The sequence below is a fragment of the Vidua chalybeata genome, chromosome 1 (assembly GCF_026979565.1).
Source record: "Vidua chalybeata isolate OUT-0048 chromosome 1, bVidCha1 merged haplotype, whole genome shotgun sequence".
NCBI lineage: Eukaryota > Metazoa > Chordata > Aves > Passeriformes > Viduidae > Vidua > Vidua chalybeata.
In genome coordinates, this window is record NC_071530.1 from 43,531,243 (window position 1) to 44,047,354 (window position 516,112).

Below are 516,112 nucleotides of genomic sequence, written 5' to 3' on the forward strand. Positions count from 1 at the left end.
GATCATCTGAGACACTGTGGGCAAGGTTAATAATTCCTGTTTGTTGTTTTGTCCACAATTAGTTCCACTGGGCATTACAATCTCACTTATTTCTACTTCTGGGATTTGACCCCAGGCTAGGGAATCAGAGAATTAGTACTTACTTTTCCCCTATTGCTCTACAGGCTGCAGTGATGAATCAAGAATATATGAGTGACCCCTTCATAACTCTTGCTGATGAAAACTGTATTGTGTATGCAACAAGAACCTTTTGCTTGGTTTTCAAAGGCCTTTTTGGTTTGGATGGCCAAATTTAAATACCTGCACTGCATGAATCTCCTTGTGATTCTGAGTTCAACCAAAAATTTCCAATGACTGAATTTTTCTACTGTTCCACTAATTCACTGTGCTCCTGAAATACTTCAGTGTTCAAAACAACCTTTTTTAACTTTTTAAAAAATGTTTATTTTTCGTTACTCTAATTTCTGAATGTAAATTTCAGCCACTCTGTCAATAACCAGTTTCTCAAATTAATAGCATTCCTACTCCTGGACTAGCATTTAAATTTAACTTTCCACAAAAATCAACTTTCAATAGAAAATAGACAATTAATTTGACAATGCAATGTCTTAAGTATATTAATTTTATAAGATAGGAGCATGTACTAAAATACGCAAGATATAGAAAAGTTGACATGTCACACTGTCACACAGATCAATACATTGAATAAGCCTGCAAGGCACACTGTCATCTGTTTTTGTTCTCATGTCCTTAGAAAGAGACAGGGAGAGATCAAACAGTAATTTTAGTTTTTATAGGAGAAATGTGCTTTTGATAAAAAACACTTGATCTTTCAAGGTTGTGTTACATAGGAATACACAGAAAAAGAAACATTAATGTACTTTCAACTAGTCAAATATTAGAAGCAGAAGGATGTTGAGAAAATAATTAATTCATGTTTCTGGAGCACTCAGTGTACTGAACAATGTCACAGAAATGCCAATATGGAAATTAGTAAGCTTGAATATTCTGAAGCTTGAATAATAGAGCTGGTATCGTGCACACTAAATAAATCTTAGGCCAGTAAACTGAGCAATGTGAATAGAACACAGCATAGCATCCATGTGGATTCAATGAGTCCTTTCATCCGGTGGAGTGAATATGGAGTGAATAAGGCAAAGTTCCCATGGATAAAAATTATACACAAGCATGCAGTTATTTGCAAAGGCAATCCTAATTGTCTGGAATTTTTAACTCTATAAAAGACTTTTGGGTTTACAATGTCAATACTGCATAATTATTTATGTATGTAAATGCATAATTCTCTATGTTTATTTTTAAAATCCACATAGTTATGATGTGGGATTATATCATATACCACATCTAGATCTGCAACACAGATCTCTGATTGGTATTAAGAATAACAAGAGAACTAAGTTGAGATCCACTAGAGAGGATGTCAGATACCAATAGGCATTAGGTTTCCCAGCCTGTTATCCTGGAAAAACTGTGGTTCCCAGTTTAGCAGACTGTTGTGGGTACTGCCTCTTGTCCTGTCTTTTGCAACTTATCGCTCTCTAAGCCCTTTCTCCCTCTCCTTGCTTCTACATTTGAATCTTCCTATCATCCTATTCTATTCCTCAGATCAATCCCTATCTCCTTCCTAGACATTCCCAGTCTTTCTTCTCAGCTATTTGTACCATTAACAGTATATTGCTAGGCCAGATCTAGATATATCTTCTCCCTTTGCCTTCCCTCTTCTGTGAGTTGTCTGTATCAATTTTCTTGAGAAAAAGTCCTCTTCTCCCTACATAAGCACTCCTTCTGTTCACAGTATAATTTTCAAAAATCATAGCCTCACAGCTCTTCCTATCTTCCCAGTTCTCAGGTGTAGCCTGCAGAAGCTGACTGATTACTCTCCTTTCTCAGTTGCTCAAGATATTTTTCCATCCTATGAGTCCCATGTGCAAAACCCACTCCTACGATGCTGGCCAGTTCTGCTCCTCCAGAACTCCAGTTTCTTCTTTGCATAGGCCCTCATCTTTGTCACAGTCTGCAATGCCTCTTTGTGTTTCAGGGCACTTCCCTGCATGGGCTGTATGTCAACAGTGGGAAGAAACATCACCTGGGACATCCACAGTACCTTTTATCCCAAAATGGTCCCCATGAGTCACACATTGCAAAGAACATTTTACCTTAAGCAGGCTTGCAATGCTAAGGTGAAGCATTCCCAAGATGAACTAAGTATATGGGAATTTTCTTTGTCATTTTATCAAGATTTCCACTGAACATATGTGTACAGATTTTTTTTTTCCAACAACCTGACTAAATGCCGTCAAAAGAAAAGGTAATTAAAGACTTACTCTATGAATTGGTTGCTATTTTGTTTTACATGCAATAAACAATACATTTCTCCTTTATATTTTCCTTTGCAAAAATACATCCACACATTTTTTTTAACAGGGTAATTTCATTATGAACTATTACATCATTGTGCATTGCTATTTCGTTCCATGAAAAGATTCTTTCTACTATGAATGACACCTGAGATTTTAAGCAATTCTGATATATTCACTTTTCTTACACCAGATGTACCCACATAAACAACTAAGACTGGATTGTAACTAATATTGGAACTTATCTATTGGAAGGTAAAAGAGTTAAAAGATAATTTGTAGGTTATCTTCAAAAGACACACCAGAAAGGCCAGGTTATACAAGGATAGAGATGGCTTTAGAGCTCAAACGTAGATATGTATTTACGGCACATAGGCCAATGACAAAATGAAAGGATTATCCAAACAGAAGAGGAGTTATTGGAGGAATGCTATGAACATGAATACAGATTGGCATGCATCGCTGTATTGAAGATACATATTAATAATTTACCAAAATTTATCACAAAGTTAATTAGCTTAGGCTACAGTTATTATTAAGCCATTAACTAAGATAACAAATAAGTCATAATTTAATGAGTCTATCAGGAAATATAGAATTATTAATGGAGAGCATCCAAAAGTTACCTGTTAATTAATGTCACAGAGAAGACAAATTATCATTATACTGTGCATTTATTTTTAGACAAAATATGTCAAGATACATAAAAATTTGATGTGAGCTTTGAACAGCTGGCAGATTTTCAGCATAGTCCTAATGCATCTTTGGGATAACAAAGAATAGAACAAAGACTGATGCAGGAATGTGGGTCTGATTTCCAGAAGGCCCTCTGTGTAATCTGCATTTTGCCATTTTCAACAATTTTGCAGTAAAAGAAACAAGATCCAGGACAGAGGTTTCCAAAGGCAAGTTACTTAACTAGATTTATGTGGGACTTTTACATTTACTTCCCCCCTTTTAAAATCTTTCTGTTACCCCTTCTCAGTCAAGTACTATAATTAGTCATCAAGAGATTACTGTTATTGTTATTTAGCCACCTAAAAATTACAATTATTAAGCATATTTTCTGTTAGTTATCCTAAATTCATACTAAGCTGTGGAGTACCTCTTAGATCCAGTCTTTAAGAAGACTGGATAGATCCCCATTACTTCATGGCAGAAAAACAGTAGTTGACCTTAGAGCAGATGGTCCTGTACCCTCCAACACTGAAAGTTAAGCAAGAGAGAAAAGTAACTATTCCCAGTTCTAGCAGGAACTTACTTTCTTCTGTGACATGGAAGGGTGGAAAAATCTCTCATTTGTCCAAACAGATGACCCAAAATTCTGCCCTACCATTATAGACAGTACTAGGAAGGGAAGTTAATTTGTCCATTGTTTGCTGCTTGCAGGCTAGGTAGAAACTTGTTCTTTTTTATTGCAATAAACCACAATATATCTGTCTTAAAAGTAATAGGATCTCTACTATTATAGGTTGTATTTAAAATCATAATATTTGCTGTTGCTGTAGAGAATCTTAGCATTGGCTCTACAGTACCTGTACTGTAGCTTGCTTGAAGAATTCAGCCGTCCTAAACCACAGTCTTTCAGAATAGGTGCCGATCACAGAAATAGCCAGTGGACTATTAATTATTTAGTGGTGGATTAGAACTCTTCATTCCTTCCAGATTTCAATAATTGGATGCTAAGGAGAGACCTTGCTCTCTAGACTGGAGATGACCTGAACTCTTTTGCAAATGGAGGTATTTAAATGGACAAGGTCATATTGACATTTGCAGTACTTCAGGTGAAAGATCTGGAAGAACTGAACTTGGGTTTGCTTCTCCAAAGTGGATTGAAGCAATTTAACATTTTATCTTTCGAGAAGGCATCAAATCTGTGTTTTGCTATTCTTATTTTGATAATGAGAATCGCTCTCATATGATTTCTGACTCTGTAAGTCACTGGGAAAACTAAGGGCAAAACACTACCTGTGTCACACACAGGTAATAACAAAACTGCCATTGACATTAATGGAGCGAGGATTTTGTTCACTTTCTTTTTAAATTAAAACAACAAGCTTTTAAATTTGAGGTGATAAAAATACAATTTTTGTATTCCAGCATTTTCACAAACCTTTGTTTAAACAGAAAAATGAGATCCTATATCTAAAAATATCCAACAGTATTATTCCACATGAAAAAATGACCAAGCAGTCCAGAAGGTTTTTTCTGCACACAAGGTAACTTCACATATACTTTACAGTTAGACGGTAATGAAATCCTGGTCTACTTTAATTTCAGAAAGACATTATACCATGTTGTACATTATAATTTCCATAATTTCCTGTCAGAACTGCTAAACACATCTTCCTTGTTCACTTTTTCTCTGAATAATTTCAAAATTATTATTTCACTATCTCTCAAATTTTATCTTTCTTAATCTGCATCCTCCTTTACTTTTATCAGTTGTTTGCATTAGATCCAAAGTTAATACCACTACTTATGCAAAAGCACGTCCAAAAATAGAGGAAAACAGTTACTGAAATACTAGCTTGAGCTAAATAAACATACTGAAATATAATCTGTGCTTTCTGATTAAAATCCAATTGATTACTAGTTTGTTACATCAATTTCATTATGTAAGTGGTATCTTTGTTCCCGAGTAATAAACAGCTAACAAGCTGTTGCTTTACTTGATGTATAATGCAAAATAAGTACTGAGACAAAATCAACACCCCTGAACCAAAAACCCTCTGAGCCAACTAATCAACAAAACCAGAAACCACTCCAAACCTGTCCAAAAACTCTTCCATGCATTCAAAGAAACTCTTCCGAATCATATGACCTCCCACTGAAATTAGATTCATACAATTCCTAGTATGTTAATAAATCATTAAATCTTTTTTTTCCTCCCTTGAAGTTCTGTAACCAAAAGCAATTTATCAGCTTCCCTGAAGTAATGTTATTTTCTCATCAGTGCTATTTTATCACAGTGCCCCAGATTCCGAGGACTAGATTTATCAGAAGAATGTCTGACTAGTATTTGAATATCTAAAGCAAAATATAAGACAGATAGTTTATCACATAATCACAGAATATCCTCAGATGGAAGGAAACCACAAGGATCATCGACTCCAACTCCCAGCCCTGCACAGGACACCCCAAGAATCACTGAGTCAATGCTGAGAGCATTGTCCAAATGCTGCTTGAACTCTGTCAGGCTTGGCGCTGTGACCACTGCCCTGGGGAGCCTGTTCCAGCCCCCAGCCACCTGTGGGTAAGAATCTTTCCCCTGATATCCATCCTGAACCTCCTCTGACTCAGCTTCATGCTGTTTCTTAGAGTCTATATGATGATGAAAAGGATATTAAAGGATATTAAAAGAATTTAATACCTGTGGTTTTGGTATTTTTTTGCCAAGATATTTCGTTTCACTTACAGTTTTTTCCTCATTTTTCTCTCTTCATCTGCATACTTTAATGACACTGTTTTAAGGGAAAGGCCATAGTATTCTAATGCAAGTAATATTTAAAAATATTCAAAGTATTTATGTCAATCAGTAGGCATTTTAAGGAGCTTGTGTTATAACGCTGCCGTAGTTTGCAACAGTTTTGGGAAACCTTATATCTGGTGCAGAATATGGGGAAGTTGATGGGGAGCTCAAGAGTCCCGTAACAAATCTGGAGGGTGGTTAGCCAACCACATAAATCAGTGATTCAGTTTCCGCAGCCTTAATGTGGCATTTTAACATCGCTTTGAAAGTCACGTAAGTAATGAGCATAATTAAACAGCGAGCTCCGGCTTTTTAACTGTTCAACGCGCCTTTCACGGCCTGGAGACGCTCGGGCAGGAGCGCACCGGTCACTGACACTCCTGAGGCGACGCGCATGGGGAGCGCGGCGGCGACTTTGCACCCCGGCGGCGCGGCGCCTGCGCAGGGAGCCATGCCGGTTCCCGGCAGAACAAGGCAGGGCAGGGCAAGGGGCGAGGGTAGGAAGGAAGGAGGGAGGGAGGGAGGGAGGGAGTGCGGCGGGAAGGGGGAGGCAGCGCGGAGCACATCAGGTGACCGTGTCCCATGACGGCCCCGGGCCGCACGGCGGCTGCGCCGAGGGGGCGGTCTCGCTGCCCGAGCTAAGATGGCGGCCTCCAGCGCCAGGCTCTGAGGCAGCGGGAGCGGTGTAGCGGCTGCCGCCCGCCCGGCCGGCCGGAGGGTGAGGGGTGAGAGCTCCGCTCAGTGCCCCTTTGCCCTTATCGCCGGGAAAGCTCATTGCTGGTGGGGCAGGTCCGGGCAGCGCGGGCTCCCCGGCCAGGTAAATCCCAGCGGCGGGGGAGGTGAGGGGGCGGTGGCAGCCCCCGCCTCCTTCCACGGTCCCGGGCGCTGCTCCGGGCCGGCGGCAACCCCCGCCTCCTTCCACAGTTTCGGGCGCTGCTCGGGGCCGGGTTGGCGGGCGGGGGGCGCGCCCGGCCCGCGGGGCTGTGCGGGGAGCGGGGTCGGCGCTGGGGCAGCGCTCGCTCTGCCGCCCGGGGGCTGATGCTGCCGCCGGCACAGCCCCGCTCCTGCCCCAGCCCTGAGGGGCCTGGGGCTGTGAGCCGGCGTCCCTCGTCCCCAGCGTGGTACCTGTCACCAGCCGCTCGCAGCCCTTCGCTTCCTCTATCTGAGCAGAGGAGAGGGCTGGGGTTGTTCTCCAGCCTTAGCCCGCCCGGTGCTTCGCTCGGCATGCCCCGCACCTGATGCGGCTTCTGTAGCCTGCGGGCAGAATTTGTCCTCTTTCTTAGAAGAGTATTGACGTGTCCATTAAGAAAAGACACGTTATTTTCCTCCTCCTGCTCTCAGATCAAAATATACGCGTCAGGAGATGCTTTGGGAAATAATTTATGAAGGGTGGGAGAGATGTGGCAGAGATATGCTCTCACAGAGATGAAATTTTATTTCTTTTTTGAGTGCTAACTGTATGCCTGAAGAGCATGAGCAGAACTAGATGTACTTTTCAGAAAATCTACCCTTAATGCTCTTATTTTGCCATGAGCATTTGGGTTTTTTCCATGCTTGCTTTTTGTTTTCTGAAAGTCAAAACAAGTAGTCATATTGGATGGTTTTCTGTCTGCTGTGAGCTGCCAGAAGTCTTTGGGATAGATTTTCCTGTCGAGTGATGTGAAGCTTGTGCTTTCATAGCTGTGCCTCTACTGAGGGCTGAGTTCTGAGCCATGAAAATGTTGTCTTAGCACTTCAGTTTGGGAGGGAGAGGTCTTTTTTCTCTTTTCGGCTTGGTGCTCAAGCTCAGGGTGTGTTTGAGCATTCTGCTTGGGGGAGAACACAGGCCTAGAAGTTTATTCAGAGACTTCCTGTGAATGCACTTAATCTCTGCTGTGTAGCTGCTTTTGAAGTTAATGTAGTCTGAAATGTATTTTTCCTTTTTCTCCTGTGCTCTTTCACAAATATGATTTGTGATGATTGGAGTAGATACAATTGAGTAGATAACTGCTTTGTTTCATGTTACGTAGCGCCCGTTAGATAACACTGCATTTCAGAAAATATTCCTTGTTTTAGAATTTAAGTTCTCTGAAGCTGAAGACTTTTTTTGTTGATTACTAGATTTGTCTGCATAGGCTACTTGCATGTAGTGACATCTGTTGAAAAGGAGGAGGCTGTTGAAGGGACTACTAGTGACTTGAGTTTCATTTTAGGATTGAGTTAGGAAGATACTTTACTAGCAGTCTGATTAATTAAATCGAAATAACAGGACCAGTATTACAGATGTGAAAATTATGCTTGGCTCTAGCCTGCTTCAATTCATAGATGTGCAGCTTGGTCTAATTCTAGCCTACTATAGGCAGCCAAGTGCCAGAACACTTCATTAGAAGTTACTGGTGCCTTTCTATTATTACTGACAGTTTTTTCCAGTTGCAGCAAATACCTGAGTGTTTGGAGACAGAGTTGCATTTCTGCCCCTGTGTGGTATAGACTTTCCAGAAACTTTAACCTGGTATTTTAGCCTTGTTGGAACACATTTTTTAAAAGATTTATTTTGTATGTATTGCTTGCTCCTCTGGGTGTCATGTGGCATTTTTCATAGTTTCCAAACACATACTTGTCCTGAGGGACTGAATCACTTTGTATTTCCAGATTTTAAGTGATAGGCTGAGGCTTGGTCTTTAAAGCCAGATCTGTTTTTTATAGTGTGGAGGTGACTTTGCTTTTGACTTGTTTGAAGCTCAGTAAGTGAAACTTACTGACTTAATAATTCTTCTGCTGGCATTCAACCGTATCTTGAAGTGTTAACCTTCAACTGCTTAGCTTCCTTATTTGCTTCCAAAATCTATTCTTGTGTCAAAAAAATTAACAACTCTCCTGCCTCACTAATAAAACAGAACATTATTCTGAAGAAATATGACAGGATTGCTAAACTATGACTGAAAGGAACGCTATTTTTTTTTTCTTCCTTCCCTTAGTGAGTATATACTTTTGTTCTGATACTCACCTGTCTAGCTGGTGAATCAGATTGGTTCACTGGTGAAGCAGAATGCTAATATTAATTTAAAAGAAAACCAGAATCTTCCACCCTTTTTCTTATCCTCAACACTGATCCTTAGTGATGGAGTGGGTCACCTGGAGGATGGACTCTAATGTTGTCACCATCATTTTTGGTAGTAGTAAGGCTGAAATTCTCAGCTTATTTCTGTCCTGAGCCACTGAAGGTGGGATTGCTGCTATCACTGAGGCAGGTTACATATAGCTTCTTTTAAGGATCTGGTGGATCTTATATCTTTCCCTTCTTACAAAAAGGATTGGGAGTTCCTACACTACAGATGAAACCTGTTTCTACAGCTAATTAGGTTGTAGTACTTTAGGAGAAGAGTACTGTTCAAGGAAGAGGAAAAATTAATGCCTGTTAGAAAAATTCTGTCTGAGGGCAAAACACTTCCACTTAGTGACCACAGCAATGAAAGAGGAGGCTGAAATGTAGACACCTAAAGCATTTCAGTGCAGGAAAACTCACTTATTTAAATAATGGTTTTAAAGCTACAGAGGTATAGATGACTGGAAGTCAGGCTCCAGACTTTTAAGGTAGCAGGCAGGTATGTAGAACCACAGAATAACAGAACCTTAGGAGTTTTTTTAGTGCTTTGCTCTCATTGCTTTCCAGTTGATTCCTTTTTTTATGCTCATAGTATGTCTTCTCTCTCTCAGAGAAGTCACACTTGAGCTTGCTATGAGTATCTGTCCCTGTGTAGTAAAGACTTTCCAGGAACTCTAAATAATATTCAGCTATGCTGGAATAAATTTTTAAAACAAAATCATAGTTTCTTATCTGCATTTCTCTTCCTCTTTTGCCCAAGAAACTTCAGTTTCTTATCAGCATTTATTTTACTCCTCCCTGCAGTGGAACAGAATAATAATTCTATGTGGGGCTCTGAATCCTACCTTTTTAAACCTTTGTTTAAGAAAGATATTGAGGCTTTGTAATAATAGAGAGATAATATAATCAGAAAAAAAACTCAACTTTGAACCCAAGTCCAAACTTCTAACTTTATTTAATAAATTGAAGGAAACTTACGTGTAATTACAGCTGTGCCTATTGCTTTGATGTCTGCAAGGTCACAGCTTTTCTTCTGACTCCACAAGTGCTGGTTTGAGCCTGACTTGTCTCAGTTTCCTGAAATAGATTGTTTTCCCAGATGGTAGTTTTGTCTCAAGAATGTGAAATCCTGGTAAAGTGGAAAGTGCATGCAAGTTGAATATAGATTGTGTAAAAGATCCCTTTCAACTCAAACTATTCTATGATACTGCGTAGCTTAACCTCTGAGGCAGGGGGAGTCCTGGAAGCAGTTCAGGCCCTTAGTTTAAAGGGTTGCTATTTCTGGTACATGAGGCACTCAAAAATGTGGTTTCAGCTCTTCCCCTAAAGCTGTTTCACTGCTATTTACAGTACTACAGGAACCAAATAGGAAAGTATTGTTGAACTTCAGTCCTGTGAAAAAGCTGATTAAAATATCCAGGGGATATTTTGGAGAGTGCTTTAGTTAGGCTCCCAAAAGAAGTTGCAAGTTGTAGATAATACTTTGCCTGCAGAATCCTTGGATTATTTCACTACAGTCTGTATTCAGCATGCCCACTCTCGACCCAGAAAATCATGTTTACAAACTGCTACTCTCAAAGTAGTTTTTGCCTCTGCTCCAGTGGAAATAGAGCAACTGGATGTTTCTCTAGTATCAAACCTTTGAAAACCATCAGTATGGGATATGCAATAGCTGTGCTAAGACATATTCAAAATAACCTTTGAAGTTGTGACTTCTCTACTCCTAGGTATCCCAGAACATTAAGGTGATTGCTCAAGTTAGTGCCTTTTTGTCCTGGATGCTCTTGTGAGTGAGATAACAAATTTCACTCAATTTTTGTGTTACGTCAGGCAACTTTTTAAAGGTCTATTGAATGCAGGAAGAAGAGGTAAAGGTAACAAGAATGTTGTCTTATTTTAGGAAATTAATATGTAACTAAGGCCACTATAGCTTACACTAGCAATATGGCTAAACTTGATAAATGGTAAAGCCTGATGTGTTCTGCAAAGTCAATGGTTATACTGTCTTAGGTGCTAAAATTACATTGCATCACAATGTGGATAGTACAAGAGGGATGCCACAAGGGTTCTGCTGGAATGAGTGAAGGAAGAGGAAATTCTTGTTTTTTTCTAAAGTATCTTTGTCTTTGGTATGACCTTTTTTTTTTTTCCCATGTTCTTACTGTGGAGTCAAAGATTACCAGTAAATAATTGCTGGGCTTTACCACAGCAGCTCAGAACACTAGGATATTGTTAGCTTTTTCTGTCTGTTAAACTGCTGGAAAATGTGTACAAGAATTAAATGTTACTAGACTTGGGCATATATTGCCCCTGTGGTAGTCCCCTCAGTGGGAGGGGTGATTGCAATCACTGTCTAGAAGCACAGTGAGTAAAGCATCAAAGCTAAATGATTTTAGTGGTGTTCATCTAAACAAAAAAGCACTCTGGTGAATTTGTCACTTGCATTTCAGGTACAAAACTTCAGTATCCTGATTCTAGTTAGATGTTGGTGTTAAAATTTCTGGAAGCTGCTGGTAGCTCATAAATGAATGTTTCTTAGTTCTGTATTATTAGGAGCAGATATTTGCAACCTTGAGAACGTCTTGCTTTAAATACACTAGAGCAAGTGGTGTTCACGTCTGGGAGTTCTAATAGAGCTGGTCAGAGGAGTCTGGTATTGGTGAAACTGGAATTACAGATAAGTAGACCTTTTAATCCTGTACTTAGTAGAGCTAGTCTTGTTATAAGCCTCTTATTTTATTTTTACTAATACTTTAGTCAATGTCAAGAAAATGGCTTTGAAAGAGAGGCATGAAGATTGAGTATATGGCATGTTGTTCTGAAAGATAACTTTAAAACAAAATCATTAGATCTAAAGTGTGCTACTGTACAGTAAGATCTGTGTAGTTTGGATAGAGCGTACTCTTTTGATTCTTATCCATGGTAATAATAATAATAGTTCTTAAACCAAGCAAAATGGAGAACTTCAGGAGTAATCATAGAATGCTTTGGGTTGGAAAGGACCTTGAAGATCATCTAGTTCCAACCTTGCTGCCATGGGCAGGAACACTTTTCACTTGACCAAGTTGCTCAAAGCCCCATCCAACCTGGCCTGGAGCACTTCCAGGGCTGGTATAATGGAGTGTCCAAAACTTCTCTGGGCAACCTGTTCCAGTGCCTCACCATCCTCACAATAAAGAATTTAATCCTAACATCTAACCGAACCCTCCCCTCTTTCACTTTAAAGCTGTCACTCTGTCCTGTCACTACATGCCCAGAGCCCCTCTCTGGCTTTCTTGTAGGTCCCATTAGGTACTGAAAGGCTGTGCTAAGCAGGCTGCCCTGGAGCTGCTTTTTCTCCAGGCTGCACAACCCCAGGTCTCAATATGTCTCCATAGAAGAGGTGCTCCAGCTCCCTCCCTGGCCACCTTTGTGGCTCTCCTCTAGATTGAGTCCAAAAGGTGTGGACCAGGCCCTTATGTTGGGAGCCCCAGGGCTGGACACAGTACTGCAGGTGGGGTCTCACAAGTGCAGAGCAGAAGAATTGCCTCCCTTAGCCTGCTGGCCAGTTTTCATTTGATGCAGCCCAGAGTGTGGTTCTGGGCTGTGAACACATGTTGCTGGGTTGTATCAAATTTCTCATTAACCAACACCCCCCAAATCCTCCTCAGGACTGCTTTCAAGCCATTTTCTACCAGGCTTGTGCTTGGGATGGCCCAGCCCAGCTGCAGGGTCTTGCATGTGGCCTTGTTGAACTTTGTGAAGTTGGCACAGACCCACCTCTCCCACCTGTCAGAGTCCCTTTAGATGTCATCCCTTCCCTCCTGCCTGTTGATTGCACCACACTGCATGTGTCATCAACAAACTTGCAGAGAGCCCACTGTCCATGTCCTTGACAAAGGTGTTAACACAGTGGCAGTCTCAGTCTTTACCCCTGAGGAATGCCACTTGTCACTATCTCCACTTTAACATTGAACCATTGACTGCAACTGCTTGAGTGCAACCCTCCAGATAATTCCCTATCCACTGAGTGGTCCATCTGTCAAATCTATGTTATTTCAGTTTAGGGGCAGGGATGTCAGGATGTCATTTGACAGTGTCAAATACACGGGTCCAGGTAGATGGTGTCAGCAATCAGTAGCAATAATGCTGTTGAATATCCTGTCCCTCATAAAACTTTGTTTCCAAAAACTGGCTTTAGAGAATTTAACTTGCCACAAGTCATTGGAATATTAACTCTGAAGATTTGACTCAAAGACTGAGTCATTGAAACACGTAAATACTGCTCTTCTCTCTTCCCAGAGGCAGTACTTCAAGTTTCCTTCAGTAGGTAGTGATGATTGTGCTGGCTCTTCACCCGAGGGAAGGAATTCTAGAGTTCATTTTTGAGCAGGTTATCCATTCTTCATACTTATGACTCCATAACTGCTACAGCCTTTGCTCAGAAAGAAAATAACCTGAAGTCATAGAGGGTTGAAATTAGCAATGAGCTAATGTTGCAGGTCATCCATCTTAAAATAAGAAATCTTCCTTTACCAAGTCAAGTAGAGTTAGCTGAATGTAAAAAGATAATGGGTTGTTATTTAACTTTCAGTGGGGTACTGATTGGGATTGTGTTGCTTGAGAGTTGCTTCAGGCAAGCTGTGTTCTTGCAGACCAGCATTAGTGTGTGATATTTTGGGGATGCCACTGTGCTAATGGTGTGAACCTGAAAGTAGTACCAGTTTTCAATCAGTTACGGGGAAGCCTGATTTACCACATTTGAAAATAAAGCTAATGCTTTATTGCTATAATGGAGAGTAACAACTTCACTTTTGTACTTAATCAGGGAATAGCTTAAGTTCCTTGTATATGCTTAAGTTCCTTGTATATGCTAAAACAGCATAGTGAAGTAAAAGGGAGATTAATTTCCTAACTACTCAACATGCATTTGTTTCAGGCATTGAAAATAGTAGTGTTTAGAAGCATTCCTTAGAACTTACCAGCTCCTAAAGCAATGATCTGCTCAAGCAATTGTGGGCAAGTTTCACTAAATTCCTCTGTGTGTGTGTTTAGGGAATAGATATTCACTCTGTGAAATAAGAATGTCAGGATGTTAGTGGTGAGATTGCTTAAACTTTTACAGCACAGGAATGATACTTAGTCAGCTCTTCAATCATAATGCTTAGCTAGTAAGTAAGTTTCTCAACCTCAAGTTCTGATTCAGACTGGAAAACAAACTGTTCTATGAATCCAGGTATCTCCTTACTGTTTATTTCAGAACTGCAGTAGGACTTCAGTTTAGTTGGAGTTACAGGTAGAGGCTACTCTAATTTTATATAATGTGATTTTTGAGAGTAAAGTATTTTGGAGATGACATAAAATATACTTGAATTTGAATGTACAAAGATGCAGTGAAAGATGGTAATATGGCAAATGTGGCATAACTTACTGGAACCTGGTACTGTTAAGGAATAGCTAGTGTAACAAATGCAGTGAAGAAACTAATAATTCTTGTGCAACTTGGTTCATGTATCATTTGATAAACATAAGTTTAAAAACAAAGTCTTTTTGTCTTGAAGCATATCGATGATTTGTGAACTTTGGTTTTAAATAAGAATCCTGAGTGCTAACAGGATGCCTCCTTTGTTTTCAGGTCTTGGCACAGAATGAATATAATTAGAGAAAACAGAGATCTTGCTTGTTTCTACACAACAAAACATTCATGGAGGGGAAAGTAAGTAGTTTGAAGTTTGTTCATTTTGGCTTTGTGTTTTTAAAGTTTTGTGTGACATTTTTTTCTCTCTGTTATTGGATTTAACTGCATAGTTTTAACTTAATCCAACTGATGAATGAAAATTGAACTAAAGGCTCCTGCTGCTCAGTGTCTGAACTGAATGTATCTTCACTAGAATAAGTTTGGATTTTAAACATTGTGGTTTAGCTTTCCTCTGCTTATGTTCCCACACTGCAGTGTAGCTCTCAAATGGACCACCTGACCTCATCAGCTTCTGAGTCTTTTCAACTTACTATACAAAACACTAAATTTAAGATGGAAATGTTTCTTCTCAGAACAGGTTCATGGAGGAGTAGTGTTTTATGTACTTTAATTGATGAGGATCACTAATCCACATATACACTTAAGAAGTTGTGTAACAGATTATCTGTTAAACTACTAACTGAGATAATTTGAAGAATTCTGCTAATAGAAATGAACCTGATCTTAATGGGGGTCTTGGATCTAAAAATGAATTTTTGGTGAATGCTTCTGTCTGCAAAAATTTGGGGATGTCTAATAAAATTATCCACTAAGTTATCATAACTGGTATCTGTTACACTGTCTGAAGTCAGCTGTTACCGGACTTTATTTGGCATTCTTACCCACTGTTCCTTTTCACATACATAGTATCTCTGTACAATAGGGTTTTTCCTTTCGATGCAGACATCAACATAACAAAGAGTGGGTTATCTGCACCTTGGGAACATGAGAACTGCTTGATTCTAATGGTTTTATGAAGAGATATTGTCCAAGTCTGTTATTTGACCAGTAAATTGAAACTGGTTGATTTTTTTGTCTGACACATTCATCCTATCAAAGACTGGGAATACTGAGAAGGAAAGGAGAATGGGCTTGCAAGGAGCAACAGTCCCAGATCTTTCACAGTTGTGCTTTGAAGAACCATGAGGTTGCTTCAGTGTCTAATCAAAGAGCTCCCTGTTTTTTTTGTCAGCAAAGATTAAAACTCTGGGTACTTCTGAGTCCAGACTAGACTGAGCAGCTCTCTGAGTGCAAAATCTTTCCTCTACCAAGTCAGAGTTTCGATTGACTTGACAGAAATTGTGTAATATTTAGTTTTTCTCAGTAGAATAGTATCTGGTACTTGTGTAAATTGAGTTTTTTGTGAATTATGATCCATGCATTTGGAATTGTGTGGGCATGGGTGAATAAACTACTTCCCTTAGTAACAATAAGATACTATATTGCAGAAGAATATTAGAGCAGTTTGTCCCTCCTAATCTTTCTGCTCCCCAACCAAAAATGTCTGGTCTCTTCCTCAGAATTTTCTGCAGCATATGTGCAAGTTTAGTGTGCATGTAATTTGAGCCAGTTGGTGAAATTTAAATACATAAACCTCAGATTTCTTCTTTTGCCCAACTCCTCTCATTAAAGAGCCTGAGGCAAGCTCTTGAAGTTATGATTTTGAACCTTGATGGTAATGTTCTGGTACACTTATAGAATTCTTATAGACCTTCAGGTTAAGTCTGAAGTCCAGAACAGATTTAGTTTAAAAATTCAGTTGGGTGCTTAATTCTTTTATAGTGAGGGAGAAAGAAGTATTTAGTAAGTAGTGCCTCTTGTTTGTTGCAGCAGCAACTTATTTGCAGCAGCTTATTTGGTTTTTAGTAATTTTCTATTTGAATTCTTTACTCCATTCAGTTCATAGTTATACATTCTCAGTATAATCTCTTTGTAACATTAAAAAACCCCAGTAACTTAATGTGTGGTGCTAAATGAGCCTGAATCATTTTGACTACTTGTAGAGTTAGTCACTTTGAATGTGACTAATGCTCTGTGTGTCCATAAAGTATTTTCCAGTAGTGCAAATGATGATGCTCCGGTGTTCTGTAGATCTGTAAAGTTAATGACGATTGGTTTTTTAGTTGGGTGTGGTGGTATGAAATTTATCTGCCAGGTTCATTGTGATTAAAAAGATCTCTCCAGTGCTTTGAAATAACTATGGAGTAGGCCATAGCCTTTTTATGGGGAAGAGGACATTTGCTTCAACTCTTCTCAAAACAGCCTGGGATTAGACAGTACTGCAGAGTAGTTCGAGAGATAATTAATAGTAAACTCTTCAAGTCCTGGAGGTATGAATACCTTTCTTAAATATTTATGGGTGAAGTTATGAACAAGAGTAGGCCACATGTAAGAGTTGACTTCTGAATCTCCTCTGTTCATGAAACAAGACTTGGTTCTTCTGAATTTACCTGGGGAGAGGAAACAAGGGAAATAGCAACTCAGCAAAACTGCTGTTCTGTCTTGTGTTCCTTGTCCTATCACATATTAAGAATGCTGGATAATAAATGCTTCTTGGATCTTGAAATGTAGGCTTGAGCATAAGGGGAGAAAAGGAAGAGGCTGTGATGTTTGCAAGCTGGTCTTTTGTTATGTATAATGCTTGCAAATCCTTACTCTGCCACAAAGCTCTGTGCAGCTCATAGTAGGCTAAGTAAGGAAACAAAACCTTGAGCAAGTAATAAAGAGCTTTATTACTTGTGACATGCTGTTCTAAAGAACTTAAACCTTATTTATAAATTGTATAAAAGGCAGAAAACCTACCTAAATTGTGCAACAAGAGGAGAGGGAACAGTTGGTTTCTTCTTATGAACTAAGAACTGGAGCATTCTTTAACAGGCTGAATATAGTGGAATTATTAGCAGCTAGAGTAGCTTCAAACATTCTGCTTCATTGCTTCATGACTTCCTTGACCTGCATCTTAAATAAGGAAATTTCAACTATGTGGGAAAACAAATAGGTTTTGCAAATATGTTAAACATCCTTAAGGCGGCAGATCAGTTCCATACAGATGTTCCTAAGCTTTGAAGAAAATAAGCACTTGTTTTATTTCCTAAGTAAACTCTGGGCTGGTAAAGGCTTCAACTCACACTGGTTTATTTTAATAATAATGGAAATTGGAAGGGTATTAAGTTTGATTGCCTGACTGTCAGATAGATGCTCTTGACCTTTCTGTTATAAGGGATATGTTAGAGCTGCTCTGAATATATTTGAAGCCCATGCAAAGTTTGACTTTCTACAGAAATGATGGCTTGTGCTGCAGAACTGTTAAGTGAGAGAGGAGAAAGGACTGCAGCGCAAGAATGCAGAGAAGGATGGAAGAAGTGACCTGCTGGTTCTTGATGCAGTCTAGCATGGCACAGATTCAGATTAATTAAGCATCTGGTTGCTAATATCTTTTCCAAGCAAACCCACAGTTTATCCAGAACTGAACCTTAAATTCCTACACTGAATCAGTTTTAATATGGACAACCAGCCAAAGTATTTTTATTTGGTTCAAGTTCAAGAAAGGCATCCATGTTCAGATGATGTTGCTTTAGTCAGAGAATATTTGCTGGTACTGGCTCTGGCTCAGGTTTGGCTTTAGTTTTTGGGCCGGATGGCTTCCAGATGGAAGCACCCTAGAACATGGTTTGGGCAAGTAATAAGGTATTATTAATTATCTACTGTTTCAATCTCTGCTTAGTTATGTTTTGCAACTTTCAGATTCAGAAGTATGTAAAGAGTCTTTTATTTGTTCAGGGTACATTTTGAAGATTATCTAGGAAATGATTATTCTAGGAAATGAAACCATGTTAAAGCTTTGATTTTGCATTTGATGCATCTGAATTCTGTAGCTTTAGCTCACTGCTGCTTGTGTCTGATCTATCTGAAACACAAGCAACTACCTGGCTATTCTTTAAGCCCTGTAACATTTAACGTATCTGTGATATCAATGTGCAATGACTGTAGCTTTGGTGATCTGAGTCTTTCTAGAGTTTGGTAGCTTTGGTTTCCCTCAAGATGAAGAAAATTAGGCTTGGCCATAGTAGTACTTTGACTTGGTACAGTATTGTGACCAGTTGTGTAAGTTGGATTTTGTGTTAAAACAGTTGGCTGAGACAGCTTCAGACAGATGCTTTAGGAATTGCAGGAATGGTTGGGTATTTTTTCCCCTACCTGTGTAGCCTTCTTAAAATTTATTCTGGTCTGATAGTACCTTTCAGTGCAAGTTCTATGAGTCTTTGATCCTGACTTAGCCACTAACTTAGGAAAAGGTATGCATAAATAAATCTATTTAATAATATTTAACTTGTAGGTCCCCTTTATGGATACATAGAACAGAGGAGCTTAACATATTATAACGGTAAACTGCAAGTAACAACAAAGAAAATTCCGTATCCATTTCCTAACAAAAACCTCTGTATATCATCTTGACATCATTTTTTGCAGTTCAGCACGAGTTTTCCTGTGACTTCTGCAGAAACTTAATGCTCTTTTGCATTCTAGATACAAACGAGTCTTTTCAGTTGGAACCCATGCCATCACCACATACAACCCCAACACGCTGGAAGTTACAAATCAGGTAACTGTCATTTTTGAAGTTGATTTTTGACTTATGTTCATTATCCAGAGTGAATAGTGGCATTCAGGCTTAAGAAACCATCTAGTCTGACAAGATCTTAGAAAAGCCAGAAGGTGTGGCAGCTGTGTACAAAAGCATGCATAAGAGAAGGTCTGTGTTGCCTTCGCTAACTCTACAAATACTCAGTAGGATTTTGTACTTTTTAGGCAATTTCTCTTTATTGGCCAACAAGTAGTAGTTTGGCTTTGCTGTGCTGTTCTGAAGGAACCAGGGTAAATTTGATCACTGCGAAGCTATGTCCCTGAAGGGAGTCAGGACACTTAGTTACTTTGCACAGTATCAAATAGGAAGCTCAAGCTCATGCTGTCACTTTGTTACAGGGTTATTATAGGTTCTAAGGGGTTTTGAAGGGGGGAGATGTAGCTTTAAAATTACTAACAGTAGAACCTAATTACTTTCAATTGTCTAGTGGCCTTATGGAGATATCTGTAGTATTTCTCCTGTTGGAAAAGGACAAGGAACAGAATTTAATCTCACTTTTCGCAAAGGGAGTGGGAAAAAATCTGAGACACTTAAGTTTTCCACAGAGCACAGAACAGAACTCCTTACAGAGGCACTGGTAAGATTTTTGTTTTCTTCAATCAAGCAGTAAGTACTTGGTTACCATTTGTGGTAGTGTATTATGCTTTCTTTCCCTGCATAAAAAGTAGGAAGACAAGTTTTTTGAGGTGTTATGTTAATGATCTTGATCTAGTGTCAGTTGGAGCAAGTACTGCATGATTTGTAAAGAGTGAATAAAGCTACAAATATTTAATATATTAAACTGCAGTAGAATGGTGAGGAGGCTTAATATGTGTCCCATAAAACAGAGTCTGCTTAAATGTAGACTTTCTGGATATATAAGTTGTCATATTTGCATTCATTGACTGTTAACTTTTTTAAAAACAGAGATTCAGGACAGACTTCTCAGAAGGAAAAATCACAGGACGGGTGAGTGTCTGGCTTACCTGCATCATGTGCGGTTTAAGGAAATGATCTAAAGACTCAGACTTACTTCTACTTTGGTCATGTGTTTTATGCTTGTGCTATATGTGCTACCTAAAATAGCTTTTGTGAATTTGGATCTGACGTCTTTGAGAAGAGAAAATGGAGTTTGTTCAAAAGCAATGGGTACCTCTTTACCAACAGAATATTTGAGCTCTCTTCGATTGGCCTGATCCTTGTACTTGTACATGGCCTATGAATGTTGAAATATAGGCTGTGCTATGTGGAGTTCTTATCTGGAGAGGAGAAAAACACTGATTCATTAGTCAATGTTTGCTTTACTTCCTAATTAAATATTTTCTGCATAACATCCTGAACATTTGATGCTTCATAGAAGGATTTCTATAGGTCAGATTACAGACAAGTTTGACATTTACTGAATTGTGGTAATACAGTAATAAGCAAAACAGTCTACAGAGCTAGACTATATATTTATCTTTTGGCCACAGAAAATAGCACTTCAGGTGCTTAAAGTTACTTCAAGTAATTTAAAGTATTGCATAGAATAAATCTTCAGTCATGAGCATAGTAACACTGCTGGAATGTGGGGATCCCCTTTGTCTTACCATAGTTTAGAGCAGGCCTCTGACTTTTGCAGGTTAAAGTAAGTTTGTATTTGTAATGGAATGTGACTGCAGGAAATGAAAAATTTTCACTATAGTGACAAACTTACCTTGACTTGATTTAAGTAGCTGTATAATAGCATTTGGCGTAAATGCTATTTCCTCATCTAACCACAGTGTTCAGAAGTCTGAGTAGACCACCTTCTGCAACAAGAGAACTTACTTTCTTTGGGAGTGGCTCTTTTGGGATTCTGTTCTTGCTTCAACATGCATTGTTTAAGCTGTGGCTTCCTTGTCAATTGACTGCTACAGCTGCTTTCCTTTGCTTCATAGTGTTCTTAATATAGATAAGAGCATTAAGGGAAATTAAATAATTTTTTAAACTTACTAGATAAGTAGAGAACTACTGTTGTGTAGTAAAGGAGTGTGCATAGATGTCTAAAAGTAGGTCTCCCTGCAGAGGTATAATTGCTATAAGCATCACTGGAGTGATACGAGGAAACCTGTGATTCTGGAAGTGACTCCTGGAGGTATTGACCAAATTGATCCTGCAACAAATAAGGTCCTGTGCTCCTATGACTACAGAAATATTGAAGGCTTTGTTGATATTACTGGCTATCAGGGAGGCTTCTGTATACTCTATGGAGGATTTAGTAGATTGGTGAGTATTAAATCAAAATATCTTGCTATAGTTCTTAGGATATTTATAGCTGCATATTTAATAATGAAGCTTCAAGAGAGTTGGAGCATACAAAGTATGTGCATCTTTGGGTCTCGGTTGTAGAGCCTCAAGGCTTGTGGACAGATCCTAAAAGGAAAGGAAATTAGTTAAAACATTTGAGAGGGTATTGATATGGGTTTGGTTACGGTTTTTGGTATGGGGGGGTTTGTGTGTGTGTATTGCATGTTTGAGAACTGGAAAGGATGAGATATCTAGGTAGTAAATATGAATGTAATGTAGATGTGGAATTTCCTGCCATTTCTCAAACTTACAGTAGTGTGTTGTTGTGGTGCATTTGGGGGGACCCTCCGGGGTGTCCCCGGGGGGCCCCCTAAGCTGTGAGCTCACTGGTAGCAGCAGGCGGGCAAGGAGATGCCACACGGCTTCTGAGGATGCTCATTAGATGAGGGTTTATTGGGGGGTCCTGCCCCCAGGAGGCAGCATGGTTTCTGAGGAGGAGGGAGCGGAAAGGGGAGAGAGGGGCTGAGAGAGCACCGAGTACTCTTCAGGAGAGCCAGCTAAGAGAGAGAGCCCCGTTCCCCCTGCCCCCGGCACACTTAACAGGCAGATTCAAAATGGGAATAAACCATACATTTTTGAGGGGTGAGACAGAGCATACCATTTAATTAAAATATAACACCACAGTGTGTTACTAATCTACCTAACTGATGTAGGGATTCAGTTTAGAAATAGATTGATCAGTGATGCCATTGCCTCTTTAGACCTGTGATCTGATTACTTGGCAGCTTTGCTTGGGAAATACTGCAGTGTAATGTTGGTTCTAAAATCATGACAGGGTTTCTGTTTACTGTACTTCAAACAGCTGAAAAAGATCTTTACATTATTAACCATAAATTAACTCCTAGGTATAGCTACCTCAGTCTCTACTAACAAAATAGGATTAGATGAGGGTTTCCATGTCTTTTGTATTGCAGCATGCTTTTCTCTGGCATAAAATTACCAATATATAATTGATCCTCTACAGCTGCCCTAACCTTGAAGATCACCAGTGGTAGCCCCAATTGCTTTCTCCGAGTCCTCACTCCTGCCAGGCTGTCAGGGTCTGTTGCCAAGGGTGGACAGGCAGGTCATGCAGACCATAACTTTAGTGGCACAGTACTGTGTAGCAGGGTATCCTTTAGGAAGAGCTGCTATAGATTTTCTTTTTAAAGGCAAATGTAAAGTTAATAGTGGGTCTCTTGTGTAATAAATACCTGTCTATACCATGCACTTAGCAAAGGCCAGTCCAGATGCTGTGAACATTCCCTACTGTTAGGTATATAGTGGAGGATTATTTATAGAACTGTGATTTTCTTCGGCTGTGCCATATTTTTCATCTGTTAATTTTTTTTCTTGACAAAATTTGCAGCACCTGTTTGCCTCTGAGCAGAGGGAGGAAATTATCAAGAGTGCAATAGAGCATGCTGGCAACTTCATAGGCATCTCTCTGCGGATAAGGAAAGAATCCCTAGAATTTGAGCAATACTTGAACCTTCGCTTTGGAAAGTACAGCAATGATGAATCTATAACATCTTTAGCAGAGTTTGTTGTTCAAAAAGTAACACCTAGGCACTTGGTAAGGCTGTCAGACTGAACATACTTGGTTCCTGTTAAGTACTAAGTATTCTCTTTCCTAGCTTGCCTCTCTCTTGTTTTACAAGGAACCTGTGAAAAGAGTACTAGCTCTTACAGAAGCTTGCTTAGTTGAGAGGGATCCAGCTACCTACAACATTGCAACTTTGAAACCTTTATGCGAGGTAAGGGGCATTCTTTCTCACTACCACTTCTTCAAATAAAGGCTCTAAAAGAGAGGAATTGATAGTATATATAAGCCTTAATTTGTAGAGTAGCTAAGTAACACTACTTCATGAATGTGACCCTTGTCCCTTATTTTCAGGTATTTGCAATAGTGTGTGACTGTGAAAACCCCCAGCTTTTCACCATTGAATTCATCAAAGGACAAATTCGAAAATACTCTTCAACAGAAAGGTAACTGGAGCTTCTGTGCATTACAGATTCAAATGGAAGTTGCTACTGTAGCGCTTGTAGTTCCTCAGCTTCTATAAACTCTGACCCTTGGAGGGGTAAACTTAAAGCCTTGCCGTTGTAGCAGTCTGCCACTTACAAATCAAGATTTGTTACAGGAACTAAATCTCTCCCATCTACCTTCATCCCAACTTTGAGCAAATCTCCCCAGAAGTTTTCTGATGAACATGAAAGGGTGTTGGACAGTTAGATACAGCCTGTTTCTCCTAAGCAATATAGTTCTGTGTATGCTGTACTTGGTTAGGTAGCATATCTGAAACAAGGGAAGAAAGCACAGTCTAAGCAGTATGGAAATGTGAAGGCTGTGAACCCTTTGAGCTCTCTGCTTGAGACAGTCTTAGTTGATTCTATTTAAAACAACCAACAGAACAGTCCCTGAGTGCACTTGCAGTTGTAATACAGTCTAATCCTGCTAAGTGAGGTTTTGCAGAAAGCACAGAGATGAATTGGCTAACAACATGTGTCACTCATTAACAGATAATCTAGAACTGATCCCATTAGTGAAAGGCTGCAGCTGGCTATACTGGGTGTAAGTCAGCTCTCTCCTTACAGTGCATAAAGGAACACTGAAATTTAGTGGTTTCTTCCAGAGGTGTAGCTGTTGGCAGTAGTGTTAGTAAGAGATTCCAGGTATTGCTGCCTTTCATGATGTGATTTTTTTTTTCCCCCATTTCTCTTATAATTTGTTTCTTTGGCACCATTTCTGTGATATAAATTGTATTTGTGTGTCATTGTCCCAACCCAGAGATTCTCTCCTGGCTAGCTTGTTGGATGGAGTGAGAGCCTCTGGTAATAGAGATGTCTGTGTGAAAATGACCTCTACACACAAAGGCCAGCGTTGGGGATTACTCAGTATGCCTGTGGATGAAGAAGTAGAGAGCCTTCATCTGAAGTTTTTGGCTGCTCCTCCAAGTAAGCTAATGCTTCTTACATGGGTTTATAGTGCACTTTAAAGCATCCAGATATTGAGTCAGATGCTGTACACTTAACTTTTGATATGTCTTTTTCCAGATGGTAACTTTGCAGATGCTGTGTTCAGGTTCAATGCTAACATTTCCTACAGTGGAGTCCTACATGCAGTTACACAAGATGTAAGAATAGAGCTTTTACCCATCCTTTTAAGATGTTGCTAATGCAGAAAGAAATTAATGATTGTTATTTTTTAACCAGGGTCTCTTCTCAGAAAACAAGGAGAAGCTCATTAATAATGCCATAACAGCATTACTTTCCCAGGAGGGAGATATTGCAGCATCTAATGCAGAGCTTGAAAGCCAATTCCAAGCAGTAAGACGACTAGTGGCTTCAAAAGCAGGCTTCCTTGCCTTTACTCAGCTTCCAAAGTAAGTGCGAAGTCTCTTCAAGCTTGGAAGTAGTAGATGAAAATAGGCTTCGAACTTCTGTTAGTAACTTATGTTTAAAAGTGAGAAATGGAATTCCCTTCTGAAAAGAACTGTAAGACTCTGTACATGGTTGTTTTCAGTAGTATTGTTTTCAGACACATTTTGTAGTATTGTTTTCAGGCTTTCAGGCAAAGACCCTGTACATGATTGTTTTCAGTAGATCGTTTTCAGGCTTTCAGGCAAACTGAGAATCCCATGTAATCATTTGCAAGTAAAGCTGATTCTTCCTGTGCTAAGTACTCTGTCTTGAGGCAAATACCGTTTAATGATTTTCCTAGTGGAAAAATTTTTAACATGTACCTTCATCTGTCCTTGAAGTAAGCAGTTCTTCATTCTCAAAGTATGCTGATGTCATTGCTGTCTTCAGTTCAACGCAAGATAAAATGGTGTTAGGAGGTTCTACTTCTGTAGTATGTACAGAGTGCTTGGAGTTTGTTTTAAATAACATAAGGAAGCAGAAAAACTCTCTATTGTTCCGAAAACAAAAAATTCTTTGAAATATTTCTGACTAGGAAATATAGAGCAACTATAATATAGAGAATGATGAGAAGAGTAACAAAAGCACTTGGTCTGAGACCTTTATAAACTTTGGTTTCTCTGTAAATAGTATGCTGTAACTACACGGATACATCTTTATTTTGATGAATGTGCTTGGCATGTTAACAGTGAAGTCAATATTTTCCTACCAGGAATCTCAAATTTATGAAAATGTCAAGGTACTGGCTTGCTAAATGCTGAGAGCATTGGAGCAGACCCCTCTTGGCCACTGCCTAGATTTCATCTTAATTTTAAGATTTTAGTTTCTTTTCTGATCTTAGTGGTTTTGCTTCCCTTTCAAAAGATTTCGAGAACGATTAGGAGTGAAGGTTGTGAAAGCCCTCAAAAGGAACAATGATGGAGTAACCCATGCCTCTATTGACATGCTGTGTGCTCTTATGTGTGTAAGTATTAAATTTCAGTTTTTTTCACTTCGGAATATGTGAACTTCAGGGTACTAAAAGATGTAGAAATAGGGACTGCCATCAGACACGGAATAACTTGTTATACAGTGATTTCTTGTTGAACTTGAAGGAGGATGTGCTTTTTGTGTGTAGAGAGTGGCTTTTGGATTACAGCTGTTAGGAACTAAGGGTTGACATGTGGCTGCATAGTGAATACTTCTTTTTTTATAGCCCATGCATGATGACTATGACTTGAGGCAGGAGCAGTTGAACAAAGCTTCCCTTCTTTCTTCAAAGAAGTTTCTAGAAAATCTACTAGAGAAATTCAATTCCCATGTGGTAAGTCAAATTTTGGAAACAGATTTAAGCTTAAGTGCCTTTCCTAATTGCAATGAAAATGCTGTTGTCATACTTAGATGTATCTTTGAATGTATTTGCACCTACAATTGAAAATACAGCTCTATCTGGCACTGAAGTTTGTTCTAATTAAGCTTGGATCTTCACAGGTTAGGACATAGCTGTCAATACCGCAGAATCTGAATGTCCTGCATGTTTAATATGGAAATTGCATGTTTCTTTTAAGTAAAAGAATAGCGTAAACTCGGATTTGTGGTATTAAACTAGATAAAAGTAGTTTGAGTCTCCAATATGCTGTAGAAACCAATTATTTACCAGGGTAGTGCCATCCTCAGAGTAATGGAGTATTCTAAACTCGTAGGTTTTGTTTACAGGCTATTTTAATGCTATGACAGGGAAGAGCACCTTCAGCATCATGAATACTCTTGGACCACTGTATCTGAGTTACATACCTCTCTTCCTAATTTCAGGATCATGGGACAGGTGCCCTAGTAATTAGTTCACTTCTGGACTTCCTGACATTTGCCCTATGTGCTCCATATAGTGAGACTACTGAGGGGCAGCAGTTTGACATGTTGTTGGAAATGGTGGCATCTAATGGAAGAACACTATTTAAGCTGTTTCAGGTAAGACTTACTTTTAACTATTATTAGAGGTTTCATGTACTCAGTGAACATGAAACTTTTCTTTTACTGAAAGACAGATTTGTCTTCATCTGGTTAATGTGCCTCAGTCTTTTCTATCTTGAATGTTTTAGTGGCCTATTATTTTGCCTTCAGATATCAGATTGAGGTGATTGTTCTATGGTGAATGATATGCCAAATCATTGTAGAATAGACTGTGTAAGACCTGTTTCCAGAAACACAGTAAAATACTACTTGGACTTTAGGATAGATTCAACAGATGCACAGGTCTTCCCCGAATTGGAAAGTGTTCTGCCTTTTTGTTTCTTTCTCAGTAAATGAGAGTTAAAAGAGTTAGAAAACAAGAGTAACATCCTCTTCAGTAGTAAAACTGTAGGGATTGTAGCATTTTTAGCTAAAATGTCAATGCCTTCTTACTGTAAAAATAGTATTTTCTTCTGCTTTTGATTAGTTCAGCTTGTGTCAGCCAGTTTGCTGAGCATTATTCCAGTTTCTCTGATATATACTGCTGTTCAGTGCCAGGAATTCTGTCTGGGAGTTGCATGAGAGATGCTTGTTCAAAGATACAGGGTGGGAAATCTTCTTAAAGCTAGGTTTCACAAAACTGAATTGGAGTTAGAACAGCCATGTACATTAGTTAAAGAAACTGAAACACAGGTGATCTAATCTTCAGTTTTTGCACTTGGATAATTTTTTGGTTAACATTCTGTTCTAGCACCCTTCCATGGCAATTGTGAAAGGAGCAGGTTTGGTGATGAAGGCAATAATAGAGGTGAGATTTTATCAGTGTTAGCTGGGATAGCATGCAAAATATGTATTGTCTATTTTGGAAGTGCAATTGCTTACCAAGAGAAGTTTGTTATATTAGCTTCTCAAAGTGGGGAGTGGGGAGGGGGAAGTTGGAAGGTGAGGAACAGAGCACCTGCTTAACTGTGAGTGGTTTAATATAGCAACTTGCTTTATCTTACACTTGGGGGTTTGGAAAGCATGTGAGTTGGGACATTAGGTAGTGCCTTGCATGTCTTCATACTGCAGTCAAGATTTGGCTGTAAATGTTGTATGTAGCTCAGCCACATACCTCAGAGCCACCAGACTTCTCCTGCATGTTAGAGAGTATCTCAAGGAGGAAAGGCCATATTTCCTGGGATGCATTGCCAGATGGAATGGGACTGGGATTAGCAAGCAGTAGTGTCCCAGAGCAGACTAGTGATGTCAGCCTCCTTGCTTTGGCTTTAAGTTTCCATACCGTGTAATGTATGGGCCAAGTCCATACTTTTCAAGAGCTGCTTATGATTGCTGCAGGGTGACCTTGCTAACTGACTCTTGACACTTCCTGGGTTGAAATTCAGGGTTTAAGTTAGTGCCTCATTGTATCACAATGTCTTATGCATCTGAAATCCATCTAGTACTTTCTTGGAATGGAAGTGAATGAACACTTGAAATAGAGGTATTCCAAATCTTCACGTTTCCATTGATGTAGCTGATAACGTTAGCTAAAAGTTGTTGTTTATTAAAAGTCCTATCATTTAGACAAGTAAAAGTGCTGCAAAAGCTTTTTCTTATTCATTGCAACTAATGCATTTTGAGTGAGTGGCAGTCTTTAGACACCCACCTAGCTATCTAAACTGAACAGCAGCCATTAATCTTAAGTGGTTGCTGTCAGCAAAAGTCAAGCAACAAGCAATCATGTGTGGCTGCCATTCTTTGTTTAATCCTAATGTATAATTGCAGTGTGAAAATGGTACTGCTACTACAACCTCCTGGTGTATGATGGGAGACAGGCATCCTGCCCTCTTCATTTAACTGTCCTCATAGATGTAACTACCAGTTATCTGGTCCATGGCTTTACTTATAGCATTGAGCAGTTGCTGTTGAGAACTTTCACTTAAAACCTATCATACTCTAGCTTCTGGTTTTTGAATATTGGTATAATTGATAGTCAAGAAGGCCTTGGAAGTTTAGACTGAGATAAAAGCAGCTTAACTAAGATTATTTCCTTAGTAATCATCTTGCCCTGTTTCCAAAGGAAGGAGACAAAGAGATTGCTACCAAAATGCAAGATCTTGCCCTCAGTGAAGGTGCCTTACCTCGTCACTTGCATACTGCTATGTTTACAATAAGCACAGATCAGAGGATGCTTACAAATAGGTATGTCCATCTCACTTGATATATAATGTTTAAAAAAAATCTAAGTAATGGCCTAGCAAACACTGGGAGGTCAAGGAAGAAAAGTTGCAGTTCTTCAGGAGAATATTTTCTTTAGCAGTTGGTATGTTTTAGTAGGACAAGCTTCAGCTGAGACTGCAGCCACTTAATAAACCCTTGATTATTTTTTGTTAAGGTGGGCTTGGGTTGGTTCCTCATTAATGGCTCAAGTTTTGATTTTTATTTCTTTTAATTCAGGGAAAGAAAAGGCAAGTAGAATGTTTGGAACTTGTGAAAAGTTTCAACTTGTAGTGTACAACTGTATAAAAATAGGTGTGCACATCTCAGACATCTTGCATGCAGTTAGGATCACCCATCCTATCTGAGAGAGAAGTTTGCTCACAGAAGTTATTCCCTGAATCAACAGTCAGTAGAACTTGTGATCTCTGAGAGTATGCTGTGGAGGATGAGCAATGATTCAATTAATTCCACCCGAATACAAGATTATAGAAGCTTTAGCTGTGAATTCCTGAAGTACTTAGAGTTGCTAAGGAATGTAGGGACAAGTGGAGCTTGTTACCACTGTGTGTCATCCAGGAGAGAGCGGATATGAAGCCATCTGTCATGCTAGTTCTGTTTGGTGATACTACTTACAATGTGCTTGTAGCAATGCTTCAGTTCAGTGCAGTAGAATCCTAGTGACAAATGTTGGCAGAAAGCATCAGTTTATAGATAGAAGGCAGGCTCCTAGAAAGGATTTTCTAGTCAACTAGTATTAAGAATTTCAAGTAGAGCATGTAGCAGTTCTTGGTGACTTCTAGCCTCTTAACTTTAGCTGTAACTTAAGGTTAGCTGGATAAACATACACTTGGTAATTAGATGTTTCTGCTCTATTGCTCAAGTGTTCTTTGAGGTCTAGATCAAAAAGCATGTGCTGCTACTGTTCCACTAACTTCACTGGAACTTCTTAAAGGCAACAGTTTAAAGCATGCTAAGCATATCCTTGAACAATGTAATGCTTTGTGCTCTTACTCACTCAAGAGCACGAAGTTCTTGCTCATCTTCATTTCATCAGCATGGTAAAGGTGACAGTTTAGTGGTTTAAAAATCTGTTTAAAGTACTAACTTGCAGTTTGTTAATTTCAATGGCTTTTTCAGGCAGTTAAGTAGACATTTGGTTGGCCTCTGGACAGCTGAGAACAAAACTGCTATGAATTTGTTGAAACGTATTTTGGTAAGTAAAAATGGAATATGGAGTAGCAAAAAAATAAAATACGAAAGCTTGTAGTATCAAAGTGGGGACAGTCTACATAGTAAACATATTCCCTTTTCCCTTCAAGGGGAAGGTCTTGCCTGAGAGATCAGCAGTCTGGCATCTGCTAATTAAAGGATATTGATGAGGTTCAAAGCATCTCATACTCTAAAAATTTTGTTACTTCCCTGACACTTTTCAAGATACTTTATGACACAAAACTTAAAAATAAGGTGTCTTGACTTCTTTTTCTTGATTAAATGGACAAAAATGTGGGAGACATTGTAAGCGTGTCTCTAATGCTTTTTTGTGCCAATAAAAAATTAAGGTATTAAGAGTTCTATCCATGTTTTCATGCCTTGCCTGTCCAACTTTGTTTGCTTGTAACTTGTTTAAATCTATATGTTGTTAGTTCATATGCTGATCGTTCATATGTTCTTTCACCCTTACAGGCTTCTGAATTCTTCTTGCTTAAGTTACTTCAGTGAAGTTAGTTCAATAAGTAGTGTTGTAAGAAATTACTCTATCTGGGAAATTACTAGCTTTTAATTTCAAAATAGCAGTTCCTTCATTTTTGGCAGAGCAAACTGTCCTGATCTTGAACACTGTCTTATGGAAAGCTTGGTCAAAAATGACTGTCTCATCTCTAATGTCACATGTAACATTTAGTCCATATCAGAGGATATGGATGGATTCTAATATTATTAATCTCTCTCAGTATTGTCCTGGGATCAATTCTTTTCTTCCTGCATTCTTTAGGTGCATTAAGTACTGCTTTAAGAAATTGGATATAGCCAAGAGTTCTGCTGCACAGAAGCAAATAATATGTCTCTGTTGAGCAATTCTGTTGAGGATGGTGGCATTTTACTACTCACAGCACAAAAAATGCTGTAGCTTTACATATTTACTTTAGAGTAGAATATAAATTCTGTTTTGAAATCTTTGATTTAAAGAAATTATGTTATTACCTAATGTGATCGTTTCTGTTCATTAATCTCATGTGGGTTTACACTGGTTTTAAATGTTTTTAGCCACCAGGTTTGCTGGCATACCTTGACAGTGCTGATCCTGTTCCTGAAAAAGATGCTGATAGAATGCATGTTAGAGATAACTTAAAAATTGCAACTGTAAGTAATTGTAGTTGTCTTTCCTATTCCATTATATAGATGTACAGTCTTAGAGACCTTTCTAATACGAACACTTGACTGCTGCATTGACCTGCAGCAAAGATAACCCACAATTGGTTTTATTATGCAGGATCAGTATGGCAAGTTTAACAAAGTGCCAGAGTGGCAGAGACTGGCTGGAAAAGCTGCAAAAGAAGTTGAAAAATTTGCCAAAGAGAAGGTGGATCTAGTCTTGATGCACTGGAGAGATCGAATGGGCATAGCTCAAAAAGAGGTAAAAGTATTTGAAAGTCCTTGTTAGAATAACTTGACTAAGTCACAGTTGAGTGTCAGAACACACATTCAAATAGTACAAAAGTGTTGTGATATGGGAGTTCTCCTTCCTTTTAGCAAACTCTTTACTTCTTACTATTCTTGAGTTAGAAATAGGTTCCTCAGAGAATGTAAATCAGGCAAATGAATTCCTTCAGCATATGTATTAAGCTTTAGCCAACCATATCAAGCTGCAGTGCATTTCTTGTAAGATGATTATACAGGAGAAAATTCCTTGAAATGTGGCAAGACCAGTTTTTGAAGTATATTTAAAAGAAATGGAATATTCTTTGCATTCAAAATTATATTCTTTACACCAGTGATATTTCAGTTACAGAACCTGCTTGAGGAATCATAGAATAGCCTTGGTTGGAAGGGACCTTAAGCATCATCTAGTTCTATTCCCCCTGTCATGGACAACACCTTAGAATTCACTTGAATATAGGTATCTCAGTGCTTAAAGGGCAACACAAGACTGTACCTAAGGTCATGATTGAGACTGAAGTCATAAATAACTGTTTTGGTCTGATATTGTAAGAGGAGAGCTTAAGCACTGCTTGAGTTCTTACTGTTGGTCTCCTTTTTCATTTAGTTCTATTGCCGTGTTCAAAATGACAAACCCTTTCAATTATGAGGTGTTTCCCTTAACTTTCTTTAATATATTGACTAAACTTGTTTTTATGCATTGTGGAATTGAAACAATATGTTGTACCTGTAAGGAAGGATGAAAAGCACAATGCAGAGTATTGAAAATACCTGTCTTGTATTGTTCTGATGTAGCAATCAGCTTTAATTTACAAAAATCTAGCTCAGGTTTGATGTAGAGTATGGTGCAGAAGTTTGACAGTGATATTTGTGAAATAATGGTGAATTAGGTTCAAAACAGGGGAAATGAAGAAATGTGAAAAACAGTAGAAGGTCAAATTGCACTTTAAACAACTTGTCTAGTTACTGAATTTTAAGAGTAATTTTTCTATGTGGATTTCTGAGCTATATAATTTCACAGTAAATTTGTGCAAGTGTAGCTTGGAAGATGTAGTAGCAAGTTTGGTGTTACCACTTTAAATTACTTCAAAGACTCTGGAGTGTTAAATGTATTTTTCTTTTTCTTCCAATTTTTCTTCATAATCAGGACAGAAACAATATGGTGAGTCTGTATATCTCTTATCACTTGTGTGGACTCTGTTGCTCAGACTTCTGCTTGCATGTGATAACTCATGTAGATGATAACAGTGATTTCATGCTTCATCAAAATAGGGAATCTTTCAGTGACCAAGTCAGGCTTGGTTTTATTTTTGTGACTTCCTCTAGTTCTTTCCTTTCAATGGCAAAACATTTTTCATGTGAGCTTTCACCTCCATCAGCTTTGGAGCTGATGAATACCTATGGTGGTGGGAATTAAGCTTTTCTCAGGGATAACTTGCTTCTAAACAGATGATGTGTCAAATAGCTGAAAGTTTCTCTGGCATGATTTAACTTGGTGTAAATAACACTTGTGAAAGTCTGTTGCTGCTACTCACTAGTAAAGGAGACATTAATGAGGCTTAACTTAGTATGGTTTTTGAAGGAGTTTAAAAATACAGCTTTTTATTTTAAAAGGAAAAAATGGGAGGTATCTGCCTCTACAGACTTATTAAATTTGGTTCTTTTGCAGAACATTATTCAAAAACCAGTGATATTAAGGAAACGACGCCAAAGGATAAAAATAGAAGCAAACTGGGATCTCTTCTATTACAGGTGAAAATACTAAAGTTAATATGGTGGTCTCAGATACAAGTTTTTATCTGGCTGGATATTTTTGTTAATATCCTCTGAGTTTCTGTGACTTTCAATTTCTGCCTGCCTTGAAACAGTACAAGTGTTTTGTAACAGCTACTTACTAAAAACCCCCTAAGCTATACTTAAGGATTTCACTTGTGTTTAGGCCAAGGAGGAGTTTAGAAAGCTTCTGAAATATCGTCAAACTACATAATTTTTTTCCCTTTAACCAAAAGGAAGAGTAAATAACAAACTGCAGGTGCAAATCTGCATGGTATTGAAGGCCAAGTGAAGTAGCACTGGAAAGTATTGTAGTTTGATGGTACCTGTAAGCTACTCAAGATGTTGTAACTTGAATTGGAACATGAGCTTAAAACAGTGCAAGAGAAGACACATTGGATACTGGATTTCAAATAGTGCTATAGGTCCTAAATGCAACTTGCTTACCTATGAGTTCTTAAAGTTGTCAAAGTTTACACGGGAGGGGCTTCCATCTGAAAAAGATACATCACTTTGGCTAGAGCCATTGTGTTAGACTGATAAAGCTTGGCTTGGCTAACAAACTATGAAAGCAAGCTTGGGGAAATTCCATAACCTTGACTTGATGTTTCTAAAAGTCAAATACAGTTTAATAAAGGGAGATTCGTGTGCTCCTAGACCTTTGGTATTAAAGTCCATTCTCAGTGTCCACTGACTATTTTGTGACATTTAAGACATCAACTTCTATTTTACTCTATAAGCTACTCTCTTATGTTGTTTTTTGTTTAAAACACAGCTGGTATGTGCATGTCTGCTGCTGTGGATTGTTTTACCTGTAGCCCTTACTGCTTACAGTGAATCACTTGCACATCTCCTGATCATCAAATGAGATAAGCAAACTGAGCCCTAAGGGATGACAGAGGCATGCTTTAGTCGCAGCTGGCCTCCATGGCTATCAAAACAGTATACTAAGTGAACAACTGTAGTTACTGTAGCAAACTGGAGACCACTGCTCTCTGCCTTCTAATTAAGGTCCTTTAATGCTAATGATCTCCCCTAGCTTGCCAGCTGAATCTTGTCTGCTTTTCAGATAATGTTTTGAGGGGTTTAAACTATGTAACTTCTTTCTTAGATTTGTTCAGGATCATGCTAGATCAAACTTGATTTGGAACTTCAAAACACGGGAAGAACTGAGAGATACTCTTGAGTCTGAGATGAGAGCATTTAATATTGACAGAGAACTTGGTAGTGCTAATGTTATCTCATGGAACCACCAGGAGTTTGAGGTAAATGACCTACCACAGGACAAACTGCATCTGTAAAATATGTCTACTTGAAATGTCACTTCTCTCTCATTCTACAAGTGAATCTTGTGTTGATGATCTCTGACTGCAAGCTAGAATTTTTTTGGGGTTATGGAATCAACTGCTAAGGCTTGAATCAGTGAACAGGTACTACTGTCCAGTGTCACTGGGCAAAACAGCCTCTTCTACCTAACAAATGATGCAGTAGAGATGAAACATTTATCAGAACCATGGTGTATTCTTGCATTAAGACAAGAGTTGGTCCTTACACTGTTGTTTATTGTCTTTCCTTAATGTTTCAGTAATCCTGTGTCTCTTAAATACTGGCTTGCCAAATCATGAGTAGGTTGTGGGGCTAAAAGATGCTGCATTATAAATTATAGATGAAGGTCACTGTCATCCCATTCTAGGAACAGCAGTACCCAAAGCAAAAAAAAACAAACTTGGATGCTTCTGTAAAGCAATCAGTATCGTCCTGATTGGCTTTCTCAAAACATCTTGCAAGGTGTTTTCAAGTAATGTGCTAATAAACACTTCTTGTACTGTTCTCTTATCTCCAGTATTGTTGTGGTTCCACACGACAATGTGGTTTTAATTAATGTGTAACGCTTAAGCAAAGCAAGGCCGCCCTTGAATTCAACTGCAAGATATTCCTCAGATATTCCCATTGCCATCCTTGTTAGAGTATGGCTTTCTAGTGACATTTGAGCTGAGAACTCCTAGTGAAATGAGAACAAACTTGGTTTGGGGAATTTCTCAGCTGGCTACTCTGCAAATGAGGAAGAACTGCAAGCTAATGTGTTAGGAGAGAGCAATTTTATGTATGCAATTTATCCCGATTGCACAACTACAGGTTGCTTCTTACATTGATGCAGTAAATAGCTAAGACTGGGTTTAGATTGATATTTCTTGCACTGGCATTTGTCTTCCAAAGCTTCCTTCAGGTATAGGTCAGGCACAGGACTTGTGGGTGTCACAGTGTCTGCTATCCCAACTTTTTAGCACTGCAAACTAGGACAGAATCAGAAGTACAGATTTGAAACTTAGTAATACAGACTTCCCCCATGTACTCTACACTCCTGTGTGGCTTTATGCTGCTGGAATGTAGCAGTAGCATTCTTGCAGCTACATCCCAGGACACTTTGGAACTAGATTGAACAGCTGCTGTCTCACAGATTTGCTTTTAAATAGTAATGAATATGTTATTGGACTATGCTGTAAGTATTTGAACTAGATAGTGCTGACAAATGCTCTTCTATCAACTGTGGGACCTGTCACTTTGCCAAGGGGGATGGTGGCTTGAGACTCCTCTGAAAGCATACTAGTTAGTGGGATATCTTTGTATGATATGCTGTGATCAAATCTGTAGATAACTTTGTGGCCTCATGACAATAATCTGCAAACTATAGATAAGAAAAACCACTATAGAGTGGCTTTTGTTGTATGTTAGAGGTACCTCTCATTGAAGTGCTTCCAAATGCTTGCTACCACTGAACATTGAGGCATTTGTTAAATTTAATGTAGTTGCTCTGAAGTTAATGATGGTTTTTATTGTGCAATTTTACTTCAGCTTCTTGTTTTGTGAACTGATGCCTCTAGGCTTTTATTATCCAGCACAATAGCAAGTACAACTAGTAATTAGGTCATGCTTGTGTTTTGTACTTGCAGTAACATTAAGTGAAATACCTTGCAGTGGAATAAGTACTTATTTAACTTGAGTCACTGAATCCATCATGTGTTATCCAAATTTAGTTAATAAAACCAGCTGGTATTAGAAACAAGTTGGTTAGAGGCTGGAAGTGGAAATTTCAGTATGGTGAGAAGCTTCGTTTATTCAGGGGGATAGCAATAGCCAGTGTTTTTATTTTGTAGGTATGTGTTTCTTTAACAGAAAACTTGCAGATTTCAGTTTTCCTACAGCTTAGGAGAGGTTGCTGACCTTGAGTTTTTAGATGCAATCGAGCTCAGTATTGTTATGCAAGCAAAAATGTACAGAGGGAGAAACAATATATATTGTTAAGTAAGGTGTTCTGTGTTACAGGTAAAATATGAGTGCCTTTCTGAGGAAATAAAAATAGGGGATTATTATCTAAGATTGCTGCTGGAAGAAGATGAAACTGAAGAGAGTGGAGCAATCAAAAGATCGTGAGACATTATTAAAAACTTCTCTCATTCCTAAGGTCCGTGTTTGTTTTCTTTTCTAATATCTCATTTCTTTTTTAGGTATGAATTCTTCAATGAACTCTACCATCGCTTCTTGCTTACCCCAAAAGTGAATATGAAATGCTTATGTCTGCAAGCATTGGCCATTGTTTATGGAAGGTGTCATGAAGAAATAGGACCGTTTTCTGATACTAAGTACATTGTTGGAATGTTAGAAAGGGTAAGAATTATTTTAAATTACTGGATATAGTAGTGAACATACTGCTAATCCAACATACGTTTATATCCTTCAAGTTACTGTGAAACTCAGGTTTTGGGTTTACACATTGTGAATACTTTTTTCCATGCTGTCAACAGCTGTTCTTAGTATCTCCCTTTGTTTCAGTTTAATTAAAGTTTAACCAAAAAAACCTGCTGATCATAGAGATATTTCAAACTAGTCTCTTTAAGGCCAACAAAAGGCAGATATAACTTTAGCTTGCCTTTGAAAAATGCAGAAGCTCTATAAGAGGAAAATCTTGTTCTATATCACATTATTTCAATGTACTGACTTTGAGTCGTAGCCCCAGACCTAATGAAATGATAGCTTTAGAGGAGCACATGTGGTGGATTAGATTTGTATTATTAGCTGCTTTGCCTATTAAGTGTCTGTTATGTCTGACAACTGATTCAGCTTGCAAAAATAAATTTCCATGCAGTCTGAAGTAGGAGTTCTTTCCTTGCATCAGCATGGGTTTTGGCTGTTGCAAGTGAAACTGAACCAGGGTAGTCCCTTGTTATTTTGCCTTCAGCCTTGATAATCTCGCCAGGGATGAAATATCAAAGACCCTCTCTGTCTGCTGGCTAAAAGCATTCTCTTTTTCTCTTGTGCTTGTTTTAACTGGTTCACTGATAGAACAGTGGATTTATCATAATAGTGGGTTTGATCCAGGGCAACAACAGTGTTGGAGGGCAGCAAGGCATGTGCTCCTCAGTGGCAGAAAACTACCATTATTAGCTGTGCATGAAACTTAACACTTAGTAGTTTTTCTGGGCATCAAGAAACAGTATGGGGCTTTGCAGCTACAACTATGTTGACTTTTGAAGGGAACTTCTAGTATGTACTATGAAATACTAAGTTGTTCTTTTCTGCTGTGACAGTGCACTGACAGGCTTGAGCGGGACAGATTGATCCTGTTCCTCAACAAGCTGATCCTCAATAAGGTAAGGTGGACATGTACACTTAACAGCAATTTATCATTCTGTTGACTGTATAAAATAGTCTGAAGTAGTCTTTCAGGGTTAACTTGAACAAAAATTCAAGTATTGAGGAAGTATTAGAGCAATGTTTGATACAGCTTTCTGGAATGTGATAGCTGTTATTTACTGGTGAGAAAGCTGAAGGAAACTTGTAGATACTGGGGTGATTGCACCAAATCCAGTCACTTTAGAGAATGATTTGACTTTTTTTGTGATCACTTCTTACTTGAATAAAACTGTGCAATGCTTAATTGCAGCAATGTTTATCTAGAAAATGCTTTTGGTAACTCAGTTCATTTGTTAACAGAGAAATGTGAAGGACCTTATGGATTCAAATGGTATCAGAATCCTTGTAGATCTTCTTACTCTGGCACATCTTCACACGAGCAGAGCTACAGTCCCTTTACAGGTACAGGGCTTTTGTTTCTTACTACTCATTTGTTGCTCTGTGAAAGGGACAATTCTTAAAAAAAAAAAATCAATGTATTTTCACATTTCCTGTAGAAATGTGATATTTGCACTGTGAAGCTAAAGCTGTTCTTGTAAACATCAACTTTCAGAGCAACGTGATTGAGGCAGCACCTGATGCAAAGAGGGAGAGTGAGAAAGAATGGTACTTTGGCAATGCTGACAAAGAAAGGAGTGGTCCTTACAGCTTTCAAGAGGTACCTGTCAGCTTCAAACTCACAACTTGACAAATGATTTCTGTCCTGGTGACTGAGTGTGAGAGGGACCCTAAACAATGCTAAAGAATGTTCTCCAGCTAACTCTTTAAATAAGGATTAAAGCTAGATAAGAGACTTGATGTAGTGCCAAGAACTACAGCCTTTTTGGTAAGACTGCCTACCCCTCCATGCCTCAGTTAGTTTCAATATAATCAACGCCTTATTCTTCGTGATTCTATGACAGAGTTATAAACACATTGAAACTTCATGCAACTATAATAGTCTGCAATATAGCAGTTAAAAGCTTGTCATGAGCATGAGTGTTTAGGAGCAAAGGTGGCTCTGAATGCTGAATAAACTAAATTCATCTCTAATCTTGCAATAGATGCAGGATCTATGGAACAATGGGAAGGTGACTTCAAAAACTCGTTGCTGGGCTCAGGGTATGGATGGCTGGCGACCCTTACAGGTCATCCCTCAGCTGAAGTGGTGCTTACTTGCCAGTGGCCAGCCTGTGTTGAATGAGACTGACCTTGCAACACTTGTCCTCAACATGCTCATCACCATGTGTGGATATTTTCCCAGCAGGTAAACAGTGATTTTCAGCAGAAGGGGTTAACTTTATCTGGCAGATGCATGAATGAATAAATTCCATCTTAAAGCTTTTCTTAGAAAGTAGTACATTAAAGAACTCTATTAAAGAACCTTTTACATGGTAGTAATTAATTCTGTGGGCAAATAGAGAGTTTGTAAATGAGACAATACTAATATTGTGAAAGGGACTGCAAGAATGAATGCACAAGCTATGTGCATTTCTAATGCCATAGACAGGCTCTTGTTTAACTTAAACAAAACTGCTTTAATGCAGGACACTAAACCACACTTACCAAGTCTAACAACAAACTTTGAAGTTTACAAAAAAGACAAAGAATATGGCTTCAATAGTCTAATACTTATGCTTAATAAAATTGTTTGTTCTTGAAAGAGAAAAGGCATGTCTGCTTACTGCTGTACTACTTGATTTTTTTAGGGATCAAGATAATGCTATTATAAGACCTCTGCCTAGAGTGAAAAGGCTGTTGTCAGATAGTACTTGCCTTCCTCATATCACTCAGGTAAGTAACTCTTCAAAAATGTACCTGAATGAGTGAAAGTTTCACTTACTCTACCATCTTCCTTATGTGAATACTTTAGATGGGGTAAATGCATCAAAGAGCAATTGTAACATTGTGCAGATCTCTGACCAAGGAGTTGTTCATTTCACAGGGTATTGTTGACAATTTCATGCTTTTCAGCCAATATCTTCTAAAGAAATATTTCCATCCTTGGAGAAACTGAAAAGCCACCTGGACATGGTCTTTATCAGCCAGGTCTAGATCACACTTTTAACAGGGGGGTTTGACAAGATGATCTCCAGAGGCCCCTTTCAACTTTAAATGTTTTTTGATTTACACTCGTTGTTTTTAAGCTGAAGTATTCTTTAACTGTAATACCTGTAAATTTCTGGGTTGTCCCAATAATTAGTTAAAACTTCAATTTTGACTAGATAACTTGCACTGCTTGCAGCTAATATAAATGCTTGTGTTTGATTTCAGCTATTACTGACTTTTGATCCTATCCTGGTGGAAAAAGTTGCTGTATTGCTCTCTCATGTCATGCAAGACAACCCTCAGTTACCTCGTTTTTATCTGAGTGGAGTATTCTTCTTCATCATGATGTACACAGGTTCCAATGTACTTCCTATTGCAAGGTGAGGAAAAAGAACAGCCAAAAGTACCTCTTGGCCAGTCACGTGCAGGACTGCTGCTCTACATCTCTACATGCTCTGGGGAGTGTGGCTTGGTAGAACCAACATGAAATTCTTCTTGTAGAAGAATTGCCTCCGCATGATCTAGTCAGTCACTAAAAAGTGAATTTCTTATCCTTACAGAGAAGGAATGAGAACGTGTCTGATGATACAGTACAACTGGGCATGCCTTACTGTAGAATAAGCCATTTACAAGCACTAAAAAGCAGTAACACAGGCTACATATATGCTGATGTAGCTTTTGATAGTAGGCAGCTGTTGAAGGGGTTTAAAAAAATCTAATAGCCTCTTTCAATATTGAAGCCTAAAACAGTTAAATCAGTCTGTGCTGCCTGGTAATGCACTGCATATGAAGGTGGCTACTGGCGTTCTTGTCAGTACTTTTCTTCTAAATGCAATAGTTCATAAAAAGCTATCCTACAATTCCAGTTAAGTTTCTGGTACAGTGAAATGCATTGGGCAATGATTGCATGCTTCCATGATGACTCTGGTGTAATAGCTCTGTCAGCACTTAGTCTAAAATCATCCTATTTCATCCCTGCAGTGATGATCTAACAGCACAGAGGTTGTCTGTGTCTCTATCAGCATCTTTTTTTTGTGTGGGTAGAAAACCAGCTTTCAGAAGTAAGACTTTCAAACTGAAATGATGAACATGAGGCAACATTTATAACATGGGAGTATTTAGCTTGGTGGCATTCCCAAGCATTTAATTAACTCAGTACATAAATTTATGCAACTGTTGCAGTTACTCTTCTATCTCAAAGTAAATGTGTAATACCTGCCAGCTGAACTATGTTGGTCTGCTGCTATTCAAGGGTACCTAAGTATCAAACAAAAAGAAAATAACTGCTGTTTCTCTTCTAGGTTTTTGAAATACACACATACAAAACAAGCTTTCAAGTCTGAAGAAGTGAGTAGATTGCAACAGTAACTACCTCTGTTTCCAAATAGTTTTGCAGACTACCTGTAGATGTTTTAACTAGAATTTAGCTACTATAAGGGAAAAGGGGGAGAGTTTTTAGGTCTCAAATTAGTTAGCAAAACAGAATTACCTTTGATATAACCATGTGATCTCTTCTGTAGACAAAAAGTCAAGATATAGTTCAAAGAAGTATACTTGGACATATTCTTCCTGAAGCAATGGTGTGTTATTTAGAAAACTATGAACCAGAAAAATTTTCTGAGATATTCCTTGGAGAATTTGACACTCCAGAAGCAATTTGGAGCAATGAAATGAGGTAACTGTTTTCTGTCAGAGGGACAAATAAATCTGAACTACAGGTTATCTTGAAGAGGTGTTTGACATTCTTAAAGCTGAAAATACCTAGATTCCATGGCTTCCTCTTGTTTGCCTTCTGTAAGGGCAATGTCTTGCATTGCACTCTGCTTCAACCAAAAATAATCAGGGCAGGGGAGAGCAGAATTGGCAGTGGGAAGGGGAATATTTCTCTGAATATCTTGAGTAAGTTACTTTTGTGAATGGAGACTTGACTATGTAAGTGAATAGCTTAATACTTACTCATTTATATGTACTTTATTACCAGCACCTATCTCTGTGATATACCTCTAATATTCCAATACATACTGGGGTCTTCCAGAAAGTAAAGAGATGTTGAGAAAAGGAAAATATTGTTTTTAATTTATTTTAATACACTAATTTTCATGGTGTTTAAATAGCTCTCTAATAGAATAGGACAGAGTCCTATTCTAAATCCCTACTGAAATGTGGGAAACTTTTAAGGAAAACCTTTTCAGAAGAAATCATTGAACACGTTTGACAGTGAGTGAGGATTGAGGCCTGCTGGACAAGTGTTAAACTAAACTTTGTACCTTTTAGGCGTCTAATGATCGAGAAGATTGCTGCTCATCTTGCTGACTTCACTCCTCGTCTTCAAAGCAATACAAGAGCCCTCTACCAATACTGTCCCATCCCTGTTATCAACTATCCCCAACTGGAAAATGAGCTGTTCTGTAACATTTATTACCTCAAGCATCTTTGTGATACACTCAGATTTCCAGACTGGCCAATTAAAGATCCAGTAAGTAAGAAGTACTTTAGGATTCATTTAGTTCTTGATCTTTCAGTCCTAAATGTTAACGAAAAGTGCTAAAATAGTAACAAAGTCAAGTGCTAGGTTTGTTGCAGGTAACTCCTTTATCATAAATTTTGGACCACAAGTAAATACATTAAACCCTACTTTATCTTGAAGCAGCTTAGTGTTCTTTCCACATAGCAACCCCCATAAGTGTATCCTTCTTGCAGTGACTACTTAAATAGCAAAATCAAGCATCCAAGAAACTTCAGAGAGTGTTTCAGTGAATCTTTTTGTGGAGGTGGGGAGAGGGAATGGAAATAATGACTTTGGGCTTCTTATTTGTCCATGCTGCAAAAGAAACCAAGCTAACATGTCAGTACATTAACTGAAGAGATGTTTTTGGTTCAAGTCTATGGACTAGATCTGTCTAAGCAGCTTTATTTATTCATGCAGCTTTTCAGTTTTTATAGTATCATGATTTGAGCTGTGTCTTATTTAAGTGATTCTCCATCTTCTAATTTAACTCTTACATAGTCATTTTAATATCAAGGTGCTTTTATCTTGAATAAAATACAGGATTCATTAGTAAAACAGCATTTTATTAAAAATTATGTATACTAGTGTCAGCATAAATGAAACACTAATAAATTGTAATTCTTGAGGTTAAACTGTTGAAAGATACCCTAGAAGCTTGGAAGAAGGAGGTGGAGAAGAAGCCACCTACCATGTCAATAGATGATGCTTACGAAGTTCTTAACCTACCCAGAGGACAAGGACAGTAAGTTGTCTTCAGGCTTTGAAGTTGTATAAATACTTTTATATAAAACTCCATGCACTGAACAAGCTGAAGTTTCTTATCTTGGTACTTGGAACAAGTTAGTGGCACCAGCTCAGTCACGTGTAGCACCTGCTTCTTTCACAGTGGAGGATTGCTTTGCTAAAAAGAAACAAAGCTTGGAAGTACAATTCCAACGTTTGAAAAAACAATAGTTAAAGTGTTTAGATAAGCTGAAAATGGGGAAAAGAATGCTCTGAGCTTTGCTCTTTTAAAGGACAATCTTGAACCATAGTGAGCAAAGAATATAACAGAACTTGAATATGTTCACAGGAGCTTTTTTCTGTAATCATCCTTCTCCCTCCCCTATATTGCCTTTTTTCTTGGGGATCATACCCTTAGAATTTTTTGCATCCTGTCTTGCCACTGGTTTCTGACTTCAGGTCTCTAGAAGTGAACCGGCAGCAGTTAGTGTTTGTCCTTCAAGAAGAGTGCACTTACTGCAAATGATGAAATACTAACTTTCAACACTTGTAGCTCATTTGGATACTTCATTTAAAATATTGAGGGACTTTGAGCACCTTCTGGTTAGTATATTAGGTACAAGAGGTATTAAAGTACTTTCAGTCTTTAAAATGTCTTCTTATTGTGACCACACAATTACCCCCCATTCAGTGTAAGATGATGAAGCAGGGTTTTAAAAAGGAAATAGGAGAGCTTTGTAGTTTTCACTCAATTGCAGTTACTGTTAGTAGTGTTGTCAGAACCCCAGTCAGGTTTTGCTGTGGTTGTTTTAGGTTTTTTGTTATTAAGTGTAATTGATGGAACTCATTTTATTGCAGAAATGATGAAAGTAAGATCAGGAAAGCTTATTTCAGGCTGGCTCAAAAATATCACCCAGACAAGAATCCAGAAGGCAGGGTATGTACAGCACAAATTTATGGTGTTAATAAAATGGGGACATATTCAGCTATTACGTATATTAAGAATTAATTGAAATTAATTGAAATTAATTGAAATTGTCTTTCTTCCTTTTAAAAGCTATGCCCTAGGTGAATGATAAAATACAGATTAATGTTACAGATTAATATTAATAATTTAACTAATAGCTTCCAAGGGTTGAGGGTTTCTACAGTAAACTGGTGTAATCAGATCACACTCACATCTCAGAAATGATCTTGTTTAGAGAGTTACACAGGACCTAAACAAGCTATTTGTTCCCTTTCAGAGACTGACTGCATCCTTTGCCCATTCTCACAATCCAACTGTACTCACTGCTTTTGTCATAGTGTGATTGACTTTAAGTCTCTTGCCTAGGGAAGCGTTCAGGAGACAAAAGAAAACTAATCTATGAACCAGTGTTTGCAGTATTTCCTGAAGTGCAGTGAGGTAGCAAAGCTAGTGCTGTTGCTAGTTACCTGAAATGCTTTACTTTACTTGCACTTAAACTGATGCTTCAGTAATTTAGAATGTTCTTAACAACACTTATGGCTGTTTCTCCTTATTGGCAGGATATGTTTGAAAAAGTTAATAAAGCATATGAGTTTCTATGCACAAAGTCTGCCAAGGTGATAGATGGGCCAGATCCAGAAAACATAATTTTGATCTTGAAAACTCAAAGCATCCTCTTCAACAGGCATAAGGAAGGTAAGCATGGTGCCTCAGTGTTTTATCTTAGTTTATTAGTGGTCATTTCAATCAGTTTTAATCTCCTCTCTTCTTTAGTCTGTGCTCTGTTGATCTGGTTTCTGACTTGCCACAGCATTATAGGGCTTCTTCCATGAAATAAATTAATCTGCAGTAAAACTTAATTCAAAACAGCATGAATAGCTCTTTGAAGTGCTCTGCTCCAATACTAATCAATTTGAATCTTCCTCTGTACGGAGAATTCCAATTATCTATGCAGAAAAATCCTCGCTAGTACTCAGTCACCCAGGTGCTGGTTATACATGAGATTACATAATCTGGCTATTAACAATGAGCCATCCTTGCAGGAATTCTGGCCAGTGTTAGAGTCCTTGGGTGAGTGTGCTGTGACACAACCTATCTCATTGCTCAATTGGGAAAGAGGAATAGCTAGAGCACCCTAACACCTGGCTCCAGGTACAGTCCCAGGCTGGTAGCTGCTGCCATGTCCAAGTCCTGCAGAGCCAACAGTGTTTTGCTGTTTAAGTTTTACATTATAATGGTAAACTAAGAGCCTCATGTGCAGTCATAGTCCTGTCAGTTATGTGGAGCTAGGGACAGCATTGGTATAGACTTAAATGTGTTGGCTTGCAGTTGGCTCCATATGAAAAATGAGATTATGTTTTAGCACTGCTGAATTCTAAAGGAATGAAAAATGCAATTTAAAACTTAAAATTGTTGTGTCAAATTGAACAAGGTCCTTATAGGTTTATTGTTAATCAGTCCTGGCCTAAGATACAGACCAAACTATACTTGAGTTTCTCTGGAGAGAGACAAGCATCGTTGGGAAGGCTTTAAGCTTGGGGGCTTACTGAGCTAGAGATAAGCCTTTTTGATCTTAAATGAGTTCTTCCTGTGAAGCTCTCTTAGCTTCTAGCATGAGCATTTCTATGTAATGAGGAGTTAGATTGTGTGGACTGCTGAGTTTTGTCCCAGATTCCCCAGGTAATTGGCTTCCTTTCCTAGTCCTTATATATCTGATATATCTTCCACCAATAATTTTGTGGCAGCTTAAATTGCTTAGACTGTGCATATACATAAACTTGGACTTTTTTTCCTCTTTCAGATTTGAAACCTTACAAGTATGCAGGCTATCCTATGCTGATAAAGACCATTACCATTGAAACATCAGATGACCTTTTGTTTTCCAAAGAATCTCCACTGTTGCCTGCTGCTACAGAACTTGCTTTTCATACTGTCAATTGTTCAGCATTAAATGCAGAAGAACTGAGGAGAGAAAGTGGAATTGAGGTAAATGTAAAGAAATGTGTTGAAATGCATGCTTTTAGTCTAACTTTTCCATAGCCAGAAATCTTAGATCCTCAGTGCCTGGGAAATCAGATGTAATTGAGAATCACTTTTAGTCCTGAGACAACTGTTATTCTTAACATCTCAGATATTCTGGATACAGTAGGAGAAACATCTTGCAGAGTATACCCTTTTCTGGACCTAGGCTTGTCTATTGAGCTGTGGATAAACAAGCCACATATGAAGTTTCTCTACTCCTTTACAGAGCTGCTGCATTTTTTATGTGAAAGAATAGATAAATGTGAACAAGGCACTTGAGCAGAAGGCCTTTTCATTGTATATATTACAATATTAGAACCATATAAATTGGAAAAGATGTTGAAGATCATTGAGTCCAACTGTTAATCCCAACACTGACAAGTCCCACTAAATCATGTCCTCATGACTTCTTAAATATCTTCAGGAATGGCAACTCAGCCACTTTCCTTGGCAGCCTGTTCCAGTGCTTGACCACTCTTTCAGAGAAGAAATTTCATCTAATATCCAATCTAAACCTTCCCTGGCACAAGATGAAGCCATTTCCTCTTGTTTCTTGGGAAAAGATACCAATCTTCACCTTGCTACAGCCTCCTTCCAGGTGCTAGTAGAGAGTGATAAGGTTTCTCCTTAGCCTTCTTTTCTCGCGGCTAAACAACCCCTGCTGCCTCAGCTGCTCCTTATCAGATTTGTACTCCAGACCCTTCCCCAGCTCTGTTGCCCTTCTCCAGCCCCTCAATGTCTTTCTTGTAGACTGGGGCCCAAAAATGAAGAGAGAATTCAAGGTGCAGCCTCACTAGTGCTGAGTACAGGGAGACAGTCACTGCTGTGGTCCTGCTGGCCACACTGTTGCTAATCCAGGCCAGGATGCCATTGGCCTTCTTGGCCACCTGGGCACACCCTGGCTCATATTCAGTGGCTATTGAGCAACACCCCCAGGTTCTTTTCTGCCAGGCAGCTTTCCAGCCACTCTGCCCCCAGCCTGTAGTACTACTGCATGGAATTCTTGTGACCCAAGTGCCAGACCCAGCACTTCATCTTGTTGAACCTCACACAGCTGGCCTTAGTCCATTGGTCCAGCCTATCCAGATCCCTTTGTAGAGCCTTCCTGCCCTCCAGGAGATCCACACAACTTAGTGTCATCTGCACGCTGACTAAGGTGTTAGCTCACATGTGAGAAGACTGTTAGCTCTTAAAGAATCAAAGGTTGTTATTAGCACTTGCAAGGAATTTTGCACTACAAACCATTTATGCAAACAGCCGATTTTTGTCAAATGTTTCCCTTCAGCCATAGAAAATTACTTTACCAGCTAATGTTTTGGTTTTACTGGCTTTTACCTCTTTTTGCTGTGACTGAATTTGTACATCATTCAATCCTCACAGGTATTGCAAGAAGCATTTAATCGTTGTGTAGCAGTCTTGACTCGTTCTAGCAAGCCAGATGATATGTCTGTACAGGTGAGTTTAAAGCAGCAGCTTTAACTGAGTATATGGTCTTCTCAGAAGACTACATGGTATATGTATATGATAATACATATGATTGTAATATGTGTAATATGATAATAAACACAAAAGTGTGTGTATAGATAATAAAAATATTGATCTAGTATTGTACATATAAAAAATACAATTGTAAATATGCATTCTTCCTCCTCTTGGAACCAACAAAATATTGTGTTTTGTAGGTATGTGGATATATTAGTAAGTGTTATAGTGTAGCAGCCCAGTTTGAGGAATGCAGAGAGAAGATTACAGAAATGCCTAACATAATTAAGGACCTCTGTAGACTACTGTATTACGGCAAGGTGAGTGCTCCTTTTGTTTGTCCAAATGGGTGTTTAACTGTTAAATGTTTAGGGGAATATTATGGGTTTTGGGCAGATAAATCAGTCATAGAATCATAGAATGGTTTGTGTTGGAAGAGACCTTAAGTTCATCTAATTCCAAGCCCCCTGCCATGGGCAGGGATACCTTTCACTAGACCAGGTTGCCTAGACCTGCATCCAACCTGGCCTTGAACACTGCCAGGGATGGGGCATCCACAGTTTCTCTGGGTAACCTGTTTCAGTGCCTCACCATCCTCAAAGTAAAGAATACTTCCTAATATCTGATCTAAACCTGCTCTCTCTCAAGGTTTTTCCCCTTGTCCTGTCACTCCATACAGTTGTGGATAGTCCTTCTCCCTCTTTTGTGCAGGCTCTCTTCAGGTACTTGAGGGCTCAGTTAGATCACCTTGAACCCTTCTCTTTTCTAGGCTGAACAAACCCAATTCTCTCAGCCTTTCCTCACAGTTGCAGTGCCTGGTCAAACCCTTCTTAAGAACCCAGCAAATCATGAGATACAGAACTCAACCGCCTTGTTTCAACACTTGTATTTGAATCCATTTAAACTGTAGATTTAAACTGCAGCCACTCTAAAGATTCAGCTACTTTTGCCTTTTAACTGACACATCACAACTGACACAAGGCTGCTTGGCTTACTGTACTAAGTCAGCAGATAGAAGTACTACAGCTAGGCCTTGCATAAGCAGATAGACTCTAAAGTCAGCATAAACTCTGAAGTTTTCTTGCCATTTAGCTCTTTTGAGCTTGCCTCATGTTATAAAAATGCTGTATTTTGTCTGAATTAAGAAAGGAAAGCTTGTCTTTAATTTTTCATGTGGTGTGTGTGAAAACATGAGACTAAAACCAGATTCTAGTAATTGACTGTATATGCTTGTGTGTTCTGTAGTCCCTGCAGGACACATGTATTGCCATAAAAAACTTACCTGGCAATATCTGCCGCAGTTTTGAGTTGCTTTTCCAGCAGTTCATCAATGCTTCTTTCTAATAATATGAAATAACTATTCAATACTCTTCCCTTTGAAAGATGCTGACTAATTAGCCATATTGTTGGTTACCAATACTACAGCTGCAGAAATTATCTCTACTTAATTTTTATCTCTGGGTTGTGTAGATAGTACTGCAGAATTAGCAAGTTTTGGGTTTTAAATCTTTGGTATGGAAACCAGTTGGCATTCTTTGGTTACAGGCATTAAGACAAGCTTCTTTTTTCTCCCCCCAGACCATACCACGAGTAGCTGCTTTAGGAGTAGAGTGTGTTAGCTCCTTTGCCTTAGATTACTGGCTACAAACACATTTGTTCCAAGCTGGAGTTCTATGGTACTTACTGGGTTACCTCTTCAACTATGACTATACACTGGAGGAGAGCGGGATTCAGAAAAGCGAAGATTCAAACCACCAGGTAATGTTGCCGAGGTGATGTCAACAATCAGTGGCTGTTGTTTGCTATCTCTTACTAGGAGACCAAATGTATTCAGATATTTGTTAGAATCATTGAATAGCATGAAGAGTAACATTAACAGAGAGTTTTGGAAGGGGATTTTTGTATAGCGGTGAATGCTCTTTGAGTTTGTTGGGGGTTTTTTGGTTTTTTAAAGCATTCAACTGTTAAAGCTGCCGAAGCCCGTGATTTCTAATGAACTTCATGCAAGACACTTTTAATCTATATCAAACAGTATAAAAGTAAATTTTTGCTATCAGAAGAAAGCTCTGTGTTTTCTCAAACTGTCTTTATATTTTTCAGGAGGTAGCAAATAGCCTTGCTAAGCTCAGTCTCCTGGCCCTGAGTCGCCTTGGAGGGTATCTTTCTGATGAACAAGCTACCCCTGAAAACCCAGTGATCAGGAAAAGCTTGGCTGGAATGTTGACACCCTATATTGCAAGAAAACTTGCTGTGGTCAGTCCTACTGAGGTGAGCATCTGTTAGCCAAAACATTCTCTAGTGATTTGTAAAAGAAGTAGCTGGTCACTTTTTTTTTTTTTTTTTTTTTTTTTTTTTTTTTTTTGCAGTTGAGGTAACTGCAGGGAAAAGAGACTGGTTCAGCCTCAAACACTATGGACAGGAACAGCTTTATAGATTAATATTTGCAAAACAAATACAGGAACAAAAAAGTGGAGTTAATTGTTCAAGGCTTAAGGACATAATGATGATAGAGAGCAAAGGTTAAACTTAACTCTTTAGAAGTGGTGCCAGGGAAGTAATCTGTAAAGAGATATTGCAGGTAGTTGTTGCTCACTGACAAAAATGGATGGAGAATCTGAAGTAAGTGTATGTCAGAGCAGAACAAAGAGAAAACTAAAATTTAGATTGTACTTTACCACATGTACTTTACCACATAACTTCCACATACTGTTTTTTCCTGTATGTTTTTCCTATATGGGAAGTTTCCTACTTTAAATTTGCTTGTGTAATTAGTCTAGCTGTTAATGAGATTGGATTTACTGATACCATGAAACATGCTGATTACCATGCATAACAATCCAAAACTGTTGTAAATGTGTACATCGTGTAAATTCGTTTTCTTAGACTCTGAAGATGCTTAACAGTAACACAGAGAACCCCTACTTGATCTGGAACAATGGGACGCGAGCTGAATTACTTGAGTTTTTGGAATCTCAGCAGGAAAGCATGATTAAGAGAGTAAGATAATCTTTATTTTAAATCCCAGTACTATTTTTTTAAAAAACTGTTTTGTGTTTTCCTATATCCTCTTGGGATGCAATTGTATGGTTAATGCAAGTATCCATTGTTGTCTACCTCAAAGTCACTTTCTTCATTCTGTAGTTTTTAAAAGAAAACAAAAATACTAAGATTTTGCTTGTTCATTTCATTGTTTCATTTGTTCATTTCACACTGTAATGTTTCAGTCTGAGCCTGACTTACTGAAGCATTAAGTTTTCTGTCCAAGTATTGCCTATTTCATGATCAGAATATAGCTTTACACTTTCTACAAGATTATTTTTTTATCTGAGCTGTATGCTTATCTCTGCTTAAAGGGTGATTGTGACAAGAGCTATGGATCTGACTTTGTCTTCAGTGACCATGCAAAAGAACTTATTGTGGGAGAGATTTTTGTTAGAGTCTACAATGAGGTCCCTACCTTCCAACTAGAGGTGAGATGTAGCTAAAAATTTTCCAGTTAAAACTAGTGTTTGGAATGCTGCTTCTTCCTGCTTATCTGTCTGTGAGTGCAAACAGAATGGATGAAATACAAAATATTACGGAAAATTCCTTCAAGATTCTCATGTTATGAGAAAGCTCTTTACTGGAGCAGAATAAATTAAAAGACCAAGTCTGTCATAAGATGTGCTCTTCAGATGTCTTAATGATTTCTCTTTACAAGCTTGTGATGCAGGCACTTGGGTTGATTCAGTAATTCCAGGAGGTGGTGGTTCTGCCTATTGGCTTTACAGTCAATCTCTATGTAGGGGCAAACGAACACCTGTTGGAGTAGTGGCAGCTTTTAAGTGTATGTTTAGATAGAAATAGGGTTTAATGTGATCCAGCAGTTATAGTGATCATAGAGAAGACCTGCCTGTCTGGAAGAAAGGAATATGTGAAATGTAGAAGTTATTTGGATACAGTTTCTTCTACTGTGGGTACTGTTGCATCACACAGCTAAAAATGCTGTCATCTCTACTTCAAAGCTTCCTAAAGCATTTGCTGCAAGCCTCTTGGATTACGTAGGCTCACAAGCACAGTACCTTCATACGCTCATGGCAATAACTCAGACTGGGAAAGTGGAGTCCAATCAACATGGAGATCGCTTACGGAGAGTTGAAATGGCCCTGGAGGCTCTGAGAAATGTCATAAAACACAACCCAGGTAGGCTTAAAACTGAACCTGTCCAGTATACTCTTCTGTGGACAGCCTTAAAAACTCTGAACCTCTGTAGTCTGTATCTTCCAGTGAGAAAGAAGCTTTTTTTGCTTGCTGACAGACTTTAACATTGTTGGTAAGCCATATAAGCTTGCTGTTTTTTTTTTTTTTTTTTTTTTTTTTTTTTAACCTGGAGAACACTGTCAGTAAATGTAGCAAAATTTTGGGTTAAATTCGAGCCTTATCTGTTTTCATGTCTGAATCATTAGGTTTTAAATGTAATTCAATCCTGCTGTTGCTAGGAAGATTTAAACCTCTTGAAAGAAACTTTCTGTAATCCTTCAAAGAATCTTCAACTGATTTTTAAACTTCCTTGCATCAAAAAAATCCTCCTTGAACGGAGTGCTTTGGGCTAGCAAACACCTAAATAGCACCTGTGTTAGGGCTGTAGTAAAGCAAGAGGAGAAGATGCCCTTGAGAGTGGGCAGCAAAGTTTAATGAGCAAACATCAATGTACAGACTGGAAAATCCTGAGACAAATTATTAGGATGTTTTCCTACTATATTATATGCTACTTCTAAAAGCAAACCATATTACTATTGTGGCATCTAGTAATAGCTGGTTAGGATGTTCTCTGTGTTTGCAATTATACACCTGAAGGCAGCTGCTCCTGCTGGAGATAGCAACCCTGCTCTGAGCTGAGACATTCTGAAAGGGCAAGTGTATTTGAAAACAATAGGTTTTGATAGCCAATGATAAATAAAATTACGGAATTTGTTTAGTGGTTTTGTAAGAATGCAAGTGACTAGGTATCCAAGAACTACATTGGTTACTTTCCTTGCAGTGGGGAGTTACCCTCTGTTTTTGAAATATTGTTGACCTGAAATTTTGTGGAAGCTAGATTAATAGAGAGGAGTTAATATTTTTCTGACTCTGTAGCAGGTGCTGTCCTGTATGATCTATTAAAACTTCTGTGGCAGACTACATCCAGCTGTGCAGTCTTTGACACCTTTCTATATAGTGAAATATGGGCATGGGAATTGGCCTTCAGTGAATGCTTTGGTTAGCATGGAGAGTAACTTATCTGGTCTCTTGCAGGTTCTGAGTGTGAATGCATAGGGCACTTTAAGTTGATATTCTCCCTTCTGCGTGTTCATGGAGCTGGCCTGGTGCAGCAGTTGGCTCTGGAGGTAAAAAAACCTACCAACCAAAAAACAAACCAACCCCCACAAACTCCCAACCTCCCTATCTGGATGCTTTACATAATCACCATAAACAAATCTGATTGTATAGCTGTTAGAGTAGCATCTAAAAAACACTAAGATAGGGGTTCCAAGGTGTCAGTTCCTCCTCGGAGGAACATGTGTCACGCCTGTGTCTTTGCATCCTTCTTGCCTGAAGAGACAAAATAATTTGGTGGCAGGAATAAATGTTGTAAATACCAGTTCTGGTAGCCAACGAATTGGCTGACTTCATACACTAGGTTTTCTGAAAAGTGTCTGAATAGCTGAAGTATAATCAAGTGCTGTTTCTGATCTTTTGCAGGTAGTGAACATAGTAACAAGTAATCAAGAATGTGTTAACAACATTGCTGAGGCAATGGTCCTTGCTAACTTACTGGCACTCCTGCATTCCTTACCTTCAAGTAGGTACCATAGGATTCTCTATCTTGCAAGGCAAAGGGTTTCCAACTCAGGAATTTATAAGAATGCAGCTGGCTGAAATTAGCTCTGAGTTTTAGGTTACAATGGTCTTGTTAGCTTTATAGGACAGAGAGCTGGATTATGAGGAGAAGCTACTGTAAGAACCTATATATTGGAACAAAGCTTTCCTCAGGCTTCCCAGCTGTTGCTGTGCTCCATTCCAGCTGCTCAGCTATTAATGAGAGCAGTAAAGACAGTATTGCAATACATCCTCAGTGAAGCATGGTGTTCCTATGCCCAGTCATAATAACATTCTTCAGCTATCAGTTATTCCTCTGCTAGATAAGAAAAGCAGAGCTACCAAACAGGAATCACCATTTTTTAAAAGAAGATGACAGGAAGCAGGAATAGAAATAGATGGTCTAAATTTTCCATTTGTTAAAAAAACTATCTCTGTCATCACACAGGCCCTATGATATGCTGCTATGTCACTTCTGTCTACTGATTTAAACATTAGTGACTATCATTTCCAAAGCTAACAAGGATGGTTTACAAAAATGTTGTGTGTGACCAGTTTTTTGTCTTAAATGTGTGACCTGAAACATAGGAAATGCAGGTGCTCTGATTACTTCTGAATTGTGTAGTGTTCCATTGACAAATTATTCCTGGGAATTTAGCTAATTAGCATCTAATTAAGAAGTTATGCTGTATTAGAATGTGTGATTGATTTGACATTCCTTAACAAATGTAGTGTAGGCAGAAATCCCTAAGTTTGTAATTGAAACTTTATTGCAGTTTTGAACAGTTTTCTGTTAAGATCAGTTACATTTATCTTCTCTTATTCATTCTCTGTGACACAAAGTTCTTAATGCTCTTCATTTTGACAGGTCGGCAGCTCGTCCTTGAAACTTTGTATGCTCTGACATCTAGCACAAAAATAATTAAAGAGGCCATGGCAAAAGGTACAGTACTATACTGCAAGCAAATGTTTCTGCAAGAATGGCTTTAAAGTGAATAGAATGGCCATGCTTCCCTTTAAAATAATCAGTGTGGAATTAGAGAATTTCTATTACTTGTGACCAGAAAAATATATTAAATTGAATGCTCCCTATCTCTTTGTTACAGGTGCTTTAATCTACTTACTAGATATGTTTTGCAACTCAACTCATCCACAGGTCCGAGCCCAAACAGCAGAGCTTTTTGCTAAAATGACTGCAGATAAACTGGTGGGTCCAAAGGTAAGAAGCTTAATAGCTCATGTTAGAACTCTTTCTTGATATTACCCGCATTTCTCTAAAGGTGAGCAAAAAAATCCTATTCTGTATCTGAAATACTCATGTAAGGAGCAATCAGGCTTTTTCAAATTAACTTTACTTTTAATCTGTGAGCAGACTTCTAGAAGCTGTTGTATGTACAGTAACTTGTATAAGCAGTTTGGTTTCTGTTTGTAATGGCTTTAACATTAGACACCTAGATTTCAGTGTCACTGGCTATTGCTATTTAAAATGATGGCAATGTTTTATTTTGTGGTGTGGTCTAGCTCTTGACCGTTCTAGCATTAAAGACAGTTGGACATTGTGGAGTTTTCTATTTCTGTCAGTTTGTCCTGTCAGTTAGTTTGTCATATGATATACTAAGTGTCATTTATGTTCATCCCTTCTAGGTTAGAATCATACTAATGAAATTTTTACCTGGAGTCTTCATGGATGCCATGAGAGACAACCCTGAAGCTGCTGTTCATATCTTTGAAGGAACCCATGAAAATCCAGAATTAATTTGGAATGACAGCTCCAGAGAGAGAGTATCAACAACAGTTCGAGAAATGATGCTTGAGTATGTGGAAACCTTCTGACTCAGTTACCTTTAACTGAGACCCTCTCTTAGTGGCAGTAAGCCAGAGTAGATGTAGAAGAACTGTGAGACAGAGCTCTGCCTGTGAAAAGTTGAATTCCTGCAAGCCAGACTTCAGTGAAATAAACTTGTTCACTGTTTGTGTACTGCACCAGTAAGTCAGTAATACAGGTGCAGTTTGTGCACGGTCCAGTTATTTGCTCGCTGCTGTAGGATTTGGAGGGATACAGTTGGGGGTAGAATGGAGCTTAGAAACTGGAGCTGCTTCACAGGTGATGGGGGGAGACTAAGATGTCAAGTAGAGAAGACAACTGCTTCTTTTACTGCTCATTAAAACTTACTTTCTTTTTAAAGGCACTTTAAACTTCAGAGGGACAACCCTGACACTAACTGGAAGGTAAAAGTATACTGTTTCTGCTTTGAGTGTGTCCAGGGAGGCTGTGAACCACATGATAATAGATGCTTGTATTGGGCTCTAACAGGCTTTTCTCTTAAAGTACTAACAGGAATTCACTGCTGTACTGTAAACATAACTGTTCGTAACTGAAAACACAAGTGGTTTAATGTTGAACCGATACTATTGTTACTGCTTGCAGCTTGAAATTAGACACTTCTGGGTAAAACCACTGTCAGCATACTCTGAATATTCTGATAGTTCAGGTCATTCTAAAACTTGTCAAAATCAGCAACAAAGGAGAATACTGGCTTGCTGGAAAAGGGCTTGTCACTACACAGCCATAGTAAACTTGCTCTTGGTAAATGTGAAGTAACTTTAGTAAGTCACTGGGTCTCAAAAAATATTCGGGTTCTTAAGCCATTCCCTCACATCAGGCCCATCAGTGAGGTGTTTCAGTATGTAGTGATTCCCAGTATCTGTGAAAAGCCAGACATGCAGACATGACTTCTTTCTAGCGGTCCCCTAGTTCAACAGTAAACCAGTTTCTAAACACATCTTTATGTCTATTTTGATCCAGATGAAAACTGGAAACTTACCTAGACTGATGGTGAGAAACCTTTCCCTGAAGTGTGCAAGGAAGGAAAGGGCTGTTGTACCATCAGCCTTATTGCTGGTGCTTCTCTTCAACTAGGGTTTGCCACTGTTGCAGCTGTAGGTTCAGTTATTTGTGTTCTTTGAAAGAAAAGTTCACTGTAGTGGTACTGCCTGCACTGCACTATTCTTTCTATTGTCACTTCTTACTTCATGTTCAAGATGAAGGGTTTATTGGTCGGAGAATACAGTTACTGACCCTGACCACTTGGAGAAACAGTTTTAGATTTCTCAAACACCATTGTCAATAACTTCTACTTTACAATTCAACAGCTGCCTGAAGACTTTGCTGTGGTGTATGGTGAGGCAGAAGGTGAACTTTCAGTGGGGGGAGTCTTCCTCAGGATTTTTATTGCCCAGCCGGCCTGGGTTTTACGGAAACCAAGAGAATTTCTCATTGCACTGTTGGAAAAGTTTACTGAACTACTGGAGAAAAATAACCCCCATGTAAGATGATTTTTTTTCTGGTTCTATGTTTTGAATCTGTTTAGCATTCTTAAGTTTTTAGTCTTTTAGTTTCTGATTAACTTAGATTCTCACCCTTTCTTCCCATCATAAATGGGGTTTTCTGTCTGCTTTCTGACTCTCTGTAAAAGTGTGTTGATATGTTTGGGCAACTTCTGAGCAGGAGTCAAGGTTTTTAAAGTCCCTGAAGCCATAGAATTAGCTTCAGTTAAGTCTTAGAGACTTATTTTGTCATAGAGATGAGGCTTAACAAATGAAGTGTCTTTTAATTATTCCATGACTGACCAACCTAAAAAAATGGCACTTGTTCTACACCACCTAAAAATTTTCGGCTCTTGGGACTTCTGTTGTCCTTCTGCAACACTAGCTTCTCACTCTAGTATAAATTACGTGACTTTAACTAAGGTGACAGCCTTCTGTAATGTTACAGTTGAAAAATTAGTTTTTAGACAGTGTTCAGACAGATTCTGTATTAGACTTGCAGGATGGAAACAAATGAGCATGTTGAATAAAATAATCATCTTTGTTACAAAGATGTGATAGCAGTTTGTAGAGGCATGCAGAATACACAAGGTGTGACAAATGCTTCTGCACAGACTGCAGAATCCTTTAGGAATTCAGGTGATCAGCCTGTTATCATGTTATCAATGTTGTTAACATGATCCATGTTATCAATGCTTCCACCAAGCAACTTAGCCAGATTTTGCATTCTCAATATGCTGGAAATAGTGCTTAGGAATTCCCGTGTGATCTGTCTTTGTGGATCTAGTGAATGTTTGCCGATATTGGAGCTGATAATCGCATTATTAACTTGTTGTTTTAACAGTTTGAGAGCAAAATGATGTAAAAGCATTCGGGGAAAAAATCCATAATGGAAAGCAAGTGAGAAATGTTGTTGTTATGATGATACATAAGGCTTTATTGAGTTACACTTTCTATTGATTTTCAATTTTCTGCAGGGGGAAACTTTAGAAACCATTACCACAGCAACTGTGTGCCTGTTCAGTGCCCAGCCTCAGCTAGCTGATCAAGTTCCTCCTCTTGGTCATCTTCACAAGATAATCCAGGCTATGAATCACAAGAACAATGCCATTCCTAAAAGTGCCATTCGTGTCATGCACATATTGTCAGACAATGAGGTACTGAATCATTTAAGTGCTTGAGGGGAGAAAAGCATAGCTGGAGTTACTTGTATTGTTTAGTAGTGTTCCTAAAAGGCCATTATTCTAACTATAAATACTGTGTAGCAAGTGAGCAGGGACCTATAGCTAATTAATGGAGAATTGCTAGATTAAACACTGAGAAATGTATGGTGTTGGCTGACCATATCTGCAATAACCATTAATCTTGGCATAAAATAAAGTCCTCAGGATGTTTATCTCTCTACAGCTTTGTGTTAGAGCAATGGCATCACTGGAGACCATTGGCCCTCTCATGAATGGAATGAAAAAGAGATCAGATGTAGTTGGGATAGCCTGTGAAACACTGAATCGAATGTTTCAGAAGGAACAAACTGACTTAGTAGCCCAAGTAAGTAGTACATTCTCAGACTGTAAAAATTGTTCAACTGTAAACTGTTCAACTTAAATGGCATCTGGGAAGCCTCCTGGACACTTAACTAATGTGCTTTTCTTGTTGGAAAAGTTCTTTATCTAAAATGCAGACCTGTTCAAGAATGTTACCTGAGTATTGAAGCTTAATGCACAGGGTAGTGTTGTGTCCACTGAGAAGGTGTAGTGGAATGCCAACTAATTCAACTGAGTTTACACCTAGATAGAGCAGAATTGCTGGACAGTATCTTTGCTTTCTCTTGTTTGTGTTCATACAGCTTAGGAAAAATGGGCTCATTTTGGCATTTGTAGTAATAGCTGTTGGCACTTTGGTTCACACTAATGTTAGTGATATAAAAGTTCTGTATGGAACTTCCTGTCCATTTTAAGACAGCTCATTTGGGTATGTTTGCAGGCTTTGAAAGCAGATTTGGTCCCTTATCTTCTGAAGCTACTTGAAGGTGTTGGTCTTGAGAACCTGGAGAGCCCATCTGCAACAAAAGCTCAGATTGTTAAGACTCTGAAATCCATGTCTCGTAGCCTGCAGTATGGGGAACAGGTGAGTACTCACAAGTCCTTATCTGGGCTTTGACACTTGGTAGGTGTGTACCAAACTCTGAACGTCCCTTGTTTAATCTTCTGGCTGTCACGTGCATCATTCCACCTAAAGTGTTAACACACCACAACTGCAAAATTATTATGGTTTGGAATTTCTTCACCTCTTGCTTGTGGAGAAGTCATTGGTTCAATGCATGTGAAGACCACTAATAAAAAAGACAAATCCCAAGTGCAGAAATGTTCTATGAGCTGCTTATCTTTAACTGACAGCTCTTCAGAACTTGTGTTATAAATGTAAATTTCTCTTTCGTTTTCTGAATAAATACATAAGTGCATCAGCTTTATGGATGTATATCTAAGTAAATTTGTCCCAGTAACTGCACTAGTTCTTAATGCCTTTCTCTTACCCTTTTGCTGAAAGCTTTCTCAAGGGGAGGAAACTTGGAATTGGTCTTTCTTCCAAGTAGTCCCTATCTTGCTCTAGTACAGGAAAAGCCCTGTTCTCCCTCAGCTGTCAGTGAGTGGCAAGGGCTGCTTCTAGGGTTGCTTTTGGGGAACAAAGGATAAAGTCGAGCTACTGAATACCTTCTTTTGAGCATTGTGTTCAGCTGCACAATTCACATGGAAAAGCAAGTCTCCTTGGAAATGTGCACAAATTCCATATCGCAGCCTGAACTACTGCCATGTTCTTCAATGTAATCCCTTCAGAATGGTTTGGCAATACAAAATGGGTTTGTTCTCCTAGAACATGACAAATGGCACTTGCTCACTGTGTTATCTCTTCAAATACTGTAGGTAAATGAAATTCTATCTCGTTCTTCTGTGTGGAGTGCCTTCAAGGATCAGAAACATGACTTGTTCATTTCTGATACACAAACATCAGGATACCTCACAGGTTAGCAACTCTTTTCTGTTTATGTCCTGAGTTATACTGAACTGTTATTTAATTGTCACACTGGACTCTAGAGTTACTGTTTATCCCCAGGATCTAGTGCCATCACATGGTCTGAACATTCAGTGCTGTAAAAATACAGGAAATTTTTAAAACACTAAACGGTAGACTTCTTGCTGGTTGTGAGTATATTTCTCTGCATAGTCTTTACTGTACATACTTAGCAACAGAATCTGGACACTGGCAAAACTTGGAAGTACTCTGTAGTGATAGAGCAGAGATGTAATTGAAACTGATGAATAACAGTAGCTTTCCATGCTTTCTCAGGATCAGTCTACTTCATTCTAGAACACAAGTTTGTCTACAGTTGGAGGGATGTGTAAACTGTTTTCAGAATCACTCAGACTGTCTGTATTAGTTTGCTGTGTGAATTAACACAACTTTAGTGTTAGGCAGGTAGTTGTACTGTTGGAAAAGACGGAATACTAAATAGATTGGAGTATGAGGCTATGTTCCAGCCAGAATCAGTGGTCTGCCAGGTTGGCCTCATGCCTGTACCTGGAGCTTGCAGCATATGCTTCTCTGCAGCTTCACCCACCCTTGGGTGGGTCCCCTGCTGGTGCCACCAAGATTGAAATGGCACCCCAGATGCACCCCAGTCCCACTGGTAGTGAAGAAGAGCATTTTAGCTGTGTGTGCTGTGCACTGTGTGCACAATAAGTTTAGCTACTGAGGGAACTTCCTTGCATGGTGCAGACATAATCCCAGATCAGTTATATCACTGCAAATCAACTCCTGTTCTTCCTTCACTTGAGCAGCACTTGTCAGACACAGTATCACAGTCCAAAACATTGCTATCACAAAAAATATTTTCAGATGTAGCAAATAATGATATTGCAGCAAACTGTCAAAAGCAACACGATGCAAACTTCTGACTCCTCTGTAGCCATCAGCTGAATAAACACTTGGTCTTATAAGCTTTGGCTCACAGGTGAGGTTTTAAAGTCCTTTTTGACAAGCTAGTGTGGACACAGCCATGTGCCACATGGAACTTTCTGATCTAACCCAATATAGGAATCTTGGTAAAGCTTTTGAGCATAACTGAACTAATGAGGTATAAATTAGATGGCCAAAGTTTTTCTTGCAAGATACTAGTATGTATTTTGAGAAAATGAAGCAAGAGCCTTTCAAGTCAGGAACTACAACTTCTAGAAGTAGTTGCTTGTATTTTGAGAGTAGGTATTGCAACACTTGATGCATTTTTTTCACACAAGATTCTGCGCTTTAGCTCTGAACAGGAGTTTTCTGGTTTTGTATTGTTTAATGCCAGTTTGATAAAGAACACTGGAACTGATCAGTTTGTACTGAATTTCCTTGGTATTTCATAAATACTGTAAATTTAGGAATAGGAAGAAAATGCTGACTGATTATTGGCCAATAACTGAAACTATACCAGATGTGGTCAGGCTTGAGACTGGGGGCAATACAGTTTTCCAATTGTCTTAAGGCCTGTGCTGCTTTTAAATTGCCTAATGTTTAAATGCTTGCCAATGTAGAATGAAGGTGCTGTACAAATGCAAAGTGTAGATGGAAACCAAGCTTTATTTTTAACCTCTCTTATCTTGTATTCTGCCTTATGTCTTGCTTCAAATTGCTTTGCCATTTGCACTTCCCTTGAAACTTCCCTTGCTTGTTTCTCTTCCCTCAGGTGTCTCTTCTCCTTCCCTTCTAACTGGCAGCAGTCCCCTTCACCTGAGAAGTGGGCTTTAGATCTGCTGTGTCAGGCAGCTTGCTAACTTCTGTGTAGCTCTCTAAAGCAGGTAGATACCACCTCGCAGAACGCACGCTGCGCTCGCTGCATTCCGAGTAACAGATGCATGTCCTAGAGCTGTACAAATGCATGGTCCCAAACTGCCCAACACCGACACACTTGCCTTCCTCGAGCACACAGGAGCACTACACTGACAACTGCTCTGGCTGGTACTTGCTGGTACTACACAGGAATTCAGCTTTGGAACTATGTTAGGAATCTTCCATAATGGAAAAGTTTCAGGCACAAGATAACTATGGGGAATTTTTGCACTAGGATGGGTAGCAGTGGGTGTGGCACTTGGCAGGTTCCACTGATGGGCTGGCAAAGAGAGGTCCCCTCCTGCAGTCAGAGAGCTTTTTATTGCCAGAGGCACTGCTTGCTTTCTGCCTCGCAGTAGTAGTGTGGGACCGTTCACAGGGAGACAAACCATGCTCTGATGTTCTGGTTGAAGTGTGAGAAAGGAGGGTAGGGCAGGAAGGAATAGTAAATTTGGAAGAAGTCAGTGAGGATGGCTTAAAGGGGAAGAGTATGGGACCCAGCAGAACTTAGTATGTTGAATATTGGCAGTGTAGGCTGGAGGTCTAAGACCAAGTTGATAGCTGTATTGTGCAGGAATGTTTTGTGAGTGATCAGTATTTTAGTCACTAATATGATAAAAATTACTGTTAAAACACCTCATGCTGCAACCTAAGTTTTTATTGCATTTGTTGAAAGTTTCTATATGACTAAATTTTTAATTCCAGGCTTTATTTCCAGGGAGAGGGGCTTTGCCTGCAGGGCAAAACTGATTGCCCCTATCATAATCAACATGGAAACTTAGTAATGATGTGAGTCCTGCATCTCCAGTATAGAATTTGTGTATCCCAAGAATGCTGCCACTTTATTCCAACTGAAGGCATAAAATGATGGCTAGACAAGCTTTAGGCAGTTCTGCTTTTCATGGGGCAGCCCATTGGGCTTCCTGGAACTATGCAGCTGGGAAAAACCTTTACAACACTGAAAAGATATACAAGGAGCCCAGTAGTGGAACACATGCCTGAACTCACTTTAATTCCATGGCAGGGCCTTTCTTTAGCAAAGGAAGGCCATCTCTGCTTTACTGCTGCTTCTGTGATGGGAGGTGAGATGGGTAATGCAGGTGGTTGGGGTTCTTTTTCACTTATTTGGCATTTCAGAATAAAAAACAAACTGAGCAAGCCCAAAAATGGTCCCCACAAGCTCTTCCACTTGGTAGACTAAGAAGTCTTAATTTCTAGTGTTCCTAGATTTTAAAGAATCTAAAAAAAACCCTCTTATATGTTCTTGTGTAAGGTGACTTAATGATGTATCTGAGTGTTACCAGAGGGAATAAAGCTGTTCAGTCACCCAATAATAGGAAAACTAATCCCCAGTATTTGTTTTCCTCCCAAAAGGCCCTGGAGTTGCTGGTTACCTCACTGCAGGGACGACGTCATCTGTAATGCCCAATGTACCACCCCCGGTAGACAACGAAGTGGGAGATGTCAGCTAAGGATGGGAAATCCTTGTGGAAGAGACAAAGGCAGACTGGCCAGTGATGAGGAACAGCACTTTCCTCCAATACATTGAAGTGAACTTACTGCCTTGCCAGGTGTTTATGACAGTGTTATTCCTTTTTTCTATGACTTTTTTTTCTAGGAAAAGTCAGTAATTCTAACTACCACACTGTAACACAAGAAAGCACTCTGTGGATCAGCTGAAATGGGTACACAAGAATTTTTTCTTGTTGTACATAAGCACATTTTGTTCCTTTATATTTGTTTACAAGACTGTGAATCAAACTTTCCTAGTTTTTATATTTTATGAATTAGCATGACTGGAGTTGAGCTACAGTCTAGAGGAATTGGGCTAAAATAACTTTGACCTCACCGACCCCACTAAAAGGGCATCCCTTCATTTCTCAGTCTGATGTGATCACTTCCATTGAACATGACCTGAAAAGGGTTTGTTCCTGCACCAGTTCACTCATGTCCTTAATCATTAACATTATCTTCTTCCTCGGATCAAACAGCATTAGACATTTGTATGTATAACTGGCTTGACCAAATTGACAAAGCTTCAGCAAAAGAACCTTAAAAGTTGACATGTTATGTAAGAAATTAGTGTAATTGTGAAATGTTCTATACATTATCCAGTATATAAAAACTTTCTATATTGAGTGTACATTATACAGATCATTCATATGTACATAGAATTTTAAAATAAAGGGAATTAAGAGCCTTGTTAATGAGATAAAGGTGGTATTCTTGTCTAGCTGTTCATTGAAAGTGAGAAAAATGAGGGCGGTCAGAGACCCTAGTTGGAACATGGCAAAATATGATCCTGGGCGTTCTTGGTTGAAAAAACACTTTGTGCAGGTTTTGACAGCCTAGACCATAACTCCTGAACCACATGTAGTAGTACACTGCAGGTGGTTTTGTCTTTGAAGTGCATTTCAGCCACTGACCTGCTGACACTCTCAACTTCCTAGAAAACATTCTTGGCAGGAAGGAAGAGGAAACTAAGGTGGATGGAAAGGTAAACAAGAATTACTGCTTTCTCAAAAGAGGTTATAATCTTGGTTTTAAGTATAATGAGGTACAGAACTTCATTGAATGCTTCTAGTTCTAGATACTCTGCCAGTGTACCCCCTGAGTGACCACTGCAGCTGTAGCTGGACACCCTTCAGGTGAGCACTCGGCTCTGGGCTCAAGGACAGAACTGGCACAGCCTCATCCTGAAGACTGAGCCAAGCAGACTGTGTTCTCCCCAGGCTCCAACAGGAAGGAACTCGGAGGAGGGGGGGCTTGTTTGTTCATGCAAACAGTAAACCCTTGTGTCTTTAACTTCACTGCCCTTAAGTTACCAGCCCTGTGTAAGTTGAGAAGTGACTATCCTAAATCCAGGCTCTAACCTTCTGGGCTGCCCTGAACCTCACTTGAGGGGAGCTGAGAGCAGGACTGAGTGTAGTCTCAGTGACAAGGAAGGCAGCTGAGAGCAGGAACTGGGGAACAGAAAGGACTGGACTGCAGCTGAGCTTTGGAAAAGAAAAAGCAAGGTACTACCTCCAGTGTTTTTCAATTTAACAAATTTAAATGTTTAGCCTAGCTTGCAATAAATTAAATTTTGTGTGACCTCTGACTCAGAACTGCTTTGTCTACAATAAAAGGATAAAATGCTTTGATTCAGAGCAAAGAAAGCACTTTAGGCCTGTTAGAAAATAGATTTTTATTTAGCATTATAAAGAAACCCAGATAAGGTATTGCATGGCATTTTGCAAATTCTTAAAAGCAAGCCCATAATTATTAAGTGTAATAAGTGAAAATAGTGAGAGAATTGCTTCTAGTTAGAATCAAGTTTTTGTATTCATTCAGTTTTACCTTAGAGACCATTATTACACTGAAACTTTTCCTTAATCTTCCCTCCATTTGAGAAGGCTTTATGCTAACATTAGATTTTTGCAGTGAATTTCTTGGACTGAGCAAGGAGTTCCCACCTTGCAATTGTTGAGAGATGAACTTCATCGGGCCCATCTGCTAGGCGCAAGGTGCGGATGGACGCAAACCTGAGGGGGAGAGCTGAGTTAGGGCTGCGTTCCTGACCTGCCACAGCAGCCACACAGGCTCACATGGGAGCTCTTAGCACTGCTTTTGCTGCCCTTTTGACACTCCTTGCTTGGAAAGTGCTATCACATGGGAGATACTGCAGCAAAATCTTTCTGGCAGGATTGAGATGGGTGGGCTGGGAATTCAGAAGTTTTGCTTCTCCCCAAGGCCATAAGAGATAACATTAAATTTTAGAAGCACATCCTCTTTACTGCTGACAAGAACTATTTTAGGTTCAGTGCCAGCTTTTACATTTTGTGAGGCTAATTGCACTATAAAAACAATTGTTTTAAATTTTATAGCTTAAAGGGACACACACTATCATTTCATGCTGAGGTGAAACAACATGTACTGGTGTTACAAATTGTAACACCAATTGTAAAAGAAATGCTTAGGATCTACAGGATATCTCCTTTTACTCACATGAATGCCAAAGGAAAATCCTGGGAAACTCCAGCTCCACCACACACTTGAACTGCACAGTCAATCACTTTAAGCACAGCTCGTGGAACAACCACTTTGGTCATGGCTACCTGTAGTTAGAAGAACTCACATTATCAGTAATAGTTTCATAAGCAAGTGAAAATATTTACCCAACACTTCTATTGAATATTGTTATCTCTCAGTACATTCCTTCCTCTTGGGGTTGGATGAGAGTTCTGCTGTTCCCGTTCCCAGGATATGGTAAAACTGTTTCCAGTCACTCAAAATTATATTACTGTGTTGAGACAAGCAAGCAATGCTTGAACAGATTCATCTGTTTCCAACTGCGATCACTCCCCAATCTTCTGACAATTAAAAGCATATCTTAAAGCTGTTTTCAACGTGGAGTTATTCTCTACACTTAGAATAATAATATTTAACAATATGTTTTACCTTGTCTTTTAATGAGCTAAATGCACAGGCATTGCATTCACCAAGTCCTAGCTACCAAAAATAATATTTACCTCTTTCCTTGCTCTTCTGTTGCCCAACATGTCGATCTTGCGGGCTGTTTGTAGTGTGAGCAGGCGAGCCTGTTCTATGCTAAGACGGCATTCGGCAATCCAGTGGGCAACAACTTCCTGCAGAGCCCAAAGCCAACATCAGCACATCAGTTAATGCCTCTGAGCACACACGGAGCTGCCCCTCTTCCTCAGCATGTGCACATTCAGTCAACCTACAGCTGCTCATGTGCAAATTAAAGCATATCTAATATCAGGCATAATAAAGAAAACACTTGACTAACAGAAATATTAAAGATAGAGCAATTCTTCTCCTGCCAGGAAACAAGAAAAAGGGAAAACCTGTGGATTCTGGCACCTGATCAGACCCCACTTTGTGCTGGCTGTTTTCCTGAAGCTCTTCCATAGCTGCTTTTTCCCTCCCTGCTTTCCTTTACCTCTTACCATCCCTCACAACCTTCTCTCCATATAATAAACCCCAGTATACAGAAACTGGGGGGTGAAAGGGGAGAGGAATTCCTTGTTCTGCTTAAACTGGTGTTGTGTGGTGTGTGACACATAGAGGCAAACAGCTGCAGGGTGGTGCCTGTTGCCTCTGACTGATGATAAATTAGTAACTCTCTGGATCCAAAATGAAGTTATGATCTTGGCAGCCCTGCTCTTCTTGGCTAATTCCCCCCTGCAGCCAGCATACCACAGGAGAAACAAATGTGTCATGCTTGTCAGTGCAAAAGCTGCTTGGAGCCTGAGCCAGCCTCAGGGACACAATTCTAGGGCTGGGGGTTTTGTAGGACACACAAGCAAATGTGCAGCACTTGCTTCAGTGCAGTTTGGAGGCTCAGCTTGGCTGGTGTCAGCAAAGGTGATCTGAACCTGGGTGGGGTGTTCAGTTCTCCTCAGTCAGGAGCTCCTGGGGTCATAAATGATGGCCTGGGTGGGGACAGGCACACTGGTACTCAAGGAAGCCATCAGCCTCACCTTGTCCTTTCCCATCCTCACTGTGAAGAACCTGCATGGGCTTGGCAGCTGCCTCCAGGCAGTGGCTTCATCAAACATCACTGTTACTTGAACAAGCTTCTGAGAGCCAGAGTGTGCCTCATGCACCTCTTACTCATTCTAAGTTATGGTGGTGAAGGGAAGTTGGGCAATTACATGACTGGAAATATAGATATGTAAAGTTGCTCCCTCTGGATCTGCACAAACAATTAACTACAGGCTGTGCCAGATGCTAATTCTATTTCCTCTTTCCATTGCTTTTACTAGTTTTTTCCAATAAAGCCATCCTAGCTGTTGGGTAAGATTAAGGAACACTTGAAATGTGACAGGCCAACTACCAAACTCTGATGGTTCTTATATAAAGCAGACTGTCATATTTTTATTATTTTAGCAAGCTCTTGCTCATGAAACAGTCTTTCAGTCCTGAGCAAGATAAGAGCAAGGATCTCCAATCTGCCCTTGATGTGGTCTCTACTTTCATAAGCAACTACAAATATTTGATCAAAGAAGTAAAATTTTCAGTGAAATTTAGACCCCTGAGTGTCTCCAGTGATTGTGAATGGAGACAGCCAGGTGAGAGAATGGATATACAAAAATGGTGAATTCAGATAGTAACTACAGAAACACAAACTGCATGCCTGAAAAAATACCTGTCCAAATTGATCAGGAAAAGCAGAGAACAACACACAGTGACAAAATCCATATTCAAATCTAGCAAAGGATATCCAATTCATTGCACATTGCAAGGGGAAAAAAAAAAGGAAAATAAGATGCTGTAGATTATGGTGATAAATGGGAGCCTTGCAATATGGTTTGTTTTTTTTTTTCCCTTTGCCACCCAAAACTTTATGAATAGGAATTCAAGGTTAGGGCACTTGAATAGCATAGCTGCTGCCATGCCCATTATCAGAGCCACAAGGCTGTGTGTGGGCAAAACAAAGGCCAGTGTGTGAACTGAGCCAAAGAGGGACAGTGCTTACGTGCTGATAGAGTTTCTTGCCGAAGGTCTCACGCTGAGCCGCGCGCTGGCACAGGATCTCCAGAGCGGCCTCGGCCGCACCGAGAGACCGCATGCAGTGATGGATCCGGCCCGGCCCCAGCCGGCCCTGGGCTATCTCAAACCCCCTGCCCTCACCTGGTTGGAAAGAAGAACAGGCTGTGCAGATTCCATGATTCCCTCTTGAAAGGGTCCAAGACCCAAGCAGAAGTGGCCCCATAGCAAAATAAAAGAACCAGAGGGGAAATAGAAGAAATCAGGATCTACACTAAGTGAGAGAAATAGAGTTCTCCCTGCAGGGGATCACAGTGCTGGCCTGCTTGTTATTTCTTTTTCAGTTCTACCAAGTACTGGCCATGGAGTGCATCAGGACATTCTTTCTAAAAGTCTGTAAAGTCTACAAGAGCTGGTTTTGGGGGAAGAGCAGACTTTGCTTTGCTCTACTTCAAGGCAATGATACTTGCATGACAGCCAAAGCTGCCCTGCTTCCTTCTGCTCTAAGTAAGATACATTCAAGCAGCAGGTAGGCTGCTAAAGGAAGAATGGGCTCTCTCAACTGACCAGAGCTGTTTAAATTAACTTAAGGTGATTCATGACACAAACTACTGTCTTATAAAGCTTGGTTCATTGTTGTATATATTAAAAATAAATCAGTGCTGAAACTCACCCAGTATTATATTGGAGACAGGTACTCGCACATCATTGAAGTGTATCTCAAAGTGTCCTCCATGGATCTCATCTACAAAGATAGAAAAAACAGCAGGGTAAAATGAAGGAGGATAAAAATACAGGCCTCCAGTTCCTAACCTTCTTCTACATATATCCATTGAACTGATTTATTTCCTACACAATATTTATTAGTATAACTGCAGCTTCTAAGCCTGCTAAAAAATTAATACACATATAGCCGATAAAAATGATCACCTACCCATGTAGCCAAACACTGAGAGAGGTCTTATCAGCTTCAGCCCTGGGGTGTCCATGGGAACAATAATCATACTGTGCTGTTTGTACCTGATCAAGACAAAAAGCACAGTTAAATCTGAGCCTCCCTTTTGTCTGCCCCTTCTGCTTTTCTTATTTTCCATTCTCAATTTAGGACTCACATAAAGCCAATGCTGAGATTTACCTATACCACCTGCACCTTCCTGCCCACACATTGTGGCTTCAACCCTTCTTGACCCACCAGTCAACAAGTGAAAATGTATTAGTGGCACCTAATGCACCATGACTGAAAAGCTCCTGCTGCTGTCACTTCTGTGCGCACAGTTCTGTATCACCCAGTCAGTTCCTCCCCCTCTACCTTTCTGTTTTGTTCTCAAAACCAGTTTATCAGAATCATCATCTTGGCTTGCCTACAGCTTAGGAAATAGAAATCTATGCCCATGTTTACATTCCTCCAGAACATTTAAGGCCATTTTTTAGTCACACAGAACTGGAGGTAATGCCCCAGGTCTCTGAATTCAGTCTCCAGCTCTAGCTGGAGTGTCACATAATCCCCTCCATTAACTTCTCTTCAGCTTCTAAGAGCTCAACAGATGCCACTGTCTGTAGAACTTACAGGCAAACCTCCCTGGGTACTGTGTGCAAGTTACCGATTGCTTCTTCGTGGAACCTAGCCAAACCTAAAAACTTCAGATTATCCATGGGATTTGGGCTAAAAACCCTCTTAGATATAAATGTCACAATTCTTTTGCATTACAAGCTGTGTGATGTTAATAGCACCAGACATGGAACATTTTATTCGTTACTTGTATAAATTTTTGCAAAAGCTTGCAGTTCTAGTTTGGTAACAAGTTGAACGTGTTTTTGTCAAAGAAGAAGAGGTAAGGATTATATTTACACATACAGGAATAAAATGAGTAGGTCTGATTTAAGATGTGCAATGCTCTCTGCTTACACAGCTTCGCCTTACCAATACCCCATGTTTCAGACCTAACTTTCTGTATCTACAGATAACTTTGTGGAAAACTTAATCAGTAACTTCAGGTCTCTGATGTGCCACTTGTACCCATTCTATTCAGGGAAGCTCTGAAATTTTTGGTTTTATTATTTAAGCATTATTATTTATTATTTAATTCTTCCTGGTGTTAATTGTTTTATATTCTACACTTACAAAATAAATTGTAAGCCAGAGTTGTTGGTTATTGATGCAGACTAAACAACTGATGCAGACTAAAATTTATGTGACCAAGATAAAGCTAGTGAAGCCCCGAAAATTTCCTGATCCAATCCCGATTCATCACACAACTGCACAAATACGGGTGCATTGCTGGTGCAATGGAGAGAGGTGGGAAGCATGCCAATGAAAGATGGTAATATTGGAAAGGTTGGGAGGACTCAGTCAACAGCATCTGACAGCAAAACAGGAACTCAGGCTACAACAGACAGGTACTGACATTTAAAATATCCCTCTAATTTAGGAGCACATCCAACTGGTCAAGGCAATTAATGACATTTCACTTAACAAAATTTTTTGCAAGCAGTGACTCCTGCAGGGTACAAGTTTCAGGGAATTCTGAATCTCCTAGGTATTCTTACCTGGATGCTGATGAGTTTTTGGTTTTGCCCATTACAATTGCCACTTTGCAATTCGGGTTCCCAGCACCTTAAAAAAAGTGGCAAACACAAAAATTGTTTTTAGTATAAAATCTCAATGTCAAATCAAATGAAGTTTCATAACAAGAAACCCTACTCCCTTCCTTTTGTGAGGCAGAAAATGCAATCTACCCGTGTTTATCTTCTGAATATCACACTGAAACAAAATACATATTAGTACTTAACATGTAAAATGAAGCTGACTTGTGGGAAGGGGAACATGAAAAGCCAAACATCCAAACCCTCCAGGTCCATCACCTATTCCTGTGAAAAGGGAACAAGAAGGTACTTGAAATGGAATCTGATTACTTCAGTCTCCATTACAGCTGAGCAAATAAATGTGATACAACAGCACGTCTATCAAGGTGACATGCTGCCATTTCAAAAGTAAAACTTTAAAAAAAACTTCTTCAACTTATAAAGACTGGAGGGTCTATGTGGGAATGAAACACCAATCACATTATAACCAAATTATGCAGATAAGGCTATCAAAGGGTTACCGTGATAACTTTGCTACTACTTCAGCAGAACTTCTCTGGAATGCAGAATTTCTCCCCCTTTACAAAAACTATTTTAGATTCCACTTTGAAGAAAGATCTGAGTGAAAACTTGTTACCTGAAAATAGCCTGCTAGCATTTCAAGCCATTGATAACATTACTTGAGATGTTTCTTATTATGAACATATTTATTAAGCCTTTGTAGCATAAAGACAGCACTTTAATGTACTAGTTCTGAAGAAGATTCTACCATTGATTAAAATAACATTTTTATGATCCTTAATACTCCCTGTCTTTTTCTTTAAAGGTTTCTTAGTACCAAAGCATGCTGTCATTCCTTTCAAAGCCTCCCACAAACAATAAAGCTAGGGAAAATACCTCATGGGTGTAGCAATCAGTAATTTTTTAGTGTAGATGACAAGCTTTGTAGAGATTCAATTCAAGGCTTGATCTGTAGCAGCTTGGCTTTGTTCTGAGGTTAGAAGCAAATACAACTTTATGACTTCTCTGGCAGCTGTTCTCACAAGGCTTGGGAGACTCTGGTCTGGACAATACAACCACCTGGCTTTGAGCTGAGCCATTTCCTCCTACAAACAGCCACTGTGATGGCCAGAAATGAGTGAGAGACATTTATTTAATTGTGATGAACACTGCCTGTTTGGAGGGTCAGACTGCCAGATGTTTGCTTTCCTCTTTTGCAATATGGTATTCAGCCATTGTCTCCAGAGGGGGCTTACAGAGTGGCCCATGACCTGTACAATGCCACCAAGCTAAAAATCCCAGTGAAAAGCTTTGGGCAGGGGCATACATCAACTTAGTGGGAAAAAAAAAAACCCAAAAAAAAAAAAAAAAAAAAAAAAAAAAACAACCAAAAAAAAAAAAACCTGGATCCAAAACACTTGGCTCATTTGGGCAACTGCAACAAGCAGCTGATCAACCCCAAACAACCCCAACATATGTTTTGCAGAGTACTATCCTGCACAGGGAAATGTCAGCCCTGCACAAGGGGTATTTGACTCTTCTTCTTTTCAATGGAAGGTAAAGAATTGTACAACTGCTATTTTCTAAAACAGACCTATGTTCAAGTGAGGTTTACAACAAAAGATGTTTTGACTTTCTGGAAACTCCTGAAAAACTGTTCTGTAAACAATCCTCAATCCCTGCTTCAAAACAAATAGCAAGCTTAACCATGTTGTATGAAAAAAGAAAACCCCAAAACATGCACAAAACCTCTGAAGAAGCCTTCATGTTGAACTCAGCAAGGAGTTCACTGAGAGCTGGACATCTGGTTAGATGTTCTAAATCATTTGTACACATTTCTGGAAGGCAAATGAATCCCTCCATCTCATATGCGCTTGTTCCTATCTAAGCACAGCAAAGGACGGCAGATTCCTGGCCCTTCCACTCCTTAGAGTCTGAAGTCCTGAAAAACTAAAATAAATTTTATGTCACTTCGACCCATAAAAGACAGAAAAAAAGTTCTGGTCTAATGCAAGACTCTGAAAAACTCCAGTGCTTTGGACGGAATGCAAACAGCCTGGATGGAATAAACATCCCTTTTGTAAATTACATTTTCACATCACTTACAGAGTTCAAAGATATTGATGGAGGATGGAGGGAAAGAGTCAGAGAAGCCTGTTATTTTGGTAGGAGTTAGAAGTAGGTTTAGAAAGAAAACTCACGATTGAAAAAACACTAGATATTTCAGAAGGTCAGTTTTAACCATATTTCCATATTGATGAGCTTTCAATACAGTTTTCAATGTACATGACTGCACAAACCAACACTTTTAGACCACAATGTTGCTACACTGGCAAACATCTTTCATTTACCTAACTTATTATACTTTTGAACTCTTCATGGCACTCACTCGCATAGTGAGGCAAAGATAGTATTTTAAAATGTGCTTAGAGTGTTGATCACAATCCCATTAGAAGCCTAATCTTTGCTATCAGAGGTATAACATGCTAAAGTTTACTGATCTTCACACAATCAACTTATACAGGTTCTTTCTGGTGGAGAGACTACTAAGTGTGGCAACCTTTGAGTACCATCTATACTTGAGGAATCTGCCACAAAGTCTGCTTTCAGAAGCCAGCAGCACTTTAATTCTTACAATCTATTTTTCAGTGTTCAGTCTTCAATTTCCTGGCTAAGATGACTAGGGCCAGATAAACTACTGCCTGAATGCTGAATACCTATGATTTTTGCCACATTGGCTGCTGCACCCCTCAGCCCAGCAGGTTACTTCTCTCTGCTAAAGGTCAGGGGTCTGTGGTGGCTTACAGCCCTTCCTAGACAGGCACTGACAAACACATGTTCTGGACTCCTCTACAAGAAGAAACTGGTCTTGTAGGACCAACACCCTTAGTAGGGTAGATGGCAGCATGGTACTGATTGTTGGAATGTGGGAGTCTCCTGATGGAGAAAAGGGACACAAGCACATCCCACCAAGAGCCCACAGTAATTTCTATCCACTGGCATATTGTATTCCACAATTTTATCTCATCTTCTCCAGATAACAGTGCAGGCAGCTGGTTCATGGAGAGCAAAGACTATGCTGTAGCTGCAAGCAAACATGCAATGCTGGGGCCACGCAGCTGCAAGGGCTTTGCAGTCCTGCCACTGAATGTGGCTGCTGGTCATTCCCAGCTGGAGCTCATGGGCTCTGATGGTGGCAGTGAGAGCAGCTGCTCTGCTTAGTAATGTTTTTTTTCCTTGCCTCCATACCACTTTCACACAGCCACAAGTGTTTTTACTTAAGACCCATTTTGTATTCACTCTTACTTACGAAATAATTTTTGTTATTTTTGACCCTACTGAAATACATACATGACAATATTATTTCTTTACTCTGACTGGAAGGATCTGTCCTCCATGCGCCCCTGAGAAGTTACAAGGAGCTAAGGAACTGCAATAAGCAAGGCAGGATTCACATGAACAGCCTTCCTACAGCCTGCCCACAGAACCTCTTGGGCACTTTTGCAGGCAACACACAATTCCCTGGAAGCATTCTCAGCTCTAACCTGATTATTCCATCTTGTTGGAGACCCTATTGATAAAAAGCCTATCCAGAACTGAAAGTTTCATTCGTTTTAAAGAGATATAGCTCAGGCCTTGAAGCCATGACATGACCTGTGAGGAGATGGCTGGGAAGGAGCCCAAGCATCTTATCTGCCACTGTGAAGAGCACCACTGAAGTACTGTGATAACTCAAGATGAAAGCGTTGCAAAAATATGCACAAATATTGTGGCACTTTTCCTCTGGACTGCAATTAATCTCCCAGCCCATTTTACTTTGTTATCCTGAAACAAAATATAGCATGTGGAAAACATCTGCCAGCACGTGGAAAACATTCTCAGCTGCCCACTTTTAAGAACCTTTCCTTTCAAGTATTTCAAAATTATTGAAGCACAGACAGAAGGTTAATCCAGTTGTGGCAGGTGCACCAGAGTGCCAAAAACCCCCAAAATCTGACCTCTGGTCTGCTTAATATCTCTCTCTGTTGCTGGGCTTCAATATTGCATTTACTGAAGCTCATTAGATTGTTATCCGATCCAGGATAATTCAAACAGGTCACTAATTTGATTATGAGATTGACTGGCAACATTCAAGCCTCTGAGAACTCTCCCCCAGGATGCAGGACTATCTGCTTGTACTCTGGTTGACAATTTGCCACTTGCCTTCACATATTTTCCTTACCATCTTCCTGGTTTCACACACTGAAAAAAGCCCTTTCCCCACCTCACAAAAAGCAACTCACATTTCTATTGTATCCCCTAAAAAGTTATGTAAGGATCCCTTAAAACTTTATACAGTCAGCCATCAAAAGGACAGTACTGCCATGAGGAAAGAATGGAGTGACTCCCTGTGGTGTCTGGAGCAGTATTATTTCAGCCCCAGATGCACCTCCTTTCTATCCTTTTCACCTTTTTAATGTGCTGTTTGATAAAAGCCTCTTGATGATGTATAAAACATTTGGACTTCCAGGAATAAAACCACAAACAACAAAGAGAAGCAGTTAAGAGTGTCCTGACCTTCCAAAGAGCAATCATTGTCTGTTGGAACAGGAAGGAATGTAGGAAGTGTACATGTTCAACACAAGAAGAGTCTCCAGGAAAGCACAATTTTAAAAGTTTTTTTTAAACTGTCAAGTCAAAATGAAAGTGCAACAGACTTCCACACGAGGGTGTGGTGTTTGAAGACAAAATGCAATGTGTCAGAGCAATTCAGATTACTTCACTGAGGCACATCTCAATTGCAGTACCTGCTACTCGTCTGCCGACAAAAGGTTAGTTTTGTTTTAATCCTTATTCTCTGTATATTGGATATCTTCTTTGCATCCATTTACTCTTAGTTAAGATGGCTTTACAGTGAGATATCATTTCACAAAGGTACGTCTCCTTTTCAGGATCAAAATTAGATTTGCTCAGTAGCAGGACAGAAAACTGCTTAATTTATCAGAGGAAAAAAACCTGTCTGTTTAAACTAGGGATATTGACTTAATTCATTGTCACTCACACAATCCCACATCAAGTTTAAACACACAGAAATACTTAATTTCTGTCTGGAAGGCTGAAATAATTCTGCAAGAAAACATGCAGTTGCAGATTTAATATATTTATTAGTATACCTCCTAGAAAACACTATTTGAAAAACCAGCAGCTTCTGAGCTGTTTGGGTACTTGTGGGCACTTTGTACATGATAAAAATCCTTTCTGTCATAACATTCTGAGAAGCTCCAGCTAGAGATGCAGTGTACCCACAGCAATCTGCTTCTGTAAGAAATTCCACATGGGCATGGCTGGCTGTGTGGGATGGAGATTAAACTAAGCTTTTCCACCACTCTTCAGTGCCCAACTCCCACAGGACTGCTTGGCTGTTTGCAATGGGCACGTGTGCCTGAGCAACAGCCCTACCAGGAAAAACAAATATGAACAGGTATGGGAGCCAAAACATTTTAGATAATTTTGTTTCTGTTGTAAACTCAGGGCAGGCAAAAGCTTATCAGGCAGCGGAGCATAGAGTCACAGCCAAACTGCTTTGTCATACACAGACTTTTAAAGTTTGCCCTGAAATGTTTACTGGTTTGCTTTCAAGTAAATTGCCAGTGATCCAATTTGATTAAATGTTCTTTATTATGTCTTTTAAGACTACAACCAAATCTTTTCATTTAACTTCTATTTTTTCCTCAAATCTCAGCTAAGTGGATTAAACTCTTCATGCTGCAGTTTCTCTTCTACTAAAAAAAAATTAATAAAAATTATTTTGCTGCTGATAACTAAATCTCTCCTCAAAGTACTTTAAAGCTGCAAAAGATTACTGCTGCTGGAGAATCCTGCTAACACAGCATTTTAGGCATAGAACAGACATCCCTTTGCCAAAGTATGAAGTCGAGTGGCTGTACTTTTCCATTCTGCACATCTCATTAAGGCAACAATAAAGAACAAATTGCAAAACTTAAAAAGGAGTAATCATTTTTTAAAGTTTGATGGGGAGTGTTTTGAAATGTTAACAGAATAATACAACAGAGTCATTAAAGATGGAGCCAAACCAGATAGTTAATTTCAAAGTAATACACTTCTTAAAAAAAAAACTTGACTAGAAAAATCACTGAAAAAATGAACAAAAATTAAAATAATTTATTTCTCTCTATTTAATTAGTCTGCATCCCTTATTAGGAGATCAATCAGCAACTCACTTTTTCCTAGTAGACAGGTATATAAAAAAAACACTAGAGACACTTGGCAACCCTTCATTTAAACAATTGTCTAAGAAACAGAAATGGTATTTGCATTTTTCTTTCACGCTTGAAAAAACCAAATTGTAGCTCTGGGGCAGAATATCAGATAATGATCTGCTTCCAGCGATACTGACCTCAAATTCTGAACACTGCATAGGATGACAAATGTGGATATATTTTTCATTCTCACCTGATTTTTGCTACTGCTTCTAAGAAAACTTAATCCCATTTATTACAAGGAAACAGGGTACTGCAGGACTGTATTTTACAACAGACAGAATTTCAGCACATTAGTCACTGAACACAGTTACAGGAAAAGAAGAAAATAATGCAGGACATGAACTTGCTTAAGACACCATCTGAAGATACAAATACTTAAACTTCAACCTTAAGCTGGCAGTGAGAAGCCAGCCTCAGTGTTTACAGAGTAAATCTATAATGAGATTGTACTTGAAAAACCAGCAAAGTTTTTGAGCTGTTTGGGTACTTGTGGGCAGTTTGTATGTGATAAATTTCCTTTCTGTTTTAACATCCTGAGAAGCTCCAGCTGTAAGACGCAGTGTACCCACAGCAATCTGCTTCTGTAAGAAATTCCACACGGGCATGGCTTGCTGTGTGGGATGGAGACTAAATTAAGCTTGTTCTGCTGCTGTTCAGCAATTGACCCCCTGCTGTGCTTTTTGTAATGGGCATATACAGTGAACCTGAGAAACAAACAAAAACACTCTCCTTGAACTATACTCATATCCAAAATTTGTCAAAATTTATGACAGCAGGCAGCTGCTTGTCTCAGCTGTAATCTGTTCATATTCCTTATACACCTGATTGTAACAGCATTTACAGCCTTCAGCTGGTATTCCTTTGCTTTGCAGAGGCTGGAGAGGGGAAGGTGTAATTCCAACCCCATAAAGGTACACACAGATTTATGTGCAATGGAATATTGTCAAACATAGTGTGGAAATCAGCGAGAGGCACTCCAAGCATTTTACAATCTCAAATGCTAAGGGTAAGGAAAGCATTTCAACTGAATCCATTTTACAAGTATTGCCCACAATGATGTCCTCAGTTACCCTATTTCACGTGAGAACTTGAGATGGTCTGCTCTTCCTCTGTTACTGCCTAGCTTCCCTTTGATTATTCACAAATGTATTCTGAAGATCCAAGTTCCTTAAATTTGAGATGTATAAGCAGCCCTGAAGAAGGGTTTTAGGTTTCAATAGAAATTTTAGACCTTAAACCCAATATTATTTCTTTGGTGTTCCCTTCTCCCCACTTTTTTTGTGTCTTGTAGCTTTGCCACAGTCTGAGATATGAATAACTCAACAGATTACTGGATTGAGGATGAGGAGGATGATCTCAACCCTCTTATAGATTACAATACCTATGAGCTTCTCTGTGAAAAAAGTGATGTGAGAAATTTCAGGAAATTATTCCTCCCAGTGTTCTATGCACTGGCTTTCACAGTTGGAGTGGCTGGAAACTCATTAGTGGTTGCAATTTACGCCTACTGCAAGAAACCCAAGACCAAGACTGATGTGTACATCATGCACCTTGCCATCGCTGATCTACTCCTGCTCTTCACCCTCCCTTTTTGGGCTGCAAATGCAGTGCAGGGATGGGAACTTGGAAACCCGATGTGCAAGCTCACTTCTTCTCTGTACACCATGAATTTCAGCTCCAGCATGCTGTTCCTGGCCTGTATCAGCGTGGATAGGTACAGGGCCACTTCTGACTCCCAGGGCCACAGAAGAGTTGGCAAACACTGCAGTGTTACCTGCATCTGCGTCTGGCTGGCTGCCACTTTCCTCAGTATCCCAGATCTGATATTTAATCAAGTCAAGAAACACAATGAGAGGAACGAATGCCTTCCCATATTTCCGATGAACATGGAAACACTCTTAAAATCAACCATTCAAATCCTGGAAATTATCCTAGAATTTCTGCTTCCTTTCCTAGTAATGCTGATCTGCTATTCTGCTACTGCTCGGGCAATCTTTAGGTCTGCAAATGTTAAGAAGTCCAGGCCTTTCAAGGTTCTGCTGGCAGTAGTGGCTACTTTCATTGTCACCCAGCTACCCTACAACATCGTGAAGCTGTGGCGAGCCATAGACCTCATCTACATGTTGGTCACAGACTGCCACACCAGTAAAACCATGGATGTGGCTCTCCAAGTCACCAAGAGCATCGCTTTGTCCCACGCCTGCCTCAACCCTCTCCTCTACGCCTTCCTGGGAGCCTCTTTCAAAATGCACGTCATGAAAATCGCAAAAAATTATGGGTACTGGAGAAGACAACAGCAGAATGGAAGACCTGAAGAAATTTCTATGAATTATGAAGACCCTACTGAAGAAACAATCAGTTTCACTATATAGGCCCTCTATTGCTTCCATCATCTTACATAACCAAGGGAATTGTTAACTAATGCCAGGGGGTATTGCTTCTACAGCTGTTTCTCTGCAAGTCAGCTTTCAGATGAATTTCTGAACTTGCTAAGACAACACAAAGCGCTTCAATGTGGAATGTGTTTATCAGAATCAAGGAAGAACTGAATACTGAAACCCCTAGAAACAACCTGAGATATTTACTAAAAAACAACATCAAAGAACTCAAACAAAAAAACCCCATCACAACAAAACCCAAATTTCGAAGTGTCACAGTACTAGGCAATTAAGTAACTGTGTAATGAACAACCTGTACACATCTAAGCATGTGATTAAAACAGAGAAAACAAACATCACCAATCAAACAACAGGAACCTTTGTACCAGAAGTTAATAATCTTGTATTTCTCCAACTATTTTGTAAAACTTTAGAACATTTGCCTAACAGTTCAGCTCCATTTCTCAACTCAACTATCATTCCATAGATATCCTTGCAGATTGAAATTAAGTATAAGCTTATAGCTGAGAACTGAGAGGGAGAAAGAGGGGGGAAAAGCCATTAGTTTCTACAAATGTATAGCAACAACAACATCCTCCACAAAAAACACCCCAGCAACTCCTTTTCTATAAGTACAGAAAAAATTACCTTTCATCTCTTCTTTTCTGCTCACCCTAAACTTCAACAAGACCAGTGCTTGAAGGGTGGCTGGCATATTCTAGATTGTTATAAATGTAATAAAAAGTTTGGGTAATCTTCAGATACAAGGCCTGGATTTTTTATTTAGAATTGTTAAAATTAATCAAGCACTGCAATAACTGTATCTGCTAAAATATATGAAGATACAATAAAATCAAAGAATAGAAAAAGTGCACTGGTTTTTGTTTTTTCTTATCTTTGTTTTTATTTTGTTTTAGTAGGTACTGACATCTCTCACCATAGGCATTTACCAACCAGCAAATGGGAGAGGCCTTGCTTGACAAAAGAGAGAGGTTCCCATTCCTTATGGAGCTCATGGATTTACAGTTCTTACACAGAGAGGTACCAATGCCATCCCCTGCCACAGTGTTGGCAGGGATTCCAGGAAAACAGCAGTTTTCCATGAGTCACTGGAAGCATTTCAAACATACTGACATGCCAGATTAGCTTTCAAAATGAAGAAGTGGTGTTACAGCATACTGTCCTTGTCTTCAAACATCCTGTGGGCTCTGACAAAATGTCTCTTCTACAGATTAGGAAAGCCAACAAGAATCTCCCATTTTTAGATACTGTTCCTAATTACACAATTATGGACCGGAACAAAAAGCTCTAAAATGACAGACAAGAAACAACAGTAGCATAAACAAGCCATTTACCTCTTCTCCTTGTTTGGATGACAAAAGCTTACAGAATGTCTGCCCAGAATGTTTTAAGAAATACTAGGGCATGAACAGATAAGTCAGAAGTGCCTGACCTGTTTTCTACGTGTACACTATAAATCTGACCTATTTAAGCCATACTGGACTTACTGTACACATGCAGAGCATAATAAGAAACCCCACTTCTCCCGTGAAGTAACTAGCTCCTTGCATGTGTGATTTAGGACTTCACAAGTACAGAGTGACATTCTGACCAGTCTGCCAGGCTTCTGGAATTCCCACACATCCAAGGTTTTAATGTCCCAAAAGTTTAAAAACTCCAACCAAAACCAAGACAAACAACAAAAAATAAACCTTCCCAGCCAGTCAGAAAGAGAGACTAATAGAGAGCCAAATGAACACATTTCTCAAACTTCTTGGAATTGCAGTGCTTTTTATGCATCTGTCTTTATGCAATTCTGATTGCCCTAATTGTATTTATTAGAAATAAGACAAACTGAATCATGCAGTCTTATGTTTACTCTCCTTTTTATAATTCACATAACTAACTTTATTAATATTATTCTCTGTGTGTGACCCCCTAAAACTTTCTCATTACTTCCTCAGGGACTGCAATGCACAGCTGGGAGACACTGACCCAGAGCAAAGGCTAAAAAGCCAGCAGTTAAGCAACATTCTTGGGTCAGGAGACAAGATTCTGTGCCTCTTTTTGCTGCCACTTTTACAGGAGTAGAACAGAGAGAGAGATCTATCTTCTGGTGACTCCAAGTATTGCACAAGCATGTATCGCAGCTAGCTGTGACAATCCTGTACATAAATGAAACATTCAAGTTTAACAACTCAGTTTATTTATTTGGATTCCAAACTTCCAGGGAATGATGACTTTCAAGTTGCTGTCACATGTTTTGGTAAAAAAGTAACAATACTACAATATCAGGGACAGTTGCCACTTACAGTACAATGCATTGATTTTACTGGGAATTATAACAAGAAAATCTCCTTTAATAGTCAGTCCAACAGCATCACAGGCTACTTTAAAAGCAGCCACGTTTTACTGTAGCTACACGGTACTCTCAAACCTCTCACACAAGCTGCCAAAGACAGCTTCATGAAAACGAAGTCATAATGTGTAAGTTGACTGATAGAAAGAGGTAATGTTTTAAGAACAGAGCAGCATTCACTCCATGAAGAAAATTCAGAGGTTCCAAAAAGGTCCCAAATCCCCAACTTGATTTGAATATTTGAATCTCTGATTCATAGAAAAAAAAACTTAATTCAGCTCCTTCTGTTGTTTTACATTCTATTGCCTTTACTCAAGAGAAGACAAATTTTCATCTCAGAAATGGAGCACAAATACTTTTGTTTAATAGTTCATGGAAAACATTCTAGCCTTAGCCATTCTTATTTACGTTTCCATACTTACCACTGCTCCACCACTTCTTGCCATTGATCACGTAGCTGTTCCCATCTCGCTCAATGGTGCATTGCATATTGGTGGCATCACTTGAAGCCACATCAGGTTCTGTGTTAAAGGAAAAAAACCAAACCACTAGATTAAATACAAAGGTAATACAACCTCCAAAAATATAGGGCTCTAGATACACACTATTAAAAGTACACTGCTTTGCTACCAGTAGAAAAACAGTTTGAAGACCCTTGCTGGCTGTTGTTTTCCAACAATCTGTTATTCACAGCCAGTTTAAATGTACTTGTTCTTGGGCTTGGACCACCCTTTGCAATCATCTTTCTTCCTTTCCTTCTCTTTTAAAATCCTTTATCCTTCTACTGCACTTACAGGTAACAGTTATATTTCTCCTCAGCCTGTTTTCTCCTCCTGAGTTCTTCCCAAGCAAAAATAGAGATTGAAAATAATTTTGTGGAAGGTTAAGCTCTATTGTAAAGCTGTTTGGTACTAAAAATTGTATTTTACTTATTTATTTGTATAGTAAATAAGTAAATTGTATTTACTTATTTATTTGTATAGTACAAAAATTAAACTAAAAATATATAGAAAGCAAATACTAATTACTGTAACCATGAAAATTGGCAACTACCAAGAAAGGCAGCAGGGCTGCTCCAGTTTGCATTCACACCTCATATATGATTTTATATTCAAGCACATTCACTGATACTGAATTAGCATAGAAATGTCCACTGTTATACACAACTTGCCGTTTTCTGTTGTAAAATGCAGGCGAACCCAATGGGAAGAATGATAATGTCTGACTCCAGTTCAGAAGGCTGAATGATTTCTTTATTATAACTATGCTATAATACATTAATATACTATATAAAGGAGGATACTAAAAACTACATGCTACTTTAACTACCATATCTAACTATTCCCAGCTTGTGACCTTGTTCACCAGAGTCCAGACACAGGTGGATCCAATTGGCCACCAGACTCAAACAACTCTCACCAGAATCCAATCAAGCAATTACCCCAGGTAACCAATTCTCCAAGCACATTCCACATGAGAAAAACAAGGAGCAGAAATAGAAATTGTTTTCTCTTTCTTTCTCTCTGTGTACCTCTACAAAAAATCCTGAGAGAGAAAGAAACGTGCTTGCCACAGTTTTTTACTTTTCTCTGCATACACCACGTGAAGTTTCAGCCAATTGGCTCTAATTTTCTTCTGGAGAAAAACTTACCTGTCATGCAGAAGCAAGAACTAATTTTCCCTTCAAGGAGAGGCTCCAGCCACTCTTTCTTTTGCTCTTCAGTGCCATACATGTGGAGGACCTCCATGTTTCCTGTGTCTGTAAGAAATCAGCTGTCATGCTTACTGCTCAAGACACACAGCCTGTAAGGTGTAAGACACCCAACTTTCTAATGCTCCAGTGCCATGGTTTTGGGACTAAACCAGGGTTGCTAACCTGGTGCATGACAGTTGAAAACCTCAGGAGCAATAAGGCATCTCCCTGTCTCCTCAGCTATTAGGGCATAGTCAAGCTGGCTGAGACCACTGACATCTGGGAGGAAAAGATTCCACAGACCTTCTGCTTTGGCCAATTCCTATCACAAGAATCAACAGGAAAAAACATTAGCAATAAGTCATAAAAAAAAAATAATTTCTGGTTTGCAACACATTTTCTTCACTCCTGCCTACCCTACTGTCCAATATATATGATGCTTTTTTCAATAGCTATTCTGAAACTGTAGGTTCAATCTTTGATTTAAAGTTCAGCTATACCTCTTTCAGACCTCATTTTGTTTTTTTTCTCTCTCATTTGTTTTCTCACTTTCTCCATATTTCTCTCTTCCTTTCTTTTCACTGTTCCTCACAATTGTTTTTATCATGTTCCTCACATTGTTTCTTTCATGTAAAGTAACTTCTCCAACAGGATACACCAATCACTCTTATCCTCTGTGTCTGTGCTCTTTTACTGCTAGAATGCTAAAAATATTTGTTATCCCATACCTTCAGTCTCTCCAGCAGTGGTGGTTTCTTCCATTTGTCTTCAGCATTTCTATGTTCAGTATAATATTTTATTATTTCCTTAGAGAAACAAAATAAAAGGTGCTGTTTAAATTAAGAACATGTAACACACAAATAATAATACATCTCTTCCAGATCTGTGACCAAGTAAAAAAATATTCAACACAGGTTTACATTATATAGTTGGCTGCATTCTAAAATTAAATATATGATCAAAAGTTCAACTGCAATCTATTCATTTTGCAAGACTTTAAATATCAGATGACCCCAATCAGTACATTAACTACTATTTGGGATGGTTTAAAGTATGTGATGCTTGCACTAGGAGGTCAGTATTTTCTGGAGATAAAAATACCTATTACCAACAGTACACACAAGAGGCACAAATCCAAAAGTAAAACAACAAATAAAAGCCTGATATACTGACAGTTAAGATTCAGACAGATAACCCAACTAATCTTTTGTTAACTGTGAGAAAACAAAAACCACAAAAATAGCATTTTCTCTTCCTGTCAAAATAATTCCTTAACAGTTAACATAAGCAGTCATTCCAAGCACCAGTCCTTAATTTCAAGTGAACCTCTACATTCAGTAATCTTAGTATTTTCACAAGCATGTTTTAGTGAGACACAGAACTTCAAACTTGGCTATAAAATCTTCAGATCTAGTTATAACATGAATAAAAGTACTGCCCAATTCTGAAAATGACACAATAAAGACAAATGGCCAAGTAGAATTTACAAGTCCTGATTCACAATCCCTGTAACCAGAAACAACATCCAAGCACAACACAACTAATCTGAAAAACTTGCATGGCTATTTGTGGTTCGTTTGTTTTTTAAAGCAAATACTTCAATTATTGCAAGGCTTTCTTAGACAATCCAAAACTACAATCCCAACTTAGTCACAGACATACTTTTTAAGAAACTTTGCATATCAAGAGTTACTACCCTCGACCCTCCTTGTGATAGGTAGATATATTCATTAAACTTTTAGATTAAGATGTTTTCTGCATTTCTGCCTTACTTGTGGAAAAAAAATCAGAAAGCCAAAACAAGAAATTCTGCATCAAAAGCCGTCTGTACTTCCATGAGGCTAAAAGCTGAACCAATGTTCTAAGAGGAAATTCCTAACCTTCCCAGGATATGAAGTAAACTACTTCATCTGATTTTCCCTTCCACTAACTACGGAGTTAGTGTATATTTCATTATCTTTTTTCAAACCTTCATTGGTATTGGATATATTCAGGAATGAAGCTACTATGATACATTATGCAATCCCATTTTTTGTCACAGCCTAAAAAGCAAGAAACAGAAAAATTCAGCTTCATATGGTTAAAATCAGCAGTTTCTATTTTTAAATAGCTGTCTTTCAGTTCAGTATCTAAGAGTTCTAGGTTGTTCTTAGTCTAACAAGTATTTTGGCAACTTTCTTTAAAAAGCAACTCTTTCTAGAAAGAGAAGGTTTTACACTTCAGAAGTTTAAAAAATAACTCTTTCATTAACAATGCATACAACATTTTAATCCTGAAAAAAAAAAATGCAGTCTATAATGATTTCTGCTAATATTTTGTAATGCCACAATCATTACTGCATGAAAATCAGGCTGTTTTGGAAAACAAAAACCCAGGAAGACATGACTTCTATACATATTTTTACATTTTTATAAAGTCTAGTCAGAAAATGTTCCTTTATAAACAGGTTAATGAAAAGCTTTACCTTCTCAGCTGGATAAATGTGCTGCTTCATGAACTGCTTAACCTTCAGCAAAATTTCTTGGCCTTTCCTACTTTGATGGAAGAGCTCTCCAGAAATGCTGTGCTGTGTGCTGCTGAAGGATGACCTAGGGAAGAACATTCAATGCCGTAACAAGACCAGATTTTCCCTCATAATAACATAAGCTTCCTTAGACAGGCAATTAAATAAATGAAGATATTGGAAAAGCTTTGCCTTGCCTTTGACCAGTAATCTAGACCACGCTTACCTTTTTGAGAGCTCTAATCCTCTTTCTGCCAAAGGCTCCACAAGCTTTGCAAATTCATGACTGTTCTCTGCAGAAGCATTTCCAATAAGATACCTGGCATATACACCCTAAAACCAAAAAAAAAAGCCGCATATGGTGTAATTATGCACTTCAAATTGTGCATGATTGTGCACTTAACACTCTGGTGATTTCTTCAAATATAAAAGTAGCACTTAAATGCACATGGTCTTAAAAGGAAAAAACTTACTGGGATATGCTAATATTGGTTTTGGTACATTTGTGATATAATGGAGATGCTTGCTGCACAAGAGTTAAAACCATATCCCAGCTAAACCAAATGAAAGGCAAATCACAAAAAAGTGGTAGTGGAAAAGTAAAAAATAAAAAAGAAAAGACAAATGTCTGCATGTGATATGGAAAACAAGCTCAGTCTGTCTCTCAAGCCAACTGACAACAGCACAGACATATGATTATTACCCGTGACTAAATGAACTACCCACAAACACACAAAGGTATGCGGCATTTCAGCAAATGTGAAGGTATTACCTGGGCTATCCCTGCCATTTTAAAATAGGACAAAGCAAGAAAAAAGTTCAAGTTGGGTAAAGTAGTGGAAATACGCCGGCAGCGGCAGTAAATGGAAACCAGTTCTTCAAAGGAAGGAGTTTCTAAAAAAAAAAGAAAAAGATTTGTTTAGAATATGCAACATTTTCTATGATTTTTCCCACCTTATTCTTCAAACATTTGAGCAGTTTTTAAACTTCATGAGGTATTTCTTTTACATAGTAAGCACCATGATTTATCATTTGTCATGACATAACTGTGATATGGAGAGACCAAAGGAAGTAGAAATTGTCAGAATTTCAGATAACCATAACATTTCCTGCTGCCCTTTGTCTCCACACCAGTCAGGCAAATAATTTGACTTGGGGGGAAAAAAGGCTTTTTCAAAAAAAAATTCTATATTTACATTTACATTTCCTTTTTCTTCCATTATCTCTTAGAAAGGTTCAAAATAAGGTTTTACAGAAGTAGCATGTTGTAGCTAAGACAAAGCTTGATAGAACAAAACTATCTAAAGCCTCACTATCAGAATGTTTGCTACAACAACAAAAAAAATGGAAAAGTTCTTTACAAATGCAAAACTATATGCCTGTGAATTTACCATTTAATTCCTACAACATTTCAAATAGAAATCAAGCCTAGGATTTGTTTCAAGAAAAAGATGAGTTTCCTACCTATGGTGTCTTTGAAACCCAAGATAGAGCCTTGACCTAAGTCCTTAATAGATGGAGGCCAAAAGTAGAATTGAGTGGCATATGCTAAATCTGCTAAAGGATGGCCAGTAGTTGAAAGCTCCCAGTCCAGCACTGCCAAAACACGAGCCTTAAATAAAAATAAAAACCTCAAGTGAGTGCTGGAAGACATGTTCTCTCTATTCACAAGAGCACAACCCACTCAATATCCAATTGTTTTATCTGGTTACTTTATGTTTAAAATTAAAAACACACACTAGCTGTCAACAGCAAAAAGAATTCCTTTTGGCACTATATAAGATCTGCAGAAAATTAACATTCACACAGGGACAGAAAGCCAGGCATTTTTCCAAAGAAAATCTCATTTAAATCTACATTTTTGAGTAGTGTTCTTCCTGTCAGAAACTTCCAAACTCTTCTAGTATAAAAGATGATTGAATTAAAATATCCTGAAGAACAGCAGTACTGAGAGCTTTGTTTCTTTCCCAGTCCTGTTGCACAGTCCTTTAGTACAGAAATTAACAGACAGACCATGCATCAGAAAACCTAATTTATCACAACATTGTCCATAGATTAACACGTAAGTGGGGAGCTGAATTTCTTAAAGAGAAAGTCAATTACTACTCAGAGTGAACCTCTGCTGCAAGCATCCTTGCAATGGTGTCTTCATCAGGGTGGTCTGAGACTCCCTACAGTGTCATTCGGATAAATTCCTATAATCTAATCTAGCTGTCAACCTGAATGACCCCTCCAGCCTACTCATGATCCATGACTACTTGAAATATGTGGAAAAGTCTTTCCTACATGGTCAGTCCTGCATATTCAGGAACAGTTTCCACAGAAAATTAAAATTACCTATGTACAACTTGGCCAATTCCTTCAGTTTCATCAGGAACAGCTGCGAGAGTCCCCAAGACAGTCAAATTCCCTGCTCAGGGAATCAATCAGCACATTTAAGCCTACAAATCATGTCTATCAACTAATCTATGCACAAAACCTCTAGGAATCTCTGGGATCTATTGCTTTGTCATGAAGCAGGCATTGCAGTCATGGTCACAAGTTCCAAGCATGTCTTCTGGTCACAACTCAGCAGGTAGCACAGAAAAAAGTAATGAAAATGCAACTGTGTTGATATAGATAGCACACATTTATTTCCATAAACTAGAAACAAACAAAAAAAAAATCTCTTTTTTTGCTCTAAAGATGAATGGGGAACTTTCAGGGTCCCTGTGATCTACATAACTAAACAGCTTTGGCAGATTTTCCTTGGCTTCCACTAGTGTCATGTATCATACATCCAGCTCCTGCTCCAAAAGCCCTTGTTATTAACTGAAGCCAAATAACAGACATCACTGGGCTTTGGATCAGATGCTTATGTAGTTCAATGAAGTGAGCTGTCAGCTGCACTGAATCCAATAGGATCTATGCATATAAAATGCTTTATTCCTGAACTTTGAAGCAGGGACTAAAACTAATGAATAAATAGAGTATCTCTCAAGGCCAGGTTGGATGGGGTTCTGAGCAACCTGGTCTAGTAAAAGGTGTCCCTGACCATGGCCAAGGAGTTAGAAATAAATGATCTTTAAGGTCTCTTCCACTCCCAACCATTCTATGATTCTGTGATTCCACTGATTTTATCTAGCTCCTGCAATGAAAGCCAGGACTGTATTAGGTACCTGAACACCTTACACAGAGTATAGAGAAGAGTTCAGTTTTCTACTGTTTCTTTCAAAGATGTTTCATGCCCTAAAATAATCCATATATAAGTGTTCCATTACATGATAGGAGTACAAACAAATGGAGGGCCAAAACCTACTGTTTGTACATTTGAAATGTACAAATACATTTCAAATACCTCTGTTGGGTGGAAGATGATGTTATCTATTCTGAAGTCCCCATGAATCAGGCTTTCTTCATTATCATCAGGTGGCAAGTTTTTTGCTAACCACTCAGCCAGCTGGTTCATGGCAGGAATATCTGTATGAGCAGCTGCATCATACTGTTTTTTCCAAGTTGATACCTTAAAAATACAAACACTCCAACAGATTTTTCAGTTGATTCACAAGTTTTTCAAGAGTACAAAATTTTGAAGCACATGCTTCCGGGCTTTGGCTATCAACATGTTGCGTGAAAATTCAGTAAAACCCAGTACCTCTGTATTTGCAAATGTGAACTGAGATATCAACATATGAAATGAAGACTACATCTATTTCAATCCTATTTACATAGCCCAAATCTAATGTTATTCCAAAAGCAAATGCATATCATTCCCTAAGCACAGCATTACAGAATCAATCTGAATGTAGTAGTGGCTTCAGACTGTGCACAATTCATTGAACTAAGTAAAGGCTTAATAGCTAAAATACAATCATTAATAATTAACAATTTAGCTTGTAAATCAAATAAACATTCAAAGAACAGACAAAACAGGAGAATGTTAAGATCTGTACCTGTCTTTTGCAGTATCCTGGTCCTCTACCATATCCTTGGAGACCCAATGACTGTAAATCAAAGGAGTGTAACAGGGCCAGAGTTTCTATCATTGCAAGATACAGAGCAGAACGCTCTGCTGGGCCCACCTCAGGCAGAGAGATGTCTCGGAAAATGCGACCCTAGAAATACCATAAAACAGGTATTTGGTGGGACATACACATCAGATGAAAAGAAGTAAAACTATACATTCCACAACCAAAACCAAATGTAGTGAACCAATACTTCCTATGCAACCAAAAATTCCTTCCTCATTTATTTTATTCCTCACCCAGGGCCAATGAAGGGATTCACAGCAAACCCAGGTTATTAGTATATGGTGTATCTGTAGATGAAATTCTGAATTAGAGCACTCAATCCAGGTATCCTCAAGCTTGAAAGCACCAGGAAAAAAACAATGTTACTGTATTGTCTCTAAAAGCTAAATTGCAGAAAAAATAGCAATAAAGACCCCAGGGGAAAGGAGGAGCAGGAAAGGTAATGAGTAGGTTGTGGGTACAAAGACTCAAACAATCCAAATAAATTCGCTTCTTTTTCTCCTTAAAAGCAGTTGGATACATTTAGAAGATACATTTAGAAGGCTTGTTGTTCCATTTTCACAATTGTTAAAAAGTGCTGACCATCATAGAATGAACAGACAGTACTTTTACATACTTAGAAATGTAACAAGGTTTCTTTTTAAGGAATCACTTTGTTCTAATCAAAACCAGTAAAATTCTCCATCTTTGATGAAAGAAATCTGTTTCAAATTTTTCACAGCCCTTACATTCTATTACTCTTGATTTATGGTTTTTGTAGGAAGGTTAACCTAATCTACAGAAACTGGCCCACAAACTTACATTTCTAATTTCCCAGTGAACCTGATGACAGAACAGGATGCAAGGAAAAGGCCTGAATTCAACTCTTCCTCCCAGAGGATAAAAAAAAAGAAAATTACACAATACAGCAGACTTGTGCTCAAAATCACCAAAATCTAATAAAAAGTGTATCAATTCAGCTACAGCACCCCCAGAGTGGTGGACCACAAATGGAGATATGCTGTGTTCTTTCTGAAACTAGTTTTTGAACTGGAATCCTGCTTTGTTTTCAAGAATAGGGGATTGTATGTCAGCACCTATCTTCAATATTAAAAAGCCTCCAGGATGTCCAAAGATTCATGTTATAGACTGATTTTTTTTTTCCCTCTGATTTGTGTATGTTTTTCACAGAAGCAATATTGCCTCATTTCAAGATATCATTCCAAGAGTTCAAATAAGAACAAGAGGTTAAATACTGAGTAAAAAATTCAACAAAGTGCAAAATAAGCCCTGGAGAAGCTGAAATCTGTGAGAACCACTCATAGCTAGCATGTCTCCAAAACATCAGAAGATTATTTACTCTCATACCACAAGACTGTGCTGAGCAAGGCTCTAACAGAAGGGTTTTAGACAATTTAAAAGCAGTTTGGAGTAGGGAGAAAGAAAGAATCTCTCACACAGGAGGACCAACCTGCACATGCTGCATTACATAAAACTCTGTTCCAATGATAGAAACGTCACTGCAATACAAAAGGGGCTCAGGCACTGGAAAGCCAGCCGAAAATAAGGCTTTCTGCACACGATATTCTCTATCAACCTGCAGAAGACACAGAAATTTAGGTTTAATTATACCTCCCAAAGAGAAATGAGCACAGTGAATCCTCTTGAATGTTTAATTATATGTAGAGCATGAACATGGGAAATAATCCAGCAACTCACTGCATTTCTGAATACATTCATCAGTGTGCTGGACCATCATGTATAGACCTTGGTCACCTGCAAAACAAAGTGTTTAGAGCTCAGTGAAGAATGTTACTTACCTTGTGTGCTCCAGGTAAAAGGGGACCATGAGGCTTCTTCCTGAGCACAAAAGCCTGCCCACCCTTCTGAAGGTAAAAGGTTGGATTTGACTGGCCTGAGCTGCAAAGAGAAAGACTATAATTACTCAAAAATCCAAGTATTTACAAATTTGTAAACTTCTAACAGAAATGATACTTGCAAAATGCATTGTGGCTTGATCTGAACAAAATGGGGGAAAGCATCTTCTCCACTGTTGTTTTGTGTTGAGGGCTTTTTTCAAATCTGGACTGGAACAGGCTGCCCAGAGAAGTTGTGGATGCCCCATCTCTGAAAGTGTTCAAGCCCAGGCTGGATGGGGCTCTGAACGACCTGGTCTAGAGAAAGGTTTCCCTGCCCACGGCAAGGGGTTTGGAACTAGATGACCTTTAAGGTCCCTACCAGCCCAAACCACTCTAGGATTCTATTCTATGATTAAATTACTGATGATTCTAGTACCAAGCCCCACTGTTTGCCAGCCTGATTATCACATCCAAAGATTAACTTTAAGGTATACCCTATAAGAACTGTAAAATTTTAAAGAATGTATGTTGAAGTCACAAAGAAAATTAGCCATTTTAATCACGTGTAAAAGAGAAGGACAACCCAGTTAAACCCCTCATAACAGCTTGTCTATCATATTCCAATCAAACCCACTGGTCCTTATTTTCCTCAAGGCTCTGTGTTAATCTGCATGCTTTTCTCTCCTTGTTCTGCTTCATTTTTAAGATGTATTCTGACCTAGTCCAATAAACAATTAGACAACTATTGGAAAATAAAAATCAAATTAACTTTTGCCATAATTCCTCCCATTACATTTCCTTTCTCCCCAAATCAGTTAGGGCTTCGTTTGTAAAAGTTTAACTAACAAATACTCTGCTTGGAGCAAAACAAATTTAGGCCAGCTGAAGCCTTGAACTGTAATTACAAGACAAAGAAGTAAAAGCATAAATACTAACAAAATTTTAGCAGACTTTACTATTAGCTACTCTCCTAAGGCCCCTCCTACTAAAGTCTTCTCAGCTGAGGTATATAGGAAGATTAGGGCAGACTGAATGAATTAATGTTTTCTATTTACATCAGAAGACAATGAAAAATTGTTCACTGTTTCTTAGCAATAGCTGCAGATAAGTTAATCAAGGTCATGCCTACAAAGGAATTAATCCTTATTTTTAGAATAACGTTACTTCTGTTAGTTCCCGACATGAAGTCGTGCAGCCACACCACTGATTTGCTGAATGCAAACGAACTCAGTGCTCTATAGAACGGAGAGGCTTTGGAGCCCGGGTGTAGCACCTCCCTGGCACACCGCATAATGCTCCAGTAATGGCAATCTCGGCACATCCTTACTGCATTTGCTTACCTGGCGACAGCCTAACGCTTTTACCATTGATTTCTTAAGCTATGTGCGTGCTTATGAACATTACTATTTGCTGTGCAATTAAAGATGGAGCCGGTCAGTGGCGATTTATGTGTAGGCAAAAAAAACAATAGTGGGTGTACTCTGAGGACAGCGGGAAGTCCACCCAACACACAGCCCGCCCACAGCCAGCCACAGGCTGAGTGTGACAAAGGTCGCTTTGACCGCCACCGCCAACTTTGTCTTCTCCAGGGGCTCAGCGGATGAGCTGGGACATGTCTTTAATTGGACTAAGTCAGAATGCATCTTAAAACTCCATCGATTGCTGCTGCCCACCATGTCGGCGGCAAAGGGCTCTATCTCTGACCACTTTCCCTGGCGGGCGGCGGCGGGCGGCTCCTCTGCTCGGCCGTCCCGGGCGCTCCGGGGCAGGGGAGCGGCGGCGGCCCCGCTACCTGTGTCAGTGCCCTGTCACCAGCATCACCTGTGTTACCTGTACTGCCTGACGGCCAGCGCGCCCGCGGGCTGCCGAGGGAAGCCGGGCAAGCGGCTGCTCAGGTACCGCTCCAGGCTGCCCTGGTCGAAGCGGTGCTGCCGCCGCACCTCGCTAGTGCCCGGCTCCGCCGCCATCCTCGGAGGCCGCGCCGGAGCCCGCCCCGGCCGGGTCACCCGGCGGCGCCTCGGTCCACCAAGGAAAGCGCTTCGCAGCCCCCCGGCTGTCGGGCCCGGTGGCTTCTTCCGGAACACGACGTTTCCCGGGAGGCGGACACCGCCCCTCAGCCCTCCCCCGCTGCCGGCCGTGAGGAGGCGGCCCCGGCGCGGCCCGGCCCGGCCCCGCCCCGTCGCTTCCCGGAAGCTCCCGGGGCCGGGCGCAGACGTGTCGCTGCCATGGCGGATCCCGGGCGGCTGGAGCGGCTGGAGCGGCGCGTGCGGGAGCTGGAGGAAGAGCTGGCCCGGGAGAAGCGCGGGCGGGCAGCGGCGCGGGCCCGCATCGACACCATGAGCGCCGAGGTGACCGACTCCAACCCCTACAGGTGCCCTGAGGGGCTGTCAGCGCTGCGGGGGCTCTGTCAGCGTGCGGAGGATGGGGAACGGGGAGGCCGTGGGCTGGAGCGGTGGGTCTGGGTGGAGCGGGAGAGGCACATGGAGGTGGAGGAGGTTCGGGCGGGTGGGAATCTCAGGGATGGGGCTGGGTGTGCTCAGGAGGGGGCAGTGCAGGAGGCAGGTGCTCCGGGAGGGATGCGCTCGGATTTCCCACCTGGCTGGGCTGGCAGGGCTGGATGTCAGGGTTACTTTGTATTATCTTGCTTTACAATGCAGGCGGAGAGGGAGAGGGAAAGGAAACCTTGTGAGTTTTTCAGCTAGACTGCTAGTAAAGGGGACAGGTGTTGGTATTATATGTCTTATTCTCATTCTTCCAAATTGCCTATTTTAAAGGTTGGTTTATAGAATTCTTGAGCTCTAGAGACCCCTTCCCTTCTGGAAATCTGATTATTTTTTGGCTTTTGTTTTGTTGGTTTGGGTTTGGTTTTATTTTTCCTTAATACATGTTGATACTTGTACTTTCATGAAAAAATGCCATAAAGGGATAAAATGTTACTTTAAAATCCTTTCAGTTATCCTCAAAACCTGATAGTCTCTATTTATTTTTTTATGTTACGTTAATCTAATCAAATTGATCAGAAAACAGTGCAAGTCTTCACTACTTTGCTGCCATATGGTTCATTACCAAAAAAAAGTGTCACCTTTCATTCTGTAAATCAGGGATTCATTTACAAAAATATCTGTGTCCTCCTGATTTCATCGATATTACCAGAGTTTCTGCAGGGTTAGGACTCTGGTGCAAATAGGAAAGCATCTACTCTGTCACTCAGACAGTATGTAGCTGGCAATCACAACTGCAGTAGAAACAGCAGGCTTGAGTTTATTGCTTGGTGAGGTTATTTCTAAAGCAAATGTGATTTAAAATACCTGAAAAGCAAAATTGTTGTTAGAAACATAAAGAACATTTTCTGTGTAACGTTGCATTTCTTTTTTTTTTTGTAGTCGCTTGATGGCGTTAAAAAGAATGGGAATTGTCAAAGACTATGAGGTAGGATTCTATTTGTAAGGAAACATTACTTGCATTTTTTCCCTGGGGCGACCATTTTTGAGATACTGACTTATTATAGCTGTATATTATTTCTTTCTACAGAAAATCCGTACCTTCACAGTTGCAGTAGTAGGTGTAGGGGGCGTTGGCAGTGTGACTGCTGAAATGCTGACAAGATGTGGCATTGGTAAGGTAATGAGAGTTTTTTTTATTCTTCTTTATCTTTATAGTAGATGGACCAGTCCTCTTCATAAATAATTTGATTTGATTTTACCCAAATAAAAAATGTTGTGATGAAAGCACTCAAGAACAGCACTTGTCTAAATATTGCACATGAAGAGTCTGTATTTTTATTACACTGATAAAATTGATTTATTTAGGGCTTGATTCTGTATCATGTGGATGGTTCTTGTTTGGATGTTTGTCATCTCCATATTCTTATATGAACCCATCTCTCTAATCTTCATGCTGCAAAAGGATTACTGCCAAAAGAAAACAAAATAAAGAAAAACGAGGGCGTATTTCGCATAAAGAACCAAGTTTATATCATGCAATTGAAATGTAGTAGATGACAAACAGAAATCTTTTTCACAAACATTAGTTTGTCATGTGGCAGCAAGTAGGAAGGTGATAATAGAGGTGATACTGTTCATACAGGTTAATCTGTTGACTATTCTTAGTTTTAATGACTTAACGGATTGGTTCAGTTTTTCACGTCCTTATGATGTTAGTACCTCTTGTATGTGAACTGAATGGGCCTCCGAGAGAGGGAGTTTGGCTGGGGGAGTTTTCTGTGGCTTTGGTCTTAGAATTAGTTTTGTTGTTCAAAATTGCCACAGTGCTCTGTTTGCAGAGTCTCTGGAGATTCACACATGTTAAAACAATCTTTGTTGTAGCTGCTTCTGTTTGATTATGACAAAGTGGAACTGGCAAACATGAACAGACTCTTCTTCCAACCTCATCAAGCTGGATTAAGTAAAGTGCAAGCAGCAGAACATACTTTGAGGTATAACTTGGAGAACTGGGTATCAAAATGTATTTAGCCAGGATGCTGCTCCAGAAAACCAATGTTTCACTCTTAATAATTTGCAAAGGAGCATGATCTAATTTGGGAATTTGAGTATAAAATATTTGTGGGGAATACTGATACTTCAAAGACATTTTTGTACTGGCCAAAACATTAATGTGAGTCTACTTTTTAAGTATAGCCAGTTTTGCTCAGAAGCTTTGTACAAACTATGCCACTTCATATGTGTTGTGGGTTTTTTTTCTTATCTAATCTGAATTTTTGACAAATATGGGTGAATTCTAGAGTTCAGGGTGGAAACTTAAGACTGTAGCAACACTCGTGAAGTTAGGGAAAAAAATGCAAATTATCATTGTATTGTTTACCACTGACTCCTATTATTTCCTCCATAAGGGACATTAATCCTGACGTTCAGTTTGAAGTACATAACTACAACATCACAACACTGGACAACTTTGAGCACTTCATGGATAGAATAAGGTAAAATCCCCCAACTTTAGTATATTGCTAAGTTCTGCTGATCTGTGGTTCTACACAGCCTCACGTTTTTCTTGTTGGGGCTCTTTTTCAATTTAATAACTTCCAATTGAAAACCTCTGGGAAATATATGTACATGAAGACATTCCTGCCTAGATGTGTTACGGAAAACAGATCAGATCATATCTTGAGTGCTCTGTAGTAGTTTTCAGGTATGATTTATAAAATGAAGAAGAAAGTAGTGCATCTCATAGAGATCTGAAATTACTTACACCATTTGCAGTTCTGTTGTACAAAGATAAAATTCTCCAGTACTTGGTATTGTGAGTGTATACTATATAAAACAGTCTAAAATGCCCCTATATTTAAATCCCAGCTTCAGCATGGTGTTGTTTCTACTGCAGATCTAAGATGCTGGTTGTGTCCTGTACTGCATTTGCACAAGCTTTGTTAGAAATTCACTTTTCTTGGGCTTCTGTGCTCTAAAGCAGCATGTTGGTTGCCATGTTGGTGTTTTGTTCTGCCGGCAAGTTCCTGTAAATTTCTGATGCTTGTTTCAGTAACGGTGCATTGGAGGAAGGGAAGCCTGTGGATCTGGTTCTAAGCTGCGTGGACAACTTTGAAGCTCGCATGGCCATTAACACGGTAAGGCCACCAAAGGCACGAGCTTGTGGAAGTCTGCTTTCTCCAATAAATAATGTCAGGAATTGTGGAACTATAGAAAAGACAGGAAGTTAAAAACAATCTCCTAAGCAATGTCCCCCTTGGCTTGAGGAATCTGAGCTTTTACCCAGTTCTTATAAACCCATTTTATGTGTATAAATATAAATATCACTAAAGACTTTAAAGTTACTATCAGCTAATGTTTAGTAAAAGATGGAAGCGTAGTAAACTCTGTCTTTTCTAATTACTCTAATGGTAATTATACAGAGTTTATATAACGGTATTTTCAAAGGCTGGTATGTTAAATCTTACAAACTTTTAAAGATTTTCTATAGCTAATTTTATTTCACATGACTTTTTGTATACTAAAAATGTTGTTTATTTAATCAAACTGATTTTCTTTATAGTAGCAGCCAATGTAGGGTATATGCCAAATGTATGTTTTCCTTTACCCTTCAGCTGACTTGATCCATAAATTGCAGGCAGGGAAGGCACACAGATACACTATACCCAAGCCTCTAAAAATAGTTTGTGGAATTATATTCTGTAGTGTGCTGTAACTGGGTCACTAATGCCTGTATGTGCTAGAACATCACAGGTCCTCAGGAAAGCACAAAGGGCTGGCTTCGTGAGGGCAACTTTAATTTGCTCTTTGATTTGTCCTTTGATAAATAGTTTCTCTTCTATCTCTTCATGTACCTTTTTCTGACCACAGCCTTTTTGCCTGAAAGCAGGGAGATGAATGTGTTTCATGACTCCCAATTGTTTGGGTTCCTATTCTTTTCATTAAACTTCGGCAGTGCTGATGTGTGTGTTTCTGTGTTTATAAGGCCTGCAATGAACTTGGACAAATCTGGATGGAGTCTGGAGTGAGTGAAAATGCAGTGTCAGGACACATCCAGCTGATCATCCCTGGTGAATCTGCTTGTTTTGCGGTACGTGGTACTTCGCTGAATTGCTCACTTGCCTTTTAGAGTGGGACTGGGAATGTGAAGATTAGCTGGCCTTGTGAGTGTGATCCTGGCACAGCTGATGCAGTACCTTAAAATTCTGTGGGATTTCTTGAATGCTTTTTTACAGCTTAATTTCTCTATTGCCCCTCAGTGTGCTCCTCCACTGGTAGTAGCTGCAAATATTGATGAGAAGACATTGAAAAGAGAAGGAGTTTGTGCAGCTAGTCTTCCTACAACCATGGGTGTTGTGGCAGGAATGCTTGTACAAAATGTTCTCAAGTAAGTGACTGAGTTGTTGCTATTTGATGTGTACAGCAATATATTCAAATATTTAAACATGTTCTGATTTGGCATCATTAAATTATACATAAAAAATGCTGCAGTGCTGACTTGTCTTTGGAAATTTGTACATGGACAAAGAATAAATTACTTCTCTTGCCGGTAGCTGAGTTATTCTCACACACCACGAGAAGATGGGATTCTGTATTGATCCAGTTATTCTGTTGCCAGCTGTCTACAGTATAACTGGATTTAAGGCAATTACAGTAACTCACATTACAACTCTATGAGTCTGAAAGTATATTCTAAAAGTTCTTTGAGGAAAAATTATTCCCTGAACAACTGAAGTTTTAGGTTTGCACCTGTATTACAAGCTCCTTCTTTCTTTGTGTTTCTAGATACCTGTTAAATTTTGGTACTGTGAGTTATTATCTTGGTTACAATGCGATGCAGGATTTCTTCCCAACTATGTCTATGAAGCCAAACCCCCAATGTAGTGACCACAATTGCAGAAAACAGCAAGAAAATTATAAGGTAAAAATGGTTTGGGTTTGTGGGTCAATTTTCTCATTTCCCTTTTCTTAGAGAACAAAGCAAGTTGCAAATCTGTAGTAAAAGAAAATGTTTGTTGCTACTCCAGTTTGCAGCAGTTGTCTTCAGATGATTGCACACATTTCTAAATATACAGTACTTAACAGTTACCTTCAAGTAAAGGGTAGGAAGAAAGGTTGAGGAAATATGTAGAAGAAAATATTACTTAACTGAATGCAAACTTTTCTAGCAGTCATATGTTTCTGAGTGTTAATGTGTTTGGTGTTTTCTTTGAACTTGCAGGTATTCCGCCTTTTTGCTCCTAAGCAATCACCATTTAGAACCTTTTTATCTTACATATTGGAAGAAATGTGAATATTAGGCTTGAACTTCTTTGCTGTTTTGGAAATTGGACTGTTAAATTTTGGTTATTGAGGGGTTTATTTTTTTGTGTTTTTCCTCCAGAAAAAAGAAGCTGCAAGACCAAAAGAAGAAGTAATTGAAAAGGAAGAAGAAATAGTACATGAAGACAATGACTGGGGTAAGTCATCACCTGGAGACTAAATTATTTTCCCAACACTGAGATTCCATTTGGGTGAACACCGTTTAGGGTAGATAGAATTCTTCTAGTTCCTATTTTTTATAACTTAAGCTGTGGCTTTTTTATAACTTTACTGGCTTTTCACAGGTTTTGAACGTAATTTTACTACAACTTGATGATATGTTTTGAGTGCAATGTGATGTTTTAGGCTCAAAATTTAACTGCTGCTTGAATAAAAAACTTCCTCAGAAGATGGTCTGAAGATGAGAGAGATATGAGAAGATGTATTAACTGCATATTCTTTTTAAATATACTAAAGAGCAGTTGTCATTTCCATAAGCACTGTGCTGAGGCATACCATGGATTTTTACATTCCACTGAGGGTTTTGAATTAGAAGGAATTATCTTAAGGAATGGTAAATGTGTTTTATATAACCATTTTAAGAATGGAGATATATGTTCTGTTTATTACATGCTATAGAAAATAATCTTATCTTACAACTGGGAGAAGTGTCCTTAGGGTAAAGTTTAAATGGTGAGGACAAGAAGAGATGCCATTCTGGTTCATAAGTAGTCTATAATTTTGTATATTGTAAAGGGAAAATATTTTCTATTGATAATGGAAAGAAGTTGTTGAAATCAAAGGTATTTCTAGTTCAATTTAGTTATGTTTTGGGAAAGTAGCTGCATTTTTCCACTTACTGTGATAACTTGGTGATTAAAGAACTTTTTTTTCTAACTTCTAATGGAGTTTTTGTTTCCTTTTAATGCAAAGGCATTGAATTAGTATCAGAAATTTCAGAAGACGAGCTGAAGGCTGCATCTGGCCCAGTACCTGAGCTTCCTGAGGGAATTAATGTAGCATATACTATCCCAGACAAGGTAATGTACTTATTCTTTATGAATTTTTGAAAAACACATTGTAGATTAAATTTATAATACCAGCCAGTTTGGTTACTTTTTAAACCTAAAACAGCATTCTATCTTGAACAATTCCAGTGTAATGTGACCTCAGTTCATTTGATTATTGTTTTTTAGCGTCCAGTTTTGTGTTCCTGGGAAAGGTACTTCTTTAAGTGGGGATGCTAGTGTGAATGTACTGCTGAGATGATAGGAATGAATGCATCTGGGGGCTGGGGGAAGGACAGCAGCTGTCACTTTCTCAGTTGATATTTTGGTGACTAGTTAATTTTTACCATACATAGCTTGTAAAAGCTGTATGTAGTCAGAGAACAATGAATATACCTGGGGAGCATAGAACCTGAATGTCCTGCAGTAAGAACATTCTAACTCCTAGTCAAAATAGTTTACAACTGAAGCTTATAATCACTTAGGCCTAATCTCACAACTGAGTGCCTGTTTCTAGGAAGATGGTGTGGTGTAACAGCAATAAAGCTGATTTGTGGGGTTTTTTTGTTTACTTTTTTTGTTGACAACTTTTCCTTCCTGTTCCTAACAGGAAGAGAATTTAATAACTGGGGACACAGTAGCAGAGTCTGAAGAAAGCCTAGAAGAACTCATGGCCAAAATGAGAAACATGTAGGAAAACAAATATTAAGTGCAACTTTCATGAGTTTGGATGGACCTTGGATTTTGAGAAGACCAGACTTCTTACTTTTTTTCCTTTTTTTTTTTTTCTCAATTGAAGCTTACCTTTTCTGATGAAACAGAACTGTTACAGGGACAGGAAGGACACAGACTTACATGTTCATATTCTGTTTTCTCATCATGTGTTTATTAACAGATAGAGCTGTCCTACTGTAAATTTTAGTTTCTCAGCACTGCTAGTGTCCAGATATTCAGTGGCAAATAAAGGGACCTAGATAAACTAAAAAAGCAGGCACAGCACATTATATACCCTATCATGTAATGAGAATAGCACATAGAACAGGCCAAGGGAAAGATGAAATCTGCTGGAGTGGACTGAGTGGGTGAAGGGTAGATGATAATGCCTCTCTCATGTTGCTGCTCCTGAGTTTCCAGGCACTTTTACTTGGTTGTCATTCACTGGTCTAAAGTCTTGGCATGGATCATGCTGTGGCTACTTTTTCTGAGTAATGAGAACATATAAGCCTTTTCATCTGCCTTAAATATCCCTGGGATGGAATTTTCTTTATCAATGCAGCTTTGCTGCTGCTTGTCCTTAAACAGCTGCCTATGTTTTGTATGTGATGTTTTGAGTATACTGTAAGAAGGTGAAGTCTTTTGTTATTATTACATTAGCAGCATGCCACTATTTTGTCTGGCAGATGCTTTTCATGACAAAATTATGAGCAACATTGGAAAGAACTGGAGATTTTGTCTCTCTTTTCAGAAGTCTAAATATTATATTTTTGTTGGTTGCTGGAAGTTTATAATTCTGATCACTCCCCTTCACATGGGCTATATTAAGTCTGAGTTTGCTGAGAAAGTCTTCTAAAATTAGATGCTATAAATTGTTAGTTTTGCAAATATTTTCATTGGAGTAGCTCACTTGTTGTATTTGTCTTGTAAATGACATAAGTACAGTCATATAACCTTTTAAATGGCCACGTGTTAAACTGACCTGTAAATATTTGCATCCTAGAGCACCAATACCCTGCAGAACTGGAAGGATCAGTTTCAAATATTTTAACTACTGTGGGCATCTGATCCAGAACTTGGTAATCATTTCAGCCTTGGAAGTGTAATACAAATATTTCCAAATAGGGCTCTTCAAAAAACTTTTCCACAATGTGATGCAGCCAACACAGAGCGAGCTAGTAATGGCAGTAGTAGTAGAATCCCACTAAAATGAAAAGAGACAGCAATACCATGGTGGTGCTTCTGTTTCTTAGGGTAGCTGAATGAATACCTGTTAGTTATACTAATAATTAGTTTTAAAAATGTTTCATTTCTAAGTAATGGTTACAAAATTCAAAATCAGTTTCCTCCTCAGCTGACATCAAATTACATTATACACAGAAAAATAATTTCTAAAACCAGTGAGGGAGATTTTGGGTGGTTTTGAGTGTGAGGCATTATACTGTAAAATTGAAGTGGCTTTTTTGGATTGAGTTCTATTTTGGAGAAACCAGGTTTTAGAAATGAACTGCAAAGAAAGATAGGAAATAGAATAATGAGACCATTAAAATGTAGATACTTGAATCTGTGTCACTAAGTCTACGTTAGCTTGATCCAATGTCAATTTACATGTTATTTACATTTCTGTGTGACTTTCACCTTTCTGTTGGGAACAATAGAAGTCAGGCACACAACTGTGTGGATCTGGAGATCCTGAGGCAAATGGCTGACTCACTTCTACAACAGCTCAGTTGATCCTGACTCTTAACTATTTGGCTGCTATCACAGGATTGATAACTTTAGGAGAGGCAAATTTCATAAATTTTTATGAGGGAATTAATACACTTTTGTATGCCCTGTTAGAGAGTACACAAAATGGTTCCTGTGTTACTTTAGACTTTCAACTTGTATATACAAGAAGAATTTGAAATAATCAGAAAATAAATAAAAGATGTTTATGTGCAATGGGTAAAATTATTTAAAAATAAACAGCATGCAAAAAAGCAGCATTAAGGATTCTTTTTTTTTTTAATTAAAAAGATATTTACAAGTATAATGTACTTTAACTGTAAAACACAATAGAATATTTATTGCTTCTTTGGTTATGAACTAACAAATCAAAGTACATTGCCATGATTAAGTCCAGCTTTGTTTATTGGGCAATCTTTTAAAAGTGTTCAGTTTTTACAGTGTCTCATGAATGTTATTAAGATGTTGATATTCTCACAGTGTAATTAAATCTCCATTGAAACTGGTGACACTCTGCTTTGAGGTGGAGCTCTCCTACACAGAAGTTTTATCTGGCATATCACATATATAGAAATGACTTTTCCTTGCTGTCCATGAGGTACAATTCCATGGAAGCTGTCTCATAACCTTTCTTTGGGTTCACAGGGTAGGTACATGGATTCCTCACCCTCTTTGCTAAAGGACAATGGATGGTTGGGATCTGCTACTTTATAGGGACCAATTTTTTATTTTAATTTTTTTTCTTATTCCACAACCAACCGTGCAACTTATGAGGAATTTGGAGAGAAGTTGTGCAATGGAAGAAGAATAACAGTTCAGCAACACTGAGGATCTAGAAAGTAACTTCTTATTTGAACTAGGAACAGTAAGGGAAACTATGTAGGAGAGGAAGATGTACCACTGTTGATGTTAAAATCAGAATAGACGTGACAAGCTAGACCAGACATCTGATAATTCTTTAGAGGAAAAAATTACAGTAGGTTGAGGTTTTGGAGGGGAGGAGGGTTGGGTATTTTTGTTTGGGTTTTTTTGCATGTGTATTTGTCTGTCTTTCCTTCTGCCTCTCTCTTTGATTAATATTTCTTTATCTGATGGCAAATTATTTTGCATCACTAGTTTTTCCCAGCTAATACAAACATTCTTATATTTTAAAGGATTCAGTAAGATTAAACAGTGAAAGTAATGCTAAAGGTTTAAGAACAGGAAATTGGCCATAATCATCTTCATTCTGATTCCTCACTGGAAGTATTTTTATTGAACAGAGTGGAACCGTACAACAGCTTTAACTGTACAGGATGATGATATATTTAGATACCCTAGTTTCCCAAGGAAACCACTTAATTTTGCTCAACTCCCTTGAATTAAACTTTGCTTAAACTGGAATAACCCTGCAGGTAAAATTTGAGGTTAAACAGTATTTTCAAAGTTTTTTCAAAATTACCATTTCTTCAGAAACAACTTTAAAGGCTTGTAAAAAGGCAGGAAGGATTGATGATAAAAAAATACACAAATCCTCTAAGCCATGCTGTTACAACACAGAAATAAGAAATGCCTCTTAGAGTTTATACAAGTGGTTCAGCTTAATTTGTTATAGTCCTGGCACTTAGGCTAGGAGGCATCAAGTTTTTGCTATTAGCTACAACTTGAGCTAGTAACTAATGTGTGTACCCATGTACAATGAAAGAAGCTCACTGTGTACCATACAGTCTGCAAAGTTAAGGCAGAATTCATGAAGACAGGCATCAGTCCCAAAACAGTACATAATCCTTAGAAAAATGGATTTGTCTTAGTAATTTTCTGTCTACTAATATCAATAGAGACTGCCTTTTTCTTGGAGCAGGTTTGTATCACCTTTGTCCATGTTCCAGCAAAGCGTTTGGTGATAATGCACTTTTTAAGCTGAACGTGTCTCCACTTGATGAGTGTCGGGAAGTTGCTTTTCCACCTATCAACAAAGTCTCTGCTTCTTTTATTTCCATAGCTCTCTTGTAAAGTTCAGCTGCCTTCTCAAAGTCTCCCCTTTCATAGCTTTGGAAAAGAGCAAAACAAAGTCGAAACAAGCAAATAAAACAAGTTTCTCTATTTATTTAAATAGAAATATACACCATACTATCAAAGCAGTGTACTTAAAAGTCTCTACTTTCCTAGAAAGTACCCAAGCCCAGATGTTTTGTTTCATGCAGTAATTTGCATTTATAGGGTTGAAGCATATAATCTTACCTTAGCACAGCCAAGTTTTTCAGTGTTTCCCCCACGCGAGGATGCATTTGACCAAAGCTGTCTTCATAAATCTTTAGTGCACGTTCATAGAGAGGCAAAGCTTCAATCTGCTTTTTCTTTGGGTAGCAAAAAGTTTCTTTGTTACAGATGTGTATTTCTTTGATACATATGTGTATTACATGGGCTTTTTTTTGCCAACATAGTATCAATGCATCCTAGATGCAGTATCATGCCTACCATTCACCGCAATGATCTTTTCCCTGCATACATTTTCCTTGCCAAATATGCTTTCAATGTTTAAAATGGAACCCAAGAATTTGCAAATGCTATAAGGAATTTCCCTTTTCAATGCAATCAAGTTTCTTTTGTTTCATTTAGGTACAGGTCATAAAAAAGCCTAAGACAGGAAAAATAAATGTTAGGCATGAAAAACTTACCATCTGACAGTAAAGGACAGCCAGGTTTACCAGAGCAGTTGCTACACTTGGATGTTTTGGGCCAAATGACTTCTGTCGAATTTCAACTGCTAGCTCATACAGAGGAACAGCCTTGTCAAGTTTGCCCTAGAAATAACAGGGGAAAAAAAGATTCATTTCTCTGGTATCAAGATGGTAACAGCAAAAACTATTTTAAACAAAAGCCTTGGAGAAGATATAATTGTTTCTAGAACAAGGGGATAAACTTTGCTAAATAATATGTATATTTTGCATAGATTATTTATCATGACTATTTATTAGACCCTAATTTTCCAAATACTGGACATATTCAACTCCAGTTAATGTGTTTCTCAGCTAGGTCTATTTCTTCATTTCTTAATTTATTTTTTCCCCATGAGTGTCTCATTAAGAAGGCTGTAAAAAGAATTTTCAGTTGTACTTTTTATCAAAATAACTGTCTCCACCGACTTTTAATTTGCGCTCCTTCAAACTAGCAAAGAGGTTTTTGATGCAAATATTGAGTGGCTTTGCAGCTTCCAGCAGCATGAAAATTAGAAGCTGAAGTGAGCAGAAAATAACATGACCCAAAACCATTTAATGCAGACAATAGCATGTAAGAATTATTTCCAAAAAAACATAAGCAAATTTGATCTAAGAGATTATCTTCAAGGTCTTTTTTCTCTTTGAAGCACAGTAAAATGTGAAAATATAAAATAAATAAAATTCTTATAACTGACTGAACTTGATCTTGGTTCAACTGTTGGAAACAATATATCACTATTAAACTAATAATACCTAATGGTTAGAACAACCATCTACAAACACAAATATTCATAACACTTTGAAGTTATGAAATGCAGAAGTTTATACTCCTGTTAATTTTACTCCTCATAGTGCATTTTGCACAGCAGTAATGCTCATCTTTCACTGAGTCAACAGAAGCTGAAGGTGGCTCAGCCAGACAGTTTATCTGTAAACGGCTATCTCCCTCATAATTCTAAAAGTTACCCTTAAACTGACTGTAAAGTTCAAGGTCGTCGTGTAAAAAGAACTATCCCTACCCACTAAAACATTATTTTTTTCCATTAAGACAAAGACATTACAGTTAATTTAGGTGATCAGAAGAGGTAACAGGTGTGTCCTCACCGTCTTTTTGTACAGCACTGCCAGGTGTTTCACAGTGTAAGCCAAGGAGGGATGATCTGGAGCTAAGGCTCTCCTCCTGATGTCCAAAGCTTTCTCATAGAGCTCCTCAGCCTTGTCATAGTGCTTCTTCTCATTGTACAGGGCTGCCAGGTTGTTCAGGGACTGCGCGCAGTCTGGGTGGTCGGATCCCAGGACTCGCTCCCGCATTTCCAAGGAGCGCTTCAGGAAAAGCTCTGCTGTCCTACACAACATATTTGCCCATCAATATTTTAAAGCTGGTAACATCTGTACAGGCTGAAGTGCCTGTTTGAAACAACAAACTCAGCCTTGGAAACTCATAGTAGAATCTGTTCAGAACTGACAAAGTAGAAAAGACTCTGTGTAATGTCACCACTGAAGCAAAGAGCACGTTTTATCTCGCTACAGTAGGGTATTTCTATTATATTTCTATTATAGGGTAGCTGCTATTTCATTTCAGCTTTACAGCAGCTCCTCTATCAAAACTACAGGTGATCCCCCCATAAGACTGATAGCATCCATTAGTACTAGGCAGCTTCTCATCATGACATCCACACAAACCCTGTCATGCTATTCTCAAAAGGTCGGCTTAGTAAATTGGAAAAATCTATTTTACGTTAGAGGAAAAAAGACCATTTATACACAGAACTGTAGGTTCAATTCTGGAGCTCTTAGGCAAGTGTCAAAAGGTGTTCACTCTATGCAAGGGCTGGACGATCATGTGTGACAAATAATTATTCATTAAGTGACATACCCTTCTGCCACTGATTTCATCTCAACTACATGAAGTCTTGGACTTGCTGGTTCAGAGCAGGGATATCCATTTTTAAAAATTCCTTAAACCTCCACTAGAAAGTTTATACCTTTTCTCACCTATGAAATAGTGGAGATACAGCTACTCTTGAAGTAGGTTGCATTTAACAGGAACTACATATGAATAACATGGAATATTAAACAATCTTGTATGAGATTAGATAAAATATTACTCCTCTATAATCAGTCATTTCATGAGGGTAAACTGATGAAAACTCCCCATGTCCAACAACTGTTAAAAATCAATTCCTTCACTGCAGAGATCGTGATTCTGTATGTAGATCCTAAATAATTATATACTTCTGTAATTATCCAAAAGCTACAGGTGCCTTAAACATCAGGTACAGGAAGAACTGGAAGCAAAAGTACTTCCAGAACTCACTCTTTGCTTTTTTGCTGGGCACTTCTGTTCTTCTCTGAAAAGACTCAGTTCAGTAGAGTGGGATTTAGGTGACTTTACAATTCCCTCATAACACATAGCTTAGATTCCTCTGTCAGCTAAAGAAGTTGATGTGAAGAGTGGTTGAACACAATATCAGAACTATCTTGCACCTTTTATTCCCCTTCTTCAACACTCCTGTTTATTTCTGACTGCTTTTAGAACACCTTTGTGCCATTCTGGCCCTTTCTGGCTTTTAGCAGGACGTCAGGGTAAAAGCTGAAGGATCACAACGAATATTTAGGACATGACTTCTTGTAATACTGTCATAGAAAAACAACAATCCTGCTGTTCAAAGATGAAGACTACAAAGGAGAGTCACAAGATAGTGAAGCTGAGCAGAGAAGGCAAAAGTTTGAGAGAAAACTGGAATTTACAACAAAGGCTAATTAACTGTGGAACTTCAGTTCTGAATGCAGGAAGTGCACTGACTTGGTAAATACCCACACCAACAGCACCAAGTAGAAAATAGGACTGAATTTCACAGTGAACAAAAACCAGTAGAATGAACAAGGGACAAGTATTTGATCATTTGTCTGCATTTAGTGCTAGATCTCCCTGCTCTGCCTCCATTCAGACATCTGAGAACACTCAGTGGATGTGCCACAATCAGTACAACTCACTCAAGATTATTCTGCAGGTAGTAGAGAACTCCAAGCTCATTTAGGGTTCGAGCATTATCTGACGTATCCTTGCCTAACGTGAGCTCTTCCAGTTGCAGAGCTCTTTGACGCAGGAGAGCAAAGCCACACTACAGCAAAAAGAAGGAAATGTAAGCCAGTCACCAGTACTTTTGAAGTTTAACACTAATGACAGAAAACCAAAAGACTTAGTTTGGTGCCAAAGTAGCACAATAATCCTCCTTAAGTTCTATTTTTGAGCTACATAGCAAATGCTTTCTTACAATATATCAGCAAATTGCACCAAAAATGTGACATTTTGGTGAAAATTTCCAGGCAATACAAGTTACTGTGCGGTCACACCTCTCTCCCTGTATCAGACATGCTAATTTGCTTAAAATACACAGTTCAAAAAACCAGTTCAGATTGAATTCTTAGGTTTAGAACCTCCAAACTTAAGATCAATTTAACCTCCAATCCTAAACACCATATACAAATGCATATAAAATATTACTCAAGGCTTCACATCAATCTGTTTAAAATGGGCAAACAAGTTAATGCTTATAAGCAAAATAAATCAAAGTAAAAAGTGTACTCTGCTTATTTTTGATCTTTGCAGTCTTGGTAGAAATATTTTTGCAGAACTCATTACAGAAATAGACCAAATCTTCATGAACCAAATTCATTCTTATTTAATCACTGTGGAAATAGCAACATGTTTATGGGTTTTTACTACTTTCATTAGAGCTACAACATGAGCTCTGGAGTTATTAGCTGGACTCTAACAGTACAGGCATTACATGATAAACTCTTAGCTGAAAAATGACAAGAGAAACCCTGTAGCAAAAAAACAACACAGGAGAAGAAAACAGGGGAAAACTCTGTATGTCACCTAATCTTTTACTGGGATTTTCCACTGCAGTAAGCACTGCATTCACTAGTAGGATAAACGCCTCAACTACTCTGTAGATCACCCTTTTCCATTGTGACTTTGACACACAATTGTATTGGCCGTAATTCTGCACCTCTGGAATGTATATATCCACTTGTTTCTTTTCTACCTCTTTCAACTCCATTCCAGTTGTACTGACACATCTCTACTTCCAGCAGAGTTGAAAGGACAGTTACCAAAGCTGCTGCTAAGATACTTCACTACCTATGCCCACAATTACCAAAAACCCTGGAGCATTGTCAGCTCTGCTGACACAATTTATCATCTGTTTTGCACAATTGCAACATGCCCTGTACCTCGTTTTAAATATCTAAAGCACTGCCTTACCAGACTGCCTTTCTGCCTTGCTGCTTTTTGGCGTATTTTGAAGGACTTTTTCCTCAGTTGCTCAGCTTGTTCATATCTGAAAGTAGTTATTTGGAGTGTGAGAAGAATGTCAAATGTAGTGTCAATAAGCATCCTGGAAAGATTCTAAGTTACTTAAGTGTACAGATTTGAAAATTTAAGATTCTTGAGAATAATTGCACTTTTTTTCAAATATGAAATATACAAAATTATTAGGGACAGACAATGTTTCTCCTTTATCTCTACAAGTTTTTTGTTAAACTAAGCACAAAAGTTGGCCCCTCCTATGTGTCCTGCTACAAGAATAGAGAGGGGATGCTCATGGTTGCATTTGAACTCAAAAAAAAAGAACCAAAGAAAAATTCTGGCTTCAGGACAAAAACTTTTGCTGTTAATTTTTTTTGTACTACCTCCACATAAAACAAAAATAGCAGTGTAATTACGCTTACTTGTTCTGCTTTTGGTACAAGGTTGCAAGTGCATCAAGTTCACGGGCCACCCGAGGGTGTTCAGCTCCATAGGCGTTTTCAGAGATTTCCAATGCCTGTTTGTACAGCTGTTCAGCATTTCCAAACTTCTTCCACTGAACATAGACTCCTGCCAGCTGGTGGAGTGACTGTGCCACCCTGGGGTGGTCTGGATCCAGCGCGGTCTCTCGAATCTCCAGAGAGCGCTGCAGAGGAGCTACAGCCTGTAATAGCCAAGGCCAGAGCATGAGGGCAGCAGGCAGCATCCTCTATGCTGCAATAACTTAACGACTGCCTTAGAAAGCACACACTGAGCTCTGCTTCATTTGCCTTTTTGCTGTTACAACAATCTCTAAATGCACTTACCTGACTGAGAAGACCTAGGTCCTTAAGAAACCGTCCCAGGGTCTCATAAAGATCAGCCAGGCAGATCATACTTTCCTCTCCCTCACTGCTTTTTTCATATTCTTTCAGAGAGTCAAAATACTCAGCTGCCATAGAGCTCTTATCTTTCCCAACCAGCTGCCAGTAACTCAGCAATTCTGCAAAATGTCCCCTGTTTTAACAAGGAAAAGAATCTTATCTCTGATATCCCTCTATTCAGACCAATGCTAGCTTAGAAAAAAAGGCCTACATGAACAAATGTTGTTGTTATGCTACAGCATCTACAGAGACAATCCATGGAGACTAACACTATTCAACAGCAATATTTATTCCTTTACCAACCCCAGGGTGTAACAGAATAGGAAAAATACATTATTTATATGGAAACAGCATTTAGCACTTCAGCCTCTACTATTTATTTGAATCTGTCACTTTCTGATTTATATTGAAAAAAATAAATATGAAATGTTTATAATGGCCAAAGCAGTTTCTACCTTTGTACCTTTTGTAAAGGTTTTGGGACACAAAGAGATTCAAAAGACACTTGTGTAGCTTTTGCTTATCTCCCTGCTGTTGGAAGAGCCAGGGAAGTTCATCTGCACTTCTCCAAGTCACTCGGTCTTGACTATTGAAAGAAAAACAAATGAAAATTAAAACTCCAACAGACCTAACATCTTGTCAATTTGCTATGAAAACCAGGCAAGCATAAAATTTCCACACCTGAATGTCTGAACAGATTACTGTAAGAAGCTATGTACTCCATTTTCTTATATGTTCATTTTAATTTCACTCCACAGGAAGCTGCTTCTCCATCCCATATGGGCTAATCTAAGCCTGCCAGCAGGACTGCCTCGCTGGAGGATCCCACTGTCCCTTTGTGCCTCCTTTGTCTGGCACACGGTGGCCCTCTTGTGTTGTCCCTACATGAGCTGGGACTCATGTAACTCAGGATGTAAATGCAAATCAGTTTTCAAGCTAGATATGAACTTGTAGATGTTCAGCTGTCCTATCAGATCTCCTCTTATCTATGTGCTACTTGCTTGCTGAACACAAGTGGTTTTCTGCTTCAAGTCCAAGCAAACTCAATTTTCCTAGCATTTACTGGGAGTTAAAAATCCTTGGGGGGTTGGAGACAACAAAATAATGTATGGCATGAATTCATGCCCTACATTTCCCCACAATCACTTTATCATATGCCCATTTCCCTTCACAGACCTCATTCTTTTCCAAGACTAAAAAGTTATCAATAAGTAAACTATTAAACTGACAATTTTGCATAGTTATTTTGCCATAATAATTTACTAAACTCTAAGAAAACATATGAAGAAACCAAAATATCTATGAAGCGTGAAATCTGCAATTTAGCACTCCTTGAAGAATTCTGACCTACCTTAACTGCATGGTGAAATATTCAACTAGTCTTTGTCTATAGGCAGAAATAACATTTTCACCTGCTTCCATATACTCTAGTTTTACCATCTCCCAAGCCTGAAAGACAGTATAATTAAAAGAAAGAGAATGCATTTAATTTGTTTAAGTGCTGATGATACACAGGGTGATGAAACACATCTCATGCTGTAGAACTGAAAAGCTTTCAATGACAAAGGCACTACAAACAAATTGTCTTACATTAGACCACAGCTCTGGTTATTCAAGCAATATTCCTTTCTCTTTCAATTCTTGTTTTTTTGGGAAGGCAATGTTTTCTAGGATACATGCAGTTCACAATTAATAGATTAGAAATTTACAAAGGTTTGAAAGGTCAGATTTTCAGCAATACTGCTTTATCACAGCTCTGGTAGTTTTCAAGATGTTTCTAAATCTGACCAGATGTTAAGGAAAATGGATGAGCAAACATACATTTCAAGGCCTAAGTAGCTAACAACAGAACTTATCCAAAAAAACAGGGCCTGGAGTCAGGGGTTGGAGCTTCACTTGCATATGTTTAGAATTACAAATTTTACCTGGAGGTGCTGGAACTTCAGCAAACCACAGCCATATGTCAGCAGACACATTTTGTGCAGGCTATGAAGGAGTGAGGCCAGCACTGCAGAAGTCAGCTCAGGATAAAGCTCCATCAGCTCTGACTCACTCACCCCATTGTGGCTGACACCAATGACACACAGTATCTGCATGAAGCAGAAAACAAGATTTCATACAGTCAGCAATAGTTCCTGTAGAGCTTAGTTACACTGAAATCTCAAGAAAAATACTGTTTATCACTGTGATAATTTTATAGCCAAAAATTTTATAGCCAAAACCCTGTCTATACACGCCCTTATCTCAAAGAAGAGACCTCAGTGTTAATGGTTTAATATTCTAATAAAGAACCAAATGGGCAAAAAAATGGCTCCTCAGACTTTCCTCTAAAACACTGGGAGAGAGTAACTCCATTATCATGAGAAACTTTCATCTAGGTAAAATATGCTAAGGGTCTTTATGCAGCCAGAACCAAAGAAGTAGCAAGTAAGAGTATTGTGTCCTTATTAAAAAAATGTTTTGCACAAGAGGGAAATTCTGCAAAGGTAGGAAGAGGAGTCAGAAATGTAATAAGCAATGCCTTTATTCACAAGCCACCATGTTTTGATTGCATTTACTATGCTCAATGTAATTAATCACTAGATCATGGTAGTGATCAGCAAGGAAGTGCTAATTCTGTATCACATCATAGTGAAAAAATCCTGCTTTATTCTGTGAGACAACAGCTCACTTGATATTTAACACAAAGCAGTCATACATTATATAGTTATGCAACAGATGTAATTACATTAATTAAATTGTCCCTTCTATACTAATAATATACAATAATCTCTGAATCATACATATGAACTAAGATAAATTTGTATTTACTTTTAAGTTAAGCAAAACTCTTTACAGGGAAGAGTATTCATTACCTGAAGAAACAGTGATGCATTCTCTGCTTACCTCTCTCAAAAGGTCTTTCTCTTTATCACTCTGCAATGATTCCTGAATTGATCTCAGAACAAGCCTGTACAGTGACACTGTGTCTTGACACTGGCAACACTGCTGAAGAATCTCATCAATATTTCCTGTATTTCCAACACTGAGCAGAAGGACAAAAAAGGTAAGGTTTAGCATATTAAATTTGGTTGAGTAAGATTGATTTGAAACTACAGAAGAGCTCTATCTCAAATATTCTCTGGATTCCTACTGGGTTCAAAAGGTGCACAGCACCTGGTGAGATTTAAACAAAGAAGAGGTGAGTTCTTGCAAGCCAATTTCTGTCATATTGTCTGATTTATCTAAATAGCTGCAACAGTTTTATTAAAAAATCTAGGTTGCAGTGTTCTTTTCTTCAGCAGGAGTACAAGTAAGAACATGAGGATGGATAAAGATAAAACCACATGCTGCTATTTCATTTAATGCATTTACAAAGCATGTTTTCAGGAGCAATTAAGTCTTCTAGAACATAAAATGAGAACAAAAATAATGAAATCAGTCACCCGGAGTAAATTACCAATTAGTGTATCATCTTCTGGGAGTCTCTTAACTAAAAACACATCTTTCTCAACAAAATGAAGTCTAGGTTAATAAGAAGCCAATGCACTTATGAGGTATTGTCTTTCACAACAGGGAAGATTAATTTTCTCCACAGCAGGAAGCCACAAGGCTAAGGACCATATGCAGGAAGTTAAACTAAACAGTTGTTGAACTTCCTTGCAGCCTTAAAAATCTATGGGGCAAACTCTCTGGTACATCAGTAAATACAACACACCTGAATTTCACTGTTTAACAACACAATGGCAACATTCTCCAAGTACCTTTAAAAACCACGGAAGCAACTGATACACACATAAAGAAGAACAAATTAAAATAAAATAGAAATAGAAGACCTGAAAACAAATAGATACAACTAATTGGATTCACTTAGCATCAACGTGGTGACTGCACACTCTTTGATTTCTGTTCCTGTTGCATTCAGACTCAGTGAAGAGCAAAATTTCTCCATCATTTTTTCTTAACAAGATTCATTCTGTGTTAAATGAAAGCATTTCAAAATGCTTATTTTGCTAATTAACCTACTTGAACTCTTCTAATCTAGTGATGACCATAGTAATTTCCAAAACACCTCAACTTACCAAGCAATGGTTTTGCCCAAGAGAGTGACATACAAAGCATTGCAAGTTGTGGCGGAACGACAATGTCTCTCAAGCTTCTTCTCCTACAACATTTTAAATAATCATCTGTGAAATGAGATGAAACTAACCATACAAATAAAACACTCACTGTTTGAGAAGAAAACAAAAGTTTTAGATATTCTTTTATCTGCAACATCTGAAGATTATAACATAGCAAGTAGTACACAAAACACTGTACACATTTCCAGCTATAGGAGCATATGAGTGAAAAGTCTCATTTGAATTTAAGATGAAGAGTTAGGGTCTAACATTATATCGCAAAGCTAAAATACTGTTTTCACCAATCTGTCAATGATTGTTACAGTATTATGCAAAAAATAATTAATTAAAACATAATTAAACTTTCTGGTATTCTAAAATAAAGTATCACATTTACAGCAGTATGTGCAACTGCACAGTTTTTCTGTTAAAAATTTATGTTGTTCCATCTGTGTTTCAGGGCTATAAGCCATGTGGTAAAAATACTCAAATTTCATGGTATCTTGAGCAATTATATTTAGTTAGTTAAATATAATTCTTTACTCTGGCAGCTGGGTTTATTTAGTCTTTCCATGTTTTCATTAAAAGTTAGACTAGAGTAAGGTATTTTAGAAAAACTGCAACAGACATACCTGTTCTTTAGTCAATTTAACATTTGCAGAGTTACATTCTGCACTAATGAGAGATTTAACATCTTTGGAATTCAGTGGATCAAGATGAAGAGTGGGCCATAACCTTTGGTAAGAGAGGACAAAGTCATATTTGAACCTTATTAAACAGCAAAAAAAAGTAAAAAAAAGACATCAGAGTTCCAGGGCCTTTTAAAGATTTATATCAAAGCAGTAATTGAAGCTGTTCCCTACTACTATGAAATTCTAGTCATCTGAAGTAGAATTTACACTTTTAGCCTTATCCTAAATCAACATCATGGTATTGCAGTTCTTGATGTGCATCTGACTGCATTTAATACCATTTTTCATACAGTCATGTGGATAGATCTATCACAGTAAAAAAAAAATCTGGTTTTCCAACAGCTAAAATCTGTCATTGCAGCTAAAACAGAGAAGCTTTCATTTTCCTCACAGATTGCAAAATCTTATCCTATTAAATCTCCACATCTTGACAAATCTGTCTGCTCTTCAATGAGTAACCACAATTCAAAATAATAATTCTAAGCCAGGATGCTTTGACACATCACAGAAATATAACATACCTCCATGCCTGCGGACATGTTTCTACATTCACTGATACAATCACTCTCACGTTCACTGGCAGTGGATCTATCAACCACTTCATGTGCTTCTCAGCTTGCTTAAAAACAAATTTTAATTTCTTAACATAGAGGTTGTTCAAAACAATGCCAGAAGTTGCTATGTTTCATTAACTGTGCAATCCAATGAAAGAAGTCTTAAATTCTCCAGTGTCCTTTAAAATCTTTCATGATCTGGTCCTCTAGACAGTACTAAATGACCCACTTATATGTATCAGCACAACTGTACACTAAATAAAGCAGATAGAATGCTATTGTTGAAATGTTCACCTCATAAAAACCAGGCTATTTACATGCCCAATAAGTTAGCTCACAGCCTTGAATCTTTGGATAAGTAATGTAACCAGTCTGCTCAAAAATTAAGGTTTAAAGATAAAATTTAGAAGAAAAATACCCAAACAACCCTAAAAAATTATCTACAAAAATAATTCAACTGCACTTTTCCCAAAACTGTTTTCTCTATGTTCTTTTCAGAGCAAAGCAAACACTAATATTTTTGTTACATAGCTATGACTGAACCTATTACAATAGTCAAGATTCCTGTTAGACTGACAAATGGCAAAGATTTTGAAAACATACCTGTATTTGGTCAATAGAGTCAATAATTATAATAATGCTGCCTTGATGGCGTGCAGAAAGTTTTTCCAGCCAACGGGGAAACTCTTCCAGAAGTTTAGCTGGATCGAAAGTCAGAGGTGATACTAACCAAGAGTGTTGCATAAGCTGCAGAATTATAAACATGTACAAGGAATTCTACTTTAAAAATCAGCTAGGATAGTTGAAAGAAGTCCTAGAAGACATAAAAGGGGAAAAAAAAAAGAAGTTCTCCCCCCCTATCTCACCCTCTCCCCCCAAAAAACTCTATGTGATTTGGGGGCAATTTTTCTAGTCAAGTTCACACAGAATTCTTTTCTTCTACTATATGCAGAAAGATGGCACATGCAGAACAAGGAATATTTCTTGAACTCAGTGTTTAAATTCTAGAGAGATAACCTTTACACAACAGACAAGAAATATGAAGACTTAAAGGACTTGAAGTTGCACAGATTTAACTGGCAAACATCTAAGATAGATGAGAAAACTGCATGGAGAGCAGAACTGAATTCATTTTCTACAGGTTTTTGTACTGTAAGGCCCTTAGTGCCACTCTTGTGATGGAAAAAGCAAGTTCAGACCCTCGCACAAAAATGATCCTTTTTATTTCCCATGTATTCAGCACACAATTAAAAATAAATCAATATAGGGGAGAGCCTAGTCTAGGAACGAGATGGTGCCAAGTGGCCAATACAGCCTCAGGTTTCTAAGCACATAGATACAAGACGTACGACCTGCCTCTTTCATTGGCTGGATGGAAGGGAATTTTGGAAGGAGTATAATTATATGGTTTTATAAGTCATCAATATAGGTCACTGAAAACATAACTGCTAATGCTGATCTATTATGAATATCCCAGAGATGCTATTTAGTTGAGCTACATTAAGTGTACAGGATCAGATTCGCCTCATTCTATAATGCCTTACATATTATAGACTCACAGAAGAGTTTGGATTGGAAGGAGCTTTAAAAGTCCACCTAGTCAAACTCCCTGCAATGAGCAGGGGCATCTTCAACCAGACCAGGTTTCCCAGAGCCCTGACTGATCTGAACCTGAATATTTTTCTACGACATTTGTATTACTTTTCATTGATGCTGAAAAATTTGTAGAAAATGTTATCTTTGCACACACAAACACACACAGACACACAAAGAAAGATGCAATTCAGGGCATGTATTCAGCATTACCTTCAGAGTAAGGCGCTTAATTATCAATGCAGATTCTGAACTGGTAGACATGGGCCTCCCAACAAAGTGGTAAAGAATTAGAGTGTTTGGTGAATGCTTCTGCTGTAATTGAATCCTAATGAAAGAAGAGAAGAAAAAAATAAGACTCAACAGACTACAGACTGTAATTTTGCAAATAGATCTCCAACAAAAAGCATCATTTTTGCCAAAGGAGACAGAGTATCTTAGCTACACATGTTCTACGTTTATCTTACAAAACAGGATAGACATTTCCTGAGCTATAATTGAACTTCTAATGTCAGATTCCATTTTTACTCTCACCATTACTGATAGCAAGTAGCAAGCATCCTTCCTGGCACTTAATAGTCATGTGCCACTAAGCTTTTAAAAAGAAGTGACACCATCAATTCATTTTTATGACAGCAAATTTTGTCATAGCATACAAGTGACCATAAAATTCGATGGTCTATGATAAATTATGAGGATTCTTTCTTTATTTCAGACTCTTTTTGTGTATCACAGAAGGGCAATACTATTGAGCTATCAAAACCACATTGTAATGATGTGCAAAGATAGATATGTAAGTGATGCCTTATCATAAGGTGCTGCAGCTGGTGTCAGGGAGCTGTTAAAGGCAGTCCAGATGAAATTAGCAACTCAAATACCTCAAATCTTTCCAGGACGCTTAAATAATGTCAGCACTTTGTAAATGCCCCCATTTTACCTCTTATTACTGACACAATGTTTGAAATGTAATGGAAACTTTTTTTCTTAAATTTCATTCATATAAAGAAAAATAAATTTAAACTACCATTTTGACAGAAGGAGAGATTTCCCAGAGCCTGGTCCTCCTGATACAAGCAGTGGTGGAATTGGTGCTGGTGCTGCTACTAGGTCATTCAGACGTTCAAAATACTATTAAAAAGAAGCAATCATTATAAATAGTCCAGTGTTTAAGGAAGAAATATAGTGCCTGGTATTGTAAACCATTTCGATTCAAAATGCATGTACCAGTTTATTAAGGTAAAGGAACAACTACTGAAATGCAATACAAGTGTAAATAGATGTTGCAAGGAAACACTTAAACAACAGAATTTATTCTCTCTTTTTTAAAAAAGTGTAAAATTAACTAACACTTTCTTCAAAACTCTATTTAAAATGGAACCTTCAGTGTTAATAAACTGAATTAGTGTTATTATAGTAAAGCAACAGTGTTCTGTTTTTGTTCAGGCTTCCTTGCCCTCCCTTTCCCCAGACTACCACTGTACTGGATATGGTTGCCAGGAAAAAGCTGGCATCTGCCACGAATGACTATTTTGAGCATACAAAAGCATAAAAAAGAAAGCTTTCTTACAGCATATGAATGTCCAAAAATATTGCAGCAGATGACAAAATGAACCAAAGCAAAACACCCTTCACCTGCTTGGAAGAAATGTGTCTTCAAAGTAAGAGGTGCATTTAGATATACATTGGTATTTTTTCTTTAATGTTCTGTTATTCTATTGCTCTAGAATGGTGTAAAGATGGTACAATCCTCCAAATGATTACCAATACAGGAGTGGTGAAGTAAAAGAATATATTGTGCTAGTAAAATAGGGGTACTAAGAATTTAAATGCATGCTTATGTTACATTGCCAAAATAAACTACTGCACCACATTCTGTGATGACTTTAACATTTATCTTCCTACATTCATTATATCTTCCCAACATCTAACTATTCCTGATACTCACAACTTGAAAAGTTTAAAAAAAAATTGTTTCCAGTAATAAGTACTGAGGTATTCAGCAGCTTTCCACTATAAAGTTTCCTTTGTTCTTCTTTCATGGCTGTATGATGAGATGAAATCTTTTCATTAACTATCTCCTAAAGACCTAACTCCAGGTGTCAAGAAAGAGATTGGATTTCCTCAGGGAAAAATAAAAGAGAAATTAAAAAAATAGAAGAAGAAAAAATAGAGTGTTTCCTATTGATGACCAATGTCTAAGAGGATGCTCTGCTTCTGGCACGCTGTTATAGTGCTTTTCTCCAGTGCAGGCACAACTACTTCTTCATCAATGTCATTCAACAACAGACCAACTGGCATCTCTCCCAGAAAAGAAATATGCCATCTATATCAGGCATATGGCTTCTTCCAGCATAAGGAGTGATAGCTTTAAGGATGCTCTCAGACACAGCTTCTGTAGAAATGCATCTTGCCCAACAAGGGATGAAAGTGAGTGATTACTTTCTCTTCATCCATATACCTTTACAATGTACTCACTTTCTCAAATCCCAGCTCACATGTTGAATTAGAGGCCTGCTGAAAAGCTTCCATCTGTTCTTGTTCATCGTGTGCATCCCACAATACATCACCAAAAACTTCTTCTTCAGGAGCAGTGGAGTCTTCCTTATTACCCAAATCCTTTCCTTCTAGGTCTGTCATTTCACATCCCAATATATCCTAAGTAAAAAGAAATTACATGGAGAAAACTGCAACTATATGGCAAGCCCATTTGCTGTTAGTCTCAATATGAGCATGGCTCTACTAACACCAGTATGCTCATTTCCTTGCAGGGTAGGAGAAAACATAAATAAATAAGCAATTAAATGAAACTAAGTTAACTCTGAATGCACAAGTCTCAAGACATTGATTTTAAATATCTCACAGTAGAAACAACTCACCACAAGGAGAGGACATATCTATGATATGGATAAAGAGAAATTAAAAGCTAAGTTAGGCCCATAAATAGAACCCTTTCCCGTGGTCCAGTGCTTCTGTCCATAAAAGCACTGCTCAGTTTGGGGTTTTATTTTTCACTTGCACATTTCCTTGCTTGCCAGATAGTAACGATAAAACAGAGAGATACTTTGAATCACACCTGAGTACCACACAGCAATCACACTGACATAATTTAAAATCATAAATCAGCATAGGCATAAAAAGCTAAAATGCATGATGTACTTTACCTGTTTAATTATTTTTTCTACACAATTATAGATTTCATATGCTCCTTCCTCCATTCCTCCAACATGGTGAATCATCTGAAAAAGTAAATAGAAAAGCATGACACAACTCTGAATCCAACTGAGAACAATATTTAGGACTTCCAACAAAAAAACATTCTGGAACACATTTAAATTCCATTCTGTTGCCTTCCTTAGGTAAGATTCACTTTGCCTAAGAACTTTAAAAGTTGGTCATCTAGTTTCAGCTGTTCTCAACTGTTGTCTCTGTAGAGGAAAATAGATCATAACTGATCGATTTTTAGGCAGCAGGAATCTCTCTAGAGGTATACTTCATTCCCTTTCGTGGCTATAGAGGGACTTTGCCATTTGAATGTCTAAATACAGGTAAGAAATTCTAACCTTAGAGCATAGCCTTTTTTTTTTTTCAGTGAAAATGCAGTGGCTTTTTTTCTGCCCTGCTAATGAAAATTTCATAACATTCATAAATGTCAGCTTCATCGATCTGCTCACAGAATGAGCAGCCAGAACAATGAATGCAATGCAATTTTTTCTAAAATCTGGGACTATTAGCATGTAGTGTTGTTTATAGCAATTTTTAAATGCCATACCTTTGCTTTGTTCATGCAAGAAATTTGCTCAATTAACTGTTGCACTGAGACTGAACTGACTTTGCCATCCTCCCTTCTGTGGTAAATTAACCGGGGCTTTTCTTCTGGATTTCTCAAGAAGGCTTCTTCACAGTCCTCCAACAAACAACTAGATTGGAAATCAGCATTCTTGTGCTATATTACACTGCTGTAGTAAACAGTTCAATCAACACAAGCTCCGAAGATGGGTTTCACTGCAAAATCTAATTCAAAAGCCATATCTATTTATAGCAAAAAGCAATCAAATACTTCAACAGAGAAAAATTCTGAAGCAAGAAAAAGCTAAGAGAGAGATTTATTCTACTTGTACCAAAACCTGCAAAACCATGTGTTAATTTTTATGATGATTGATTTGTGAATTTAAAGCTGTTTTGCCTGTCATATCAATGCGCAGAGTGAAAGGTAATTGCCTTGCATGGAAAGAACATAGTTTCACATATGATTAAAAAGCATCATATATATGCTTTGCTATCAGTTATCTGAAGGTTGTGTTCTATTTTTGATCTTTTTAGGAAGAGTCCTTTAATATTTGTCAGATGTCTTGAGTGACATTCTTTCAATTTATAGTATTTAAAAAGGAGAATTTGACACCTCCAAATTCAAAAGCACTTTGCATTTATATATGCAAATGATATCCATGGATATTTATTGCTGTTCCACAGAAGGAACTATACTACTTGGGGATGCTGACAATAGCAGACAGGATTGCTCAAATATTACACAATATCCGTACAAAAGCACTACAATTTTCATCAGAGTTATTGTAAGAGAAATTCTCTAAATTAATACTTCTGGGTTTTTTTTTCCCCTGCATATTTTGCTCTTACACATTTATGTATGTTCCACATACATAAAACTGGATTATTTGGCAACAGCATATAATGTGTAACAGTAAAATTTCTAACACAATTCAAAAGTATCCCTCATTTGGTGTATTTTCTTTAGTGAATCATACTTCTTCTTCTAGAAGGTTAAGAAATTACTCACTGAACAAACAGATCACATTCCATCACTATTTGTCATGAAACATCATGACTTCAGTAAATCAAAACTGTCAAAAGATAGCATAAGGTAACACACAGGAGAGCCATGAAATTAGTCTGAAAGACAGCCAAGACCAGGAACTAATATGTGATAGAATAAACCCCAAATACTATGGACAGGTGTAAGGCTAGATAAGCAAATGAAAAACACTGAGGACATTGACATCAGCCATCTTGAATTCCTAAGACATAGCCACATGCACAACAGAGAGCTGCTCTTAGAAACCAAACATTTCTGTATGTTACTAAGACATTGTTCAAGCTGTATTTTAAGATAATTTGTAGCTACAAGAAAAAGAAAATGGTACAAAGCTGATATATTCTTTTAAGTGTCTGCACTAGCAAACCTAGAGTTTGAAGTAGTATCACTTTGAAGTTACTAGCTTAGGAAACGTACTGAGCAAAGCATCCCATACATTTTAATAAGCTATGCAGTCTGCATAAATTACAAGTTGCCATTTGTTTCACCAGCCTGGAAAATACTCACCTTGGCAAAGTTAAATGCAAGAGCAAAATGACTAATGAACTTTTTTCAATTTCCCATTTTCTTACATCCTGAAGAGGCCTTTCATTCTCTGTTGAAAAATTAACAACTTGAAAGAAGTATCCCATTGTTTCACAGACTCTCTGAAGTTTTGGGGAGTAGTTCTGAAAGCAAATGTGAGCAACAGTGCTTTATTACTAACCATGCATAGCACTAAGGATCTACCAAACAAATCTCAGTTTCTTTTATCTAAGCAGTTTGTTTCCCTGAAGCCCTTGACAATACTTTCACCGATTTCACTGAAATCAGACTATACCTACGAAGGCTTTCAAGAAGTATTAGACAAATTTCTGAACCAGCATCACATCGGAAACAAGACAGCATATAAGCAAGCACAGGTTTGGGGGTACTCACTCGAATGAAGACGGTCACTTCTGGCTGAGTCTCATCAGTACTGATAATATAACATCTTACTGTGTTACTCCACAGAGAGTGGGAAAACAGAGGAGTAACCTGCAATAAACTGGCAACAGCAGCATCCCAATCATCTGCCAATGGAAAAAGCCCCAAAATGAAGTCTTAGATATCTTCACATGTCATCACACCACATAACAGTTAAGTCATCATCTCTTAACATCATGAATACTACTTTTATTTAAAATAGTAGTAGTGTTTTTACTCAACTATTTAAATTTTACAAATTTTCAGAACTCATACATTTGATAATGTCACACAATTTGATAATGTGGCAAAATAAAAGTGTTAAATATATTATCATCACAATGATATTTCCTTTAAAAAGGATTGATGAAATGTTTCCACAAAATCAAGCTGGTAGTTGTAAAATAAGTACCAATATGCAGAGTAATAAATTCACTCATAACCAAACTTTTTTTTTTCCTTCAGATCTACATGTATTTCAATTAGACCATGTGAATAAATGCCAGCAAAAGCTGTGGGAACTTCCTCTTCTGGAGAAAAAACCCATTGCTTTCTGTAGCATTGTATGTTTATTCCCTATAGAAGCAATGAATTTTAAAACTTTCTTAGACTCTTCATTTTGTGGCTGGTCATTCTTTCAAGATAGGAATAGGTTCTTTTCTCAGGACCACATAGGTCGATGAAAGGCTTAGTGTATGAAGCTGGAGCCATCACAGGGAAGACCCACCCCTCCCACTTTGCAGGCACAGACTTCTGAATCACACAGAGCCTGAAGGATTGAACTAAAAAGGGAAAAACTGCCAGCAAAGTCAACTATATGCAGGAGAGGTTCCAGAGCCAGGACAACAGTGAAGGAAACCAGAGTATCAGAAGCCAATTTACAAGAGGCCACTTGGGAAACAAAGTTCAAAAGCAGGAATTATTGACAAGAAAATATCAAGCACTGATTTACATAACAACTGTACATCCTGGTCTTACAATCAGATTTCCATAAGTGGCCTCCTAGGCAGAGTCAAAGTCCATGCAAAATCAATTAACAAAACAGGAGTATAATTTATTCTAATACCAATGTGATGTTCGTACTCAGGAAGTAGAGAATCTGAATACAAATGGAAAAACAGAACACCAGCAGATACTGAAAGAAGGAGCCACTATCTTCCATTGCCAACATAAGGAACATACTCACAACAAAGCACTGGTAACTGCTGTTTGCTAAAATCACTACTGTACATACCATAGTCCTCACATATATTACATATAACTTAGCTACATTTCCTTTTATTTTTACAAAGAATTCCAAATAATCTTTTGGTTAAATTACCCAAAATAGACAAAAAAGGATCTAAGAAGGAACAGAGTTACTTAAGCGTAGTTGAAAAAATTCCACAGACACCTACAATCCCAGCAAGACAAATTACCATTACTTACCTCTGTTTATATTTGCAAATGGTCCCTCAACATCTATGGAGCTATGAGCAAATTCAGGCCCTCTGAAAGACTGCTGAAGTTGCATCATACTACCCATGGATGGCTCACTTCCCAACACTCCTCCATTCCAGTATTCAGATTGTGCCCCTGTAGCTAAGAATTGGAAAACAGACAAAAAACTCTCTTCTTCATTGTCACTACACAAGGTAAATTGTCAGTGCTAAATACTCCAGCCACATGCCATTGACCATAATTTTTTTTCCTTCGGCAGATTTCCTCACACCATTGTGTGCTGAAGCTCTAAATGGTTGCTTGTCCGAAGTTAATGAGAATCCATGACACCAAAGATTGAGGGTATTTCCTAATATTTGCTATTACATAGATTGCTCATATACCCATCTGCACCATTTCCATGTTATTAAATTCCTCATACAGCATATATAAGATTTTGTACCTACTTCCTCTTTATTAAAGATCTAATTCTGCTGTTACGGAACACACAGCAGCTGACACTGGCATATATCATCATCCAAGGTGTCTAAGATTCCTTCTAGTTTCAGGTGTGATTTTTGGATATGCTGGATCATCTCTCAGATATAGAATTAGAAAACTCGGAAAAGATTAAAAAACTCAGAACAGTTCATGGAACAACTATTAAAAATTGTTCAAGTAACTGTGTCTAGACAGTACTCTATCTTCACTTATTCTTTTTTAACACTAGAAATGTGAGGTTCCCACAATCTAAACCAAGTTTGTAAGGTTTGTTGCTTTTACCCTTCAAACTACTCTAAGTTGCTTTTCATCTGAATTAATAAAACTTTTTTTTTTCCAAACAACATAAATATCTGTCTTCTGCTTTACTATTTGGAGACTTCAGTCATGGTCCAACATAAAATGTTGGGGATGAAATTCTCACCTGTAACATCTGTACAATTATCATCAGAATCAGACTCTTCAGGATCAAACACTTGGATTCCCTGGGCCTGCAGTCTCTGGAGTTTTGCTTCTAGCTCTCGTTTGGCCCTCAGTAAGTCCTGAATCTCATTTTCCTTAGTTTCTCTAAAAATCTATCAGCACGAAGGAAAAAAAAAAATCAGTATCTATTCCTGAGTTCATGTTATCTACTTTCAATAGAAAAAGTAATTCATTTACCAGGCAAAGGTGTGAAAATGTGAATCTGAAGCCATCATGAATCAGAAATGAGCAGGAAACCATAGTTTAAAATTGTACCATTATAAACCTTAGCATACCATTCTTAAAGAAGCCTGCATTACCATGTTCATTAAAAATTAAAACAACTCTTTTTACTTTTTAAACTTTATTGTCTTCTAAAATTGCTACATGTAAAAATTCTTTCAAAGGTTCCCTTTTATTCTTCCATGTATTTATTTACAATTATATATGATCTTGAATTTATGTTTTATTGTTGCAGAAATTTAAATTTCTTGTGACAGAAATTGATCAAGCATATCCAGCTGTCCTGTTTGTAACTTATTACCATCATGTGGGAAAGAAAACATGAATCTAGTTTTAAATTCAAAGAAATGAAGTAGTCTTCAAGTCTCTTCAAGTATTTATTTTCTTAAATAAGGTCAGAGTCAATCCTCTTTTTATATATCTGACAAACATGAACTACATGTAGCTACAGACAACTAAAATGAAGGACATAAAGAATCTTGAAAATAGTGAAAAACTAGGACCTACTGCCCTGCTTTGGGTGGCAAAAGTATCATCTGCAGCAAAGGAAAAGCAGAAACATCTGCCTGGCCTTTCAAGTCATCCCTGCAGAGAGTGCAAACTGTCTCTAACTATCATATTTTTGCAGTCAAAAGAGATGCTCCAATACACATTTTTAAAAAAATGTAAGCTAGAGGCATTACACCTTACAATTCAAGATAGAAAATTTATTCAGAAATAATGGAACTCTGTGTTTATACATTCATTAGGCATGTATCAATTTGCAGCTCATGTTTTCTTGTCATTCTCAAATATGAATATACTTCTGTGTTCAAATTCAATACAGAAATTTAGTTTATGATGTATCACTTCATATTCTCCTTTCAATAATTATAAAGTTATTTCATATTTTTTCCTCTTAGTCTTACAAAGAGATTTAGTAGGATTATTTTAATGGAAATGGGTAGCTACAGCTATGACACTCTAAGGTGTCTTTAAGAAGGAGAGGCCTTCATGAAAGCTATTGGAGAAGGGTTCATTTGAGGAATGTGAACAAGTGACATCCATCTTTCTTTGGTCATTTTCCCAGGAATAGAAAAGTCAAACCATACCTTGAATTGCCTTTTGACCTTGTCTCGATCATGTTCAAAAGTAGCAGCTCTCTCCATGGCTTGGTATTTAGCTTCTAATGCACTTTCTTTCTCTCTAAGTATTTTCTGGTATGTTTTCTGAAGTGCCTGAAAACATTTAGTATTTCATTTTTTTCAGTTTTATTGCTGATAAGAGGTTTTAGATTACTTTTCAGGTCTGACTATAGTATTATCTCAGCACCCTACATCTCTCCTTACTGTAGGGCAGCCAGAATCAGAGAATATTCTGAGTTGCAAAGGAACCACAAGGACCATCGAGTCCACCTCCTGGTCCTGCACAGGACACTCCAACAGTTACACCACCTGCCCGACAGCATTGTCGAAACACTTCTTGAACTCTGTCAGGCTTGTGCTGTGACCACTTCCACTGGGGACTGTGTTCCAGTGCCCAACCACCCTCTGGGTGAGGAGCCTTTTTTAATATCCTGCCTAAGCCTCCCCTGGCACAACTTCAGGCCGTTCCCTGTCTCAGGTCGCCACAGCCGCGCAGGGTGCGGTCCCCATCCCCAGACGCGCACTTTGAGGGCATCCCGATGGCTCACCAGGAGAGCACCGGGGCACCACTTCCCCAGCACCTTGCCTTCCCCCGCACCCGTCACCTCCCTGCCATAGCTTTCCTCAGGAAGCGGGACGAGTCCTTGGCAGCGTCAGCTTCGCTGCTCAGTGCCCTCACCCGCGGGGCAGCGGGCGCTACCTGCAGCTCGGCGCGCAGCCGCTTGTTCTCCCTGTCCAGCTTGGCCTCCTTCTTCACCATGGAGGCCACCTCGTTGTTCTTGCTGACGCGGAAGATCTCGTACTCTTTCCTCAGGCGCTCGTACTCGGCCACGCACTCCAGCTCCTGCACCGAGGCCGTCGACTTGAAGCTGGCCCCGATGAGACCGCCGGGCCGGGAGCCGCCGACGCGCCGCAGGGACCCGCGCAGCAGCCGCGCCTTGGGCTTCACCTCCACCGGGATCTCGCAGGCCTCGCCGCCGCCGCCGCCGTACGTGTCCTCGATCACTTCCCCGACCGCGCCCGCCGGGCTCACCAGGGACGACGCCGTGCCCATGGCCCCGCGTCCGCCCGGGCGACGCTCTAACACCGAGCCCAGAGCTCGGTGCCCCCGGGGAGACCTGGCGGCGGGGCCGTGCCCGGCGTGGAGCCTTCCCGTCGGCGGCTGCGGGCCATGGTCCGCTCCTCGCGGCGGCCGGACGAGGAAGGGAGAGCGGGAGGAAGCTGCCCCGCGGGCCGCCTCTCTCCCTCCCTCTCTCGGCCGCTCCCGCCCCGTCCCGTCCCCCGGTGGCTCCCGGCTCGGGAACGTTGCTGGAGCAGCCCGGGAGGGGGAGCGCCAGCCGCCGCTACAGGCGGGGGAAAAGCGGAGAGGGAGAGCCGGAGGAGCTGGCGGCGGGAATCTGCTGCTCTCAGCTAAAAGTGACGGCGTTTTAGGGTTTTGCAGCTAAACACAAGCTAATGTGAGGTTCCAGCAAACTTTCCAATTCCCGCTGCCACCATGTCAGCCTCGTCGGGGATGCTTTATCAAAAAGAAAGAAAAAGTTCCCATTTTCTCTTCACCGCGTCTATTTCTCCTCAAGTGTCTATTTCTAATCTCCCTGTCACCTGCCGCGGAGCCCTCAGGTTGCGCCGCATCCCTGGCTGATCTACACGATTATATCGCACTGTTCTCCTTGGCCAAACAGAGACACTCAGGTTGTGCCACCAACTTTGGTACTGAAGAGAGCTTGGCGGGGGAATTACCCCACATCGGTCAGAAGCTGTGACTTCTGAGACCAGCTGGCACTCTCCAAGAAGAACTGAGAAGAGCTGGTAGTGGCACCAGCTAGAAGTGAGCACTGGGCAATGGTGCCATGTCGTGCTCGAGGTCAGTGCTTGCACCCTGTGTGCCTCATATGAAATTAGTGAACTCCCTGTTCAAAGATCATCCCTGCCAAGAATAAGGAAGCCGTGGATTATCAGCCCCTTAAATTATCCTAATGGCATTTACATCTCTGTCTCTCAAAAAACCCTGTTTGGTTCCTTCACCTGTCATAGGGAATTCAGTGTAACAAATCCCCATGGCTGAGGAGATTTGTTCAGAAATCTCAGAATCTGCCCTACCTTTAGTGTGAACTACAAAAATGTCACTACTTCAAAACAGATTTTGTCTCATGTATGTGCCAGGTTTGTTAGCCATGACCAAGGGAGCCATTTCTTCTTAACTGTGAGGAAAAGAAATAATCTTAGAGATGTCTTTCCAATGAGACATTCCTGAGTTTCAGAATCTACTGGAGGGGGGATTTACTTTTATGTACACTAGTAGAAATAGAACAAAAGATGTTGCTTTATTTCCCTGAGTTAAAACTTAGGGTTTGGAGAACATGTGCTTTTTTCCCCTCCTAATTTTACCCCATTATTTTCATGAGGAAAAACCAACTCATTGTCTGGATATAATTTATTGATAAGTCACATTGGTGATGTATTCCATTTAAACCCTGCTTCACTGAAAAAGACAGATACAAATATGTGACAATAGAGGGAAGAGGAAGGGTGCTGCTGTGTTTTCTCTAATATTGACAGTAACAGAGTTTGCACAGTATTAGGTGATTCAGCAAGTAAGTCTGCAGTTCTGTAACAAGCAAGGCTCTTGGTTTCATTTGTGTGTTGGTATCAGGCAGTTTCTCCACTTCACTGCTGACTGAAGTTCCCTGACTCTCGGAACAATATCATGCTGGTGCTTGAACTGAATTATTTTCATGTTCTGAGTTTTTGAATATCAAAATCGCCAAGCTTTAAGCCTAGAATAAAAAGTGTAGTGTTGTAAGTGCTTTTGTATTCCTTCTAATAATCCACTTGACATTAACAAATACATTGGAAGAACTGTAAATGCTGTTTCTCTAATGCTGCCCCTGGTGCATGATGGAATTTTTATGGATGATAAAGATCATATTAACACAACCCTTTCTAAACAGAAAAAATACACTGCTTCCCTATTGTTTCATGGATTGGTTTTCCTAATGTTTAGAGACTAGAGACACTTACTTCAATATCTAATTTGTAAACTAACAAAGTGTGCTTTAAGTCACTGATTAGGACTATTCAGAAAGCAATCCAACTGCTCATTGCACAAATATTGGAAACAGTGTCTGAATCTGAGCTGTCTTAGCTTTCAGAAATGAATTGCCCCACAAAATCATTTGCTGGAGAAAACACCTTATCAAGTTCTTTAAAAAATTCTCTTCATGTTATGCTACTTTTTAAAGTGTCAATTGGACCAGCCCAATCCTTAGTCCTTTGAGGATACTGATGCTGGGTGTATTGTGTTATAAAGTTCTTCACTGGTCAGTGAAGATATTTGGGGTAGTTGAGCAGCTTCCTATTTACCATTTCCATTATTTACATAATTTAAACAGTTTATTAAAACATTCCAGGAGTGAAATGTTCTGGGTTAACCTTGACCAGCTTTTATTACTACATGATGTATTGTTGATGTTTCTTATTCCTGACTTTATTTCCTTTTAGGAGTTGTTGGTGACTGTTGACAAACAGTTCTATGGATCTAAGGACCTGTCCCATAGAGAAAAGTACAACTGCAGGAATCAGACCTTTGCAAGAAGGTTTGGTTTTATACGTGTATTACTAAGTTCAGCTCTGAGTTAGCAGATGTTAATTTTATAAAATAATGTATCTGATACCTATGCATTCCAGTAAAATTTAGTGTATAAGGTCAAGATATGGCAAGATACGGGGAAGCTTAGGAAGGTTGAAGATGATAAGTTGTCACAGATTGATTGACCAGTAAAAATGAGAGTTGCTTTGTTTAGAATAAATGGTGATCATGACCTGAAAACAGAAGGTGCTCTAAATGAAAGACAAGTGACCAAACTTCTGCACAACATCCTTTCTGTTAACTCATAGGCTGGAGTGACTTTTAAGGTTGTATACTATAGGCATAAGCAAAGTGTGTTAAAAATCCTTCACAAATCAATATTAAATTGTTTTTGCCTATACTGAAGGGAGTTGAAAATGTTTTATTATCTCATTCATTATTCAAAAATGTCTGTGTCTGATGGAACATAATAAGGGAATTCTAGTGAGGACATAGAGTTAAAATATGTAGAATGCAATTCTTAAAAAATTGCTGTTGTCCTGGATTGTACAAGCTTTTTACAAGGGCATGGAGTGATAGCACACGGGGTAATAACTTTAAACTGAAAGAGGGTATATTTAGATTAGATACTACAAAGAAGTTCTTTACTGTGAGGGTGGTGAGGCAGGTTGCCCAGAGAAGTTGTGGATAGCCCATCCCTGGCAGCGTTTGAGGCCAAGATGGATGGGGCTTTGAGCAACCAGATCTCACGGGAGGTGTCCCTGCCCATGGCAGGGGGGTTGGAACTAGATCATTTTTAAGGTCCCTTCCAGCCCAAACTTTTTCATGAGTCTGTGGTTCTATGGTATAAGCTCTAAAAGGAGACTTGCTATTGTGCTGTTCTTTATTAACTTGATATCTTTTCCCAGTACTGTACATTGAGCATGGAGTGCAAGTCTGTATAAGCCAAATGGCTGATCTACTTACTCAGCTTCTTTGTTTTATATAATGAGGCCTGATGATTTTCAATTGAGAGGATCTGTTTTGAATCTGGTACGCTAGTTGCTCCATAAAAGCCTGAAACTGCCAAATCTTGGAATTACTTTGTTACTTTTTTGCCCTGTTTTGACATCTGCATTTTGTTCATCTGCATGAAAGACATCTGGACATCTGCCTCTGTCCTCCTCAGAGACCTTCAATGCTAAGCATCTGCAGTTCCATGATTCACCAGCCACTCTGGATGGGATGTAGGGTTCTGGAGCCATGTGCAGCTGAGGTGATGGCTGCTGGATGGTGGAGAGGTAGATGTCTTCTTCCCTTTTTCATGTGTCGCAGCATGGCTGTGGCTATGTCCGTTGTTATGACTGGCTTAACTTCACAGTCTTTCTGTGACCCGGCATGAAATTGAGTCATTTGAGGTGTTGTGAGTATAGGAGACAGGGTAACTAAGAAATTGAGAACAGTTCATCACTAGCTCAATAAGTTAGAAATTAACATTCATAAGAAAGACTTTGTCATAAACTTTTTTAGAAGTAGGACTGTACAATTGAAGTCTGAAGAAATGTGCTGAAAATCCCATCTAAAGTCATAACTTATTTCAATAGGCATGTTAATGAGAGACTCTAATACATCTAACACAGTCTCTAATACAATCTTTAATACACCTGCTTTTTATTTTCAAGCTAAAAGTAATTAAAAATACCCGTGGTTAATTGTAGATTGCTTAACAAATGCAACCTTGGGGCATAGTTCTAAGTTCAAATAGCTACTGAACTTGCTATGTTTCACTCAGTAACTTTGTTACAGTCTGTCAAGTTGAAATCATCAGCTTCTTTCAATAATCCATTTCCTGAGAGGCCTGAAAGTTACCTGGAGCAGAGATGATGAAAATCATAAAGAAGGAGAGGACATCTGCTTTCAAATGCTCCCACAACTTTTACAAGTCATAGCCCTTTACCACTAGAGGACAGCAAGACCTCAGGAAAATGTGGTTATGTGAAAAAGTGAGAGAAAAGGAGAGAAATTGCTTACAAAAGAGTTAAGAAAGCCTTAGTTCAGAAGTTACATGCTTCTAGGTATAATCAATCTTCTTAAAGGTTGAGTCAGTTTTGGAAGATATTTCAAAATAAAATACGAAGGAGACAGATAAATAAAAGCTGAAGTTTTAATGTAGTGCTTTGTCTATCAGTTATAGATAATGTTATTTGAAAAGTACAATACTAATAAGCTTTGAGAGCTGTATGCTGTTTCCATTTAATTCATATATAGTTTTGTATTGATTTCAGCCAGAATAGAGCTTTGCTTTGAAATCTTAAATAACTCGTAGGTGTTCTGATTTTTGATGAATAAATTAGATACCCTTATGTAGAAAGGTTCTGACAGTTTGTTATTTAGAATGGAAATAATAGACTGAACACACTGAAAAGGAATCTTCTGCCTCTACACATATTTATCTTATTTATGTCTGTTACTTCTAATGCAAGGACTCCTTAAAGGTTTCAACATAAACTATAGGAAATGCATTCAGAACAGTGCAATTCATAACCAAAATCAAACTTTTCACCTTCATGGCTTTAGAATGTCAGACAAGAAAAACTTTTTTAATCCTTATGGTAAGTCACTTGGTGATATTTCTCCATTAAGGGTTCAAAAGCCTCTTTGAAGTGACCTTCATTTGCCATAAATCTGAATTGAGTTTTAACTGAAAATTACACAATGAGTTATAATCCTAGAAAGAAGAGCTCTTGAACATCTATTTTATCATCACTGAATCATCACTGAACCAAGAAGGACATATCAGATTTTGCAGTTTCATGGTCATGTTACTCCAGGCCAGTTGGATTAATGTATATGATCACAAGGCTGAAGAACAACTAATCTTGTTCATCAGGAAGACAGGGTGAAAGTGAAGGAAATATCCAAACAAACAGCAAAACAAAGACACACTAATGGCAAGCAATTGCTGTTGCTATGCTCTTTATTGCTTCAGCCTAGAGCCAGAAAACAACAATGGTGCATAGCAAAGAATGAATATAGAGAAATATGCTGAAACTTGCACCTAATAATTTTGATGATCACTTACGAGTGCTCTTTAAAAAATCTTCTTGTGTTAGTGGGAATGTGAAATTCAATAGGACCCAAGTGAAATTTCATTAATACTTCCATGCTGCATCGCTCATCCCTAGAACATCTGCCTTCTTGGCAGAGCTGAATGTCCCAATAACTTATCCTGTTTGGGATTTGCAAATTAGCCATCCTAAATCGCAACAAAATTTTTCTTTGAAAACACATAGAAATGGCACTGCCAATAGGAAAGTTTGGTACCTAAGTGAGTTTTTTAGCTTTTTTTAGGCTGGAGCAATTAAATCCGGCATCTTTTGTTTCCCAAAAGGTTGCCTTGACTAAGGGACTATAGGCAGGACCGGGCTCAGACTTTCTGCAGCTGTGTGGGGAGAACTAGTATGTCATACAGCAGGGAGTGCATGTTTTATGGGGCCATAATGAACTATAGGAGTCATGATTCTCGAGAGTCCTCTTCTCTTCCAGCAAGCTAAAATAAAATACATTCTGTCTCCAGATGTATTCAGCTATACCCAGATGAGGATGAAATGAACTCTTACTTCATTTTAGATGCCTGATTCTGGGAAGCACCAGAGATCTCAAGATTGATCAGGTATAAACCATAGTCATTCTTCATCATTCCTTTAGATAGCTATTGTCTTTGTTATTCTGTATTCTGTCTGTGGTCAAGTGTGTCTCTGCACTTGTAGTCTCTAGAGAAGTCAGACATTCAAAGCCACAGAGTGCACTGTCAGGGCAAGAGGCTTAAAATTTGGTGTTACAGTTCCAGAAGATGTCATATTTAACTCTCTTTCTAAGGTACCAATTTAGCAGTGTCCTTAATCATGCCTAATCTGTAATCATGTCAGTATTTACTATGAAATCCAAGGGGCTAATTACTTCCTGACATTTTTTCTTGCAGTTGGTGTCATCCTTATCTTCAACACAAGCAATTTTGTTTTTAGGAGTCATAAAGACAGCCACAGAGATTTTTTTCCCAACTTGATCAAATGCAAAAGAAATTATGTTGAAATCCTGTGAGAAGTTTCTTCAGAAATCCCTGCATTGTTAAGCTAGGGTGGAAGTGCCCGCAGAGGCATGGCATGTGGGATGTTGAATCCCATCTTTAAGAAAATAAATGCTAGAAAGTTTCCCAGAAGTTCTTAGTTTGAAACTTTGATTTCAGATCTGAATGAGGCCTATCAAAGGATTATATGCTCTGAACTTTCAGAGGCAGGCCCTTTGAATCTAGCTGAAAATGAAATACTAAGTTCCTTTAGTTTTTCATTGATCACCCCAGTTTTAATTAAGTAGCTTGAAGTGCTTATTACAGGGGTGCTGTTATATTTTATTATGTGTACTGCTAAGCAGGATACAATTTCAAGAAATGAATTGGATAGTGTGGAAATTACTGAAATGAATGAAGAATATTAGATATTTTCCATGGAGTTCATGTTATTAGATAGAAAATGTAGTTACTTGTGTGCTACATTAGTTCTGCATTTATGAGCTGAAACTGGCAACCTCATGATGTAGAATTTTATCTCTAAACCATTATGTGGCATATTTTTGAGTCAGTCTATGTAGTTTCCTAACAATTTTCTCATGCTACTGGGGTAGCAGTTCTTTTTAGTACTTAATTTTCTATTGTGTTACAATTCTCTATATGAGACATGTATTGAAACCAAATTACGTTTCTCTTTTTATAACTGCAGCAGATTCTGAATATCCTGAGGCTATACCTGGCTGGCATACAGAAAGCTTAGATAACCATTGCATAATAGGAGTGGCTGGAGAACACTGGAGCTGCAAATACTCTTTTAAACATATGGAATTTTAAAAATGGGACTCGAAGAAGGATTTTAGGATCAGATATATATTAAGTTACAGCTTATGCCTTAAAGACTTCAAAAGAAAGGACATACCACATAATTCTTACTTCATTTCTGAAAAGTTATTTGCCCAGTTGTCCTATACAAATTTATTTTTTCTCCCATCTCTTCATTCCCATGTCACCTTTCCCCATCTTTCAGTACATGCCAGAGGAATAGTCAGACAGACATTAGTAGGGCCTCTTCACTCCTGATACTCAAGTATGAGTGCTGCAATGGCCAAACACTTCTATTCACTCTTTTAGGTATTGCTCTGCACCACAAGACTGACTTCATTCCCTCAGATCCTAATTTAGTCTTCTGTCTCTTAAAAGAAAAAAAAAAAAAAAAAAAAAAAAAAAGGAAAAAAAGAAAAAAAAAGAAGAAAAAAAAACCAAACCAAAAAAACCCTCCAACAACTGCTGTTTGAAGAGACATCACATACGATAAAGGAAGGGGGAAAATATGAGAGGTATCTTTTTGGCTTGGGGTCAACATAGATGAAAGTATGTTCTGGCAACTGGGAGACTGCAGTCTCTCTCATCAATATCTCTGGTAGGAAGCAGAGCACAGGTGTTTAAAATCATGGAGAAAAGACAAGGCAAAGTGCTTGGTGTGAGGTACAATCTTTAATACTTTCTGGTATCTCAAGTGCGTTAGAAAACAGTCTTTGCAGTCATGAGGGCTAAACTTTTTGAAAGTTTCTGCTCTGCACAAAGAAAGCAAGCAGTAATGAGAAGAAAGACCAAACTTCCCAGGGCAGTTTCTAAGAACAAACAAAGCTGACTTTTTCTACATTTTTTAAAGACCTCTTAAGGTCCATTTAAAGATCTTAATGAATTGAAACGGAAACCAGGCTATAAAACATATTTCAAATGTATTTATAAACAGTAAAATAACACTTTATTCTCAAGCAAAGTAAATAAAGCCATGAAATACATAGCTCAGACCTGTCAAAAACATGCTGCCTTTGAATCAGAAGAAGTATTTCCCACTACAACTTCAAAATAATTTTAAAATTCTGTCTGGCAATGAGACTAGTCTTCAAAACAGTAACCCTACCTAGCTTTAAACTGTTAAATGTCAGAGCTGAGCTTATGTTCACAATGGAACTAAATGATGAACAGAACCAATTGAATGACCTTTATTGAGTAAACAATTTGCTGCAGTCTCTGGTGAGGCCTTTCCATCGATATGCCTTTAGATTAGAGGATACGTTAGAATAAACAGTACTGATAGCTAACAGTAAAGGAAACATTCAAAATACTACTTTATTTCCCCATCCTCCCTAAAGCCTGTCACTTCATTCTCATGTACCTGCTAAAGAAATGCCCAAGGCTGCTTGAAATATTCAGAGATTTCTTTGAAATTTAAGCTGCATGGAAAGGAAATTGAGAGCAAGGGCAATTTTCTTCCTGCTACACAGGTGATGGAAGAAAATAGCTGTAATTTTTGGGTTAACGGCCATCTTGTGTCAGGAAGTCAGGTAGCAATGAGTCTTTCTTTTCCCCTACAACACTTTAATAGCTTGGAAATTAACTGGACACAAGTGAAGTACCGTTGTATTGAGATATCGTGGCAGTGCTTCCTCAGGGAATCTGGAGCACCAGGGTGGGGCATTCATATCTAGTAAATAGCAAACTCATGTGCTAGATTTCTGAACCAAATGTCTCCAAATTCCTTCTGCTGGAACTGTTGCAATGCCCTTTTGGAATTGCATTCTAGAGTCCATTCCCTGCAGAATGTGCTATGAAAATAAGGCCATGTCTCTGTTCTCTTCTTGTTGCAGTTTAGTGCATGGCATTAACACGGAATAATGTCACAGAATTACAGAATACACTGAGTTGGAACAAAACCACAAGGATCATTGAGTCCAAGTCCTGGCTCTGCACAGGACCATCCCCAAGGGTCATACCTTGTGCCTGAGAGCATTGTCCAAATCCTTCTTGAACTCTGTCAAGCTTGGTGTTGTGACCACTTCCTTGGGGAACCTGTTCCAGTGCCCAAGCACCCTCTGGGTGAAGAACCTTTTTCTAATGTTTAACCTAAACCTCCCCTGAATGAGCTTCAGGCCATTCCCTCGGGTCCTGTCACTGATTAACAGAGAGAAGAGATCAATGCCTGCCCCTCCTTCTCCCCTAATGAAGAAGTTGTAACTGCAGTGAGGTCTCCCCTCTGTCTCCTCTACTCCAGCCTGACCTCAGCCACTTCTCACCAGGCTTCCCTTCCAGACCCCTCACGTTCCTTTTTGCCTTCCTCTGGACATTCTCTAATAATGTCTTTACATTGTGGCTCGCAAAACTGCCCCCCAGCACTTGAGGTGAGGCTGCCCTAGTGCAGAGCAGAGTGGGACAGCTGACGATGCTGTCCCTGATGGACCCCCAGGACACGCTTGGCCCTCCTGGCTGCCAAGGCATTGCTGACTCATGTTCAACTTGTCATCAACCAGGACCTACCCTGGAGAGGATACTGCAGTGTTTGGATACATCTTTTCAAAGGCCAGTGTATGCCTTTGGTTAGCCTGAAACATAGAATGGTGTTTACGTGGTTATGGTTTATTTTTCTGAGCATAGGCAAATACGTATTCCATATGAAGTGTCTCCTTAGGCACCAGGCACTTTCAGAAGTGTGTGAAAGCAGAATACCAGCCTAAGAACGCAGCTCACAAATGAGACAAATGTTGAGAGCACAGATGGGTTGCAGTGCCTGAAGCCCACAGGGAATGAGCAACAGAGTTGAGCATGTGTTTTCTTCCGTGATGGTTGGGTAGAGACTGTGTTTGGTAGTGGGTTCTGATTTCGTATTTCAGTGCAGTCATGAATTTTCATGAGGTTCAAGAAGATACCTATTCAGTTAGTCACACTGTAGGGAAATCTTGTAGAATGTATGAGTATCTTGCTCTCTTATAGCATAGTTGTCATTGGAGGAGAAGAATTGGAGTCTTCTTTTGTCAGTTATTCAAAACAAATTGGTGAAAAACAAGTGTAGTAAGCAATCAGGTCAGTGCAAAAAAGTTCCCTCCCCAATTCTGTGCTAATTAATGAGGAATTAACTTAAATCTGTGACAAATTCAACTAAGAAAGCAATCAGTCTTTCTGTGTGGTAAATAAATTATTGTGAACTTGAAACCTATCAGTAAGTTTATCAGGTAAAGACAATTGTTCTGTGCATGTTCATGCTTCTGATATTAATTCAGCTGTTTATCTCCTTTTATTTATTTGCTCCTCATTAGTTGTCACATGCATAATTTATGATCTAATTTTTCAAAACATAGAGTTTTGTACATTGGTTCCTGTATATCTTCCTGTAAAGTTTTGCTGTCGTTTACTTAAAAACTAAGAGGATCATGTCATATTAATGTGTAAACCTATTCAGAGTGACTGAAAGAAGCAGCATATATCCCCTGCAAACTGATATTGTCTCTTTGCAGAGCTCTAGCTACATGGAAATGACATTAAATTGTTTGATTGATTTTTCCAGTAAGTGATGCATGTATATTTGGTTACCTGAGACATCTAATGTTCATCTAAAACAAGTTGTGCAGGATTTGTAGTATTTGGTAGGGTGCTTGGCAGTGTTCAAGGTCATATGGTTGGGTGACCTGCAGGAGCTCTTGGAATAGCTGAGGTATTAGAGCAGGACAAAAGGATGGGAAGAGTAGGAGGCTGCAGGGGAGCAAAGGTGGAAGCAGGAGCCTGCCCCAGGGCAGCACATTTGGATGTAAGTGAGGAGGTGGGAACTGGGTATTAACAGCACTCCAAGAAACTACACTTCCATATGGTTAAACAGCTGTGTGCTTGCTGCTCTCAGAATCATGTTTTCCTATTACAGCTTGGAGCTGATTCATTTAGAGACGCACTCCAGACCATGGCATAATGAAGCAGAGCCTTGCTTTCTATCTGGGTTATGATACTTAATTAAATATCAGGTAAAATATTAAAAAGACCTCTAGGTGACTTATAAATGTAACTTACTTTTTCATTAGATTTCTTAGAACAGTGTTGAATTGGTCTCAAACCCTGTTTGAGCCAGTGCAAAAATGGGGCCTAAATACCAGTGTCTCCTGTGCAGGCATAATTATTTATTGTAAAGAATCTTGGTGTTTGTTAGAAAATGTAGAAAATGAGAAAAATTATTTTTGCACTTTTCCTTTAAATCATTTAGGCCAGATTGTGAGAATGAAAAGTAAGCAGTGATATTGGCAGAACAAAGTGAGAATATTACTAAAAATGTAAAAAAGAAACCAAAGGTGAAAGAAATTGAGTTCTATGAAGAATCATTTTTCTTATTACATGATTCTTTCCTAGACCCAAAAAAACTCTGAACAGATTATTCTATTCTTAATTTTTTTTATCTTAAAAGTCTACATTATAATTTACTCAGACTTTGGAACCTTGCATTTTAAACCTTCACTAATGTCTGTTGTAAATACCATGTTTGCACTGATGAAAGAAATTATCTTTGGGGGAGCTAATCTTTTTCTTCAATCCCTCTTGCTTAGCTTTGTTATAATCCTTTAGGTAAGTATTTTAAATAGTACATATTAAAGAGAACTGAAATATGGAATAAATTTGGAAGATTTTAGGAAGGTAGCAAAATCTTAAATGCAGTTGTGACATTTGCTGACACATCTTTGTGACAAAATATACTGTATAACAAAGCTATAAAGAATGGTAAAATTACATATTTGGATTTGAGTTGTTCCTTCTGGGCTTTTGGTCCTGAGATAAAATACATCCACTTCAGATGTAGTTTCAACAGCTCTTGTTTTTCTCCGTTTGTAAGTAGAGCAAATATTACTGAAGCATCTGTGAACAGACATAGGTAAGAGTCACTCATCCATGTCTTTTCTGCAAAGCTGATGCAGTTAGCAGGGCTGGCAACCCACAGCCTTCACTCTTTAGACCTTCCTTCTTCTTCCTGTAGAAGTAATTCCTGCAGACCCAAATTAGCCCAAAATCAGTGAAGAAAGAACAGAACCCAAACAGTTCCATAAATGACATGTCATCTTGAGGTGAGGCTGTGACAGAAAAGGACTTTCTACAGTTTATGTTTCTACTTCTGCAGAGGAAAAACTCAGCCTGGATGTAAATAACTCTTTTATATATTCTGTGGGCTGGATAAAATTGTAGTGTAGTATCACACATAGCACCATTTCCATCACATTTCATATTTTTGTAGCAAACTGCCTACTTTATTTGTCCACTTCTTTCAAGAAAAACTGTGTTAAAAGACTTGAATTGTGCTAGCTCAACGTCCATATTGCTTATTCCTATTTTGACTCAAACCCCATGAACTTTATGGAAAAATATGTACTGCATTCCATTTTTAAACCACCTATTCATGGAGCCCCATATCCAAAGGAAGTTGACTCTTAAAGAAGTGACTCCCAAGTGTTCCACTCAAATACATACCCACTTTGGAAGCAAATGTGTGTTTCTTAACAAAACAGATTAAAAACTTAAAGGGGCTTGTGGAAAACTCTAGAACTTTTTGCAAAAACATAAAGAATCACTAGCAACATCACTGAATATAATAAAAGATGTAAACAGAGAACTGCTTTTCCTTAAAAGCAGAAGTGAAAAATTCTCTCCTAAGAAAACTTTCAGAAAGAAAAAGCAGGATTATTTCAATTGCACAGTTCATGTAATAAATTTTCTAAAGAAAATGTAATCCTGTATTAATGCAGCTTCTTTAACTTGACTGTACAAGGCTGTGTTTGAACCTAAAAACCTCTTCAGGAGTTGTAGTATTTTTCTGAATATTCTGGAAGAAGAGTGAGATTCTACAAAGGAGACTTTGCACCATTTTTTTTAAGTCTTCTTTCCAAAAAGAGATTTTGCAATTTTCATACATCAGTGGGGTTATATTTTGTGTTTGCAGAAGCTCAGTCTTTTAATATGTCTTTTTTTTTTTTTTTTCATCACTTTGAGCATATGGGGTTATAAATCTCCTTTAGAGTGACTAATGATAAAATTCTTGCAAATACAAATGTAAATTAATCAGAACTTTTCTAGGGTGGCAATTCTGCACGTCTCTGAATTTTTCAGTCAGCATTAGATTTCTTTTAGTCAATTAATTTCCTTCAACTACAATGTTGAGTTAGATTCAAGGACTGCTCTGTAATATCTAGGAGGATTATATTTTTCTTTAAATCTTGGCATCAGGTGACATGATTGTAAATTCTTGTCTCTTCATGGATACTGGATCTTGAAAAGGGGGAGGGGATTGGAAAGTTAGAAACCACTAAATGAAGGCAGAGGACAAAATGGCATGAAAGGAGAAAAGTATAAAATAAATGAGATTAAGAAGGATATAGATGAGCATTCAGTTTCAGAAAGTCAGAAGAACGTATCTGACAGACCACAAAAGCAAGTGCAAGGGGCGGCAGAGTTGATTGAAAAAGAATTTGCTACATTGCACATTTTCATCAGAACCAAGCTTTGCACTTAGCTGCCCAAGCCTTCAACTTCTCAGGTACACTGGTTCCATCAAACGGAGCTGAATTGATCCCATCTTTCTTTTCCCTGATATCAATCAAAAGACAAGAAAATGAAGAAATGCCTGGGGCCCAGCAGGCTATGAAATGCATTTTGAATACAGCTACATCTACAATACCAAATTAAATTTATCAGCTTAGTTACTATGCCAATTAGCTATAAATAGATATTGTCATTAGATAAAACAACAGTTGTATATTTGATATGATTTACTTTGCTTCTTCTGATGGCAAACTGCTACATCGTAGTGCCAGATTGATTTTTATAAAGGGATTTCTAGCTGATATAAAATATCATCATTCCACTGACTTAAATCCATCCAAGTTTCAGTTTAGCTTGGGTGTTTGGCCAAAGTAACTGATATGTGATGCCAAGAAGGGTAACAGTAATGCAGCAGAACAAAAAAAAAAAAAAAAAAAAAAGTGAGTGATGAGAGATCTTAATTTTACAAAAAGCTCATCTGATTTCTGACTGGAAAAGTTATGAAATGATAAGTGCACGCTCCCATCTTACTGAGCAGCTCATTTACTTTTATGTATGCTGACCATGGAGTCCTGTAAACAGAGCACATGACTGCATGCCTTAATTCTACCAAGGGAAAAAAACTTTCACATAATCATTTGCTTTGCTTTACATCAAGGAATGGCAATGAATTTAATTGTCCAGCGAATTAGAACAACAGTCTGCTGGCTTGTTTTGTAGTTTTGATAATTTTACAATGTTCAATTATTCTGTTTCCCATTGTATAGTAAAAGGATGTATTAATTAACAATCAATTAAATAATAATCAAATTAATAATCAATTATGTATAAATAAATAATCAAATAATGTTTCTCAACATTATTTGAACTTATTATTTTGGATCCATACCAACTTGATTTTTCTCAAAGTTTCTAGTAAATTGGAATTCAATGTTTGTATGATTTCTAGGTAGTATCAAAAGGTTTTTGATTATTTGTGCAGCAGTTGGATATTAATTTCTCCAGACATTTCTGAGGTTTGAAGTAAATCCTCCTTGGAGAGGATCTATGAACTATCACTGATCATAAAAGAATTAACAGACTGAAATGAGTTAAACTGCTGCAAAGTATATCAGACCTGCAATGAGTGCCCTGGGTTACTACATTGGCTAAGAAGAATGGCTTAAGGTCCTAAAATTGCATGGATAGTGAGAGCTTTTCTTCACTGATGAAGTAGATAAAAATGCAGTTTCCTGATTTGCATTGACTCTTAAAATTAATGGTAGTCCTACAGAGCCAAGTACTAGCAATTAAAAAGAAGCAAACCCAAGCGCAAAACCCCACGTATGTGTGAGGTTTCCTCTTTACAAATTTAAGATTATGTTTGACCACAGTCAAGTATACAGTGTGATTTTCAAACCTTTCTAATTTTACTTAAAGGAATACTGAAATACTTCCATAGATTCTAATTTATATTTCTGGTTAACCATATCAGAGTTTTGACAGTTGTATTTTTCCCCTGCTGATTTTAAGCCTTTTAAGCCGTTTCCCTCCATCATCTGTACGGAACAAAAGCAATCTCTGGGGCTGATTGTCATGGTGCTTTATTTCCGTACTTTTTAACTGGGTGAAAAGAAAGAGCCCAGCTACATAAAGCTTTCCAGAGCAAAGTCACTCAGTGAACATTTTCAATAGTAAGCATTTAACAGAAGGTATAAGGGCACTGTTATACTTTGGGCTTATATAGGCTCATAACTCCCCAGTAGGCAGAAATAGTTGAAGCATAGACTGTTTGTAGTGTCTAAAATGAAACATATGCAGTAAGCCTTTGAAGGAAAAAGGTCTAATTTTACTGGTTTTTAATGTCAGTGAAGAAGAACCTAACCTAATGTTTTAGACAGCTGTCACCTCCTTAAATGTCATACATCAGTGGATAATGCAAAATTAAAAGCAGTTTTGTTTAAAGGTAAAAATCAAAGAAAGCTGTGCCCTATGAACTGTTCTGCAGCCCTCTGTATGTTCTAAGATGCAATGATCTTTGCTGATGATATCTTCAAATGGAAAAGTAAATTTCAGTAGTTCACAAAACATCAGACTTGTAGTGTTGTTTGTCAGAAGATGTTGAAAGACTTTGGAGAATGTTCACAACTCTTACAATGAGACATCTTCAGTTTGAGTACTTTGCTGTGAAAGTTGTGGCACTGTATAGCGAGAAAGATGTGAATGCCAGATAATGTTTACTGAAATAAAAAGTCTTATGCATTCCATCATGCTAAATCTTTTTGCACATTTTTAAATTATTGTGCTGCATGTACTGAAGCAGTGTGTTTGGATATAATAGCTGTGATATTTCAATACATAGTATTTTAGTTAATATAGTATAATTTAATACTTAAATAAACTTAAGTATAATTTGATACTTAAAATAGTATTTTCTAAATATGGAAAAGACTGCCATGTTATATATGTCTTCTTGAAATATGGATATGAAGTATTTTAATAAAGTACCTTTTAAATTAAATAAAGGAGAAATATCAACTTTAAAATATTTTAAAATTCTGAGTTCTTTTCAATAGTGGTATAAATTAGGTGGAGTGGCAACCATTTCATTGTAGTGCCTTCAGATTTCTTAAGAATAAGCTGACTTCAGGAGGAAGCCTCAATACACGTAGAGCACAGGAGAGAGAGAAATGAAACCCTTTTCAATGCCTTTCCAGTAAGTCAAGTGGTGCTAATGTAAAGTTTGTTCAGCATCCCTATGGAATTCCAACAGTGAGGCCTTGACCCTTAACTGGGATATGATAGCTCAGATTTCTGTATCTAAGAAGAATCCTTTTTAAGTCATTGGTGTACACCTGAGTGTTTTTATATCACAGTTTATCATCTGTTCTATTTGTTTTAGAAGACCACAAGTATCTAACTATATAAAACTAGGCTTAATACGATTGACAAAGATAGGAGAAGCTAAAGAAAAGGTTGATACCACAAAAATAGCCCTTTTAACAAAATAAGGTCAGTGTCAAACAGAGTTTTTAACCTTGTTTCAGGAAATAATGACATGAAAACAATGCTGTTCTTGATTTCAGGTTCACCATTCATAACATGGCTTTTTCTCCTTGCAGAGAGAGGGGGAAGAAATCATTCTTATCATACTGTCTCTTCATCATAATAAGTGGGCAATTGCACTTGCAGGCAGATGAAACCTACCAGCTGTAACTGGTAAGACCACAGTTGCACCTCTCTTCTTTGAAGGAGGACATTGAGCACTTTACTATATGCCTACAAAAACGGTTTCTTTTGGCTTTACTGTGCTCTGGTAGTTCAGCCAGGTGTCTTGTTTAGCTATAGTTGCTTTTTATGTCCTTATGAAAACAGATCTTCAAATAGTGTAAGTGACTCATCAGTGAGCTACAATAGCTAAGCTTAAAGAAACATTGAATTACCTTTGTTTAACACCATAGCTTGTACAGAAAATTGTAATTATTTGCAAAGGGGAGATGGAGAGGCCATAGATTCCTCATTTAGAAAGGAGCATTTAAGAAATCATTTGCCTTATATTTATTGTGTGACATTAAATGCTAGGAAAAGCAACTATAGATTTTTCAGATCCACATCTTCAGGTAGAAAGGTATGTTTGAGAAAACAGGTTCTAATAGCAAGAGTCTTGTTATGCTGTGGGTCTTATTTTGTTGAGAACTGTGCACACAGAAAAGAAAAATTGTGCTTTTAGGCTATACATTAGATCTTAAATACAAGTCTACATATTATAAAAGGGGTGTAAATGAAGATCAAAAAGGACAAGGTTTCAATGAGCTGGTTTTGCTCAATCTGATAGCCCACTGTGTTACCACACCAGTACAGCAAAGAGAGATGTAAGGAGAATAAAAGGGCAGCTGTGCAGATGTTAAGGTTAATATATGCCCAAAGTATCATAGACAAGAGGAAGGAAAGCATAAATTACGTTGCTATTTGCTTTCTTGCCTGTTCATTTAGTAAGCCTAAAATGGATTCGGCATTGACAGATCACCACGTTAGTAAATTTGTTTGATAGGTAGAGATACATATACACACGCTGAAAATGCATACCAGCCTTTTTTGATTTCTTGTAATAAGAGAGCCAGTGAAAGGATGCAAAGACACAGCAGTTAAAATATGAACTAGGAAAATTACTTTTTCAGCATCTTTCTGGATATGTATGAGCAGAGCCAGCTTGCACTGCTCAGGACCAACAGAAAGGAGGTTGCAGTACTGCAAGGTACTGAGATGCAGATCCTATGGTTTAATAGCATGCACAGAATTTTAGAGGCAGAGTGGAAATTTCTAACTTTATTGAGATTCAGATGCAATGTGGGTGTGAGGATTTTAGAGGGAAGTCTAACTCCAAAGTACTGATCAGCTGCTGTAATGAATACTGATGAGAGAGATTTGGTGATTGGCAAAGGAAACAGAAGGGAGAGATTAAAAGAAAATGTAGTAAGAATGCCTTAGTTTTACTCATGTTGATGAATCTGTGAGACAGAAGGAGACAGTTGAGTTATTCAGTTTAGCTCATATTAGTGAATCTTACTGGGTGAGTACATGGTTGTTTGTCCAATGTATTCTTAAATAAGCTCCAAAGTTGTGGCTTCTGCAACTTATCTATTTCTGCTACTTACCTATCTTTTATTGATTCACTACTTTTATCACTAAAATATTGTTTCTAATGCCTAGTCTGAACTGATTTTGCTGCAGGTTCTGTGTCTCCTTCAGCCCTTTTTTGCCATATTAGCTATCTTTCATACTGCTCATGTAAAAATAACATGGTCACTTCACTTAATCGTTCAGTCACTGATGAAGGTAGGATTTTGAGCTAGGTATATATTGGATTGGTTCTTAAGTTACTGAACTTCAGTTTCAGTGTATATTCACATTTCTTCCTTCTGAGGACCAAGAGCACTGCCATTTCATGTAGGATCATAGAATTAAGGAAATAATAAAACTTGTATGGAACTTTTGGATGACCTCCCTAGTTCAAACCCCAGTTCAAAACAATGCCAACCAAAATCAGGTTGCTAGCAGCTTTGTCCAGTCTTTAATATCAAAAAAAATAGAGATGTTGCAGCCTCTTTGAACATCTTTTAGTAGCTGACTGCCTTCATGGGAACAATTTTTTTCTCTATATACTCCTATGAAGTCATTGAAGACCAAGATGTGTCTACTTCAGTGTTCTCCAGTAGCTGCTTTCTATCATCAGACATAAATATTGAGTAATATTTGTGCATAGTTATTTTTGACCAATGCATTTCAAGAGCTGACTAGACAAAAGATATTCCTTCCCCAAGAGATATCTGAACAAGCTAACATCCCTCATTCCCACCACTCAAGTTTGATTTTGCAAATGATTTTGCAAAAGGCCTGCAGAAAACTTGATTTATCTGATTTTGATGATTTGGCTTCATTAGTAACCTTTCCAGAACAGATCCCCCTTTTTTTCCCCCTTTTTTCCTGTTCACTCTTATGATTTCAATGTGTTCATCCACATTACAGTCTTCAGAACAAATTCTTCTTGTCCAACCTAATGTCACTGTCTCTCCTTGCTCTCCCCTATTTTCCTGAAACAAACTGGGTTAAATGTGAGGCAACCGAGTTATACATTTGCATCTCTTATTTCACACCTCTGGTCATTTGCCACCTGATTTCTACCATGTTGTGTTCTTTTGTGTTGTATACAGACATTGATCAGTGATTTGCAACAATTCTTCCCTTTGTCCTTCTCATTTCATCTTCAGCCATTTGCTCAGACAATATTTCTTTGGCCGATAACATTGGATTACTATTAGTAAAACTGGATTACAATTCAATTTAAAAAATTGAAAGAAAGCAACACTTTTCTCACAATAATGTGTAGAAAACAAACTGTTTCCATGGAGTGGGTTTTCTTCTGAAATGACCTGTAAGCACATCAAGTGCTCACTCTGTAACGTAAAGAAAGACTATAAAAGAAGTTTAGTGTAAGTGAATGGAAAGTCATGGTGAGAACTGATACCTCATGTTCTGAAAGGACGATCACAAAGAATACAGCACTTTCAAGAACTTATTACTCTATAAAATACACCCAGAATTTGAAATGAAGGGCTATAATCCTGTGGGATTGCAACATATAGGATGCATAAATTGAGTTTATATATATTTATTTCCAAACACAACATGAGCAATAAAGCAGTTAATATGTGCTATGCAGTAAGAATTGCACTAGCATTTTTATTACATAGTTAAGGGCAAAAAACATGCCAAAGGAAGGAAAACAGCATAATTCTTAAGTTTAAAATTACTTGTAGCAGCAGGGGAAATAGTCTAAACGAAAAAATGCTTACTTTTCAAAGTATTCTTTTCTATGAATGTTAAATGTGAAGGTCAACTGACCATGTGGCCTCAGCTTTTGTTTGGTAGTGTAATGTAGGCTTTGTTGGCTCTGATATGCAAGGTTCCTGTAATCAGAAAACATAATTATAGAAAAACAGAATTTGAGTATTGAAGGTTAATGACCCTAGTGTATTCAATTTCATGCTATCCAAAGACAATTACACTGAGTTTGTTATAAGGCTATTTTTAATAACTCCTGGACATTTTCCATTTAAGAGACCACTTCCTGTACTTATAGAGCATGAGAAACCTAAACAGCTTTAAGAAATTTAACCCTTTTTTTTGCGTCTGGGTTCATTGCTGATTAAATCATCGGACTCCTAGTTGTCAAAATTACATGGAGTTTGTTGGGAAACAAATCGCTGAGGATGCAATGAACAGCTGCTGAGCTGTCTCTCCTCTTGTTGAAGTCCAGTAGGAGCAAAAAAAAAGATTGGACAGTCTAGATTAATCTACTTCAGGCTTTGTTCTTATCATGACTAAGAAACTCCGGACAAAGTATTTAGTGAGTGTTTCTAGGCCATTGCAGCACAAGGTGTCTGCTTTCTGACTCACCTTTGCTTCTGCAAAGAAAGTGCTCTTCAGACAAGATTTCAGATTAACCTTCATTTTTGCTTTAATTTAAATCTATAATAATAGTATTATAGATAAATAATGCCCTTGTAGTTAATGTTATTGAGTATACTCAGGAACCTTGGTGTATACTAATGATACTAATTAAATGACTTAAGGAAACTGTCCAATGACTGTCAAGGAAAACTCCATTCTTGTTACTCCCCTTGACCTTCATATTCTTAGTGCTTTTTCTGATGGTCTTCTACTGAGTTTGACTATCCTGTCTTCCTGTACAAGTCAACTTACGTGTATATATATATATATATATATACATATATATACATACCCCTAATTAGGCTTTACAGTGGAAAAAGACTTTCTTATTTTAATAGTTTAAGAAAGACAATTTATTCTTCTTTAACTGCAGAAGTAGTCTTTTTACTTCTAGCTTCTTATTTGACTTTCTAGAAATATTTTATGAACTGTTCTAGATTAGTCACACATCTTTCTTTCAGGTACCAATACCCATTAATCACAGATCTATGAGTCTTCTAATTTAGATGTGTAGACAGAGTTGTGGCTTGTTGTCTATCTGTGCAGAATGCATGTCTTGTGAGAGCATTGCTCCCTTACAGTCAGTCCTTCAGGCTCTCTGCTGTTGTTTTTCCTCAAGTTTAGTGATGAGCAGAATTCTGCAGCAGCACCAAATTATTTCCTGAAGATTTCAGTGGATTGCTAGGATCAGATCTTAATATAATACTAGAATATTTCCTATAAAGAAACTGTCCATGTCTTTCAATAACACCTACCAAATGTTCTTTTTGTAGTAGCTTACATATTGTATCTCTTTTGATCTGACATCCTGATTGCTCATTTAACTGTAACTGACAGTAAGTTCTAACAGATATATAAATGTATCATACTTTTTCTGTAACTGGTATTCCATTACCTTAATTGTGTCTAACAAATCTCCTTTTAGATATTCATTATATATATTCTTTTTTCCCCCATGTATTTATAGATATGGAGATGTAGTTCAAATGTTTTAGGGAAAAAGCAAATGTATCAGAAATTTAATGTGTTGTACCTGTGTCATAAAAGGAGTTTATTGACTTTTGGCAAACTATTTATTTATTTTCTGTCATTCCAATATATTCTTACACAGTAACTAATGGAATAAAGGAAATGCCAGGCTTGGATTTTTGAAGTGTTTTATATTTCAGCTTTACTTCAGTTCTCCCTCTTTCCACCTCTTCTTTCCAGTTTGGGGCCATATTTTGTCTTTGTGGCCTAAGACAGTATGTTGTCTTGAAAGATTGTATCTACAAGGCAGTAGCTTGGAAGGATGTAGTTCCTCACACAGGTGTCCATTTTTCACACACATATTAATATATGTGACCCTTTTATATTTCCTGTGAGCAAGGGAATTAATTGCTTTGTTCCTAGTTGCAGAGTTATATTGGTAAAAAACAGGAGAGTTTTCCCTTCTTCTGTAAACTGTCAGGAAATAATTTGTATGGTCATTTCAGTTTTACTACAAAATGCATCATTTGATGTAAGATGCTTTACTCTTCTTATAGATTACTATAATTGGATGTAAGTAAGAGACTGTAACTACATTGACTTGGAAAGTTGCAATGCTACTGAAACTGATCCCATGTCTGACAGTGATCCGTAACTGCTGTATGCTCGATTATTTATAGAAAATTTTCTATGCTAGGTCAGTTTATTCCTCATTTTAATTCCAGGCCTCCCAAAGGCAATTTAAAAAATGACACTCTTTACAGGCAGAATCCTGTGTTCTGGTTCCTGGTCCAGCTATAGACTTGATTTAATTGTCTCATGGAATGGCAGTTTTCACTTACACAGTAATCGTGTTCGGGCAGTCTGCAGCTTTACAAATGCAGTGGATGCAAGGCCTTGTTTTTCAGGGAGTGTGGCAAATCATCATTGGATTGTAAATTTATGGTGGGTACTGTCATCAATGTCAGCTGCTTCCCTGGTTACCAACCTGCAGCAACAGTGTAAAGGAGAAAAATCAGATCTTAATGATGACAGTTAAATTAGTCTATTAATTACAATGGAAAACCCCTCAAAACCCCCTCAACTTTGTTAGTTTTCTCTTGTGGAGTGGAGAGGTCAATATCACTTCTCACTTCTTACAAGCATGGAAAAATAGATCCTCTATGTCACTTTGGTTTATATTATATGTCTAGGCTGACTGCAATTTGCACCTTTGAATATTGTGAGTGCAAACCCATTATGCAAACCCAACTATGTTCATCACCATTTTGTTTCTTGAAAGGAAGCAGACACAAAAGTAATTTTCCAGAAGCTTGTGACTTTCTATTTTAACACTTTGAGATTTTAAAATCAAATCTCTCAGAAAGAAAACAGAATAGGAAAATTTGCTTTCTACTTTCCTTCAATGAGTACTCTAAAACAGACTTCATTACTGAGCACTAAAACCAAAAGTGTCTGTCTGAATTGTAGTCTACCAAAATTGTAGTCTAAATAAACAAGTTATTCTTCTAAGCAAGAATATATTTTGGAAGTCAGTGCAACTTTGAAGACAATGGAGACAAATTCAGTAAAACAAATTCTGACCATTTGCAGGTGAGATGAGAAAAATAACCATGCATATTTCACAGTGACCTTAGAAATATAGTAGTCTGGATATGGACTATAGCTACAGCTCAAGTATTGCACTGCAAAATTTAAGATATTATCATGAAGTAAAACTTTAATTTTGAATTCCTATTTCACTCATTATATACTTTATGGCTGCAGTAATTAAATTACAGAATAAATTAAACCTGTATTTTTTCTTATGATCTTTACATGAGTCTTTGAAATTCTCCCAGTTATGGAAATAAATTGCTTACAACAGACCATGGGATGAAATACGAAATGTTTTTTCCATTCTCATTAGTAGGTAGATGTTAGGCAGGACAACAACAGTTAATAACCTTATTTTTGGCAATATTTTGACTCATATAATTTTTGAAAAGTGAGTTAAAAGCCTTAACTGTGCATGGATCTAAGGAGCAATTATTTCTAACCTAGAGTGATTTAATATTAATAGTAAGATGGTTCTTTGCTTGAAGAAAAGCTAATGCAAGAAGAAACTGCCATGAGTAAAATTAGATGGTATAAAGGACCATTTGTTTTCATATTTTCAAATCAATTGATGCACCTGGGGGCCTCCACAATTCAAATAATGGGGAATGTAGAAATTATTACTTCACTTACTTTTAACTGAAAAATTATTAGATTCACATACAGAAATGTTTTTGCAATATTTTTATTAATTAATGGCTGTTAAGAACTCAGAGACTTAAAAGTATGAGATAAATCTAGTCACCATGTAATTACTTTTAAATTAGATTAGCAATAAAGACTTCATTTAAATTTTTTTTTAATGTAAACCGACACAAAATATTTAGATATTTAAGAGTTCAGTCTAAAATTATTTAGCTCTCACTTATAAGATTAGAGCCTTTAGCTTCTCACTCTTTGAGATAAACTCTTCTTCAGTCTACTGTGAAATAAATCCCTGTAAGTTGGAAATCTTGAAATTATTCTGTTGGAATTTGTTTGAATGCCATTACAATACATAGAGGGTAATTTTCTTTGTATCCCACTCACTTGTACCAGTAACTGTAATTTTAAATTGTAATTCCACTCTGTCTCCTAGTATGGTCATCTCTTTAGTTTGTGTGAAACATTATTCTGCATACTGATTCTACTTATTCTGTGTACTTACTGTTAATACAGGAAATAATGTTAACAGAGGAAATTAGTGTGTATTAGCTATTGAATTTCAAATTCACCTGTTAACTTCCTCATCTAGACAGGGCTATAGAGGAACAAAACACCCATATTCAGGCTCATTTTAAAATAGAATTTACTAGTCAATAGAATTTTGCATCTCCTTCCCGTAATTCCATGAATTTTCACATAAATAAAGACAAGGGTGGATACTCCCATTAAATCACCTCAGTTCATGCAAATGCTTTATTACAAAAATTCTGATCATTTTCACATACATTGCATACCATATACACCAACATCATATCTATAGGGCATATAAATATGCATCTGTATATGCCTTTATATGTACCTAAGATACAATCTATAATAAGAAGGTTTAATTTCAAACTTTATATTTGCTCCTGCATCTCCAGATGTAAAAAGACCTTCTGCCTACTCATTATTATGAAATCCATTGTGCTCTACATTCATACATATCTATTACTGAATTTTTAGTGATATTTTAATTTCAAAACTAACTTCACTTGTCTTCATTCTCTCACAAAATGGTTGCAAGAACAGGCTGGTCTAAACAACTATCAATGTTTAGCTGTTTAAAAATCCAGTCGGATTTTTAAATGCATCATACATCTTCAATCTAATCTCATTTCTAGTGTGATCTGGATTACAGTTTTCAGTAATCCATAACAAATTCTTCTCCAGAAATGTTTATTCAGTTGATAATAGACAAATGGGAAGTCTTTCATAAACGTGTGGGTCTCTTGTACTTACTTGAAATTATTATTGGAAAAATTCTGTTTTTTGAAGAAAAAGCTGTGGGCTTTAAAGTCTTCTCTTTACTGACATACTGAATATCTAGAGCATAAAAACAACAATCTCTGCTATGTAGATTCTACACAATACAGAAGTTCTATTTTTTCCTCTTGCACCCATATCTTGATTATTTCTTTTATAAGAGTGATCAAAAGTGAGTGTGCTATTTAATGGTATAAAACAATTGCAGTCTATTACTCTTACTGTTTTGATTTTGATCTTCATGTACTCTTTCAGACAGAAAATATAAAAGGCAAGAACAAAACTTTTTGCTTTTTGGTTTTTTTTTAGGAAAGAGAATGTTTTTATTTGTTTGCAACAAAGATAAAGAATGGAGGATTCGCTGCTTCTTGCAGCCATTGCAGCTGCTTCAGGTTGAGGTGACAGGAGGGCTCACAGAGAATAGTGATGGTGACATGAAGTTCAGTGGGGTTTGCATTGCTGTTTCAGAGGGGAAGCAGTAGCCCACACTGAGACAATGTGTGCCATATGCACTCATGAACATACAAAGCAAAATGCAGCAGTATGTGACATCCTCTTGAGTCTACAGCACCTTCTGTTCATCCAGCCCATTTCTTTAATTTATAAAACTGACTGAAGGGCAATGTCAGGAGTTAACAAATACAGCTCTATTCAGAAAAGGAAATGCAGTTTTAGCTGTATTTACTGAAGCACAATTGTAATTGCAAAAGGAGCTGTTGTTTGTACACCAGATCATGGCAGATCACAGCATACAAAGCTGCTTTGTTTCAATGTGATACAATAAAAGCTCTGCCTGTGTTCATGTTGCCCTTATGGATGTTGCTACTTAGCTTAGCTTTAGTTCAGAAGAGACACTAAAATATAAAAGGACTGCTCAGAAAAGGAGAATATGCTCTAAACACAGTTATAACAGGAGGAAGCCTGGTGCATAAAATCCTAGTAATTAATAGAAAATAATTAGTAAATGCCTTAGGCAAGGAGATATCCTGAATTCCTCCTGAAAAAAGAAGAAAAATATGCTATTCTGTTGTATTTCACTCTTCTGAAACATCTGTAGAACTTGAGAGATCTCCTGAAATTAAAATGCATCAGTCAGAATCCAAATGCTTCAATATTAAGCTGGAGAGCCATGAGTCTATATGGTCCTTAGTGAATACCAATAGGTACAGATACAATTAGAAAATATAATACTCAAAGCATATGAAAGGTGCAATGTATAATATAGAGCTTAGCAATTTTTAATTGTAAACATAGAATTAGCTGAACTCAGCTGTATGATTTTAGGTCTTAGCTGAATTCTCTTCATTCAAAGAAAAAGAAAGGTTGCAAGATTGGGAAGATACAGAGGTGAGATACACCTCCTTCCACATATCTGGGGAAACAATGTACTCACTTCAGGCAAGAGCCATTTGTACTAATTTTTGTGCCTCTGTGTTCACTGAGGGATATCTTCTTTTCAGTCATGCCCTTTCTCCCTTGGCTTCATGAAAACTTTGCTGCCTATTTGCATGGAACTTGTAGCTGCATGGGAAAGGGACCTGGATGGAAGAACTACACTTATATTGAAAATAGACATTATCACAGCTACAGCTGTAACAGAGCATATCACCACCCTTAAAGGGCCTGGACCCTGGCACCATGGTCAGTATCTCGGGCAGGGCCATTTTAGGACCATGGTTGTTACCCGCTGCTCTAAAAAATTGCCAGAGGATTTACATGTTCTGGTGTTAGGCTAGAAGGAGAGTTAGACACACATTCTGTGGCAGTTAGGCTTGAGTATTACAAGCGTTAGTCACAAAGCTGACATTTTGGATCAGAAACTGTTAAGAATTTCCTTAGTGTGTATCAAAGCATTTAAAAGGAGCAGCTAATTTTGCATCAAGATTATAAGCAAAATGCCAAATAAAGCACAAAAAAATTGCTTTGGGAGTTGGAGACCAAACTGTGTTATCAAATGGGAGTTTTGACCCAGGAAGAACTATGATTCTGTGTCCAAGCACTTAAGGAAATCAATTGGTTTTTTCTTTATTTTCTTTGTTGTTGGAGTTTTAAAACACAGAAAAGGCCAGTGTAGTGCTTTTGAGTAACCAAACTTTAGAGAAGTGTTTTTTTGCTGTGGTATTCTGCTCCCTTTGGGGAATATTACAATGAAAAACTGAGGATTAAAACAACTTAATGGAGAACAGTCTAGACCTACTGGTGGGTGATGGGTAGGGGGAGAATATTTTGTAGATGTCTTCCTTGCCTGGAATGATGAAGGGCTGGTAAACACAGCATTGAAGAGGGAATGATAGAAGGAAGTACCAAAAATTATTATCTAACATGCTTGGGTGGAAAAACAAAATTTAGGAGGGTGAAGAGATGGCGCTGTTTCAAAACAGAGAGGATAAGAATGGTGGTAGGTGAGTAGAGGAGATTGTGTGTGGCCCACAAATCCAGAAGTCTTTAAAAACATTAATAAAATTAAGCAATTAAAAAATCTTATCTAAAAAATAAGTAATCCTCATTGAGTATCCTCTGTTCACTGGGAAGATGAATCCATGACTCTCAGGGGATATAATAAATCCAAATGTTGTCCATGAAACCGGATGTTGCATCTGGGTTCCAGTCTGACTGACAGATATGTAAAATCTCATGAAGACAGACAGCTCCCCACTGGCTCTGCATCTGAGGAAGGTTCCTGTGCAATGTTTTAATTAAAGTTATTTATTTCTTTATTATGATGATTGCATTTTAATTGCTCATGAAGCACCCCAGGGGTGGAGGTGGAGGTGCCTTATAAATATTATATGACAGTATGTACGGGAAAATGTTGCAGTTTTAGAAAATACTTCTGATGCAATCGAAGAATGAAAGCAGAAATGCTTCTTTAAACCCTTTCATAGCTTTTGAATAAATAATATTATCTTATTAGTCTTCTCCATTTAACACAGGTGACTGACAGTACAACTCATAGCTGTGTACAAGGTGTATCTGCGTGAAAGATCTCTTACGTACATCTACACTTCCAGAACTCAGTGGGAACTTTTGGACAGGGACAGGGTAGATACCTATATTTCCAGTGAAAGCACTGCCTGAATAAATCTCTACTGGGGCAGTAGAATGGGAAAAATAGCAAAATAAGGAAAAAATCCTCGTTTATGACTAGTCTCTTAGTTGTTTCCTCTTCAAGTGTTGCTTAGGTCTGTGTTTCACAGATGGACAAGGTGGAGGTGAGATCCACATTGTACAAAGGTATGCTCTGCTTTCATGGCTGTATAAAAATCTTAGGATTTCTCTGTCTCATCCAAGGAATGGTTTTGATATCAGGAAGTAAAGCTCATTGTTTATGTTTCTATATACTTCTCCTCATATTCATAGATTCTTGCAGTTACAAATTCTTGTATGTGGTAGAAACTTGTGCCATGATGCTTGCAAAATATTTGCATCCATATGAAGTTGGGTGTCCCTTTTCTGTTAGCTATTTTTGCAATTTAATTCTTGAATCATAAAAGTGCTTATGCATGCACAAAGGTACTTTTTCCTTCTACCCCATATTTATTTTCAGTGCTTAATTTATGAATTGAAAAAGTGGTATTTTTCAAAATGTTTTTTATCTGGCCAATCTGGGCTTTTTTTCTGCCTTCTTTCAACATTGAAAATTGTTCCTTACAGACAAAAATTAAAACTGAAGAGTTTCATTAATCTTGAATTATTCAACATTGTACAACAATTTGGAATTTACTTGAGCATTTCAGTCTTGAATATGCACATTAATTAGGAAGAAATTTGGCATTTTTTCACACAAACACTGAAATAGATATCTCATTGCGTTTAAAAACAAGAACTTTACTACTATCTGTCAAAGGATACTTTTATTCAGCAGTTATCATAAGATCATATGTATATGTCTCATTTTCTCCATTTTATTATTTAAAGATTGTCACATACAATAAAGCACAGGAGCCTGGAATACTGTCCAAACTGAAGTTTGTGTACCATGACAGTTGAGCCTAAAGAGTTCTGGTGCTTTTTACACCTTTTTAGCCACATAAAAAGTTTATGTAAACAATGGTTATCTTCAGGAATAAGGTACCTTAATTTGTGGCAGGATAGATCAATTTATTTAGTATTATTTATCAATAATACTATGGGTTGATATTAATCCCCTTAGAAACTGGATGCTTCACAACTGTTGCTTTTTCAGAGCTAATTCCCTTATCTCAAATAAAATAGAATTCTGCATGTGAGAATGTATCCTTGCTGCTAAAAATAGTAACACTATTAATATGGCAACAGCTTGCTGTACATATGTGGGTGGTTTTCATGTGCAGAAATCAAAACTACAACTTCCAAAACATTCTTTAGATCTGCTCTGTCTTTATTTCATCTGCTTCTGCTTTATTTTGCTGGCAGTGTGTCAGAAAGGATGTTCTGCTGGTCTTTTGACAGTAAAGAAACCTATCAGCCTCTAAAGAAAATAAAAATACACTGGTGAGGGATATTTTATGTGCCAAATATCCATGCTAATGATTCAGTTTCCAGAAATGCATACACTGATGTCTCTTCCTTATCTACTCACTATCACATGAAGCTGTGGTAGAGCCAGCTGTTCACCACTGGGAGTTCCCTTCTGTAGGTTCTGCCTTTTGAGGACTATAGGCTTAGGGTAGCAGAGCCTTTGTAAATAATTTCTCCATCACACTGTGGTTATTCCTCATCCCACACAAATCATTTGCATATGAAATCTGACAAAAATTGTTCAGTTGTTCCCTCTTTACTTTCTTTTTGTATTTACACCCCTTAGTTTATTTCTGTCTCTTCCTCTGGTCTCTCTTCATTTTCCATTTCCTCCTACCAGTTCCATTCCCATCCCAAACAATGCTGTCTGATGCAGTGCCTGCAGTACTCAGACAGCTACAGCACACAGAGGCATATATGAGCAAGCTTTGTACTTACTCATTTTGGTATTGATAGGACAGTTTCTATTTTTGTCTAAAAGTCCAAATATGTACCTCGACACATGCAGCCACTGTTGATGTCTGAACTGGTTCCCAAATGTGGAGGCACAGTGACAGCATTTTAGGTACACACTGAGAGTAATGCAGACAAGGTTCAGTGCATTCATTGCCTCTAGTTTTCAGATGTTTAGTTATTGTTTAGAGTAAAAAAGGCGTCTATTTTTTTAAGGAGCTACTGGCTTTAATCAGTTAGGTATATGCACAACCTGTTTACTCTGCAGGAAGCTGGTCTTAAACTCTGCAGAAACCATGGCATCAGCAGGGCCCTGACTATACTTTTCTCCTTTTTTTGTGTGAATATTCTTAAAGTGTGTTGGAAGCATCAAAAAGGGTACAGCTAGAGAAATTTTTAAGGAGATTTGAAGTTTTTTATTGATTGATAATTTATGGAAATGGTTTCTAAGCCTGAAAAAAAACTAGTTCACTAATTATTTTAGATTTATCAGAGATTTCTCTTTTTTTTTTTCATTATCGCCTCCCTTGCATCTCAAACTGAGTTTAATATTAAAGCATCTTTATTTAATTTATTGGTTTGTGCACCTGCATCATCAAAAGCTTCAACATCTCTTTGAGATGTTCAGTGTTTGCTGAATACACAGAAAGAAGGCATTGCTTAGGTCAAATCTACAGCAGATTGCATTTTAATGGAAGTGGATGACATAAGTGAAAAAGTCAACCAGCCAACCAGTTTACAAATCTGGAATAAACTGACTCGAAGCAGTCAAGGACAGAAGTGGTGCCTAAAAGAATTTATGCAGTTACTTTGCATAATGATGATGTGGACACAATATCCAGAGCAGTGGCTTACTCATGACTCTAGACAAAGAGTGCAAGATGCTTAGACAAAAAAAAAACCTCTAAAAAAGTGTTGTGGTAGATCAGGACATTTCCCTTCAATCATGTAAATCTCCTTGCAGTAGTATGTTCCATGTACAGAAATATGCCATTCCCTTGCTTATTAGCAAATTTCTAACCAAGGATGGATTAGTTATGTCAATGAATGCATTTCTCTCTCTTCCTGGTCTTGCTGCTTCCACATGATTGAGATAGTTTAGGAATTTGGAACATGCAGAGGATAGGGCAGCATATAAAATATATGGATTGCTAAATACCTGATTTTTTTTTTTTCCCCAGGAAGGCAATTTTTCAATGAGTTATGTAAGGCTAGGTTTGTGACATATAAAGCTCTGTAGCACCCTGAGACAGTGCCAAGTTCCTTAAGCCTGGTACCATTTGTTTGCTATGTGGCATTTGTGCCTGTGTCTGCTTGGATGGAAGTGTTCTCTCTGTTTTGTCTTAGCCACTATTCCACTCAGGTTTTCAGAATTTTATACAACTGTATTTTTGTTAATTGCTGTAATGACTTCATTGCATTGGGAGTAGATCTATTTCATATTGGAATTCAAGTAATATGTCTTGTAATATATTAAAAATGCCACGGTAAATCACATTAGCTCCTAGTGCATTTAGCAAATGATGATATAGTCTGACTTTAGAAAGACCTTGAAGGGTCAGATGCATATAACATTTATGCTCAAGGTGGAAATTCTTTTCAAAATCATATTTAACCCAGTTTAACAGCAGTTCAGCTCAAAAAGAATAGAAAAGGCATATTCTGTATGTAGAATGAGTACAGAATATATCTGATTTTTTGTTGTCATTCTATGTTTTTTTAAAATCCATCTGCAGCCATACACTAAGTGCTCTGGGCACTCTATATGATGGATTAAGAATTACAATATGAGCTTTGACAAAACTTGTAACAATTGTATATCCATTTTCTGAAAACTTCCTCAAAAGCTATAGAAAAGAAGGAAAAAATAGGGACTGGGAGAAAATTTGTCCACTTGGTGTCCAGGAAGTAACTAACTGCTCACAGTTACCATGATCCTGTTGAAATAGTGCCATTATAACTGAAATACTCATAGAGGGAGGGTGTATGTTTTGTGTGTATGTTTTGAGGGAAGAGGCTTGTTATGAACAATTTAAATAGCATAGCAAAACGTCAAAAGGTGCTTGGTATAATTTGTTCAGACTGTCCAACAGGCCTTTTTGGGAAGATCTTCTGAGGCCTGATACAATATTAGGTTTAAGTTTTTTCCATAATCTACAATGAGTTACCTACTCCAGTGGAGAATCTGAAGATTCTTCGGCAGAGATACACGCAGTTGGAAACCTCTGTTTTAAGTGTATCTTTAAGCTGAGAAAACTTTGTTATTGCTTTTCAATCATAATACTTGAAACATGAAGAAGTACTTTAAATCTTTATGGATACAAATACTTAGTCTTCAGCTTTCCCACTTCAATCATAGTATGACTGTTAATATAAACACATTTTTCAAATGTAAAAAAATATCTTGGACACACATTTCACTTTCTTCTTGTTAGGTGCTGCATTTAAATCATCTACAGTCCATTTTCTCTCATCCATTTTCTTAGTAAATGAACATGATTGGTTAAAGAATAAACAGAATCTATTGCAGTTCAATGCATTTAGTTCAATGCGTTTAGTTCAAGATTATTTTGGGCTAGCTTTCTTTTTGCCTAATTTTTTCTTTGTGTGCCATTGTCCTCTTTAGTCATGTCTTTACAAAAGATGCTATTCTGTTTATTCAGTCTTCAAGTCTCTGCACTGATATAACTGACTATTTTAAATGCAAGGCAACAAGGAAGCCTGCTCTTTCTTAGATTCCAGCTCCCAAAGCTAAAAGATTTTCCTTCTTTGTAAGTTTTCTGCTGAAAATTCAGCAGATGGATATTAGCGAGAGATGGGGGAAAGGAAGATTTTTGTAACTACGGATTTGATGCTCAGAAAGGTCTTTTCCAGCATATATGATTCTATGATCCTACTCAGAACTTTCTATTCGAAGGTGCAGGAGATCTATGTCTAATCTCTTTCTAATTGCCCCAGTCAGGGATTGTTTATGATAGACACAACTCACATCACACAAAAACGTAAAAGTCTTTCAGGGTCCATAGATGTTCCTTTCTAAACATTTGATAAGTAGGTGCAGCACATACCCAAGTCATAATGAAGTAATGTCAGCTGGGAGGATGAACAGTGACTGAAGAATGCCAGTTACTCATTAACTCTCAAAGATTCTGTTGGAAACCAGGCATGAATATACTGCCATCATGGTGTTCATTTTAATTTCTGTGCTTTGTTTCTCCAAGTAGTCCCTTGGCTGGAAAACCAAGATAATTTTGAGTTTCCCCACTCTTTGTTTCAGAAAAGTCAGATGCTTAAAATATCTTGTGCATCATCTTGCCATCTATATTTTTGTAAGCCTGAAGGTATAATTTTATTTCTAGATTAATTTGGCTGTAATTATTTTTCTGTGTATTTTATTATTTTATTCCGTGTATTTTATTATACAAGTATTTTATTTAGCAGTCTTTGCTGAAGAACATTGTCAGGGGGAAAACCTGTGTATCTTTTTATTTAGCCCTTATTTAGATGAGATCACTTTTGACTGATTAAACTAAAGACCCTGCCAGGTGAGGATGTAGTTGAGATTTCTTGAAAAGTTTGACAAGGAAGCTTGTTTGAGGTTTTGTATTTTCTGGCTCTCCTTGCTTCTGCATTGCAATTGCCTTTGGGGAAATCAATTTCTTTGAGCCAGACAAGTTGTTTTTAGTTCTTGTACAATTGGCTTGAGGGTATTTTCAGTTTCTGTCTGCCATGTGAGACTGTCATTTTCATTTTCTGATGTTGGACTAATCTGAAGGTGTTTTGCTTTTTATGGTTGCTGTTGTATCCTCCCAGTATCTGTTTCCCAAAAATAAAGTTTATGAACGTAGATTTATGATTGCTATATACTTAGAGTTGCTGTAACAGACTGCTGGAGTTCTTTACTTGATTTCTGCAGTTCCTGCTTGCCTTCAATTGCAGAGATGTTTTTCAAAATACTGAAATGTTGTAGCTGATATATATTGTTATTCTGAGACATGATGAAGTGGTAGAAGTATACTTAAAGATATTGATTTATATTAGCCATCACAGAACTGGTATTCAGTAAGAAAACTGTATCTCCTTGAATGCTGAAAACATTAGCTGTATTTTAACTGTGAAACATTCAATGTTTGCATGCTTTTCCAATTCAGTGTAACTTGGACAGCTGGTTATATTCTTTCCAAAATCAAAAATATAGCTATTGATATATGTCTTTATGAACACTTAGGAACCAGCCAAATGCATGACACACTAAGTATTATCATTTTTTTAAAATTTCTGTAAGGGAAATTTAGGCCTATATTTTCTATAAATTTTATTGATGTCACTGTTTTAAAAATAATAACTATATGACTATATTCAGAACACTTTTTTTTCTGTGAATGTTTTTGAAATGAAAAAAGTACAATCTATGTACCTGAAATAACAGCAGATTGGCCTCTCATGACTATTGGGTAAAGAAGATGACACTTTGAAGATTGTAATAATTTTAGCAGAAGCTATTCTGTTGAGAAACATCACAGTGTATGGAAATGCTACATGCTGTTATGTGGTGGTGTTAATTTGCATTAACAATGAATGCATTATAAACCTCTTACAGTCTTTTTAAGTACAGTCATGCTATATGTTTGGTGGTGGATGTATTTAGAAGTTTAAATAGACAAGCTTTGAAGAACTTCAAAGTGCTTTTGGTTTGAACCCCGTCTAACAATGATGTGTAACCTACCTGAATTAAATTAGCAACCAAGAAAATAGTTTTTCCACCCTGCCTTCACTGAAAACTCCTATTAGAATTATTTTTGAAGTAACATTTGCCCATGGTTGTTTTGGGAGAAAGAGGGATGCACACTAACTAATAAGGATGATAATTTTCCTGTTCATTTCTACAAATCACTTTTTAGAGTCATATTGGTATTGATAGTTTTCATTCTGCCCGGCTCTTCTGTCATGTAGGATTGGTCTCTGGTGAAATCCGTATTGTGCAGAATGGATCACACAGTGTAAATTCATACTTGCATGTTGCTCTGTATATTGACCTTTTACAACTCTGCCTTTTAATACAGAAAAATATCATTACTAGAAGCCATGTGTCCTACATAGCTAAAGTTATACAGCATCCCAATGCTAGAAGCAAGGCTTTGATAGAATTATTATAAATAAGACAATATGCTTATACAAATTCTGGTGACTGCTTAATTCCATCAGTCATCAATCAGTTCCAAAATATAGTGTGTGCAAAATACATGTTATAAAGGATTTAAAAAAAAAAAAACTTTAAAGGAAAATCATGTATGTGTAAAAAATAATTCTTATTACAGTTTGGGTTGAAGGTGTTATACAAGCAGCTTCCTTTCAATTCAGTGTAAATGAATGAACAGTTAATTCATTTTTGATCAGCCATAGCAAAAATAGGAAAAGCAGAACACAGGCCCAGTTAAGAATTAGCAGAAACCATTTTGGCTAACACCTTTTCTTGGGAAATGATAAAACATGCAGGAACTAGGATTGACTGGAGAAAGGAGAGAAGGAAAAGGAAATGCAGACAAATTAAAACCAAAGAAGCTGAAGTCACAATGACCTTTAAAAAAATTAAGGGAGACACAGTCTTGGGCTGAGTACTGACTGCAGTAAGGCATGGAATTATTCTCTGGGCTTCAGGGAAACAGGAGTTTGCACTCCTTTGGATACAAATAAGGATAGCAGTAAAGCTACTTGTGCTTCCATTATCAGTTATTCCTCCCCAAGGAACTAATTTGAAAGCTGCCAAATTCTGGTGACCAAGTAGGTATTCCAAGACAGTCTTCTATTAGTAGCTCAGCTAATATGGTCATCAAGAACAGTAAAGCATAAGCATAAGAAGAATAATAAGAATAGTAAAGCATAAGAAGACATTTTAAAATTGCATGCTAGGTGTATTGGAAATATATGCAACTACTTGTTGGCTTGCTTCCAGGATTAGCTGCTTAGAGTGTGGATCAAAATAAGCATTTGGATGATCTAATAGTTCCTATTGCAGAGCACAGATAATAAATCTTTAATCACTAATTCACTCATTAAATACACTTAGAAAGCCAGATATTTTGTAGTTAAAACTTGTAATGGCAGGGAATTTCTCATCTCCTTGGACTTCTCTGCATTTATTCAGCAAGCAAGGGTGGGGAAATCAATGCAGTCTTAATTTTCTAGCCTTGTTTTTCAGCTGCCAGAAGAAGTTATAGTTTTCTCCTACAAACTGAAAAATGCTGACAATAGAAATGGATGAATCAGATTTACTATTCCTATAAGTGGGTACAATTCCATTGAAATTAATAAAGTGCCATTGAATTTGCCTAAAAGTACCATTATACTTGTAAGGTTCCAATATGCAGTTCAGAAATACGATATTACCTTTAGATTCATGTGCATGATCACTTTTATTTGCATCTCTTGCAGCTTTTTGCCACCTCATTCCTGTAACTGCAACTGAATCTATCTATAAAAATATTTGTATGGCTCAGATGGTAATTTACCAGCTTGAGGAAAGCTTATTGTAGTTAAACTAGTTAGAGTTAAGTTTTTTTTTTCCTACGCTAGCTAATACTCAGAATTAATACCTTGAAAAGTAATGACACTGGAAGATTGAGGCAGTCATTGATTGATATTAAAAACATGGTCACAACAGTATCAGTTTCCCACAGAAACAAAGGGAGAGGGGTTTTGAAAATATGGTCCAGCTTAGCCTTTCAAGTCAGCTTTCCTGTCAACACAGATGACTGTCTGCTTTCTGAGCTAATCCTGATGTTTCTTTCCCTGGTCAGCCAAGTAGTAAAGCTACAGAAAGTTCTCTTTGGCTTCACACAGATCAAATGTACTCTGTAAGTTTTGACATAATAGAAGTTGAGGAAAGCATTCTCTGTCAGCATTATACTAGCCTAGATGCAAGCACAAATGATTTGCTAGCCAGGTTGCCAGCAAAGTAGATAAGAATTAAGATACTTTTTTTGGGAAATATTGAAAGCTGTAATATTAAATACCAATAGGCTGATTTGTCAAAATGAATGGGATATACAAACCAAAATTCAAACTTCAGTGATGTTGTCTTCACTTCTCCACAAGCTACTATTTTACTTTCTTTACTTCTTCAAGTTACAATTTCAGAAAAACTTGAGATAAAGTTACTTGTCAAAAGATTCTCAAAAGTAAATGCTTGCAAAGTAGAATGAAATCAACAGATGTTATCTATGCGGCATCTATGTCTTTCAGAGGCAGCTTCCCCTAGATGCTGTTTCTGCCCTGGCAATAGAATAAGGACAGTGCCATGACAGTTAATATTTTCTTTTTTATGGTCTCTTTTGCTCATATGAACTTCAGTTTTTATGTTCCCTCATTTGTTCATATTTACTTCAGTGAAGTAAATTCTCTTGAACATGAAACCTGCAAGCAAAGGAAAGGAGAGAATGAAGGATCCCGGAAAAAGAGCTATAAAGTAGTTGTAGTAGTAGTAGTAGTAGTAGTAGTAGTAGTAGTAGTAGTAGTAGTAATAAAAATAGTAGTAGTAGTAGTAGTAGTAGAAGTATAGAAGTGGCTGGAGCCTCAAGCTGCAATTCTCAGAAATCCATTGATGCAAGACCATAATTGCAACAGAGGAGAGGTTGTGCATAATTTTTCCAGCAAACATTTCTTATTGTGATTGTTGTGTTTGGAGTTTTTAAAATCCAATATTGATGAAATTTGCATGAGTCTGACATTTGCTGCTCATTTTTCCTTATAAAACAGATCAACTGCCCATCTGTCTACTTAGGAAAGAAATATTGTACCAACTGTGAGCTTGTATCCAGACAGGGAAATAATCACATCCTTTCATCTTCAGTGTACGCAGAGATGTCTGGAGTTGAAACAGACACAGAAGAAAAAAGACAGTGACTAAGTAATTCCTGCGTTTCTATTGTTAGGATTCAGACAGCTTGGTCAGCAGTCAACACAAATAAATTCCAGAAGGGAATTACAATCAAGACACTCCTGTTCTCTCATTCAGCCCAAAATACCATGGAACACTGTTACTGCCAAGATATTACTCCAGAAATGTTCGGTAATAGAAACGAAGAACCATAGTAAAGAAGAAGATGAGAATAACTAGCTGTATCAACCTTTATTTTCAAATCTTAGTTTTATTTAAAGACTGTACTGGTTGCTATAATTCAGTTGTTTTCTTTGTAAGGGATTGAGTAGAAATTATTTTTATAGCTTTCTTTAGGTGATTGTGAAAATAATTCATGATAGAAAAGGACCTTTATTGGTTAACCTAATCTTCTGAGGCTTTTATGGTGTACCTGCACTGTGTTTTTTTAAGAGTACCTCTAAAAGTGACTAAGGAAATTTCACACTTGGGTAGAAGTTTCTTACTGGCTCAGAAGCATGCTATGGTGCATACTGAAACATGCTGTATTTTATTTCCTGTAATGTGTTGCTTTATCTAGGAAAAAGATGCCAGTTGTGAGAGAAGTGGCTTGTGGGACAGGATGGGCTGATCCATGGTAGTGCAGAGGTTGCAGTTCCTGATTACTAATTGGTTAACCATGGTTGTTTTCTAAAGCTTTGCGGGACTCTGCTTTTGCAATATCTTGTAGTGCTAGTTAACGTTGTGTGTATAAAAGTATTTAAAATATTGGGAAGTGTATGCTATTTATTTGGACATTGTGCAGTATACTAGCTGGACCTTTTTGAAGATTTGATAACTTAATACACTGCCTGTGGTCAAATTTTGTCTGAATGTCATGGGTTTTGAATGTCCAAACCATGGCCTTACCCAAAGGTGCTGGATTCTGCAGAACTAGGAGCAATTGTTGGCTCTCTTTGTTGGCTTTGGTGGGAGGGTTGAACATCTCTGGCCTAAACCACCACTGGCCATCATGTTAATGCCCCTGGGATGGCAGTAAAGTACAAGTCTCAGGCAAGAATGAAATATAGACCTTCATTTTAGGGGCTGAGGAATGGGTTCAGTATTTTTTGATGTCTGAGAGGTAGCTTAGGTCTAATAGCGTTCCTTCGTGTCTTCTGTTTTTCTGGCATAGTATCTTCTTCTTTTTCCTCCTTCCCACACAAGTTCTTTACAGACAATGAAAACATCTTTGGCTTTTTGTTATGTGTTAGGAATGCTACTCCACAATTCAGTCCCCCCACTGAAACTTTTCAAAAGCACATTGCTGCTTTCTCTCACTCCTGTGTTTCCTGCCCACTTCCCACTGCAGTGGGATGCAGTTGAGAATTGGAGGCACAAAATACAAAGATCACCGGTTGAATTTACTGGAAGTGGCAATGAGATAAGAAAATGAACAGTAAGAACCACAATATTAATAACAAAAGTGAACAGAAGAGAAAGTGGTTCACATGCAAAATGCTCATTGAGCCAACCTGACCCAGCTGCATCCACAGCCACTCCACTGCTCTCTCCAGTTTGGGACCAGCACCCTGCTAACCTGGTCCTCCTATCCACTACTTTCTTGACTGGAAGGAACCCCTTCCACCTGGAAGAAATTGCCTTTCCCCCACCCTGGACAATGGCACGAGGTGGTATAGAATAGTCTCAGAGTCCTAGTCATAGCCCACTCTTGGCTACTGCAAAAATTAACCCTGTCCTGGCCAGAATCAGACACTTCCATTCGAATATTCCTATAAATGGTGGGAAACACTTTGGAGTCTTATTTTTCTCTACCTCTACTTTTATTTTCTTTTGAGGTTCTTAATGTTGAAAAAGGTTCTGTGACAGACTTTACCTGTTCATGAGACAATAGTATTTTTTTTTTAATTCTCTTTGTATTGTATTGGGGTTTTTGGTGATGAAATTCTACACCTGTATGTAATATTGGAAGTGAAGATATACCAATGATGTTATATTAACATTATATCTTTAAAAGTGTGTTTCCTTCTTAATGAAACCTAGTGTGATAGTATGATTTTTAGGTACTGACTGAATACTGAACAAATGTGTTTATTCAGTTCTCCTTAGCGACTCTTTCTTTTTTCTTTTTTTTTTTTCCCACTGGGATCTTATGACTGATTCAGAAGTTATCAGTGCATATGAGTAGTTTAAATTGTTCTTTCCAAGGTGCACCGCCATGCACTTTTTCTACCTTCAATTTAATATGATCGTCATAACATCCAATTGCTTTGGTATAATAGGTCCTGGTGGAGCTCTTCAGAATGGCTCGCTCAAAGGTTCCTAAGCATTTTATCCTGCTGCCTTCTTTGGCAGTACAGTAGCATGCAGCACTTTGGCAGGAGTTAGGAGATCAATATGATACCCCAAAGGGAAAGCCTTGTGCAAGCTGACAGAAATAAAACCACCACATACATTATTATTAAAACCATGTTTCTCTTATTAAAAATTGACCTTTTTTTTTTTCCCCGTGGGCTTTTAAATTATGCCTAATGTAACCCTTTATTTTTAGATGAACTTTAGGTGCCAATTCAAGAGGATAAGACACCATGGAAAATTGAAGTTTTTCTAAATGGTGTTGTAAAAATACCGTCCATAAGGGGAAGCACTAAAATATAATGATGTATTTGAGTAACAAAATGTACTTTCAAGGAGAAAATAAATGAGAAAATGTTCATAAATTTTAGAAAGCCCCTTTAATTAGACCCTATAAATAGAGAGAAACAGATACAAAACATTCCTAAAATGTGATAGTATAGCATGTTTTCTGCTTAGTGGATGCCATTTCAATCTTGAGTCATTTACAGTATATGTGTATCCCTACATTTGAAATATATTTAGTACTGTACCTAATCCTTTATTGCTCTTGGCATTTGATGGTTTTCTAACTAAAATTGGAAAATGAAAGTTAGGAAATCTGACCTTTTAAAATTTTACTTATTTGCACTTACTTGGCAGAGCTTTTGCTCTCACTAAGCTTTTAATTAATGGTACAAAAATATTCTGTTTTGAAGTTTTGAATAAAACAATTTTCTAAGGTATTGAGGTTTTTTCCCCCAGGCAAGTGTTTGATTTTCATTGTAAATTGAATCTGCTCCCCTTTTTTTTGTTCTTGCTTATCCCATGTTTCAATCTGTTTATTGATTGATTCAGGAGGATCTTGAAAACTTTTTAAAAAATTCCTCAAAATAAAATGTCACTATATTCAGTGTAAATTATTCTGATATGAAAAATAAAATTCACCCAAACTAAAGGTTATATTGAAATACTGGTTTTAAGCTAAGATTCCAGTAAATTTACTTCTTTCCATGCAAGGCCAACTATAGTTTATAAAATTATCACTTAGTAAACTGATTGGTATTAATGAACTTTCTGGGATTTTGTGGTCACAGGGACCTCCATGTGTCAATAAGGCTAGTGTTACTTTTCCCCTTCTTGTGCATCTAACCTTAGATTAGTAATGAAATTTTATGCTTGATTTTAGTCATATTTTCATTACCTAATTATACATAAAATCAAATCTCAGAGGATTTTTTTGTCTATGGAGTCATGAACCTCCCATCACATTCATATTTATCACTTTCCTGAGAAGATTAAGTTCAAATGCTAGTGTGGTACATGTTGCATATGTAAGAAGGAATAGAAGAAGCTAGAAATTAAATCAAAATGGTGTTAATTGCTAATAAATGCAGGATGCACAGCTGGAATGAAATTTTGTTGTTGGAGGGAAAGTCAAGATTCATGTTATTTAGATGTTTAGCAGTATCTGCAAACTTGGTCTCCTTTATATATTCTTTCTATTTTCAGTGTTTCAAAATGTGGACTTGGAAAATGAGAAATCCACACTCATGCCCAATCCTCCCTATTCTCACTCGGGAGATAGCAATAACATAAACCTATGGGAGAATACTGCATTTGATAGAATATTGCTGTTTATATGAGCTATTCATTGCTTCCATTAGATGTGAGGAATATTATATGGAAAGGTTCTTTCTTACTGCAAATACTCAATATTCCCTTACAAATAATATGAAGATATAGACTCAGAACAATATCATTTTTCAAATTATCATAAATATGAGGATTTCACAGGGCACAAATACACTCCCTCTCAAAAAAACATGCAAGATGCCAGTAAATTCTTTCAATAAAATAAACATCTGCTTGCCTGTTGCAAACAAAGCAGCAAGCCATATTTCACAATTGCATAATAGATGGAAATATTTTTCTTTAGTATTTTAAATAACAGCCCCATGAGAACTCCATTCTGTCTTTCATGATTAAAACATTTCTGTAGAGGGAGTTAGAGATTAAAATCTATTCATTATGGAAACTATTTTCATGTTGTTGGAGCTTTTATGAAGGATTCCAAGTTTCCACACCATTTATTAAGCAATAACATCACAAGAGAGAACCCCCAGGAATATTTTAGATTGGAGGAAATCTAATAAGGACTTTCAGAACTGGGGTAAACATGATTTGAAAATTTTTAAAAGAAATCTTATCATTGCTTTAGAGATATGGAATAACCTCCCTGCCCCACCCTCCCATACTATCCGTTTGGACCAAAGTCATATCTTTGCAATTAAATCCAATTTATTATGAGTCATATGGTGACTTTCCATTCGGTAATGGTGAACAAGGATGTTGGAGCAATAGTCATCAAAAGGATTCACTGAACTGGAAAATGCAGTTTTGACGATAAACTCCAAATAATTTAAAACCTATGGAGATGTGATGATGGGCTTTGCTGGCTTTTTATGAAGATACATTTAAAACTGTCATCTGTTTAACAGTAATTTTGCTGGAAGATACAGCAACTGAACATTGTAAAAACATCCAAGGGGAAAAAGATATAAAAGTGTGGTTTATTTTGTATTTGATTGCCCTGTAAAAAGGTCAAACATAGACCTGTGACCCACTGGGTGAAAAGCACACCTATTTTTCAAGGGGAAAGTGATGGATTTTTCTTTCTATTGCTAACATGCCAAAATCCAGATAGATAACTTTTCTTTTTTCTTTTTATCTGGAAGTTTCTTGGGCTTTTTTGTGGATTTTTTCTTCTTATACTGTAACCTTAGAACTTAGAGAAGAAAAGAACTGGAAATCTTTTGTGTCCAGAACCAACATAAGGTAGGACTGCTGTTTTGACCATTATAATGCACTTTAGCTTGAGTCTCAGTCTACTTGTGAAACCTGTCAGATAGAATTGATTTTCTGATGGTAGACGGCTGTCTATGCAGAACTAGTGAAAGACAAAAAAATTCCCTGAAACTGCTCAATGTACTAAAAGAGGTACTGATGTAACCTTAATACATGGTAAATAGATAGTGATGTCTTAGCTGTGTTACTACAGCCGCCTTGTCCAAGCAGGCACTGCAATTTTTTATTGGTTTTATTTGTTCTATTTCAATCTACTGCTTTAAAATATTGTTCAACTCTGGCCCTGTGCAGGACACCCCAAGGATCACACCATGTGCCTGAGAGCATTGTTCAAATGCTCCTTGAACTCTGTCAGGTTTGTGCTGTGACCACTTCCCTGGGGAGCCTGTTCCGGTGCCCAACCACCTTCTGAATGAGGAACCTTTCCTGATATTCAACCTAAACCTCCCCTGACTCAGCTTCGGGCTATTCCCTCGGGCCCTGTCACTGATCAACAGAGAGAAGAGATCAGTGCCTGCCCCTCCTCCTCCTCTCAGGAGGAAGTTGTAACTGCAGCGAGGTCTTGCCTTAGTGTCCTCTTCTCCAGGCTGAACAGACCAACAGCTCCTCATGTGGCTTCCCCTCAAGGCCCTTCACCATCTTTGTAACCCTCCTCTGGACACTTGTAGAAAAAAAAAAATATTTCAATGCTATTTTTAAACAGTTAATTTTTAAAGGCTTCAGATTTTCAAGGACGCAATAAGAGAGCACCAGCACTTCTTTAATCTATTGCATTTGGCTTTCCCTCCTGGAGCTGATGATCTATATTTATTTGCTTTTATTTTTAGCATGTGGTCAGAAAGATCTCTGCGAAGTTATTTTGAAAAGCTTTTCATGTGTGAGTCTGTATATGTCTTTGTGCATGTATTTATATAGGGGAGCACATGATGGATAATTATTAATCCATACATTACAATTTCATTTCTCTTCTGTGGTATTTTTCAAAGCTTTACAGACAGGAGCTTCTTTTCTTTTAGTATACATCCATCCTACTCTGCATGCTTTTATCTTTATTACAGTCTCACATAAGTAATAAATTTCAGAATCATCTGAAAACTGTAGTGTGTGATAAAAAGAGGCAACATTTCTCCAGGTCAGAAGGCTGCAGCTATCCAGCATAAAGCAATGCTGTGCAGGGATATCTGCACTAGATTTCTAGAAGTTATATAGTTGTGTTTACCTAAAAGAAGAGCTGTGCTAATTGCCATTGCCGAGAACACATCTCTAGCATGAAGCCAATAAAAATGTCAAAACTGCTGCAAAATTAATCTAGTCAGGAACCTGCCATTAGCAGCCAGAGTCTCCTTTCTGTGGTAACTGGTAAGTTCCTGGAATTGATCACTAATTACACAAATTGACAATCTGTTTCTTCATAAGACAAAACAGTGCAAGACACTCTGAAAGATAATAAAGAGGTCTATTCTTTCACTGTACATCTTTTTGTGCCATAGAAATCATACTTTTTACTTCAGTATTTCCTAGCACTATATTTTATAGCATTGTTAATTTTAATTTCAACATGTTTTTTATTCTTTCTCAAATAATATAAATTATACTCCAGAAAAGGAGAATAATTCACTTGGAGTATTCTCTGACATGAATCAGGGGTGGAAATACCTTATTGGATCAGTCAGTTCACTCCTTTCCAGACACAACAATTTCTTATGATATATAATGGCTGCAACCAGTATTAGAATTTGAATTTTATCTTTTTGCTGGATAAACTATTCCATACTCTGGGAGAGCCCATGAACTAAAGGTATGTTCACTGCAGGGCAGACAAACCTGGATACACAGCAGGATATCATTAATTTAAGGTTGCATCAAAGTAAGATTTGTGAGAGTATGATTTTGATGTGGATGTAGAAAAATTTAAATTCTCTGAACTGAATGGAGTTACTAGGTTTTCATGACAATGAAGAGAAAACAAACAGGAAAACAAAGGGAAAATAGAGGATGAAAAGAAAACAAAAAAAAAAAAAGAGTAAGGAAGGAGGGTTTTAAAACAGATTTTGAAATTGTTAATATCTGGGCCGAGGTAGACCTCATATATAGGCAAATTATAAAGAGTAGGTCATTAAGCCCAGTAAACTTCTAGGTGTTTGTAGATGTAAAAATAAAAAGGTGAATTGTAGAATGTGTAATGAGTTCCACAGTGCTCCCTACTATCATGGCTTTTGGACATAGGACAGAGTCCAGCTACTATCAGTGTCTGATAATATTCTTCAAGAGTTAGTAATAAAACTGTAGAAAACATGGTCATAAATAAATGGAAACAAAAGGGCATAAAAAGAACATTTTCTTGAAAAACCCTTTAATTCTGAAACCTGTCAGAGGCTGAGATGAGCTGGAAAGATGACAGAAAGCTCAAAACAACATAAATTATGCTCTACATAATTAAGAATTAAAACTCTGCAGCTTCTTCTTCAAGGAAGAGACCAAATGGTTCTAAATAGGTAATTTTATTCCACATTAATTCAGCAAGCACTCTTCTGACTAGTGTTGCCCCCAGTGGCAACAGCGAGTGTAAAAGCCAGGAGCTCTGATTACAACTCCTTTGTAGTTCCTTAGCTGCTTCTGTAGTAACTTTCCCCAAATGTTCTAAGTCAGAGACTGCTTTCATCTTGAACCCCTGATTCTGATGATGTTCTTCCCAGTGGGGCACACAAAGAGTTTGGGAAAGTCACTCTGACTTTTCTAACCAGAACCAAATTTATAGCTCAGAGTGCAGTGCTTAAAAGGATGGAATATCTAATTTTAAGAATAGTGTGTTATGGCACAATTGCATTAACTGGAAACATCCCTACTGAAATTTTAAAGTCTCTAGCTTCTGAAGTCTTTCTGAAATGGGAACAATCTGTTTATAAAATACAGGCCTCATTTAGAGAAATGATTCTTTGTGAAGTTGTTTCCTAGACATCAGCAACTTCTCTGATAGTTTAATTATGGAATAGCATTCTTTATATATTCTAGTTATAACTAATTTTTTATTTAAGAATGAGGTCAGAGAAAAAAGTCACAATAAAATAAAGACAACCTGAAGCTAGGTCATTTTGTTCTCAAGGGATAAAAATTCACAGTCTAACTAATAAATTTTATTAGAATTTCCTATTTTATTACTAGAAAAGAGAAAGTACTGCAAATAACTAACTGGAAAGTAGCATGTTGAGTTATTTGTCTCCATAGCACATACCACATTTAAATATGCAGACTTTCAGCAAAGCCCTCAATGAGCTAAATTATAATGCCTTATGCTGTAGGTAGACTGAAAGACCAGAAATTAAGTTAGGGTTTTCTCACAGAAGAGCAGAATTTGCAAACACGCTCAGTGCCCTCATCCCCTCAACTCAACACCGGTGAATATACTAATGACTTCCTGGAGACCTAGTCTGCATTCTGAGCTATGAATTCAGTTCCAGTTATAAAATTCATTGTGACTTTCCAAAAGTCTTTGTGTGCCCCATTGGGAACAGCAAGAGCAGAATAAAGGATTCAAGATGGAAGCAGTCTCCAACCTAGAACATTCACAGAAAGTTACCACAGAAGTAGCTGAGGATGTACAAATTATTTACATTCAGGCCTCTTGGCTTTTAAAATATGTACATCCCATCATTAGTTACTGCTCTTTGGTCAGGTTAGTCAGAGTCAGGTGTAATCTTCCACTGTCATCTCTGAGTCTTTCCAGACACATGAATTAATAGGCTTTGTCCTATTGATCATAGTTGGCTTAAAGTCAGGTACTTTGTTTTTCTGAATTTATATATTCAAGCAGGAGACAGAGAGACAGATCTGTCATCACTAATCCAGAGAGTACAAGAATCTATGAAGAACTTTTTCCTTCCCCTTTAGATGGTACCTTGTAGTCATGGGTGATGCAGTACTCAGAACACTGTGATGATAATTGATGCTTTGAGTTTTAATTGCAAAGTAGATACTACAGAGAACTGACAACTAAGTGAAATTGGGCCCAAAATCCCCATGGAAAATAGGTGTAGACCAAAGGTTTTGAACTGATTATTTGTGATTAGATATATAGGTTTTCTTCCTTTTAAGTATATAATTCTGAAATCCTAGTATGTCCAAATGAGTTCCAAACATAGACTTTCAGTTTCTGAGACTTAAGGATTCAGTATATGAATTCTGCAGCTGAGCCCATTTCTAGTGCAGACCTGATCACCTCTCAGTTGCCTTCTCAGAAACTTACCTTCCAGGCATTAATTGTTGATATCCTGGAGTTTTTTATGTGCCATTGTATTTAGTGGTATGCTGTTTTCTGTCAGAACTTTGCTGGCCTTAAAATAAAATCCTAAAATATTTACTGTTAGAAGACTCTGGGAGGGCATCTGGTCCAACACATCCCACACCAACAGCTTTCTTAAAGCAGGGGTTGACTTGCTAACAGAAAAGACCTTGGGTTGAAAACAGTTTATATACACAGTTTTTGAAAAAAACATTTTTGGGAACAGCCCTCAAGAAAAAAAGGTGCTCAACATTTTATAACTTTGGATCTAGAACTGTTACAGAAAGTGAAATTTATTTCAGGTGCACATGTTCACAGTATCCCAAAGAAAGTGACTTTGCACTTACATTTAAAATTTCATAGTTTTCAGTCATTGTATGGTGCTGGATTTCAAGTAAGTATTATAAAAATAAACCAGTAAGTCTGGTAGTCAAGCATATCTTTTGAGTAAACATGAAAGAGATCCCTAATTTTTTCACCTATCATGATATATATAAAAAATGGTGTATCTGCAAGTTTTTTTGAGCTACAGATTTATTAAATAAACTATACATATGAACAAGAAGAGTTATCCAGCATCAAATATTAGCTATTTCATTTTCTCCATTTGATATGTTTATTAAAATTATCCAAGATGCAGAAATTGCTGCTGTGTAACACTGCAATTCTCAGCAAGATATCAGTACTTTGTTATTAGTTCATTAAATCTTCATGCCGTTCATTTTTTAAATGTTTTAAAATAGAATACAAATAACCCCTGATTCCGGTTCCCATTTCTAGACGTTCAGAAAACTCGATAATGGCCCCAAACCAACAAGTTGATTAAAAATGGAATGCAAAGACTATGCATGGTATTATCACATCAGCAGAATGGGAGTTCACATTTTCATTAGAACTGGAAGAGAGTGAGTTGTTTAAAAATCATAAACCTGTTTATAAGAAAAAACTGTACAATATCTATTTTACTCTCTGATTACATCTTAAATTAGGCAGCCAAGCGTAAAACTATTTTCCCTCCCTTTTTTGTGCCAGCATGAATCGTGGGATAGCTTAAATACCTAAGTTGAAGTTAAAATCTTGGCTATAGAGCTAGTTGGCCCCCTAGAAGGGAGTGCTTGCTCAGACACAGGTTTCTTACCAACATAAACCTTTGCTAAATGCACACAGAACTTGCAGTGTCCATACCATTCTGCTTGCCAGCTCAGGTGGATATTTATCCAGTTGTGCGGGTTTTATTGCAGCAGTGAGGGTCTTGTGAACACAATGAAATTTGTTATAAATTAGATAGTTTGGCTATTGCTTCCAGACTCAACACAGAATGACTCTTTAGGTCTTCATTTCATATCCTGGGTGCTTTTTATGGCACAAACCAAGCTCCATGTCATTACAGCTTTGCATTTTGAAATTTCCTATGCAGCTTAAAGCTAACAAACTGATTAAACTATAATTTAATTACATAACTAAGCTGTCATCACTGTCATCGCAGTACAGACATGTCATTCTGGTTTGCACAGAGCTTACTTTGATGGGTTGATGAGATGGTGCAGAGACCTAGATATAACCTAGAATCATGCCATAGGGCTTCCCAGGAATTCTTTGCCCCAACACTTGGCTCATTCTGTACTGCAGAGGGGACTGGCTTTGGAATAGGGAGAGTTGAACATGTGCCTTTGATTTTGAGGGTACTTACATATTTTGATTAATGATGCTGTGCATCTATATCCCTTCCTGGGTGCTGTATCCGGGAACATGTTCTTCCCTGAACAGATCTTAACCAGCAGAGTGTTATTGTAAAATAAGTCTTCTGTAAAGATGCAGAAATCTCACCTTTTGGTACTGTTCTGCAGATCTGAAGATCACCTGGGGATATTACATTTTATTCTAGGTGGGTTATGAGGTTTTCACCATTGTGTGCAATCCTGCCTGTCTAAATTAGATATTCAGATAAGAAAAAAAATTATCTTTCTTTTCTCCTTGGTAAGAACTATCATAAAATGGGGTTTGGATGTAGGAAATGTTCTCACGTGAATATTTTAAGCCTAAGAAAATTACTGCAAAACGTTGGTTAAGCAATAGGGATTCAAAACGTGCTTGACTGCAACTCTAAATGATTGATTCCAGAAAAATTGACAGACATTTTTAAAAATTCCAGAGTTGCCCTTATGTTGATAATCTTCCTGTCTGAATTTGCAAAGTGTAATTTCTTTTAAAGACTTTACATGAAGAGCAAAAAGTGACTTCTGATATAATTTTAAGGGAATGATACCAGAAAGTCATTAACTAGCATTTAAAACCTAGAGTTCAGACTACAGCTCTATACATCTCAAAATTTAATATAGTTCTAATTAGGGTTTTATTTTCAGAACACACATAATTCCTTCTTTCAAATTAGCCATTATTAGTGAATCATTCTCGACACGGTATGCATTATAAATCCCGATTTTTGGGAATGGGTGATCTAGACTTTCTGGCTGCAATCTTTTCACCTTCCACTGTGTTTGCTTATTCCTGTGGGATGCTGAGAACCCTCAGCTCTCTCTGTCTTCCACACAACCAAGCTCTGAGCCTACTTAGATTCTTTGATTAAAAGTTTGTTCCTTCGTTTGCTTTGTGCTCCCAAAGGCTTTTCTTCCAGGCAACCCACATTCATTAAAGACTCAGTGGAAAACACATGGGACAAACTTAATTGAACAGTGCCGGTCCAGAATAACAAAGTATGTTCAGTGAGAACAAGGTGCAAGACAGCTGGCATTTTGGGAATTGCAAACCATCACCAAGGTCTTCAGAGACAGGTGCATTTGCTGGAGACAGCACAGTGTGTCAGGGGATATTGCATTTCTCTTCTGTAGAAACAGGGATTTTAAAGGTTACTGTGTATCTTTCCCCATTACCAAGTATCAGACTACTCTTGAACAGTGTATAGTATACACTGTAGTCTTCATCCCGTTGCTTATTCCAGATAGTTTGGGGTCTTTTTTTCTATTGTATGTAACAGAAATGGACTTTGGTCCTGTTTCTTCATTCACTGAGATACTTGAAATGTGCCATCCACTTAAGAAAAGAGCAGATTGAAGGAAAAAACCCCAACACTGTGTTACTTGGTGTATTCAGTAGTGTATGTACTACCTAGAGTAATAATACCTCACTGATAGCTAGCAAGTACTTTTACATGTAAATTAAGAATGAAGTACAATGCAAATAATTAATCTCTGATCTAAAATATTTACATTCTTAACTGAAATACAACTACAAGTGTGATTTGCAAAGTTACCATAAATACTACTGAATCAGGGAAAAAAAAAGTACCCAGTAGACATGATTTCCCAATAAGGTGATTCAGCAAAGAATATTTGATCACAGTGAAATGAATTGTGCATCTATTTCCCAAGTGACTTTAAAGAACTACAGAATTAGGATATTTATTTTTAAACGCAAATGTTATTAAACTTCTGGATTTCCCCCTAAGGACTAGAATTTCTTCTCATTGGCAAAAAGTCATAGAACATGATATATTTTATAAAAATGGTGTTCTAAGTAGTTACAGTAGAAACTGCAAAGCTATTTTTGATCAACATACAGATATCTTAAAAATATACACAATATATGTAAAAAAGGGAAATTAGATATCCATATGCAGATGTATTAGGTTTTGATGCAGCTTTTCCATGTTTCCAGATAAAGAGATATTTGCAACTTGTGTAGGAGTCTAGAATCACAAGGCAACCGTCAGCAAATAGAACCCCAAGTCAAACAAAAGATATACACATCCTGAATGCAAAATAATCCAGCTGATAATCACCAGTGCTGCTGGGGATGCAATCAGGTCGCTGTTTTGTTTCCTAGATATTTTTTTACCAGTTTTCTGAAAAAAAGGTGAATTGAGAGATTGGTTTTTCTTTTTCCCACAGAAAGGAGAAGTAATGGAAAAGGTTTGCAGCTGTGTTTGAAAGAGAAGGAACTAACATTTGATGTGTTTTAGAACCAAAATGGATGAAGTATGAAGCTAAGACCCTTATGGAGTCAAAAAGATCTTGTTCAACTTTTAATTTTTAATATATGTTCAACATTAAAAAAAAAAAAAACTCTATTAGATAGCACTGTCCCAACTACATAAGCTCATCTCTGGAAATTCCAGCATCTACACAAAAATGAAAATTAGCAATTAAAAGCACAAGTATCACACCATTTCTACTTTGTAAAGCTTTTCAGTATCTGTAGGAGCCATCTCTCCTCACGATGTTATTGAATCAACCACTGATATTTGGTGGGTTAGGCATATGCTGATGCTTTTTTCTCCTGCTTTACTTGTAAAACTAGGATTGTTTGTAAGTCTAGTCTTTTTTTTAACTGGATTTCACAGTCATTAAAGCAATTTTGTTGTATTTAATTAAGAACAGAAATAGCAAAAGCTTGGTTAGATGGCCATGCTTGAGAAGGATCCAAACCCAGTCTGTTGTGAAGATGGTGCTGGATGAGTTTGGTTGTACGTAAAGAATGAATATGCCATTGAGCATTTCACTTTTAATTCCTTATTCTACTATCATGAGCCCAAAACCTCATAAATAGGTCAGAGAAATTTTTATACGTTGTCAGTTAAACTGACACTGTGCTGCCTTGCAGGAATGACTGATATGGCCAATTAAATCATAGCATGTTATATGCAGCTGATATTTTTGAAAAATTTGCAGTCCCACATTTGTCCTGTTTTCAAGAACAAACTTATAACTCCTGTGCTCTTGGACATGATATAAATAAAAGGAGAAAGTGAGATTGTAGGGAGAGTTGAAAATAAACTAGATAAATTTGCAAAGTATCCTACATGGAAAAATCACACAGAATTTTAGACAGGTGAATACATTAATATTCTTAGTGTTTAATTGTTTCATTCATTTCTGAGTGTTGAGTGACAGCCTTTGAACAAATGACCAGCAAATCTTTTTCTTGGGTACAAAGCAAGAATATTATTTTTCACTAGTGAAATGTCAGAACCTTCAGAATTTAGAGTTTCTTCAGAACCTTCAGAATTTAGAGTTTCTTTGATCAACACATGTACAATTTAAGAATATATTTCCATCAAAAGTACTCATAGTGGCAGGGCAGAGTAAGATTTACGTACCATACAGCTCAATAATATAATAGCCTTCTCAGAGCTATTATTTAGTATAGGAGAGAGTATGTCAGGAATCCTAAAACCCTGCTTTTAACACTTTGTTGTTTTCTACATTATTATTTCTTTCAGAAATTGCACGTGGGTTTTTTTTTTTCTCAAACACATTGTGTTTGAGGATGAGAACTTATTGTGTTCTATGGGCATAACTTGCCTAAGTGAAAGGTCCTTCTTCCATGCCAAGAACCTGCTTTTTAATCATAGAACCCTAGAATAATTTGAGTTGGAAGTTAAAAATCATCTCTGGTTTTGTTGAGTCCCAATGTTGGAATATACCAGAGGCCAGTAGTCCAATGGAAATGTCCTGATGCAGAGTACAGCTTATAAAGCAACACACAGAAATGTTTCTGCAGCACAAGTGTGTTGTTGGATAGTTCAATGATCAAATCTTCAATCTTTCTGGCCAAATATTCACTCTGTTGAAAGTTGCCAAATGCAGTTGGATTGTAATTGCCGTCTGCATTTGCTGTTTTCTCATCTTTCAACATCTGGCTCTGCTAGAAAAGCATTGTCTTCTCTGAAAGCATTGACTTCAGTCTCCCATGGCTGGTCATTTGATGAAACAGGTTTATTATGTGGGTTTCTGAGTGAGAAAACAAAAACAGCAATAAAAAGAAAGCAGATTGGCAGTTGCTATGGCAATTCCATCCTTTGCTAGGGTTTGATATAAGTCTTAGGAGCTAGGGGAAATGCTCGGAAATTATAATTATTCTTTTTTCAAGGGAATGTAATTTTCCATTGTGAACAGAGATTATAAAGTCAACAATTTAACTGGTGCAACTGGACTCTAAATTTTATATTATCCATTTCTTAAGGAGGGGCAAGGGACATTTTCTGTAAAATAGTTGTATTGTTACCTGCATTTCCAATTATGTACTGTCAAATTCTATTTCCGATTATTGGCTTTTTTTACAAGTGTATATTGGTGACAATGGTTAATAATATTTGAGCAAACACAAACCCAGTAAAGTGTGCTATTTGTGGCAAAGAGATTCATTAATTTCAATATAAAACATGGTGCTAAAATAACTTAGTTTTTTCCCAGAACCTGAGAGGAAATCATTAAGTGAGTTTTATGACATAACTTTGAGGGATGATCTCTGTGGATTTCCTGAAAATGATATAAAGTTGCAATTATATGGTATTTATCCATAATGTATATTTAGTAGATTAAAAAAGACTTCCCGATTAGAAGTTTGATACCAACGCTTTTTTTTTTCCGGAGAAGAAAATTCTAGTGACAATGTATATATTACTGCTACTAAACTTATGAGATAACTCTGGGGTAAGGGTAGACTAAAAGAATATGCAATAATACTCTTCCCCATTTATTATTCCATTTCCACAGGCATCTAAAGGCTCTTGTTTATATATTACTTTCTTATTCTGAGACTCTCCTTATATTAGTATTTATTAAATATTTTGCAGTGATAGACTTTTTATATTTCTAAGGATGGATGTTGAATAAGTTTAGTGGTTATTTTGGAAGTGTAATTCTCAAAATTTTCAGTAGAAACTGCAGCACAACCACAGGACATCAGTTGTGTATCACTTGATATTTGTTTCCAATAGAGTTGGATTTGTAAGAGATAATATTTGTTGTAATTAAGAAAAATTGATTCCTACCCTCTCTTTTAAAATCAGTGTACTTATAAGAAAATTTAAGTTTTATCATTTGGGAATAGTTGCATCCAATACCCTGTATTTCCTAACACAGATGTTAATACTGGGGAACATACAATGAAATGCTCTCTGGAAATACAAAGGAGACATTCTAGGAAAATGAACTAAGAATGGAGAAGAAGTCATTCAAAATAACAACATGAAAATATGGAGTCTAGGTAACAGCTGAGTCACTGTATATGCTGAAGTAAGTCTGTAAATTTAACCAAATAATTATCTGGCTTTCTTTTCTTTTTCTTGGGTTTTCTGAAAGGAGATTTTTCCTCAAAGTACTTTGACAAGGCAAGATATTAGTAATTTTTAGAGCCTCATTTTAATTAAATTGTAATGGAATTTTAAAAGGTATTTTTAAAGTATATGACAGCAGAATGCAGGCAGATTTTGAATTATGCTTTTGTTTCCCACCAGTTGTATTCCAAAAAGAACTTCAAAGGAGGGGGTGTACTGTATGTCACTATTTTCCTATTTTGATCCAAGAGATTATGATTTACAAAACAAAACAAAACCAACAATCAAACCATAATACAAAAGGGAAGAAGTTAATTAATTGCAAGGAGGAACACTTCAAAGGCTGAACATGTTGTCTTTCTCTCTGGTTAGTACTATCTGCTTCTGATTCACACAAATGAAAGAAAAGCAACATTCTTGTGTGCTTCAGCTCTGAGGTACACAGGAGTATTGGACACCTCTGTGGAGAGAAGACTCTTCATGCATGTGGATGCATTCCACCACTGAGGACATCTGCTCCACACTGTCACCAAATGTATAAGGAACCCTTTAAGTGAAATTATTTTAAAAAAACAGGGTAAATAACCTCTGTGTATTTCAGAAATATGTATTTCAGAAATTAAGGGTAATTATCCTAAAATCCTCATATACTTGATTTTTCTGGGAGGCTTTCAGGGCTGACTAAATAACATTCTTGGAACAGCTAGTACTCACTTTCTATTTGTTATGGGACATTAATTAACCTTGGAGATGACCCAAAGTTTCGCATAACCTACCTGCACAAATTTTCATACCCTGGTATGCTCTGTGCGGAATGCCCAGGCATGACTGAGGGCTGCACTTGTCCAGTAAGTGACTCCAAATGTAAAAGATCAGATGAATTCCCTCCTAGGGACTGTGGGCTGGCAGCAACAAAAGTGTTACATAGCACTTTGCAGCTTGAGAATCCATTAAGAGATCTCACAAAGAATATTTCTCCAAGGGAGACCATCTGACCAGAAGCCTGCAGCAGAGCTCTTAGAGGGGAATTACTTTGCATGTTAACATGTCTAGGCTTTTTGAATAATTTGTGTTGTAGAGGGATGCTCCAAAAAGAGTCCAGAAAAGTATTTTCTCAGGACTCTGAGGAGGGAAGTTAATTAAATTGTGCTGATTAGCATTTTATAACATTTTCTTTGTATTACCATCCAGGCAGGAATTTCCTGTTAGTTATATGCCATAATCCAATGAAACAGTTTAATACAGTGGAGCACACAAGTGCTGGTGTTGGTGAGAGCACTTTGTCCTCTGGCTGTCTGCATTACAGGTTCCTCAACAAAGGGAATATGCATACAAGAATGCAGAGTTTTTCTTTCCCTGTAATGGTCACAGATGTGGATGTGCTGAACAGAGTTGGAAAAGATCTGCAACATTCAAGACAGACACAGAAGGGCATCTCTAAGTTCTTGCAAAGTTTTTTTGCCATCTGTCTCACCTGGAGGTGCAGAGGTGAAGGAGGCTGGACTGATCTAACAAGAGGATTATACAAGTAACTGTAATGTTGGAGAGTGAAATTTCATCTCTGCAGGGTCTGGCTCTATGTAGAGATGACCCTGAACACTAATCCAGTGCCCAGTGCTCTGCAGAGATACTCTAGTTAAGGTCTTAAGAAAGTGTTGAGTCTTCTCAGTCAATTGCAATTGGCTGCTGAGGTGTGGAACAATTATTCCAAACAGAAACACAGCACACACATTGTCTCCTTCCCTAGCATCCCAAAATCTGGCAAAGCAAGGCTTGCGTTCATCGAGCTTGACCCTGTGTGCCGTGTCTAGGGATGGAAACATTTTGAGTTGTAGCCTGCATAAGCAAAGAGGCTCAAATCCTTCGGCATCCTCTGTAATGAAGAAAGAGAAGTAACAGCGGGGGAAGAAAAAAAGCCAATAGGTGGAAGAAAACAAAGCAGTGGGAGGTGTTCTGGAGCATCTAAATGTGTGGGTGCAAGAGCACCAGCTCAATGACGTTATCTTTCCTGCCTTGGGTAATGGAGATTGCCAAAGTGAGGCATGGATTCTAGCAGCTTTGGGAGAAAAATAGCAGGAATAGGAAGGATTTGCACACAGGCAGATACTTTCTGAGCAATCCAACCTTTTTAGTTCTGCAGGTTTCTCTGTAGTAATGTAATTCTGATACAGTTTTACAATGTGATAAGCTTGACGAGAACAGGGATTTCACAGTAAATGGAGGTGCAGTGAAAGTGTCTTGTAAGGTTCACACCCCATATATCAATGTATTTAAAAACCGAAGTAATTTTGTATGATATCTTACATTTTAATGTATTAGTTAAAATATGGTTCATGGTCTAAAATTAAACAGCCTAGGGTGATCATATGGTAGAGGATAAAATATTAATCTCATTATAATTACAGAACTTAAATATAAAAGATTTAAACCTAGTAATGTTGCATTTTGAAAAAAATATTTTATTGTAACATCCACTCTAGGATTTTAAAATATTATTTCCTAGCCTTAATAAATGCATTTTCTCTAGGACTGAACTTCTTTCCTCTGTAAAACAAGCAAACTAACAGTGTCCTTTTCACTGAGTGGCACAAAGAATCATGGTACAGAGAATTTCCATATTAAAATGTATATTTGCAATAATACCACATGAGTAATGGAAGCAACGGCTTCCTTCCCTGCCAAAAATATACACACAGCAGAAAAATCCCCTTGAAGTCTACACAAGGAGAATGTGAAAAATAGCCCAGAGAAGAGTAATCAGAGGCAAGATAATACCAGTTTTCAAACAGGGAAAAGGTTGCTTAAGAAGAGATATTCTGGGTCCATCCACTCTGTTATTCTAAATGTAGCACCCTCAGAGGACATAAAAAAGCCAGTAATTTGGACCAAGAAACAGCAATCCACTTTCATTATGTACTCCCTCCCCTGCTTATTGGACATCTTAGGCACTGCAATTATGGCAAGACTACATGGCTGGGAGCTATCATGGAAAAAACATTGTTATGAGAGAACTAGAGAACCTGCTTAACTTGAAATGAGGACAGCTCCCATTGCAACTGTGATTTACTATTAACTGCAATGACACCAAGGTTTCCTGACTCAATAGCCTTTGAAGCACAACTTTCTGGCCTCTCTATGGCCATAAAAAGCCATAATAACCTTATAATAGGATTTTAGATTGGAGAAAGGATGCAAATTTACAGGATGCAAATTCAAATACCACTGGGCAGGTTTGTCATAAAAATGGCTACAGACAAAATATCAGCAAATCAAAATATTTGTAGTTATAAACTTAACTCAGATGTCAAAAAATGCTTGTAAAGGACAGGGTAAAATCAGATACACATGACAAAAGCTATTGCCAAACACCTCAGTCTTTTTCTACCTTTTCAAAGTCTGCAAGGAATGATTTAAGCAACAGCTCTAGTAAATAAAAACAAATTATACAGGCTATTAGATATATATACTTTTCATCATTTTATCCTTCCATTATTGCAGACAGGTGCTATTCACCTGAAGCATGTTTGTGTAGCATTTATGATGCTTCCTTTGAATATTTTTTGTCATGTGAGCAACTTCTTCAATAAGAACATAAGCTTCTGGCTCTGTTTTATACTCTGAATTTCATTAAGCAAGTGAGACATAGCTGTCTGGGAGGTCCAGATCAGTGCCCACTCATTAATGTCTCATAATTTTAACAGTTCTTTCAATTTGCAGTATTGTTGTTTCATGGTTATAACACCCAGCAGTGCTAAAGAGCAGCCAAGAACAAGGCTCTGTCAGGAAGAGGTCTCTTTTTTAAAGAAAAGAGAGGGAAAAGGGTACATTTTTTTTCAGTTTTTTGAGTACTTGTTATTGACTGTCAATCAGGTTGTCATCAAATATAGTCAAACATGATGATTTTTCCTTCAGTCTTCTCGACGAAGGAAATGCCATTCTGCTCTTCATGTTTCTTGACTTATCTGTTCAAAATGCTGTCCTTTTCATGAAATTGAACATATTCCTTGTACCAAGACTTATTTTTCTGTTTTTGTAATTAGATACTTGATAAGCCTCCAGCCACTTTGACTCCATTCTCCTTTTCCTCCTTGTATAAATTAGCAGAATTAAATGGAAACCTATACTTGTGTCACAGGCTGATATTGAAGTTTCTAAGCTGTGCGTTTCTGGTGTCATGAAGTATGGGAGAATTTGACAACTCTTTCCTGAAAGAAATAATAATTCCTCTGGCAATAGATTGCTTGCTAGATGAGGTATAGTGAGCATACTCTCACCTGACTGCCAGTTAATTTTGTGCAAAAGATTTGAACTATTTTTGGAATCAGAAAAAGTATTAGTTGCACAGAGCAACTTGTATACAGTGGATTTCTGGAGCAGATGTGCAGATGTGTCAATATTCCTGCTTCACTACCTCCTCCATAACAATTGAGGTAAAACTTGATCTTCTGTCCAACTAAAGACATTGTGACTAAAAGATGGCATTCTCAGGGCTGCATCCAAAGCTGTAGCAACAGCAGCAAGAAAGGAGGAAAGACTGTATAATCTCTGTTTATGAACAGCCCTTTGGCTTTCTCCCATCCACATACTAAAGTGTGTAAACCGCTATTAATCTTAGCATCAGCAATCTGAACCGGAAATTAGACCACGTCCAATATTTATGAGGAGGGGTGGAAAGTAAACAATATTTTTTAGCATAATATTGCAAATTTGGAAAGAGATATGCATGTTTTGAGTGATATGACATAGAGAAATAAATCTTACTGCTCTCCCAATTTAACACATCAGATTCTAAAGACATAGAAGTGGTTTTATTTGCTGCATCACATTTGATTACTTCCCCCTTTTGGTCCTACATCTCAATATATTTACTCTCTGTTGTTTTGCAAGAGACCAAAGTAAAGCTTGGGTATACTATCAAGATGGAATAAGGAAAGTATGGGCCCTAAGCCTCCTTTCAATTACACCAATGTAAAGGAAAAATTTAACTGAAATTACATTTTCTTGGTGCAACACCTGCTGACAATCAATATTGCCTCTACTATGAATCTAGTAAAGTAAAATATAGTTGATGGATTTGTTGTTCACTGTGGGCAATGGCAGCACCTGCTTTTCCATTGACCACATCTGAACATCAGGCTACAATAAGATTTTGCTGCTTGTTAGTCTGTCATTGCAAATCTAGTGCTTTGATATAAAGCAGAAAACAAAAGAGTACAATAAAATTGTTGTTTGCTATTGGCAAGTTTTAACAGTTTAAACATTCTTATTTAACAGGAAGAGACATTCTTTCCCCATTCCTTCATGGTGGTTGTTTTTCCCTCCTTCACCCAGTGTCACTTTTAAGGTCTTGTTTCTTGAGTGATGGTGGAAAAATAAATCCTTTTGCAAAGAAATAAGGACAACTTCTTTTAATTCTGCTCCAGGCTGCTTTCTTTGTTGCTGTCACTCTGCAGCCACTTGGTATGAAACAGTCTGTATTTACAATCCAGAAAGACAATTTTGGAATGTGTTGGAGGCCACTGACCCTAGAAAAATAAGCTAGCATTTCCATTTAACTTCTACCCTAGAGGCTTCTCACTTGCATGTTATGATTCATTGTCTACACAGAAAATCAAGCTTAAAAAAAAAAACAAGCTAAAGGGCTGGATACACAAGTGTAAAGCAAAAGGGTTTCTTGCACATCACAGCATTTCTTGCCTATCTCAAAGTGCTTTCTGGGTATGCTGATGTAAATTCAAACAGAAAATGCAGTTTTCTTAATGTCAGGGATATAGCTCACTCCCAGCCATGCCTTCAATTTTTGTAAGTAATGCTGTTTTTCTTCTCCCTCCACCATCCCCTTTCTACTGCCATCCCTCCCACCCCCTTGCCTTTTTCTGCCCACCATATTTACTTTTGATCCATTAGCTTTTTAGCGTAGTATTTTCCCTTTTTACTTTTCTCAAGGAAGCTACAATTAAGAGTGTAGCCTGGAGTAATTTAGTTCTTCTTTGCAAGATGTTGCCTGTTAGAGTATATTACTATCAAGCAGATATTTTTCTACTCCATTGAGTGCTTTTCCCTATGCACTCTTGTATTAAGGAAAAATTCATTAGCTGATTGACTCCTATCTCTTTGCCCACAGTGGCTGGTAATGTTATCTATGAGCATTCCATCTAAATCCCAGTCCAACTTGATGCTGTGTGGTCATGAAAGAGCAGTCTAAGGCTGGGTATGTACTGAAGGACAGTGAGATCAAGCAGGAGAAAACTGGGTCTTTGTCCAGAAACTACAAATTCCTTATGTGCAGCACTATGTCCTTTTGAGAAAAGAATTTTACAGCTTCCTCACACATGCAGTAGGGCTTATCTTCTGGTAATGGAAATGGACATTGATCCACAGACATTACTGGAGCTATTTGGATCAAAAACAATTAAGGACTTGGCCCCCTAATCCTGCTTTCCCATGTGTTTTTCTCAAGGAGAGGCTTCCAGTTAGAATACACCAGCAGCTGTAATGGTTTATCATCTCTGTTCAAAATGGAGACATCTATGTGAGGAGCACGAAAGAGAGCAGGGCACACCTGAGCTGCAAAGACCATTGATATGGGCTTGAACAGCCTCACTGCACATGTGCATCAGCTTAGACATAGCACAGGGCCAGGTTATGCTGCTGTATGTATTCAGAAGTCAGCTGCTATCTCCACATGAGGCTGGAGCATGTGGAACTGCCATTCCAGTTGGAGTTGTGGGAAACAGTCAAAATAGGGGTTTACATGGCTGAGATCTATTCTGCTGCTATCTAGCACTGAAGTATGGTGGAGGATTGCACATCAAGGAGGGAGTCATCTTTGCAGGAGTCATCTGACTGCTGCTCTGGAACAGCAATGAAAAAATACCTGCTAAGAGGGCTTTTTTTTAAGGCAAGCTGCATATAAATTTCTCATATAAGAGAATGGTGATTTCATTAGTTCTTCAAAGACATGAGAATTAAAGGACAGACTAAAAGTAAATAATGCAGATTTCTTAGGACTAAGCTTTTTCTGCATCCTTTGCCGTATTCTGTCCTCTAAAGACAACTAGGAATGCCATACAGAAGGAAAAGTAAGGCTCAGTTTCTTGCTCAGCAGGAACAATCGTTTGACTCCATTCTAGTGGGATTTTTTTGCCCCATGACTTGGGGCTCTTTACTAATAAAATCACTGAAGTTCCAGAAACATAATTGCCACATTCATCTTCTATCCAGTCTTTCAGGATCAATAGAAGATTAGTATTTGAAATGTTAGTAAATTCTTAGTTCATCTGTATAATTTTAGACTGGCTGCAAGGTTACCAACAGGAACCTTTGGAATGCACTTGGGGCATCAGACCTATGTTGTCAGTGTCATTCCTTCTCCAGATGTATGCAAGTTACTTTACTTAACTAGTTCCATCAATTTAATAACAAAAAAACAGGTTTTACGTGGCCATCATAGATTTGCAGATGATGACACAGAGGATATTAGCTGAACTCTTGCTTATATCTACCACTTAGCAAATATATTTTGCTGTAGATTGGAAATGTTCTTTTAGTGCAACCAGAACAGATGTTGGCAGATAAACATAAAAGGCAGGCTGCAGGATGTTGAAAGGTCTTGAAATAAATTTGGACACATAAAATTATGTCACAACTATCACAAATAAGGTTCCATGCATCCATTTTTTACACAGCTATCTTGAGTTTCATGCTTATAAAGTTGTATAGATAAAGGTTTTGATAGCAAAAAGCCTAAAATCTGACACATACAGCTGTATTCAGGCACATAAATAGAAGTGCATGACTAAATTGTTAATAAAGGTACCTGGCTTGCTATTTCTTTTAGACTTGCAGCTTACATGATAACCGGTGGCTTTGTCCATTTAAAACATTACAGGCAGCTCTTAGATTGGAGTTTGCATCCATAATTACAATCTATAATACTATTTGATTCCCATTTAAGGGTTGTGCTTGCATGAATTTGCCTAGCAATCTTTTGAATCTCTTAATACATTTGTTCCACTGTGGCCATCAGTTCTGCTGCTGAATTATTTTCCTTTAAATTGTTCTTCTCTTTTGTTTCTTATTTACGTCCCTGCATTTAAAAATAGTGTGGCAATCTCAGTTTCTCCTGGTCTCTAATTATTGCTTCAATATTTTAAGAATTATTTAAGAGCGCAATTTTCACTCAGGAAAAAATATGGTTCTCTTGTTTCTAGTGTTCTTTGGTGCTAACTGGGCTAAACTTTCCTCTCATGTAGATACTCTCTGCTATCTCCCAGGAGGCAGACAATGACAGTACCATATGTCAGTTTGTTATGTTCGCAGGTGGTAGGTAAGTGATTTCCAAACACAGGAACAGATTGGTGATGTTTTAGACTCCCCTCTCTCTAAGGAAAAACACTCCAATGTATCTCACTGTTGTAAAAGCAAATCAATTTCTTCAAATATTCTTAAAAAATGCTAAAATTAGCACACATCTGAACATTTTGGGTAAATCAGAATAAAGAGATGAATTCCCAGTAGGAGAATGTGTTGTGGAACCTCATAGATCTCTTCCCTTTCTAACTTCTGTTATACTGTCATTCACGTTTTTAAAAATGTATGTTTCTGACAAACAGGAACCCTCTGGAACCTATTAGAGAGATGTAAGCAGCCTCTTAAAATGAGGGTGGTGTTCACTAATGGTACACCAGTACCTCTGAAAGTTTGCAAAGATTACTTGTCCAATCTGCCCAGCAAATCTGAGCACTAGGTGAGAAATACATTTGCTGCTGGCCTTAGGGTACCAAATGTACTATTTATTCCTCCCTAATGCATCTCCTTCACATTTCTGCTACTATTTCAAACTGCTTGTTAAGGAAAGGATGGCACAAATATGATCTCAAATTCTGACTTTTTGAGAAAGAAACAGTAAAATAGAAACATACCAAATTTGATGGAAAAAATTTTAGAAGCTTTTTGGATTCAGGATACAGACTGCTGCAAAAGGGCCATATGAGGAAAAGAAAGATCCCCAGAGCAGCTAATAGCTACTAACCAAGACATTCATTTGAGTTAAAAATAGATCTGGTCAAATCAGTATGTTGAATATGGAGCAAGGGCTCAAGCATGTGCAATTGTATCTGATGAATGCCTTACACTAAAATTATTGGCTTTTCCAGGATGGAAGTTTCTCAGACTCTTTGGATTCAGTTCCTGTGCTTTGTGTAAGAACTCCACCTCTCTTGGCAGCAGAGAAGTTAACCCTTGTAATGGATGGTTAGATGTCTCTCCTGCCTAGAATATGGGAGATTCAAGAAAGGCAGGACATTGGATCTGTGCCTCTCATGTGTAAGGAGTTGGTTGCCTTGATTTAAATAATCTCTGTTAAGCATGTTTCTCTTATTCCTGAGAAAATATTGGCAATTCCTTATAAAAAGAGCAGCCAATGACTGAAATCTCAGAATTTTTAATGCATTCTCCTTTTCCAGTCAGTTGTAAAAAAAACATTCATCAAAGGTCCTAAATTACAATGCCTTTGTAAGGGCAGTAGGTTTTAATTACACAGTACTTTTAAGAATGTGAAAAACACTGCAGTTTGTTGGAGAATAAGACCTGAGACTTGTCTTCATAGTTACTGCTCCATCTAGGTAGAAATGCTTTACTCCCAAAAAAGGTTTCTAAACAATGCAATGATCATATAGAAATATTTTCTGTAAATTGTGTGGCATGGCATAGATGTTCAAGCGGTTCAATATGGGATGATACTCATGACTTCAGTACCCCAGGGTAACTAATCCTTCCACTGTTCCTTCTGCTTCTTGTCTCATTGCCAAACACATATTCTTTCCTCTGTGAGGGCAATACACTAAGACTTTTTATTTTTTTCTATCATTCTCCTTCAAACAGAATATAAACTCAAGGCAGTTAGTCACATTTTCAATTCTTTTTATTATTGGGTTACAATTGCTCAGCACAGACTCTGCTCCTTTCTCCATAACTGAAACTAATCCTTAAGGGAGATCCAGAATAAATTTGTATCTTCGTAGAATGCCAATCATGTCTGCACAATGATACAACAAGAAATTTAAAAACATGATACATAATAGTCTTCTAAAAACTGCACTGGGCATTGCTCAAAATTAACTGCTGACTGTTCAGATCTCATAATTTTTAGTGGGTACAGTAATGGAGGTCATTGCATTTTTCACTGGTGTCTGCATGACCATGAGATGAGAGATGTGCAATTTAGCATCATTTCATCAGAAGGATGTCTGTTCTGGTTTACAGCTATTACTTCTATCCTGTGATATATTTTTGAGCTTTAATGTAATCAGATTTTACTCACCATGTAGACTAAGGAAAAACTGGCAACCTATAGGCAGTACATGAAACACTTGTCACATACTGAGAAAGAAGTAAAAATCAATCTCTTTTTTTCACTGCTAGTCTGCAGATTAAACATTTCTTTTTTGAAGTATTTCTGTGTAATAAGATTCTGAGATTCGATTTGATTGTTTATCTTTATTATTTTACTTATAATGCATATGGGACTTAGTCTGTATAGATAGTTAAAATAGGTAAAATGAATGAAGTTTTTACCAGCCATGCACTGGGGTTTGAGCTGAGTCAAAAAATCTGAATCTGGTTTCACATTCAATTCTCCTTATGAGTCAAAGACATATGACAGCTCTGAAATCACGAATTCTGGAACAGCAAACTCTGTAAATAAAAGGCAAGTATGGATATGGATGTCAAATTTAGATTCAGAGTTCAAATCTGATATTTTGATTTAAGTTAAGCTCCCTGTATCTCTTTCAGCTTTCAATTCAAAAAGGTAGGCATTGTGTACCCTGTTGTTAGATTCCCAGAAACTAGGCAGCTCCTGCCAGCTGCATTCCATTTTTTCATGCTGTGCTTCCCATCATCATTTTCAATAAATCTGCTATGCAAACTGAACTTGATATTTAATGAAGGGATAAACTTGTCTGTTGCTACTGAGATCTTGAATTTAAAGCATGGGAAATCATGTAGTCTCACTTCAGTGCATTTTGCCGTTGATGGTATCTCTCAGTTTTCTCCTTAAACTCTGGTGGTTGCTAAAAGCTGGATCAGAACCTCAAGTCACTTCTCATTTTTCACCCTTACCTAGGCAACCTTTTCTGGAAAGAGTGATGTGCAGTACCAAAAGACTGTGCTGGTTTCTCTTAGCTAGTCCTGGCAAAGCTACTCCAAGGGATGACACATCTCTGTTATTCTCAGGCAAAGCCAGTGGAAATGCTGCATGTTGGATAAAGCAGTGAAGAGACAGATGATAATAGAGCTGTAAAATAAAGCACTAGGCCAGGTGCTGAGAAAATAGTCTGGTTTTGCTCCATTTGAGGATAAATCTGTGACTGAGTTTAATCATTTCACTTGTACTAAGAACTAATTAGGACCTTAAGGCTTGACCAATACGGAATAATCACTCTAATGATCTACCATGTGCAACCTATTTATGTCATGGAAAGGGCAGGGATAATTACAGGTTATAAATAACTTGGTAGACAAAACATTAAGGCAGAGACCTTTCATTGTGATTTTATATGAAATCAGTACCTTTTGATCCCTTTTCCCTTTGATTCCTTATTGAAGAAGAGATAGTAATCTCACATTAAAATGCTGCTTTTCACCTCAAAGCACATCAAAAGGGTATACACACATAGTAGCATGCGTGTGTAATGTCTTACATAAATATGAGGCCTTCTATTTGATAGGAAAGACCAAGGAGATGGAGGCTTAGAAGACAGAGTGGTAATATACTCCAAATAACTATTTTAAATTTTTTAGGCAATTTAAATCTCCAGAACAGAATTATCCAGATTGGTCTGATTCTGGGAAAGGGATTCCTGAACTTTTTAGGCCACGTAGCATCCAGCATTTCATTTATCAATGCACAAAGCCTCCAGCTTCATGGCTACACAAATTTAGCACAAATCACTGACCTCCATGATACTGAAAGTGTTGCATATAGCCAAATACTTTATAAAATAAGGGCCTTGTAACCCGTTTTAAAATCATGGCTCAGGCCTGCTACTTCTGCTAAGTAGAAGAGGACTATGGGAAAGTGACTCAGCTGAATTAGAGGTAGAAAAACAAGTCAAATAACCATTACATGTTCACATCATGGTGTAACTGATACGAAGTCCTAGCTGCTTAAAAAGGCCTGGGTTTTGCTATAGAGGGGCTCTCCTTTGCACCTGCCTGGGGACTCTGCGTCACTATGGACCCTCGCACACATGAAAGCAATTTCATGAAAGCAACTGAGAATTCCAGTGATTTGCAAAGGCCAAAAGGATTACTTTTGTTTCATCATCTGGATGGCAATCACACCCATTGCCATAGTGATGAGGAACTGTGTAGGTGCTGATTTGGTGTAGTAACTGTTGACAGTCCTGTGATTTCAGGCTGGTGCTGGCCTGATCCTCCCAGACTTGTGGAAACAAAAGTCATAGCCTCATGTTTTCCACAAGAGAGTGAGCTAGAGAATGAAGGAGCAGCAGTCCCCCTCGAGCTTTTTGCTGTGTGGCAGAGGACATAGCATTTAGGAACAATTTTGTCATTCCTTATCTGCAGTAAGCACTACATGGGCCAACCAAAGTAGAGGAGGATCAGACAGCTCAGTATGAATGCTCTGAGAAGCACAGGGCTAATGGACAGAAAAAAACAGCATTTCTGTTCCTCGTGGTCAGAATAGAAGCAACAGTGTAGGACCACTCTAATAAACATATCAGAATACTGAAACTTTGTGTCATTAGGTTTCATTCTTAATTTTCTTTGTGTGTTAGAAACACATGGAAAGGAAGTAGCTGTGTGGGAAGGATATATCGAGAACTTTGTAAATGTTGCCAATGCATAGAGTTAGCAAATAAATTTAGCAATGGAAAATCATGGAATCATAAATTGGGTTGAGATGCAGGGTTGAGTTGGAAAGAGACCTTAAAGATCATCTAGTTCCAACTCTCCCCACCATGGGCTGGAACACTTTCACTAGACCAGGTTGCTTAGTGTCCCATTCAGCCTGGCCTTGAACACTCCCAGGGATGGGACATTCACATCTTCTCCGTGAAACCTGTGCCAGTGTCTCACCACCAAGACAGCAAATTTCTTCTTAATATTTAATCCTGCTCTCTTTCAGTTTGAAGCCACATCCTTTGTCCTATCACTACATGCCTGTGTAAAAAGTCTCTCACCAGCTCTCCTGTAAGATCCTTCAGGTACTGAATGATGCAATATGGTCACCCTGGAACCTTCTATTTTCCAGGCTGATCAACCCCAACCCCCAAATCTCCCATCCCTTCCTTACAGGGTTCTAATAACGTAGCAGAATCTTAGGCAAAAGGAGGAAGGCAGAGTCTGAGTATGCTTTGGAAACAAAGGAAGAAACACCTTTCAGACTTTGGTCAGAAACTGTAGGAGTGATCTGAAAGCAACACTGGCATGTATGGAAACAGGAAGTTTACATTTTGATGAAATCTGTCCAAGCCTTTATTCCCCCTCAGTCCACTTCAAACAAACCACCATGTTTTAGTCTAATGAATAATAGGGTCAGAAATGTGAGCAGTAAATAGCATTTTCTATTGTCCCATTGAGTAAATTATGCTTTATATATCCTTTTAATCTTGGCTCTGTCCACTGCATTATTGTGGTGTGGTATAAGTCCTGCTAATGTTAGCCTTGGTTACAAAAAGCATTGAGTTTCTCAGATGTGCCATTTCCTTTTGGAACAGCAACAGTTGAGACAGTCTGGTTTCCCCAGGGCCCAGAGTAACTTTTCTTTGAAGTACTTTTTCCAGCTGGTAATTTTGCCTGATCCTATGATTATAATTGCCAAGTTGTTCGGTGGTTTTTCATTGTTGTTTTTTGTTTTGTTTGTTTGTTTTCTTTTTACCATTAGCTGCATGAGTATCTCCTTCTGTTCTATAACACCATCAGCCTGAGACCTATTTTGGAATCACCAGTTCAGCAGTCCAGCAACTTAATGGTCAATCATAGTCTGCTGTATACCAATTATTTTCTTCTTCTTTTAGTAGAACCTCTGCTTTAATCTGCATGCTAGACATAATATTGATATAGCACACACTCTGCCTCAGACTGACACATAAAAAACCCCACTTCACTGTCTTGTCACTTACCTGGACAAGTATTTCTTGATTTCACCAAGAAAAATCATTATCAAAAGCAATAGGTCTTTAGTGGTGACAACTTTTGTGATGACTGTCAGGGTAAGGACATAATAGACAAATTTCTTGATTTTTTTTCTAGTCACATTCAGAAATAGGGTATATTTTTACTTGAGTTAGTAAAAAAATGTTTCAAATCTTACCCATTGATGATAAAGTGGCAGATGAATGACAGCCTAGGGACATTGGTATACATGGGGATTTGAGATCCTAGTCAGGGGCAAAAAACTGTGGGGAAATGTCTGCAGAGGGCATCTGTAGCACTTATTTTTATTCTGTGTTCCCAAATACTTGTGTGATTTCATTCAGATGTGATATAATGCATTGAATTTTGCCTTTGCATAGTTATATATTGTTTCTTGGCTGCTTTCTCCAATGTGACACTTTTCTTTGTCAGAAAGAACCTTGGATTTTGTCCTCTTCTCTCAGGTGTTTCCTTTTCCCAGACTAGTTTCTTAACATTTCCAACACTTCCCATTTATTTCTCCCCAGCTGTCGCACCAAACCAATAAATTAATGCAGTAAACATCTCAACAACAGAATAACCCGAGAGAATGTAAATTAGCACAGAGCAGCTCAAAATCTGGCATGATATAAATTTATGAAGCCCAGAGGTCTACAGATTTGAACCTCAATCACAGTCATCTCACAAAGAAATTTGCAGCCAATTGTGTGCACCAATACCTACTCTATAATAATCTTCATAAGCAACAAAAACAATTGTTCAGTTTCAGGGAAGTTCAGTCTTCTCTCTTAACTGTTTCTCTTACCTATTTTCCTCCCCTCCTTTTCCTTGACAAAACCTGGAAGTTAGGCCTTATCAGTAAATCCTCCTTTGAAATTAATGTGCAAGGAGCAAATAAGTAGTCTGTGCGTGTAATGTTTGTGTGTGTGTGTGCATGACAGAGAGACAAAGCTTATGAAGAATGGCATTAAGCCAGCTGATACAGTTGGGACACACAATTAGGCTCTAGATGCTTGTGCCTGGAAACATGTCCATTTTTCCTAACTGAATCATTTGAACAAGTAAGAGGATGTGCCTATCCTACAAACCTTGCTTTACCAGAACTGTAACAATAGTTTTTTATGCATTGTAGTTTCCTCAACTCATGACTTGATAACAAAGCAAAGTCATATACAGTAATTTATCTGGAGCTACAATCCTGTCAGCACAGGGTAAATTTGTGTGACATGAAGGAATGGATGTGAGGGATCGAGCACTGAAACATCCATATGGCTCACAGAAAACTAAATGAAGATTTAAGAACACACCTGTTCATCAACCCTGAGACAGCAATAAATAAATGCATTTCAGTAATGATCCAAAGAAACAACAAGGCATAGCCCTCTGTTACTGGGACTGACAGGAATAAGAGCATGGGAAAAATATTAATTTCTTGCTGCCTGTATTGGATTAAGAAGTGAGTCATCCAAACAAAGATGGAGAACATAAAGTGAACCGATACTTCTTTTTATGCCTTATGGGGTAAAATCTGCATGCTTGACTTATGCTGAGCATAACCTATTTATAACCATGCTCCTGCAGACTTAGTGGAATTTTTCCTGCAATCAGATGTTCATTGCAGCATGAACCAGGACCATGCCTTTCTATTCTTCAGTAGAGCAGCACCTGCAGATGGGTACTTGCAACGGGAATAAATGTGTCAGAATCGTCATCTTTTATTTTTAGCAAAGTGGATAAAAAATTAGGAATTGAACTATAGCAACCTCTTTCTCTCTGAAATATTTTGTGCAGTTGGAGGTCATTATAGTTGATTTCAAATTTTATAAAGGATTATGTAAATTAAAATCAGGATTACATAATTCTCTGCATTGAAATCCACTATATTATTTTCATGCTGGATAGCTAGCAAATTGATAATAGCACTGTGTATGCAGTAATTAATTCAGAACTACTATCACAAGCAATGACTGACATGACTATCTTCCTTCTTAACACAAATTCCTGAAAATTATTTCCCTTAAAAAAAATTCATTCTTTTTGTAGAATAACTCATTCCCATTTCTCAATACTATTACTAACATTTTCCTCCAGACCCTTTAAAGATATGACAAATAGGCAGCATTCTCAGAAGCAAATCACAGGAACATTTGAATCATGGCAAATGATTTCTGAGGAACAGTTTTAAAAAGACAATGTAAATAAGGCAGAATGGAGGGGCAGAATTGTGTTTTAACAACCAGGATATAGAGGCTGACAAAGTTAAAATGAGAGAGATAGAATTGTACTGCTTCTGGCTAGTGAAGTGAGTGGTAACTTACCTGTACTTTTCTGTTGAAGAACTGCATGAAGAATGCCTCACCTTATTGGCATGTTGCTGCTATTTCCAGTGGCACTTACTGTACATTCAGTTAGGCAGAACCTCAAACAGAAACTGAGCTTCTAGACTCTCCCATGTTGTCTTACTGTACCACACACAACCTTCAAAATTTACCTTCATTCATATCAAATTTGTAAATCTGTTTCCAAAATTCTGATTCCAAAATCTGATTCCAAAATTTTGAACAAACTTAGGTCTATTTTTCAATTGTGTCTTCCCTCACGTTTTCCATTCAAACAAGAGTAGTGCGTAGAAAATTACAAGTATACTCATTTATATTTTAGTGAACTTGAGCAGCTCTTTCACTATGAAGAAGCAGAATCCTTCTTCCAGCAGGCACTGTAGCTTGCTGAACAGGAAATCACTCCCAGGTCATCCCCTTGAATCATCCCAGTTGCTAAAAAGAGTGGTGATGAGACGAGGAAACTTAGTATTACTTGTGTCTTATCTATTTTCTTTTGTAATCAAGGGTGTTTGATGAAAATGAATATTCATTGCTAGACCATACCCTAGGTGTGTTTTCTTAAGCAACTTCTTTTTCATTAAAATTTGCTATACACAAAGATTCATGTCCTTTATATTTCACAATCATTTGCTGCTTTAGAAAACATTCTTGAATGTAAAATTTCATTTTAAGCAAAATGCAAGAAAAATTAATTCTGCAAGAGGAAACTGCCTACTTCAAAGCCAGTACCAAACACAAAGGGTTTTTTTTTGCAAAGATATAATGTCCTTCCAGACAAAAAAAAGTCTGATGCCCTGCAAAACATTTGGGAATTTGCATCTTCTAAAGAAATTATTTCTTACTCCTTCTGTACAACATTTAGCACTTTTGTTGGTCCCATGACTGACTGGCGCAGTTTTCTGCTATTTTTAGTAGTTCCTTAGACCTTCATTGCTAAGTTCTCTTTAATTTTTTTGCATTATGGACAAAAATATCCCCTTACTATTTGTATGTCTGCTATAAAGTTATTAACCAAGACTGTTTGTGTCAGGCAAACAGATTTCATTTCAAAGTGAGATGTAGGTTATTTCCCTTGCTTTTAATTCCTATGTCTTTCCTAACCTTCAGTCACAAAGTTGACCAATTACACCCCAGAGGAGATTATCCTGAACAGGTTTTAAACTAATGCAAAAGACGTCTCCATTTTCTTTTCATTTCCCCTTGTATTCAAGGACATTAGTTATTTATAACCTGGTAATTATTTTTAGTCATTCAACTGAACAAGATAGGAAGAAAGCAACAGGTAAAGAGAAGGTAAAACCACTTTTGAAGCTAGAAAAAAATACATTGTTTCAAAAGCAAAATCCTGACTTGCATCTAAAATAAAGTTCTTGATCCTTGGAGTCAACAGCAGGGCTTATATTGACGTCAGCTGGACAGTACCACTGCCAGAGGTCTTGTGATGCCACTGCAAATGTGCAAAAGGATGAGAGAGCCCGTAGCAGCAATTGAAGTACAAAAATACTGCTAGGTCAGCATTATGTAAACCATGACTATGTATTTCATTTTTCAATTTTTTTAAAATAATTTCTGGTGTTGTTCCGGCTGACTTTTAACCAAGTTTGTCTCTTTAGACTATATTTTCTTTTGCCTGGGTGTATTGTGTTTCCCATATGATCTTTCTTGCCATGCCTAGGACAGAAAGGAAATAAAAATCAAGAGGAAAAAGAAGAATCAGTTCTAGTTTGCTTTAATGGTGATGGAGTCAAAGCTGATATTAAAATAGATAATGTAAGAACTCAAACGTTTCCTGACAGACAGAGAAACTGTTGTGATTGGAAAAATCTGTATTAAGCAATGAAAAAATATATATGTGTAAATAACTATATGCATGCAGCTGACAAAGAAAAACAGGTTCCTTCACTGCTTTCTTTGAGAAATGGAGAATTACAACTCTCCATTAGGTAAAGCATTTCCTGGAGGAGATAAATAAACAAGTGCCTAGCAAGACATTGGTGAAGGTTGAATAGGGCTGAGATGAGGCAGATGCCATACTGAATGGCATTATAAATCAAAAGGCACCAAATAAATAAAAACACTAGCTGGAAAAAGTTGATTATGGATTGGCTGAAGTTTGACTTGAGATTTCTTATTGAATGAGGATAACTCTGAAGATTTAGCTGTCTGACACAGGTACTAAATAATTAACGCTGTCGAGGATACTAGACAGAACTAAAGTTGCCTAGGATAAAAATGGTTCTATCAAAGCTGAAATGTGGTCAGTGTCTCCCAAAAAAAAATTCAGACAGAGAAAGGAAATTTAAATGTTTGTTTGAATTCAAACATGTGTTGCATGAGCGCTAAAATGCCATGGGAAAATTCTATTAGTTTTACAAATGCCCTTTGTATTCTGTTCATTTCTTCATTTTTTTTCCTTCCATCATTCCAACAATAACTGTTATGGGAAAAAACTACTCATGGTCCTCCTCTAAGACAAAACAAATTGAAAAAACACAGCACTGAAACATACTCAGAATTTTGACAGAATACAGAGTTGCCTTTACATTTTCTCTAATTAATTTTATCTTTGAAGGGCAGCTTAGGAAAAATAAATTATACACTGAGGTACTACTCACACAAGTGCAAAATTCAGTAAACTGTTAATATTGTAAATCTGTTGCAATTTTCTCTGCTCCATTACATGCACATGACTTTAGTTGAAGCTCAGCACATTTGAAAACTCGGACGTAATTTTGAGTCCTAAGGGAGCAAGGCTTAATAAGTACTCACACTTCTTTCCACTTCATTATTACTAGATTATTGCTTTCTTATTCCACTATCTTAAGTTGTATGACTTGACTGTTCAAATAGAAACTCATTGACTTGAAAATGAGCCCCGTTCAGTTGGCTCTACAACTTTTGCCTTAGAGGAGAATTTTTAATGATGTAAATGTTGTGAAATTGTAGATACTTGCATAGGAAGAGAAAAGAATGAGGCAAATATTTCCACTTTGTCTTCAAGAGAAAAAGGGGTATGCAGGGAACATTGCATTTTTTGTTCCTGTGTCTGCAGTTCTTAACCAAAAGCTTGAACATTTCGGAACTCCTTATTCAAGCAAAATTATTAACTTCAAAGTCTCAGAATATGGCCACGGGCCTGTAAAACCATTAGGATCATCTTGGTTGATGTGTGTTGGACTGTGAGTTGCTAGAGGATTAATAACAAAGTTGGATTAAACAAACAAAACCGGACACAGAGATTGGAAACCTCCATTTTCCATGTACAGTGAGGAAGTTACAGGATAGATGGAAGAAATGTAAACTCTTCAATGGCTTAAGTAAACTCCTTTGCTTTTGAGCTGAAAAGATTGATGCTAATGCTGATAAAGTGGTTTATTTGGGAACACTGATGAAAGAGGACATGGATTCTGTGTTGGAATTGAGCTGTTAATCACAACATTTATTTACTACTGCACACATATGCACGTTCACAGACATACTTTGCTGTCTATTCTGTGAATTCAAGGTATGGCATAACAGCCCTAGTGAGGGACCCCAAATCCCCTTGGGCTGGTTGCCTCAGGTGAAAGAAGCCCTGTTACTATCCTAACTCAGCAGCTACCAACCTGGTTCCTTACACTGCTACCACAGGGCTGGGTGAATTACTACAAATTTCACAGCTGAAATACACCTATTTTCTTTCCAAGGATTGTCCTGTTGGCATACCAATGCATTGGATACTGTTCATTTCAGAATGTTCAGCCAATGTTCAACCAAGCATCTTGAAGTGTGACACGTTATGAACAAATTCACCCGCATTTCGGACCCTCACTTTTACTGAACATAAGTAAGAAGTCAGAACATTTGCTGTCCCTTCCTTTCTAAAGAAATCCCTACATGATCCATGCAAATATCAGCAATTGTGCTACCTGCACTGAGTAACTTGTAATTGCTTTAAAATCTGGACAAAGTGGATGGTGTTCTTGCTTTATTGGATGTTCAAAGGTGATTGAGCTTGCTGACAAACTAAAGACCTGCTTACAGACAGACATCTGCAGATCTGTAAGTTTGCGGCTGCATTTGGTTGACAGTGGGAGGGTTATTATGAGGCCCTGAGGAATGTTCTGACAGTGCATCACCTGAGCCTAGCACGCTCCCCAGCAGGAAACCAGGGAATGGCACTCTTTAATACTCATCTCTCTGATCATAGTGCTGTGTCTGACAATTAATGTCAAAGTTGATTAATATAGCTAATTCATACACATTATGAGATAAATATCCAAAGAATATAATCAGAACTGATGCGGCAAATATAGAATTTGGAGATTTTTATTGCAAAGCTACAGACTCATCTTTTCAAAATTTTGGAAGAGTCAAACACCTGAACCCACAGGAAACTGATGGGCAGAGATTGTTTAGAAGGTTGGCCCTGTGAAAATGGCTGAGAACCTTTTGCAGACAGGGATGAAAGCACAAATGGTAGAAATGATAGGCAAAAGGAGGATGGCAAGGTGGGTGGAAAACAATGAGGTTTTTTTGTCCTGGAATATACTAAAAAAAGGAGAGCATTCTCTGAAAATGGTTTTATTTTTCCTGCCTGTCGAGTAAACAAAAATATCACACTCTGAATAAAAACAATCAAAAGAAATCAATACACTAGAACAGAATTCACCTTCCAGTTTTCCATGTAATACATATTTTTACTCTTTTCCACAGGAAACAGCCATATTTTATTTGTTTTGTCAATGCTCTACATTTATTTTAAAAATAAACAAAAGGCAGATACCTTGGCCATATCTTCTATTTGGCCGAAATACTTTCACACTTTCATTGGAAGTCATATTTAGACAAAATACCTTATTTTTCTTTTTATCGAAAAAGTGATAAAAAATACTGTTGTCAGAACATGGAAGCTGTTGTGGAACACATCTGGAAAGCTGCACTGACTGGGGCATTTCAAGGAGTCACACCATCAGACAACTAATGCACTACTGAATCAAAATCCAGCAGTATTGCGACCAAATGCACTTAAAAATCTCTACAAAATGCTAATATTTACATGGCTGAATTAATAGCCCCTGAAAAAGACTTGTAAAACTCTTTTGGTAATTCAGTAGTTCAAATACTTTCATCCAGCTATAAAGAAGAGATCCAGTAGGCTCTACATGGTTATATTTTCATAAAACACAGAAATAACAGTGCCATGATGGCAGAGGGATAGTTTCCTAATTGGATCAGGGGCAGTGCAAACAATTTTAATCAGACATCTGTTTCTGAAGACTCACTTCCTGGACTTGTAAGTTATGAGACAATTAATTTTCAGTATAAAGTGTCCCAATCGTTGAGGTTGGGAACATGACTTTTCTGTTCCTTATCCAGTCCTTCTCTCCTTGAATGCACAGAAAAATGTCAGAAGAAGACAAATAGCTCATCTTATTTTAGTCTTCTCAATTTGGAGAACTGTAATAATGAATTAATCCAACACCTTGCTAATTGGAACGTGATTGCAGCTTTAGAGATTTTTACATTTAGGAATAAGAACTGCACTGTCTTTTCAGGGGAACTTTTAGCTTAATAGAACCCTTTGCAACTTATTGAAAGTCCTCACTGTATATATAATTTCTGCTTCTCGAAAGTTATTTTACAAATAGATGCATCCAACCAAAAACTGCTGGTGATACTATAAATCTGGACACAACAACTCCAAAGTAAAAGAGATGCCATTTAGGAAGAAAAAGCAAGGAAAATGTTACTTTACCTGTGTTTACATGACAGATGGTGAGCACAATCTTGGATAATCTGTTAGTCCTTGTAAGTGAAATCAATTAAGTTTAGAAAATCTATTAATTGCCAGGGAGATTAAAAAGTAATTAGCAGCCATAAAGAAATCTGTAAAGTTCCTAATTATAATGAAGCAATGAATTTAGTTTCTGAACAGGAGGGAGGTTCTAAATACACAAGAAGTTTGTATCTTATTTGCTGTTCATTAAGAAAATAGCAAGCCTTATCTTTTTGGTGTTTTGGTGATGATGTCTAGAAAGGCCACCTGAATTTTTTTTTATCACAATGCTGACACAATAGCACCGTCCTTAATACCAGTTTATTAAAACTCAACAGCAGGATTAAGTACTTAGTTAAGAGCATTTTGCAACAGATAGGAAAATAATCTTAGATTTTTTTTTAATTTTCATATTCTTTCATCTTTTCCTGCAGTTACTTTTAGTTTTATTTAGCCTTTTACTTGCACCATTAAAATTATATATATTTTTTTCTCCTTCTAAGAGCTGGGCATAAAAAGAATACTTTAATTTCCACACTAAGTTTCCATGAGATGTACATCACCTGAGGTCTTTGCTGGAAAGGACATATCACACCCCAGCTTAAAGTTGGTGGTGGAACGTTTCTGTTGACCATACAGAAATAAACTAGGGAAACACCTGAAACGAAGGGAAAGTCAGCAACAGCAACAACTCTCTGGAGTTTATGGGACACGTGTGGCTTATTGAAGAAACTTAGGTATGCTGTGAGGGGAAGTCTTATCGGTCATCTGCTGTCCAGATTGCCTCAGCTTCTTCCCTGCTGTGCCACTGTTGTTAATACTGGCTTTGATAGACACATGGTAAAATGGAACTTAAGCCTCCACTGCTCTGGTGTGATGTGGTGACCTTCCAGGAACACAGCTCCCACAGTAGTGATAACTCAAGCAGTACTAGGAATTCTTTATGGGTGAGGGCTACTTTAAACTAGTTTTTTTTGTTGACATTTTTTAAAAATTTATTTTCTCTTTGAGAATTACTCTCTTTGCTCTGAACCAAAAAACCAAATAATCCTAAGTTTACTTTCAGCTACTAGTGCTCTTCCTTAATGATACGTGTTTCATTAAGGTATGGGTGAAGTATACACACATCCTCAACACGTCTGGTTTTGAATAGTGTATTCAGCACATCTATCAGAGAAGCATCCCAATTCCAAAGCCTGATATGTAATATTTAGATACAGTTCTAAAGTAATTGTAGCAAGCTTTGAAAATGTTATATTTTAGTTTACTCTTTTCAGTGGTATACTCCATGCTTTTCTGCAAAATCCCTGAACAGCTACAATCCTACCCAATGAAAAGTACTCTCAAAGCCTTTTGAATTCTCCTATAAACCCTAAGGCTTTTCCTTCCCTCTAGAAGAACTTTTAAAGCATTAGGAGGGGTTTTTTGGTTTTGTGTGTGTGTTTTTTTTTTTTTTTTGTTTTTTTTTTTTTTTTTTTGTTGAAGATTTTGTATTTTTAATATATTGCTTCTTTTCCATCTTGCTTAATTAACCTGCTTGGAGACTTCTGTTATGTTCATGCAATGAGCACAAGAACAACTTTCCCCTAGTAACACCTGCCTTTTTGAGAGCCCATCTTAATCAATATGCATAAAAACAAAATCTCAGAGCACTTTCCTAAAACCATTCAATGAGAATGAGAATGCCTTATGTGTAAATGACTGGCATTCATAGCTGATCAACTTTTCCTTCTTCAGTCCTTTCCTTTCTCTTTACAAATTCTGGGGAACTATGAGATGCTTCTGAGAAACAAAAGAGGATAGAAAACCCCAGATACGAAATTTAAGGGTTTTGAAGTCTGTAGGCTTAACCTTGGATTTCCAGGACCTTGTATAAACCTTTAATAAAACAGTGCTCAGTCCTAGAGCTGCTAGGTATTTATGGCTTCTATAGGCAGGTAGACATTTAGGATGCCTAAAAACCAGACTATGTAATTAAATATTTTACCATGGATTCGGGGACCCAATGTTAAGCATAAGCATAAATACAAAATTACAGTAGTAAAAGAAAACTCCACTGCCTGCTGTTATCTGGATTCACAATCAAAATTAATCCAGTGGATGCAAAATTAGAAACATTCTTTTTAAAACTTGCTAAAATGGTTCAGGCCAATGTTGTGGTCCTGAATGAATGAAACTCTAATATTTTCCTTACTCTTTCCAGTATTTTTATCATTACTTTTATCTAATCTTTGTGAGGTCCTTCCTTCTTTCATTCTAACTCATCATTCTTAGCACATGCATAATTTCATGACTTTGTAAAGACCTAGAGATGAATTAAATTTGAGATGAAAGGAAAAGAGATTAATAGTAAAAAGGAAAAAGCTTTCTCCTTTAAAAAAGTGACTCAAATACTACAGATTCGCTGCCAGTGCTTTTCTCAGAAGTATTTATGATCACAGATGTTTATAAGTCAAGACATTTTTGTAAAAAATCCTGCATATTTCAGGGATAGTTTTATGCATTTAAGGATCATATTCTTAACAGCTCATCTCCAGGTTTTATTTTTAGAGCAGTGCCACAATATTTTAGTATAATTTATTAAAAATGTATTATGCTGTTAGCTCTCAAGTTGTAAATGAAGCATGTAGGAGGAGGATTACTACTGTACAGCTTCTACAACTGGGAATAATTATAGCCCTTCTAGAATAAGAAGGGGGTGGAAAAATACTGTGTAATAAGTTGTGTATAGTTTTTCCTTTCAGTTACACACTGATTAATTTTTAAAAACTGCAAATCTCTCAGCTCCTGCTAGGTGTTGGTTACCCACCATGTGACTGACCTACAGAGAGAAGAAATGGATAAGGTCAGAGGACTCCTCTGGGGCTCCTTGTGACAGTAGTTCTGAGAGTTGACAGTTCAGTGTTGCTTGTGCACCTCATCCTGTTCCTTTGAAGCTGATGGGCATCTATCAGGCTTCAGTTCTCCTGAGTGCTAAGGAATCCTTCAAGGACAAAGAATTGATGTATAGACCTTGTTCATACCATTTTACAACTTCCATTCATTTTGCAAAGATAAATTTTACTTTATATCTAAACCAGTTCAATTTGGATTCTCTATGTACTAAAGATTTACATTCATTTTGGTTTGACACTCCTTTTTTAAACATTTTCATTAGGTAGAAGATTAATAATGACGTGTTTCTACCAGTCCCAAGAGATTTTGAAGATTTCTTATACCTATAGATATAACATCAAAAATAATTTTGTTCCAGTGAGAAAGAACCTCCAATCTTTTTCGTTTGTCCTTTATAATTACTTATGAATTATAGTGCCTTAAAGAGCCAAGCTTGCTGGCTTTTGAGACAAGCCATAACCTCTCTTCAAAGCATCAAACTCTGAAGTGGCTGAACTTTAGTCTTCTTCAGAAAACATCTTTTAACCTGTAAATATCTATTGCTGGCTAGTTAAATAAACTGCCTTAAAATGGTTAAGCTCAGTCTGTAAAAACATAGGCAGACAAGTGATTTCTCTGAAACATGGTTTCCATATGTGGTTTGCATGAACCCTGGGATAATGTTTTCTTAGCAGCTGAAATTTCCTCCTGAAAGGAAAAAACTCATCCTAAGCAACTATGGAAGAAAAAGCTTTTACAGAAAAAAAAATATTTTTAAAGTTTGGCAGAGTTGATGGACATTCTGCCAAACAAACCCCCTCTGTGTGCAGCAAAGGGGTCTATTTAATTTCAGGCTGTTACTTTATACTGTATAAGGCAGCAGGGAGATTAGGCAGACTGATGCTCCTCTCTTTGACTATGAACCAGAGTATCCACAGACTGGCAGATGTAATTGAGGCTTCCAGCCTTGGAAACTCTCCTCATATCTATTTGCTCATCATACAGGAAGGTGAAAATCTTACACTCCCTAGTCAGTAAGAGGTTACTCTGCTATTACAATTTCATTAGCATATTTAGCCTAGTTATTTAATATTTGTACTGTGATTGAAAACAACTAACTGCAGATGTTGTTAGTTGTTGGTGTATGACATGGACTCAGCCATTCATGCAGCAACTTGAAGGAAATATTGGGCAAAAGAAGAAATAAGAAAGGAAAGCCAGAAAACACAGCAGTGGTTGGTTTTGCACTGACAAAGTAAAATCTCACTGAATAATCCATAGTTTCAATGTTGGTGATAATTCACCAGCAGCAACTCTTTCTTTAATTGGAAGGAAGTCAGCAAAGATTGTAAAGTCTGTTGAATGAAGTGCTGAGCAATCAGGCAGATGGGGAGATCTTGTTTTGGCCTTTCAGTGTCTAAAAGGGGGCTTATAAGAAAGATAAGAACAAAGTTTTTAATCGGGCCGGTTGTGATAGGATAAGGTGTAGTGGTTTTAATCTAAAAAAGGGTAGGTTCAGAGGGTGGCAAAACACTGACACAGGTTCCCCAGAGAGGTGCTGGACATCCCATTCCTGGTAACATTCAAGGTTGGGTTGGACAGAGCTTGGAACAACCTGATCTATTTGAAGTTGTCCCTGTTCATTGCACGGAGGTTGGACTAAACGACCTTTAAAGGTCCTTTCCAACCCAAACCATTCTGTAATTGTCCTATATACCAGAAGTTCTGTATACTACTTTGCACTCTTAAGTCCTAAATTCCTGACACACTCAACATTTCCTCTGAAGCAATAAGAAATAAAAAGTAAGATAGCCTACATTATCACAAGACAGATGTAGCAGGTTTGTATTGGCTAATAATAATTATATAGCAATAGCAAATCTAGGGCAAAAAGAGCTAACCAAAAAAGGTAGGGTTTCCCCTGTATTGGTTAATATAGAACAATACCAACCAATAATGATTGTGGCTAATGAGAGGAGAGGAAGGACGGCTTAAAATTTTCAGGAAGCAGCAGTGCTTTGGGTGAGACATTGAACTGGAACAGACCTGGGCTGGGAGCTGCCACTGTTTCTAGATCTGCACTTCCGAGGCTCAGGTTCTCTTGGAGCAGCCACACCAACGTCCCTACAAACGTTCCGTTGCCTACGGAATAAATCCTAACTCATCAGTAGCAAATTTCCTCTGGAGGTCTCTTCCAGCCAGGCTCAAACCTGTGAGAGTTGCCCTGACAGCACACGAGCCCCGATGTAAATGAGTGGTAAAACACTGCCAGAATGTCAAACAACCCACTGCTCGCAGCGGAAGGGACCGTGTGGAGCGAAGCGCTGTGGCAGCCACCTGTAATTTCACCGTAACACCGTATTCCTGCCAACAGCTTCTGCCGTACATTTAACCTCTCCAGCCCGGCCCTCCTAAACCCCGGGCTTCCCTCTCGGCGCAATCACGGCTAACCCCCCCTCCCAGCCCCGGTAAGACCCTGCCCCTCATCCCTGACAGCCGCTGCCGCAGCCGCGGCTCCTCATTTACATTCGCCGCCCGCGCCTCGCCCGCCGCCGCTCCGCGCCCCCGCGGCGGGGCCGCCGCCTCCCCCGCCCTGCCGCAGCCAGGGACCCTTCCCGGGGAGGCCGGGCCGGCGGAGCCCCGCCCGCCGCCGGGCCAGCAGCAGCAGCAGCAGCAGCAGCAGCGGCAGCAGCAGCGGGCGGCGGAGGGTGCCCGGCAGCAGCAGCAGCGCCGCTCGCTCCGCGGCGCAAGGGAAGGTGAGCGGCAGCGGGCAGCGGCAGCCGGCTCCTGCTCGCCGGGGCTCCGCCGCCGGGGAAGGGGCTGCGCGGTTCGGTTCGGCGGCACCAGCTCCGGAGTCAGGGGTGCGAGAGGGATGGGGCTCCGCTTGTGAGACGCGTTCGCTTCTCGGTTTGTCTTCTCATTCTTGCTTCACGAGAGATGATCTAAAGTGGCGGCAGCCTGGTGGTTTGCGCCGATAGTTTAAGGAGCATTGCGTTGTAACTGTTCTTCTGCGGCGTAGTGGGCTCGGTTCTATGTGAATAAGCAGTTTCAGGGGTAGGTACGTAGTGAAAATAGCGTGTGGATTATCCCCACTCTTTTCGAATGGGTGGGAGCTGCGAGGGAAGGTGACATTAGTACCTATCATTGCATGAAAAGCATCATATCTCGGGTAGAAGGCAGGATTATTTTGTTTTTTTGTTTTTCAAGCAAGAACGACCAGATGCTTGTCACGACCAGTTTGCAGAGATGTGTATTGGTAATATTCAGCCAAAGGCACGAGACTGCTCCATATCAAAATGAACTATGAGCCTGTGGCTTGCATGTTATATTTAAAGTAGAACACTGCATCAAAGACGGCATCCTTTTTTAAAGATGTCTAGAAGTGTGACCACAGAAAAAGCCTGTTGTAGTAGTGATAGGCAGTTTACTAGAGATAGCCTTCATATATTTATCTCATATAGTAGGAGGGGCCAGACGACTGTTTCAGTAAAATATTTTAAAGCACAGATTGCATAGATGGTTGTAACAGAGATAAAACAACTATGGATAAGTAATTAAGGATTGAACAGACTTAGACAGGAAAAATTGAGAAGGAAATTGAACTGTGCTATGAATAAATGGCCATGCTTGTGCAACAGTACTACAAAATATATACTGTATCAGAGAAAATTCACCTCTCTTAACTGCAGAAAGCAGTCAGGCGTTCAAGGTCTGTGGAGGGAGTCCTTTATATAAAGAGGCTGCTGTCGAAAAAGCCGCTAATTAAAGCAAGTAGACTCAGTTCATCTTTATCCTATTGACAATTTTATGTTTAAAAATGACCCTTTGAATGCCTGGGAAGGTAAATCAGCAATGAGAATGTGCTTTTGATGAATGAGGGTATCATTTTACACCTGGCCTTTATTTTTGGGGGGGGGTGGGGGGAGAGGGGAAAGTGTGCAAATCACTAGATTAAGGAATGCAATTCAAAAGAAAAAGAATTTAAGAAACATTTTCTACTAATGCTTTGCATCACTATCCCTGGAAGGCAGATGCAACTGTTCAAATATATGTTAAGTTCATCAGAGTGTGCTCTGATGTTTGCAGAGTGATTTTAACCAGATAATTTGTAGGAATAGATAATAGGATAGTAAAAGTATCCTGTATCTGAAGATATTCTAGAGACTTATAAACTTAACTAGACATAGACCTAAAACTACACATGTAAGCTAGGCTCTTGCCCACTATGATGTTGTCCCAGAGTGACTTATTCCCCTCTAATTTATGTCAGACTTACTGTAAGTCGGAATAATAAAGTAATATTTCCTGCAGCTGTAGTGAAATTATTCTGCTAAATTTCTTACCAGCTATTCTGATTGTGGTGGACCGTGCTAATCAACTGTGTGAACACCAGTTATTCCTTTAAAAAAAATGTGCTACTTCTGAGGATTTGAAAACTGCAGAAACACCTTTAATCCTATTAGAACTGATGGAATTTGATCTACCCTTGTACACTGATGTTCTCTAGACTAATGCCAGGTATGGAATAGTTTGAACTTTTGTCTTTCCACTGGAGAGATTAAAGAAAGAGGGAAGCCAATTATAGGTGTTACAATGGTAGAGATTCAATTATGCGATTGCACCCAAGATCTGCAGTTACAACAGCCTAATGCAGAATAAAACAAAACACAAGACTATTATTGACAAAATCTTTTATTTCTGCTAATAAAATGTATGTGTCAATATACTGCTGACATATCTGCAATATTGTGCATACATTAAAGAGATTTTATGTGTTGTCACTGCCTTTAAAAGTTTGAAAACACTGGGCAATTTTTCCTTTCCTGGCAAGAGCAGGCAATATTCCTAAGTGCTTATGCTGTAGCATCTCTGCTGGTGCTGTCTTCCACTGGAGGTCTTGCCAGGGCTGAGTTTTGCCTTAGCAGATAAGCTGAATCAGCACAGATTACATTTCTTCATAGCCTGCAGCTCCCCCAAAGCAAGAGTTGAGCTAAACTGAACCTCTTGGTGGCCATGCAACAGACCTCAGTTGCATCAATGAAAACCAAACAACACATGCTCCAGTCTAGCTCATTGGATTATATAGGTAGACCAGAAGTTTTGGTCATGCTATAAATTGGATTATTCAATTGCCAAGTAAATAGGGGCAATTAATTGAATAAATTCTAGTGGATGTGTTTGCAAATTATCTATTCTTGTCAGAGTTAGTGGATATGTGTAGAAAACTTTCCCTGACTTGTTCCATGACATCCTTGCTTGAGCAAAATATGAACTGGTATGCCTGGCTGTGCTTACTAAACAACTAAATTAATTAATAAATAACCTATGATTTTTTATGAATAGGTACTAAGTTTTTGCATCCAAAACTCAGCTGTGTTGCGGAACACAACTAAAGACAATATGGTATCTATGACAGATCTTCTTTGAGTGATAGGAAGCAATTTTATGACTATGATACTGAAGATATTTAAAGCTCAAAATCAGTAGAAATTAAAGTGAACCAAAAATCTTGTTATTCCCTGAACTATTTCAAGGAAACCATTAGGCACAGTTACTGTGGGGTAACTATGACTGACTCATCTGGAGGCATGTGCTGGCCACAGTAAATATACAAAATAGGAAGAATGAAAATCTCTGTTAAGTTTTTAACTTAACATCCATAAAGAGAAAGATTCATTGTCAAATCTCTTGTCTGACTGAAGACTGAGTTATTCTTAAAAAGAAACAGGAGTGAGCCCAGGTTATAACTTTGGATCTGCTTTGTAGTCTGTTATAAATTAAGTTTTTCAGACCTTGAGTTTAAAATACTAGGACTCAGAATGGTGAGGTCAGAGGTGTTACCAATAGATCATTAGTAACAGGAGTGTGGTAACTGTTGAAATAAGGAGTGATGGGTGTAGGAAAGAATGACCTATCTCTTGCTTCTGGCTGATGGAGGAAATGAATTATGCAGAATACGTAGCCACCTCTTTGGGCAAGAACACTGATGGTGGTATATGTAATCCATAGGTAAAACACTCATTGTGACCTTTGGTTTGCTGATAGCATTCCCTGAAAGATGTGTATGAGCTGGCATGCTTGCCAGTTTTCCTTTGAAAAACTCTCTGGAGCTGGGTAAGGGTCCAACTTGTTCTTTATTATGGCAATGGATTTGCTATGCTTTCTCTTCATTCTTCTGCATCAGAAAAGCAGGTCTTATTCAGTGGGCTGAGAGACTGAGGGAAAGATTTGCTAAAAATTGCCTTGACAGTCACCATTTGGGAGCTTGATATAAAGGGCAAGACATAAATGTAATTTTACAAGTGGCTAATGCATTAAATGCTGAAAGTAGGAGTACTGATCTTGCTGCAGGCAGCAGTGACCACTGGAGCTTTTCTCCGAAGAGAAGCATAAAAGAAGCCGCATGATTCTTAGAGTAATAAGCATCTCTAACATCTGGGTACATTTTCAAAGTCATTTTTGCATCAGTCCATTCCATCTGTGAAATGTGGAGACCTCAACTGAAATTCTTGTACCACTGTTCAAGATCAACTTCTTAATTTGGCCAGGTCAGTAACATACTATGGTGAACCTATTAAAAAAAAAAAAAAAAAAAAAAAAAAAGTTAAGTAAATTTGGGAACAGGGCTCTATTTACAGGGTTGTATATCTGCTAAGGTTCCAGGGACCTCTGGAGGTTGTGTAGCCAACCCTTTGCTCAAAACATCTAGAGCAGGACTGTGTGCAGCTGAGTTTTGAATGTTTCCAGTCTGGGGTTGGAGACTTCACTGCCTCTTTGGGTCACCCGTATGTGTGTTGGACCAACCTCACAGTGAGAGTTTTCTTCTGTTAAAATGCAATTGCTTGTGTTTTCAGTTGTGTTCTTTCAGCGGGCCCCTGAGGAGAGCTTGGCTTCCTTTTCTTTGCTGTCCCTTCTTTGTCACATGGGCGTGCTCCTTGTCTGTGGTCAGCTTGTCCACTGAGAGTCCCAGGTCTTGCTCTGCAAATCCATTTTGCTAGCCAGTTGCTCTCCAACCTCTGCTAGCACAAACGGAGAGGAAAGGCTAAACAGAAAGGTGGGAAAAAGAGAAAATGACAAAGGGAAAAGAGTAGGGAGCTGAGTGGGAGCGCGCAGAGGAATGCAGGCATCTGGAGACATTATGCCGGTTGCAGCAGGCTGGTTTACCTCAGCCCCATTATGGTGTTATTGAGGGAAGACCACATGTCAATCCACAAGTGCTTTTATGCCTGGTAATTGAAACAGGATTTAATGCATCCTGTAATGACAGTAGTAAACAATGACATTAGTATGAATCAACAAGGATGTGTGAGTTTTTTCTCTGAGGTTGGTACATATGCTGCCGGAATTTCCAATAGCCTTTTTGCAATGGCATAAATTCAGGCAGTTTTGGTGTGACTTAATAAAGGGTTTGTCTGGGCAGCTCACTTTGCCTTATCAAGGCTATTAAGGCAGACTTTTCCAGGAATGGTCTTTCCATAAAACATCATGATGCCTAAAGGAACAACAATAGTTTTATTACAAGCCACCAGTACAATATATTAGTTACGGAAGACATGGGTGAGAGAAGCCTTCTGTGGTCACTTAAAGGATCACTGGCATTCATATTTTAATGCAGTGGTAGTCCTCTAGAGTATATGGTGCAGGACTGCATTTAGGAGTCCTTTATGGTGGTTGTAAAATGGAGGTTGTGCAATAAAGTTGATTCTGGCATTTCATAACACATGTACACTGGAGCATAGAATTCCTTGGTGTTTGGAAATCACACAGGCATACTGGGAGTCTTTCCTAGCTCAGAAGTAGTTGCAGCTTGGACTTATCATTAGTTCCTATGCACATCCACTGTAAATAGGTCACTCAAAGTCAATGGAGCAGTATCTGTCCACCCTTTGTACTTTTGTTTTTTTTCTTCCAGAAGATTGAAAGTCACCCTAGAAACAAAAAATATGGTTTTCCTTTTCAAAGTCACCAGAGGTGTGATCCATGGTAAGGTGTTAGAACAATGCCATCAAAATTCTCTTTACTTTCATCCAGGCACATGCCAAGGCCTGTGTCTCAGATGTCCCTTTTCTTGACCTGCTGCCTCTTTCTGCCAAGTTGAGTGGTCCTAGTCCATGTTTCAGTGAAGCTCCTCTTTGACCCACCATTCAAAGGACAGCAGCCACTCACCTGCTTGCTTTAGGACTCCTTGGTGTTACAGGGAAATAAAGGCTGATCACAGAAAGACTTGCTGGCTGCCTCTCCTGACCTACAGGCCCTGGTCCATCCAACAGGTCTGAGATGGCAGGAGGGTTTCATGTGCTAAGACCAGATTTACTTATGTGAAGTAAAGTATAAAGTGTAAGTATAAAGTACAAGTATTTACTTATATTGTATTTGACATTATGTTGGATTTGTATTCTGAAAGAGTAACACAGTATTATGCGAAAATCCCAGCACAAGCGTGGTGCAGCAATTGTAATATATAGTGGAATTGCAATGCAAGCTGCTTCCTCATGCCAGTCTCCACATGCTCCACTGTCATGAAGAAGGTGTATTTCTTCTAATTAGAGAGGTCCAAAACCATGAGTTGAATACAAATATAGCCTGCAAATGTTCAGATAACCTGCATAGTGTGGCATTTTCAGGTTTTTCCCTAGCAGTTTGCATTGTGGTGCTTAATTTGTGAGAGTGTGTGTTGTATTTTTTCCCCATGTTAGGTCATGACTGTCATTTTATCCAGTACTCCTGAAGAACAAATTTTTACTTCACAGAAACCAAGTCCTGAAACTTGTTGGGAGTAAAAGGAGAGCCTACGTAATATTGTTATTTTTCGGAGTTTCAAAATCAAGGCTTCTTGGGTAATTGTGTGTGACCTTTCAGATCTGAGATCTGTCTGCATCAAGGCAGAGGCACAGATCTCTTAAAACACATCCCAGGATCAAGGCTTTTTCTGGCTGCATCAAGAGTTTCAGGTTTGAATAGCAATCAAACCAGATGTAACATGTGCCATCAGTGTGTGACATGCAGTGATGGTGCGGCTTTGTGTGCCACCTTTTGTGGTGAGAATTTACATCAGGATGTAAGGCTACAAGTAGTTCATATAGTATAAAGTGTCAACACTTAGGGTTTTGAGACATTCTGACTGAAGTGAATTAATTTTCAATTTGCCATAATAAAAAAGGGAGGGGGAGAGTAACCTACAGAGGATGTATATACTACAAACTACATATACACAAAGCTATACTAACCTTTCAAATACTCATAAACAATTTCTGTGGAGAGCAGGGATGGCTTTGAGGCAGCAGGAGCCAAAAATGTGGAAAGCAGCAAATATGCATCCCATTTTCTGTGCCATGGTGCTGGAGCCAGGGGTGTCTGGTGAAATCTCATAATGAAACAGTTGTTTGAGTAGTTGAATACAGCCCAGCAAAGCAGCTCTTGAAGTAACACGGGCTGCCTGTCTGCCAGTAAACAGATAATTATACTCTGTTGTTTAATTGAACTTTCATGAAAACTGCAGTATGTTTTTTGTAAAATCCACCATGAAAATGTGTTCTGCTTGTGGATCCTGGATATAGGGATCAAGATATCGGGGAGGAGTGTCAGGTAACAGAGGTAACATTCTATATGCTGAATGATCTGCTGTGGGGAGTCAAGCACAATAAGTGACTCCCTCATAGCTTTCACAGAGGAAAACTGTATAAGCAGAGAACTTGTTGCTTGGTTTTCAGAGGTCCTTTTGATTCGGTTGACCAAATTTAGACACCTGAAAGGCACTGCAGCTCTGTATACATTTGAGGAATCTCACTGTGATGCACTGAATAGTTAAAAAAAATCTCTGACAGAATTTTCCTACTGTCCCACTAATTAATTTTCTTCCTGAAAACCACTGAACAGTGAGTGGCCAGGGTCACTTTTTGGGAGGTTTTTCTTTTTTATTACCTTGATTGCTGAATATAAATCTCGGCCACTCTGTCAACCTCCAGTTTCTCGGATTAGTAGCATTCTTACTCTGAAACTAGTATTTAAATTGAATTTAGTCTCTTTCCACAAGAATCAACCTTTAACAGATAAATTAACAAAGAAATTGAGAATTCAGAGATACAAATTGTGTAATGTTTTTTGTTAAGTGTCGGAATTTCATAAAATTAGGAGCATGTTGTGAAATCTGTAGGATACACACATATGGAATATGACAGTCTGGAAAGTCTGAGTCTGCAAAGAAATCCTAAAGAGTCTTCTTCTTATACACCCAAAAATCAATAACCTACAGAAACAATGTGGTCTGTAATCCATTACACTGAAAGCTCTGGAGAGCAATAGGAGCCACATGGCACAGAGCCATATGTATTTAAATTGAATGCCTTATAAAATGAGATGAATAAACATCTTGGAATAACACACCCACTTCTGTAAATTTACAGGTTGCACCAGCTGGCAGATTAAAAAATAAGAAAGCAAGAAGCTGGAAGAGTTTTGATTACCAGGAAGATCTGAACCAATGGACTGTATGGATATAGATATGTTTGAAGGCATCTGCTCTTCCCCTTACAAGGTAAGGCACAAATGGATTTCTCTGCTGGTTTGTGTCTCTTCAGTGTGGTGCAGCTCACTTTTGTGGCGCTGCCCAAGATGGTAGTGGAGGTGCTCTCCAAAGACTGCTAATAAGTGTGGCCAATTATTAATAACATAAATGGATGATGTGCAGACCCAAAAAAGTCTAAAGTTTCAAAAACCAATGATAAATTTGGATCCTTGGAGCCTGCAAAATTCAAAGTTTTATTATATGAAGTATCTGTTCAGATAGCTCTATAGGTTGTCTATTTTTAGCATGTGCTAATAGAAGACCTTCCTGCTCACCTAAGGCATCTTTTTTATGTGCTTATTAATTGCTGTAGATTGAAGTAGACTTAAAACCTGTACGTAGTGTAGCAGCTAATCAGGAGAAAAAGTCTCTAAACTGGATGCCATAAAATGTCTCTGACTGGAGATGCAAGTTGTGCCATTTTCTTTGTACAGTCTTAGTGTTTCACTTTCAGGATTGTTATATGGTTTGTTTACAAAACTGCTTGATTATCCTTTTTTTTTTTTTTTTTTTCCCTACCAGTAAAAATAATTACTTACTGGTCTAAGCTGAAGGTGGTGGAGAGCTTGATAGATTTGCTGGGCATCTTTTGACTGATGCCCAGATACACTCTCTCTTACTCTGAATGTTTCCTTTACTGAGTTGTTTTCAGGGAAGGTACAAAATGCAGATTTTCAAAAAGTTACTTGAAACTGGTAGAAACACTTAAGAAATACATGAACTGAACTTGTTTTAAAGTAAAATTTCTCATTTTTGAGATGATGTAGTTCTGCGTATCTTGGGGAGTGGCTATGTGGGACTTCATATTTTAACAATTTGGATCAAAATAAGTTTGCTACAAAGCAAATGCAAAACCATACCAGCTCTGTGTTACTCAAGAGCTCAAATCAGTCAGCTGAGCAATTGGAAAAATAGGCAGCTGCAACTGGGCTCTGCTTTCACCTGGAGAGGCTGAAGAGAGGACTATCAGCTCAAGTCAGTGCAACACTTAATTTCTCCATTTTCCCCAGCCAGTGTTAAATGATAAGGGAACAATCCTGTGCAGTGCTCTGCCACTGCTTCTATTCTGTATGGAAATATGACCACCAGTGTTATCAGTCTGCCATTTCCACACGTGTGAGATAACCAGTCTCCTTCTTTTGTGGAAGAACTAAATTGAAGAGATCCTTAGGTGGGAAATGTAACAGACTGTGGCACTGCATCCTGTAGATATGGGGAGTGGGGGGGCTCCCTTGCATACTGAAATAACAGGAATGACATGTATAAAGTATTCAGAAAATGCAAAGATAAGCAATAGCAGATACAACTTAAAAGGAAAAACACATTCAAACTCTTGAGTACTTGGGACATTCCAGTAATTTTCCACAACTCTTGTTAGGAAGGAATGTACATGGATCATAAAAAAAACTGTAAGATCTGGTCTAGATAACAGACATTTCTCTAGAGAGTTTTATTTCTTCTACCAGATTGCTGTGTAACCCCTGGTGTCCACACTCAAGTGCCCCAGTGGAATTTGTATTGCCACCAATTGTTGCCATCTCCCACAAGTACAAATGCCTGCTGGTCTGTGCTTCCTTTTTTGAACACCTTTACACAAGGTGTATGCAGGGTGGGGGGGAGTGGCAGCTTTGGTTCTGCCTATGTGAAGGGACAATGTCATTTCCTGTGCCACCTTGCCTGCTTTAATCATGTCCTTCCCTGGATCTGAGCTTCCTGAGTTTGTGCTTCTTGGCACAGCAGGGAGCCCAGCCTTGGAGAGGGCCTCTGACTGTTGCATGGCAAGTAATCCTTCCAAATAGGATTTGCATTCTTGCAGCAGCCATTCTGGGGATAGAGGCTGAATACATGGAGGCAAAATGTGCTTACACAGACATAGCTCAAGCCCAGCCATTCAGAACACCAGTCAATGACACAGTTGCACCCAAATTGAGTATTTGAGTATCTGAAAAGAACTTGTACTATTGGCTAAGAAAAAATGTACAGAGTCAGAGTATTCTGCAGTGTCTTAGTTAACTGGATTTATTGGTGCTGCTTCACAGCAGAAATGTTGTTAGAGCCCCAGAGTTGCTTTGTTACTTTTCATTTGCTAAAGGCTGTTGTCCCTGCAGTGTTGCTGGGTGGAAATGTGAGCTTGCAACTCAGCTACCTCTGTGAACCATCTTGGTCTTCACCTAAAACTTCATTGCTCTTCAGTGCTGTGCACTCCTTGCTTTAAAGCACCTGAGATCATCTACTATTGGTATTGTTATAGTATATATGGTATAGTTTATATAGTATATGTTGTATAGTGATTCTTGATGGTAAGCTGCAGCTGTTGGATAGAAAAAATAACTGGAGCTAATAGTGGCTTAAACTGAAGCCAGACTTTGAATTCGTGAGCTTTTAAATTGTGATTTATTTGTGGGCCTTATTCTTGATAGCCTTTTGGCTTTGTCTATCTGGTTTTGGCTAAGAAACACCAAAGCTTAGGAACTGAAGGAACAAATGACCTTCTGGTTTACACCCAACACAGATATTCCAATATTACAAGAAGCTATGTGAGTTTCAGTTAATATTCATTTCATGAAAATGAAAACCTGAAAACCTCTGAAAAGGCCTAGATTAGAAAAGTTAAAAACTGAATAAACATTTTCTTCAACTCATGCAACTATTTTGTAGCTCTAGTTTTGTTGTGGGTTTTTTGTTTGTTCATTTCCTCTGTAGAACATAAGGACATGTTTTTTCTCCATATTGAAGCACTTGTAATTTTTAATTGAAACATTTGGTTTTAAACTAAGGATAGCTGAATCAAAATGAGTTCACTTTGCTAGGAGTTTGCAGTCCAGTGAAAGACTTCCTTATACTTAAATTTAAAAAATAAAGATTTTGCTAATGACTTGGTCCTGTCTTTCTCCTTTCTGGTGCACTGAATTTTATGTTCTACTTTTCTAGTAATGCCCAGGCCTTGATGTGGCCTCAGGTGTTCTGCATACTGTGTTGGGTCCCATGTAAATTGTAAATGCATCTTTCTGCAAAGAATATATGATCAAAGAGGCAAGAAAGATTAGATGGCTATGACCCAGGAGCATAGGGACAGTGAGACATTTTTCATCAGCACAGTAAGCAGTGCCTTCAGGAACTTGCAGGCTGCCATTTACATATACAACTCCGTAGCCTTGAGGTGATGGTGTTTAAGGTGGTGGAGAATCAAAGCCTTTCATCCATGGAAGTGGGGAAGGATCTGAGGAACTGCACTTCATGTCACTGTAGTACTCCATCTATGCTGTTTTGATTTGAATAAGAGCAATTTGATTTAAATCAGCTTGGAAGTGGGAGCAGGTTCTTGGCAGTGGGGGGAAGCCTTTTCCTTTTGGAAGTGAGTGTGACATAGAGCTTGCCTGTCCTGCTGTGTAATTTGTCCTGACATTTGCTGGCACAGTAAGTTCTTACTAACTGCAGTGATATTTGCCCCGTGTGACATAATTCGGAACACTTTTTCATAATACTTCCACTTGAACTGAAAGCAGCCAAACTGTCTTTTCTAATTTCAGCCCCCTTGATCCCTTGTCCCCAGTGATAAATTCTGCCTTGCAGTGTTTCCCAGTGCTGCCTGAAGTAAAAAGATGAGATAGCAGCTAGCAACGCCAGGTTTTTCCCTTGTTGCTACTCAAGAGCATGCTAGAAGTCACTGATCCTTTATGAGCTAAATCCTGAAGGAGTCAGCTTCACAAGTCAGCCCTCCCAAAGCAGACATTAAGACACAGAAGTAAAAACAGAGCCACCTAATAATGAGGTGTGTTTGTTCTTGCCTCTATTACTACTAACGCTGGTCACTATTCACAGAATATTGTATTCAAAACCCATCAAAAGGAAAATGGTATGAAAACAATCACAGTCTAAACATGCAAAAATATTTTTTTTTTGTTTTGATGGGGAATTGTTTTAACTTTGTTTTCAATTTGTTTTTAAAAGAAAAGTATTCAGTATTCTTTAGTAAAGAGTGCTGAAACACTTGTTGCTACTTGTAGGAGTGTTGGTTGGTAGCGACGGTCAGTACGGATGGAGACAAGAGATCTCTGAAGTCAGGTCTTGGAACATGCAGTTTATTATAAAGGGTGTGGGCACAGGAGCCCTGCTTAGAGCTGCTAGCCGCAGCTCAGAGCAGGCCCGAAAGAGCAAGAGAGAGAGAGAGGCAAGAGAGTAAGAGAGCAAGAGCAAGAGTAAGAGAGCAAAGTTCCTGTTACAATACAAAAAATCTTCTGTGCTGAATATTCTAATTTTCACTAACCAATGTAGTACAAGATACAAATCCTACAGCATTTACATACAGCCTATAAGAATCATGACATTACCATACTGTGTTACATTTTAAACCCTGAAAACTACTCTTTGGACTCCTTCTGCCAAGCTAGTAGGGTCTGCTTTGACCCTTGGACCTGTCTGCAAGCAGAGAGTATTGTTTCATCAAAAGGGGATTACCTTCAGCTGGCCATACCATTGTTTTCCAGTTGTTCAGTAACTAAGGCTTGGTATCTCAAAGCTTGCTTTCATTTCAATCTCGCTTATAGTTTCTATATTCTCAAAATCTTGTGCCAGGCAATCATATTTATAAGGCTTTCCTGTTTCATCTTCCCCAACATCTACTTATTCATCTATTCAAGCTGTCTGTGAGATGCAGCATTTATTTCTTGATTATTAGGTGGAAAATAAAGTTGTTTTGATAGCATTTTGTTCCTGTTGGTGACACTGAATGTACAAAATTCACTCCACTTTGTGATCTGATCAAGTTAGATTACTATTTCTAACAGTAAGTGATAGTATATCTTTTGGGATGGTAGGAGACAGTGGGGATGAAAAGTCTTTTGGGTGCAGTTAAATATTGTCAAGTGGGATGGGGAATTCACCATTAAGTGGAGGAAGTTTGGGGTTATGGTCTCTTGCTCAGTATCTGGTATAGAAAATAAACTGGTATACTGTGTAAAATCAGACCGTGAAATCTGATAAAAAGATAAACTTGCTATGACACGAATCTAAGAGGTCCATCAGTACTGGCGGAAAGAAAGAAGCAGGAACCTAGCTATGCAGGATGTCATAGTGTTCCCTCTGGTTTCTCAGCAAGCATAGAAATGAATGCTGGGAGACTTTTAGGTATTTAATTATTTAGCCTCAGTTCCTCACAATCCATAATGAGCCATAGTTTTGAGGACAACTTTGTACCAGCTCTGTGAGGTGGGGAAATGCCCTTATCTCGCCCCCCCCCCCCAGATGGCCACTGAGATTAGCCCAGGATCATGCAAAACAGAGAACTAAATTCCACTTCTAAAACTAAGCACCAGACCTGGCTATACTTTTACATGCATGGGCTGATCTTTCTGCAGAATGAGTGGGTCATACCATACCTGTCCTCAGATTAAGGCTCCATCTGTTAAATTTCAGCTGTGCATTTCTAGGTCAGATTTAAAGTGAGTAAAAAGGTCACACTTCAACTCTTTGATCTTCAGGAAGAGAACTGAAAATAGTAAATGGAGTACAGAGAGCTACAGAAATTCAAGAGACTCAGTTTTCAAGAAGCAGGCCACACTGAATTTTTAAACTCTAATCTGTCTGCAAAGGTAAAATTGCAGCTGAGATAGCATAATTTTGTGCTAAAGAGGTCCCTATAAATGAAGATCCTCATAAAAGAAATTAAGTCAATATAGAAAATCTATACAGGGTGACTTATGTATTTGTTTTTGTATCTGTGCTATTAATTGCATGTTAGATTACTAGAAGTGAATTTTTAAACCTTTAATTGTGATTTAACCTTTTCTTTTTTGTTTCTGTTTTCCTCTTGTTTTTTATTCCTCCTTACATGCATGTGGTGATTGCTTAGATTTAGTTAGATGTTAAACTGCTTAAAAACAAGCCTTTGCAAAAGCAAATGGCAAAGTAACATTCTTTTTAAAAACCAGTCTCTCGGCACTTAGCGTGCCAACAGCAGCGCTAAGAAGTCAATGGAATGCCTGCAAGTAGGAAGGGAGAAGCACTTCAAGTGAAATTTCACAAGTGAAAGCCAGCATCCTCTTTTGCAACTAGCTGGGGATGTTTATGGCTGTAAAAAGCTTGCTGACTGCTGAGTTGTCAAATCAAAGTGCTTAAAAAGCCGGGAAAGATTTTGACTTCTAAATGTTCTGTAAAAGCCTGTTTTCATGCATTTCAGTGTAGGATTCAAAGTTAAACTGTTGGCTTATTTCTAAATGTGTACGGACATGGGAAACTGATAAATATGATACACTATATCAGAAGAAGGCACAGTGGTGATTTTTTTGCTAGAAAGTGAGATGAAATATGATCTGGACATGATCTTACCTGCAGGATCTGATTGGGGTTTTTTTGCGTGGCTTTAGCTAATTTCCTAATAATCCACATTATATATTTCCTTTGGTTGAATGGAGTAATAGCTTGACTTTGGGAATGAAATGAGGGGGTGGAAAGATTTGTGCAGTTGCTGAAGCTCCAGATTGTTAAAAATGCAAACTGATGGTGTTATACAACTTTGGTCTCATTTGAACAACATGATCAGCAGGCAGCATTGTCTAGGCATCCTAGTGAACTACCAAATAAGTATTTAATTCCATAAATCCTCTGTTGTGGTTGCCTTTTGTATGCATCAATGTCATAACTCATGTTCTCTTTTATAGCTATTCAAAGAAAACGTTGGTCCTTTTTTTAAAGTTATGTTCTTTGTCCTAATCCTTTTTTTTTGAATACTCTGAAGAATTGTACTTCTTGCTCATTTAGCTGCATCCTGTGCTGACTTTCCTTGCTCAGCTTAGTCAGATTGTGAAGATAGGATATATTGTCTAAAAACTTCAGGTAGTTCAGCTGCTGTGCCTTTTATGCTGAATCTTTTTTAATTTTCCACACCATTGTCCAGAAGAGATTTTCCAAGCCAAGAATGACTTCAGAGAGTCACCTTGTTCTGTTCTTTCTCATTTGGTGTTATTAGCTGCTTATGCCTTATCTTACGGTGAAGTCAACTCCAAAAATTGTGCATGTAAAGTCTTATTCTCGGAGCTTTTCTTTAAACTGAAAGATGTTTTACCTATCACTATAAAGATACTAATTTGCAGCTGTTTCTTTCTCTTTTGAAATGTCATCTTCACACCATTGAGTATAGTCTCTCTTAACATGATGTCTTAGACAGACAATGTTTATTTTATTTCCTCATTCTGTCACACAACCTAATAGCTTTCAGAATGGAAGTTGTCAGGTACCAATTGGCAGGAACCACCACACTTTAATTTTGTACTTTGGCAATTTAATAATACTGCATTCTTCAATTTTCTGTTTCTCAGTAGTAGTCTGCATCTTTCTTCATCTTTCATTAAGGTAAGGCATCATTTATGTCTTGCCTTGACTTTCCCCTTTTGGAGGATGAGACATCTTTCTTCCTTCCCCTTAGGCTGTCGAAATTCTTCTTTGAGCTTCCTGCACCTTTCCAGGTTAATTTTAGTTGTCTACTTATGGGTGATCAATCTGTTTTTATCCAGCTTTACACTAAGTAGAATCTTCTTTGTGTTTCCCTCCTGGGACTGTCTCACCCCTTGAACTTTTGCTCTGTGGAAAAGTAGAAATATCCGGCTTCTTGATCACAAAAATATCAAACACATTTTTATGCTAGTAGGTAGCGCTTTTTTGTGTCTTATTTAGGTAAGCCAAAAAAATGCATATCAAAGAGATTTACATGGTGTCTCTTAATCTAATGCTAGCATTGCTATAGTCCTGTGCTAAACTTACTAGGCATGGCTAACACCATATCTGTCTCTTGCAGCATCAATTTTATGTGTATATGTTTATGAAACCTGTGCTTTGTGCTCTTCACACACTTGTATAAAACTTCCCAGTGACTTTTGCCTGGGTATCTGCTGAGTTTCCAGTCCTGTTCCATACAGAATCTTTTCTAATTTAATGTTGCCGGTCTCATGATTCGAGCTGCAGAACACCTGACTTCCAGGCTTAGAAGAGTGAAGGAAACCGGGAACTTGTTAAAAAAATTTTGGCAAGAAGTTGAGGTGGTAATTTTCAACAACCCAGCCAGAAATAGGTTGAGCAAACTTAATGCCTAGTTTCTCTCCGATGTAACTGGTACCATGTATTTTAAAGTAAGCTCAGAAATAAAAGAACGAAATTTATATGCTGTACAATGGCAGATCAGAGCAAAGCAGTCCTAATGAAATAGCAGTTCTTTCTCTCTTCACATTAGCAGCTGCTGGGACAGAAGTGCTGTGATTTTCTCCTGCACAGGTAGAAAAGGCACAGAAAAGTGATGTAAGGGGAATATTCCTTAAAAATTTCCCTAGAGTGTTTGCTTTCAAGTATGAAGTATGTCTAGACTGATCAGTAGATCAGTTCAGGCACAGAAGAAGCCATTCTGCAGATCTTTCCCTGCAAAACTGCAGAAAATTCTAACTACCTCAGATATTAGAGGCACCAGCCAAATAATTGGCTACTTTCCCAAATGTGTGTTTAGTTTTTAAGCACCATAGGGTACAGAGTACCAGCAGAGCTCCCTAAGAATTAGGTTTAGATAGATGGCTGCCAGCAGTGACTTCTTCTTAAAAGGAAAGGTGATTTTAGATATAAGCAACTAATAGTACAAAACCAGTCTAGCACTCAGTCTGATAGCACAGCCGTAGAAGTTTGGTGCCGAGGCGGGAGCTGGGAGAGACAGTCGGGGAAGGCGTTGAGGGGGTGGGAAGATAATTTTCACACTCTGCACAAGTAACATAAGCTCTGTGTTTAATCTAATATCCTGAAATCTGACATGGATAGCTATCCTCAGGGGATATTCACAGACTAATTGTAAGTTGTTCTTTGACAAGAGGAGAACTCACTGAAACATTGCAGGAAGGGTAGCTGTGAAAATTTTTCCATACACTTTTTTTCAGTGCTTCTTATCTCCAGTTTAACCCTTTGTCCTACTGAATTGCCTTCATTATCCCTGTCTGATTAGAATACATTAGTGGGTTATGACAAATACTCAGGCCCGTTGCAACAGTGGGATCACTCACTATTTTTCTTCAAACTTCCAGTAATATTGTTCAGTGGCTGTGGCACACAGTCTTGCGGTTACGCAATGACCTAGCCTCAGGCTTTCCCAGTGTTTTGTGTGCAATAATTAAACTTCACAGTACTCTTCTGAGGCAGCATCTGACCTGTGTTATGCAGTGCTTGGTGAGTAGTTATATTTTAATTATTTTAGCTGTATGAGTGTTGGGTGAAATCATGGAAGCTGGCCCCGTCACGTACCGTATATCCTCCTCCCAAGGTCTTAACACTATAATAACAGGAATGACACGAATAGAAACTATGAGTCTCAACTCCTGGGAGAGTGATTTCATCATTGGGCAATGTCTCTTCCCTTAGGACCTTCTGTGTATTTGCTTTAACCCGCCTTCTTTCTACCTTTGTTGCAAAGAAGTAGCCTGACTCTAAATAATATTTTAAATGAAGTTAGTTGCAATAATACATCTCTTCCATGGGGTTAGCAATGTTTTTCTTTTTAAGTTAGATATACTAGGAATTATACTGAACTATTTGCTGTGTAGTCAATAGTGCATGAAAATTGAAAACATTCAAGCACCTTTTTGGAATGGAATGCCTTTACTGATATTGCAAGGCAATTGAGTTCTGTTAGCTTTGTTTGTTGAAAATCAACCAAAACACAACACCATTTTTTGTTTCCCTCATCCCTGTGTCACAGCCCTCAATTTTTTGTGTAGCTGTTATAAGCTAAGATTCTCAGTCTTTAGAGAGCCTGCTCAACTTCACTGTGCTGTCGTTTGGTACCACGTAAGGTGTAATCAGGTTTTTTTTATACCGTATAATATTTTTTGCATTCTAAATGCAACAAAATTTGCAAAACATGGTCACCAAAGGACTATTAAACTGATTTCTTATCACTGGAGCTTACAAGCTGTAGCTGACAGCTGGGAAGTCATGTAACTAGGTAAAGGTCAGATGTAATCCATCTCTTTGCATTCTGGCACTGCAGACCCATTCTAAATACAGTATCTAGCTGCAGAGGTGAGTTCCATTCAGATCTCCCTCCTGGCATACACAATGTGATAAGAAAAGGAGCTAATGAAAGCTTGGTTTTTTGTTTTGAGAGGGCTTGCCCAATTCCTTTCACTAAGGACCATGCTGCCCACTGCTTTACTTTAACATCACCATCATCCAAAATAACATACTGACTACTCCAGAATAATACACTGACCACAAATCCTGGTCAGGAACAGTAAAAGTAGCTGATACCATAGTGCTGCATGGGAAGGGCAGCAGCTGTTACAGCTGTAATTTATTTATTTATTTTAAAGCTGTAATTTGGTTTTGATTTTGTGTGATTTGGAGGGGTTTTTTTAAATTTTGGTTTAGTTTGATTTTTTAACTTGGTATTGGAGATGCCACCTCAAGAGAATCCATAGGGGCATTTTGTCATTTATGCAGCATTTTCTACTCTGAGGATAATTAAGTCCCTACTTAGTATGAGGCAATCTCTAGTAATTTATGCCTGTATTTTGACTGCAGATTACAGACTACATCATGCATATTTTTGGAAAAGTATGGGGGATCTCACTGAAATTAAAAGTAAACTTTCTATTGACTTAATGGTTGAAATTAGTTTCGGTATTTTTGTGCAGTTGTTTTCAATGATTTGGACAGGACTAATCACAGGAGAATGATGAAGATTTAATAGCAAGAAAATAGGGTTAATTAGGAACTGTGGGGTGCTGCAATGACCCTAGAGATCACTGAAGTAGGCAAGATTTTTGTTGAACATGAGACTAATTTCTTGTCTCCAAAACAGTTAGACCTCAAAGTGTGGATAAAGCTGTTGTAAAATGTGCTTCTCCAGAAGGTGTCATTCATCGAGATAAAGAAGCTTATTTTTCGTTTGTTTCTGTTTTGGAACTATTTGAATAAACATGAATCAGTTACTCTTTCTCCCATTGACTCATGAGTCAATGTGAGGGATTTTGATCCTATGCTACTAATGACCATAGTTTTAACTGCAATGTTTTTATGCAGTGCTTTTAGTTGGACTCCTCTCAGAGTTTATTTTTGTTACTTTATGAACTACAGTATTGTTTAGGACATTTGAAAATTATATTTTGCTCAAACTCAGAATTTTTTCTGTCATTTTGCAGTAAAACAATGTTACATTGCCATATTTTTATAATCTTCTGAAGAACACCATCACTTGATTCCAGTATAATTTCTGTTTCTTTAAAAGGCTGACACATTATAGTTTACTTCAGATCAGACAAAATTAATGAACACACCAGGAACATCAGGGATGAATGATGAGTATTAGTTACACATCTCCTCAGCTTTTCTCTTTACTCCTTTTCCTTCATAGGAAGGAAAAATTCAACTATTAATATTTTTTTATTCTTTACTAAGTGAAGATATAATTCAAAATGTATTAATAGCTAACTACAGAGTGCCATGGAGGTCTAATAACATAACAAATTACCTTAAAAATTAGGCAACTTTCTGTACTTATTCTTGATTCTGGACCATGTACTGTCAAGGCTATGTACTTAAGCCACTGTCCTCTCAGATATTCTCTTCCAGTTATTACAGAAGGTCACTGGTATGAACAGAAGTACAGATTCAGGTTTCAAAATAATTTATCTATTCTGATATGTGAAATCAAATACCAGTAGTTTAATGTATTTTTAAAATTAATAATTACAGTGTATTTATAATGTCTTTCAATTCATGTAATTCAACAGCAGATGATGAAAAGATCATAGATAACTTGATTCATTGCCGTACTAAAGCAGAATTGTTCCCAGTGTCATATTTTCCAATGTGTTGCCCAGTACACTTTTTGGCAATTTGAAGGACAGATTGACCCTAATTTCCTCCTCCTGTCTTGGTAAGGTTGAGGCTCTTAAATGAGTTTTGTTAAGAGGCTCATTCTTTGTTGCAGTCAGAAGTTCATCAATGTAAAATGACATTTGCTGAGATGAATCCATGTGTTTTGTGTAATAATGGAGCAGTTTATAAACTTTAATGACTGGATGGTGCAACTGGAGGAGAAAGCATGTCACCCCTTGACTTCTAAGGATCTGAAAAGGTAGAAGTTTCTTGAAGGTCTTCTCAGGTGGTTTATTAAAGTGATTGGTTTACAGACTGCAGTTAACATTCAGCTTTGTATTCCAACCTCCTGGGAGAATTCAGTGGTAAGTAGATTTCCTGGTTAGCCAGGAAAAGTTGTGAATTCAGTCCCTCATTATGGAAGTGGTTGTATTTCTTAACCAGAATTACTAACCTTGTAATCTAGAGAGAGAGGCTGCTCTGTAATATGAGTCTTTTCCCATTTCGTAACTCTATCTGTGTGAAAGGATTGGCAGTCCCTCCTACTCATACAAAGTCACCTTAATCCAGGTAAAACTTTTTTATCCTCTCTATTTTCCCACAGCCCACCAGACTTACTCCTCAACTAAACCTTTAGGTATATTTAAAAGATTACTTTAAAAATGTTTCCTTTACTTTTTGCAAAATTACACTTAGTATCTTCCAGAAATAATTTCAGTGTGAAAATGCTTCAAGTGAGCTCTTTCCTCAAGCAGAAAGTTTTTTCACTCTCTTCTTTTATTTAATAGAGGAAAACATTGAAGAAGTTATAAAACTTGGACCTCTGTGGCTTGTATTGTCTCTTAAACCAGCCACCATAAGTGATGGCTGAAGGATATACAGTCCAGCATTTATCTTGCTTGGTTAGCAGATCCATCCACTGAATTTTGTTCTCGCTTCTTCACTAAGGAAGTGAAGCTGCTTGCCCGGCCTTTTCAATTCTGGCCAGCTAATTATCGCTGAAGGATTAAAGGGAAACAAACCTAAAAAGGCAAGCATGCAAAAAGCATGGTTTATGCTTGGTTTTGAAAAGAGATGTTAGATATGCATTCCCTTATGTCCTCATCATTAAGGAATTGTGCTGACAAAAGCACTTTGCTCATGAAATAAGAGGAATGGAAGGAGAGGGCAAGGCAACATTAATAGGACTGAGGGATGTGCATGTGGCTTGGCAAATTGAGCAAGTGGAGGAGGTAGGGTCAGGGTTCCTGACTTCACAGCTGATAGACTGATTTTCTCAGTTTAACTGATTTACTCTGTGACACAGAGTACCTTGGCTCTTCACTACACCCATCCATAAGAAGGTTGTGTTACCTGATTTAATAAGGGGTTCTGCAGATTATTTTGTAAAATGCTTTGGGAAATTTGAATGAGAAGATTTATAGCTAGATAGGTACAGCTGCAGAAATAAATACAGATATACATCTTAGCCTACTGCAGTTACAGAGCACAGCATTACTGCCACCAGTGGAAAGGACTGAAAGAAATCCCCTGGAAGCAGTTAAGTAATTTCTTGAATCTTTTCATACATGTACTAGATGTTGCTTTTGTCTAGCAACAAATGTGAGGTGATATGCAACTTAGTGTATGGATAGAGGCAGAAGTGTGGGGAGAAAGGATCATTTGTTGAGGTTTTTTTAATTCCTTTGTAACTTGTCATTAGAATCAAAACTCATTCTTTCTCTCCTGTAGAGCCCTAGAGTGTTAAGTCACTGGCATTTAAAATGAAAGAATTTCAATACCCAAGAATTATATCCTGAGGAGAAATAAAAAGGCTTTTTCAAAAATGCTTTCCTTGAACACAGGGTACTGGGTAGATGGTTCCCATGTCAGCTTCAGGATGGCAATTTTTACATGATTATAGCAGTTCTTCTCTGAACACTTGCTTCTTCTTTGGCTCATCAGTTCTATTTGCAAATCACCCAGTTTTTAAACCATTTAACACAATTTAAGACTCTTTCTTAACTATTTAGCTGTCTAAACTATTTAAAGCTGTAGTGATCTGCCAAAAATAACACCAACCTGTTCTACAGCACTATAGGATTCATTCCCCTTGCTTTGTATCTTCCATGTATTTTTCCTTTAGATTCATCTTCAGTTTCTGCTGTCCTTGTGGCAGTGGTGTTCAGATGGAGTAGAAAGCAAGAAGGGAGAGCTCCCTGTTTGCTACACCACTGAGAGCGAAGCCTATTGGTGTGTGTCAGCAGGGACGCAGGCAAGAGGTAACAGATGGCATGAAAGGAAAGAAGCCATGACGGTACAAGGGAACAATATTTGTCAAAGAAAGATAAGTAATGTCAAAGCAATGTGCAGGGAAGGGAGACAGTTGTGGACTTAAGGCAAAGGTGGTCAGAGCTTGGAAGTGGACAAATACCATTCTTCCCAGACAGAGCCTTTTGTGGGATGGGTGGCCCATGGTGACCTGATGACTACTGGGGGAAAAGGTTTAGCCTCTTCACACTGAGCTGAAAGACCCTGTTTTTTTTAGATCAAAAGACAAACAGACATCTCAAGTACTTTGATTCATGTTTCTTCTTGAAAGTGTCCTGTGTCATGAGTATATGGGTACAAACTGAAAAAGGGGAAATTTAGGTTCAATATTAGGAGGAAATCCTTTACTCTGAGGATGATGAGACTCTGGAAAATGGTTGCCTAGGGAAGTTGTGGATGCCCTAACCTTGGCATTGTTCAAGGCCAGGTTAGATAAGGCTGTGAGCAGCCTGGGAGGTGTCCCTGCCTGTTTTGGGACTAGATATCTTTAAGGTCCCTTCCAATTCCTTAACATTCTGTGATTCTACAATTAAGCCATGCAGTAAGGGAAAAAGCTACAGGGCTGCAGCTGGAAGTATTTATTTTGCCTAACCAGTATGGCTGTATCAACATTAATAAATGTGGCCAGCATGCCCAGGGTCACTCAGGCCCTGAGCACAGCTAGCTACATGCAGCTCAGCTCTATATAATCAAGCATTTTTTTTAGTTTTTAGATGATAGCCACATGTAAACTGCTTGCTTGGTGCAGTATCTGTAGATTGCTAACTCCCAAAATGTGTCTGGGAATTGTCAGATCCAGGACAGTGACCCTTCGAGTGATCTAACAGCATTGGTGATTGATTTGCAGCAGCCAGGGTGCCATAAGTTGGCTTTGTTTGAAGGGTATAGAAGGGGTGAAAAGCTGACATTATAATGGTAATGGAAGGTCAGAGATAGGCGGTGAGGATGCACAATGAGTCACATTGATCTTGACATTCTTGATAACCCAAAGCGTTTTGGGTTGACTTTACTCCACTTTCAGGAACTGAGAGAATATTTTGAAAAAGTTTTGCTTTTGAATGTCTGAAGTTTGTTTGAACCTGAGGAGCTCGGTTGGAAAAGTGAACAGGGACATATTGCAAGTCTTCTTCCACAGAACTGCTTCAGTTTTATTTAGAACTCTCTGTACAAAGAGAGAGTAAGATTATTGGGACTTTATTCCATGAGGACCAGCTATGAAACAAGGCTAAAAAGAGGCACTTTTCTGTTGACTGCACAAGGAATTACACTTGCCAATGCCATTATGTGGATGTCATCCTAATGCCCGTTTGCAGCAATGCTGTAAGCAAACTTATACCATGGTTTATTTCTAACTAATTAAAGTCTTATTTAGGAATGAGTAATCTATACATCCGAATTATTTATTTATTTATTTAAAATCACAGAGGCAGGCATTTCATACTGAGGTCTGCTGCCTCTGTAGTGCAACTTATTTTCCCAAAAATGATCTGGGGTTGCTTCTGAATTCAAGCATCTGTGACGTTAATGTTACTGCATTTTATAATTGGTACTTGATAGTTTAAGTGGATAATCAGCTAAGACATAAATGCAGCTTACCAGGAAACAATTGAGAATTTAGGATAATAAGACTGATTAGACACTGTGATATGCCAGTCTCATGCTAAGATAATTCTACTGAGTTGAAGTTGTACAAATAATGCTGTAAGATGCTTAGTGGTCAGGCAGGCCCCCTCACATATGCTTAACTGCCTATCTTTGAGTAAACACTGTCTAAAAGGTAGTAAGCTCTTTTAGTGAGAAAGGTTATGTGCTCCTCAAGTCTAGGATCATAGACATTGCTTTCCTGTGATCTTTTGCCACTTCTTTCACAGAGGAGTTTGAAAAACAGTTAATAACATCTCGAGGCAGTCATCATTTAAAATACTTTTGTCCTGTTATCTAGGCTCTTTATTTTAGATTAAAATATAAAGGGAGAAGTATCTTGCCCAGCATTACATAAGACTGGTGGCTTCCAGAACTCATTGGGAATGCTTGTGTGCTGCTAAAGAGGTTTTAATGCTCTGTGGAGGAGGGAACTGAGGGCATTTTTCTGGTGGGCAAGCACAAAACTGGCAGCACATAATCTGTACAGGCTCTTAAATCGGGGCCCAAGCAGTGGAAAGAGCCACGTGGTCCACTTGAGCTGTTAGGTAAAGGTGAACAAAGAAAGCTTTATATTACCTTTGGTACAAGGCTTCATGAGAACCAGTTTAGTCTATGCCACAAAAGATATCAGCCTTATTGTCTGAGTATCAAAGGAAAGTGATACAGCCTGGTGTGGAAGACGTTGCTGGATATAGTAGCACAGGAAGGAGACCACTCACTCTTTTGTCCCAAGAACTCATTCTGGCCCTGATTCCCGTGGTCTAGGGATGAAGAGCAAATGCAGAGTGTTCGGTGATGGTAATTACAAGCTGGTTTTTTTTTTTTCCTAGAGTGTGCTTCCCTAATACCAGGAAGTACTTCTACTAAGAAGATTGACCTATCAGTATCTTGTGCTGCTCTGGGACTCGCATAACCTGAATTGTTTGGATCCATTTCTCAGATTCCTCTGCACTTATTAGGCTTATGAAATCCATGCAGTCTGATGAACAGTTAATGCTCTCTCCAGAAGTGCTGCCTAATCCCCAAGTGCCTGTTTGGCACACCCTTGACAACTTCAATGTCACAGGAGCAGCAGCTGGAGCTGTGTGTTCCGTGGCCGTGTGATGGTTGGTTGGGGTGTGTTAGACATATGCTGTGTGCTCAGGGCTATTCAAAGGATTAATTTACATGAGCCGTGCAACTGTACTGAAGCTAGTGGTCTTCAGTTTGTGCTCATTACTCTGTCATGCTTAAGCACAACAAACTATTCATCTTATTCCCTGTTTACTTTTCCCTACAAAAATTCACCAAGGGAAAAAAAAAAAAAAAAACATGAAAATAAGAGAAGATCTTCCATGACTGGTTGGAAGGGAAAGAATGAATTAATTTCCCTAGCTTTCCTGTTCTAGGCTCAGTCTGGCTCAAGCCAGCTGCTCAGTCTGTCTAGTTCATAGATGTGAGTGAGCTACAGTACCAAGGAAAGATATTGGGGTGCACGGGTGGGGAGCTTTTCTGAGATTATTAAGGTAGAGGGGAAAGAAAATTACTGTTTAGGGAACAGGCTACCAGTGAAATGATTGCTTTTTTTAAGCAATTTGGTAGAATGACTGCTTTTTGAGCTAATAGTCCCAGATTTTTCTTTAGTTACTGACTATATACTGGGTTATTCTTTCAGGTCTTTACAACAGGCTTTTTTTTTTTTTTTTCCCATAATGGCACTTTTTTATTTCCTGTACAATAAGGGTTATTTCACTGTCTTCCAAGCATAGGAAGCTTCACTTTTTTTTTCTTTCTTTGAAGTGAATAAATTGACTTTGTTGTTCTTAGGCTGAGAATTTTTAAGTTATTACTTTTATTGTAGAAGTATGGCAAAAGTCCTGAAAACTGTTGTCCAAAAGGAACTGGCCCCTGTTTTAATTTTTGCTTTGATGCCAAAGAAATTTCTTTGAAGGAAGGGAAAACTGTGGTCTCTTTGTCACTTAGAACATATCTGAATTGATTTCAGTAGAATCTGGTAAAATTGGCATCATCCTTAACCACTGGAAAAAGACACTTTGCATTATTGTCTTACTTCTTAGTAACAGTACAGTACCATTTCCATCAAGGTTAGACAATTCTGAAGTGTGCTAATTACTATCTGATGGCAGCTGTGCCAGTGGATCAGCATGGCTCTGAGTCGGGAAGATTCAGATTCTGGTTTCTGTTCATTTTTTGAGGTACCAACTCTCCATTGACCTGTCCTTCTATCCAGCTGCTATTGCCAAGCTATACATTCACTTTCTAATAGACAACTTTTTCCTTTTGCCTCACATATTTCTGGAATGCTTTTTTTATTTGTTTATGCATATATTTATTCATTTATTGTGCATCCAGCAAGATGAATCTGTATGAAGAGCTGCCTGTAATTCAGCCATGTCATCACAGCAGATTTTTCCAGGGAGAATTGGAAAATCCCACTATGACAGTCACGGCCCAGTTGCACATCTTAAAACTTATTGCAGCTCTGAACAAGTAAATTGTACAATTTAAATAATGAAGTGGATCTCAAATGTTTTTATTGCAACCAAACAAATAGACACACAATGAGCATGGCCCTGCCACTGTTGACTGACATAAAACATTAGGAAATGTCATATTTCATGGTGCAGTTAAACACCCAACAACCCTATCTCAGCATGGATTGTCACATTTATATTATAACAGTGCTTTACGATGGCCATGATTTTTATTGATGACCCTTGCTACCTATATAAAATGTTTTCTTCTTGCAACTGTGTTATCAAACTGACATCACCCCTCTTCTTTCCTATTCCACATCCACAGCAACTTCCACAGCATATTGATTCAGGCATTTCACCTGTTTAGTTGCTTTAACAAAACACATCACTCATAGGTTGAAACTGCAAGATGAAATTATAACCTTTCTTACAGTTCCCCTCACAAAAGTGTATGTGGCATGGACCTTTATGGGAAGGAAATGTCATATCCAAATCTTACATAGCAAGAAAAATCTATCCATCTTGCTAAAGATAGATGTGGGGTTTGGGAATGATCTCAACTTTGATAATGGACTGAATACAAGTCACTTGAAAAATATGAGCATTTGCCTTGTTCCTTTAGAGGAATTACACTAAACCTATGGTTAAATACCCATTTCCACTATGGTCAGCCAAAGGCAGTGTTAAAGAAAGTTTGTTGAATTTCAGAGAAGCCAAATCAGCTCTCTCAAACACTCAGTAGGAATAGGGTTTTCTTGATTATTTTGGCACCTTTTACATCTTTATTCTTGCAAAGCTGGAAATACTGTGTGAATAGCGTCCCTTTGGGAAAAAAGTCATATTTTATTTTGCAGCCTGTCAGGAATGGAGAGATCTGAAAGCTGGTTAAAATGAAAACCAAAGAAAATTGTTTGGACTGGGCTGCTGCCTGAAGAAAGCTTGCTCTGTATGCTGAACTATGTATTACTTCATGTTAAAAATGCCCCCATTGTTCAAACTGTGTCTTAGCTGGTGGATTGAATTTTTTTAGAGATGTCAGCTGAAGGTGCATTCTATGTTGGGATGGGAAGTTACTTGTATGTTTTGTGGAAAGAAACCTGATTTAGATAGAAAAATTACTTCTAAATGTCAGGTACATTTCATGGCTGAAATTTTAGTCTGGTAATCTACTGAATTTACAGTCAGAATTTAGCTTTAGGTGGAATGCAAAATAGAGCAAGTTAGATAATCTTTCTGGTTAGATGGGGGAGTGCTTTTTCTAGGAATAAACAACTGACTGATTTTTTCCTTTTCGAAGTGGTTAATGTTATCCAAGATCTCTTCCTCAACCTTTACAAGCAGAGCATAAACAGCGAGGGATGAATCTTCAGTGCATCAGTTTCACATCAGCCAGTGAGAAGCATTCTGCCTCTAAATGGTGCTGAGCCCTCACTGTACAGGAAGGCATTCATTGTCTGCATGTGTGCAGCAGTTCTGCTTCTTTCTAGTTGTGTTTAACACACTGCACTTCGGAAGGTTTAATCTACAGGGCAGGTCTTGTACAGTTGTCAAATGCATTTTTGTTATGAGGTATCCCTCTGACCAGGGGTGTTCAGTGTCTCAGAAATTCCAGACAAAGGGTTGAAACTTTCTTATTTTCCTTGTCTCTAAAATTCTTCAAGCAGTAAAAAAAAAAAAGACGTGAAGAGGAAAACAGAGTAGTGTTAATCACAGTTATCTGCTGTAATAGGCTTGGAATTCAAAGAAAGGCTGATAATCTTGAGGCTTCTGATGTCCTGTACTGCAAAAAAATTGCTCAGTCTCATTGGCTGCAGGCCCTGTCCCTTTGCTTGTTCTCCTGCATGGGCTGTGCCATTCATAAATAGGATCGTGCTCTCCCTTGCTGAGTTCTGGGCAAGCTTGGTGTGGGTTCACTTGGAAAACTGAAGGTAAAAAAGCAGATGTAGAAAATAGAATTATGTGTTCTCACCTGTTTTGTCTGAGGTAAAGCAAGTTGTTTACTGACCTTTTCTTGCTTTAATGATCTCTGTGTTCCATCTCTTATTCCAGGAAACTTTGCTTATCTGCTTGTACCTATGACTAGAAAGCATTAATTTGGACACCTGGATGACAAAGAATTGTTTATTTACACTTAAGCAGCTGCAGTGTTGGAGTGCATCCTTTGACGATAAGAGCACACGATGGACACTAATTGGAAGACTTTGAAAACTGAGCAGTATCTGCCTTGAATTAAAACCTTGTGCTGTGCTCTGCACAATATCTGTAAGATCAGGGCAAAAAGTCACTGAGAACTAGGACAGTTTCAGAGACTACAAAAAAAAAAAAAAAAAAAAAGGCATTGACAGTCCTAGAAATGTCTCACTTAGGGGTGAATGGTAGATATGCATCTCAACTGCATGGGCCTGAAGGAGAAGAAAAAATTCTGATGTGCTATTGGGGAATTCTAACCTGTGTTGTGTTAGTTCTGTACGAATTGTAGATCTCTGTTAATTTAAGAGAGGGCTAAGCCTCAAGACCTGAACAGGCTGATTTTTCAGCTTTGCAGAGCTCTGCAAAGACTGCTTTGTAGATCAGTTTTTAAGGTACCTATGAGCTTTACAAGCCACTGTACAATAGGCACAATGAAAAGTATATAACCCAGAAGTACAGACAGTGAAAACTATTATCTCACCAGGAAGTGTAAAAAGGGAACACCACTGAGACAAGCAGCTGAGTGAAAAATTTTGACAAATGGTAACTTTTTCTCTTTGGAGCTTTTCTGCATTTCCAAGGTTGTGGGTAGGGTATCAGCTGGGGTAGAAACCAAGCATCAATTTTAGTGGGACATTTGTGATGGCAGTGACTGTCATGTGAGGGGAGACAGAAGGGAGGCAGCAGCCCGATGGAGAGTTACCTTGTCATTCACCTAAGATGGCAGCAGAGAAAGGGGAACTAGAAGAAATGCCAGCTGTACCTCACAAGGCGCATTGATGTTGCAAGGGGTAAGTGCAGTGATGTTTGCCATTTTCCTGGCAGCCAGGCTGCTCTCAGGAGCAGAATGTTGATTTGCAACAGAGAAAGGCTTGCTGTATCTTGGTCACTTTGGGTAGTTTCTCTAGTAGCCGCCAGTTCAGTGACAAGATCCTGTGGTTTTTTTGTGTCCTCTAGAAAGGAGTCGCTGTCCCTGCACACCTTTTCTTTTGTAGATGTACAGTAGCCTGTGATGAAACACAAATTTAGACTATTGTCCTGTTCCAAAAATCTGTTCAATGTTTTTAAAATGCAGCTAGAATGATTTTAGGCATATGTTTCTTTTCTTTAACTTGCTTGCCAGTCATGTTTATGCCTTACAGAACACATTGTTCAGAGTACTGTTTGGCTGTCTTTGTGAAGCACTTTTTCAATTGTGTTGTTGGTTTATGTCTAAAGATGGAAAGCTTTTTAGTCTTGGTCCTTCACAGGGGCACTTCAGTAAACACTTGGTACATAAAGTACAAGGCTAGATGTAATGAAAGAGTTGTTTGCTTGACTTATTTGGGTGCAGTGATTTTTACATGGATGCAGCTGGTGCTGGTTTCTCATGTGGACAGCCTTTTAGCAGGGGATATTCATTTACAGGGCTGTTTTGGGGATTTGTTATATGCATCTCTTATCATACAGGAAAAATGTTGGGGTTTTTTTTAAAGTAACTTCTACATGGCAGCTTTACTAACCCAGGTATCTGAAATGCAGGTCTCACTTTTGTGGAGATTTGAGGATTAGAGGTTCACATGTTCCTGTACAACAAAAAGCCCTTCATTGCTCTGTGTGTCTCATCTTGGTATGAAATGCTGACCTAAAGCCTTGCTTGTGTTTCTCTTTGTATATCCTGGCAGCAGAGTAGCTGCTGTTGCTGCTGCAGGAGTAACAAAAGCTTCCAATTACCATCTGTCATGTCATATTTATAATTTTCAAGATCCAACCACGGCTCTCCTGGTGCAATTGACCATGAATCAAGATTGACATTAATAGCTATTTTTAAAAGTCAGAAACTAGGCTTTATTTCTGACAAGAGGAGCATGTTTGATTGATACTGAACTCATTACAATAATATAGTCAAGTCCAGGAGTCCTGCAGTGACATTTATAACAGCTTTGTTTCACATTCACATGTGCAATTATGTCCTAGTTGTGTAGAGCCTGCTCCAACGCTTTGAATTTAATGCCATGTTTGGGAGGTTCAAAGAAGGAAGAAGAAGGGAAAAGACACCTGTAGAGGCAGTGAACACCCCTTTTAGAGAATTGTCCTATTGCTGAGTGGAGGAAAATAAATAAAATGTAACCCTTATGCATTGACTTTAGCCATATACTTTTTTTGGAAGAGATGCATATCCCTTTTTTATGCTGAGGCATGCTGGCATCAAAAAATGCTCTTCAAGGGTGGTAAACCCTATTATTTGGAACAGGCTCATTGTATGCTTGAGAAATGCAGACTTTTGATTATCCTTACTTTTGTCATTCACACTTGATTGCTTTTTATTTTATATACAATAACTAGTTATGAAAGATACAGGCAAAAGTATTGATTCAACTTTGAAGCCAGGTGTCATGATCCGCTTGTGCAGGGTGTCGTGATGGTTCGTTAACCGATCCCAAAAGTGCAAAAAGTCAGTGGCAGGGGACCATCAGTCTAATCACAACAAATGCACCTTTATTTTGGTACCAACAGCAAATGTGATAGAGGGGACAGATAAAGGAAATAAAGAATAGAGAGAAAAGAGGCGAAGGGGAATATAGCTACCACTGTCGAGACGAGATCCTCAATAGTCCAGCCACATGGATTCATCGTTGTCCATGGGGGTGCACCAAAGTCATCCCAAAAAGTTGCAGTTTACATAGTCTTTAGCCAAAGCGAGTGGCATCTGGCGGGAAGGTGGGGAAGATTGATGTGAAGAGCCCCTTGGTCTGTGAAGCAGGTGCTGGCGTGCAGGGACAAGCCACCGCTTGTCACAACCTGTTCGAATGCAGCATTCTGTAACACAGCAAGTGCACCTGCTAACAGTCGCTTCCACCTCAGCCAGGCCAGAACTCCTGTCAGGGGTCTTCAGGGTCCTTGCGACAGTCGTCAGGCAAATGAAGGAAACTTCGGACTGTCTCTCACAGCAGGCTAGAAATAAAATGTTTTTTGTCAAAATGAAAAAAAAAAAAAGGAAAAGGCAACCAGACTTGTGTGAACTAAGTTGGCAACAGTAAATACTACACTAGTTTTCGTTGCATTGATTACAAGAAAAAGAAGAGAAGCTGTGAATGAAGTCCAAAGGACAACACCTGTGGCCTAAAAAATCAAAATATTAGAATAAATTGTGTAAAACATTGGCTGTAGTTGAAAAGCACATTCTGTTGAGAAAATCTTTAGAAGTAGGTACTTCAGAACTTTGCCTTGTATTCTGTGGTTTTTCTGCTTCTGTATATTTTTAATAATTTGTGAACAAATGTAAATGAAATTCTGAAGGGTTTTTTCCTTTTTTGTGGCATAGTTCTAGACATTTCAGTGCTCAAAACACTTAACTTTAAGGTTAAGTGATAGCACAGTAGCATCTAAGTCTGCCATCAAAACTAGCCCTATAATTTCTGTGCAATGTTAAGGTGTTTTTGATTATTATGAGCCTGTTTCTGTCCTGTGTAATGAAGTTCTTAAAGGGTTTCCTTCCAGCTCTCGGCCTCATTTTTGTGTTGTGAGTTTGAAGGGCTAGGCTGGCACCAAATTAAACAGAGCTTTCATGGCTGCTATCTCTGCCTCCCTGAGACACAAATAAGCAATAATAAATGGTAAAGACTAGATTACATTAGAAAATCTGCATAAATAAATAATGGGATAAAAATCAACTTTTACAGAGTCAGGGGCAATTTTTTCTTAAAGCCAAGTGTCATAATTTTTAGAGAAACACCTTACAAATACAAAAGTTAATGTAATAATTTGTGAAAATGGCAAGCTGTGAAAGGCAGGAGTTCTAATAGGACTATATAGTAACGTGATAAATTAGTAGAATTAATTATTTCTAATTGTATCCAGTGTAATTTCTAAAATAAGTTGCTAAAAACAAACTTCAAATAGGCATTTGTCATTACCACCCTCTGTCAAGAGGTGGGATAGAATATACTTAACGTGTAGTCCCTGAGAGCACTACTAGTATTTGGCTGGCAAACAATAAAGGTTTTCTAGCAAAATTATGCTCATGGATGCAAGAAGACAAGTTTTGAACACATTTGTGTGAACTTGTGAATGTGAACTTGTTCACATTTGAACAAGTACATTGGATTATGGTGCCTACAAGCAGATAGCAACCCTCAGGATGCACAGCCAGATGTTTGCTTGTCTATGTACAAGACGCCTTTGTTCTTGTAAGCAGTGCATGAGCACTTTTGAAGGTAGGTATTGGACATTGTTGTGAAAACTTCATCTTTCATTTGATAGCCTAATGGACTGATACTGTATTTTCGTTTTCATTAGTACACATAAACTTGAATTGATTTTGCACGAGTGCCACTGAAGAAAGGATGTAACTTGGCTGTAGGCCTATTAAATTTTGTCCTTATCTTTTTTTGAGCTGTGCATTAAAAAAAAATATATATATAAAAATTAGAGTATTTCTTGGCATGAACTTCAAATGTCTTCTGAAGCAAACTTCCTTTTTTGAGCTGACTTAGCAAAATGCCCTGTCTGCTCTGTGGCATTCATGCTGTGAACACAAATTTGAAATGCAAAGAAGGTGTCTGTTTTAATACCACCGGCCAGGAGCAGTGAAAGGAGTGCAATCCTTCTTACCTTCAGCATAATTTAGTACTCCTGGTTCTGGGAGAGACTATTGAAAGAAGAGTCTTCAGTTTGGAAACAACTAATGATTTGTCTTTCAGTTTGATTTCAGATCCTTGACTAGGTGAGACACCTGACCTGGATATAATGAGAGGCTCATATTTTGAATTAAAAACAAACCTAAGTAGAAATAGCTGGGGCAAAAGCTTTTAAGTACTTCTGCACATAATAGAGAATATTTTTCAAGTACACGAGTGAATGTTTTATGTGAAATTTGTAATTAACATTATTTTTGATTCTCATAAATATTAAAAAGCTGAGACATGAGATATACAATAAGGCAGATAAATTTAATCTTTAGTTGGTTTTCTTCTATTTGAAAAAAACTCCCAAAAACGAAGAGATTTGAGACTTAGTACTCTCCTCAATAGCTCTGAGGTGTGCTAAGGAAGGCTTGTGAAATTTTTTCCACTAGGAAAACAGAGTTCAAGTACTAGTTGAAGTTTCCCTGCTCAAGGGCATGCCCATGCCAGTACAAATACGCTCATGGAGGCAGCATTGTGGTCCTGGAGCTCAGTCTACAGATGCCTGGGTAACACTGCGCTACTTCCTAAATGTTCTACAGCACAGAGCATAGTAAAGTAAATTTACTTCAGGAGGTTTAAAATTGATTGAAACATAGGCTTACCTCTATTGAAAAACACCTACGGGAGGTCTGCAATTGGAGAAATATTGAAAATCACTAGACTACACAATTACATATGTATGATTATTACAGGGAGCCGATCTAACTGCAGGTAAAAGCTCTCAGTATGGGTTGCTTTAACAATTGGCATTGTGTATATTCTGGAAAAGAAATTGCCCTTCTTTTGATTTCTTCAGATGAAGAATGTTTAAGTGTTAAAGCACACTTGTCCCATCTGGTGGGACCAAAAACCCAGACACTCTCACCAGTGTTTGGTCTGTTTGGAAGTATTTTAGCAAACAGACAGAATGCTTTTATAGTCAGCCATCAACTAACAAGACTTTCAAAACAATTCTTCAGATATCAAATACTACTTTGGCACAACTGTTATCTTCAAGCATTGACTTTTAAAGTAGATTGTTCTCCAAAGAGAAATTAAAGTATCTCTCTGCTGTTAAAATGATTTAACATGCTTCAAGTAATGTGCATATCTTGAACAATAATACTTGCATACTCAATTCTATTTACAAGTGAAGTGGGGTTTTTTTGTAATTTCTACTAAGTTTTGCTTACATGATGGGTGGAATGGTTAACATAGACCAAATTCTAATGGATGGGACTAGTTACTACAATATCGATGCTTTTTTAAGCAGACTTTATGCAGTTGAGGTGAGTTTCACGCATAAATTCATGTTTAGGTATTACATGCTTGCTTTTGTCTAGAGATTGAGGTGATCATGTGTATAGATATTTGTAGATTAAGTGAATGTTTAGTTCTAAACCATACAACTACAACTTCATGGCCTAGAATTTTTAGAAGATACCAGTATGGTGAACAATTTATTGTTTTAGCTTGGCTTCAATGTATTTGAGGTACCTCTTGTCATTTTTTACCAAATGCATATTGATGTTCTGGGGTGATTTTTAAAATTGGATTATTTTATATTTATGTTTGAGTCTGAACAAAGAGCATTTGTGGGCTCTGTCTTAATTTCCTTTTAAAGAAATAATGTTGTTATAATATCGAGGAGTGCTAGTCCAATAAACTCTGCACCTTGCATATATGAAGAGCACAGAGTGCTACAAGGAGTTTTGCAAGTTCTTCTATGTCTTCATTCACCAACTTTCTGCTGGAGAAAGGGCCTGTGGTGGAGGAGGGGACTTTGTAATTACTACAGATCTCTCTTTTAATCATCCATATGGTTATCTCTTACTTTGCTCACTGAAGATAATTTTCTTAGCCTTGGTCAGGATGGAGAGAGCATTGTCTTTAACATCTCTTCCTTTTGTGTACATTCTTCTAATGTCACAAGATATTATCATTCTGAGGATATGAAACAGCAGAGGATTCCAAACATATCCTCATAAAATGAAGTCTTCCATTTCTGATTATCACTGAAGGCTCTCCACTGAGAGGAATGCTCTAGAAATAGCTGTTCCAGGACCAGTGCCTTCTACATCTTAACCACTGAGTCACAGAACCATGGTAAATTGGTGATAAACAGGCATCTCTGGAGGCCACCTGGTCCAGCCTCCAGCTCAAAGGGGGCTACTGCCAGCAGTAGATCAGCTGACGTGTGGCTTTGTTTGCTGAGTCTTGCAAACCTCCAAAGGAGGTTTTGCAACCTCTATGAGCAAAGTAGCCCTCCAGCATGGTCATTTTGCTCTCCACAGGAGGTTCAGCTAGTAATCAGTTGGTGTTTCTTGAGCACACAGTTCTAGGTGGAAGACGGAGGAATTAATCTCTCAAACTGTAAGACCTACACTGTAAATCAAAACACTTTCCATGAGTAGGTTTGCTGAAGAAAGCATAAAGAGGAAATTCCACGCTGGTTTCTTTTAATCACTTCAAAGCTCAACAGAGGAATTTGAAAATCAGTTCTACAGACATGACTGCAAGCCAACACATCTCTTTTGGAAATAGTAGAATTGCTAATCCTCATTTTGCTGATGATATCATGAGGAATCTGAAGCAGCAATCTGAACAAGCTGCAGCTTAGGCAATGCTTTATCAGCAAAACAGTTATGGATTTGTGGTTAGCAGCATATCGACCAGGTATTTTAGTGCATTTGGCAGTTTTATCCTTTAATCTGCTTGTAAACCCTTTTTGCCGGCTTGTAAGATAGGCTTTCTCAAAATATGTAAACTGCAGAGGTGATTGTGTATGATGTTACACAGAGATGAGCATCTCTCGTGGTTAATGTGATGCCATTTTTTCTTACTGGGACTATGGCAACAATTTGATAAATTATGTAGTTACAGATTTCAATAAAAAAGGGAAAGAACAGAGTATGTCAAGCTGGACACAACTAGATACCACAGTAGTTGGTTTGAAAATATTTTTGAAAGTTGGAATGAACCCAATGAAGTCTGATTTGGGGCAAGGAAATGTACTCACTTACTTTCAGAAGTAATCTTTGATTTCTGCTAAAAATAACACTGACTATGTGAGAATAACAGTGATAGAGATCCTTTGACCCTTGGTTTTGCAGTGTGTAGAAACTCTTCAAGATTCTTTCAAACTATGTCTCACTGGAAATTTTGTGTGCATTTTGCAAGCAAATTTGCCCATGTCCTTGAATTTCAAGAACAAGCAATCAGTTTAAGTTACAACTCCTGGATGATGGAATACAAATGAAAATTTGTGATATTTGTTCCAACAGTCCAGCAAGATTTTATATCTAGTCATCAGGAATTCACTTGACTTAGAGATAAGTGCCTAAGGGCAGGTCTTGCTTTGGGTGCCACTTCCCTGCTGAGCCCTGCTGCTTAGGTCTGCTTTATCCAGACATGGACTTGCTGCAGTTGAGTTTGCAGGTTGCCATGGGCATTAAGTAGTTCAAAATGTGTTGTCACATTTTAATAACATCCAGTTCCTGCCCTTCTGGGGCTGGATGATAATAAAACTACTGTGTGGAAATTGATAGAGGACAAATGAAGTGCTGCTGAAAAGCTAGATGTGACAAGCAATATGGAGGAATAAGACATTTCCAGGGCTTTCATTTGTGCTGCATTATATGAAACGGATGAGAAATGGTATCTTTGTTCAGTCAAGATTTTGTTATGGAGGCAGCTAGGTCACTGAGATTGACTTACAGTGAAAACAGGAGGAGAATATTGATGACTCCTGAATGCTAGCCAAAAGCAGGAGAGAGGGAACAGCAGTTCATTTAAAATTGAGAAGCATAAATGTCACAGAACACAAACTTTCTGTTTCAGGAGAAAACCTAGGCAGAGAACTTTTTGTTCTCACTCTGAATAGGCATCAGACATTGTATGTGCAGTCACAGGTATGCCAGGTCTTAAAGCTGTACAGATACCATTATCAATGGCCTTTCCTTGCAATCCCTGCCAGCTCTCTTGCATCCACTTATTGCATTGAAAAGTAATGACTGAGATGTTTGTGTTTCTTTCCATCTCTCTTTCCTCCCTCTAATGGGTTAAACATTTTCTGCGTCTGTAAGAAACGAATCAATAAAAATTACTGGAACCCCTTGAAATGCACATCATAGCTTTTTTTCAGTAAAAGGGGTTATTTTTGATAATAGCCCTTCAGGTTTATTATGTAGCTAAGAATCCTAATCTTCTCCTTCCCTAGTCCTGCTGGGTCCTGACATAATAATATGCACATAAAATTTGCAGGTAGCTACACAAGTGAACAAGAATGTTGGTTTCTGTATTTCTTGACTGTTTTCTCATGCCAGTCATTTAACCAGCACCATTTGCTAATATTTTTGTTAACTCAGGTTTTCTGAGTACTCTGTCAGTGATACACTGAGAATGTCACAAATTGCTAGCCGAAGGGCAAGAGTCAACTTCACTAAACCACTTCTTGAGGCCTTGTCTTCATTGGGTACAGATCCCTCTGCAGCGTGTACCAAAGAATAGTTGATTTCTTGGTACAGTAAATCTTACCTGTGATGGAATGGGATGAAATTATTCAAAGGGTTGAAATAGTTATCTGTACCTAGTAGGGCTACTTTTAAGTATGTTTGTTTACACCTTTTTAGATTGTCTCCATTGATCATTGTTCAATGCCTTGTTTTCTTTTACTGTTTAAAAGTTACTTTGTTTTTTCTGCAAACAAGGCAAAAGAGTTTGTACATAAAGAACACTGTAGAATATTACCTCTCTGTGTTCAGAAAAATATGAAAACAAACCCAAACAACCAAGTGTACAAATTTTGAAAAAGAAAAATACTGTGCATATATCTAAGCATATTAATATACCTGCATACATAAGTAAAGATACAAACCCATGCATGCTTTTGCTAGGTCACTACAGCTGCTCAAGATGCATCTTGTTCAAAATTGTATTTATGAAATTGTCAACTCATGTACATCAACACTTTATTTTTCCTGTGTCAGGGAAAAAATGGTTTGAGATGAAGTTGACATTGTATGATAGGTTCAGAAAAGAAGTGGTACTAGTTTTATTATTGAATGGTGGCATAAGGTCCTTGAAAGCATAAGGTCCTCCTAGCTTGTAGTTTTTCCAGTCTCTCTGACCTGGAACTGCAGGAATTAAGTCCCTACAGCACTCTGACAAAAAAAAAGTGGGAGACAGACATCACAGACCTTGATAAACACATCAGAAGGCCTACTGATCCAGAAACATTAAAATTGCTTGGAGTTTGATATGAGGAAAGTATCCAATTATTTGTTTAGGTTTAGTTGGACAGCAGCTCAAAGTCAGTTCATGTTTAGGACCAGATGACTGAAAATAGTATATGGCCGACATAGATAGGTGCCTTGAATCCTTGATATAATAATGCTTTTTTGTCTGGTCAGTGAAGATAGAACAGTTAGATATACATTAATTCTTGATGCATGTTTGCTTTTTGCCTTAAAAATTGGGCATGGAATGTTGCTGTTGGTCCAGACAACTCATGGCTGATGCTGGTTGATTTCTGCTAGCTAGCAAAGGCATGCATGAGGTAGCAGAAAATTTTTATCTCCTCCCTGCTCAGGAGTGCTTTTTCACAGACCTAAGAAAATTATAAATTGTACATGTTTGTAAGTGAAATTCTTCTGCTTTTCTCCCTCCTGAATATAGTCACTGTAGCTTAGTCATCTCTTATCTGTTTAATATGAGAAAGAGTCAACACTGAAACTCAAAAAAATCCATACTTCAGTGTTACTCATGTGATTTCTACTACCGACCTGACACTGTTTTCAGTGGCTTGAACAGAGAAATTCTGGTGTCACATACACAGATCATTGTTTCATTAAGCTGAGCAATCTCTGGAGCAGGTGATGGGAGACCACAAGAATATGGCTTTGAAATGATGAGAGAATGTCTACAGGCTGGCAAATGGCATTTCCTAGTGGAACATTACCAGTTGGTCATGATCTACCAAATGTATCTTGGAGTTTTTTCAGCCTGGTACCTGATTTTTGCACTTCTGACAGATGGCACCTCCAGCCTTTGAGATCACATTGGTTTGTCTCCTCAGTCTTGACTCTAAGGTAAGACTGCCATCTATTGAATCCTCTACATTATCTCCTGCAAAATTTAGCTTTCCACCTAAATACTGACCAGTTGTAGTCCTGCTTTGTTTATGAGATCTGACAAGATTGGAGGCCTCCCTGGCTTGCCTTCAGGCTACATCACCCTGCAAGCAGAGATCAAAGTGTCAGAAAGCGGCAGCTGAGCAAGAGCTCTTACCTTGCTGCACTAATTCTTTTTGCACTGAAAGAACGCATTACAGATGCATCTTTCCAGAGCATGGTTGTCAGATGCATTTTTCCAGGCTTGTCAATTGCAGTAGGATGCAGCTGTCTTCCATCAAAGGGAATTTCAGGCACTTGAGGATAATAGAAAGAAAGAGATAAGAATAACTTTCAGAAAACACAAAATTGGAACATGATTATAAGAAAAAAACCCTTCCATTCAGCTCATTGATTCCTCTCAATGATTTCTCTATGCTTTCATTTATATGCAGGAATACTCTCAAGTATAATAAGATTCATACCCTGCACAGTAGTAGCAGAAATTTTTAAAAGTACTGGCAATATGCAGTTCTGAAATTCTGCCTTCTCCCTAGACACCACTTCACCTTAATAGTCTGATAATATGGAAATCCCATAAGCACAACATTTGAAATTTTAATTTTTTTTTTTTTTATTTCAGGATTTATTAAGAGCCTTCTCGAAGGCCCATGGTGATCCTCTGCAGAATGCAGCGGACTTTTAAATAAGAGTCCCTCATTTAAAGAAGTGAACTAATGAACTGACCACAGCCCAAGGTTGTTTGAAGCCATGTGGCTCAGTGGTCTTTTCTGAATGCAGTGGGACTGTAACAGTTCAGCTAAGCTGAGAGGCCTTGAACATTCTTTGTTAATTTCCAGGGGCTTCTCTTGCACAGTCAACAAAGGGCCTGTGTGGAAGGATAGTGAGGAGGCTGACTGTCTCTAAACGCACAAGGATCACTACCAACCTGGCACCTGTTGTTGTCAACATCAAAAAATGTTTTTACACGTTCCTTTTCCAGCCCCTGAACAAACCAAAGGTGCATGATTAAAAGGCTCATTTCACTGGACATAGTCTGCACATCTGTCTAGAAGTCCTCTGTAAGGCTTTTCTTCCTTAGCAGTTTTCCTTGGAATATCTCCTCTGTATAATCATTTCAAATGGTATCACCTGTTTCAAGCAAAATCCTAAATATCATGCACTGCAGGATGGAGCTAAGCATCAAAGATGTCTGAGTTTAAGTTGTGAATCCTCAGAACATTAAGGATTATTATTATTTTCTGTTGCCTACAATGGAAATGTTTGCAGCTATGCCAGCTGAAAAATAAGGTAAATCACAGGCCCAGTTCTTCTTCTTTGCTCTCCCAGAAATGGATATGAATTACTGGGAGCACTCAGTTCCAAAGTGTGGTATATTCCCCTTCAGTGATAAAACAGCAAAGCTCCTTGTACCTGCAGATCCTTCCCTTTGGATTTAGGAAGGCTAATGCTTTACTGTTCAGGCACCGTAAATGAGATAACCCATCACCATCAGAAGGCAATGGTAAAAACAAGGACCAAAGGTTAGCATGCATCTTATGCTAGTTTGGCATTGCCTGGACATTGGAAATCCACTGTCCCCAGCTCACTTCCTACAGCCCAAGGAGCAGAGGCCTCATCTTGCTCTGCATGCAGTAGTCACTTGTGGCCCTTCTCCCAAGGCTGTATGAGCAGTGGACTCCTAATGGAGCCAGAATTGCTCAGCCATTGTAAAGTGCAGCGTAAGAGATAGAAATATCCTCATCCCTTAGGGAGATAAATTGCATAGACGCAGGAATGAGAACAAAAGGTTTTGGAGTGGATTGAGTAAATAATACATTTTAGCACAAAGAATATCAGCGCATGCTGAGTGAACCTATTGCTCAAGAGGGGATATAAAAGCAAATAACTGTTCGTGTGTAGGCTTGGATGCTCCAGTGTTCTTCTGTAGGTGTTCTTGTCACCCACTTTTCTCACTTATGCACAGGTAAAATTGGGCTTCAGCCAGCCTAATCCTGCACAGTGATCCTGTACGAAGCCTTTCAGCACAATAAAAGTACTTGTGCAACAACCTCTATCTGAACTGCATCTCTCAAGGGCAGGACAGACAGAAAGTTACCTCAGAACTGAAACATCATCTTCTTCCTTGCAAAATCTCCACTTTCTCTCAGTCATCCTTGGGGCTTTTCATTCAGACATCAAAAAATTCTTCCTTGACTGCCAGGCACACGGAGAATGGTGATGGCCCAAGAGCTTGTTGTGCGCTCCAAATGGCATCATCTTTTCCAATTCTTGACTTCAAAGTCTAAGGGAGATTTGGTTCCCTGAGCACATTGGGTAAAAAATTGGGAAGTAGTTGGGCATTTACAAAAATAAATTTCCCCACACTTTGTGCAAAGTATTAGCCAGAAAAACCAAATAATGAGTTAATGTATGTGTTTTATTCCTCCTGAGGCAAATATGAATATGGATCATCATTTGTTTATGCTGGACAGGAAGTCTGCATAACTTTAATAGGGCTTTCTATTAGTTTGTGACAAATAACAAAATGCCAATATATTCACAATTCCAAACCCATTAAACCTGTCAGCTTTGCAAATGATTGATTAAATGCTGTGATTTAGACTTGCACATTTCATCCACATTTTGCAACAACCACTGCTTCATGTATGAGGCACAGCATTCTCACCAGTTTCTCATCAGGGATAAGTAATTGGCCAATTAAATCATAGGCCATGATAACTTGTAGAGTGGAGTTAAATCAGTGATAGTCTGCCTCTGAACTCTTTGAATCTTAATGTAGGATAAATTAAGCTCCCTCCTTGGCAGTTCCCTTCAGATGGAATCCTCTGGTGTGAGTAATGGAAAACCTGAATTTTTCAGTCCGGCAGGGCTTTACAACCCTTTTTTGTCACAGATTTGTTTCCAGACTGGGTTCCACCTCTACATTTATTACTGAGAAGGCATTACCAGCTTGGTTGATAAAATAATGCCTCCCCATCAGGCTGAAGCTTGACATCTTGGTAGCAGGAAGTGTTTTGTCAGGACGAAGACTCCAGGACTTGATTTTGGAGCTTTCACTCCAAGATTACTTTCCCCCAGGAATTTTGGCTTCTTAGTGCTAGGAGTTGAATTAATATTAGTAGTCCAGTAGTGTCTAGAGGTTTTGAGCTGCACCAAAGCTCCATTGTGTCACAGACTATATAAACCCATAGTGGGGAAAAGTCCCAGTCCTGCAGAGAGTGGAGTATAATCAGGCAAGAAGATGGGTAACAAAAAGAAAATGGTATCTCTCTTTTTCAGATGGGGTTTCACTATTCACACAGGATAACAGAACAGTAATGCTGTTTTCAGAAGTGTGGAGAAATAAAGCATTTTGCCAAATGTCAAAAAGAGAATTTCTGTTAGAGTAGGGAATGAGCCGAGGTTTCTTGAGTCCCAGTACACTACTCTGATAAAAAGACAATCCTTCTGCTTTGTGATTTCTAAGCAAAATTCAAGCATATCTCCCATAGACTGGAAGCTAAGTAACTTTCTTCTGGCAGATGACAAAAAGCACTGTAGCAAGTGGAGAAGGCGTAAAAAGTTAACAGAGATCATAAAAATAAACTAGCTTTTCTTTTTTTCCCCTCTAAGTAATTTACAGGTATCTTAGCGACAGTACTAAGATATCCCTTCTATTTGACTCTGAGCACTACCTCATAGTTGGAATATCTCCTTTTAGCACTCAGGATTAATCCAGATGCTTGGATAAGAGGAACAAAAAAGGTGAAGTGTGTGTTTAAGTTCCTAGTAACAAAAATTGTGAACAAGGTTTGCTGTTTACACTGTTGGATCACTTTTCTGCATTCCTGTGCTGGCAGTGACTGTTCCCTAACTCAGGACTGAATGATTTAAGCAAAGTCCCTCCCTGAAATATGCAGCAAACTCAAATCCTTATTTTTAAATTGAGCCCAAGCCTAGGTATTTTTCCATAGAAGCAGGGACTCCAGCAGGGGAGGTACAAAAGCACTGTTAAACCCATAGATTCTTGTAAAAAACCAGAATCATAGAATCATTTACATAGGAAAGACCTTTAAGATGATCAAGCCTAACCATAAAAAAAAACAAACACAAACCTTTTTTGTTTTGAAGAAGCTGATAAAACATGCTTTATTTATTCTTAACCCATCCTTTGGTTATGAGTCAAACAACACATATGCAGAAGCAGTACCAGGACCACAAAAAGTCCTGATTTGGACTACATTTTCCATTGAATCTGTGGAACTGCACCCAGTTTCCAGTAGTGAGGAATTTGGTGTTATGTCATGTGCCGTGGCAGGGGCATATGAGGGGGGAAGTAATGTTGCCGCTTTACCGAAAAAATTTCCTGATGAGAAAAGTCAGCCCTGATTGTGGGGTTTTTCCAGCCCAGCATGGAAAGTGAGATTTTGAGCATTTCTTTTTGGTCCTCTGTGAACTTTTTGTAGGTGGATCATGTGGGTCCTCTGTGAACTTTTTGTAGGTGGATCATGTGTTCATACACTGAGGAAGGAACAGACTTGGCTTTTCACACCACATCAGAAGAGCTTGATTGCTTTTTTGGAGGGAATGTGCCCAGACACCATCAGGGGATAAGTAGTAACCAGCTGGTGAGAGGTATTTAGAACAGAGACACATTTGGCGATTAAGTTTTGACTGTTGCACCGATGGCCTTCAGCCTCGTTTCCTTAATGGGGCAGACTTGGCAGCAGGGAGGAGTGGGAACACCTGTCTGTTGGCTTCCCCTGCTCCAGACTGAGCATCCTATCATTTGAAACACTGGGCAACTGCTGCTAGACCCTGTCTTTGTGAGCACTTGCATATGAGATAAATGCCAAATTCAGCTGGGGCAGGGTGTCAGGAGTCAAAAACCAAAGCCGAATACCTTTGCCTCTGGAATGATCAGTGGACTTATTTAAAAAAGCTGCAGAACAGAAGTGAGTGAGTCTCAGCTGTGATGCTTGGTAGGCTTGTGCAGACTCTGAAAACCAGATGTAAAAAGCACCTGCATTTAATCAGTCTGGGGAGAGTTGTCTCTGAGCTTTATCAAGACTTCTGATCAACTGCTGATGCCTAACAACAACACCCAGGGAGGCACTGGGAGATGTTATGTCACTGGCAAGATATAATGCTGTTGTTAATTTAATGCTCTTTAGATTGTTTAATTTGGAAATTCAGATTTAATCAAATGTCAAACCCACTGTCCAAATTTCTAAATTAAACATGAATTGTTTGGAAGCTTCTCCAGAACTGCTGTTTGTTGCATCAGTCCCACAGTCACTTTTATTGGTTGCAGAAGCAACTATTTTGTAACAAGGTAATTTGGCCCTTACTACAGGAGTCAAAATAGCTGCCTTGAGATATACTGAGCCCATTTTCTGTAAGAACTTGTGATTTTTAATAACATCGTTGAAGTCATTTTGGTGGAGGCTGAGCAGGAGTGGAATAAAAACCCACAAAAGGAAGGGTAATTCCCATTCTCATTAAGGCATTCCTTTTGTCTCTGTATCTTGATGTATGTCTGCTTAATGACTGTCATCTCCCCGATCCTCCCGAGGGTATTCATGTTTGTCTGCTTTTATAAGAAATGAGTCATTGAGTTTGGGCATCTTTGTCACATAAAAGCATCTACAAAGATCTAAGTCTAAACACTAGGGTTTTGTTCTGCTGGTTAAAATCATGCTCTGTAAACACTGTGCTGGCTAAAGTTGCTCGTAATATCTTTGTGAAAAGGGGGAAGACTAGACTTGGAATGTAAATATGTATGAATATTTGTTAACAGATGAAGCTCTGAAGCAACTTTTTAACTTGATACTGGAGTTTTTGGTCTAGTGTTGTAGGTGTCTGGTTGCTACAGCACTGCAGCCTGGTTCCTTGTTAACAGCAGGGCTTGTGTGAGCTGAGCGTTGCTGAAAAGCCTGTCCCACTTCTGTGTGTGAACGGTTCACAGCAGAAATATGGGTCCATCTGGTTTTTATCTACTTCTTTCCACACTGGCACTTCATAATGGCATTGAGGATGGGCTGTGAGACAGCAGCTATTCTAAGTTAGAGTACACATGCCAAGTGTCTTCCCATGTTGTCCTTCTGAAGAGTTGAAGGATTTGGAGCAAGGGCTTTGCATGAGCCTGTTATTGCTCAAATGCATGTGCTATCAGAACAATTTTCAGAACAGTATGGTTTCTGATCTTTTGTGAATTCAGAACAAATGGTACAGTTTTATTTAATATTTTTCTTAAGCTAATTGAAAGCATTATTTAGTCCTTAATGCAGAGTATCAGAAATAAAATGGTCATTAAGTCCCTTAAAATAGCGACACTGCCCTCAGTCCAGGAGGGCTTATTGAAACATACTCTGCTGCTCCTCCTTTCTCAGGATCACAAACCATGCAAACACCCTTGCTCCAAAAATAGACTTAATCAATACCACTTGTATTTAGATTTTTATTGTATTTATGATTGTCTTTCAACCTTTCTTAATGAAACCAGCTACCTGTAGTTCACTAATTCTGTTCTTGGTGCTACTGGCAGAAAGGCAGTTACAAATGTGTTCTGTTAGTGCAGAATGGATTTTCAATATGCACCTAAATTTCAGCCTGACCCATTCACTCTTTTATGCTAAGAACACTGGGACTCATGTCCCACATCTATTTAGGGATTGTCAGTGGTACCAAAAAAACTTGCATTCTGGTCAGTGTAAAAAGAGGTGAATCTTCCCTGCAATGCTCCAGAGAGATACTGGGGATGCTTTGTTGAGGCAGTTGTAGCATTTGGTATTGAGGGGACCCTTTGCCTTTCCAGATCCATTGCAGCAGGATGTGACTGAAAACTTCTTAGCCTAGACCAGTAAAAGTGTTTGTGTTTGTATAAGATGTTACTTCCCTCAGCTCAGCTGTGCTGTTGAACATTTTCAGAAACCAGCAAACAGCTGCTGCTTACCTTTTTCTCAATCACTTTGTAATGTTTGACCTGTTACATTAATTTTGTTTCAGCCTTGATTTTACCCAAATGTGACTTGGACTTGTCACTGGTGCCTGCAGAACATGGAGCAAGAAAGGAAAAGCAGGAGGGAGAAAGGGACAGGAAAGAAGCTGGCAGTGTGGTCAAAGCCAGATGGCATAAGAGTATGTTTGGGGAAAGATATCTGGCTTCTGAGAATATTTTATACCCTTGTTATTTAATTTTTTTTTAAATGACATAAGAGTCTGTGGTTAATATTGCTTCGTCACCGATGTGTAACAGCTAAAATGTGTTCTTCCTAGTGCTGCAGAAAGCTGTGTCCCAACTAAAGTGTGAAGCAACATGTCAGAAAAGCAAAGTGACATACCGAATCCTGAGCAAGACTTTTCTTTTTTTGCTGAAGGTTAATGAAATCTGAAAAACAGGGAAAGCTGTTTTGGTTTAATATATCTTGCTTTAATGCGAGACTGGTAAAGGGCAATATGAGTGTGCTGTGAAGTGGACATACAGAATGGGTAGTTTAATTTTGTTGCTGCTGTAATCTGCTGGGCATTTTTCCAAAACAAGAGTAGGCAGTAACTGGCATATTTCATTACAACTGCCCAGATGACTAAGAGGAGAGATTAAGCCTTTAATTACAAGATGGAGCATCCTGAGCCAGCATTACAGCTTGTGACTGAAGCCACAGTCAATCCTAGAAAAATCTAGAGAGCCTCAAGTAGATGACCTGTATGTACTTGCTGAAGACTTAACGTCTTGCCTATTTACATATTTATTTTATTGAAATTATACAAATGTATGTATAAGAGGATTAATATTTTCCATGAATTGGAAATATTCTCATGCATCTGGTCTCCTAGCCATGTGGCACTGAAGCAAACTGACAGCCAGTTCTTTTCCTCTGTGTTTTCATATCAGCAACATAATTTTTAAAAGGTGCTACCCTGTGTGGATAGAACCTTTAAATATCATATTTAAACACCTTGTCTCCTTTTTGACTTTTCCCTTCAAATTAGCAAGGCTGGTTGCCATCAGCAGTGGTGAATGGTTAACATTCTTGATGATTTTACTTGCCATCAGACTGTCAAGTTAAGAGATGGCACACAGTACTCATGTAAAAGTGTCAGAGAAAAGATTTTTGCTACTTTTTCCCTTGTAAAATAGGTAAAAAGCTGAATGGAGAGATCTCAAGTATCAAAAAGGGCTGCCTTTTGACAATATTTCATTAAACCAACCTGTAAGAAGGAGCTAATTTCTCTTTTACGCAGAACATTTATAAGGAATAATGATCTATCATTTAAATATTTTGGTTTTTAGGGAGGAGCTCCTTCAACTCCATTTGTCTGTAATGGGAGTTGCAAGGGCTCAACTTATTGCAGGAAAAGAGCCCGAAAATGATGCCTTTATGCACAAGACTTAGGTGATTAAATTTGAGACCTTTTCAGTAAATTATGCTGGAATAGTAGGCAGAGCAGAGTGAAAAAAATTATAGTGCTAGTTCATATACGTAGGTTGAAGGTATGACATGGAAAACTGTATTGTGCCAGTGCTAGATGGTTTGCCAGGGAGGAGCATTCCCTGACATAATGCTCGGGTATTGCAGGCAGTACCTGGCTGTGAAGAACAATCATTCGCTCTCAGCTGCACAAAGTTGCAGGACGTGAGTGATTTTGTTACTCAGATTCCTTAAGGCCTGGAGCAGCACCCAACTTTAATAAAGCTCTGGTGCTGTGGATGTTTCTGTTCTCCGGCACCGGGAGCAGGATGCATTTAAAGGGGAGGTTGAAAAGAGCCATGAAGTTGGACCTTTTTTAATACACACTGAGTCTGCTTTCCTCACAATGTGTCTGACTTTGGTTGGCAGGAGGAGGCCTCTTCCTGACAGAGGTCTCTAAGAAGAAAGCAACAGTGCAGTTTCTTTAGACATTACAGTGTGTTTGTCTGAGACAGCAAGACCTCAGTCTGCACATGTCAGCTGTAGTTGAATGACTGAAATATGGTGACCATCAGGAAAGACCTAAAAAGGAGTATAAAATTCAACTTCAATGGATTATTGTGAAAAACGGTGTCCTGTGAGCATGCAGTTTTTGATGTTGCTACTCAGAAATCCTCTGGATGACAAAAAGTGTTATGGAGAAGCTGTAATTTTACGTGGGATAAGTGCACTTTCTCTCTTGAAATATAGCATATGCGGGCAATGGCCTAGTGAGTTGATACTCTTCAGCATTTCAGTTCAGGCAACACTGCTGTTACATCAGTGGGATTTTTCTGCAACTTAATTGTCACTTAATAAGAGGAGAGAATATTTTCAAAAGTGAAAATATCCCTGCTAGCTTCTTTGGAAAGGAGTTTTACCTTTGAGAGTTTTGAAGTTAACATGAGAGAAGTCAGTAAACTAGCAAGCATTTTGATATGTAAAGGTCAAGGATAACTAAAGCCATAGAGTGGCTGGCAGAGAAAATCCAGGCATTTAGCAGTGGATTCATGCCACACCGAGTTATGATCAGGCAGTTAAATGGCAGGGTTATTTGCATCATCCATGTGGCTCTGCTGTGCTATTAACCATTCCTCCTAGTGTCCTCTGCAACAATGTTTTTGAAAGTTTGTATTTAATTGCGTATATGTCCCGAGGCCCAGACTTCTTGTTCTTGTGTTAGTGGCTTTAGCGAGGATATCAAGAGCTGCAGGATAGGGCATATTGCTTTAGTGTAAGAAATTCAAAGACTACATTAAAGTAGCTCTTTCCCTTATTTGTTCTTATGTATTCTGCTTTTCATCCTTTGAACATGACAGGAATTTATTTTCTTTTCCCCAATAGTAGAGTGCATTGTGAACACTGTATATGTCCCTCAGCTATGACTGAAAAATAAAGGAGAGAAACAGCTGCAGCTATTCCTTAGCCAGCGGCAGCAATCACTGCATGCTGGGCCGCTTGCTTGGCAGGCTCTACAGTTCTCTGCTCAGTAGCTAGTAAAATTGCCTCAGTTTATTTATGGTTATGGGGGGACTTAAAGAGTAAATTTGGGGAAAATTTCCATTTTCATGGTATACCTGGAAGCCTCAGTCATTGCACAAACTCACCAATCTTACCTCTGTTGAGGGAGAAGCTGAAAACCCATCCATTCTAACCCAGCTATAAACATCTTTCTTGGGTGTGCTTCTGTTGTGACCTCACATCTGTGTTTTCAGTGATCAGCCCCACTGAAAAAGAAAGGTAGACAGTGGAGGATACATCTGCACTAGTGTTTGAGTTTGGTTTAGGAATCTTGTTTTGAAGAGAATCCCCCCTGTTGTCTGCACTTCTTATGCTTTCATTCACAGCAGTCCTGGTACCTGTGAATTGGACTGGTCTTGGATAAAACTATAACAGAAGCTGCAGCTCTTGATACCCTTGCAAGTATGCAAATTTCTCTTATCCAATCCATGGGAGACTAAAGCAAAGCTAGTCCCAAGTTAGTTGCCCTGAAACATATAGGATGTGGTTGCTGGATCTTTAGCAATATTGTCATATAAAACTACTCCAGTTGGGCTACACTACTTGCTTAATAGATGTAGCCTGGAACTACTGAGCTCTGTAGACAGCTCATTCCATAGAGTTCAGCTCAAGCCTTCACACATCTCTACTCCCATGTAGAAACCTCCATATTCAAAACCTCTCTCGATGGAGGTAGTGATGGTGATTTTCTCATCAGCCCCTGAGTACTCACAGCAGGGCAGGGTGAGATGACTTCAGACACCATCAGATTCCCAGCTGCCCAGGGAGGAATGCCTCCTTTATCCTACAAAAACTCTGGTCCTTTGAAGATGGATGATCCTTATGAACTCCACTTTCATTTAACTTCCTCAGTGCAGTAATGAAATGCCACCACCAGGACTCCGGATCTGTTGAGGAATAGAAGAACAATTGTGCCTGCTTCATTTTGCAAGCTGTTAATTAAAAGTTGCTGAATACAGCACAGGACACAAATACTTCCTGCGTAGCAATGTTTATTACTATTACTCTCTGGATGAAACAGGACAGATTATTGTATTTATATAGTTGTTTAATGATTAACAGAACACACTTTGTATGGAGGCTGTGGAAGTTCAGAAGATGCCCCGCAGCAGCTGATCAAAAGAGTGGAGTTGCAGTTTATTCCCACCATGTGGGCTGGGTAGTAACCAGTCCAGTTCACTCTTGCCAGGACAACTGGGTGGGCCTGTTTTCTTTCATGCTGTACCAGAAAATTGTCTCTGGTAGCCAAACAATGCCAATGTTTTCAGTATTACATTACCATAATTGAAAATATTATTGAATTCCTAGAAAACTGCCAAATCAAAGTGTTCCAAATAACCATGGTGCCATTTGTCTGACAGATAATGTTTGATTTTCTGAAGAACCATACAGCATGCAGAATTAGGCGAGGGGAAATATGCTGCATGGTTATTAATTCCTTAATACTTGAAACTACTTAGCAAAGAACATGTAGATCAAAGCTTTTGCATGAGAAGATTGAGCTTCTGAGACAAGAGATAGCGGGAGCAGTCTGGAGCAATATAACAGAATCCTGGAGGATAAAAAAATGAAATTATTACATTTCCATTAGTTTTAAAATCTCCTTTGTGTTCAGTTTAGACATTTTCATGGCTCTTGAATTCCAGGTTAAATGTAACCTGTTAAGCACTTGATCCATTTTCTCAAATTGACAGGCGCTAGCTTTCCATTTCTAATAAATATGCTTGGAATTTTGGTAGCCATCCTTCAAGAAGAAAGCTAAGATGATTGTAGATTTCTGATTGTTACCTACATTATGAAAGAAAGGGGTGGGTTGCAATAATCCATTCTTCATTGAAACCACCCACAAAAGACGTATTTCAGACAGGTCAGATTTTTGTGACCTCAATTGCTGTTACTCATAGAATGGAAAAAGGAGGGATAATCCTTTTTTTCTTGTTGTGATGTGCATTTAATGATCTGATTCATATTTAAAGCCCAAGTCTACCATAAGTATGTTCCCTATTGATTTCATTGGAAACAGAAATAGTATTTTATACCCCAAAATTCTGTAAATCCAAAATCTGATCATCCTGAAGTCAATGACAATTATACCAGAGATCTTGTAAGTGGCAAAATTTGACCTCAAGCTCCTCTGGACATATATGGGAGCTTTGGAAAAATTATCTGTAGCACTACTCCAGTTCAATTACATGAAAAAGAAAATAAAATACTATGGGTCATTTTCCTCTATTGCTAGCTTTTTAGCATTTAATGTACTCAGTAATTTGATAGAATCAAATCTGCTGAGATTCTATACTACTGTATATTACAGTTTAGTGTTACTGAAAAGGATCAGTTAAGCAAAATACTGGTTTTCATTGAAAACCCATCATATTTCATTAGAAGGAATTGCATTTTTCCTTGTATAAGTTATTGAAGAACCTGAATTTCATCTCAGGAATCTCTAAATCAGTTGAAGCAAATTAAGACCCCTGCAAATCCTGTATTTGTAAGGAAAAAGTTGATACACTGCATTCTTTATATTTCCCTGACATATAATTGTGTTCATTTCTGTAATTAGCACAAGTGTGAAAAATAGCAGAGATTAAGACAGCAAACAGTCCAGTTTACAGAGCTATGACTTTGAGTCACTGGGAGGGGAGTGCTGAGCACTGGCTTAGTTAAACACACAAGCCAAGGAGTAAATCATCAGAACACAGAAGTAGGCTTTAGGAGATATTAATGCGACTTATGTTAATAACCCTCCATGTGACACAAGAAAGTATATAAATGGTTCTTTCACCATTGCTGTTTTTACCCTTTTGGTAGTAACTGGCAAAGCTTCAATTAAGAAAAGGTCACCATAAGGTTAAATTTTTAGTGGATTTTTTTCAGCTCTTTAAATAAAAAAACACTCTGTATCTTCCTTCTTCTCTCCTTTCCACTCCTTTCCTGACTCCTTTTTAATAGGTATAAGTAGTACTGGGGAGGATTTCCAGGATGTTTAGGAGTCACTGTGGCCCCACTGACTTCAGTAGACATATATTGATTTTGACCAAACAATATTTTTATTTTATTTTATTTTATTTTATTTTATTTTATTTTATTTTATTTTATTTTATTTTATTTTATTTTATTTTATTTTATTTTATTTTATTTTATTTTATTTTATTTTATTTTATTTTATTTTATTTTATTTTATTTTATTTTACTGCGTCTTTTCTTCCAAAGAGATGCCTGAATCTTGACTGCTTGGTTGGTTTGGTTTTGGAGTTTTTTTGTCTCACAAAAAGGTGTTTAACATTGCTAGATATCAACTAGCTGTTTTAAAATGGTGGGAGTAAATAAAAATTATCAGAAAGTATAACATGGCGTAACAAATATACCTCTATCTTCTACTGCTAATTAAAAGTTGGAAGTCAGATTTTTACATATAATTTGTGTGTGAATAGAGTAAGTCTTTGTAATTGAAGGCTGTCACAAGAGAAGACTCTTAAGAGCTATCTTTTAATTTACAAGGTGATTTGTTTGTTAACTGGTTCACGGCTGCCACGATTTCAGTGGGCACCCAACATGCTGCTCTGTGTTTTAGCTCTGTGCCTCTCCCCTGGGGGCACCATCACATTGGAGACTGTTGTCTCAGGGATGAAGTACTGCAGGGTATGTAAAATATACAACAGCACACAGCAACTTGGCTCTTGGTGTGCATCACAGCCCACTGAACACACCTGAGGCATGGTGTGAAGCACCTCGGAAAGGCTCAATCATTTTTACAAACCCAAGTTTACTTATGGGCTCAGTTAATTTGTGCTGAAGTATTGAACTCTTTTATGAAGAGGCAAATGTGTAAAATTCAAAATGAAGGGGTTTGTGTGCAGTAGGCTGGATTGCACCTTGAGGCATTGTGTGAGTCAGAGCAGAAAGAAAATCTTCTGGTTGGTAGTGCAGATGTACTGAACTTTTCATAGGTGTGATTTATGCTTCTCTCTGCTTTCCAGCCATTTTTGTTGCTGAGGGTGAGAGAAAACAATTTATCTCATGCCTTTAAAAAACAAATCACAGTAAGTTAAAATCTACTAAATTTTCTTCCCTCCTTCCTTCTTTTTTGACCTTGAATTCAGTGTAATGATAGCATGTTAGCAACAGTACAGACAGCATTGAAAACAGAGAAAATCCTCAGGTCATGCCAGGAGCTAGAACAGATGAAGCACTACTTAACAGGGCCTGTCTATGTTCTCTTGAATTTTGGACATGTTTTGTTCATTTCTGTCCATACTTTGTTAGTGTAGCATTATGGTTTGCATACATCTACTTCATGGCAGAGCATTTGCCACTGATGTAATTTTGTCTGTGCATGTGAAGCGTTGTGCAGTCAGTACTTCTGTTGGCACCAAGCTTGGACCTCTTAAGATATGAATTACAGCAAGGCTCGATATTCAAAATGCTATATATTTTGTCAGAAAATACTTTTGCATTGAAAGGAAAGTGTTGTTTTATTAAAACACACAGCCAGTTCACCTAATCTCTGTCAAGTCCAGTGTTAGACAAAGAATGTCCCTCTCCAGGGTATGTAATTCCCTCCTGATGCAGACACTTATGTGAGAAGCTAGAGCTATGGACTCAAGTCTCTGGTTGAATCAGGCAAAGTAACAATTTGAGCTTGTACTTTTCTAGATCCTAGGTGAGGTTTTGTTTAGGGTTTTTGGTTTTGGTTTTGTTTGTTTTTTGCTTTTTATTTTGGTTTTTGTTTTGGTTTGGTTTTTGTTTTGTTTTGGTTTGGGTTTTGTTGGTTTGGGTTTTTTTTTTATTTTGCCTGCTACAATTTTAAATGTAAATTCCTTACCCAGTGTGGAACAGAAAAATATTCAAAATGTTTGCAATTTTCTTAACAGAAAAAAAAAAACCAAAGGAAAAAAAAACAAAAACAAAAAACAAAACAACCAAAAAACAAACCTTCCCTTTATGATAGATTGCAAGGAACTCTTTATTCATGTGATGTGTCATTCAGGAGGAAAACATGATGGGTTAGACTGGATTCTGTGGTATGTGCTGGTCTGGAACCCCATCTCACTGGCAAGCCCTGAAAAGCGAGAAACAAAGTCTCGAAACGCTCCCTTTTGCATTAGCACAGAGGTTTTGGGAGCTGCTATATCCACATTGTTGTAAAGATGAAGGAATGTGGGAACAGAGTGTAAGCTGCTCTCTGCATTGTCTCCACTCGTGGGGAGTGGAGTTTGCAGTCTGGGACAGAGGGTGGTTCTTATGCTGTCTGGAGGACAAGGACATAGGTTCCTCCTGGCCATTGTGGAGCTCTTGGGTGGGTGGGGAAGGCGTCTGTGGCTTCATTAGAACTCTTATTGTCTTCTGTTAGCGACAGGAGAAAGTCTTTGTTTTGTCCTACTCCATCTTTCTCTCCATCCCCCACATAAGAAAATCGCCCCTTAAAAATACTCTTCAGATACGTATCTGTATGTTTAGCTACACACACACTCACGTGAGTGCATGTGGGTATTCCTTGGATTGTCCGGGGGATGCGCAGGTGGTCAGCAGGTGGAAAGCACTAGCACACAGCAAATGACCCGATTAGTTTTCCCCTGTTAGTCCAAACAATGCCAGCCCTGTGAGTTATTTCTGGAATGTGTTATAGCAGAGCCATGTTCAGCAGACCAGCTTTGTTGCTAAGGAATAGCAGCAACCACGGGGAAAAAAACAAGCTGATTTCTAAGCTTTTAGAAACAATGTCTGGAGGGATTTCCCTCTGGACTTAAAGTACATTCATCTTTCTATCTCTTGTCAGAATTACAGTGTATTCATGTTCAGGTATCATAGCTTGGTTGGGGCCTTATTTGTAAACACAGACAAATGTGTCTTCTCTGAGTATTAGGGATCTTTTTATTTCAGGAAAGCAATTTGGCCACTTCAAATAAATTCTTTACATCTTGTGATTTCAGCACTTGGGAATAGCTCTGGCTTGACAATCACGAGGCTTTTGTTCTGCTAAACAGCTTTTCATTAAAAAAGGGAGAAAGATGGTTTTTTCTGATGTGTGATGAGCAGATCAGCATTTGGTCCACAGGGAAGGAAACCTAAGTCGTATGGCAGCAGTGTAGAGTTCTTCACATCTACGTATGTCCATATGGGCAGAGAAATTCTGTGGCACTCTTAATAACTCAGTAGAATTAATCCAAGTGGTGGCTGTAGAGAAGAGCATGAGTTTTTCTGCTGTTGCTAGTGAATTGTAATATCTGTTTAGTTGCACAAATGGGTGCACTTTGGTGCTAAAGCCCTTTTTCTGTAGCTGCTGTAGGTTGTCTGTGGTCATTCTACACGAACCTCTTAACTGTAGGTTTCTTAGCTGCTGTTGAGTAAATTGAATTGGAGATTGCATCTTTCTTGAAAGAGCAGCAAGAAATAAACATGCAAGTAAAGAAGAAAATTGTGAAGAAGAAAAGTAAATCTGTGTATGTATCCCATCAATTGTAAGCATCACCTCTATGCTAGTATTTGCCATAAAGCATCTACAAGAGCCAGGTACAATTTACTCCTGTAATAGAAGTGGGACAGGTACTTTTCCATGTGTACTCATGGCTAATGGTCAGAAAACTGGATAAGTATGATATTAATACATAAATATAGTCATAAATATTGTTACTCATCATAGCTACCTGTTTACCCTTCAGATATGTGCTACAAAATTAAATCTGTTTCACTAAAGAATTAAACAATAGGAAACTTGTTCAAGAAACTGTTTCCTGCTTCAAGAGATAAATTCTCTGTAGCTAAAACATTTTTTGTACCACCAAAATTATAAAGCTGAATGTGGATTGTGTAAGTTTTATTTTCTTGAGTATTACTGTCAAGTAAATCCATAAAGATGATTAAAAACTGGCTTCCTCTCGGCCCTTTCATTTGTAAGGGAACAAATGTGCCAGTCTCAGCAAACAGATGTCCACATCATAACAATCATCATCACAGTTGGCTTGAAACCTTGCCTGTCTCATAAATGCATCTAAGGACTGAAGAGACGAGGAGTTGTACACCTCTTGGTCTCTCTAGGTCAGGCCTGAGAGAATAGCAAAGGAGAATAAAGAAATCTGTTTGTTACTTGAATGTTATATTTTATGGGTTTTGAAATCCCATGATTCCTGTTGCTGTCCTTTAGGGATATCTTGTTATTAAAAGAGACTTATAAGCAAAATATGTAGACAATTGTTGTGTGATTGTTGCTTTATTCACACCATGCTGAGCCTGGGAGGGAGATGCATTAAGGATTTAATGCAAAAGGAGCGGGAGAATGAATTGAGTTTTATCCCTAGTCCTGGCACAAGCACTTGGGTCACTGTGAAGGATGGAACAGGGAGTTGATCTGAGTGCTGTGGGGCGATTTTGAGAAGCTATGTGCAAATTCTTTTACTGACTCCTGTAAGAGTGTAAATCAGACTCATTGTATATGCCTGGGATCTGGCTGTATATTTTTCAGATTCAAAGATTGCATGAAAATGCAATTTCCTGAATCCTGTTTTTTTGTCCTTTCTCTGCATAACAACAACTCTCAAGACTCAAGAGTAAATTTACAGACAAAATAAGGTGTTTAGACCAATACTTTACTGAGGAACAACTTCAGATTTGCTGTGGGTGCTATAGCTTATCAGCCGCCAGCATATGCAAGATGTAAGAGCAGGATGCTTTGGGGGTGTCTTTGTTCCCGAGTGGCTTTGTGGATTTACTAAAGCCTGAGATGCCTGCCAGTCAGGGTTTGTAAGTAGTGTCTCACTGCAGGATGAGTGGGGAGATTGCTGAAACACTGAAGTCCCACTTCACAGATTATGGTGCTGTTTGTTGCCTATGCAAAGAGCAAAGAGGCTGTATCTCAAAGGACTTTTAATAATCCCAAATTGGGATTTCTGGGGAAAAGAGTGGGAGATTTTAGACTATTGCATTGTAGGATAAGGTCCCATAATCCCAAACTACCACAAACTGCTGTCTCTTGTTTTTATCAGGAGTTCATGGCACCACAAATGAAGTCTGCTGTGGCACTGGGATGTGATGGATCTTTCCTTTACAGTCCTAAAAGTACTGTGAATATGACCTGTATGAGGAATCTTGCCATATGTGGTGTGCTGTGCACGGCATGTGTGTCTTCTGCTTCTTGTGCTGTGACCTCTCTTGTATGTAGGATGGTGGGGGTCTAGAGAGAGGTGTCTGGAAAATATCTGTCTTTCAAAAGGACTGCATCTTGCCTGCCTATACAGAAATGATAATGCTGAATTTCTTACATCGTCAATTTCCATGGCAACGAAAAATAATCTCATAAAAGTGGGATTATTGCTTTAGGATCAAAGTGGGGAGAACCTGGGCTATGAAAGAGAAAGTACACCCCTTACTTTATTTAAATATCTTAGCAGCAGAAGGAGTAAGAAAACAACTCGAGATATGAGCATACTTTGCTTTTACTTCTTGATCACCTAAAAACCCAAGCCTTAAATATTAAGCAAATAAAAGCAAGAATGTTCATCTCTCTTACTCTATTATCTTGTCAGCATTGCTTCTGAGTGCTCAGCAGAAACATGATGAAATAATTGCAGTGGAGCAATAAAGTATATCTAAAAGAAATCCCTTCCTTCTTTCAGCAGTGCCCTTGCAGCAACTGGCTGGAAGGTTAGAACCCAAAAAAGGACACAATACTGTCCACATTGTGGTAGGTGTCTCATCCCAAAGAGCTCTTAATGGGGACTCCAGTGGAAATATTTCTTCTGAGCAGGCTGAGCAGGCTGCTTGGAGGGCAGCAAAAACATTCATGGGCTTGTTGAAGAATTCTAGATGGAGTCTACTGCAGTTTTCACCGTGAGAGGATTGCTGCAAGCATCTCCGTGTCCTCTGCTTCTTTTCATCACATGCCATGTTGAAGCTGTTTGTCTCTCACATACCTACTTGCATATTGAGAAGCTACAGAGGAAATGTAGGTTTATAGAAAGGGGCTCATCAGCTGCCATTTTCTCTAAAAGAAAAGCTGCAATTTAACATTAACCTAGCAATTAAGCAAAAATTTACGCTAACATGCTGCTTTCTTGCATAAAAATCCCTCTCAGCAGCTCTGAAAATTATCTACGAGAAAGGTAATAGAATAATTCCCAGCATCTTTGATTTGGAAAAGCCATTTTCTAGCATGATTGATATTTCCTTTGTGTTAGCATGGGAGGCCATAGAAAGAGGAGTAATCTCTGTAATGGGTGTACTCCACGCTGGTGCCTGGGGTCCATGATACATTTGTCAGGCTTTAATTAAAGCTCTGGAGTTGAATTTCCACAGTAATTAACTTTTATTTTCAGTTACACTATGTCTCTCATTTTTGACACTGACACTTCGGAGATAGGGGCAGCAACTGGCACGAAAAAGAAAGAATGTGGAAATGAGGAATAATTTAAGAAATGGCATTATATTTGCCATGACTTCTGACAGTAGACAAAATCACATTTTCCTTCAAAGCTGTTTTGTTGTTAGCTACCTAATATGTTTTCTATTCTGTGTAAACACATATCCTATTACCTTGGTTACTCTTCCTTACGCAAGGTTCAGTAGTAAAAAAGCAACTTTTGTTCAGCGGTATCCTACACTCCTGTTACAACAGGTCTTGTTATGTCTCACAGAAATATTTTGTTACTTTTTGGCAAATCTTAACTTTTAAGCATGAATGTGTGCTAGGGAGGCTATTCAACCATTATTTCTGTAACTTTCCGTACAGTTCTGAGTTGGATTTTTAAGAGTAAATACCACAAGAGTCTACATTCTATTGTCAGTGGTGGGTTTGGATTGCAGGAATCCAAATTGTCTCATTGAACATACACACTGCTTTTATTAATAGAAGTTAGGCACTTGTATCTTTCTCTTCCACTTTTAATTCATGTAGCTTTCACACATACTGTGAAGTACTGTTTACAAGGAGCACAAATAGCAAAATCACAGAGTTGTTGTCATTTGGCTTGGCCTTAACAAAACAGCCTTTCCAGGAACAGAGAAATGCAGACCTGGAATCCGGTCCCCTTCTGTTGGAACTGCTGTATGAATTACCCTTTGACAGACACACTGAGCTTCATTTTAAAAATTAAGGGTTCTTGGTTTCTTTTACGCTACCATGGTCTAAAATCTTTGCTATTTATTGGCTGGCTTCTGATTTCCATTTTGAATGTGTTCCCAGCTGGCTGTCACTGTGTCTTCACATGTGCCAGTCTGCATGTTCCTGTGCTCCTAGGTGGGATAGGTGAAAGCTTCCTTGCAGGATCCTGTAACTGAATTAAGAACTCTCAGAAAATATTTATTTCCAGGTGTCTGAATGCTGTCTTGTCTCACCCTCAAGAATAATCTTTCAGAGAGGAGGCGGCTGTTTTCTAGCTTTACTTTTCTTAGGCCTGTTGGTGTAAACTAACTTTGGAATTTGCTTTCTGGAATTTGCAGCAGCTTCTTCTTTCCCAAACACTTGAAAGGTATCCCCAGTTTCTAAACTGCAGATCTGGTCTTGCTGCTATAGCTTTGAAACAGGTGATGGAATGGGCCCTCCAAGTGCAATACTACCAATAAAGAAACAGCTAAGAATAGTACCACTTCTGAAATAAAGCACGAGAGATAATTAAGCAGAACAGTGCAGTAAATCAGTGTGGCACTTAAGGGCATGGCAAAGGCCATGAAAAAGAAAGGTAATAAATTGTATGTTGAGAGATGCTAATTGATCATTGTTTGCAATTTCAAGCTGCGTCTCCAGAATTCATTTTAATATTTCTTGTGGACTGAAAAGCAAGTACAGAGCTGAACTGATTGTGATCAAATAGAAGAATGGAAGCTGCAGAGACACATGGGCTGTTCAGACACCAAATGCCTGTGAAGCGATTCTGGCAATATGTTTCCAAATGTTTTGCCTATCTATTTTATAATGTGCCAGCTCTACTCACCCCACTTGTCTTATAAAACTGTTCCGTAAGAGAATGTATCTGGGTGCTGTGAAATCCTGTATGATATTTTCTCTATACCTTTTTAATTTGTCTTGATTCTTCCTTGATTCCACCATCTCAATAGTTCATGTGTCCATAAATTGTTTATCCACTGTCTATTAAAATTGTTTTTTGTAGATAATTTTACCACTCTTTGATCAGCTTTTTCCCTGGATGTACTTCAGTGGTAGCATCTGTTTAGCAGTGTTGTGTCAAGGACTGAGTGGCATTATTTTACACGCCGTCACTCTAGACATGCCACAGGCAGGAATCTCATCTATGTGTTCCACTGCAGTACCCACTTGGAAGAGAAACTTGGGGATTGTTTGATTTCTGCTCAAGTTCCCAGATCTGATTTTGCACTAACCTGTGGTTAGTGACCTGTCCTATTTTAACATAGAACCTTGTCTCAACTTTGTTAAGATTAAAAAGGAGCTTATGTAAATGGCTTACAGGAGATTCCCAAAGATGGGCCTTGCGGTATTCACATGCCTTCTGTACAGAGAGAGACTTAGCTTTCCCAGGATTTCTCCTGAGAGAAGCTGTGAGAGAAGCAGAGAAAAGAGAATCAAAACAATTCTTATCTTGCTCACTGTTTGTGCCCATGTGGAATTTGTTCTGGAGATTGTTTACCCAAGGTGATTGCTTGATTGGATTCTGGTGATGGTTGTTTGGATTCATTGACCAATTGGATTCATGTGTGTGTCAGGACTCTCAGGAGAGAGTCACAGGTTTTCTAGTTAGTAGTTAGTGATAGTTCTTGTTAGTGTAATATAGTGTGATATAGTTATAGTATAATATAATATAATGAAGTAATTAATTAGCCTTCTGAAATCATTGGAGTTCTGCGCATCATTCTTCCCGAATTCGGGATCCCAGCACCGATAGGGCCTTGCCTCAAATCTGCCATTAAACAGAGTAATATTTCCTCCAGACACTTGGAGGCAATATTTGGAGTCTTGCAAAGCAAAAATTAATGTGCAGGGGTCCTGCATTGGTAGAGACCAATAGCCACTGATGAGGTCACAACTCTATAAACTATATTTGCAGCATTGCTTGGAAACTTGTGTGTGATATGTTGTGTTTTATATCATTGCTATTGATCTTTTTTTGTTGTAAGTACATTTCCAAAGTTTCCTTCTTCATCTGCAGAGCATTTTATGCTATAAATGTATAATGCAGTTCTTCCAGGATCTATCTGTTTTGCACATAGAGATATTACTTCATGTTTTACAGAGAAATCTCTTACCAGGAGTAGGGTTTCCTGCCTATTCGTTGTCCTTTGATGGAGTTTTGCAGACCAATCTGAGTTCACTTTGATCTTGGCTTCCCCAATGAATGAGAAGCCCTGCAGCTACCTTAGCTGTGCTTGATCCAATAAGCTCTCTCAGGAGGCTGGATTTATTCCCTAGAGCATACTGCCACACTGTGTGGCTTTTGCCTTCAGCCAGCTCACATTGTCAGTAAAATATGTCTGTGCTTATCTGCAAAAGGCCGTGTAGCTGTAACACTGATGTGTACAGTGAATGTGTCTTACCAGCTCTTGGCTCCGTTGGGAGGTACTTCTTTATATGTAGATGGTATCTAGGAGCAACAGTTGCTGCCATTCCCAAACCTTTAGGATGTTTGAAACCCTGCCCTCCGTGTAGAGAAACAGACTGAATGTGCATTCAGGATGCTTTTATGGCATATATTAAAGGTGAAAGCACACTGTGACATTGACTGGAATCATCCCATCACACAGAGGCTTTCAAGGCACCTGCTAATCATTTACAGCATCTGAGGTCTTTCCTGACTCTTGCTATAGCCAAAATATTCTCAACACAAGTTAGCTCAGCTGCTTTGTGTCCCTGTGCTTAATATCTCTGATAAAATGAGCAAACATTGGGAACAGGATTTAATATTGATCACAAATCTTAGTCTGTTAATGTTGATACATAGATATCTCAGTCAAGAAATAAAGAGAGGAAATAACTATCTGACCTTTAAATCTATGTGTGTTATTTTATTCTTTTCACCTAAATTGTAAATTAACAGGCTACAATAAATCTGTGCATCTTAGTCCTGCTATCGCTGTTTTGTCTCAAAGAAATAGTTTGGTGTTCATGGCCTGAGAGAGAGACAGAGAAACTCATCATTCCGTTTAGTGGAGATTTTAGGGCATTCTCCTTACAGAAAGGAGACTTAGGTTTTGTGTCTTATTTATACAAAATGGAAAAATAGCTCTAGGAGGGCAGGGAAGGAAGCCTTGTGTTAGAGTACTCAGCAGAATGATGGTTCAAGCACTTATCTAGGTTGTGGATAACTAGCTTAACCAACAAACTGAAAGGAGCCTTATTTTTCTGAGAAAAGAGTTGAAAGGCCATTTTTCCATCCAAGAAGAGTGGTCAAATATCTGAAACCTCAATAAAAGAAAAAAAAATTGGGGGTGGGAAAAATATCTAACTCATCTCACTGAATAGCACTTTCAGTTGTACACACCATCAGAAAGTGTCAACATCATACGTCACTCCTCCGTTTAATATTACTACAGCTGACAAATCAGAGGCTGGGGCAACACTGCATCAACTCTGCTATCGCTGCATTATTCTAGGCCTGTGAGCTGAGGCAGTAAAAAAAACAAGCCAAAACTTTAACTCCAGTGTAAGCAAGGATTCTCCGAAATGCAACAATAGGTGAAACTGGAGTAAGAAATCACGTTACTCTTTGAATTTGCAGTCTGTGGCTACTGCAGTTCTGAAGTGTAAATACAATGAACTTAAACTCATATATATGAATTGTCCTCCTACTGACATCTGTAGTGCTGTTTGCATGGCCAACCTGCTTTCAGAGCAGATGTCAGTAAAAGCATCACAAATCCTAGGTAAGATAAATCTGAATATATGGGTCTCATCTGCATTCATAGCACAATGGGAAAGACATGACAGCGTGATGAAGATTTAAGAAATGGAAGCTTGCACAATTCAGGTGCTGCGTGCTAAGTTACTTAGGCATTCTAACATAAAGATATGTCCTGTTTTTTCCTGAATCTGTGATAAGAAGGATTATTCAAAGCTGTAGTTGATTCATAGATAATGCAGACATAGTATATTTTCACTGGAATGCAGAGAGAACTGGTTCACACAGATAAGTTATTAGAGAGGAATGGCACAAGATTTTCTTCCCAAGTGAATAATCAAGTATCTGCATTGCCCTCAAAATGTCTAATATTGACTTTTTCCAACAAAAGAACATCAGATTCAGCGGACCACTGCTTTTGTGACTGTGCCTGGTTTATAGATCCAGGATCACTATGACAAATCCCACTGTTCTTTGGTGTGAGCTACACTGTTTTCTCAAGAAAACATTAAAACATTTATATAAAGTCAATCTCACTCCCAGCCCAAACAAACTACTCCAGAATTGCTCTTTGTTTGCACTGTTCCATGTGCATTTAGCCTTCTGGTGAATAGCAAGTGAAAGTTTTGTTCTGCTGTGTTACAGCATGCTCAGTTGTACTCCTACCTGGTGGGAGCAGATGTATCTACTTCTCCTTCTTCAGAAATGCTTTGCAGGGCTTTGAGACTTGAAATGGCTTATTATCTACCAAATAACAGATGTCTCCACAGATTAGCCTCTCGGAGTAAAAACACAGGCACACCACACAAAAGATGATGATTAGCTAGTTGAATAACAACAGACAAACTCCAATGCAGATGTACAGGAAACAAGGAAAGGATCAGGCAGTTATATTTCTATTTTTCTGAGTTCATTATATACATTCATTTTTTACAATGACATCTTAATGTTAAAGCTGCTATTATGCAGTTTTCTGTTTCAAAGCTTCTAACTTATGATTTTTTCAAATTAAAATAATGTATTAATATTTCTTCCAATTACGTGCTAATAAAAGACTTAATTCAGTTTGCATACAATTAATGCATTTGTTGCAAAAGTATTCCATATGTTATTTTACTTAATTTCTTTAAATATATTTCAGTTAAAGATTTGCATTCATATCTTTCAATATGAAGGAGATTGAAGAATGCTTCAGGGATAAATCCTGCAAATCATAATACACCTCTCTGTATATGGTCCAGCAGAAGCCAGAAAGTCTGCCCACATAATTTGGAGTGAAGCATATGAAGAATCAGACATGTTTATCTACAGGACTTCCCCTTCTTGATGGTTTGATTTTCTCCTTGCAAAGACTTGAGTGCCTGCTATTTGGTGGGTCAGAGTCTTCCTGAATGCAAAAAAAATAGACAAGGACTCTGCTGACCTTGAGTCTGTTAAAGGTTGCCTGATGCCTATTTTAGTCTGTAATTTTTTACATTTCAGTGAGAATAATTTCGTCTCTGAGAGAGAAAGAAATTAACAAAACAGGGGAATGGGCAATCATGTTTGGTCTCATTACAGTACCTTGTATTATTATGTGGGATTTCCATATCACAGATCAGGAAGCTGAAATCTATCGGGGAGAGAGGACAATGCAGGACAAAAATGAAGAGGGATTTCTGTAGTGGAAGTCAAGGTTAGAGCTTTTCTCATATTAGTGGAAAACTGCCACATTAGACTGCTTTCTGGTCTGAAAAATCCTTACCCATGTATGTTTCTTCAAATTTTGCAGTTCAGCTGTCCTAGGATTCTGTCAGTAGGGAGCATGCTTCAGATGGGGGAGATACGAAGGTTGTGGCCATGACCTAAGTGGTTGCCTTGGGTATTGAAATGATTAAGAAAGAACAGGGCTGGGGTATGGTCCCCATGGAAGGGAAACTAGGAAAGGGACAAAGGGATTATTAATATGTTTAAATAACATGGTGAGACAGAGAAAGAAGGCACAGAGGGGTGCTGAGGAGGAGAGGATGGGACGTTTAAGAAAGGATGAAACCAATACACAGGAGAAAGAGAGAGAGGGGTGGGCAGGATTCTGGCAGTAGGGACCAGACTAGCAGTAAGGCAAGGTCAGGTGTTCGTCAGCTCAAGGGTTAAAGTGGGCTCAGAGCACAAAAGGCTCCAGTTCTCTGGAGGACTGTTTTTATTTTAATTTTTTTTTAAGTTTATTATGTTCTCTTTGTGTTTTTAAACTGTGTAAGTTACACTTAAAAGCCCTTTTAAAGGTACAAAACAAAGCTCTCTTAAATATGGAGAGATTTCAGTCCACACTGCTCAGATGAATCAATATTTTATTTTATCATAGTAGTTCATTATGTCACCTCTTCTTCCCATAACTGTACATCATTCAAAGCCAGCTTTGAAGCCAGAGTTATTAATTTCCTGGGGAGCTCTTCTGTGGCTCTCATTATTGCAGCATCTGAGTACTTTAAAAACATTAATGAATTTATCGTCACAATGTGCCGATAAGGTGAAACAACATTATGCACCGGGGAAAATTATGAACAGAATCATAAAGTCAACAAAGGACATTTAATTTAGATGCCTAACTTGAGATGTTCATGCCCTGACTTTCAAGAAACAGCATTGGATCATCCTCTCTTTGTTTTGGAGTTGGCTTCTGCTGAGTCCATCACAGTTGGAATTGCTCCACGCTTCCCCAGTTCAGAGCGCAGGTGTTCTGTGCTCTGCTCTAAGCAAACAAAGAAGATGCAATTAATGACTGCCTGCATGAAGTTTGGGTTTTGTGACTTCCTTGGCATTAGGCACTGAGGCAGAGACAGAATCCAGTTCCCCAGGGCAGCTTTCCACTGCTCTAGGCACAACCATGGTGGTTTTCCAAGCCCTTACCTCAGTCTTGTTGGACTGTCCAGTGCCACCAGTGGTGAGGCAGAGATGCAGCAAACAGCAAGTTCCTTCTTGTTGTGACCTTGACTTGCTGAATGTGTGTAGTCAGTCCTTGCTCTTACACTGAGTGAGGCTGGATATTAGACTAAAAACCAATGTGAGTTTATTATTTGCATTGTCGCAATATGTACAGGCTGTAGCCAGTGAAGATTTCTTGCACTGCTGGGATAGATGCATCAAAAGAGCTCTCATTTCTTCATATTGATTCATATCTTCTGTAACTCTGTTGTGACAATCTTAGCACACAGGAGTAGGGGCTCCTGAAGCAGAGAGAAGCTGCAATTTTATTTGAAAAGGATCCTTCATTGTGTGGCCTCAAACTGTGTGAGTTGATTTGGGGATAAGGTGGGAACCGTGTCACACAATACACCTATGCCTGGACATGTCCTGTCTTTGTCCTTGCAAGGCTGAACTCATGGCTCAGAAGTGCATTGCACCCAAAAGACACAACATGTTTTCCCTGACCTTTTACAGCCTGTAGAAGCAAAGCCATGGTGCAATCAAGCAGAACATGGAAGAGGCACTGTCTGTTTCGCTGGAAATTTTTTCTTTAGTAGGAAAAGAGAAGGATAGAAAAGTACAGGGAATTTTTTTCAGATGGATAGTCTCTATTAGATTTCACAATGAGAAGAGTGTCTCACTGAAGTCTGTACCTGCAAAAATCCTGCTGTAATAATCCAGTCTCCCCCACATCCTCTCCTGTCCTGTTCAAGACCACTCTTCCCCATTTTCCTTCATCAGTTCATTTCCATATTGAATCCCATTGTGGTGGGATAGAGTCACCGGAATTGCTCTGGGTTTGCAGTTAGCAGCTCAGAGCATGGCTTAGCCCATCTCAGTTGCAGTGTAGCAAGTATTTGATACACCTGAAATGGTCCTCATCACACTTTAGCTGCAGTCAGCTATTCAGATACATGTTTATTTATTAAATCCACCTATCAGTCCTTCACCTAAGCAATCCTATTCTTTCCCTGTCTAGGCTCTTCCTTACCCCTGTCAGGAAAAGAAACAACTTTCTTCAAATGGTGGCATTTGCTTGCACTGCTTTATGAATCTTGAGCCAGGTACTGCGTCTATACTGAAATCTCCTGTCAGGGTCAGTGGGCTTCACCTGAGGAAGAACTTCACAGTCCCAGGCAGTAAACAGAGTTTTCACTAACCTATTAGAATAAGCTGTGCATCTGAGCATAATCTTACTTGACAAGATAATGTGTTTTTAGATGCTGGTGTTTTAAGATTTCCCGTTTTTTTTTTTTTTTCATATGCGCTTCCTTCTTGCTTACTTGCACCTCTGTATATGCCAATGAACCTTTTGAAGGAGGGAAGATGAGCTGTTTAGCCAGTAGAAGTCTTGCTGGCTGCACAAACTGAAAAGGAAGAAAATAAGACACACAGTGATCTGTATGCTAAATCCTCTGTAAAGCTACAGACCTGTCATGTAGAGCTAAATCTCTGTCAGTGCCAGGTTAGCATCTTGCCCAATCATCTTACCCTACCTCGCCTTCTTTTGCCTTCAGTCCCCCTCTCCAAAGCCTCAAGTTGTAGACATAATGTTGACACAGACTAGGGCATTATTATTATTCAGAGTTGTATAAAAAGTGAATTTACATTGAGTAAAGCCAATAAGCTGTGCTGCTCTGACATTTAATTTTCTTGGAAATTCTTCCTATTGAATCAGACAGCACTACATGCATTTTCAAATGAAATTCAGTGTTTGCACTACAGTAACCTTCTAGGCAGAAGAATGAATAATTTGGAAATTACCAAGAGCCTATTTCCTGCCACCTTCCTTCAAACATAAATTTTTATGTGGCTCTGTTTCTGTGTGATGCCATGTTATTTTTTTTTCTTTTTTGTTTCCACCCACTGTCTGAAAATGGTGTGCAAAATAGTCTTCTATAAAAAGGGTTGCTATTAATGTCTGGGTCACTGGTTGGTAGTCTCCTATTTTTTCTGTGGCAATTTCTTCTGACATCAAACCCTGAGAAAGTTGAGGATAACTAAATGGTATCCCTTGAGCTGGACACGATTATGATAAACTCTGAGATGAAATGTCAAGTCTAAGCAGGTGTACTATTCTACTTTCCAGTGTATGTTGATCAGCCCACTAAAGCAATGCAGTCATATTTCAGAGCTCACTTTATCTCCCTTCTCTTCTTACCATATTGAATGTCTGATTATAAAGGAGGTAGTAAATGGCTCTGTTAAAAGGAGGTTTAACCAGAGACGTAGGTCAAGACATCATCTTACTTTCTGTATCAAATGATTATGCATTTATGCATCCATCCATCCAGATCTGTCAAAGATGTTCCTATTCTTAGAGCTGAAGTTGTTATAATTTCATAGAAGAAGCTAGTTCAGACAGACTTTGTCTTTGAAGTGATAGACTTCATTTCTAGATGAATGTGTGCTCTAAAATAGCTGAGCAAAGGAAACCAGCAAACAATCCAGTTTCAGGGGCAGTTGGGATTGTCCCTGAACTAACACCCTATCATGGAGGCAAGAGGATCTGGCAGAGCACACAAGAAGGTCTTAAAAATGCCCACACTTTCACATCTGTTTACCATACTGATATTTTTACTAAAAATATTTATATAAACCATGTTGGGTTTTCTTGGGGTTTATGGTCTGTTAAAAAAGCTAGCAATATAGGTTAGTATTAAATACATTAATGCACTATTGAGACTGAATGGTTAAGATTTCAAAAGGTGGTTATGCTTTCCTACCATGTTTTTTTCAATTATAATGAAATGTTTCTTTCAATCTTAAGCACTTGTGTATGTCTATTATAACCTGTCATTGTAAAATTAGATCCTTATGCTGTACTCACACATTATGATTAGAGCTGGTTCAAAACATTCAATCCAAAACTGACATGGAAATAATCTTGAACATGTATTTTGATGGGAAACTTAATATTATTTTCTTTTGATTGAAAAGAAAAAGGAGGTATGTCATATGGGTTTATTAATTTTTTTCCTTTCTTCTTTTTTCTTTCTTTGTTTTTTTTTTTTACCTTTTGTCACTTGGAGAGGCATGCTAGTATAAATAGGGAAGGAAAGACAAACAGAAAACATAGCTATCATCTATACATATAGCCATAAACAAATAAATATATGCAAATCAAAATTACAATAATGAATACATTGCTTTTTAATTAATTTTTTTGCAACCAAAGTGGTTGTGTTCTCCTTAGCTCTGGCATCTTGTTTGGTACAATAGGATGGGCCACAACCAAAATATGCAGGCAGAGCACTCTGACCTGATTCAAAATTCTTGTGTTTCACCCAACTTCAGTTCTCAGAAAGGCTGGGTCTGTGAACTGGGCTAAGCATCTGATGGAGCCAGAAGAGCTCTACGTTGCCATCCTTCAATGGTGATTATTTCCTCTGTGCTCTGTAGATGTAAACCAGTCTAGAGAGGTGAGAGTCAAGGCAGAGTGGATGGGTCTTGGACTCAGGTCTGCTGTGCTTATCTTACAGCAGGTCATTCCTTGAAATTTCCCTAGAGATGGTCCAAAACTTAATTAGTTTATCTTGATCTTTTTCTACTTTCATATCCCTCAATCTCATTATCTTTACAGTCTCTTGAGGAAAGTTAGTACAAGGGATCTTTTTTGCAGATGAAGTTTTCAAAGCCAAAACCCAGTATGTGAGATTTTTGTCAAAACAATTAGAGGCACTTTCACCTCTTAGCTTGCGTCTTTAGTTCACTGTAAATCAGATAATGCTGATGCACAATATTGAGCCTCCTTTGTGGTGGTGTCTTAAGGATTATTTGTTTGGCTGGGTAATTGTGACATTCACTAAAGGGAAGATGATCTTGCAGTTAATATGTTATATTGAGATGTTTCCATCTCTACTATAGATTTCCTTTGAAATCATCTGGGGCCTGTGTAACAGTGTTTTCAGGACTCCAATACAGGTATGTTTGACAGCACAGGACTTGCTTGCATTTTGGAGTACTTAAGCATCTTTATGAAACTGATATTTTGGCCTGAATTTCAGACACATGGAGCATGCATACTCCTCTTTGTGTACAGATGATGCTTTCCATTCTTGAAAATTTGACCCAGTCAACCCACCTTAGGAATACAGTGCCATATTATAAAAGAGGAAAAATAGTACCTTCTCTTTTGCATGCTTTTTCTATCTACTTGAAATAATTGCATTTAATCAAGCTGAATAATGTGAAAAGCCTGACTTCAGCTGCTTCACAAAGGTAAACCCTTTTTTGACTGTCCTGTGTTTTTTACAATGCAGGCAAAGCTATTTGCTTGCCTTTACATTAAGTCTTTTTTTATTGCTTATCCTACACAATGGGAACAAGAGAATAGTTTAACACAGCTGCAGAGAAGTTAACCCTATAATCCTTGAAATCCCTGTAGCTGGAGAAAACTCTGGGTGATATTCCTTTTACAGATGTTAGCATCCTCATTTTCAGTGTTATGGACTGAAATAAATTGATTGACCTTCAGCCCTTTGAAACTCAGTGGAGAAAAACAGCCTCACAAAAGGAATGGGCCTCTTCCTCCCAAGAGAGGCATTTCAAACAGGGCACAAGCATCAGGCTTCAGAGGAGCCAATCCACCTGCTCATTGCACAGGGAGTTTCAGTGTATAAATCAAATGTCACATCCACAGTGTGGATATCTTGAGACACATGAGATGCCATAGGAGATCCTCCAGGGAAAACCCACCATCACAAGATTGTTGTGGAAGTAGAGCTTGTTTCTACATCCATTCCCTGCTGTGAATGAGAAGGATAACCAGGCTGTTTTTTTCATTATTTTTCCAGAAGTTATAGAGACATCTTTGCTAACATAGTCTTGTGTGCCAGAAAGGTATTTTAGCAGGAGAGCTTCCAGTGGTTATAAAGTTTTCCTGTCAAAGAGCAGGCAATTTACACTGCTGAATGTTTCCTTGGTGTAGTGCAGCCTGTGAAATTTTCATCATGAGCTTGAAATTAATATTAAAAGATTTTCTTTGGTTTGGCTGTCATAAGACCCACAAAGAAAATTTTGAAAAATTACACAACTTGGTCTTAAATTTGTCATATTTAATTAAAAAAAAATCTTTTCAAGAAGATAGTGAAAAGTGCTTTTCACCATGGACTTTTTCTGTACAACTTTCTTGACTCAGTTGTTCCACTTTCTTTTTTCATGTTGCATTGTGAAAGATTATTCTCCCAAAAACTCAGAGAAGTTGGGCTTTCTTCCTTCAGTTACCCAAAACAGCATGCTTCCAGGTATGCAATAAAATTTCATTATCAAAGTTTCAAATGCCCATATAGTCTCATGTATTGAGGAGATTGCTTACTGGGAAAGAGAATATTGCTAGGTGTCCACAGGGATTTTACAAAAATATTTCACTGTTTCATCACTGGGTATTTTATATTCAGCCATACACAAGTTTTAAAATAAGCACAGAAGTCTTCCCCTGCCCACCCCTAATACCTATTAATGACCAAATTCTAATTATCCTTACAGCTGCTGAGTCAGTTTGATCTTTATGTTAGCTTCTCAGGGATCTACAGACATGTATGACGTAAAGGAAGGGCTTCTTCTTATTCTAAAACTGGACAGACAGAGAGACACAGTTGTGTCTTTGCACCATTGAGAACAAGAAGCAACCAGAACAACTGTTCAGACTTTTCTCCCACTGGAGCTGCCATAAGAAGTATTTGCTAATGGTAGGTAATTAGGAACAAAGAAATAGTCAAGAAATAGTCCCTTGCACTGCTGATGTAGAGTGAAGGACATTTAGCAGCCTAGTGCTTTAGAGTTTTTCTGATCTCCATCTCTGGGACTTTCAGTTATAATCAGCCAAGAGAGTAACCCTAGCCATCACAGCTTTTTCAAAATGGTCATGTGTCTTGTGAAATGACATTTCATTTCCACCCTGGTATTCTTCCTCTCAGTTTTCCCTACCCTTTGAATGACTGCCTTTTGCTGTTTAGTGATTGCTCATGAGATGACCGTAGATGCCAAGACATTAAATAGCCAAAGGCAACAGTAGTTTTACCCAGCCTTTTCTGACTAAGTCCTTCCCCTGGCCACGGTCACTTAGATGTGAGGTTCTTTATGCCCATCTATTTTTATGACAGTGAACCCCAAGAGTTCCTTTCTTCCCTTTCCCTTTCATCAGCATGCCCCAGTCTGACATGTGAATAAGGGAAGATGGTGAAAGGTGAGCTAGCTGGCAGTGTCCTCCATTTGCCACAAGAATGACAGTAGTCTTTAAGTGATCATCTTGCCTAGAGTTCTTCATGGAAACACTGTCACAGCTGGGAGGAGGGCTGTGGGAACATAGGAATTGGAACTGTTATGTTAGAGAGATGAGGGATGGGGACTTCAGTAGTTAATGATGAAGTAGGGAAGCTGAGGAAGAGGGAACAATTGCTGTAAGGGTTTCCCCTGTATATGGACACTGCTTTCTCTGTGTATTTTCCTTGACTGGTATTTATCTTTGTTCTAATGGGGAGGTATGGATCCAAACACCGAGACAAGAAAAACCACAGCCAGCCGCAGGCCCAGTGGGGATTGTAGATGGTGTGCATCTGAATTCAGAGGGGAGAGGTTTGTTTGGTTTTGGTTTTTTTCTGGATGCTCTGAGGTTCTCTGCTTCCGAGTTCATGTCACATAGGATGCAAGAAAAGCATGGTAGTAGCTCTAGTTCAGCTCCCATCTGACTATTCCTTATGCACATATGACAGGCCTGCACTCCACCACCACGACTGGTTTTGATCAGTTGTGATGTCCTGAGGGTAGACCCTACTCTTTGGAGACCTCAGGAAAGCAAAGGGTGTACACTTCTCTGAGTAATAGTGGAAGTAGATGTGAATTGCTCATTCTTACATCTGCGAAGAGGAATCTACTTCAAAAAGTGCTGAAAGAGCTAAGTATAAAATGGACATAAATATAAAAAATTCTGCACTCAGAATGTTATAAAGAAAGATGGTAATGGTGGTTTGCATGTTCCAAGCAGTGGGAAATAAATCACAGCAAATGGTGTGGCACATGTTGAACAAGAACAGAGAATTCCTGCTCGGAGGAATTTTAGTGCTGCAAATTAACAATCTTTTTATTAGCATGCCCTGAAGCTTTTTTGGATATAAATTTTGCAAAATAACACCCGGATTGTGGAAGCAGGCCATAAAATTAAGAAACAAACACAAAGAAAACACAGAGTTGTGCTTGGGCCCTGTGTAGTCAAGAAGAGGACACCTGCTTCCTTTTATGAGGCACACTGGAACACCCACTGTGAGTAACCTGTGGGATGCAGTGGCTGAAGACCATGGTGGTGGAATTTACACTGGGGGAGTAACTCCTGGGGTAGTCTCATCTCCCTTGAGTTGTAAGTGAGCAGCCTCTGCTGTTGATGTCTTATGAGAAATTCATTGAACATCCTGAGGCAATATTGTACTGAAAGGATCAAGGCTGTGTTTACTTGATAGGGGAGTCAAAAAAGATTGGAGATGGAAGTACTTCTGAGTCTGTCTGCTTTTCCTCTTTCATTTTCTGGAGAAATATTATTGTTGAAAACTGTCTGTGATGTACCATTTTCTTCTTTCCAGAATGATCCATAGCAGAGAGAAGGCAGTCAGAAATAGCATAATACGGTTTATGTGCTTCATGGATGGGAGTGGCATGTCTTTTGCCATGTCTTCTCTTTTCATCACCATTTTCAGCTTCTTTGTTTTAGTCTTTTGGTTTCCATTTGACAGACAACAAAAAAGAGTTCTCCACTGACTGTTAGCTTTGCCTCAACGTGCATCTTCTGTTCTTTCTCCTCTATTTCTTCTTTAATTTAAGGCCTGGTTGGCATTTTTTTCCCATCAGACATAATGAATGGCTGGCAGCTGTCTGCTCTTTTGGACTCTTTTGTCTTCAATCCATCATTATGTCTTCATTGTCCTCTTTAATTTAATTGAGATGTTGAGGGGATCACTTACTGTGAAAGACAATATTGCTAGCTGTCCACAGGGATTTCACACATCTATTCATCATCTTGGTAAGATAAACTATATCTGAAATATTGTGTACTAAAAAATGCAAAATACTTTAGTCCATTTCGGACACCAAGTGCTTAACCAGTATTTTTAAACACAGGTGTCCGTGGCTAGGCATATGACACCTTTTCTGGATACAATTTTTGTCTAATTTAACTATAGAAGATGAATATTTCAAAGTTGACATTGATTTGACTACAAACTTGCACTAACTTTATTTCTTTGTTTCCAAGTATGTCAATAGGTGCATCAATATGAACTGCAATAGAGAACTGAAACGAAAGTCATAAATACACCTTTATTTCCTGGTTTTCAGAGGGAGTTCAGAGGAATTGGGAATATCCCCTTTCACTTCAAGACCAAAATCTAGGAAATTAACTTTACAATACTTAAAAAAAAAAAAAAAATTCAGGGATCAGGTATAGTTGTATCAGATAATTCCCTCAAATATTCAGAATGGCTTCTCAAACATTAAAGCTCAGTATGCTTTAAAATTAATATTTTGGAGAAGTCTACTCCCAAAAAATCTCAAGGAGATGTTGAAGAAATGAGTGAGGAGTATAAAATACAAAACTCAGAGACTCACATTAGATTTTGGATTATTGAAGTTTAGCACACATTTTCCAACTAAATTATTTCCTCAAGACCACTTCTGTTTCTGCTCATTCTTCATAATTTTTTTTCTTGTAAGTGACAGTTTGTGTATTTAAAACAGGTGGCAATACTCTGGTTTTAAATTAAACTGTCCAAAGTCAGGAACTGGCTGTGTGTCTGCATTTTCCATCTGCCTATGCACAACTTTGCTAATCTAATAGTGCCTAAAATTGCATTCTCAAATACCTAAGAGAACATGGGTTGATGACCTAGAGCACTCTCAGCTACCAGCCACTCTGTAACCTTCCTTACTTGTGATAAATAAATGTACCTACAGGGCCCTGAGAAGAGTATTGTGATGGCTGGACGTGGCTTGATACTCAGAAAGGAGATTTCCTCTGCAGCTATTGAAATGTCTGAGATTTTGCTTTGTCTTCTTAGTGGTACAGAAGAATTTCCATGATTGGAAGGTATTATTGTAGAAACTGTGGCAGCTTCAGAAGTTCTTATATATGATAGCTATATATTTGTAGTATAATAATAATAACAATAGTAATTCAGCCCTTCATTGCCATTTCTCAGAAAACTCAAGGTAGTAAATGATTGCATGTCAAAGATGGCAGATGAAATTCCGTGGTGATAATTGCAAAGAAACATCCACAGGCAAAAATTAGTCCAAGCACCTGAGGAAAGGCTTCAGAGGAGTTGTTGTTAATTAGCAGGCAGATCTATAAAACAGTGGAGGCAGAGCTCAGGAGCACTGATGAAGAAAAAGAGAATCATAGGCACAACTGGGAAGAGACTAGAGAAGAAACAGGAAATATCACTGTGCTGTGTGAAACTCCAGTGCACACTCAAATTTTGATGGCTGCATATAATTTTGTTCCCTTCTCCTCAGATCTGAACTGGAATGGATAAGTACAGCTTAAGGCATGACAATTATCAGACATTAGGTATAGCTTCTTTATGAAAAAAGAAAAAAGACAGGAATTCCTCAGCTTGAAAAAGAGATTCTAAATGATCTAATGAAAGACTAAAATTGTATGATGTGGAGGAGATAAGTAAGGAATAATTATTCTCAAGTTCAAAAAAATGGCATCTTAGGTAATTTATTCCACTCAGGCTTGCTGGACATACAGTAATCTATGCCAGGGTGTAAAGATTACTTTGCACTGAGATTGTTCCACAAATCCCTGCTGTCCTGCTGGCAGCTCATGTTTAAGTCAGGGTAATGGGCTTGCTGGAATTTTCACCTGGGTGGGTGCAGCAGTGGTTCCTCTGTTCTCATGTCAGGTCTTGATTCAGGGACTTGATGGGCTGGTTCATCTGCCTCAACTTTGTGTAGCTTTGATGATCATTGCAAGCAGTCTCTGCCTTTGGAAAACCATCACTGGTGTTCCTGGGATTCCAAAGCTGTACAAATAAATCTTATTAGATGTCTCCTACCTCACAATAAAACAAATCCTTGTTTCGCGCATATTTCCTGTACACAAGAAATAAGGTTTTAAAAACTGTGGGAAAAAATGTTTTAAAAATCTTTTAAAAATGTTCAAATTTAAATTAGTTAAACTAGATGATCATTGTGGGTCCCTTCTGACTGAAATATCTTCTATTAAGCCCTAGTCACACTAAGGACTTTGAAGAAATTGAGACCTTGTAAATTCATGGCAACATTTCATTTACATATGTTCATAGAGTTCTCCATGTATAATTTTATGGTCATCTGGTCAAAAGGATAAATCTTCTAACTGAGACCAACAGAAGAACATAGTAAAGTTTTCTAGTGATAACCTTTGTTTCTTTGCCTATATGTACACTAGTTCATATTTCTTAGCACAGGGTAAATTCCTGATCTAAATAAATACACACACAAAAGCATGCAATTTATTTCAACCATAATACTAGAATTTATGAGCAAATACCTTTATTTATTATGGGTAGCATTAATGTGGAGGTGGAAGAGAAATACAGAAAAATTTGTGGTTCACAGCCAAGAACTGCATCACATCAACATTGCCAAGCATAGTTAAAATTATACAGTCAATAATGTGGATTTAGGGTTGCGATTTCAAATTCTCCCTTTTTTCCATTGTTTTTTATGACTTCACATGGGTCAGTGCTTGTGAATCCTGTTTCGATACAAACTTAATTTATTTGTACTTTGTAAGAGTACTTGGGTATATGGTTTCTATATTGTCAGTGGCTTATCTGGTTCTTGTCTTTTCCTGCATACATTTTTGTTAATATCTTAGTGCCTGCTAAACACAGACCTATTGTATATGCATCTTTGAGGAGTGCTGTAATAGATTATACGATGTCTGTTTGTACATGAAGACTGAGGCTTTTTACTACATCTGTTTCATCATTTGGTAAGCCATAGGGAAAAAGGGGTAAAGAGAAGTCCCTCAGCAAGTTTCCATGATAAAACTATAACATGAATCTAATGCTGATTCTGATTAAAAATTATAGGCTAATTCACAGGTGATTGCTTCCATTTAAGAGAAAACACCTTGCAAATACTGACATTTCTGCAAGTTACAGAGATGTTTTTCAGGTCCAGTGTTAAATGGAAAGCGTGGAGGAATCCAAACACACAGCATTTGTGTGCATACATTTCTGTGTGGAATAATTCACGAAACCCAAGCATCTTTTGTTATGGGCAAGAAAAGTCATGATCCTTTTGAGTTTTCCACATAAAAGTCAAACATAGCTCTGTTTTCACAAACTCTGCAACATTTATGGAGTTCAAAGGTGTTATTCATTGGTTTGACTTGTTTATCTTATGTCTTCAAGACTGTATTTTAAATGAGCTCTGAAAGATTTATATGCATGTTAAAATGACTCAGAAATGTCCCTAGGAGTTCAGAAGATGAAAATGTGTTGAACTGAAAGCTAGAGAATACTACATGCTTTTTAATATTGACCAAGGGACTTTCAAAGAGGTGATCTCAGTGTCCTGCTTTTCACAGTTGGTTCTGAATGTTTAGCAAAGTCTTTTTTCTGGAAAAAAGAGCTTGAATGTTGTGTTGTCTTTGGGTACTTGGTGAGACATTACTCACAGCAGTGCTTTGGGACCACATTTGCTTTTCACTTCTGATTTATGCATTTATTTTCCTCACAATGTGAATAATTAATATCAGCATGATTGGGATTTATTTTTTCATAGTATCTTTTAAACCAAGATGAAAAAATATCCATGTGAAGTACTTGAAAATACCATCTGAGGACTCATAAAATATTATTAGTTGCTCCCCAGATGGGCAAAGGCAGGGAGGTAGGGTGGTCACATATTTTTGCCACATCACATTTTCAGACAGCAGGCACAAGAATTATGAGATCCCCTTCTGCACCAAGACAGTTCTGTTTAGAAGAAATAGAAAATGTCTAGAGACATAGAGAAAGTTCTCCAGCCCAGGTTGCTGGTGGGGTATATCAGGAAGGAATACGACCTACAACAGCTGACTAAAATGAAGCTGAAAATGCCAGGACAAAGCTGCCCTCTGTGCAGAGATTTCAGCAGAGTTTGGGATCTCCTCTGCTTTGGCACCACTGAAATTTTCGTTGGGAAAGGAGAAGGTGGGCTTTCTCTATGTTCTACTTCTTGAGAGATGTGAAAAAGGGAGGCTCAGGAGAAAACTACAGCCCCATGTTCCCAGCACAGCTGCCTGGTGGTATCTGCATCTTGTGTTTGGCTTCTCTACTAAGAACCCTTCCTCCAAACTAAAAAGACTCTTATAAAACTAACTTTATCAAGCCATAAGCATGGCATGAAAGTAATTTTCAGTGTGTTTATTTCACATACTCTTGAGAAATTTTTCCCTGTTTGGCCATAATTCTATCCTTCCCTGCCAAGCTGTTGGAGAGCATGGCTAAAGCAAGCAAAGGGCAGTTAGGCAATTTCCCAATGCTTATCAATACAATTTTCCTGTGAAACTTCATCTGACTCTGTAATGAACAGGTATAACAAGGCAGCCTATATTTTTCATACATAATTTTCTCCTTCTCTTGACATTTTTTTTAACAGAATCATGAATAAACTGGCAGACCAGCAGGACCACATGATACCATGAAGAGAAGCTTACAGGTCCTCTATTGCCAACTGTTTAGTAAGTAAATATTGATTTTTATTCTGTAAGAAAGGAACTATTCAAGTCCTTATGTAAGATAGTAATATTTATGCAGGGTACAATTCAGGCAAGTACTCAATCATGTGTCTTGCTTCAGGTACCTGGAGGAACCATATGGAAGTTAAATTACCCTGTTGTCTGAGATATTTAGCGATGTATTAAAAATGAGTTGAAGGGCCAGCTGATTCTGCAGAGTTTTGTACAATTATAGAATTGATTTGCTGTGTCTTGCACCTGAGGCAACTATCACCCTCAGAAAAATGAGATGTAGATACAGAGAATAGTGGCTGGAAGAAATAATGAAACATTTTTTGGAAGAGGGATCCATCCCACTTGGCATTTCTGGTGGTCGCCACTCAATAAAAGATGTGTGAGTGAGGACAAGTCTAGTCTCACACAGACCTAAATTCTGTGTCACTTCCTGAGATGACAAATTTCTTTCTTTTTCTAAGTTTTGGCTATCAGAAGAGTCCATCCAATATGAAAGTCCAGCAAAAACATCAAGTGGAATTTATACTGTGTGGGCAAAGGGTGGCTCCCCTGTTCATGGAAGTAAGGAGAGGTTTTAGGTGTAAAACAGTATCAACACTGTTGGGGCCTTTTTGTAAACTGACAATTTTCAGTGCAAGCATCATAAGCAACAACTTTTCTTCAAAATTGTAGAGATTAAATAAAGTAGGACTAGACACAATGTAAGTATAACCACTTGCTGTCATGTTTTACAAGGGAAATTGTTAATTTCCAGTAAAAAAATGAAAAAAAAACCCAGTTTTTTGATGTTGTCACTTCAATTTAGCAGAATGTCTCACTCCAATACACATATTTTCATAGACAATTTTGTATGGATTTTTCCTATTCTGGCCAAAACAAGAGAAAAAACAGAAAATCATGCTTAGTGTGCTTGGAATGAGCAATGGAAGGACTTCTATTTTATTGGTTGTGTGAAAATTAAATCTAAGGAATATTTTGTGGACTGTTACAGAAATCTGGTTACTATCATATCTTTGCTTTACTCATGTTTATCAGGGTATAGAGTGAGAGATTTCATTTTGCTTTGCTATACTGGTTGATGTTCTTATTCCTATGTACAACTTCTCCTATGACACTGGGAAAACAGAGGTGTGTCTTCATGACATTAGAAGGGAGGTTCCAGAGGTGCACCCAAGGTTATTTTGCTTGAGCATAAAGCTAGGCCAGATGTGCCTACATGACCTACCCAGCAGCACGATTTTGGCTCCCAGAGATTTGGTGCCTGGCTGCAGTGCAATGTAGGAAGAGCTCCTCAATGAGAATTTTAACCAGGAACCTACTGAGAGCAGTGGGGGCTGTGGTATTTTTACCACAGCGAAGGACCCAAAATACATTGCTGCATTTTGCCATGTTGAAATGTGATTTAATTCTAAAACTAACTTGGTTTCTGGACCAACATTAGGTTCATTGTAAAGAAAATATGAAGCAGAACTGTATAAATACATTTCTACCAACATGTAGTGAAAAGAAGGAAGGTATACTGTTCATCCAACCAGTCACAGTGTTGAGTCTTTCTGTAACTATTTTTATGTTTTTTTTAATACCACACTTCCCTGCTTGGCAGCTTTCCTCTTTGTTATACCCGCTGCTTTAAACTGTATTTTTCAGGGTCATATGTTGACAAGATAGGTGGCAAATAAAGGAACACTGAATATAAAGAGGGGAAAACTGAGAAAACTATGTATATACACACACATATATACAGTATGACTATGCAGCAATATTGTCAACTCTGTGATGTAATTTGGAAAGATGGATCCTGAACTTACTACTTCTAATGACAGGTAAAAAAACTGCTTTATTTCTCTGAGTGCAGGAAAAACTTGTAACAAATGTAGTTTTCATTAACAAATGCAGCAGCAGCTATAGCTATATAAGAGGTATTTTGAGCATCTGGAATGTGTTTTTTCACTGGTTGGTTTATAAAAAGCCTATGGCAAGTTACTAATTTCTATTATATCAGCTTGCTTTTAGATTCATTGAGGTGTGTTACCTAAGCTCACTTTTTCCCCAGTTACATCACAGTGCTAAAAACAAAATCCAAGAGAATGCATTCTGTCCAAGGAAGAGGAAGTTACTTTAATGTGTTTCCTGTGACTGTTCTTTATGGTATAAGAAGGGCCTGCAGCATCGTCTTATTTGTTTCATTTGGAAAAGAGAGGAAAACTGCTGCTACTATACAGCTGAAGAAAAAGCAAACTCTCAGAGAAAGTATCAAAAGAGGATATTCTGCTTTGGGCTGATTCACCAATGTCTTCCACCTGCCTGCCTTCCTCATCTGCAACTGCAACAAGTGGGTCTGTGGTGCTGCACTGATAACGTGGCAGTGTTTTCATCTTGTCTGCTGTGGCATGAGTGAGTGATTGAGATTCAAGGCTATAGAGAGAAGGGCCCTATGTATGCATTCTTGCAAATAGGAACATAGGGAATGCATAAACATAGAAAATCTAGGATAGCTAGAACAAACTGTTGGTAGGTTTTGTAGAAACAGTGATCATCTGGAGAGACAAGACTCTGTGTGTGCTTGTGGATGTACCTGTGGCAAAAAAAAAAAAAAAAAAAAATGTAGGAAGAAGCAGTTTCACCTCCAAACCGGTGTGTTGTTATGAGGCTTGCCAGATTTTGCTTGAGTCCCAGCTGTGCTACTGGGCCAGTAGTGGCTACACTGATCTGTGAATTCTTTTCCACTTCTGTTCATTTGTGCTGTGTTCAGCTGTGTTTGTGCAGAGTCTGAAACAGTAGGACTCTTTACTCTAGAGAGCTTCTTGGCTTTGGGGCTGGAAAAAAAGACATGTAGATATTGGTTTGATTGTCAAACAGTGGGATTTGTTAGCTGTATTTTTAAAATCAGACCCATATATAAATAAGATTTTGATTGTAGCTTATGTCTGGGGTTTTTGGTGAATTTCACATGAGTTATGTAAGCATTCTATTGCCATCCATACTCTTTTGCTTTCCAAAAAGAGCACATTCCATCCATTCATGCTGATCAAGAGTAGCATGTGAAAATGGCACTAGCAACAGCTGCTCTTTTGAACAGAGTTGTAGCTGGCTTGAATCTGATCCCAGCTGTCAAGGGGTAGAGTTTGTGAAAATAGTAGCACTACACTTGGCCCAGGACAGGGGCTCCGGGCGATGCTACTTTACCTCTAGTCATTCATAATTTATGAATGAGTAATTAAACATGTGATGTAAAACTGTAAAGAAGTAGGGCTTTCATACTGTATCTTCAAAGATTCAATTTAATCTGAAATTTCTTAAGACATTAAAAGAAAAAAAAAACCAAAAAGATTGAAACAAAAAATTTGGAAGGGGTTTCTTAGTACGAGCTCTTTGAAGTCACTAGCTAGATTGAGTTGATGAGGACCAATTAAAGCAAAACATGTGCCCACAATTTGCTGCCATTTGTTCAAGGCACATCTTTATGGATGAAGTTTGTTGCCTCTGTAATGATGAAGATGCAAATGTCTTTCCCATGAGGCTGAGCGATCTCTGTTTTTTATAAAGAGCTAATGTGATGATTTAGGCCCTACAGCATGAGCCACAATATGTCTGCATTTTCTGTAGTAAAACATGCACATTATAATTTGTCATGCGTGCACTGTGCACTCAGGGCTTCTAGGGCTTCTATAAGCTAGAGAAAAATGCGGGGACAGGTGACTGGTGAAGCTCTTGGTGCACAACCTCTATATGGGACTTTCTTCCTCAGGCTTTATTTTCCTGAAAAAATGCAAGGACTTTTATTTCTTGTTTACTTACAGCACTAGGGTCTGTGTGAGGACCTGTCACCACAGCATCTGAAATAAACGGCCATCTGAGTGCTTCTTCATGTCATTATCACTTAGTGTGTTCCCAAGTATCACTCTTTCATCTCAGAAGCCTGGCACAATGCCCAGTAATATCAAGAGAAAGAGTTTCCTGTTTGCAAGTATGTACCACTCTGTAGTAAAATGAGCAAAAATGGCTGTGAGTGGCCTGCCTTGTAACACAGGCTGTCAAAAGTCTCGTATCCCTTGCTGTGGATGCAGCTCACCTTCCCCAGTGTTAACTGGCAGCCTGGCTGCCTCTCAGTCAAGTCTTTGCAGTGAAACTCACCCTATAGAAAGGGTTAGCACATGCCTGCACTCCTTTCCAGTCTGAAGCAAGTCCAGGGGCTGATCCCTCTTCTCGTAAATATTTGATAAGCAACGTGAGTTTGTAAAATGCCTGTATTAGAGAAGACCCAGTCCTAAGTACCCTCTGAAAAGTGTTGAGCAGCCTCCTAATGCCTCTTGCCTCTGGTAGGAACCCACACCTACCAGATTTTCTTTCTATTGCCAAGTGCTGTCTGTGAATAATTACGTGTTATTAATAAGATGGTATGCACTGATGGCTCGTTTATACAATTACACATGGCTCGTTTAGTGCAAGTGAAGAGGCATGGTAACAGTACAAGAAAGACTGCTGCCAGATGCAGGGGAATAACCTGTCCTCTGCCCAGAACAGTAGATGAGACATGAAGAAAAGGATTTATAGAGGAGGTAGCTTGACATTAGGTGTCAAGTAAAAATGCTTTATCAGGTTAAGGTATTGAAACCCTAGAATGGGCTAGTCAGGTGTATTTAAGTCTGCCACTGAAGCACCAAATGGAAAAAAAAAAAAAAAATCCATCTCTCAGGGGAGACAGAGGTCATCTAGATGATTTCAAAAGCTCCCATCAAACCCTGTGTTCCTGTGACCACTAGGTACTGTGTCCTTAGTGCAAATGAGCCTGCTTGCTTCCACAGAGAGCTCTCAGCTTGCACTAGCCATGTATAATTAATGCATTCACTAGAGATGCACAGCTGACATGGGCTTAAAAGTACTGGGGATCACTTGATACACATCAGCAGAGAGTGTCTTCCTATCATTCACAAGGACCCACAGAGAGGAAAGAAAACAGCATTTTTGTTGTGCTCTCTTAGATTGGCAGGTATTAGCTTAAGCAAAGACAGCAGCAGGGAGTGGTTATCCAGCAACACATTCCATCTGGTTTGCTTAAAAATTAGAAAGGTAAACAGCCTCTGGCTATGCAGTGTATCGCGTACAAAGCTTTTTGGGATACTCACTGGGCTGAGGCATTTGTATTTGAGAGTCACGTGGCTTGGTAACAGCCTGCCCATCGGGCAGCTCACAGCAAGCAGTCCCTCAACACTTTCTTTTCCCAGAATTCAATTAAAGGTTGTTGCTTCAGTTTCTCAGCAAAAACTGCCTTCTTGAAAAAAGCTGCAACCTTCCATTTTGCAATCCTGTCCTGGAAAACAGGCCTCATAAAAGGGGACTTTAAAAGCAAACCAATGCACCTTATAAAGAAACTAAATAGAATATGCATTTTCTTATCAGATGTAAGCTCCAATGCCCTTGATGTGCCCTTTATTGAGATTTCAGCTGCGCACACACACACAGTAGAGGGAAGGTTCCTGCTTGCTGCCGGAATAAGCAAAGCTCTGTGAATTGCATGGCTCTTGCCATTCCAAAACTGAGATTGTTCCCATGAATAGCTTGTATTTGTAGTACCAATATTGAGAACGGGACGTGCCTTGGCTTGTCTGGCCCCTGCTGCTGGACCAAGTAGCGGCAACTGTGGTGTTTCACCCCAGAGACACCTTTGGCTTGCTGGATGTTGCAGCTGGGCACATGGAGACAAGTTCATGCAAGCCGGAGCTCCGATGGTGGCAGGATGGAGCTTCCTCTCGTAGAGGGTCCGCTTCCTCAGGATTTCTTCTGCCAGAGAAGCTTTTAAGGCTATGGTGAAGGAAAGGAGTTGGTTCTGATGGAGGGTTTTAATCCAGAGCTTTTATTCTGGCCTGCAAGCCTCTGAATATAGCAACAGCTCCAAGAGAACTCCTGGACCGCGTGGTTCCCCTCTCTTATATCTGGGGGAAGGAAGCGGGGAAGGTATAGGGAGCCCACCAACCAGGTATGGGAGAGGAGGTCTCAAGGGACAAAGGACACCTGGATGGCCCAATGGCCCCCCCGGGGGAGGAGGGCATCTTTTGAAACTGCCCAATCACTCGACACACTTCTGGAATGGCAGGAGTGACAGGCAGTGCTCGGCAGGGATCAGGGTGGGGAAAGGAGGAGTGATTGACACACCTGGGAGGACAACTCAGGGGAGGAACCAGGGTTCGGGAGTAAACCATGAAGGCACACAGCAACAAGCTTGCAGTATTTATTTAAAATTTGCTGGTTCCATGAACTGTGCCCTTAAAAGTGTTACAGTGTGGTAGAATTTCACAGATAATGTGAACTTTTTAATGAGTTTGAGGTACATCTGTGGGGTGGGGATCTTCTGCCTTGTTTTGAATACAAATTCAGGACATAGCAACACAAGCAACTAACATGTTGTGTAAAGTTCTCCACTTTTCTTGCAGATTTGCTGAAACACGGAAAGATGTGGAATAGGCCTGGGGCTGTAGAATTTCAAGTCACAGTTTAGATCCTTGACACTGAATTTGGGATAAAAAGCCAACAGGCAGTTACATTATTATGTTTGCTCTTTCTATTTGCAAACAAGCGATTCATACCTTTGCACATATCATTTGATAGTCTGAGTATGTCCTTGTTATTAAGAACCTTCAATTTTTTGCTTATACTGGTGCTATTTGCACAAGAACCCTGTAGATTTTTCAAAATTAATGAGCACGTATTCTTAACAGTGTTTATATTCATCAAGCATTCACACACCAGTTGTGTGACATTCAGGTAACAATGTCCATGATTAGTATGCTAGAAAACCAAGAGATATTAAGTAAATACGTATAAATATGTATGCTTAGCCAAATTTGAAAATGCTGCAAGGATTTGGTTTTAAAATTCCTTATCACCTTGTTATAACAATAATCTGATATAAACCCACAATATTACTTCCATCTTACATTTTGAATTGTTTGTGTTTTGGACCTGAAGTGATCCCCATTGTATGGCACCATATCTGTCTAATCTGTTTTAGATTCAGTGCTGTTTGCCTCAAGCCCTGAGAGAGATGTTTTAGAGGGAGGGTGAATAGGCAGGAGTACAAATGTGACTTTCCTCTATTTTCCCTTTCAAAAGTCTATTCATCCATCTCTAACAGAAATGAAACTTCAGGAACAAAGACTTAGCAGCCTGTGCAAATTCCTGTGTGTGTTTTGAGACCCACTGTCAAGTGGAGGAAGAAATGTTGCTGGCCTAGCAACTATGAAATATCAGTCCTATTGAATTCAATGGTAAAATTCCCATTGACATTAGTAGGATTGGGATTTTATTCGCAGCCTTCATGTTCCCAGCTTGCTTTGATATGTTGCAATATAAAACAAAAATATCCTGTCAAATGTTTATTTCTTTCCCCAAAGCCTTCTTTTCTTCCTGACTGTGCCTAAGAAACATTGTTATGGTTTTTGATGATATTGCAATCAAGGCCTAATTCAGCAAAGACAGCAGAATATGCAAATTGAGTTGTTAGCCCCAGTCAGACTGCTCCTACAGCAGCCACTAGCCTTGGGCTTGAATCGCCATTGAACTATGTTCCAGTAATTTGAAATAAGAAAATTTATATGTCAACTTGCACACTGGTGTCTCATGTCCATGAATTATCCAATGCCTGTGACAACGTTCCTGTGGGAAAGACAGAAAAATTGCTGTTGGATTCTCTGTTACATTGTTTTCTGATATTCCCCATGTGGAAACTGCCCTCCACAAGGATATGTACTACTTGTATCAGTACCAAAGCAATATTTAGACCTCCATGTTTAGGTGCTGAAACTTTTATATGTTAAAAGTGTCTGACTGCTTGCAACGCCTTTGAACTTTTCTCCCTCCAGCCACCCCTTGGCATGCTACATTCTGTTATTTTTGAGCAAGAAAGACATACCTGTGGATGTTGTGGCATCTTTCATTGCTCAGTTGTGTGTCCATTGTAGCTCACTGCAGGCCATGTAAATAATTTACTTGTAAAACCAGGCTTGTTGCACAGTGGAAACAGTTTGGAAGAAATACACATACATCAAAATGTCATCTAATTCAGCAGCATGTGATGGGTATTATCCCTGTCCCTTCTCTAAATAGAAAATATATGGATGCCCTCTGTGGATCTACAAAAATTCTCCAAAGAACTTGAGCATGTACCAAAACTTAAGCACATTCGACTCAGTGGAAAACTTCAAAACTCAACCTGTGAAAAAACTTGGTGTGAACCATCATCCAAGTTAGCCTTTGGAACAAAGCCTTTGCTTCTAGAAGCAGTGCATCCATCTGGTCTTTATTCGAAGACAGGCATCTACAAAACTTCCTTGACAAATCAAGGCCCTGTACATCATTGGTATGAATGTACTGTTTGGTAGTACATTATTGGTTTAAACTATGCGTATCCTCTAATGTCTGTAACCTTAAGGGCAGGATGTACTCCCAAAGTCTAGGAAAAGCCAGCCACAGTCTCCTTTCACATGATGTTATTCCCCATATTATTTTTGGAAAAGAGGGAGATGTTTGTTATATGTCCTACACAAGAGGTTTGAAAAGTGATCTTAGCAGGAAAAATACTCTACCCCTGCTCTGGTAACTTATAGCCATCCCTCTTCTGGATTCACAAAAGGTTCTGGAAGTGAGGAGAAAAAGTTTATAGCAGGTCACAGCCTTTCATCTAGAAAAGGCAAGGGAACCATCACCCTGAGGCCATATTTCCTTGGGGTTGAGGTGCTGGGCCTCCACTGGCTGGTGTGTATCTCATAATGTGCATCATGAGTGCCCAGGAGGAACCACCACTTCAGGTTTTGGAGGAATAGTGCAGTGTAGCCTGGCCAGCTTTCCCATTACTGAACTATTCCTATTGCTCATGACCAGGCTCCTGGTCATATCCAGGGCCAAGGACAGGATTTCTGGGCCCAGGTTTCCCCTATCAGCAAATGCTTAATAACTGATTTTGGCACTCAATGAATTTTCCTAAGTACCTAAGCAGATTAACCTGCTTTCTTCCTGCTGGCTGGAAGAGGAATATTCTGCAGGTGGCTTGAACAAGTGCATGAGGCACGTCTCGCTAATACAGAGTGCCAAGATATTTTGGAAAATCTGATCCCTTTCCCTCGAATTTAAGGGAGCAGACTTCGTTTCAAAATTATGTAATACTATATTTTGCCTCAGAATTGATGAGTAATATTCAGTACTTGCTAAGACCAAGTTATAAGGGGGAAAAACAAAAAAGAAGGCACGCTGAAGGAAGTAAAACAGTGTGGATGAGTAGAGACATGGATGGATATTCCTAATAATAAAGTAAATATATTCATAATAAAGTAAATATATCCATTTCTTATTTCAGGTTTAATTGCAAACTTTAGGTGTATTTCACATACCCATTTGAAACACTTGTGCTGATTGGGTTTATTGTGCGCCTATTCTGTATTCACTGGACTGTTTTCCCTAACTTTCTATTGCAGCAACATGTAAATATCTTTCTAGCCACTGCCATCATCAGTAGAAATGTGTATGCTGTGGCAGAATAAAGCTTGCTCTGCATGGAAACCTAAAATATTACTTAGAGCGAAATTTTCAGACCACACAACAAACTCTATCTCATGAGGTTAACCCATAGACCTTCCTTATTGCTAAAAAAGGAACCAGCAATTCTCTCTCATCCCTGAGGAATACTGGTCTTAAATAAGTTGATGACCAATGTCAGCAGTTGTTATGAGTCATTGCAGGAGACCCTGAAAGAGTTTGAAATTTTTGTGCACTCATAGATGACTTCACATCACATTTTATTGTGACTTTCAGAGTGAACCAGTGAGTATTATGGACAGTACTTTGATGTAAAACTGTGAAAAGCAGCATGATTTCTGGCCACATTATAAATGCATTTTGTAAAAGCCATGGCTTTGTTGCATGCTGGAATTCCCATGCAGACAGCCTGTGAGGGATGCTCAGTTTTCTAATATGAAGTTTCTCATTCTTTATGCATTTGGAAAAGGCACTGCTTCCTTAAGTTAGTATTGCATGGGAAAGATGATGACTTTGCACTTTCTTCTAAAGCATTAGATTTCACTGGCTTCTGTAGAGGCTGCAAATTCATTAGGCTATTGCACCTTCTCATTGCTGAGGGCATTAGCAATTAACATACAAGCACCACAATGAAGATATCAGAGAGGAAAGTAAAGATAACAAACAAGGAGAGAACCTGATAAATGAATAACAACATGCTTCCAGGGCAAAACACTTGTTTTTTGTGTAGACAGATTTAATTTTGCCTTAAAGCACAGGGAGAGAAAAAAAAGGTGGCTTAAAATTCTATGAACTTTCAGCTTTGTCTTGGAGGTAGAATGGATCAATTATCTCCCATTTTTTGTTGTTCACTTCAACAGTGCTGGGGTTCGACACTACTTTTTCCTTAGAGAGCCTGGCCATTTCACCTAGTTCAAAGCTGTTTTGTTGTGCCATTTCAGGAAGGAAGAGCTGTTTTTCTGATCAAGGTTCTGTACATGCCTGAAAGCTTCACGTTAAATCCCTGCCCTGGGACCTACTTCTTAATGCTGAGGTTGTGAAGCATGAAGTTAATCACATTACAGTCTGTACTGCACAGAGGTGCCCTGAAAGTTATTAAGGATGACGCTTGTGCTGGAGAAAGGGCAATAGGTGCTTAGGGAAGGAGGATCCTCCAAGGCTGATTCCCAGGAGCAAATAAGGAGGATGTGCAGGAATGGAGTAGTGTTTGCAGCTTATTAGGAATGGACAGTAGCAGCTCTTTTTTTTCCTTCTTTTTTCTTTTTTTTTTTTTCCTTTTTTTTTCATGCAGAGCAATCCCTTATGGGAGAGATCATTTACAAGATAGGAGTTATAGAACCCTGGGCCTCAGCTATGCACACTGCAATGCATCTGTTCTTGCCCTTGGGACATTTATGACTGGGACCATTAGTTTCAAAGTCACTGCTGAGCATGTATGTGATTGACAGGGAATCAGATATAAATCCTCTAGCCTCTGAGGTAGAAGTGAATGAACTGGAGACAGGATAAGACACAGAATGCTTAGTGTGCATTGTCAAAGAAAGGGCTCCTACAGGAGAAAGGAAGGTCCTCTTTCCTTGTAGTTTACAGAGCTGCAGAAAACCTGGAGTGAGTGGGGTGCATTATGCATAAACTTGACTAGCTTTTTCATTCAGGAAAATTTGTTTCAGAAATGAAAGGCAGTTCTGAGGAAAAGTCTTGGTCTGAATTGTTGTTGGGAAGAATTCTTAATGCTCCTACCTATAAGCTTCTCTCAGTTCCAGGGCACCTGTCTTCACCAGTATTTTCCAACATGAAAACAATCCCTCTTTCTTGCAGAAGATGATGACACCATTTAATTACTTCTGTCAGCCCTTCTCAGCTCTGAAGAAACCACTGCCCACCTGTGGATGTTCCCTGCTCCTGGCACTTCAGTTCTACCAGAGCAACATGCCTTTTCCACAGTGGTTTTCACTGCTGCATCAAACTTTTCAGATTCATTCCCCTGGTTCCTAGGCTCTGTGGCAACCCAGAGCTGCACAGCACAGCGCAGCACAGCAGCCTGTGCTTCTGTAGACCGTGGGCTGGCTGTGCTCCAGAGCAGCCCCATCACAGAAAGAACAGCTTGAGGGTTACAGTCAATTAGCATAAATTGCTAAGGGCCCAAAATATGTTGCAGAGCCAGTGTGGATTGTTAAGCCTCGAAACACGTTCCCTTCTTTTTTCTCGCTTCTTTTTTCTCTGCTGACTCTGTGGAGGAGAAGCTTAGAGCCCATTTTTGTCATTCTCAGAGGAAGGATGTAGCTGATGCAGCTGGAAGACTAGGACCAAAAGCACCTCCTAATATTCAGGAGACTTTGGGCTGTTGTTTTTGTCACTGAATTTCTCAGTATCTCCTGTTCCTGCATGTCTTTTCTATTCAACTTTAAGCATTTGAGGCTAGAGGTTGACAGTATTTGGATGTGTTATACAGTGCTGAGCATACTTTTGGCTCTTATTTAGTAATTATAACAATTAATAAGAATTACCATATGGCTAAAAATATTGTAACTCTCAAAAGAATTCTTGGGCCATTTATTTTTTGTGCATATGAATGTGTGCCTCATTTAAGCCAATTATTTTTGTATTTACAGGCATTGGTTATGCCATCCTTCTGCTTTTATTTTTAGTAATATTCAGATTATTACAATAAGTGTGAAGAGCAAATGAAAAAAAGAAATACATTTCCTAGTGCATGTCTTCTAAAATTAAATTTTCTGGTTGAATAATCCTACATTTAATCCTCAAAGGGATGTGTCCCCCAAGGGGAACATTCTCTGCACCCTTAGGTGCCTGCTTTCAAAATGTGAGAGGACGGGAGATGAATCCAAATGAATTAATGAATCCAAATCCTTGTCTGGAAATCAGGTGGTGTTTGATTACGGCTTTACCATCGTTAACCACAAACGTGAAATTTATGGACTAGAGACATGTTACTCTCAAAATTCAATTCCCAGGTTGTGTTCTACTTTTCATACAGTGCAGCAAAATATGATAGAGTCCCTCTTACTTCCCATTTGTCATTTATGGGAGACTGGGAAATCTCAGTCTTCAGTGTTTCAAGATGAAATTTTTAGGTCTAGAAGAGATGATCCTTTTTAACATGGCATAGACAAGTGTAAAACCTCTTTTGTCCTATGGATTGAAGGGATTCAAGCTTTATATTCATGGAGGAATGGAGATCACACATGGTCCTGGTGTATCTCCAGACTGCCTCTGTGTGTCCCACTTTTTGGATTGGAGACTTGTTGTCACAGGCTATGACAAAAGCTTCTGTTCCTGTTCAGTGATATTTTGACAGCAGAGTGTTGTTACTGAGCCCGTGATCTGGTGCAAAGGATGCATCCATCCTAGTACTGGACAGCATCCACAACAGGACACACAGACAAAGGACTTGGGTCACCGTGGTACCTAAATCATCAAAGTAGCAGATTTTCAAAGTTATGAATGAGCTTATAGAAGTGTATTTCTTTAAAATTCAGCTGTGAGTAGAATACGATGCTTATTGCTGTTAAGAAAGGACTAACATAGTGTGACCATCTCACTGATAATTTCAGAACTATTTCTTGTGTTTTAATATTAAGTAGAAATTATTGAAAAGCTTTGACTACTGCCTTTTTGAGAACAAAAGCACAGATAAGTATATTTTTAAAGTGTGATCTGATATGCTGAGGAGGAACACAGGGGAGACATGTGCAGAAGAATGCAGGTTTGTGTTAGTATTTTTTAAAAAAACAGCTAAGATGTTATTTTGCAAAGTAAAGTTGTTTTGTGGTGGCAGATGTATAAAGACATTGGTTGTTTCATTGTCAGGTGTTACTGGCAGATGAATAACAAGATTGTGTGAAGAACTGCAGTTGGATCAGCAAGGCTGATTCCTACCAGTCAGAGAGCTTCTGGAGATTACAGTATAGCATGGAGAATTTATTGAGGTGATTTATCCACAGTGCTTGTGAATACATTACATCCACACTCTGTCTCAGCTAGTGTAGATTGATTCTCAATACCTACAAATGTATTATTAATGTTACTTTAGAAAGCAGTACGTTTTTGCATAGTTTCAATATCCTTCATGTTCATGGATTTTGAACATAACTCTAAAACTTGCAGTAAATCTTCTACTGCTGAAACAAATAAATTTTGGGAAAACATAAAAAATACTTTTAAAAATTACATTTGATAAAAAATACTCAGTCAGCCTTTCTGCTGCTGGGAGCGCATGACAACCAGAAATGGAAATTTCTATAAAAGAGACTTCTGAAAGAGGCAAAAGAGGAAAATTTAATATTCTGGTTTTGCCTGTGGGGCTATCTTCTTGTTTTGGAAGATTCCATCAATAGGTGCAGTTTGTAGAAAAGACAGGTGAACAAAAGCAACCTAAAATAAGGAAACAGATGAAGTACAATTTCATGCTAAGTACTCTGTTTTCCTCCGCATCCATAAGTTCTTGTGCTATGAGGGAAACAAAACCAAAAAGACTTGTTAGAGGAGGAGACCAAGAACTTTTATTTTAGAGTCAGCAATAAGACAATCATGTGAGAAAAGACTCTTTGGTTCGTGTGATTTCCTTTGTCATGGTATCAGAGAGGGTGGGATCTTCTCTCTGCTTTACAGTGTCAAGCAGTTCTTCAGCTGTTCCCCTCATGCTCACAAGATCCACTAGCTGACCATGCTGACATTGCCTCCTGCCCAGTCTTGCAGCAGATCCATATATTTTGTTGCTAGCATCTACAGCCAGGGATGAATTACCAAAAGAAGTAACTCCTTTACAGCCACCAAAGAAGGACCCCTACCTAGAATTTTTTTACTGCAGCATTTCTGAATGGTCCTTGTGAAGTGCAGAGAAAGGAGTCTGGCAGAGCTGTTCCTTTTGGAGCCCTTCGGAAACTACCACTGGAGAAGAGTGGTGTAGGCAAGGGTAGCTCCCCCAGCAAGACTTTTGGGAAGGGGAAGATTGCTTTCAGATCTATGTGGCACCCTGCACCTCAAAGCTGTAGTGAGAAAGAAAATGAAGTTGTTCCAGGAGGCCAGTCATCTGTGGCTGATCTTCCACAGCAAAACATGTTTTCTACAGTGCATCTGTGCAAGAGTAGGAAACAGTTATGACTTCGGCAGTGAGAACATTTTGCCTTTATAAAGTTATTAGCTGCAATGGTTTCATTTGACAGCCCTGAAATACATAAGACACTGAACTGAGAGCATCTCAGTTTTGCAAAATTCAGAACTGCTGGATTTGTACTGAGTTATGGCAGGACACTGTGGTAGCTTCTGGTAAATGAGCTTCAGAGATTTACATCCTTATGTTTGTTTTTCTAAGCCTATATATATTTGTGCAGAGGCAATATTTTTTGTGCAGGTAAGATAGGATGCCAATAGTGTTATGTTTGTCATTATATAAGATCAAAAATGCATTCATTTGTAAGATGCATTCCAATCTCAAGACCCTGTTAATTCCAATGAATTTTAGAGTCTGGTTTGAGGGACAGTGTTTTAATGAAGGCAAAAATCACCAGTCATAAGCACCTCTTGCTATTTTCATATATAAAAGCAATAGCTGTATTAAAGGTTCACTGATATTCATCAGGCTTTTGGTCACTACTGAAGATGTCTTTTTCTGACAAGTCTGTGACTTTGTCACTTATAATAAACTGTGAGGATAATGGACTCGGAACTGTATGTGTCAGAGGGAGAGAGGTACCTCCTAGTCTACTGAATTTGCCACATAATGTTTTAAAATATGAATTTATTTTTATTCCATTTTCCAATCCATTTGTCCATGGAATTTGTGAATTTGCTCTACAAACATAGAGGTGATAGATATGTGTGAGTGAAGTGTATACTCTGCTGCTCTGTGGTCTCGAGAAGACATCGCTGTAATGTTGCAGAACTCCTCAAGTATTTCATGAGGAGACACTAAAGTTACCAAATTGTATCTCCTACAGCCTTCACAGAAGAGGCAGAAGCTAAACTGTGTTATGGATGGCTAGTCTTCACCCCAAAAGAGTGCTTCACGGCACAGTTTGGAGATGATGTAAAGGAGAGACCTTGGAAATGTATATCTGACTGCTATGCTTCTATAGTATTCATGTCAGCAGCCTTCTAGCTATTTACTCAGCTTTGAATTGAATTATATTTGTGATGGCTCCTCTCTAAAGCCAGTTTTTATGATGGAGGGGATTAATGGGTCTCTTTTTTAAAGGAGCTTTGCTTAGTTCTAAGTCAGTATGGTAAAAGCACCTTTAGGCTGTTTTTTAATATTATGTTGGGATTGCAGTACTTGAAAACATTGCTGGCAGTGATGGAGCACCTGCAGTTTTCATTCTTTTAATTTTATTTCCTAGCATTTGAACAGGAATTAATCAGACTGTGAGGAGACTGCTGCAAGGTTTAGGTAGAGTTGTGGCTACCCAAGCTGCTTCCCTCAAAAAAAGAATGTCTGTCCTCTGTGACCTAGTCTATGCTGGCAGTCACTGCATCAAATACTTAGCCTGAACAAGAGAACGGAAGGTCCAGCTGAAGAGAAGTCCAGAATATTTGAAGAAGGAAAAAAAATAGTCCTGAACTTCTCTAAAGGTCATTGTTAAACTTAAGATAGGAGTATGGATGCATTGGAGGCTTAGTTCTTAGTATTGTTTAAGAAATACCTCACAAAAGTGAACGAGAATGCAAGAGCCTGAAACATGCTGCATTTACTCCACAACAAGAAGAAATATATCACCCTGGGATCTCTGCTGCTCTCAGTACCACCTTCAGGTTTCTTTCTAAATTTTCATCTTTCAGTATGTGAGCTTCTTGATACCAAATTGCTTCATTGTCATAAGGAACAAACAAAAGTAGTTTATTATTAATGCTTCTATCAAGTCTAAAGATCATACTCTATATTTCCAGCAGTGTCAGACCACTGGAATTTCTTTAATTCACTGAATCAGATTCTTAGTGGACAGAGAGAAGGGCTTGATTAGCTTGGTTTAAGTCATTATCACTCCATGGAAATAAGTCACAAAGCATGAGAGTTTTGTCTGGCTTTCTTGTGTCCTTCTGCTAAAGTTCACATTATTGAACACTGTTTATTCTTCAGGAGTTGGTCAGGTAATACTGATCTTTTAGGCACAGCTTTACTTCAATTAATCAAATACTGATACTGTATTTCAAAGTCATAGATTTAGTAGAACATTTATTTGCAAAACCTAAAGCTAGTAGATATTCATTAAAGCATCTTTTTAAGGACATTAGTGTAGTCTCAGAGAAATATATATGTAAGGTCTGTGCAAGCCCTTTTTTACATGCAGCTATTCACACAAATACTGTAAATGAAATCCATCAAGCATCTCTTAATTTATTTTCTGGTTCTTAATAACTTCTTTCTTTTGCTAGTACAGCATTTAAGCATTGTCAGACCACAGCTTCAGATTCTCATCTTGGTTGCTCTGACAATTTAATTTTGAGGAGAAAAATTTAATTCAATAGATCATCTTTGGATTTATACCACTGTTAAATGTGATCTGGTTCATTCGGTGTCTGTTCCAATGAGAAAGCCAATCTATTGAAGTATTTTAATCTTTTCATATCCCTTCTTTGCTGCAGTTGCTATACGTTTTGCCTATTTATGACAGCCCTAGATAGTATACAGCTATCTAGGCTGGCTGGTTGTCATGTGAAGGACCAATAGAGGACATCTGGCTGGGGTAGGATGCTCTGTAAGAAAATGATACCCTGAAGTGTACCAATTTTGCAGCTATGCACAGTGTAAGGAGGAAAGTTGAGTGGAGTGACAGATGGATGCCTGTGGTTAACCTCGCTGTAGGTGCAGGAGGAGCAGATGGCAGGCAGGGTAATGTCCAGACATATGATTTTAGGTACCTTTGACCCTCAGCATAGCTGTGTACAGTACTGGAGTCTTGTGAGTCACTTTTACGTGGTGCAATGTGCTTCTCTGGTACTTCAGACATAGTTACGAACAGTTATGCAAGAATAATGCTGTCCATTATTTCTTCTTTTGAGGGTCTTGTGGTGTCTTGCATGGATAAACTGAAGAACTCATTAGTGAGACCCACAAATTAATCACCTGTAACTGTTTCTGTGCTCCATGTGTTATAAATATGTGTTGTGAGTAGAAATAGGTACTGTAAGCATGTGCATAATTAGCTCCTCTGCCTGTTTTGCAGGTGAGAAGCCAAATCTGTACAGGGGTAGTTATGATAGGTTACTAATTGCGATTACTTACTATGTAAATTATGTGAAGACCCTCAGAAAGTCAGTGGTAGAACAGAGATGGAGTGCTACCTTTTCTGTGTAATTCCTGGTTGTGGTAGATTTTTGGTGAACATGGCCCAGATTCTGAAGTTTTCCTCAAAACATTTGTTTTTCCTTGACCAGTCTTAGTTCAGAGGGTGACTTGATCAAAGCAGGAGAGTGATGATTTGACCTGAGATTGCTTTTATTTCTCTGAGTGATGGCTGAATAGTTCTCCTTCTTTCTTGGATGAAGTAATGCTTGATCATGAACAGACATTAATCTCTACTGAGAACATTTCATGTAACAGGAAAATGGAAAGAAAATGAATCCAGGCTTTTATGTAGTACTCAGCTGTCTTCTTCTGTAGCAGAAAGAGTTGAGTGGTTTATAGGTAGGGTCCCAGTTCTTTCTTTTTTGGCCTCAGCCAGCAAGCAGCTAAAAGTTAGATACAGCAAAGTGACTGCACAGCCAGGGTATAGAGACCAGTCTAATCTATGATATGACAGAGCCCACTGACCACTGAGGAGCTCTGCAATCACCACAGCAAACAGTCTTGCCCACAGTAATGGAATCATATAAGGAAACCCTAATTTTGGGAAGCTTCTTCCTCTCACCTATGAACAGATCCATCAATCTCCCTCTCACACCTTTCAGGAGCCGCTAGAAATCGGTATGTAGAGATAAATGAGGCTATTTAAGGTGAGGAGGGTGAAGTTACTGCTACCAGTAGAGTTTCTCTCAAATACAGCCATTGTCAGGGTTGTGCTCCTCAAATGCCAGGGACAAAGGCACAAAAGTTGAGGAAAGCTTTCTGCAGCTTATTAATTCTGATGATAATAATAGTCTTTTTGTGTTCAAGCAGGAGAAGGGCTCATTTTTCAAACCCTGCGCACATATGTGCAATACCATCCTGGATCCTAATGTGTTTAAAATCTGAACTGAGAGAAGATGAGTGAAATAATTATTTTAGCATTGGAAAACTGAAACAATGTAGCAACTGGCTTCTTCAAGATTGGAGGGAGATTTTATGGTTCTAAACTCTACCCAAAAGGTCCACTCAGTACTTTTGTGCAAGTTCTTCACTCAGTTTGTCAACCAGGCTAACTTATTGAATTAGAGGGAAAATTGTTCCTGTGTTAATTTCTCTTCTTTCTGGTCTTCAGTATTGCAGAAATAAAAACTAGCAGCAAAGAGTAAATAACTTGATTTTTACTTCACTCAAAACTGCATTGTAATTGTAAATTCTGCAGATAGTTGCTGTGTGATAAGCACTCTGCTCACATAGGGAGCTTATCTTCAGGGATGGTGGAAGTCCCCTATTTCCCCATAATCACTGTGGTTTTGGGAGGGAGAAAAGCAACATGTAGGTTATATGTACAAAGGGAGCCTTTATCCCCAAAATGGATAAACTACAGTGAAATGGTAGTGCCTGTGGAGCACACGGTAGGACATAATTTCCTGCCACAGGACAATGAAATAGATGTATTTCTTTCACTTTTTAGTGTATACTGAAACCTTTGCCCCTTCTCTTTGCTTGGCATCTTTGTTAGAAGCTGACCAAGAATGTGGCATAATCACATTGCATATCATATCATATCAATCATATCATATCATATCATGTCATAGTACTCAATGGGTAGACTGAGCACACATTGAAATGTTTGTGTGCACCTATTCTTTACTCATTTTCCCTGGAAGAGGTGAGATTGCACATTCTATTAAGATCACAGACTCAAATCTTCTTTGTTTATGTTGGGTGGTTTCAGCTATGTTGGATTTTCTTACTGTCTCATGTACTTTTTTTTTTCCCGACAATTTCTTTATTTGTCATGTATTTTTTTACTCATTGTGCAATTTCTCTTGGTCTCTAACATTTACTCAGGTTGCTGATCATGGCCAGTGGCATTACCTCGCTGAGTAGGAGCAAACATGGCAAAGCAGGGCTGAGATCTTGCTCTGAATAACTGGCTCCACTGCCACCTTCCATGTTTAAATCTCCCATTTGACCTTGAAAGACTTGCTCCATCTTTTGTTTTCCCATCCCTGCACCCTGCCCGGCCCATGTCCTGTGCAGAGACTGAGACGTGCAAACATAGCAGAACTCATGGCCATAAGTAATGTGGTGATTTAATGTCATCTTGTGGGTTTTCTTTTTAAATTGAAGCCAACTGCCTTCAGCAGCAGTCACAGATGAAAAGGTCTTTAAGTGCTGGTGAGCTTTAGCAGGAAAGGAACCACTTATTCTTTGTGAGCACAAGTGTGCCTTGGAGGCTTCTCAGAAAGAGAACATTTGAAGAAAACAAGAGCTGATTTCAAGTCCACTCAGACCATCCTCTGCAAAACAGACTCAGCCCTGCCCTGTTTCTCTTGCTCATATTGGTTTGCAAATTGCAGTTAAACAAGCTTTCACACTGACCCTTTGGAATCACTTTATAAACTAAAGAATAGACTTTTTGGTTTTTCTTCCATGTGTGTGTAGAGTTAGTGGCATGATTAAGACTTTGCATGTATACAGGGAGAGATTGAGAAAAACAGGAGCTGGCTTATCAGCTCAGGAGGGGTGTCCTGCTTTGGCTGTGACTTCTGGGGACATGCTTAGCACAGTGAATATGTGAGTGTAAAATGTTTGTCTGCACTGGGGATGAGCATGTGCTGTACCTGTGAGGGAAGGGATACTGCTCCTAACCTTGTGCTTACAAAGCCTTCAGTGCCATGTGCCAAGTCTAGTCACACTCATTCACTTGATACTCTGCTATTAAAAGCCGATTTTATAAAATTGCTTGTTTAGCACAAAATAATCACAGACACTAGAAACAGAAAAAAAATTAATTTATTTATACAGTTTATTTTTATTCTGCCACTTATCTCCAGATGTTCCCACCTCATACTTTCCAGCCCTGATACAGTCCTCTCTTAAGTCACACCTTTCATATAGAAATTACCAAGGAATAACAATTAAGGTGTATTTTTATCTCTCACAATACTTCATGACTACACAGGACATGAAACCTAATTTGTATGATGCAGAGATAGAATTATGTGGGAAAGGCCACACATTTTTCCTTGTTTTCTTTTCTTGTCTGTATACCTTTGGTTTGGTTGAGCTTCATTTATTTCCCATTAACCCAAATGTTCTACTCCTGGTGCCTTGTTCTTGTTTGGATGCAAAATGCAATGGACAAATACTCCAATACAAATGAAAAATACTCAAGTGCATTGCAGAAATAGTCCAGGGAAAGTGAAAGGTTCCAGTAAATGGACTACATATTTTGGGGCTTTGGCTTTGTCAGACAGTCTTTCCTGACAGTGATCAAAAACCTGATTGGAGTTAATCTCCCCTTTTGTTCCTTCTTAACACAAAGCGAGAGGTGGCTTGGAAAGTATGCTTGAGGAACCTTTCACAATAACAAATCACTATATTGCTTAATATACAATCATGATTACTGCTGCCTACTGCCAGGGAAAAAACACATTGCACTTCTTTGTGCTGATGAGACCATGAACATGGTAAAATGAAGCTACTTAATTTGTCAGTATTAGTATTCAGAGTGAGCAGAACTTTGTGTTAAGTCATAAGATACCACTTCTAGATCTGGAACTCCTATTTATGCATTGTGCTGGTTGAAATTAGGAGGGGTGTATGTTTATGTGTTTTTACATTTTCTGTACTTGAAGCACTAGCAATTTTAAATCAAATCTCAGAAGGGCATGAATCTAAGGTTTGAACTTTAAAAATTAGACATTTCTATGGCTCTTTCCATTCTCTCATAGCCCTATATTCAGAGGAATTTGATTATTTTATTTCCTTGCACTCTTAATGATCAGACTGTGAAATCCCACTAATGGATTCACTGCTGTCTAATGTGCTGTGTGTACCTGCCAAAATGACCATGGGGCCCCTTTACAGGCCAAACAAGAGCACAGTTCCTGGCACCAGATGCTGGCTCTACAGTGAGAAATAGGTGGTCTGTATTCCCATCCAAATACCCTCACCTCCCATCTTCCTAGATGTTTCAAGAAAATAATCTTGGAATTTGGCAAGGGAACGGGGGATCATACATGGACAGATTCCCTTGCACAGATAGCAAAGCAATTATGTCCAATTTAAGGCGACAGTCATCCAAGCTGTTCTGCATGGAGCCAAATTGAAGTATACCCAAAGCAGTTTGCAGGATGTGAGCCTAAATTTGAAACCTCAATATTCTTAGAACTTTTCTTTTATATTTAATTATTATTTACTGTTTGTTTATTTTGTAGTTGTTCTCCCCTCCTTCATCAAGCAGAGCACTTCCATAAAAATCAGCCAGTGGATTTCTGTAAACGTGTCAGAATCAAGCTTTCCTCATGAGTAATAAAGAATACATTTATGGGACGTTTCTTTTCCACAAGGAAGTGCCAGCTCTTCTTTCCACCAGGAGAGACAGTCTGTTCCATGGCAACTGGAATAGAAATTTGATTTTTCAGTTGAAATATCCTAAAGAGGCTTATAACAATGAGGCCCACCGAAGACTGATGGGAGGGAATTGGTCACTTTGAATAAAGTGCTCTGGCCATTTTAGACAGGGATATTTTCTGAAACAGTGGGGCAGAAAGTCTCTGAAAACCCAAAAACTATCAGGAAAAGAATTAACTTCTTCTTTATAGCTGCTGAATTGAATTATCACTGGAAGGGAAAAAAAGCTCCTTAATGGTTTACCCAGACATTGATTCTCTGTTGTTGTCAAACCCCAGCTGTTCTGTGGAAAGGAATAGTGGGGTCAAAGTATAACCCTTGTTCCACACCATGGAGGATCAATACCTGCAGTATAATTCAGGTAGTTGTAATTACAAGGTCTTGACAGCTTTGCCTGTAGGTTAAATGACTGTCAATACCAAGTTGGTAGATTTCTTTTTCCTAAAAGCCCCTAAACGTGTGGGGTTTGTTCTTTTCTAACAAAAAGGAATCTTTGAGTCCTGGCACTTCGAAATTGTGTGCTGTGCAGACTGGTGTGTCTACTGAGCATGGGTGTGTACGATAAAATCTGGCATAATTTACCCCAAGGAATCCCATTTCTTTGCTTTCCATGCAGCCTGCAAATCATCCTATTTCATAACTTTAAAATTTTTTGTGTCATGGTGGGCATGGGGAAAGGTATTTCCAACAACCAGGACCAGCTTCCCTTTCATGCGAAGGACAAGGATGAGGTTTCCAAAGCAGCAGCATGTGGTGCTGGGTGGAATGGCAGCTCTGAAGTCAAACCACCAGCACTCCAGAAGACATGTTGGAGAGCTTTTTGGGTAGATTCCTGCTGCTCCTGGATTTCAAGTGCTGTCTTAAAATTCTCATCCACATCTGCTGTCACTGTAGATTAAATGATTTGTGTTCTTACCACACAAAAGGACAAACCATAGAGCTCCTTGTGTACTTGTGCTCATGCCTACCTAATACTCATCTTGTGAGCTAGTCACAGGCTTTACAGGAGACATTTTGCCCTGGGAGGACTCCTGCTTTACTCCAGCACAGCTCAGCACTGCTGCTTGGCAGTGGCAGGAAGAGGATGGTACCCAACACAGCAAGAGCTCAGTGGGACCAATCACCACTGCATTGACAGGACCTGCTTGGCTGACCCTACCTGTGAAATAATGCAGGCAGTACATAATTGAAATTATGAAGGTGCAACTCTATACATAAAAAATGATGGCATGGTGCTAATCTGCATTAAAATAAAAACAGCACAGTGTGCTGTCCTAAGAGACCCCAGTGCTGGGGCACTTGGAGCCCAGATGAGCACAGCCCAGCTCTACATGCTCTGTCCCAAAAGCCCAGAAATTAATCATATGGGTAAGGGCTGTGGTAGTGTGTGTGCACCAGTTTGATATTTTTGAGTGCTGCTGAGTGGTCCAACTTATATATGATCAAGGAAGGGGAAAAAAATCCAGCTGAGTTACATCCATTTATGAATGTTGAATGCTTTTCCTGACATTCTGTACAGTCTGAGGCACCGGAAGAGTTTATAGACTGATTTTCTATGTACTTCCTGGGTGTATGTTCATGCTGAAAATTTTATATTGTCAGCCTGTATTACAAAGAAGAACAAGTATTTTGCCTTGATCTCCCCATCCAGAACCTCTCAAAAATTTTGGCATTCACCCAATAGTTGGTGTGCCCTTTCAACAGAGTTTTCCGTGGTTTTGGAACAATCCAACTGCTCAAATATTTTAGATGTCTGTCATGACAGTTCCCCCATCTGGAGGGACTTAAAACACAGGTAGATATGAAGAGAAAAAATCCTGAACTTCAAACAAAGTTTTATTGTTAATTATTACCACTGATGGAAACGGAAAGAAAATCCCTGTCTCGCCCTTGCAAATCATATTTCTTCTCCTGCTTTATATTTCATCTGAAAAAAATAGCCTCCTTGGTAGCATCTGGGAGTCATGCTGTAGTGACAGAGAGGGAAGTGAATGAATAACAAATAAACTGGCAGCAGTACCCAAAACCTATGATTTTTTAGAGGTCTGTCATCTCAGAATTCACTAGACTAAACCATACTTAGCTGGTGAGACCAGATGAGATAATAGATGAGTTACAGACTGTCCCTGCTGTGGACAGCTGGTAAAGTCATTTAATTTTTACCCAGAGATTTATCTGCAGACTTTCACTTAAACATCCCTGAATACAGAAGCACAGAAAAGGATTATATCTGTCTGTCTAGAAGTATATATATAGTTCTTACATATTTTAAAGAATGAGAGCTTACTTCTGAATCAAGATGTAAGTTTTCAAGCTTAAGTTGTTCTAATAAAATAAAAATTGCTCGATACACCAAGTCCACAAAAAAAAAAAAATTGAAGAATAATGTGAGCAACATAACCTCATATTTTCCATATGGATTTGAAATGAAGCTGTTTAACAAAATGGAGACATCTTTCAGTTCGATATTTCCATAATCTCTCTGCAATTATGGGATAGACAGATAATCAATTGGAATTTTGATTTTTTACTTACACTGAAAATCCACCCTGATCCTCGTTTTCACTGAAACATTTGGAGTTTAAATAATTTGGATCTCCTTTAGATAGGAATGCCTAGTACAGGATTTACGACTAATATATGCAACGAATGGGAAAATGATGTTTACAGGCGTCCCTTGGGTCTCAGTCAAGGCATTAGCAATGGTTATTGTAAAAACAAAGGAAGGTGCATCCCCTCTTGGCAAATTCCTGTTTGCTTATCTCATGTGCAGCTCTCTGATGTTTTATTTGAAGAACATTTATTGATTGTTCCTCATTAACAATCACATTGTATTGAATGAAAAGAGTCAAGTCATGTTTGATATACTGCCCTCAAACCCTCAGGCTTAGCACATCCGTCCATTCCATTTTTTCCCTAAATGCTTCTATTCATTATTTTTAATGGGCACTTTGAAAACTGCATGATTAAAAGCTGATTGTGCTTATTTATTTTCCTTTCCTTTCCTTTCCTTTCCTTTCCTTTCCTTTCCTTTCCTTTCCTTTCCTTTCCTTTCCTTTCCTTTCCTTTCCTTTCCTTTCCTTTCCTTTCCTTTCCTTTCTTTCCTTTCCTTTCCTTTCCTTTCCTTTCCTTTCCTTTCCTTTCCTTTCCTTTCCTTTCCTTTCCTTTCCTTTCCTTTCCTTTTTCCTTTCCTTTCCTTTCCTTTCCTTTCTTTCCTTTCCTTTCCTTTCCTTTCCTTTCCTTTCCTTTCCTTCCTTTCCTTTCCTTTCCTTTCCTTTCCCTTTCCTTTCCTTTCCTTTCCTTTCCTTTCCTTTCCTTTCCTTTTTCCTTTCCTTTCCTTTCCTTTCCTTTCCTTTCCTTTCCTTTCCTTTCCTTTCCTTTCCTTTCCTTTCCTTCCTTTTCCTTTTCCAGGAACAGGTCTTATGTCATAGGAACATACCAGCCCATTCAATTTGGCACATCCAACACCTAGATATGGGTATATTTAATCTGATACTATCTTACTGAGAATGACAAATATGTTGGACCAGAGTACAGGAGGTTCCCTAGAGAACAGCTGCTAGCTTAACTTTGCTTATGACTGACTTTTGTCCTGAAACAAAAGAGCTTATCGTTCCATTTTAAGCTAGCTAGACTAGCAGTGTGCTGTTCTTTTTGTTTTTTTTTTTCCTTAGGTAGAGATAGATTGGCTCTTGATGATTCTGATTAAATTCCTTTTTTTTCTACAAGAATAATACAGACCAATTTATGTTCTTCTCTCCTGTTCAGAACCATATACCAAACTAGTTCTATTTCTACAGCTTCTGTTTTCACACATCTTGCAAGTCTAAATTCTATTGGATTTCCAGACAGAGTAAATAGACACATCAAATTTACCTTTTATCGTTATTAGTATGCAGAACTGTCTCAGCATCCCTTATGTGCATGCCATCTCTAAGCCTTAAATCTTCATCTCTTCAACTTATCCATAAGGATAATCCTGAACAATTTAAATTATTTTTAACATCATTCACATTTTACTCCTGCCAGGAAAGGTATTGATAATTTTGGGGCTCAACATAATACTTTTTGTCTGATTGTATGTATTCCTGAACCCTATGTCTATACTTTTGCTTCATCCTATGTAGCAGAATATTGGCTACATAATTAAAAAGGAATACAAGGTATGTTGTAATGTTACTTGATAATTATATAAACAAACCATAACTCCAAGAAGTGACATTTTGACCATCATCAGCTAAGTGAACTTAAACTTATAAATAACTGGGGATGTATGACCTCTGTTTGAAGAATATAGTCCTGCTCCTTCAGCATAACCACAATTCTGCTTTCTGAGTCACCAGTTTCCAAGCTGCCTGTTTTTCTCTGGGTGGCAGTGCTGTACACGTGCATCATGAAGCACTGACACAAACACAGTTTAGTAAGCTACTTTCATCTCTGCTGAAAGTAAATGCTACTGCTGATGCCTGCTGCAAAGTCACCAATATCAGCTGAAAAAGTTCTGCTATTGTTGTCATATTAGAGGCCCATAATCCTTCAGAGCTCTGGAAAAAGAAAACAGTGCCAGCTACTGGTTGAATTGAAAAAACAGATTATTTTTGGGGTGCCTAATTTTGGCATTTTTTATTTAATCCTCAGCAAAGTCTGTTCTACAACAATAAAATTTAAATATATATTTCCATCTCCTTGGCAACTAATGCACAGATTTATATCAAAATGCTGCCTGAACAGGAGTCAGGTGTGGCTAGATGCCCTGCATCCCATGACAAGTCAATTCTTTGTTCCCAAACCATTAAACAGATACATCTTGTGAAATTATTATCCTCTCTAAAGTAGCTACAAACTAATTTCATTTTACCCTCTACTCTCAGGTATTTTCTTTCTTTCTTTCTTTTTCATTTTTAGTTGGAAGTGCAAAAGGAACAGGTGATACCTGACAATGGACAGGGTAGTGAGATTTTGTCCAAACATCCATGTCTGAGCAGCAGTTTCTTTATGACCTTAGCATGCATTTCAGTGAGCAAATTCACCACCAGCTGCATTTCCCCTCACCCACAAAAAATTATCCTTCTGGGGCTCAGCTTAATTTTCCAAGAAACTTTCTAGCCTTAAAAATTGTGGGAAAAGCTCAAGAATGTGACCTCAGTGTCACAGGACACCTCATTGTGGACAAGCCTTTTAGGTGGTTGATCTCTTGCTCTGTTTTGGGATGTTTTGAAGCACTCCCAATTTGCATGCTGACACTACTTGCAGCCTCCCCACAGCCCATGCAGGTGCTTTCCAACAGATGCACGTGTCCATTTTGCTCACTAGACTTTACCAGGGAGGTTTCCTGGTCAACTGCTCTCACCAAATGATGTTTGTCTTTCTCACTTTCACAAGATCTCACCTCTGGGTGAGATCAGCTATTTCCAGTTTCCATCCCTCTTTGAATTCCTGAGTTACCAGAGGCTATGAGACAGCTCCTTTCACAAAATCCAGACCCCTCAGAATCAGGATATCACAGCAGACACCGTGGTGTGCTGCAGCTCGGTGCTCTTGGCTTGTGCTCATTTGGAGTTGAATGCTTCCAGCAGCCACCAAGGTGCCCAGCTTCTCCTGGGGGCCAGAGTCCTAAACCAAGAGAACTGAGCCATGAGTCACTGCTCAGCACACATTAAGAACCAGCTATCGAGGTCCTCCCAAGCCAGTCTGACCTACATTTTGGAAGCCAGTCAGAAAAGTGGTTCTGGAACACCTGAGATAATATGTGCTGATGTAGCCTCTGCTCCAGCACCCCACAGCTCCTAGATGTCAGCTAAAATGTACAATTGAGACAACTCAAAACTGACTCCAGGGTCTGTGTAGTGGGCTTTATCTCTGCTTAAATTTGCAAATAGCCTGAAATACTGGTTTTGAGCAAATAGCCCACTTTACTGACATGTTTAGAAACAAAAGCACAAAATGAAACACTGAAAAAAATGCAGTACAGTATAAATAAAAGCAGATTGTCTCTTAAAATAAACAACAATAATGATGATTATTGTTCCTACTTTGTACAACAGTCATATATTTTAAAATAATGTACATCTGTCCCACTAATGTTGTAATATCTAGGAACTTTGCAGCAGAGCTTGAGCCATGCCACCACTGAACTGTTGCAGTCAAGACTGTAACATGTCTATAAATATGTCTATGGTGAGGTATATGGAGAGGAATTTGAATGTATGTGAGTATTTGAAAATCAGAGTTTGACTTTGTGGTGAGTTGACCTTGGCTGGAAGCCAGGTGCCCACCAAAGCTGCTTTGTCACTCCCCTCCTCAGCTGGACAGGGCAGAAAAAAATATAGCATAGGACTATGAGTTGAGATTAGGACAGAGAGAGTTCACTCACCAGTTACTGTCACAGGCAAAACAGACCTGACTTAGGGAAATGAGTTTAATTTAGTGGCAATCAAATCAGGGTAGGAACAGGAACAGACTGCTCCAGCATTAGTCCTGCACAGGGTCACAAATCCTGCCAGCAAACCTGCTACAGTGCAGGTATCCCCTGGCATCCCAGCATCCTTCAGCATTTACCTGCTCCAGTGTGGGTCCCTCCAAGGGCTGCAGGTGGATCTCTGCTGTTCAGTGGAACCTCCACAGGCTGCAGGAGTCAGCTGCCTCACCATGGTCTTCATCACAGACTACAGGGGAATCTCTGTTCTGGCACCTGAAGCACCTCCAGCCCTTCCTTCTCTGCTGACCTTTGTGTCTGCAGAGCTGTTTTGCTCACACACTCCCACTCCTCTCTTCTCTGACTGCAGTTTCTGTTGTGCCTTTTATTCCCACCTTGAATGTGTTCTCCCAGAAGCACTGCCACTGTCACTGATGTGTTCAGCCTTGGCCAGCAGCGGGTCTGTCTTGGAGCCAGCTGGCATTGGCTCTGCCAGACATAGGGGAAACCTCCAGCAGCATCTCACAGAAGCCCCTCCTGTAGACCTCCTGCTACCAAAACCTTGCCATGCAAACCCAAGGCAGACTAACAAGAATATAACAAGAATATAACCATCTCAGAGGAGCCAAATCCCTTGACAGAACTGTTGAGCAACACTGATGTGCTCGAACATCAAACTAAACAGAGGCCAACTGTCTGGAATCGCAGTCTCTTCTTGATTCTTCAAGACCCTGCTCATATCAGTATTTTGTGGAGGATACCTGTTTGTCACCTCTGCAGAAGGAGGTCTTCTCCTGACCTTTACAGTGAAAAGCTCACAGGCAGTGATGCACAGTCCCCTGACACTGTTAATCTCAATAGCAATCTAGAAGGTCTGCTGTGGGGACAGGTAGACCCCTCATCACCCAGTGTCACCTTGGCTTCTTTCAAAATAAGGGAAAAAAAAAAGAAAAAACCCGACCCAAGCAGTTCTTCACAGCAAAACTGACAACAAGTTTTTATTTGTTACTTTTGTTGACTGTTATAAATTTGGATTGCCAGAAACTTGGAGTGCTTCTGAATATTGGTCTCTGCTTCACCAATTGTCCATAGCTGCCAGCTGTATGTTCTTCATGTAGACTATGCTGTATCATCAGACAAAATGGCAATATTGCCTCCAAATAATTATCCATTTAGCACTATGTCCTGGTCAGGCCCATATCAAAATATTTTGAAACTTACTGATAGATGGTGAGTTTTTTATAAAGGTGAAAGTAGCTCTACTGTTAATCTTGGGGTTGTTGTCAGAGCACTGGAGCCAGCTTTGAAGCTTTTGTCCCTCAGTATTTCCTCCTCAGCCCAGGACAGTTTATCCTATGGTCATGTATAAACAGTAGCACGCTGATGGATAAACAGTGTTCCTGCTGTGTCCTGTTTGGGAGCTGTAATTATTACTCAACAAATTACTGGGTACCCTGCTGAGACATTATTTAATGCTACTTCAGGTGCACAGGAACTGATTAATTGAATGCCCCTGTAAGCAGCCATTACTGCTGTTTCAATAGGATTTTATTGTTTTGTCTCTCCTCCATTGGGTATTTAGAGGACTTTTTCATTGCTTAACTACCCCATATCACAAGCATTTGCATCTAAAGAAGAGGGAGGAGATCTAGCCCTTCCAGGTCTGTCTGGGACTATGACTTTGCCTCTGTAAGAGCGTGCACCACATGAATTAATGTAGATCACGGTGGTTAGTTCTTAAGCTGATACGACTGAAGGTTTTTCTCCTCATCTAACACATCCATTGGATTAGCAAAACCATTTAACACGACTCTTGGTCACAAAAGAGAACAGTAATCATGGAACTTTAGTCTCTGAATCCAAATGAATATGTCTGAGATGGAGCTCACCCCCTGTCTGGCGGTCAGGATTGGGCTAATCAAGATGGGTTAATGGAAAGATGGGTTTGGGCTGCTTGTGAGTTAATCCACAGCAAAATTCTAAATTAGCTGTCTGGATACAGAGAGAATTATGATCTTCTATAAACCTTTAAACTGTTCACAGATCATGTATTCTGCATTTTAAATCAGTCTCATGCAAATCAGCCCTATGGGAGGAAAAAGAGTTAGTTAGATACTGATTTCTAACCTGCAGTTTTGCTTAAATTATTTTTTTCCGGCACTGATTTACAGACATGAAGTATAATTCTATAATCAGAACCTCAGATGGACTAAAACTACATGATTGCTATGGCTAGGGGAATGCTGTAAATTCGGATCTGCCTCCGTTTATGTTGCAGTAAAGAGCTATTTTGTTCTTTCATTTTGCTTTATTTGGTAGACTTCATCCTGCAGAGAAAGGAGATCTGCAGATAGCAAAGGATAGTTTGCAGTTCCATTAATATATTTCTGTTGGAACATAAGTTCTTACTTTCAAAGTGGTTTTTAGTGTCCAGCTGCCTGACACTGAGACATCTAGTGGTTTTCATCGAAGCATCTGTGAGCCTTGTTACTAATGCCTTGATGATTTCTCAGCTCTAATTTCTCTCCCAGGTAACCAGCATTGTTAGCTGGATAGATGCCTTAAGCACACTGGTTAGATGGGTACCAGCACATGTGCGTGGTGACTCCTCAGTTTATCTCAGCCACAAGTGAAAATCAGCTGCACATACATGGAAAAACTAACCTGATGAACAAATTCTCTTTCTTCTTTTCCTTTGTGCTCCTTAAAGACCTTAATTCATCTCAGTGGAGAAAAAATAATAATCAACACTTAAACAATGAGTTTTTGCTCGAGACCCTGGGCAGTGGTTTTTAAGCTGCTCATGGTGGTTCAGTCATGTGCAACTCATTTGAACTCAGTGCTGCATGCCTGAAACTATGCAAAGCAGTTTGAAATTTGTACATAGAGCAGTGTATAAACATTAAGGATGAATGCTGTCTGCTTTCAGGTAGCTTTTCATCCCACATCTTGTACATGAAGAGGCACCAATTCTGCTGGCATCTTTATGTGGGAAGAGGAAATTACAGTTTTCCTGCTGTCACCTTCCCAGACAATACCCAAAGCTGGTAGTTTCTGTGAAAATTCTCACATCTTATTCAGTATATTTTCCTTTGTCTATTTTCTTTTGTCTACCTATAAAGTCTTCTAACTCTAAGCAAGTAGTGTTGTCAGTTTCTTAATTTCTTGGGTGCCTAAAGCATAAGTGACTGCATTAATGTGGCCTCAAAGTACTGTATTTAATTTGTGTCCTCTTATTTTGCCCAAGAGAGCTATGGATTTCAGCAGCTGAATCTCATTTAGCCTGCCAGTGTATGCTAGGTCAGCATTTTTGCTCAGATTAGAATGATACTTTTGAAGTGAGTTTCCTGCCTGTCCTGATTACTACACTTTGGTTCACATCAGGGAGCTTTAACAGCACGCAGCAGTTTGATCCCTGTGGGTGAAACCAGGCTGAAGTCCTCACCTGGGAGCACACTGCTGTGCTGCAGCTGCTGAGGCATGCTAGAGATCATCAGAAATAGCCCCTAGAAACACAGCCACAGTGTAGGTGTTGGGTTTTCAACAGCTCCAGCTCCACTCCAGAGCTTCCCACCAGTTGCTCCTCACTATCTGCTATTGTGGATGTTGTGCCTGTTTCTGGAGTCCTCTGCTGCTCTGAGTGTGCACTCCGTTCTGAGCAGCATTTCTGGGTGAGCCAGGTGACTTCAAACAAGTCAGTCCCTAACTTCATGTCTACACCAAACCCATTATCATTCCATAGCAGGAGCATTGCTGCTGTGGGATTTATTACATATATGTGCATAAGGTGAAATGAAGATTACCATTTTTTCCTTCAAAGCAGGTTGACAAGATAATGAATGAATGAACGTGCAGCTCTTACTGATACACTGGATGCCTAATTCGAAAGTCATCCTGCCCATGTTAAAGTCATAATTACCACCAAGTGGGAAAAACATCCATTTAGCCCATGTTACATTTATTTTAAGTTACTTTTTTATCAGTTTTCACATACTGTCAGATTTTGAGTCCCCTGTTGTCAGGTGTCATTACTTCAGAAGGTTCGGTCAGAAGAACCAAATCACAACATTTTCAATATCCCTCTTGATAGAGTACTTCAAATCCCTTTGCCCATGATAGGAAATGCAGTACAACTGACTTTCTAAATTCTTGAAATAATTGAATAAAATCCTTTCTTAAGTGCAGAATGCAGAGGTTCAAAGCAAATGATTTCAAATCCAGAGATCAAAATAGAAATGGAACATAATAGGTGGTGAAGGAGCAGGGAAAAAATTTTCCTTTCATTGTGATGAAATTCTGGGTTCTTTCAGCTTCCCTTGCAGCAATTCTGATTTTTTTCATCACTCTATGTTTTAAACCACAATTGAGATTTAATACTATGCCAAATGAGATAATTTATCTTCATCTGACTGCATATTTCTACTTAATCTACTTAACAGATTTCTACTAGCTCTGTCAACCATAAACACAACTCTACCCTTATACAGATTTGTTTCAGTGCTTGTGGCTGTGTGATTACCTCTCACATCTTTGCTTCTGTAAGCTTTCTTTCATGCATAATGGCTTACAGCTCAGTTCTGACTTGTCAAAAAAAAAAAAAAAAAAAAAAAAAAAAAAAAAAGAAATGTTTTGTATGCATGTGGTTAAGCTGTTGGGAATATAACATCCCTTCTTAAGCAGAAAATGCATTTGGAGTATACAGCAAAACTGCTACCCTGCCATACTTTTCACTGATATTGTATTTAAGTCCCTTGCAACATGGAGTGTCCAGTTCTCAGTTATCTTTTTGTGCTACAAATAAACAACTGTAGTATTTTGCATACTCTCAAGTTGTGTAAATGGTTGTGAAATTGATTTCTCAGGCAGGTCCTGTGTTCCCCAGCCTTGCTCCCACTCAGCATGTGGTTAACATTGCACTTCTGGAAGTGGTTCCAGCTGGTGTTAATCTTATTCCACATCTCTCATGGGCACTTCAAACTGTTTATGCTGGTATCTACATGTTCCCAAGAACAGTCCTGAGAGCTGATGCCAACCAGTGGGAATCAGTGGGCTGCTGGGGTTTACTGACATCCCTAGGCTGGGAAACTCTCTCAGTGTGCACAAGAGGGTGGCTGTGTCCCCACTGCACTGGGCAGCAGTTTGGTAGCCCCACTGGAGCAGTGCCAGTACTGTGTCTGAGAATCCTTTTGCTGTTGGATGGCATGGACAACTGCAACTCAGGACCAGGGGGTCTTCCCAATTCTTATTTAAAAAAACAAATACAGGCATAGCTTTATTCAAGGCTTGTGTGCTGTTAGGAAGTTAGGAAGTACAAGTCCCTAAGTCAGATTTGCAGTTTAAGATTTGTGTTTTTCTGAAATGGGGAGATTTCACAGCACATCTAAAAGAAACATTTAAAATTATTCATACTGCCTGATTGCCATGCAAGTGAAAAAGTGCTAATGGTGTAAAGGGGTGTGAAGTGAGATGAGGTTTTGCATGGTGTTCTGTGGAGCACTCTAGTACTGAGCAAAATCAGAAACATTAGACTTGAAGATCAGTATCAGTGCTGCATTGTAGAAAATGGATATGGAATTACTCCTTGTAGCTAACTTAGAGTCCCAATTTCTGTGATAATGAACTATGTTATGACCCAGCATAAAAGACATAGAAAAATTTCTGTCTTTGTTGCAGAATCAAGGAATGAAGAGAAATTAACATATAAAAAACTTCACTTCTTTCTGTCAGAGAGCTCTGTTTGCTGTCTTCTATTGTAGTGTTTTGATCAGCTTTGATACTCAATTCACGTGTGGTAAGAGAGCTTCATCTCTTGGATGGGGAGTTTGCATTGAGATAATGAGAAAAAGGTTGCATTCATTCAGTCTCCTTGAGTAATGGTTTTAGTTGCCAAATCATTCTTATTTTCAGTAGAGAAAGGAAAAAAAAAAAAAGCTTTTAAACATAAATCAGGGTATATAGCAAATAGTTCTCCTTTTCAATTATTTTAACACAGTGCATTTTTAGAAATAGATTCCACTGATGAAAGAGTACATTGTGAGCCAGAAAGTTCTGACTCCTTTTATTTATTTTTTTTATTTTTGCATGATGTATTGTAATAAAGTGCATTCCTGTTTGAAGTTAATATATGTCAACTGATATTTATTTAATCTGGGCAAAAGAATTGCAAGAACAGCAATAGATCATATTCTGTTGTGTTGCATTTTTGGTCCACTGAAATAGATGGTAACAGGAGCTGGTAGTGGTTTTTGCCGAATAAAGAAAAAGAAAGCTGATCTGATCAGTTACTGACTGGCTCATCTCTTTTGGATGTTGTCATTTATGTCACCTGTTCTTCATCTTTCCATAATAAGCAAGATCAGCTGAGAAAGGTGGAGAATTTTTCTGTAATGAAATAAAAATGAGGAAATCATTAATGTTCTGGTGTTAAACATCCTCTCAATAGGGAGCCCCTGTCTCAGTTCAAGATAATAGACAATGAAGCTCTAAGACAGGAGCAATTTAAATTACATTTTAATCAACTCTCAGGAGGGAAGGCAGCATTATGTGAAACTGTTAATAGAAAAACAGCAATGTTTCTTACTCTATCATTTGTGTGCGTTATGCCTGAACAATCCGATGAATTAACAGATTATCTCCTAATTCAGTCAAACAGTTCTGTGATGCTTTAGAAAAAAATCCCATCCTACCTTCCTGACACTCTTTCAGAACAATAACATCAGATAATCAGAGTTTCTTATCTAATTTCATTGCATTTAAAGTTTGAGGGGTGAAGGCAGTGTGAATGTAAGAGGCAATGTTGTTATCACTGTTGCATTGTGACTTTGAATGGAAATACTTTTTCTTCCTTAGACTTTTATGCACCCTGTCAATGTTGCTGGAACAACCTATAATCTGTGTAATAAATGCTAGAGATTTGGCCCAGAGTCCAGTGAGTAGGCTGAGTTTTCATATAGCTTGTTCTTCTTCCAGAAGGCAAACTCAATCAGCAAAATGTACCAATTGTAACAATTATTTAGTGTGAGGTATCACTGGCAGAGATGAAATGGCAAGTGTTCTGTGCTAATCCCACTTCCCAGGCTGGAAATGGAAACTGCTGATTAAGAGCAGCAAGTAAATTTGCTAACTATAGTTCTGAAAATAAGGTGTGCTGCAAATAGAAAATTAATGGGAAATGGATAATGTTGAATGGATTGATCAATGGAAATGTAAGAGAAGACAAATGATGTGTAACTTTACTTTTCCCTTGGCTAATCAACTTCATGCCCATATGTAACCAATAAAAGAAGAGGGAGAGCACACATTAGTAAAAATTAACCAGTGACACAACACTGCTCCTCCACAACCCTGAGGAATTAGTGCAGGCAAGAGGAAAAATGTTTTACATAAAAAAATCTTTTAATTCTCAGAGTCTTGGTTTAGCTGAAATAGATCCACTGTGTGCCTTATATTCTCCCTGGATCCACCAGTCTGTAAGAAGGGGGTACTGGAAAGGGGCAAAAATGGAGGTGGGGCCATTACTGGAGGGAGAAGGAGTAATCCCTAAGGAACTTGCACCAGACTAGAGGAAATACAAAGTTTAACTCTTCATTGCCATTACTGGGTTTAACTTGCGATGGTGACTGTGGTCATGGTTTCACCTCACATGCCATCCCAGTGACTGATTTGGGATTACTTAGGGTAAACTAAAGTGAAGAACTTTGCCTCTTAAGGCTGAGAAATGTTAGTGAAATATGGAGGAAATGAAGCAAAAGTAGAACTCTGCAGCTCAGAGACAGAGTTGTGCTGTGACCCAGATTAATCTGAATACCTGCAGTTGTGCTGTGATTGGAATTCCCTCCTTTAAGAGGAAAAACAGTTGGATGATTGATGACCTCCTCTGGGAGTGACACAAATCTGTCTGCATGAGGCTCCACTACTGATCTTGTGTTCTTTGAGAGCACATATCCCTGTGTTACTCTATACTGTATCTTGATTCCTGATATGAAAACCACAGCAGTGTTTCTCATTCTCCTCAAGCCAAGCCTGAATGGTGGACAGAGAATCTAGTGTTTTAGTGCAAAGGCCTATATTTCAGATAACTTTCTTTCATAACAATGGGGGCTTTGAGCATATTTTTAATAGAAAATATTGATTTAATTAAAAAACATGTACTAATCTCTATAAAACCGTAAACACTGAAAGCATTCTGGTTTTTGAAAAAATAGAGAAATCTGGGGGATGTTTGTCTCCAAGAAAACCAAAATTAAATTGTTTTTTGTTGTGATCTTTGAAGATCCCCAAAATCTAGTTGCTTTTTTACTGTTAAAATTCAAACAAACAAATGCACGAAAAACCTCACATTTAATGCAGTGGCAATTCAAAGTCAATCCCCCATTTCTTTTAGGAATTATTTGCCAGTTTCTTTCAGGAATTATTTGCCAGCTTCTGATCAGGAGTTCCTGTGATCAGGAAGCGCAGGATTAAATCCAGCAAAGAGCAAGGTCCTGATGATGCCAGTGCTGTGTTCTGGGCAGTTGACTACATTTTGGCAGACCAGAGATTTCAGCAGCCTGCACTGCAAAGCAGGCACGTCCTGGTGAGGGATTGTTGGCTTTATGCTGCTGAGTGCAATTATCAGGGCATAGTTTCATGTTAAAATCAGGAAGCGGGTCCAATCCCAATGCCATTGTGGCTTTGCACAGGCTTTCCACAGCCAGGTATATTCCTCAGTGCCTGGAGTATTTGTCAGATCAACGTGTCTTCCCCATATCTGATCCTTCTGCTTGTGGCAGTAATAAGATTTATGAGACTTAAGGATCAGTGGTTGTCTTTTCAAATTTATTTGTATTTTCTACATGAAAAACCAGTTTGTGATTACTCCATAATTATTTTGGGGTGCTGAGATATGTTTTTAGATGAGCTGCATTTTCATTTAATTAACCAATTTCCTGAACACGGGTGAATATCACAAGCACAGTTGCAAGTCTGGAACAGGCCAGTGTTGATACCCAGCACAGTGAGACATCTAGCTAAGATCAAATCCAGTTTGCATCTAGTGCCATAAGCTGTCACAGGGCTTTGCTTGATTACTTTGGGAAAAGAAGAACTGGGAAAGGGAAAGTCTGAGGTGGAGATCCAGGTATGGGCATGAAAGGACTGGGTGACCTTATAGATGGCATGTGCAGTTGAACAAACCAGACAGCACTTTAACAAAACCCTGAATGATTTTGAAAATTCTCACAAGCATTGGTGCTTTGGGAGAGTATATAAGTCAAATGATGGTACTCATTATTTAGCTCCATAAACTGAGCCACCTCAAGATTCCTGCATTAGTATGTGACCATACTAATCCAGCATTTGTGAAGTGTCCATGTTGTTGCCAGTGCCTGGATATATGGATAACTTTTAATCTGGCATGGCATGTCATCCCAAGGAGAACACTGTGCCTGAATCTTCAAAGATTATCTTGTCTCATTGGCTTCCAGTTGTGTTTACTGGCAACCTGCAGCGTGTTGCCATGCAGCTGGTGTGCAAGCTGAGGAGAACATAAACAACACAGTTGGGAGACAACACATGCTGTTTCAAAAAAAAAAAAAAAAAAAAAAAAAAAAAAAAAAAAGAAGAAAAAAAAGTCTGAAATGCAGCAGCACATTTTTATGAAATTCCATATGGAAACAAAGCACAATAGTGAATCAATCTCACAAATTATTATTTTTGTGGAAACCTTCCCTTTTCCCTGACGCTTTCTCTTCAGCAATCTTCCACTGTAATTCCTTACCATTGACTAAAGTTTTTGGCAGGCTACAGACATGGGTCTAGCCTGCAGCTGGCCTTTTTGGATGCTGCCATCCTGTAGGAAAGGGGTGCCAGGACCACCTTATCTTTGCTTTGCCATTACTAAGAGTCAGATCTAGCAGTCCAATAGCTCTAAGGCAGCAGCATCCATCAGCTCAGGGCTGTGGCCAGGACACGTAGCCGTGCTCTGCATGCACAGCAATGGGTGTTGGAACACAGGCTGCTGGTTTTGAGAGCAGTGGCAAAAGTATGCTGCTGTAAGCCACATCCTTCTAGGCTGTTAGGCTGGCACAACAGATTAACCTGCTGGTTGGCTTTCCTTCCTGGATCCCCTGCTCTTCCACCTAGCAGTGGCTTTTTGCACAACATCTAGGTCTCACAGTGCATGTTCTGTTTCCTAGGTGTCATGACAGTAGCTCTTGAGAGCTGGGGCTTACTCCAGAGATACAACCTGCTGATGCTGAAAGCACTGCTTGCTTCCTCCCACTAATTGCATGCAAACTAGTCAAGCTGCTTTACTCCCCTGCTTCCCTCTGTCTGCTAAGGACTGCAGATCAGGAGCATGCCAGGAAAATGGGTAGAGGTCATATACAGATTTCATCTTTCCAGAGGGACCGGCATGTCAGAAAAGAGCAGGCAGTCAAAGGCACCAGTGTGCTTCAAGATCTTTGACTTCAGAGCTGGCTTTTCTCATCACTGCTTGGTCTTTCCTTCACTCTGCCAGTATCTTTCTACCCTGGACCAAGTGTGCCTTACAGTCATCTTAAGCTGTGCTTTATGAAGGCAGGATATCATCAGTGCTCTGTGTCCAGATCGAAAAAATAGCTGCAGAGGGTCAGGCTGAAGTGATGCCACAGCTTTCCCACTGCAATGGGCTTTGGCTCTGCTTTTGTAAAACCAAATGTCAAGGATCAGACATGTGAAAAGGCGAGTGGTTGTTAAAAGGTAATTTAGTAAATAAAATAAATGGATATCACATCCCCAGCTTGAGTTATTGCAGTCCTAAGTGCTTGAAAGTCATTAGTCAGGCTCCAAGAAATCCTGAAATTGGCTTAAATAATATGAGATTAGAAAGTGGTTTTGGGGTTCATGTAGCTGCTTTTCAATATTGAAGCATTAAGAGCTCACGTGGGTTAGAAACATATTTTTATTAAATAGTGAAGCACGGGTTTTCACTTAGGCTGCTTCCATGTTTGAAGAAATTCACAAAATGTGGCAGAACTCACTGAAATTCTTTCCTCAGTTTTTGATCTGGGGAGGAGAGCAGCATCAGCTTTCAATGGGTAAGCGCTTGGTTCCTCTAACTCCACAGGTGCCAAGGCAGCTGCTCCAGATTTACACTTGAGTATATGAGACCAGAGACAAAGAAGACTACAGCTGACAAAAAAATGGTACAATAAATTTATGATTAAGTCTTTTCTTTGGTTGCCTTCTAATTACCTCACGTACATCTTAATTTTCTATGTCAGGCAGCAAAGTGCAGGACAAAAAAATGTGGATTATTGTATAATGAACATGCCCTTCATATACTCAATGTCATGTGTTTTACAGTAAAGGTGGTTATTTCTAGCCAATCAATTTGTATGCTGGCATGAAGATCCCATATGAAAATGGGGATTTTCTTTTGAGATATTCATGTATCTTCAAGAAAGATAAAATCTTTTAATTGATGTAATCTCTTAGTAGCAGCACTAAGGTACATTTTGATAAGAGCAGGCTAAGAATTTTTAAAATTCTGCATCTTTCTTATTGATTCAAACTAAACTCACAGCACTTTTAATTAAGTTGTCAATGTGGTGACAGTGACATTGAGAAGGTAGTTGCGCAGTCATTCTTTTTTAATGATGTCTCTTCTTGGTAATTAGGGTAATTCCAGATTTATGAGGATTAAAAGAGCCATATACCTTAAATTTGTTCTTGGAGGTTCTTGTAAGAGACTGAAAGTATTGTGTCAATGTAGTAAAACCAGAGGCAAGGTAATGACAGAGAGATTATTCTCCCTTTCTGAAATCATGTCCTTTGTCTTCTGGAACATTTTTACATCTATTGTATGCATGGCTGGAGAGAGAGCACAGGCTGCCCATGGACTCAGAGACTGCACTGGCATGGAGAAATGATGGAAGAGTGTTTCTGAAGCAAGAAAGGGATGCTGCTTACTGTGGGAGAGTGTCCTACAGTAATATATTACCTGCCTTTGAAATGGGAATAATTATTTGGGGCACTTCAATCTAAAGCAGTATGAAGGTTGGGGAGTAATTTCTTAGAGGACAGGTAGTAGCAGCTTGTTCAAAATCAGAATGTTCTGATGTTTCTGACATTGATGCTTGGAAATTGAGGCATTCATATCCAGAAAAGGGGTTGGTGGATGTACCTGTCAAGTTCATTTCCTTTTATTCCCCACATTTTTCTTCACACACTGCAGTCTCTTCATGTGCAAAGTTTCTGTTTATCATGTAGACTTGTGCAGGGTAGTGGAGGAGGCCAGGTGATGGCAATGCTGTGTGTTCCTGCCTTCAGCCTCCTGCCAGTGCCTGCCACAGGCAGAGTTAGCTCAGTGCCACTATTTCCCATGTGCTGAGCTCTATGCTGCCCACCCACACCAGTGTGACTTCCATTTATCACCAGTGCTTCTCCCTAAAACAGCAGTGTGTAAATAAAGCTGGCAGAAAACAGACTTCAAAACAAGAGCTGAGAAATGAGGTCTCTGGGCAGGATGCAAAGGACTGGCCAGTACCTTGGCTCTGCCTTGTATGGAGAGAGCACCATGCACTTCACCCAAGCCCTGATGTCTCCTGCCTGTATCTCTGGTTTGAATAACAGCCTTTTCATGGATCAGAATTAAGGTGCAAGGTATTCCCATAGAGACACCATTCCCGCTCCTCAAGTGCCCGTCTCTCCTGTACAGGAGGATAGATCACCAAGCACTCTGTGCAGCATATACTCAGTAACTATTTAACTACTGCCTGCTTTTTCACGTGTCTGATTTTTGACATCTGTTTTTACAAAGCCAGACAAAGTCACACCTTAGCTATCTGGATGGTGAGGCATTCACAAGCTGAAATACTCAGCTGAGGTAAAATTGCCACTGATCCCAAGGCAACTCTTATTTGGGGGTCTGAAGGTTTAATTTCTTAACATAATAAACAGCTGCAACAGTGGGTGGCAACAAGGAGAGCCAGTGCCAGAAAGCCCTGGGTTGCAGGCAATGGTGGCACAGCTGTTCCCAGCCACACTGGGGCTGAGGCTGCATCCAGGGTGTCTGGAGCTGAGCAGGAGCACAGGCATTTTCCTCTTCCGCTAAACTGGGGCATTGTTTTACCCACTGGGCCAGTTGGGTTATGGGTGCAGACATCCTTTAAATGAAAATCTTACTCACTTAAGAATGCCTCATGATTCTAAAGGAAAATGCATAAATGAAAATACAAACAGTGAGCAGAAAGTGGTAATTAATGTCCAGTGCATTGTGCAGCGTCGCTGATAATGTTGCCTGGTAACAGAGGAAGGGGTGGCAGAGTCTCACAAGGAGCCAGTGAGTCCATTTCAAGTCTGAGGTTTTGCCCAGGGGAGACAGAGAGCCCCACTGACAGCTCTCTCCTCTGTATTGACCCCCATTTACAGATGTACATGCATGCATACATGCATACTTACATTTCTTTTGGGGCTTCAAAATGCCATCCTGAATAAATAAATACATGAGTTCTCTCTTTTCATCTCAAACCAGACACTTGTATTTTGCTCTGAGGTGCCTACAATGGGCTTTGAATAGCAGCATGTTCAGTGGGGGAAATTTTTGCATCCTGTTCCTTTGATCATGATAGCATGGTGAGAAGGAAGCAGACTGTCTTCATTTCTGTAACTAGGTAGGGTGCCCAACTTGACAAGGAAAAACAGTTCTTACCCTACCAATTTGCTTTTTATGACCTAAAGAGCATTAGAGCAATTTATGCATTTGTAAGTACATTAGAAAAGGCTTAAAAAGAAAATTGGAAAATTCCTCAGGAATCAGCATTTTTTTTCAGTCCTTAACATATTCTGTTCTATCAAATTATAATCTGTTTTCCTTGGGGTTTTTTACTATGTTTTCCACAACTACAAGTGTCCTTTTGTGTTCCTGCTGCTGTACATGAGACTGCTAACTAAAATTTGCAAACCGTGAATAAGCAAAACTATTTTATTGTTGCAGCAGCTACCAAGGCCACAAAAAGACACTCCTGAATTTACACTGCCCGCAGGCTGCAGCAAAGATTTTTGATTCATCCACTCTTAAATCCCACCTGGTGCTGAGAACTCAAGGCCCAGGATGGAGTCCACCCAGAAACAGCATGCACTGTCAAGTCAAACGTTCTCTCACAAACAAAATTTCCATCTTGTAAGGATGGACCTAATTGTATTAGGTGTTTCAATGCCAATGCGAGTCAGGCAGATTATTAATGGTTCTCACCAGCTCTCACAGAAGTCAGAATAGTCTTTGTCTGCAGCTGTGATGTATCCCAAAAGGATGTGCATTTTCTTTTCATTCAAAACTACCTTGTGAATTCAAATAAATTCCTTCCTGCCAGAGGTGTGGCAGAAATTGCTGGTGGCCAGCACCAGCTTCTGAGAGACATCTACATCTTTGTTAACTGAATTTTGCAATTCATTTGAGAAATAGTTTGTTGCTCTCAGTAATGTGTAAATGTTTTATTAAAATGTTGATGACATTGACTGGAAATGAAATAAAAGGATTTTTAATTTCTAAAAAGCCTGTAAGTAATTACCAGTTCATGCCTAGGAAACCATTCAACTGCAGTAGAGCCTCAGACCTTTTTTAGCATTTACCTCTAGCTATTTTTTAGAGTATAGAAAATTAGAATTAAGAAAAGCTATTAAACAATTGAATGCCAGCTTTTACAATAACTGTAATCTAATAAAAGATTAATGCATCACAGCAGATCTGTGTATGCTGCCAGTGGAAGTTTTTGACTGAGCCGTTAGAGGTGTCACTTTCATCACAGGCTAATGACTAGATAAATAAAACAACCTCACAATAAAAGAGTTTCAGAGGGCTTTTTATGGTAATAAAAATGCATTGCCTACAATCAAAAGTGAAAATACTTTACACAAGGGAGATCCATTGTTTGAATGGAATCATAAAACTTGTTAGGATAATTAAAAAGTTACAACAAACAATGTGATTCCTGTCACCACAATCTTAGTAAGCAATGAACAGCAGAGTTACCAGCTTTGTTTTGAAATTATAGCGACACTGAGGACAATAAGGAATAAAAAAGTCTTCTTTTAAAGGCACTTTTCATTTATAGACTGCGTTATTCGGAGACCAAGTGCTGAATCCACCAAAAATCATTTCATGTTTAAAATCATGACTCAAACAACTTTACAGGGGTGATGTGCAGCAGCAGGTCTAATTACTTTCAGTACACAGGATATATGGATTTTCTGTTCACTTGGAATTGTCACAGCAGCAATGAACTGGATATTCCTGAGTGAGAGACTTAGTGAAATATTTCAGTACATTGAGTAGCCATGAGCACATTGAGTAGCCATGAGATTGGAGGGAAAGTTAGACACCCTGAAAGGTGTTTTTCTGCAACTCTGAAACCATGAAATTGAACAGCAGCCAATCCCTTTAAAAGACCACTCAGTAATGAGCTGTAAAAAGTGGGGTAGTTCAGTGAGATGCTGCTTTATAAACAGTAGGAGAGAGATTTTGGCTAGCAGACAAACTCCTTTCCAGCATCTTGATGAAGCAAGCATCGTTTTCCTACTGGGATGCTGCCCATTAGTATCAATCCAGACCACCGTGCTTTGGGTTTTCCAAAGGAGTATTTTACACTAATGACATTAACAAATATAAATTCAGATAGCACCTTTTAGCCTTACTCTGTGTGGTTTATCATCACAAAACACAACAGTAATCTTAATAACAACGTATCTGAAGTAAAGTTAGGACACAGAAATACAGTAACACCTCCACAGCCTTGTGTCTGGTTGATCATCTGAGCTTAGTGGGAGCTTCAAGCTGTGGCAGTTGGGCTGCTGTTTAATAATGCAAAATACAGCTTCATGACTCCCTACACTGAAGAAAAGAACATAGCCAGCAAAGGCTGTTTATTTTCCTTTTCTCTATTTGCTGTTATCCAACTGTATTGGGTTTTTTCCAAAGATCGGCTATTGCCACACAAAGCGCATGGCAGTGTCGATAGCTGTAAGGAAATGATTTGCTGGCGGTTGTTGGGAATGGTGTCCTCTCATTCTCAGTGTAGAGCATCACCTGGTTTGGTGGGTTCCTCCCTGACCACCTGCTCACTTCAAATATTTTCTGATGACAGTCTAGCAGGATAAATGCCAACAATCAAAACTTTAGTTTAATGCTGTAATATGAAGCTAATTGAGCCCCAGCAGCCATGGGGGAGTGACAGAGAAAAACAGGTAAGCACAGCAGGATGGACTTGGGTACCATCTGGCTTCAGGAGCCCTTCATTACCTGGGTTTTCTCATTTTCTCCAAATTACTTCTGCTAAGGAGGGGCTACCCCCTGGAAATGAGCTCACTTTTGTTAGGTACTAGAATACATATTAACATACTTATTTTTACGTGTTAACATTTGGTGATCTGTGTCTAGGAACTCACAGTTTGAATGGATGTGGGAGAAAACTCATGGAAAAGTTCATTTCTCTCTCACATAAAATCTAATACATTTATAATTTCAGCCATTTTTTTAGACCTGTGGTCTTTGGACCAAATTTTTTCATCACCGTACTTCAACGCATTAGTTCCTCGGAGCTGAATTTGGTTCAGAAAAGGAGTTAGCAAATAAAAAAATTAGGGTTTTTGGTTTTTTTTTTTTTGTAAGTTATATCATTCTGGACATTGAGCAATGAGTAACCTTCATAATGTCAAATTTAGAAGCACATAGGCCCTGTTTGCTTTCATTTTACCCATGGTTGAGCCAGCTATATTTTGATTATCCAGGGATCATTCAGATAATCCTTTAAAAGTCTGGCCAGTTTCATCAGTCTTTGTGAGCCTACTGCACCCACCTAGTTCTTTTGGAAAGCACCAAAATCAGGTCCTTAGGATGTTTTTGTCTCTCAGGTGCTAAAAATTCTCACAAACAGAAGGGTTTATCTACTGGTGGCAAAGATGTGGTTTCATGTCAGTGCAATATTTGAAACAGTGTATTGGCTAATCCCATTCTTCGTAGATGCTGTTATCTGCAGTACCACTGAAATATAAACCTGATGGTGACCTTCTGTGCACCTGTGAATTTCTTACCTTACCCCTGCACTCTCAAGTGCCTGTGACTTTATGGTGTATTAGAGGAAAAAATGGCTCATAAGGATCTTGGGTATCCAAAGCTTTGTGTTCACTTGCGTGTCAAAGCTGTTGAAACTGGAAGGATTCTCACATGCCATATGTATCCATGTTGGATATACCTCCACCATCTATGGCACAATAATAAGAACAAGATGTGGGCCTAGAAACTGACAAAAATGCAAACCTCAAAGCTGCCAAATTAAGTAAATTTGTCAGGGAAGCAGTGAAAGCATCTGCAGGCTGCATCTCATGAATTTCATAAGGAAGAGAATTCCACCAAATTCGGGCCAGGCATATTCCAGATGGCACAGATGGTTTAGCAAGTGACAGATTGGAAACAGAACCCAAATTATGAGCAAGTACATAAACAGAAATCAAAATTTCTCCAATAGGTAGGAATCAAAGCCTGAAGGGTCTTCAGAGACAATAATAACATGTTAATTTTAAGCTTTAAGAAGTAGCCAAGTTGAATGCCTGAATAAGGATGGAAGATGACAAGTTGTTAGAAGAGCACACAGCTTTTCAGTAGCTGCCAAGTTTGCAGTAGATTCTTAACAAAACTGAGAGGCAGAAAATGGCCCCCCAAATGCAGCTATAGTCCAACCTGTAAACTGCAGAAAAGCAAGTCAAGATTTCGTTAACTGGCTCATTGCAAAACTAGTCTGAATACTGGATGGAAAAATTACATTGTTATGTCTTTTTTAATCAAAATCCAACTTAGACTGGCTTTTACGACAGCCAATTTATAGATGGGTGAAAATCTGCAAATTATAAAAACAGTAAGTACCTGTGAACGTGTGAAAAAAGTGTGTGAAAACAATAGGAGCAATGAAAGAATAATCAGAAGAAAGAACATTTCAACATCAATAAGGGAGGGAAGGAAATCACAGCAAAGTTAATCCTCAAATCCCACGGCATGTGGGGAAAAGTGAGATGACTCTTAGCTCTGACTTAAACAAAGGCTGATTATTTTATTCTCCAGTAATACAGGCCACCTTAAAATTCAAGACAGCAAAACATTGTAATTATTTGAATAATAATTGCATTATAGGGGTAGTATAAAAACTTATGAGTGTGAAAATACCAATTATAGGTTTGTGTGTACATGTATGTACATATGTGCACACACAGACATGTAAAATGCACAGATAAAATTTTACAGCTGCAAGTGTCTCTTACTCCCTTTAAGGCAATGGTAAGAAGGCTTCCAAACAGCCATCCCTTTTTTGGCAATGCTGTCCTTTATTGCTGATTAATCCCTAGGTGTATAACATGGGCTGTGGGCCTTATTCATGTGTGAGAGTTGGTTTTGTGCCCCAGGGAAGAATTTCTATAGAGTCAGAGTGATCAGGAAGATGCTGTGGAGATGGCATGCTCTCTTTTACTACCTCCTAGGTTTTTCCTGACATTATAACAGCAAGTATTTTCCTGGTTAAAGGTCAAAATAATAAAATCAGTGGTGATTTGGTGTTTCAGCATGGTTAGCTCTTCTGTGTGGTTCTTTTGCAGAGAGGCTGTGGACATTCTTTTCCTGCTCTTTTTTAAGGAGCTGAATGTGTTCCACCTCCTATAGCCACATGAATAAGGCTGGAGAGTCTCAGTAGCTCTGCTCTGTCCTCTGTCTCACCATGCACACATACATTTCCCTTCAGTTTTCAGGGTGGCAGAGGGCCATTCAATCTGGTAGGTTTTGTTTATGCTTTTTATCTGGCCAAGTGCACTAGGTACACATCCCCAGGATCCAGGTCAAGCTCTGGATTTATTCTAATGTGCAAATGTGCATCAAGGAACTGTCTTAAGCAGTGCTTTGTCCATAGTACTTTGGTGTAAAACTGTATCATGGCCCTTCTATCACGCACTGTCAGAAAAAAAAAAAAAAAAAAAAAAAAAAAAAAAAAAAAAAAAAAAAAAAGAGAGAGAGAGTACGTGTAGCCTATGAACAACCCATAAAATGTCTGAGAAAATTAGGTGGAAAAAAAACCCCTGTATTTATGTTGAGTGGTTTTTCCTGGTGGCCAGGGAGGTCACCTCTTTTTTTCATCTTTTAATCTGGTCTATCTACAATATTATCTTTGTACTGCCTTCCTGGTTTCTTTATTCTCCTGTCGTCTCTGCCCTCCTCCTTGCCCCACTGTCTTTCTGAATTTCTTTGATATTCAGATTTACTCAAATATGCTCTCAGATCAAGCAGCAGAAAAAAAGCAGTAATTTAAGTCACATTATAAATCCCAGATAGGCACTAGAGGTTTCTCTCCATGTCTGCTTCCCTCCTCTCCAAACATCACCAGAATGTTTTCAGGGTCTGATACTGCCTGCTTCCTTTATCTTTCCTGAACAAGGGAGAAAAATCCCCTGTGGGTGGAGAACACGGAGACCCTAAAGCCTCTTGTCTCCTGTGATGTGCAGCATGTGCTGAGGGCGCGGGAAGGAAGGGAGGGAGCACTGCGCGTGCTGCGCTCCTGGGTAAAGGCAGCAAGCCTGCAGCTTAATGAATCAGCAGCTTTCATCTGAAGAGGGTCTTGAACAACGTCCCTCATTGGATTTCTCTGAAGAACTGCAGGTCCTAGACCATTGCCTGGAAGGGGAAGGTGATAACAAATGTGGACAGACAAGGAATGGTGTTGCTTAAAGGAAAGGGAAGCTACTGGGTTGAAGACAGTGTCAGCACCAGCCTCGTGTGGCTGCCGTGATAAGACGGGGCCCACATCAGTGACAGCATCTCAGGCACAGCAGGAGACCCTATTAAAAATAGGAGAAAACTGCCAGTCTTCCTACAACAGCACAACCTCCTGTGTGACAATTTATCTGACCCCAGAGGGACGCCAGCATCCCTGGGGGACGTCTACATTCCCACTTTGCTCCCCAGTTCCTCACCCTCACTGAAGTTCTGCCATCCATCTTTAGGCTCACCCTGCTTACTCCACTGTCTCTAAGGGGTGTCTGATGTGCATGCTGGGGGCACTGGCAGGTCGTCCCTTGGGAGTTCCTGGTCAGGGGGTAGAAGCCTGCATTAGGGCTATGCCAGGGAGCAAACAACTGACAGCTAATTAAGCACGTCTTTAGGCTGTGATCAGTACACCTTTCAGAAGAAGATTAAAGGAAAAATGCATTGGTGTGTTCTCAGTTAGAAAAAAAGTGTTTAAAAAGTCTCCATGTCTGTCCCACCATATGTGGAGGTGGAGATGTTCCTTCAATGTGACAATATGTGATGGGGTCTCACTAAGCAAGAAGATGCAGATACCAAGAAATCTTCCTGATGACTGGGAATTCCTCTGCAGTTCCTTGGATCTCCATATTTTGCACCTGCTGGAGCTGCTGTTGATTTCAAAGGAAGCAAAGAGACAAATTGGGTTTCTGTGTGTATAAGAGGGTATATTCACTGGTGACAGCTTTGTCAGAAACCAAATGGAGTCTTCAAACCAGTAGGTTATCTGATCTGTCTTTTTCTTACTCCCTTTATTATGACAGTTAATTTTTCTAAGTAATTTTATTCTTTCCCTTTCGCAGTTCCACTTCAGATGCTTGATCCAGCCTAGTACTTTCTCTCTGACCTTACAGTCTGTTGCCATGGAAATTCAGCTTGGTAACTTCAGTGATGGATTAGGCAGAAGACAAAAGATAGACTGGATAGGAAACTATTACTAAAAATCCATAAAATTAAAACTTCTTAACATCAACATGGCATTAAGAAGCAGGCATTCTTTATTTGCTGCCAGATGTGCGAGAGGATATTTCCACCAAAACATTGCCCATGCTGAGTACAGAAATGGCTCTTGTTTATCTACTATAGTTTACATACATACTCATTGATTTCCCAGAAGAAACATACATATGATAATCATTTCCTCGAAGTCATCAGTGTATTTCGTCCCTCATCAGTGCATGTGTTCTCTCATCCCAGGGGTCTCTCTGGTGGGCTTTGGTGGTCACTGACCCTGAAGTTGTAGTTCACTGCCTGATGAACACGATATTACTTCCCGAATACGGAGCTGAGGTGGCATGACTAGTTTAGTTCATTACTTTGGGACCCTTGATCAACAAAATGTATTCTCCCATCCCTCTCCTTTGTTAACATTTAACATGAAACCTCACTCTGTGGTTTCAGAGGTTAATGGTTTGGCAAAATAATCATTGGCTTTTCCCTACCAGCAAATAGTTCTTTATCTGGCAGCAAAATGAACTTTCATTTGCTAGAAGGGCAAGACTGGTTGTGGCTGTGCTGCTACCAAGTCTGAGGAAGCTGCTGAAAGCAAAATCCTGACTCTGGATTTGCTACACAATGCCTGAGATTGAGCTCTTGACCAGCTCATATGTGACTGCACCAGGAAAGTGGTATACCTGGCAGCCTAGTGCTGGAGGAGAGGGTTCAGTCTGTGCCTTTGCCCACTATAGGTGGGTCACATCTCTGTAGCTTGCAGACAGGTGACAGAATTTCATCAGCATTTCATCAGCCCCTGTTGGGACCCAGGACTACTAGGGCTCCAGTGGTCTCTATGGCTGCAAATCCTTGATTAACTAAGCCAAAGCACACAAGGCGCCCTGAAATACTTGCTTTTCAGTGGAAGGTCATGAAGAAATCCCCAGTAAGAAGCTCTCTGTTAGCAAGGCAAGGCCAGACATCCATTTAATGGTTTGTCTTATTGCACCTAATCTTTGCTGTAGAAAGTTGTGAAGAGTATGCTTGCCCCCATGGGTTTACATAATGATTTCAGTGGGTTTCCAAGAGGGTGAGTGAGCAGCGCTGCCGCCCCTTTGCAGTGCTGCACGTGTTGCTGAGGGTGCATGGATAGGGCCAGATGTGCAGCACTCTGCTGATCAGCTCCTGAGAACTCCACAGCTTCCAGGACGCTGCTTGACATTTTGGTACAATCTGACGCCTTGCAGCATGTGCCCAGAGCACTGTATTGATGTCACTGTGCTGGCTGTGGGCCAAGCATCCAAAGGGCAGTGAGCTGGTTAACATGATAATCACGTTGCATCCTAGTCTCTCCATATGACAGAGCTTTCCATTCCTGTTCATGGCTCTGACACATTTTTGTCTAAGGGCAAATGTGACTTAAGCAAAGTGGCAGAAGGGAAAGAGACCAGTCAGCATTCATCAGGGAAATGAGGTATCTGTGATGTAAAACAGTAATATTTGGGATTATAAACATCAGGAACAACTCCCACCACTTCTGGATACAGTCTGTTTGGTCTGCTAAATCCTTGAGAACTGGGAGCTCCCCAATAAGCAAGAGGAGTGCTGAAAAAATAATAACCCAGTGAGGGTCAATAAGCTTGAGGGTGGCAGGGACTTCTGTGTCCAATCCAGCAAAAAGAAGGGGGAGCTGACATATCTCAGAAGAGGTGGTGCCTCTTCTCTGAGGGATGAGAGTAGCAACAGCTGGAGATTGTACAGCTGGCTGCAGGCAATGTTTAACAGCTGCTTTGACATCCAGCCCTACCAAAGGGCAGAGCTGTCCTCACATTGTGGGAGTTATTTGGGTTCGCAGCATGATTTTATGCTCATGCCAAGGATTAGAGCAGTGCAGGGTCTCTGCCATTCTCTAGGGACAGAGTAGGGCAGAGGAGCTTGTACAAAATGAGAGCCAAGCTAAAGGTTTTGGCTAAAGCCACTTTAGATTGGTGGAAATCCTTCCTCTGATGGCAGTGGCCCCAGGATCAGGCCTTGAATCTTTGCGTCTTGCCTTGAACAAACACGAATCTTTCTTAATGTGGGTTTATTTCATCCTAATAATTTGCCAGTATTCCCAGCCCTGAACTGTACCCTGGAGTCTCCAGCTGCAGCTGCTTCTTTTGGGTTTGTGCAGGCTGAATTTGGTGGAATTGCTATGAGCTCCTTGGGACAAGGCTTTTCAGTTGCTATGTGCTGGTAGTGGGCTTAGGCTCATGGAAACTTGCTTCTGGCTGCTTTTCCCAATTTCTTGGGCACAGCTTGGCCTCATAAACAAGAAGAACATGGGCAGGCAGAGGATAGGGAAGGAAGAGGACCATGTTGCACCCATCCAGTTTCTTCTTTATGGCAAGGATGACATGAACCAGCAATCCTGTGCTATTGAATTTGGTATTTTAATGGAGAATGTAGAAACTTTGTTCATTGAATGCATTGCTCATGCCATACATTTTCCACCATCAGTCTGAAACAGAATACAGATTGATATGATCAGTATTTGACCAGCAAAGCTCTAGTATCACCAGATGAACCAGAAGAACTTTCAGCTCAGTGGTAGAATCTTTTCCTAATGTATCTATACAATACTTCAAAATATTTGCAATGGATTTATTTCCAGTTGGGTCTAAATCTTCCAGCAAACTCCAAATTTATTACCTCTGTTGTGTGCAAAATACCTTTTTTATACCTCATATCAGCTTCCTTTTGAACCCGATGGTGCTTAGAGTTTATGGCATACTACATTATAGTCACTTACCATCATACATATTGTGCTCTTCCATGGCTCTAAATGTCAAAGGACACCTTTTTGTCCTATTTGAAAGGAGGAGGAGAGCTGAAAACACATGTATTAGCAAAATTGCTGTCATTTATTTCATCACATCAAGGCTGAAATAACCAATCCATTATAAGGGAGGTAATATATCATACATTATCTGCTGCTTACTATGGCAAGCCACTGGCTCAGCACATATAGACATGGATTTGGTACGTGGAAAATTGTAATGAATGGGCAGTTGTGATGAGCAAAATTAATGCTAATATTTACTGCTCTACACAATTGCTATATATCAACAGCTTCCCCCTCCCTTCCTATTTGCTCCCCTCTGTACATGCAGACAAATGTTCTAGCTATTCAATTTCCATCCCAGCTATCATTCAGTAGCAAGCTTGTCAGCAGGGGTTCCAACCCTTTAGAGGACAGGAATGGAGCAAAGGTCTCAGGGAAGTTGGTTTGCCATGCCACTGTGACCTCCTCTTTGGTTGTGCCTGTGTGCGAAAAGAAGCTCCAGAAAGATGCTGCCTGAAATCTTCTCTCTCCACCAAATAGTTTAATCAAAATGTTTTGGGTCAACTGGAGGATGTCTGGCTATGCAAAGCAACTGTGAAATTTGGCATCAAATGTTTTGAACTACTGTAACAACATAATATAGTGGTGTGTATATATTATACTTCTTATTTGTGTATCTAGAAAGACATAAAAAAGTATATGTTATAGATAGATAGATAGATAGATAGATAGATAGATAGATAGATAGATAGACAAATACATCTGTTATTATATTCTTACAAAGCCACCTGGTTGCAACACCCCATAATAAGACCCTTTTTTTAAGCCCCTACTCTATTGATGGCAGGCCCAGAGTGAGGCATAAGCAGGCTGCATCAGCTGTGTCCTGCCCTGCTTGGAATGGGAAGAGGACAGGACACCATGGGGACACAACAGACTCTGTCCTTGCACTCCCAGGAGCTGCGGACAGCCCTTCTGCAGCTTCATAAGAGGGTTCCTTTAGCAACTCCTGGAAAGGCAGGGATGGGCAGGGCAGCATGGCTAATGTCAAGACTTGGTTGACTTTCCATGTGTTCCCTGATGCTCTTTGCATGCAGCCTTGAGGTTCCTTTTGAAGTAAAGCAGAAACATCCACGTGTCCAAGCCTGGCTTTTCACAGTCTCCTGTCTATCAGTGCAACAATGCGTGCTTGAGGCTTGGTGCTTATAGTTTCTGGACTCATTAACTACATGTTCAGGAAGTGGATCCATAAAATTCATTAACCCTGAATGATGCATCAGTACTCCCTATGGTGCAGACATCAGCCCTGTACTCTTGCAGTATGGACAGCAAGAGCACACTTCAGGATTAGTTCTGGCCAGAACACAGCTACTCCACATGCACATCGCAGGCAGCTGAGCCTGTGCTAAATCACCTGCCCTTTGGAAAGGCAGGGAGAAACACTGGCTCACCTGACCACCAACGTAACTTGTTTCACATGCAGTACAACAAAATCATTGCTACTATGGTAATGTACCATTATTTTCAGGATCTGAAATGTTTTTCTAATAAAATTTTTACTGTTTTCCTCAATGCTGAATTGCAGATGGTTTATAACCGCCACTATCCTATCATTTTTAAATAAGAATGCTGTATTCTCACTGAAAGGCTGAGTGTCAAACCTCCTATTAATTTGTCTCTCCACCTTTCAGTATTCCCATGTCACCCACTTTAGCTAAATGGGAGTTGTGTGATGCACCTTAGGGAGCAAATCCCCATAAACATGCAAACACAGTAACCTATTTCTAAAGAGGAACAGCTGAACTATTACACTTGTTTTCTCAAAACAGCCAGAAGATAATGGGTCGAGGTTTGTCCTCAGCACTGTTTCTGTAACCCCTGTGATTTCAGTGCATTGCAGGTGCCTCACGGATGGGCAGATCTTTGTGTCTTGTTTTGCCCTGACCATTGTCAGAGCACCAGGGTGAGATTGAACCTGATGGAAAGCCTGGTGGCACAGGTGGACTGTGCAGGCTTTTTGTCTTAGAAGCATGAAGCAAAAATGGCAGAGCAGGTACCTGCATCCTCGAGAAATAGCTGTCTTTTGCTCACAACACTTGCCCTTCATCACCATAAAAAATATATTTCAGCATCTCAGTGACCCTTCCTTCTGGTGATCAAGATATGGGCATTTGTGTCTCAGTATTTCTGTATTTTCCAGGAGAGCTTGAGAAGGAGCAAAACAAGTCATTCATGGCTCACTAGAGCAGTGAGTGGTTGCAGCTTTTGACAGCGTGACAACTGAGTAATAAGATGTTTTCACATGGTGGCCCCGCGTGATGTCCTCAGCATCTTCATGCTGTGCTAGAGATTCCCTGACCCAGGGAATGACATGTGAAACAGGGCAGTTGCTTGGTGTTTCATAACCACTGCCTTTGGCTAAGGATGTGCATGCAGTTTGGCTGGTCAGAAGGTTTTCAAGTGCAAATAATTTTTAGCTAAAAAGAGATTAGAGGTAAACCAGCCTTTTTTTTTTTTTTTTTTTTTTTTTTTTTAATTTGTCTGTGTATCTCATATGCAACAAAACAAGTTGGTTTGTAAGCACCCAACTCAAATTCCTCCTTGAACCTTCCAATATGAGCATTTGGAACTGTGGGGTTTGCTTCCCACAAAGTGGCTCGGACTTTTAAAAATCTCATTTGATCCTATCAAAGCTGCAGAAACACGGGTACAAGTATTCCTTGGAGAATGACTGGGTGATTACAATGTCCCTTCAATGCCTAACATGGAGCAGGCTTCTCATCCGACCAACGTGTCTCAATGTGAAAGGCATAAATATATCAGATTATGCTAAAACCCCTGGGCAGGCTTTGTGAGCGTGGTTCTGGCTGTGGTCTGGGCTTCAAGGTTCAGTTGGAAAGAGGGGGTTGCCAAAGCAGGGGTGAGCAAGGATCTGAGGGAAGTCTTACACACGTTCCCGATAGTCATCGTGGAAGGGGTCCTGTCGGTGAGACATGAGGAACAGATTAAAAGTTCCCTAAACAGCCTACGATTATGTGATGCTAAGAGCAAAAATGTCTCTTCTAGGAAAGACGAAAGCCGCAGTCCCACTCAGGAGCGTGCAGGCTCTTCCAAAGCTAATGTATGATGGAGGTGTGGGAATTGTTAATTACTTCTGTGGAAAGAAAACCACTGTTACTGCTTTCTATCTGTTCCTTTTTCCAGGCTCTTCCCAGTTTTCACATGTTCCTAATTTTCTCAAGAAAGTTCCTTGAGGGGTAGCAATGTACCTTTCAGGGTTGGCTCAGTCTAAAGGTGAATATTTTGAGAACTCTCAACAAAAGCAGCCTAGCTGTTTTTACGATATGTGGCGTGAAGAGAAACCAGCTATTCCTATTTGTTCCAGTTGCAGATTCTCTGACCTCATAACTCAAGAAGAGCTGACGCTAGGAAATTTGAACCCAGCTTGTTTTATAGACCTCAGTGATGAAGGAGAAAACAGTTCATGTCTGAAGAAAATCAATTCAATATTACTGGAGTTGGGAGCAATTAGAATTGAAGGCCAAATTTTGCTTTGAAGTAGTGCAGCACAGCCCTCCTGAAATGCCAGTCTGAGGGCAGAGCTCATCCTGGCACAGTTTGTACATATTGATGAAGAATTTAATTTTTCCTAGAATATTAAACAGTGGTTGAAGGGAGGAATGTCAGATTTATTCTGCATGAAAAGCCCAATTCCAGCTCTGGTGCCAAACTTTGGGCTGGGCCAAAGTATAAGTAATGTTCATTCAGCAAGGAGTAAATATCTCAGCCATGTCAATGGGAGGTTTGTGTAATGATCAGAAAGAGGATTTTGCCATATACAAGCAATTAGCTTTTTCAGATAACATTATTTATTCTGAACATAGCTCTTACATCCGGTATTGCTTGGCAAGAAAATATGTCATCTTCCACTCTTTCTTTATTCTGTTCCCTTTTTTCCTTCCTCTCTCTTTTCTCCCTGCTCCCTGTCTTGGGGCATCTCCTTTATTCTTCCTTCTTCCTTTCCTTCTTTAGAGCAATTCTCTTAAGGTTGCTATCTGCAGAGGTTTCCCTAATATCTTCCAGAGGCTAGTAAAGAATTAATGCAGGAATTCAAGTGTCATTTTGGGGCTTTGACTCAACATGTTGGTGGCAGTAGAGAGAGACAAATTCCATTTTTACAAACCCAGAACACAGGTACGGACAACATCTCATCAAAATATTGAGGCACTGTTCACATAAATCCATTGAGTAAGTTTGAATCAGCCTTTGACTTGGGTTTTTCATTGGGTGAATTTTGTTGTTTCTGTCTAGCTGAGCACTTGTGTGAAATTCCACATAAAATTCTACCAGGTCTGCCCCCTTCATCTTCAAATAAGCTTCTTGACCTAAGAAAAACCACTATAGACTGCAAATCATTAAAGGGAACAGACATGTTAAAACCCCTTAAACCCATAGCATATTTACAGAAAGTGGATTTTTCCAGCTCCTGACTTTATTGAATTGATATTGAGTTTGCAGGCAAACTGCAAATGAGCAGCTGTTATGAATTCCAGTCTTCCTACTCCTAAACCATTGAAAGACACCTCCACAAATGACGCAGCCATCCTCTGACATCTCATGATAAAAATCTCTGCTTAATGTGACAGAAGGGTCCCTCAGCAAAGCCCTCCAGGTCTAGCTGAGGTTGGTTTGTCAACTAGGGCTCTGTTCCACCCAGTTCAAAAGGATTCTACATTTTCTAGTTTGGAGGCAGAGCACTCCATTCTTACACCTCAGCTGAGTGTCAGTTGTCATGACATATATTTGGGGTTAAGCAAATGTTGTGTCTTCACTTTGCATTAGGAGGCATCCTTTTAAATTGATTTTATATTCATAGGCTGCATGCCATTTGTACATGGTTGAAGATTTTGAAGATGTGTAGAGATAATGCCTCTAAGTGAGTAATTTTTCTCAGGGACTATAATAGAGACTGACAAGGAGACACAAATGCCTGGATTTTTATCTCCTCTCCTATTGGGGATGATGCTGTGTGAACACTTCAGACCCACCTCAGAATGCTCCATCTGTTTCACAGTACTGCCTTCCTTGGGCAGCCTGTGTCAGTAGCTTTTTCTAACTTCCAACAAATGAAAGACCTTCATATGTGTACTAGAAAAGGAGGTAAGACCTAAACCGTCATAGCTGGGACAGAGACAATACAAAGCAACACACTCCATTTTCAGAGGGTTTCAAACCTGTTTTTATTATAGCATGCATGCTTTTTATACATTCTTACAAAACTCAGAAGTTTACAGTTTACTCAATGGTCGCGAAAGACAAACAAAGTGCTTTTTTGGAATAGGCAGTTGCAGGTTTCTCTTATTTAACCTTCTTTCTTTCTTGGTTTCTATGTTAATGACCTTGGTAGAAAATTCTTTCAGGAGTAAACATGGATCCTCTTATCAATCTTCTTTCTGGCTCACAGAAGTCACTGTAAAATCTCTTCCACACTAAACTGGATTGCATTTTTTCCCAATTTGTTTATTGATAAAAACATGAACAAAATATAGACATGAAATATAAATGTGTGTGTTAATTATAACCAACACTGGCATGCCCAGACTTATTTCCTCACAACTGCTGCTATAACATGCCTGTTTTAAGGTGCACAGGAGGGGCAGAGAAAACTCTTCAGCATAATCATACACACATCATGAAAAGACATGTAAATACATCCCACGAGGTACCTGCTAGGAATGTATTTCCATAGCTGCCACCAGCAACTCCTAGTCTCTGCAGAGTGAGTTTGATTACATTCATGCCTGTGAACAAATGAATGAATGAATGAATGGGTGAGGTTTTTTTTAAACAGAGATTATGACTGGTTACTTTGCCCTATGATCTAAAAATATTATTCCCTTTCTGCCATCCGCTTGTGTCCTCCCTTTCCTTTCTTCCCCCTTGCAATCAGCTCATTTGTTTGAGGCTAGTGGCAACACTGTCTCAGGAGGGAGGTGTAGGGAGAAGCATGCACTGACATGATCCTGTTAATGAACTGTGCCACCAAGATAAGACTGGAGCTCTGGAGGCGTCAGTCTGCACTGCTGGCTCTCAGGGTGTGGTAATGACAGAACACTCTTGGCCTTGCAGCTGTCCAGCTGCAGAGCCAGCTCCAGGATGGCTCCAGCTTGGCAGTGCTCTTTGGGTTTCAGTAGGGCCAGATGACTCACACGAGCTCAGGGTCAGGTCTGCTGCTCTACAGAGTCTGCAAGGCAGTTGATATGTGTGTTTGCCTGGGCCAGGAACTGAAAATGAAGGGTTAGGTAGGACCTGCTCATCTCAGAGGTCCTGCTGCTGGGAAAGCCAAATGAACCACTTCCATCCATCAATGCATCCATCCAGGAGGCTGAAGAACTGTGTTCCGCTGGCTCTTTAGCTCCACCTCTTGTGAATAATTAATAGCCTCTAGAGTTACATAGCCTTCATGGAATCACACAGGAAAAGTTTTAACCTGCTATAGAGAAAGATCTGAATCTTCATTAAAACTTAAAGGACTCTAAAGAATAATTTCTGCTGCAACCTGCTGGTTTCATCCCTGCTAAGCTTTCCCCGTGACTTTGTCCCATATGGACTGCATGGCAGCAAGCAGGAAAGCCCTGATGCAATATGCAGCTGGCACCAGAGCTTGTGATGCCCTCCCTTTCTCACCAGACAATTGTTTGGGAGCCACAAAGATTTAAAATATTTCCCTTTCAAGCAGCAGTGAAGCACAGCAGCTCCCTGCAAAGCGACTCAGCCTGCCTTTGGGCACATCTCTTTTGCTGCCATTCCAGAAAAGATGTGGCAGAGCTCTCCAGCTGCATCCTCTCCCCATCCTCCCCATCCCTGTCCTACACTCACGTCAAGATCTATCATAGGCAGCAAGATAGAGCTGTTCAGCTAACTCACTGCTAAGCAGACAGCCCTCTTATACCAGAAGGGTTTTGTTGAGGGAGGCTGTGCTCCTCCTGTGCCTCCAGAGACGCTATATAGGTGACTGGGCAGTAAAGAATCAGCTAAAATCTCCTGCTCAGATAAAAGCTTGGTGTCAGATATTTTGCTTTTCAGTAACACCACATAAAAAAAAACAAACTCTCTTTTGTTTTCAGGGATCATTTCTAAACTAGCTTGTAACAATTGTCATCATAGTCCACTTTTAATCATGCTCTGCCAAGAGCAGCTGCTCCAGAGGTGAAAGGGTGTTTGTGTCCAGCTGCTCCAAGACCCCAGTGAGTGAGCAGAGACAGCACTGCCTCTGTGTCAGTTCAGAATTGGGCCTTGCATTGCTCCTTCTTTTCCTCTCTTCTGGAAATATCACCTCTGGACTGACTCCAAACCTGAAATGTTTTAGCCCTGTTAAATAATTATTGTGACAGTTATATGTCTCTTGAAACCACAGGCTTATTAGGGAACCATAATTTTGGTCTGTGCCTTAGGTACTTTCTTCCCTTTTACCCTCCTTTCAGTCCTTCCTAAACTATTCCACATACATTTTTAACACGTGCCAAAGATTTCACATAGGAAAAGAGGGAAAGTTTGGAAACAGCACTGGATAAGTTAGGTAATCTGATGTAATTTCGGGGAATAAGTCTGGATATTTTTTTCCTCCTGCATGGTATGTGCCACGTAGCTTGGAAGATCAGTTAGTGCCTTGGACACGTGCATGGTAGCTTGATGATTTTTCAAGGGACATGCTGAAAAATGGAGTTAGCCAAGCCTGAACCCAGTGCAAAGAGTTATACAGCCTTTGAGCTTCAATTAGTAACTAAACCCAAAGATGAATCTGACTGTAGAAATTAAAAATATGTCAGAAAAAAAGCCTGTAAAGCGCCCAAGGCGCTGCTGATAAATATGGAACATTTGTGTCTTACAAAATGTATTTTTTCATAATTACCAGTATATGGATTTGTACTGTTCAAAGCCCAAACAGTGAATGTTTTGTGATGGATGCACAATAAAACAGGACTAATTGGAAGCATTAATTTAGAGGCAGAAGTTGACATGGAGCTCTGAGTAAGAAATGCTTTCTATTACCATAGCAAGTACAAAGTGCTTGCCTGTAATTTGCAAGTTCAAATCACACCACCTTCACAAACAAATCATTGCAAATTGTTGCTGTGTCATTTTTATCTCTTTCTGTTTTATTACATGTCTGATAAATATCTTGGACCCAAGGTCATCTTCAGGAAATAGTTGGAATGCAATAGAAATGTTGCTGTAGGTGCTGCTGTGTTTCTGGCAATGTAATTGACAGTGAGTGAGCATGCAGGAGCAGCTCCCAGCAGGGACACTTTTGAATAAATATACAATAAAGAAGCACAGAGGAATGGGAGAGTAATGTATCTCCATAAAGAGCTGTATTCTGTACATCCCCCCCAAATCCTCTTCTTTAGGCCTGTAAGAGCAGAGGTACGTGTCAATTTTGCTGCTCCCTCTGCTTTATCAGCCTGCTCCCCCCTAGTCCCAGTTCAGTAAAGTGTGATCATGCGTGACGCTTCTGGCACATGGCTGATGCCACCAACATCAAATGGAAGCAGCTCTGGCTCCTGTGCCTTTCTGAGGCAGTGCTTGAAACAAGAAGTCAGATTCTGATTGCATGAAGATACAACCTTAGGCAGGTTTCTTGTTATCTTAGGGATTTCAGCCACTGACCTTGGTTCATGCCAGATCACTTGTTTTTAGCCACTATATACAAGTTACTGTTTGTGAGTAATCTTGGGCTGAGCAGCTGATTTACACGTCTTATTTAAATCTCCTATTTGACTGAAACACTGATTTCCAACAAGCAAGGTAAAGGGGAAAATTAAGCACCCAAGCACCAATCCAAGGCTGTGCTAAGCTATCATGATGGTTTCAGATGGTCCACCCACCACCCAGTTTTGAAAAGAACAAAAGATGAGCCTTTCCACTTCTTTGACTACTACTTGCAATTCTTAATTGTCCTTTATCTTCATATTATTTCTTACTCCTAATTTGATCACTGGTCTTCAACTCCCAGCTGTATTTTACTTCTTCAGGTCCATTCACTGTTTCCTCTGTTCTCCTCTGAGAGTCATTTATATGTTGAATAATCTTCCTAATTGCACAGGAGTTGTCCTGGATTTACACTGCTGTAGTAGAAGCCACCATCAGTCCCAGGGGACTTTTCCTGACGCTGCTCTCTATGATCCTGGAATTGGGTACCTCAAGGAAGCCTTCTGTTATTTATTTCCATCCAGTTCTTTGAACCCATACTGAACAGGGCTGAACCTCTGCACTTAAAATTATGTCCTTTGTATAATGCCTCTCAGCATTCCTTTCTCTTGGTGTCCTGACCTTGGCTAAGGCTATTGCCAATACGTTCTCTTAGCCACGGTAGTTAATGCTAATGCAAGGACTAATGCTCTTCTGCAGCTTTAACACTGATGTGCCACACTTAGTGCTCTGTCTCCAAACAGAATTGCATCCTGATACTGCACTTTACTGTGGGAGTGATTTTGCTGTTCGGGTACAATGACAGCTGAGAATGCTTAAAAAGAGAGAGAGGGGGGAAATGTAATAAAGCAAAATTGTGACAAGACACTTCTGTCAGTATTTCATGGGAATGTAACATCTGACTGCCACACAGCTCTTCCAGCATCTGTCTGGTGAGGACTCAGAGTGATGTTTAATTGTAGTTCATTCAAAGTGCTTGAACAGAAAGTTCTTTGTTTGTCAACAACTCCACTGCGCCCTAGTTTCAAGATTATGTTTTGCATATTAATAAATTAAGTCCAGACCAAGGAAAGCCTGGAAAAGAGCAGTGTAGGCAGTAAAAACATGTTATTATCTATTTCAGAGATGAATTTGTCTTTCCAAATGCACCTCAGGGTATGTTTGCATTTGCACTGTTTCTAAGGAAACAACTCACAGCTGTGTTGGAAGTTTGTTGCCAATGCACCAGCAAATCTCAAGCCCTCTCTGAGGCCCAAGCAGTCCACACATATTAAGGGAAGTGCAGTGAAGCCAGGTGCTACCACTGAGTTAGGCACTGACACTACCAGAAATCGAATGTCCCTGTTCCATGGCTGGCATTTTTGCATTCCCACCAGAAAAAAAAATCAATAGCCTTCAAGAGCAGAGCAGCTGGGTCACGGGGCAGAGGCACATCTCCCTGCAAAGCATTAGGACAAGCACCTCAGGGCTTAGGTCCTGCAGTGCTCTGTCTCAGTGTGGGACACCCATGTACTGTAAAGTAAGAGGTGTCTGAGCACTTGGTGCTCTCAGTAGCCACCCAAGGTTGCTGCACAGCTTTGCACAGCCACCGTGCTCTTGGAGGGGAGATGGTGCAGGGGAGAGATAGGAGAGCAGCCGCCCTCTATTTTGCCTTCTGATGCCAGCTCACATCAGCAGTAGCTGAAAAATAAGCACTGTGCTTTGGGAGCTATGTTATAGCCTGACTGAAATGAAATGAGGCTCCCAGCGTAGTTTCTGGAAGGGGAAGGAGAGAGATAAGATGTCCACGTCATATCACCAACAACATAGCTGGTATTAACGAAACAGAAGTCAAGGATGAATGAGCATTGGGGCTGAGCTAACTTTCACATCAAGAGAAGATCCCCAAGGGCTGTGTGCTGACAGGGCAACATGGAAAAGCTTGTACACTTAATCTCTTCACCAGGGCTGTTCTGTGAATAATCAGAAGTTGTTAGGGTTGTCAGTCCAATTTCCTTCCAAAATAAAATTAAGTGTGGAGGTGATGACATTTCAGAAATGGGTGAAGTAAATTCTTTCCTGAATATAAATAGAGGCAGGTTTAACCAGAAAGGAGAGACAAATAAAATATCTTACCTTACCTTACTAAAGTACTATGTGAATAATAATGCAGTAGGGGCCTGCACATTATTATTGCTGTAATTTCGAACAGTTATTCTATGTTGACAGTGTCAAGTACCAGCTCATCATGTGTAAAGCAGGATGACTTCAGTCCACTATGAACACTTAAATCGTTAAAGGTAAATGATGCTTCAGACATGCAATATATTCCTGTGACAAGACAAGACCAACACATGTTCAAAACTGCATTCCAAAGCAGCACACATGTAGTTGGTGGTGGATCTTTTATTTCTTTTTAATGCAAATGGGGATGTAAAAAGAGGCCATCCACACAGAAAAGTGAAACGTTTTACTTTGTTGGGTAACTGTATTCATGCTGAATTGCAAATACGAATTACAGAAGTGAATGAACTGCAGAGTTGATAGAGCAGATTTTTATAAAGTGAGATCCTCTTCCTAGCTTCACATGTATTTCCATTTACATTACTCATCCCCTGACTAATCAAATACTTTGTGTCATTGTGTCATCTCACCCTTCTGTTCCTTGTGTATGATATTGCATATCTCCACCTCTTGAATCGAATTCAGAAGCAATAACACTGAGTGAAATACAAGCAGTGGAATCCTGCTCTCATTAGCAGAAATTATATCCAGCTCCTGCTGTGACCTTACTTATAAGTACATATGATTTACTACACCAACTTGAACCATCATTCCTTCCAGACCAATACCCACCTCCAAAGCATGGCAAAAAATCCATATCAATAACTGTGCAATCTTGCAGTTCACCTAATGGAGCAAAAAACCCATTCTTCATCTCTGCAGCCAGCAGCTGATATTTTCAAGAAGGGAATTTGATCTTCCCCTTTTATCTTTGTATGTCCTAATGCAACATGCACCTCTGACATTCTGGAGTTCCAGGCATGCACCTCTGGTTTTTTGCTGTGCAGCGGCTTTGCTGACCCCCTCTGGCCACAAGCAGAGCTCCTTGGAGAGTGGCTCACAGATCATCCATGTAGCTCAGTGTGGATGGACCATGATGAACATCAGATTATTCTGAAATCAGCCTTAGCTGAAGGTAGGTTCAATTCAAGACTGCAAAGAGGCAAAACAAATTTTTGTCCCAGAAGCCAAAGGAAAGCTGTCTCTAGTCTGTTGAAAGGAAGAATGGAAATGAAAAGTAAGAGCTCACTTCTTTCCCTTGCAACCTTACATCTAGTCGAGAGGCCTTGCTAGCCTGTATAATCCAGTAGATAATAAAATCAGATCATAAAAACAGCATGCTACAGCCTTTCTGGCTGATTTATGTGCAACCTTACATCCTTGTGCAGTTCTCACAGGAGAAAATCTGGACATGGAAACTTTCACTCCCTATTATATCCCAAGTCCATCTTGGGAATAATTTCCATTTGCATCTGACCCTTTGTATCTCCAAACCAGTCCCCAGTCCCCCATACCAGAAATGTTGACTCCCTTGATCCTGACCTGGTTTGCTTTTCACTTGCCCAGATAATAACCTGGGACTATCAATAATTTGTACAATCTTCCCCTGTCCCCTGCCCATTTACTCACTCTGAGGCAGTATCCCTTTTCCTTTAACTGGGAATGATCAAAAAATCAGAATAAAGCTTTCCTGCAGGTAAATATAGTAATTACTTTCTAATTGTGTCTTACCTGCTCATATAACAAATCACTGCAAGCTCCTCATTACCAGCTCTCATTGGAGATCAAGCACAATGATAACCAGGCACTTGGAAGTAATAATGTGTTTGAAGGGGGGCATAAGTAATAAATCATCCAAATTACTTTCAGTGAGCAGATGAAATGACAGAAATACCTTCAGGGTTTATAGAAGTTAGTCAGCCTGTGCATTACTACAGCATTCCTCCTGGCTGCAATATCAGTGTTTCTGTACCTGCAGCTGGAGAATTTAAGCTTTTGCAAGTAGAGGAGAAGAAGGTCTGCACTGTTGAAGCAGAGGGGTGTTCTGGTCTGCCTTCCCAGTTGTCATACAGTGCGTTACAATATTCGAAATCAGGATCAGGAGTTACTGGGAAAGATAAACATAGGGTGAATATAGGATAGATAGACAGAGTCTGTTCCTTTACATGTTTCCTTAGAAAAGACAAGTTGAAATGACTGTGCTGTAATGAAAGAGTATCCTGAGTCCAGAATAAGCATCCTTGATTGGTAGGTAAGTCAGTGTAAATTACTTAGAGCTGGAGGTTTAGTCCTGAAGAAATTAGGTTTGGAAAAGACATATCATCTGGTGCTAGAATCAAATGCCTTGGACTTGGTTGCCTCCAACAGCAAGTGGAAGGATTTTGAAAGGAGTGCAGCAGGCACAAGAGCTGTGTGGTTTTGGAAAAAGGTTTATGCATGAAGAAGTGGCTCCTACTTCCTCATGCTACCCAACACTCTCCAGTTCAGCAGGCACCAGACATCTTGCCTTGCAGGGGCCAGGAGCAGCTGATATGTAGTGTGCTGTTTCTTTGAGAGGCAGCAGCTCCAGTTGCAGCTGAATTAGTGTTTGCCCACTTACCCTCTAATATGTGAAATAAAAATGCTTCCTAATGTATCACCATGGAAAAGCTGTCAGGCCCTGTTCTAGTCCACTCTTTATGTCAATGTAGTGTTGCTCTGTAGAGCTTGTTGTTCACTCGGTGTTCTTTAAAAACTGGTTCTGAATGTCCAAAGCAGTGGGATTTCATCTCCTGGAAAGTATCACAATACAGGGACTGCATTTCAGCTTTTCAAACATCACTCCTATTTATCCCTTTATGGTTTGCTATATGATGGTGCAATCTAAATAGGTAGAGGGATATGAGGTAGGATTCCTCTCACCTAGTTTTCATCACCTGAAGAATGGACATCAAGTTAAAATTCATCATCCTCAATGTGACCTCTTTTTCTAATGTAAGAGAGGTGTCTCTATGAGGTACTAGTCACCCTCTGGATGGAGTGAATTGCCTGCCAAGAGCCACAGCTACCTTCCACCAAGCATGTAACTTTTACATATGTGAAGTTACTCACTATTTGGGGAGCGTTCAGAAATCTTTTTAGGATGGCTTTGAATCCTCCTTTCCCCTTTCTTATCAGTGCTTGGGAAATGGACACCCTGGCTTGAGTTAGCATCAGTGACACCAAATACGTCCTCTCTTTGGCGAGGTCCTATTTTAAGCTTTTAATCGGAGTCCACAGCTATTTGTGTCATTGTCAAAACTCTTCAAAAGGTCCGGTGACATTGATGGTAGGTCTCTTAGAAGCCAAAGGTTCTGCAGTAACATAAATAGGATCAGCAGCACTAAGTGCAGGTGAAAGAAAAGCCAGCTGCACATCCTTTCTGTCTCCCTTGGCAACAGCATCCTGCCAACAAAAACTGCTGCCAAGTCAAGGCTGGAGAGGAAGGGATGTGCATTTGCAAAGCTGGGGCTGGACAAGCTTTGTGTGAGGGGGGGAGCTGTTAGACCAAGGAATGTTCATGTGCTTTTGAAAATATTTTTGGTTTGTTCCATGTGTTTTTGCACAAGGGAATGCACAGAGACTCTGTCCTTATGAAGAATTTTCATCTGAAATTCCAAATTACAGTCTTTGCAGTTTTGGACCATATGTTTCCATCCATGACAGCACACAGGGAAGAAATCTGTGGTGAATTACTACTTACAGATGTGGCAAATCCCCCAGTAAAGGTTAAAATAAGTGGCGTGGTTCTCTTGTTACACCAGCTGCAGCTTCGTGCTAAATCATTGTTTCAGCAGCAAGCTTTTAATCAGCCCTGAGTTCTAGAAGCTGCTAAACAGGCTGATATTTTTAAGGACCTTTTTTTTTTTTATAATGCACTGAATATCTTTATTTAGAAAAACCTTCAGACTGGAAACAGTAAGGGAAAAAAGTGAACTGCAAATGGCAGGGAGAAAAGGAGCATCATCACAAAAGCACAGAAATGCAAAGCACACCTAAGATTATTATTCGTACGCTGTTTTTCCACATCCTTCATGAAATTATCAAACCTGTGAAGACAGAGTTTGTGTAACTGCAGGTGAAATATGCTTGTGATATATGCACCTGCCTACTCTCCTGATAGGGACTTTTGTCCCCAAAAATCAGCATTGGCGTCTCTGTCAGAGTCCCCATAGCTGCTAATGCTGCCAGATCTCAAACCTATTGTCACAACATCACTTCCTACAGATTTGGCTACAGCATCAAAAAAGAAATCTGGTGGAAACATACTTATTTCCAAGGCCTGGAAAAAATTAGGATGTTCTCACCTGGTATGGTAAGAAAGAAGAAAGAACTGGCTTTTCTCTCCAGAAAAGTATTAGGAATTTATTTTGTGAGGAGCCCATGTAACAAACTGCTTGGGCTGTTGCAGCACCCTTGGGTGCAGCAGGAACTCTGAGTCAAAAACCCTCAAGAAGCCCACAACTTGTTGCTCTCTTAACATTTTCCTGTGCCTTTTGAGGAACTGGTATTTTGCTGCCCAGGACACATTTTTGTGCTCTCCAGGCAGCGTGTTCTTCCAGACAACCAGCTGTGCCAAAGAGACAGAGAGAAACTAAAAAAAGCAAAAAAGGAAAAAAGAAGAAATGGAAGAAGAGAGGCGGGATTATAACTTCAATAATCACAGGACCTGTGAAGTTCTTTATGGTTATGAGTTGAAATTGCCCATTCACCACTGAGGAGTGAATAAAATACAGAGTGAGCATTTTGATGCCAGGGAAGGAGAAAGGGTGATCACAATTTCATTCCCTGTATTTTCCTCTGACAGGAATATTAATATCATTCGAGATAATTGAATAAGTGGAAAGTCTGGTGGAGGTGCAGAAGCAGGAGGTAGATCTCTAAAATCTATCCACACACAAAAAGCTAAGCACTGCTCTGGAGGGAGGGCACTCTGCCTTGAAATAGGGACTGAACAGCCTCACAAGGGCATGCAGCTGGGGTGCTTGTTGCTGTTTTGTTCCCGGAAAACGAGAACTGCCAGCAATCCTCTGGCATCTGAATAGACTCGTGTCAGACAAACTGTATCTGGACTTGATGGGAAACTAAGCTGGAATACCAAGCAGCCCTTCGATCTGCTGGCAGAGAGGGGGACTGGCTCAGTAAGTAATCTAGCCTTGCAGTTGCAAAGGTACTCCATAAAGGAGTGAGCCCTCTCGCTGCACAGCCCTGCAAGACACGCCTGCCTGGGCTGTCTCTGTCCTCATTCCTTCAAACCAGTTCCAACAATAACAGCAACTCCTGTGTGCAACTGCCTCATCAGAGAGATGTATTTTTCCTTTTTCCACTGAGAGATGAAGCTTCCAAATCCTTATGATGTGAGCAGGTGAGGATGTCTGCTGACAAGTCCAAATGATATTTTCAGGTAAGTGCTTACCTTGAACGAGCAGCTAGAGTCAGGCTCTTTCTTTTTATTACCCTCTTCTCAGTAATTACTGTTGCCCTGATTGTCAGTAAGCCTTTTCACAAGCTTGAACAGCTCCAATATCTGTATGTATTTAGCTGAGTAGGGGATCTAAATAATTTCTAAAGCACCTATCCCTGTAGTATCTGTGAGTCTCTAGTGCAGTGTGAGAACAAATAGGGAGCTGCTTGATCTGTGACTACACGACTCTGTTCTTTTTGTATCACGTATTGTTTAACTCTCTGGAGGGCCAGAAATTAATTTTGATTCACAGGCTCACTCTCTCAAAGCCTGTGGTGTAAGCGCATTTTAAAGCAGTAATAGTGGTCTGCGATGTATTTGTATCTTTAAAGGACTTCTTGCCACATGAAAACTATAAGCGCTGCTACTGTTGTTGCACAGGGAGTGACAGCAAGAGCTGCTTAATTTGTGTTTGTACATGTGATTTCCAGAGCTTCTGCTGATGCTGTTTAATGTTACTGTAAATAGAGCTGTTACTCTGTGCGTCTCATTCCCTGCATTTTACCGAATGCTTGTGTGCTGAATTTCAGGTTGATCACTCATCTAATACCAGGGGAAACAGACAATAACTTGTAAGTTAATATCTGGGACTTCTGGCATAACAGATAGACTTTCAGAGAAGAGAAATTTTCTATGCAGGGTAACCTACTTTTTTTTCCCTCAGTTCTGCAACCAATCACAGGGATTAAATTTGCTTAACTCTTTGTTTGTACAAAGACTGCTTTATTGTGAGTGAAAATTGTATTGTTTAGACAGACCACAAAGAAATGACCACAACAGAAGTAATAATACACTCTTTGTACACAGTTTCCACCTATTAAAGATTCATTTTGCTCCCTGTAACGTTTTAGGTTTGTTGAGAGACACATGAGAAGCTATTAGTATGGAGAAGAAAGCTTCCATTGCAAAAAAGCTTTTGTTGTTGTTGTTTGAAGAGGTTTTGCACAATCTTCTCTCGCTATTACTAAGTCAAGACAGGAGCACGGAGAGGCTTTAGCATCCCTCACTGTAGCCACGTGCACCCAAGCCCTGGATCTGTAGATAATGGGTCCTTTGTAGGACAGCTCCCGTTGCTTTCCTTGCCCACGGCAGTCTGAAATAATGAATCCAGCAGTAGGTCTCTGCACAAAAAGCTCTTCCTGACTTTCTAGAGCAAAAATGTTTGCCAAGTGCTGCTCAGGCTGGCTCTGTTTGTCTTGCTGCAAGGTCTGAGGTAGCAGAGGCCAGAAGGGGTCAAACACCAGACTGAGCTCGTTGTGCATTTTCATTTGCTGTAGCAAACATAAATGTGCAGCTCAAAAGTTTCCACTGTATCTCTGGCAATTAGGACTTGATCCAAAGCTCGCTAAAGTCATCGGGAACCTTTCCATGGGCTTTAGAACAGGAGTTACATAAGTTTGTGTTGTTTAAAGGGGGTGCCCCAGGGAGGCTGAACGGATGAGCTGACTCGACAGCCACATGCCTGCTCTGCCCTGTCATGCAAAAAGGCTGTTCTCGAAGTGCCTATGAAGTGTCCCATGCAGCACCAGGCAGTATTAACTCCTGAGGGAAAAAACCTTCTAATGGTTTTCACTGTGCCAGGACAGTGGCTCCTCGTGGAGCCTCCCAAAGTCCAGAGATAAAACAAAGAACATAAGCTGCTGAGGCCTGAATTGCTTATTTTTCCTGTCAAGGAGGGGCACAGTTATGTCACTTGTGTGCAAATAAAAGGGTCACAAGGAAGTTTCCAAGTGGTAGAACCCTGAGGATTTCATAGTCTAGGAAAGCGAAGTACTCCTAACCCCAGACTTTTCTGAGACTCATTGAAGATGTAAACCACAGTCTTTTAAAACATTGCTGTAAAGGAATTACTTCATTTCCTTCACATACACAACTATACACACCATTCCCAGACTCCTCATGTGAGTGTACAGTGGGAAGAAGCACCGCAGGGAGATCCTGTTGAGATTTGAACCATTGCACCCTGTTGTCAGGAAGAAGTTTTTATGGCTAAATGCACATCCACACCCTCTGTGTACATTCTGCTGTTACTCTACTATGTTTCATCCTTGATTTAATTAATTTTGTACCTAATATGCCCTTCCTGGTGCACTGTGCACTATGCAAGACCACAGTTCACACCACAGAGATGTCAGGTCAATCAGCCTTCTTATTAGGGTTGAGTGGATTTAATGTAGCCATAAAATTAGGCTCCAAAAGCATGAATTTGACACATAGCATTTAAAACACAAACCAGTTTGATCTGTTCTGACCCTGAGCTCCTGTACCTTAGGAATGGCCTAAGAAATGGAATGGAAAAAGACTTAATGGTGTGAGCTGACCTTTGAAAATATTATTTGCTATAATGTGCTTGCATCAGTCTGTATTGCTGTTGTGCCAGCAGATCATAAGGACTGCCAGTCCTTACTCCAAAGGGTTCATGCTCTAAGTAAAATCAGCTCTAAGAGCCTTAGGCAGCCAAAAATGAAGGCAAAGACTGCAGGACTGAACTAAACAAGAACTTTTGCTATCTTACCTGGAATATCAAAGTTTGGCAAGGAGGACTTCATAGCAACCAGAAGGCTTCCTTTAGTTGACACTGTTGAGCAGGACGGGAACAAAGAACTCCAGATCAGAAGGCTAAGAAAATGAACCCTCTCCTTTATTTCAAATGCACCGCTCCATATATAGAGAACATCGTGCGGATTAATTTCATTGCTCTTACAGTAAAAACATCCCACACCATTGGTGGACAGTGAATGACACACAGTGGCAGAGCATATCTATAAATAATGTGAATAACAAGGTAGATTAGAGAATTATTTATATTCTTTCACAACTGCTTCCCAGGATGTTGCCTGGTTAGAAAACCTTTCTCTTTCTCTCTGACTGAGCTGAGAATACCCACATTCAGTGGTAGTAGAATTGAAGATAAACTGAGGCACCAGAGAAAAACTGGCATTGTACCCACCATGATCCTTCACTTAGTACGGGTGCATTTGTGAAGCACAGACAGAGGGAGGAAAAGGAAAGAATGTCACGGGTGCTGGATAAGTCCATTTCTGGGACAAATGCCTCCTGTGCCTGAGTACAGAAATTTAGAATATAATTTTCCCAGGCTTAAGCCAAAGCTGCCGATAAGGGCAGTCCAGTATCAGGGAATTCAGTAAGAGCCCCACTTTGTAAGACTTTGCTTATCCTCAACGATAGAAAAGTAAGTGGGAGCTCTGGTCAAGCAAGTTTCTGCAAATCCAGACAGAGCATGCTTGGGTGATGATGCAGAGTATCTAAAAATACCAATTCCAGTTTTGCTTTTGCTTTCCAGCAAATTAATTCTACTTAAAAGGGCCAACAAAACCCACTGTGAAGTCCTTATCATCAGCTGTTCCTCTCTAAATATATAGCACTGGCTATTTTTACAATTATCTGCTAAGCTGAATATTTTTCCAGTAGTTAGAGGCACAGATTAGCTCTGGTGGTTACTGAAGGAATTACTGTGAGCCATCCAACCAGCAGAAAAAATGTCCTAAAAAACTGTAGCTTACAGGGCCACAGTGGCTCTGCAGAGGCTTTTGAAGCAAGAGTAGCAGATGAGCAAAACCTGACTGCCACAACCTGGGATGGCCAAATGTCATGGGAGTTATTGTTTATTGTCAGATAAATTACTTCTGATGTAGTATTTCCTATAAATATTTATTTGTACTTTACTACCCACCTAAAGGTACAAGCTAAATGCATTTGTTTTCCCATGCCTGATGTGTGGTGACCTGCTACCACAACAGACTGCCCTGGAGAGACTATAAATGTTTATAGAGGCAAGCCTCAGATTTATCAGTATTTCAAGAAGTGGAGATGGGTTAGGTGGGTTTTCAGCAAAAGATCAGGGTTTCTAGCCCCAGGGTATGATATGCAGAAAAGCTGACAACTTCTTTATTCTTTCAGGAATATCCTGGAGAAAAATATTCAACCAATAGTGATGGTTTTTTTGTGTATGAGAGAAGATAGTTACACAAAGAACATCCAAAAATTTTAATAGGCATTACAATCTTTGTAATCTAGTATCTCATAATATCTGCCAACGCACTTTATCTTGTGTGCTCAGAACAGCAGGCCCAAAGTTTCCTGGACCACTATTGCCACACACCAAATCCAAAATAAATCGTCATCCTTTCCTCTTTGAATTTGTTCTGTGGCAGCAACTTGTCTTGGCAAGAAATATTAGCCATATGGACACTAGAATATCTGCTTTGACCTTGACCTCAGAATAAGTGCTGCCAAATACGTGAGGATAGCTCCTGCCTTTTATTTCCAAGAGTGATGCTCCATGGGTAAAGCCTGATCTGATCTTCTGGTTGCATCTCAGTGTAGAGAATTCATGGGTTTTAATTTGAATAGGTGTTCTGCTAAGAGCATATTGTCCATGGCTGGCTAGGAACTGGGAAGCAGTATCCCAGATGATGGTTTATTTGGCAGAGATATTTATTCCAGAAATTAAAAAAAAAAAAGAGAGCTAATTTTAGCATCAGGCAGTGGAAAGTGCATTACTTGTAATTGGCTCTCACAATGTTATTTAGTCAGTGTTTTCATCTTCTGGATACTCTTCCAAGTAACAGGAGGCTGCTGGGGGCAAGATGAGCTGAATTTTTTGGTTGCAGAGCTCCACGCTTCTCTGGTTCAGAAATGATGGGTAGTGATCACAGTAGAACATTTAACTGGGTAAGAGGAACAGATACTGCTCCTTTGGTGAGTTTTTGCTACATGTATTGCAATGATCATGAATGGGTGTGAACGATACTCAGGAATCAGAATAAACTCATTTCATCACATTTGCATTTGCCCAACATGAAACAGAATCAGGGCCAGCAGACACCTAATCAGAGATCTTCTTTCATTTTCCCAAGTCCCTGTCTTCCTTTGGCTCTTAACAGACATTCCCAAGGAGTGTACAACTAAATGGCATGACAACACTCATGGAGAAAGCTGGCCAGCTAGGAAAGGTAGAGCAGGGGCAGGAAGGCACTCCACAGTCATGGCTGGAAGTTGATCATGACCCAGTTTGGAGTCCTGCAATTTTGACAAACTCACCTTCCTGATTTGTTAAGACCATGACAACATTTTTCACCTCGATGCTGCTGGTTGAAATTCAGACTAGCACAGTGCTAATGGTGCCATCTGATGATGCTCAGTGGACTGTGCAAAATGGATTTATTCCATGTGCTTCCTGGTAAGCAGAGATCCACATTACACTCGACAGCTTCAACATATGGAAATGGTGACATGTGATTGATGTGGTCCCTGCAGGTCATGCTAACTCACGGCGTATTAGCCCTGCATCCCGGGGAGGCTTATGCTACTGCAGCTGCCCACCTCCATTATCTGAACTAGGAATAAATGAAAGAATTGATGTTCCCAGCGGTGTGGATCTGGCACGTCGTGAAATTATGTGCAGCACTGAGGGAGGTGGGAGGCAAAATTCACACAATTCAACCCCACAGCACACGTGAGCACAGAACAGGTTACAACCAAACTTTGGTTATGGGTGCGAAGGGCAGTTGTGTTAGATCACAATGATCACAATGTTTTTTAAAATGGCTGGGATAGCTGTGTTTGCTTGTTAATTTTGGACATTTGGATTGACTAGATTTTCAAAAGTCGCTAAGTAAAGCGCAGCATGTATAACCCAAGTAGCCCTCTCATCAGACATCCCTTCTTGACCTAATTTTCAGCAAGGCCTAAGCAGCTGCTCTTTCAAAAAACAGATTGCTTAATGGCAGCCAAGACTGGAGGCAGCCAAATTTAGGATTTTGTGGCCAAAGGAGTGAGCAGTCTAAGGTTTCTCATAATGATATGGATATTCATCTGGACACCTCCTGGCCACGATGAAAATGAGGACGTCTGTTGTTTCTGCCCCTGAAATGCAGAATGCTCCTTAGCTTCTCCAGGGGAATCACTTGCCTATGGCATTTTAAATCTTCACATAAGTCAATACTGCAAGGTCAATACTACTCTTTCTTTGCCACAGAAATTCTCTGTAATCTTGCTCATCACTCTCATGGTCATGGGGTCACCACAGCTCCTGCAGATTTGTCTTTCTCTTCCTACTTTTGCAGAGAAGCAGACAAAGTTGGATGTTAACTCTTCTGTCCTTCTGCAGAATATGGAAGGTATCCTTCCTGCCAGATACAGAAGCTATGCTGTCCCCATCCACCGCTTCCTCTCCAGTATCTCATCCTCTTTTTGTGTTTTTTTCTCAGGTGTTCTACTCATCTTGGCACTGACAGAAGAGCTGGTGTTTTCTGTTCAGGTACTGTCTCCCACTGTCTCCTCCTCTCAGGGCTTCCCGATGAACGCTACAACTATCACAGCTATGGGAACAACACCTCACCGCAAAGACCACCACACGGCAGAGCCCCTTCCCACGTCTGCTCAAGCCATGTCCCACCCCATCAGCCTGGTGGAGAAAGCCGCTTCCACCGGGCAAGAGCAAGAGAGTGGCCCTCGCATCGGTGAAAAGGAAACTTACCATTTGTACAACCAGAGTGCTTTGTACTCAGGACAGTCTCGCCCCAAGGGGAAAATATTCCAGGTTTTCAAAGGCAACTTCTCAGAGTCAACAGAGCCTTACCTAAAGACGACCCTGCACTCTCCCTTCCCTACCCTGAGGAGCCCTTTCACAGACCACCCATATCAGTCCCAGACCACAGCATCCAGTGATCCAAATGGAATGGGGCTGGCAAGAACTACACATTCAGACCCTTCTCCCCACCACAACACCTCGGGAAGCCTTAGGGAAGCAGAGCGAGGGGATGGGACCGAGGTAGTAGTGCAGGAGGCAGATTTTGCCACCACAACTGCTGGACCAACTGATCCTGAAGCAGTGTCGGTGCCTTTTAAACCCACACGCTATGGCATGTGGGATATGCTGAGCAAAAACAACTCTTGGGTAACCTTGAATCTCAGTACAAATGTCCCTCTGTTTGCTGGCTCTGGATCTGCTACAGCAGCAGCTGGTCACTCAGTTCAGACCAGTTTTGACGTCAGCATCTCATCCCCAGCAGCGGGAGACCCTGAGGGACTCACTCCGACGCAGCACAGCACGGTGACCAATGCCACGTCGCCGGGCAGTGCTCTCTTCTCAGTGCCTGCCACCAGGTTGTCCAGCTCCACCTCCACAGCTGGCTCCACCGCCACCGGGAACTTCCTGAACAGACTGGTTCCTGCTGGGACCTGGAAACCAGGTGTGCAAGGAAACATCTCCCATGTCACCGAGAGGGACAAACCCCAGCACAGAGCAACCATCTGTCTCAGCAAGATGGACATTGCCTGGATCATTCTGGCTATCAGCGTCCCTATATCCTCATGTTGTAAGTTAATTGTCACTTTATTTTGCTTTCTCTTTCCTTAATATTCAGATTTCGGCCCATGATTCAAGGGCTAGCTGGAGACTAACAGAGGCAGGTCAGCTTGGGATGGATGAGATGCACAGGCACCACGTCCACTGACCAAAGTGTTTAACTTCAAAATGCAGGACTCAAATGTTACAGTCAAAGCATACTCGCTCTATTGCTATTAAAAATCTTATAGGGCAACTCTCGATTTGAGGGTGTAACACTAGCCTGAACAACTCTAGAATGTGAAGAAGCTTTACTCCAAAATGTTCAAGACACTGATCAAAAACTTGATCAAAGACAGTGATTTTTTCAGACACTGATTCTTTTATCTAGGAACTAGTATTTGCTGCCCTGAAATTGGATTTTAAAAGCCCACTGCTAACCCAAAGGATTAATAACATCTGTAATGACTAATAATTCAGGAAACACCAGTTTTCCAGTGCAATAAAATATTTCATTGCAGGTAGTGCATGAACTATCCGATTTAAAAATCTGATGACCAAAATGCTGGTTTCATCCATTTCAATTCCAATTTACAGTTGCCAAGGGAAGAGAAAGAAACCTTGGCCTTCAGACACCTGGAGTCAGCCACCTGCAGGACCAGGGCAGGTTAGGTTTCTAGAGCTGGCTCAGGGTCTTGTTGTTTGACTCAATTACAAAAAATACATGGGAAATTATGAGCAAGCTTGTGAGTGCTTGCCAGGATGTCCGGTGCCTAGCTGGGTTTTATCAGCTTGATGAGACAACATATTCTCTGGGGTCTCAATGTCATGGGTTGTGATTATTCTGAGCCGTCTGGAGTGAAACAAAACCAAATATTTCCCAGCCTTTGCTGCCTGAGGAAACATAAAGAGGTAGCAGCCAACATACTGAGTATTAATGCTGTTATTTATGAGCTGCACTGAGGACAAGGCTAGATGAGCTACATGAGCCAGTCTCACACACAGCTTACTCCAGTCAAAAAGGACAGTGCTGCTTTCTCCTGCTCTTTCTCATGTGCAGGCACCTGATCCTGCCCCTCTCCTTCGCCTGGGCCTGACTTTTCACCTCTTCAAGGCACTTTCAGATTGTTAAAGTGGCCAAAAATTATTCACTTTACTCTTTGGCACTTTCTGTCCACCCAGTGAGCTGAATCAGCTCCCCACAGAGTCAGACGAGCATGAGACCCAGAAAGGATGAGGCTGCAGGAATGCAGACCTGGAGAGGGGACCATACTAATCCTTTCAGCAGCTGCAAATTATTGGATTGGGTCAGCATATTTGTTAGATTCACACCTCTGGGACCATCAATTCTGCTATTGCTAATGTGGTTAAAACCACAAGTGAGAACAAAGGTAAAGGCTAAAAGATGGGCAATCAAAGAGAAACCAAAGCAGAATTTGCATGTGCATTTCTGTGCAAGATGGAGAGGAGAAAGTGTGACTTAGCAAGCATGTGGTCAGAAGCAGCAATATTTGATGATTTGATGAACTATGCCTAGTCTGTCCATCAGTAGAACTAGAGAATCAAATAAATTCTTCCAAGAATTACGCTTTGGGCCAATATCCAAAAAACCAGCTAAGCTGGATAGACAGCATCTAAATACAAAATAAGAAGTGTAAAACCATACAACACAAGCATGGGAAGTATAGCCAGTGGTTAAACTGGTCTGTGCGTGCAGAATGCCATATATGAGGTGAATAATAATAACAACAGTAACAAGAAGAATAGTAATAATAATATGAGAAGTCTGATAGCAAGAGTGCTAACCCACTGTTCATTAAATAGAGGTGTTAGCACCTTTCTTCTTCTCGTTTGTGCCATGTGTTCATGTGACTGCCTATTCTAGTTCTTATGCTCATAAACTACATCTTTTTTTAAAAAGTGAAGTGCTATTTTGAAAGTTATCTGTATCAGCTCTAATATAACTGAGTGTTTAAACGATTCAGGTATTTAAGTCCTGCTTGCAAGACCAGATTCCTGAGGATGGCCTTCATCCGGACTCTGCTTTTAAAATCCGGGGATCCTGGGATGTATTTCGGAGTCGAAATGAACGGCAGGCAGGCATTTAAGTGGTATTTTTGGGGGGTGATCTGGCTTTAGTGCCTAGGAAATTGATTTTATCCCGACGTTTCGCTGTCTAAAGCGTGCCGCACACCGGAGGGACGCTTTGCTGCGTGCGCGGTGCGAGGCGCACGGGCTGCGCGCTGCGGGCTGTCCGAAGGGGACTGTCGCCACCTCCCGGGCACAAGCGCTGCAGCGGGGGACAGGCGGCCCGCGCTGGCACATGCTCCTCTCCTCTGGCCTAGAGCGGGCTGACGCCGGGAGAAAGATGAAGAACCGATATTTGGGTTTCATTTCATCTTCAAACAGGGAAGAAGTTTTCCAAGAGAGGTTCTCACAGTTGTTGTGGGCACGGGTTGAGAAGCAAATATTGTCGTGCTCCTGCCTTGGGATGCTGGAAGGCTATAGAGACACAATCCCATGCTCTTAAATATCTGAGCTGACTTAGGAGGGATCAAGCCACGGGGGGAGTCACTGAGGACCCCTGACACAGGAGGTTACAGCTATGGGCTGGTGGCTCTGCACTCAGGCTGGCACCTTCAGCATCAGGCAGAGAGCCAGCCTCAAGGCAGAAAAGTTAGCCACACACCCTGGAAAGACATGGAAAGAGGTGAGGAGAGGCAGCCCAGAGCCTGTGCGTGAGGCTGCAGAGCTGCAAGAATCCAATTAACTCACCTCCCTAATGAGGGGTGCCCCCGAGCTGAGCCAGCTCGTTGACCTCCAGGCTGTTTTTCCAGAGCCTTTGAAGAGCTGTGCAGTGTCCAGAGCATCTCTCCTCTGCCAGGAGCTCTTTGTCTTTCTATATAATTTCTCCTCTGTGTGAGGAGTTACAAGGAAGCTGGAAAAGGTTTCTTTGGAGGGCTTCTGGGCACAGCTTGTGCTATGCAGAAATCCTTGGAAGGGAAAACACATCATGATACTGCAAAGATGTCTCTGTCCCTCTCTGATCCCTACACGCTGCTTGCTGTCACGCCTTCTAGTGACAGGCACCTGTTACATGAAAACCTGTAGGCATTTGAGCTTCTATAGCAGGGGAAGTGACTTGCTAGAGAGCAACCACAGGAGCTTTTGTCTCCTCAGCCCCACTGGAAGAAGTGCTGGGATGCTGCACTCCTCCTCACAGAGTACAGACCCTGCTGGAGTTTCCTTGCTGGCCCATCCCTTCCATGGGGATTTGCACCAAAGAGCAGGAAGGAGCAGAGTGTTTGTTCAGCATCACTGTGCCCTGATATCTGAGCCCCACTGAGGACTGGCAGGTCCCACCAGCCTTGCTGGTGGCACAGCTCAGGGGCAGTAACACAAGCCTGAAGATCTGTGTCTCAAGAACTCCCCTGCTTAAATAAGAGCTGGGATTTAGCCTCCCACCCTTCCCATACATATTTCTTTACAGATACACAGATTTCTGAGTCCCACTGAAATCCCCGACACAGCCAGAAGAGTAATTCTTTGAGTAGGAATGCACAAGCCATGTCTGCTGCATGAACCTAGGGAAATCATTTCACCTTTTGGCAGCTAAGTTTCATGGTATAAATAATGACAGTAATGTTGCTAATGCCATGGGAAGGCTGCAAAAATGAAGGATTCTGTATCATTCCCTTCCCAGAATAGCAAAATCATATATAACAGTGATGTCATTATTTTCTTCATGTCACAGTTTGAGTTGGGTTTGCAGTGTCCTTCAGGCAGCCTTGAACATTTTTGTGCACGTGCTGTTGTACGTGTGTAGGTGCTTCTGTCTGCAATGCAGAACAACAACAATATGAGCTCATTTTAAAACCCACCGTTCCAGTCCATGGGCTCCTGGTCCTTGCGTCACTGTAACTACAGAATGACACAATAAAATGTAGAAGAACAGGAACTTGCAAATCAGATGCACAGAAGTCAATTTATCCAGTCAGTTCTGCTGACACAGGAGAACATGAGAGGAAGGCTGAGCCTCTCAACACAGGCATCAGCAGAACTCAGAGAATATGTGAAGAATTGCCTTGGGCCTAACCTCACTTAGCTCACATTTCATGCACTGGAATGCTTTCCAAAATTACCTCACTCACCTTCTCCACCACAAAACCTATGTTTGCTTTCCAGTCTGAAGCGAGAGAGATCCCAAACCCTGAGCTTAAGCCCAGTTCACCCTGAGCCCAGGTGTGAACTCAGGCTGAGCTGGAGTGACTCCTGTCTCCAGATGTAAGCAGCTGTAGTCAACAACCAAATCCATCCTGATACCTTTATCACAGCTAAATATGTGCTGCTAACCAGGGAAATAGAAAGAAATACGGAAAAAGCACTTTTGGTCATTGAGGAAAGGGTTCTTTAAACTTAGTTTATGTTGTGATCTGCAGGCGTAAGGAGAAGTAAATGAAGATCCTTCACCCTGAATATTGCATGACTTTTAAGTGCTTACAATTTCAGGTCTGTTAACACCGTGTTTTGGAAAGTGGGGGAAGGGAGTATGCAGCTGTGTAAGATTGGTAAAAATATTTTAGTGAGTTGAAGGGAAATACTTAGAAAACTGTAGGGAATTGGTATGATGTCATTACACTGCATTAATGAAGCTGGATTGAATGTGGTATATAATCATAGTTTTTTGGTTTTTTTTTTTTAATAAACCACTAGAAGATTAGAAAAGAGACATAGAATTACTTAGGAGTGGAGAAATGCAACATAGTTCCACTTGTGCCATGATGTAGCACAAAAAGAGGCTGGAGCCTACATATATAGGAGAGATTTCTGACAGCATAGTGGAAGTTTTTAATAAAAAAGGCAAAAGAACATGGAGGAAATTATGGTTGAAGGTGAAGGTATTTACACAAGAGTAATGTATGCATGTCCCCACAATAGAAATTAAACTTTGAAACAAAATTTGTGGGAATGGGATGGATATCTGGTCACTCTGTATCCTTAAATAAAAGTGAGTATTTTCCTGTGAGATGTGCTGTATCTTAAATACAGATTATGTTAAAGGTAACAGGTGAAAGTCTCCTGGTGTGCAGGTGCTAGATGGGTGACAGTGGGTGATGGACACGTTCCCACCAGCCTAGAAATTTGTAAGTCTGTGAGAATCTTATTTCTCCCATTTGTGGGATGGTTTATGTCCTGTTTCATAGGTGGGGGGACAGATAATGCAGATGTAACTTGCCCTATGGCCAAAAAATGTCCAGTGTCGGAGCTGGAGCTCATCAGTAGCTCAGCCCCTTGACATGTGAAAAGACATGGGTTAGAAATGCTTCCAGAATCTCTGAACCTCCAGATATTTCCTAACATGTGTCACAGTCTCTGTACAAGGCAGGCTGACACAGGGACAGCACTGACATGTCCTTCTCATGGCACTCGCTATTGACTTGAACATTGAGCAGGCAAAGGGAAGTTAGTTGAGATTTTCTGACTTACAGGAAGCAACCAGAGGATTGCTTGAAAACCAGGGAAGAGTTAACCACATAATATACCAGGATACATAAGCAGGGTTGCAGCTACTAGTTCTCTCTTCAGCTCTGTTGTTGTCATTACTGCCATTTGTGCCTTCCAAACCATCTCAGCCCTCCGTGTATTTCATCCACCTAATATGGCCTCCCTGGCCATCAGAGTTGTCTGCCTGGAAGAGTTTTCTGTAATACATGTAATTCTAATAATGGCAACAAAAGGATATCTAGGAATATAAAAGCTGTACCCTGGTCCTAATAGTCTGGAAGTGGGAGATCCTATGCTGGCTACTTTAATTTCACTAAAATATGCCCCAAATATGGCATGTTATGTGGTAGATGTGGCACTTAGTGCCGTTGTTTAGTGGTGGATCTGGCAGTGTTAAATTAATGGTTGGACTCAACATTCCTAAAGGTCTTTTCCAACCTAAATGATTCTATGATTCTGTGAAAAGGGCAGTTAATATAAGATGAAGAGGGAATAGCCCTATTCCAGCCCTGCAGTCCTCACTCACCCTCTTAAATGAGATCTCCTCTGCTTTGAATTGGGGCAGCTTAGGTAGACATCCTTCTGTTGAAATACATATTTGTGGAAGCTCAGGGACCCATTTTCCATGTTCTTCCATCCATTTTCTTGTGTGTGCACCACGGTTGGAGGCCAAGAATGTAATTAAAAGAGGGAGAATTATTTCTGTATGTATCTACACATGGCAAGGCCATTTCCTGCTGGAAGAAGCTGGGATCTCTCTCAACTCAGCGTCACCGGCTTTCCAGCCCTTAAACCCCAAATTTGATACTTCTCTGTCAGCAGCCACAATATTTTATAAGCTGTAAAACCTCAGGCTTTCAAAAAAAAATTTGCACAGAATTGACTTTACTGGGGCTCTCATGTCCTCAGGCACCTTCAGAAATGCTCTGTGCCTTAGGGATGGATCTCTTGTTGCTGGAGTACTGAAAAGCTCCAAGGACTGTTGAGTCTCACCAAGTCCTGCATCACTTCCTAATCTTCCCAAGCCTGCAGGCTGGGGTTGGACATGGAGAGGGCAGCAGCCAAAGTAGGGATAAAAGGTGCAGCCCTTCAGGAGGAGAGGCATTTCCCCAGGCAGGGAGAGCAGTTCTGGGGGGCCATGAAGTGCAGCAGCAGGATTCAGATTATTGGGCTATGAGCAAATGAAGTCGTTAGTGACAGAACTGCCTGAACTGAAAGACATTGATTTTTTTTATTATTATTACTCTTAGTAGTTTATTGTCTTTTTTTTTAAATAGAACTTCAGCCTTGCTCTTTTGTGTTGCTATTTTTATGTGGTAGATGGGATAAGGAATTAGATCCATGGCACATGGGTAGCTGCAATATTTGTCAAAACATACATAGCAGCAGTGATCTCTCTGCAGTCTTTTCTTTCCTCTGAGTTATCATTCTAATACATAATTCTACCTGTAGCTGAGGAAATAATATATTTTTCTGCTTCATGAATATTTTCTCTTCTTTTCTACCGTGAGGGATTTAGAAATGATAGAGGGAATTTACAGCAGGGCATTTCCTATTTCACAGGTACAAGTACATGTGCAGCTACCTGTCTGCATAAATCAGGTAGATTACAAACACAACTGGTCAATGAATTCCACAGGTGTAAGGGAAGCAGACAGAGCTCACACATTACAGCTCTGAGCAAACCCTTGCACACGCCCCAGCTTGTGCCTGAGCGAGGGCCAGTGGGAGCAGTAAGTCTGCTTGCCTGTCTCTTGTAAAGTTGCCGAGATTACCCATCTGAATGGCAACAGAGATGAATAAACTGAAAGAAATTCCAGAAAATAACACTCAGCCAGCTTTGTGTTCAGCTGCCTGCTGGGAGAGAATTACCTGGGCATTTCTGGGGCCAGGGATTGCTGTGGCCCTGGGACCAGACAGACTCCTGAACATCAGGAGTTTCACTTGCTAGTCACTTTGTCTTGCCTAACTGCTCTACTTTAAGTTCAGATATTTCAGATTGTAAAAGCTTAAGTGAGCTCCACAGGTGAGAAAAAAAACCCACTCTCAGACATTACCCAATGCCCAGGCAAGTGTGGGGGAACAGGCTACCTTTACCAGTAGATTCCACATCCCATGGCTGATGGAGATAGGCAGAAAAACCCCAGCTTTTGCGTTAACACTATCCTGGAAGTGTAAGGTATGTGAGACTGGTGCCACAGGGGATCTCCACACCACCTTATCCCTCTCTCATCCTACTCAGGAATCCGTCTGTTCCTCTGGCTGGTTGCTGATGTGTTAGAACATGGTCACAAACCAAAATCCAAGTTACAAATGGCAGACAACAGAGGTAGGGATCAGGACAGAAGCTTTTGGTATTGAAGCCACACAACTGCGGCATTTATGAATTTGCTATTTGAAATAGGACAGGTATCTCTCACTGCCCCTTGCTAATGTGCTCATCACTGCAGCCTCTGAACACACCAGATGCAGAAAAGATCCCCACAGAAGCATCTTAGTCCCTGAGGAATGCCTTCTCTCCTAGAGGGTCTGTAAATCCCTGCTTAGGTATTAAATTGCCATCAGTAACAACAACAAAGCTTTTCATTAATCAGGCAGCCGCATCTTGAAGATTATACATTCACATCAAAAAGAAAGTAATAACTGCATATTCTGCCAAGCCCAAAGCCTCATCTGCTTGGCCCAGATTCTGACATAATTGTGTAGGGTTTGTTAGCAGAGAGATGGGACTGACTGAGACTGAAGCATATGAACGCAGGTCACCAGCCCTCTCCATAAGTAACAAAAAGTACAAATCCATGGTACTGATGAGTCCTTTTTGAAAGGAAATAACCAGATTTTTGACATGTTTCTATTGACAGCAGTTCTGCTGACAGTCTGCTGCATGAGAAGGAAGAAGAAAACATCTAACCCAGAGAACAACCTGAGCTATTGGAATAATGCTATTACCATGGACTACTTCAACAGGCATGCTGTAGAGCTACCAAGAGAGATCCAGTCACTGGAGACTTCAGAGGTACCTTGTTTGCAGAACTGGTGCCTGGAAACTGTAACTGATGCCATGCTGGGAGAAGGGGAGAGGGAGTCATATTAATAAAGCCTTGAAATCCCTACACATGTTCAGGGGAACAGCTTTTAGGGAAGGACTCACTCCTACACATGTATTAGATGGGATAAACATCTCAGCAAAACGGGATTGCCATCCTATTCCCAGCCACTGCAGATGTGTTCCGTATTGCTGCGTGGTGGTGGGCGTTAACCACCTCTTGGTGAATTTGTTTCTGGGTTTCTCTTCCTTGTGAGCCTACAGCCAATGTCAAGCCATGCCGGGATGGCTTAAGGAGAGCCCTTTGGGCTGGCTCATTACTGACAGTCAGTCTACTGTGCATGTGCCACACTGCATTAAAAAAGGAGGCTGCTGGGAGTTAATAAAACAAAGAAATTTTGTATGTTTATGTCTCAGTAGCTGCCTGTCACTTCTCAAATACCAGTTCAGGGAATGAGTGTTCCCACTACAAAAGTAATCAGAACATCAGTATGTGGGGGAGTGTGGTGGTGTGGTGTACACTCATCAGCCTTTACTTAAGGTTTGGTGGGATTATTCACACATGAGCAGGTGATCCTACTGATAGAAATCTATTCCCTGGCCTCAGAGACAGAGAATAATTCAGTTTAGTTCAAAGATAATTAAAACCTAGAAACAGTGGAGAGTCTGAGTTTATGCTAAAATTATTTTCAGATCAGCTAGCTGACTAGCTCATGTGACTAAATTAATTAAAAAAAAAATAGTTTGGAAAGGAACCTCTAAGATGTGATTAGATAGTCACAGTCACTTCATTAACCCCACTTTGCTGGCAATCATGTTGCTCAAACTAAGGCAGGACTTGGTCTAGCTTGCCCAGAATCAAATGTCAGGCCTATTCACACACAGGATGATCTTCAAAAGCTGTCTCATTTAAACCTGATCAGAATATGACTGAACTGGGGCATACTCAGGTGGACCCATATGTGTGGCTTTCTAACCATAAAAAGAAGTTGCAAATGCATCTTTGAGGAGTCAAGCCCAGCTGAGAGATAGGAAACACTTGCAATAAAGTCAATAAAGTAAAAAAAAAACAAAAAAAAAAACCAAAAAACCCACCAAAAAAACCACAAGAAATGTGAAAGCTCCAAAGGGACTGGAAGTTTGGTGCAGCTGACTTCTGGGTCCCCAGGCTGAGAAAGAATCAGCAGACACTCAGAGGAACTTTTCACTCACAGCTCCTCCTGCCTGACAAAGGCAAAAACCAGCTCACCAAACCCTGCTCTCCAGAGTCACAGCCCACAACATTCAGGCACCTTTGGGGGATCGGGAGGAATGCCCTGTGTGCTCGCAGAGGTTGAAGGGTGTGAAATGCTCAATCTGCTTCTTTCTTTTTCCCTTAGGACCACCTGTCTGAGCCACGCTCCCCGGCCAACGGCGACTACCGCGATAGCGGGATGGTCCTGGTGAACCCCTTCTGTCAGGAAACGCTGTTTGTGGGACACGAGCAAGTCTCTGAAATATGACCCCCCAGCTGCCCCCATACTGCAGTTTCATCTCTACTGTCTCCAAATTATAAATAAATATATATATATATATTATAAATATAACCTTTGTGTAACCCTGAACTACAAGAAATGTTTTCAGCTTTTCTTTTGTCCCTCAGAATTGTCAGCCCCTTTTTTATAAGTGTGGTAAAACTTTACAGAACAAACTGTGGCTTTATAAAATAAAGGTATTTCTAAGCAAAACATCTGTCAAGAGGACTGCATTCTTTCTGTGACTCCAGTACTGCCTGAGCACCAAATGGGGTGAGCCCTTTACTGTCCCACTTCCAGTCTGAGCTCCAAAACTCTTTTATATGAGCAACAACAAGAATGGCCCTTTTTCCTGCATAAGTGTTTTAACCACACTACACATTGGACTCACAGCTGCTACACTTCAGTCCAATAAGCCTAGAATTATTTCCTGAAAAGAAGGCATGTAGAATGCTCCCTTCAAAAGAACAGAAAATTCATTTCAATTTATCAAAAATCTTGCAATCTGGTAACTAGGGACTACCACCAATTGAATGCTGTAGCTTTGACCACATTTCCACTTCCCCACTATTTTATTTATCTTGTGTGTTTAGACTGCTGGTGCCACTAAATCAAGTTTCCTCACACCCTCTTCTCCTCTCTGGGACTTTCCTTTCCCCCTTAAGAAGGAAAACACAGCATTTTGGAGCAAAATGGCAATTCCTTCCTACCCTGTTAAGAGCTAGATTGCAGACTAATAGTGTTAGGGGAATAGTAAGGGTGAACAAATATTAAATGATGGATTAAAAATAGGTTGCTGCAAGGCGAGATTAAGATGGAACATGGAATGACTTGGCCCAAATCGATGCTCTCTCTTTGAATAACCCAGAACTGTTACTGTGGGACCAATTATAAGTTTTGCTTCTCAAAATACTTTTTTAAATCATTCAGCAAGTGAAATGACTTCTGTCCTTTGAAGTCTTGTCCTCCTTCTCCCCACCTCTGGCCACCAGTTCTGCTAGACAATTTTCTGCCTTCACTCCTCACTTCATCAGGAGCAGGCTGTGAGGGGCAGTTTAGCCCCTGCTCCAGCTGGCTGCTCCTTGTCACTGGCTGCTCAGGTTTAATGCTTGGCTGCATGAAAGGGAAGTTTGAGCAGGACAGGGTTAGTGTAGCATCATTAACCATATGCCTTGTTCGAGGTGAGCCACAGCTGGTACTAGAAAAGAGACTTACAGCACTGGCACATCTGGTCCAGCTGTTCCCACTTGCCGCCAGGGTCCCAGTGGCTGCTGTTGGTCAGAGCAACAACTTTACTAAATGATGGCTGGAGTCAGACCCAGACTTGGCTCAGGGGGCCACAGAGGCCTTGTTGCACCTCCTTTCTCCCCATCTCATACATGCACTTCTGCTGTGCCAAGGCACAAACCTGAATGTGGACTACAGGCTTCTGGAAACTGGAAGATTGTAATGTTACAGGGACTCTCCTGGGTATTTGTTTCTTTACTCAGCATCAGAGAGTAATGCAGGGCTTTCTCATGAGGTGATGGGGCAGGCAGAATGACAAGGCTCTGTATGAGCACTTTGGGATATATCTTTTCACCGTGGGATAAATGCTACGCAATACGATACCAGCGATCCTCATGATCAATTACTAAATAACCTCCTAGAAACCACTGTTTGATAGGAGAGTAAAAATTCCCTGAGGGTGTTGGCAAGAGCAAAAGCAAACCCACAAGGATCTTTGTTTTTATTTAAAGAGGGAGGTGGACAGAGAGAACAAGGTTACAGAAAACTAAATTCAGTTCTTTGAAAAAAGAGTCCATATTATTACATTTGTTTTCTGTACATGGTATTACTTTTGCAAGGGAGATTTTCCTTATTTGACACAGAGCAACTACACTGAAAACACTGTGTAAGAAATACTGGAGGATGCTTCCCATTTAACCAGCACAGTTTGCTTGGTAATCTAAAGGCAGAATACCTAAACTAGCTAAAAGTATTTGCAAAGCTGAGAGATGCTGTGCTGTTCCCAGTCTTCACACAACCTGGAAATGGTGACCTGACTTAAGCAGCCTTGCAATTCTCCAACTTAAAAAAAAACAAGTGAAACAAACTCCAGCTATCAACCCGGCGAGCCAGGATTAGGCACCAGTGGAAGATAGGGATTTCTGATTGTATCCTGTCTCGCCAAAGACTCACCACTGCCCCTGCACAAACCTACACTGCATTAGGGCAATGCCCAACATCAGCACATTACAATCATGCCTACAAAGATGCACACACGGTGATCCTACACTGGATCCTGGCTGTGAAGTATCCCTGTGTGTAGGTAGAAAAAGCTGGACCTAACATTGTGTTGTGAAGGATTGCACTGTATCAGGAGCACATCCTACTTATTATTGCCTATAAACCCACCTGATCACTAGTAGCTAAAGAATAGTGATATAAAAAGAAGAGCAGGGGAAATCTCCCTCTTTCCCTGCAGTAAGTCTCTAGGATTGTTTTGCCCTTTTCTTTCAATTCACAGTTGCCTCACTTTGTCACCATGCTACACAGGCAAAGAAGTGAAACAGGCCCTTGCTGAGCAGACAAAGTGCAATTGATTATATGAAGTTAAACTCACTGAGAAGGGGTGGACATGAGGGTGCTTGTCCTTATAAAATCTGCTGAGATTGTCTCAATATCCCTGAGATATTGAGCTGCAGCAGACACAAGGGAACATGCAATGCTCTACAGTGGCAGAAGGCTGGCTCGGCTCTGCTCAGTTGTGGCCCAGTTAACTCCACGGAAGTTTGGGTTTTGCTAAGTTAGAAAATGTCTTGCTGATGTAGACTATGTCTGGAGCAAGCACTGGTGTGAGAAGCAGACACATATGTAATTTATAACTGGATACCTGTGGCTGTAAGGCTAGGAAATCATCTGGGTGTCAGCGTAGAAAACACTGCTGGTATTTTAACACGTACATTGTACTGAATCCCCGTCCCGCTGTCCCCGTAAACACCATTGTGCTTTTCATCTGCCACATTTGCAGCAGCAGCAGCAGGGAGATTTCCCCTGAAATGGGACTGCTGACCCAGCAGCCGCCCGGACAATGTGACGGGTGCTCCCAGGCAGCACAAAGCCCCCCTTCCAGAAAGCCGTCGCACAAAGCCGAAATCCCACGCGAGCCCTAACCCGCTGGGCTCGGCACATCCCTCCCGCCAGTGCGGGGCCAGGCGGCCGGGCTGAGCGGCGGTGCTCGGCAGGCTGGAGCGACAACATGCCCTTGCCGAGGCGCCGGTCGTCTTTCCTGGGGCAGCAGCCCTCTACCTCCACGGCGGAGAGCTCGGGGCCGCCCGGCCGCCGGGTGAGCGTCGGAGGTGGAGGGAGCCTGTCGAGACCCCCCGGAGTCTACGTGGGCACCGTTCCCACCGGCGGCGTGAGCAGCCTGGGCACCCGAGTGTCCCGTAGAGCCCTGGGCATCAGCAGCGTCTTCCTCCAGGGTCTCCGCAGCTCCGCCGCCGCCGTGCCCCTGGCCCCGGGGCTGGATAAGGGCAGAGGTCTCTCCTACGAAAGCCTGAATGGCTGCTTGGTGGAGTACATCGAGAAGGTGCGAGCCCTCGAGCAGGTCAACCAGGAGCTGGAGGAGCACATCAGAGTCTACCTGGACAAGAAGGCGGCCAGCGTGGGCAGCTGGGGAGCGCTGCGGGAGAACTGGGAGGCGATTTACCACCAGGTGAGCGCCGGAGCGCGGCCGGCAGCCGGCGGAGCGGGAGGGAGCTGCGCGGGTCATTAGCAGCACCGGGCGGCTAGGCACAAGGCTGCTCATGAATGCCGTCTGATTCCAAGGCGAGAAGCCTAGACAGAGGGTATAAAATCTATCTTCATGATAATTAGCATTATTATGCCTATTAAGCGGGAGAATTGCCACAGGCATCATGTGCATGGGAGCGATTGAAATGCACCCCAAGGCACCGAAGTCTGGGCTGTTTAAAACGATGGGTGGAGTTTTTTTCCCCCTTTTTTTTTAATTTTTTTTTTAATTATTATTTTAAGTCTGTGGTTATTACACTGAGTATCAAAATTATTGAAAGAAACCTGCTATGACTGAATTAGGTTATTTCTCAACATGATATTACAAGCACGTTGAGGGGTTTTGTTTTTTAATCAGTAATTCAGATTTTTACTTCATTCCCTTGTTGGCTTAATAACATTTTCAAAACTCCATTTATTAAAAAATAATAATTACATGGCTACAAATGAGTGACTCCCTTCCTTTCCTTTGCCATCACCCGACCATCCCTCGCTCCCACCTTCTCCATACGGCACAAATGTTTATTGTGGGGATGTGAAATAGTGTCTGTATTGACCTCATGGGCAAGAAGGATTTCCTTTTGCTGGCCAGTAAGGCCTTGGAGGCTGATGTCCTGCTTGCAGCAGACACAGGGCTCTGTCTGCTGAGGTCTTGGTGCACCACACAAGCCTGACTTCCCATCTCCCAGACAGTGGGAGCAGACAGGATTCCACAGACCTGGAGTCTGGCATCTCACACACCTCTTCCCAGCAGTGCTTGTGCAGGCACAGAAAATGCCATCACTGGGTCTTCAGAAAGCCTGAAAGCCAACTTTAAGTTGCCTGGGACAATTGTGTGTTTTAACTTGGGCTGGCCAGTTTTACTTTGCATTTTTAGGGCATGTGTTCTTCCAGAATGCTACAAACATTGCTTGAACCCTGAATGTGTTGGCATAAGCTGTTGTACAAATATCGTGTCAGCAGAAACACCCAGTTAAGCACCAGCTTTTAAAGTTGTTATTAGTAAATGACATTATTGCTTCCTGAAGGGAGCAGCTGCTGAAGTAAAGGGGTGCTCTGAATCTGGGGTACAAAAAGCCATCTCCTTGAACCTATTACCTCACTGGGGAAGATGGGGACTTTGATAAGGGACAGGGAGTTAATCTTTTGCAGCCACCATCCCATGTCCTCCAGACCAGTGTTGCATTTCATAGTTGTAGACTTCACCTGTAAATCCTACCAAGATTTATGGTTAAGCCCAAAAATGTGGGACCATAGGAAAGGACCATTTAGGAAGAACTGTTTGATTTTTCATTACATAAACCCCCAACATTGCAGTGCAGATGAACCTGCAAATGTATTAATTTTTCATCCAAATTGCTTTCCTTTCAACCTTCCTTTGTGGTCATCCTTGCCTCTGCCTCTTTTTTTATGAATGAATAAAAGCAACTCATAATGAAATCTAGCCTGAATATCAGGCTCTTCCTATATGAAAATCAGAAAAATAAAGCCATGTAGTAATAGCATTTGTGAGTATCATAGAAATGAAGAGAAAAAGATTAGCATCATCCGTATCTATTTAACTATCAAAACACATCAGAAAACACATAAAATCTTCTGAATTGCTTCAATTAAATCAATAACTGAGGCATCACTTAGTGGGTTTTGTCTTTCACGGATATGATCCAAGCTGTTATGTTCAATTCTGATTAATAGATTTCTTTGCTTTTTTAATTAAGCATTTAACCAAAAATGAAAGTAGGAACCTATCCAGCCCAAACACCAATTAGCTCATTCGTCCTGGAGCTAATTTGTAAAATTATGCCAGCATCAACATCAAAACCACCACATTTATTAAAATAATGTCAAAATCAGTTGCTGCAGAAACAGCTGAAATCACATGAAATCAAAACCCTCTTGCCACAACACATCCCAAACAGAAAAGGAAAAGGCATTCAGGAGCAAGGTGGAGCAGAAATGGGAGACACCTGACAGATACATTCCTAAATGTAATTTTTGTAAATATATTCAGATTTTCTGCAGATGTCCACATCTACCTTGATTTCTTTAAAAGTGTTTTCAGCTTCTTGTAAAATCTGAGCACTCATTTAGATTCCTGGCCAGGCCCATGGGTTCAGTGGGGAGAAATGCCCAGCAGCTGTAAAACCCCTCAGTGCCATTTGCATAAAGCAGGTATGAAAGTCTTGGGGAAAAAAACCACTCAAGCAGGCACCTGAATTAGCCCAAGCACTCATGATAGGAACGGTTTTTGAACAAGAAACAGCAAAGAAAAATACACAGTTGGGAGGAGGTCTAAGCAGGAGCCCTTTCCTCTTGCCCTGCTACTGAGAAGACAAGGACATGGCCACAAAGGACTCTCCTGGTCTCAAAATCACAAATGTGAGAGGCCCATCTCTGCAGTGGCACAGGAGAGACCCCAGCAGACGTGAAGTCCTATTTCCCTCCTGCCCTTCCTCGGATGTGCTCCAGCATCCCAAATTTTGGGTAGTTGCATTGCCAGCAAAAACAGCTCAGTGCTAGCATATCTCCTGAACACAGAGCTAAGGGAAAAAATGTGTCAGCAAGTGACTCAGAGGGTGTGTGTGAGCACAGGCTCCCTCAGGAAAAAAACACTCGTGTTTCCTTGCAATTGTCAGAGTTATGGCTGCAGCCAGGGATCACTGGTGGGAGCTGAATGATGGAAAGCCACTCTCCAGCTCACAGGGTTAATTATCCGCCTGGGCAGCTGGCTTTTAGCAGAGCAGGTGGACACACACTAATTGGGACAGGCGCAAAGTGAGAGGGTTTTTGCGGAAAAAGAGGGAAATGAGAAATCCTTGCCAAGAGGAATTCATGTGACAGAATTACAATTTCATTACAGAAATATAAACTTTACCCTGTGCATAATCTTCTTCTCCAGGCTTCATCCTGGTCTTCTTGTGTAAAGCTCTCTCTCTAATCAAATGTGTCTCTTCTGCAGAATAGGAGACTGTTTGCAATGGCAATTCCTTCCCAGGGAACAGGGCAGCACCTGGCAGAAGTGGATGCTTGAAACAATCCGAGTGAGTTTACAGAGAGAAGAGGGTAGCTCAGCCTCCATGGCTGCTCAATTACAGCTGCATGGGAGACACAGAGATTTATTTTGTCTATGAGATGACAAATAGTGCAGTTCAGATCACAGGAGTAAACACACAGGCAAAAGAAGGAATCAACATCCTGGAGCAATTTTATCACTGCTGTGACTGATCATGACATCCTGTGCATGGCTGGGAGCATTTGAAAGACCTCCAGAGTTTTCCTATGGAGCTACTTTTATTTGCACTTGACCTTTCTATCAGCATTTAATCAGTGTGAATGTTAAGCCTGGAGAATATGCAGGTCTAACAGCCTGAGGAATTGCCACATTTGGACTCACACCCACTAATTTATTTGCTGCAGGGTCAGAAGAGCCGCTGAGTGTTACTTGTGATACACTCTAGCACAACACGGTGCGTGATCAGTGTCTGTAAATGGGTGAAATAACACTCTGCTACTCATCTAAGGGTACAACAAACTCCTACAAAATGGCACAAAGCTTGATCAACTGCCCTACAGAGGATGTCAGTGAATTCATTTTAATCATGTTCTCTCAGCCACCTCCAATAGCATAAATTTGGGCTGCCTTCAGAGGCAGCTGTGATGGGGTGTGAGGTTTTCTCCTTGTGCTTGTGCAACATTACAGTTTTACAGATCATTCCTTGAAGAGGTATCTCCTGCTTTGAGAACCAGGCATTCTTTGATGCAGTCCTGTGTACTTGTAAAATATTTGATGTATACATGAAGTTGAATTTCCCTGGATGCAGCAGGAATCAGGAAAGGAGGCATCAATCTCAGCCTCTCTCCAGGTATTACCTTTCCTGAGGCCATGCAACAAATGCTGCCCTTGCTGCCTTTGAGGTTTCCTCCTTCAGGCTCTAAGAAAGGGATCAACATGGAAAGCATGACCAAGAGCATTAAGAGTTTATTGCTTAGCAGTGGGCTGCAGGCTTTCAGCCTGACTTTAGTTGTGAATTAAAACCTGTTGGAGGCAATGGTCTAGTATCACCTATTTCCTTGTGTGTGTGGAAGGAAAGACTAGATCGACATCTTCTGATCTTTTCCCATGGAGGCGTTTGCTTTACTGAAGTGAACTTAAAAGCCAGAGAAGTTTCCATTACATGAATAATTAAACCATGAGCTTCATTATCACAGGCCACACCTGAGGCCATGAATTTAGTAGCAGTCAGAAAGGATTTAGACTTTTGTAAGAATAGCAAAAATATACAAAAGTACAGATAAAGCACAGCTAAGAATTTGAAAGGCTTAGTAAATCTTGCCATGCCAAACTTGGCCAAATCTGTGTTTAAAAAAGTTGCTAGTCACCAGGGACAAGGAGTAAATTCTCCCTATAAGTGTATCTATCACTTCAGTCTGGCATCTGCCCACTCTGTTGAAGCAGCTGTTTTATCCTTGATGCCAGCTGTAACACAGCAAATGGGCCAGCATGTTGATGCAGATTTTTATGAGACTTTTCTTTCAAAAAATTAACATTGCATTTTCATGTCCACAAAATCGCAATGAAATCAAAGAAAATTGTTCCTGCTTTGTAGTTAAGATGTTTAATACCATGAATATTCACTGTTAATTCAAGAGCTGAAAAAAATTGTGATCAAAAGGTGTATGTGCATCACAGAACTGAGTGTTGAAAGACAATGTGTGACTGAAAGGAACTATTGTTAGTAATAATATTTGCATTTTTTTTAATTCTTCCTATTTTGGCTCTTTGAATGTCACATGAGCATCAGTGATTTAAGCCTCCCAGAAGCTCTGTGAGGCAGGACAGCTCTGCCTTCTGCTTTACAAGCAGAGGAGGCAATGTCTAAGTGCTTGCAGCATTGCAAGGCGTCTCATTCCCAATGGACACAAAGAAGGGAGTGTTTCCTAAACTGCTGCATCATGTGTTTTAGTACGCATGTCAGCAAAGTGGCTACAAATCTGTCTCACAAATGCTGTGTGTTTGCATCCAACTGTTGATTAATAGGAGAATTAAATCAAACAAACAAGCCCCTAGATGGAAGACTTAGATCTCTTCTTCTGGAGCCTAGGAAAGGGCTTTCACAGCTCATGCAAATCAGAGGGAACCAAGATTTCAGAGCTTGTGTCAAAGAGGTCCCTCTACTTCTGTGCCGACTAAATGCCAATTTTCCATCCTTCAGGAGAAACTCAGGTATCCTGGTTCAAGGGAACCTGAGGACAGAAAAGCAGCATGTCCCCAAAGCCCCAGCTCTGCTCAGCTGCTCCGAAATGCCACAGATGGACAACCCAGGGTTTGGGGAGTTAGGATAGTGCTGGCAAAGTGGGGCTGCAAAAAAAAAAGGGGAGAAGGAAATAAAGGGTTGAACAATGAAGAGCAGCCAGTTCTGTGCGCAAACAAGCACACAGAATTCTTCTGTACTTGTGTGCTGCACAACAGGGCTGGCTGGAGTGTGGTGAAGGACCATCTCTTTGCCCACACCTGTGGCTTTCGTGACATCTCTTGAGTCCTGTGCTTTTGCTGTACTCCTCAACTTTCCCATGCCAAAATTGAGGCTTTTTTTTTCCCCCTGAGTGGCGGTATTTACAGAACCTCTCTCTTCTGTCCAGATGCTGTTTTCATGAAATGTGTTAGAACTGGATGTCTCTGAGATGGTCTATCCCTCTACCATATTGTTTGGAATTGGCCAAAAAATCCCACAGTTATTGAAGAAAAATAGGTTCCCTATGCAATGATGTAAAACAAGCTCCATCCCCAGCCACCTTCCCTGTTTTTCCCTAACAGTAGGTGAGAATGAAGAAAATCACTTTTTAAACTCTTGTTCCTCATCAGATTGAAAAGATGTAGAGTGCTTTTAACTTCCTGATCCATTATGGACATAATGGATAGTGAAGAACAGGTTATTTCTCCACATTTCTCCTTATCAAGTGCCTTCAGGTATTACATATTTGTTGGTCCAAACATTTGTAAGACGTTTGGAGCAGTAAGCCACTCTCCATGAGGGTAAATGTTAATTACCACCTAGAAATGCTTCAGCCTTGCATGCCCACCTCCACCCCCTCTCTAAGCAGCCTCAGGGCAGGTGGGAACATAGGGCAACAATCCCACTTGAGATCCACTTGTCTGGATGCAGCCTTGATGTTCCCATATTGCATGGTGTGTTTCACCTTGGAGAAGCAGAATGCTTTGGGTGACTTGCAGTCTTAGTTACAGACTTAAATAATTAAGGAAAGATTTTTCTGCTTAAAGAGCTCTCCTGGCCAGCTTAAAAATCTGATCTTATTTATGAGGTCATTGAGTTTTAACTGCAAATCTTCATGGGTGTCTCCTGAGAAAGACCAAATAAATGTTCAGTTCAGCTTTTCCAGAGTGGCAGCATGGATCATGGGGTGACTGGAGCTCCCAGACACTTACTTGCAGAGGTGATCACTCTAAGCCTGGTACTGAATTCTGCATGGTCACCTCCATAGCTCAATGCATGTGTGACTCCAGGGCAGGCAGTGGTGTTTTTTTTCCTTTTTATCATTTTATATAACCTTCCTGAATCACAACAAGCTGCCAAGTCACAAGCCTTTCAGGTTTACTTACCCCTCAAGTACCTCTTGGACATTAGAGACACACCCCAGAGCCATAGCAATGATACCACAGTCTGATTTGCACAATCTTTCCAATCAGTGTAATAATCTTTGAAGGCTTCTCAGGTCTCATATCTATCGCAAGAGCCTAGAGGATCCCATAGGAGAAGGAAAACGACGCTCTGGGAGCTGAGGAGGGCTCGCAGGCTGCAGGAGCAACAAGTATTCCGTGGCTCCCTGAGGAGGACGACCCTGAAGAGGACTGCTAATATGGGAAGTAGAATAGGAACTGCATAAGTGCTGCTTAAATTGTATCTAGAAAGTATAAGTGGGACTTAAATGATGAAAATACCTTGAGCACAGCAATGAATTTTTCCCCTTGCAAAGAGCTGGTGATCGGAATAAATGTGTTGCTACAAGAAGATGAGGGCTTAGGAGGAATGAGCAGTTTGATGACAAATTACAGCCTATTTGCCGAGAATTCGTGAACTTATATGTACAAAAATAATTGATTAAGTTATCTGGAAGGAGTCACTTGAACAGCCCTAGGATGAAGGATTATTTTCAGAATGAAAGCTGTACATCTGCTTAAGATACATGTGCTGAAGCTGTTCATTGCTTGAGCTCTGTTGTATCTTTCTTCTAGGTGGGTGAAGCAGTCCTTGAAAATGCTCGTCTTATGCTGCACACTGAGAATATTCAAGCCTGTGCTGAAGATTTTAAAGACAGGTAGTCCTGAAGTGACACACAGTTGGCCACTTTCTTTAAACTTTGCCTTTGTGAACACTTAATTTGTTAAGGGTATAATGCTAGGGAATAGAATGGACTTGTTTTTTAAGTTGCATATTCAACACTCTGATTTGGGAGAAAAATAATGATGGTGCTAACATTATTTTGGAAGATTCTGAAGATTCATAGTAACAAAAATGTGCACAAGCAGAAGCAATGACCTAAGCTAGTCTTAACAAAGACATTGGTCTCTCACTGAGAGGCCAGTATTCATTCAAAATTGAGTTGGCATTTTATAAGGGCGAAATTCCATGTGCTTTTTAGTTGTAAATTTCAGTACTTCTGTGCTAAAACCAATTGGTTTGGGAAATAACAATCATTCTGTTACAGCCGCAAAGCGAAAACTGCACCACTACAGACATCAGGGTGGAAATGTTAGACAAGAAAATAGAAATGGGCTGTGCTGATTTCCCTTTGCTGAGAAGAATAGGAAATAAAAGAAGAGTTTAAACACTGGCAAACTACTTTTTTATTGTCTTTCTGTTTGAAAAGCCTGAAAGTCATATGTATGAGTGCATTAAGCTCTTTAGATTTTACTCTGGAGTTGTGATCCTTCTAGCTTTTTATACTAATAATGATCTCATTCATTTACAAATATCTTTTTGCAAGCTCTGACACAAAAACCACACTTAAAATTAATTGATTTTTATCTCCTATGGTTTTTTATCACCCTTTAAGCTTATTTTTCTCTCTCGCATTATTTTATTTAATCATAAAACCAAAATGTGTTAATCATTCTTAAGTTTGCCTTTTATTTCAGAAACGTACAACTCTGAGATACTCACTTGGCTATACATCCAGCAAGTTACATTCATATTTTGTGTAGTTTTCAAAAAATACTTTTTAGAAGTGTCAGCTGACTTGGACAAGAAGTCTACATAACAAAAACAATGTTGAATCAATCTACTGCATAGTGAAACTCCTGGGATCAACTGCCACTCTCCCAAGCTTTAAACTCCCAGCAATGAAGGTGGCTATTGAGAAGCAAAGTGTTTATGAAGCAGGTTCCCAACTAACGTGCCAGCCCCTTCAGGTCCGCAGGTTGGACAGGTTTGGCACAAATGTCTCCCATCCAAGGAGATTCACAATGCAATCCACATTTTCAAAGGAAAGCCCAAACCAAAAATGTACAAACAAGAGCAATGAAGCAAGCAGTGCTCTGGAATAGAAACTGATTGCCAAAATTTCCCTACCATTGCAACCATGGTTTGGAAATGAGCCGTTTGTTCCAACAGCAATTCTAGCTGACAAACCAACCACAGAAATTTCCTTTTATTTTGTTACTACTGGGATTTGGTCTTAGGGATGGGCCAGGACTTTGGAACATAGGTCAGATTTCTATCAGCATGTCCGTTGGTAAGAGTAATGCTTGATGTTTTTTCTTTAACCATTGCTCTAAAAGGTTTTTATGTAGACAAGTGAGTAGGTATTCTCATTTTACAGCCACGACAACTGAGAAAAAGCCACCTATGGTGATACTATATATAAATAAGAGATCTAGCAGGAAACCATGAGCCTCTCCATGCTTTTTCTGGAATCTTATCAGGTTGATAACCACCATAGCACATACTGCTAACTTGGCCTGTTTTCTTACACTCTGAATTAATGACAGGGCACTTCAGGCAGTTAACTTCAAGTATGAAGAGACAAGGTGAAAGTATATTGTCTGTGTTTCTGTGCCTCTGTCTGGGACACATTTGCCAATTAGCAGAAATAGTATCATTCAGGAAAAAAAAAGACAGGTTTTACTTGCTGAGCTGTGCTGTGGTGAAGTTTGGCTTTTTTTTTTTTTTTTTTTTTCTTTGCAGGTATGAAAATGAACAGCCATTCAGAAAGGCAGTGGAAGATGAAATTAATTCCCTATATAAAGTGATTGATGATGCTAATTTAACTAAAATGGATCTGGAGAGTCAGATAGAAAGTATGAAGGAAGAACTAACTTTGCTATCAAAGAATCATGAAGAAGTAAGTGCAGACTCGGGACACTGCAAAGCCAATGTGTGCCTGTTTCATCTGGTTGGTATCATATATCTAGAGCAAAGCAAACATTAAAAACTCCACCTGCCATGTCTGGGCAGGGGGGGAATTTTCCTGAAACATACTCCTATTTCTTTCTTCTCTTTTAACTCACAGGACTAACCCCTGAGGCATTATCAAATTACTTATATGTAGGTGTTAACCCTTTCTCGTTTGATAAATGTGACATGGAAGAGACACCATCCCTTCATTTCTTGTCAGACACCACATGATGGTCAAAGGGCTGCACAGTCATGCAGTCATGCTGGACATCTCAGCAGTGAGATCTGATGGAAGGAGAAAGTGCATGTACAGGGCACCAGTTCTGGTCCTGCTGTACTAATGTTGGGCATTAACTAGGTTCTTAAGAAAATACCCTGCTTGGCTTAGCAAGGCGCTCAGTTCCCAAAACTGAGTCTCTCTTGAGAAGCACAGCACTGAAGCAAGTCACAGGGAGAGTGGCATGAAGGAGTGGCTCTAAAGAATCATCATCAAAGGTGCTGGCAAAAGCAGGTTTAATATGAGATGTGAAAGTGCAATTTAACTTTGATGGCAAGGTTCATTTTATTACTTACTATATAATGAAGCTCACAAAGGAAAATTGGATTAGAATCAATCTAGAATAGTTTACATGGAAATCGGGGATGCAGAGCGTAAAGGTGCTAAAGGATAAAGGTCAAAAGGGTTAGGGGAGGCCTTCCCCTTGAGTCATGAGGTTCAGAGCAGACCTCCTTGCTTTCTAAACTTCTGATGGAGATTTGGTGCAGCTGAGCCCAAACTTTACCTCAGACTTGGTCAACGGTTTATAGCTATAGGATTTGTCAGCAGCCGATCACTGATTAATGTAACATTTACAAAATGATCCAATAAGGTTTCCTGTAAGCACAGCAGTAACTTAACTGTAGATTTGGGATGGCAGTATTCATACTATACTTGCTATAGAGTATTTAAACTAATTCACACACTCACAGAAACAGACATGAAGAAGTTGGTACAAAAGTGCCTGTTAAAAATTTCCCTCAAGTTCAGTGCAATACTCAAGTCAGATGCTTCTGTATCTCTCAACAGGTGAGGGCTGAGCCTTGAGGAGTAGTGGGGATATCCCAGGCCCCACCATCAGCATTTGGCAACAAGTATTGAGTATTGCAAACTTGTTAGAGAGCTTGTTAGCTCTGAGAGGTGTCCCAGTCAGAGGAAGATTGCTGCTCACAGCCCTCTGCAGTCCAGATCTCAAGGTCCTCACTCAGGACTACTGTTTATAGAGTCCTAAGACAATTTGCTCCAGTCATCTGTCAATCTCCATTCTGGCTGTAATCCAAGATGGTAATTACTGGAGATTTCCTCAGAAGTCTGGTAACAAAAATATTGTTCCACTTGATCTATGATTCGGGCAACTAATATTCCAAGGTTATGCTAGGATAGCTGAATATCTCTTTCCCTTCCTTTCTTAGGCACCAGAAGCTCCTAGGAACAGACAGTGTTTCTGATAAACTCAAGGCAAGCTTAATTGCCCAGGAGCCATTGATTGATTAAGGGTGAGGTTTATAAAAAATTCCTGAGCTCACAGAGAGGCCCCAGTGGGTGGGGAGGATGCACCACCACAGACAGGCAGCCAGAAGAGAAGCCCATACTACCCAATTTTGCAATACTTTTCCACTTACTCACTGCATTCACCGACATTATTTGCATGAAGGTGGTTTACTTCCTTCATCAGGGATTTCAGGATTGAACACAAATCAGCATCTTTATTCATGGGGACTTGAATATGGAGCTGTTGCTAATCCCTCATAAGGGGGAGCAAGCAATTGTGCTGGTGCCTCAAAAGTAAGATAGAGCTTGAATTGTGATGGCTCACAAAAGCAAGGTACTATCCTTCCTTACATTTCTTACCAGTTGTTCCTCCAACCACAAGATTTCAGCAACAGTGGCTTGCCAAGATGAGGTTGCATCACCAGCTCCCTACCTGCATCAGTCTAATTCCAAGGCTGGCATTTTGCAGAAAATAACCAGTGGCTTCATCACCAGTGCATGGCAGGAGAAGACTGAAGTTGCTTTAGATAAGAGGGTAAAGAGAAAAATGATAGAAATAAACAAGATCCTCTTTAAACCTCCAAGTAATGCAATGACTGCTGTGAAACCAGGAAAGCTGTTGCTGATGCTGTTCTCTGTCTATGGCATAATGAGACCACCAACTTATTCCATCTTGATCCTCACGTAGACAGCAAGGAGCCCTTTCAGAGTGGAAAGATGCTTTTTTCTTTATCTTTTGGGAGTACCTGAGTATTTGCAGAACCACTTCAGCATGGGAAAACTGCCTGGTTTTCCCATGGCAGCAGGACCAGGGGAAGCTGCTTAAGAGCAGTCATGGAATAAAAGCTAGAAGAAACTATTGCTGAGCTCTGACAAAATACAGTCCCAAGAACTTACCTGAACAAATTCAAACCTTTCTTTCCACTGATGCTCCCAACTAGCAAATCCATGCCAAGTCCTTTCAAAGGTTTTGTGAACTTGGAGTGGGCACATTTTGAGGTTTGCATTCTTGCAGGTTCATAATTCACATAATTCCCATATATTTTTACCAGTATTGTCACTGTCAGGGGTCACTGCTTACAAATACAATTCCCAGATGCTTTTACACTACTTTTTTTTTTTTTTTTGTGCCAATAACACAGATAAACAGGCTGATATAAAAGGATTGCAGTGCCAGACAGTTAAGATACATGTGAAAATCTCATTAATTCTTGCGTTCCTGAACACAATGTACAACTGATGTGCTACGTTTAAGTGTGCAATTCTAAACCTGCTAATTCTCCACTGGTTACATGTTTTTGGAACACCTAAATTTAAAGAAGGAACAGAATGCTGCCACAAAGGAGAATCCTCTTCATCTAACATGCACATGCATAAAACACACACTTGTCTCACACAAGCTGTGAGGCTGTAGAGCTCCTACTGCTTTGCATATCTTGTATCTTCCAACAGATGCTGGAAGGCCCATGCTCCTGCATGGTGCAGCAGCAAGGGAAGAGTTTCTGATATCCTGTAAGCTGTTAGTTCCTTGGCCCAACGTCCACACTGCAGCTTTACTGGCAATGTTTGTAGTGATTTCGGGTCCCAGCTGCACAGCGTGCACGTGTCAAGCACTGGCTGCTGGAGAAACTTGCCACTGTTGAGAGGGCTGCTAAAGGCACTGCCTTGGTGCAGGGCTTCAGTCTCCTTCCATCAAGGGGAAAACTCTTCCAGTACCCTAGATCTGCAGGAAGAGACCCCATGCAGAAGCAAGGCAAATCCACATTTGAAAAATAAACCCTTCAGTGCACTAAATCATTAATGTAGATATACCTTTTGGGATTTAATTTAATTACTCTCTGTTTGTGGCACCAAAAGAGCTCTTCCTTGAGCTTCTCTGAAGATACCATTCAATTGTCCAATTCACTTTCTTTATGTTTGTTATTTTTGTTCAAGGATGTGAAGGTATTATACAAGCAGCTTGCTGGATCTCAGCTGGAAGAACTTGATGTTCCCCTGGGAAGTGGCCTGGATGACATTCTGGAAAAAATCAGAATTCACTGGGAGAGAGACATTGAAAAGAATCGTGCTGAGACAGGTGCCCTGCTCCGTACCAAGGTCAGCACTCTGTAACCCACTCCAACATCACAGGATACCAAGCAAACACAAAATCTCTCTAATATTCTGCAATGTCTTTGAGGGTTGGGTGTTTTTTGTTTCATTTTGTTTTGTTTTAAACAGAAAAGATGTTAAAAGATGTTAAAGTATTTTGGTCCAAGTCCAAATGAGAATGCACTTATAAAGGCTTTCTTGGGATGCACAGAGTTAAGCACTGGTGTAAATGGCCCTGCTCGTATTGCAGGTATTTGTGGGAGCCTTTCAAGGGCTCTGAAATTTGGCTAAGGAAAACAATCAGTTGATACCTTCTGTATAGGATAAGCCTCTATTATTGCCCTTCTTACTAGGGCTGTTCCTTCACTTAATAATTTACAAGGGTCTATAAATAAGAAGGGCAAAACACATTGCTCTCTACACTACAGACTCCTTGGTTTCTCCCTGATATTGTTTCCTTTGGCAGCAGTGGGAAAACTAGATATTAACTTAGAAATGAAAAGTGATGAGAATAGCCATTCCTTTTAAATAGGGGTTCTCTCCTGAGGCTGAGGCTGAGTCTGAGTCTGAGTCTGAGACAGCCTTTTAATACAGCTTTTTCTCTGTCATGAAGGATCACTCTTTTTCCAACGTATTTTTGCACAGCTGAAGCATTAAGTTCAGTGGATGATCCTGTATGTTAGAAGCCATCTCGTTCTGAGCTGGCTCTTACAGCAGAGCATGACAGAGTAAATCAGGAGAGCAATGAAGATGGTGAAGGGCCTTGAAGGAAGCCCTGGTGAGGAGCGGCTGAGGTCACATGGTTTGCTCAGTCTGGAGAAGAGGAGATTGAGGGGAGACCTCATTGCAGTCACAACTTCCTCGTGAGGGGAAAAAGAGGGGCAGGCACTGATCTCTTCTCTCTGTTGATCAGCAACAGGGCCCGAGGGGATGGCCTGAAGCTGAGTCAGGGGTGGTTTAGATTGGATGTTAGAAAAAGGTTCCTCACCCAGAGGGTGGTTGGGCACTTAACAGGCTCCCTAGTGAAGTGGTCAGAGCACAAACCTGACAGACTTCAAGAAGCATTTGGACAACACTCTCAAGCACATGGTGTTACTCTTGGGGTTGATCCTGTGCAGAGCCAGGAGTTGGATTCAATGATCCTTGTGGGTTCCTTCCAACTCAGTCTGTAATTCTGTCAAATCATAACTGCAGCAGTGCTGTTGAAATACTTAGCAAAATCATATAAACATATCCCCCTGTTCCTAGGTAAAGAGCTGCCATGAGAGGTGTAGGGGGTATCGAAGGCAAACAGTGAGAAAAAACAACAAAACCAAGAAGTAAGTTTGCAAACATATGTGCAAGCTCTGAGTTAATTTTCAAAATAAAGAAGAAAAATCCTGTGACCACAGTGATATTAAAATTGCTAGGAAACATACAAGAAGCCAAGCAGAGGGGGTTACTCCAGAGGTCCCATCAAGTTTGTGAAAATACCAGACTTATATATGCAAAGTTTTCATAAAGTTAGTCTGTGGGCCTGATTTTCAGCTCATACAGTCCAAAGGAAGTGAGTGACACAGTAATAAACTACACGAGCCTGGAGAGTGCCTCCATGCAAAGCACATGTAGCCCTGAAAAGCCAGGGCATCCTCAGTAGCCTCTTGAGCTTTCCCCAGAAAAATCAATTCCTGACCCACTGCCAGGTTTCTGTAAAATGAGCATCACTCTGAGGGCACCAAATTCTTCAGTGTTCCCACTGCTCTGTCCTGCTTGTTCCTCCTCCTTCTCCTCCTGTGCAAAAACACCCTTACAATTTCTTTCTTCCTATTTCTTTCATACCTTCAATATCTGGCCTTTTAGCTGCTCAGAGATATAATTTGGGGAGAAAATTGACAGCTCCTAGTACACTGCTCTATCATGTCTTTGATACCCAACACACCCCAACTCAGCCATCTTAGCCTAAGCTCTTACTAGTTTCAGTTGTTCCTGTTTTGGTTGTTTTTTTTAATGGAACAAAGAAACAGAATATCACAGATTTCTGGGGCAATCAGTTCTGGTTCTGCACAGGTTCTGGTAAGACATTCCAGGGGCTTTTTTTGCACAAATTAAACCCAGATGATCCAGTTTTGTGTCCCTTATCTCCTACAGACACAGATCAATTCAGATTACTACTATGTATACAGATGACAAGAGTTTAGCTTTTATCAACTACGCTGTGGTTTAAAATCATCTTTTGTGGTTAAGTTGTATCATTTGGTTATCCACACAGTGAAAAACATACTCTTGCTCTTTTGTGACATCACAGGAGGGAGAGCAGTTCCCTGCACTCCTTGGCTCTTCATTACCAGTCTTTTCAGTGTCTCTCTGTGAGGTTTTCCTTGGCCCCTAATATTTTAATTTCCTTTTTCTGTACCTAACCTCTGGTGTACCTGTGAGCAGCTCAGACCAAGGTGTTTCAAATGATATCCTAGCAGTGACTTAAACATGAGGGCAGTATTTTAGTTTTTTTTTTTTTTTTTTCTGACTAATTATCTTACCTCATTTGCTTTGCCTTGTGACTAGATTTGCTCAATTGGCAGTATTGGCTCAATTTTTCAAGGATATTTGGGCACCAAAACACACCAATTTACATTCATACCTAATGGGGTTTCACATGAGCCTTTTTTAGATGAGTAATCTCAAAACTCAAGTTCATTGTTTTCACCTGTGGACTTTTTTGCCTGTAGTGGTTAAAATCTTTCCACAAATTGGCACAAGTAATTCAAACCCTTGCAAGACATGCATGCTATTTAATGTTTTTCCCTGGAAAGATACTTTACTTACTGATGTGATGTTCATTCGTGTAGTTTGATTCCAAATATCCACCCCTGCTCATTGCTAATCTGTATGATTTTCTGTCATCCATAAATCCTTCTAATTCATGCTTTATTCCCAATGCAGTAGACCTTGAGGCATCAAGCTGTTAAGCTTCTGTCTTAACGGAACTAGACCTTCATTTTCCTCTTCATGTTCCCTCTCTTGAACAGCTGTTGATCCATGGAAAAGTTCTGCCCTGAGCACACAAATACACAGCTTTCTCTGTTGGCCTCATAAAAAGTTATGAAAAATCTTGTGAATTATGCCAGTTGTTTCTCCCTTTTTTGCTACTTTGCTAAAACTTTTCCAGAACACTCAAAAGCTTTTCAAAGTAACTTTCTTTCTTTAGATACCACGCTGGTCAACTCTGGGTGTTGGTGTTCCTTTCCTAACCATTCTTTCATTATCTGGATTCCATGAAAAACAGACTAATGAGGAATTCTGCACTCATGCACAATGCTTGGCTCGGAACTGTACAGACATTCAAAATCCACAGATTCCTAGGAAACTCAAGCACTAACATGATAAAGACTTAGGAAGGTGATTTCATCCTCTCCCTCCATTAATCCAGTTTTTTTGTGGTCACCACATGTATAGCCATTCCCTTATAAAGCATCTCAGGAATAGGAAAAGTCCCCAGAAAACATGAATTACCTAGTGAAGAGGACACACAGACTACTTCTGCACTTCTCCACAGAAGGAACCCCAAAGATGAGGCCAAGTGTCATGCCCAGCAGCACCCCACACATGGACACCTGGGGCTGGTAACCCTGTAAGGAGGGTGGGGAAACCTTGTGTGTCCCAAAAGTTTTAGAGTGCATTCAGTGTGTGCTCACTTGCTGTGCACTCCTCAGCGTTTAGGATCTGATGCAGCCATCTCCATCTACTCCATCTGCCTGTTCTCTTGTTCACACCGCTACGGTCAGGTTCACAGCTTAGGGTAGCTCCTGGAAGGGTTTCAATGCCACCTGTGGTGAGGGCAAGCTGCACTTATAGGTAGCATTTGGGCCACCAGCAGGGTAAATGTGAAAGCCTGGCTTCAGGTAATGGGTGTAGGCTATAAATATAGAGGCAAAGGCACCTTCCCTTCCCTGTGTATCTCTTTAAAAAGAGGCATTTGCAGTCCTCATAGCCCAAGAAGGTGCAGACTACTCTCTCAACACAATTTAGGAGACACAATTTACTGAAGAGTGGCAGGTCCTTGATCACTGGTTCACCAGGAATAGTCAGGTAGAATTATGTCTCTCTGAAGCATAAGCCCAAACAAAGCACTTCCAGAAAACACAGGATCTGTGCAATTTGCTGGAAAGGACAGGTTTGGTTATTGGATTGAAATTCAGCCCTCTGCAACACAGGTTCTTAAATCTAAATTTCTGTTTGAGACTTAACTGGCATTTAAATGACCTTTTTCCATTGAGGCTATTTCATTCACAATGTGCAAGGTGTGGGCTTCACAAGGTAATACAAAAAAAACAGCCCTATTTTTGGTGCATAGTCCTAGATTTTTAAAAATTCAATCTTACTTTTAAAAGAAAAGAAAATCAGAGCAGGGTCAAGATGAAGTTTCAGAGTAGGATGGAAGTATTTTGCATAGTTTAATTTTAGCATCAACCACAAGAAATGTAGGTTTTGACTGAAGAACTGTATTTTCTAGAGAGCCCAGAGCTCTGGGCTGAAAAACCTTGATCTCAGCCCTTATTAAAAAGTAAAAAAATTCTATTTTTATTAAGGTACTTTTCCCTTCACCTATTTTCAAGGAACCTGAACTAAACACATATAAAACCCCTCAAGCCATAAGAGCAGGAAATAGCATAATTAACTTAGGACTTAATTAACAGGAATTTTTTTTTGACCCCTGTGATATGACTTGCTGTCTGACTCATAGAATCTTTTGTGCAAAATTAAGGTGTGAGTAGTTCTGAAGACACACAACTTTTTAAGAAATCTTATGGCTATAAAATGAACAATTACAGCAATGTTTTCTCTTTAGAGATAATTTTAAACATACAAGTATGAATTCTGAACAGCTGTTGTTGACATGGATAACATAAAAATGCTTGTATGCATAAGCCATTTTACAGTAAATGCCTAGAAAATATGACAATTTTGACACTAAGAAGTATCCATAATTATTCAACTGAGGGATTTAATGCACAGGAATCAAACTTAGAGTCAGAATTGCCACAAACTGTGAAAATATTACTGTCAGTTTGGTCTGTAAGGAAGCTAAACCATAACTTGCGTAGGTTGTGATGACAGGCGCCTTCTTTCACCAGCAACAGGCTGAGACAATGGCTGCCATGCGAACCCAGGAGGAAGAGCTGGTGGAGGGCCTCAGAACCGAGTTCCACGAAACTGCCTGCAAAATACAGAGCTTGCAAGCAGAAACCGAATCTTTGAGAACCTTGGTAAGGAAAGCTGGGTTTTCAGTGGGTGTATTCTCTGTGAACTCAACACACCTTCTGAGGGGAACATTCCTGTCTTGGGATGCAGATTTAAGAATGAATCCCATTTTCCACTAGATACTGTTTCTGGAGGTGCCAGACATTCTGGCGTCCTCTTGATTGAAATAGTGCTCCAAGTGTACCACATGTGACAACCAGGCTCCAAATTTCCATCTTCAGTGTATTTGTACTCAATTTCATGAAGATTGCTTGGCAGTGTAGTACTAGACAATGCGAGGAATATCTGCACCTTGTAAAAGTGCAGGTATTCAACTTTTGTAATGATAATACCTAATACCAAGGAAGTTAAAGAAAGGAATTCTCAAAATATACATATAGTCAATAGATATATTGGCCAAACATGAATAAAAATCACTATGAAGCATATGGAAATTGACTGATTTATTGTCTGCTGTCCTGCCCTTGCAGAAGAGGGGTCTGGAGAACTCTTTATATGACGCCAAGCACTGGCATGACATCGAACTGCAGAACCTAGGGTCTGTCATTTCCAAGCTGGAGGCAGAGATGGGAGAAATCAAAGTAGAAACCGAGCAGCAGCAGAGGGATCGTGAAAACCTGCTGACTAGCAAACAACAGCTGGAGAAAGACATTGCTGCATATCACTGCCTCCTGGATGGAGAGCAAAGCAGGTACTTGTCCTTAAAAGGGTGGATAACATGCTCCCTGGGAAGGCGTTGTGAAGTTGCTGGAAGCAGGAGGACTGGGGTGCTTCTCATGTTTCATAAGGCTGGCTGGTAGATCATGAGGTTTGGAGAAGCTGCCAAAGGGGGAGAACACATCAAATCCCATCAAACAGAGATTCATAATATATTGGAAATGGGTACTTTCCACCACTACCACAGAAGGACATGCCATGAGTTTCACTTCTCTGAAGGTTTGAGATGTGGTATTAAAAAGCTACTACTAGGGGCTACATTAGTGGCTGCAAAGCAGATGTGTTGTTGTTTCCTGATTTGAATACATTATGCCATCCCTCTTCCTCCCTCAATACAGTCCAAATATTATAGCTGTGATCTTGGGAAAACTCCCTTTCTAAGCTTGTAACTTTGCCCTGAAGTCCAAAGACAGAATCTGGACCACTGACTATACCTTTTGTGAAGAAATGTGGTTCCGACTCTTAAGATTTTTCCTCTGGGAATAACCTGTAAACACCTTTACAGTGGTTGGGTTGAGTTGCTTGGTTGGGCTTTCCTAAGATCCTTAATCACCCTTAGCCATGGGAACCTCTGAGACTCTGATCCACAGATTTTGACTTGCTCTTCTGCTCAGGACAGGGAGAATTTTAAAATAAACCAATCTTGCTGAAGCTGGTGAGATTTCACCAGATGAACTGAGGATAGGACTTGGTTCAGCAATTTTCCTATTTCTAGTAATTTTTTTTTTTTTTTTTTTTTATTTTCAGCTGATTATGACTCCCAGCCCACAGAAGACCATTGCCATTAAAGCAAAAAATGTCACTGCCAATTATGTTCATGGAAGCTAAAAACATATCAAAGCAGCCTGCTTTATTCAGTTTGATTCAACAATCAAAGTAGGTTGTAGCTTGAACAACTTTATTAGACCCTCTTCATATAATTGCTTTGCTTACAGATTTCAATTTACTCATGTTGTTAAAGTTATAATAAAAATAAAGAATATCAGGCTTTTGTTTGATTTTTTATTTCCTTCCAGTATTTTTCACGATAGCTGGATGGGGTTGGATTAAGACTATCAGCTCTCCATTTCCCACCAAGTAAACTCTTTATTTTCACAATACAAATATATCAAGACTGAGCTACCCCTCCACACAGCACCCAGATGGAAATGATAAGTGCTGTGTTGTGTCACAAGACACAACAAGACCATGAGCTCAGTAGTGTGAAATCTAATTCAAATAATGCCAAAGGAGTTTAAGTGCACTGTTAACTCAATATGATTAATTTTGCAACATGCAAACCAGCAGAATCATTAATCTAAGCATCCTATCAGCACCTTATAAACACATTTTTAAGTCTAGACTAAACCTCTGGAAAAGCTGAAGGTGTAGGAGAGCAAGTTCTGCCTGCATGCAGGTTACATCCTTTTACTGTATACTGAAAGTCCAATCCAGGGTATCAGTTTGTGAAAATTTGATACTCTTTGATATATTGATATATTTTTATATTTGTTTTTATATGGTTGCTCTTTCTTAATATCAACTTCCCTCCAAGGCAGGTCAGCCACACTTCTTTTGAGCAGGAATCCACATAACATTAACCTGGTGGCTAACCTTAGGTCATTGCCTGTATTTTGATGGCATCATGAGGGAAAAGATTTCTCCATCTTTCACTTTTGACTTTCTTTTCTATTTTAAACATTGATAACCTCATTGTATTGCATGTGCAGTATGGTCACATAAAATGCCAAGATGGAGCTTGATTTTCAGAGAAACATAATGAACCTTAGCTCCTATCACACAAAATTTTAGGCAGGTGGCTGGCTTTCCTTCACAAGTTTCTGCACAGCGATGAAGTTAACCATACATGTGTTTGCTGGATTGGGACTTCACAAGACTAACAGTTGCACTAGGTGACAACACAGTTCATTAAATGGACTCAAAGACTACTGAGAAATGGCATATATTAGAGAACACACTGGCATACAGCACATATGAGAGGTAGACTTCAGATATTTTGACTTTTAATTGAAACATTAGCTAGGAAAGCTACTTAGATTTTAATGACTGAAAATCAAATACTCTCCAAATCCACTAAACTTGATCCACCAGTGGAATACAGGAATAAGGACACAAGTGTTGTCATGCCTTTCCTTGTACATTCCCCCACACAGGAAAAATCCTTCCTGATGCAGCTGCCTGATAAATGATCCTTCATTTAATCTCTGCAAAAAGTCCATCTGTCATATACCACCTGCAAGATTTTGATAAAAAATTACTGGATTAAAAGATTATCCAGCAACAACCAAAATAAATATAAAGGGAGATGATGGCAGATTCTGGTTTTTTTTCCTCATATAATGTAGGCTCCTCGGAGCAGCAATAATACCTTCTTATGCATCAGTGCAGACAGAAGTTACCAAGCTGAGATTCCATCTGATGATGAGAAAAAATACACATAAAGAGTGATACAAGAAATTAGATGACACACGTCCTTGGGTTGGGGCTAACTGGTTGGTGTCTAGGAATGATCAATTTTTGGCATTAACAAAACATAACCTCCCACTCATTCCTGACACAGAAGAGAACAATCTCCCTATGATTTGAAAGTGAAGAGGGAATTGTAAAAACATAATATACAATCTGGATTCAGATCCATTTGCTATCTTCTAGTGATGCTTCTGGTATGAAAAGCAACTGACTATCCCACTGTGAAACTATTCTTTATAAATGTCACTCATGGAGATAAACCCGATGAAATTCTGAGTCTACAGTTATACACAGATATGAAAGAAAGATTTTTTAGAAGTTTTTTATAAGCCATGATCCATTATACTCCATAAAAAATAAATCAGGTTAATACTAAGATGTTTATTCATTGGAATGGAAATAGTTTCTTTCAAAATCATCAAGGTATTTCAGCACGGAGAAGTGTCTGGAAAAGGAGGAAGCATCTAAGCATAAATAATGAATTTACAGCAGTTTTTCTCTCTATTCCTAGCAATGACCAAAAACCACAGAAAATATTATTTTTGTGAATAGTCCATCAAAAGTCAAACGTAGCACATCTGGCCCTTCTAAATCAAAATGCTTTCTTATTAAGTGCTAAAGCTCTTGTTGAAGAAATCTCTCTGCACTTTTACACAGACTCCTGTGGGTGCCTAGCTGGCTATGCAGCCCCTCCAGGCTGCTTGAATCCTGTCTGAGCACTGACAGTCTTCACTCTGCGAGATGGGATATTGAGAATATGAGAGACTAAAGGCTTTTACAACTATTTGTAAGCACTAAGGTTCATAAACTGATTTAGCTTTATATTTATCCTCTAGTCTAGCAGTTGCTTTATTAAATACATATGTACATGTTTCCACTGGTTTTCCTCAGAAAATCAGCACCAGAAAACAGATGTTATTATCTCTCACTGCAGTATCTCTCACACCTATATTCCTGTGAAGGAAATTGTGGCATTTGCTGTTATGAACACTCAGCATGCAGTCAGAGAGCACAGATAATACAATCTAAAAGCCAGTTGCTGTTAGACGTCTCTGCTCCCCCTCATGTGCTATGTGCTATTGCCATTGCACCATCTCATGTTAGCACCAACATCTGTCTGATGTCTCTGGAGACAGATCAAGATTCAAAATCAGCAGAAAATTAGCCCTGCAAAATGCTGGAAAACTTTCCTGCCACTTGGTTCCCTGAATCTGGCCACTGAAGGGACAGACATGTACCAATGACAGCACAGGGATGGTGAGAGGAACTAGTCCAGACTGTAAAGCACAGCCACCCCCTTGGTGATAGCTAGTCACTAGTTCAGATGAGCTGTGCTATCAAATCAGATGTGTACTTTATACTTCTCCCAGCCAGGCAAAGCTTCTGCTGCACCACAGCCTGAACACACACTGCTGTATCCTTGGGGAAGGAGAGGGTGCCAGTTCTATGTGAGCCCCTGCCTCATTTAGGATTTCACACTGAGCAGCAACATAGCACACCAGCTAAAAACTGGTATTCTAGCCTATCATTCTACTGGTTATATTTTCATATAAGAACTATTATACTGATTCTGTGATTAAAAGATTATTTTTAAGGTCACTTTCACTTTGCCATAGTCTAAAATTTAACAGTTTAACAAACCACCATGCACTGCTGGCACGTTCAGTGCCTGCGTTCAGATGGCAATCAGTGGTGGAGAAATGAGCATGAAAAAACTTCTTCCTTCTGGTTGTAGAGGTCTGAAACTACAGCTAACTCTGAGCTTAGAGGCTCTTCTCTTTAAGCTCCTAAAGAGAAGTGGGCCCATGATGTGACAAGGACTCTACCAGAACCCTTCTGAAAGCTGCTCTGCACCTAATGGCACCTTCTCCAATTTCCTTAAGCAGGCATCTGCCCAGGAGTTACTGAATGTTCTTCTGCTTGTGCTCTGCAAAGAAGTTCGCAGTGCTGTCACCTTCTTGTCAAATAATGGAGATTATTGGGTACAAAGGAAGATGAAACACTGGGAGACCAGTCTGCTCCTAACTCTTGCATCACCCACAACTCACTCCAACTTTCCTTCCTTCAGTTTCTCCAAGCGAACAGTGGCTGCTGCATCACTTTCCCTACATGCAGTAGCCTTCATGTCTCAGGCTTTACAAAATGCACTAAAACACACAGGGAGTAGCATCATGGCAGGACTTGCCATAGCTAAGGAATGGAGAAGAGGCAGGCAAGCACCACTGTATGGGGAGGAGAGAGAGAGACGAAGTCTTCGGAGTCCTGGGGGTAAATCTGTACCTGAGCAGAGGCATTCCAGGACTTGCCATAGCTAAGGAATGGAGAAGAGGCAGGCAAGCACCACTGCATGGAGAGGAGAAAAAAAGTCCTTGGAGTCCTGGGGGTGAATCTGTACCTGAGCAGAGGCATTTGGAGCGCCATGTCTTGCCAAAGGCAGGTCACACAGGTCAATGATGCACAGTGAAGCAGGGAGCTGTGTGCTGAGCTCATGCTCCCGGCACAGCAATGTGGCATTCTGGATATATTCCTTGCATTACAGACATCACTTCTGCCAGTCCGTGCCTGCGAGCCATTCTTCAGCCAAGTGTTCTCTGTACAAGTATTGAGGGACGCTGAATTTGAGAAAGGAAAACACAAAAAATTACCTTTTTCCTGCATGTAACTTTTGTACACAATAAAAATCATAATGGTAAAAGCTGATGCAATGCTTCCGCACAGAAATACAAACGCCATGCATCAGCACATTTTCACAACTTCACATAAAAATAAAACTAGAGATGGGAGGCAAATCCAAACATAATTGCATAACTAATGCTTCCTTTAAGGCACCGAGACATGCCTTTAAATCGGGATCTAAGCCTTCCGCTTAGATAAGTTGCTGCTATTTTCCATGATTTCTGCTGAGTCTGTTCCAGATTTAACAGCTGAAATGTTTCTTGGTGCACTGCTCCTGACAGGTATTAAGTTCCTAATCCAGAGCTGGGCATTCCAACCTTACAGTACTGTGTTTGCAAGAGACAAGTGATGCAGATGCTAAAGGCTGCAAAAAGGCATCGGGTTTACATTCTCTGGCCTGATAATGGGACTGTCCGTAATAATACAATGAAAATATTTCACCAGTTGCTGAAATTCAAGAAATGATCAGCTTACAATCGGGCACAGCACTGTGCTTAGTACATTGTTAGGTTATTTACCACAAAAGCTGAGGGACACAAACTGTCTGCTTAGTTGAATGGTATCCCCTGTGCTGAGCCTGCAAGTCCCAGCATGGGGCAGTGCTGGAGGTATGTTGGCTTCCCAGGAAACAAGGGAGCACGAACACAAGGGAATGCAGCACTTTGACAACAGGAATGTCAAACACTCTTCCACACCCAGCCATTCCCGGTCACACCTTCCACATGACCTTCCATTAGCTGAAGGGGACAGTAGGAAGGGAGTACCCAGAAGGCACAGAAAAATGAGATTTTTGCAACCAAATTTGCTCCCTACTTCAGTAATGATTCCTATCACAAATGGAAAGTGTCACGAATCATGTGACATTCTTGGTGTTACCAAATGAATTGTTGTGCTTGCAACTTTTAGCTCTCTAGGGCCTGCTCTGTGCAGGCTCAAATCCTCTAAGCACACAGGTAGTAAATATACAAGGAGGACATCGGGTGACACATAAAAAGAGGATTGTAACACATTTCCAAAAGGCAGAATGCTTGACTACAGTGACTCAGTTACTCACAGCTACAAAACACCTCATGAAGACATCATGTATTTAACCTCTTTCTGCAACGTCAATGGCACCTTGCCTATTCTTTCAAACAACCTGAGAAATATGGATGGAAAACACTAATTAACAGCATTGTCATGGACATAAGTTGAGACTGTCAACTTTCAAAGGGTGGAAAAACTTTTAATTTATATGCTAATACACACATATATAATTATTTGAAGTGAAAATATGACATGCACAAAATTATACTAAATAACTCCAGAATACAAACATACCTACTTTTACACAATTGTAACACAAATCAATGCATATTTGATGGGTAATTCTCATTTGGGCTCACACTTTACCAGTAGGAACTTCTATCTCCTTTAGATGGCTGATGAAAGAAGTAAGTAATCGGAAAAAGTGTTTAATGTAATTATTTCTGAGTCATGACAGGCTGAGGATGTTTTTCCAAATGTCCTGCCTCAAAGCTTTTGACGTGATTTGAAGCCACAGCGAACATTTTAAACACGCATGTTTTTTTCCAGAGTTAAAGGTCACTACAGTATCCAAAGAGAGAGGTAACAATCTGCAGACACTAACTGTGAAGTTTGTTTTCCAGCATATGTTCCCTAGGCTTCAATGCCAGTCAGAAAAGCAGCTAGGAAGCTCAGGCCAACACATCCAGACATCCCAGATAGAGCGGTGTTTCAAGATTTACTCACTTAACCACACAGACCCAAGATGAAAGCTAAATGACTTCCTTGCATCCTGTGCAATGACAGTGTAAGTTCACAGGCCTTGCTGGGGTGTGGGAGGCAGGCCTCTGTCCCCACAGTCCACACTGGGAATGAATGTCACCTTTCCTCAAGGGCTGGGGGAAGCTGGGCTGGCCAAGCAGTGCCCTGAGCCTGAGGGACCAGCTGAGGACTGCTGGGGCTGCTCCAGCAGTTCTCTCAGCCTCCTTGGAAGGGGTCCTGACAGAAAGGGCCTGCACTCAATGCGGGAAGCAGCCAAGGGCTTCCAGAGGAGCTACTGCTGGTCTCACAGAATTGTTAGGGTTGGAAGGGACCTCTGGAGATCATCCAGTCCATTCTGCTGGAACACATCCAGAAGGGGTTTGAATGTCTCCAGGGAGACTCCACACCCTCTCCAGGCAGCCTCTTCCAGTGCTCTGCTATCCTCAATATAAAGAAGTTGTCCCTCATACTAAGGTGAAATTTCTCGTGATTTAGCTTATGACCATTGCTCCTTGTCCTTTTGCTGGGCACTATGAAAAAGAGCCCAGAACTCTCTCGTCACCTGCCTTGGAGACATTTACGTAAATTTGCAAGATCCCCTCACTCTGTGTCTCTAGACTGAACAGGCCCAGCTCCTGCAGTCCCTCTCGCCCTCATAAGAGAGATGCTCCAGTCCCCTCATCATCTTCGCAGCCCTGCACCCTCTCCGGTAGCTCGTCCTGATGAACCCAGAACCGGACACATCACTCCAGACGTGGCCTCACTCGGGCTGAGCACAGGGCCAGCACCGCCCCTCTCGCCCCGCGCGGCCGGCGCGCGGGCGGCGGGCTCACGCGCACCGAGCCCCGCCCACGCAGGGCACGGGTCCCGGCCCTGCCGGACGCGGAAGGGCGGGGCCGGCGCGAGCCCGGGCCCCGAGCGCGCACGCGCCGTCCCGCCCGGCTCGGCCAATCCGCGTCCGCTTCGCCGCCGCCCTCCCCGCGCCCGCCGCGCGCGTCCTCACGCGCCTCAACGTCAGCGCTTTTCGCCCCTTTCTGGAGACACCCCCGAGCGGCCGGCGGCGCTCATTGGCCGCGGCGTGGCAGCGCGTGCGCGGTCGGGGGCGCGGCCCCGCCCCGTCTCCCCTCAGCCCCTCCGCTCCCTGCGGGCCGCGTCAGGCGTGGGGTGCGCGGGCCGCCGGGCGGGCCCGGGCAGGAGCCGCCGCCGCAGCAGCAGCAGCAGCAGCAGCCGCAGCCGCCGCCGCAGCCGCCGGGTGGCTGCGCTCGCCGAGCAGCGGGAGGGCCGCGCCGCTCACCTCTTGGCCCGGACCGCCGCTGCCCTCCTTTCCCCGCCCGGCCGCCGCCATGGCGGAGACCGAGGAGCGGAGCCTGGACGACTTCTTCGCCAAGCGGGACAAGAAGAAACGGAAGGAGAAGAGCAGCCGAAGTGCCGCCGCCGCTGCCGCCTCTAGCGCTTCTAACGCCGGCTCCAACGCGGCGGGCGCGGCCGCGGGGACCCCGCGACCGACTGAGGGCGGCGGCTCCGGGGCCGCCGCCGCCTCCAGCGCCGCCGGCGGCTCCTCGGCCAAGGCGGCGAGCAAGGTGCGGGCGGGGAGGCCGCGGGTTCCTGCCGGCAGGGGGCGCCGCCTCCGCCCGGCCATGCGGCGCCCGGGGCCGTGCGGGGCTGGCGGCGCTCCCGGCCCCGCCCCGGGGCCGCCGGGCGGGCGCTGCCGCTGCTTCTGTTACTGCCGGCGGGGTGGGGGGAGCCTTAGTCGGCAGTCCTTGCCCTGGGGGAGGCGAGAAAGCTGCGCCCCTTCCCGCTCTGCAGCTGCGGCTTAGCCCGGCACTCCCTCCCAGGTTTCTGGGTGTTGAGGCTGGAACCGGAGGTTTGCGTCAGGTGCCACCTGGGGCTGTGCAGCGTGGCATGTGGACCTTGGCGATAAGATTCCCCCGGAGTCCGCCGAGCACTATTCCTCGTTGCCAGGCGAGGTTTTGCTGCCAATACGTTTTTTCGGGGGTTTGGGTTTTTTTTTTTTTAGTTCTTTTTTTTTTTTTCTTTTCTTTTTTTGTAGCGAATTACAGTGAAACCATGAGAATGCAGGAGAAGCTTATGAGTTAGTAGCTCTCTCTGTTTCTTCCTCTGCCCTTGTTCTTCCTGTCCACAATATCAGCACTGAATTAATGAAATTTAAACCAGAAGTAGTTATGAGAGCTCTAATGCTGTATATTTTTAAACGAATATTAACAAATACTCTACTATGTCCTGATGGTTTTACATTGTGGCGCTTGACACGTGCATTACCTTTGTTATACATTTATCTGCTGTAAACCGGACAGATAGGACCTAAAAAATCACTTGTGCCTTTTATCTCTATTTCTGGTTTGCTTTTTTTGCCTCTTGGTGTTTTCCTTTGGAGGCCTCAGCATGTAGTAATCTGAGGATGCATTCCCTGTCTTACTGCTACCAGTCGAATCTTTACCCCTATGACATTATACTCTCAGAGTATAAAAAGATGGCTTGTGAAAGGGTTTTTGGAAGTTAGATACCTAGCTTCCTTCATGCTTACATAGCGAATCAGCGATTTAAGGATATTATCTTGTTAGGCTAGATTGATACAAGAGTTCTAATGCTGTATATTTCAAAATGAATTTTTAGAAATACTCTCCTGTTTCCTGTTGTTGTTTAGCCTGGGGAGCTTGACAGGTGCAGTAGCTTTCTAAGTAGATAAAGGTCAGTGCTAATCTTTCAGCTGCTCTTCTGCTCACTTGCTTGCAAAATATCTGGCTTTGACTAAAGCTAGTACTTGGATTAGAAACAAAAGTATTTAAATGTGAAAGGTATGTTAGCTTGGAAATTAGTGTTTCCATGGAGATGGGAATGTAAGAAAACTAAAAGATTTTAGAACTGTAGACTGCTGCTCTTCCAGAAGACTGAATCTTCAGCAGGCAGTGCAGTTAACATGAGGTCACTTCCTACTTCTGCTGTTACTCTAATGCAGGTCAAAGTTTTTCTGATGGAGGCTTACTGTGAAGGAGAGCCTACCACAGGGCTCTAAAAGCAGCTTTATTCTCAGCTGTTCAGTGGAAAGGGGACTGTACCTTTGGCAGACTTTGCTCACAAGGTCTTCCTATTTGGAGGAATATAACTGCATTTCACATAGAGTGTAAGAATTAGGTAAACTACTAATTAAGCTGTGTGTGTCTTAAAGCTGGGACTGGGAACATGGGAGGACTGTTTATCTGTTCTGGTCCATTTTTAGTCTGCCTTAATAATCCCAGAATCTCCTGATGACACAGTAGGATAAAATTGTCTCCACTTAGGTGAGTCCCTCTTTCCCCAAACTCACTCCCATTTTAAAACCCTCAAGTGGTTCTTTTGAAAGATACACATATTTTGTGTACTAAGATTGCTGTGGTTTTGAAGCTGACCTTTCTACTGTTAAGAAAACACTGATTAGGAAACAAGGCTGTGAATATGAAAAAGTCGAATGTACTATTATTAATCTTTGTCATAAATCCACTGTAAGGTGTTCCAAATGTTTTTTTTTTGTTTGGCTCATGAAATAGGTGATGGAAAAGTGTATTTAAAGCTTTATGTGCATTCAAGCTGTTGCAAAAGCCTGCTGTTAGTGAAAGGGAGAGGTCTTGCTCTTGTGTTGCCCTGTCATGACTGCACGGTCCTGTTCCATACTTGGTTGTTTCTTGACTTCCTGATGTGTTTTTGCTGAGGTGATGTGGTTTTCTTTCACTTGAATGACTTTGCTGGGGCATTTCTTAGCTGTTCTTGTGAGTTAAAGTCAGCTCTCAGGTGCATCCCAGGTGACACAGTAATTTAGGGGATGAGGGTGTGCAGTCCTTTCCCCTCTTGGCAGCAGGGCACACAGTTTGGTTTCTCCTGGAACTGTACCTTCACCCTCAGGTTTTTTTTTAGTTATGTTCTTCTTTTCTACTTTGGTTACAGAGAAAGTGATAACTTATATTTTTCTCTTCTTACAGGAAGAGGATGATTGGAAGGAGTTTGAACAAAAGGAAGAAATTGATTATAGTGGTCTTAGAGTTCAGTCCATGCAAATAAGGTACTACTTTTTCTTCTTATTTTTTCTTTAGTATAATCCTTACCAATGTTTAAAAATGATGTATTTTTTCTTCAGAGCTGCTTCCATGGAGTCCAGTTAAAGGGAGGTTTGATATGTTTCTGATAGTACACAAGTTTGCCACTGGGTAATTCAACTTTGACTAGTCTCTGCCAGTGTTCTCTTTATTTTCTAAATCTGTTCATACTTTAGATCTATCTGTTTTCTTTGGGACTCAGGATTTTTTATTAAAAATGCTTAACATTCTGCTCCATAAAGATAATCAAGTAGGAATTTCTCAGAGTAGTGCAGGATAGTAATTCCCACTGAATCATTTGACCACTATAAGGATATCTGACTCGATCTACTCAGCATCTTCACTTGAGAAGCAAATTCCTGAACCACTGCACTTGTATTTCAAAAAACCAAAAATACAGTTGGTAAAAGAAGTGTCTCATGATAAGATCCCACAGGATTGCGTTTATGAATCTAATCCACGATTCTTAGTTTTTTTCATTAGACTTTTCCTATTGTTTGGTGCAAAGTAAGTCTATTTATGTCTGTCCTGGTTAAAAAAAAACTTTCATCAGGTCAGAAAAAGGGGTTTTATGACCTCAGTTGTAGACTGAGAATGTCAGATAATCCTCATTGTCCAGGTATTGATGTTCCAAATGATGTCAGCTTAAAATCAGCCTACCTGTAACCTGTGCAATAGATGCTTTCTTCTGTTTGAGCAGGTCTGACATTTCTGGAATTATTTACTCTTTTGGATCATAGCATTTCCCCCACTCCTTTCAGTTAACTAGTCCTTTGGGCCATTTGCATTAATTTGTTCCACAAGCTGTCCATGGCATTGAAGTGTCTGATTAGACAACCAGTGAGCTGTAGCTTGACTGACTGCTGGTGCTGTTTGACTGAAAAGCCTCTACTTTGGTTTTCCAGACAAAGACCAGCATTCCAAATATTTTTTCATACTGTGGCAAATTTTCAGGCATGTGGAAGTTTTTGCCACAGGATTTTGTAACCTTTCAATTAATGGATTCAAGGGAAGAGTGAAGAAGTAAATGGAAGGAAAAACTCATTAGAGCTTATAAATTATCCATCTCTGGAAGTCGCTTTGATGAAACAAAGATACAGAGTGTCTGGTGGAGGTGGGATGCTCCCTGTGCTTGCTCTGTTGTAGTTAAGTCTGTAGACAATGCTTCTGACCATCATTTAAAATAAGGTGTTTAGGCTCTTGGGCCACCTTGCAACTATGGTTGTTACTATGTTTGGATGAACAGTGAAAGGCCATTTACAGGCATTTTTTTTTTCTGTTCTCTGACCATTACTTACACAGAAAGCTTACACAGATCATGATTAGTAGGATTTGGTGTATTATAAACTTCTGAATTCACACGTTGCTGCTTTTGAGATCAGTGTCTTGATTATTTTCAACAACCTCACCTTCCACATCGGTCCTACTTTACCACACAGCTTTCTGTAGTAGCTTTGGCCAGTAAATTATTTTGTGTGTCTGACTATATCTATGCAAAATAAAGTAGTCTAAATAAAATACAGCTGAGCTTTTGCACTGAGTCTGTATTTTAAAAAAATACTTTTTTTTCTTTTTTCTTTCTATTTTTTTCTTTTTGTTGCCTGCTTTAAGAAAAGAGATCTGAGTTTGTTTGTAGATTGTATATTACCCATACATATAAGGGTGTTTCTTAGGGGGTTGTGGTTATAGGAAAAGTGAGCTCAGGACTTGTTTTCTTTCAGCACTATTCCACTATTTCTTCCTCTTGACTAGAGCATTTTATGGAAGCCGGACTTGTAGACCTTTCCTGCTTTGTCTTGTCATCCCTTCCAGATGCTTGACTGTGTTAGTAAGAAAAAAGCCTTTCTGCTCAAAATACGATGCCAATTTTTTTGATCACTTTGTTCAGGTTGAATTTTTTAAAATTATTATTCTTTTAGGAGCTTTTTTCCTTTTCAGTTGCTAAGCTATGTAGCAGCATGCCAGAAATTTTTCAGATGGAATTGTTAATACAGTGATTACAGGACTAATGTAGTCTAGTTTAATTTAGTATCTTCAGCATAGCAGCCATGAAATCTTGTCTTAGGGGATTGTGTAATCTCTGGCAAATCTTAAGCCTCTGTAAGGTGCTACCGATTATTTTTCTCTTACAGTGAAAAAGAAGATGATGAAAGTGAAAAAAGAGAAGAACCTGGTGACAGTTGGGAAGAGACTGGTGGTAGTGGTGGTGTAGACAGATCATCTGGTCCTTGGAACAAGTCAGCTCCTGCACCAGCCCCTGTCGTTGAACCAATTGGTAAATTAAATTCAGACTTGTTTTTTTTTTTTCAATCAGAAGTGCATTAATTGTTGAATTAAGCTCAGTGGGTAGAGCTCAAGGAACAGCTCCTGTTCAGGCACCCTTTAATGAACTAATGGCTGTTTTGGCATGCCAGCCATCAAGGAAATCTTTGTGTCAAGGGATCTGAGGAACAGAATTTAATTTCAAGTATCTTTTAGATACTTTAAAACACATATGGAAGGATTTCAAATTCAAAATGGGGGAAAGTATTCTGTCTTTGCAGGAGATCCCTCTGTTATGCAGTCTGTAGAACACCTGTTGGAAACATTTCTGTTGATCTAAAAATGCTGCTTTAACACTTCAGTGGATGTTCAGCCAGTATCTGATCTATTGTGGCCGTTAATAGCACACTTTTCAAATCGGTTCTTAAAATGTTGAGAACATGACATTGCAAAATTGATTCTTTTTACTAGGATAGGATTTAGTTTTTTTATTAAGTGTAGTTTATTAGCATCAGCGGAGATAAACTACTTAGTTGTCCTCTGAGTTCAGAGTATTATTTTCCAATGAGAAATTAATTAAAAAATAGCCTATGTTCTTTCTCGTTTGTAAAGGAGGTAAACTTAATTAGTGTTATTTCATCTTAGATTTTTACCTTAAGTGCAAACTATTTGGGCAGTCCCCTCTGCATCTGGAGAGGTGTTTTAAATAAGATTTGGCATCTATATAATTATGTGTTCTGTTTTAAATGTGTATAAATTGTTGCTAATAAATTGCAAATGAGAAACATGAAGTCCTCATTACTAGTTTGGATTCCCTAAGCTTTGTGAGATGATACGCTGGAGCCATGTTTCAATTTGACTGAGTGTAGGTTAAGTTAGGTGACATCTGATTTCCTGCCTTTTCTAAAACTTGCTTCCAAAACTTAAAAGATGGAAAAACATACTTGTAAGATTCTTTTCATTTCTTCTTTGTGGAGTTCTGTTTGTGTGTTGGTTGTTTTTGGGTTCTTTTCAGCTATGAATGAAGCCTTGTTCTCATGTGTGAATCTTGTTGTTTTTCCTAGTTACAGAAACTCCAGAACCAGTGCAGACTGGTGGCGTGTACCGGCCGCCAGGTGCCAGGGAAGGCGGGCGGCCACGGAGAGCACAGCAAGGACCACCAGAGATCTACAGTGACACGCAGTTCCCCTCACTGCAGTCCACTGCCAAGCTCGTAGACAGTCGAAAGTAAGTGCATTCCACTGATTCCCCAAGAGATTTCTAACTGCCTTCTCTAAGTTTTCATTTTGTCCTAGTGCTTAAGCCCGAATCTTTCCATAGAGGAAACAAATAACTAAGGGGTGGTAAATGTATTGTCCAGCTCTGTTCCTATGAAATAACTTTCATAGGATGTAGCCCAGTGAGATAGCCAAACAAGACTGCTGATTGTGTTCTTTGATAGCTGAAGGATTTCGCCAAATATTTCTGCTGTTGACAGCATCTGCTTCCCTCAGATGCTAGACTAGCCATGGTGAGGCTCTGTGTTACTTCCTTCAGCAGACAGATGTAGGAAGTCCTGAGCTTGCAGCCTTCCTGTTAGAGATGTGGAAGTGGTTTAACTGGAGGAGTGCAATATAACTACAAATCAATACACTTGCTGTTTGAGCTGTGATTTACAGAGATGAGCTCCCCCAGTTTTGCTGAAGTCTTTTGTATTATGTGGTCCTGAAGACTCTGGTCTCACCCTATCTTTGAATCCTGATTTTCCTATAACCTTATTCCTAGTAGAAGAGATGGCTAGGCCAGTACCTAATTCACTTGGGGGATTTGGGATGGTTTTTTGTTATTGTTTTTTTTTTCCCTCCTGCTTGTTATATTACTGTCTAATACAGCTTAGGAGAAGCTTTGTTTCCTCTGTGTATTTTTTTGGTGTAGCAAAGGAGACATGCTCTTATTGATGCTTTGTGATTTGAATGGTGCAAATTGAGCCAAGAGGAAATTCTGAATGAGTGTTCTAGAAAATTACATCTGCTTTCTAGAACCTATTTTTCATAAATGCACTTAAATTTATTTTGAGACTGTTAATGTAAACTGTACTAGGTGATGAGCTTATTTTGGAGATAAGGTTTTAAAAGATTTGCTTGGGAATATTTAGGTGTTCTGTTAAACTCTAGATCTTAGTGTTTGTTCTGTGTTTGTAATGTTTTTGTTGGGATGGGGTGGAAATGGACTAGAAATTCAAAATTCACAAGTTAGTGATAAGATATTTACTGATTACATTTATTTTCCCATAGGGATAAAGAAATGGAGAAGAGCTTTGAAGTAGTAAAATACAAATCTAGAGGTAGGGATGAGGTCTCAAAAAACCAGGCACTTAAACTTCAGCTAGACAACCAGTATGCTGTGCTTGGGGATCAGTAGAGCTGCACACACATTACAATTAAGGAATGCTTTTTTGGTAACCCTTCTACTAAGGTAACTAAACTACAGCTAACAGCTATGATGAACGTGCCACCTTATTTCTGCTGGATCTACTGCAGCAAGTGCAGACTGCTTTGACATAAGTGATTGGTTCTCCTGCACTATGGAAGCATAATATGTTGCAACTTCTCCATTGGATATGGGGCAAATTAATGTAAATGATTGAACAAGAGTCATCAGTGTGCTTTAATTGCTCAGAAAGATACCTACAGCCAGTGGTCATATCAAAATCTTTTTATGTTCAGATACTGAGCCTTCGTAAAGGTTGACTACCTCAGACTTGATGCACTCATTGTGGACACCATGTGGATCACAACTTCTGGAAGAGAAGGTTACAGCTGTTTTAGTGGCCATCTGAAACTTGAAACCAGCTCTACTGGATTCCTGCCAGAAATCCTGCAGAAGTCAGCCATTTGGTTCCAATTTGCTATGACAAAGATTTAAGTGACCTTAATGACAAACCTGTTCATTCCCCTTCTGAGGAATCCTGTCATGTGTAGCCATAGCCTACTAGAGACTGCTGGAGCGTCCCATACCACTCATAGTATCCAAGTACAACAGAGCTGTAGTTTGTTTACCTTTCTAGAGTGCTGTACGGAAGTAACTGCAAAACAAATTAAAACTCATTCAGTATCAGATTTGAGGAATGATGGGTTTGAATGGTTTGTTTGCATTTGCCATTTTCTGAGTTGTCCAAGTACTTTTTTTTTTCTATCCACAAAAGAAATGCCTGCCTTGCTTCTGATATCAATTTGCAGTATATTTAAATAATGGTAAAATGTTGTAGTGAAATAGGGTTTTATTTTGGTTTTTGTCATGAAGTTTGTCTTTCTCACCCTAAAGCACTAAGACTTAGCATTTTGATTTGACACAGAGGTATCCAGACTCCCAACTACAGTCTTCAGAACTTGTCCTTTAATAATGAGACATGTGGCAGTAGCTATACTAGATAAAAACTGTCTTCTATCAAAAACAATTATTTGTTTATTGAGGAGTGATGCTTACTTGATAAACAGAAAAACTTAATATACAGAGAGATAACTAAAGCTGGTAAGCCTGATTTGTTTGGCTACTTCTGTGAATCATGCAGCTGTCTGAGGCAGCAGTCCTCCAAGTATAACTCATAAATGGTGTTTATTCACAGTCAGAAAGTTTGGTAATGGTGGAAGGCAGTGACTTCTTAAAGTTACTTAATTTAGTGGAAGTAGGCAAAATGGCACTGGTACACTAGGAATATAGGACATTACCTGTAACTGTTTCAGTGAACCAAATCTGTCAAGTACCAGAAGTGTTCTGCTGTAACTGTTTTTCTCTTCTCTGAATTTTTACATCAGAAGCAAAATGAAGTACAATAGCGGTGTGCTCCAGTGTTGAGGTTTCTCAGAGTAAATGCCAAAAAATAGACCCAACATCCACAAGAGTTGCCAATGGCAAGAAAAACAAGGGAACAAAACAAAGCTTGCTTATGTGTGTCAGAGTACTGTGTATGTGTAGAAGATAAGGATAGTTCAGGAATCACCCAGTTGGGTTCCCTTTGACTAACTGCTGACTTGCTTTAAATTTACTTCTCTGAGGTCAATGCAGATTTTGCTGTTGACTTCAGTGGGGCTGGGGTTTCACCTGGTTCTTTTGAGCACAGACTAAAACTGGCCTTGCCCTTGCAGAGTTAACTGTCCATAAAAATTCTGCTAGAAGCTGCTATTAAAAAGAGGGCTCAAGAGAGTATTCCTAAAGTTGGAGACTTCATTTGGAAACAAAACCCCACTGAAAGACTGATACCAATACCTTGGACTCTGAGCCATGTATCTTCCTTGAAAATCCATTGTTGCCAGCAAAAGTGTTGTTGTCACAATTTCTGTGGAATTCATGGTAAATGGACATGTCACTTGATGGGGTAGAAAGATGTGAAGTCTTATGCTTTTCCTGTTGCTCTGAAGAGATTGCAATCACTAATGCACATGAATAGAGTTTTAGTCTCCTCTGTGAAGGGTAGATGAGACTGTCCATTGTACCACCTATATTTGAGGGTTTTGGGCATGAATCCTGGCAGTTCAAGAAAACCCTGTAAAAGTTTCAAATCAAATAAAATGGAAATACACATGGATTCTGGAGTCTAGTGAGTCTTTACATTTTAGTTTGAGCTCATGACTGTACAATAGCAGAGGAAACAGCATTTGGATCTCTTCAGGGATAGGCCTTGGAGCGGGCAGTTGTCCTTATGGTCAGGTGGACTGTATTTCAGAGCTTATAGCAGTGCATATCAATAAAACTTTTATTTATACATAGAAGTTTAGTTCGCTACTTGGCACAGTGTCTTCTTGCTCCCACCATAGAGGACTGGTTTGAGATTGTGAGTTGAGTATGAATAAAGCTTTGATTTGCTTTTCACTTAAAAGTACCTCTGCTGAATTAAAAAATGGGGGGAAAAATTTAACCTCTGCATAGCTGCTATTGCTGGAGCCCATCGGGTACTGATAACTAAAGGTGTTCCTCTGGGGGCTTCTCTCAAGCATATCATTCCAGTTTCTTTCTGGAGGCATAAGGAAAAAAGTCGGAAATGCAGCAGATTTCTGTAGTACAGAACGTTAAAATGTTTTAAAAGAAGTGTTTCTTGTGTTAAGTATAGCTGCCAGCAGCTATCAAAATGCCAGTTGTCAGTTTCTTCCTTGTAATTGCTCTGCATGCGTGAAATTCTGAGTCAGTCTTCTGCAGAAGCTTTGGAGACTCTTGAAGTCCAACTTTATCCTGGTTTGTTGTTGCTTTCATTTGAGGCATGCTAGGAATGTCCTTTTCATTCCTTCAAAATGCTTGTTGAAGGCTTATTCCATAAATGAAGGGTTGTCAGTTGTAGAAATGAGATTCTAGATACCAGTCCATATAATGGAGTTGTGTGCCACTTCAGGGACTCCGTTGCATGTGACATGCTTTTATGGTGCGTTGCTTGTTAATTCCCAATTTAAAGGTTCTGTTTTACTTTCTCTGGCTGAAAATAAAACATAGCCATAAAGTTACCAATTTGCTGGTAGAACATGGAAGTGTCCAGTGCTTACTGGGAAAAGAACAGTTTGGATTTGTGTTTCTCAGTGACACAGTCTGTATTTAAGGATGTTAAAATGCTAAAACCCAGGTAATTTTAATAAAGTTGGACTTCCCAAATGCCTACTGCAGGTATCTGGAATCTGTATTTACTTGAGCTGATGATAAATATAGGAGATGATTAGTTTTGCCCCTGCCCTTCTCTCCGATTTCAGCTGTGTCATGTTCAGCCTTATTCACAAATGAAGAGGAATTGGCAATTAAAAATTACTGTCTCCTGTTACTTCAGTTTTGTATTTGTGACTAGCTTTACCAGTCATGTCCACAGTAACTTAGATGAATTTTTAATGGTAGCAATTGTGCTAGAGGCCTGACACCACAGGGAATAGGGCTTTTGGTATTTGACTGCATGTGTCAGCTCTTGGAAACTTTGACCACACCATGGCTGAGACCCCTGTATTGTTCAGGTCAAGTAAACATAATATAAATTTGATTGGGCTGCACATCTTTGGAGTTTGCTTATCTGAGCTTTTGCAATAGTTGTAGCTTTTGCCTTTCTAATTTCTGCCTGTTTGAGCAGTTTTAAACTTGCTCGTGGTTTTCTTTCAAATACCCTAACTAAAATGGAGCTGGGTTTAATAGGGCTTCATGTGCTTAAATAAGATTGCTTACTTATAAAGTAGCAATATTATTCTCTCCAATATTGACATGGTCAGAAATTTATTCCTCATTGGCCCAAGAAGTTAAATTATACCAAAACCATCTTGAGTACTATATTATCTTTATGAACAGTCATAATCCAGGTTTTGTTGCTGGACTGTAACTTAGTTCCCAAATTCTCTCTCGCTGTTTTCAGCTTTTAATGTTGCAACTTGTTTTTAATGATAAATAGGGGCTTTTATGTGGCAGTATAAGAAAATAATTGTGTACTTCAGGTATATGAATTAAGTATGTACAGAGGGGATGAAATCTGACATATAAGTGCAGATAAACTCCAGAAAAAGTTAAAAAGACAGCTTGTCTGTATTGAGGTTAATAGGAGAGCCTGCAAGCTCTAGCAGATGGAGGAAGAAATGACAGCACAAAACATAACTGAGGAGTTTAAGTCATTACAATTGTCTATCTACAGTTTGGATTCTCAAGCATCACCTGTAGTTCTGCCATGTTTTGTTTGAAGTGAAATAGAGCAGGAAGGAAGATTAATAAATGAATAAATTAGGGAGAGTGGAAATTATACAATAAAACATAGGTGTTGTAAGAGAGAGGGATTAGGAGGGCTGTTTTCTAAATGATAGCTTTAAGTGCATAGCCTGAGGCAGGGAGTGGAGTGTCAGATGTTGGATAGTATAAGTGCTGTGTGGGTAGGCACTGTTTGCACAAGTGACAGATTCATCTGACTTTAAATCAGCAAAACTGTTTAAAGTTCAGTACTTCGGGAAGGCAGCCCATTTTATTTCTTCCTTTCATTGAATTGGGAGAATGTGTTTAGAGAGAAGGTAGGATTTTGCATTGGTATGAAGCTGACCTGTTGTCTAAAGAGAGAACTGAGGACAAATTTCAAGATGGCTCAACAATCCTCTTAGGAAATAAATTGTGTATTTAAGAAAATTATTTTTCACTTCTGCACGCTTAAAGGCTGAGATACTGTTTCAAATAGCTATGAAGACTTTTTTTTAATGAAGTAATTTCTAAATGGTACATACATCATGGGTTTATCTTCAGTTGCTTAAGAGTATGTGTGGATGCAGCAAGGTTAATGAAGTTCAGTGTTCACTTCAGCAAAGTTCTACTTAGCCAGAATACAAATACCAGAAACATATCACAGTATTAATGAGTCACCAGGAGAAGTAGTGTGTCTGGAATATTGGATTGGAAAGTGTCATCGTAACTGTGTGCACTAAAAAGAAGCCAAGCCCATTTTGTACCAAGAGCATGGGAAGCATGGGACCAAGAGAGTGGGATTTGGCCTAGGTTTTCTACTGAGCTGCTATGTTCAAGTAATTTAGTTTCACTTTGCCTCAGTTTCCCCAGCTGTACCAAAATAACCAACAACCTACCTCACAGGGATGTTGTGAGGCCAAAGCTGTTCTTTGTCAAGGGCTGGGGCTGATGGAAGGTTCTACAGAGGACTAAAAATCTTTATTAAAAGATCTTTATATTAGCTTTTATTATAGTATTTTAATACTACTTTGGCAAAGGCTTATTTCTATGGAATGTAATATACATCCTATTTAAGTATTATGTAATTTGACTTCTTTTAGTATGTATGAGTAAGGAAAAAGTTCAGGCTGAGCACTCAACTGGTATTTCCTCTATTCAATTATCTGTGCAACCCAAATGGCATATTAATATAAGGCTCTTTGTTTTTTATGTGGAACATATAAAAATCAATATTGCTTTATTTTGTAAACCCCATGACTGAAATAAAATCCTGCTCACAGTTGATAGCCATTTCTTATAATGTGGCTGTTTTAAAGTTTGTTCAAATCATGTGAACCAGAAGTGTTCACTCCTGATACTAAGGGGTATTTTGTCATAGGAATGTGTTTTTCTTCTCCTCTCCATGTGTAAACTCTTTTTTTTGCTCTTCATTCTTTCCCTTACTTAAGTTGAAGTGCCATGCAGATTCAAGGGAAATAGGGAGAGAGAATAATCTTCAAAACTTGTAAAATCTGGTATTAAGCCAAATTGTAGAGGAAGGGAATGAACAAAAGGGAAGTAGTTGGCCATGGAGGGGGGTTTATGAAATAAAGGGAAGAAATTATCAAAAACCTAAGTGTGAGTGAGATAAGCAGAATAGGTAAGAGGAAGGAATACAGATACAGCAGAGGCAATTATCCTACTTATTATCTCCTGATTTATCAGCTGCAGCTGAAGTAACATGAAGTAGTAACTTACAAATATGCCTTTGTCTGCTTTTGCTGGTGATTTCAAGGTTCGTTGCTCAGCTTTTACAATGGGCTTCAAATAGAATCAGAGAACAACACTATGGTGGCCTGCATGCAGACAAATGAGAGCTCTGGTAGGTCCTGGACAGAAATGAGGCCCAGCAGTTACCTTCTCTTATTGACATTTTTATCACTGCAGCACCTCTAAGACAGTTGTTAATGTGCATCAGCTGTGACAGTTCTCTGTCAGAAATTATTAAACTTCAACAAACTGTGGCAGTTGCTTCAGAGAAAACATTTAACTAGCTGAATAATAAGCACTGCAGAATAACATAGGGCTTTTTGGAATACTTATGATGATGATGGTAACAAGTGAAATTAAGGTCCATATATTTATTGGTAGGTGTCTTAAAATGACTTTCAAGTATGTATCTTACATGGTGGGAAGGAGAATTGCTTTTAAGATGTTTGTCATCTGTCCCCCTATTAACAAATAAACTACCTTAGTTTTACTGTCCTTCCAGATCCAAGGAACTGCTTCTACCATTCTCTTACCACTTTCCTGCCTTATTTTTCTAATATGTCACTTTTTTTAAGGTGCTGAAGAAACAGCAAATATTCATTGAGATTATCACCTCTAAGAGAAATAGATGCTGTAATATTTTTCTGTATTGTTCTGTCTTTAATACAGCCTAACATCTTATTCGCTTTCTTGACTGCAACTACACAGTGAGCAGATGTCTTCATCAAGCTGCCCATGGTGATGCCTAGATCATCCCCTTGAAAGATCACAACTAATTCAGACTCATGTCACAACTTCTACCAGAGCATGTATGGTTTAAAACTTTTCCAGTATTGTCTTGGTTTTTCCTATTAAGAACTCACCTGCCACTGATTTGCCAAATTTACAGAGTCATTTAGAATATCATAGCAATCACCATCAACCCAGTAACTTCCATGGGGATTGGCTTTTGCCATATGATGTACTGAAGTCTTCAGTTTCCTGTGTATAATCCACTCTTCTGGTCACTGAGTAGCATGGCAAGCTCTTACTGATTTTTGCTCAATCTGATGTTTTCTATTCCTTTTAATGTCTCCTGTCTTCTGTACTGAATTTCCATTCTAGCTCAGAGCAATGAAGTCATCACATTACATCTGTGTGCTTTATTTCAAGTAACTTGCCTACAGAAAACTGTTAGTTAAAATATTGTCATAAGCTTCTTTTCTAATTAAAACAAACCACTTGTTCTGTATATCTTTCAGAGTATGTACTTTACAGAAAAGGTATTCAAACCATAAAAACTGGCTGATACAATAGAACAAATTTATTGAGAAAAATGCAAAATATGCATATGGTCTCCCAGAGTTTAACTTCATTGGTTTCAATTGATTTATTTCTGTCACACAAGGTCAGTTTCATTAACATTTGATTTGAGATCAAATATTTGGGATCATTTGACATCTAGGTGTGACAGCCAGAATCAAGTGCCATTGAACAAGCCCCATATAAACTTGTTTTAAATTTCTGAGTAATTCTCTTCTTTGTGCCAGAGATGAAGCAGATGCATTACAATTACTTAGTCTCTGACCAGCAACCACATGAGCTCAAGCCATGCTCAATCTAACATACCTGGGGTAGTATTTAACTGGATATTGAAACTGCATTACAGTATTTGAGATGAAGCAACACTGGAAGGCAGGCTCAGTCTTTGTGGTTTGTTTCATCTCTTCATGCTCATCATCTTGTGCTTTAAAGAGCATGGAGCTGTAAATGATGTTGTCTTTAACCACTGACTGCATTTCCCAGTCATGTTATGTTTACAGATACTAAGGATGGGTCATAAGGGCAGACTCAAACCTGGTAGGATATACAGCCTGGCCCTTGAGAGCTGCATTACCTCAGTTATCAGAGTACCACATCCTAGAGAGCAGCTGCCTTCCAGTACTAATGCTATACTGGGTTGAGAACAATGTACCTTGGATTTTGCATCCAAATATCTGTATCTGTTAGGTGTTCTATTACAGTAGTACTCTGTCAACAAACAGTTGTGGCTGCTGGGAATTGATTAAGTTGGCCATGGGGAGTTGGGAGTTTTTTACTTTTTGAGGATGTGGAGGGGAAAACAGCAAATTAATCTGAGTTGTTAAAATGTAATACTTCTTAGCCTCTCCCATGCCTTGAAGCCTCACCTCTGCTGGTACTCACCAAAGCCCTGTCTTGCCACTGTAGCTCAGTACTGTTACTTACTAACTGCCCAGTAACCTTCAGGACTGACAAGTTCTTTGACCGTGCACTGTGTCTCTACTCTGGGAATTGGGGAAAAAGGCAAAGTAGCTTTGGAAGCTGGCATGACAGTGTTTTCTAGGTAATGGGCTCTGCTCAGTGTTTTTCCTGGAACTCAAAACTCAGCAAAAAATCTCTTGATTAGACCTCTCTTTGCCCTAGAGTATCCTCTCCTTCTTCTTTTCATCTACCTTATTACCATGCCAAGGATTTCTTAGTCAGGTGCCTGAATTATTCACCACTTACTTAGAAAGCAGCACACAAGAACTCCTGAGTCTTGATCATGCTGCATTGTTTTTGTCAGGGCTGAAGTATCACAAACATTGCAAAACTGCCTAGCAAGTAAATGCAGTCTCCTTGAAGAACTGAAACCTAGAGAGCCTCAAAGGCTACGCAGGAGCTGAATTCCCACAGAGTACAGCAAAAGGGAGGCATTAGCACTGTTCACAGTATAACAGAGCTCAGCTATGGAAAGGAGTAGGGTTGCGTGACTGGTAATGCTCTAGCTTAAATAAAACTGTCTTACCTGGACAGCAGGATCTAGCCTAAAGCATTTTAATTTTTTTTTTAATGAAGAGATTACTGAGGGAAGAATTGTAAGAGGATCTCTCTCTAAGTCAAAAGGGAAAAAAACCAACCTGAATTTGTTTTCAACAGCATACTAGAATGCCTCAGAACCAGACATAATGTGAAGAAATTATGGTAATTGTGGGCTCAGTGTAGTGCAAAAAAAAAGAATTATACTGTCTGGCTGGGAAAATGGTTTGGCTAGGAGCCTATGGAGCACAGCAGAAACTGTTTCAGCAGAGTTCAATATGATCTGTTTCTGAGAATCCCTGTGTGGCCCCCACAGTTAACACAGGAACCTAATGGTGCCTGTATATTTATATAATTGTGTTAACAGTCATAACTTAAGTCCAAAACCTGAGCAATATATATTTTTGTCAGTAGATTTTTTTTTTACCCTGGTTTACCTATCATGGCTTCTGCATATGACAACTTCTAACTGTGCAGTGCACACACCTGTTGTCCTTTTGTCCCATGGTAGAGTAATGGTATTCAAAACTCTGTAAAGCACTTTCATGATGTTTCCTGTGAAGAAAGCTGAAGAAAATAAATTTATCTGAACAGCAACAACTGAATTTCCATCTCCCAGGTTTGTCATGCTTGTGTTGTGTTCCCCTGTGTGTGGCATACAGACAGTGGTGCTGGATGTTCGAGGCCCAGCGCAGAAGAGAAGCTGGCTCTGGCTGGAACAGCTGCTTTTTGCTTTTGTTCACCCAGCCCTCCCTCACTGTCCTGCCTCAGCCCTGGCTTTTAACCAGTGTCCACAAGGGCAGAGAACACTGGAGAACATGTAGCACTCAGATCCCAGGTTACTGGTTTCACTGTGGGTTGGTATGTGCCTGATTTAGCTGCCCTCCCTTCTGCCCTGCCCCAGGATTCACAGCAGCTGCAGGAACTGTGTGGCTCCAAGACTTCATTTAAAGCTTAAGTTAAGTGGGTAAGGGAATGGGTTTTTATCTATAAAGTGAGAATACCAACACTGCCCTTCCACAGCAGCTTCTGGGGACGGGGAAGAAAAAGTCACAGGAACCTTAACTCTTGCCTAGTAGTACTCACACCCATTTCAAATGCCTGCAACGAAAAGCAGCACTTCAGAGGTAGAACAGTGAAATACACAGTTAATTCAAAGTTAAAGTTAATTCAAAATGTGATGTAAGGCACTAAGAGCAGCATTATTTTCAGTATGTGGACTTGGAACAATTTGGAGATGTTTGATGCCCACATATACCAAAAGGCATCACGCTGTTATTAAAAAAAAAAACCAAAAGCAGGTGATAAGACTGCAGTCACTGCAGCTCAACATTGCAGTCTTGTCACAGCCAAGACCCCAGTGATAGGGGCACAGATTTCACTTCTTTAAAAGAATCAAATCCCTCACATTCATTCTAAATCCCTTCTGACAATTCCTTCAGGTCATCCTGATGGCAGGTTGCAGAGCTCACTGACAAAAGATCTGCTGCACTAAAGTAGGAAATCAGAAACACAAAGTACAGCCTTGCACATAAAGACAAGCTGATTTCCTGTTTTCTCTCACCTGGAGACCCCACAGCTCAGGTGCCTTGTCCCTTCCCCAAGCAGCAAAAGGTTTGTTCTACCCAGCTCAGAGTGAGTCTCCAGGTTGCACAGGGCTTAAATGCTTGTAGCTCAGTCTTGGATCTGCAACAAATACCAATGCAAACCCTTTCTAGAAAAGAATATTCAGCAGCTAGAAAATAAACATAAAATACACCTTGGCCTTCAAAACAAAAAAGAAGTAAATTAAATAGACTTCAGTGTTACATGTATTCTTCCAGACAACTCCACTGGTCCTGTGTAACTGGATGCTGTGCTCTTCTGTTCAAACTGACTGTAGTAATCCCAGGTGCTTAAATACAGTTCTTCAGGTTCCATGAGAGCACTTTTGCCCAGACTAACACAATGCACTCACATATGTTAAGTTCCATAAATGAAGACCCAGACCCACTGTTACTGAAAAGGTCAAAGACTTAGTCAAGTATTCTGGTTGTCTGACTAAGAACATTTCCAGCTGCCAGAAACTGAAGTCTTTGTCTGACTCTGGATCCTGTCACAGACTCAAATAGGGAACATGGTCAAGACAAACTTCAGCTCTTGGGTAACAGAATTGTTTCTACAGTTGCTGAACAGATTCATTAGCATTCAGAAAGGCAGCTACAGCACCTGTAATCTATAGAAATAATTTCTTACACCCTCTATTAATACAAAAATTTACAAGCCAGTTCTTTTTGTCCTGTTTCTCTCTTCCCTTCCAATACAAAATACCAAAAGATCAAAAATAATGTAAAAATCTAAGTCTGTTACTATAAGGGAAATGCAATGGAATTCTCACCAAGTGGTATTTTCACCACAACACACAGATAAAAGATGTGATAAACATTTTACAAATTATTTCTAAATTATTATTATTATACAACTGTGTCCACAGACAAAACCACTAGTCTAGTGATGGAATAGTTTGGACATGTTAAAGTATGTTTTGGATTAATTTTTGCTATATTTTTAGATGCTACTGGTAGCCAAAGCAATCTTTCCTATAAGTATTACTGCAAATTTATTTTAATCTCAGGACAAGTTAGAAGTGAAACTCAAAGCTTTAATTTTTTGGGCAAGAATGAAAAAATATAAATATGAATTTTAAAATGTACAAATTAAAAACAGAGAATATGCTTAGTGTATTCTGGATCGCTTGACTCTGCTCATTTCTCCCAGTGCTTTTCTTTTCTGGGATGATCCAATTCCAAGATCTGAATTATTCTGAAGGTAAGACTCAGCTTCTGGCAGGCAATAAGACTCCATAGGGGGAGGTGGATCCTTCAGTACAGAAAGAAAAAAAAAGAATGGGTCAGCTCAAGAAGAGCAGCTTCTGAGATAACAGCAACAGCTCATTAGTTGTCTAAAACTGAAACAACAAAACAAACATTATACAGCTACATTTTAAATACATTTTGCGAGCAGCTCCCTAGCCTGCAAGAGATCCCATTGCCAGCACCAGAACAAGTCATGTTAGAGCATAAATTTGAAGCCACAGATCAAAGCCCTGAGCACAGGCACCTTGTGGCCACAATTCCTGGCAAAGGAGGCCCATGACTGGTAGAGAAGCCGTCCCCTGCAGGGGGCTGGGGCAGTGTGGCAGGTGGGGAGCCCGGGGTGTGCCCACCTGGATGAGGTAGTCAGCGATGTACTCAGGTTTGAGGCAGTTCACTCCCTGGGCTGCTGCCTCTGCCACGTTCACCCTGGAGTCATCTGGCTTCAGCTTACTGAAGTCGGCAAAGAGGTGAGTTGCTTCTTTAAACAGAGATGCAGAATAGCCAGAGAAGACCTATAGACAAAACACGACCCACAAAAGTTTAGTTGTGTTTATTCCCCAAGACAAACACTGTCCATGACCTTTACTTTCACTCATCAAACTAACAGAAACCAGTGGGAAATCAAATAGTATTTACAGCTGCATTCTGTACCATCACATACCTGTCCAAAGGGTGATTCTTCCCATCAGAGCAGGGTACAGAAATTCTATCCTCAGTTCCCACCAGCAGTACTGATTTGTGTAACCTCAGATAAGCTGCTCTGCCTGACCACTTGCAAAGTGAAGATGACAAAGCTTTTTCCTCCCACCCTTTGACCATGTCTCAGCTACCCTGTATAAGCAATTTTGTTCATTAAGACCTTTTACTCACATGAAAAATGCCCAGCACAGAGTTAAACAGAAAGAAAAAAATAATTAAACAAACCTATATGTATTTCATTATTTTTTTTCAAACAACTACATACTTTTGCTCCTCCTGACTGAAGAAGGCGCCTGAATCCTGCTTCCTTGGTTTGATCAACATTCAGGATCACTTTCCAGCCACTGAAAGCTCCCTAGATAAATGACAATTCAGTCAAAAGTATGCTGGTACTGAAAAAGTACAAAGATTTAATGGGTCTATAATTTATCCCTTTTGAGAATATCCATTAGATGAAGACTTGCAATTACCTAGTTTTGCCTTTAAGCATGCCAGAAAAAAAATCCACAGAACATACAGCTACCAGCCCCCTCTAAGGAAAGACCCTTGCAGAGAGTGCGCTTTCCAAAACACCAGACACTGTGAAAAATTTATTTAAAAAACCCTCAGTAACTTGGAAACATCTTCCCCTGTTCCCCCAGGATGTACTTGGTTACAGTAACAGCACAGAGGGCCAACTGGCTGCCTCCTAGGAACACTCAGTGTGGTTTCCACATAGGCAAAGGGTGTGGGGGATTTGTTACAAGCATTCCTTTTAAAAAGGTTACTGTAAAACAAACACCAGATTTTTCCTGACATAACTGAAACATCATCTTTCAATGAATCCTCAACTGTAGTGCCTTATTTGAGAGGAGTTGAAAGGCTTTGGGGAGTTCAAGTCTCTTCCAAAAATCTCATTGAAAGAATATGAAACCAATAACCAGTTTTGGTTTCCTAACAGAGCTGAGTTAGGTTAGCTCTCCAGTCAGAGCTCTGAAGAATAAACATAATCTTCCTGGCTGAGGGACATTTACATACATAAGTAGCCACATTGCAGCCTTGCAAAACATGAACACTGGTTCAAAGGAGACTAAGACTTTTAATATACCATCACAGAAACTATTAAAAAAACCAAAATTACTTAACTAGAATATATCAAGCCAAGACACTTTGTTCTTGATAACAAGACAGGTTACCTTCCCCTGACAGTGAAGTTTTTAGTTTCTTGGTGACAATCCCTGTCCTGTCCATCCACACTGTACAGCTTACATTACAGGAGTGTTTATATACCTCAACAACACCCGTTTCTTGCTTCCCTTTATGAATTTTTTTCCTCCACCTCATGGCTGCCAGTGCTAGCTTCCTCTGGTTTACATTGATTCCAGATAAAACATTAAGTATGGAGTTACTTCCCCACTCATAGTCTTCTTCCTGAAACAATCATATGCTTGAATTACAAAGCAGTCCTGCCAACTTTATCAGCAGAAATATAGATTTTAAAAACCCACACCAAATAGAAAATAAAACCCCCTGAAACAAATCCCATCTCATTCTAGCTATATATATATGGATTATATCTAGCCAAAACAGTTCTATGTAAAATTAGAGCTATGGCTCTGAATTGCACACATTTATCTAAATTAACTCATGTTTTCTGTGACATCAAGTCTTGCACACAACCTGATTCCTCTTGCAGTTACATCTACAACAGAATTCAACAGCAGGACAAAGCATCTCACTACACTGGATACCACTGATTATATTTCCACAGTGTCTTCCAAAACAATTAAAGTTAGTTTTAATGCATATAGGATATGAAGCAGTCTACAGGCATTAAAGTTAGCCTGGTCAATGTAAAAGAACTGTCTGACCCAGGAGAAGTGCAAAATTAACAATTAGGAAGGCATCAGAAGAGGTAGAGTTCAAAAATATTTACATACATGGTTACAAAATCAAATTATTTAAAAATAATATATGTTCATTTATTGAAAGAATCAAGATTTTATTCCTGGTTTAACAAGAGCCATGTAAATTTAGCTGATAACAGTGAGAAATTACCAAAAAGTATTAAAAGACTCAATTTCAAGAAACAAATATAAAAAGCATAGGTATTTCATTTATCTTATATCGGGAGTTTGGTGCAGGGCTAGTTTTCAGACAAAGCTGGCCAAAAACCTCTCATATTTTGGATTCTCTAAAACTCCCATGGCTTGGGCACCCTAAACTAGCAATTGATTTTGTGAAGTTGTCTTTCCCTAGTAGTTCAAAACAAAAATAAATGCAAAAAAGTCAAACACACTCATGTCCTAGTGCTAGGGTGACATGCCTGAACAAAGCAGCCAGCTCCTCTACACGCCTCCAGGTAGGAACGATGAAGCACCCACTTTCCAGCTGCCATCGAAGCCAAGAATTTCTCATTTCGAAGAGGATGTCCCACAACAATGTGTGTGCAACTCGGATCAAAGTACTGTTTCTCAAGTACTATTCCACCTTGAATTGAGGAATGAATTGGATTCAAGTTATCTAAGTGTCATGCTGCACACAGAAAGGATCAACTCAAAGTGAGAATTATTTGAATTTGGACAAAAACTCGGCTCAAATTTACATGGAGAGTATTGTCATTGAAATGACATGGGCAGAAGCTGCTACAGAGGAAGAAGCAGCCAGGAAAGAATGGCTCTGTAAAATGCCACAGCAACACAGACAGGAATGAGAGACACCAGTAGAGAGCCCATCCTGGGCACTCCCAACAGTAAAGAATGAGGTTGTTGTAAAGACAGCTAAAAGAAAACTATCAGAAGACAAAACCATTGCTGTTTTATGGCAAAACTGATTGCTCGCACAATAATAACACTATATTCAAAGAATTGCTCACAAGCACAGAAAGCCATACATTTGAGACCTCAAATCTGATGAGTCACTAACAGAAGACCTTTCTTCTCCTCAACAAGCCACAGCTGAGCAAACACATACTATTCTTTGCATTTCACAAATATCTGGTACCTAATTTCTCAATCAGATGACAGTAATCAAATCTTTCTTGAGGATTAAGTGAAGACAGCTGAAATTTACGAAGTTTTTCTGTTTCTTCATCAGCTTTCTCATCTTCAGTAACAACCTAGAAATACAGTAACAGATTTTGAAAATAAGGCAGAACGATTAGGTTGACAGCTGACTATTTCTCTGCCAAATACTCTGGGTTATTCATATATTAAGTTTTTTTTAGCTGGGAAAAGGAGAATCAAACCTGTCAGTCACTTGACAAAAAGCTTGGATCTTATCATATTATCCTTAGGCTCCTTCTTGAACATCCTCTTGGTTCCCCCTTTCTTCAGGGCACAGCTGAACTAATCTGTCATAACAAGTAATCTTTCATTCACATCCATGGAATGCCAGGTTGAACACATGAAGAAATCAGCATTGATCTATCACACTGCCTCATTCATTCACTTTCTGTCAAGTCAGAATACCATCTTCTTTGCGGGCCTTTCCACTAACATGACACGTTATACCTCTGAAGACACAGAGCTGCTGAAATTTGAGCATCAAGTGACACACTGCAGGTGAGACTACAAGCTCATTTTCCTTTCCCTTTCCAAGTTCAAAATAAAACAGAATTTCCAACCAGGTTTTGACAGAAAAATAATTTCCCATTTGTACCTAAACATAAAATTCCAGATACCACCAAAGAAACAAAGGCCTATTTTTTTCTGTCATCTTAACACGGCTGGAGGAGTTCCAAGTAGTACACAGAGTAATTATTCACTCCAAAGCCTGCCTTAGCATTCCAGCACTAACTAATGGGACAAAAAACTTCATTTGTCTAAACAAACAAGCTTGATTTTTTTGAGCAAACATTATTTGTTAAAAATTTCAAAGGAAGGGGGAGTATTGAAAATAATAGAAAAAATGAGAATAGAACTGCACAAAAGTAATCCACCTCAAGATTTTAAATCCAGATCTGCACATTTTATATTTATCATCAAATCCAAAATTTCTTTAAGTATAACTGCATCTCTCAGAACAGTAATCATCATAAATATTTTTCCATTTGACAAACCTTTTCTTTGGGCTCTGGTGCCACAGGAGGGTTGGCCAGGGGGAATGCAATGCTGGGGGCCTGTGGAGTAGGGATCAAGTTATCCTTAATTGGCGTTTGGGGATCTCTACATATGGGAATCTTCAGACTTTCAGTCACATCTTCATGCCCAGCCTCAGGAACAGCTGTGAAAGTAAAGTGGTGTTGCATGACTTGCCTTTGGCAGAATACAATTATATATAAAGTAAAAGATATAATAAAAATAAAAATTCCCCACTTCCACAGATTGTTGTACACAACATGTACAGTTTATATTACACCTGCCTTTCATAAAGATGCTCTTCTTTATACCACAAACCACCAACAGCAATATTGCAATCATGTCCCTGAATGCCTTGCTTTAAAAAAAAAATACCCGAAAACCTCAAATGATCTGATTTCTTTGGCTAAACCATACTGATCTAGTTGAAACAAAAACCAGCTGAATGGAATTATCTAATTTTCTTCAACCTCCTCTAGGATAAGGTCAGTTTTCAGGGAGACTGCTGCCACAGAGACTCTGCAAGTAGAGTGAGGGAAGGAGTTGGTGACAGCAGGGAGAGAGAAATAAAGGATTCTGCTATCTCAGAACAGAAAGAAAGCAAAACAGATGAAAAAAACATCTGGTTTTGGAAGAAAAGGATGTTGCTTCCTTATTCCTAGCAACAGACTTTAGACTTCAAGAGCAGGGAACATAAATAAAGTATCTTTACCGAATCCTAACCCAAGCATATCCATCAGCAACTTGATACATTTTGTTTTTTTGGGTCTGTGAGTTAATCTTGTACCCCAAGTTTTCACCTATAAATATTTCCACTACAATAGAATAGATTTTGCGCATGGTATTTCCATTAGAATTCCACTATACTTACCTGAGGGGTTATCTGGAAACCAGCTGTAGTTGAAAAAAAAACCAAAGAAACCAAAACAACTTGGAAAATTTTTTGAAGTCTTTCAAGTTGGCTTTTTTTGGAACCACAGCAGTCTATTTTCAGAAAAATGCTGTCTTGGTGTTTAACCACAAATGAATGGGAAAGCTTCTCTTTAAAAAACAGCAACACATAATGGAGCTCAAAGATAAGAAATTGTATTTCTGGCCTTTCAGAAATGCCAACCATGCTCACTTTTTTTGTAAGTAGAACTGAAATACTACTGTGTTTTAGAAGTCCCAAAGACCAAATGGATGCTGTTGCACAGAACAAGGATATTGCATTTGTAATTTTACCTATACCAGCCATCTCTGCATCAGGTACAGATCCTTTGAGGGCAGACTCATCCACGTTCTTATTGGTGTTACTCTGACCTTGCTCAAGGTACTGAGAAGGACTATTAGGCCACTGAAGGTTGCTGACAAGTCTTGCTCTCTCTTCCCTCGCAGTAGGATCATCCCAAATGATCTGCTCACTCTGGGATGGCTCTGTATTTATATCTGCCAGTGCCTGGCGGGACTGCCTAAGGGAAAAACCAAGACACCTTACAGACTCATTTTACAGAAGACTTCCATTCTAGGAGGCAATGTGGTAATGATCACATCAACTGCAGCACCCAAGTTGCCTCATTATTAGAAATTATGGCTGGGAAAGGGGAAAGTTTCAGTATAGAAGCTATTTTAGCACCCTGGCTTTATGAATCTAAGTGTCAGCATGGCTGAAAACAGGCACCCAAAATACCAGTAGATATTTTTTATTATGTGGATATTAATAAGTTATTTTAAGATCAGCATACCTTACTCTTTATTAAGCCTATTTATTTGCTAATAGGCACCAAGCTAAATGAATAATTTTGCAAGGGTTCCATTACTGTCTTACTCCATAGCAGTATTGATGGAGTTCAAATGCTATTCTCCATTTGGAGAGAAAAGAAAAATAAAAAGAGAAGAAACATTCACAGAGGTGCTTTGCAGTAATGCCTACTACTCTTTAATGCCCTATGTAAGCATTCATACACACTTTCTTCAAAATCTATAAGAACACTAAGGAATCTGAAGAGAAAGAAAATAAGCCAGTTCAAAACTTGAACATTAAAATCAATCATACTACTCTGGTTTTTATAAAAAGAAAAAGATACCCACTATGGATTAAGACAATATTCTGACTTTACCTAGCACATCCAGTTAAAGATTCTGAATTGCAGGAGAAGCAACTCCTGTACAACAGGAACAACATCAGTAGAAACAGACAATATATCTGAAAACCTTGGAGATCTATTCAAATTTCAATGAATGTCTAAATACATGCAAGAACAAAACAAGATACATTTAAATACAAATCAATACCTTAGAGCTTCCAAGACCCTACTGCGGCTATTTCGCACAGACCGTGTGCTATCAGGAGTGGCTGGAGAGCCATCAAAGCTGCTCCTTGAAAGGGATCCTCTCTGCCCTTGTGGTTTCACTAGTGACGTGGCAGACATGAGCTCCTGAAGCTGCCTTTGGAAGTTCTCCCTCATTTCTAGTGCTTGGGTTAAAGCTTAAGAGAAGAAACAAAACTCATAATATCACAACTCTTATACTGACACAAGTGAAAAGTGAAGAACTGCTCACTATTTCAGTGAAAACTGAATTTCCAGTCAACCTCCCTCCTCCACCAGGACAAAGACTATACATTAAAAAGAGGAAAAGTACTTGGGCAAGAATAGCAAGGAAAACTACATATACCCTAAGTCACCTATTCTTAGACAAAAGGAGAGATCTCCATTTGGTTCACTTCTGAATCTCCTCATACAATCTAATTTAGATCCACAATAACACATTTAATTACATAATATATACTCCAAAACAAAGGCCTGTTACATTAAGGATGAACTTCAGTGTTTTAAAAACAAAGAACTGGCAATTAAGTATCTTCCAATGACTGGTCATGATTTTCTTGTGGGCTGTCAAGATCTTCAAAAGAGAGAGGAAAACCCTTTGCTGGCATCCAGCAGCAATAAAAGCTAGCTGTACTTGATCAGTGTATTAATATGCTACCTAAAGTTTCCAGATCTTATCATTCAGCACCTGGAACTGCAAAGGCTCATATTGATAGTTTGATAGTCCATAAATATTCTGAAAACAGCGATTTACACTTACCTCCTTTGGATTCACTTGCTACAATTTGTTCTTCCCCTACAGTGACTGTTTCCTTTATTTGGTCAGTAGTTACATTATCTTCAGCATCATCTTCATCCACTGGAATAATCTAAAGCCAATGAAGACAAGTAGATTTCTCAAATACCTGTTTTTTTTTTTCTTTCTGCTTTTTAACCATGTCTGACACTTGTATAAATTCTGAAGATCATTAATCTTGCCTTAGAGTAAATCTAACCTTTCTGCTATTGCAATGACAGTAGAACAGTGAACAGTAGCATGGGTGACAACTCCTACTCTGCAGTCTTAATGTCTACTAAAGTTAGTTCACACCTTGGATCTCATTACCTAAAAGAAAAAATATCTATATATTCAAATTTGGAAAGCAAATGCTGAAATGCCTGTGTTTTCCTCCATCACCCTAGAAGATGAATATTACAAATGCAGAAAAACCGTACAGAACATCTGCAATAGCTACTATCAATGACTAGCTAAACTTGATTGAGGACATTGCTAAATTAGTATCAATATTTTTATTACTATGTTAATATAACTATTAACTGAATTCAAATCACTTCATGGAACATGCATTCCTATCACATATCATACCTCATTTTCCTCTGTTGGTTTTCCAGTTGAAAGCGGTTTACTGTAGGAGGAGGAGAGCCTGATGTCTTGCGTTGCACTGATGTCCAAGCTCATTTTGGGATTGTAAGTGTGAGGAAAGAGAGATTCAGGAAGCCGTTTACATTCTCGGGCACTCTGTAATAACATCAGTTAATAAGAGAAAGATGAGGAACTGATGGAGATAGAAGAAACTTCATACCTAAACATAAGAGAAGTACAACAAAAACACTGTCAAAAGAAGTACTTCACACAAGGGGAAAAAATGTGGTTGCCATTCTGGGAAAAACATAGCAGAAGTGCTCAGTGGAAGAGAATTTATCTTCTCCTTATGGAGAACAATGTAAATGTACATCAGTGAAAAGAGATCACTCAATTTATTAATTAAAAGCAGGATGCAAAACATCAGTCCTTATACATTTTCAGTATAAATGCATACAGAAAACCTACTGCTATATAACTGGTTTTAAGCCTTCATTTCCCTTTACTTTTCAACAGGGAACAAAACAAGCTTCATACCTCTAAAAGCCAATGTTCTGAAACAATATGTATACCCCGTTCTTTAACAGATTTGTACTCCTTATTGTTATCATTCTGTCCTCCCTTATAGATGAAGTGTGTCACTGTTTCATCAAAGCACCATCTGGAAAAGACAACAAGATACAATTTGAAGATGGAATTTCTATCAAAAAGTATCATAAATCCAGCTCAAAAATTTTCCTCTTATTCAAGTTAAAGTAGTTTTGCCTATTTTGTTATGCCTCAATAAACAATGAGCCCACTTTCTTTGACAGAAAAGACAGCATTCAGTTTCATGATAGCACAACTTCAACGTGTTTTGAAAGCATTCCTGAAGAAAATAAAATTAAATAGGATAAACATATGGAAAATAGGGGTTTTGCTTTATGTTTTTTTTTTTGTTTTATGCAAGTGGAATTTTAAAACAGTTTCTGAAAAGAATGTGTGATCCAGGACAAAAGCTTTTTCTTTTGTTGTCCAAATATTGAACTGCAAGTGAAATACTGATTCTTGCAGCTCAAAATAAACAAAAATGAGGACTGTTACTTTTTGAACTGATAGAAACAAGTATTTTGTATCTAATCTAAGTACCTTCAGCATTTCTAAGGTACTACCAAACATAAGGGTAATCTCCTTTACACCATGAATAACACTTATATAAGTCAGTAACAAAACACATACATCAGATTTAGTGGAAGCAGAATTCTGTCTTAAATCAGAAATGTTAATTTGTCATTTCTCTTCATGATAACCTATTTTTCCTAAGCTTTTCTAAGAACACTGACTCAGCCGTGCTTACAATCTAGAAAATAATTTGTTTTGAGACAGGGAGAAACATACATAAATTCACATTAGACTCAAAACATAAAATACAAAGAAAATGTTAAACCATCCAAAAGCTAGATTTCTTCAAACCAAAGGAGAAAAAAAAATCTGCAATTCAAGAAGACTTCTGAACAAACAGTGTTTCTGGGATGGATTTACAAAGAACACAGGGACTGGAGATATGGCAGGGAAAAATGGCTTTATTTCACACTAGAAGTGGATGACTCGTAATATTGTTTAGGATGGTGAAATCTAACATTTAGCTGTAGGAAAAGGCATAATAAGATGCAAAGACTCAAAGTTATTAGAATTCACATCAGTGCAAAAGCTCAGAAGGCACTGTATTGGCTGATACCTGTAGTCTGCTCCAAGTGAGGCTGCTACTGCATTCAGCTCCCTTTGCCTCTTACTAAGTTTTTTACTAACATATATAACAGCATCAGCTAGAGGCTTGGGCTCTTCTTCCTGGTCAAGCAGCAGGGATAAAAACAGGAGAGTCATGATTAGAAGGCTTCTGTATCAATAACAAAACTACTTTAATATTTAGTGAAGCATATAGTAAAATATACAGTGGCAACAAAGGTAAGATAAACACACTTCCTCTGTGATGCTCCCCTACCCACGCTCAAAACCCAGCACTAGTAACATACAATGCACTAGGAGTGCCAAGACAAAGAATTCAGCCAGTCTCTCTACTCCTTTCATCACAGGCTGAACACTGAAATTAAGGAATTGTCAAACCTGATGCTACTAAGTATTTCACCATAGAGGAGTGGGAGAAGTAAGACTAAGGAGCTACAAAACAAGAAGTAGCAGCCTTCCCTTTCCAGAGGTCATTAGCTTTCTCGCCTCTCCAACAGTAAACAGTGCATTAACATGGCAAGCAATACATAAATCCTCCCTTTCCTCCTACACCTTTTTGTTTTCTCTCACTTTTCTTCTCCTATTAAGCACAGAGGAAGGCAGGAAAAGAAGACACATGCATTAATAAAGAACTCTGAACTTTCGTCCAAAACAAAATGTCTAACCCTGTTCAGCTGGAACCTGAGAATTTCTTAAGTGTGGTATCATTCCAATACTACAGAGTTTAAATTGGTACATATTTATATGCCATGTTACTTAGCAACTGCTTAATATTCAAGACAGTAGTGCAGACAGTAGAAAAAGATTTTAAAATTCTTTGCCTTCCACAAGGAAATTCCTCTATCTTACACTCCTTTAACTGTCATTGAAGAACACATAATCATATGAATTTGTATTCAAAAAGATGACAAACAACAATTCATAAATTCCTTTGTAACTTAAATCACAAAAGATAAAGCTTTTTCTTAGTTAAACCTATGCTCCAAGAACTAAACCCCCAAATATCCTACCACTTCTGGCTGTGGAGCAGCCAACTGAGGGCTGGCAGTAAGAGCTACTGCATGAGTTGTGCTGCTTGCCAGTGCCAGTTTCAAGTTTCTGCCGATGACTTCAGAGAGAGGTGTGCTCAGTTTCCTGGTTCTTTTTTCAGGACCTATAGGAGTTGCCAGAGCTTCCAGAGCATCCTACGAAAAAAAAAAAAAAAAAAGAAACTGACTGACTTTAATGAACACCTTACAAAATTCTCACTCAAGTACAAGTTCTACAAATACAGTAGGACTTTATACTCCTAAACCAGGAGAGCAAACTACAGCTACCAAGTGCAACTGTAGAACCGTTGCACAAGAGCTGTACAAGGCAAACCCAATCTTAGAGTTTGCAGAAGCAAAACGAGAAGACAACAGTTTATTAATCTCTCTGTTCACTGAAAACACTGAGAGTTCTGACAAACACTGAGTTAATCACTGAGAACCGCCCTCAATGGAAAAGCCAGTGACCAAACCCAGGTACTCCTAACCTCAACCAACTACTTTAATGTACTTGCACCTTGCCCCATAAGAGTTGCATGTGAGTATGTGATTCTCTCTGCACCTTCAAAATACCATTTCACACTGTCCTTTTTTATATAAAAAGAGAAAGTTTGGTCTAAAGTATCTTGCTTTTGAAAATTATCAGAGCCTTCACTTCATGAAGCAGAACTAGCTAAAGAGAACACCAGATTCTTCTATGTTTGCAACAGGTTTTGTCCTACTGTGAGCAGAGGGATTAAAAAAAAAAAATACAGAAAAACCTGCCACAGCAGACAACCCACAAACAACCCCCCAAGAAACGTAACAACTCTGCAGGAATTCAATGCACTGATCTATAAGTTAAGGCCTTGAAATTTAAAAACAAATCTGAAGCCTTCCAAAGCATACCGGAGTCATTCTGGAGCTCTTCCACTGCAGATATTCCCTAAGTGTCAGGGTGGTTTTTTTTTTGCTGCATTTTCTAGCCTAATGTGGCCTTCAGAATAAGACACTGAACCCAAAACCCCAAGCATCTTTCAGCTTGCAATAATAGATTTGTAATTGCTCTAAAGCTATTAAATTAAAACATGCCATCAAAGTAGTATTTCATCAGAAAATGCAAACACTTGTTTACAAATACATGGAGCAATTCCAAGGTGCATTGTCAAATTTATCAGTCTCTAGATGCAAAGAACACAGACTGGATATTGTCTGAGGTGTAGGACACACAAGCATACGGTGCAATAAGTACAAAGGAGCTTTGCTAAGGACATTACAACACTTACTATTAAAAAAATTTAGTCCACAGGCCATTAACTAAACTATATAAATAAATGAGCCAGTTTTCCTGGCTTTGTTCAAAAGGGAAAGTCTGTGTATGAACCACATAAAAATGGGTAAAAGCACAAGTTTCTAAGTGCTGTTTAAAGTTTATGCACATCAAACAGTACTGGCCACACAGACTAAAAAGTTTGCAAAAATTACCTTTACATCAAAAGAAGGCTTGAAGAACTTGTCTTCAGAAAGAAACTTTGATGGGGTGTCAAGATTTAAAGATGGTTCTTTCTGAACTGGTCCCCTTTGTGCAACAGGAGTTGTCTTCCCAGTATGATGAGAGATTACAGCTTGGAAGGCTTTACTCTGAAACTTGTTGATATCAAGGGGGGTCACAGGTCCTTTTTTCCCAGCCTCAAGAAGATGAATAGGGTGTTCTGAATCAGAAGATTTAACAGTTGCTGGTGTCTTGCTAAGCTGAGTAATGAAACTCTCCATATCTTTAAAAGAAACAAAGAAAACAAACAAGTAAACTGGTTTTCTATTTAAACACAGACCCCACACACTCTTATTTAAACAGCAACCATGAAGAACTGAAGAGAGGGGCATCAAATTATTGCAGACTAACAAGTCTGAAGTCCTAAGATGGATCTCTCATCAATTCCCATGCAAGCTACAGAACGGCACACATGCCGAAAAGGACAAAGTTGAGACAGTGAGCTTCAATCCCAACTGACTGATAACTACAAGAGCCCACTGGCTCCACCAGATTTGCAGCAAACACACAATATCATTTCTGTAATCACAACTCAACAGCATGGTCTAATGGAAAGAGTCCCTGTCCATGGCAAGGGGTTGTAACTACATGACCTTTAAGGTCTCTTCAAACTCAAACCAATCTGCAATTTTATCTTTATATTTGGAAGAATATCCTTTAGCTCTAATACTGTGAAGGTGTTAGGAAAGAAAATTTTATCACATCAGCCTTCTTTATCGTAAACAAACAGTACAATGACACAATGATATCCCCTAGCTTGCTAAGAACCAACCTTCATCCTCTGCATTTTCAACTAAGAACTTGCTTTCATCTGCCCTCTTTCCTGTCCTTGCAGACTGCAAAAGCCAAGCTACAGTGACTGCTGGCAAATTCCACTTCTTTGCAGCTTCGTACTTGGAGCCATTCGGTTCTCTCACCACAAGATGGGTGCTGGCAAACATTCCTTTTTTCACACTGGCTTTCCGCACAAAGAATTCTTGGACTCTGCAATTAGGTTGATAAAACATTAATTTAGTCGTAAACATTAATCTAGGGCACATTTATACTATTATAAATTGTATTCTCACAACAGAAAAAGAACCAATACAAGTAGATATTTAAGGCAACCCACTTTGCATTTTACAGCCTAACCTGCAGCAAAGAAAAAAAGCCAAAAATACCTCCCAAAAAAACCCCAAAACAACAACCAAAAAATGTTCCACAGTAATGTTTCGCTTCTACCAGCACTGAAAACACTATTTCTCACATTCCAGCAATACCCCATTTTCAAATCATACGCTGGGCCTAACATTCTTCAGCAAGATGAAAAGGCTTGCTTCCCTTCCGGAGTCAATAAGCCTCACTTCCAAATGAACAACTGTTTTCTTTATATTACAGTTTTTCTCTTATCATCAAAGACACAATCTTGCAAAAAGATGACAGGATTGAGAACTCATCAGCAAAGAACAGGCTACAAATCACATCAAATGATACTTACTCTAAGCTACACTATTTTGCCATGTCATGACTAAACATGCTTTTATTTAAGTTTTTCAAAGATTTTGGTGAACTCTAAGCAAATAGAGTATCATTTCTTAGGAGCTGGGATACTGAATGGGGTTCACCATGCTTATGAGGCTGAGTCAGATAGTACTGAAGTGGTCCTTTCCTAGACAACCAAAAAGCAACTTGGAAAGCCACATCTGAAAACTTGACTTTCATTGATTGGTTCAAGAATAGAATAAAAACTTGCTGAGACTCAGTTAATGAGAAAAAAGAAAATGAGCATATTCTGGTAGAAATTAGACAGTGTGAGTACTGACCATATTTCCTTAAAAGAGAGCAAAATTCATGACCTACATAATGACATCTCATTGCTTCAGCACCAGGTTTTGTAAATCAATGGAACTCAAAAGAGCTTTAACTCAATATTTGTACAGAAGAAATTAAATGCTAACGGCAGCATATTGGCTCTTGAAGAACAAGGAGAAACTGTGACAGGAGAAGTACCTGGCTCCCAGCAGTTCTGCCAGATAAACAAGAGAGTCCCTCTCTGCACCTGTGAACTGGCTAAAAGAAAGAACACAATCTTCCAGAGGGGTAGCTCCTTCCATTACCAAGACTGGTGTGAAAAGTGGATTGGATCGGAGATCTAAAAGAGCCTGCTGTTCCACACATGTTATCTTCAAGAAAGTGAAAGAAAAAAAAATGTCAATCAAGCCAAATAGTAACAAAGCCAACAAGATTTCAGCAACTCTACAACAGCATTTATGGACTTAACAATGAGCAATCATGTTTCCATTATCACACCTGAGACAAATTATTTCCCATTGGATCGGACAAACTTTTATTAGACCACGTCTATTTTGTCAAGGTTGACATACTGAAGCATTATTCAGAACTTTTCAGTTACTGAAGTTCCAACCCTACAGGTGCCCATAAAACTGGAGGTCTCCAGTTCAGTAATCGATCTGAGAGGTCTAGACATACTTCACAGGAAGTTACCTACTACTGAAAGTTACTAACAGCAGGTGGTCTATATGGTTAATATTCTTTGAAGCTATAAAGACTTGCTCTTCTGCCACAAATTAAAAAAAAAAGCCATAAAAAGCATGAAACAAACAAAAATATCAAATCATTATTAGTCCATTAAGCAAATAGGGCACCATTTGTTTGAAACAAACAAAAATATCAAATCATTAGTCAATTAGCTCCTTCTACAGTTCATTTAGACAGAATTCTGTCAGACCTCATATAAGCCTGGGTCATGACAATGCAGTTCTATTTAACGGTCTTATGGAAAACGAAGTGAAACAGATAAGACACCCTTCAGATGCAGAGGCTTTAATGAAGGCTTTTGTTTAGCACATTTCAAATGAAATTAGGCTAATAGCTCAGTATCTTCTTTATATTTAAGCCATTAATAACTCCATTCTGACAAGACAAATTTCTAATACAGACACCTGTTTATTTGGGAATTGAAAAAGTGTTAACTCCCTTACCAGCCATGTATTTGTGACGACGTCACCAACAGTTGCCTTCACGGCGCACCCTAATAAAGGTACCACAGCATAGTCTGCAATGGTTCTGCTTTGCAGTGGCAGAACTTCCCCAGCATTCTCCTTTATAATATCTGTAATGCAGGACTCATCCTCTTCACCAAAACCCAGAAGAAGAAATCGCTTCCTGAAAAATAAGCCTCCTTCAGCCACTGCAGAAGACTCTGCCAAAAACCCATTACAGACAGAAGGTTGATTCTCTCTTTGGGCAGTCAAGTTAGTAACATCACTGAAGGTTCTGGATGTTTGTTTTTCAACGTCATCTGAAAGGTTAAAGAAAAAAAAAAAAAAGAACCAAGTGTAGTAATTGTTTGACAAGAACATCAAAGACAACCCAAAACAGTTTCATGATGAAATTACAGGATCGTGCTGTTTTCAGCCAAGTTTTAGTTTAAAACTGTTCTATATGGGCCTATTTAAATTTGAATTTTGAAACACAGAGTAGAAGTTAACTTCCTAGATGTGAATGTAAATTTAATAAGGAAATTCTGCAAGCTCAATGCTAATTATGAGCAGTTAAACTTTCTACAGTATGCTGAACCTAGAACATACCTAGTGTAGAACAGTTATTAACATATTGAGAGAGGAAGTCATCTTCTGCAGTTTGCTGGTGCTTCATAATGTTCACAGCATCTTTCTTCAAGAGACTGTTTTTTTTGGGAAAAATTGACTTCATTCCAGGTTGTTCTAAAATTGGATTCTCTAACAGCTGGTAGTTTAGAGGGATATAGTGTTCCACTGGACACAGACAACCTTTACCAAATGATTCCAGCAACCACTTTGCTGTCACTATATGAGGCCTATAAAATAAAACGTTATAGAAACAAGTCAAAGCAGGTTTCAGACCAAAAAACACAGTATATACACACACATACAAAGCCTGTAACTCTAATCCCTGAATTCTTTCAGTCTGAGAACAGAGCATTTCATAACTATTTTCTGTAACATAAATTATATCTGCCACTGCTGCATTGCCAAGTTCTTCCTCCTCAATGCACTAATACATACACATTAACACCTCTTTTCACCAATAAGAATACTTGCTTTTCTCCTCTTTGAGGTGACCCATGGTTACTCAAGATATTGTACTGAAAAGCACATGTGGACATACTTATTACTACTAGCTATAAGTCTTCTCATTTAACTCAAGAACTACTTAATATTTTCAAATCAATATGTGATTCCAAAGAATCATACAATGGTTTGGAAGGAAACTTAAAGATCATCTAGATCCAAACCCCCCTGCCATGAGCAGGGGACACCTTTGACTAGACTACGTTGCTCCAACCTGGCCTTGGACACTTAAAGGGATGGGGCACCATAGCTTCTCTGAGCAACCAGAGAAGCCTCACCACCCTCACAGTAAAGAATTTCTTTCTAATATCTAAACTAAACCTCCCCTCTTTCAGTTTAAGGCTACTCCCCCCTGTCCTGTCTCTATATGTCCTTCCCAAAAGTTCCTCTCCACTTCCCTTGTAGGCTCCCTTCAGGTACTGGAAGGCCACAATTAGGTCACCCCAAATCCTTCTCAAACTAATCCTCTCAGCCTGTTTTGGCAGGAGAGGTGCTTCATCCCTCTCACCATCTTGGTGGCCCTCCTCTGAACTCACTCCAACATTCTGATGCATTTTCTGTGCTGGGGACCCCAGAAGTGGCGGGAGAAAGAAAACAAGGCATAACTACACCTTAAGCAACACAGTTATCATAACCTGTGAGCTGTCTTGTCCAAAAAGTGTTTCAGCTCATCATTATTTTCCCCCACAATGACATGAGTAACATCTTCATTAAGTTGATTAAATCGAACGCCACCACCGCAATTAATAAGCCTTCTCATCTTGTCCAACTTCCTGCCACTGAAGCCAGAAAGATAGATCTACAAAGAGAACAGAGCAACAAATAAAGCCTTAAAAATGTAAAAAAAAAAAAAAAAGTAGAATGTTTTGGTATAATTTGTTTCAACTGCTGCACAACACAGAAAGTAGTGCTGCAGCTTCTGAGAAGCAGCAAAAAAAAGTTAAGCATTTAAAAGATTAATTTAGCTTTGCAAATTAATCTAGCAAAGTTTCAATGTTTACTAATGGAATGAACCCCTGAAATTGCATAAACAATAATAAAAAAAAAAAACAAACCCAAATAAACCCACACACTTATTCTAGAACCCATTCACTCTAATGTTTAAATACAGATGCCTACAAATATAAACTTTTATACTTCTATTATATTTTAATATAATTATACTCACACAGATATGCAGACACACACACACAAACAAGCACATGGACAGAAAATAAATCTGGTATTTGTTGCTGACCATGGAAAAAGTGCCAGTGCTTCAACATAGCTCCTTTTGCATTGTAAAAACTGAACATTTCAAAGTATACACTGTTAAACATACTCGACACCCATCTAACAAATCTTCAGCAGCTTGAAAAGAACTTATGTCCAAGTTTTCCAGCTCATCAGAAACAGGATCCAGTCTGCTGCTTGTAGCTGAACTACATGCAGTTTCATTAACACCACTCAAATTGATATTGGAAATGTGGCTGACATCCGAAAAGGCATGATCTTTAAATAAAAAAAAAAAAAAAATTAAAAAGGAGGCATTAGATTTGGCTCAGCTCTCTCCACTGCTTCACTAAAGGAAATACAAACTTACCACTTACAATTTTGTGGTGCTGTAAGGAAATGTTAAGCTTGAAAAAATAAAAATACTAGGTAAGTAAAACCTTAGCTAAATCAAGGGGTTTCTTTACACACAGATTGAGCATCATCTTACTAGAAAGACTGCTGATACACTTTCTATTTATTTCCTAGGTGATGACACCTATGACACAGCAGCCAATGAGATTCGTTTTCAAAGCTGTTATTCCAGTTTTGTGGATATCTAGTAGAAATACTTTTAAAATTAAACAGGACTCTTTATTGTAGAGAAACCATCTCTAATTTAAGAGAAGTCAGCATCAGGTGGATGCACTATAAAACTGGCTGTATCTTTTAGGCTACCATGTGTGCTTACAAAATACTTTTAACTGTCCTTCTGTTAATAGCATGGAATAAATAAAAGCAAGTGTATGAAGAAAAATTAAATAGAAAAAGATTAATAAAAACTTATTTGTTTCCCCCCCACCCCTAAGACTGTTGTGAGATTAAACTCATTATAAACACTTGTTTTAAACTTAAGTGTATGAACAATTGTGCTTTTGTAGGACTTACAGATATACACCACTGGTTCCCAAGCAGACAATCGTACACCTAATTCAAGTTTACTTTTTTAACAATCATCCACACACTTTAAGTCTATGCATGCTGGAATATTCAATGTGCATAAAAGCAATCTGTTATGTTTTAAGTTTAAGCTGAATCTAGAACCCAAACTATCAAACCACTATTTATATAAAAAAGCAAGCAACTTACTAATCTCAAAATATTTCTTCCTCCTTAATACAAATGTTTCCTACATTATTGAAATACACTTTAAAATATCTTACGTACTGGGAGGCTTGCTGGTGTCATTTGTAGGTGTTGATGTACTGGGTGCATTACTCAGTTTTGATCCAGCCTCTATTTTATACATCGTCTCATCCTGACAGAAGCCTTTCTTGATGCTGTCAGAAAACCACTGCACAGACACACAGTGCACATTCCACTTTTTGGCACATTCATACTTCTGACCTTCGAGATGAAACCAAAATAAAAATAGTCACAATCATTAAAAGATTAAAGCATCAAACAGTGATTGCTGAAAGATGGCTGGACATTAAGAAAATTTAGAAATTCAAATAACTGATTTTAATGGACAAATTATGTTATAATAGACTGTTGATAAGCTAATTATTCTGCAATTAAAGTTAGAGAAGAAAAATCTCACGGATGGCTAACCCATGGTACGACAAGGCATTAAAGAAACAAAAAAGGAAAAAAAGGCTTTAAAGCTTTCAAGCACACAAAAGGGGAAAAAGTCCCAGCATATTTCACTGTCAGCAAAGAGAGGGAAATCAAGGCAAAAAAGAAAACCCTTCCTTTCTTCTCACAATAAAACTAAAATCCTTTCAATCTTCCCAAGAGAAAGGAAAAGGAGCTTTCATTTTACCTTAGTAGGGAATTTGGAAGGCACGAAGAATAATCAGTTAAAAAACATCAGTCCACAACACAATTTCAATCACAGTACAAATAAAGTCCTATCCTGGTCTCCCCAAAAGTTTTTCTTTTCTTTATTCCCTCTAGGATTCTCCCTTTTCCTTTCTTTAAATGCCATCTATATCTCTGTATTTTTTTCCTCTTTTGTTCTCTTTCTCATGTCTTTACACCAAAGCAAAGGTGCCCTGTGTTACTCTTTCCATCAACAGTGATTCCCTAGATAGAAGTAGTAAGAGCAACACTGTAGCAGACACAGAGGCATTTCAAGCTCCTGTGCTTACACACCTTCACACTACTTCAACTCCAGGACTGAAAACCACATTTATTCTGTCAGTTTTACCTTTTGGCTCTTGAACTATGAGGTGAGTGCATTCATTCATCTTGAGCTGTCCCGTGTACTGCCCACCGTGCTCAGCAGTGAGGCGCTGCACTTCTTTCCTGTCAGAGCTGCTTAAGCCAGTGACACAAATTGTGCAGCCAAGGAACACAGGACAGGCGTAGTCTTCCATGTCAACATCAGTGTACCTCATTATGCTACAGGAATGAAAGAGAGAAAGCAGTCATTTTGCAAATAAAATCAACTATGAAAAGAAATTAGTGTGTACATAAGAATTACTATTACCCAAAAATAAATCAGTTTTGTTTTCTTCATACCCTTGCTGAGATTTATCCCACAATGTCTTAACCCAAGAGGGAAGCAAAATAGGTTTCTTCAGGGAAGCAGCTACCAAGTATTTCTTGCTGCCAACTTCTCCCGCTATAAGATGAGTTACTGACACGTTGAGATCTCTGTATACACATCCACCCATCATTTGCACATATTTATGAACTTCTTCCTAGATGGGGAAAAAAAAATAGAGAAAATAATCAGGGGAAATAAGAACCTATGTGGCAGTCGTGTTCACCTTGCACCAAAACGTGGATTTCAATTGTCCACAATTTCCCCTAAAAACTGCTCAAAAAAATACTAACTAGATATATATGGAAGTCATAAAAAGGTAACTGTAATTTCCACTTTATTTGCATTTATGATAAGCTGAACATAATATATATCCTAAATAAAAACATGATAATTACAGTCTATGAGCAAAATTTTGCAGATGGCTGCCGTTTTAGGTAGTATTAGAAAAAAGGTATCAGAATAAATATAAAGTAAACATACATAATCAAATTTGAGGTGTATTAATATGTGAATAAACTACACATAGTCTACAAGCTACAGGAGACTTGATGGATCTAGACACAGGCACAATGACACACATATGCCCTGACTGCTGCCTTACTAATGAACAATGCAAAGCAAATATCAATGATAACCAGCAGAACACTCCATCCTTGGGAAGGTCTTACCCTCACATCCTTCTCCAGGCTGGTACAGGACACTGTGACATCAGCCATGGTCATGTTGTACACGGGATACTCGGCTCTCGGGACACACCGCTGCGACTGCATGCAGTACAGAACTACCTGTGGTCCAACAATCCTACACCCAAGCTGCAATAAAATAACAGGAAAAACACAAAGAAAATAAGCAGAGAGTACATTGGCATCAGGAAAGCTTTCCTTCTTCCTGAATTCTGAAGAAGGCAGGGCTCTTGGTCTGTCCTCCACCTTCTCCTCTAGCACCTCCAGGTAGCTGACAGTTTTGGTTTAGCTTTCAGTTCTGGATTTTCTGTACAATCCTTGAGATCTTCTGGCCTCAGTAAAAGCAACTGATGCTATGGCTATGGCCAAAGAATTCCAGCTAGCCTATCTCTGTCCACTAGACAATTCCTTGCAGATCAAACCAAATCATATTTACCAGGAGATAAATAGAGTCCCAGCTCAGGGACTCCAGCAGAATCAGAACTGACCATACCCGTTTACTTTTCCAAATGTTTAAAAATAATCATTATGCTTTGCTTCCTTCATCCTGCATCCTAAATACAGGATGAAGCTCACACTGCTACACTCAGTGCAGGAGAGAACATGCAGGATACAAGTATGGATATATGAGTGCTTCTACAAAGGAAAGAATAGAGCTCAAAGTAAGTTGCTGGGTGACATACCTTTTTGAGATGACTGAAACCCACGCCACTGAAAGGATCACAAATGTAAAGTGATTTATCATTTTCTTTTATATGGAGTACTGTTTCTTCTTCAAGAATCTGGAGATGTTCTTCTGACTGGAATTCTTTTATAGACTGCAGGTAAATGATGCATACAAAAACATTTATTTAATTAGCAAATAATTAATAAAGAAGCAATCCTGTGCAAACTACACAAGTGCACGTCCTTGAAACAGCTCACAACAAAGCTACTATGCAAACAAACACATAGTGGCAGAAGAAAGGGCTAAAACACCTCTTCATCACAATATTCTGACTTAAATATTTGGCACAGAAGCCTTCAGGACCTGATGCTGCCATATGGTGCCTTTGGCTACCACTAACCTCCCAAGGTGTAAAACAATCCAGAGTGTCCTTCCAAACTCTGTGCTTAGATGAGTGACTTCCATCCAGGCCTTCCAGGCTACATGTCCCTTCCCTACATGTGACCAGGTTTTGAAATTGAAGCTATTTCATGAGGTTCTCCAATAAAACTGTTCTTGTTCAACAAGCTTCATTACACACTAGACACCCCGCTATAGAAGCAGATTTCCAGGTGTAAGTTAGCTTATTGTATGGCACACGCAGCAAACTCCAACACAGAAATCACATGCCAGTTCCCCAAGTTCACCCAGGTGACCAGACCCACTTACCTCAAGAGCTTTAGAAAAATACTCCGAGCTCCCGGAAGACTTTATGAACTTCACAAAAAACGGGTCCTTACTATTTCTCATCCTTCAACTAAGAAGCAAAACCCAGTGAGCGCCCTGACATTCCCGCCGCAGCCCAGAAGCCCTCTCGCCCCTGTGTCCCTGTCCCCGCCGGGCCACGGGCCCAGCACACGCCGTCCGGCTTCGGCGGCACCGACTTCAAACGGGCACGGAGGGGCGGGGACTGGCCGGCCCCCACCCGAGAAGCCCCTTCTCCAACGGAAGGCCCCTTCCCCACCGGAGGCCCGTTCCCCACGGGGCCCCAGGCCCGCACGGAAGGGTTCCTGCTGGGCACCGGTGCCCGGCGCTCCCGGCCCCGACAGACCCAGCCCGGCCGCAGCCGCGCCGGCCCAGCCCCTCACCCGCGCGGGAAAGCGGCGCTGCCGGCACTGCGCAGGCGCAGGCGGGGCTGACACGGGGAGGCGTGGCCAGGATGGGGGCTGAGGGGGCGGGGCCTCGGCGGATGTGGGCGGGGCGGGAGCGGGGGATCCGCGTGGCTGCGCGCCCGCGCTCCGCCCGCAGGGGGCGCTGGGAGCGCGCGTGGGGGAGCGCGCGGGGCGAGCGCCTCGCTGAGGGCGCGCGGGAGCGCTGGGAGGGATGGGAGGGGAACTTAGGGAATCACAGAGGGATAACGTGGTGGGAGGTACCTGAAGGAGCATCTAGCCCCAGCCTCCCCTGCATGGGCAGGGGCACGTCCCACTGAATATCCTATACCCTTTCCTGGCATTGAGTGCTGCCAGGGATGGGGCATCCACAACCATCTTGGGCAACCTGCTCCTCACCACTGTCACAGGAAAAAATTTCTTCCTAATATCTGACATGAATTTCCCCTCTTTCAATTTGTGCCCTATATATACTACTCTTTGTCCTGTCACTGCAGTTCCTAGCATGAGTCCCTCTCTGGCTTCCCTGCAGGCCCCCTTCAGATACTTTGTATTGGGTTTGCAAGGCCTGGTTAAAAAACAGGGTAGCTGGGGTGGCTTCTTTGAGCAGCCTCTAGAAGCTTCCTCCATGTCCAGCAGAGCCAACCCCTGGCGAATCCATAGGTGGATTGGGCCAATTAGAAATGGCGATAACGTCTCTGTGGTAATATATATAAGAAGAAAGAAAACCAAAAAGTAGTTGTGAAATGGTAATTGTGGCCAGAGAAGAGTGGACTTGAGTTGAGTTTTTCATCAACCATCACCCCCAAGTCCTTCTCCACAGGGCTGCTCTCAATCACTTCTACAGCCAACCTGGGGCTGAGTCTGGCATCGCCCTGACCCAGATGTAGGACCTTGCACTTCACTTTCATTCTTGTAGGTTGTAGCTTCCAAGCTGTGGGCAAGAACATCAAATGCTCTCCTTCCAGAGCAGGGTCTGGAATCCTGAACCACATTCTTGGCATCTGCCTGCATCGTGACAGGGTGACCCTGCCTACGCACCCAATGGATCTTCATTCCACTCTTAGTGACCACAGTGGCTTGCTGCTGTTTGCATAATACTGATAATGCCTGTAGTGGAGGGAGTCATTCCATTAGGAGATTTTCTTAGGAAAAGAGATCACAGCATCAACTAGGTTGGAAAAGACTCTAAGATCATCGAGTCCATTCCATGACCCAACACCACCCTGTCAACCAGACCCTGGCACCCCACCGAGAGCCACATCCAGTCTCTCCTTGAACACCTCCAAGGACAGTGACATCACCCATTGGAAAGCCCATTCCAATACCTAATCATCCTTTGTGTGAAGAAATTCATCCTGGCAAATGTTTTGAACGAGAAAAGCACTAAAAGCCTTCCTGGAGTAGTGTATGTTTGTTGGCATCAAACTTTACAGTGAGACCACATGGTGGCACTGTAATCTTAAGAACTGAAGGGAAGTGTGTGCACAAGTCCACTGTAATTGATAGATTTTAGCTAGATGACCTAATTACTTAGTCACTAAATACATTGGAATTCTTTTATATGCTTATTTTATTTTAAAAACCACTAATATAAATCATCTAGTATGAATCGTCTGATGTGGTATGGGTCAGTATGAATTGTCTGAGATACTGCTTTTCCCATTGGTAAATGTAAACAAAATCAAATGTAATGACAACCAAAATAGCATATTTATTATTAGATTGTTAGTGACAAGCAGTTAAGAGCACTGGATTTATCTTGACGGTCCTGTGTTATTTGATTATGCTGGTTCTTAGTCCACTTGTAAAACCCCAATTTTGTCCTGCCTGTTCTTTCAGTGTTATGAAGAGGAATTTATTTTCCTTTTTCATTCTTCTGGCCTGTTGTAAAAAATAAGGGGATGGAGGTGGGAAATGACCAAGAAGTCTAACAAAAAAGTTAACCAACTTTAATGGATGGTATAATACAAAGTATTATTACAGTTATTGGCAGAGTCCTTAACTGAATGTACCAGCAGTGCAACCAAATACTGTGTTTTCAATTTTCTCCTTGAATGTGGATCACGGTTCATTGCAGTCACTGAAATATGACTTGTTTTCATGTGCTGAACTGTGATCCCTTTCCAGTGAAGTGATGGAAACTCTTGATAAGCTGCCGAACCACTGGACCACCAACCTTAGTTCCACCTCTTTCCTCCGGAAGCTGCTCATTGCTTAGAAAGATCCATGATTAGAGGTCCATGCTGTAGAAGTATCAGGGCAGTTTTGACATGTCTCTCAGAAAGCTTATCAGTGTGCCCATGCACGTTTGGTTGTTGTGCTTTGCTCCTGAAGGGCTGACAAAGAGGCATTACTGTGTCTGGCATCAAAGCCCTCCAGAGAAAGTAGTTTCCAAAAGGCAAGGTGTTTTCAAGACCAAGCAAAAGTTCCTGTCAAGAGCAGAATAAAATATAAAATTGTTTTCATAAGTGTATTCTATAAGTAAAAAAAACCCAAAACAGCCTGACTAGAAGGTGTGTATTTGTCATTATGCTGATATATTTACCCATTTTAAAAGCATGTACAAAGTCCAGAAAGTAATTGAGGCACAAGGCCTGAAAGAAGAGCTGAAAATGAGGAGTGGTATACTTCTGTTACACTTCCCATGTGGATGTAGTTCCAAAGTGGTGCTTAATATGACAAATAACACAAAACAAGTGGTTTGATAAGTAAAGATTTCCCTATTTCACTTCCTGCTTTCACAAGCACTTTCCACTGTAAAATTTCTTTGAGACTTTTGAAACATTTGCTTCCTTGAAAATATTATTTAAAAGGCTGTCTAGAGAAGTTGGGAAACAGAAATTGCCCTTCTGGATAGGAAGAGCAAACAAAATATTCACTTTTAATTTGCTGTCTCCAAAGGTGATCAATACCATATGTCTTAGGGGAAATATAATAACTGTTAGAAGGAGAAATTGGTCCAAATTAATTAATACTGTGATTATGGTATGTTCTTAAGCACCTGAGTAGCCCAATATTTATTTCATGTTTTCTGTGTTCCCATGCTTTACAGGTTCTGAGCTTTATGGAGAATCAGTCATATTTAACCACAAGTCTTACTAATTATGGAAGATTTTGCTCTCTGTAAAACTCCCAAATGGCAAAAAAAACCCCATTGTCACAGCCCCCCAAATGATACCAGTTTCTAAAACAAAAGAGAAATGGTCTATGCCCTCGACTCTGTAGAACAAGGAAAATTTTTACTTATTCAGATGTTTTGTTAGCTTAAATGTTTATAACATACACTTGTCTCTAAAAACATCCGTGTCAATCCAGTTCAGAAATAATTTTCACATCTGTTCCACCACTGTTGTGGTTGGATAGCCATTATGCCTCCATTCATTATTTTTTAAGTTTTTCTCTTATGCAGGCTACAAAAAAAGCAAGCAAAATCACTGCACTAAAAAACTAAAACACTCTTGACTCACTCTTCACATTTGATCCAACCTGGTTAAAGCTCCATGTGAAATACTTTATTTTTAAAATACTGTTACCACACTGATTTTCTGATCAGCTATAGGACATTAGTTTTTTAATGATAGCTCAATTATATTATCTTTTTAGTATGAGAAACATATAAAAGAGCAGGTGAGTAAAAGAGACCCTTCAGAAGTATCAAACGTGAAAGTCACTAGGTATTAGCCCCTAGCAGTTTGAACTATTATGAGAAAGATCTAAGTGGTTAGGACTCAGCCATACACAAAGGAAAATATACCATGAAATATCAGAATCCATTCTAAGTGTATAAAATTTTCCATTTCATGCTGTATGATGGACCTTAGTAACTTAGCATTATTTATAGAGATACACAACCAGACTAGTAAAAAATATGTCTGAGACTGAGTTTAAATGAGTGAGGTATCTTGTGTAATGTACAAAGTCAAGAGATGTTTCTAAAGAACCAGTGTAACTTTAAAACCTCTAGTTCACTTCAAAAATCTGTTAGCCTGCTAGTTCAGGTCCCCAGTCAGGTAATTTGCTATCTCCTTTTCATGTATTTAAAAATACCCAAGTCTGTGAGCAAATGCAAACTTTGGTCAATATGTATTCTGTGATTTTTCTTTTTTCCAGCTGCCTTAGAGACAATATCCAGGAGAGATTCAGCAGGCTTTCATCAAAGAGTTGATCTCAGAAGAGTAAATTCCATTTTTTCACTAGACACAGCTTATAATGCAGCAGAAACTTCTTGTTCTCCAGTAGATTGTGTGTAGGTGGAGCTCGCTCGTTCAGCTGTGTCAGCATAGAAAACAGGACAGTATTTAGACAAGTGGACTGCAATATGCTTTCGGAAAAAGCTGCGAAGATATTTCCTAAATTTTTCTCCAGCGAAGGCATAAATTACAGGGTTGATACAACAATGGATCATTGAGATTGTTTCTGTCACTTGGATTGCTTTGTGCAGTTGACCATTTCCTTCACAAGTAGAGATGGAAAATGCACCTTGAAAATCACGCAAGAGAATGCAAATGTTGTATGGTGCCCAGAAAAAAAAGTAGATGATCATGATAATGAAAATAAGCCTGACTGCTTTATGTTTCTTCTCATTCCTACATTGCAGTAATGTCTTTATAATTTGTGTGTAGCTGCAGATCATGATTAACATTGGAATAAGAAGTCCCAGGATGTTCATTTTTAAGGTGAGGAATTGCTTCCATGTATTTCTCTGCTCTGATGGATAATGAGCACTGCAAGTATAGCCTGAACTTTCCTTCTGAGTTTTGTGAAATACTACCCCAGGGACAGAAATAAGAACAGCAACAGCCCACGTGACGACGCTGGTGAGGACACCGTAGGTAACTGTCCTGGCTTTCAAAGCAAACACCGCATGCACTATGGCCAGGTACCTGTCCAGGGTCAGCAGGATTATGAAAAAGATGCCACTGTAGAAGCCAAGGAGGTAGACACCTGACAGAATTCGACAGAGCGCCTCCCCAAAAATCCAGTCATGGACTGCATAATAAGCCCAAAAAGGGAGAGAAAATACGAACAGCAGATCAGAAATTGCCAAGTTGAGCAGGTAGATGTCAGTCATGCTCTTCAGCCTCTTGTATTTTACCAGGATAAGGACAACAAGCATGTTGCCTGTCAGGCCAAATATCACCACCAGAGAATAAAGAGGTGGCAAAAATTTTGCTGCAAAATGCTTTTCCTCAGTTGCAGGGCAAGGCGTGGAATCACTGTAGTCAAGTTCTGTTGTCAGTGGCCAGTCAGTGTAGTCTGTGGTTTCATTTCCCATGATGTATTGGTCTGGAAAGGAGAAAAAAAAAAAAGACCATTAAACTAGAGGAATCTCCAAGCTTAGCAGTGAAGGGAATGAAACATGCTGATATTCTCAGCTGAAATGAGTTTTGCTGATGAGCACGAAGAGAATGAAATTGCAGACCTCCCAGGAAACTCATCCATACAGCTGTGCAATCACACTTCTTCATGTTGGAAGTGTGCTGTGTGTCATTTCCCACTTGTACATTGTGCATTCTTCCTCCTCAGCAGAGATCATCAGCTGCCTGCCTAAACCAGAAACAAAGGAATGGTGGATTGAGTCTGAGCCATGGCTATTCTTGATTTAGGCACTCTGTGAGGGACTGGCCTTCCCTTGCTACGAGTCAGGACCTGGGAGGTGAGTGTGCAGCAGAGCTGTGAAAGCCATCGGGCAAGTTTTGCTACACACTGGGAGCAGAGAAAGGCTGTGACTGTCATGTCAGCCCCTCCAGTCTTCAAAGGCTCCCCTTTTCCCAAGTCCCTGGTAGGGCTGTGAGCCAGATGCAGAAGCATAAATTTATTTAACTTGATCTTTGAAAGCTCAGGACAACTGTCTTCTCACAGACCCCCAGAGAACACAGACAAATTCCTGTGTGTCCCATGAGAAGCTGGGCAGAGGATTTCGTGAAGTGTCAGAGGGACCAAAAGTGCTCCCTGGTCACTTAGGGAGGAAATGCAATCGATGCCTTTGGTAGCCATTCAGAGAGAGCTACTTGCTGTCTGCTTAAAGGGCTGCTCTGTCTTCCTGTGCCATCATGACTGCTTTTATCAGACACTTCATGACAGACAGGTGGCTGCCCATGGCATGGTGTTAGTTTTGAAATCAGCCTGTTCCTGGAAATGTCATGCCTGCTTGGACAAAGGCAACAGAGCACTCCCCATGCAGAAGAGTTCAGGCAGTGCATCTGGCCCAAGTTGCTGTGTGATACCTGAATGCTCATGTCATGCACCAGTGTTCTCTCCTTTCCTGAATGCACTTTTTTCAGTGGTGTGCTCTGCCCTGTGTGGTTGCAGGCATCTTTTGCAGAGACCACAGTCTCAAAACCACCACTATTTCATTCTGTCTGTACTTGAGCTGAACAAGTCTAAATGTCACTGAAGAAACTCAGCCCATGGCTGGAGTGACTGAGAGACAGGCCCCTGCATTGCTTTTCGGTACAAGCTCATAGTGGTCCACTCTGACTTAGAGCTTGTGAAATCCCCAAAGCATCTCTTTGTGCCTGCAAATAAAACCTCTCAGGAGAAAGGACTATTTTCTGCTGTCAAAACAGATTGCTCAAATTGCCAGTGTCCTTAATCTGTGTCACAGTCATCGACTTAGCTAAACCTAAGCTGAGGTCTTGGGGAAGGGGCTATTTGCTAGTTCTGTGACCTTACAAATGAGGTTCTGTTGCCAGCTCCTGATGGAGATTCTTATGCTGCACAGTGCAGATATGCATCTGCTCCAAAAGAGGAAGTTTTGTTGGAGCAAAATCTGCACCTTGTACAAAAAGAAATGCTGCTTTTGCAGAACTTTTTTTGTTCTTTCCTCTAGATTTTGAGTCTGGCTACCAGCTCTGCTCCTAAGAATAATAACAACCTCTATGTTCAGACATTACTTTGGTATGTTGATTACAGCATAAGGCTTTCTTTTTGGAGAATGAGGAGTAAGAGAATATTAGCAAATTGTAGTTGTTTGGGTCTTAGCTTTGCCCAGATACACAATTTCTTGATAACAAATAAGTGCTGTCAACCTCTTCAAACACTGTCTTTCAGGAAACTCTGGCAATCTCTGTGAAACAGTCTTTTTTCCATAGTCATACTAACTATGTAGTTATTACAATGCAGCAGTTATGGTTTCATTGGCAAAGGAAGTGTCTGTGGCTCTGTCTGTTGTCAGTAAATAACTTGATTTTAAAGTAGCTAAGGGTTTATATTTCTTAAGTACTTTCAGCAAGACTTTTAAAAAAATGAGTTTGGCCTAAAACATTAAATTATTTACTTCAAAACACGGTGAGACTTGGGCATTACCCAAGTAAATATTTAAGATTTCCTTCAGCTAGACTTGCTAGATCCATGTTGCATGCCCTGACAGTACATCCCTACACATAGCTGAGTATCCTTATTTACAATGTGTCAGTCAGCCATGCTGTATACTGGGACTATGGGATGAGTGCCAGACCCAGCACTCCCTGTTTTGCTCATTTTGCACCTGTGGGATAGTCATGCATAAATATGGGTATGAAAAACAACTAAGTCATAAAGCCAGAGTGGGATTTTATGAGTAGGTAATTGATAAGATTCATAGCAAAATGATGCCTTGATATTACTGTGATAATTCTTTTTGTGGCAGACCTTTCTTCCCATTAACTGCTATCTCAATGCTTTCTTTTTCCTCTACCTTCCTGGAATGACTACCACATCGTCCCTGCATCTTGTCTTCTTCCTTACAACCCTTTTTGCATGCTTAAGTTATGGCTTCCCCTTTGAGCAGTTGCTTCTGCTAACCAAGACCCATTCCTCTAACCCAGCCTTTGCTAGTAATTTGGAAACCAGAAAAAAAGAACTAAAAGCAGGTTTGTGCTTTATCCTATAATCTTGATGTTTTAGGAGACACTGTTGGCTACTGGCTGGAATATTTCACTGGGTAATCAGTTCACCTACCTGGTGTAGATTGTTCACCTAAGTAGAAGGATCTGACTGGGCTTATGTTTCCTGATAATTAAAAAAAACCCTGAAAGGTAGTCAACAAAGATCTCTGAAGAAACAATATTTTTTTTAAAAAGTTCTGTATAATTTTGAGTACAGTTTAGATAAATGCAATATTTCCAGAAACCTGCAATCAGCTATACAAATTCTGTTGCTCTCTTTGAAACTAGCAGTCATGCATTTTTAAAAGAAAGGCTCATCATAGAAAAGATGAGTAAACTTGTGTCCCTATTTCATATTGAGTTTCAGGTCACACCTTTCAGTGTTTTAAGAGGCAAAGATTTTATTAAAGTGAGTTTCAGTTCATTTGCATAGTCCCAAAAAAATAGTAATAATTATAAAGCTGTGGCAAATGGAGGTAAAGTGCTAAGTTATGCTGCATGTAAGCAGGATCCAATGAGGCAGTGTCTAAAATACAGCACTAGTTTTTCTGTAGTCATCCTATGAGAAGCATAAGTACTCTTAAATAACTCAACATTCAAACAACTGTTTTGTTTAGAAGTAAGAGTTTTAAAATCCGTATTTCCATCGTTGCACATCATTTTCAGAGACAAAATCAGGGAAGCATACTCCATTATGTTTCTTACTCAGATCAATCACTAGAGATTTATTTCTTTCTCTGCCTGGGTGCTCTGCTCAAGTCTTCTAGTGATTTTGTCCTTTAAGACTGGTGTATTCCATTTAACATATATTATGCATTTTGCCAGGATAATTTTTAAAGATGACTACACTGGCAGGATTACACTAGTATGTTTCAATTCAGACATCATACTACCTATGTAGCTACTAAATGCAAAAAAAAAAAAAAAAAAAAGAGAGGCAAAGATGACTTACCATGTATCTTATGATGCAGGTGATGTCTTATTATAACATGAGCGATGCTAAAATGACTTGTCCGTCACAAAAAGAAGGTCAAAAACACGTCTTCCTGTGTGAAGAAGGATGCATCAGTGTGAAATCTTCAAGCAAAAAAATTTATTCTCATTAAAAAAAAAAATGAAGGAGCAGTTCTCTGGTTCTCTTTTTTCTAAAAATGGGTCATCAGATGTTATTTTTCTAACTTGTGAGACGTGCAGATATGTTGAAATTCTAGAGGATCCTCCTAGGAGTTGAAGTTTCACAACCCACCACTATAGTTTTAGAAAAAGGGTTTATATAGTTATTTTATCTTTTTCTTTTAGCTAATCTGTTTGAATCAAGAACTGTTTACATGTGTTTCATCCCTTTACATTTTTAAGTAATTAAATTTCTTTTATGTTTTTCTGTCCTTTAAGAAAATGTGGAGCCATTGAATAAAGTTTATGCATCTATTCAGAATTACCTGCACTTTCTGTTGTCTTGCTCTGAGTTGCAGTCCTTATATTTCAGGATAGTTGATCAATCCTATTTTTCTTTCACCTTGTCTTCTGGACTGTGTTTTTTATTTTAATCCCTATCATAAGACTGTGTAATGAGTCTGATCTTTTAAAAGAACACTGTTACTTATGTTTTGGAATTAAGTTTTATAAAAACCTGATAAAATCTGATCTCTTATCAATTTCCTTCCTCGTAGCTGATTACTCTGACTTTTAAACTGATGTTGCACTGTGAGCAGATTTCTAGATCTGGACATCAAAGAAATTACAAAGAAGGTAGGAAAAATACAGAAAGCAAGAAAGGCAATGGTGCCTTACCAAATGACAGAGAACCCCTTAGAGAGAACCCCTGAGAAGATACCTGATGAAGTACCACACCCTGCCTCAACTTGACATCTCTTGGTAGGGTTCTGGAGGATCTCATCCCATCAGTGAAGGCACTAAAAGGATGCTTTTTCTGCATTCACTCCTTGGTATCCTTAAAAGATTTTAAAACAAAAGCTCAATGATGTCTTTCTTTGGGTGCTGCCATTTCTTAACGGAAGTCAAGGGAATCACAACTTCTGAGTTATCCCTCAGATCTGTGGGGGGACAGTAAAGAGTGAAAAGCTCACTCTCTTTTCCTTGTCAACCTTCTTTGCATGAGGGACTAATCTTTATTCCACAGTACAAATGGATTTTTCTCTTCCTTTCCTAATCAGCTGTTTCAATGAGCTCTTTAAAGACGTGAGTCTCAGGATCAAAATTAAAGGCCCCTGAAGGGTATTCTAAGGGCATGTTCACCCCACCATGCTTGGTGGACTGATTATATTAGACCCCCTACACAGTCAGTGGAAATAGCTGCTTCTAATACTGTTTCCACTACACTTAAAACAAGTTCCCAATTACTGCCTAACTTTCCTGGATAAGAAATTCTGCTTTCATACTGAATTCTTATAATTCTGAAACAAGGTGTCCTGTCAAATTACTTTTTCAATATGTAATTTCTAAACAATCTACATACTAAAATTAATAGATATTTTAAGTATCTCTTCATGAAGACTGCATTGATTGCTGTATGCTACATGTTACCTATCCCCCTGGAGACTCTAAACCCTTTCATAATTTCATGCTACAGAAACAGAGGAAATAGTCTCAAAAGTGTTGCTGGACTTGCCTCTTTTTCATCAAGCTTTTTAATTCTGAAATATGCTCCTGCAAAACTTGCTCACAGCATTTTGACTACCAATAACAACAACTACCACTACTACTTAAAACTAAGACCTGTGGTAGGCTGGTCTTCAGAAACAGTCCCTTGTTCCCACAGATTCATTGGCTTTATTAATGTGTTTGATTTTGTTGATTATAGCTTTTAGTTCCCATAGCTCAGTCTGGTTAGCAAGCACAGTGTGGCATGTTATTTACTATTGAAAAGTACTGCACACCAACAGAGGGCCTCTGCCACTCACAGTTGTAACAGCTGAATAAGGGGAATGCACTTGGTCTGCTCACCAGCTGCATCTTACAGCTGGATGAGAAACTCCCCAGAGAGAGTGTGAATAGCTGTGGAACTTGGCAGCCCAAGTACTGGGTTGTGTGACTTTATTGTCAGCACCTGCAGGATATCTACAATTAGCTGTACCCCAGCTGCAGATAAACAGAGCTGCTTTGGAGGCCAGATTTGGTCAGGTCTTGCATGAGGCTGTAGGCAAGCCTAATCCCCTTGTGCTGTTTGTGGGGTATTGGGTGCTGTTCATCAATGCTGTTGGGACAAGAACTTTCCTGCAGGAATTGGTCTTCCATCCAGTTTGAAATTTCAACACACTAATCTGGGACTGACCATCTTAATGTTGTCTCACCTCCTCTTCCCTGCTGCCTCCATCTTGTGTGTGTGAACACAGATAAGGACAATGCAAGCGACACATCCATTGTTGCAAGTCAGATTTTCTCAGCTTTTCTCAATCCCTTGCCAAGCATTTCTTTGAATAAGTGCACTGCTGCTTGTCATGAATGCCAGTGGATTTTAAGACTCTTTACCTAGGCTGAACCTTATAATTTTACCAAGAAACTGAAGCTATTGTTCAGTAACAAAAGTAATGATTCAGTGGGTTGATATAGCTTTGAATTTTACCTGTCATGGTTTTCATTCAGAGATGAGTCATATGTTTAATGGTGTGATGCTCCTTCTCTCCATAAAGATATTCCTGGAATGGAAGTGAGCTACATTCCCCATCTGTGGTGCTCAAGTTGATGTACTCAGCAAGTGTGCAGCCATGAACACTGTCAAGCCAAGCTGCATTTGTCAATCTCTCCTATCAAATGTTTGATTATATGATTAATCTTTACATCAATCAGCCCATCACACTGAAGTGTCTGGTATCTGAGTGGTATGGCACTCCCAGAAGAGATGCTGTAATTTATGTGAGATTTACACTGGAACCAAACTGGCTGCTAGGACACATACCAAGAACTCACGTACCACTGTGATACACAAGTGTCATCAAGTATAATTATGGGTACAGAGACTTGAAAATTCAACTTATAGTTTCCATTCAAGTTATTGCAAACTTGCACCACCTGAAGAAGAAAGGCTGGGGGGAAGGAGGAATCCTGGGACAGAATGACAAATACCTTTCTTAGGTATACACAGTGTGATAGAGCAAATAGTCTTATTAAAATTCTATCACTACAGCAAAGATTAATCCTTTTCATCTGGAGAAGAGGTCAAATGAAGACAAGTGAACATGAACTAGATGAATCTTGTTACTTGTTCTATTCACAACATCTGTGTCCAAATTAAGTTAGTATTAGCATTAACAAGTGTCTTTGTCTTTAAGAGGCTGAATAAAGACATTCAGCTCAAACTACTTTATTGCTTAGGCTATTTTTTCTTATCAGCCTTCTCTTTCAGGCTCTCAAGTTCTGGTGCCTCATCATTTGAGCCACCATCACAGTCACACCCAATCTTAACATCTGTGAGGTGTATTCTGTTGGGGAGAACAGGCACGATGTACCACACCCTAAGATTTCTATCGTAGAGACTAGTGAAAAAAACAAAACTTTTCAAACATAGGTGTAACAGAAGATGGGTTAAAAAACCAAATTCTGGAAGACACAAGCATGAACATTTCTTCACATTGTTTTTTATTGTCAGTAACATCAAGGGTTGGGGGCTTTCTCACCTATTATTCTTAGGCTGTTTGTTTCTTGTAAATCTGGTACGTGTCATTATACATTGCAACACACCCTCTTTTGTCATAGTATTATTTTTGTTTTGGCTTTCTCCAAGCTGCTCCAACTGAACTATGTTTCCTTATGCAGCAAGGAAGAGAACATTCCTTCCTTCTACTATTTTTATCCAGGTTTCTGATGTATGCTCTCCCTATTTGTGGATAAAGTGTTGTCATTATTGGATTTTACTGTTAGACTGTTATTGTTGGGCCACAGTTATGCATTTCACAAAATTTAATCTTTCAAAATCTCATTTTTACATACACCTTTAATTCACACACTTTGGGTTTTTTTCAGGTACATTTATAGTTTATAAATTCTAGGTCTAGAGTTTGATGTTTTGGGGCTTTCTTGCCATTGCATTGGATATGCTCCTCCTGTGTACCTGTAACTCCTGGACCTTTTATCAAGCAGGCTGGGAAAATCACACACCAAATTTCTTCCCAGTGAAAACTAGGCCACACAAAGGGTGAACAGAGTCTGTTTGATGACAAAGTATATGCCAGTAAGGCAATAAAGTAGCTTGAGACAGTTAAAAATTCACTGAAGTATAGTACAGGATAAATAAAAGAACTTAGGAAAAATGAAGGAAAAACCAAACATGCAAGAACCAAAATCTATAACCTGAGAAGTAAGAACAGAAGGACACTATAATTTAAGCTACAAAGAAAATGAAATAGTTGATAAAGCCAAAGAAGTTTGCTTAGTCATTAACAGAGTTAAATACCTGCCTATAGACTACGATTGCCTCTTACTCACAAAACCCCCTTCTTCAAAGGGCATGCAGGGTAAAGGAAGTGTGCACTCCCTTAAATGGAGATCATAGAATGCAAAGTCAAGGACTTCAGCTTTAGGTTGGTACATATGTGGGAAATGTCAATCTTTTATTGTTCAAAGCATGTAAGTATGAGCACCTGGCATTTTGGAGGTGTGCTAGCTTTGCAGATTCATGATCTAGCACCCATCTCTGCCCAGATATAAAAGAAAAAAAAATATCTCGGCTGCGTGTGTGAATTGGCTTCTTGCACATCAGGTGAAAGAATCCATGCTCAGGACAACACCAACCCCTAGAAACCAGTAAGTACTTTGAGAGTCAAAGGTTAGATATAGTCTGTAATTGTCCATACCTTATATTAGTATCCCTGCGAGGTATGTCCAGATGGCTCTTTTACTTCCATCCATTTGGTTTGCATTCCATTCAAAAAGTTTGATATCAGGATAGGTCAAGTTGTATGGGTAGCATCCTACTGCCACAACCCTGTAGACAGTTCTGGAGAGCTGAGCATCACTTGAAGGTTTGTGTAGTTTTGCATATTGGCCTGTGTTTCTAAAAATGCTGCCCTCCTCTGTCTCAGTGTTGGGGTCCCACCTTCCCAGCATCAGTCATTCCAGACTTCAAGCATTCAAACCAAAATTGCTCTCGCTGTCACCATGTACAAAAGATCTTGGCAGTCAACAACCTTTTTTTTTTAAATCCTCCTGTTCAATTTTTTGAATGAAGTACAGCTCCTAGTAGGCAAGTGTCACCAGAATATGGGCACAAAGCAATGCCTGAACCCCTTTGTTCTGGCCTGGTTGCTATAGATATGCTAAATGTACCAGAATTTTCCAGTTTGTCTTTTTCCTCTGTTAGCTTAAATTTTTTTTATTACTTTGTTAGGGAATAATGTTTCTGAGGCCCCAGTGACCACATTAAATACTTCCTAGTGAAGTCCAGTAGGCATCAGCAGTTGAAAACAGCAGCAAAATTAAATTTCAAAATGAGCAGTATCTGCCTGTTGTGCCATTTAACCTGGTCAGCGTCAAGTTATTCTCCTGGCACTTTCTTTGTTTCTAATTAACTGCAGCAAGATGCCACATAAATTTTGTCCTTATATTCTTTTTATTTATCCCTGCTGTAATTTTCACTGGAAGGAGAGATGTTTATTTTGGAGCTTCATAACTGTAAGTCTCTCTTATCATGCAGGGGCATGTCACAGTGCAAAGCTGCAATGAAGAATCAAACATTATCTTGCTTGGGCACATAACAATAGCATAATGTTTGAGTTTAGTTTATTTGTGTTCCTGCAGCACAAATAGAAGATTGAAATCAGACCAGAAAAAAAAAAAAAAAAGGGCACAATGAAGCAGGGAGAATGACAGGGTGAAGCAGAAGCATATTTCCATATTGAACTTTGAGGGCTTAAGTTCCTTACACATAAAACTTGGGACAATGTGCACACTGCTTGTCTGAGAAGATTCTATATGGTGCAAGGAGATCTAAAATTTGCTGCAGAGAGTCTATGGAGAATCCTGGTTTTATCCCAATATTAATATAGTGACATCTTTTATTGCCCTCTTTTATCCCTACTCTTTTCCTATTTATAACACACACAACCCTATTTCTCCAAATCTCACTCATTTAAAATCTGTGGCCCCAGACTTTTTCCAAAGCTATTGTAGGTCACTCTTCTCAAGTTTGCTGATCGATAAAAGCTGTGCCAGCTGCATAAGCTTCTGGACTGGGCCAAAAAAATTCTGTGTTTTCTTTGTTTGAAGTGTCGTATTGCAAGTGCTCATTTGTCTTTTTCCCATCTCCACTCTGAGAGCAGAGCCAATGCCCTTTTGTTTACATAAGAGAACATGGACTACAGGGTATACGCAGATTTCCAGACACTGATTTTATTAATTTCACTGCATTAACATGAAAACAGGAAGAAATTTAATTCCAACAAGATAAGGATTTACAGTTAAACACAGCAGTTGAAATATGACCGTTATAGCAGGATTTGTATTGCACTGAACTAATTTATGCTTGAAAATGATAAAGGCGCTTTCACATTGTTTCAGTAAAGAAAGTAGAAAAGAAAGGAAAACTATTCTTTTTAAGACAGAAAGTTTACTGTGAGGGTAGTTTTTGGTCTTTTGTGTAGTCTATCTGCGGCTATTAACCTAACAAGGTTACAGTAGCTGATGGGAGAAGAGCTAACAAACAGAAGCAGTGCCCAGGCATTTTAAGGCAAGAGGAAGAAGAATATTTGCACCACCTAGATTAAGGCATCTGATACCCAAATTATGAGGCTGACATTTTCAGGTTCCTTCCTCAGTTGGACAGTTAATCTTGCCCTGAGACTAAATCCCATGACTGCTTCTGGCTCAGGCACTTATTCTCTACTGACCACTGAGGGATCTTGAATAGATTTGTGGTTAATTCAGGCATCTGTATCACATGCCTGACCTTAAGTACAGTGGAATTCCTTCTGGTGTCTTTACTGGAGGTTAGTTGAACCTGCCCCCCAGATTTCCATGAGCAGGTCCTTGCATGCATGAGCAGTGCCCTTTCTCTCCAGTGCCCCAGGAAATGGGGAAAAAAACAGAAGGACAGCTTGCTTGCATAAGGAGAGCTCACCTGCACTTCTTTACGGTTTGAAGTAGGAAATTGTCTGCTATGCTCCTTCTTCCTCTTCTTTGCTAACCCATGTCCCTAAAATTCCTTTCTTTTACAGGGAAACTCTCAATAGTGGAATAAATATATGGCCATCGTACACCAGTAGGCCAACAGTCTTAAGTTTTCAATCAGCATGCACTTCTCATTGAGGCACCAATTGGCTAGAGGCACTCTTCTCTTGGGAAGGCAGGAAGGTATGCCTTGTCTGGAATTGGCTGATTTTGCAGTTCCAAGGCCACTGTCTTCCAAGAAGTGTATCCCAAAAGTCAGACTTTCTGTGTGTGTGAAGAGCATGTTTTTCCCATGCAGGAGCCTAACCTGACACACCAGTGTCATATGTTGCTGTGTAAACTCTTTTTCTGCACATGATTTACCTGTCCAGAACTAGGAAGGCCTGCTCTCAGTACTGTGCTCACATCCTTCAGAGGGTCCTGATATTTTGCTCATACAGAAACTTGCATAGCACATACCAAGGTAATTTTCATTCTGGTCTTGCAGATCTTTGCTGAAGGGCCTTTATTGGTTTAGGGTGTTTGGTTTTTTTTGGTTTTTTTTGTTTTTTTTTTTTATTTCTTGGAGGGATATGACTTGTCAGAAACAAGCTCACACTTTTTAGGAGTGCATCATTGTCTTGTTGTGCAGTCAGTAAACTTGGTGTGTGCAGTTGCTTGAAGAATTGCACCCACAAAAATCACGATGTTACTGATTAAAACCACACTTTGAAAAAAGTCAGCAACTGAATGGTGATATGGCAGACATAAAATTAAAAAGCAAAAATCAAAATGCTATAACTTAGTTATAGCTGTTAAAGGATTTTATTTAAAAATGACTGCACTATTAGCAAAAGAGGAAAATTTTTGGGTTAAATGGTCCCAGTAAGATCTTGTGAAATGACCTATTACCCCTTAGATTTTCAATATTGTTTTCCCCCCCTCAGTAAACCTCAGTGGACAGATTTTTGTAAAAATGCATGATCATATTTTCTGGGACCTGTTTTAATCCTGATGTGACCCAGATATACAGTTAATGTTTCCTGGAGAGCTCATTGATTCTCTTAGTTTAGCAATGGAAAATGCTGTAATCCCAGGGAACAGTTGACCACAAGAATAGGGGGTCATACAGTTTTCAGTAGTGGTTGACATAAGGATCTTAAATCGTGTCAAACACTCCTTAAGGCAAAGCAAGCAATGCAAAATTTGCTAACTAATATTCTGATGTATTTTTACAGTCCAGTAGAGATGTCATGCTCCGCAGTGGATTGTGTGAATGTGGAACTGACCCTTTCCAACTTTTCACGATACAGACTTGGACATTTTTTGCAAAGGTAAGGTGCGACATGCTTTCGGAAAAAGGCGCAAAGATATGCCCTAAACTTTTCTCCAACAAACACATAAATCACAGGGTTGATACAACAATGGATCATTGAGATTGTTTCTGTCACTTGAATTGCTTTCTCCAGTTGACCTTTAAGTTCACAATTTGGGATGAAAAGTGAATCTTGAAATGTATGCAAAAAAGAAGAAATATGGAATGGTGTCCAGAAGATGAAGTAAAAAATCATGATTACAAAAATAAGTCTGACTGCCTTCTGTTTTTTTTCATTCTTAGATCTCCATAACGTTTTTAGAATTTGTGAGTAACTGAAAATCATAATGAGCATTGGAACAGTAAGTCCCAGAATGTTCATCTTTAAAATAGAAGAGTACTTCCAATTTATTGTGGATTCACTTGGATAATGAGCACTGCAAGTATAGCCTGAACTTTCCTTCTGAGTTTTGTGAAATACTACCCCAGGAACAGAAGACAAAACAGCAACAGCCCACGTGACGACGCTGGTGAGGACACCGTAGGTAACTGTCCTGGCTTTCAAAGCAAACACCGCATGCACTATGGCCAGGTACCTGTCCAGGGTCAGCAGGATTATGAAAAAGATGCCACTGTAGAAGCCAAGGAGGTAGACACCTGACAGAATTCGACAGAGCGCCTCCCCAAAAATCCAGTCATGGACTGCATAATAAGCCCAAAAAGGGAGAGAAAATACGAACAGCAGATCAGAAATTGCCAAGTTGAGCAGGTAGATGTCAGTCATGCTCTTCAGCCTCTTGTATTTTACCAGGATAAGGACAACAAGCATGTTGCCTGTCAGGCCAAATATCACCACCAGAGAATAAAGAGGTGGCAAAAATTTTGCTGCAAAGTGCTTTTCCTCTGTTCCCATGCATGGTGTGGAATCACCATAGTCAAATTCTGTTGTCATTGGCCCGTTGGTGTAGTCTGTGGTTTCATTTCCCATGGTGTATTGGTCTGGAAAAGAATAAAAGACCATTAAACTAGAGGAAACTCCAAGCTTAGCAGTGAAGGGAATGAAACATGCTGATGTTCTCATCTGAAACGAGTTTTGCTGATGAGCACACAAGCATTACGATGTTAAGGTGTGAAAGAGAATGAAATTGCAGACCTCGCAGGAAACCCATCTATACATCTGGGGAGTCACACTGGTGCATGTTGGAAGTGTGTCATTTCCCACGTGTACATTGTCATGTGCATTTTTCCTCCTCAGTAGAGCCTGTCAGTTGCCTGACCCAGGGGGAGAGGATAGATGAATTTAATGAGCTGTGGGCAGTCTGGGGCTCTTGTGCTCATCAGTGGCTTTCCATAGGCATGTAGGAAGCCAGGAATGCAGACTCAGGAAAGCACAGTGTCTGGCATGCAGAGCATAGTCTTCTCCTTGGGATCTGGCTACCTGTTTATTGTGCTGGTCCATCCTGTAGCCCTTACCCACAGAGGACCAGGCACTGGTCAGGAGTAAATGATGCCTGCAAAGGCACTGTGAAATGTGTGAAAAACAGCTGACTTCAAGCACTTCTTCAGGTTGCTTCAAGTGACATTCTGGGAGCCTTAATGCCTATGGGAATTAGGACAGTACTAAACATACCCACCTGTGCTATTGTGGGTGTTGAAGAGTAGAAAGTCGGCAGTGTTGGTCTGGGTTAAAATGGCAAATGCTGGATCTTCTACAGAGTCTAGGGAAGTTGTAGGCAGTGGAAGTGTGCTGGTTTCAGATAGCTCTGGAATGAAATTGCTGCATGGTCCTGTGGAGAGAATAGACAAAGACCTTAGCAAATGGTGCAAAAGAGTTACTGTTGGAGTGGCCTCTAATATCTGTTTTTGTTGTGGCATCTTCCTGTTAGCTGAAAAGCCTCTCCACTTCTGTCTGGGGATGTAAGGAGTTTTGATTCCTTGTTTCAGTAGTTGTTACAGCCCTTATTCAGAAGCTGCAAAGTTCAGATTGGTAGAGTGTCTTGGAGGGAGCACAAAGTCAAAAGGCAGCGATTTGGCTGTAGCTAAGAGTGTGCACTACAGTTCTTCATGTGATATTGTTCTTCACCCTTTGTCAGTCAGTGTTTCCAGTAAGGCAACCATGAGGAAGTGCAAGGGTTGTGCAAACTCTCTGTCTCTTCTGTTTTGGTTTAGGGACTGTTGGAGGGACTGGACTTCCCCTGCCAGAACGAGTCTGGGTATCAGCCTCTCCAGTCTTCAAAGGCTCCCCTTTTCCCAAGTCCCTGGTAGGGCTGTGAGCCAGATGCAGAAGCATAAATTTATTTAACTTGATCTTTGAAAGCTCAGGACAACTGTCTTCTCACAGACCCCCAGAGAACACAGACAAATTCCTGTGTGTCCCATGAGAAGCTGGGCAGAGGATTTCGTGAAGTGTCAGAGGGACCCAAAAGTGCTCCCTGGTCACTTAGGGAGGAAATGCAATCGATGCCTTTGGTAGCCATTCAGAGAGAGCTACTTGCTGTCTGCTTAAAGGGCTGCTCTGTCTTCCTGTGCCATCATGACTGCTTTTATCAGACACTTCATGACAGACAGGTGGCTGCCCATGGCATGGTGTTAGTTTTGAAATCAGCCTGTTCCTGGAAATGTCATGCCTGCTTGGACAAAGGCAACAGAGCACTCCCCATGCAGAAGAGTTCAGGCAGTGCATCTGGCCCAAGTTGCTGTGTGATACCTGAATGCTCATGTCATGCACCAGTGTTCTCTCCTTTCCTGAATGCACTTTTTTCAGTGGTGTGCTCTGCCCTGTGTGGTTGCAGGCATCTTTTGCAGAGACCACAGTCTCAAAACCACCACTATTTCATTCTGTCTGTACTTGAGCTGAACAAGTCTAAATGTCACTGAAGAAAGCCCATGGCTGGAGTGACTGAGAGACAGGCCCCTGCATTGCTTTTTAGTAGATAGTCAATTTAATTACATGTTGGGCCATTCTGAGCTGCAGCAGGTGAAATTTCTGAAGTGTCTTAAGCTCATGTCCGCTTATTCAGCTGTTTGAGAGAAGGCTGTTTTCCTGATATGGAATTACAGAGCATTCAGGATCCAGAGGACATAGTTTGGATTTCGATTTTTATCTTGGTGGATATATGTATAATACAAATAACCTTCTTGAACAAATTTTGTTGGTTACATGGTAGTAAAACAATTTTTTGTCTGTATATATGCACAAGTAAATATACATACGCTTATATATAGAATAATAGTACTGTAGAATTGTAGAATCATTTAGATTAGAAAAGCCCTCTAAGGTGCCATTAACTTAACATTGTCAAGTCCACCACTAAATCATGTCCCTAAGCATCACATTTACACATCTTTTAAATACCTCCAGGGATGATGACTCAACCACTTCCCTAGGCAGCCTGTTCCAGAGCTTGATATCCCTTTCAGTGAAGAAATTTTTCCTAATATTTAATCTAAACCTGCCTTGGTCCACTTAGCCTTGTAGAATCTTTGTATTTGTATAAAAAGAGAGTAACTTTTTTTTTTCAAAATTTGGAACTTATTTTGAGTTGTAACACTGGCAGAAAACAATTGTGGGAGCAACAAAACTTAAGCTACTGATTCCCTACAGATTTGTCTCCTTTTCTGTCCAAGCCTTGTGTGCTGTGAAGGGTTGTCCCCAGCTGGCAGCTAAGGCCCCTTCTGGTCAACTCACTTACTTCCACACAGCAGGATCAGGGAGAGAATCAGAGGTGCTGAAGAAAGAAAATCTTGCAGGTTGAGAAAAAGACAGCTGAAAAAGAGAATGAAACTGAAAAAACCCACAAGAGGTAATACAAGGACAAATGCTTGCCATGTTCAACAAGCGGACAGATGCAGTCCTTGAGCAATGCCTACTCTGGAAAAACTTCCCTCTGCCCCTAGTTTTATTCCTGAGTGTGATGTTACATGGCACAGAATATCCTTTTGGTCAGTTTGGGTCATCTGTCTAAGCTGTGCTCACAAACCTAAAAGACATCACCATAAGGGCTGCTGGGAAGAAAAGTAAGTCAATCCCAGTCAGACCAAGTTCACCTTCCCACCACACAATTTAGCTCTTGCCCTGTACAATTGACACTGACCCTGTCTAAAAACACAACATGTGCTGTGGTTGTTTTGTTTATTGGCTCTGACTTGGTGGGAAATCTCACAGTATTTGTATGGTCCTCCTTTTCAAAACAAATATTAAAAATATTTTCTGAGATGCTTTTTAAAAAAATACTTCTCCTTTGCATACAGGCAGTGTTAATCACAAAGAACTCTAGAAAACTGACTTGGATAAAAAATTCTACTGGAAATTACTGGTGGCACTTGATTTTAATTTTTTTTTTAATTTATCTCTAACCATATTTCCCATATTCATTTTTGTGCAGAAAGAAGCATCTTCTACAGAAGTTGTAGCCCTGGACATGATGTCTGGTTTTGGCTCTTAAATTATCTAGGTGTGAGCCTTCAGAAATAAGTGTGCTACAGCAAAGAGATCTCCAGGTTTATATCTGCTCTTGTGCTGTTTAAACATAATTGGAGCAATTCTGATTTGAGAGCTTGTATTTAATTATTTCTTTTTTTTTTCTGTCCAAAATTACACATGAATATTCAGAAAATCTTAATTATTTTCATTTTCTGTACTGCATATGGCCATCAGTGCCCACTGTCCTAACCAGAGTCCCACTGTTTCTGTATGCACAGGGTAGTTTTGGGTTCTAACAGAAATCCTGAATGATTTTTGCAAAAGTAGGCAACATGTCAAGCCTAAGGTAGACATGTAAGAGGAGAACTTACTAATTTATCCTGTGTTTAACCATGTAAGAGTATCTAAATACATGAAGAGTCCAATAAGAGGCTACTGTTGTTTCTCCTTGGAGGACTGGTTATGTTCTGAGTTGCCAAAGAAGCTGGATTCAGAGAGGTTTGGTCAAGCAATGGGCCAAATACCAGGAGCCTGGAAAAAAAAAAATTCTTGCAAAGAACAGTGAGTTACATCTTAGATGGGGGAAAATTTGGTCTGCTGAATACTTGTAACTTTGTGAGCCCAAATAAATGTAATTTCATTTCCCTAAGTTTTAACAAAGCTGCACTTATGGTAACATCAGAGATTCTTGTAATGAGGGTGTAGCCCTGAAACATGTCTTTCCAGATTCCTGTATTTTGGCTGCTTTGAGAGAAGCCTCACTAGCTCTTGAGCATTAGCTGCTATCTACAGTTTCACTTGAAGCTAGAAGATGTCTAGGTGCTGGTAGGACTATCAGACATGATATTGTCATGTCATTCAAGCAAAGCAGCCCCTGAGTTGCTACAGTGACTTATTTAGGGATGACATTTCTCACTGCCCAATGAGTCTGCTGTGCTCTAGAGGGGTTTGGACAAAATTTCCCCTCAGAAACCAGAACTTGTAATAACTACAAGTTACAAGAGCATGAATGGAGTTGCTCATCTCAAAACTGGATGACTTTCCCAAAGTTCCCTTCACCTTTTTTCAATTTAAGATAAGATTTTTCTTTTAAAATATATGAACGGGTAACACAGCACTACTGCCCCACCCTCACTCTCCTTCTTTCACAAATGCCAGCATTTGGCGCATAGAAAAAGAAATTGCTTAATGATTTGTAGTCAGCTTAAAAGTATATGTCAGCAGCATCTGGGAAGCTCTATGAAGAGAGAGAAGTGCAACATAGCACTGAGTAATACTGAAACTTAAATAACAAAAAAATAATACCACATATTCTGATAGCAGGCTCTTCAAGAGAGTTACCCAGTGTTTCCTGCTAACAGCTCCACCTTTTTAACTCTGCCTTTGATTTTCTAGGAGGAGCAAAACTGCAGAGAAATCTGTGCACAAACACCTGCACTTGCTTGAAGAGTAAGCATAAAAGTAAGAACTTTTCCTGAGTTACTAGGAAAGATGAAGGAAAAGATGGAAGTGTAAACTAAATACTCTGTGTATGACTCTGAACTGATAGTTTCCCTCAAACACAACTTTTCATGTGGTAGTGACCACAGGATTTCTTTCTAGGATTTGACTGGGTAAAGAGCCCCTTCCAAAATTAAACCTTGCCTGGGAAACCTCTTCCTCTTTTCTAACAGCTGAGCATTAGAAACATTCAGAATTACTTGCCTCCTAACTGATGGGTTTTTTTTCAACTCTGCAAAACTTTGAAAGTAAAATATATTTTGGGCTGAAAAGAGCAGGCTTAATTCTCAGTGAGCCCTCAGGATCTGATTGTTTACATTTCCCATCAAAACCAGAAAGACAGTCTGGCAAAAATTCTGAACTTTTCTGCAGTTAAGTAGAGTCAGTTTATGGGCTTCAAGACAAAAGAAGTAGGATGTGTCCTTACCTAAACAAATGTACAGTAAAGGAATATCATAAGCACTGAAAATTAGCATTGTGAGAAAGAGAAATTTGAGATATGTGTTAAGCATCTTCCTCCAAATCTCGAGTATATGTATACATGGGCTCTTCTCTTGTGTAAGCCAACTTCTGGGATAGTATGTCTGTTAAGGTTTTATGTTGTGATTTGGTTTGGGTTTGTTTTTTTTTTTTCAGTATCTGATAAAACATTGAATTCAGAGTAGTTCAAGCAGCAGTTGTAGTCACAACCATTCTGAGGATGACTCAAGTACAAAATGGAAGGCTAATAGCTTGGAGTGGAGGTTGCCACCATATGCCATAGGATCATGTGATGTCCTGTTATTGCTCCAAGGGTCTCTACACTGAGAGGTTCAAGCCCCCTGTTCTGTTGCTGTCAGCTGTTCCAGGCAAATGACAGTGCAATTCTCCCAAGAATATAAAAAAAATGAAAAAGAATTCATAGGCTATTGTTAGCTTTTTTGCTAACATACAAGTAGCAAATCTCATTTATCCAAGCAGAGGATCTCACCTTTTCTTGTGTGTGAGTAGAAAAATTCCAGTGTAGTACCAATGATTTTTATTCATGTAAAACTTCATTAATAAAAATTGCAATCTGGGTATAAAAGTGTTATCTCGTTGAGATGTAGCTGAGGTATGGAGTAAAGACTTTCTAATGTGGTGGCTCAGAGACATCACATTAAAAAGAGGACCCAGTCCCAATATTCCCTTAAAACATGATAATGAAATAACACTTAACAGATTAAATGTTTGAATAATACAGAGAAACCATGTGATAAGATAGGGATGGAGAACACCTGCCAGCTGCATCTGACAGAGCAAGATATGACTTAGATATGGAGCATTTAGGTTAAGCATGAAGGATTTCATGTCTGACCAAATTTTATCCTTAGCAGAATGCAACTTCAAGCTATCAATCTCCTGGAACTGCTTCAAAATCAAGACCCAATAAGTTTCTGGTATAAAAACAGACTATCATTTTCTACATCAATTGTCCAATTGAATTCTCTACTTTCACATTTAGCCTTATCCCAAGCTGTAAGCTAGTTACAAGACCAAATTGTTCCCAAAGACATTATCTCTGCTTCAATGTCAGCTCTACTGCCACTGTCATTAGGCACATACACTCCCTGCTTAGTGAATTTCACTTAAATAGACACACATTTAGATGGAAAGATAAGGAAAAAAATCAGCTACTCACTGTTTCATCAAGCTGGTCTAACTGTGGGTTCTTCTTCTTTGTGAACAAACATATATCTGAAAATAGGAAACAGCACTTCCTGTGACATATTGCAAAAGGGGGGTACGTTTCTTCTCTGAAAAAGCTTGGTTTCCAGGATGAGGTCAGAACTGGTGGATGAAGACTTTATGGGTTCCAACTTGTTCTGCTTCAGCTGCAGCTACTCCATCTCTACAGGGTTAAGACTGGCTGGTTCAATAAAATCCCATTCTCAGGTCAATAAGTATTTTTACCTGCTCTGGAGACTCCTAATCTCAATTTACTCTCTTCCAGTTTGAATCCATTGCACTTTGTCCTGTCACCCCATGCCTTTGTAAAATGTTCCTCTCCTTTCTTGGAGGCTCTCTTCAGACACTGGAAGGCTGCAATTAAATCACCCTGAAGTCTTCTCTTTTTTCAGGCTGAACAAACCAAATTTCCTCAGACTTTTCTCACAGGAAAAAAAGTCCTCCAAGTTGTCTTGGTGGCCTCCTCTGGACTAGCTCTAACAGTTTGATACCCTTCCCATACTGGGGATCCCAGAGTTGGATGCAACACTGCAGGTGGGGTCTCACCAGAGCAGAGCAGAGGGGCAGAATCTTTTCCCTTGCCCTGCTGGTCACGCGGCTTTGGATGCAGCCCAGGACACGTTTGGCTTTCTGGGCAGCAAGTGCACATCACTGGGTCCTGTCCAGCCTCTCATCCATGAGCTCCCCAAAATCCTTCTCCCCAGGGCTGTTCTCTGTCAGTTCATCCCCCAGCTTGTGCTGATACCGAGGGCTGCCCCAACCCAGGTACAGCGCCTTGCACTTGGTCTTGTTAAACTTCACAGGGTTCCCATGGACCCACTTCTCAAGCTTGTCCAGCCCCCACAGATGGCATACCATCTTCCAGGTGTGTCAGCAGCCCCACTCAGCTTGGTGTCATCTGCAAATTTGCTGAGGGTCCACTCAATCCCTTTGATAATAAAGATATTAAATAGTACTTAGTCCCAGTACAGACCTCAGGGGGACACCACTTGTCACTGATGTCCATTGGGACTCCGAGCCATTGACAACTTCCCTCCAGACAGGACGGTCTGACCACTTGCTAATCTATCTAACAATTCACCCATTGAATCCATCTCTCTCCAACTTAGAGAGAAGGATGTTGTGAGGGCTGTTCAGAAGTCCAGATAAACAACATCCATAGCCCTTCCCTTGCCCACTCTTGCAGTCACTCCATCACAGGAAGCCACTGGGTTGGTCAGGCAGGACTTGCCCCTGGTGAAGCAGTGCTGGCTGTCCTGAATCACTTCTCTGCCCTCCACATGGCCTAGCACAGCTCCCAGGAGGATCTGTTCCATGTTCTTCCCAGGCACAGAGGTAAGGCTGACAGGTCAGTAGTTCCCAGGGTCATCCTTCCTACTCTTTTTAAAGATAGGTACAATGTCTCTCTTTTTCCAGTCACCTGGGACTTCACCAGACTGCCATGCCTTTTCAAGTATCATGGAGGGGGGCTTGGCAACCACTGTCAACCAGTTCCCTCAGGATTCTGGGATGCATCTCACTGGGTCCCATAGATCATTATAAAACAGGACTGATTAATAATATGGCTACTTCTCTGCTCCTTATGGAGTCTTTTTCAATTTTATAGCAAGACTACTTATTTAAAATTTGCACTCTTTTGGCAGCAGCTCTTGACCAGTCTCTCTAAGACTGCAGGGTGTTTTCCTACAGTATTCCTGAAAAGCTGTAAGACTGGCTTGTGCTACAATTATAGCTGGATTTTTTCATTTCCTAAAAAATTTATTTCAATAAACCCATAGATATATGACCTCATCACACGTGTTACAGGGAGTATGAAAGAGACTTATAAAGCTGTTTCAGAAAGAGTGCTTAAGCAAGGCTATAGGAAGAGGGATGTGATGGCTGGAATCACATAAGGGAAGGGGCTGTGTAGATTTTGCTGTAAGTACAGACAGAAAACCATTGAAAACTTTCAAGCCTAAGCAGAAAGTGTCTTCCCTACAGTGACACAGTGGATAACAAGGAGATCCAAGACACATTTCCGTTCTATACCACCTCCCTCTGAGTTGCTGTCTGAATTTGCAATTCTTTTTTACCACTCAGGACATCTCTTCCTACTCAATGTACAGGCTGCTAGTTCAGAAGTCTTGTTTGCATGTTTCATCTTTTGTGAACTACTCTGCCTAGTAAAGAACTAATTTGGCTTTCAGGACAAAAGCATGGTTTTGCACATATTGTTTGGAAAGATTTTTAATTCTTTGTGCCTCCAATCTGGGTGCTTAGGCTGAAGACAAGTGGACAGTGTTTTCAGGCTGCCTGAGCCCCAATTGCTCCAACCTTTGAAAATCAGGATTGGTCTCTTTCCAAAATGGTAATGCAAATAATCTGAAGCTTCGAAAAGTTTGAGCAAGATTAAAATACAGGAGGAAAAAAGAAGACACATTCAAAGGAAAGGCAACATTTCATATCAGGCACTTAATTTTAAGCACTTGTCACTACATTTTGAGCTGTAGCCAAATTACTATCATCTTATAGAGGATAGAGCCTGTTACAAAAGAATCCCCTGAAAATGTCATTGTCAAACATGTTGAGACTCTGAAGAAATCCAGGGGAAAGAAATTATGTTTATTGGTCTAGAAAGCACGGCCAGTGAGAAGTGTCTGTGAAAGGACTAGAGGATCCCTCAGGCTTAATTTCCATTATTTTACTCATAGTATCTTTCCTGTATGGGTTTAATGGGCTTTATGAACATTAACTCATTCATGTAACTCCCTAGGACATAGAAGCAGAGGAAGCAGTGGGAGAAAAGTCTCCCAAAGTCAGAGACATTTCCAGGAGAAGATTGCCATGTAAAATTAGGTTCTCCATCTCCATAAAAAATTAGAATGAACAGTAAGAAAAGAGTACATAAACTTTGGCAGGCTAATCCATTGAAATTCTATAAATAGGGAAGTACTGCTTGACCAAAGGGAAGAATCAAAAAAGCATGAGGAACTTCTGCAAGAAAATTGTCCTACTTCATCTGGAGCTTTCTACAAGATGCCACAACAGTACCACTGAGATAATTAAAACAGGGGAATCAAACCATAATGTGCTTATATTACTCCATCAGTTGCTGAATGTAAGAGAAAACTAGCTTCTTGTGACAATAATACAATGTTATGTGCATACTGCAGTCAGGCTACGGGGATACACTTAAAGGCACTGAAATAATTTTCCTTTTTTCTTGAAGAAGTATATTTTCCTGTGGAGGGAAAGAGATGCTGGAGACAGATCACTAATGGCTAAAATATTGGTAATGTTACCAACCAGCTTACCTAAATAGAAATGACTGGTCTTCAGCTATATGCCAGTAAGACTATAGCAAAGATAAGAGATGGCCTTGCAGTTCATCTCATTTTCTAGGCTTTCCATGGAAGGAGAAATGCTGACTTCAGTCCCTGTGTCAAAGCCTATTCAAGAATTTCAGGCAAAGCAGGACAGCATGAGGGAAGGTACATACTGAGGGAATTGCTTTCCTATTGCTCCAGTGTGCTTCAGCCATTTTTTATTATGAAATTGAATGAAGTAGATCTTTTGTGCTAAAAGAGGAATTCAATAAACATCTCAATGAGACCTATGCTGTGGACTCCTCTCAAGCACCCTCACCCACCACAGCTCGCATCAGACATTTTGCTGACTGTCTTCAAGTTTACAGGGACAGGCATGTGGCAACTTTGAGCACAAGGAGGAGCATAAAGTAGATTTTTGCAAGACCTGTTAGTAGGGAATTTTTTCCCAGCTCCTTCAAACTGGAAGGTGTAGGCTGCAGGAATCATCTCTCCCATCCTTAGTTGATAGTTGGCTAGCTAATCTAAGGGCTCCCTCACTAGTCAAGGAACAGAAGTAGGTATTTGCAGAGGGTGGCAAACTGTTCTAAGTTACTCCACCTTAGCCTGGAATGAATCACCTTATGTAGAGAGCTCTCTTTAATGATATAAACAGCCTTAGACAACAACAGCCAGCCTGTGCATTGATAAAACTTGCAGGTAACTTGGATGAAGACTTCAAGGTTTTTGGTGATGAGAAACCATTTATTCTGGAAAAACATCAAGTCAAATATTTTTATTTTGCTGTTCTTTGGGGCCGAGGTGATTTTTTAGCAGGTAAGCCTGATAATGCTGTCTACTTCCATTGCTGAAGAGAAATAGATCTAAGGTAGATCTAAAGACCAGTCCAGGTGGTGATGCACCCAGAAGCTGGAACAGATTTGTTATGGCACTATGAAGACTGTACTCTGCTCGTGTCCATGAAAATTGCATGTGCTACCTATCATGGCACAGAAGTAAGGCTGAAAAGCCTGTCCTCCTCTTCCCCTACATATTCACACCCATTCAGGTGTTCTAAAACTGTGTTTTGAGGGGGGTAGGAACATACATAAAAATAAAACAGTTTCTATTGGTGGCTTATTCAAGTTGCCATTAGCTGCTCAGGTGTCACAGTACTTTCTTACAGCTTTAGGGCACTTCACAGAGCCTTGGAGGAGTAAGACTTGGCAACAGAGATGGAAGTAAACTTGGAGACCTATATATTCTTAAGATATTCTGCACTACTCACAGAAGAATGACACAAGGACGTATCAGTGCAATCTGCCCTTCATGTTAACATCTCCTCACAAAGATTGTGGAGCTCAGTACCCCGTCACAATGCTTGGTTCAGTTTGCAGAAGGCACCCTCTCAGCTGAGGGACTGGTTATTTAGGGTTCTCTTTATTGCACTTCACTACAGTGTAGGAGCAGGCCCTATTTAATGCACAATATCCAGGTCCTTCTCAAACTGTAGAATTCTGCTTTTCTCTCATGATCATGTCTCTAGTTCTGTCAGGCTAATCTCTGAGTCCTTCACAGGTATTACTGTATTTGCCTTCTTACCACATTTATGAGATGAAGCAATACAATTATGTCCATTTTGCCAGCATCCACTAATTTGTAGAACCTGGTTTGTAAACTGTTTTTCTCCAAAGCAAAGTACTGTGCTGGGGTAGGGCTCTCATCTGTTGTAGCTTCTGGTTCTTGATCTTCACACTGATTCTTGGAACATGACGATCACAACAGCAGAGGCTATCTATGAAGATCTTAGTGTAAGTAGAAAGGGAAGGTGCTTAATTTGCGTGCTAGAATTAGTGACTCTGGGGTGGGTAGGATAAAATCAGCACTAAGTGTTTCACACCCTTGATGAATCTTGTGCCTGTCCTGTGATAAGCCTGCAGATTCCAGTATTAATTGTGGCACAGGACTTGGCATCTCTGAAATGCAAGTCTTGCCTGATTTTTCTTCTCAGGTATCTGCAGGATTGCTCAGTGAAATTGAACCAAAAAGACAAAAATGGCTCCAAATGGTCTTCAGTCTTCTCAGAGACTGGCCTCACACTCCTGTGCACCTACCTGGGACACCCTGCTGTGTTTCTAGAAAACTCCCCATGCAGAGTCCAGCAGCTTGGTAGTCACACTACACCAACTTAGACACATAATGAATCTGATGTTAGTCATCTTCTGACATGTTTTATTTATGGTGGAGACACTACTTCCTTTATAACTTCTATAGAGAAAACAGAAGAATACACAGGGCTTCAGATAAGTCATCAAATCTTTTTTCACAGTCCACAGCAATTTAACCAAAGACAGTCTGTGGTACTACAGACTTCAAATTCTTCTCCATCCTCAGCAAAAGAGGATGACTGTGATATTTTCTGTGCTGTGGTAGATTGCATCCTCTTTATCTCTCTTTTTTTTTTTTTATTTTTTTTATTTTTATTTTTTTTATTTTTTATTTTACATCAGTACTAATTGCTGTCCTGTAATGGGAATGGAAGAGGTAGCTTACAGCTTTGTCACAAGGCAGATATTTACACCTGCTCTATCAGTTGAATGGTTGTAGATAGGCTGTTTGTGCCACAGTGCAAAACAGTCTCAGCAAGAGTGATAGGAAGCAAAGTCCATCTGTATTTGTAAAGCTCTCAGATCACATTGCAGGAGTTGCTTTACATTTAGCACAGGCAAACTAGCTTCTTGGAAAGATTAAGATAAAAGCGAACCACAAGTAAGTGGCAAAAATAACTTCAATGAAAAAGCTGTGTGAGTAAGATAATTTAAAGGAAAACTGGTACTTCTGCCTCAGCTGTACTGAGTTATGCTGAGATAAGCGCCTACATAAAGACCTACATGAATCTTAGGGAAAAAAAGTATTTTCATTGCCTGAAGTGCACTTGGTTTCACCTGAAATCTCAAAACCTAACTATCACTGGCACGTTTGTTTGGGGAGTTAACCTTGTACACTGGTGTTCCATTTTACAAGACTTCATCAAGTGACACTGTATTTTCAATACTATTGCATATTGGAGAAGTTCACTGTCTATTACTGTTTTTCACATGTCCAGGGACTATTTCTTGTCTCCTGGTTGTTCATATGTTAAATGCATTAAACATTAAATGCTCACACAGTGCTCACCACTGGCACTTCCAACTTTCCTCCACAGATTTCACTGAAAAGACTGTCAGGGAAGTCTAAGTCCCCCCCCAGCCTGTGATTTCTTAATCTGAAATCAGGGAGTCTCTCCTGACGTGTAGCCTAACATTTTCTCTGCCTGAAAAAGAATCTTAAAAAAATTAGGGCCAAAGGCTCTGGATATGAGCCACAACCTGGAGAAGCTGTGTCAGAACACTGTGACAAATGAAAAGTTTGTCAGCTAGCTTGAGAATCAGTGTGAAGGAAGAGAACAGCTTGAGTCATTAGCGGGAGAGACAGACTGGCCAGCTCCCACTGCAGTGCACTGGGACAGATGAGAGAGGACACCTGATTATCTTCTTCAGGCCAAGAGAAGGAAAGGAACTGCTGACAGAGAAAGAGAGAGAGAGCAAGCAGTTGGGCACAGGAGTCATCTAAGGGCCACCAGAGTGGTGAGCAGACCTCTGAGATTTTTGGGTTCTTAAAGAAAGTTATAGTTAGGCATGCTTCAGAACTTAGTGGGGTTATGAGGTCATTTCAGCAGAAATTGCAAACCACAGAAAGTTTTGTATCTCACTTCTGGGTTAATTATTAATGCATTTGGAGTTTGCACTGGATAATGTATTTTGGTTATAACGTGTTATAACCAAATTAATTAAGAGCAAAACCATACAAAAGGTATGAGGCAGAAGGTGGCATGAGGTGTGTTTCTGTAGCCAAGATTCTAGTGTAAGGACTACAAATAGTTACAGTGTGTGGCCACGAATAAGCAATGTCATTGATTTTGGCTATTCCAACTATCCTTCTTTATAACTGGAGCTTAAATAAGAGAAGGAGGTAATACATATTTCTTACCTGTATCTTTTTAACTCTGACATCAAGCCCCAGAAATATTATGGAATTTCCCAATGAGCGCTGTATCCTGCCACACTGAATTCAGTGGTGGATCTCAAACATGTGGCAGATTTCTCATGACCCTAGCCTGAGGGGTGGGTGAAATGGAGGACATCTGAAATTCAGTCTCACACCTTCTTAAGTTTGGGCTATCCCATGGTAAGTCAACAGAACTGAGGAACACTGTGAAAGCTCTGAACTTGTCAATCATAGGCTGGAGAAAAGCCAGGAGGAATCAAAAACAGCACCACAATATACCTTATTATTTTGCTTTTCTAACTGTCAGTGCCCCTTTGCAGTGCTTTGCACAGTATTAGTATACTTCACTTACTTTAAAGGTCTGGGAGATGTTTTTGAGGATGTGCACATTTGGCCAAGAGGCCTTGGAGTAGAGTAAGGTCAGACCTGGATAAGATTACAGTGCCACAGTCATTATGCTACAAAAGGACAGAGAAACATGAGACAGAAAAGTCAGTGAAACATGTTAGATGAAAATCAATAGCTAGAATGTTCAAGCCCTTCAGAACACACACAGTTCAGAACCAGGTAGGGAAGTGTTACTAAGTGTGAAAAGTAGTATTCAGTAGTTTAACTGGCAATCTGGTATCAATGGTTTCAATACAGCTTGGTTTCTGGAGAAACAATAATTGCTTTAGATACGCAAAATCTCATTAGATCTGTTCTACAAACAGCAATAATTTCCATATTCCCTCCTCTTCTGAATAATGATCACATTTCCACTAATTCAGTGGAACAAGACTGAGCTGTATATTTTGGCATATATATTCACAGTATCACACCGAGCTCCAGGAAATCCAGGTGACATTAAACCCGACTGTTACTTGATGCTTTTGCAGTGGTATTTGCAGCTGACAACATTTGAGCACATGAAAACCTACTGATCTGGTTATGAGTTGATTGCAAAATTTCTTTTACCAATTTTACTGTGTTTCAGAACCTTGAAACTGAGGAAATAGTGCAACTGCTACCTGCTTTATTCCAAGATTATTATACCTGCAGAGAAAAGTAGATTGTTGTTGACAAGTTTCTGCCTAAAAAACAAAGTATAATTGAAGAAATGGCACTACCAGCTAATTATTATCTTGTGAATGTAATGCTCTTTCCCAGAACTCTTTCAGTGCATACAAATGCAAAAATTTTTGAATATTGTTTGGTGTCTATATAGATTCTTTCCATCACATATAAGAGTAGCATAAAGTCTTGTGGTCCAAACCATTAAAAATAAAATTTCATGTTTAGAGAAGAGGCACAATGCTTCTAGGTGCTTTGCTGTGTACAAGTGCTTTGAGGTGATGCTGGGTGTATTTGTGTCTCTGTTCTGGTAGTTCTTACAATAAAAGGGGCAAAATACCTACATGTATTATTCCTTTTCACAACCACTTTATACAGAGGAGGAGCCTGCTGAAGGGAAAAATGTCCTCAGAATCTGCAGTCTGGCTCTGTGAGAGATTTGCTGTGCTTGAGCCCCACCCCAGAGGACGTGGGGCTTGGATCTACGCTCCTGAATTCTTAAACACCAGTATTTTAAATACAGCAGTGGAAGATGTAGGGGGGAAGAACTCTTCAGTGAGACCAGCAAAGCACATTTTTTTACTCTTTGGTTAAGGCTTCACATATCATTTGGGCTGAATTCTGCTACTGCACACACACAGACAGCATTATTTCAGTAGAAGCTGTACCAAAAAAAAAAAAAAAAAAAAAAAAACAAAAAAAAAAAAACAAAAACCAGAGTTTGACCCTTGTTTTGTAAGCTGGAGAGAATCTTACTGCTCATTGGGAGAGTGCCAGTGGATGAGGGCTGGTCAGACAACATTTCCATTATCCCTTCCTCTCAAAACATCAGTTAAAGCAGAATATGCAGTTATAAGTTCTGTTTCTTATCCCTTCCTGATCTGAAAGATCAACAGGAAAAATGATGGCAGGTGTCACTGAATATTTTAAACAGAAATACTTTCATCCAAACGCCAAAATCTGGCCACAGAGAGAAGATACCTGACCTGAGATGCTGACCCACGTTTCTTTTCAATCATTGAAGTCCCTATGCAGTCCAAAAAAACCCACAGAAATGCATAAACAGAGAGCTTTATTTCCAAATAGAAGTTTTCTGAGTAGTAAAACAATATAATAATTGAGTTGCAGGGCATCTCTTACCCATTGGGGAATAAAACCTAGAAATGTTACTTATGCTATCTATAATAAAAGAAAGAAGTATTTTCTGTACCATTTAGTTAATAGCAAGTATATTTGGCACCAAGGTTAATTTTTTTTTCTTTTTTTAATTTTTAGGAAGCATAAAAACATGAAATTATATTTTCAGAAGGAAAGGTCGAATTAGGAAAATATTTTAAATTTTTATTACCTCAAAAAATAAAATCTTTGACAATATCCAGGCTGTGTTTTTCCTGATTTCAGGCGTTCTCTTGATTAACTTTAAAAAATGTGTTTGCAGTAACACTGGCTCAATATAAATGTTATTTTTTCCCTGTGATTTTTTACTGGGATTTGGAGAACAAAGCCTCCTCAGCAGAAAAGTGGAGATAAGATTTATTTTGTGGAAGAGCTTCAGGGTGCCTCTAAATTCCATCAGATGCATTTATGTGACACCCATTCAAAAATATGCAACCTCAAAGTTTCCTTATCCTAATCGAGGCTTGTGAGTCATTAGGCAGACTATCAAGAACCAAGACAAAAAGGGTGTAGCTAATGTTTATTTGAAGAAAGCATTTTTTAAATGGCAGAAAATAAAGACATTTGGAAAAAGAGATGGAGCCTACTTTGATACAAGTAATTTTATGATGGTTACATTTCGCAGTGAGCGCTGCAGGCACAGAGTTGGAGGTCCCACAGCTCCAGAGGTGATGCAGAGTCCCCACGTGCTCTGAGGACATTTTCAAGTGTAGGAGCCTCCATGAGTGACCAGTATAGTGGCCACCTGGAGCCATTGCTTTGTTATTTTTGGAGGCATCGCTACCAAAGACTGCTCTGGTTGGCAGCAGTTCCAAGGATTCCAGGGCTGTGCCCCTGGGACCATCCCACAACAAGCAGGGTGCTGAGCTGAGGGGGTTTTTTGTCTGGGATCTGAGGCAGAGTGGAAACTGTGACAGTGTCTGAGGTGATTCCCTCTTTGCAATGTGAGGCAATCCCATGACTGTCTACTTCCCACTTTCCAGGGGGGTGTCACACACTTGTCCCAGGGATGTAGGGATTCAGCTTCCACAAGGCACAGCATACTTGGGGGTGAGGCAGAAGCGTCACTTTTGTCAGAGGAGAAAATAGATACTAGAGGAAGCAGCCTGCTTGCTGATGTGTACTAAAGGAGCTCTAAAACGTAATTAAAAATTATTCTGTGGCAATGTATGGTCACCATTTCACAAATGCACTGGTTCTCTTGGGAAATCAATGTCACGAGTTCTTACGTGGCAGCTGACAGTGTATCCCAACAGGAGGCACAGGTATACTGCACCTCCCAGGGGATGCTGCACACATGGTACGACCTCCAGGACCACAGCAGACCTTCGGCCAGCCCCTCACACCAGCAGAAGGTGGCTCAGGTGTGCTCACAGGACCCCTGCACTGTCAGACCAGCCAGAGACCTGGGTGGGTGCCGAAAACGACTGTCCAGCCCCGGCACCTCCGGCAGGGCTGGAGAGGATGCGACCACAGGACTGAAGGAGCCCTTTAAGATGGGCCTTGAATGTCACGCCAGCGAAGGCGTAGATGACAGGATTCAGGCAGCAGTGGATGAAGGAGATGGTTTCTGTCAGCTGCAGGGCCAGAGCTATCTGGAAGCTCGCCTTGCAGTCATTGATGATGTGCAAGCTCTGCAGAGAGTCCAGGAACAGCGCGATGTTGAAAGGAGTCCAGAAAAGGAAGAAAACGATGACGATGATGAAGATCATCTTGATCGCCTTGACCTTGTTCCGGTTTTTGCATTTTTGCAGGTTTTTTAGTATCTGAGTGTAGCAGCAAAAGAGGATGCTAAAGGGAATCAAGAGGCCCAAGATATTGACTGCAAACTGAGAAGCAACCTTCCAGGTATTGTCACCTGTGGGGTATGTGGGGACACACTGCAAAGCCTGCTCGATCTCCAGCTCCTGGCTGAACATGATGTTGGGTACAGAGGCCAAGCCAGCCACCAGCCACAGGATCAAGCTGATAATTATGCCACAAGTGGCTGTTCGTATCCTCATGGCATAGACAGCATGGACAATTGCTATGTACCTGTCTACGCTCATGAGGGTTATAAAGAAAATACTGCTATAAAAACCTGTGTAGTAAATGCCAGCCATTATCTTACACATGGCATTGCCAAAAACCCACTGGTCTGAAGCGTAGTGGGCTTGGAAAGGGAGGGGCAAAATGAAGAGGAGATCAGAGGCTGCGAGGTTCAGCAGGCAGATGTCAGTCATTGTTGTTAACCTTTTCCTGGTCAGGAGAACCCAGAGGACCAAAGAGTTTCCCAAGAGGCAGAAGACAAACACAAGGCAGTACAGAATTGGCAGAAAGAGGGATTTAAACCTGTGAACGTTGTTTCCTTCATTACAGGGAGCAGTGTTTTCATCGTATCCATAGTCATATTCTGTTGTGCCAAGGAATTGGCTGGTGGGATTCATCTCAGATACCTGTGCAGGAAAGAGAAAGGATTAGACATGTCTGGCTGTGTCCTGGCACAGCACTCCCACGGTAGCTTCTGCTTCTGTCTGAGCTGTGTTGAGCCTGTGAGTCAGCCTCCAGGCAGACAGGGACTACAAAATTCAGTCTTGGTCTCACTGGCTGGACAAGAACAGCTGTACCACACAAACGGCTGCCCTGTAGCCTGCTGATTGTTCCTATACATGTGTAAGTGTGAGCACTGGGATGCTCTCTGTTTCCCTGAAACTGCTTTAGTGCTAGTGGACCAGCCCCTCGTCATTACAGTGACGGAAAAATTCAGGTGTCTGAATAGTCATAATGATAAAAAAAAACAAACCAAACAAATCCTGCATCTGATCTAAGGATCTCAATTTTCTTGTGCTCCCTGGGTGGGGAAGCTTTTTGCCTGTAGCATAAAGACCCTCATAAAAGTGTTTTGTCTGATGAAGCTGTCACCAAGCAGCATAACCTCATTTTTAGCAGAGCTGATCAGGGCTAGGTACTGGCACGTGCAAGCTACTTTTCCATGGGTGGGTCCAGGATTGCATACAAAAAGCTCTCCAGCAACAAGGAGTTCACAGGGCTGCACAGCAACACTCGCAGTGCCAAGCTCTGGGCTGCCACCAACCTCCAGGGCAGCTGGTGAACAGCTTGGCTGTGCCTTTTGCCACAACACAGCAGCTTAGCGCTCCTGCCTATTCTGTCCAACTTCAGTTTTCTAGCATAGAGAAAACCAAAACATTAGCAGGAGTGGTTCCTATCTCTCATTTCTGAAGAATTGGAATGAAGGCAGCCTCACAATAGTAAAATAATCTGACATGCTCTCCAAGAGTGAGTCAGTGCTTTAGCAAACTATTTTATTGTTTCAGATGTCAGTTCATGACCCCTATAAAAGCAGATCAGGTTTCCAGACTTGAGTGTTCACATTTTAAGAAGTGATGATTCTTTCAAAAGAGTTTAGAGTTTGGTTTTTCACTGCTAAGACATTTGAAAGCTTAGGCTATGCTGCATCTCTGTTGCACCTGCTTACAGGTTGACCACATCTTGAAAGAGCTTCAAAGACAAAGAGTTTCCAGGAAGGAAGAATAATTTGTAATAATCATTGCTCTTAAGATGAAGCAATAACATGAATGGAAGTGATAATTCTATAGAAGTAGGTGATGTGCTCTCCTGAATTAAAGATTGCTGCCTGGAAATACAAAAAGAGAGAGAACAGTGAAAACCTTTTGAAATGATAGGAAGGAATCACAACTCACTCCTTCTTGCCTGGCTGTGGGGGGAACAGAAAGATCTGTATGAACAGCCCAGAGGAGTGCCAGTGTCCATCCTCTGCTCCAGGTATGGACGCTGCTCATGCCTCACTGACCTGCCTCAGCTTTCCTTGGGGCACCAGAAATGTTTCAACTGGTAAGCACAATGCAACAAAAACTGTGACAAGTACAGCATTCAACCCCACAGAATTCTTTGTTCAGAAATAACAAATAATGAGAGAAAAGCTGTGCTTCAAGTGCAATTACACATCAACAGTGTAATTCTCTACTATATTGAGCTCTTAGCTGTAGCTAGGACATCTGCATTATTAATTTTAACTTTGTATAAGGCATAAATTTTCAAATATTTAGTTGGTGAGTGACTAGCTAATGGCTCTTTTTTCAGCAACAGATAAAGGTAGAAAATATTTCCTGCTTTTGATGTGTGAAACTGACATGCAGTGGTTCTCACTTCTTAATTGTCTGCTAAGGACCTCTTAAAAGCAGTTCATAGATTCAACTACCAAAACTAAAAAATATTCAAAAAATAATGAACATTGTGTTATAGAACTATAGATCTATAACATGTAGATAGATATGTAGAGATACATAAATCTATATTTATTGCTAAAAAACATCTACTTAGAGCAAAATTCAGGTCTTCTTCCTGGGCTGAGCAGAGACTGGAGATGCTCTACTTCAGACCACCCTTACACCATTAATGCCTTCTACAGCTCCCAACCAGGCCACAGCATTTTCCATTTTCCCTCCTCTCCACATCAGTCAGCAGAACAGTCCAACTGAAAAAGCAGTTTGACAGAAGGTATCAAGGGAGAGGTGGCTGCTGCAGGTCCCCTGGTTGCCACAGCAGCCCGGTAATAGCACAGTGAATACGGATGGACTTTACCTCTGACATCAGGAAGCCTCTACTCTCTCAGATGGCCCTGGCCCCCTTCTCCTCGTGCCCTGCTGCCTGGGCTCAGGGGTTTCCTGGAGGTTTACTTTGCTTTCAATCCACTTGTGCAGAGGGCTGAGGTTTTGTGATATGTGGCTGTCAAATGGGCAGCTGCCAGACACAGGATAGGCTTGGGGACAAATAGAAGATTTTGTATCTGTGGTAAACAGGAAAAGAGTGAGGGGGGTATCAGGCAACTTCTGCGAAACAACGATCAAATACATCTCGTCTTTAACATGGTAATGAGTAGCACTCCTTTTAAAGTGTTTGATAAACCCCCCTTCTTCACAGCCTCCCCTGATTTAAGGGAAAAATTTAAGAGTTCACATGTCTCCATCACAGGAGACACCCTAATAAATTTGCAGCTTTTTACAGAAGCTGATATATAATTTCCAGTTTTAGTTAGCATTATTTTAGTTTTTGATTTTCTTCAGCTAGTAACAACTTGTATACTGCAGTCTGTTTATATCCCTCCCCATTAAAAACTCATCAGTATTTTGAGCAAAAGAAGAACTCAAAGCTACTGATACCACTTAGCCATATTTTTTAAGCAGTTCTTATTTAGTGGAGGTACTTCCGTTTCTTTGTTACCTTGGAGTTTTTTCAAGTTTATTTTAGTTACTTGAGGATGGAAAAGGACAAAATATTGAAACAAAGACAGGTTTGATATTTTGTATTCTATTCAATTGCTTTAAATTACTTCTGTTTAGTGGAATATTAAAATTATACATTGTGGTGCTTTATAAGTCAGACAAATTATACACTTTTTATCCATTAATCTCAACAGGCACAATTTTCCTGACTTTTAAGAGCACAGGGCATACCAGAGATTCACTCAAGTGGTCCCAAACGAGTATGTGGCAGATCCAAAACATGATTTTTACTGAAGTTATTCACATGTTCTTTGGTTGCAGTTCCAGTCCAAAGTACCTTTACAGGTCACTGATTGTTGTTGCATAAGTGAGTAGTGAAAGAGTCTCAAAGAGAAGAAAAGCTAAATACTGCAGGGGGAAAGAAAAAGAAAAGTGAGAAAACAGGCTAGAGGAAAAAAGAAGTAACATTTTGAAGGACTGGGCACTAGTTGGTAGCACAGTCAGAAAAAACCTGTTCCATGAGATATTCAAAATATTATCAGTGACCACGGCATCATCCTGCCTCCAAGTACTCAGCTGGTCTTATTACACAAGAGAGATGAGCTCCTCTTATTCTGTTTATATTTTTTTCAGAATTAATTTTTGAAAATTATTGCAACAGAGCTTTATTTTATTGTATTCTCTAGATAGTAATTGTATGATTAATAATATGTCAGTAGTATGTCCTGGTGTTACAGACACACAGTATGACACAATGTAGCTTTATTCTATTTAGGTTTATTTATATTTGTTTAGAAATCAATAAGGTCAGCTTTTATTATTACTTAGGAACAAAACATTAATAAATTAAAGAGGCCTCTTCTTCCACCATATGCTTTTTTGCATTAGTTTGGTTGATAAGTTATTAACACATATTAAAAAAATACAACAATAGTTTGACATGAAACCAATAAAAGAATAAAACATTTCTGCATTTTAAAACATTAGTACCTATCCTAAAAGCGAAAAAATCTTGCATTTTTTCCTGAGTTATATTCTGCTGCACAAATTATGATCTTGTAAAATAATTTAAATTCATTAAAAAGGCATATTTTTAATTGGGAAAAATCTCCCAGCTGTGTACTTTTACCAGCCACAATTCTGCACAGTCAGGCAAAGAGACGAATGAAGCTGGGAGGGGCAGTAGGGAAATGCTCTGTGAGTTGTAGAAAATTGGAGCAAGCAAGAAGATGCAGATGATCTAAAAGGTGAGGAAAAGAACTTGAATTCAAGAGAACAAAAGCTGAAAGAAGTGAGCATGCCTGGTGACTGATATGGCTGGAGGATGGCTGGGCTGGTTGCTGTACTTTGGGCAGACTAAGGCACATGGATAACAGCTTGGAGAGTGATAAGGAGAGTGAGAAAAAAAATGTGGTGATGCTGGTGTTTTGGAGAAAACAGTAGAATTATGGTGTCTGATGTAACATTTCCAAGAGTAGCTCTGCCGTGTTTTGGGAAGTGATATACAGGTGTGAGTCCCTGGCCCTACCTGGCTTTCAGGAAGGAAGTGGCTGCAACTGCTTCTGTGGTGGTTGGTGTTCCTGACACACAGCCAGAACCTGAGCTTTTCTCAGCAGAGAAAGGGAATTCATGAAAGGAGGAAGAGGATGACATTTGCCAAAAGCAGTGAAAGGAATGGAGTAGAGATGAGTTTAGGAAAGATGCTGGTTTTGACTGGCAGGTGCAAAGGTGGGTTGGAGGTAAAACCCACAGGGGTGGGCTTGAGAAGTGAAGAGAATATAATTATGATGTTGGCTGAAAATTGAGATAATTACAATGATGAAAACTAAGAGGAGATGCCTGTGCTGGGCAACAGGGAAAATCCACAGACAGATTTTATTCTTCTTCCCATGCTGAGCCCTACTGGCTCTTCTACAGGCAATTGAAAAAGAGACATGGGCAGGCAGAGCCCTGCTGGGCTGAAGGGCAGTAGAGCTAAATAACCACCAGCATCTTCACATATGTGGGGTGTTGCAAGATGCAGGTGTGCTTCCCTAGAAAGCTCAGAGGAAGATATCTGGTGGAGGGAGGAGGAGAGGTACACATTTCCAATTTCCTTCATATCAGCTATGAGCCAGGCTGTAATAACTTGTATCCTTCCCAACACTTTTTCAGTCTGTGAGTAGCAAACACCGAGCCCTGAGTTACATAGGGGCTATTGCAGCCAAAGCTGAATTTTCTACCAAGCCAACACACAGCCCCTTGTAGTTCACATGAGGAGGACAACAAAGAAAATGTGGTAAACCAGCAAGAGTGGCAAGATAGGAGCACAGAAGTTAAAGGTCACCTGCACTAGAAAGTGCTACACTCTGGCGGAGAGAGGTGCAGAGAGGCTGCAAGGTGGCAGGATGGGCAGTGTAAGTGCTCAGTGTGGTAAAGCAAGATCATGGAAAGGATATGTTTGCTACATACAGACAACCCAGTGAAGACATGGCCAGGAGAAATGAGGATTTTCTCACCTAAAAAGACTACAGCCATATGACAGCAATATTTACCCCCTTGGGCTTGCTGCTGGGGCACTGGGGCTGTGGACCAGGCTTGATGTGGGAGGAGACAGGCAGCTGGTGTGTAAAATGGTCCTTGGTTAAATGTCTGAAGGGGATGCATGACCCAGGGGCTCTCATAGCCAGGGATAGGACAGCAGGAACGAGGCAATCCCCCACAGGGCCTCAGGATGTTCCCAAAGTGCTGGGTGGGAGCTGAGGAGCAAGAAGTTCTCAAATCTGCTTGTTAAGAATCTAGACAAAATCCACCCCAGAGCTTCCTTCTTCAGGAGCCCTTACTGCTACCCTGCAGTGTCCCCCCAGCTCAATTTTATCTGGTCCCTAATACCAGGGCTAGACATACCTTACAGCAAAACAGAGACAATTGGCTGTGGCTACCTCTGGTGCGCCAGCCTAGGGCCATTTTGGGTCCATGAACCCACTCAGTACTGTGAGTACAGAGAGAAGAGCCATGTGGCATAACCACTTTGTGAAAAGGCTGGTGCAGGAAGTCTCTATTCAAGTTAAAAACCATAGCAAAAATATTGCTGTATGAGGAGCTTTCTGTTTTGTCTGCTTATGTTTTGGCAGTGGCTGACAGGGTCAGCCTGCAGCAGCCACCACAGCCCCAGCCATATGGCAGGGCTGGGGAGTCTCCAGTGTCTGTGCACCTCACTGCTCACACTTCTCTTTTAGCTGCCACCACAGCCATTCCTTTATTTGCACTCAAAGTTGCAGTTTCTGCGATTTTATCTTCTGTCAGAAAAGTTGCTTCAGTGTGGGAAAAATTCCCATGCAGCCCTTCATATAGCTGAAGACATTGTCAGCCCAAAAGTGATCAGCACATCAGAGTAATGCAGACTTCCACTCCTCCAAACTACTCGGAGCCCCAAGGTCAGGGAAGTGACGCTTCACTGCAGCCCTGTGTTACATGGAAAGGCTGTGGCAAATGCTGCACCCAAAAGAACCTTGCTGTGAGACAAACAGCATGGCCACATCTCCAGCTCCTACAGCCAGAAATGTTCGCTGGCAGTGGAGACACCCTGTGCACACCAGCTCAGCCTCTGGCATCAGTCCCAGAGGGTTTCCTTGTCCTGAGCCATCCCATCCCTGCAGTTCCTCCACCTGGGGGTAATGGGCAGCTGAGCTGCTGCAAAACCTCTATGCCTGCTCTTGTAGGAACTTCTCCTTCTTCCTGCAGATGGTCTATATGAATTGAGTTTGAGCACAGAAAGGAAACTGTAGTTACCACAGAAGACACCACCAGCAAGAGCTTGCTTTGGCCTCAGGGGTGTGAGCTACAAGCCTTGGTATCGCTCTTGTTGTTCACCAAGATGGATGGGAGGCACCTTTCTGGTAGCAGCCATTAGGAAAATATGGCAAAAAAGCAGAGTGGGAGAGCCTACCTGGTAGAGTATTTTCCAAGAAAAGGCTAAGTATTTCCTGGATCTGCTTGCTGTCATAGGACCCATCTAGAAAGTGGAGGACGCGTTTACCTCAGTGTGGTGCTCAGCTTCGACCTATCTCAGAACTGTGGTAAGCAGCCAAATCAAATGCTGTCATCAAAGAAGATCACTTTCCTCTGCCTTTGCTCAGCAGCAAAATAAAATAAATTTCTTAGTCAAAAGAAGGCCTTTCTCTTTCAGATCTGCTCTCAATTTACATCTCAGAAATCTTACTGTCTTATATTGGAAGAGGGAAGAGATTACTTAGTTCAGCAGAGGAAAACAAACAGGATTAACTGCAATAGGGGTTTATGGGATGTTCAGAGATGCTGGGTTGTGCAGCTGAAATGCCTTGCAAAATACCAGCAGTCATCACTGTTAGTGAGAAAAACAATGAGGACAGCTCAGTTTTGCAGGAGAAGGTAGCAGTGGGGGGTCAGGGTGAGCGTGCTCTCTGCAGCATGGGAGCAAGCAGCTTGGCAAGTAGTGTTTTGATGACTGTCTCACCCCAGATTCCTCTTCCTGGCCATCTCTCTGTCCCAATAAACTTCTCCTAAGTGTCTCTGCTGCCTGTGTGGACCAGTAACTGCCCTTCCCCAACTGCAGCACAGTCAGTGAATGCACCTTGCACCCCTCTTCCTTAGGGCAGCAGGAGTGGGCAAGGGGGACACTGAGCCCTGGAAGTCCAGGGCTGGTACTCACCTGTGAGGTACAAGAGGAAATGCCACACAGGAGCTATCTTTTGAAGAATCCTTGCCTGCTTTAATTATTTTCACAATATTTGGGTCTATCAGCATCAGCTAACACACCATCTTAGCAGGACCGCATTATCCTAATGAAAATTCATTTCATCAGACCACTGCCAGTGTAGAGGTAAAAACCTGTCATGTGGCAGAATGGTTCACTTTCTTTTCTTGATGAGAATAACATATTTGTATGCCCATGTACAAAGGGGGGGCTGAGACTTTGTGACCAGGTAAGATTCTGAGTTATGGGTTTTTTGGCATCAAAAAAAGTATATTTTTGTTGATTAAAATATCTCTGAAAGTGCCAAGTTGTTTGGGGGAAGGATTTTCCCCCTCCAAAATCAAGAGAAAAAGGAAGAACAATTGCAATACTTTATTCTGAGAAGACCCAGGCAGAACACTGCCACTTTTCATTTTCAGAAGTGTCATTTTCAAATATAGCATTTTGTTTTATTCTTTCGCAAAAACTTCAAAGCTTCAAAAACTTTCCAGTTGAACTAAGATGTGTCTGTTCTGCTGATAGCAGGCAGAAAATTTTATTTTTCTTCTCAACTTGATCAGCAAAAAAATTGACACCCACCACTAAAACGTGGAGTTGTATTACCGTTACAAAGTGCTTGTGTATGCAGACATGTACAAATGTGCACCAGAAAAACTTATTGGGCATTGTTCTGGCTCTCTCTCTTGCAGCAGATGCTCAGTGCAATAAAAAAGGCTGTGAGCCAGAGAATCCTTCAAAAACTGTTGCTGAGTTCATGTAGGAGAAGCAGCTGGAGGTGTTTGGTGAGGTCTGCAACAGCTCACTCTGCTCCACGCTCTGCTTTTCGCTGCCAGCACCGAAGCCACAAGGATTATGGCTCTGACAGCTGCAGCCTTGCACAATCATTTGGTTTCACCCAAGCAGAAATCAGTGTGTTGCAAAACTCCCAGCACAGTAACTGATTCATAGCAGTGTCAGCAGTGAGTGGAATTTTCTCACCCAAGCATTATGGCTGGGTAATTGTGGGACGCAAAGGAGTAAACAAATACATCTCGGAGTAAACAAATACATCTCTTGCATATGGAGTCTTTGAGAACAAAAATTTTCTCCATCTGTCTCTTACTTGATGCTTTTATTTTCTCACCCTGGAGCACTTAGGTGTTTAAACCTTTGCTGTCCCAAACCTTTGGTTCACCAGTGCACAGGCACCTCTGGGATTTGCATTTAACAATGCTTTGGCTGAGGGTGGAGAGCAGAGAAGACTGCAAGCAAGAATCAATTAGAACAGAGAAATCACAGAAGACAGGGCTGCATGGGACACTGGGCAATCATCGAGTCTGTCCCCTGTTTTGAAGGCAGGGGCAGTATCCCACTGTTACTCTTCCTATGCAGTTGTTCCACCCGCTCCTACAGCCCCTGCTTTCCTCCAGCTTCTTCTGATGAACCATCCTAGAGCTTCTCCAGATTCACTCCTGGTAAGTTTGTCTTCATCCAGAACTGTCCTGGTATAATTTGAGCCAGTTAATTACCTTAGCCATGGAGGAACAATTACTTCTAGCTGTTTTAAAATATTATAGGACAATGTTTTCCTTCAATCTTAACAGCTCACAATTAATGTTTTTTCCCCTGAAGTCATGCTTTCTAAATTGTTAATTGTAGTTTCTGTTCTTTTTTTAGTAACTGTCCAATTTTTCTTAGTATTTTTTTGCATTGCAGTGCCCCAAACTGGCAAAGCAGACCAGAAAAGTCATGTGTCCGGGGTAGCTGTTTTCTTTTGCAGTCAGGTAGCACTGATGATTCACAGTTCTTTCGTGCTGGATTTCAGCACCCAGATGCTTTCCCCAGAAGTGCCGCCTTCTCCAGAAGTGCTGCTCTCCCCAGAAGTGCTGCCTTCCCCATGCTGTGTTTGTGGCCTCAGCTGACCCTGCCCATGGGGAGAAGTGGTTACTTGTCCTTAATGCACTGCAGCCCATTGCTACCAGGCTTTTTATCTGTCAAGGGCAATTTAAGCAGTCATCCTGTCCCCCAGTACATTTGTACTCCTTCCCAATATGATGGCATGTGTAAAAGTAGCAAAATCATGCACCAGAGTTTCATCCAGAGCAGCAAAGTGCAGCAAATGCTGGTTTGTGCAAGGGCAGGATGCAGTCCTGGATGCAGGATCCTTCTGGGCAGCTCTCCTGTCCAGTGGCAACCACTCAGGAGTTTGTCTGAGCACTTGTGCATCCACATAAAGGCTGCTTGAGGTGCTCAGAAAGCTTGCTAGCTCTGAGGCATGGGATACCACTGCTTTGCCAGGTGGCATGAGCCTGTAACTGAGGCTGATTTGACATAGCTGCCCCTTGGCAAATCTGTATCAGCCACTACTCTTTTTATTTTCCTGCAGCTTGCTTATTCCTTCTCGTGCTTTCCAGCAACTGTAACTGCACTGAGTGGCACATCATTCCTTCTGTGGCATAAGCTGATGGCTCTGCACTGGATTATCAAGGGATCCTGTGCTGACTGGCTGCCCAGAGCTCAGCACCACACCTTGCCACTGGCCACACTGGCTCAGAGCAAAGGTGGCCACCGGCCACCCTCACCACTGCTGGGTAGCCCTGCACCCATAGCACCCAGTTGCAGCTGCCCCACCCTGCCCAGCCCAGCCAGGGCACTGCTCTGGTCCCAGCACTGAGCCAGGCAGTGCCTGTCAGAGACCACTGAAAAACACAAGTGGCTACACCACTTCTGTCTCTCAACTGGCCTCAGACCATACCAGCCCAGTGGCTGCAAGGAACCAGGAGGCCTCAGGGTGGGGAAACTCCCCATGTGGGTACCAGGTCCCATGTCTGTCTCCATTTATGCTGCAGGAGCCTCCTCTGGAAGAAACTCCTGATGATTATCAGATTTTTAAAGGAAAAAGGTAAAACACATGAGACCATGCTCCTAAAACAGGGAAGTCTGTGTAGTTTAAAACTGGGTTGATGACTCAGGAGCCCTGGATTCAAACCTGCACCCTGCCACTGGCAGGCTGCTCTCAGCTCAAAAGCATCATGCACTGAAATCTGGGCATTTGTCATTTCCCATCTTGACCACGCTGACTACAATCTCAAATCTTTGTGGCATTGTGCTGTCTCCTTCAGGCCTCTGCCCTGGGCAGGGGCACAAAAAGAGGCTTTGTTGGGGTAACACACACCTAAGCTGCCGCAGTATGAGCAGAGGTGTGAAGAGAGCTTGGTAACACCGCTGATAAACCTTTATCTGAGTCACTGGTAAACAGGAAGCTGATCAACAGCTTTACTATTTTTCTTAGTTTTTTAGGTTCTTTTGGTCTGATTTTCATAGCTAGTCTTTTTTTTTCTTACTTCATATCGGGAAACACATTTTTTCTGCCACCCCTTGCAGGAAATGTGCAAGATACCAAGTGTTGAAAACCTCAAGGTTCACTCAGCCCTCTCTCTGAGAGGTGATGAGTGAAAGGGCCTGGCAATGAGGGCATCAGAATGTCTTTGGCAAAAGCTGGAAGTGTAAGGGCGCAGCTCACAAGGATAAATATAAGGCTAAAGGAGTTTGACAATGCAGAATGCAGACACTTACACATGTTCGTGCTGTGGGGGCTTTTCACCAGTATCAGAGAGAGAATTTCAAACCTTTCTGATCAAGACATCTGGGGGCAAAGGTCTCCAGCGAGGTGTGGCACCAGGCTCTTGGGAATTCATTTTCCACACCAAAGACCCATCCTGCTGTCTACACCAAAGACTCACCCTGCTGTCCACACCAGGCACGTCCACCACCCACACCATTGCAAACAAGCAAAGCAAGCACAGCTGCTGTGCTGGATTCGTGAGCCAGAGCATGTTGGAGGAGAGGGAAGGCCCTTGCACTCAGTGTCCAGACACACCACAAGCAAGCAGGGCAGACTGTTCTACTGTGCATCAGATACCCCTGTCTTATCTTAACCTGAAGGCAGCAGTGCAAGTACAAAACCTGCAGGGATCAGTGCTCACCACGTTTAAACTCCTGATCCTGCACGGTGCTGCTCAAGAGAGCAAGCAAATAATCAAGCCCCTGCTGCTTACAGGGAGGCATGTCAAGGCTTGCCAGCAGCAGCCTGGGGCTGCAAATGTGACTTTGGCTGACCATGCACTGAAAGAAAGGAGTTTGCTTTTTGCATTCTCCTTCTTACCTGCTCCTCACCGCAGCAATGAGGAAGATCCCTTAAGCTAGACAGAGTAAAACAGATTCTCACCACCTACACCATCCTCCTCTCCTGTGGACTGGGGATGGACATGCACAGCCCAATGAGGATAATAGATACGGCCTAAAATGTTCAAAAAATAACAAATCCAGCAAGAAGCTGTGTAGCAGCGTGGGTTGAATAAGAGAAGGACGAGTCACTTTCCGGTATGCAGATATGTGGGTCAGGTTTCCTTTTGATATCAAACTGCAGCTTTATTTTTTTTCTGGTGTGGGTTTCAAATGAGTGGGATAAAGTAGATTAACCTTTCCACTGCACATTTAAAATCTCATTTTTCCTTTCACAAAACACAATTTGGTTTTTTTTTGCTGACTCTTCTGATACGCTCAAATAATTCCAAGGACCAATAATTCAAGACATCTTACGTTGCAAGTTGGTAGGCAGGAGAGTAAAAGGTCAAAAGTTTCATTAACCTTTTGAGGGTCTTTCTGAGCAGGACCTAACTCAAGACCAGACCTAATTCATAAATAAGAAAAATGGTAATGCGTCCATATTTCTTGGACAGAGCAAAGGACAGCTGACAAGTCTCAAAGTCAAGAGTTGAGTCACAGTGCTTTAAGCACCCTTTGAAGAAAAAGAAAGCTCTTGAATTTATGTCAAATAATGTTCAAAACAAAAGATACAGTGGTTTGGATGTTTAAGTTTCCTTAATCCAACATGCTGTCTGCTTGCTTTACCTTTATTCTATCAAATATGTGCAAAGTGAGCAAAGTGAGTGATTTCAAACTTGGAAAACTCTTCCCAGTGTCAGCTTTCCTTAAAGGAGAGCCCAGCATGAAGGTGGGGGCAGTCAGCACTGGGAAACCTTTGCACCTCACTTTGTCAATGATAGTTGCCATAAGTTGGGTTAAAGTAAGCTTGTCTTTTTGCCTATTTAGGACTTTTATCAGCAAAATGGGTCTGAAGATGGAACCTTGTTTGTTCCCACTGTGGCTCATTTCAGCTTGGAAAATTTAAAGCAAATTTAAAACAGAAGTTCTTCTCTGTAACATAATAAAATAGATCCTCAGTCCAAGGCAACAAAGAGAAATCACATATTAAAAAAAAAATGCCCAGCATTTTGGGGTTTTCTTTGCTCTTTAAAATGTGAATTGGTGTTGTGATAAGACATCAATCAGCAGCTGACCACATAAACCAAGGGAGGTTAACACTTAATGTACATCCCAGTAAGGCATGCTATTCAAGAGTATGAGTGTGCTCCCATCATGATTTCACTTATGCTCTTGCTGTTTAGGTTGGTATAAAACACACCTCTTTGCACAAAAGGAGGAAGTGATTGCACAGGAAAATTACACATTGGTCTCCGGACTCTCTAGAAACCTGTGACAAAATAGCATCATTAAATCACTGGGATTGTTAAAAACTCAGCCCTGGGAATATCTGCAAGTCTTGCTTTTAATCCAGTCTTGCTTTTAATACAAAGTTGGATTTTTGTTAATCTTACATCTAGAATCCTAAGCCATGGTCTGTCTTAAGGTGCTGGTGGCTAACAAGATCACACAAATGGCCTTCAGGTGTTACACAACCCTATCAGAAATAGCATTCAGTACCCTCCATCCTGCTGATCCCAAGGGTGTTTAGTGATCCTCCAAGAAAATCTTCAGGGAAAAAAATTCACACAACCAATACAAAAAGAACAGAGGAACCTCGAAAGGATTTGGGATACAGAGAGGTTGGTCTATCAAAATAGCCATAGCTCCAGTTAGCACAGCTCCAGCTTCAGTGTGGCTGTGCTGTCCTGAAGCATTCCAAGGGGCACAGCAGGGAGCTCTGCCTGCTTTGTCTGAAATTCAATCTTATTCAAAAAGCAAGGGCATCCAATCTTCCAGGAAACAAAAAGTTTTCAGCAGCGTCAGCAAAGTGTCTGTCTCACTGTGCGGTGCAGGGTTGAGCCACAGGCTCTGGGGAAGAAGCAGCTGGGCAGGCAGCTGCTTCCTACTGCTGCCCTGACATCCCACTGTGGCTCCTTCATAGCCACTGAGTGCACATTGCACTGCAAGGAGGAGGCTTACCTGTGGGGTGACAACAGAGGGCAGGGAATTGCTGCATGCAGAGAGAAAATCCTGCCTGCCATAAAAAGCAGCCGACTCTGCTGGCAGTGAGGGACACACAGGCCTTACACCTCATTTGAAGTGTTTTCAGAGAACTACACAGGAGAGAAAAGATCAGTCCTTTGGCTATCACCAAAGTGAACACACAGCTGAAAACCTGAGCTGAAAGCATCCCCAGCATGCTTGTGTTTCACATCCTGGCACAGGCACTGTAGGGACTGAATTACCAAAGGTGAGAAGGCGCTGCAGAGTTGACAGATGCACCAGCTTATCCAGAGCCATCGGTGCAAAAATACAGGGATCAGCCAGGGAAGAAGAAGTGACCAACTTTCAACATAGCCTCTTCCAAGACAGTGCAAAGGCAGCTGCAGCAGCAGCAATTAGGCTTCCCAGAGTCAAAAAAAAAAAAAAAACAAACAAACCAGGAGGTGCATCAGAAAGAGAACAACAGGCTGTCCTAAAGATAAAATACCACCACTGGTCAGCCCCTTGTAGCAAAGTGCCAGGGTTTGGGAAAGTTTTCCTCAGTGCAGGTAGGTGAAGCAAATTCCCATGCCTTTGATCATTACCTACCTCTCAGCTTGGCTTTGTTTCAATGCCTTCCTCCTCCTCCTCCTCAGCTGACAGCGTGCGCTCTAGCAGGACCTGTGCAGGAGCCCGTGAGGGAGCAGCTTTCAGTGCTGTGGTGTGCTCAGCAGTTGCTGGCTCCTGAGGCTGTAGGGATGCCCAGATGGAGCTGAAAGCTGGCATAGGGACAGCACTGGCTGCCTTTGGGCATTGAGGCTCCCCCCCTAAGCAAATAGTCAGACATAGTCCAGTTTTCGGGAAAGAGTGTTTCTGTATGTTTCAATACATGCGAGCTGTTGTCTCCCTGACTGCTGCAGCTGTTACCCAGCTTCTCTGTCTCTAATTGTGAATGTGGTCCTAGAGTGCCTACAGATTTCACGGTACATGATTAAAACGGACAAAATGCTCCAATGTGGGAGCAATGCCGGAGTAGGAAGCACAGTGTGAGTTCCTCAGTTCAGACAGCTACATGTTAGGTACTTCTGCACTTGCACAGCCTCTTTCCCTGTGTCACATCTATTTTGAGTAGTCCTTTCATCTCTGCTGGACCCCAGCACAGGACATCAGGGGCAGCCTCAAGCAGAGGATGGCAAGGGCTATACAGGCACTCAGGGAAGAGCCAAAGGAGGAATACAGACAGCTGTATGGCACCTGTTCTGGGGCTCACCAGCCTATGGCAAAATGCAGCCTGGTGCTGCCTCTGCTGCCCACAGCCCTCCAGCAAGGGATGTCCCCACAACACAGGTAGTCCATTGAGTGCAGCCATTCCTGTGCCACCTCCTCACTCCTGCATGCAGCTGCTTGTCTGCCTTCACTACCACGAATTCAGCAAAGGAGCACAAGCCTGTGGCATGCTGAGGGGAGATCTAGGGAGGCCACAAGCAGCCAGAGACAGGGCAGAATTGTCTGTGCAGCACTGAGAAGGAAACAGAAAGAAGGCAATGAGGATGAACATCTTGCCAAACTTCTTTTTTTGTGCCCTCAGATGCTCCAGTGTCTCTTCCTCTTCTGCTGCACCACACTTACCCAAGGAATCAAGCTCTGCTGCCTGCATTGCTAGCTGGGTGTGGAGCTGTCCTTCTGCAACTAGCTAACCCTTAACTTTACCTGCTATTAGCAGAGAGCAGGATCTGGGCCCCCAGCACGTGGTGGGTTCCCCTTTGTGCAAAGCCAGTTTGGCTGTGTGCCCCAGCTTCCACTTCTGGCATGGCAGCTGTGCAGCTGTCTGGCTCTGCAGAGCTGGGGACAGGACTCCCACAAGCCTTCTGCTCTGCTACCAGCTCTTGTCAGTTCCTCCTCACGTGCCCTCCAGAAAACAGGGCCAAACCCCCAAAATGCACATACTTTCTCCCATTGCCCTGTAGCTCCCCAAATCTATGTAGGCAAAGTACTGTGAAGATCAGACCTGCTCATCAGAGGACAGGGAACCTGAACGAGGTCATGGTAACCAAGGGTGCAGACAATTCCGTAAGCAGCCAAACTCCCCACCGTCCATCTTCCTGCCTTGTACTTCACTCTCAACTGTTCATTCTGCAGTGTTATTTTTTGACACCCTTGAGACATGCTATTTTCTAAAAAAAAAAAAAAAAAAAAAAAAAAAAAAAAAAAAAAAAAAAAAGAGAAAATAAGCTGAGGTGTCTCAGGAAGAAAGGAATTGGGAAATCTTTACAGGAGTTTTGCCTTCTGGGGACAGTTTCAGCTCATACCTCTATCAGGATCCAGTCACAGCCCCAAAAAACAACAGGATATGGGGGCTCCAGCTCTGATTCTGGTGGTCCAAATTAACTAAAGAAGGAAGAGATGGGACAACCTGGGTCAGCTACAGCAAAGCTTGTACTCTAGCATTACTCTTGTTTTGGAGAGTTTTCCAGAAAGCCAACAAAACTAGTTTTCTGAGGCAATGCAGCTGGATTGGGAACCAGCATCTGGACTGAGGTCCTGACTCCAAAACCCACCCTATTGAAATATTCTGACTGTTCACCATCATGCATTAGACCCTGATTGCCATCATGGAGCTGTTTGTGTTGTGGCACATAGTGCAACAAGGAGCAGAGGTTGCAAAACAACTTGCGGGAAAAAGAAGGTCAGAGCTAAAATTGCAAGGGGAGCACTGGGAAGAGGAAGATGCATGAAGGTCCAGATTGTCCCTGCCTAGACTTTCCCTGCCTGGTTTTAATTTTTCAAGGGTAAAATTAAGAATAAATATTTCTAATCATTATGATGGCTCCAATTCCACAGCAGAATGCCAGTTCACCCTTGCATGTTTTTCTTCCCTTTTCATTTTTCATTCTTCCTAATGCAGCTCAGCAGGACAGTGACCCACAAGACCAAATTTAGTCCCACAAGTGCAGTTCCACTAACCACAGCAGTGTTACTGCACAAAGCACTGGCTGAGGTGCTCCAGTGGTGTTTCACATTGACTTCGGTAAAAGTGCAGGAAGTAAACAAAAATGTACCAGAATCTGCTCCAGGAACATGTGGTGATGCTTTGACTAAGTTTCTAGAAAAGATGAATATGGTGTTTTGTCTTGAAGACAGTTTAAAAGCAGGTTTTAAAGAAACCTGCATACAAAAGGTTCTACTCAAGCTGACATAAATGTGTCTTATGTTAATTTCACTTGTTTTGATGGGAGAAAGGCACAAAGTAACTAGACTTAAACTGAGATTTCATTTGCATGGTTTTGTCGTGCTTTAGCTAGATCAGCTCATGAACATCAGTTTAGTGCATGGTCAAACAAAGCTTCATAACTTCTTTTCCCAGCAGCTCAAATGCCTCCCTCCCTGTGCTAAAGCAACAAAATGGGGTGCTCAGTCATTGCTGGCAAAGGTAGGCACTAGTTTTAAACTCACTTTCCTTTAAACATGTTTAAGCTGTGCCACCTGACTTTTGCACAGCTGTATCAGAGGTATGAGCATATATTTCATCTCGCCAGGGGATGCAAAACCTGCCCTAGGGTTGGCCAAGACCAGTCTTTGGAATGTTGCAGAAGCTGTTTTGGTGGTGTTTTGTTCAGGAAACTTTGGTTTTAGCTTTATTTTTGGCTGGCTCTTTGTAGCAGGAGATGTAAACCTGCTGCCATTTTAAGGAGTTTTTCAAGCTTGCTCACTCTCTGCCTCAGATATACTGGGATTGAGAAGTCTGATTTTAGTAGGAGAGGTCCCTGACTCCTTGGAGTCAATGCTTTCCTCAGCTCTGAAGTGGAAATAAACTCAGAACTTTAGCAAACATGTTTTCTTCAAAGTGTTCCTTTGCCATTTGAGGTAGAGAGATATTAAATAAATCAATCTGCACTCAGGTAAACCACTTCCACAATTAGTCATATTTCATTTACCAGGTATCAGAAGATCTCCACACTAAGCTGTAGAGCACTTCAGGAAAACCAGAACAGTCAAATCTGTCGTTTGCAGTGACACAGGCAGTGTTTCCCCATCTTTTTTGCCCATATTTAAATTTCTGAATTTCTTTTACATCTCATAAGGATATGCAAGCCAGGGTGCAAATTTTGTCACTTTCCCTCATCTACCATTAAAAAAATGATAGATATAGCTCTTTAAGCATAAAAGAACACAGTTATACCCTGTTGCTCAGACACCTCCAGAGACAGACTTATAAAATCCTAGATGAAGTGTTGAAAGAAAAATACCTTAATTTCAAATAGTGTTTTGTCTGCATTACAAATTCAGATCTGCCACTAGAGGTAACTAGAAGTTCACATAAAGTATTTAATCAATTTGTCTAATCTCTCCTCCTGTTGAACTCCATTTGACTGTAGCACGGTCATTTACTTGTTACCTTGGAAGTACCACTGAAGCTAAGGGACTGTCCTTACATGGTAGAAAAAGACTTCATGACTGTAGTTCTGATATAATCCTTTTGTCTCTTTCTGCTGTTTTCTGCATGCTTCTATCACCTGCCTTCTGGAGCTGTTTAAGAACATTTTAAGGAATAATTTAGGAATATGTTTAATAATTTTAAAGAATGTCTTGAGAAAAATTCCATTTTTTATTATTAGAAAAATTGAAGAGTATTTTAAGAATTTTAGTGTTAATCAGCAATGTGGATACACCCAGGTTGAAGCCAAGATAGGACAAAGTATCAGGGTATCTTTGAGAAAGGAAACATTGAAACCTATTTACCATGTTATCATATTATGGGATTTTTATCAGACAAAGTCTGAAAGTGGCTGTTGGTGGGGGAACTGTGATGAAAAAACATGCTCTATTCTTATCTAAAATTCAAGGAAAAACACAACATTTTTGCCCATCAAACTTGGGCATATGGTTCCTCTCATATGAGACTCCTTCTCTTTGGAAACACTGTGAAGCTTCTAGAAACATTTTGTCATGCTTCTTGCCAGGGGGCAAGCTGGGGACCAGGACAGTGAGGCTCAAGGATACATGGCCTGGATGCTGGAGCAAGGCCACCTTGCACCTCCCCTCCCATGGGGCCAGGGTGGTCTTAACCTGCTCTAAGAAGGTGTCCCTGCCCTGGAGAGGTGCCAGTCCAGCCTGGCAAGCAGAGGTGATGGGGCAGCGCCCAGCCTGAGTCAGCGGCATCTGCCACTGCCCAGCCACAGCTGTGCCCTGCCAGCCCTGTGCACGCCTGAGTCATCTCCAGCAGCCTTTGGGAAGTGGGGAGCATTTAGTGAACAGCTTCAGCTGGAAAATACAAATGTTGTGAAAAGCTGACATCCAAGACTTCATCTTCTAAATGCAAGGCTTGCCCTTTTCTGTTCTTGTGGTTTTTCTTGAAAATGTTGCTTGCACTTTTAGAAACAAGAAAACCTCTGGGTAATTAGAATGCCCTTCTGCCTCTCCTCATGAAATATTTGGTCCCAAACAGATAGGTGTTTTTCTTACTTTTTCACTAAGAACGAACCTCAAATATTTTCATTCCCAGTGTATCTGAAAATACACTATTGCTGCCGAGGTTTTAGTCTGGCTTCACAAACTGAACTATAAATTACCCATGCATATGCATGCGGTGCTTAGAGCCACTTGTGCTTTCCAGAAGAGACTTGGCCATCTGGGGAAAACCACAGGTCCCAGAAACATCCCAGCCAGATGGTTTGAAGGCAGCAGGGAGGGAGAAGGTGAGGCAGCAATAAGACAGCCAGCTCCAGGCTGCTGTGATGGAGTTCCAGACTGGATGGGAGATGAAGTCCTGCAGAGCCTCACCAAGAGTGACTGAGGGGAGTAGGGGAGTGAAGAGGGAGACAAAAGAAAGATCTTGTCCTAACAGCATTGATGGACAGCACACCACCAGCACTCCAGTGCCCTGCAAACAGCACAAGGGACCTGGAGTCGCCTGCAACCACATGCAAGACCTCATCAAATCTGGCTTCCCAGCATCTCTGCTTATCAGTGGCTGATGTAGGTGTGGGTGTATCTGCCTGCTGAAAAGCAGATGTTCATCTAATCCACCCTCTGGAGGAGAGCTATGTCTGTCAGGTCCCTTACCAGGGATCTCTCTGGCTGCCGAGGGAAGGCAGGGGTTACCCTGTTCAAGCGTGCCACCTATAGCTAACCATGGCCAATGCACGCAGCCCGCACCCTGCTTCCCTCTGCAGCCACTGCAGGAACAATGCGCCTGGAGCTCGTGCCTGATCTGCCGGTCCTAATGCAAACACCAGACAAATCTCTACAGCTTCACTTACAGATCTAAAAAACCCGATAATATCTATAAATATGCAGTCGAACTTAAACAGACACAGCCCCTTAACCTGGATAGAGAAGCGCAGTGCTGCTGCTGAAGGGCATGAGCAGGGTGGGCTGCTGCCGAGCAGGATGGCTACCAAAGCTAACATCCCAATAATCATTCTGGATCTTAGGGTGCCTCCCACAACGTGCATGAGCTCTGGGGAACTGTGTTATACCTGAAACCCTAGAATCATAAAATGGTTTGAGGTGAAAAGACTGTCTAGTTCCAACCCCCCTTCCATGGACAGACATCTCCCACTAGACCAAGCTGCTCGCAGCCTCATCCAGCCTGGCCTTGGATGCCAGGGATGGGGCATCCATAGCTTCTCTGGACAACTTGTTTCATTGCCTCAACTTCCCCATAATGAAGAATTTCTTCCTAATAGCTGAGTCAGACACTTTACCTGCAGCAACAGGTTGTATCTTTTGCTTGGAACAAGAGATATTGGTGGGAAAAGCGACAATGAGTGCATGAAGTTGAGATATTTGATATCTCAATCATAGAAGAAAACGTGAAATGAAAGGACTCACTGAGACTCCTCTACCGGCAGACAAGCTCTCCAAGCATCTTGGTTTTTCTTTCTGTGTCATGTCTGGTCTTCAAAAACCTCCTTCTGCAAACCTCACTTTGCTCACATTAACCACAGAGTGCCACTGCCAATTTTATACACCATTGGTGGCAGCATCTTGCATAGGGCTCAGCAGAAGTTGGTATTTTTGGTGCTGTGGGAAATTCCAAAGTAAGGGAGAATTTCATTTTGTTTCAGGAAAAGAAGAGGTAGTTTGTGACAAAAAGGAACAAAACACAGACATTACTCTGAAATGCAGGTTGCAATTTTGGTTGAGATGGGAATGCACATTTAGAGCTGGGGCTTACACTTCCAGTGATCTCTGGCATTCAGAGCTGAACAGGGAGTTTGTTGGTGCAGGGTCCTGACCCTGATTAGGGCAGAGTTACACAAGAACTGACACAAAGCTCAGGATCTGTTCACAAAGTCTGCTTGCTACATTTCACACAGCCATGACTACACAGGGCTTTGGCTACACCTTCCAAGACAGACAGGCTGCTGCAGGCCCCCAGGACCAAGTGCTTTGCATTGCCCACATCCTTTGTGCTTGGCTGCCTCTTCCCCAGTGAAGAAGCAGCCCCAGCAGTCACACCAGGTGGTTTCACAAATGCATGCTTGATTCCACTGTACTGCACAGCCCCACAAGGGCCTGCTGGAAGATCAGGGCTGGAGGTTTGCTCTTTGCACCTCAGTCAGCTCTGCTGCTGGAGAAGAGGTACTGACATGTACAGAAGTTACTCTGGTCACTTGGGGTGGTGGCTAAAATACGTAGCAAAATTCAAGAGTTTTGTCTCTGAGTCTTAAGAGCTTTGCATGGGAACTTGAAAGCCTTGTGCTCTCTGGCACTGAGACACCATGGGGCTGCTTCTTTGAACTGGGAGAGGATAGGTGAGATCACATCCCAGTTTTGAAGAAGGAAATGTGTTTGTTAATTCTATGTCCTGTGTGGATTCTTCATGTCATCCATGATTAACTAGCCTGAATTTCCTTATCATCCACAAATGTATTTAAAGTCTGTTTTAAGTAAGGAATAATTTGAAAACGGAAAGTGTCCAAGGAAACCATTTTTCTAGATTATTTCACCTTTATGCAGGTCTAGAGACTCTTGCTAACAGCTCCGAATTGCATTAGTGCCTTCAGCTTCTTGCCTTTTGGTTTTCTGCCCTTTAATTTGTGCGAAGGAGCTGCTTACAATTCCCAGCTCACAAACTTGATTTTCCTTGAAAGACACAACAGTGGTTTGAGCATAATATCACTAAAGAAGAATATGCCTCTGCCAGGTGGATTGAACAGGACAAGTGGCCTGAGTGACTGGAGCTATCTAGGGGTAAGTGTAGCACATTTAGAAGCTGGGGAACAGTTTTGGGAAGAGCATGCCAGCCCTTGCTACATAAAGTATTATTTGCCCTCACTGCACTTACCACAAGATCTTGCCAAAGGACAGATGGCCAGAGATGTTATGAAATGGCTCAGGAACTGGAATATTAAGATTTTGTCTCTGTTCACCACTGCTTGACACACAGAGCCCCTGATGTTACCCCCTTCTGGGGAATGTGGGCTACAGCTGACTTTCTGCTAGAGCCCCTTTTTCTGGGTGGACTTGCTGTTGCTGGCCACCTGCTTGCTTATACTCTGGTGCTGAAATATGTGTGTACAAGCAACATGGTGTGGCACATTGGAGTGTGCAGATGTCTTCTGCAAGGTGGTAAAGCACTTTGAGATGCCTCTTGTAACAACAGTGAATCTTCAATATAAACAAATGAGCAAAATGCTAGAGAAAAAGATGTGGGAGTGTGAGACCAAGCCAGATCTAGCAGGATCTTAAGAATTTCTGAGTTCAGACTGAATGTTTCAGCCAGCAGAATTTCAGCCCAAACCTTTAAAAAGAACAGCTGTGCTCACAGGGGTAGCCAAATGAAAGGATTTCTCTGAAAAGCCTTTTGAGAGGAAAGCATGCACTGACTTTGTCTGCCAGGAGATGGATTTCACCTGGTGGCACAGACCAAATGCAGTCCAGGGCTGTCTGAACTGCAGTTACTGCACAATCATCTTGAGAAGTCCTTGCTGCTGCAGTTGTTCTGGGGGAGATGGAGGAAGGTATTTGAAGAGATGCACCATGCCTGGGCTGTGCCTCTAGCCCGTGAGCAGGCATGGCCCATCAGAAGGAAGTGCTGGGGTTTGGGGAAGTAGGGACTAAAACAGGACAGGAGTGTTCTCAGTTGTGGTTAATTGTTTCTGGTGCAAGCTATTAATTGCCTCATTGTTAACGTAAACAGTGCTCTGAATGTACTATGTTTTGGGGTTGTTTTAACAAATGTGATTTATTTTGCTTTGACTCATCAGACAAAGAGTGTTGGGAAACTGGCTGTGCTCTGGAAATCTCCTTGCACAAGGAAATTCCTCCAACTCTGTCTTCTGTAGAAAAGGTAATTTTACTTATGAAATGCTTTGTTTTCCTCAGTCAGTTCTGTTTTCCCAAACTCTGACTGAGCCACCCCCTCTTTGAGCTACTTCCTGACCACCATTTGAGATGCCATCAGGTTTTCAACCCAATAAAGCCTCAGGCCATTCTCCCTTGCAATCTTTTGCTTCTCCCTTGCAATTTTTTTTTTTTTAAAGCTGTTATGGTCCTGACCACCCTGCATCCTGCACCTCTTTTCTCTGATTCCAAATTTAACCCAAAGAACAGCCCTAGCCTTTGGTTCTCTCCAGAAGTAGATGGCCACCAGGGGCAAAGAGAACATGTATATAGTATATATATGCAATCTGTATATAATCTTCTCCAAAACTCACAGGAAATGAGTGGTCAGTGGTGAGCAGAGTGGTTTCTTTTGTCTTCCTTTATTGTTTCATCTGGTTTTCTAGCATCACCCTCTTCACAGGCTCCAATGCAGAGCGGCAATTTTGGGAGCCAAGTAACTCAGATGGGTGGCAGCAGAGGGGGCAGCGGAACAGCAGCAAGTTGTGCTCACATGTCCTGTACCTCCATGGCAAGCGGCAGCACTTCAGGTCTGCAGTGTCAAGAGATCTGTGCCAAAGATTGCCCCATCCAAACCTCTGTCAGAACACAGAGCAGCTGCCATTCTGAGAAAAAGCAGGGACAACAGAGCAGCCAACAATTTTGTTCTGGTGATAGGCAAATGCCATACTGTGACTTGCCTCATGTTGAGGCACACTATCCCTCTGGGCACAGGAGGCTGCTTATAAATCACATTTTAGTCTTCATGAGAGCTGCAGCATGTCTATTCAAGAGAGCAGGTAGCAATTCACACCAGCAGAGGAGGGACCATCATACAGCCAGTGGAGAGGGGAATACAGAGGTGCTTCATACATTGACCTGGCTGCAGCCCTTTGTTCTTCAGTCTTGCTTTTGCATGCACATGAATAAGCTGCCTCAGGTGAGTTCCACACTGGGATAAGCATGCAAGGGCTCCCAGCCCAGCCAGGGAAGTCCACTGGGAGCACTGGAGGCACACAGGGTGCTACCCAGCTGGGTCTGGGTGCCAAGGAGCCATCCAGGATCAGGGTAGGGAACAGCTGAAGCTGGTGAGTACAAGTGAGATAAACAAGGCAAACTCAAACTCTCTGATGTTCTGCAAAACATAAAGATGTGATGAAGGGAAAGCAAACAAAACTGATTATAAAGTGCTGAGAAGACAGCAGTGACATATACAGTTCTGTGATGGTTGATTATAAATTCAACATGAGCCAATAGTGTGTACTCACAGCCCAGAAACCCAAAGGAATCCTGGGCTGCATCAAAAGGAGCATGGCCAGCAGGTCAAGAAAGGTGATTCTGTCCCTCTGCTCTGCTCTTGTGAGGCCCCACCTGGAGAAGCTGAGTACAGTTCTGGTGTCCTTGACAAAAGAAGGACATGGCAGTGTTGGAACAAGTCCAGATGAGGCCACAAAATTGATAAGGGGACTGGACTACCTGCCCTATGAAGACAGGCTGAGAGCATTGGGGCTGTTGAGCCTGGATAAGAGAAGGTTGCATGGAGACCTCATAGCAACCTTCCAGTATCTGAAGGGGGCCTTCAGGGAAGCCAGAGAAGGACTCTTCATCGGGAGCTGCAGTGATAGAACAAGGAGTAATGGGGATATTGGAAGAGGGGAAATTCAGGTTAGATATTGGGAAGAAATTTTTTACTCTGAGAGGGATGAGACACTGGCACAGGTTAACCAGGGAAGTTGTGGATGCCCCAATCCTGACAGTGTTCAAAGACAGGTTGGATAGGACATTGATCAACCTGGTCTAGTTGGAGGTGTCCCTGCCTGAGGCAGGAGGGCTGGGAGTAGATGATCTTTAAGATCCCTTCCAACCCCTTAACATTCTATGATTCTATGTTGTTTGCTTAATTACACTATGCCCAGCCTTTCACTTTGTGCAAGCATGGCTCAGTGGGTAGGATTTTCTCTCTTTCTCTTTTCCCTTTTGCTAAAGCCTTGCAAGTCTCTGGGAGTGCAGCATCAGAATGGCTTCATGAGCGGGAATGGTCTGATACAAGGGAACCCATTTGATAGTCAATAAAACCAGATTGTGCCTGCACCGCCAGGGACTAGGACAGACTCTGTGACAAAGCTGGGCTCCTTGCAGTGACACTGCTCATCCATCTCTCCAGAAAATATACCTCCCTCTGCCTGCACACACAGATGCTGAGGCTGCCCCCCATTATCTCTCTCCAGGCCACATCCCAGGCCTGCAGTCAGGAGTTGCACTACGACACGAAATAATTCACGCATTCACTTAAGATGCAAAAGAAGGAAAAAGAAGGGAACTTTATTTCTAACTTCGCAATATATAAAATTCTAAAAGTAGTAGTGGATTGGAGGATGAAATTATCACCTCTCCAACCACACTGATCAAACTAACAGTCCATTAATTTTTTCTTCTCACAAAGAAGAATGTAAAACAATCATTATTAACATGAACATGCGTGAGAAACTCTAGTAAAAATATGTAAACATCAGAAAGCATAAAAACTTTTAAAAGAACTTTAAAACTTTTAAAAGAACAAGACAACAGTCAGGAGCCTCAGGAGCAGGGCGATACCCCCTTGTACATACTGGTCACATCAATGGCTATCAGCACAGTTTCCATCTGTTTCATCAATGGGCCCAGCAGGAACACTGGAAATCTTACCCAAAATGTCAGATACAAATTCTTTAGACATATGGCTTATAATCCTCTTGGGAAAAAAAAAAAAAAAAAAAAAAAAAAAAGGGTCATATAGCTTAAATACACCAGTAGAATGGAATTTTGTGGAAAAATACAATCCTATTCTTCATGTCGTCCCTGAGCCATAAAAATAAGTTCATGAACTTTATGTGAAGCCTTGATTTGTGATAAGCTTTAGAGAAAGACATGAGGCTATTTCTCCCAAAACTGTGATGTGTTCCTTTGTCTTAATAATTGTCTTGTTCTTTGCCTATAAGAACCCGTGAGGGAATAGAGTCAGCTTCTTTACACACATTTTACTTAACAGACTCCTTATTCAGCTCTAAGATTGCCATTTAAATATAATGCAGTGGCTGGTGAGATGGCTCAAGGAGAGCTCCATTTTCCAGTATATCATCAGGGGGATATGTGTACATCTGCACAGAGAGACAGGGAGGGGTCAACATTTTGTTGGCAGCAGAAACCTGCAGATATGTTCTGCTTTAGAAGGAAAAATAAGAAGTGGTTTTGCTTGGTTTCAACTGCCAAGAAACATAGCTACTAAGAAACAAAGTGATGCTCTTTTTCACAGCCAAATAATGGAGCATTTATGTTCTCTATGGAGCAGATGGGAAAGTGGTATCCCGTGTCACTGCTGTCTGGCAAAGAGAAATGGGCTGGTGTTCTGGGCCTGGCAGGAGTGCTGCTATTAAGAAAAATCAGAAGTACATGTCAGACACAGAGATCAATGCAAGCTCTTTTCTTGCAAGAAATGCATTTAAACTCACACTTGTCTACACTGTAGAAACAAATTGACAATTTCTCCACTCAAAAAATCTCAGAAAGCTCCTGTTTTCTGTTTCCTCACAGCCAATTATTGCCAAAAGGGCTACTTGTTATCATCCTGCAGAACTGCTTACTCATCCCATCCCTGCATGAACGACCAGGAAAACCATGGCCAAACCCTGCCTTGCCGTAAGCAGGGAGCGATGCTCTCCTTTGTACCATCCCACAAAAGTAAGGGCTGGATTTCTCCTTGCTCTTGCCCTAGGGGAGAATAGAGAATACCCAGAGCTGCAATCCTGCTGGCACAAAGTCTGTTGCAGGAAACCACAGGAAGGATACCAACCACCTCCACTTCCACACAAACCTCTTTGGCCAAGGTTGCTCCCGCCTGTGCTCTGTTGGACAGCTGCTGCCCAGCTGCCAGCACCACATCCTTTCTGAACAGCCCTAGCACAATAAAACTGCAAATTTGCTAATGGTAGGCTGAATGTCCTCACCTAGATCATCAATAAAGATATTAAATAGGACTGGGTCCAACACAGGTCCCTGTAGGACACCACTAGTGACTGGATGTGGCACCATTCACCATGACTCCCTGGGCCTGGCCTTCCAGCCAGTTCTTAACACAGCAAAGAGTGCTCCTGTCCAAGCCTTGGGCTACCAACTTAGCATGGAAATTTGAACTCAAATGTGTGTTTCAGGATGGGTTCCAGATTCTTAATTTGGGATGTTTCTGCTTCCATAGATTGTGGTTATCACAGGGCTGATGGCTAGGACTGAGGCAGAGCTCAGGAGCAGGAGGCCACCAAGATTCCAGGTTCACTGTGAGTGTTGTACCTGCCTTGTGAAACCCGTGGGGCAAAAGCGGGAGTATTGGTCTCAGAAAATGATCCCAACCCAACTGAATATTTTGCTTTAAAAGTAGGATAAGAGATTCCTTGATGAGCTGGGCTTCTTGAGACTCTACAAAACTGAATTGGACAAGGGAATTCCTACTGACTTTTCACTTTACCATGATTTTTTGCTTTATCCATATCCTGGAAGAGTTTGTTACCATGTGCAGATTTCCTCTAAGGCAGACAAAAAGTTCATCCACGAGCACAGATCACACTGTCCAGAGTAGACTTGTGCTTTGGACCAAGTCTATCTGCCAGTCATGACTTCCAGGACTTTCCCTATCCATCTCCTACATGTGACTCCAAGGCTGTGCTCCAAGACAGATACCTCCTTAGGGAAGGAGAAATGTTATTTATTGTGTTTTAATTTCCTTAAATTAAATGGCTGCTCCATAAACCTGTTTGAAAAACTAAAGCCTTTTCTTGCCAGAAAAGGTCACATTTGGGATTTTTAGTTCCTATCTCAATCTGGAACAAAAGATTGTCTAAGGAAGCAGCTACCAGATAAATTTAGTTAAGGGGAACAGAAATTTATTTTATGTGTCAATGTTTGTTGCCTATGTAAACCAGTCTGCAAAAATATATATATATATTTTTTTTCCCTGAGAAACATGGAGAACAAGCTGTGAAGTCTAGGGGCTTTATGAATAAAGTGAATAAAAAATGCCATCAGTGCATGCCTTATGGTAGGGGGCTTCTCTCTACTGCACTCCCCTTATCTTTTGCAATTAAGATGAGAGTAACCTCAGCTTGTCTGTGTAAATGCCAGGAATCTTCTTAAAGGGGGCTGTCTCAGCTGCTGGTAGAGCAGTAGAGCACAGAGACGGGGCTGATGTGGCTACTGCCAGTGTCTCTCTCTCCCTCCACTGACTGCAAAGTGAGCAGACAGCTCCTCCCAGCCGCTCTTTCAAATGCTCAGTTTGAAAATGAAATAAACTGATGAATAATATGTACCTTCAGCTAACAGAAGTCAAACAGAATTTTCAGAGAAAAAGAAAATTGAACTGGAAGTCACTCATAGTACTGTTTCCCCATTTCTGTACTAGAATCTTTTTTTAATATGATGCTCCAAGACAAAGCACAGCCCTGCTAGAAAATGAAGGCTTCTGGAGAAGCAGTTTTTCTGGACAAGAGTGAAATGAATGTTGAATGCCTTGCTGAGTGATCTTCAGAAGGACAGGAATGACTTTAAACTGTATGATGTGTTTTTCCTCTATTACTATTTGTCCTGACAACGGAAACTAAGTTAATTTCCATCTTTCAAGCAACTACTGCTCTCACTTGTACCATTATATATATATTGAAAACAGTTGCATGATTTGTATTTCTTGTGTGACACTGACATATTTTTTACCTGTTGATCCAGTCAGATCATTTTTTATCTCTATATTGTATATTTTATATTTTTATATCTATATTGTATATATCTTACCTGAAAATCCATACACAGCTTTTCTTACTTGCAGAGTTGAAATGGGGAAGATAAAATACAATAGAACAAAAATACAGGTTCTGATTTAAGGTGTTTTGAGGTAAAAAGAAAAATATCCAAGTGCCTTAGGTTCCTGCAGGGTTCTCCTTACCATGACTGACCTGATGGAGGGCTTCTCAGCTGGTAGAAACATAGTGTCGGAGCATATAATCCTGATCAACCATCCTCAAGGTCTGATGCTTTGTAGGCTGAAGCCTCCATCTGTAATTCCATGGACCCTGCACCAGGTAAGATAGCATATGATTAATTAACTTGTTTTGTGAAATGTGGCATTATCCAAGAGCTAACTTTGCAGCATTAAAAATCAACCAGGAACAAGCTACCTCAAAGAAGCACTTTCCTACATTCTCTGGAAATGCTGGACTCAAAATCAGAGAGGGGACACCTGTCCCCATGTAACCAAGCATTCCTCTGGCTCCTCCCGAAGTGCAAGACAGAGCCTTTTGAGTCAGCTGGGTAAGATGCCAAGGCATATGGAAATTTGGAGACAGAAATAGCAAGAGTCCCTAAGACAGTTTCCAATCACAGCTGTCTGCCAGTATTAATCAAGTGCCTGCACACTCAGCATCAGTGTCCTTGGGGAAAATGGAGAAAAATAGAGACTGTTTGGACTGCAGAAATTATTTACCATCTCCTATCATCTGAACTGTGAAGAAAATAGATGTGTTGGTACACTTCTTTATTTTGGCAATTAACTGTTATCTGACATAATCTCAAAACACCTTTGTAAAATGGTGCTTTCTGCCTTGCAAGTATTCCTTAGCTCCTGACAGCAAGCAGGAGGGTGAGCAAAGCTCCCCAGCAGACACCTACCCTGTGTCTGCCTACCCTGCAGCAAGGGTGTGAAGAGCAGAATGGCATGATGTGATGAGGGACAGGACATGTGCAGGTCAGAATACTTCCCAGGCAGAGGCAGTGATCAGGGCTGAGGTCTTTGTGAGAAAGTTCCCGTGTCAGGGGCCAGCAGCATTTGTGCCGTGATCAGGAGCAGCCCAGGAGCAGCCCTGCTGGCTGTCTAGCTCCTGGCCTGTGGGCACACCTGCCCTGGGGCTTGCTGTCACTGAATGGTCAGCACAAAAGGAGACAGTAAGTGGTGAAGACACGTGTTAGTTCTGTCCTCTCATCCCTGGAGAACCTTGATTATTCACAAAGAGGCTTCTCTGCTCCCTTAGGACAGCTGCTAAGGAGCAGCATACCCCAGCCTGAGCTGAAATAGGACACAGTGATGGTCAGGACCTCAATCTAAACTATTCATTGCTTAAGTGTTGTCTGTAATGTCATGTAAAACCAGAGAGGATGACTGCCTTTGCAAGGACTTACCCTGCATGCCTGAAAACTGCAGCACTGTACAAACTGAGAGCCACAAACATCTTTCCAATTAGAACTGTGACTCTCATGGTAAATGTTCCAGGGCCACTTGCTGTCACAGTACTGAATCCTACACATCCCTTGCCTCCAAAACTCGCTAATCACAACCCACTGGACAGATGGTCCCTATCCTGTGCTGCCTGTGTTATGTTCTGGCTGACCTGAACCACCTATCCCCACGGATGGCATTAAATTCTGGCAGCCAGGAGTGC

The 516,112-nt window shown here is 39.7% G+C and overlaps 12 protein-coding genes and 1 long non-coding RNA gene across 30 annotated transcripts; 6 read left to right on the forward strand and 7 right to left on the reverse strand.

Annotated features, from left to right (window-relative positions):
• The first annotated feature begins 6,585 nt into the window (after nucleotides 1-6,585).
• Nucleotides 6,586-64,892, forward strand: DNAJC13 (DnaJ heat shock protein family (Hsp40) member C13). Of its 4 annotated transcripts, none has more exons than XR_008433356.1 (58): nucleotides 6,586-6,664; nucleotides 14,547-14,627; nucleotides 18,957-19,032; nucleotides 19,502-19,651; nucleotides 19,981-20,022; nucleotides 21,100-21,300; nucleotides 22,730-22,936; nucleotides 23,022-23,117; nucleotides 23,258-23,349; nucleotides 24,152-24,318; nucleotides 24,418-24,497; nucleotides 24,577-24,746; nucleotides 25,648-25,747; nucleotides 25,979-26,086; nucleotides 26,575-26,730; nucleotides 27,464-27,520; nucleotides 28,775-28,896; nucleotides 30,052-30,127; nucleotides 31,177-31,272; nucleotides 31,403-31,546; nucleotides 32,717-32,731; nucleotides 33,239-33,321; nucleotides 34,454-34,607; nucleotides 36,667-36,770; nucleotides 36,849-37,008; nucleotides 37,929-37,991; nucleotides 38,335-38,436; nucleotides 38,588-38,692; nucleotides 39,078-39,280; nucleotides 39,723-39,807; nucleotides 40,288-40,442; nucleotides 41,364-41,409; nucleotides 41,583-41,737; nucleotides 42,337-42,538; nucleotides 43,198-43,313; nucleotides 44,153-44,231; nucleotides 44,822-44,957; nucleotides 46,063-46,247; nucleotides 47,664-47,738; nucleotides 47,966-48,085; nucleotides 49,344-49,523; nucleotides 49,866-50,033; nucleotides 50,649-50,762; nucleotides 51,119-51,235; nucleotides 51,770-51,947; nucleotides 53,040-53,131; nucleotides 53,487-53,586; nucleotides 54,472-54,546; nucleotides 54,710-54,822; nucleotides 55,248-55,417; nucleotides 55,790-55,832; nucleotides 56,757-56,930; nucleotides 57,908-58,087; nucleotides 58,338-58,478; nucleotides 58,914-59,057; nucleotides 59,852-59,951; nucleotides 63,174-64,296; nucleotides 64,384-64,892. XR_008433356.1 is itself a non-coding variant. In XM_053955404.1 (57 exons), exons 2-57 carry the CDS (start codon nucleotides 14,560-14,562, stop codon nucleotides 63,269-63,271), a joined length of 6,738 nt encoding a protein of 2,245 aa, XP_053811379.1. In that variant the 5' UTR covers nucleotides 6,586-6,664; nucleotides 14,547-14,559; the 3' UTR covers nucleotides 63,272-64,892. The 4 variants fall into 4 exon arrangements, 2 of the variants coding, with proteins under 2 accessions (XP_053811379.1, XP_053811392.1); XR_008433359.1 differs by lacking the exon at nucleotides 64,384-64,892 and adding an exon at nucleotides 61,657-61,768 and having other exon boundaries at nucleotides 63,174-63,260; XM_053955404.1 differs by having other exon boundaries at nucleotides 63,174-64,892.
• A 79-nt stretch (nucleotides 64,893-64,971) lies between these two features.
• Nucleotides 64,972-94,148, reverse strand: ACAD11 (acyl-CoA dehydrogenase family member 11). Its single transcript, XM_053955452.1, is given in 22 exon segments — nucleotides 64,972-65,323; nucleotides 65,787-65,896; nucleotides 66,311-66,427; nucleotides 68,284-68,438; nucleotides 68,968-69,039; nucleotides 69,229-69,314; nucleotides 70,842-70,908; nucleotides 82,300-82,398; nucleotides 83,529-83,636; nucleotides 83,754-83,892; nucleotides 84,299-84,376; nucleotides 86,035-86,158; nucleotides 86,300-86,406; nucleotides 86,846-86,967; nucleotides 87,538-87,685; nucleotides 89,411-89,575; nucleotides 90,006-90,167; nucleotides 91,534-91,659; nucleotides 91,883-91,982; nucleotides 93,752-94,044; nucleotides 94,046-94,081; nucleotides 94,083-94,148. Coding segments are annotated over 22 exon segments (2,595 nt in total). The 3' UTR covers nucleotides 64,972-65,208.
• ACKR4 (atypical chemokine receptor 4) lies at nucleotides 75,537-80,387 on the forward strand. Its single transcript, XM_053955502.1, is given in 2 exon segments — nucleotides 75,537-75,688; nucleotides 78,432-80,387. Coding segments are annotated over 2 exon segments (1,158 nt in total). The 5' UTR covers nucleotides 75,537-75,611; the 3' UTR covers nucleotides 79,513-80,387.
• On the forward strand, nucleotides 94,147-113,973 carry UBA5 (ubiquitin like modifier activating enzyme 5). Of its 4 annotated transcripts, none has more exons than XM_053955465.1 (12): nucleotides 94,147-94,292; nucleotides 95,305-95,350; nucleotides 95,453-95,542; nucleotides 96,247-96,356; nucleotides 96,771-96,857; nucleotides 97,415-97,499; nucleotides 98,348-98,452; nucleotides 98,622-98,749; nucleotides 99,148-99,283; nucleotides 99,746-99,821; nucleotides 100,597-100,703; nucleotides 101,281-103,618. In XM_053955465.1, the coding sequence occupies exons 1-12, from the start codon at nucleotides 94,147-94,149 to the stop codon at nucleotides 101,362-101,364; spliced, it is 1,200 nt and encodes a 399-aa protein (XP_053811440.1). In that variant the 3' UTR covers nucleotides 101,365-103,618. The 4 variants fall into 4 exon arrangements, with proteins under 4 accessions (XP_053811440.1, XP_053811446.1, XP_053811465.1 ...); XM_053955471.1 differs by lacking the exon at nucleotides 101,281-103,618 and adding an exon at nucleotides 113,891-113,973 and having other exon boundaries at nucleotides 94,173-94,292; XM_053955490.1 differs by having other exon boundaries at nucleotides 94,273-94,292; nucleotides 95,430-95,537.
• On the reverse strand, nucleotides 95,762-128,657 carry NPHP3 (nephrocystin 3). Of its 2 annotated transcripts, XM_053955434.1 has the most exons (28): nucleotides 128,157-128,657; nucleotides 127,424-127,549; nucleotides 126,052-126,202; nucleotides 125,136-125,288; nucleotides 123,681-123,814; nucleotides 123,270-123,430; nucleotides 121,701-121,848; nucleotides 121,093-121,167; nucleotides 120,407-120,586; nucleotides 118,956-119,059; nucleotides 118,145-118,259; nucleotides 116,942-117,085; nucleotides 116,306-116,403; nucleotides 115,725-115,827; nucleotides 115,054-115,136; nucleotides 113,879-114,017; nucleotides 112,918-113,082; nucleotides 112,344-112,441; nucleotides 111,456-111,578; nucleotides 110,936-111,125; nucleotides 110,552-110,793; nucleotides 110,085-110,160; nucleotides 108,809-108,936; nucleotides 106,916-107,156; nucleotides 105,770-105,895; nucleotides 105,333-105,448; nucleotides 104,964-105,140; nucleotides 95,762-95,832 (listed from the first exon to the last, which is right to left on the reverse strand). In XM_053955434.1, exons 1-28 carry the CDS (start codon nucleotides 128,508-128,510, stop codon nucleotides 95,814-95,816), a joined length of 3,969 nt encoding a protein of 1,322 aa, XP_053811409.1. In that variant the 5' UTR covers nucleotides 128,511-128,657; the 3' UTR covers nucleotides 95,762-95,813. The 2 variants fall into 2 exon arrangements, with proteins under 2 accessions (XP_053811409.1, XP_053811418.1); XM_053955443.1 differs by lacking the exon at nucleotides 95,762-95,832 and having other exon boundaries at nucleotides 103,500-105,140.
• Nucleotides 128,658-129,091: 434 nt separating this feature from the next.
• Nucleotides 129,092-375,725, forward strand: TMEM108 (transmembrane protein 108). Of its 5 annotated transcripts, XM_053965425.1 has the most exons (7): nucleotides 129,092-129,320; nucleotides 130,958-131,052; nucleotides 218,871-219,001; nucleotides 289,602-289,683; nucleotides 364,367-365,476; nucleotides 373,812-373,966; nucleotides 375,376-375,725. In XM_053965425.1, exons 4-7 carry the CDS (start codon nucleotides 289,644-289,646, stop codon nucleotides 375,496-375,498), a joined length of 1,428 nt encoding a protein of 475 aa, XP_053821400.1. In that variant the 5' UTR covers nucleotides 129,092-129,320; nucleotides 130,958-131,052; nucleotides 218,871-219,001; nucleotides 289,602-289,643; the 3' UTR covers nucleotides 375,499-375,725. The 5 variants fall into 5 exon arrangements, with proteins under 5 accessions (XP_053821400.1, XP_053821395.1, XP_053821386.1 ...); XM_053965420.1 differs by lacking the exon at nucleotides 129,092-129,320 and having other exon boundaries at nucleotides 130,477-131,052; XM_053965411.1 differs by lacking the exons at nucleotides 129,092-129,320; nucleotides 130,958-131,052 and adding an exon at nucleotides 211,153-211,223.
• A 3,002-nt stretch (nucleotides 375,726-378,727) lies between these two features.
• On the forward strand, nucleotides 378,728-398,370 carry BFSP2 (beaded filament structural protein 2). Its single transcript, XM_053959045.1, has 6 exons — nucleotides 378,728-379,207; nucleotides 386,537-386,619; nucleotides 388,488-388,644; nucleotides 392,161-392,322; nucleotides 397,428-397,559; nucleotides 398,025-398,370. Exons 1-6 carry the CDS (start codon nucleotides 378,752-378,754, stop codon nucleotides 398,352-398,354), a joined length of 1,320 nt encoding a protein of 439 aa, XP_053815020.1. The 5' UTR covers nucleotides 378,728-378,751; the 3' UTR covers nucleotides 398,355-398,370.
• On the reverse strand, nucleotides 398,290-406,025 carry LOC128796959 (uncharacterized). Its single transcript, XR_008433955.1, has 4 exons — nucleotides 405,788-406,025; nucleotides 404,471-404,554; nucleotides 403,136-403,352; nucleotides 398,290-398,373 (listed from the first exon to the last, which is right to left on the reverse strand). It is a non-coding gene; the product is annotated as an uncharacterized LOC128796959 (long non-coding RNA).
• A 369-nt stretch (nucleotides 406,026-406,394) lies between these two features.
• On the forward strand, nucleotides 406,395-423,343 carry CDV3 (CDV3 homolog). 4 transcript variants are annotated; one of them, XM_053934915.1, is made up of 6 exons: nucleotides 406,395-406,763; nucleotides 409,158-409,237; nucleotides 411,404-411,546; nucleotides 412,598-412,760; nucleotides 413,807-413,856; nucleotides 414,239-419,476. In XM_053934915.1, exons 1-6 carry the CDS (start codon nucleotides 406,527-406,529, stop codon nucleotides 414,253-414,255), a joined length of 690 nt encoding a protein of 229 aa, XP_053790890.1. In that variant the 5' UTR covers nucleotides 406,395-406,526; the 3' UTR covers nucleotides 414,256-419,476. The 4 variants fall into 4 exon arrangements, with proteins under 4 accessions (XP_053790890.1, XP_053790898.1, XP_053790880.1 ...); XM_053934923.1 differs by lacking the exons at nucleotides 413,807-413,856; nucleotides 414,239-419,476 and adding an exon at nucleotides 420,609-423,343; XM_053934905.1 differs by having other exon boundaries at nucleotides 413,807-419,476.
• A 2,015-nt stretch (nucleotides 423,344-425,358) lies between these two features.
• TOPBP1 (DNA topoisomerase II binding protein 1) lies at nucleotides 425,359-448,415 on the reverse strand. 4 transcript variants are annotated; one of them, XM_053953744.1, is made up of 27 exons: nucleotides 448,222-448,412; nucleotides 447,530-447,664; nucleotides 446,832-446,975; nucleotides 446,136-446,317; nucleotides 445,822-446,015; nucleotides 444,837-445,016; nucleotides 443,740-443,909; nucleotides 443,054-443,217; nucleotides 441,897-442,144; nucleotides 441,288-441,607; nucleotides 440,296-440,468; nucleotides 439,079-439,290; nucleotides 438,240-438,529; nucleotides 436,758-436,931; nucleotides 435,740-435,849; nucleotides 434,560-434,683; nucleotides 434,026-434,178; nucleotides 433,420-433,528; nucleotides 432,625-432,817; nucleotides 431,575-431,801; nucleotides 430,332-430,495; nucleotides 429,275-429,389; nucleotides 428,598-428,761; nucleotides 427,562-427,702; nucleotides 426,558-426,647; nucleotides 425,944-426,105; nucleotides 425,359-425,597 (listed from the first exon to the last, which is right to left on the reverse strand). In XM_053953744.1, the coding sequence occupies exons 1-27, from the start codon at nucleotides 448,300-448,302 to the stop codon at nucleotides 425,454-425,456; spliced, it is 4,563 nt and encodes a 1,520-aa protein (XP_053809719.1). In that variant the 5' UTR covers nucleotides 448,303-448,412; the 3' UTR covers nucleotides 425,359-425,453. The 4 variants fall into 4 exon arrangements, 3 of the variants coding, with proteins under 3 accessions (XP_053809719.1, XP_053809726.1, XP_053809734.1); XM_053953751.1 differs by lacking the exons at nucleotides 431,575-431,801; nucleotides 432,625-432,817 and having other exon boundaries at nucleotides 448,222-448,414; XM_053953759.1 differs by lacking the exons at nucleotides 425,359-425,597; nucleotides 425,944-426,105; nucleotides 426,558-426,647 and having other exon boundaries at nucleotides 427,620-427,698; nucleotides 428,594-428,761; nucleotides 448,222-448,415.
• Nucleotides 448,416-452,475: 4,060 nt separating this feature from the next.
• Nucleotides 452,476-457,712, reverse strand: LOC128800534 (C-C chemokine receptor type 5-like). Its single transcript, XM_053965790.1, has 2 exons — nucleotides 457,485-457,712; nucleotides 452,476-453,950 (listed from the first exon to the last, which is right to left on the reverse strand). Exon 2 carries the CDS (start codon nucleotides 453,937-453,939, stop codon nucleotides 452,869-452,871), a length of 1,071 nt encoding a protein of 356 aa, XP_053821765.1. The 5' UTR covers nucleotides 453,940-453,950; nucleotides 457,485-457,712; the 3' UTR covers nucleotides 452,476-452,868.
• A 6,155-nt stretch (nucleotides 457,713-463,867) lies between these two features.
• On the reverse strand, nucleotides 463,868-467,698 carry LOC128800804 (C-C chemokine receptor type 5-like). The gene is made up of 2 exons (XM_053966258.1): nucleotides 467,582-467,698; nucleotides 463,868-466,946 (listed from the first exon to the last, which is right to left on the reverse strand). The coding sequence occupies exon 2, from the start codon at nucleotides 466,933-466,935 to the stop codon at nucleotides 465,865-465,867; it is 1,071 nt and encodes a 356-aa protein (XP_053822233.1). The 5' UTR covers nucleotides 466,936-466,946; nucleotides 467,582-467,698; the 3' UTR covers nucleotides 463,868-465,864.
• Nucleotides 467,699-484,510: 16,812 nt separating this feature from the next.
• On the reverse strand, nucleotides 484,511-485,566 carry LOC128793893 (C-C chemokine receptor type 8-like). Its single transcript, XM_053953327.1, has one exon. It carries the CDS (start codon nucleotides 485,564-485,566, stop codon nucleotides 484,511-484,513), a length of 1,056 nt encoding a protein of 351 aa, XP_053809302.1.
• Nucleotides 485,567-516,112: the final 30,546 nt, after the last annotated feature.

Excerpts from the sequence above, each read along its gene's own strand:
- DNAJC13 (XM_053955404.1), top strand. The coding sequence starts at position 14,560 with ATGAATATAATTAGAGAAAACAGAGATCTTGCTTGTTTCTACACAACA. Across the intron at positions 24,319-24,417 it reads GTTTTTGGCTGCTCCTCCAA|ATGGTAACTTTGCAGATGCT; the intron begins GTAAGCTAATGC and ends GTCTTTTTCCAG. Across the intron at positions 37,009-37,928 it reads TTGTTGGAATGTTAGAAAGG|TGCACTGACAGGCTTGAGCG; the intron begins GTAAGAATTATT and ends CTGCTGTGACAG.
- UBA5 (XM_053955465.1), top strand. The coding sequence starts at position 94,147 with ATGGCGGATCCCGGGCGGCTGGAGCGGCTGGAGCGGCGCGTGCGGGAG. Across the intron at positions 96,357-96,770 it reads GCAGCAGAACATACTTTGAG|GGACATTAATCCTGACGTTC; the intron begins GTATAACTTGGA and ends TTCCTCCATAAG. Across the intron at positions 97,500-98,347 it reads CTCGCATGGCCATTAACACG|GCCTGCAATGAACTTGGACA; the intron begins GTAAGGCCACCA and ends TGTGTTTATAAG.
- NPHP3 (XM_053955434.1), bottom strand. The coding sequence starts at position 128,510 with ATGGGCACGGCGTCGTCCCTGGTGAGCCCGGCGGGCGCGGTCGGGGAA. Across the intron at positions 125,289-126,051 it reads TAATTGTACAGATGTTACAG|CTACAGGGGCACAATCTGAA; the intron begins GTGAGAATTTCA and ends TCCAATTCTTAG. Across the intron at positions 120,587-121,092 it reads TAGAAAAAATAATTAAACAG|GATATATTGGGATGTGAAAT; the intron begins GTAAAGTACATC and ends CTTTTTACTTAG.
- TMEM108 (XM_053965425.1), top strand. The coding sequence starts at position 289,644 with ATGAAGAGAAGCTTACAGGTCCTCTATTGCCAACTGTTTA. Across the intron at positions 365,477-373,811 it reads CGTCCCTATATCCTCATGTT|CAGTTCTGCTGACAGTCTGC; the intron begins GTAAGTTAATTG and ends TTCTATTGACAG. Across the intron at positions 373,967-375,375 it reads AGTCACTGGAGACTTCAGAG|GACCACCTGTCTGAGCCACG; the intron begins GTACCTTGTTTG and ends TTTTTCCCTTAG.
- BFSP2 (XM_053959045.1), top strand. The coding sequence starts at position 378,752 with ATGCCCTTGCCGAGGCGCCGGTCGTCTTTCCTGGGGCAGCAGCCCTCT. Across the intron at positions 392,323-397,427 it reads GTGCCCTGCTCCGTACCAAG|CAACAGGCTGAGACAATGGC; the intron begins GTCAGCACTCTG and ends TTCTTTCACCAG. Across the intron at positions 397,560-398,024 it reads CCGAATCTTTGAGAACCTTG|AAGAGGGGTCTGGAGAACTC; the intron begins GTAAGGAAAGCT and ends CTGCCCTTGCAG.
- CDV3 (XM_053934905.1), top strand. The coding sequence starts at position 406,527 with ATGGCGGAGACCGAGGAGCGGAGCCTGGACGACTTCTTCGCCAAGCGG. Across the intron at positions 411,547-412,597 it reads CCCTGTCGTTGAACCAATTG|TTACAGAAACTCCAGAACCA; the intron begins GTAAATTAAATT and ends TGTTTTTCCTAG. Across the intron at positions 412,761-413,806 it reads AAGCTCGTAGACAGTCGAAA|GGATAAAGAAATGGAGAAGA; the intron begins GTAAGTGCATTC and ends ATTTTCCCATAG.
- TOPBP1 (XM_053953744.1), bottom strand. The coding sequence starts at position 448,302 with ATGAGAAATAGTAAGGACCCGTTTTTTGTGAAGTTCATAAAGTCTTCC. Across the intron at positions 434,684-435,739 it reads TCACTTGGAGCAGACTACAG|ATGGTGCTTTGATGAAACAG; the intron begins GTATCAGCCAAT and ends TGTCTTTTCCAG. Across the intron at positions 433,529-434,025 it reads AACCAACAGAGGAAAATGAG|ATTATTCCAGTGGATGAAGA; the intron begins GTATGATATGTG and ends CATTGGCTTTAG.
- LOC128800534 (XM_053965790.1), bottom strand. The coding sequence starts at position 453,939 with ATGGGAAATGAAACCACAGACTACACTGACTGGCCACTGACAACAGAA.
- LOC128800804 (XM_053966258.1), bottom strand. The coding sequence starts at position 466,935 with ATGGGAAATGAAACCACAGACTACACCAACGGGCCAATGACAACAGAA.
- LOC128793893 (XM_053953327.1), bottom strand. The coding sequence starts at position 485,566 with ATGAATCCCACCAGCCAATTCCTTGGCACAACAGAATATGACTATGGA.